The sequence below is a fragment of the Ranitomeya imitator genome, chromosome 1 (assembly GCF_032444005.1).
Source record: "Ranitomeya imitator isolate aRanImi1 chromosome 1, aRanImi1.pri, whole genome shotgun sequence".
Taxonomy (NCBI): Eukaryota; Metazoa; Chordata; class Amphibia; order Anura; family Dendrobatidae; genus Ranitomeya; species Ranitomeya imitator.
This window is the reverse complement of record NC_091282.1, coordinates 93,315,074-93,891,789: the sequence shown is the minus strand read 5'-3', so window position 1 is coordinate 93,891,789 and position 576,716 is coordinate 93,315,074. Positions and strand designations below refer to the sequence as shown.

General features: G+C 43.8%; 3 protein-coding genes across 5 annotated transcripts; all 3 read left to right on the top strand.

The window, feature by feature from the left end:
• Positions 1-138,927: 138,927 nt before the first annotated feature.
• Positions 138,928-404,183, top strand: LOC138662907 (ras-related protein Rab-3C). Its single transcript, XM_069748910.1, has 5 exons — positions 138,928-139,270; positions 164,710-164,937; positions 328,593-328,711; positions 388,193-388,317; positions 403,801-404,183. Exons 1-5 carry the CDS (start codon positions 139,247-139,249, stop codon positions 403,986-403,988), a joined length of 684 nt encoding a protein of 227 aa, XP_069605011.1. The 5' UTR covers positions 138,928-139,246; the 3' UTR covers positions 403,989-404,183.
• Positions 404,184-457,006: 52,823 nt separating this feature from the next.
• LOC138662888 (uncharacterized) lies at positions 457,007-533,924 on the top strand. 3 transcript variants are annotated; one of them, XM_069748892.1, is made up of 7 exons: positions 457,007-460,202; positions 500,839-500,908; positions 501,003-501,189; positions 513,588-513,692; positions 527,690-527,830; positions 527,922-527,972; positions 533,577-533,924. In XM_069748892.1, exon 1 carries the CDS (start codon positions 457,063-457,065, stop codon positions 459,442-459,444), a length of 2,382 nt encoding a protein of 793 aa, XP_069604993.1. In that variant the 5' UTR covers positions 457,007-457,062; the 3' UTR covers positions 459,445-460,202; positions 500,839-500,908; positions 501,003-501,189; positions 513,588-513,692; positions 527,690-527,830; positions 527,922-527,972; positions 533,577-533,924. The 3 variants fall into 3 exon arrangements, with proteins under 3 accessions (XP_069604993.1, XP_069604985.1, XP_069605000.1); XM_069748884.1 differs by lacking the exon at positions 527,922-527,972; XM_069748899.1 differs by lacking the exons at positions 500,839-500,908; positions 527,922-527,972.
• A 15,184-nt stretch (positions 533,925-549,108) lies between these two features.
• PLK2 (polo like kinase 2) lies at positions 549,109-554,738 on the top strand. The gene is made up of 14 exons (XM_069748873.1): positions 549,109-549,452; positions 550,128-550,235; positions 550,363-550,479; positions 550,572-550,701; positions 551,043-551,130; positions 551,227-551,322; positions 551,470-551,668; positions 551,759-551,906; positions 552,007-552,098; positions 552,213-552,330; positions 552,630-552,870; positions 552,960-553,089; positions 553,250-553,360; positions 553,957-554,738. The coding sequence occupies exons 1-14, from the start codon at positions 549,222-549,224 to the stop codon at positions 554,146-554,148; spliced, it is 2,001 nt and encodes a 666-aa protein (XP_069604974.1). The 5' UTR covers positions 549,109-549,221; the 3' UTR covers positions 554,149-554,738.
• Positions 554,739-576,716: the final 21,978 nt, after the last annotated feature.

Genomic DNA, 576,716 nt, shown 5'->3' with positions numbered 1-576,716 from the left:
TGTAAGAGGACCATGAACCCTAAGCTTCATGGAAGGTCTGGGTCTCCTTACAGGAAAGAATTTTAAAGATATTTTGAACACGGTGACATCAAGTATATAGTACATACTACACTACACACATCCATGCACACCTTCGCTTGGAAATTATTTAGAGTTTTATGGATTTGGGGAGAGGATTTGACTGGTATTATGATTATGCCAATTTATATCCAAGGCATTGCTGCAGATCTAATCCTTCTTGTGTTCATAGAATTATAGAATAATACAATGTTAGAGTTGAAAGCGACATTCAGGGTCATTGTGTCCAAACCCTTCTCAATGAAGGATACACTAAACCATCTCAGACAGATGTCTGTCCGGCCTCAGTTTGAAGACTTCCATTGAAGGAGAACTCACCACCTCTTGTGTAACAGCCTGTTCCACTTATTGATCAACTTCACAGTTAAAAAGTTTTTTTTTCTAATATCTAATCTGTATCTTCTCCCTTTCAGTTTCATTTCATTGCCTCTTTTGCTTCCGTGTGCAAATGAGAATAATGTTGATCCCTCTACACTGTGAAAGCCCTTCAGATATTTGTAGTCTCCTCTTAGCCTTCTTTTTTGCAAGCTAAACATTCCCAGATTCTTTAACCATTCCTCGTAGGACATAATTTGCAGAACGCTCACCATCCTGGTAGCTCTTCTCTGAACTTACTCCAGTTTTTAGATGGGTTTTTTTAAAATGTGGTGCCCAAAACTGGACACAGTATTTTAGATGAGGCCTGACCAAGAAGGAGTAGAGGGGGATAATTACTTCACGTGATCTAGACTCTATGCTACTCCTAATGCATCTAGAACTGTGTTTGCCTCTTTAGCTGCTGCATCACACTGTTGACTCATGCTCAGTCTGTGATCTATTAGTATGCCAAAGTCTTTTTCACATGTACTGTTGCTTAGTTCTTTTCCTCCCATTCTGTAGATGTAATTTTCCATTTTCTTGCCCAGATGTAGAATTTTGATAATAATAAGATCACTTAGAAAATTGTTGAAAAAAAACTGGGGCCAGGTCAGAGCCTTGTAGTACCCAACTTGAAACACTGTTCCATTTGGTTGTGCAACTATTTATTACCACTCTTTGAGTACGACCACTAAGCCAGTTATGAAAGCACCTAATCATAGCCTTGTCAACTCCATGCTTTTAAAAAGAGAAAACTTTCCGCATAGGTAGAGAAATTGCTTTAAATAGACAGAATATTTTGAGCTAACCCATATAAAACAGAATATATGCCAACATTTCATCCCTTCTGGCCTTTTTCAAGATTATCTGTATAGAATACAAAAATATAACATAGCAATGTAAATCAAATTAAATAAAATAATATGCATAAGTCTCAAAAATGGAAGAATTAAGTAATATACATATTGCTAATATACGTTTCAGCTAAACAGGCACTATTTCTATATTTAAAGAAAATTCAAGAAAGTTTTCAAAAACTGGGAACTTCATTCCATGTGAATGTTATCTGAAATATCTTAGGTAAACAATCCATTAAAATAAATAACATGAAAGCAAATGAGGTCAGCTGGACCATTGGTATCAAAAGAGCCTAATTCTAGGGTGAATTATCACAAAGAATTGCAAAATGTAAACAATGGAATTTGATATCCATTTGATATATATAGAAAAAAATCAGCAAAGAGCTATGCGGCCAAAAGGTAACAGACAAGAAAGAATACGTATGCAAAGGAAGGGGGAGAGAATGGAGGGCACCGCTTAAAGACTGTTAATCCTAAATAGTGGATGGGATCTCCCACAGCATGTTATAGTACGACATGAAAAGACTGGAGAAAGAGCACATGCTGAAAAAACGGATGTGATCGCGTTGCTCTGAGGCATCGCGTTGCTCCGAGGGTCTCCTACCTTCTTCTCCCTGCAGGCCCCGGATCTAAAATGGCGGCGGGGCTGCATCCGGGTCCTGCAAGGAGGTGGCTCAGAGCAAGCGCTGGGAAGCCTCCCTGCTGTGCATGTCAGATCGCTGATTTGACACAGTGCTCTGCAAAGTGTCAGATCAGCGATCTGACCCTATAACATTATGCCCCCCGGGGCAATTTTGTAAAGTAAAAAAAAAATATATTCACATGTGTAATAAAAAAAAAGAAAATTCCTAAATTCCCTGTAGAATGTAAGCCCGCAAGGGCAGGGTCCTCTTCCCTCTGTATCAGTCAGTTATTGTTAGTTTTGTTTACTGTAAGTGATATTTGTATTTTGATGTAACCCCTCCTCATGTACAGCACCATGGAATTAATGGTGCTATATAAATAATAATAATAATAAGAAGAAGAAAGACAGAAAAAAAATATTGTTCCCATAAATACATTTCTTTATCTAAATAATAATAAAAAAACAGGAATAGTACACATATTTAGTCCAAAAGCAAAAGAAAAAAGTGAGCTGCACAGCCTTCCTTCTTCCGGCAGATCAGCAGCAGTGAGTGGTGACAGACTAACTTCAGTATAGGGGGTGCTCGCATGGAAGATAGATGCAAACATGTAGATAAGAACAGAAAATGCGGCAGCACTCACCCATCTGTGGTCCAATTCTTTATTCAAAACATGAAAAAATACAGCCTTGCGGTCCGAGGGAGTGCAGATGGACGGGAGGTGAGCAGGTGAACGACGACGGCCGTTTCGCGCTGATCCAAGCGCTTCTACGGGTCCCTTATCGAAGAAATTTTACCACTATCATGAAGTACAATATGTCACGAGAAAACATTGTCAGAATCATCAAGATCCGTTGAAGCGTTACAGAGTTATAACCTCATAAAGGGACAGTGGTCGGAATTGTAAAAATTGGCCCGGTCATTAACGTGCAAACCACCCTTGGGGCTTAAGGGGTTGAAGACCAAAACTGGTAAATGCACAAGTCATGCCCATAATAAGGTACTCATGTACAGTTGTAGAAGTCCCCTGGATTAACCAAGTTGAAAGGGATGCTGCGAATGAGGCCTCATTTGCTTCTTAAAAAATCCTTTTAAAAATGGACAGGATCAGTTGCAGGACAGATATACACAGGGATATTCTGTACACGGAGTGGGGAGGCCTCAGCCAAGGCATTGCTGGACAACAAGTAAATTATATCACTTTGAGGTGACAAGGGGCCTGTTTGAGAGGAAGTCACTAGGCATGCATTGACTTAGTTCACACATATTTGTTGCATCAGGATCAGGTTTTTTCATCACAATGCAACTTAAAGGGGTTTTTCACTACTAGAACAATAACATCCAATGGCATACCTGATGTAGAAATACTGTAAATCAGATTAGATCAGGCATTTTCATCATGGTGGTGATTTAGGCCAGAATCTCTGCACTGCATGAAATGTTATGATTTAGCCCCTATATGGTGCCTGCACAGTTATGTGCAACAACTGATGCTGCATACAGGTGGGAAATATCCTTCTGCAAACAATGGGATCATTGTCTCCATCATTTCAGCTAAACTCCAGATGGAAAAGACAATGCAGCACTAGATGTATCTGCAGGCAGGGCCGGTATCAGGGCATTACTGCTGTATAGGGCCCAGTGATCAGCAGTACAGAGGAGAGCCGGCAGGTCCGAGGCCCCGCTCTTGTGCTTCTGATCACCGGGCCCCATAGTGCACTAAAGTGCTGTGCGTTACAGCGCACACGTCAGCACTGGGGCCTGGGAGCGCTCTCTGGCCTGTGCACGGCCGTCTAGCCTTGATGGCTGCGCAGTTTGCACTCCCTCCGTTTTCTATGTACTTTTGATCAGGTGATAGCACATATGCGATGATCATCATCACGTACACGCCAACATTTAAGAGGATGCTAAAAGTGGAGCTGCGCCTACAGGAGATCGTCTCTGAGGTAAGTGTGAAAAACGTTTTTGTTTTCCTATAAAATGAATTAAATGGGTGAGGATAGAAGGAGGGGGACTGCAAATGATGAAGTGGGGGGACTGCAAATGATGAAGTGGGGGACTGCAAATGACGAAGGTTGGACGGGGAGTGCACATGATGAAGTGTGGGGGATGCACATGACAAAGTGTGTCTGAGGAGGAGACTGCACATAATGAAGTGGGGGGTGAGGGGGACTGGAAATGATGAAGTGGAGGGGAAGGGGACTGCACATGATGAAGTGGGGGGAGGAGGACTGCACATGATGAAGTGGGGGAGGGGGACCGCACACGATGAAGTGTGTCTGAGGGGTGACAGCAAATAATGAACTGATGGGAGTTGGACTGCACATGATGAAGTGGGGGCACTGCACATTATGAAGTGGGGGAGGGGGACTGCACATGATGAACTGTGTCTGATTGGGGACTGCAAATGATGAAGTGGGGGAGTTGGACTGCACATGATGAAGTGAGGGGGAGTTGGACTGCACATGATGAAGTGAGGGGTGTTCTGCCCATCTTAATGTGCAGAAAGTTAATTATCTTGTTATCCAAGTTGTGGCCACTGGAGGTCATCAGTTACCTACTTTTCATGTTGTTTACCAACCTTTCCCTCCTAAGAGCAATGTCTTCTGGGTGAGTTCCGCCCACATTCTTCTTGTGAAGACAAGCTTCAGTAGCCATTTTTCCTCAGGTTTGAAGAGAGGCACACGTGCTCCTGTCTCGCTTACTTTCTTACCCCTGTCCTAACGGATCTCGGTACGTTTATAAAGGTTTAATGCATCTTATGTTTGTGTTAGTATTTAAGCCTTATGCAGCTCCTATAGTCAGATATAGTTAGGCAGATTGTGCTTTGCAGCTTGCAGTTAGGTTCAGGTGTACTCTGCATTTAGATAGATGCATCTTTGTATAGTATAGGGCAGTGCTGCAGAATTACTGTGTAATGCACTCTGTATAATTTCTGCTGTAATGTCCCAGTTATTTATGTGATTGCACCCTGTATGTGCATATACTGAAATGCTGTTATTCTTTACAGTTTTTCACCAGTCATCCACTATGATTATTCACTGAACATCCACCTTGTACATCAACATCATTCACTATTCGATCATCTACTATGAATACTGTCCACCATTGTTGTTCAACGTTATAGTTTTGGTTATCATCACCCTAATAAATAAGACTTAAGCATCAACACAGTCTGTTTACTGGGATGTGGATGAAGGTTTAGCCGTATGTTGGAATCCACACAGCATCCTACGTGGAGGAAGGCAGTACAGTGAAAAACAAGACCGCCAGTCGCAGGCGGTGATTGTAAAGTAAGAACAGATTAGCTGCCTTCAGTGAAACTGGTAGCCGGTCGCAGGCTGTAGTTGATCAGACTATACGGAACCGCTAACACCCACACTGCTCCGCATTCGGGTATCACAGCAGCCGCCATACAGCCGCAGAACTATACTGCAGCCCGCCAAGAAGAGCTACATCATTCCCGCCACGCGGAAGCTCACCGCACATAGACTCAGTTTCCCGCCAAAACACTCAGCAGTACGCAGCTAAGCGCACAATGTCTCGAAACAGCACATCCTCACTCAAGACGAGGTCACGAGCAAGCTCTAACAGGTCATCATTAGCAGAGCTGGCTTCTGTCGCTCGTGCTGAAGCTGAAGCAGCCAAAGCGAGGTCCTCCTTTGCCGAGAAAGAAATGCATCTAAAGCTGAGACAAGCAGAGCATGAGGCAGAAGGTGCGCGCCTGCAAGTGTCTCTAGAAAGACTTATGGCAGACAAAGAGGCAGCAGCTGCAATAGCTAAGGCAGAGTACTTGGAAGCCATGAAGGATCCTGATTATGAGAGATGCAGCAACGTTCTTGGAACAGATCTAGAGCAGCAAGATCCAGCTCAGCGCGTCGCAGAGTACGTTCATCGACACTCCAGCATGGACAACACCCTAGATAGACTACAACGATCAGCCTACGTCGATTATCATCGATCCAACCCCGAACTTCGCTACTACAAACAAGAAGACGTCCAACACGTCGAGTCGACCACAGCTACCATTCCACTGAGAAGAAGGTACAGCTCCCACCTCACCTTAAAGAGACATCTTCTTCCCTAGAAAGGTACCGTATATTCTCGAGTATAAGCCAAGATTTTCAGCCCAAATTTTTGGGCTGAAAGTGCCCCTCTCGGCTCATACTCGAGTCAAGGTGGGTGCCAGGGTCTGCGGGTGAGGGGGTGAGGGCGCATAGGCATACTTACCTGCTTCCAGTGATCCTGGCGCTCCCCCTGCAGTCCCACGGTCTTTGGTGCTGCAGTTCTTCCACTGTTCAGCGGTCACGTGGGACCGCTCATTAGAGAAATGAATAAGCGGCTCCACCTCCCATAGGGGTGGAGCCACATATTCATTTCTCTAATCAGCGGTGCCGGTGACCGCTGATAGAGGAAGAGGCTGCAGCACCAAAGACAGCTGTCCGGGAGAAGGAGCCGGACACCGGGACCAGGTAAGTATAGCATATTTACCTGTCCCCGTTCCAGCCGCCGGGCGCCGCTCCATCTTCCCGGCGTCTCTCCGCTCTGACTGTGCAGGTCAGAGGGCGCGATGACGCATATAGTGTGCGCGGTGCCCTCTGCCTAATCAGTCAGAGCAGAGAGACGCCGGGACCGGACGCTGAGGAGCTGCAAGCAAGAAAGGTGAGTATGGCATTTTTTTTTATTGCAGCAGCAGCAATGGCACAGATTTATGTGGAGCATCTATGGGGCAATATGAACGGTGCAGAGCACTATATGGGGCACAGCTATGGGGCAATATGAACGGTGCAGAGCACTATATGGCAGAGCTATGGGGAAATATGAACGGTGCAGAGCACTATATGGGGCACAGCTATGGGGAAATATGAACGGTCCAGAGCACTATATGGCAGAGCTATGGGGAAATATGAACGGTGCAGAGCACTATATGGCACAGCTATGGGGCAATATGAACGGTGCAGAGCACTATGTGGCAGAACTATGGGGAAATATGAACGGTGCAGAGCACTATATGGCAGCTATGGGGAAATATGAACGGTGCAGGGCACTATATGGCAGAGCTATGGGGAAATATGAACGGTGCAGAGCACTATATGGCAGAGCCATGGGGAAATATGAACGGTGCAGAGAACTATGTGGCAGAGCTATGGGGAAATATGAACGGTGCAGAGCACTATATGGCAGCTATGGGGAAATATGAACGGTGCAGAGCACTATATGGCAGAGCTATGGGGAAATATGAACGGTGCAGAGCACTATATGGCACAGCTATGGGGAAATATGAACAGTGCAGAGCACTATGTGGCAGAGCTATGGGGAAATATGAACGGTGCAGAGCACTATATGGCAGCTATGGGGAAATATGAACGGTCCAGAGCACTATATGGTAGAGCTATGGGGCAATATGAACGGTGCAGAGCACTATATGGCAGAGCTATGGGGCAATATGAACGGTGCAGAGTACTATATGGCAGAGCTATGGGGCAATATGAACGGTGCAGAGCACTATATGGCAGAGCTATGGGGCAATATGAACGGTGCAGAGCACTATATGGCAGAGCTATGGGGAAATATGAACGGTGCAGAGCACTATATGGCAGAGCTATGGGGAAATATGAACGGTGCAGAGCACTATATGGCAGAGCTATGGGGCAATATGAACGGTGCAGAGCACTATATGGCAGAGCTATGGGGAAATATGAACGGTGCAGAGCACTATATGGCAGAGCTATGGGGAAATATGAACGGTGCAGAGCACTATATGGCAGAGCTATGGGGAAATATGAACGGTGCAGAGCACTATATGGCAGAGCTATGGGGAAATATGAACGGTGCAGAGCACTATATGGCAGAGCTATGGGGCAATATGAACGGTGCAGAGCACTATATGGCAGAGCTATGGGGAAATATGAACGGTGCAGAGCACTATATGGCAGAGCTATGGGGAAATATGAACGGTGCAGAGCACTATATGGCAGAGCTATGGGGAAATATGAACGGTGCAGAGTACTATATGGCACAGCTATGGGGAGATATGAACGGTGCAGAGCACTATATGGCAGAGCTATGGGGCAATATGAACGGTGCAGAGCACTATATGGCACAGCTATGGGGCAATAATAAACGGTGCAGAGCACTATATGGCACAGCTGTGGGACAATAATGAACGGTGCAGAGTACTATATGGAACAGCTATGGGGCAATAATGAACATGCAGAGCACTATATGGCACAGCTATGGGGCAAGAATGATCTATTTTTATTTTTGAAATTCACCGGTAAATACTGCATTTCCACCCTAGGCTTATACTCGAGTCAATAAGTTTTCGCAGTTTTTGTGGCAAAATTAGGGGGGTCGGCTTATACTCGGGTCGGCTTATACTCGAGTATATACGGTACTATGCAGACTGTCCGAAGCCAAGAGCGTCTCACAGGTATGGTGAAGCTAAAAGGGGATTGGGCGCACTGCCATATAATTATATAAAGACATTTATGAGGGTGCGGTAACAGTAATAAACACTATACTGAGAATCCAAAGAGAAAAGCATTACTGCAACAAGTCGCACACCTGCAATTAATGAGCAACAAAATACATAAAATACAAGCTGATTTTATTGACAGATGAAAGAAAAAACACACCATAAACAATAAAAACATAATTAAAAACATATAAGCACCATCAAAAACATCCTGGCATCACCACACCAGGTTGTATCTTTGTGGGAGGTTATCTCCCGTTTACCTTCTGTGACCCAGTGATTTCACCATATATAGGTTTCCCATTAGCCATTGTTTGGGCTCGCCTCTTTTTACTTCTGCTTGGGACATATTGTTGTGCCTACTATTGTTTTGTTGGCCTGGCACTGTGTGCATCCTGGCTTACTATTTTGGCACCGTCCTGCTATTTACAATTTTGCGCTGTACCCCATGAGCCATTTGGGTTAATTTTGGGTTACCTTATTACACTGTATTATGGTCCGTTTTTCCTGTGTGTTTTTGATGGTGCTTATATGTTTTTAATTATGTTTTTATTGTTTATGGTGTGTTTTTTCTTTGATCTGTCAATAAAATCAGCTTGTATTTAATGTATTTTGTTGCTCATTAATTGCAGGTGTGCGACTTGTTGCAGTAATGCTTTTCTCTTTGGATTCTCACAGGTATGGTGATGCACCACACATTAGACATGGCTATAACATACCGGCTCGTACCAACACTGATCAAGCTACCGTAGACTTGGCAAAGTTCTTTGCCCGCCGAGAACTGGTAACAAAAGGACTTGTAAAGTTCACTGACAAAGCCGAAAACTATAGGTCGTGGCGAGCTTCGTTCCAGAACGCCATTCAGAGACTGGACCTTTCTAGTAGTGAGGAGTTAGATCTCCTGGTAAAGTGGCTTGGAACTGAATCAGTCGAGCATGCTAAAAGACTAAGAGACATTAACATAGAATACCCACACATAGGTTTACGTAAAGTGTGGGAAAGACTTGACGAATGCTATGGGTCCGTAGAAGTAATAGAGAATGCTTTATTCAAAAGAATTGATGATTTCCCTAAGATAGGGCCCAAGGGTTATCAAAGACTTAGAGAATTGAGTGATTTATTGATAGAGTTACAGGTCGCCCAGAAGGAAGGTCACTTGGCTGGATTGGCATTCTTAGACACTGCTAGGGGTGTCAATCCAATAGTACAAAAACTTCCTTACACTCTTCAAGAAAGGTGGATTATACATGGTTCACGGTATAAACAAATTCACAACGTACCATTCCCTCCTTTTACTGTATTTGTTGAGTTTGTCACCTAGCAAGCCAAGATCAGAAATGACCCTAGTTTTGATTTCACTCTGTCATGTACCACTACCCCTGGTGTCAAACCCAGTAAGACACCCGTGGCAGTCCATAAAACTAATATTGATTCCACAGGTCCTCCTCACAAGACAACTAAGCCCCCTACGGAAGAGAGCAAACCTCAGGATGTCAGTAAGCAGTGTCCTCTACACAGGAAACCACATCCTCTACTAAAGTGCAGAGCCTTCAGGGAGAAGACTTTAGAGGATCGCAAAGGTTTCCTCAAGGAAAACAACATCTGCTTCAAATGCTGTGCTATCCACATAAATCGTTTTTTATTAAAATACAGTCCTTGATTTCCCGTTTTATCTGGAAGGGGAAAACACCGAGGGTGAGTTACAAGGTCTTATCTAGGCCACGTCAGTTTGGTAGGGTGGGTCTTCCCAACCTCCGAAGCTATTGCAGGGCGGCCATATTAGTTCGCCTCTTGGACTGGAAATATAAAATTAAATTTAAAAAATGGGTAGAGTTGGAACAAGAATGGTCCGATTTGCCTCTTCATTATCTTCAGTGGATCCCAAAGCAATATGCTCTTCAAAAGGGGAGATTTTCTTTTCTAACCTCAGAGGCTATGAGGGCATGGCACTGCAGTGGTGTGAAGGGGTCTGCTCCTTCCGGGGCCAGCCTTCTTACACCTATTTTTTGCAACCCGGCATTTCCTCCGAGCATTCACAGGAAAGCCTTCATGGGTTGGAAATACGAGGATGACATACGGGTTGGTGATATCTTACAGCGTGGCGAGATTCCCACCCTCTGTTCCCTCCAAAGCCAATCTCCCTCCACTAAACTTCTTTGGTGGGAGTACTTGCAGGTCCGGTCCTTCCTGGCCTCTTTGAATTTGCCAAGGGGTTCGCACTGTAGACTCTCTCCCTTGGAACTGTTGTTTGCCGGTGGAGACGCCCCGAGCAGGGGAATCTCTTCCCTCTACTCAATTCTTTCAACACCTGACTCTGACACAAGGCTCCCTTTTGCATATCTGGTGGGACTGCCCCTTGATTAGAACATTCTGGGACCAAGTGTTACGAAATTATGGTTTGATCACAGGCAAGCACATCACCGGTACTCCGGAGATAGCATTGCTCTCCATGATTCCCGGTTCGGTGGGATCCCAAAAAAAGGATATCCTCACGTTTTGCCTAGCGGCTGCTAGGACAGTGATCCCCCGCTGATGGCGAGACCCGGTTCCCCCCGATGTTGTGGAGTGGTTTTCAGAATTTGAAACCATCTTTAGGTTGGAGGAAATTGATGCAGACATTTCACAGACAAGGGTCTCCTTTTTAGGTATCTGGACTGAATGGATTTTATTTAAAGATTCTGCTCGTTTCCCTGACCTGTTTACCTGATATGCCTGTCTATTCTACAGTTGATTACTAAGCTATTTTTCTTTTCTTTTCTTATTCTCATTTTATATTTCTTTTCCTGAGCCCCACCTACTTGGGCTCCCCCCTCTATTTCCTCCTCTTTCTATCTCCCCCCTGGGTGAGCTGTTCTCCTTCCACCAGTTCGGTGTGATAGGTCTGTACCATGATTTACCAGTTACTTTTATAATTATAATAATACTATTTGCGTACATGTCTCCCTCTTGGGGACATGGGCGATCTGATTTTAGGTATGCTTTCTTTTAGTTACGGTTTTGAAAGTCCTCGCCTGTTGCGGGGACAAGGAGTTTTTGCTTATAAGTTAAAGTTACCGTAGTCATTCTGGAGGGTTTACTCCCTCTAATTTTTTTTTTTTTGTTTTCTCTCTTTTATGTAAGATTTATGCAAGGTTTGTGAATGAGTGTTTTTTGTGTTACTCTTCTCGAATTGTATATTATAAGGAAAAGTACTTTGCTCATTGTCGTAGTTTTTAACTACTGTTTTTCTTGTAAAATTCTCTTCTCTTTAATAAAAATATATTTACACAAATGCTGTGCTACAACCTCTCACTTCGCCAGGAACTGTGGAGCTAGCGTGAAATGTGCAGAATGCAGCAGCACGGATCACAATACAGCCTTGCATCCTGGACCACCAGGAGTGTTGTCACAAGCAGAGGAGCACGATGAGAAACAGAAGAACACTGACGAAGACACCCCTGCGGTCACCTCTCAATGTACGGAGATCTGTAAGGGACTCACGGAAGGAAGATCCTGCTCAAAAATCTGCCTTGTCCGAGTCTATCCAACAGGCCACAGAGACAAAGCGCTCAAGATATATGCAATCCTAGATGACCAAAGTAATAGGTCTTTAGCCAGGTCCATCTTCTTTGACAACTTCAACATTGTAGGCCCCGGTTCTCCCTACTCCCTTAGGACATGTTCAGGTACCGTCGAGACGGCGGGGAGGAAAGCAACCGGATACAAAGTGGAGTCCATGGATGGCCAGACCTGTCTGTCACTACCGACCATCCTGGAGTGCAACCAGATTCCTGACAACAGGTCTGAGATACCTTCACCAGAGGTGGCAACGTATCACCCCACCTGAAGCGTATAGCCCACCTGATACCTGAGTTGGAACCAGAAGCCCCAATAGCTTTACTTCTGGGAAGAGATATACTACGAGTCCACAAGACTAGAGAATATATCAACGGATCACGGAATGCTCCATACGCTCAGAGGCAAGACCTTGGATGGGTCATTGTAGGAGATGTCTGTCTAGGAGGAGCACACAAGCCGGTCTCAGTCAACAGTATGCTTACCAGCACACTAGAAAATGGACGTCCATCTCTCTTCCAGCCGTGTCACAATAGTCTGCTGGTAAAGGAACTACCGAGCAGCACTCCCCTACCTTGCCCTTTCTCAGTTTCTATCAACGAAGACCACGCTTGTGAAGGTGAACAAGACCACATAGGATGTACAGTCTTCCACAGGACGAAGGAAGACAACAAGGTAGCGATGTCTATAGAAGACAAGATATTCTTGGACATGATGGACAAACAAATAGTCAAGGATACGTCGAATAGATGGGTCGCACCTCTACCATTTCGACCTCAGAGGAGACGCCTACCCAACAACAAGGAATTGGTCTACAGCAGATTCATCTCCCTAAGACACAAGCTTCAGAAGTCACCTGAGACGAAGGAACATTTATTTACCTTCATGGGAAAGATATTCCAGAACAACCACGCAGAGATTGCACCTGCACTTCGACACGGAGAGGAGTGTTGGTACCTGCCCATCTTCGGAGTGTACCATCCTAAGAAGCCAGGTCAAATTAGAGTGGTATTCGACTCAAGCGCCAAATGCGAAGACGTGTCATTGAATGATGTCTTACCGTCGGGCCCAGACCTCAACAACAGACTTCCGGAAGTATTACTCTGTTTCCGTAGAGATTCAGTGGCATTTATGGCTGACATACAACAGATGTTCCACTGTTTTCTCGTCAAAGAGGAACACAGAAATTACCTGAGGTTCTTCTGGTACCGTGACAACGACCCGGACAAAGACATCGAAGAGTACCGGATGCGGGTACACATCTTTGGGAACAGCCCTTCCCCCAATCTACGGCCTCCGACATTCTGCCAAAAAGGGTGAAGAAGAGTATGGCTCGGACGGCAGGTCCTTTGTGGAAAAGGATTTTTACGTGGATGACTGTTTGAAGTCCACACCGACAAGTGAGGCTGCAATCAGTCTACTAAAGAGGACTCGTGACATGCTCGCTCAGTCTAACCTAAGGTTACACAAGATTTCTTCCAACAGCCGAGAGTTGATGGAAGCCTTTCCCTCTGAAGACTATTCCAGCGATCTAACGGATTTAGACCTCAGCATCGACCCCCTTCCCATGCAGCGGAGCCTTGGATTGCTGTGGGACCTGAAGACAGATACCTTCACCTTTCAGATCAGCAAGGATGAGAAACCCTTCATGCGCAGAGGAGTTCTTTCCTTCGTGAATAGTTTATACGACCCCTTGGGGTTCGTAGCTCCAGTAACCATCCAAGGAAAGCTGATGCTCAGGGACTTCACCCAAGACACTACTGATTGGGATGATCCACTCCCTGACCAACCTTTGTGTGAAACGACCGTATGCTCCTGTGCCATCCACAGAGGTCAAAATGCAAAGACTTTGTATTTTCTGTGATGCATCAGTCAAAGCGATTGCAGCAGTAGCGTACCTCAAAACCATAGACGTAAGCGGGCAATGCCATATCGGGTTCGTTATGAGCCGGACGAAATTGGCGCCACTTCGGGAACACACTATACCCAGACTGGAACTCTGTGCTGCTGTCCTTGCAGTTGAGTTGGCTGAACTGATCTCGGATGCGATGAGTCTGAAGATCAAGGATGCAGAGTTCTACACCGATAGCAAGGTGGTACTGGGGTACATCTGTAACGAGACACGATGCTTCTACGTCTACGTCAGCAACCGGGTACTTCGGGTAAGAAGATCCACCGGCCCTAATCAGTGGCACTATGTACCTACTCACCACAATCCCGCGGACCACGCGATTAGATCCGTTGCTCCCAGTCATCTGAAGGACACTTCATGGTTCACAGGTCCTACCTCTTTGTACCGTTCGATGTCCCACATCAGCAGGCCTGAAACTTTCGAACTTGTGGGTCCAGCCACAAACAAAGAGATCCGACCTCAAGTGTCTGCTCTACATACAGAGATTTCAAGCTGCCACCTCGAATCTCACCGGTTCAGCAGGTTCTCCACCTGGAAGTCACTTGTTCGAGCTATAGCTTGTCTATTTCATGTAACCCAGTCCTACAAGTCAGCACTACCTGATAGCCAGAGACCTTGTAAAGGTTGGCATCACTGCAGGCTTGCGTTTACTGCTCCCGACCTGGAAAGAGCCAAGGTTATAATACTTTGTGCCGTACAAAGAGAAACCTATGGCAGAGAAATAGACAACCTCAACAAGGGACAACCCATTCCTGAGGTCAGTGGGCTGAGGAAGCTCGATCCGATTGTCGATCAAGAAGGGCTGCTGAGAGTCGGTGGTCGTCTTCAAGAAGCTGAGGTAGAAGTTTCAGAGAAGCACCCGGTGATAATTCCTGGATGTCATCACGTAACAACCCTGCTGATTCAACATCATCATGTCTTAGTGAGACACCAAGGCCATTTGTTCACTGAAGGAAACCTACGGGCATCTGGACTATGGATAGTTGGAGCTAAGAGAAGAGTGAGCAAACTCATCTTCGACTGTGTTATGTGTCGCAAACTCCGGGGCACATTCCAAAATCCGAAGATGGGCAATCTTCCACCTGACAGGCTCAGTACTGTACCTCCCTTCACCAACGTTGGACTAGATGTATTCGGTCCTTGGTCTGTGGCTACACGACGGACTAGAAAAATACTTACAGAAGCAAAGTGTTGGGCAGTTCTATTCACGTGTCTGTCCATCAGAGCCGTTCATATCGAAGTAATCGAATCAATGGACACATCAAGTTTTATAAATGCACTTCGACGCTTCATCGCAATCAGAGGCCCTGTGAAGCATATTCGTTCTGACCGAGGTACGAATTTTGTCGGAGCGGCAAGAGAACTCCAGATCCCTTCCAATCTGGACATCGCTAATGTGGAAAGGTATCTAGGTGAGCAAGGATGTACCTGGACCTTCAATCCACCACACTCTTCGCACATGGGAGGTGCGTGGGAAAGGATGATAGGGATAGCACGCAGAATATTAGACTCTATCTTCTTGCAAGCTAACACCAGACTTACACAAGAGAGTTTATCCACGTTCTTGGCAGAGGTCTCAGCCATCTTGAATGCCAGGCCACTGACAGCACTTTCTAGTGATTCTGGAGATCCATCCATCCTTACTCCTGCAATGTTACTCACACAGAAAACCTGTGTCCCGAAAGCTCCACTCGGAGAATTCAATGACAAAGACCTCTACAGACAACAATGGAGGCAAGTACAAAGCGTGTCCAACGTCTTCTGGAATAGATGGAGGAAACAGTATCTCTCCACTCTGCAAACCAGGACAAAGTGGCAGAAAGATCGCCCAAACATTCAATCTGGCGATGTTGTACTCATCAAAGACAGTTAGTCACATCGGAACGAGTGGCCACTCGGCCTAGTCATTAAGACCCTTCCCAGTAAAGATGGGAAAGTGCGGAAAGTATAGGTCAGAGTGTGCAAGCTTGGAGAAAACAAACTGTTCCTCAGGCCCGTTACCAAGCTTGTATTATTATTTTCCCCAAAAGAACCTAATTGTGGCATCTGTTGACGCCAAGCGGGGAGTGTTCTGCCCATCTTAATGTGCAGAAAGTTAATTATCTTGTTATTCAAGTTGTGGCCACTGGAGGTCATCAGTTACCTACTTTTCATGCTGTTTACCAACCTTTCCCTCCTAAGAGCAATGTCTTCTGGGTGAGTTCCGCCCACATTCTTCTTGTGAAGACAAGCTTCAGTAGCCATTTTTCCTCAGGTCTGAACAGAGGCACACGTGCTCCTGTCTCGCTTACTTTCTTACCCCTGTCCTAACAGATCTCGGTACGTTTATAAAGGTTTAATGCATCTTATGTTTGTGTTAGTATTTAAGCCTTATGCAGCTCCTATAGTCAGATATAGTTAGGCAGATGTGCTTTGCAGCTTGCAGTTAGGTCCAGGTGTACTCTGCATTTAGATAGATGCATCTTTGTATAGTATAGGGCAGTGCTGCATAATTACTGTGTAATGCACTCTGTATAATTTCTGCTGTAATGTCGCAGTTATTTATGTGATTGCACCCTGTATGTGCATATACTGAAATGCTGTTATTCTTTACAGTTTTTCACCAGTCATCCACTATGATTATTCACTGAACATCCACCTTGTACATCAACATCATTCACTATTCGATCATCTACTATGAATACTGTCCACCATTGTTCTTCAACGTTATAGTTTTGGTTATCATCACCCTAAAAAATAAGACTTAAGCATCAACACAGTCTGTTTACTGGGATGTGGATGAAGGTTTAGCCGTATGTTGGAATCCACACAGCATCCTACGTGGAGGAAGGCAGAACAAGGGGGGAGTGGGACTGCACATGATGAAGTGGGGGGGAGCGGGACTGCAGATGATGAAGTTTGTCTGAGGGGGGACTGCAAATGATGAAGTGTGGAGGGGAGGGGGACTGTAAATGAAGTGAGGGGGATTGGAGACTGCAAATGAAGAAGTGAGAGGGCTTGGGGGACTGCAAATCATGAAGTGAGGGGGCATGGAGGACTGCAAGGGACGGGATAGCAATTGAACTGAAGGTGGGGGTGAGGAGTGCAAATGATTAATTTATGGTGGAGAGGGAGAACAAATGATGACCTGGGAGAGAGCAAATAGTGATGAACTGAGGGTGGGGGAGAGTAAATGATGTATTGAATGTGGAGGAGAGCAGCTGATAATGAATAGAGGGTGGGCGAGAAACATAATGTATTGGGGCAGAAGGGGCATGTAAATATAATGAAATTGGGGAGCGGGGGGTACAGAGTTGGTGCGCTGAGGATGTAGTTTATATATTTATTAGGTGGGGAAAGTGGCTATGTATAGTTAGTAGGGGCACATTCGTGGATTATAATTTATATTTGGAATGGTGGGTGGCATAATAACTAATTATATATTAATGGTGGGTGCATGTCTGTATTCAGCTGTGCAGTGCAGAAGAAAGGGAAAAAGTTTGGAATGTGCTCTGGAAGCGGTGCTGTAGGTAATTATGTGTTATTTTATGCAGAGATGAGTCCTGGCTGGAAGAAGTAATGGTGGTCTGCGCTGCATGAAAAAGAAAAGCAAAGATGAAGGACTCCAGATAGAGACATCACTGATGAGTCAGTGTGTTTCCTGTACACTAACACTATATACTGTATACTATGTACAGAGTTCTTGTATATAATCTCACTGGTGATCACTGTATTACCTGTACACTGACACTATGCCGAGCTCTTGTGTATAATGTCACTGGTGATCACTGTATTACCTATACACTGACACTATATGCAGAGCTCCTGTGTATAATGTCACTGGTGATCACTGTATTACCTGTACACTGACACTATATACAGAGCTCATGCGTGTAATCTCACTGGTGATCACTGTATTACCTATACACTGACACTATATGCAGAGCTCCTGTGTATAATGTCACTGGTGATCACTGTATTAACTGTACACTGACACTATATACAGAGCTCATGCGTGTAATCTCACTGGTGATCACTGTATTACCTATACACTGACACTATATGCAGAGCTCCTGTGTATAATGTCACTGGTGATCACTGTATTACCTGTACACTGACACTATACAGAGCTCTTGTGTATAATCTTACTGGTGATCACTGTATTACCTATACACTGACACTATATGCAGAGCTCCTGTGTATAATGTCACTGGTGATCACTGTATTACCTGCACATTGACACTATATACAGAGCTCATGCATGTAATCTCACTGGTAATCACTGTATTACCTATACAGTGACACTATATACAGAGCTCTTGTGTTTAATCTCACTGATGATCACTGTATTACCTATACACTGACACTATATACAGAGCTCCTGTTTATAATGTCACTGGTGATCCCTGTATTACATGTAAACTATACACTATGCACAGAGCTCTTGTGTGTAATGTCACTGGTGATACCTGTATTACCTGTACACTGGCCGTAAATACAGAACTCCTGTGTATAATGGCACTTCGAATTGCTTTCTTTAAAAAAAAAAGTATTGTAGTATTTGGTCATTACCTGGTGGTAATAATATGTGGTCTGGTCATGGTGTGTCAGTATTTGTTCCTCATATCTGATATTATTCAGTCACTATGTGGTGGTAATATGTGGTCTGGTCATGGTGTGGTGTTATTTGTTCATTGTATGTGGTATAATTTGGTCACTATGTGATAGCAATATGTTGTCTGGCCATGGTGTGGCTGTATTTGTCCCTTGTATGTGGTATTATTTGGTCTCTATGTGGTGGTAATATGTGGTCTGGTCATGGTGTGAAGGTATTTGTCCATTGTATGTGGTATTAATGGTCATTTTTTTTTTTTAAAAAGTATGTGACTCATTCCCTTAAAGAAAAATACATAAAAATATACCTGAAAAGAGTATTGGATATTTTAAGAAATTTTTAATAGGTTAGAATAGAGTACGGCCCAGCCACAAGTCTACCTTTTTGTGGTGGCGGCTTAAAAAAATCTTTTGACCAGAACAAAAGCTGCTGGCTAGGTATGTTATGTGGTGTATGATGGGAACTGTTAATATCTAATTGGAGAGGATGTGGTTCATAAGTTGAGTTTTTCCAAGAGCTGGCGATGGGACTTTGGAAGGTTCGCAGGTAGGAGGCGGAACTGGGGTGTGGAGCCTGGGAAGAGTCTCAAGGGGACCCGAAAATTTTGCCGGTATTGGGACCCAAAATTTCTAGTGGCAGCCCTCTCTGCAGTGGCCAAAGAAGCTGAGAATCAGCATGTTCACTCTAGTCAAGGATCACCAGATATCCCAGCAAAGGACTATATCGGAAATTTAACAAGGTTTTCCAGAAGAACTAAACAGGAGAGAGAGAAAGTGGAATCCCGGTAACAACCACATTGGGGGAAGTGGCTGGCAGTAATGAGCATAAAACCTGAAATTACTCAACTTCATCTTCCTTTAGTTTTCTATCTCATACACAGTGAGGAAGAGAAACACCTCAGCTACACCTCTTCCACTTCCCATCTCCCCCTGATCATTCATTTACCGTAATATATTTTTTGTTAAGGGCTACGGATGACTACACTTTTTTATCTCCTATACTAATGCTAAATATATTTAACAATAGGTACTTCTTAAAATAGCTTGCACATAAATGAGTTTTACTGTTTCAACTTGAGGAAGAAGATACAATTATTCTAGCTGTAAGAATTGTAATTTTTTTTAAGACAAAAACAGAACAGGATCCATCATCAAGTCTTCATAGAAACATCTGTCCTCATTATCACATATATTGAGCTGGAAACCTGTTAAACAAGAGCTGGTGCTGTATTCTCCAGGCGGCAGAACCAACCCAAAACTGCCAAGCCGCCTGCAGACTGATCAGTGTAAATTGGTAGCGAAGCTGAAGATTACGCAGAACACTCAGACATAATTATCGGCGTTGATTTGGTGAGATTATAGAGCACCTGTAAAGTAATGACTTCATTATATACTACAGTGCACAATCTCCGCAATGAACTTGGAATCAGCAGTGGAATAATACACCATTTTGGAAATCTTGCCTGCAGCCTCTTCTCGCTTCCTGGGTTAATAATAGAGACTGGAATAGCTGATTGCCACTTCATTTTCTTTCTTCAGACGAGTTGTGAAAATAAACTTTTTCTGACGCACAAGCTGTTTTTTCTTCAGCCAGGAGAATCGTTTCTGCTACCAAAGCAATTTCTGCTAATGGCTAATGGCAAAACGAGCACCGTAAGGGTTAGGCCACTGTTTAACTTGTAGATACATTACTCATAGATTGTCTCTGGTTTCCATCTGGATGCCGTATTCTATAAATTATTCATTTTTCATTCAAAATGAGTGAAAAGAAAAACCTGATTTACTGACAATAAGCAACAGGCAGAGCTTTAGAATAAATATCTAAAGTACAATAGCAGAAATTTTCCATTGACCAGTTTGTAAATGATGCTTGTATAACCATCACTTTGTAATGTCAGAACCTGACAATTGTACAGAAGAGTGTTGCTACATAGATGATGCCGATCACTAGCAATATATGGGGCTGATTATACTGTATGGAGCAATATATGGAGCTCATTATACTGTATGAAGCATTATATGAGATCCATTATTCTGTATGAGCATTATATGGCGTTCATTATTCTGTATGGAGCATTATATTGGGCCCATTATTCTGTATGGAGCAATATAAGGGGCTTATTATTCTGTATGGAGCATTATGTGGTGCACGTAAAACTGTATGGAGCAATGTATGGGGCTCATTATACTGTATAGAGCAATACATTGGGCTCATTATACTGTATAGAGCAATATATGGGGCTGATTATACTGTATGGCGCAATATATGGGGCTCATTATACTGTATGAAGCATAATATTTGGTCCATTATTCTGTATGGAACACTATATGGTGCCCATAATACTGTATGGAGCAATATATGGGACTTATTATTCTGTATGGAGCACTATGTGGCACCCATAATAGTGTATAGAGGACTATACTGTCTGGTTTCTGAACTATTGTGGAATTTACAATAGATATCATTCATATAATGTAAGAAGTAAGTGAAATCTTTGGCATTGTATTATACCTTTATTTCTCTGCCATATCTGTGCATCATGATTTCTGGTGTGTGTTAAGGGGGCCCACTGAGACTCTTTCGCCCAGAGACCATAAAAACCTGGAGCCAGCACTGCCTGGCACCCCCACCGATCAGCTGTTATCGGTGGCGGCACTGGCCACCACAGGGTACTGCACATCTGCCTCCTATAAAAATCAATATGAGGCAGATATGCAGTAACATCCTCAGCTTTGCAAGTAAATACTTCTGGCCGGCGGCAGCCACCACGATGACAGCTGATTGGCGGGGGTGCCAGGTGCTGGACCCTGGCCGATCACACATTCCTGACCTCTCCTAAAGATAGGCCATCAATGTGAAAATAGTGGATAACCTCTTTAAAATGGTAAAATCAGAAAAAAATTGGCACTCAAGAAGAATTTTGGTGTAAAGAAGAAGATCCTTTAATGTGCATCCACAAAGATATAAGTTTGAACGTTTTCGGTCCACATCCGGACCTTCATCAGAACAATTTTACTGGTATAATAGGTAAAGCGTGTATGGGGTCAGTGTTGGTTCCAACTGGATTATTCAACTGGCCTGGATGCAATGGGAGATCCTGTATGTGTCAGCGCACGTTGAATGCGGCGGAAGTCGTTCAGAGAGACGCGCCTTGTGGATGCACATTAAAGGATCTTTTTCTTTACACCAAAATTCTTCTTGAGTGCCAAGTTTTTTTTTCTGATTTTGGATTCCTGGGCTGGATACCCTACTTGAGCACCTATACTGATTATTAGTACGAGTGCCGTGTGTTCTGTAAATACAAACTGGCTTGAAACATCATAAACTAGAAGAAAGAAGGTGCAAATGCAATAATGTATCGACTCTCAGTCTTCACCTACTTTACTATATAAAGCAAATAAATCCCTCGTTGACATCGCTTAGTGCTGGATCGGGGACAGGCAAGTATCATGACACTAAATCTGCTCAGCGCGACTGGTTGAATAGTCTAATACATTATTCAGAAATGCAGAATACATTGATCTTTTGGAAAATGATATATGGTAATATCATCTCACCCAATGTCTAGATAATGCTTTTTCTTCCTCTTTAAAACAGAGTTGCAATTTTTAAAGCTGTAGTGAATTAAAGTTTTAGAACAGAAGAAAGGTAAAATTAAATTCCAAGTCATTTATCATCTTTGGGTTTAGACTGAGTAAGGAGATTTTGTGCTACTGCGGTATTAAATGAATCAGTAACACACTCAAATAGGCAGACGGAGGAGCAGTTAGAACAGATTCAGATGACTGCATTTTATGGTCTGTATCAATGGTTTACTGCCAATGGTGGCAGGCCACGTGGCTGCTATGGGGCCCGTCAGTCGTGGGGGCCCATCATTGTATGTTCAACTGTGTCGATAGAGTTGAAAGTAATGATGAAAGAGGTAGCATCAATTACACTTCCTCATACATCATTCTTCCTAGGCATCTGACAACTCAGTGCAGCAGGCATGATGACATCATGTACCTACGGTGTTCATTTTAGGACATGGTCACAAATCAAAGTCAAACATCAGAAATACTCTGTCTGATACCTGAGTCTGATACTTGAGTCTGATACCCGAGTCTGATACCTGAGTCTGATACCTGAGTCTGATACCTGAGTCTGATACTTGAGTCTGATACCTGAGTCTGATACCTGAGTCTGATACCTGAGTCTGATACTTGACTCTGATACCTGACTCTGATACCTGATTCTGATACTTGAGTCTGATACCTGAGTCTGATACCTGAGTCTGATACCTGAGTCTGATACTTGAGTCTGATACCCGAGTCTGATACCTGAGTCTGATACCTGAGTCTGATACCTGAGTCTGATACTTGAGTCTGATACCTGAGTCTGATACCTGAGTCTGATACTTGACTCTGATACCTGACTCTGATACCTGATTCTGATACTTGAGTCTGATACCTGAGTCTGATACCTGAGTCTGATACCTGAGTCTGATACTTGACTCTGATACCTGACTCTGATACTTGAGTCTGATACCTGAGTCTGATACCTGAGTCTGATACCTGAGTCTGATACTTGACTCTGATACCTGACTCTGATACTTGACTCTGATACCTGACTCTGATACCTGATTCTGATACTTGAGTCTGATACCTGAGTCTGATACCTGAGTCTGATACCTGAGTCTGATACTTGACTCTGATACCTGACTCTGATACTTGACTCTGATACCTGAGTCTGATACTTGACTCTGATACTTGACTCTGATACTTGACTCTGATACCTGAGTCTGATACTTGACTCTGATACATGAAATTAGTAAAATTTGTAAAATTAGCTAAAATTAGTACCTGGGATCACTTGAGCTTGTGGTGCAATGGTGAGGTCGACGGCTGTAGTCTCTAGACGCCGGATCCGTTTTTTTTCCTCCGGATCCGTTTTTCTTCTGCCGGATCCATTTTTTTACGCCGTCTCCGTTTTTCTTCTGCCGAATCCATTTTTTTTTACGTCGTATAAGTTTTTTTCTGCCGGATCCATTTTTTTTCACCGGATCCGTTTTTTTTTACGCCGGATCCGTTTTTTTTTTCGCCGGATCCGTTTTTTTTTCTGCCGGATTCTGGCTTTTTTCACCATATCCGTTTTTTTTCTGCCGGATCCGTTTTTTTTACGCCGGATCAATTTTTTTTTTACGCCGATTCCGTTTTTTTTCGCCATATCCGTTTTTTTCTGCCGGATCCATTTTTTTTGCCGGATCCGTTTTTTTTACACCGGATCCGTTTTTTTCGCCATATCCGTTTTTTTATGCCGGATCCGTTTTTTTATGCCAGATCCGTTTTTTTACGCTGATTCCGGGTTTTTTTTCGCCATATCCGTTTTTCTTCTGCCGGATCCATTTTTTTTCACCGGATCCGTTTTTTTTACGCCGGATCCGTTTTTTTTTCGCTGGATCCGTTTTTTTTTCTGCCGGATTCCGGCTTTTTTCACCATATCCGTTTTTTTTCTGCCGGATCCGTTTTTTTTACGCCGGATCAATTTTTTTTTTACGCCGATTCCGTTTTTTTTCGCCATATCCGTTTTTTTCTGCCGGATCCATTTTTTTTGCCGTATCCGTTTTTTTTACACCGGATCCGTTTTTTTTGCCATATCCGTTTTTTTCTGCCGGATCCGTTTTTTTACGCCATATCCGTTTTTTTTACGCTGATTCCGGGTTTTTTTTTGCCATATCCGTTTTTTTTCTGCCGAATCCATTTTTTTTCGCCATATCCATTTTTTACGCCGGATCCGTTTTTTAACGCCGGATCCGTTTTTTCTGCCGGATGTTTTTTTTCGCCATATCCATTTTTTTCTGCCGGATCCGTTTTTTTTACGCCAGATCCGTTTTTTACGCCAATTCCGTTTTTTTACGCCAGATCCATTTTTTTCCACAGAAGAAAAATGGATCTGCCGGAAAAAAACGGATCCGGTGAAGAAAAATGGATCCGGCGTAAAAAAAAAACGGATCCGGCGTAAAAAAAACGGATATGGCGAAAAAAATGGATCCGGCAAAAAAAAAAACGGATATGGCGTAAAAAAAAACGGATCTGGCGTAAAAAAAACGGATCCGGCAGAAAAAAACGGATCCGGTGAAAAAAAACGGATCCGGTGTAAAAAAAACGGATACGGCGAAAAAAAATGGATCCGGCAGAAAAAACGGATATGGCGAAAAAAAACGGAATCGGGGTAAAAAAAACGGATCCGGCCTAAAAAAAAGGATCCGGCGTAAAAAAAACGGATCCGGTGAAAAAAAACCTATCTGGCAGAAAAAAACGGATATGGCGAAAAGAAAACGGATCCAGCAGAAAAAACCGGATCCGGTGAAAAAGTCTAGAGACTACAGCCGTCAGCCTTACCATTGCACCACAAAGCTCAAGTGATCCCAGGTACTAATTTTACTAATTTCATGTATCAGAGTCAAGTATCAGACTCAGGTATCGGAGTCAAGTATCAGAGTCAGGTATCAGAGTCAGGTATCAGAGTCAGGTATCAGAGTCAGGTATCAGAGTCAGGTATCAGAGTCAAGTATCAGACTCAGGTATCAGACTCAAGTATCAGAGTCAGGTATCAGAGTCAGGTATCAGAGTCAGGTATCAGAGTCAGGTATCAGAGTCAGGTATCAAAGTCAAGTATCAGAGTCAAGTATCAGACTCAGGTATCAGACTCAAGTATCAGACTCAGGTATCAGACAGAGTTTTTCTGATGTTTGACTTTGATTTGTGACCATGTCCTAAAATGAACACCGTGTGTACCCACTCAGCTAAGATGTGCGGTTCTTCAGACCTCTTACTTTAGTGACTGAAGCAGAGGGGAAACCAAGCGGAGAGGTGAGTATTTTTTTTAAGCAGTGAGCACATTATGGTGGCCATAATACTGTATGGAGGACTGTAGTGTGCATTATACTACTTGGAGGACTATGTGGTGCATTATACTATATGAAGGACTATGAGGAGGTTGATTATAATATACTAGATTGTGGCCCGATTCTAAGGCATCGGGTATTCTAGAATATGCATGTCCCCATAGTATATGGACAATGATGATTCCAGAATTTGCGGCAGACTGTGCCCGTCGCTGATTGGTCGAGGCAACCTTTATGACATCATCGTCGCCATGGCAACCATTATGACATCTACGTTGATACTGTGCTCGTTGCTGATTGGTCGAGGCCTGGCTGCCTCGACCAATCAGACGCGGGATGTCTACGTCCTTTATGACATCATCGTCGCTGTGCCGGTCGCTGATTGGTCGAGGCCTGGCGGCCTCGACCAATCAGAGACGCGGGATTTCTACGTCGATGCTGTGCCCGTCGCTGATTGGTCGAGGCCTGGTGGCCTTGACCAATCAGAGACGCGGGATTTCCTGGACAGACAGACAGACAGACAGAAAGACAGACAGACGGAAAAACCCTTAGACAATTATATATATATACTAGATTGTGGCCCGATTCTAACGCATCGGGTATTCTAGAATATGCATGTCCCCGTAGTATATGGACAATGATGATTCCAGAATTCGCGGCACACTGTGCCCGTCGCTGATTGGTCGAGGCAACCTTTATGACATCATCGTCGCCATGGCAACCATTATGACATCTACGTCGATACTGTGTCCGTCGCTGAATCAGAAACGTGGGATTTCTACGTCCTTTATGACATCATCGTCGCTGTGCCCGTTGCTGATTGGTCGAGGCCTGGCGGCCTCGACCAATCAGAGACGCGGGATTTCTACGTCGATGCTGTGCCGGTCTCTGATTGGTCGAGGCCTGGCGGCCTCGACCAATCAGAGAGCCGGGATTTCCAGGACAGACAGACAGACAGACAGACAGACGGAAAAACCCTTAGGCAATTATATATATAGATGGAGGACTATGGGGTGTATTTTACTATATTGAGGACTATGGGGAGTTCATTATACTGAGTGGAGGACTATGGAAAGTGCATTATACTAAATGGAGTAGTATGGGGACTGCATTATATTATATGTAGGAGTATGGAGAGTGCATTCTACTATATGGAGGACTATGGGAAGTGTCTTATGCTATATGGAGGGCAATGGGGTGCATTATGCTATACAGAGAACTATGAGAGTCAATTATACTGTATAGAAGACTAAGGGGAGGGCATTGTACTATATGGAGGAATATTGAGTGCATTGTAATATATGGAAGACTATAGTGTGCATTATACTATATGGAGGACTATGAGGTGCATTATGCTATATGGAGAACAATAGTTAGTACGTTATACTATATGGAGTACTGTGGGGGTGCATTATACTATATGGAGGACAATTGAAGTGCATTACACAATATGGACAACTATGGGGTGCATTATATTATATGGGATGGAGGACTATGAAGTGCATTATACAATATGGAGGAATATGGGGAGTGGATTATACTATATGGAGGACTATGGAAAGTGTATTATACTATATGGAGGACTATGTGTGCATTATGCTATATGGAGAACAATGGTGAGTGCATTATACTGTATGGAGGACTCTGGGGAGTGCATTATACTATATAAAGGAATATGGAGTGCATTATACTATAGGAAGCATTATACTTTATGGAGGACTATGAGGATTGCATTATACTATAAGGAGGACTATGGATACATTATAATATATGGAGAACTATGGGGGTACATTATACTATATGGACAACTATGGGGTGCATTATATTATATGGACCACTATGAGAAGTAGACTATGGGGTGCTTTATGTTATACTATATGGAGGACTATGGGATGCATTTTACTATATGAGAACTATGTGTAGTGCATTATATTATATGGAGGAGTATGTGGAGTGCATTATACTATATGGAGGACTATGGAAAGTGCATTAAACTAAATGGAGGACTATGGGGAGTTCATTATACTGTATGGAGGACTATGGGGAGTGCATTATACTATATGGAGGAATATGGAATGCATTATACTATATGAAAGACTATGTGGTGCATTATAGTATATGGAGGACTATGAGGCATGCATTATATTATATAGAAAACAATGAAGGACTATGGAGAGTGCATTATACTAATTGGAGGACTATAGGTGCATTATACTATATGTAGGACTATGGGGGTTACATTATACTTTATGGAGGACTATAGGGAGGGCATACTATATTTTTGACTATGGGGAGTGCATTATACTGTATGGGGACTATGGGGTTCATTATAGTGTATGGAGGACTATGGGGAGTGCATTATAATATGTGGAGGACTAAGGGGAGAGCATTATACTATATGGAGGGCTATGTGGTGCATTATTTTATTTGAACCACTATGGGGAGTGCATTATCCTGTATGAAGGACTATGGGGAATGCATTATACTATATAGAGGAAAATGGGGTGCATTATGCTATATGGAGAATTATGGGAAGTCCATTATACTGTATGGAGAACTATGGGGAGTGCATTATATCATATAAAATAAAATGGAGTGCATTATACCATATGGAGGACTATAGGGTGCATTATTCTATATGGAGGATGTTGAGGAGTGCATTATACTATATGCAGAACTATGGAATTCATTATGCTATATGGAAATCAATGGTGAGTGCATTATATTGTATGGAGGACTGTGGGGAGTGCATTATACAATAGGAAGGACTATGTGGTGCATTATATTACATGGACGACTATGGAGAGTGCATTATACTATATGAAGGACAGGGAGCAGTGCATTATGCTATATGAAGGACTGTGGGGAGTGTATTATACTGTATGCAGGACTATGGTGAGTGCATTATACTATATGGATGAGAATGGGGAGAGCATTATAGTGTATAGGGAGAGCATTATACTATATGAAGCAGTATGGGGAATGTATTATACTATATGGAGGACTATGGGGAGTGCATTATACCATTTGGAGGACAATGGGGTGCATTATGCTATATGGAGAACTATGGGGGTCCATTATACTGTATTGAGGACTATGGGGAGTGCATTTAACTGTATGGAGGACTATGGAGGATGCATCATGCTGTGTAGAGGACTACAGAGAGTGTTCTACTATATGAAAAACCATGGTGAGGGCATTGTACTATATGGAGGGCTATGCGGGGGCTATTATACTGTATACAAGCATTTGTACAGTGTGGAGATTTGCGTCGGGCCCATCATACTGTGTGCAGGGTTGTGTGGGAGCCATGATACATTTTGGAGGGCTAGTGAGGGCCAGTATAAAGTGGGGTAGGGTGTGGGGCCATTGTGCTATATGTAGGCCCATTATACGGCATGGATGGCTGTTTGGGGGTCACATTTGGGGGATCATACTTTGATGGGGTCACTATACTTTGCAGGGGAAATTGAGGTGGGGTATAGTAGGATCATCATACTGTGTGTGTGGAGGGTACTGTATAATGTGTAGGAATCCAGTGTGTGGGTATCTGCTTTTACTGTATTTGAGGGGCATTATTGATGGCATCATACGTTATGGGTTCAATGAAAGGGGAATCTAGGGCTTCAGTTGGAGAAAAATTACTTTGTAAAGGCTGAAAAGTTGTAAGATATGCTCTTCTTTGACCCTGCCGAATTTTAATTATTTTTTTGTTGGGTGTCCAATTAGAACTTCTGCCAAGGGGTCCCATAATTTCTATGTACGCCCCCTTCAGTAGAACTACGGAGAGTCTGGAATTTGTCAGAAATAGGGTAATTGCTAATGTGTGGCTACAGTACCACTATCTGAAACTTGTACTAAGTACTAGTCTTTGTGGCAGTCACTGTCTTGTGAAAAAGACAAGGATTGCTAGGATGGTGCTGGACATTTTCCCAAGTGACACTTTCAGTCTCATAACAGTGATTGGAGTTTCCATTGGAATCCTGTTTTTTAAGGATTCCAACTGAAAACCCTATGCATTGCTCAGCAGAGAGCACTGTATATGTATACGAACCCAAAAAAATGTTTCTACTCTTCAGCCTGGAATTATTGAAAAAAAAAGCTTTTTGGTTGTTTTGTTCCATGTTTTGTTCCATATGACCCAAGCAAAAGATCATCTGTCCAAGGGTGTTTGTAAGTATGACTTTGTGTGACTTTCTGAGTATGACTTGTGGGAATCTGCACAAGTATTTATGGAAGTGAGCATCTGCCTCTTGGTGTGTAAGCCTATGTGTCTGAAGATGGGAGCAAGTATCTGTCCATAAGAGTCTGTTCTAGTGATTACGTGGTGGCTGACATCCCAGTCGTCAGAATTATATCATTTTTGGGTAGTAAAATAGCAATGTATATGCTAATAAAATATGAACGTTACCACCTATCCACAAGATAATATTTCTTATCCACAGAGTAGATGGCAACTTGTTGATCGCTTGGAGTCCAACTGCTGGTGCTCTTGAATGTCGCATTATGGACAGGTGCCTGTACATACCGTACATACATCTGCTCCATTCATTGTCTCAAAGACAGCTGGAGATATTCCAGTAGATTTCTCAGCTAGCTCCAGCAGCAATAATTCCACAGCGCTTTACCAACATCATCATCACTGTCCCCATTAGGGCTCACAATCTAAATTCCCTATCAGTTTGTCTTTGGAGTATCGGAGGAAACCGGAGAACCCCAGAGGAAACGTAAGCAACCACAAGGAGAACATAAAAACTCCTTGCAGATGTTGTTCATGGTGGGTTTTTAAAGTTGTTACTTTTTAAAGATCATTACAGCATTTTGAAATAAGAACATGTCAAGAAATCATACAATACATGGCCAAGGTATATGAGCAGCTAAGAACTGTAACTTTATGTCCATTTCTGAAAGTTTCACTCTATATCCACATGGGAGTTCAGGCAGCTGTGGAGATTCAGTCCTTGAAACAGCCTAACAGGGTGCCAGGTTCCTTCACACTAGCAGGTACAGAACAGCTTGTCCTTCAGTCTTTCAGAACTTGAATTATTATTCATCACTCTATGAAATTAGTGTTGCTATTCCAGAGAATAATAGCATAAGTCATTACAAAACTTTGACTCCTAGAGTTTAGCATAGTCGTCTCCGGCAATATCTGAATCAGGTTTAAATCTGGAGTTCCAATACTTTTCATTATGGGATCCAATTTTTGTTAGGTGATTTACTAGTGGCACACAGAATTCCCCTTTTCTGATCCCCTATAATAGAGAAATAGAGAATGCAACCACAGTTAATTGATCCGGAGATCTTTCATTCCGTCATCATACATTAAAGGGAACCTGTCAGCAGTTTTGGCCGATAAGAGATATAGCCATCACCTTTCAGGGCTTATATACTGTAGAACATTCTATAATTCTGTAGATAAGCCCCCGATCCGATCTGAAGAACTGAAAAATAACTTTTATTATACTCACCAGTGGGGCGGTCTGGTCTGATGGGTGTCACTGGTCTTGGTCCAGCGCCTCCCATCTTCTTATGATCGCCGTCCTCCTGGTTGCTTCTTGTGGATGACGCATCGCTGCATCATCCACACAGGCTCTCCGGTATCGCGCTCCTGTTGAGGGCAGAGCAAAGTCCTGCAGTGCGCATGCGGCGGGGCTCTGACCTTTTCTGGCACCTGCACACTGCAGTACTTTGCTCTGCCCTCAACAGGAGCGCGATACTGGAGAGCCTGTGTGGATGATGCAGAGTCGGTCGTGTCATCCACAAGAAGCAACCAGGAGGACGGCGATCATAAGAAGATGGGAGGCGCTGGATCAAGACCAGCGACGCCCATCAGACCGGACCACCCTGCAGGTGAGTACAATAAAAGTTATTTTTCAGTTCTTCCAGGTCGGGTTAGTGGCTTATATACAGCATTATAGAATGCAGTATATCAGCCCTGAAAGGTGATTGCCATATCGGCCAAAACTACTGACAGGTTTCCTTTAATGTGCTGTTCCTCCTCTCTGCCCTATTGTGTACACACTGTATAAGTAGCTGGAGTTTGCGAAAGGGCTCTCTAAGCTATTGCCCAGAGCTGTCATCCCATGAGGGGCCCCCTGCCCAAGCCTTACCTGTTATGGAGGTAGACCAAGCATGTGCAACAATTAGGGTCTTAGAGTTTGGAGCAGGAGTGCACCAGCAGAAGCCAATCTTAGACTGGGTGGTGGAAGCTCCCTCCAGTTGGTGTTATGGAAGCACTTGCACTTGCATTATGTGTTGGTAGAGCTTCCTAGTTAACATTTTCTGTGATAACTCCCCATTCCTAAGCTCCTTCCTCATCTATGGACCAAGGTTTGGTCTTCCCTGCTATCAGGACAGAGAGAGTAGGGGAGGATGACTGCAGCCATCTTGGGGCACTCATCCAAGGCTTTGGTGGAAGTGTATGAGGGCTATATTAGGCATCAGAGAGTAGTTCTTATTCAGTAATAATATGGTAATATCAAATCACAATCACTGCAGTGGTAATGACCGTTATCTGAGAATATTATTAGGGCCTTGAATAGTGTGTGAGCGAAATATACTCTCATCTATGCCTTCTGAACTCCAAATGTTAAAGTATGTTTTTGACATCTTGAGGAAATCAATACAGCACAAGCATGTTTTGTGTACTACATAAGACTTCTGCTTTATTAACACATGTAGGCACCTTATATAGTGTCTCAAAGGAAAAGTTCCCTCCGAACTAGGAGCCAACAGTACTTTAGGGGCTTGAATAAAACTGCAAAACTTCCCCATCCATCAGTGTTACCTGATCACCATTGCACAGGACACATAGGACAAAATGGATAACACATGCTCAAAATGGATACCATAAACAAACAAAATGAATTATTTTCTCTCACAAGTAATATTATTGGTTACATTGTCTTTGCATAATATATTTTGATCAATATTATATTGGGGTAATATTTATTGGTCCTGCTAAGGGGTTATTATTTGATAATTATAATTATTTTTTCATGCATGCATGTGTGTGTTTATGGAGGGCATATATTTTGTGGCAAGACCTAGAAACTACTATGGGGCTCCACTTAATTTTACCCATCAGAATTTTGTGACTTTTGGCATTTTCACAGCATTGTTGCTCAGCTCAGACAAAGTGTGCATGATGGGGCATGATGAAATTTATTTGTCAAATCCATGATGAGCGGCAGCGTTTCTTATGCCACTAATCTTACTCCAGTCTTCCACTAGAGTAAGATTTGTGGCAAGGAGACCAGAACACTTTTGTCTTAGGCTGCTTTCACATTTGCGGTTGTGTCCGCAGCATTTGTGCCGCAATTTTCCACATGCGTCGTGTATTCCTATCTTTAACATTAGGTACGCAAGTGCCTGCGATTGGTTGCGTTTTGCTGTGTGTGACGACGCATGCATCGTTTCGTAGTCTGTGGCTTGGCGCGGTAAACGCTACATGTAGTGATTTCAGAGGCGTCAATTTGCCCCCTCAAAATGTATTCGGTTGTTAGCAGAAGGAATGCGGCAAAAAAAGCATTACGGTCTATGTGAACACATGCGTTGTACCACAGGAAAACCTATCTAGACAGTGATTCGCCTCCCACACATATAAACTGATAAAAGGAGGGAGTGGGCATTTGCAGTCCACAACTCAGCCGACTGGGAACAGGAGAACAAGCTCTGAAACTGTGAGGAAACTACACTCTGAACAATGTGAGTATCAAAGTCAATATCTTTATTTTCTATTTTCTGTCTCTATATGTCCTAATTTCTGTCTTTTTTTTTTTGCTGCATGCATCAGAATGTCATCTTTTTTTCTGAGGAGCAAAGGCTTGGGCCTGCACAAGGTGGAATTGAAAGTGAAGTGAGTACTCACCTATTCAGATTGGTAAGTATTCTCTGTCACATCTACATGTGACAAATGTTGTTTTTCCCTTTTTTAGAGCAGTTCTGCCACTGTGGCAGAGGCTGAGCAGGAGCAGTGTGGACATGGTCGGGTGGCAAGGCGGCAGCGTGTAAGTATACCTGGCTGACTGTTTACTGTATCTTGACTTTACTATTCTTGAATGTGCATTTCTTTACTTTCCTCTTTCTTTACCTTTTTCTTCTTGACTCCTTTTTTTTTCTTGCCTTTGAATATTCATGCCAGTTTTCTGTCTCTGAAGTTTTCTTTCTTTTCCTTGTGTTAATGTCTCCAACATTAATGTCTTTATTTATTTTTTAAGTTCCAGAACGGGATGAGGGCCTCATAAACAATGACATCCTAATCTTCCTGGTCCATGAGCGAGTCCCATTGTCGGGTTGCGCAGAACACGGACAATGTGACGATCCGGCGGCTATGGAATGAGGTGGCCAAAGCGATGTGGGATGGCTGGGACAACGCCCCGACTCGGGTCCAAAATGCATTTTGTAAATATTGCAATGCGGTGTGCAAGAGCAGTGACCTTGGCCGGGATCTCACAACTGTGTGTGATGAGAGAAACTCCTGAGAGTTAATAATAAATAATAATAATCTTTATTTTTATATAGCGCTAACATATTCCGCAGCGCTTTACAGGTTGCACACATTATCGTTGCTGTCCCCGTTGGGGCTCACAGTCTAAATTCCCTATCAGTATGTCTTTGGAATGTGGGAGGAAACCGGACTACCCGGAGGAAACCCACGCAAACAACATACAAACTCTTTGCAGATGTTGTCCTTAGTGGGGCTTGAACCCAGGACTCCAGCGCTGCAAGGAGTTGTGTGATCATGGTCAAAAGTGCATTGTCTAATCATTATTTATATTTTTCAACAGTGCTCAAAGTCAAAACACGTTGGCGTTCGATGAAGGATCGCTTCAACAAGGACCTTCGTCAAGAGAGCAGGGTTCCTAGTGGTTCTGGAGCAAGGATCCGCAAATATAAATATCACCGCATCCTTGCATTTTTGAGACTGGTCCTTGCCCAGAGAACGTAAGTATTTTTTGTGGTGTAATGGAGTTGGCGTTTTACTATTGTAAATGTTTGGTAGTACTGTTTTTTTGTTTTTTTTTCACAGCACATGGAGCAGCACTCTCGACCCTGGATCTGGAGCGGTCCTTCGTCAAACAGCCATGGACCCGTCCCAGCCATCCAGCAGCGCTGCAGCAAGTGGGCCTGCAACACAGACTGGAGACAAGGAAGCTGGTCCATCAGATGTTCCCCTGTCCCAGTCCTCTGCCTCTTTTTTGGGGGGGGGCTTTTCCCGGCAGTGGCAGAAGGCCTCGAACAAGTCATTCATGCCCGAGTTTTTGCACTTGAGCTCGGTCTTTCATGATGGACTCAAGGAAATGGGTGACTGACTGGATAGTGCCATAAACCATATGAATACACTTATCCAGGAGGTTACCAAAAGCTTTGACCAAGTGAAAGCCGACCTCCAGAGGCCAGCACATCATTTTTTTCATCAAATAGAGAAGGGCATCTCGGAAAACCTTACTCCTGATCTCCAGCTTAGTGTCAAGCAGGCCTGCAATGCTGCTTATGTGCAGGCTATGCAGCAGAGTCTGTATTTTCAGCAGCCAGTGGTGGCATTTCCACCTGTGCCAACACTGTCATGCTTGACCTCAATGGCGAGCTCTGCTGCATACCACTGCACGGCCACCTCCATTCCAAGCACTGCCGGACACCACTACAGCACCACCACCATGCCGAGTGCTGTTGGACAGCCAACCGCCACCACCATGACAACTGCTGCTCCTGCTTGGACCTCATCCACTGCCACCACCATGCAGCAGCAGCAGCAGGACCCAGGCATGGCCTTCCGCTCTACCACCACGATGCAGTAGCAGCAGCAGCAGGACTCAGGCATGGCCTTCCTGACCACCACCATGCAGCAGCAGGACCCTGGCATGCATGGCCTTCCGCTCTACCACCACGATACAGCAGCAGCAGGACCCTGGCATGGCATTCCCCACCACCACCATGCAGCAGCAGGACCCTGCATGGCCTTCCTCACCACAACCATGCAGCAGTAGCAGGACCCTGGCATGGCCTTCCCCACTACCACAACCATGTAGCAGCAGCGGCGGCACACGGACCCTGACAGGTCAGCCACCATGACCAGGCTGCAAGAAATGAGCCCACTGAGGCTTCCCTGACCGCAGCGCCAATCCCAAAAAGGGAAAGGGAAAAAGAAACAGCAGACTATTGCTATCCCTCTCCCCTCACCTCCCAGTGTGTCTGTAATGTCAGGTTTGTCTCACCCTCCCAGTGTATCTCTGCCCTCTCATGCATCAAGCACCATCCCCGAACTCCCAGACCCCAGTACTTTAATTGCCCCTTCTCCTGCCACCCCTGCGTCGTCCACAGTTAGCCAGGCCTCACAGCTACACACACCCCAGTTCCATCACTCTACAGCCAAGCAGGCGCAGTTAATTTTTTTTATGTTTAAAAATAAATGTTAATGTTTTTTGCCCCCAATACTGTTTGGTTATTTGTGTATTTCGCCGCCAGCAACACACGCTGTGCGAAAAATAAACACACTGCGCCGTACACTTTGATTTTTTGCCACCTCATAGCTCCAGTGGTTATTAAGTACAACCCTGCAGCTTTGTGTGTTTCGTATGCAGCTATGAGTTGTCAAAAAAAAATACTTGTATTTTCTCCATAATCTCTTCAGTCTGCTTAATCTGTGTCGCAGACTGAAGAGATAATGGCAGCAATACAAAGCAGAACTATACTCAACAGGTCATGTGTCAAAAAACTCATTAGTTATGACACCTGACCTGGTGAGTAGAGAACTGCCTTGTATAACCTCCATTTTCTCTTCAGTCTACGTAATCTATTTCACACAAACTGAAGAGACAATGGATGTCATACAAGACATATCTATACTCACCTGGACAGGTGTCAGAAATAGTGAATTCATGAGGCTGGGTTTTGTGCTCATGAAGTCATTATTTCTCATACATGACTTGGTGAGTATAGATCTGCTTTCTATTATACCTCCATCGTCTCTTCAGTCTGCGTCCAATAGATACTGCAGAACAGAATCAGGATGTAATGATGTCAACTACCTTACCACTAACTACATAAGTGGTTTTTAGAGGAAATACATAGGAGACTCGGTAATAAAGATATCAAAACACGTTGTTTATTAACAAAAAATATTAGTAACATTTAAAACATAACTGGTACAGACCCAAACCCAACAGCACATTTTAGACAATATTATCTTGCCATGCCACACATCCAATATCAGAATCAAAATGGGCTGCAAATTGGTTCCGCATGTGGCGAACTTCAACAGTTGACCACAGCGGGTGATGCTGGTAATCTGTCAATGGATTTGAAACTGGTTCATCCAATTCAATGTTGGGTCGCTCCTTAGCCATTATGTAAATGTGCAGAACCACACAGGCTTTGGCCACCTCATCAACTGTCTCCATTTTTAGATTAATGGCTGTCGCAAGAATGCGCCATTTTGAGACAAGAATCCCAAAGGTATACTCCACTGTTCTTCGGGCCCTGGTCAGTCTGTAGTTATAAATCCTTTTAGTGTGGTTCAAGTCCCGACTGGAATATGGCTTCAGTAGGTTTTCACACATCTGAAAAGCCTCATCCCCAACCATAACAAATGGCATCGGTGGGCCTTGAGTGTTAAGGAGAGGTCGTGGCAGGGGAAAATTAAAATTTTTGCCATATACACGTCGGCCCATATCAGAGTTCTTGAAAGTCTGTGAGTCATTGCCACGGCCAAAAGCTCCAATGTCCATGGCGATGAAGTGACAGTCCGCATCTGCTATTGCCATGAGCACTACAGAAAAAATTGTTTTGTAGTTGAAGTACTCTGATCCAGTTCTGGCAGGTTTGATAATGTGTATGTGCTTTCCATCCACCGCTCCCAAACAGTTGGGGAAATCACACACACTCCAGAATTTTTCCGCAATTCCAATCCACATGTCCAAGGTGGGTAGCGGTATAAACTCATCCCGGAGTACATTCCACAAAGCCCAGCAGGTGTCCGCAACTATTCCCGACAGGGTGGATATTCCAAGCCGGTATTGGATGTGGAGGGATGATAAACTTTCTCCGGTTGCCAGAAATCTGGAAGAAAATAAATAATAAAAAAATTACAATCAATTCTATTTATGGTGTTGTTATGCTAAAGACATAAAGGAAAATACCAAACAAAAAAACATGTCAGAACACCCAAAATTAGCACTGGCATTGGTTTAGATTTCTTACGTACCTTAATGTAACCAGCAGACGTTCCTCTGGTGGAATCGCTCTACGGAGCTGGGTGTCCTGTGTCCGCATGGCTCCTTGGACACGAGCAAGCAAATCCCGGAAAGAGTCTTACAACATCCTTGTATATTCCGGGAATTTGTCCGGGTTGGCTTTAGGCTCGCCATACAGCGTGTGATAGGCTCCACGTCTCTCATGTAATTCAATAATGGGGTGTTTCCAAAAACGCCTACGACGTCTCCTTCTCCATCTTTTGCGATTTCTGTCTTGCTCCCAAGCAAACGCACACAGGCAAGAAACAGCTTGATGCTTAAATCCAGGTTGAATTTTTCTGCAATTTCCATCCACATGTCCGTGTTGGGTAGGTGGATAAATTCATCCCAGAGAACGTTCCACAAAGCCCGACAGGTGTCCGCAACTATTCCAGACAAGGTGGAAATTCCAAGCCGGTACTGAAAGTGGAGCGATGATAAGCTCTCTCCGGTAGCCAGGAATCTGAAATAAAATGTAAAAAAAAAATTACAAACAATTCTATTTATGGTGGCGTTTAGCTAAAGACATAAAGGAAAATGCAAAGAATACATGGCAGACCAACAATAATTATGACTGGCATTTGTGTAGAATTATTACGTACCTTAATGTGACCAGGAGACGTTCCTCTGCAGGAATCGCTCTACGGAGCTGGGTGTCCTGTCTCCGGATGGCTCCTTGGACACGACCAAGCAAATCCCGAAAAAACTCTTGAGACATCCTGGTATATTCTGGGAATTTGTCCGGGTTGGCATTAAGCTTGCCATATAGCGTGTGGTAGTCTCCACGGCTCTCCTAGAGTTCAATAATGCACAGGCAAAAACAGCTTGATACTTAAATCCAGGTTGAAATAAAAGCTCTCTATGTGAAGATCCATCATGACACAGGATGCAGTAGCAAACTGTTAAGATTTCAGCAGTCCAAGGGTCTATATACAGATATACCATAATACATGCCCTCTGTAGTCCCATTGGTGGTGTCTGTTTATCTAGATTTTTCTCATGTAAAATTTTCCACCATGCGCAAAGAAAACGCAAACACATGCAAAACTAATGAAAAAGCAGCATTTTTTTAACCGCATGCGTTACTTCACGCGTCTAAAAAACGCTGCGTTTGCACGCGGTTTATCGTGCGTTTCAGGTTGCGGATTAAACGCTGCGGATTCTACCGCAAATGTGAAACTAGCCTTACCTGATTCATGAATCAGACACCTCATACTCCACCATTCCTTGGGTACCCAATCATCAAAAGCGCTGATATTGAAGAATTAGAGCCAAAATTTTGCATAATTTGTATATCGGTGACTTTGAGAATGATGTGGACATTATCAGGACTAGCATCCACTGATTACAAATGCTCTGAATGCACAGCCATCCTTGTGTGAATAGAGCATAAATGTGATTAAGGCTCGGTAAGAGTCTTATATCCCTGCCAATAACATCTCTTTTATGATCTGCATAGACTAATGGACGTATGGCCGAAATGTCCCAATTTGTAGGTGAAACGTACTCTGGAGACATCGCTTCCAGTAAAAGCCTTTGACGTCACAGACAAGCTTCACTGATCAACAACTTCCTTCATGGCCTACCAGCTGTGCCTTCAGCTGAGATTCCCGGTGTAAGCACAAAGCCTTGACGCCTGAGTCACTCTCTCATTGGCATCTTTTCCTCTAGGCACATTAACTTGTATTCACTGTTGTTTTGTCTGTTGTTGGGGAAAAGCTTATGGGCTCATCCTTCCTGAAGCAGTTATTTGGGCATCACCTTGGTGACTTATTTCTTCCCTCCCAGCTCTGACCTTCGTTACCTTAGTTCATCTGTTCATTTTTTAATGACTGTGACAGATTTCACTCTGCTGCTGCTGTTTGCATTATTGTCAGCGATGAATTAACTCACCCTTTTTAATCTCGTTACTGCTCATGTGGCAATTGATTAGAGGCCGGATACCTGCCGGACAAAGCTTTTTAGTGTTGACACTTACTTATTGCATCTTCCTTGGTGCCAGGAAAGCTGCAGATCTCTAACAGTAAGGCCTTTTGTGAATATTCTGAAGCTAGCATGTGTACAGTATGTCCTGTCATAAGCAATTTTTACAGTGTTGCATAGTGTTATGATAAGAATACAGGGAAAATAATACTAATTAAATAGGTATTTGCATATCAAAATGAACTAAATACTGTCAATTATTATTATTTATTGATATAGCACCATTAATTCCATGGTGCTGTACATGAGAAAGGGGTTACATACAGGGTTATAGATATAATTTACAGTGCACAAATTTACGATGGAGGGGAGAGGACCCTGTCCTTGCGGACTTACATTCTACGGGATACTGGGGAAGAGACAGAAGGTCGGGGATACGGCAGCTCTGGTGGTGGTGAGGCGGTAGCTCTGGTGGTGGTGAGGCGGCAGCTCTGGTGGTGGTGAGGTGGCAGCTCGGGTGGTGGTGAGGCGGCAGCTCTGGTGGTGGTGAGGCGGCAGCTCTGGTGGTTGGTGAGGCGGCAGCTCTGGTGGTGGTGAGGCGGCAGCTCGGGTGGTTGGTGAGGCGGCAGCTCTGGTGGTGGTGAGGTGGCAGCTCTGGTGGTGGTGAGGCGGTAGCTCTGGTGGTGGTGAGGCGACAGCTCTGGTGGTGGTGAGGTGGCAGCTCTGGTGGTGGTGAGGCGGAAGCTCTGGTGGTGGTGAGGCGTCAGCTCTGGTGGTGGTGAGGCGTCAGCTCTGGTGGTGGTGAGGCGGCAGCTCGGGTGGTTGGTGAGGCGGCAGCTCGGGTGGTTGGTGAGGCGACAGCTCGGGTGGTTGGTGAGGCGGCAGCTCGGGTGGTTGGTGAGGCGGCAGCTCAGGTGGTTGGTGAGGCGGCAGCTCGGGTGGTTGGTGAGGCGACAGCTCGGGTGGTTGGTGAGGCGGCAGCTCGGGTGGTTGGTGAGGCGGCAGCTCGGGTGGTTGGTGAGGCGGCACCTCAGGTGTTTGGTGAGGCGACAGCTCGGGTGGTTGGTGAGGCGGCAGCTTGGGTGGTTGGTGAGGCTGCAGCTCCGGGTGGTTATTGCGGGCTGGAGGCTTTCCTGAAGAGATGGGTTTTCAGGTTCCATCTGAATAATCCGAGGGTGGTGGATAATCAGATGTGTTGAGACGTGCCTTTTCAGTAAAGGAAGGTGCAGATGGCAATAGATTCTCTCACTCGAGAGAATTGTGCCAATTATGCAAATGACACTGATCAGAGTGTGATCACAGCGAGCTCCAATTCTCTCGGAAGATCAAAAAAAAAGTTTCCATTTCCTCCATTCTCTATCTTTTCCATTCTGTGAGGCCGTGGAAATCGGACTGCACTCAGATGTCAACCGAGTGCAGTCCGATATTTTCCACGCGCACAGTGCGACTCAATATTTTGTCGGATTCTAGTAGGATTGAAAATACGCTAGTCTGCACCTGCCCTTAGACTTATACTGATGTGTTATGAAAGGCAATTCAGTATCACAATGGACATGGAGGTCAGAGCACATACAGTGATCTGACAATAACCCAAAATAATAGAACGAGCTCTAAGACGTGGGAACTCTGCAGACCGCAATCCCTGATCCTCTCCAAACACAACTAGAGGCAGCCGTGGATTGCGCCTAACGCTCCCTATGCAACTCGGCACAGCCTGAGAAACTAACTAGCCTGAAGATAGAAAAAATAAGCCTACCTTGCCTTAGAGAAATACCCCAAAGGAAAAGGCAGCTCCCCACATATAATGACTGTGATTAAGATGAAAAGACAAACGTAGGGATGAAATAGATTCAGCAAAGTGAGGCCCGATATTCTAGACAGAACGAGGATAGGAAAGATAACTTTGCGGTCTACACAAAACCCTAAAGAAAACCACGCAAAGGGGCAAAAAGACCCTCCGTACCGAACTAACGGCACGGAGGTACACCCTTTGCGTCCCAGAGCTTCCAGCAAAACAAATAGACAAGCTGGACAGAAAAAATAGCAACAAATAGCAAAGAAGCACTTCGCTATGCAGAGCAGCAGGCCACAGGAATGATCCAGAGAAACACAAGTCCAACACTGGAACATTGACAGGAAGCATGAATCAAAGCATTAGGTGGGGTTAAGTAGAGAAGCACCTAACGACCTCACCAGATCACCTGAGGGAGGAAACTCAGAAGCAGCAGTACCAGTTTCCTCCACAAACGGAAGCTCCCAGAGAGAATCAGCCGAAGTACCACTTGTGACCACAGGAGGGAGCTCTGCCACAGAATTCACAACAGTACCCCCCCCTTGAGGAGGGGTCACCGAACCCTCACCAGAGCCCCCAGGCCGACCAGGATGAGCCACATGAAAGGCACGAACAAGATCGGGAGCATGGACATCAGAGGCAAAAACCCAGGAATTATCCTCCTGAGCATAACCCTTCCATTTAACCAGATACTGGAGTTTCCGTCTTGAAACACGAGAATCCAAAATCTTCTCCACAATATACTCCAATTCCCCCTCCACCAAAACCGGGGCAGGAGGGTCAACAGATGGAACCATAGGTGCCACGTATCTCCGCAACAATGACCTATGGAAGACGTTATGTATGAAAAAAGAATCTGGGAGGGTCAGACGAAAAGACACAGGATTAATAACCTCAGAAATCCTATAAGGACCAATGAAACGAGGTTTAAACTTTGGAGAGGAAACCCTCATAGGAATATGACGAGAAGATAACCAAACCAGATCCCCAACACGAAGTCGGGGACCCACACGGCGTCTGCGATTAGGGAAACGTTGAGCCTTCTCCTGGGACAAGGTCAAATTGTCCACTACATGAGTCCAAATCTGCTGCAACCTGTCCACCACAGTATCCACACCAGGACAGTCCGAAGACTCAACCTGTCCTGAAGAGAAACGAGGATGGAACCCAGAATTGCAGAAAAATGGCGAAACCAAGGTAGCCGAGCTGGCCCGATTATTAAGGGCGAACTCAGCCAAAGGCAAAAAGGACACCCAGTCATCCTGATCGGCAGAAACAAAGCATCTCAGATAGGTTTCCAAGGTCTGATTGGTTCGTTCGGTCTGGCCATTAGTCTGAGGATGAAAAGCCGAGGAAAAAGACAAGTCAATGCCCATTCTACCACAAAAGGCTCGCCAAAACCTCGAAACAAACTGGGAACCTCTGTCAGAAACGATATTCTCTGGAATGCCATGCAAACGAACCACATGCTGGAAGAACAATGGCACCAAATCAGAGGAGGAAGGCAACTTGGACAAGGGTACCAAATGGACCATCTTAGAAAAGCGATCACAGACCACCCAAATGACTGACATCTTTTGAGAGACGGGAAGATCTGAAATAAAATCCATAGAGATATGTGTCCAAGGTCTCTTCGGGACCGGCAAGGGCAAAAGCAACCCACTGGCACGAGAACAGCAGGGCTTAGCCCGAGCACAAATCCCACAGGACTGCACAAAAGAACGCACATCCCGCGAAAGAGACGGCCACCAAAAGGATCTAGCCACTAACTCTCTGGTACCAAAGATTCCAGGATGACCAGCCAACACCGAACAATGAACCTCAGAGATCACTTTATTTGTCCACCTATCCGGGACAAACAGTTTCTCCGCTGGACAACGATCAGGTTTATTAGCCTGAAATTTTTGCAGCACCCGCCGCAAATCAGGGGAGATGGCAGACACAATTACTCCTTCCTTGAGGATACCCGCCGGCTCAGATAAACCCGGAGAGTCGGGCACAAAACTCCTAGACAGAGCATCCGCCTTCACATTTTTAGATCCCGGAAGGTACGAAATCACAAAGTCAAAACGGGCGAAAAACAGCGACCAACGAGCCTGTCTAGGATTCAAACGCTTAGCAGACTCGAGATAAGTCAGGTTCTTATGATCAGTCAATACCACCACGCGATGCTTAGCTCCTTCAAGCCAATGACGCCACTCCTCGAATGCCCACTTCATGGCCAGCAACTCTCGGTTGCCCACATCATAATTCCGCTCAGCAGGCGAAAACTTCCTGGAAAAAAAAGCGCATGGTTTCATCACTGAACAATCAGAACCTCTCTGCGACAAAACAGCCCCTGCTCCAATCTCAGAAGCATCAACCTCGACCTGGAACGGAAGAGAAACATCAGGTTGACACAACACAGGGGCAGAAGAAAAACGACGCTTCAAGTCTTGAAAAGCTTCCACAGCAGCAGAAGACCAATTGACCAAATCAGCACCCTTCTTGGTCAAATCGGTCAATGGTTTGGCAATACTAGAAAAATTGCAGATGAAGCGACGATAAAAATTAGCAAAGCCCAGGAACTTTTGCAGACTTTTCAGAGATGTCGGCTGAGTCCAATCATGGATGGCTTGGACCTTAACAGGATCCATCTCGATAGTAGAAGGGGAAAAGATGAACCCCAAAAATGAAACCTTCTGCACACCAAAGAGACACTTTGATCCCTTCACAAACAAAGAGTTAGCACGCAGGACCTGAAAAACCGTTCTGACCTGTTTCACATGAGACTCCCAATCATCCGAGAAGATCAAAATGTCATCCAAGTACACAATCAGGAATTTATCCAGGTACTCTCGGAAGATGTCATGCATAAAGGACTGAAACACTGATGGAGCATTGGCAAGTCCGAATGGCATCACTAGATACTCAAAATGATCCTCGGGCGTATTAAATGCAGTTTTCCATTCATCGCCTCGCCTGATTCGCACCAGATTATACGCACCACGAAGATCAATCTTGGTGAACCAATTAGCCCCCTTAATCCGAGCAAACAAATCAGATAACAAAGGCAAGGGGTACTGAAATTTAACAGTGATCTTATTAAGAAGGCGATAATCTATACAAGGTCTCAGCGAACCATCCTTTTTGGCTACAAAAAAGAACCCTGCTCCTAATGGCGACGATGACGGGCGAATATGCCCCTTCTCCAGGGATTCCTTCACATAACTGCGCATAGCGGTGTGCTCAGGCACGGATAAATTAAACAGTCGACCTTTTGGGAATTTACCACCAGGAATCAAATTGATAGCACAATCACAATCCCTATGCGGAGGTAGGGCATCGGACTTGGGCTCATCAAATACATCCCGGTAATCAGACAAGAACTCTGGAACCTCAGAAGGGGTGGATGACGAAATTGACAAAAATGGAACATCACCATGTATTCCCTGACAACCTCAGCTGGACACCGACATGGATTTCCAATCCAATACTGGATTATGGGCTTGTAGCCATGGCAACCCCAACACGACCACATCATGCAGATTATGCAACACCAGAAAGCGAATATCCTCCTGATGTGCAGGAGCCATGCACATGGTCAGCTGGGTCCAGTATTGAGGCTTATTCTTGGCCAAAGGCGTAGCATCAATACCTCTCAATGGAATAGGACACTGCAAGGGCTCCAAGAAAAACCCACAACGCTTAGCATATTCCAAGTCCATCAAATTCAGAGCAGCGCCTGAATCCACAAACGCCATGACAGAATATGATGACAAAGAGCAGATCAAGGTAACGGACAGAAGAAATTTTGACTGTACCGTACCAATGGTGGCAGACCTAGCGAACCGCATAGTGCGCTTAGGACAATCAGAGATAGCATGAGTGGAATCACCACAGTAGAAACACAGCCCATTCAGACGTCTGTGTTCTTGCCGTTCAACTCTGGTCAAAGTCCTATCGCACTGCATAGGCTCACGTTTAAGCTCAGGTAATACCGCCAAATGGTGCACAGATTTACGCTCACGCAAGCGTCGACCGATCTGAATAGCCAAAGACATAGACTCATTCAAACCAGCAGGCATAGGAAATCCCACCATGACATCCTTAAGGGCTTCAGAGAGATCCTTTCTGAACATAGCTGCCAGCGCAGATTCATTCCATTGAGTGAGCACTGACCATTTTCTAAATTTCTGGCAATATACCTCTATCTCATCCTGACCCTGACAAAGAGCCAGCAAATTCTTTTCTGCCTGATCCACTGAATTAGGCTCATCGTACAGCAATCCGAGCGCCAGGAAAAACGCATTGATATTACTCAATGCAGGATCTCCTGGCGCAAGAGAAAATGCCCAGTCCTGAGGGTCGCCGCGCAAAAAAGAAATAATAATCAAAACCTGTTGAACTGGATCACCAGAGGAACGAGGTTTCAAGGCCAGAAATAACTTACAATTATTTTTGAAACTCAGAAACTTAGTTCTATCTCCAAAAAACAAATCAGGAATAGGAATTCTTGGTTCTAACATAGATTTCTGATCAATAGTGTCTTGAATCTTTTGTACTCTTGCCGAGAGCTGATCCACAAATGAAGACAGACCTCTAATGTCCATCGCTACACCTGTGTACTGAACCACCCAAATGTCTAGGGGGAAAAAAAGACAAAACACAAAGCCAAGAAAAAAAATGGTCTCAGAACTTCTTTTTTCCCTCTATTGAGAATCATTAGTACTTTTGGCTTCCTGTACTGTTATGAAAGGCAATTCAGTATCGCAATGGACATGGAGGTCAGAGCACATACAGTGATCTGACAATAACCCAAAATAATAGAACGAGCTCTGAGACGTGGGAACTCTGCAGACCGCAATCCCTGATCCTCTCCAAACACAACTAGAGGCAGCCGTGGATTGCGCCTAACGCTCCCTATGCAACTCGGCACAGCCTGAGAAACTAACTAGCCTGAAGATAGAAAAAATAAGCCTACCTTGCCTCAGAGAAATACCCCAAAGGAAAAGGCAGCTCCCCACATATAATGACTGTGAGTAAGATGAAAAGACAAACGTAGGGATGAAATAGATTCAGCAAAGTGAGGCCCGATATTCTAGACAGAACGAGGATAGGAAAGATAACTTTGCGGTCTACACAAAACCCTAAAGAAAACCACGCAAAGGGGCAAAAAGACACTCCGTACCGAACTAACGGCACGGAGGTACACCCTTTGCGTCCCAGAGCTTCCAGCAAAACAAATAGACAAGCTGGACAGAAAAAATAGCAACAAATAGCGAAGAAGCACTTAGCTATGCAGAGCAGCAGGCCACAGGAATGATCCAGAGAAACACAAGTCCAACACTGGAACATTGACAGGAAGCATGAATCAAAGCATTAGGTGGGGTTAAGTAGAGAAGCACCTAACGACCTCACCAGATCACCTGAGGGAGGAAACTCAGAAGCAGCAGTACCAGTTTCCTCCACAAACGGAAGCTCCCAGAGAGAATCAGCCGAAGTACCACTTGTGACCACAGGAGGGAGCTCTGCCACAGAATTCACAACACTGATGTCCATTTTTCTTCTTTGCACGGATTGCTTTTCATTGATGTGCCGAATCCAATTTTCATCCATCTTTGGCCCATTTGTCCATTCCATTTTGACCATCAGTGTGGCATAAAGAAAAAATTCATCAGTCTCTCCTACCTAAGATGATTTTTCCAAGAGGCATGTCCCTGCTGGATTCTCCTCTCCTATGAGTGTACGTAGGGATAACCTGCCTCTTGGACTAATTCCCCCTTCCCAGGCCATGTTTTCAATTAATGTTTTTCTCTGAAATTCGGCAACATTTCAGATTATAACATACACTTCAAGAATGCAGAAGACAGTCTTTGATTCATCAGACCAACATGAGAAAACCGAGTTTAAAATAGATCTCATATAAAATAACATTTTATTTCAATATTTTTAAAAGAATAATATAACTGAACAAACATAAATAAGATACAAACAGAGCACTCCTGAAAAAAGTGGTGCCAGCATGCATGGAAATAAACTTAGCAGAGAATTATTTCATATGTATATTTACAGCAGGGCCTATCAACATTATGGCCTCTAACCAAATACCCCTAGTCAAAGAAAAAGGGAAACAATGACTATTGCTACACAACTTTAGCTTAAAAATAGTTCAAAGTCTAATACTTACATCAAAGATGGTATGTCAATATACCAGGGTAGAGTATGCATGTGCTGGCCCGCCAGCCCCAACGCACGTTTCACCCAAGCTTCGTCAGGGGGTGTATTTGTCTTTGATTCATGTTGCTTGAGGTTAGAGCAGCAGGAATCAGGTGCTTGATTAAAGAGATTGTTCTGGACTTTTACCTTGATGACCGATCCTTAGAATAGGTATTCAATATCTGATCAGTAGGCGTGCAAATCAAATTAAAAGGGGGCGGATGTGTAGTACCCAGCCACAACCACTATACTGCTGATGGAGCTCTAGTGTGCAGCTCCGCAAATAAGCACAACTAGTTGACAGGATGTCGGACCCCCACTGGTCAGATATTGATGACCAGTCCTAACAATAGGCAATCAATGTAAAAATCACAAACAACCCCTTCAGCTGTGAACTCATCTAGGAACTCAATGGATGACTGACATTTTGGTATGATCATGAGGAAATATTTGCACACAGAATTTGTTTTTCTATTGTTGAGCAGACTATTCTCAAAAGACCCATAAAATACCTTTTAAATATCTACTCGTTGACTTTAATTGAGCACGCTCTACAGTGTCTAAAAAAAGCACTATCTCAATTTTTGGGCCGCTTTAGCCAGGAAAATACAAATGTGCATCTACCTTATGGTATCAACGGTAGAAAAAAAATTGCATAAAAACATTATCCAACACAGTATAAGAACTTCTGATTTCTTTGGTCGGTCTTTGTTTATTGCTCAACATGAAACAACTACAGTGGGGCAAAAAAGTATTTAGTCAGTCAGCAATAGTGCAAGTTCCACCACTTAAAAAGATGAGAGGCGTCTGTAATTTGCATCATAGGTAGACCTCAACTATGGGAGACAAACTGAGAAAAAAAAATCCAGAAAATCACATTGTCTGTTTTTTTAACATTTTATTTGCATATTATGGTGGAAAATAAGTATTTGGTCAGAAACAAACAATCAAGATTTCTGGCTCTCACAGACCTGTAACTTCTTCTTTAAGAGTCTCCTCTTTCCTCCACTCATTACCTGTAGTAATGGCACCTGTTTAAACTTGTTATCAGTATAAAAAGATACCTGTGCACACCCTCAAACAGTCTGACTCCAAACTCCACTATGGTGAAGACCAAAGAGCTGTCAAAGGACACCAGAAACAAAATTGTAGCCCTGCACCAGGCTGGGAAGACTGAATCTGCAATAGCCAACCAGCTTGGACTGAAGAAATCAACAGTGGGAGCAATAATTAGAAAATGGAAGACATACAAGACCACTGATAATCTCCCTCGATCTGGGGCTCCACGCAAAATCCCACCCCGTGGGGTCAGAATGATCACAAGAACGGTGAGCAAAAATCCCAGAACCACGCGGGGGGACCTAGTGAATGAACTGCAGAGAGCTGGGACCAATGTAACAAGGCCTACCATAAGTAACACACTACGCCACCATGGACTCAGATCCTGCAGTGCCAGACGTGTCCCACTGCTTAAGCCAGTACATGTCCGGGCCCGTCTGAAGTTTGCTAGAGAGCATTTGGATGATCCAGAGGAGTTTTGGGAAAATGTCCTATGGTCTGATGAAACCAAACTGGAACTGTTTGGTAGAAACACAACTTGTCGTGTTTGGAGGAAAAAGAATACTGAGTTGCATCCATCAAACACCATACCTACTGTAAAGCATGGTGGTGGAAACATCATGCTTTGGGGCTGTTTCTCTGCAAAGGGGCCAGGACGACTGATCCGGGTACATGAAAGAATGAATGGGGCCATGTATCGTGAGATTTTGAGTGCAAACCTCCTTCCATCAGCAAGGGCATTGAAGATGAAACGTGGCTGGGTCTTTCAACATGACAATGATCCAGGGCACACCGCCAGGGCAACGAAGGAGTGGCTTCGTAAGAAGCATTTCAAGGTCCTGGAGTGGCCTAGCCAGTCTCCACGTCTCAACCCTATAGAAAACCTTTGGAGGGAGTTGATAGTCCGTGTTGCCAAGCAAAAAGCCAAAAACATCACTGCTCTAGAGGAGATCTGCATGGAGGAATGGGCCAACATACCAACAACAGTGTGTGGCAACCTTGTGAAGACTTACAGAAAACGTTTGACCTCTGTCATTGCCAACAAAGGATATGTTACAAAGTATTGAGATGAAATTTTGTTTCAGACCAAATACTTATTTTCCACCATAATATGCAAATAAAATGTTAAAAAAACAGACAATGTGATTTTCTGGATTTTTTTTTCACAGTTTGTCTCCCATAGTTGAGGTCTACCTATGATGTAAATTACAGATGCCTCTCATCTTTTTAAGTGGTGGAACTTGCACTATTGCTGACTGACTAAATACTTTTTTGCCCCACTGTATAAAATCTTTTTTTTTCATTAAATGAAATGCATCTGACATATTAGTAGAATACATAATACAAACTTTATCATCTATAAGTTGGCAGGGAAAAGAACTTTTTTTTGGTTTTTGATGGATGAAGAAAGTACTGCCTTGAGGAATCAGAATACAAGAACTGCAGGTACTGTAACATTTCATTCATACTGCATTGCAATTGCGTAATACAATCATTAATGATAAGGAACCTGGGCAGAGTTCAGACTGGAATAAAGAATGATAGAGTATGTTTACGCAGATAATTTTTTTACATTAATCTTGCTGATGTGGACTCTTCCCTAAAATCCTAGATAAAAATTCTAAAAAATATTTTTTGCAAAGCCTTTTTATTGATTTCAGAGGGAAATGTAGTGCACGATGCTCTTTTTTCAAGTGTTTTTACAATGTGGACAACAAAATAAAAGTAATTTCCTGAGGCATTTCTGATTTAAAAATATAAACCCGAAATCTGGTCACTGATTCAATAGAAACAACCACAATAAGCACCTTAAGTACAAATTAACAAATTAGCAAATTAACAAATACACCAAATAAAGAAAAGCTTACTTTTTATGCAGTTTGCAATGTGGATTTTTCAGCCTGAAAAATCTACTTAAAAACTCCTTGGGAATGTATTCTTATGTTTATGATTTGCAAGAAGTAGACCATTAGAGACCTTGCAAATAATTGAATAATTGTGGAATGGACATTACAAAAAGACATCTACAAAGTTTTACTAGCATAGCCAACCAATGAAAAAGAAAATGCAAGTGCTTCTTACTAAATTATAATATCATCAAAAAGTTAAATTATTTCAGTTCTTCAATACAAAAAGTGAAACTCACATACTATATAGAGTCATTACAAACAGAGTGATCTATTTCAAGTGTATATTTCTGTTAATGTTGATGAATATGGCTTACAGCCAATAAAAACCTAAAAGTCATTATCTCAGTAAATTAGAATACTTTATAACACCAGCTTGAAAAATGATTTTAAATCCGAAATGTTGGCCTACTGAAATGTATGTTGAGTAAATGCACTTAATACTTGGTCAGGGATCCTTTTGTATCAACTACTGCAGAGGTGTCATGGAAGCCCAGGTTGCTTTGATAGCAGACTTCAGCTCATCTGGATTGTTGGGCCTGGTGTCTCTCACCTTCCTCTTGACAAGGTCAGACGAGTTTGCTGTCCAATCAAGCACAGTGATACTGTTGTTTGTAAACTAGGTATTCGCAGTGTGGACAGGTGCCAAGTCTCCTGCTGGAGAATTAAATATCCATCTCCAAAAAGCTTGTCGGCAGAGGGAAGCATGAAGTGCTCTGAAATTTTCTGGTAGACAGTTGCACCGACTTTGGTCTTGATAAAACACAATGGACCTACACCAGCAGATGACATGGATCCCCAAACCATCGCTGATTGTGGAATCTTCACACTAGACCTCCAGCAGCTTTGATTCTGGCCTCTCCAACTCTTCTTCCAGACTCTGGAACCTTGATTTCCAAATAAAATGCAAAATTTTCTTTTGTCTGAAAACACCTTGGACCACCGAGCAACAGTCAAGTTCTTTTTCTTCTTGGCCCAGGTAAGTCACTTCTGGAATTGTCTATTGGTCATGAATGACTTGACACAAGGAATGTGACACTTGTAGCTCATGTCCTGGATACGTCTGTGTCTGGTGGCTCTTGAAGCAATGACTCAGTAGCAGTCCACTCCTTGTGAATCTCCTCCAAATTTTTGATTGGCCTTTTCTGAACAATCCTTTCACAGCTGCGGTTTGCCCAGTTGCTTGTGCACCTTTTTCTACCACACTTTTTCCTTCCACTGAAACTGCCATTAATATGCGTGGATACAGCACTCTGTGAACAGCCAGCTTCTTTAGCAATGACCTTTTGTGGCTTACCCTCCTTGTGGAGTTTGTCAATGTCTGGCTTCTGAACATCTGTTAAGTCAGCAGTCTTCCCCATGATTGTGGAGCCTTCTGAAACAGGCTAAGGGACCTTTTTAAACACTTAGGAAGCCTTTGCAGGTGTTTTTGTTAATTATTCTAATTTACTGAGATAATGACTTTTGGGTTTTCTGTTGTGAATTCTGTGGCAGAGCTCCCTCCTGTGGTTACAAGTGGTACTTCGGCTGATTCTCTCTGTGAGCTTCCGTTGGTGGAGGAGAGTGGTACTGCGGCTTCTGAGTTTCCTTCCTCAGGTGATGTGGTGATGTCGTTAGGTGCTGCTCTATTTAACTCCACCTAGTGCTCTGATCCTGGCCTCCAGTCAATGTTCTAGTATTGGACCTGTTTCCTCCTGGATCGTTCCTGTGGCCTGCTGCTCTGCATAGCTAAGTTCCGCTTTTGCTATTTTGATTACTGTTTTTTTCTGTCTACCTTGCTATTTGTTTTTTCTTGCTTGCTGGAAGCTCTGGGACGCAGAGGGTGTAGCTCCGTGCCGTTAGTTCGGTACGGAGGGTCTTTTTGCCCCCTTTGCGTGGTTTTTTGTAGGGTTTTGTGTTGACCGCAAAGTTACCTTTCCTATCCTCGCTCTGTTCAGAAAGTCGGGCCTCACTTTGCTAAATCTATTTCATCTCTACGTTTGTCTTTTCATCTTAACTCACAGTCATTATATGTGGGGGCTGCCTTTTCCTTTGGGGTATTTCTCTGAGGCAAGGTAGGCTTATTTTCTATCTTCAGGCTAGCTAGTTTCTCAGGCTGTGCCGAGTTGCATAGGGAGCGTTAGGCGCAATCCACGGCTGCCTCTAGTGTGGTTGGAGAGGATTAGGGAATGCGGTCAGCAGAGTTCCCACGTCTCAGAGCTCGTTCTATGTTTTTGGGTTATTGTCAGGTCACTGTATGTGCTCTGACTTCTATGTCCATTGTGGTACTGAATTACCTTATCATAACAGTTTTCATTGGCTGTAAGGCATAATCATCAAAATTAACAGAAATAAACAATTGAATTAGATCACTCTGTTTGTAATGACTCTATATAATATATGAGCTTCACCTTTTGTATTGAAGAACTAAAATAAATTAACTTTTTGATGATATTTTATTTTTGTGAGATGCACCTGTGTATAAATACATACTGGTGTATCTGAGTCCTAAGTTTCTATCTCTTCTGCACATAACATGTCTTTATGAGTTCCCCAGAATTAGAGAACATGCACTTGTTGTATCATCTTTACCTTGCAGACTCTGGGTCCTCTTCACCCTAAAAGCTTTATGTAATTTGCAAATATATGATTTCCTCCCCATATCTAGTGGTATTTTTATAACTGAGAGAAGGAAGAGGGTAAGCTGAGAGATCAGATAATACCAGCCAGTAGCAAACAATAGACAGGAGCAATTGCTCTCAAATCTGCATCAGAAGCAGTAGCACAGTCAGATATGTAAAGTAGCGGCACAGGTTTTACAGCAGAAAAATAGGACATTTTTAATAAAAAACTATTAAAAATGTTGCTCTGTTACTTTTAAGAAGCAAATGAACAAACAAAACATCCTGCTAACCTTCCGTGATCTACTGTTTATCCCATTTATTTCTCCTATACTTTACATTATTGGAGAACCAAGGATTGCAGTCTTCAGTCAGCCGGGTGGCATCATTTCTCCAGTATGTTTCCTATTTGTGGTAAAACACATTAATACAAACATTTCTTACAAATTTTTATAGACTTCATAGGCAATGCAGTTCCGTAGGTCCGAAAACAAGAATCGTTAGATAAGCTTATATTGACTTTCATGAATATTAGATAAGTCTTTAAACTATTTTATAAAAGTTTGAGGGGGCAGGTCAGGCCATCAAATTGATGTCCTATATGCCCTTAAACTATAAAAACCTACAGTAATTGTAGCCAGACAAGAGAAAGCAGTTTACGTGTCCCACCAGATCAGCAGTGGTAATTACCAATGTGCCTACAATAAACACCTAAATAATTAATGATTTGCTGTTAAAAATCCATTGTAATATTAGTTAGGGATAAATAATGCATCAGGACTGTAGCAGCTTGAGAGAACACAATGAGAGAGAACACGTATTAGAAATCGAATCTTTTTGTTTACAGATCCGTGTGGGATGGAAACTTGGGATGGTTACTTCTTCTAGAAAATGAGACCCTGGTCAACATATAATATATAGTACTTACAGATGAAACACAGCAAACAAATTATGAACATTATCATTGAAATCATTGATGTCATTTTGACTTTCTTTGGGGCTGCCCGTTGGCTCAGTGATTACTACTGTAGACTTGCTGCACAGGATTTCTGGATTCAAATCCCACCAAGGACAACATCAGTTCTCCCGGTGTTTGCTTGGGTTTCCTTCAGGTACTCTGGTTTCCTCCCACACTCCAAAGACATACTGACAAGGAATTTAGATTGTGAGCATCAAGGGGTACAGTGATGATGAGGTCTGTAAAGCGCATGTGAAAAATAAAAGAAGTTCTTGCCTCTTTTTATTTTGGAGATGTTGGCCATACTCTCATTCAACCAACAGCTGTTCAACCATAGCTCAGTTCAGCTGCTTCAGGGGGAAGAGAGTAAGCCACTGCCAGACATCTGTGTGGCTTATTTCACCAATGAACAAAAGGCTTGGACATTGAAAGTCAACATGCCCAATCCTTCTGGCCCCTGATTTGCTTGGATATGCATAAGATATTAGGCATGTGTTCCTAAATTTGCACTAATGTGGATTGATACCTTGCAATATTCCCATAGGTCTATTGCCAGACCCAAAAAAAGGGGTGAGGTAGCCTAGGTCCCTAAAGACTCAGGTAGACAGCATGATGGGAGGGTGGGGTGTCAATATCAATATAGTGAAAAGTCCTGGCCACTGTGGATTAGGATTCCCAGATGCATGCCCTTCTGAATGGAATGTAACAACTACATTTTTGCAGGATTAGTTGCACTGAAATGTGATTAGTTATTACATAATTGGTCATTGGATCCAGCATTGAAAAAATGGGGTCCTTAGAGTAGGTGGTACATTGATGGTGGGGTAATGAAAGTTGGTATGCTATGAGTCAAACACATATGGTAGTTTGTGCTGTCCTTAATTTGGTGGTTAGTAGTTACATCATAAAGACATCATAAGGGTGCAAAGGTAAGGGATTGTTTCTATAGGGTATGCAATAAAAGGCAAATTTAACCATACCTAGTCAAGCAATGACAAAGTAAGTGAGGTTACAGTGTGATCACATTGCACTAAAAAATAATACCTCATTAGAACATTCTTTTACCTTGTCTTTAGAGGACTGTGTGAGAGTAAGGATCACTGACACTTTTTTCTCCATAGGCCACACTTCCTCTTTGCAGGTTTACTTTAAGTCTTTTAAAGTCCATGTCCTATATTTTTAGCCAATGTCCCCTGGTGAATATACACCAATATACTGTGAGGCAGTGACTCGTGTCACAGGTAGAGGTCGCTGTGTGTTCTCGTCAGGTTGTGCATGGAGTCGGATGAAATGCATGGCAGTCACGGATTTCTAGTCTGGGTTTTCCATGTGGCTGAAAGCCACAGGTTAATTTGTTAAAAACCCTGCAGTAAGGGGTATGGGTGTTAGGCATCGAGTTCCTGCCGCTGCACAGGGGGAATCTCGAGCCATGTCTGCTGCAGTCTCCCATTCTTCTCCAGCCGCAGTGGAGCCTGCTCAGCGGAGACGTCGGTCCCAGCACCTGGCCAGGACAAATACTGCACGTTTGGTTACTGCTACCCTTCCAGGTTCAGCCATTATAACTAGTGCTGTTAGGCGGCGAGCAGCCGCTCCTGGGACTAAGTCCTGCTTTTCCCCTCCTAAGCATGCCCAGGGGAAGACCTCTCATTGGAGGTCGGGGGTCACACGCTCATGTCCTGTAGCAGCTCCTATTGGTCCACTAGGAAGGTCCTGAACTGCTACAGCTATAAAAGGTTTGCATGGCCGCAAGGCCATGCGCTAGTATCATTTGTATTTAGCAGTTGCCAGTGGATACTCTGCCACACTGTATATAAGTGGTGTGAGTCTGTTTAGCCTTGGGGCTGTACACTCAGACAGGCAGCTAGCATCAGTGGGGGCAATTAGCCTTGGCTTAGCATATGGTTCCTTCATGTGTGCGGTTAGCACAGAAGAGTTCCAGAGCAAGCACAACTTTTAGTTAGGGTAATAGTTTTCTGTGTACAGCGCGACTCTGTGAAGCAACAGAGGTCGCTTACATTTCACACGGGGTGAAGTTTAACCCACGTGTTAGCTCAGTGTCTATCCGCCATTACTTGCAGCAGGTATCTCTGCATGGTGGACCCCGGGCTGCAAATGCACCTTGTATCTATCACCCTATTGCTTGGTGCGTTCTGCTAGCCCTAACAATGGGTGTGTCAGGTGTCAGGTGCAACGTCAGTGTCAGTCTGGTGTGTGCTGTTGTGCAGAACAGAGGCCTGCAAAGCACTGGCCGTGTGTGTGAGGCAGCACAGTCCAGCGGAGCCAGCAGCTATGGCAGCTGAATAGCCTGGCACCCGCAGCTTACACAGCGAAGCAAGTCGTCCATGGTGACTGGTCTCGGATATGGACAGTCCTGTGCTCGGAGATAAACTGGAGGTGGATGCCCTGTGCCCAAAAGAGTCAGATGTGGACAGTCCTTTGCCCGGATGCGTATCGGAGGTGGCTGTCCTGTGCCCGAAAGACGACTGGCATGTGTAACGATTGCAAACAGTTGGATATGGTGCCCGGCTGCTATACAGAGGATATCCTGGGCTGTGTACAGCTGTGTGAGTACAGATACTGTGATACAGCAGTGCAGGACACCCACAGGAACTAGTCAGAGGAGGACTGGCATGTTTAGTGTCTGTAACATGTGAAGCTGTGTTTGGAGACTGTAATATGGCATGCGGTCACCAAACAGATACTGAACAAGGAGAGGTCCAGCGTGTTTAGGGACTGCAATCTAAAAGCCATATGATGTCTAGTGCTATGAAACGGGCACTGACATGAGATTCAACTGTGTGTATTGAATAGAGTTGAGCGACCTTGACCTTTTTAGAGTCGAGCCGGGTTTCGCGAAACCCGACTATCTCAAAAGTCGGGTCGAGTGAAATCGGCCGATTATGACGTAAAGTCGGGATCGACCGAAACACGAAATCCAATGCAAGTCAATGGGGCAGCATAGTCGGCAGTGAGTGGGGGCCAGGAAAACACCTAGAGTGCCCATTTTAATGTCAAAACCATCCATTCTTCTTAATGAAGCTTGTCAAGCGTAATTTACCTTATAATAATTGGAAGGCATTTGAAATTGGGGGTCATTTGGCTAAAGTTGTGGTGGGTAGGGCTGGTTCAAGTAATTAGTGGGCCCAGGAAATCTGGACCACGTCACGGCAGTGGAGCAGGGAGAGGTAAGTATTTCAACTTTGCAAGTGCTGTGAACCTGAGCAAGCAGGGGGGGCCCACTCATTGGCATTGGCACTGGCACAGGGCCCCTCAAAGTACAGCGGTGTGTTTGCACGGCGGGGGCGCCTCCCACCGGCAGCAACACTTTTGCGTACTATGAGAGGCCCTGTGCCAGTGACGTCGCCAACTAGTATTCCTCCCCCCACCTGATGAAGGAACCTGCACTTTCATCTGCACCTTCCTCTTTGTCCCCGTGTAAGGTGGTATGGTATGCGGGAAGAGCAACCTGACTTTCAGCAGGGTCACAATGTTGTTGTGTAGCGTGCACGGGGAATGTTGCGTTATGGGTCAATGTACCAGCAGACTCATCTATCACTGGCTGGGCAATGGGCAGGATGAGGAGGAAACACAGATATAGGCCCAAAGAATAAAGTTGGCTAAATGCAGTTCAAAATTGGTAACACAGGAATAACCAGGGGGCATTGCAGTGGAGGACAACTGGAATGAGAGGCTGACACAGAGAGTAGGCCCAAATCAGTAAGTAGTCGAAATGCAGTTCAAAATTGGCAACCGTAGTAAACAGGCGGCACAGCTTTGTTCAGTGGAGGAGAACAGCAAGGAGTGGCAGACACCGATAGTAGGCCCCAACCCAACTAGTAGGCCAAATGCAGTCTAACATTAACAACTACTTAACGAGCGCCTGAAAATGGAATTTCAGGACAGGAAACCAGGAGAACAGCAAGGAGCGGCAGACACTGTTAGTAGGCCCCAAACCAACTAGTACGCCAAATGCAGTTGTTCCATTTAACCACAATTTAACGAGAGCCTGAAGATAGAAGCTCAGGAAAGGCAACCTGGAGAACACCTTGGAGTGGAACACACCATCTCTCTCCACCCCATACCCATTTTGTAGGCCTAATGCAGTGTAGTTTTCTACAACTACTAAACGAGAGTCGGAAGACCGAAGCAATGGCAAGGAAACCTGGGGAACACCTTGGAGTGTAACACACCATCTCTCTCCACCCGATACCCATTTTGTAGGCCTAATGCAGTGTAGTTTTCTACAACTACTAAACGAGAGTCTGAAGAGCGAAGCAATGGCGAGGAAACCTGGAGAACACCTTGGAGTGTAACACACCATCTCTCTCCACCCCATAGCCAATTTGGAGGCCTAATGCAGTGTAGTTTCCAACAACTACTAAACGAGAGCATTAAGATCGAAGCTCTGGAAAGGCAACCTGGAGAACACCTTGGAGTGGAACACACCATCTCTCTCCACCCTATACCCATTTTGTAGGCCTAATGCAGTGTAGTTTTCTACAACTACTAAACGAGAGTTGGAAGACCAAAGCAATGGCAAGGAAACCTGGGGAACACCTTGGAGTGTAACACACCATCTCTCTCCACCCGATACCCATTTTGTAGGCCTAATGCAGTGTAGTTTTCTACAACTACTAAACGAGAGTCTGAAGATCGAAGCAATGGCGAGGAAACCTGGAGAACACCTTGGAGTGTAACACACCATCTCTCTCCACCCCATAGCCAATTTGGAGGCCTAATGCAGTGTAGTTTCCAACAACTACTAAACGAGAGCATTAAGATCGAAGCTCTGGAAAGGCAACCTGGAGAACACCTTGGAGTGGAACACACCATCTCTCTCCACCCTATACCCATGTTGTAGGCCTAATGCAGTGTAGTTTTCTACAACTACTAAACGAGAGTCGGAAGACCGAAGCAATGGCAAGGAAACCTGGGGAACACCTTGGAGTGTAACACACCATCTCTCTCCACCCCATACCCAATTTGTAGGCCTAATGCAGCCTACTTTCCGACAACTACTAAACGAGAGCATGAAGATCGAAGCTCAGGAAAGGCAACCTGGGGAACACCTTGGAGTGTAACACACCCTCTCTCTACACCACGGAAGGGCTGATTCTTAGGAAGGAAGGCTGTCGGAAAGAAGCAGGGCGCGTCCGAGGGTGATTATATTCTTATTAGGTATATACTCACCCTCGGACGCGCCCTGCTTCTTTATTTGTAATGAATGTTTATTTGCAATGTGGTTTTGACTTACGCTATTTTTTTGGTAAATAATGATTTTATTATTTTCATTGTATTGCATCTTCTTGGCAATAATATAAAGAAGACGCGACAGGACAACACTCGGTGGATGCCATATCTGTGTTTTAAATTGAAAAAAACTTTCAGTTAACTACTTGCAGGAGAAAGTTATTGTAGCTGGTGGCCATTTTTAGTACTGTACCAGATATTTGTTGTATGTGTTTGTTTTTAATGTTAAAATGTCTGCATTTGAAATCTCTCCAGTATTTTCTTTTTTATAAGCAAAATACTTATTTTTATATTTTCTGATGTTGGTTCCAGGGGAACACGGGCAGCAGTAGACAGGTCAGTGGAGGCCTAGTGGAAGGAGGGACCGCAGACAGGCTTCGAAGCCCTAACGTAATAAATTGGGCTGGCTGTAGGCAATTTAAAATTGGTTCCAGGGGAACACGGGCAGCAGTAGACAGGGCAGTGGAGGCCTAGTGGAAGGAGGGACCGCAGACAGGCTTCGAAGCCCTAACATAATAAATTGGGCTGGCTGTAGGCAATTTAAAATTGGTTCCAGGGGAACACGGGCAGCAGTAGACAGGTCAGTGGAGGCCTAGTGGAAGGAGGGACCGCAGACAGGCTTCGAAGCCCTAACATAATAAATTGGGCTGGCTGTAGGCAATTTAAAATTGGTTCCAGGGGAACACGGGCAGCAGTAGACAGGTCAGTGGAGGCCTAGTGGAAGGAGTGACCGCAGACAGGCTTCGAAGGCCTAACATAAGAAAAATGTCAATACAATGGTATTGACAGTGCCAGGCATTGAAGGATGTCAGCGCATAGACTAAACATTGGTGGAGCTGTGAGAGAAAATTTTGCAAGTGGTAGAGCACTGTTTGACCTGGGGGGGGGGACTGTCTTGTGGCCGGCGGTACAGGCCCAGGGCCCCTCATATTACAACGGTGTGTCTGACGGGTGCGCACCACCACCGCCAGACACTTTATTGTACTATGAGGGACCTAGTGGCAGTGCCGTCGACCAAAAGCGGGCACACCCACCTCTTCAGACAAACAGTACTCTCACGGGTGCTGGCGCCAAGTGGCGATACCACGGCCCCGTGTGGGGACTTTGGCCATTTAGGGAGGTGTTAACATGTCGGATGCTGGACAATCAGGTGCTGCAAATTATGAGATTGGAAAAGTCGTTCAGAATAGTCCACAGGCAAGACCTTTACATAGGAAAGCTAGGTGTCAGCCGGGCAAGGTGGGGCAAAAGATTTCGAAATCCAGTTGTGGTTCATTTTAATGAAGGTTAGATCATCTACATTTTGGGTAGCCAGACGAGTCCTTTTTTCTGTTAGTATTGAACCTGCAGCACTGAATACTCTTTCTGATAGGACACTAGCTGCCGGGCAAGCAAGCTTCTGCAATGCATATTCTGCCAATTCTGGCCAGGTGTCTAATTTTGATGCCCAGTAATCAAATGGGAATGACGGTTGAGGGAGAACGTCGATAAGGGATGAAAAATAGTTAGTAACCATACTGGACAAATGTTGTCTCCTGTCACTTTGAATTGATGCTGCAGTACCTGTCCTGTCTGCGGTCATAGCAAAATCACTCCACAACCTGGTCAGAAAACCCCTCTGGCCAACGCCACTTCTGATTTCTGCCCCTCTAACACCTCTGGTCTGCTGGCCCCTGCAGCTCGTGTTAGAACGATCACGGGCGCTGTGTGCAGGGAATGCCAGAAGCAAACGGTCAATAAGAGTTGATTGTTTGGTTGCTAATATTAGTTCCAAGTTCTCATGTGGCATTATATTTTGCAATTTACCTTTATAGCGAGGATCAAGGAGGCAGGCCAACCAGTAATCGTCATCGTTCATCATTTTTGTTATGCGTGTGTCCCTTTTGAGGATACGTAAGGCATAATCCGCCATGTGGCCCAAAGTTCCAGTTCTCAAATCTGTGGTTGTGCTTGGTTGAGGGGCAGTTTCAGGCAAATCCACGTCACTTGTGTCCCTCCAAAAACCAGAACCCGGCCTTGCCGCGCCAACAATTTCCACTGGTCCCGGAAAAGCTTCCTCATTAAAAATATAATCATCCCCATCATCCTCCTCGTCCTCCTCCTCGCCCGCTACCTCGTCCTGTACACTGCCCTGGCCAGACAATGGCTGACTGTCATCAAGGCTTTCCTCTTCCTCAGCTGCAGACGCCTGATCCTTTATGTGCGTCAAACTTTGCATCAGCAGACGCATTAGGGGGATGCTCATGCTTATTATGGCGTTGTCTGCACTAACCAGCCGTGTGCATTCCTCAAAACACTGAAGGACTTGACACATGTCTTGAATCTTCGACCACTGCACACCTGACAACTCCATGTCTGCCATCCTACTGCCTGCCCGTGTATGTGTATCCTCCCACAAAAACATAACAGCCCGCCTCTGTTCACACAGTCTCTGAAGCATGTGCAGTGTTGAGTTCCACCTTGTTGCAACGTCTATGATTAGGCGATGCTGGGGAAGGTTCAAAGAACGCTGATAGGTCTGCATACGGCTGGAGTGTACGGGCGAACGGCGGATATTTGAGCAAAGTCCACGCACTTTGAGGAGCAGGTCGGATAACCCCGGATAACTTTTCAGGAAGCACTGCACCACCAGGTTTAAGGTGTGAGCCAGGCAAGGAATGTGTTTCAGTTGGGAAAGGGAGATGGCAGCCATGAAATTCCTTCCGTTATCACTCACTACCTTGCCTGCCTCAAGATCTACAGTGCCCAGCCACGACTGCGTTTCTTTCTGCAAGAACTCGGACAGAACTTCAGCGGTGTGTCTGTTGTCGCCCAAACACTTCATAGCCAATACAGCCTGCTGACGTTTGCCAGTAGCTGCCCCATAATGGGAGACCTGGTGTGCAACAGTGGCAACTGCGGATGGAGTGGTTGTGCGACTTCGGTCTGTGGACGAGGTCTCGCTTCTGCAGGAGGACGAGGAGGAGGAGGAGGGGGTGCGAACGGCTACAGCCAACTGTTTCCTAGACCGTGGGCTAGGCAGAACTGTCCCAAACTTGCTGTCCCCTGTGGACCCTGCATCCACCACATTTACCCAGTGTGCCGTGATGGACACGTAACGTCCCTGGCCATGCCTACTGGTCCATGCATCTGTTGTCAGGTGCACCTTTGTGCTCACAGATTGCCTGAGTGCATGGACGATGCGCTCTTTAACATGCTGGTGGAGGGCTGGGATGGCTTTTCTGGAAAAAAAGTGTTGACTGGGTAGCTCGTAGCGTGGTACGGCGTAGTCCATCAGGGCTTTGAAAGCTTCGCTTTCAACTAACCGGTAGGGCATCATCTCTAACGAGATTAGTCTAGCTATGTGGGCATTCAAACCCTGTGTACGCGGATGCGAGGCTAAGTACTTCCTTTTTCTAACCATAGTCTCATGTAGGGTGAGCTGGACTGGAGAGCTGGAGATCGTGGAACAAGCGGGGGTGCCGGTGGACATGGCAGACTGAGAGACGGTGGGAGATGGTATTGTTGCCGCCGGTGCCCTAGATGCAGTGTTTCCTACTACGAAACTGGTGATTCCCTGACCCTGACTGCTTTGGCCTGGCAAAGAAACCTGCACAGATACTGCAGGTGGTGCAGAAAATGGTGGCCCTACACTGCCGGAAGGGATGTTGCGTTGATGACTAGCTTCATTGGCCGAGGGTGCTACAACCTTAAGGGACGTTTGGTAGTTAGTCCAAGCTTGCAAATGCATGGTGGTTAAATGTCTATGCATGCAACTTGTATTGAGACTTTTCAGATTCTGCCCTCTGCTTAAGGTAGTTGAACATTTTTGACAGATGACTTTGCGCTGATCAATTGGATGTTGTTTAAAAAAATGCAAGACTGCACTCTTTCTAGCATCGGATACCTTTTCAGGCATTGCAGACTGAGCTTTAACCGGATGGCCACGCTGTCCTCCAACAGGTTTTGACTTTGCCACGCGTTTTGGGCAAGAGACGGGCCCGGCAGATGGAACCTGTTTCGATGTTGATGCCTGCTGCGGCCCCTCCTCCTCCACTTCAGAACTGCTGCCGCCTGCACCCTGTTCCCCCAATGGCTGCCAATCGGGGTCAAGAACTGGGTCATCTATTACCTCTTCTTGTAGCTCGTGTGCAACTTCGTCTGTGTCACCGTGTCGGTCGGTGGTATAGCGTTCGTGATGGGGCAACATAGTCTCATCAGGGTCTGATTCTTGATCAGCACCCTGCGAGGGCAATGTTGTGGTCTGAGTCAAAGGACCAGCATAGTAGTCTGGCTGTGGCTGTGCATCAGTGCACTCCATGTCAGATTCAACTTGTAATGGGCATGGACTGCTTCACTTTCTAAGCCAGGGACGGTATGTGTAAAGAGCTCCATGGAGTAACCCGTTGTGTCGCCTGCTGCATTCTTCTCTGTTGTTGTTTTTGCTGAAGAGGACAAGGAAGCGACTTGTCCCTGACCGTGAACATCCACTAACGACGCGCTGCTTTTACTTTTACCAGTTTCACGAGAGGAGGCAAAAGAGCTAGAGGCTGAGTCAGCAAGATAAGCCAAAACTTGCTCTTGCTGCTCCGGCTTTAAAAGCGGTTTTCCTACTCCCAGAAAAGGGAGCGTTCGAGGCCTTGTGTAGCCAGACGACGAACCTGGCTCCACAGCTCCAGACTTAGGTGCAATATTTTTTTTCCCACGACCACCTGATGCTCCACCACTACCACTACCCTCATTACCAGCTGACAATGAACGCCCCCGGCCACGACCTCTTCCACCAGACTTCCTCATTGTTTTAAAAATGTTACCAAACTAACGGTATTTGTTGCTGTCACACAACTTACACGGTGAGCTATAACTTCAGTATGATTTAGCTACCCCTTTACAGGTGGGTGAGACCACAACGAAAATCAGGCACAATGTTACACACTCTGTTGTTGGTGGCAACAAATGAGAGAGATGCCACACACGCAGGACTGTCACTGAAGCGCAAATGTAAATATTAATCTCCCACTGATTTGTTTTTTTATTTTTAAAAGGGAGACTTTAGAAAAAAAAAATAATAAAAAAAAATGATTTTTTAAGGAAGAATTTATAAACCAAATAAAATGAAATGATTGTTTCAGGGAGAATTTAGAAAACAAATTAAAAAAAAATAGGCTTTCTATGGCCCACTGAGTGAGAGAGGACGCACACAGGAGTCAGGAGTGGCACACAAGCCCAGAGGCCAATATTTATCTCCCACTGATTGATTTAGTGATTTTTTCAGGTAGATTTTGGAACCCAAATCAAGCAAAAAAATTAATAGGCTTTCTATGGCCCACAATTGGAGAGAGAGAGATGGCACACCCAGGAGTCAAGACTGGCACACAAGCAGAAAGGGCAATATTAATCTCCCACTGATTTGATTTTTTTTTTTTTTTTTCAGGGAGACTTTAGAAAAAAAAAATACAAAAAAATGAATTTTTCAGGAAGAATTTAGAAACCAAATAAAATAAAATGATTGTTTCAGGGAGAATTTAGAAAACAAATAAAAAAAAAATAGGCTTTGTAGGGCCCATTGAGTGAGAGAGGACGCACACAGGAGTCAGGAGTGGCACACAAGCCCAGAGGCCAATATTTTTCTCCCACTGATTGATTTAGTGATTTTTTCAGGTAGATTTTGGAACCCAAATCAAGCAAAAAAATTAATAGGCTTTCTATGGCCCACAATTGGAGAGAGAGAGATGGCACACCCAGGAGTCAAGACTGGCACACAAGCAGAAAGGGCAATATTAACCCCTTCAAGACCCAGCCTATTTTGACCTTAAAGACCTTGCCGTTTTTTGCAATTCTGACCAGTGTCCCTTTATGAGGTAATAACTCAGGAACGCTTCAACGGATCCTAGCGGTTCTGAGATTGTTTTTTCGTGACATATTGGGCTTCATGTTAGTGGTAAATTTAGGTCAATAAATTCTGCATTTATTTGTGATAAACACGGAAATTTGGCGAAAATTTTGAAAATTTCGCAATTTTCACATTTTGAATTTTTATTCTGTTAAACCAGAGAGATATGTGACACAAAATAGTTAATAAATAACATTTCCCACATGTTTACTTTACATCAGCACAATTTTGGAAACAAAATTTTTTTTTGTTAGGAAGTTATAAGGGTTAAAATTCGACCAGCGATTTGTCATTTTTACAACGAAATTTACAAAACCATTTTTTTAGGGACCACCTCACATTTGAAGTCAGTTTGAGGGGTCTATATGGCTGAAAATACCCAAAAGTGACACCATTCTAAAAACTGCACCCCTAAAGGTACTCAAAACCACATTCCAGAAGTTTATTAACCCTTCAGGTGCTTCACAGAAGCAGAAGCAACATGGAAGGAAAAAATGAACATTTAACTTTTTAGTCACAAAAATTATCTTTTAGCAACAATTTTTTTATTTTCCCAATGGTAAAAGGAGAAACTGAACCATGAAAGTTGTTGTCCAATTTGTCCTGAGTACGCTGATACCTCATATGTGGGGGTAAACCACTGTTTTGGCGCACGGCAGGGCTTGGAAGGGAAGGAGCGCCATTTGACTTTTTGAATCAAAAATTGGCTCCACTCTTTAGCGAACACCATGTCACGTTTGGAGAGCCCCCGTGTGCCTAAAAATTGGAGCTCCCCCACAAGTGACCCCATTTTGGAAACTAGACGCCCCAAGGAACTTATCTAGATGCATAGTGAGCACTTTGAACCCCCAGGTGCTTCACAAATTGATCCGTAAAAATGAAAAAGTACTTTTTTTTCGCAAAAAAATTCTTTTAGCCTCAATTTTTTCATTTTCACATGGGCAGTAGGATAAAATGGATCCTAAAATGTGTTGGGCAATTTCTCCTGAGTACACCAATACCTCACATGTGGAGGTAAACCACTGTTTGGGCACATGGTAAGGCTCGGAAGGGAAGGAGCGCCATTTGACTTTTTGAATGAAAAATTATTTCCATCGTTAGCGGACACCATGTCGCGTTTGGATAGCTCCTGTGTGCCTAAACATTGGCGCTCCCCCACAAGTGACCCCATTTTGGAAACTAGACCCCCCAAGGAACTAATTTGGATGCCTAGTGAGCACTTTAAACCCTCAGGTGCTTCACAAATTGATCTGTAAAAATGAAAAAGTAATTTTTTTTCACAAAAAAATTCTTTTAGCCTCAATTTTTTCATTTTCACATGGGCAGTAGGATAAAATGGATCATAAAATTTGTTGGGCAATTTCTCCCGAGTACGCCGATACCTCATATGTGGGGGTAAACCACTGTTTGGGCACTCGGCAGGGCTCGGAAGAGAAGGCGCGCCATTTGACTTTTTGAATGGAAAATTAGCTCCAATTGTTAGCGGACACCATGTCGCGTTTGGAGAGCCCCTGTGTGCCTAAACATTGGAGCTCCCCCACAAGTGACCCCATTTTGGAAACTAGACCCCCCAAGGAACTTATCTAGATGCATATTGAGCACTTTAAACCCCCAGGTGCTTCACAGAAGTTTATAACGCAGAGCCATGAAAATAAAAAATAATTTTTCTTTCCTCAAAAATGATTTTTTAGCCTGGAATTTCCTATTTTGCCAAGGATAATAGGAGAAATTGGACACCAAATATTGTTGTCCAGTTTGTCCTGAGTACGCTGATACCCCATATGTGGGGGTAAACCACTGTTTGGGCGCACGGCAGGGCTCGGAAGGGATGGCACGCCATTTGGCTTTTTAAATGGAAAATTAGCTCCAATCATTAGCGGACACCATGTCACGTTTGGAGAGCCCCTGTGTGCCTAAACATTGGAGATCCCCCAGAAATGACACCATTTTAGAAACTAGACCCCCAAAGGAACTAATCTAGATGTGTGGTGAGGACTTTGAACCCCCAAGTGCTTCACAGAAGTTTATAACGCAGAGCCATGAAAATAAAAAAAAAAATTATTTTCTCAAAAATGATCTTTTAGCCTGCAATTTTTTATTTTCCCAAGGGTAACAGGAGAAATTTGACCCCAAAAGTTGTTGTCCAGTTTCTCCTGAGTACGCTGATACCCCATATGTGGGGGTAAATCACTGTTTGGGCACATGCCGGGGCTCGGAAGTGAAGTAGTGACGTTTTGAAATGCAGACTTTGATGGAATGCTCTGTGGGCGTCACGTTGCATTTGCAGAGCCCCTGATGTGGCTTAACAGTAGAAACCCCCCACAAGTGACCCCATTTTGGAAACTAGACCCCCAAAGGAACTTATCTAGATGTGTGGTGAGCACTTTGAACCCCCAAGTGCTTCATAGAAGTTCATAATGCAGAGCCGTGAAAATAATAAATACGTTTTCTTTCCTCAAAAATAATTATTTAGCCCAGAATTTTTTAATTTTCCCAAGGGTAACAGGAGAAATTTGACCCCAATATTTGTTGTCCAGTTTCTCCTGAGTACGGTGATACCCCATATGTGGGGGTAAATCACTGTTTGGGCACATGCCGGGGCTCGGAATTGAAGTAGTGACGTTTTGAAATGCAGACTTTGATGGAATGCTCTGCGGGCGTCACGTTGCGTTTGCAGAGCCCCTGATGTGCCTAAACAGTAGAAACCCCCCACAAGTGACCCCATTTTGGAAACTAGACCCTGAAAGGAACTTATCTAGATGTGTGGTGAGCACTTTGAACCCCCAAGTGCTTCATAGAAGTTTATAATGCAGAGCCGTGAAAATAATAAATACGTTTTCTTTCCTCAAAAATAATTATTTAGCCCAGAATTTTTTATTTTCCCAAGGGTTACAGGAGAAATTGGACCCCAAAAGTTGTTGTCCAGTTTCTCCTGAGTACGCTGATACCCCATATGTGGGGGTAAACCACTGTTTGGGCACACGTCGGGGCTCAGAAGGGAAGTAGTGACTTTTGAAATGCAGACTTTGATGGAATGGTCTGCGGGTGTCACGTTGCGTTTGCAGAGCCCCTGGTGTGCCTAAACAGTAGAAACCCCCCACAAGTGACCCCATTTTAGAAACTAGACCCCCCAAGGAACTTATCTAGATATGTGGTGAGCACTTTGAACCCCCAAGTGCTTCACAGACGTTTACAACGCAGAGCCGTGAAAATAAAAAATCATTTTTCTTTCCTCAAAAATTATGTTTTAGCAAGCATTTTTTTAGATTCACAAGGGTAACAGGAGAAATTGGACCCCAGTAATTGTTGCGCAGTTTGTCCTGAGTATGCTGGTACCCCATATGTGGGGGTAAACCACTGTTTGGGCACACGTCAGGGCTCGGAAGTGAGGGAGCACCATTTGACTTTTTGAATACGAGATTGGCTGGAATCAATGGTGGCGCCATGTTGCGTTTGGAGACCCCTGATGTGCCTAAACAGTGGAAACCCCTCAATTCTAACTCCAACACTAACCCCAACACACCCCTAACCCTAATCCCAACTGTAGCCATAACCCTAAACACAACCCTAACCGCAACACACCCCTAACCACAACACTAACCCCAACACACCCCTAACCCTAACCACAACCCTAATTCCAACCCTAACCCTAAGGCTATGTGCCCACGTTGCGGATTCGTGTGAGATATTTCCGCACCATTTTTGAAAAATCTGCGGGTAAAAGGCACTGTGTTTTACCTGCGGATTTTCCGCGGATTTCCAGTGTTTTTTGTGCGGATTTCACCTGCGGATTCCTATTGAGGAACAGGTGTAAAACGCTGCGGAATCCGCACAAAGAATTGACATGCTGCGGAAAATACAACGCAGCGTTTCCGCGCGGTATTTTCCGCACCATGGGCACAGCGGATTTGGTTTTTCATATGTTTACATGGTACTGTAAACCTGATGGAACACTGCTGCGAATCCACAGCCAAATCCGCACTGTGTGCACATGGCCTAATTCTAAAGGTATGTGCACACGCTGCGGAAAACGCTGCGGATCCGCAGCAGTTTCCCATGAGTTTACAGTTCAATGTAAACCTATGGGAAACAAAAATCGCTGTGCACATGCTGCGGAAAAACTGCACGGAAACGCAGCGGTTTACATTCCGCAGCATGTCACTTCTTTGTGCGGATTCCGCAGCGGTTTTACAACTGCTCCAATAGAAAATCGCAATTGTAAAACCGCAGTGAAATGCGCAGAAAAAAACGCGGTAAATCCGCCATAAATCCGCAGCGGTTTAGCACTGCGGATTTATCAAATCCGCAGCGGAAAAATCCGCAGAGGACCAGAATACGTGTGCACATTCCTAACCCTAACCCTAGCCCTAACCCTACCCCTACCCCTACCCCTACCCCTAACCCTACCCCTAACCCTAGCCCTACCCCTACCCCTAGCCCTAACCTTAACCCTAACCCTACCCCTAACCCTACCCCTAACCCTAACCCTATTCTAACATTAGTGGAAAAAAAAAATTTCTTTATGGGGGTGACAAAGGGGGGGGGTCATTTATTATTTTTTTTATTTTGATCACTGAGATAGATTATATCTCAGTGATCAAAATGCACTTTGGAACGAATCTGCCGGCCGGCAGATTCGGCGGGCGCACTGCGCATGCACCCGCCATTTTGGAAGATGGCGGCGCCCGGGAGAAGACGGACGGGACCACGGCTGGATCGGTAAGTATGATAGGGTGGGGGGGGACCACGGGGGGGGGATCGGAGCACGGGGGGGGGAATCGGAGCGCGGGAGGGGTGGAACGGAGCGCGGGGGGCGTGGAACGGAGCACGGGGGGCTGGAATGGAGCACGGGGGGGTGGAACGGAGCACGGGGGGGGGGTGGATCGGAGTGCAGGGGGGGTGATTGGAGCACGGGGGGGTGATTGGAGCACGGGGGGAGCGGACACGAGCACGGGGGGGAGCGGAGCACAGGACGAGGGGAGCCGGAGCAGTGTACCGGCCAGATCGGGGGGGTGGGGGGGCGATCGGAGGGGTGGGGTGGGGGCACACTAGTATTTCCAGCCATGGCCGATGATATTTCAGCATCGGCCATGGCTGGATTGTAATATTTCACCCGTTATAATGGGTGAAATATTACAAATCGCTCTGATTGGCAGTTTCACTTTCAACAGCCAATCAGAGCGATCGTAGCCACGAGGGGGTGAAGCCACCCCCCCTGGGCTAAACTACCACTCCCCCTGTCCCTGCAGATCGGGTGAAATGGGAGTTAACCCTTTCACCCGATCTGCAGGGACGCGATCTTTCCATGACGCCGCATAGGCGTCATGGGTCGGAATGGCACCGACTTTCATGACGCCTACGTGGCGTCATGGGTCGGGAAGGGGTTAATCTCCCACTGATTTGATTTTTTTTTTTTTTTTCAGGGAGACTTTAGAAAAAAATAAATAAAAAAAAAATGATTTTTTCAGGAATAATTTAGAAACCAAATAAAATAAAATGATTTTTTCAGGGAGAATTTAGAAAACAAATAAAACAAAAAATAGGCTTTCTAAGGCCCACTGAGTGAGAGAGGACGCACACAGGAGTCAGGAGTGGCACACAAGCCCAGAGGCCAATATTTATCTCCCACTGATTGATTTATTGATTTTTTCAGGTAGAATTTAGAACCCAAATCAAGCAAAAAAATTAATAGGCTTTCTATGGCCCGCTGAGTGACAGATGACGCTCACAGGAGTCAGGAGTGGCACACAAGCCCTGAGGCCAATATTTTTCTCCCACTGATTGATGTTGTGATTTTTTCAGGTAGATTTTGGAACCCAAATCAAGCAAAAAAATAAATAGGCTTTCTATGGCCCACTGAGTGAGAGATGGCACACACAGGAGTAAGGAGTGGCACACAAGCCCTGAGGCCAATATTTTTCTCCCACTGATTGATGAAGTGATTTTTTCAGGTAGATTTTAGAACCCAAATCAAGCAAAAAAATAAATAGGCTTTCTATGGCCCACTGAGTGAGAGATGACACAGACAGGGATGGCACTCTAGCAGAAATGCCAATCTTAATCTCCCACAAAAAAAAAAAAAAAAAAAAGGAACTGTCCTTCAATTACTATCTCCCTGCAGTAATCTCAGCCAGGTATGGCAGGCAGCAATAAGGAGTGGACTGATGCACAAATGAAATAAAAAGTGTGGACAAACAAACAAGATAGCTGTGCAGAAAGGAAGGAACAAGAGGATTTGTGCTTTGAAAAAAGCAGTTGGTTTGCACAGCGGCGTACACACAGCAATGCAGCTATCAGGGAGCCTTCTAGGGCAGCCCAATGAGCTACAGCGCTGAGGAAAAAAAAAAAAAATGTAGCTTCCACTGTCCCTGCACACCGAAGGTGGTGTTGGGCTGTGGAAATCGCTACAGCACAAGCGGTTTGGTGGTTAATGGACCCTGCCTAACGCTATCCCTGCTTCTGACGAAGCGGCAGCAACCTCTCCCTAAGCTCAGATCAGCAGCAGTAACATGGCGGTCGGCGGGAACGCCCCTTTATAGCCCCTGTGACGACGCGGACAGCAAGACAATCACTGCAATGCCCTTCTCTAAGATGTGGGGACCAGGACCTATGTCATCACGCTGCCCACACTCTGCGTTTACCTTCATTGGCTGAGAAATGGCGCTTTTCGCGTCATTGAAACGCGACTTTGGCGCGAAAGTCGCGTACCGCATGGCCGACCACGCACAGGGGTCGGATCGGGTTTCATGAAACCCGACTTTGTGAAAAGTCGGCGACTTTTGAAAATATTTGACCCGTTTCGCTCAACCCTAGTATTGAACTTTGATGACGTGTATTATAAAATGCTATGCACTTTTATGTGTGAAGTAACACATTAAAGTCCATGGAATTCAAGAAAATCGGCGCACAACCATGGAAAAATATATATAAACATGGGGTGCAAGTAGTAGAATAAACTAAACAATAAAAAAAGAAGAAAAGACACTACTACAATATGCACACCACCCAGTAATCATATAACACAAAACACTTTATTGGCACACATGATAAAAACATAATTAAAATCACTATGCCACTATAAACAACCTGGGTACATGATATACAGTCATGGCCAAAAGTATTGACACCCCTGCAATTCTGTCAGATAATACTCAGTTTCTTCCTGAAAATGATTGCAATCACAAATTATTTGGTATTATTATCTTCATTTAATTTGTCTTAAATGAAAAAACACAAAAAGAATTGTCCCAAAGCCAAATTGGATATAATTCCACACCAAACGTAAAAAAAGGGGGTGAACAAAAATATTGGCACCGTTCGAAAAATTATGTGATGCTTCTCTAATTTGTGTAATTAACAGCACCTGTAACTTACCTGTGGCACCTAACAGGTGTTGGCAATAACTAAATCACACTTGCAGCCAGTTGACATGGATTAAAGTTGACTCAACCTCTGTCCTGTGTCCTTGTGTATACCACATTGAGCATGGAGAAAAGAAAGAAGACCAAAGAACTGTCTGAGGACTTGAGAAACCAAATTGTGAGGAAGCATGAGCAATCTCAAGGCTACAAGTCCATCTCCAAAGACCTGAATGTTCCTGTGTCTACCATGCGCAGTGTCATCAAGAAGTTTACAGCCCATGGCACTGTGGCTAACCTCCCTAGATGTGGACGGAAAAGAAAAATTGACAAGAGATTTCAACGCAAGATTGTGCGGATGTTGGATAAAGAACCTCGACTAACATCTAAACAAGTTCAAGCTGCCCTGCAGTCCGAGGGTACAACAGTGTCAACCCGTACTATCCGTCGGCGTCTGAATGAAAAGGGACTGTATGGTAGGAGACGCAGGAAGACCCCACTTCTTACCCCGAGACATAAAAAAGCCAGGCTGGAGTTTGCCAAAACTCACCTGAAAAAGCCTAAAACATTTTGGTAGAATGTTCTCTGGTCAGATGAGACAAAAGTAGAGCTTTTTGGGCAAAGGCATCAACATAGAGTTTACAGGAGAAAAAAAGAGGCATTCAAAGAAAAGAACACGGTCCCTACAGTCAAACATGGCAGAGGTTCCCTGATGTTTTGGGGTTGCTTTACTGCCTCTGGCACTGGACTGCTTGACTGTGTGCATGGCATTATGAAGTCTGAAGACTACCAACAAATGTTTCAGCATAATGCAGGGCCCATTGTGAGAAAGCAGGGTCTCCCTCAGAGGTCATGGGTCTTCCAGCAGGACAATGACCCAAAACACACTTCAAAAAGCACTAGAAATTGGTTTGAGAGAAAGCACTGGAGACTTCTAAGGTGGCCAGCAATGAGTCCAGACCTGAATCCCATAGATCACCTGTGGAGAGATCTAAAAATGGCAGTTTGGAGAAGGCACCCTTCAAATATCAGGGACCTGGAGCAGTTTGCCAAAGAAGAATGGTCTAAAATTCCAGCAGAGCATTGTAAGAAACTCATTGATGGTTACCGGAAGCGGTTGGTCGCAGTTATTTTGGCTAAAGTTTGTGCAACCAAGTATTAGGCTGAGGGTGCCAATACTTTTGTCTGGCCCATTTTTGGAGTTTTGTGTGAAATGATCAATGTTTTGCTTTTTGCTTCATTCTCTTTTGTGTTTTTTCATTTGAGACAAATTAAATGAAGATAATAATACCAAAGAATTTGTGTTTGCAATCATTTTCAGGAAGAAAATGAGTATTATCTGACAGAATTGCAGGGGTGTCAATACTTTTGGCCATGACTGTAAATACGTACAAGTTTCAATATACAGCTTGGTACTTGGGGACTTTTTTTGCTACCATTATATGGATAGCCTTGTGTTTACTTGCCTTTTAGGGTATTGTTAAATCTATCATGCCCTGTATATGCTCTTAGATACCCCATGAGCTGCTAGGAAGGGTGGTATGATCTTATTGTGTTTTTAATTGTTCTACTTAACAGGCTTGAAACTTGTATGGATTTATATAATGTACCCAGGTTGTTCACAGTGGCATAGTGATTTTAATTATGTTTTTATCATGTGTGCCAATAAAGTGTTTTGTGTTATATGATTACTGGGTGGTGTGCATATTGTAGTAGTGTCTTTTCTTCTTTTTCTTCTTGTAACACATTAAAGAGACTTTTGTGTTTGAACTTTGTAGGTTACTGCCTCTTCACTGCGTACGGTGCTACCACAGCCTTACAATACCTATATGTCTCCTATGGCAAGAAATTTTAGGCACATTCATAGACACCCTATAGCAGTACCCCTCTATCCAGCTGTGTGTATCTTTTGCTTCTTGGCTATTATGGCAAAAATTCATAGTAAAATATATTTTCAACATAATTTAGCTGCTTTGCACAGTAACCACAGAAGGATACACAGCAGCCATCAGTTGAGTTGTTAACTTGTTACCGTATGCCACAAGACAATAATTTTATAAACACTGTTCAGTTACGTGCATTTTTCTTGGAGATTCTAAACAAAAATAGTCCAAAATCCACAGTATGCTGAAATCCATGATTTATGTCCTAAAATATGATTTTTTTGCTGCGTGTGAATGGAATTTGGTAGACCCTAATTGACATGTACTGAACTGTTAGTTGTGGATTTTCTGTATGCAGTGTGGCCTCCAAACTACGGTACTCCATATGGTACTGTTACATATGGGCAGCCGGTGGCTCATTGAAGAGCACTGCAGCCTTGCAGCACTGGAGTCCTGGGTTCTAATCCCACCTTGGACACCATCTGCAAGGAGTTTGTATGTTCTCCCCGTGTTTGCGTGGGTTTCCTCCGGGTACTCCGGTTTCCTCCCACATTCCAAAGACATACTGATAGGGAATTTAGATTGTGAGCCCCATTGGGGACAGTGATGATAATGTGGCAAAACTGTAAAGCGCTGCGGAATATGTTAGCGCTATATAAAAAGCAGATGAAAAAAAGATAAACTGCATCTGCATTCCCCTTTCCTTTCTGTTTGCTATTTACGGTACATTGACATTTGAGGGAACCAAGGAAGTTTCAGAAAATTTACAGACAAGCTGCACATAAAGAAAGGATGACTACAGGCTGATGGAAGTCACAGGGTGGTGAATATAATAGAAAAGTCATTCACTTATGGTAGAATTCTTGTCTATGTAACCTTTCCTAATTTACTCACAGGAAAACAAGAAGGGAAGTGGCCAGGCATGCTCTTTGAATCAAAGACTGTTAAAGGGAATCTGTCACCTCATTTTTGGCCGATAAGCTGCAGCCACCGCCATCAGGGGCTTAGCTACAGCATTCTTTAATGCTGTAGCTAAGCCCCGGATGTAACCTGAAAGATAAGAAAAACAAGTTAGATTATACTCACCCAGGGGCGGTCTGATGCAGTCCGGTCTGATGGGTGTCGCGGTCCAGGTCCGGCGCCTCCCATCTTCATACGATGACGCCCTCTTCTTTGCTTCCTGTCGCGGCTCCGGCGCAGGCGTACTTTGTCTGCCCTGTTGAGGACAGAGCAAAGTACTGCAGAGCGCAGGCGCCGGGAAAGGTCAGAGAGGCATTTTTTTTACAATAATTGTTCTTTCAAATTTACATTATTTTCCAAGATTCTTTAATCTTAATTTCTAGGATTCTAATAGCAGAATAATTCAGCGCCCTCTCTATGCACAGTGTGTAAGATGCTATGTGTAGCTGAGTTTACCTCCAAGCTAAGGCACACAGACAGGAATGTCACTTCAATTTAGTATGGTACAGTAGAAAAACACGCATGTGTGATGTCAGGAGTCCAGAGGCAAACACTGCTGTGACCTACATTTTTATTTACATATTCATATCTTACTAACACATACTGAAAAGACTTTTAAGGATTAAGAGGAAAGAACTAATGCGATTTATACACCCCGCCTGAAATCTAAGATTAGCACCATCAGAAAAATGGTTGGAACTGGGCTTTAATACAATCTAAAGTGAGTGAATTAAATAAGATTTTAGAAACAATAATTAATTATCATCTTATTCAACTTGATATTATTACAATTTGGGCTGTTCTTTTTATTCCCTCTTAGAACATTTACTTAAAGGGACAATACCATCCGAAAATTACCTATTGCTTAAATCTGGTGTCTGTGTTACATATATTTAAAATGAAAATTGAAATAGTAACATAGTAACATAGTAACATAGTTAGTAAGGCCGAAAAAAGACATTTGTCCATCCAGTTCAGCCTATATTCCATCATAATAAATCCCCAGATCTACGTCCTTCTACAGAACCTAATTGTATGATACAATATTGTTCTGCTCCAGGAAGACATCCAGGCCTCTCTTGAACCCCTCGACTGAGTTCGCCATCACCACCTCCTCAGGCAAGCAATTCCAGATTCTCACTGCCCTAACAGTAAAGAATCCTCTTCTATGTTGGTGGAAAAACCTTCTCTCCTCCAGACGCAAAGAATGCCCCCTTGTGCCCGTCACCTTCCTTGGTATAAACAGATCCTCAGCGAGAAATATTTTTTTATTTTTATGTTAAGATCTTTACAAAAAAAATTAACGTGTTGTAACGGAGTCCACCTTTGTGTAATTTTACACTGTGTGTAAAGAAGGAAACAAAATTGCTGGGCAAATTATCAACAATCTTAAATACGTAGACGATACAACATTGATAGCGTAGATGGAATAAAGGACTTATTACGGAGTGTCAAGATGGAGAGCTCGAGCATGGGACTCCCACTCAATATAAGGAAGACACCCTGGCACTGTTAGCAGCAAGAGTTTAGCTAGTTAGCTAGACGGTTGTATATCAATCAGCTAGCTAGTGTCCAGTGTGGCTGTTAAATTTACCTTCCACCATTTTTTGGGGGGCCATTACTGAGGTCCAGATACAAATCCAGCAGGGCATATGTCCTACAAGTGTATTGTGCATTTCTTCTATTGTGATCCATGCATGAGTATAGCATTCTAAATAATGATTTTTTTACTATCTAAATGTGAAACAGCCTGCACGCCTCACGCACATTAACAGCAGAAAACATTTTTTTGTTAACGTCATACAGTAGGGGACAGGACTTTAAAATAGTTTGTAGCATCTAGTGTGTTATAGAGGCCTGATCCAAAGGCCACCAAAAAATTATTGTATTCATAGCACCATATAGTAGGGGACATCTGACTTCCAAATTGTTTGTAGCATATCTACTTTGTCATACAGGCTGCATCCACACTCAAACAATTCCTTTTTCTGTAACTAATGTGATACAACACACCATATTTCACCTTGGAATTTACTGCCACTGAAATTCAGCTGTTAGCAGAAGTGGTGCTGAGTTTAAAACCTAATTTTTTTTGGCAAATACTGTGCTCCTACCACACTGAGCAACATGCCTGGGAAAAAGCAAGGCCATGGTGGAAGGTGAATTAGGCTTAGTGTTCAAGGTGTACGTGGGGTAGGTGGTAAGGTTATTGAAAGCACTAGTGAACCAACAACGTCACGTCCTATGCAAAGACACCTGACAACTTCTGTTACTGGACTGGCTACTCCACTACCTTTCTTTGGCACATGTTGATGAGGCCCAGAAAGAGCATGTGCTCGAGCGGATGGCAACCGCAGATTAACCCCTTTCTGACATATGACGTACTATCCCGTCAAGGTGGGGTGGGCCCGTATGACCACCGAGGGGATAACATGTCATAGCGATTGGCTGCGCTCACGGGGGGAGCGCGGCCGATAGCGGCCGGGTGTCAGCTGCCTATCGCAGCTGACATCCGGCACTATGTGCCAGGAGCGGTCAAGGACCGCTTCCGGCACATTAACCCCCGGCACACTGAGATCAAACATGATCGCAGTGTGCCGGCGGTATAGGGAAGCATCGCGCAGGGAGGGGGGCTCCCTGCGGGCTTCCCGGAGACCCCCGCAGCAACGCAATGTGATCGCGTTGCTGCGAGGGTCTCTTACCTCCACCTTGCAGGCCCGGATCCAAGATGGCCGCGGCATCCGGGTCCTGCAGGGAGGTGGCTTCACTGCGCCTGCTCAGAGCAGGCGCCGGGAAGCATAGGAAAAGTGCACAGCAAAGTGGCAGATCAATGTTATAGTGTAAAAAAAAAAATATTCCAATGTGTAAAAAAAATTTAAAAAAATTCCAAAAACAAATATATATATATATTGTTCCTATAAATACATTTCTTTATCTAAATAAAAAACAAACAATAAAAGTACACATATTTAGTATTGCCACGTCCGTAACGACCCCACCTATAAAACTATATCACTAGTTAACCCCCTCAGTGAACACCGTAAAAAAAAAAACGAGGCAAAAAACAACGCTTTATTCTCATACCGCCAAACCAAAAGTGGAATAACACGTGATCAAAAAGACAGATATAAATAACCATGGTACCGCTGAAAACGTCATCTTATCCCACAGAAAACGAGCTGCCATACAGCATCATCAGCGAAAAAATAAAAAAGTTATAGTCCTCAGAATAAAGCGATGCAAAAATAATTATTTTTTCTTTAAATAGTTTTTATCGTATAAAAGCGCCAAAACATAAAAAATGATATAAATGAGGTATCGCTGTAATCGTACTGACCCGAAGAATAAAACTGCTTTATCAATTTTACAAAACGCGGAACGGTATAAACGCCTCCCCCAAAAAGAAATTAATCAAAAGCTGGTTTTTGGACACTCTGCCTCACAAAATCGGAATAAAAAGCGATAAAAAAATGTCACATGCCCGAAAATGTTACCAATAAAAACGTCAACTCGTCCCGCAAAAAACAAGATCTCACATGACTCTGTGGACTCAAATATGGAAAAATTATGGCTCTTAAAATGTGGTAAGGCAAAAAATATTTTTTGCAATATAAAGCATCTTTCAGTGTGTGACGGCTGCCAATCATAAAAAACCCGCTATAAAAGTAAATCAAACCCCCCTTCATCACCCCCTTAGTTGGGGAAAAATTAAAAAAAGTATTTATTTCCATTTTCCCATTAGGGCTAGGGCTAGGGTTAGGGCTAGGGCTAGGGTTAGGGTTAGGGCTAGGGTTAGGGCTAGGGTTAGGGTTAGGGCTAGGGTTAGGGTTAGGGTTAGAGCTAGGGTTAGGGCTGGGGCTAGGGTTAAGGCTACAGTTAAGGTTGGGGCTAAAGTTAGGGTTAAGGTTGGGGCTAAAGTTAGGGTTAGGGTTTGGATTACATTTACGGTTGGGAATAGGGTTGGGATTAGGGTTAGGGGTGTGTCTGGGTTAGAGGTGTGGTTAGGGTTACCGTTGGGATTAGGGTTAGTGGTGTGTTTGGATTAGGGTTTCAGTTATAATTGGGGGGTTTCCACTGTTTAAGCACATCAGGGGCTCTCCAAACGCGACATGGCGTCCGATCACAATTCCAGCCAATTCTGCGTTGAAAAAGTAAAACAGTGCTCCTTCCCTTCCGAGCTCTCCCGTGTGCCCAAACAGGGGTTTACTCCAACATATGGGATATCAGCGTACTCGGGACAAATTGGACAACAACTTTTAGGGTCCAATTTCTCCTGTTACCCTTGGGAAAATACAAAACTGGGGGCTAAAAAATAATTTTTGTGGGAAAAAAAAGGATTTTTTATTTTCAAGGCTCTGCGTTATAAACTGTAGTGAAACACTTGGGGGTTCAAAGTTCTCACAACACATCTAGATAAGTTCCTTGGGGGGTCTAGTTTTCAATATGGGGTCACTTGTGTGGGGTTTCTACTGTTTAGGTACATTAGGGGCTCTGCAAACGCAATGTGACACCCGCAGACCATTCCATCTAAGTCTGCATTCCAAATAGCGCTCCTTCCCTTCCGAGCCCTCCCATGCGCCCAAACGGTGGTTCCACCCCCACATATGGGGTATCAGCGTACTCAGGACAAATTGGACAACAACTTTTGAGGTCCAATTTCTCCTGTTACCCTTGGGAAAATACAAAACTGCGGGCTAAAAAATAATTTTGGGGGGGAATTTTCATTTTTTATTTTCACGGCTCTGCATTATAAACTGTAGTGAAACACTTGGGGGTTCAAAGTTCTCACAACACATCTAGATAAGTTCCTTGGGGGGTCTAATTTCCAATATGGGGTCACTTGTGGGGGATTTCTACTGTTTAGGTACATTAGGGGCTCTGCAAACGCAATGTGACGCCTGCAGACCAATCCATCTAAGTCTGCATTCCAAATGATGCTCCTTCCCTTCCGAGCTCTGCCATGCGCTCAAACGGTGGTTCCCACCCACATATCGGGTATCAGCGTACTCAGGACAAATTGGACAACAAAATTTAGGGTCCAATTTCTCCTGTTACCCTTGGAACAATAGAAAACTGGGGGTTAAAAAATAATTTTTGTGAAAGAAAAAATTTTTTTTATTTGCACGGCTCTGCGTTATAAACTGTAGTGAAACACTTGGGGGTTCAAAGCTCTCACAACACATCTAGATGAGTTCCTTAGGGGGTCTACTTTCCAAAATGGTGTCACTTGTGGGGGGTTTCTACTGTTTAGGTACATAAGGGGCTCTGCAAACGCAATGTGACGCCTGCAGATCATTCCATCAAAGTCTGCATTCCAAATGGTGCTCCTTCCCTTCCGAGCCCTCCCATGCGCCCAAACGGTGGTTCCCCCCCCCCCCACATATGGGGTATCAGCGTACTCAGGACAAATTGGAAAACAACTTTTGGGGTCCATTTTCTCCTGTTACCCTCGGGAAAATACAAAACAGGGGGCTAAAAAATAATTTTTGTGGGAAAAATTTTTTGTTTTATTTTTACGGCTCTGCATTATAAACTTCTGTGAAGCCCTTGGTGGGTCAAAGTGCTCACCACACATCTAGATAAGTTCCTTTTGGGGTCTACTTTCCAAAACGGTGTCACTTGTGGGAGGTTTCAATATTTAGGCACATCAGTGGCTCTCCAAATGCAACATGGCGTCCCATCTCAATTCCTGTCAATTTTGCATTGAAAAGTCAAACGGCGCTCCTTCCCTTCCGAGCTCTCCCATGCGCCCAAACAGTGGTTTACCCCCACATATGGGGTATCAGCGTACTCAGGACAAATTGTACAACAACTTTTGGGGTCCATTTTCTCCTGTTACTCTTGGTAAAATAAAACAAATTGGAGCTGAAGTAAATTTTTTGTGAAAAAAAGTTAAATGTTTATTTTTATTTAAACATTCCAAAAATTCCTTTAATTACCATAGGGATTGACTAGGGTTAGAAGGGCAAGCTGCCACTGAGTGGGGGAGCCTACTGCTGAAACTTAGGGTGCCAACCTCCACAGTCAGGCAGGGGCCAGCATCAGTGGACCTGCAGGGCCTTATAGTACACATCTAATGTATTGTTTTCCCTATGGTAACCCATGTGTGGCAATGTCTCCAAATTTGGAATAATTGTTTTTAACTTTATGGATTAAAAGTTATATTTTAGGGATCCCTGTTTTCTCTGGTTCTTGTTGGTGTCTAGGATCCCAATGAATTTTTTTTGGTGTTTTCTTGCTATCGCAGTGCCCCAGTACCAATTGCCTAGTCGCCATTACTTTTCTAAGAAAGCTGTGCCTGCGCTACACCAGCATGTCGCAGACAACATAACCAGTCCCTTGGCTAAATCTATGTCTGCCAGGGTGCATTTCACCACAGACACTTGGACGAGTAAGCATGGCCAAGGGCGTTACATCTCGCTGACTGGGCACTGGGTGACTCTTGTGGCTGTGGAGGCAGGCACTGCTCCACCAGTCTTGGAATCCCCAAGGCTTGCAGGACAAACCTCTACAATTTAACACTTCCTCCGCTGCTTCTGCCCCCTCTGTCTCCTTTAGGGCCTCCGCCTGCACCCTCAACCTCTGCCCTAATGAGACACCCATTCCAACAGTGCAGCGCGAATCCTCACCACCTCCGCACTGTGCAGCCAAGGCTCACTGCAATTAGGCAGTGTTAAAATTGATATGCCTTGGAGACATGCAGTCATACACCTGAAGAGTTGTGAACAGCTGTCCAGGCTGAGTTTGATTGATGGTTGTCTCCGCTGAACCTGCATCCAGTGAACGCTGCATCCAACAACAGTGCAAACATGGTGGCGGCCCTACGGCGAGGCAAGCTCTCACACGTGCTTTGCATGGCCCTCGTTCTCAACCTGGTGGTACAGCATTTTCTCTGTCACTATCTCTGTCACTATCCTGACCTGGGTGAACTGCTCCAGAATGCACGTAAGCTGCATGCTCATTTTCGCCGTTCGCACCCCTCAGGTCATCTACTTGCATCGATACAGAGGTCTTTGTCCATGCCAGTTAACAGGTTGATATGCAATGTGCCGACACTGTGGAATTCCACTCTGCACATGTTGCAATGACTGTGGCAGCAGCAACGAGCCCTGACACAGTATGTCATGTTGTATAGCCTGGGCCAATGCAGTACGGACATGGTGCATATCACGTTTACGGAGTGGGCTCAAATTAAGGACCTCTGCACCTTCTGCACAGTTTTGAAATGGCTACTAAGATGGTTAGCGTTGACAGCGCTGCCATCAGCATCACTATTCTGGCCATCTATATGCTGGAGCAGACTTTGAATAGCCTGCGGGAGGAGATGGTAGTCCCAGAAGAAGAGGAAGCAGGAGAAAATGCAGAAGGGATAACATTCTCTCTAAGTTCCAGACTGTCGTCATACAGGCGGGTGCCAATAGAAGGTAGGCTACTGCGATTGAGAGGGGCTGGAGATAACAGACAAACTGTTATCAAAGGTGCAAGATCCGAGGAACAAATAGAGGAGGAAGAGGTGTTGGGCAAGCAACTGTCAGATGAAGAGGATAATCCTCCCCTCTCTGTTTTTCATGGTTAGCGGAAGGGGATGGAGAAAACAAGTATCATTGTTACCCAGCCACCAACACAGCATCGTCTTGGACCTCATGGCAGAGCCAGAGATATGAGTGCCTTCTTGCTGCACCATGATCCCTGTCATGATTAATAATACTGCTGACTGCTGGGCTGTTAGATCCACGTTATAAAACCAAATTTTGCCAGATGCTTCCTGCCGTGGAAAAGGACCTGCGAATGCTGGAGTATTGAAACACACTTTTACACAACCTTGAGAGAGCTTTTCCCCAAGACAGCAGTGAAGCACCCAGTTTACATCGCAGCTCTAGACTTCCAATCTCCAGCATGTCAATTCGTCAACGCCAAAACATTAGCAGCAGCAGTAAGTGGAAGAAGCAATTTCTCTGAGCTCTTGGAAAGTTTTTTTTAGACCAGCACGTACACCAGCACAACAGTGTCCAAGTCTTGCACGTGGTGAACGAATGAATAGGATTGTGCATGAGTATCTAGAAGTGAATAGGAGTACCATCAGGGAGGGTTTGGACCCTTTCACATTTTGGTCTTCCAAAATGGATGAGTGGCTTAAGCTCACCTCACATGCCTTGGAGGTTTTATCATGCCCGGCAGCCAGCGTTCTCTCAGAACGTGTCTTCATTGCTGCTGGTGGTATCCTGAAGGATAAGTGCTGCCGGCTGTCTCCTGAAAGTGTAGACCGCCTGACTTTCTTCAAGATGAACAAGTCATGGATCTCCAAGGACTTTTGCACCCCAAGGGCAGACTGTACAGACTAGGTGATACTGCATTTTCAGTGTGCTGCATTAATGTCACGTAACTGCACTCTGTGATATCTTTAGTGTGGCTTCTGTGTCGTCTATGGCTGCTGCTGCTGATGTTAACACAAATTTGTAGACATGTGAACAGTCATGGTTGGTCTAGATCTGCTGGGTTGGCTGTAGTGGAAGTGTCGGTCCCAATTATACTATTTCTATTCTCGTGACATTTAATCCACTTTGGTGGTGTCAGGCCCTTAATTTTTAAAATGTGAAAACTCCAGGTTGGGTGTTCATCTGCTGGATTGGGTAGTGAAAGACCCGTCGGTCCCTATTATACTATTTCTACTATGGTTACATTGATGTCACTTCTGTGGTGTAAGGCCCTCATTTGTTTAAATGTGAACACTGCTGGTTGGGTGTCCATCTGCTGGGTTAGGTGTAGTGGAAGACCTGTCGGTCCCTATTATGCTATTTCTACTGTGGTGAAATTGAAGCCACTTTGGTGGTGTCTGCCAATTTTTGAAAATATGAACACTCCTGGTAGGGTCTTCTTCATGTGTGTTGCCTGTAGCAGCAGACCTCCGAAACCGTCAGGCCTCTACTTCCTTGGACTCAACTATCCATGTTACTATCCTTAAATTTTTGACCATGGTTGTCAACAAAACTGACATTTGTGGCACCTGAGTGTGGCTAAGCATGGAAGCACGTAGAGGTGTTGCATGCGGTATCAGGGCTCCCAGCAAAGGAGGCCTTCACCGATCCCTCACCTACCTCATCTTACTGTGACATTCAATTCAAAGCTGTAAATGCTGGTCCAGATCCCGATACCTCATACATGGCTGACTGCTGCCATGTCATGCTACAATTTGTACTATGGGTGAATTGAGGCCACTTTCCTGGTGTCTGTCCCTCATTTGATGTATTTTGGCAGCTTTTGGACCCGTTTGAAGGTGTTGTGCATGCATTTGTTTTTGCCTCCTATTGACTTGAACGGCGTTAGGCTATGTTCGACGAATATTTGACGAATAAATTGGCGAACAAACGGGATTAAAATTTCAGATTGTGCTGCCGATAATGATCAAGATAAAATAATATTTTCTTGCATGGACTTTGGCCAATTATAATTATGAGCACTATACCTTAAAAGGATGCTCTAAAATTTCAGCTATGCGAATGTCCAGGACTCTCTGAGAAGTTTGCCAAGAAATCTGAAAATAGACGCAGCACACAAAGGAGCTGACTACTGGACTTGAAGCTTTGTAGGGAATATTTAGTCACGCTTCACTTGCTGCCCAGGCTGCTGTATCAGACGTAAAAGGCAAGAAATTGAGCTGGAGATATTCCATTTATGATGGATATACTGAATAATCATTTTCTGCTGATTCTCTGCAGTCCGGATGAGATTAAATCCCTGGTGCCAGTTTCCATCCTTGAGCTGTAGTGCCATTTATTTTGTTCTACTGTACGCTATAAACTACAGATGGTGCATATTTTCTAATAATGTGACTAATGAATGATGTGGCTTCACACAACACAGGATAATTCCATGACTCAAATCCGATCTCACAATAAAAATGTATGGAACAATAATTGTTCCTCTCTAATGTGTTATTTATTTTTTCCATCTTTTAATGCATTAAATTGTATGTGTATCTGCCAACTGGAATACATTTACTTTCTGTCTTTCCCATTATGATATTGAGTAGAGCTGGGCGAACCCAAACGGTAACCTTCAGGGTCCGCACCTGACACCTAGTAGCCGTGCATTGACCTCAAACAAGGACTTCTCCCTCAAGTCTGTGTTACTGTTCGAGCTTGTTTGAACAAAGCTTGTTGAAAACCTGTAATGCAGCCAATCAACAAGCTTTTCCTGTGTGGTCACTTTCGGCCCCATCACAGCCGTGTCAAGTATTGGGTTCCCCTTTATTTTTTAGAACAAGCACAGGTAAAACAGACAGCTGTGGGCTTCAGCCCTCAGCTGTCTGGTTTATCTTGGCAGATTATCAAAAACAGAGGGGCCTTGATGCCGTTTTTTTAAATTATTTAAATAAATAATTTAAAAAAAAAAAGGTTGTGGGGTCCCCCCATTTTTTATAACCAGCCAAGGTAAAGCAGGTAGCTATTGGCTGCTATTTTCAGGCTGGGAATGCCCATAGATGTTTGGCCTCCTCAGGTTACAAATAGTAGCCCACTGCCGCCTTAGGAAAGGCGCATCCATTAGATGTGTCAATTCTAGAGCTTTGTCTGGCTCTACCCGCTTGCCCCTCCTTTAGCTAATATTAGGATAAAATTAAAAATAAAACTAATCCTCACCTGTCTGCCGTTAATTCATAATACTGAAGCCCACAATGGTCCTCGGTTCTGCTAGATCCAGATGAAGTGGTGAGCAGTAACATCAGGAACGTAAAAGCTCACCAGTGTCTGGAACACAGTGAGATTAGCATGAAAACTGACAGTTGCAGTGATGAATTGTGACGTAATTAAGGTTACTGCAGGTCACAGGTGGCGGTTCTTATTGTATCTTCTGTGTGATCTGGCCTGTGACCTAACTGTAAGGTCAACTGAGTTCACAGCAGCTTGTTCTCACGCTGTGCAGCGCCAGTCCCGAACTGATGAACGACTGAGTCTGGCACTAAATATTCCATGACTATGAACTCAGGTGACCTAAAAGATTACCAAAGTTCACAGCCACCAGGTCTCCCTTCAGCTGTGAAGCCAGAAACCTTAAGGGAGAATGGAGTTTCCATCTGCTGAAACACTTGGAGGCTGTGAACTAAGGTTACATTGGGTGCGTGTTTTACTGTACTTGTTAATATATAAATTAAAAAAAATGATGTGGGGGTAACCCCCCATTTGTAACTACAAGCGGAGGGAAACCAGACCGCTGTGAGCTGGTGTTATTATTCTGAGAAGGAGCCATCGATCAGAGGGTTTCTTGCACTGTCACACAGATGACAGGGTGATAACTGCCAGATCTTTGGGCCCCCCATTCACTTGAATGGGGTCTAGATTCAGGATCAAGTTCTGGTACCCGAACCAAACTTTTTTATAAAGTTTGGCCGAACCCAATGGACCCGAACATCCACGGGTCTGCCCATCCCTAATATCGAACCATAGGTTAATGCTGTCTGTCTAAGTTATTTAAAATGTAACAACCACTATAACCATTAGATTATAGTTGGCTGAGCCTACTGATTTTGGAATACCTACTGCTTTCTCTCAGAATACATACTTACCGAGCCAAGCTATGCTAGTGTATGTAAGGGATCTGGGACGGGATCTGATTAGCTTCCCAAACTAGATATCTCATTCACAGTAGTCAGCTGTTACAGCATAGTGGATGGGATTTAACGAAATCCAATGCCACTGTGTGTCCACAAACGCCTGCAGATCACCTGTCGAGACTGACATGCAGCGAGTCTTTCCAGACCGCAGCACGTCAATTTAGCTTGTGGAGGCACTATCTTGACTGGAATTGAGATGGGACACCATGTCACGTTTAGAGAGCCCCTGATGTGCCTAAACATTGAAACCCCCACAAGTGACACCATTTTGTAAAGTAAACCCCTTAAGGAACTTATCTAGATGTGTTTTGACAGCTTTGAACCCCCAAGTGTTTCACTACACTTTATAACGCAGAGCCGTGAAAATAAAAAATCATTTTTTTTTTCCACAAAAATTATTTTTTAGCCCCCTATTTTGTATTTTTCCAAGGGTAACAAGAGAAACTGGACCCCAAAAGTTGTTGTCCAATTTGTCCTGAGTACGCTGATACCCCATATGTGGGGGGGGGGACCACCGTTTGGGTGCATGGCAGAGCTCGGAAGGGAAGGAGCGCCATTTGGAATGCAGACTTAGATGGATTGGTCTGCAGGCGTCACGTTGCATTTGCAGAACCCCTGATGACCCTAAACAGTAGAAATCCTCCACAAGTGACCCCATATTGGAAACTAGACCCCCCAAGGAACTTATCTAGATGTGTTGTGAGAACTTTGAACCTCCAAGTGTTTCACTACAGTTTATAATGCAGAGTCGTGAAAATAAAAAAAATTTTTTTTAGCCCCCCCAAATTTTTATTTTCCCAAGGGTAACAAGAGAAATTGGACCCCAATAGTTGTCCAATTTGTCCTGAGTATGCTGATACCCCATATGTTGGAGTAAACCCCTGTTTTGGCACATGGGAGAGCTCGGAAGGGAAGGAGCACTGTTTTACTTTTTCAACGCAGAATTGGCTGGAATTGAGATTGGACGCCATGTCGCGTTTGGAGAACCCTGATGTGCCTAAACAGTGGAAACCCCCAATTCTAACTGAAACCCTATCCCAAACACACCCCTAACCCCAATCCCAATCATAACCCTAACCACACCCCTAACCCTGACACACCCCTAACCCTAATCCCAACCGTAAATGTAACCCAACCCTAACTTTAGCCCCAACACTAAGTCTAACTTTAGCCCCAACCCTAACTGTAGCCCTAACCTTAACTTTAGCCCCAACCCTAACTTTAGCCCCAGATCTAACTTTAGCCCCAACCCTAACTGTAGCCCTAACCCTAGCCCCAAACCTAACCCTAGCCCTAACCTTAACCCTAGCCCTAACCCTAGCCCTAACCCCAACCCTAGCCCTAACCCTAGACCCAACCCTAGCCCTAACCCTAACCCTAATGGGAAAATGGAAATAAATATTTTTTTTTAATTTTTTTATGTTTCCCTAACTAAAGGGGTGATGAAGGAGGGTTTGATTTACCTTTATAGCGGGTTTTTTAGTTGATTTTTATGATTGGCAGTTGTCACACACTAAAAGACGCTTTTTATTGCAAAAAATATTTTTTGCGTTACCACATTTTGAGACCAATAATTTTTCCATATTTTGGTACACATAGTCATGTGAGGTCTTGTTTTTTGCGGGACGAGTTGACGTTTTTATTGGTATCATTTTTGGGCATGTGACATTTTTTGATTGCTTTTTATTCCGATTTTTGTGAGGCAGAATGACTAAAAATCAGCTATTCATTAGTTTCTTTTGGGGGGGCGTTTATACCGTTCCACGTTTGGTAAAATGGATAAAGCAGTTTTATTCTTCGGGTCAGTACGATTACAGCGATACCTCAGCGATACCAATATTGAAGTCGTTTGGCTCTTGTTTCTCCGCCTCTTTACACTGGCTAATGAAGAATGATGGGGACAGAACACTAGTAAATCAATCTGTCCCCATATAGTATCATGTAATAAGCAGCAGGGCTTTCAAATCGAGGTCAGTGTCCATTTTGGTGGAGTTGGTATCAAATGGACTCCTTAAATACATTATATAATACATCTATAATATAACGCTGGGAGCGTCACTCTGTCCAAAGCCTTTATAGACTGCGCAAGCGCCGGCGCAGTCTGGCCCCCACAGAGTGACGCTCCCAGGAGATCGCGGTATGCGTAAACACTGAACGCACACCGCGATCTCCACCGGAGAGTCAGGGACCGCCAGGAGGGTGAGTATTGTATTCACCTGGCCCCCGTTCCAGCGCTGCGTGCAGCTCCGTCTCCCGGGTCCTCTGCTGTGACGTTCACAGTTCAGAGGGCGCGATGACGCGCTTAATGTGCGCGCAGCGGTGGAACGGGACAGACAGGTGAGTATAGCAAGTGCTGGGGGGCCTGAGCTAGCGGTGACTCCGGCACCTGACCCCCACAGCGCGCCGGTGTCCCCGCCTGCTCAGGCCCCCAGCACTCGGCGCCCAGCGACGATAGGCGAGTATGGTTTTTTTTTTTTATATATATGGCAGCAGCATACGGGGCATATACAATGGAGCATCTTATGGGGCCATAAACCATAATGGAGCATCTATTGGGGCCATAAACCATAATGGAACATCTTATGGGGCCATAAACCATAATGGAGCAGTGTACGGGGGCATATAGTATGGAGCATCTTATGGGGGCCTTCAACCATAATGGAGCAGCGTATGGGGCATATGGATGGGAGAAGCAAATTAAAGAATGGTGGCGCAGGATGGGAGCAGCACATGACAGAATAGGGCAGCACATGACAGAATGGGGGTGCAGGATGGAAGCAGCACATGACAGAACAGGGGCACAGGATGGGAGCAGCACATGACAGAACAGGGGCGCAGGATGGGAGCAGCACATGACAGAACAGGGGCGCAGGATGGGAGCAGCACATGACAGAACAGGGGCGCAGGATGGGAGCAGCACATGACAGGATGGGAGCAGCAAATGTCAGAATGGAGGCGCAGGATGGGTGCAGCACGTCAGAATGGGGGCGCAGGATGGGAGCAGCACATGTCACAATGGGGGCGCAGGATGGGAGCAGCACATGACAGAATGGGGGCGCAAGATGGGTGCAACACATGACAGGATGGGGGCGCAGGATAGGTGCAGCACATGACAGGATGGGGGTGCAGGATGGGTGTAGCACATGTCAGAATGGGGGTGCAGGAAGGGTGCAGCACATGACAGGATGGGGACGCAGGATGGAGCAGCTCATGACAGGATGGGGACGCAGGATGGAGCAGCACATACCAGGATGGAGACCATATACCAATATAAATGCTCGCCACCCGGGTGTAGAACAGGTTCAATAGCTAATTATATATATATACATATATATATACAACTCTCATCTGTTCAGCCAGTATTTAAAAATGTGCATGGCACACACACACTATCACTGTGTGTCTAAATCAGCCATCTACATATACTAATAACATATATTCAAGTTAGAGTACTGCAAAAAGATATATATATATATATATATATATATATATATATACATACATATATACACACACACGCACATACATATATAGCACACGCTTAAACACACACATACATGGCACATGCTTATACCCACATACATACATACATGCATGCATGGCACAAACTTATACACACACAGCACGCACTTATACACACACATACATGTACATGGCACGCACTTATACACATACATGGCACGCATATATACTGTACATACATGGCACACGCTTATACACGCACACACATGGCACGCACTTATACACACATATGGCACACACATGCTGCACAACAAATGCTCATTTGATACATGTGTAATAGAGTGCAGGGTTGAGTATGTCACCACGGAACAGACAGACCAAATGTTGAGTTGAATTTATTAATAGGAATAAGATTCTCCTCGCAGGGAGTAAACAGGGGGTTAATAGAGATAAAGCAAACAGTAAACAGTTAAGCAGAATCGAAAGGGTTAACGAGTGCTCTTGTAAGGCTACGTTCACATTAGCGTTATGCTAGTTTGCGTCGGGTTTGCGTCGGGCGACGCAGCGGCGACGCATGCGTCATGCGCCCCTATATTTAACATGGGGGACGCATGCGTTTTTGTTTGTTGCGTTGTGCGACGCATGCGTCTTTTTTGCCGCAAGCGTCGGACCAAGAAAACGCAACAAGTTGCATTTTTCTTGCGTCCAAATTTCGGCAAAAAACAACGCATGCGTCGCAAAACGCAGCGTTTTTGCGTGCGTTGCGTCGCCGACGCAGCGGCGCACAACGCTAGTGTGAACGTTACCTAACTTATCAGTCCAGGGAGGTCCTGACTGGAGGGTCCTTATTCCAACACGGGTACAGTCACCAGCAGCGCTTGAGATCCTGAAGTCTCTCCTCTGTCTCCTGGGAACTGGCGATTCCGGGGTTAAGTCTTTACAGTCTTTTCTCCCAGTGAAGCTGGAAGCAGGAAGTAACACAGCCACTCTGCTGTGAGTCTCTGTATATTAGGCTGGCAGTCTCTCTGCAGTAGCAATGCTACACACACCGAGCAGTTCACTTGTCACACTCAGGGGTCCTGGCCTGTAACTGCGGTCACCGGGGCTGCGCGCCCAGATCACTGTCAGGGAATACGTCTTCTCTGATTACCGAGGCGTCCACACTCTCACATCCAGCCTTCACCACGGCTGGTATCTCAGCCTCAGTGCCCTCACGGGGAGCACTCTCTTTCGGTAAGCACGGCGCTGCAGCCTGCTTTCTCTCTGGCACGCTGTCCCCTCTGTCTCACACGCTCTGCTCTCCCGCTCTTCTCTGACCACACCCCTCTCTCTTCCTCTCTGCCCCCAGCAGTCACATGGTCCCCTCTGTCCAGGGCAGAAAGTCCTCCCCCCAACAACCCAGCTGTCCGACTAAGTGGTTCCAGGTAAGGAGCAGGGAAAGCAACCTCCTTACACATGTAATTCACAAACACATACACATAGCTCACAGACAGCACACACTACACATACCACACACTATACACACCACACATACATACACTGCACACACCTCAGATACACACAGTGCTTTATGCTGGAGGGAATGAGATGTTCCACACTATCAGCTTCTCCAGCTCCCAGCAGCACAGTCCCAGCAGACACCTTCCTGCCCTCTCCTCTGCTGTAACTGTCGACAAGAGCAGGAGGAGCTGAGAGCAGGACGGGAGCCTTTTCCACCAGGAGCAGCACACACATTGCTCTTCTACTTATCTGCCAGCTCAGGTGGGTAGCTACCATCTCTAGCTCTAGCTCCCCCTCAGAGGCTCCGTGCAGGAGGACAAAAACACTGGCCAATGAGCACTTCTATCACTCTGATGGGGGAGGGTAAGTAGCCGCTGCTCCTGTGCTTCATTGCACGCTCCTTTTTCACTGCCAGAAACATCCAGGCATTCCCAGAGTACATGACCTGTGGTGACATCACGGTCACATGGCAGGTCACCTGATCGTGATGTCACTACAGTTACTTAACCAGTCTCCACAGCAGAAGCTTCACTGATAATGCTATTATCAGTGAAGCGTCTGCTGTAGATGCTGGGGGCCCCCAAGGGAGTGGAACTCCCAGGCAGCTGCCTAGTCTGCCTTGCCCTAACGCCGGCCCTGGCTGGAGTTCAGGTGTAAGGTGTTCCGACATGCCCTGCTCTATCTAAACAAATGGTGTGTCGGTCTCTGGAGGTCGCCTTCCAGACGGTCAAGGCATTGGTTGACATCCTGGAAAAGTGTGTTAATATGGGTCAGACCACTTTCCAGTCTATCTCCCAGTGCCTTCAGGCCATTCTGGAAGACCGAGCTCAAGTGAATAAACTCGCGCATGAGTGACTTGTCTGAGGCCCTCTGCCGCTGGAGGGAAGACCCCCCAAAACAGAGGTAGAGGACTGGGATAGGGGAACACCTGCAGGACCAGCTGCCTGTTCTCCAGCCTGTGACACCGTCCCACTTGCTGCATCGCCGGTGGATGGCTGGTACTGGTCCATGGCTGTACGATGAGGGACTACTCCAGAGGACAATCCAGGTTCGAGGGTGCTGCTCCAGGTTCTGTGAAAAGAAAAGTAAAACAGTACTACCAAAAAATAGCAATTGTAAAAGCACCAACTCCTGTGGAATAGAAAAATTCAGATTAGGGAATACAACACAATGGAATACAACACAAAAATACTTACTGTATATACTCGAGTATAAGCTGACCAGAGTATAAGCTGACCCCCCCCCCCTAATTTTGCCACAAAAAAACCGGGAACACTTAAAGACTCGAGTATAAGCCTAGGGTGGGAAATGCAGCAGCTACCGGTATATGTCGACAGTAAAAATAGATACCAATAAAAGTAAAATTAATTGAGACATCAGTAGGTTAAGTGTTTTTGAATATCCATATTGAATCAGGAGCCCCATATAATGCTCCATACAGTTTATGATGGCCCCATAAGATGCTCCATATTAAAATATGCCCCATATAATCCTGCATAAAGGTTAATAATGGCCCCATAAGATGCTCCATAGACACATTTGCCCAATATAATGCTGCACAAATGCTGATTATGGCCCCATAAGATGCTCCATAAAGATATTTGCCCCTTATAGTGCTGCACAAACCTTGATTATGGCAAATAATAAAGTTGTAGCATACATTTTACACACATGGAGAGAAATTAAAATACATCAGAAGATGCAGAGATAAATATCCCAAGTGTGCATGCTAGGACCAAATAGGGACAACTGCAAACCAGGTATCCTAATCACCATAAGAGCGCAGTCAATAGATCCCATAAAATATCACTTTTATTAATTACATAAAAAACAAATACATAGAAACAGGTACAGTGGAAACGATGGGGACAGTGGAGCGCTATGTGGCAGTACAAATAACACCTATAGGGCTAAAAGGTACCACCCACCGCATGAACATACCGTAGAATAGTATACTTTGGCTAGCAAACCATGAATAGGATAAAGTAAATATGCACGTATAAGTGAAATCACTAAGAGCTAGCCATTACAACAACAGTACATTAAGATAACCAAATAGTATCTGGTATGTGCAGCGGTGAGGGACCTAGAGCCCACCCCGATGCGCGTTTCGGAGCACAGAATGGCTCCTTCCTCAGGGGGCATGGAGAACAGATGACGTCAGGCATCTATTTATACAGCCGAGCCGCACCAGCTGTTGTTGCGCGGCGCGCCGCCCGCAGATACTGCCAACCACGGCGCCATCGCTGCCATCCGGAACAGGAAACACGCGGGCCCCACGTGATCCAGCATCACGTGGCAGCGGAGACGCTGGCACTGACAGACCGCAGGAGGGCGCCTGCGCAACAATGAACATGTAGCCACCATTAACGCTAAGGGCAAAGAAGTGGGCAACATAGAGGATAAATATACAATATAAATGCTAAAACGAGAATATTAACAACACAAACAAAACCATATCAATCTATTCACACAACCAACAAAGTTACGTGCGAATTCACAAAATATACATGACAAGTGATATACAAAATACATAGACATGTATACACATCACAGGTCAATAAATGTGTATAAATACATTGTAAAAATATTCAAAGAATATCAATAATGTGTATCCCACAATAGGGGGAGATTACAGTAACAGAATATAATATACAGACAACATTGAAATATACAAACAATATAAGGAGAAGGATACGCATGTATAATCAAACCATGTAAATATAAATAAACAATCACATACAGACACAATACCCAGAACAAATATTAACTTAATATCCCCAATACTAGGATACCCACAACTAGTGCAAGTAGACATACGGAATATGAAACAACACGGAACAAAAACAGCAACCGGCGAAGCTGGTAGACGTATCTCAACAACACTGCAGTAATCAAATATATCTTCTACAGTCCAATGTTGTCAACACATATCGTACGCCTACCTAAATAAAGAGAATAAAAAAATTAGTAAAAACAATGTCTATGTCAACAATGGATTCCACCGTGATGCGCAGCGTAGAGGATCACAAGAAAGGAGCAAAAGAGATGTTCTCGTTTAATCCATTAAGATGGATTGTCCGCAACGTCCAGATCCACCTAGACTCCAACTGCGCTAGACGTTTAGAGAGGTTACCTCCTCTAATATTGATATGCAATAGATCAATTCCACGTACCCTCAGTAGTGCATCATCACAATGATAGAATTCTCTAAAGTGACGCGGTAAGGTTTTGAGGGTGGACATGTCCGTGCATGAGGTTGCCACCTGTATCTCCAATACATGTTCCCGAACACGGACCTTGAGTTGCCGCGTGGTCAACTCAACGTAGATTAGACCACATGGACATGTAGCATAATATATCACGTATCGGGAAACACAAGAGATACGTTGTCTAATAGTAAACTGTTTCGTACCATCAGAGGTAGAAAAAGAGGAACATCTATCAATATTGGGGTAGGCGACACACCGGCCGCACGGCACACATCCACCCCCCGGCCGCAACGCATCCAGAAATGTAGGCACAACCTGACCAACATAATTACTACGTGTGTTGTGAATTCCGCTCTTGGGCTCCCTCCGGTGGTTGTAAGTGGCACTTTTGTGAGTTCTGCTCTTGGGCTCCCTCCGGTGGTTTTAAGTGGTATGGCTGCTCCTTGGATTTAGCTGTCTGCAGCTGCTTCCACTGATTGTCTATTCTGCTCGGCTATTTAGCCTGGCTCTTTCCTTCAGCTGGTGCCACTTGTCAATGGTTCCTGGTTGGATTCACATCTCTTTGGATTTCCCTGTTATCCTGACCAGTTCAGCAAAGCGAAGTCCTTGCTTGCTCTTTTCTGTCCACAGGTTGTGGACTTATCCATTCTGTGCTTTCTATGTTTGTCCAGCTTGTCAGTATTAATTAATTCAGTGATGCTGGAAGCTCTGGGAAGCAGATTTACCCTCCACACCTTTAGTCGGGTGTGGAGATTTTTGTAAACTCTGCGTGGATTTTTTGTAGTGTTTTATACTGACCGCACAGTATTCCATCCTGTCCTATCTATCAAGCTAGACTGGCCTCATGTGCTCATCCTGGTTTCATTCTGTGTATGTCTTTTCCCTCTCCACTCACAGTCATTATTTGTGGGGGGCTATCTATCCTTTGGGGATTTTCTCTGAGGCAAGATAGTTTTCCTGTTTCTATCTTTAGGGGTAGTTAGTTCTCAGGCTGTGAAGAGGTGCCTAGGGAGTGTTAGGAGCATCCCACGGCTACTTCTAGTGTTGTGTTGAGCTTAGGGACTGCGGTCAGTACAGATACCACTTCCTTCAGAGCTCGTCCCATGTTGCTGCTAAACCACCAGATCATAACATACGTGTTAATTGATCACGAAGATTTCTAGTTCGTCTAAATGCAATTGGAGGATTATCTGGGAGGAATTTTTCAATAATTGGATCAGCCTTCAAGATAGGCCAGGCATTCCTAATAGCTGTACATAACTTCTCATGTTGGGGGTTATAGGAGGTAACAAATCTTACCATACTATTAACATTAGATTTTTTAATGATTTTATTGTATAGTAAGTTATTACGGTTGGAGTATTTAGCACGATGGTATGCCTTTTTCACACTCGAACCACTATACCCCCTTGATAAGAACCGTAGTCTCAATTCCTCCGCCCAGACCTCAAAATCGGCATCAGTAGAACAAATCCGACGAAGGCGGAGGAATTGACCCACTCGAATGGCTTGAATCATGTGGTGCGGATGACAGGAAAAAACGTGAAGCAAGGTATTAGTAGCCGTCTGTTTACGGAAAATATCAGTCTGGATTAGGCCGGATCTATCCTTATGGATGGTAACATCAAGAAAATCAATTTTCTCTGAATCCCACACTGGGGTTAGACGTATGTTAAGATTGTTATCGTTCAGGTAGGATATAAATTGCGCAAGGTCGTCAGCGGTGCTCTGCCAGACAAAGAAGACATCGTCGACATAGCGCGTCCATAAAAGGACGCGATCCATCGACCCCTGTTTGTCTGACAGGAAGAGATCCCACAGCCCCAGGAACAGGTTAGCGTAGGATGGCGCAAAGGTCGCACCCATCGCTGTGCCCTGGAGCTGTAGGTAAAAGGATCCCTTAAACACAAAAAAGTTGTGTGTGAGGGTGAACTCTAAAAGCTCCAGGATGAGGTCCCTCATAGGTACTGAGAGTGTAGATGTGCCAAGAAAAAACCTGACAGCACGTAGCCAATCACAGTGGTGAATATTCGTGTAGAGGGACTCAACATCAACTGAAGCCAAAAGAGTATCACCCTCTAAGCACAGGCCGTCGACCTTGCGCAACAGATCCCCAGTATCCTTGAGGAAGGAAAGGAGATTGAGCACTAAGGGTTGAAGATGGTAATCGATCCACCTATTAACTTGTTCCTAGAAATTCCCCCTCCCAGATACGATCGGACGACCCGGTGGTGACCTTATATCCTTATGGATCTTTGGTAGGAGGTATAATGTAGGAATTGTGGGTTCCTTGACTGTTAGCGCCAAAGCCAAATCCCTGGTGACCATGTCGTTGTCTAAAGCCTTTTTTAAGATTGACTCTAATTTCGCATTAAAAGCAGAGAGGGGGTTGTATGTAAGTTTTTTTATAACACACAGCATTACTAAGCTGGTGAAACGCCTCCCTCTCATACATTGTTTTAGGCCACACAACGACATTGCCACCCTTATCGGCCGGCTTCAGCACCATATCAGGAAGATCTTGAAGAAATTTGAAACAAATTCTTTCCTCTTTAGTCAAATTATCCCCTCCACCAAATTTAGGAATTTTCAAAAATTCATTGGTCACCACCCGTACGAACAGATCGGGAACTTAATGGAACGTGGACGAATACATGGAGGAATCTTACCTTGTCATCACGCCCTCTGACCTGAGCGTCACTGCAGAAGACGCTGAAGACGGAGCGGCGCCAGAACGGGGAGGTGAATATCACGCAGCGCTCCCCTCCCCGTTATACTCACCTATTCCTGGCGCTGTGCAGTCCCTGCTGCAGCTTCATCCTGTACTGAGCGGTCACCGTTACCGCTCATTACAGTAAAGAATATGCGGCTCCACCTCCCATACCATGTGACCGCTCAGTACAGGAAGAAGCTGGGAGCCAGGGAGTCGGGGACCTGCATGGACCGCTCCAGGAGTAGGTGAGTATAATTAGACAGCCCCCGCTCCCCCTCCCCTGCCGACCCCTGGGTATGACTCAAGTATAAGCTGAGAGGGGGACTTTCAGCCCCAAAAAATGGGCTGAAAATCTCTGCTTATACTCGAGTATATACAGTATGTTCTCTGAGCAAGGACAGGCCTCAAAAAATCCAGCACACGGTGGTACTTATATTTCCCGATCCTTGCTGCAGCACCACTGCGAACTTGGATCTCCTATCTCAGGTCCTTGTTGAAGCAATCCTTCATCAAACGCCAATGGGTTTTGACTGTGTTCACTGTGAAGAGAGAAAAAACACCGGATTACGTACCGGTAATGCTCTTTTATAGAGCCACGACAGCACCCACTTGAGAGAGGGGATCCGCCCCTAGGAACAGGAAACCCTATGGAGAGAATAAAAGGGGCGGTCCCCCTCGCTCCCACAGTTGGGTTTACAGAGATTGCGAGGAACCGCCCACCAGACTTTAGTAGGTCATTCATTATCATCATTTATAATTAGTTAACTTAAGCATGGCTAACTATAAGAACCAAACACCCTTAACCGTGCTTATAAATAAAAACCTATAAGGGTGGGAAGTGAAGGGGTGCTGTCGTGGCTCTATAAAAGAGCATTACCGGTACGTAATCCGGTGTTTTCTCTTCGCCACGACAGCACCCACTTGAGAGACTTTCAGAGATAGTCATTTGGGAGGGATCACCGTGTTAAGGACTGATCTACCGAAGGACAAGTCAGATGAGGCAGATAGATCTAATCTATAGTGATTATAGAAGGTAGTAGGTGAAGACCAGGTTGCGGCCTTACATATCTGTTCTAACGGAACCTCCGCTCGTTCAGCCCAGGATGATGCAATCGCCCGGGTGGAATGTGCTCTTACGGTCTCAGGCGGATTCTCCCCTTTGGATGAATAAGCCAGACATATTGCATCTCGAATCCACCGAGATAAAGTACCCTTCGTAATTCCAGCTCCTTTTCTATGACCCTGGAACGAAACAAAGAGAGCCCTGCTCTTCCTCCAGGCGCTAGTCCTATCCAAATAGGCTAATATGGCTCTCCTCACATCTAATGTGTGGTATTTTTGTTCTTCCTGACTTGTAGGGTTATCATAGAAGGAGGGAAGGTAAATTTCTTGTGTTCTGTGAAATTTAGTGCATACTTTGGGTAAGTATGAAGGGTCTGTTTTAAGGACAACTCTGTCTGGGAAGACTGACATAAAGGGAGGATCTATCGATAGTGCCTGTATGTCACTTACTCTTCTTGCTGACACTAAGGCGACGAGAAGAGCTGTCTTGAGGGAGACATGTTTTATGTGAGCTGAATGTAGAGGCTCAAAAGGATGGTCTGTAAGAGCTTCAAGAACTAAATTAACATCCCAAGGTGGTACCTGGGGAGTTCGAACTGTCTCTGACCTCTGGCATGCTGCAATGAATCTGGCTACCCATTTATTACCTGCGATATCGTGACCATATAAAGCCCCTAGCGCAGAAATGTGCACTTTTAAGGTACTGACCGCCAGACCTAGATCGCGCCCTTTTTGAAGAAATTCTAGAATCATGGGAATATGAATTTCATTTGTTAGGGCCGTTGGGTAGAGGTTTAAATATTTTTTCCACACTCTTGCGTAGATGGAGGTAGTGGATTTTTTCCTACTTAATAGCAGAGTGTCAATCACTTTATTTGAGAATCCTCTCATGTTTAGCAGCTGCCTCTCAAATTCCAGGCTGTTAATCGAAGACCCTTCACCTGAGGGTGGTTGAAGGGGCCCTGGAAGAGAAGATCCCGATCCTCCGGGAGGATCCAAGGGTCTGAGATTGACATGGCTCTTAGCCAGGAAAACCATGGCCTCTTGGGCCAGAATGGAGCAATTAGGATCACGTTTGCTCTGTCCTCCCTTATCTTCCTGATCACTGTTGGAAGTAGTATCAGCGGGGGAAAGGCATATGCCTTCTTGAATACCCATGGTACCTGTAGGGCGTCGAAGATATCTGGATTGTCAGATCGGAACAATGATGCGAATTTTTTGACTTGCCTGTTTTGTCTTGTCGCAAAGAGATCTATTTCGGGAGTGCCCCACTTTTTTATTATCATACAAAAGATACGACGATTTAGAACCCACTCTCCTTGATGGAGAGTGTGGCGACTGAGGAAATCTGCTCTCGAATTGTCGATTCCTCTTACATGTAGCGCTGATATGGACAGGAGGTGTTCCTCTGCCATGGCTAGAATATCGTTGGCTATAGACATGAGTCCTTCCGATCTTGTTCCTCCTTGGTGGTTTATATAGGCTACTGCTGTCATGTTGTCTGAGAAGACTCTTGTATGTGTTCCGTGTAGCTGCGGAAGAAATTCAGATAAGGCATGATAAACAGCCTTCAGGTCTTTTTTATTAGAAGAATCATCTGATTCTGTAGGAGACCACAGACCTTGCACTATTTGATCTTCTAAATATGCTCCCCACCCACAAGGACTGGCGTCAGTGAAAACAGTTTTCGATGGTTTTACCACCCAGGGGACCCCACTGGAAAGATGGTTCGGATTTAACCACCAAGTGAGAGATTGCATCACGTCTGTCGTTAAGGAAATACGAGAATCTAATCGGCCAAGTAACCTTTCTTCCTCACGAAGTATTGTATACTGCAATTTCCTACTATGGAATTGGGCCCACGGAACAGCTGGAATACAGGAAGTGAAGGAACCAAGAAGGGACATACCTTCTCTCAGGGAAATTAGAGGGTGGTTAATCACTGATTGTACTTTGTTTATGATTGCTATTTGTTTTGACTCGGGAAGAAAGCACATTTGATTTGTAGAGTCTAGAATAATTCCTAAAAATCTTTGCTCAGTTGTGGGGGACAATCTAGATTTTTCCCAATTCACTAACCACCCTAACCCCTGTAAGGATGAAATTGAATCAGACACGCGTTGATGACATTGAAAAAGAGAGTTCCCGACTATCAATAGGTCATCCAAATAAGGTATTATGAGTGTATCTTTTAACCTCAAATATGACATTACCTCTGACATCAGTTTTGTGAAAACTCTAGGGGCTATTGATAGTCCAAAGGGCATTGATGTGTATTGATAATGCCGTATCTGACCTTTGACCATAACTGCCACCCGTAGATATTGTTGATGCTCTCTGAAGATTGGCAGATGATAGTATGCATCTTTAAGGTCAAGAACTGCCATGAAGCAATGGGGAAACAGAAGCTTGACAGCTGACCGAATGGATTCCATTTTAAACGTTTGGTTCTCTAAGAAGACGTTTAGTCTTTTGAGGTTAATTATTGTTCTATATGATCCGTCAGGTTTTGAAATCAAAAATAAAGGGGAATAAAATCCCCTTCCTTTTTGATGAAAAGGGACTTCCACTAATACTCCTTTGGACAGGAGAGTTATTATTTCCTGTTCCAAGGCCTCTTGTTGTGAAGGTGAACCTAAGGAAGTCAAACAAAACGAGTCCGGCGGAACTTGAGAAAATCTTAGTTTTAGGCCTGTAGTTATAAGGCTAGTTGCCCATGAATTAGAGGTTATTGCCAGCCATTGTGTGGAGAAGAAGGACAACCTACCACCAACAGGTAGATCTGTCCTAGCGGGGTTTATCTTCAGGTTTGAAGGGGCGTTTTCCGAAGAAGGCTCCCTTCTGCTTAAAGTCCTTATTAGCCCAACGGTCCTGGTTTTTATAGTCCCGTCTTCTGTTGAACATGGGCTTTCGGAAAGCTCTCCTATAAGATGGAAGATAAGAGTTATTGGGGAACCCTTTCTTCCTCTCACCCGCTTTGGTAAGAATGTCATCCAACTGAGCACCAAATAGGTACTCACCTTGGCAGGGCAGACCACATAACTTGGATTTTGTTTGTGGATCACCTTTCCACCCCTTTAGCCACAAGGCGCGGCGAGCTGCGTTGGTTAGGCCTGCTGATTTGGCTGCCAGCCGGATGGAATCAGCCGAAGAATCTGCCAAAAAGGCAGTAGCTCCTCTAATTAACGGAATGGATGACACGAGTTTATTGCGGGAAAGGCCACCTTTTAAGCCTTTTTCCAGATCATTCAACCAAACCATCAGGGACCTAGCAGTACATGTGGCCGAGATAGCTGGTTTAAAGGCTCCTGTACAGGATTCCCAAGCTCTTTTTAAAAGGGAATCTGCTTTCCGATCGAGCGGCTCTTGCAGGGATCCTGAATCTTCAACAGGCAATAAAGATTTCTTAGAAGTGGATGCCACTGCCGCATCTACTTTTGGGGCTTTTACCCATTTGGAGAAATCCTCGTCATTAAAGGGATAGCGACGTTTTGAGGAAGACGGCAACCCTCTTTGCCCCTGGCTTTCCCACTCTTTTTTAACTAACTTCTTTATTGCTGGAATAATAGGAAATGAAGGTCTCTTTTTCTCGGACAGGCCAGCAAACATCACGTCCTGTGGTGTTTTAAGGGTCTTAGTATCTTCTATACCCATGGTGTTACGTACTGATCTGACTAAATTGTCAATGCTTTCTGTAGGGAAACATGTATCCTGTTCACCCTCCGAGGATATAACCTCTTGGGAACTGTCCGACTCTTTATCCTCAACCTCAGATGACTGTTCAGATATAGGAGAGCTGTATTTCTTCCTACTTCCAGGAATTTTATCCGAGTTTCGAAAGGCTCGCAACTCCTCTCTTATCATACTATGTATATCATCCGACCTTACTGAAGACTCCTCTCGTAAGGTGGATTCGATGCAAGACTGGCATAACTTTTTTAAGTAGGTATCCGGGAGCGGCTGAGAGCATAAGGCACATTGCTTATGTTTTGATTTCCCTGTTCTTTTAACCTAGGGAATTAGACGAAAGAGGGAGTATAATCAGCTTAGAATAGGGTAGACATACACTCACCCCTGAAGCTGTCATAATACCGGCTGGAGAGGAGGAGACGGAGGCACAGATGGAGGAACCGACCAGTCCGATCTCTTTTCCCTGGTGCTCTTGGAGGATGATCTGCGGCTGCTAGTCCGGCTTCCTGGTGTGACAGCGTTAACCTCAGAAGAAGGCAACGTTGTCTCTTGAGGAGATGCCATGATGGACGCCGGGAATCAGCGCCGGCGTCCTTTTGTTATGGGGGCCGCCATCTTCTTCCTGCCGCACCCGGAAGTGACCACTACATCTGGGTTGCGGCTCTGCTGTGCGCGCCTGCGCTCCCACCCAGCGATCGCGCAGGCGCCGTCCTCCTCCTCTATCACCCCGGAAGTTGTAGTAATACTTCCGGGGGAGAATTACTTGGCCCCATGCTGCCTGTGCGCCACCCGAGGCTGGCGTCACAGGATCTTACCCCAGCGGTCCGGCCCGCAGGTCTGCTGGATGCCTCTCCGTGAGCCAGGCGACTCCCCGATCCTGGCCTCACGGTACCTGCCAGCAGAGGGGGGAAGCTGAGACATGACCCCCGACGCTGCTTCCAGCTCTGGAGCCCTTGCCGTCCCTATTCAGGTAAACCGCGCAAGCGGCGTCCAGGCTGGGAATCCTCTTCTCTCCAGGTCTCCCGTAGGAACAGGAAACCAACTGTGGGAGCGAGGGGGACCGCCCCTTTTATTCTCTCCATAGGGTTTCCTGTTCCTAGGGGCGGATCCCCTCTCTCAAGTGGGTGCTGTCGTGGCGAAGAGAAAAAATGTGTTAAACAATGCACTTGAGGCCAGGATCACACAACTGTGTGTGATGCGAGAAACTCGTAGGAATTTATCGCATCACACACAGTTGTGTGATCCCGGCCTTCAGGTCCACTGCCGCATCAGACCACATTGCAATACTTACGAACTTCCTTTCGAACTCGTGGCGTGGCATTGTCCCAGTAATCCATTGTTGCTTCGGCCACCTCATTCCACAGCCGGCGAATCACCACAGCATCCAAGTGCTGCTGCTCCCGGGTGTCCCACAACGGAACTCGCTCCTGCACCAATTTGATGAGGCGGTCGTTATCAATGGCTGCTTCCTCCCGTTGTGTAACCTAGAAATGAAAGAAATACATTAACGTTGTAAAGATAAAACACTTAAACCAAAAATAGTCACGAATAACCAAAAAGTCAAGAATAATCAAAACCAGTCAAGAATACATACACGTCGTCTTGCCATCGGAACTTGGGCCAGAGTATGCTGCTCCTCATCCCTGGATTGGTTCTGGAAAGAAAAACAAATATTTTGCCACACGTGTAGTAGTGACAGTGAATGCCTAACAATCAGTAGCAAATGTACTCACTTCAGTCTCCTGTCCACTCTGTGATGTCTGCTCTGCACTGGAGGACATGATGAGGAATGCTGCAAGAGAGACAGAAATATACTAAACCTACAACGACAACGGAGCAATCACTCCAATGAATAGTAAAAACTGAGCCTGCATGCAAATATGTAGTGAAAAATAGATATTTTATTATACAACAAAACCTCACATAAATAGTGTAGGTTAAAAAGCCCTGGTATAATACAAGACAAAGTTAAAAAACTACGACAAAGTCACACTAAAGGGATAGAAACCAGGCTGCACCAGTGCCACTGTTCCCCAATATGTGCAAGTTGAGATGGTAGCCAACTGCAATTGGCACCTAGATAGTTAATGCCAGGCCCCGGATAGGGCATGTGTGTGAAATACCCTCATTAGTCTCAGTAAACAAGTGAACATATGGTATCACAAGCGATGCTTCCAAACATCAGGGCATAAAGTGCCGCTAATAGTGCCAAAATTTAATGCTTACCCATGTGGGAACGGGGAACAGGGCACAATTGTACACGCCAAGCAAAAGCCCCGACGCGCGTTTCACGCTTGTGTTGCTTGCTCAGGGGGCTGTGTGGTCCACCAGAACCCTTCACGAACGTATATAGGAAAACTTTACCCACTCATCATAGCGTTGCGCTAATGTGAGCGCATGGGGGCAGGTCCGCGGCCGCAGACGCATCACTTCCAGCCATCAAGGCGCCAGTGCAGGTCAAGGAAAATGTTTCCTGTGACGTCACTGACCCGCACTGAGCCATATGGATGCCTTCCGGGACACGTGCACATCGGGGACATACCGCGCATGCGCACAGCATGACAGCCATTTTGACTAAGGGAAAAAGTGTGGCCATCCTATTAAGGAAGAGTTGGTGAGTATACACGCTGTGACCATGACAAATATAGGATATAAAACAGTGACAACAATGGAAAAACACATAAATTGGTGGACATTGAACATCGGCAGCAATTGGTGGAATTCCATATTCGGACACAAGAGGTATTGAACAGTATTCATTTTCTAAAATTCTTGCTATCCTCCATCCCGCCGATGACAACAGATTTTAATCCAGTCCAAAACATTTGAAATATTTTGAACAAATGTATAAAGCGAGAAATCACACTTAGGTGATTCATCAATGTGTCACTGAATGAAACATAAGAAAAGAAACAGTGTTAAAAATGGGAGAAAATGGACATAAAAGTAATTTAATGTATACAATAAACTTGGCACTCAAAACGGTAGTAAGGTGAAGTTAATCAGCTTTATTGCAAGTCCCAGATACAGTTTCGACAGTTAAACGTTTTCGGTCACACCGGACCTTCTTCAGAACAATTTCCAATTTATCAGGGTGAGGAGCTCAGATATGCGTGGCACCGGATTGCCAGAGAGGGACGCACTCGAGTGCTGATTAACTTCACCTTACTACCGTTTTGAGTGCCAAGTTTATTGTATACATTGACTGACGGGTTGGAGACCCTACTTGAGCACCATCTCTTACCAACTAGCAGAGTGCCGTGTTTTGTATATTTTTTTATAAAAGTAATTTATGCGCACACATGAGCGTGACGCTATGATGAGTGGGTAAAGTTTTCTTATATATGTTCGTGAAGGGTTCTGGTGAACCACACATGCCACTTCTTTGGACTGTCTCCTGTGGTGTTGCACATATGGTAATTAACTATTCAAATCACCTCCACTCAGTTGCTAATGAGCTAAAAAATAACTTTTCAGTTTAATTCAACGTGAACTTTTGCAAACTTTACAAATATGTTCCCCAAATTCCTCATTTCATAATGTTATCGGATCTGAATAAATGCTGCAAAGCCTCATTTGTATTAGACTCTCAAAATAAAAAAAAAATTGGCTCTTATGTAATCACTTAGTGGAATGAAAATTCCTTATCTTAACTAATGCAGCGAATTTCCAGCTCAGAGAACCAGCAAATAAAAGTGCCTTTAATTTAGCAGCACAAAGCGAAATCAGATTCGATCAAAGCAACTTGTTCTGCGGCCTCGTGTTACGTGTTCTAGGTACTGACAGAATCTACATTTCAAAGGTTGCATCAGAAAACTATGGAGAACTAGAAGTCATATTTCTGGGCTTCATGGAAGCTGCTGGCCAATAAAGATTGCAATTTAGATATCGGCATCCGTGTCACAGGACAGATTACAATAGATACCAGTATTGGAGGTCAGCGGTGAATAAAGAGCATAAGAATGTTTTTATGTTTTTTAGGGACAAGGTATGTGTGCAATGACCTTGTACAGCAGCACATGGAGTCCTTCTGGTTCCTTGTTACTGACTATCTAAGACTCTCTGCCCCATTTAGACTTTTTGGGAAGTCTGGAAAAGTTATTGTCCGGGGGAAAAAAGGGAACGTTACCATAAATCCATCTGGAACAATTATGTTTCAGAGCAGAAAAGGTGAACACAAGTCCTGCTCACAGTATATCACCCTGACAACATTCATAGGTGGTGGCTTTTCATTCATGTAGTGGGTCACTCACAATTTTGTCTAAGAACACTGCCATGAATAAAGAGTAATATCTAAGCATCCTCCAAAAGCAACTTCTCCCAACCATCCAGAAGCAATTTGGTGATGAACATTGCTGTTTCCAGGCTGATGGACACCATGTTACAAAGCAAAAGTGATAACTAAATGGCTCCGTGAACAACACCGTGAAAATTTGGGTCCGTGGCCAAGATACTCCCCAGATCTCAATCCCATTGAGAACCTCTGGCCAATCCTCAGAAAGCGGGTGGACAAAGGCACAGAAATTGTATTAAACTCCAAGCACTGATTAGACAATGTTGGAGTAGGTTCACGCGACATTATAAAAAGTCGTTCCGAGCTGCATCCCGAAAAGCCGGATTACGTACCGGTAATGCTCTTTTAATGAGTCCACGACAGCACCCCACATGAGAGAGAGGGATCCGCCCATAGGAACAGGAAACCTACAGAATAAAAGGAGGCGGTCCCCTCTCCTCCTCAGTTTAGTTACAGAGTATAAAAAGGGGAACCGTAAAAGTGTTAGTATTCATTCTTATTCAGTCACATAAATTTCTTAACTCTATACAACCATTATTTGTGACCTTAAAGGAAAGAGCTGTGCATATAGGGAGGGTAATACATGGGTGCTGTCATGGACTCATTAAAAGAGCATTACCGGTACGTAATCCGGCTTTTTACCCTTCGCCACGACAGCACCCCACATGAGAGATTTTCAGAGAGTCATTATTTGGGTGGGATTACTGTATTAAGAACAGCTCTACCAAAGGTCAGATCAGAAGACGTGGACAGATCAAGTCTATAATGGTTGTAGAAGGTAGAAGGTGTAGACCAAGTTGCAGCCTTACATATTAAATGGATCGGTACATCTGCTTGTTCCGCCCAGGAGGAAGCCATGGCTCGTGTTGAGTGCGCTTTTATACCCACTGGAGGAATCTCGCCTTTTGACGTATAGGCCAAGCAGATAGCCTCTCTGATCCACCGAGATATGGTAGCTCTCGTGACCCCATGTCCTTTCTTGTGGCCCTGAAAGGAGATAAACAGAGCCCTACTCTCCCTCCATGTCTGACACCTTTCTATATAAGTCAGGATGGCTCTTCTGACATCTAAGGTGTGGAACTTATGATGTTCTGGAGTTACAGGTGAATCAAAAAAGGAAGGGAGAAATATTTCTTGTGACCTGTGGTAGGTGGACGCTACCTTAGGGAGGTATGAGGGGTCTGGTTTCAGGACTATCCGATCATGAAATATCAGTAAGAAAGGTGGGTCTACTGATAGGGCCTGGATGTCACTAACCCGTCTAGCTGAGGTTAGGGCTACTAGTAAGGCTACTTTATATGTTAGGATTTTTAAAGGTATTGAATCTAATGGTTCAAATGGAGAGCTTGTTAAGGCCTCTAATACTAGATTTAAATCCCACGGAGGTAGACGGGGAATATGGACCGGTTTACTACGTTCACAAGATTTTATGAATCTGGAGATCCACCTATTAGCTGCTATATTGCATCCATATAGGGCTCCTAATGCCGAGACCTGAACTCTTAAGGTATTTACAGATAGTCCTAACTCTCGGCCTTTTTGCAAGAACTCTAGGATAGGTGTGAGTGGAACTTGCTTAGTGAACGGTACCGTGTAGAAGTCTAAAAATTTATTCCATACCCTACTATATATTAGGGTGGTAGATCTTTTCCTGCTCAATAAGAGGGTGTTTACTAGTTCTGTTGAGAACCCTCTGGAACTTAATAGTTGCCTCTCAAATTCCACGCCGTCAAGTGAAGACCTTTCACTTGCGGGTGGAAAAAGGGGCCTTGGTACAGCAGCTCCTTGTCTGATGGGAGGATCCAAGGATCGCATAGGCACATGGTCTGGAGACAAGAGAACCATGGTCTTTTCGGCCAGAATGGTGCAATGAGGATTACTCTTGCCTGTTCCCTCCTGATCTTTCTGATCACTAGAGGAATCAGAGACATTGGAGGAAAGGCATATGCCAGTCTGAACCGCCAAGGATGGTGGAGAGAGTCCAACATATCTGGGTGATCCCTGGTGTTCAGGGAAGCGAACCTTTGTACTTGCCGGTTGTCTCTTGTGGCAAATAGGTCGATTTGTGGTATCCCCCATGCTTCTGTTATCCTTCTGAATATGGATTTGTTTAAGGTCCATTTTCCTTGACGCAACTCGTTTCTGCTGAGGTAGTCTGCCCTGATATTCTCTACACCTTTGATGTGCAGGGCTGTTAAGGATGTTAGATGAGCCTCTGCCAGCTGAAAGATGTTTGCAGCTATGGTCATCAGACTTCCTGACTTTGTACCACCCTGACGGTTCAAGTATGCCACTGCGGTGGAATTGTCTGAGTAAATTCTTACATTTGTTCCATGAATCTGCGGAAGAAAATGATATAAGGCACATTCTATTGCTTTTAACTCCTTCCAGTTGGAGGAACATATTAATTCTGTCTGATCCCAAGTATTTTGGGCCAGATTGTCTTCCATATGTGCTCCCCACCCAATAGGGCTGGCGTCGGTGGTAATTATTTTAGACGGGTCTATTATCCATGGCACACCTCGTGATAGGTGGTCCATGTCTAGCCACCAGGATAGCGATTCTAAGACATTACTGGAAAGAGTTATTCTACTTTCTAGATAACCGTCTTTCCCCTGAGCCGACAATACTTCGTACTGCAATTGACGGGTATGGAATTGTGCCCAAGGTACAGCAGGATACATGATGATAATGACCCCAGTAAGGACATGGCCTTCCTTAGTGTCATGTAGGGTTTGCGTATTGCGTCTGATACCTTTGATTGTATAGTCAACCTCTTTGACTGAGGAAGAAAGCATTTCTGACTTACGGAGTCTAGCTGGATTCCTAGAAATGTCTGAACGGTTTCTGGATTCAGCCGAGATTTTTCGAAGTTGACGATCCAACCTAACTCCTGTAGGGACGAGATCGTATTAGATAAACGAGTTTTACATTGAAGTGCAGAGCTTCCTACCACTAGAAAGTCATCTAGGTAGGGTATTATCAAGGTATCTCGTTGGCGTAGATGAGCCATCACTTCTAGTATCACCTTAGTGAAGACGCGGGGAGCCATAGAAAGCCCAAATGGCATTGCAACATATTGAAAGTGACGAACCTTTCTCTCCAGGGTGACTGCTACCCTTAGGTACTGCTGATGTTCGGCATGTATGGGAAGATGGTAATAGGCGTCCTTTAAGTCTATTCCGGCCATGACACACCTAGGGAATAAGAGTTTTATGGTAGAACTAATGGATTCCATTTTGAAGGTATGATTACGCAGGAAAGAATTTAATTTTTTAAGATTTATGATGGTTCTAAATGAACCATCTGGTTTATTAATCAGGAATAAAGGGGAGTAGAACCCTTTCCCTTTTTGATCCTGGGGAACTTCAATCAGGACTTTCTTAGATAGAAGAGATAGGATCTCTATTTCTAGAGCCCTCTGTTGGTCCTGACCTTTTGGAGATGTTATTATGAAGGAATCCCAAGGGATTCGATCAAATTCTAATTTAAGGCCGTATTGCACAATGTCCAGAATCCACTGGCTGGATGTTATCTGTTCCCATTGGGGAAGAAAAAATTTTAATCTGCCGCCTACTTCCTGGTTAGCGGTATTTACGTCTCGGATTATGGGACCCGCTAAAAAAGGCACCTTTTTGCTTTGGGTCCTTCGACTCCCATCGCTCTCTTTGTTCAAGCGGCTTGTTCCTAGTAAAGGGGCGTCTCCTGAAGGCTCTCCTGTAGGATGGAAGATACTGGTTAGGGAAGCCTTTCTTCCTTTCACCTGCTTTATTCAGGAGTTCATCCAGCGTCTTCCCAAAAAGGAACTCACCCTGACAGGGAATCGCACAAAGTTTTGCTTTAGCTTGTGCGTCCCCCTTCCAATTCTTTAGCCAGAGTGCACGCCGGGCTGTGTTGACTAGGCCGGCTGACCTGGCTGCAAGACGTAGCGAGTCCACTGAGGCATCAGCTAGGAATGCTACTGCTTCTTTAATTTGAGGCAATTTCAGCAGGATAGATTCCCTCGAAGTTTTGCCTCTAATCTGTTCCTCCAATTGCTCCGTCCATACTAGTAGAGATCTTGCAGTACAGGTACTAGATATGGCGGGCCTGAACGCCCCCGTATTGACTTCCCATGACCTCTTTAGTAAAGCTTCTGCTTTACGGTCCAGCGGGTCTGTCAGGACCCCTGAATCCTCCACTGGTAGGACCGACTGTTTGGTTGTGGAGGCTACCGCAGCATCAACTTTTGGCACCTTTGACCAGGTGTTTAGGTCTTCATCGCTGAAGGGATAGCGCCTTTTAGAGGATGATGGTAAAAACCCTCTATTCTGCTTGTCCCACTCCTTTTTGACAATATCTTTGATGGTTTGTATGACGGGGAAGGACCTACGTTTCTTCTGTCCTAACCCCGCAAACATTATGTCCTGTGCTGATTTCTTTTCTTTCCCATCTGGGCACCCCATCGTGCTCCTGACAGATTTTATTAAATTGTCCACATTACTGTTGGGAAGACAAAGTCCCCCTTCAGTCTCGGATGAGCTCGGCTGAGATCCCTCTTCGTCTGAAGAAATACATACACCCTCTGACTCCGAACTAACCGGAGACCGGGACCTGCTAGGCTGACGGGTACTGGCGCTACTTGTCTGCGCCAAACCCTGCATCTCTTCTCGGATAATAGCTCTGACATCTGAGGGAGTCATGATATTTTCCTGCCGTAGAGTTTGCATGATACACTCTGCACACAGTTTTTTGGCATAATCATCCGGGAGGGGCTGCGTACATAAAGCACACTCTTTATGCTTAGATTTGTGTGTCCTTTTCTTAGTCTAGAGGAAGGATACAGGAGGAACATATATCAACATATAGGAAGAGACTCTTTCAAAAACTCACCCAGTGAAGCTGACAGGTACCGGTTCTGGAGGCGGAATTCGTTTGGTGGTAGAACTCTTCTCTGGAGGTCGGCCACCACTCTTTGTGCTGCTCCTCGTGCTTCTCTCCCTGCTGGGAGAGCGCTGTTGCACTGCGGGCAGGTGCGCTTCGTCGGCCGGTGAAGCCATTTCACACACACCGGCCCGACGCTAGCGCTGCATTTTTAAACTTGCCGCCCATTCTCCTGCCTCCCCGGACCAACCCGGAAGTGCTCCCGCGACTTCCGGGTTAGACGCGCCGCTCTCACTCACCATGCGGCCGCCAGAGGCTATTAAGCCGGCCGCTGCAGAGCGTGCGTCCTCACAGTGCCGGCCGGACCTACGGTGACCGGACCCGGACCGTGGATGTTTGGCCAGACGAGGGGGGAGGCTGCAAGCAGGGGCTCCCCCGCCGCTGCTTCTGGTACCGCAGCCCCTGCCGTTCCCACAGAAACCGGCGCAGGCGGGTGCATGGCCCAGGGATCCTCTTCATCTGTAGGTAAGCCGGGTCCCTGTAGGAACAGGAAACCTAAACTGAGGAGGAGAGGGGACCGCCTCCTTTTATTCTGTAGGTTTCCTGTTCCTATGGGCGGATCCCTCTCTCTCATGTGGGGTGCTGTCGTGGCGAAGGGTAAAAAGTGGATTTTTTTCTTGTCATCCTCAGCAGCTACTAATTATTTAATTAACTCCTTACAGTTTCCTATGCTACAAAATTGTAATCTATCTGTAAAATGGCAACTTTTGTTGGTTATATATGGAGATGGCTACTCACCTGTACACACCGGGTTTCTGTTTGTAAGTGATGGTCAGTCTTTTGTTATTTGTATACATAGGCTCTCTGACGGAGCACTGCACCCATCAGCCTGTAGCACTTTCAATCATAGCAGGATCCTATTTATCCACATAAATAAAGGCTTCAGCCTAGGAGAGGATTCACATTAGTTTCCCAGCAATGAGAATTGCCTTATCGCGGCTGTTGGGCACACATGAATTGGCCAATTTATGGGCTAAGCTGTCTCAATTTTTCCCATTTTCTAGAGCAGTAATGCAATTCAGATATCATATTTCATGTTTTCATGTGGTAGTGCCACAGAGTGCAACTTTATTTATACGTCTCCTCATTTTCTCTGCTGCCGACCTAGCAGTGCTCTGAATGCTGAGCTCTGTATAAACCCGCCCACACCACTGATTGGCAGCTTTCAGTGTACATTGTACATTGACAGAAAGCTGCAAATCAGTGATGGGGGGTTACACAGAGCTCATGAATATGGCGGACTACATTGCATGAGACAACTGGTCCTCCAATGATAATCTCCTGCTCATAAACCACAGATTTTATTGAAACTGCAATAAGCAGCTTATTAAGTGAAACATTGCTGGAATCAGGGTCTCTACCCTTAGATCATGCTGCTCTCAGGTTATATAGGAAAAAAAACTTAGTGATATATTCTCGTTAAGCAAGGATTGTAACTCTTTGTTTCGATCTGTCACCCAATAACCTGAAGAGTGCTCTCATTAGATAAACGTATTCAAATAGAATATATAGTTTGGATTTCCATGTATTTTAGAGCATTTCTGCAAAGGAATAAAAGTCATAATACAATTACAAAAACACAGTTTAATTCTTCAGGACACTTAACAAAATCAGCATTTCAGAGAGCCATTACATGATGTACTAGGCCAATTCCAAACTACTTATCAAAGAAATCCAATTAATTCTCTGTTCCGTCCAAGCATTTAGGTTTGTTTAATGCATGGCGGTGAACTAAATACTGTTATAGTGTATTCTTCAAACCCCGGCTCATTACTGAGTACTTCTAATAGCCAACACCATTGTTAAAGGGGTTGTACAGCATTACAAAATCTTCGGACTACATTATTTAGCTGGCATCAGCCAATAACAGAAGGGATCATCATGCTCACCAATCACTGCCGTTAACCACTTACTTACCACTGCCATAACTGCAGAAAAGTCCAGTCTATCAAAATGTAAAATTAATTATGCCGATCTTTAACTGCCGTAACAAGAAAAAAGATAAAAACACAGATCCATTGATGGTAATATGAAAAAACAAAAGTCACAGGTCTCAGAAAATGGTGACATAGATTTTTTTATTTTTTTTACAAAACTGACATTTTTTTTTTTAAGGCAATAAAGTAGTAAAAAGGAACTTTACAAGTTTAGTACCACAGTAATCGTATTGACCTGAAGGACACTTTTATTGCACAACCAATGTTGTAAAAAAAAAAAAACTTATGGCGGGATTGTTTTTTTTTCATCAATTTTTCTTTACTCTATATGGTAAAATACATGGTGTCATTCAAAGCTACAAACCGTTCCGCAAAGGAGCAAGCCCTCGTATGTATAGGTCAGTGTAAAAAAAAAAAAAAAAAAAAAAAAGAAAGAGGAAAAAATTTAAATTACAAAAAAAAAAAAAAATAATAAAAAAATCGGTCTGGGGAAGGAAGTGACATGACAGCAAATGCATTCTATGTGAAAAATCAAAACCTTAGAAAAACAATAAACATTTCAATACAAATAATTTTCAAAATGACGTTATTTTCTTCTTACAGGCTGTTAACAGTAAGTCTCGTGACTGGGATCTCCCACTCTGGTCGCGCATGCGCAGATGCTTTTTCTGTAGTAATTGGGCTATGTGCGCGGAGACTGTGGAGACATAACCCATTATGACTGTTTTTCTTTATTGCCCAGGCCACAATCAGACAGCGTTGTTCTATATAGCTGTCATAGTACAAGGCAGCCGTCACACACTGCACAGAAGAAGCGCTCATTATTAGATTTTTGACCGTAGTGGATATAGAGAGATGCATAGAAGCTCTATCTAGAAACAGGAGGTCAATTTTCCCTGCCTGAGTCATCACCATCAGTCACTGCAAAAGTCAATGGCAGGAGGGAGGAAGGAGCAGCTGGGTCAGGAGATGAAGAGGGGAATGATTTCTGCAGGGACACTTCATGTTTCCACACAGAGCAGAGAAAAGAGAAAAATTAGCTGGGTGGAAAGGCAAAATGAGCAATTTTACGTGCTATATAAAATGATGATTGCAATATATTAAGAGGATAAAAACTCTGATGGCAGTGCTTTTTTAAAGAATACTCTCAACATATAGTTTATGATTCCAGTGTAGTCAGGAAGAAAGGGCTGCCAGCACATTTGCAGAAACTTACAGGCTGACAGTATATACTGTACCTACGGGCATGCATGGCAGCCAGTAAATCACGCTATGAGGGAGGAGGAGTGCTTACCTTATGAATGTGCAGGACTCAAACCGGGGGTACTGCTTGGCTAATGAATATACAGGACTCATAAACCTTATCCTGCTTCACAATGCAATACGCAACTCAATCAATTAGTACGCATTTCAACCTGCCAATAGTTACATAGAATTAAAAAACTGTGGGCTGAACAAAACATGTCCTAACTAGTGATGAGCGAGTGTGCTTGTTACTCGTGTTTCTCCAAGCATGTTTGTGTGGTCTCCGAGTATTTTGGCGTGCTCAGGGATTTAGTTTATGTCGACGCAGCTGCATTATTTGCAGCTGCTAGACAGCCTGAATACATGTGGGGATTCCCTAACAAACAGGCAATCTCCACATGTACTCAAGCTGTCTAGCAGCCACAAATCATGCAGCTGCGCTGATATAAACTAAATCTACGAGCACGCCGAAATAATCAGAGACCACCCAAGCATGCTCGGAGAAACACGAGTAACAAGCACACTCGCTCATCACTAGTCCCAACTGATCAAGAATAAATTTACAGTACCTATCTCAAAGAAGGTTTTCAGGATTATACATTTTTACTTTCCAGTAGAGATGAGCAAATTGATTGGGCAACATTGGTCTACGGTTCAGGCCAGTGCTCTCTGGAGGTGGACAGGAGCAACGCAAATTCCCTGTGTTCGTGGCATGACATAAACTTTAATGGGTGGGGCACACAGGTTATCATAAGCAGAGCATGGGATCCCGAAAAGTAAGAAAATTTTAGCAGTTCTTGTCTCTGGCTAGAGAGTAGTGACTTGGACGGTGGATTTCACAAAGTGATCCATTATCTCTGCTTGCAAGGCTTGCCCAGAGGAAAAAAAAAAAAAGTACTCACTGACCGATGCTCCGGTATTGCCTTTGTGCCACTGACACCAGACTTTGTTGACAGGCTGCAAGGGTGACATCAAGACTACAGAATGTGACTACGACAACAAATCATTTGGTTTCATGGTCTTTTGCTGACTACATTGGCAATACCGTTGAGCTCAATGATTGGCTGCTCCAGTTACTTGTTGTTTTCGTGGTGTCACTCCTGCAGCCTTTCAATAAAGACTGGGAACAGTGTTAAATAGGCAGTGCTGGAGAAGCAGTCAGTAAGCAAAAAGTGTTACCTGTCACAGCTCTAGAGCTAAATCATGCTGCTTTATTCTATCACATTAGTTCAAGCCGGTTTTATTTTCCTAACCAAGAAAATACCTGTGACATCATCATTACCCAAAGTTTTTTAATACCAGCTTAGGCAGATGCCAGTAGTCTGAGTATAGAGAAAGCATAGCACTTGTCTACATTGTGTCTGTCAAGAGTTGCTTCACCTACCTCTTAGCTCAGCCACATTCAGGTGTCTGTTTATGTCTTACTACTCCTGACCTCTATTCAATTTCTAGCGTTAATTTCCTAGCTCATTCCAGCATCTGTGAACATTCACACCCACTATTCTGCAAGCAAGGTACAGCATCTGTCCTGTAAATTCTTATTTGTATACACATTTATGCTATTAAGCTTCAAGCAACAATCTAATTTTATTTTCCTGCTTTCAAGTACTTCTTTGTCAAGTCACAAGTCTCACCTTCTCTGCTATGTAGTTAATGCATCTCTGCAAGCAAGTTACTAGTTTGCCAATACATTACTGCTATTCTTGTGTTAATCAGATCCATTATAAAGAGGACCTTATTTTTCTGGTCTAGTAATACTTGTATTCCTCATGAAATGTAGCACTCTTTCTTACAACTCTGCCTTATAACAATCCTGATATTCTACCTGTAAATGTATAAATGCATTATCCAGAGTCGGATCTACGGCAAGAATTTATTTGGCATACTGTTCCCCCATGCCCTAACACTGTACCCCCATGCTACCCCTATGCATAACGTGCTCCCTCATACATTCTCCTCACACTATTCCCCTTAATACTGTCTCCATACCATCTCCTAACACATTCATCCCATGCTCCCCATACTGTTTCTTCATTCCCCCCGTGCTTCCCATATTGTTTCCTCACACATTTCTACCTGCCCATTCGGCGTCATCAAACTTTTCTTCCCCCCATCCTATAGTGGTCCCTAAGAAGATTCCCCATTAAATTAATCTTTGGTTTCTTCAGCTGGAGCACTTACCGTACTAACGTTCATTCAACTTGCTGGAGAGTGATGTCAGCAGTGTGATCAGATGACCTGATAACGCTGCTGACGGTGCCCTGACCCGGAAGTGCAGGTGACCAGGATTCAATTGTAGTCATGCCTGAAAGACACGAGTACACTTGAATGCTGGGAGCTGGCGTTTTTACACCTTCTCTGAGCTGGCTGTTATCTCGACCTCGGATCATCGCATCAGGCAGCTCGATGGTGCTCCTCTGCTGGCTGATGCTCCACCTATCCCCCTAGGTATGCCCTACATTATTATTCCTCCTTGCTAAAAGCTTGCATCCCTACACTGTGCACATTACTTGAACTGCGTCAGAGGTTTCTAGAATCTACCAATTTTTTTTTTATTGTGGCCCTTTTTAGGTATATTGGGCACTATAGCTACATTCTTGGCCCATGTTTGTGATGTTTTCTATTGACTTTTTAATAATAGGCATCTATTAAATGTGGACGTCCCCTTGAAGACCCTTGTATTTTGTGTTATTGTTGCTTAGTAACAGCGTATGACAAAAACCACTGACATCTCATAAGCATTTGTTAGAATGAACAGAGGCAAGTCTATTCTGATATTTCCTACAACGTAATTAAAATAAATTAGCCTACAGTCAGACTTGATACAGGAAGGCACGCTGACAATTTATAGCAGAAAGGTGATTTATTTAGATGGCTAATCAGTCCTCACAATGTCTATTCCTTGATTAATCCTCACAATGACGACTAAATCCCTGATTTAAGTACATCATTGATGAATAATAAATCTAACTTGGATTGTATCACTAATACTGTATGTCTGCTGCTGACATATGCTGTTTTACTCTCCGACAGGAAGATTGCGTGCAATGAGATTCGAGTCAATAAAGGTCCAAGAATATACTGCATTTACAGTATAATATTTATAATAACTTCTGCTATGGAAAATGTAAGAAGTACAAAACCCACTAGGCCTCATTATTTATTACCAATTAACATGGAAACTGGTTTTGTTGCCTTCTAAAACCAATCACTGAGTAGCTCTCATTTATTAAATGACTCTGGAAAAATGAAAGCTTCTCTGTGATTGGTTGCTATGGGCAACTAGGCTAGTTTTCAGCTTACACAGTTTTGATAATTAAGGTCTATTTTTCAGGCACCCATGACGGCACCACGAGAGAGGGATCTGCCCTTCAAGGACAGGAAACCTTCATGATAAAAAGGTGGCTCCTCTCTCCACAGCTGGTTTCCTGCCCTTGATAGGAAACCCTCAGTAGTGGCGCAGAAAATGTCAGGGCAGACTTCCTGAGTCGCAATCGAGTGAGTCAGAGAGAATGGTCTCTGAAAGACAAGCAGATATGTCTATTATATTACATCTTATTCTACACATATAAAGCTGGCCTTTTAGTCAATGGGAATTAGAACAACTCGTTCACAAAAAGAAACTATTTCTGAAACAAGTTTGACCCCTTCAGGACATTTGACGTATATTTACGACATATTGTCTTGTACCTTACTTTGATGCAGGTTCACAAGCTGAGCCCGCATCTTTCCTCACACATGACAGCTGATTTAATCAGTTATAATGTGCCTTTAACAGCCGTGAGTGGATTGGAGCTACACCCACAGCTGTTAACCAGTTAAATCCCGCTGTCAATCTTTGATAGTGAGATTTAATGGGCTCCAGCCGGAAGATCATTTATCCCACCCATTTGTGCCCCTGTTATGTGACTAGGGAGGCACAGATGGGTTGTCATGATGGCTGGGGCTCTCAGAACTCCCCCGTTCCTGTCATTACAATACTCCTGTGAACGCTGGGCCATGAAAACAAAAAAGTGTAAAAAAATAAAAAAAACAAACGTTCAACAGAAAATAAAATAATAAAGATACCGTAAATAAAAAATACACATAGCATTTATCAAAATATAAAATAAACTTGATGATGGCCCGATTCGAACCCATCGGGTATTCTAGAATATGCATGTCCACATAGTATATTGCACAGCCCACGTAGTATATTGGCCAGCCACGTAGTATATTGCCCAGCCACGTAGTATATTGCCCAGTCACGTAGTATATTGCACAGTCACGTAGTATATTGCCCAGCCACGTAGTATATTGCCCAGCCACGTAGTATATTGCCCAGCCACGTAGTATATTGTCCAGCCACATAGTATGTTGCCCAGTCAGTGTAGTATATTGCACAGCCCGCGTAGTATATTGCACAGCCCGCGTAGTATATTGCACAGCCCGCGTAGTATATTGCACAGCCCGCGTAGTATATTGCACAGCCCGCGTAGTATATTGCACAGCCCGCGTAGTATATTGCACTGCCCGCGTAGTATATTGCGCAGCCCGCGTAGTATATTGCGCAGCCCGCGTAGTATATTGCGCAGCCCGCGTAGTATATTGCACAGCCCGCGTAGTATATTGCACAGCCCGCGTAGTATATTGCACAGCCCGCGTAGTATATTGCACAGCCCGCGTAGTATATTGCACAGTCAGTGTAGTATATTGCACAGCCCGCGTAGTATATTGCACAGCCCGCGTAGTATATTGCACAGCCCGCGTAGTATATTGCACAGCCCGCGTAGTATATTGCACAGCCCGCGTAGTATATTGCACAGCCCACGTAGTATATTGCACAGCCCGCGTAGTATATTGCACAGCCCGCGTAGTATATTGTTATGAACTGGTGGTTTAGGAGCAACATGGGACGAGCTCTGAAGGAGGTGGTACCTGTACTGACCGCAGTCCCTAAGCTCAACACAACACTAGAAGTAGCCGTGGGATGCTCCTGTCACTCCCTAGGCACCTCGTCACAGCCTGAGAACTAACTACCCCTAAAGATAGAAACAGGAAAACTATCTTGCCTCAGAGAAAATCCCCAAAGGATAGATAACCCCCCACAAGTAATGACTGAGTGGAGAGGGAAAAGACATACACAGAATGAAACCAGGATGTAGCACAGGAGGCCAGTCTAGCTAAATAGATAAGACAGGATAGAATACTGTGCGGTCAGTATTAAAAACTACAAAAATCCACACAGAGTTTACAAAAATCTCCACACCTGACTAAAGGTGTGGAGGGTAAATCTGCTTCCCAGAGCTTCCAGCTTAACAGAATTAATCCATACTAACAAGCTGGACAAAGCATAGAATGCACAGAACAAATAAGTCCGCAACATGTGGACAGAAAAGAGCAAAGCAAGGACTTAACTTTGCTGAACTGGTCAGGATATCAGGGAAATCCAAGAGAGATGTGAATCCAACCAGGAACCATTGACAAGTGGCACTGGCTGAAGGGAAGAGCCAGGCAAAAATAGCCGAGCAGAAAGACAATCAGTGGAAGCAGCTGCAGACTGCTAAATCCAAGGAGCAGCCATACCACTTAAAACCACCGGAGGGAGCCCAAGAGCAGAACTCACAAAAGTGCCACTTACAACCACCGGAGGGAGCCCAAGAGCGGAATTCACAACAGTATATTGCACAGCCCGTGTAGTATATTGCACAGCCCGCGCAGTGTATTGCCCAGTCCGCGTAGTGTATTGCCCAGCCCGCGTAGTATATTGCACAGCCCGCGTAGTATATTGCACAGCCCGCGTAGTATATTGCACAGCCCGCGTAGTATATTGCCCAGTCCGCGCAGTATATTGCCCAGCCACGTAGTGTATTGCACAGCCACGTAGTATATAGCAATGTGGGCATCATATCCCTGTTAAAAAAAAGAATTAAAATAAAAAATAGTTATATACTCACCTTTCGTTGGCCCCTGGATCAAGGAAGAGTTTACCAACGCTCCTCGCGTGCCCTGGTCTCAAGAGTGCATCTTCTCGTGAGATCGCAATGCATGGACCGGTCACCGGAGCGTCGCGAGGAGCGTGAAAGGAGACAGAAGGTGAGTACATGATGATTTTTTTAATTTTTTTAAAATTATTTTTAACATTAGATCTTTTTACTATTGAGGCTGCATAGGCAGCATCAATAGTAAAAAAGTTGGTCACACAGGGTTAATAGCAGCGTTAATGGAGTGCGTTACACTGCGGCATAACGCGGTCCATTAGTGCTGCCATTAACCCTGTGTGAGCGCTGCCTGGAGGGGAGTATGGAGCGGGCACTGACTGCGGGGAGGAAGGAGTGGCCATTTTGCCGCCGGACTGTGCCCGTCGCTGATTGGTCGTGGCAATGGTCGTGGGCGTTTTGCCACGACCAATCAGCGACTTGAATTTCCATGATAGGCCGCGACCAATGAATATCCGTGACAGACAGACAGACAGAAGGAAGTGACCCTTAGACAATTATATAGTAGACTAGATGGTGGTCTGATTCTAACGCATCGGGTATTCAAGAATATGCATGTCCACGTAGTATATTGCACCGCCCACATAGTATATTGCCCAGCCACGTAGTATATCGCCCAGTCACGTAGTATATTGCCCAGCCACGTAGTATATTGCCCAGTCATGTAGTATATTGCCCAGCTAAGTAGTATATTGCACAGCGACGTAGTATACAGCACAGAGCCACGTAGTATACAGCACAGACACGTAATATATTGCCCAGCCACGTAGTATATTGCCCAGCTACATAGTATATTGCCCAGTCACGTAGTATATTGCCCAGCCACGTAGTATATTGCCCAGTCACGTAGTATATTGCCCAGCCATGTAGTATATTGCACAGCCCACGTAGTATATTGCCCAGTCACGTAGTATATTGCCCAGCGACGTAGTATACAGCACAGAGCCACGTAGTATATTGCCCAGTCACGAAATATATTGTCCAGTCACGTAGTATATAACACTGCCCACACAGTATATAACAGTGGCCACGTAATATCTAGCACAGCCCACAGAGTATATCACACAGCCCACATAGTATATCACACTGCCTATGCAGTATATAGCAGCCACGCGGTATTTAACAGCCCACGTAGTATACAGCAGTGTGGGCACCATATCCCTGTTAAAAAAAAATTATTAAAATAAAAAATAGTTATATACTCACCCCTGGGATCCAGCGAAGCTCCGGCGATATGCGTGCGGCAGCTGCCATCTTCCGTTCCCAGGATGCATTGCGAAATTACCCAGATGACTTAGTGGTCTCACGAGACCGGTAAGTCTTCTGGGTAATTTCGCAATGCATCTCTAGGAATGGAAGATGGCGAGTATAGCAGGTTTTTTGTTTTTTTATTATTTTTAACATTAAATTTTTTTTACTATTGATGCCGCATAGGCAGCATCAATAGTAAAAAGTTGGGGACACACAGGGTTAATAGCGGCATTAACGGAGTGCGTTACCCGCGGCATAACACGGTCCGTTACCACCGGCATTAACCCTGTGTGAGCGGTGACCGGAGGGGAGTATGCTGGCGCCGGGCACTGACTGCGGGGAGGAAGGAGCAGCCATTTTCTTCCGGACTGTGCCTGTCGCTGATTGGTCGTGGCTGTTTTGCCGCGACCAATCAGCGACTTGGATTTCCATGACAGACAGAGGCCGCGACCAATGTATATCCGTGACAGACAGACAGAAAGACAGACAGACGGAAGTGACCCTTAGACAATTGTATGGTAGATTATGCTGATTATTAAACAGAATGACATAAAAAAATTTGAAACTCCAAAATTACGCTTTTTTTGCCCACAACATTGCAATAAAATGCAATAAGAGACAATGAAAACATCATATCTACCCCAAAATAGTATCAATAAAAACGTCAGCTCAAATATAAGCCGTCACTAAGCCCCAGATCTCGGAAAATGGAAATGTTACTGGTCTGCGAAAATGGCAACAAATGCAATTTTTTCACCACTTAAATAAAATAAACTATACATGTTTTGTATGTGTGTACTCGTACTGACCTAGGGAATCATATTGCCTCCTCAGTTTTAGCATACAGTGAACATAGTAATTAAGAAACCCAAAAAACATTTGTGGAATTGCACTTTTTTTTGCAGTTTCACAGCAACAGTTTTCCAGTACACTACAGTAAAATCAATGATGTCGTTCAAAAGTACAACATACAGTACGACATATACTGTATGTATGTATGTATATATATATATATATATATATATACATACATATACACACACACACACACTTTATGGCTCTTGGAAGAAGGGGAGGAAAACACAAAAATGAAAAAAAAAAAAAAAAAAGGAAAATTGCCCAGGGGTGAAGAGATTAACCTTAGCCAATGTTAGTCTTATTCCCTTGGGAACCTTTTTTTTCCTTTAGTTTTTCCCTCCTTGCCTTTCAAGATCCATAACCTGTTTATTTTTCCTCGACATATAGTAGCAGTATGACGGCTTGATTTTGGCGTGACGAGTTTTCATCATTCATTTTACTGAAAAATGGGAAAGAAAAATCATAGTGGAGTGGAATAAAAAAAAAACAAAAACAAACAAACACAAAACTGAAATGTTGTCATTGTAAAAGCCAAACCCCAAAAACAATGTTCACTTAGTAGTAAAATGACTTGGAAAATTCGTTCTATAGGTCAGTGAGTTTATGGAGATACTAAATTTATTTATTGTTTTCAGTCACCATATTATTTTTCCATTTCAGAATTCTCCATATTGGATAAATGTTTTATTTGTTCAGACAATTACACACAGAAATACTCAGTATGTCAATACTTTTATTTTCTACATTGTGCTATTTATGTTTGGGTGAATATGGGGCAATTTAAACCTTTTACAGTTTTTTGTTTTATGTATTTTAATATAAATCCCCCCTACCTCCACCCCTCTTTGACCAGGGCCATTTTCGGGTTTTACCATACATGTGCTTTTAATGACTCTATAATTTTTTCTTATTCAGAAATTCAAATAACTTTGTCTTTTCTTTCGTGACACATGGGGCTTTATTTTTATGCTATTTTTATATTCCTTTTTTTCACTGATAGCGGCAAAAGATATAAAGAAAATTAGGAAATACAGGTTTATTGTTCACGTTTTTATATTATTTTACAACTACAAAAAAAAAAAATGTATTATCTGCCATATTTTTTTCAATGGGAGCAGTGCTAAAAACAGCGATCTAGTCTGGAGAGGTTTCTTATTTTTAGTTTGTTTTTTTTTTTTTTACTTAAGCTTTTTTGTTCTTTTTTATTTTTCCAATTGTTATATTCATTTATTTTACAACCCGACGTGGTCTGCTACTCTGCGCCTGAATGCTTCCACTTATCAATAATCGCAGTTGAGCATGGAATATTTAGGAGCAAAGAAATTTCCCAATTTGACTTATTAAACGGTTGACATCCTATTACAGCATCACGCCGGAATTAAATTCTTTAAAGCATCCCGTTCCTTCCCAATTGTTAGTAAAGGCAGACAGCATAGCTAAGGGCTGGATTTTGTGCACTTGTGCATTGGGACAGAATGAAAATCCAGAATTCAACGATTATGACTCGTGTCCTTTTTTTTTGCTCCTATAATGTAGATAAAATCAAACAAGCCATTATATCCAATACTAAAAAATGATTTCCCCGTCAATGCCTTCCTGAAAACATAATATTCCATTGTAACCCACAGAATGATTTTGGTTATGATTTTCCATTTTTAATGTTTGCTAATTAATACGATTAGACTAACAGCAGGGCTGTGAAGTCAGACTCGGAGTCAGAGTCGGAGTCGTGGAGTCAGAGCCCATTTTGGTGAAGTCGCTGTCATGGAAATTGTGGAGTCGGAGTTGGAGGTTTGGCTTACCGACTCCACAGCCCTGAATAAAAGAAAATTTTACCTTCAGTAGATGACATGATTTGCTCCAAAATCCACAATTTTCCTCCTGCTTTGCTAATTTCTGCTCGGTTTAGTTCTGCGGCTGACTTCAGTTTTGATTATGCATTCACGAGATGTATTATGCTTATGAGCTGATTAGACTGTTTCATCTCTTAGGCTTAAGCTACAACAGTAATATTTAGCGCAGAAACTCTTACTGCCGGTAACCAGCCACATTTTCGGGGACTCAGACTGGATACCTTTGGAGCATAATGTACATTCAAGAAACTGTATAGCCAAAACACAATATTCTGTTACCGTCCTATAATTTCAAAAGATGTAAAAAATTTACTTTTGACTTACCATTGTTAGGTTTCAAGTGAATCTGTCAGCAGTTTTTTTTGCTATGGAATCTGCCAGCAGCATAACGCATCGACAGAGAGCCTGATTCCAGCGATGTGTCACTTACTGGAGTTCTTGGTGCAGCTTCAATATAATCCCTGTTCTGTCTGATGTAGATGTAGCAGAGCTAAGACTTCTGTGCTGTGCATAACCCTGCCCATACCCAGGCTTGGACTTTATGACAGGAGAGCAGGTGAATCCTCCGGTGGGCCCCGATGCAGGACTGAGCCACCACCTTCTTATATGACCTGGCACAATATACTAGAATCGCTATGTACAGACAAAGGCGGCATCTTATTCATTTACCAATCTGCCCAGTTCATGGTTATATAAATTTGTGATTGAGGATAATGTCACATTTATATGTAGCTGAAAAGTGGGGCCTTGGAGTTGGCTACTGGTGGCCCGATACTGACCACACCCATCGCTGGCAGTTTTCTGAGGCACATTGTGAGTAGTCAGTTGGGTTTAGGCCGGTTTCACACGTCCAGATAATTCCAGTTCCGTATAAAATCGGTACTGGAGTTATCCGTGTCCGTGTGCTCACGTGGCACACATGCGCCGCCCGTGTGCCCACTGGGTACCACACGCACCGTGCAGGAGACAGCGCTAAAGTTACGCGCTGTCCCCTGCATCGTGCTGAATCCGCGATTCATATCTTCTGGCCGCATCTTCTCCTGTATGCGGTCACATGGGGCCGCCGATTACAGTAATGAATATGCGGCTCCACCCCTATGGGAGGTGGAGCCGCATATTCATTACTGTAAATGAGCGGCCCCACGTGACCGCATACAGGAGAAGATGCGGCCAGACCAGGAAGCAGCGACAGCCAACGAGGGAGGTGGGTGAGTATTTTCAGAACAGCGGGGGGGCGCACAGGGGGTGCGAGGGCGGGGGACACATAGATCTTTATTTTAAACACTATTATTCATATTTTCTCTGCAGCAACGCTGCTGCAGGGAAGATATGAATCGCGGCTTCAGCACCAGTGGGGGGGACAGCTCTTAATGTAGCGCTGTCCCCTGCACGACAACGTCCGTGCGCGGTACGTGTTTTACACGGACCCATTGACTTTACGTACAATACTGATTGTGTTGAAACTACATCACACATCCTAATAAATAACACATCCCTGGAATCAGGCTCTCTGCCTCTACATTATGCTGCTCTCAGATTAAATATGCACAATAAAATAAAAATATAAAGTGAGACTGCTTCTTATTAAAAACCGAAACAAAGATCTTCAGATTACAACTCTCCCGGGCCCCTTAATTCCAATTTATGACAATTCTGCTTTTCCGGCTGGGCTGAATAGAGAGATATTTCTACATAAGAGAAAAGATTCCAAACCCATCATTCACGACTACTTAAAAGAAACTGGTATGAAGTCCCTTAGGGAATTATTCCCAGAGGAGGAATCACACTCTGTTGATTGGTTCTTCTATGAACAACTAAAAAGTTATTTCCACTCAATCTCTAAACAAACCAATATCAGCAGGCCGCTAACTTCCTTTGAGATGCTTTGTATATCAGCAAATCCCCCGGATCATACTGTCTCGCTGCTATATAAAATCTTCCAAGAGGGGAGGGCTCCACTGCAGGGTTGGCCATTGTTTTTCTCGAAATGGGAGGGCGATCTGGGAAGGCCCTTGTCATCTGAAGACAGGGGAAAAATTCTTCTCTTCTCGTCAAGATCGTCATTATGCGCGGTATCACAGGAGAGGAGCTATAAAATTCTAGCAAGATGGTATAGATGCCCCGCCATGGTGCATGCGGTATTCCCCACGACCCCTGACACCTGCTGGAGATGTCTAAAAGAGATAGGCTCTTACATGCATATCTGGTGGGACTGCCCCCCCATAAAGGATTTGTGGTTGGCTGTCTTTGAACTTCATAATAAGCTGTCTATCATACAGATCCAACCTTCACCAAGTATAGCATTGTTGTCTCTATGCGACTTGTCAATAACTAGGTTCAAGAGGGGTATCCTTAGACACTTTCTTATGCTACGTTCACATTAGCGTCGCGTCGCCGTTGCGTCGGCGACGCAGCGGCGACGCAGCGGCGACGCGCCCCTATGTTTAACATAGGGGACGCGTGCGTTGTTTTGGTGGCGTTTTTCGCCACGTGCGTCGTTTCCGACGCTAGCGTCGGACGCAAGAAAACGCTACATGTAGCATTTTCTGTGCGTCCGATTTTCGTCAAAAACGACGCACGCGTCGCAAAACGCGCGCGTTTTTGCGCGCGTTTGCGCGCGTTTTTCCGTGCGTCGCCGCTGCGTCGCCGACGCAACGGCGACGCGACGCTAATGTGAACGTAGCTTTACTGCAGTCAGAAATCTAATTCCTCGGTTTTGGAAACAAGAAAAATTTCCTTCCCGTACAGAATTTGTGGCAGAACTTAATAACATCTATAGAATGGAGCAGTTGATAAACCAATCACCAGGTAACGCAGAAAAAACCTACAATGTATGGGCCCCCTGGATCGCTTTCAGGGAAACTCCTGAACTAGACCTCTGGGTTTCCAGAACCTGACACATTGTATAGCCTGTTTTCGTGTACTTCCGGGCCGTTTCTTGGCATGCGTTCTGTCCGCTGGGGTACGGAGGCAGCCACACTCCTTCCCTGAATTCCCCCCACCCTCTTCCATCCCTCTCTTCTTCTTCCTGTCCTTCTTTCTTTCCCACTTCTGACTTTCTATGTTTGTCTTCCCCATATCCAGTTTGATTATATATATATATATATATATATATATATATATATAGTATTTTAAATGAGTACAAAAGAACATATCAATGGTTACCAACTATCCCAGATGTTTTATATTGTTATTATCTCATATTCCCGGGACTGCCAATAGCTTTATTAACCAGACAGTTAAATTATAAGATTTAATTGATGTAACAATGCTCCTCTTGTTCGACCTATAATTAATGCATACCATTGCACAGATTTACCAGTTTGTACTGTTTATCTTTAATCTTTATTGCTGTGACCAATAAAATGATTTATACAAAAAAAATATAAAGTGAGTTTATATTGCGAAATGGATACAAATTAACCCAACTGATGGGAGTGAATAACCACAAGAAGGAAAGTATCTAAAAAAGAATAATTTTTTTGGTACATACAGAAAAATGTTCATGCCCAATGTATAAGAAATGAGTATCCTATAACTAATAAGTGTTATATAATTTAGGAAATAGTCTGTGTGTAAGAGTTACTGCACAAGGATAGAATAGTGAAACGGTGCTGCAGAAAATATCCCCAAAAAATGAACAGATAAATAATACAACATACGGTAAATAAAGTGCTCCTATCAGATAACAGACTCAACATAAATGGAAGATCAACACAGAACTAAGGATCCCACGACGCTGACATACGTTTCGCCGTTGGCTTTCTCAAGGGACTCAATAGCAAAAACCATCCGACAGGTTCCCTTTAAAGGGTTTTCCCATTACCACCACCAGTTTATGTTCTGGGTCTGGTATAGCAGCTTAGATCTATTTTAGTGAATTTGGCTTTTCTGCAATACGAGATACAGCTAAGACCAGAGCGATTTGTGGAAGAAATCAGTTGTTTTAAAATTTCTTCCAATTCTTTTACGTTTAGGTAACAATTTTTTGATGGTACTGAACAGTGTCTTAGTATTCAGTAGTACCTGGGAGTAAAAAAAAAATAATAGAGGATGAATCTAGAGAGACTGCAAAAGTTTGCATATTATTCACAGTATACGTTTGGATCTGGGCTAAAAAAGGAAACTTATCTGTCAGAAGTTGCCTAAGTTATGCGTAGAGACGAATTTGTTTGCATCACCACAGATGCAGTGTGAACATGTATATGCGAGTCCAAGGCTGCAGTCACACATACATATGAGTGTTACCCTCCGATAGAAATGGACTGATTTTTTTTCTCAGTTGTTATACTAGAGTCTCCCTAAGCTAGAAGATCGTTGGGTACAGCCGGGACCAGCTGCTTGGAAAGAATCACCAAACCAGGGATTCAAGCTTGAGGAGGCTAATTTGCATATTCCAGGTGCCTTCTGGGAAAAGCGAAGAGTCTCCCTAAGCTAGAAGATCGTTGGGTACAGCCGGGACCAGCTGCTTGGAAAGAATCACCAAACCGCGCGCCGTAAGGCGCGCAAATTTTTGCCTGTAGGACATTAATGCAAGAGAGCTTGGCTGAGTAGATTACACAAGAAGGAAAACACACAGCAAGTCAGCAGGATCTAGGAGCAACATGGCAGATGTGACAACCTACATGGTGAGCTGCAGCATGTGCTACATGTTCACAGATCGACCAGAAGAATTAAATTTCACCTGTCAGAAGTGTAGACTAGTGGCCCTTTTAGAAGAAAAGGTGCGGGGTCTGGAAGAAAGAATAGCAACTTTGAAACTCATCAAAGAGAATGAAGACTTTCTAGACAGAACAGAAGCATCTCTACTGGTCACAGAAGGTGAAAAAAGTGTCAGAGAACCTCCAAAAGCAGATGAGTGGAAGCATGTGACCAAAAGAAGCAAGAAGACCATGGAGAAATCACCAACCACACAACTGAAGAACTGATATCAAATCTTTGTAGAGGATGAAGATGGCACACCTAAGGATGAAGCAATACCAGCAAGCAAAAAAGAAAAGGGCACACAGCAACAAGTGACAGCAAAAAGTACAGCCAAGAAGCAACGAAGAGTGGTGGTGGTGGGAGACTCACTACTGAGAGGCACCGAAGCAGCCATCTGCAGACCGGACATAACTGCAAGAGAAGTATGCTGCCTTCCAGGTGCGATGATCAAGGATGTGACCGATAGGATACCAAACCTCTTCAACTCCAAGGACGTCCACCCATTTCTTCTGATACATGTTGGCACCAATGACACGGCAAGGAAGGACCTACCGACAATCTGCAAAGACTTTGAAGAGTTGGGGAAGAAAGTAAAGGAACTGGATGCACAGGTAGTTTTTTCTTCTATCCTTCCAGTAGACGGGCATGGCACCAGGAGATGGAACAGGATCCTTGATGCAAACAACTGGCTAAGACGATGGTGCAGACAACAAGGATTCGGATTCCTGGACCACGGTGTGAATTACTTGTACGATGGACTCCTCGCCAGAGACGGACTACACCTCAACAAACCTGGGAAACACACATTCGCCGGAAGACTCGCTACACTCATCAGGAGGGCGTTAAACTAGAAGAAGAGGGGACGGGAAGAAAAACATTAGACTCGAACAAAGAAGATCCAGGAAAACATACTCAGAAGGGAGGTAAGAACATTTCTAAAACAATCCACAGCGAGGAGATTGGAACAAAACAAAATCCTCTAAACTGCATGCTCGCAAACGCCAGAAGCCTGACAAACAAGATGGAAGAACTAGAAGCAGAAATATCTACAGGTAACTTTGACATAGTGGGAATAACCGAGACATGGTTAGATGAAAGCTATGACTGGGCAGTTAACTTACAGGGTTACAGTCTGTTTAGAAAGGATCGTAAAAATCGGAGAGGAGGAGGGGTTTGTCTCTATGTAAAGTCTTGTCTAAAGTCCACTTTAAGGGAGGATATTAGCGAAGGGAATGAGGATGTCGAGTCCACATGGGTCGAAATTCATGGAGGGAAAAATGGTAACAAAATTCTCATTGGGGTCTGTTACAAACCCCCAAATATAACAGAAACCATGGAAAGTCTACTTCTAAAGCAGATAGATGAAGCTGCAACCCATAATGAGGTCCTGGTTATGGGGGACTTTAATTACCCGGATATTAACTGGGAAACAGAAACCTGTGAAACCCATAAAGGCAACAGGTTTCTGCTAATAACCAAGAAAAATTATCTTTCACAATTGGTGCAGAATCCAACCAGAGGAGCAGCACTTTTAGACCTAATACTATCTAATAGACCTGACAGAATAACAAATCTGCAGGTGGTCGGGCATCTAGGAAATAGCGACCACAATATTGTACAGTTTCACCTGTCTTTCACTAGGGGGACTTGTCAGGGAGTCACAAAAACACTGAACTTTAGGAAGGCAAAGTTTGACCAGCTTAGAGATGCCCTTAATCTGGTAGACTGGGACAATATCCTCAGAAATAAGAATACAGATAATAAATGGGAAATGTTTAAGAACATCCTAAATAGGCAGTGTAAGCGGTTTATACCTTGTGGGAATAAAAGGACTAGAAATAGGAAAAACCCAATGTGGCTAAACAAAGAAGTAAGACAGGCAATTAACAGTAAAAAGAAAGCATTTGCACTACTAAAGCAGGATGGCACCATTGAAGCTCTAAAAAACTATAGGGAGAAAAATACTTTATCTAAAAAACTAATTAAAGCTGCCAAAAAGGAAACAGAGAAGCACATTGCTAAGGAGAGTAAAACTAATCCCAAACTGTTCTTCAACTATATCAATAGTAAAAGAATAAAAACTGAAAATGTAGGCCCCTTAAAAAATAGTGAGGAAAGAATGGTTGTAGATGACGAGGAAAAAGCTAACATATTAAGCACCTTCTTCTCCACGGTATTCACGGTGGAAAATGAAATGCTAGGTGAAATCCCAAGAAACAATGAAAACCCTATATTAAGGGTCACCAATCTAACCCAAGAAGAGGTGCGAAACCGGCTAAATAAGATTAAAATAGATAAATCTCCGGGTCCGGATGGCATACACCCACGAGTACTAAGAGAACTAAGTAATGTAATAGATAAACCATTATTTCTTATTTTTAGGGACTCTATAGCGACAGGGTCTGTTCCGCAGGATTGGCGCATAGCAAATGTGGTGCCAATATTCAAAAAGGGCTCTAAAAGTGAACCTGGAAATTATAGGCCAGTAAGTCTAACCTCTATTGTTGGTAAAATATTTGAAGGGTTTCTGAGGGATGTTATTCTAGATTATCTCAATGAGAATAACTGTTTAACTCCATATCAACATGGGTTTATGAGAAATCGCTCCTGTCAAACCAATCTAATCAGTTTTTATGAAGAGGTAAGCTATAGACTGGACCACGGTGAGTCATTGGACGTGGTATATCTCGATTTTTCCAAAGCGTTTGATACCGTGCCGCACAAGAGGTTGGTACACAAAATGAGAATGCTTGGTCTGGGGGAAAATGTGTGTAAATGGGTTAGTAACTGGCTTAGTGATAGAAAGCAGAGGGTGGTTATAAATGGTATAGTCTCTAACTGGGTCGCTGTGACCAGTGGGGTACCGCAGGGGTCAGTATTGGGACCTGTTCTCTTCAACATATTCATTAATGATCTGGTAGAAGGTTTACACAGTAAAATATCGATATTTGCAGATGATACAAAACTATGTAAAGCAGTTAATACAAGAGAAGATAGTATTCTGCTACAGATGGATCTGGATAAGTTGGAAACTTGGGCTGAAAGGTGGCAGATGAGGTTTAACAATGATAAATGTAAGGTTATACACATGGGAAGAAGGAATCAATATCACCATTACACACTGAATGGGAAACCACTGGGTAAATCTGACAGGGAGAAGGACTTGGGGATCCTAGTTAATGATAAACTTACCTGGAGCAGCCAGTGCCAGGCAGCAGCTGCCAAGGCAAACAGGATCATGGGGTGCATTAAAAGAGGTCTGGATACACATGATGAGAGCATTATACTGCCTCTGTACAAATCCCTAGTTAGACCGCACATGGAGTACTGTGTCCAGTTTTGGGCACCGGTGCTCAGGAAGGATATAATGGAACTAGAGAGAGTACAAAGGAGGGCAAAAAAATTAATAAAGGGGATGGGAGAACTACAACACCCAGATAGATTAGCGAAATTAGGATTATTTAGTCTAGAAAAAAGACGACTGAGGGGCGATCTAATAACCATGTATAAGTATATAAGGGGACAATACAAATATCTCGCTGAGGATCTGTTTATACCAAGGAAGGTGACGGGCACAAGGGGGCATCCTTTGCGTCTGGAGGAGAGAAGGTTTTTCCACCAACATAGAAGAGGATTCTTTACTGTTAGGGCAGTGAGAATCTGGAATTGCTTGCCTGAGGAGGTGGTGATGGCGAACTCAATCGAGGGGTTCAAGAAAGGCCTGGATGTCTTCCTGGAGCAGAACAATATTGTATCATACAATTAGGTTCTGTAGAAGGACGTAGATCTGGGGATTTATTATGATGGAATATAGGCTGAACTGGATGGACAAATGTCTTTTTTCGGCCTTACTAACTATGTTACTATGTTACTAACTAGTCGCTTCCATTTCTTTTTATTAAACTGAAGCAGGTAGACGGTTGTTGTGAAATATGTATAGGCATATATGTGTGACTAGCAATAAATAATTTAACATCTGTTATGAGACTGCAGGTCTCACAGCATATGGTATCCTGAGCAAGCAGTTTACTGTCTCCAATCTCACCAGGGGGTCTTGCTGGGAATCATGAAGAAGGGGAAACATTTCACACCTTCTAGCTCTTTTGAAGGGAGATGTCAATTACAGCCTGACACTATCTATCTGTGAGAACTTTAGGTAATAGATGCGCCATTTCTGGGCGGCTGCAGGCTGCTATTTTTAGGCTGGTGGGGGCCAATATCCATGGCCCATTACCAGCCTGAAAATACCAGCCCCCAGCTGTCTGCTTTAGCAAGACAGATTGTCAAAAATGGGGGGGGACCCCATGCTGTTATTTTAAATTATTTATTTAAATGATTAAAAAAATACAGCATGGGGACCCCTCTATTCTTGATAACCAACCTTGCTAAATGCTGACAGCTGAGGGTTGCAGTCTGGTTGGTTATCAAAAATACAGGGGAACCCACGCCAGTTTCTTTTTTTTTATTTATTTACAGCACAGAAGCCAGCTGATGAATATTCCCATCAGCAACTCCTGCTCTCACAATTATTAGTAGCAGCAGTAGTGGTAGTCCCATCAGCTGACACCAGTGACCGGAGGTAAACTTTATACCTCCGGTCATAGCTGCGGGCTCATGCTGTCTTACGATGGTGTGAGAACCACGGCTCTCTAACCGGTGGGAATGATTTCATCACCGATCAGAAGGGGTGTTTGCCGCGCTGTCATGCACATGATAGTGCGACAAACCCCGGATGTTCGGGCAGCTCTGAACCCGAACAGTAACATGGACTCATTGGTGAAGTCCATGTTTGGTGTCCGTGCCTGAACAGTAGGTGTTCGGTACGGACGCCAAACTTTACTGTTCGGGTTCGCCCATCTCTAGTTATGTCCCCAAATAGCATTATTCACCACCGTGAACAATGTTTTTTTTTTTTCTTGCCAGCATAAATTATATGATCACCCAACAAACAGGCATTTGGCTGGCTCAGTGGGGGATGGGTGGCATGCTTAACCAGAGGGATAATCGGGGCTCGTGTAAAAGGGCCTTCATTCTAGACATAGAAAATTGATTGCACGTATCTATGTAGTTGGGGGGAGCAGGTGCCAAGTTTGGTCGTTGTGAGCGCCGGTGGTGAGAAACAATGGCACCAGCAGCTAGATATATCAAAGTTTTAACAATAATGGGGAAACAATTTTGGCAGCAGAGTACACTAAAATAACAGGGTCAACACTCAGGGCAGCCTAATAATTGGGCCTCTAGTCTGGACTACAAATCAACGCATGTGAAAGAGTCTGGATTTATCTCCGAGGCTTATGGTGGCAGCAAGTAGTTAATCAGAATTGTGAGCCAGCCATAGGGTACAATTAGTAGCTTCATTGCACTGTTGCCAGACGATACTATACTACTATGATATCATTGTCGTTGGCGGCTTTAGAAAATACTTTGTGATTCTATCCTAGGCTTGGCTCCTGCACTCTATGAGTCAGATTCTATTTTGAGCTTTTTTAGCCATTTATTTTTTTGTCGTGCGGTTTTCAATGCTGGATTTTTGCACCAAATTTTTCAAGATTGCAACAGGCAGGTGGCTGATTGTGCACAAAATTGTCTTTGACCTTTTTTTGTGCCTTTTTAAAGCAAAAGGTCCCATGTTTTGCTAAAATGTTCCAAAATTTGCAGAAAAAGATCAGAAGTAAATAAAATTACTCCAGCCCGGGGGAAGGATACTGGTGTAGGTTTGCACAAAAAAAAATAGCGATTTTGCAAAAAAAAAAAAAGTCACAAATGATAAATAGGACAAAAACATTTGGAAATCCCAAATCCCGCCAATTGTGAAAAAAAATCCAAGGCTAAGACAACAAAATCGAGGTGTTGACGTTCCCTGTTCATCAGCACTGTGTACTTACAATTGCTCATTTTGCCTTTCTACCCTGCTAATTCTTCTCTTTTCCATTAGATCTATGACATCAGCTGATTCAAAACTGACCAGCTGAATCCTTCTAAGCTCTACCTAGAATGTATTAAGCCTTGTCACAGCAGGAGTCATCACTGCAAAAGTGCCTGGCAGGAGGGACAAGGGGCAGCTGGGTCTTAAGTTAAAGAGGAGAATGAATCATGTAGGAAAAAGAGACTTCCTAATTCTACATAGCGCTTAGAAGGATTCAGCTTCTTTAGTTTTGAATCACCTGATGTCATAGATCTAATGGAAAAGAGAAGAATTATCTGGGTAGAAAGGCAAAATGAGCAATTGTAAGTACACAGTGCTGTATAATATGATGATTGCAATATATTAAGAGGAGAAATAGTTTGATGGGAGTGCTATTTTAATTATAATGTTTACCATTGAGACCTTACTAAGCCTGCCCCCTCTATATAATGTTCCTTGAACGCCTTACAGAATAGCACCGCTCATCTAAGAACTTGTCTTAGTGCATTTTGGGAGAACAATTGTGAAGTGTCATGAGGAGCTGGAGAATTGTTGTCGGACCCATCCTTCTCGTTAGCTTTTCCCATGCATCCCTCCCATCATCACAGCCATGACACCTCGGAAACAGCGTCCTGGTTGGAGGAGGGGGAGCATGTCACTTATCTCACCTCATTGGACCCTGTGCTGACCTTGTAGTGGGCGCAGGGTGAATTCATTGTTCAGAGATGCTGTAATTTAAATGGAGAATGTGTTGATGACGAGACCCTGTAAATGGATGTTTCCAGCACTATGCATGGCTAGGTCAGTATGGCTGTCCTGCTGGAGGGATTTGTAGGGTGCACTGGTTCCTGATAGCTTTGCTGGGAGCAGTGGGGAGAGCAGGCCATCCTCTGCTGCTGAGGACAGAGGTAATGACCTAGTAGAGCCCTGCCCTGGGCACAGCACCCAGCCCTGTGTCCTCTCCAGCTGCGGATGCCCTGATGCTGGTCTGTGCTGCTGAGGACAGAGGTAATGACCTAGTAGAGCCCTGCCCTGGGCACAGCACCCAGCCCTGTGTCCTCTCCAGCTGATGCTGGTCTGTGCTGCTGAGGACAGAGGTAATGACCTAGTAGAGCCCTGCCCTGGGCACAGCACCCAGCCCTGTGTCCTCTCCAGCTGATGCCCTGATGCTGGTCTGTGCTGCTGAGGACAGAGGAAATGACCTAGTAGAGCCCTGCCCTGTGCACAGCACCCAGCCCTGTGTCCTCTCCAGCTGATGCCCTGATGCTGGTCTGTGCTGCTGAGGACAGAGGAAATGACCTAGTAGAGCCCTGCCCTGGGCACAGCACCCAGCCCTGTGTCCTCTCCAGCTGATGCTGGTCTGTGCTGCTGAGGACAGAGGTAATGACCTAGTAGAGCCCTGCCCTGGGCACAGCACCCAGCCCTGTGTCCTCTCCAGCTGATGCTGGTCTGTGCTGCTGAGGACAGAGGTAATGACCTAGTAGAGCCCTGCCCTGGGCACAGCACCCAGCCCTGTGTCCTCTCCAGCTGCGGATGCCCTGATGCTGGTCTGTGCTGCTGAGGACAGAGGTAATGACCTAGGAGAGCCCTGCCCTGTGCCCAGCACCCAGCCCTGTGTCCTCTCCAGCTGATGCCCTGATGCTGGTCTGTGCTGCTGAGGACAGAGGTAATGACCTAGCAGAGCCCTGCCCTGGGCACAGCACCCAGCCCTGTGTCCTCTACAGCTGCGGATGCCCTGATGCTGGTCTGTGCTGCTGAGGACAGAGGTAATGACCTAGGAGAGCCCTGCCCTGGGCACAGCACCCAGCCCTGTGTCCTCTCCAGCTGATGCCCTGATGCTGGTCTGTGCTGCTGAGGACAGAGGTAATGACCTAGGAGAGCCCTGCCCTGGGCACAGCACCCAGCCCTGTGTCCTCTCTAGCTGATGCCCTGATGCTGGTCTGTGCTGCTGAGGACAGAGGTAATGACCTAGTAGAGCCCTGCCCTGGGCACAGCACCCAGCCCTGTGTCCTCTCCAGCTGATGCCCTGATGCTGGTCTGTGCTGCTGAGGACAGAGGAAATGACCTAGTAGAGCCCTGCCCTGGGCACAGCACCCAGCCCTGTGTCCTCTCCAGCTGATGCTGGTCTGTGCTGCTGAGGACAGAGGTAATGACCTAGTAGAGCCCTGCCCTGGGCACAGCACCCAGCCCTGTGTCCTCTCCAGCTGATGCTGGTCTGTGCTGCTGAGGACAGAGGTAATGACCTAGTAGAGCCCTGCCCTGGGCACAGCACCCAGCCCTGTGTCCTCTCCAGCTGCGGATGCCCTGATGCTGGTCTGTGCTGCTGAGGACAGAGGTAATGACCTAGGAGAGCCCTGCCCTGTGCCCAGCACCCAGCCCTGTGTCCTCTCCAGCTGATGCCCTGATGCTGGTCTGTGCTGCTGAGGACAGAGGTAATGACCTAGCAGAGCCCTGCCCTGGGCACAGCACCCAGCCCTGTGTCCTCTACAGCTGCGGATGCCCTGATGCTGGTCTGTGCTGCTGAGGACAGAGGTAATGACCTAGGAGAGCCCTGCCCTGGGCACAGCACCCAGCCCTGTGTCCTCTCCAGCTGATGCCCTGATGCTGGTCTGTGCTGCTGAGGACAGAGGTAATGACCTAGGAGAGCCCTGCCCTGGGCACAGCACCCAGCCCTGTGTCCTCTCCAGCTGATGCCCTGATGCTGGTCTGTGCTGCTGAGGACAGAGGTAATGACCTAGTAGAGCCCTGCCCTGGGCACAGCACCCAGCCCTGTGTCCTCTCCAGCTGATGCCCTGATGCTGGTCTGTGCTGCTGAGGACAGAGGTAATGACCTAGTAGAGCCCTGCCCTGGGCACAGCACCCAGCCCTGTGTCCTCTCCAGCTGATGCCCTGATGCTGGTCTGTGCTGCTGAGGACAGAGGTAATGACCTAGCAGAGCCCTGCCCTGTGCCCAGCACCCAGCCCTGTGTCCTATCCAGCTGATGCCCTGATGCTGGTCTGTGCTGCTGAGGACAGAGGTAATGACCTAGGAGAGCCCTGCCCTGGGCACAGCACCCAGCCCTGTGTCCTATCCAGCTGCTGAGCAGCCCCTTCCCACCCACAGTGTGCACCCCGCCTGCAGCCAGCCACATGGAGCTGTACGGGAAGGTAGGTACCTCTGGTCTATGCATTGCATGCCAAGCACAATGGCCATAACCATCATCATCCTCACTCCCTGCACAGCCTGAGCGCACGAGCCTTAAAGGGGCAACTGCATCTTTCACTTTTCCAGAGGAGAAAGGCTGCCAGATGGACGCTGTGCACTGCTGCATTGTGGGAGGTGTAGTTTCTATCCCAGCATATGTCACAGTGATGCATTAGGGGAGGCAGGAGGCTCCAGGACTACAAGAACCAGAAGGGTGCGCTGACAGGCGAGGAGTAGATGAAGGCAGTGGACAGCTCCTGGTGCTGATCCTCCAGGAAGCCGGGAGCTCAGTGTGCAGAGCCGGGAGCTCAGTGTGCAGAGCCGGGAGCTCAGTGTGCAGAGCCGGGAGCTCAGTGTGCAGAGCCGGGAGCTCAGTGTGCAGAGCCGGGAGCTCAGTGTGCAGAGCCGGGAGCTCAGTGTGCAGAGCCGGGAGCTCAGTGTGTAGAGCCGGGAGCTGGCCGCAGAGGACGAGGGACGTTTCTCCAATTGGATCAGACTTTAGAGAAAGGAAAGGGAGAATCGGGCAGAATGAGACACGAAGCTCCCATGCAGGTGAGTGAGACAAAGCAGCGCCGGTGCACTCCTCACACGGCACATTAACCCCACATGTGCTGCAAGTGGGACTGCAAGACTGCACCGAGCAAACACAGAGGCTACAATCAGGTGCTGTGCACAATACCACACACTGCAATCAGGTGCTGTGCACAATACCACACACTGCAATCAGGTGCTGTGCACAATACCACACACTGCAATCAGGTGCTGTGCACAATACCACACACTGCAATCAGGTGCTGTGCACAATACCACACACTGCAATCAGATGCTGTGCACAATACCACACACTGCAATCAGGTGCTGTGCACAATACCACACACTGCAATCAGATGCTGTGCACAATACCACACACTGCAATCAGGTGCTGTGCACAATACCACACACTGCAATCAGGTGCTGTGCACAATACCACACACTGCAATCAGGTGCTGTGCACAATACCACACACTGCAATCAGGTGCTGTGCACAATACCACACACTGCAATCAGGTGCTGTGCACAATACCACACACTGCAATCAGGTGCTGTGCACAATACCACACACTGCAATCAGGTGCTGTGCACAATACCACACACTGCAATCAGGTGCTGTGCACAATACCACACACTGCAATCAGGTGCTGTGCACAATACCACACACTGCAATCAGGTGCTGTGCACAATACCACACACTGCAATCAGGTGCTGTGCACAATACCACACACTGCAATCAGGTGCTGTGCAAAATACCACACACTGCAATCAGGTGCTGTGCACAATACCACACACTGCAATCAGGTGCTGTGCACAATACCACACACTGCAATCAGGTGCTGTGCACAATACCACACACTGCAATCAGGTGCTGTGCACAATACCACACACTGCAATCAGGTGCTGTGCACAATACCACACACTGCAATCAGGTGATGAGCACCATACCACACACTGCAATCAGGTGCTGTGCACAATACCACACACTGCAATCAGATGCTGTGCACAATACCACACACTGCAATCAGATGCTGTGCACAATACCACACACTGCAATCAGATGCTGTGCACAATACCACACACTGCAATCAGGTGATGAGCACCATACTACACACTGCAATCATGTGCTGTGCACAATATTACACACTGCAGTCAGGCGATGTGCACAATACTACACACTGCAATCAGGCGGTATGAACAATACTACACACTGCAGTCAGGTGATGTGCACAATATTACACACTGCATTCAGGCGATGTGCACAATACTACATTAATCAGGAATGCACACATTAGTATTTACAGTAGTTCTGAAAAATGTGGTGAACAGCTACAAGTATGTCCCAGGTTTTAAAGAATTTACTCCGCAGCGTACACCGGCTAAGGTTTGTCATTGTCTGCTATACTAAAGCTGGAGACAACAACCGGATTCCCGTTAGAGATGTAGCAGTGCCGAGTTTGTTGTGCAGCTTTCTGGTTCCTGCCATGGTACACAGAAGCATTCAGTGATCAGGCTCTGCTATCTGTACATTTTGCTTTTGTCTGTGATTGCTAAATGAACTATGTTATGACTTATGCACGAGTTCACCAGGCAAGTTGTGCCCTTGTATGATATTTTATGTAGTTACTGTATAACTATGCAGAGACTGTCCTAGGATCAATATCATCCATTATCTACCTATTATCTATCAGCATTGTATACAGTCTTGGAAATACACCAGTCTATACTGCCATGTATAAGAACACAATTACACAAAGACATTTTACTTACCAGGCAGATGAAGTGACAGGTCCGAAATATCTACATAATGGCTGTATCAGTGTACAAGGGATGGATTTGGGATCCACAAGGTGTATTATTACCAGAGATTAATGAGTGATGAAGTGATCTCCAGCATTTCCCTCTACAGGGGCAGAAATGGCGTCTTGTGTTCATTGTTGAGTTAATTTTTACACTATTTTAACAATTCTATGAGATGATCTACATTATATAGAAAAGTGAGGCCTCTCTCCAACTCCCCGTCCACGATGACCAACTGTAGCTGGAGTCTGGTTGGTGAATCGTCTGATGACCATGCTGGTATCTATTATCTATCTGAGAACTTAAAGCTAAAAATGATGGCGTGATTACATATACCCACTATTGTATTCTTTCCATTTTCCTAACCTTCACAATGGACCGCTGAATCCCCTCCTCTTAGAAGAATCCCAAAACCCAGACCCCCAGTGATCAGCTGTAATCCACTGGGGAGTCAAACAGCAAATCTTACATTTCTCTACAGCGCCACCACAGGGGAAAATAAACATTACGCCATTCCCCTTTCTTTTAAATCTGTGGGCTCCTGTGTAATACAAGGACAGGCCAGGTCCTCCATATTGAGCTGCTCATTACAGTCTTTAGACAATGCATATGTTTGGTGTTGCCCATAATATCTATATGGTCTTGTATATCTCAATGTCAAATCCTTCCTCAAATATGAAAAGATGTGATTTCTTGTCCGCCTTGTACTTTCCGTGGTAATGTCTGTTGCTGTACCCTGTCAAAGTCATTGAGTCCTATGGGAGTCCATGTTGTGTTATCAGTGGGAGCAGTGCGGGGAGATACAGCTGCGGCTGCAGACTATCAGCCAAAGCTTAACCTTCTACAGTGGCCTGTCAAGAAAGCAAGCTGAATGCCAAATTATCTATCATGTGTCATGCATGCCAAAAATAAGTGAACCCTCCCTCCTAATTATTCACTTCAGGTGTTTTGCTTACAACTATTGAGAACAGATGAGTAAAAATCAATCACACTGCCATGTGATCTTCTTAGGCCAGCTTCACACTAGCAGTATTTGGTCAGTATTTTACCTCAGTATATGTAAGCCAAAACCAGGAGTGGGTGATAAATGCAGAAGTGGTGACGTGTTTCGTACCTTCCCTCTGATTGTTCATCTCCTGGTTTTGGCTTACAGATACTGAGGTAAAATACTGACCGAATACTGAACGTGTGAACGTGGCCTTAGACGAACATTTGTATTGATATCAGTGGTACAAAAGAGCTCTGCCGTCTTGACCTTCTGTTCACACGATCGTACTTTAGGTCGGAGCACTGTCCGTGTAAAAACAGACATCACACGAGCAGCGCTCAGACCAATGTTATTCAGATGACAGGTTTTGTTTCTTTTTTTACAGAGACTGAACATTCACTGGCAAAATTGCAGCATGCACCAGTGTCTTCTGTATCTGTGGATGAGGCTCACCTTTTTAATTCTACGGGTGCCGAAAAAAAAAAAATCTGATCCCGTACGAATCATCCATATACAGTAGTATCTGATTGTTACCGATACATTGTAATTATTAACATAGGAAACTGTACTTGGTGCTATAAATCTTATTCACTGCCGATGCGAAAGCGAATGATATATAGATACCATACCGATGATAATACAATTATTTTTTCTGGAAAAAAAAAAAAATATATATAATTTGTATGAGCTTAGCTTTAAAGTGTCATGATCCTAGACTAGAACCTTCTAGATCTACTCCGGGAAAGCATATGACTTGCAAACATCTTCATCCTCTATGGCACCACTCACCACAGAGCTCCACGCTGTGCATTGCAGTGAAATGGATTTCCACAGTCGAGCTGTGGGACACTCACCATTACCATGTGCATTTCCAGGCATCGGCAGTGGATGGTATAGAGCAGTGTTCCCCAACTCCGGTCCTCAAGAGCCACCAACAGGTCATGTTTTGAGGATTTCCTTAGTATTGCACAGGTCATTGAATGCTTGCTTGTCCAGGTGATGCAATTATCACCTGTGCAATACTAAGGACATCCTGAAAACATGACCTGTTGGTGGCTCTTGAGGACCGGACTTGGGGAACACTGGTATAGAGCATGTCACCCTGGATGCCGGAATAGTGGGAGTGCATTTTTATGGCCTCCTTATGCATTAGACTAAAGTCACTGTAACCCACCAATATCAGCAGGTAGGTTCTTAATGTGTATGGAGACTTCCCAACTGTTCCCGAACAGGTCATGTCAGGAGAGAGGAGCATGTCAGATTTCCAGTGGTCTTATAGAGAAGCCAAGTGTATGGGGGACTCGGGAGAGCTAGGTGTTAAACAAATGATCTATTGTGTAGATCTGGGTTTGATGGATGCCATCTACCAGAATGCACAGTGCCCACAATAACATTTGGTGGAGAAGGGATAACATATTGGGCAGTTTTGTGGGCTAAGGCTAGGACCTTTATTTCTGGTGATGGACATTCAACAAAGTTTTTCACAGTTTTAAACTTTATGGCATTTGTCATCAGTTTTTGAGATGGAAACAATATAGTTTGACAGATATAATGTGGAGGAACTCAAGTAACTGCAGTACTCAGGGGACTGACTGCAACTCCATCAAGCATCCTTGGAAATACTTGTAAAGTGGATTGTCAGACTTCTTGTCCAGTATCAGTATCTGACCTCACAAATGTTTTGATTGAATGGGCACAAATTCCCACTGACACTAAGTGGACTAAAGGTTTACAAGGGGTATTCTCAAGGTTTATAGTTATACCTTATCCATTGTTTCCTAATGACTGGGACTCCGACTGTTGGGACCCCCACCAATCCCAAAAACAGTCATGTGGATGGAGTGGTGGTCAGTCATGTGCACAGCAGCTCCATTCATTTTTATGGCAGTGCCAAAGACCAGCTGAGCGCTGCATTTAGCTATCTCCAGCAGTCCAATAAGAATGAATGGAGCAGCGCTGCACATGATCCGCCCTTGCTCCATCCATGTGGGGCTCTTCAGAGCCCAGGTTCTCGGGATCGGTGGTGGTTTCAGCGGATGGACCCCCCACCAATCAGGCAGTTATCTCCTATTATGTGGATAGAGGATAACTGTGAAGCATGAGAATGATCCTTTAATGCTTGCAGTAGGGGTAAAACTCCATATTACCGTCAATGGTTTTGGAATGGGATGTCCAGCAATTTCATATAGATGTAGCTGATGTTCTCAACTCACACAACTGTACTTAATATATACAGTAGGACTGCTGGTAACAAAATAATATTATTACATTAAACATATAAAGATATAGAGCCAGACTATGTTTATGAAGCCCCTGCACCAACTGTGTCACCATACATATGTGGCAAATGCCAAACTCCCCTTCACTGCGTGGTAAGAAATGTTTGTATGGCGCCTAGGTTATTTGTAATTGCAATAGTACAATCCGGTTTTTTATATATGTATATGGCAGCTTCACTTTATCATGGTATGTCGTCATCGGATCATTATAAAGTACGACTCCTATGTCACTCTCTTCCGGACTACCATGAGATCTTCAGTGATACGTAGCCGTAACTTACAGCAGGGAAACCGGGCATAGATCATTCAGGCCTGTCAGGAAGAATCAAGTAGTTCATATAAAACGAGCAAGCAAAAGAAGACAAGATTGCAATCAACCAGTTGTCAAGAAATTGGCAAAAAGTCAGGAGCTGGTAGACTGTAGCAAAGACGCCAAGGTGCTCTGATTTTACTGACAATCTCTCCATGTGTCTGCATTAAAAACATGAAATGGCTGTCACTATAGTATAAACTGCAAAGATCACAAAAAAATGAATTATCGCACATCAATGCAAAGTATGCAGTGCCCCCCTGAAATGTCACTGTATATTAATATGCTGCTGCCATCTTATCTTCTAGGCCCTGTCGAATCTGCTGGTTTGTTGGGCTACCAAGGACAACTAAATCTTTAAGAGTTTATTATAAGTAGGATGAATCCGTGCCGGGCTGTACGATTGCAGACAGGTGTCTTTACTCTGAAACGCCGAGGAGTTTCAGAGAAGACATAGTTTGAAGACATGCACTGTAGGGATAGATGTGGCTAGTCCAGTGTGGTTGCTGGCCACTTTCTCGCTGCCTTGCTCCAGGTGACTACTAGGGCTCTTCCATGTATGTACACGGGGAGAGACCTGTCAGTCAACTGGAGCAAGGCAGGGAGAAGCCGCCCGGAGGCAGTACCTGGTTAGTCTTGTCTCCTCTTACTCTCCCTGATTGACTTTCCAAACTATGTCTTCTCGGAGAAAAGCATACCTAACAGCGATTACGCAGCCAGGCTCTAATTCATGCCCGCTTTGGTTAAGGCAGCATGAATCTCGTGACAGGTTCTCTTTATGGGACAAGAATATAAGGAAAGAAAAATGTGGTAGAGGATTAAAAGTCCAACAACCAGTGATCTGTGTGCCTTCTTATATTCTGTCCTAGCCACACACATAGCACATACAGGGCCCATCCCTGCATCACCTCCAAAATACAGTGTTAACTGAAAAGCGCAGTTTCTTCACAGTCCGCAGGCAATCCAGAACTTTCCTTTCTCAAAAAGGTCAAACTAATCAATGTGGAGATGTGGTCATCTCCTCATGTGTGCTCCTCGGGGGATAATGCCATGCAGCTTCCCTAGCGATAAACATGCTGTCTTCCAGGGTCAGAAACCCCAGCGGAGTTCTACTCAAGGTTTCAGCCATGGCCCAAATCTTCTTATACTGTAGATGTCATTGCCTGAGGTCTTGGGTTTGGATCCCAATAGGACCCATCAGACCCCAAGGTCTGGAAGAATTTGTGACCTGCACACCTGTAAGTACTCTAAATTAGTCGGTGTGATAATATTTTATTTATTATTATGTTACCCATACACAATAGATGAATGTCGGCAAAACTCGATTTGAGCGGGTGCAGACAACCATCTCATGTATGGTGTTGTCCCAATTCTTCTCTGATGTCAGGGGAAAAAAAGCATCCGACTGTTGGATTTTAGTGCCTAAGGCCGGAGTCACACTAAACGTATGAAAAATCGGTCCAAGTCTCCCTGCCGAGAGTCGCAGCACGAGTGTAATACGAGTACAGTGCGATTTTTTTTTTTTTTTTTCACATCTAGCATCTGATTTACATCCGAATACAGTGCGATTGCTATCCGATTGTAATGCGATTTTAACAAGAGCTTTTACGTAGTGCAATTTACACATCATTTTCTAAGGAAATATTCATCAGAACACACACACATATATAATAGATAGAATAAAAGCCGGCAATTCATGTGCCGCGTACAGTAAAATCACAGAGTGGCAGGTTACACTAGAATAGATCAGTGATGCCGAACCTTTTAGAGACCGAGTGCCCAAACTGCAATGCCCTGAATACTGAGGTTTCAGATTAGAAAGACAACTCGTACATTAGCACGCTATAGAGTCAATATCAAAGAGCTTGTAAGCGCTGCACTCCAAGCCTAAGATACCAGCCACCAATTGTAGTGAAGGTCTGTTCTTGAGAATGGAGATGATTTTTAATCAAAAGTTATATTGCAAAGTTGTTTGTTTTTACAACCTGTTTGCAATTGTAACCCTTTATCATGATGAGAACAAACCCTTTAAGGCAGGGACATCAAATTCAAATACACAGAGGGCCAAAGTTAAAAGCTTTGACAAAGTCGTGGGCCAACCTTGATATTTGTTAAAAAAATGTCTACAATTGAGAAAGTTTTTCCTTATCAAATAAAACGATTAACTTTTAGAATTATAGTGGAATAATATAATATGTTATGTAACGGCAGTAAAAAAAATATATGGCCTAATGGCCTACTTTAAATATGTAATAACAAAGGACAAAAAAACCTTGAATAAAACAGATAAAGTATGATGCTAACAAAAGTGCTCCCACACACGGTATTATATCCCCATAGTGAACTCCTCCACATGCATAGTATGATGACCCTACTGTACCTCCCTTAGTTTGCCCAACAAAGAATGGTGACCCCATCACAGTATGATTCTCCAGCTACAATCCCCACACAGCCCTCCATACAGTATAATGGGCAAATAAAGTCCTCCATACAGTACAATGGCTCCACATAGATCTCATTAAAGTATAATGGCTCCACATAGTCCTCCATACAGTGTAATGGCCCCCACATAGTCCTGCATAAAGTGTAATGGGCCCCACACGATGCTCCATACTATAAAATGGCCCCACATGGTTCTCCATAGTGTATAATGGCCTCACATAATGCTCCATACTGTATAATGGCCCCACACGATGCTCCATACTGTATAATGTGCCCACATAGTGCTCCATACAGTATAATTGCCTTACATTAAAAAAAACCAAAAATATATACTCGTGTATAAGCTGACCCGAGTATAAGCCGAGGCACCTAGTTTTGCCACGAAAAACTGGGAAAAAGTATTGATGCGAGTATAAGCCAGGTATGCATTGTCCCCTAATCCCTATTCTGGTCTGCATGGTTCCTCATACCCATTCTTGTCTGCATGACTTATTATCCCCATACTTGTCTGCTTGGCTTCTTATCTCTATTCTTGTATGCATGGCTCCTTATCCCCATCCTTGAATGCATGGCTCCTTATCCCCATCCTTCCATGCATGGCTCCTTATTCCCATCCTTGTATGCATGGCTCCTTATCCCCATCCTTGTATGCATGTCTCTTTATCCCCATCCTTGTACGTATGGCTCCTCATCCCCATCCTTGTATGCATGGCTCCTTATCCCCATCCTTCCATGCATGGCTTCTCATCCCCATCCTTGTATGCATGGCTCCTCTTCCCCATCCTTGTATTCATGGCTCCTCATCCCCATCCTTGTATTCATGGCTCCTCATCCCCATCCTTGTATGCATAGCTCCTTATCCCCATCCATGTATGCATGGCTCCTTATCCCCATCCTTCTATGCATGGTTCCTCATCCCCATTCTTGTATGCATGGCTCCTCATCTCTATCCTTGCATGCATGGCTACCATGAGAAAAGCATTAAGAAAAATCCTACTTACCTTCCCTGCGCACCCTTGCAGCATCTTGTTACTGTACCAGCAGCATCTGCGGCCGAGCGATCACGTGTCCCCGGTCATTAAGGTAATGAATATTCACCTCTCTTCACGCCTATGGGAGTGGAGAGAGGTGAATATTCATTACCTTTATGAGAGGGCACCCGTGATAGCTGGCTGCTGTGGCTGACACTGCACGCTATAAGAGAAATGAATATTCACTGCACTGGCAGTGAATATTCATTTCTCTTCAGCAGCAGGCACAGGCTTTAGCTGTAGCCGCCGGCTCCTGCCTCCTGTGACACGCTGCTCCTCACCGCCGTCTTCTGGGACAATGACTTGTGTATAAGCTGAGGGGGGAGTTTTCAGCACAAAAAAATGGGCTGAAAAACTCAGCTTATACACGAGTATATACGGTAACTACTCACTTCTGCCTGTTGAGCACTGATCTGGTCTCTTCATATATCACAATCCTACCTGTGGACACTAGCGCTGCCACTCTCCTCAGCCTGCACACAGACTGATGGGAGGATGCGTGACCTGATGGGATGACATGGGTGAAGAGGAGAGTGGCCACAGTGCTAGTGATGAGGGAGATGGCGAGGGGACTGAGAAGAGTGATGGTAGCACTAGTCCTGAGGAGAAGGCACGCGTGCCCACCGGGAGGGCTCTGCATTCCCCCTCTGGCACGCATGCCATAGGTTCACCGCCGCTACTCTAAAAGGTCTCCCTTCTGCAGCAGCCCCCTTTCTTCAGGGACTTGTTTTCAGATGGCTGCTATTAATATATTCCATTGGAAATTAGAAGACGTCTTCTAATTATGCAGATTTTCTTGATTAGCATGTTTGAAATCCCGGTGACAGTAATTTCCAGGTTCTCAACTTCTTCAGTATCATCTTCTCCTAAACATGGTATTTTTAATTAATATCTAAATGTCACTTTGAATAATGTTTTAATTTATGTGGAAAATCTCAGTTACTTTTCTAAGACTCGATTCTCAGTAGTCTTACTAACTACTAAATGCAGTTCACGTATACAGAGTGTTTTTCCCTAAAATTACCAAAAGTCCACATTTTACACTTCTGTCAAATTGTTGTAGCTGGATCTCCTTAAAGGACTATAACTTTAACTATGAACAGGATGTGTGATACTTTGCTGATCACTAGGGGTCCACCTGCTGGGACCACCACCAATCCTGACAACAGGGCTCTAAAATGCCCTGTTACAATTAAGTGGTGGGTATGTATGTGAGGCCACACTCAATTCATTATCTACAGGACTACTGGAGATAGTCACACATTTGCACTTGGCTATCATCTACAGTCTACATTCTAACATTCCCCAATCTTCGGATTGGTAAGTGTTCCAGGAGTAAAAAAAAAAAAAAAAAAGAAACAGTGAACCTTTGCAGGTCTGAAAAAATTGAAAAAAACAAAACAAGAAAAGACCCACCTACTATATACAACAACTTTATTAATAATGGGGGGGCTTGTAAACCACACAGGGAGGAACACGAAAGGAGTGAAAAGTGGCTTACCGGCCTTGGTATTGGCCTCTTGGTCTCCCTGCCTTGCCGCGGTGGTTGGCACCCTAAAGGTGAAGTGGCGCCTCTGCTCAACGATGGCTAGCCTTCACTGCCCCTAATGAACTCTGTAAAGAAAAGGACACCACTGTAAAGAACCTAAATGTGGGGCCACAATGTACCAACAAATTGTCAGTACCAGTAGTCAGACCAAGGATCAGTAAGGAAAACCGGCTGTAACTTGCCTTGATGGTAAATAAATGTTAATATGAATCAGTACCAGTAATGCATATATTACTGTAATTGTAAAAATATAACTAACCCACAGGACACAAAATTCTTCCAGGCTCCTTGCAGCATGTAAGTAAACCAAATATCCACAAATCGCCCTTAGTGAAAAAGCTGAAAACACAAAAAAGACTCTTTATTCCAATGTCAGCAAAAAAACGAAAAGAGAAAAATAAAAAGTGGTGCTATATATATATATATATATATATATATATATACACAGTACAGACCAAAAGTTTGGACACTAATTGTACATTCACACTGAAGGCATCAAAACTATGAATTAACACATGTGGAATTATATACTTAACAAAAAAGTGTGAAACAACTGAAATTATGTCTTATATTCTAGGTTCTTCAAAGTAGCCACCTTTTTTTTTTTTTGATGACTGATTTGCACACTCTTGGCATTCTTTTGATGAGCTTCAAGAGGTAGTCATCGGGAATAGTTTTCACTTCACAGGAGTGCCCTGTCAAGTTTAATAAGTGGGATTTCTTGCCTTATAAATGGTGTTGGGACTATCAGTTGTGTTGTGCAGAAGTTTGGTGGATACACAGCTGATAGTCCTACTGAATAGACTGTTAGCTGCTTTTTTCTTGCCATAATACAAATTTTAAGTAAAGAAATACAAGTGGCCATCATTACTTTAAGAAATGAAGGTCAGTCAGTCGGAAAGAGTGGGCAAACTTTGAAAGTGTCCCCAAGTGCAGTGGCCAAAACCATCAAGCGCTACAAAGAAACTGGCTCACATGAGGACCGCCCCAGGAAAGGAAGACCAAGAGTAACCTCTGCTTCTGAGGATAAGTTTATCCGAGTCACCAGCCTCAGAAATCACAGGTTAACAGCAGCTCAGATTAGATGCCAGGTCAATGCCACACAGAGTTCTAGCAGCAGACACATCTCTACAACAACTGTTAAGAGGAGACTTTGTGCAGCAGGCCTTCATGGTAAAGTAGCTGCTAGGAAACCACTGCTAAGGACAGGCAACAAGCAGAAGAGACTTGTTTGGGCTAAATTACACAAGGAATGGAAATTAGACCAGTGGAAATCTGTGCTTTGGTCTGATGAGTCCAAATTTGAGATCTTTGGTTCCAACCACCGTGTCTTTGTGCGACGCAGAAAAGGTGAACGGATGGACTCTACGTGCCTGGTTCCCACCGTGAAGCATGGAGGAGGAAGTGTGATGGTGTGGGGGTGCTTTGCTGGTGACACAGTTGGGGATTTATTCAAAATTGAAGGCATACTGAACCAGCATGGCTACCACAGCATCTTGCAGAGCATGCTATTCCATCCGGTTTCCGTTTAGTTGGACCATCATTTATTTTTCAACAGGACAATGACCCCAAACACACCTCCAGCCTGTGTAAGGGCTATTTGACCAAGTATGAGAGTGATGGGGTGCTACGCCAGATGACCTGGCCTCCACAGTCACCAGACCTGAACCCAATCGAGATTGTTTGAGGTGAGCTGGACCACAGAGTGAAGGCAAAAGGGCCAACAAGTGCTAAGCATCTCTGGGAACTCCTTCAAGATTGTTGGAAGACCATTCCCGGTGACTACCTCTTGAAGCTGATCAGGAAAATGCCAAGAGTGTTCAAAGCAGTCATCAAAGCAAAAGGTGGCTACTTTGAAGAACCTAGAATATAAGACATAATTTCAGTTGTTTTACACTTTTTTGTTAAGTATATAATTCCACATGTGTTAATTCATAGTTTTGATGCCTTCAGTGTGAATGTACAATTTTCATAGTCATGAAAATTTAGAAAAATCTTTAAATGAGTAGCCTCAACCAAGTATTGAGTGCATTTACTGAGCATACATTTCAGTAGGCTAACATTTCGGATTTTAAAATAATTTTTCAATCTGGTATTTATTTTTTGTTTATTTATTTTATTCATTTACAGTATATAGCACCAATTATTCCACAGCGCTTTACAAACATTATTGGCACTCTCCCAACTCACAGTTCCCTATTAGTATGTCATTGCAGTGTGGGAGGAAACCCATGCAAACACGGGGAGAACATACAAACTCCTTGCAGATGTCGTCCTTAGTGGGAGTTGAACCCAGGACCCCAGCACTGCAGTGCTGACCACTGAGCTGCCCTGGTGTTATAAAGTATTCTAATTTAGTGAGATAATGACTTTTGGGTTTTCATTGACTGTAAGCCAAAGTCATCAACATTACCAGAAATAAACACTTGAAGTAGATCACTGTTTGTAATGACTCTATACAATGAGTTTCACTTTTTGTATTGAAGATCTTAAATAAATTAACTTTTTTATGATATTCTAATTTTGTGAGAAGCACCTGTATTTATACGTGTAAATGAGATCTGTGAAATGTCTTTTTTCAATGCTAAACAAGCCCAACTTTTCCAACCTATCATCATATGAGAGGCCTTCCACCCCTTGTAATAATCTAGTTGAACTGATTCTAACTTCTGAATATCCTTTTTAAAATGTGGAAACCAAAACTGGATCCCATATTCTAGATGTGGCCTCACCAGTAGTGTTGAGCATTCCGATACCGCAAGTATCGGAATTCCGATACCGAGATCCGATACTTTTGTGGTATCGGGTATCGGTATCAGATCCATAGGAATGTGTAAAATAAAGAATTAAAATAAAAAATATTGATATGCTCACCTCTCCGGCGGCCCCTGGACATCACGCTGGTAACCGGCCGGCTTCTTTGTTTAAAATGAGCGCCTTTAGGACCTGCGAATGACGTCGAGGATTCTGATTGGTCGCGTGCCGCCCATGTGACCGCCACGCGACCAATCAGAAGCCGCGACGTCCTTCTCATTCACTAAACTCCTAATTCTAGGAATTGAGGACCTGCGAATGACGTCGCGGCTTCTGATTGGTCGCGTGGCGGTCACATGGGCGGCACGCGACCAATCAGAATCCGCGACGTCATTCGCAGGTCCTAAAGGCGCTCATTTTAAACAAAGAAGCCGGCCGGTTACCAGCGTGATGTCCAGGGGCCGCCGGAGAGGTGAGCATATCAATATTTTTTATTTTAATTCTTTATTTTACACATTAATATGGATCCCAGGGCCTGAAGGAGAGTTTCCTCTCCTTCAGACCCTGGGAACCATCAGGATACCTTCCGATACTTGGTGTCCCATTGACTTGTATTGGTATCGGATATCGGTATCGGCGATATCCGATACTTTTCGGGTATCGGCCGATACTATCCGATACCGATACTTTCCAGTATCGGACGGTATCGCTCAACACTACTCACCAGTGATTTATAAAGGGATAAGGCTGCTGTCACACTAGCAGTATTTGGTCAGTATTTTACATCAGTATTCGTAAGCCAAAACCAGGAGTGGAACAAATAGAGGAAAAGTATAATAGAAACATATGCACCACTTCTGTATTTATCACCCACTCCTGGTTTTGGCTTACAAATACTGATGGAAAATACTGACCAAATACTGCTAGTGTGACGGCAGCCTAATACAGGGATTTTATCTCTCTTTTTATACATCCTATCTTGAGTGAGTGACATGCATTATGTGTTTGTAAAATGCAGTGTATGTATAACACATAGTGGGTGTACACGGCAGTGTAAATGTGTCACGTATCTATATATATATATAATTGTCTAAGGGTTTTTCTGTCTGTCTGTCTGTCTGTCCTGGAAATCCCGGGTCTCTGATTCAATCAGCGACGGGCACAGCATGGCGATGATGATGTCATAAAGGTTGCCTCGACCAATCAGCGACGGGCACAGTCTGCCGCGAATTCGCCTCTACCAATCAGCGACAGGCACAGTATCGACGTAGATGTCATAATGGTTGCCATGGCGACGATGATGTCATAAAGGTTGCCTCGACCAATCAGCGATGGGCACAGTCTGCCGTGAATTCTGGAATCGTCATTGTCCATATACTACGGGGACATGCATATTCTAGAATACCCGATGCGTTAGAATCGGGCAACAATCTAGTCTACTATATAATTGTCTAAGGGTCACTTCCGTCTTTCTGTCTGTCCTTCTGTCTGTCATGGATATTTATTGGTCGCGGCCTCTGTCTGTCATGGAAATCCAAGTCGCTAATTGGTCATGGCAAAACGCCCACGACCATTGCCACGACCAATAAGCGACGGGCACAATCCACCGGCAAAATGGCCGCTCCTTCCTCCCCACAGTCAGTGCCCGCTCCATACTCCCCTCCAGTCAGCCCTCACACAGGGTTAATGCCAGCGTTAATGGACCGTGGTGTAATGCACTCTATTAACGCAGCTATTAACCCTGTGTGACCAACTTTTTACTATTGATGTTGCGTATGCAGCATCAATAGTAAAAAGATCTAATGTTACAAATAATAATAATTAAAAAAAAAACGTTATTCTCACCCTCCGACGTCGCGCCCTGTTCTCGGCAGTGCAAGCGGCAGGTTCCGGTGCCAAGGATGCTATGCGAGAAGGACCTGCCATGACGTCACGGTCATGTGACCGCGACATCATCACAGGTCCTGCGCTCATATCAACCCTGGGACCGGAGGCTGCCGCGTGCACCGCACACAGGCGCCAGGACAACAAGGGGCCCTCGGAAGGTGAGTATATGTTTATTTTTTATTTTAAGTCTTTTTTAACCTGTTACATACGTGGCTGGGCAATATACTACGTGACTGGCCAATATACTACGTGACTGGGCAGTATACTACATGTCTGCTGTATACTACGTGGCTCTGTGCTGTATACTACATCGCTGTGCAATATACTACGTGGCTGGGCAATATACTACTACTTGACTGGGCAATATACTACGTAACTGGGCAATATACTACGTGGCAGGGCAATATACTATGTGGCTGGGCAATATACTATGTAGCTGGGCAATATAGTACGTGGCTGGGCAATATAGTACGTTGCTGTGCAATATACTATGTGGCTGGGCAATATACTACGTCACTGGGCAATATACTACGTCACTGGGCAATATACTACGTGACTGTCACGTGGAGCCTAGGTAGGCTAAAGCTAATAACCCAGGCCCCTGCGATATCCCTCAGACTAGGGAAACCCTGTCTGTTCCTCTCCCAGAGATTACACTGATGGTGTGCTTGTCTGGGCCGCCAGGCCTGACCCTGACTCCTGTTTCAGTACTAATCTGAAACCTCCACCCTCCACCCAGTGATAATTCCTCACACCAACCCGTACAGAAAGCACAGACAGGGAAAACCAAAAACGCACCACACCGCAAACACACTCAGGAAAACACTATAATGTGCACAGGGCAAAACAAACACAAATATAGGAAGGAAAAATATGACAAAGGATCATACACCACCAGATATGATATTTTCACTCCAAGACCACCACTCCGAACCGAGATCACCAGGCACAAGACACAAGCTATAATCGGCGACGCGCAAAGTTCAGAACTATTTAAAGGCCGTGGGCGTGACCCAGCCTCCAATCCGAGTACCAGCTAGATTAACCCCGGACAACCTAGATAAAATCTAGCCGGCGCCACTGAGCGCATAGTGGACGAATGCAGAATTACCTCTGTCTGTCGGACGCCCTAGTGTTAATAGCGTCCGACATGACAGTGACTGGGCAATATACTATGTGGCTGGGCAATATACTATGTGGCTGGGCAATATACTACGTGGCTGGGCGATATACTACGTCACTGGGCAATATAGTACGTAGCTGGGCAATATACTACGTGACTGGGCAATATACTACGTGGGCTGTGCAATATATTACATGTTTCAAAAACCTGACCTGCACATCCAAACATAGACTCAGTGTGAACAGGTGCTGAACCTAGAGTCCACTCACAGTATAGTGCATCTCCCCACACACACACAATATAGCGCAGCCCCCTCCACACACAGTGTAATTCAGCCTCACTCCACACACAGTATAATGCAGCCCCGTTTCAACACACAGTATAATTCAGCCCCACTCCACACACACGATATATTTCACATATACTTGAAATATATATATTTCACATATATTTATACTGCACACAGTATAATGCAGCCCCCTCCACACACAGTATAATGCAGCCCCCCTCCAACACAATGTAGTTCAGCCCCACTCCACACACAGTATAGTGCATCCCCCTCCACACACAGTATAATGCAGCTTCTCCAACACACAGTATAGTGCAGTTCCCCTCCAACACAGTATAGTGAAGCTCCCCCCAACACACAGTATAATGGAGCTCCCCAACACACAGTATAATGCAGCTCCCCTCCAAACACACAGTACAGTGCGGCTCCCCCAACACACAGTATAGTGCAGCTCCCCCAACACATAGTATAGTGTAGCTCCCCCATCACACATTATACTGCAGCCCCCCAACACACCTTACAGTGCAGCACCCCCAACACACAGTACAGTGCAGCTTCCCTCACATACAGTATAGTGCAGCTCCCCAACACAGTACATTGCAGCACCCCAACACACAGTACAGTGAAACTCCCCCAACACACAGTGTAGTGCAGCTCCCCCAACACCCAGTAGAGTGCAGACACACACGCGCGCGCACACACACACACACACACACACACACACACACACACACACACACACACACACAGTATAATAGAGCACCCGCATTCTCTCACACACACAATAACGCATATACTGTATACACACACACAATAATGCATACACACACACTTGCACAATACTCACCCCTGCTCCTTGTTCCCCGCTCTGCCTCAGGTTCTACTCTGGTCTCATTGGCTCCACTGTTGGCACAGTGTGGCGCATGATGAAGTGACATAATCGCGCGACTGCTGAGTCACAAGTAGAGGGGGAGTGATTGGAGAGGGAGCGTCAGCTGACGCTCTTTCATCCATCAATCCTTCTAACTGTATCAGCATCTGTGATGCCTATAAGTTGAATCAGCGATTTGGGGGAGGCGCAAGGCCCCTCAGCAGCTGCGTGGTGTGCCGCTATTAGCGGCATGCCACTGGGTCAGCTGGGGGCCTCTGGAGGAGCATGGTCCCTAGGCAGCTGCCTGGTCTGCCTGCCCCTAACGTCGACCCTGAGTGTGTGTATGTGACATACAGAGTGATGTTCATTCTGGAACAAAAATGATTGTTCTCAGCAGCAAATCACCCAGTATAAACAGGAAATGTGCTTCAAAATATTTGATATTGTATGGTGACAGAAGAATCTATTGGAGATTGTTCTGTCATAATTGTACTTGTCAGCCGGTGTAGTAAACGGGTAAACAAACGCTGTATGACTTGAACATTGTTAATTGCACACGTCTAACTGTCTGAAATCAGCTTGTATAAATGCACATAAATGTTTGTGTGATGGTGCAATATGTTGGCATTTGGGGCCCACATATAATTTTTGCCCAGGGCCACAGATTGTCTAAAACCAGTCCTGCGTGGAGGTTGGCCAGGGGGGCAGTTTCAAAAGTCTATAGGGATGTAAAATTATGCCAGACCTCCACATTTCCCACACTGCCTCCACTATCAAGTGATCAACACCTACAGGAACCATTTCTCCTTTGAGCGGCACAGTAAATGCCCACCTGGAGCTGCTTATACAGAGCATATTAGGTGAGATGTAGTTGACTGTGCTCTGCATAGGCAGTGACCAAAGCTCTACATAATGTTGCAGAGTGCAACAGCCGATGACAAATTAGTCTCACCTGTTGTACTTGGCATAAGCAGCAAACAAGAGGACAGAAGAATAGCAGCTAATGAAGGAATAAAGTGCAGTGCAAATACTGTCTTCATGCATTACTAAGAGTTGCTGTGGTAGTGTTACAGTTTTCTCTTCGCCACGACAGCACCCACTGAGAGAGGGGATCCGCCCCTAGGAACAGGAAACCCTACGGAGAGATAAAAGGGGCGGTCCCCCTCGCTCCCACAGTTTGGTTTCCTGTTTCTACGGGAAGATCCACGGAGAAGAGGATTCCCAGCCTGGACGCCGCTTGCGCAGTTTACCTGTGAGGACGGCAAGGGCTCCAGGACTGGATGCAGCGTCGGGAGTGCTGATTCAGTTTTCCCCCCTCTGCTGGCAGACGTCGCGAGACCGGGTCGTGGGGGCCGGTTCGCGGCAGATGTCCGGCGGTCTGCGGGGCAAGCACCAGGTGGTAGCGTCGCGCCGTCCTCGGCGGACGCCTGTGCGGTGTGGAGCCCAGTGTATGCCCCCGGAAGTGCTGGTAAGCTTCCGGGGTGTGGAGGAGTGAGCCGGCGCTGAAGCCGGTAACAGCGCCGGAGTATCCAATATGGCCGCGACCCGGAAGTGGTTAGCACTTCCGGGTTCAACAGGAAGAACATGGCGGCCCCATGTGAAAAGGACGCCGGCGTTGCATCCCGGCGTCCAGAATGGATTCTGCAAGAGAGCCTGCGGTACCTTCTCTAGAGGTTACCACCGTCACCCCTCGCAGCCATGCCAGCAGCAGCAGCCGCTCTAGGCAGAGCGGATCGTCCAAAAGGAAGCCACCTGCATCTGTGTGTCCTCCTCAGCCGGTACCTGATCGGTCAGCTTCTGGGTGAGTGTGCATCTACCCCACTAGTCTGATTATTGTCCCTCTCCCTTTATAATAGGCAAAAAGGAAGGAAAAAGCGAAACACAAGCAGTGTGCGTTATGTATCCAGCCCCTTCCGGATAGTTACGCTAAAAGGCTATGTGATTCATGTATAAAATCAACGTTACGTGAGGAAGCCTCAGTTAAATCAGGATATAAGGGCCATGATTAGGGAAGAATTACGAGCCCTACAAAGCGTTGACAGAGAGCCACGTATTAAGGAGAAAAGAGGATACGTTTCACCTGTATCCGATCAGCCGTCTGAGTTAGAGGAAGCAAACTCAGATAGATCGCAGCAGGAGATATCCTCAGATGAGGATCAGGATACGTGCTTCCCCACAGATAGCATTGACAATCTGGTGAGATCAGTTTGCAATACCATGGGCATAGAAGATTTTAAAGTCCCTAAAACACAGCAAGACATTATGTTTGCTGGCCTATCCGAAAAGAAGAGACCCTCTTTTCCGGTAATAACGGCAGTAAAAAGTCTGATCAAAAAAGAGTGGGAAAGCCAGGGGCAGAGGGGGTTACCACCATCCTCAAAGAGACGCTACCCCTTTAATGATGAAGAATTCACAACATGGTCAAAAGCCCCAAAAGTAGACGCAGCTGTGGCGTCTACATCAAAGAAATCCTTACTGCCTGTAGAGGATTCAGGCTCGTTACAAGATCCTCTAGATCGCAAAGCCGATTCGCTCCTTAAAAGAGCATGGGAGACTTCGGCAGGGGCCTTTAAACCGGCAATCTCAGCCACATGCACCGCAAGATCCATGCTTGTTTGGCTGAGTGACTTGGAAGAAGGGCTGAAAGGAGGTCTCTCTCGCGAGAAATTATTGTCCTCTATACCCCTAATTAGAGGTGCCACAGCCTTTCTAGCGGACTCATCTGCCGACTCTATATGCCTGGCAGCCAAGTCGGCAGGATTAACCAATGCAGCACGTAGGGCCCTATGGCTTCAGGGCTGGAAAGGTGACCCTCAGACCAAGTCTAAGTTATGCAGCCTTCCATGTCAGGGTGAGTACCTGTTTGGTACCAAACTGGATGAGATCTTAACTAAAGCAGGGGAAAGGAAGAAAGGCTTTCCAAATAGTAATAATTACGTTCCATTTTATAGGAGAGCCTTCCGAAAGCCCGCATTTAATAAAAGGAAGGAGTTTAAGAACCAGGATTGGGTTGGATAATAAACTGGGAAAAATCTAGACTTATCCCAACAACTCGGCAAATTTTCCTAGGGATTATATTAGATTCTACAAGCCAGAAATGTTTCCTTCCGGAAAATAAACAGATAACGGTCAGGAATAAAGTTCAGTCAGTAATAGATAAACCCCTAATTTCTTTTAGAGAAGGCATGTCCCTTCTTGGCTCCTTCACGTCATGTATTTCAGCGGTTCCATGGGCCCAATTTCACTCGAGGCATTTACAGTATGCAATTTTACATGAAGAAGAAAAATCTCATGGTCATTTAAATATTAAAATTTCCCTTTCTAATGTAATCCAATCTCTGATATGGTGGCTAGATCCAAAAAACCTGGTCAGTGGAGTCCCCTGGGTAGTTAAACCCTCAAATATAATATATACTGATGCCAGTCCTACTGGCTGGGGCGCACATTTAAAAGACCATTTAGTCCAAGGATTATGGTCAGTCACGGAGTCAGACGACTCTTCTAATATAAGAGAGCTAAAAGCTATCTATCATGCTCTATGTGAATTCCTTCCGCAGCTACACGGGACACATACCAGAATTCTGTCCGACAACATGACCTCAGTCGCCTATATCAATCATCAAGGAGGAACAAGATCAGGAACGCTCATGTCTATAACCGAAGACATTCTAACCATAGCCGAAGAACATCTTCTGTCCCTGTCAGCGCTGCATGTCAGAGGAGTGGACAACTCAAGAGCAGACTTCCTCAGTCGTCATACTCCACCAAGGAGAGTGGGTCCTAAATCATCAAATTTTCAAAATGATAACCATGAAATGGGGTACACCCGAGATAGATCTCTTCGCCACAAGACAAAACCGACAACTAAAAAGATTCGCTTCAATGTTCCGGGCCGACAATCCTGACATTCTCGATGCCCTTCAGACTCCTTGGACAGTTCAGAAAGCATACGCTTTTCCTCCTCTGATTCTTCTACCAACAGTAATCAGGAGGATAAGGGAGGACAGGGCAAATATAATCCTGATTGCCCCATTTTGGCCAAAAAGACCATGGTTTTCCCTGCTCAGAGCCATGTCCATCTCGGATCCGTGGATCCTCCCGGAGGATCAGGATCTTCTTTCCCAGGGGCCCTTCAACCACCCTCATGTGAAGGGACTAAGGTTGACAGCCTGGAATTTGAGAGGCAGCTGTTAAAACTAAGAGGCTTCTCCGATAGTGTAATTAATACCTTGTTAACAAGTAGAAAAAGATCCACTACTGACATATATGTGAGAGTGTGGAAGAAATTTCTAAATCTCTATCCATCGGCGTTATCTAGTGAAATTCCCGTCTCCACTATTCTAGAATTTCTTCAAAAAGGACGTGACCTAGGTCTTTCAGTTAATACTCTGAAAGTACAAGTTTCTGCTCTAGGGGCCTTGTATAGTCACAATGTTGCGGGTAATAGATGGATAGCTAGATTTATTTCAGCTTGCCAGAGATCAGAGCCAGTTCAGATTCCGCAGATTCCTCCTTGGGATATTAATTTGGTCCTGGAAGCCTTAACAAGTCATCCATTTGAGCCTCTAGACTTAGCTCACATTAAATATATTTCACTTAAGACCGTTCTTCTTGTCGCGTTAGTATCGGCAAGAAGAGTAGGTGACATACAGGCGCTATCAGTAGATCCTCCCTTTATGTCAATATTTCATGATAGAATTGTCCTGAAAACAGACCCTTCCTACCTACCTAAAATGTGTACAAAATTCCATAGATCTCAAGAGATCCTTCTTCCTTCTTTCTATAATAATCCTACAGACCAGGAAGAAGAGAAGTACCATACTTTAGATGTGAGAAGGGCTATAATAACTTATCTGGATAGGACTAGCGCCTGGAGGAAGAGCAGGGCTCTCTTTGTTTCCTTCCAGGGTCAAAGGAAAGGATCTGGTGTTACAAAAGGCACACTATCCCGATGGATTCGGGAGGCGATATACCTGGCCTATTCATCTAAAGGGGAGAATCCACCTGAGACTGTGAAGGCACATTCCACCCGGGCGATAGCATCATCCTGGGCTGAACGAGCAGAGGTTCCTATAGAACTCATATGTAAGGCCGCAACCTGGTCCTCTCCTTCTACCTTCTATAGTCACTATAGATTAGATCTATCTGCCTCCACTGACTTGTGTTTCGGTAGATCAGTCCTTAATACGATAATCCCCCCCCAAATAACTATCTCTGAAAGTCTCTCAGTGGGTGCTGTCGTGGCGAAGAGAAAACACCGGATTACGTACCGGTAATGCTTTTTTATAGAGCCACGACAGCACCCCTTTACTTCCCTCCCATTTACATATATTAGTGTACATATGAGCACTGTTAAGGGTGGTGGATTCTTGTACTTATACATAGTTAAATTATAATGAATGATGATAAAGAATTGTCTACTAAAACTGGTGGGCGGTTCCTCGCAATCTCTGTAACCCAAACTGTGGGAGCGAGGGGGACCGCCCCTTTTATCTCTCCGTAGGGTTTCCTGTTCCTAGGGGCGGATCCCCTCTCTCAGTGGGTGCTGTCGTGGCTCTATAAAAGAGCATTACCGGTACGTAATCCGGTGTTTTCTACCTCTATCTAAAGTTAGGGCTATAGATTGAGTTAGGTTTAGGAATATGATTAGGCTTAGGATTTGATCTAGGTATAGGGTTAGGCTTGGAGTTAGACTAAGGAATACGGTTAGGCTTACGGATAGAGTTAGGCTTAGGTCTAGTGTTAGGATTAAGAATAGAATTAGACTGGGAGCTAGATTTAGGTCTAGTATTAGGCTTAGGAATAGATGAAAAAATGTTACTTAAAAATGGAACAAAAAATATTACTAAGTATAACTTGTTTTTTGTAAAAAAAAAACAAACCAAAACTGTGAGGTCAAAGTGAAAACACAATTACGGTACATCAATATTTTACTTAAATTAAAATACTGGACTAATTTAAGGGACTCGGGGAGTGCAAACAGTTTACGGGATGGGGAGACGCCTCTGTCACTAACTCCTATTGCACTAATTTGAACATGGTCGAAGTACGGTATTTTTACATGTTGGAAACAGTATCATTATCTTACCCCCTTGGGTGTTGTAACATAGTCCCCTCCATCTCTTTGTCAATACTTGTTCTGGCTTATGGTTTACATTTTCTTATCTTCATCTTTCCCAATTCAGCACATAATAAAATCATATTACACATTTACGGTACGTTTTTCAGCACTTGCATAATATAGTGCTTTACTGGTAGCGTGGTATCTCCAACAAGCTATGTTTTCCTTCTTGAGTATCTGTATAATTATCAATGTACAAGTCAACCGATATTACGGCACATGTCTCTTATCAAAGTCAACACTATTCCAGGATATATAAATACACATGAAATTTTGGATGTGATGCATGCGATCCTGATTATTTCTCATTGGGTTCCATCAATTGTATTTTTTTGTACATTATAATTGACTGCAATCCGTATTGATTTCTGAACAAATATGTTATTTATATGAATGAGAGATCTAGAGTTCTTGTCATTTAAAGTTATGGGACCCTGACCAAGGTTTATATCTATGGTACAAATGGTGTAGGGTAATAAATTACATTTAAAAAAGCACCAAGGAGCACTTAAGTGATTGTCCATGACTACATTATTGATGACCAAGGATTTGCGGTTAATCTACAGGTTAATAATATCTGAACTTTCCGATGTCTGTGCTTAGAGTCCCGCTGCCAGGAGGAAATTAACTGACATACCTCCCAGCAGTGTTCAGCATTCAGTCATAAGAGTGGCACCGATGCGGGTTCAGTATACAGCGCGGCGACTGTGAATATGCCTGCACTCTGACTGACAGCAACCTTAGCTTTACTGCCGGCTGTCAGTCAGTACCGTGAGCGTGGTTACAGCCACTGATTAACCCCATTTCTGCAGGTAGATAGCGTTATTTTCATGTGACAAGTTCCATTTAATATCAGCTTGGTAGGGATACAACTCCCGACACCCTCACAATCAGCTTTTAGCAGTTCCTGCGTAGATACGGTGCCCAAGAGCAGCCAGTGCACAGTGTTCTGAGCTGTGCTTTTCTGGCTGCATGCACTGTGTATATTCGGGGAGCTGATGGTGGGGGTACTGGTGGTGGATCTCCACCAATCTGATATTATTGATCTATTCTATTGATAGTTTATAGGTATAATAATCACTCTTTTATATTTTTATTTTTAAGCATTGGGTCCTTTTCTTGTCCTGCGCTCATAGAGCCCTGTTTTGCTCAATTTACTACGTATGGTGTTGACCATCACTCCAGATGTCTCCAGCCCAGACTGAAGTGTTTTAGATGTTGTATGTGGTTTACTTGCCATATATTCGTAGGGTCAATTCTCCTTTTTCCAACATGTCCTGGAAGGCTCTTAACTGTTCTACTTGTGGCAAATTTTTTTAATTGTTGAAGCTATGATGCTCAGAATCTTCAGAGATTTCCTGCACCCTTAACATTGCTTGTGATTGGCGATAATAGCATTTCTGGTCTGCTCAGATATCTCTCTTGTCTTTGCTATACAAATGTCATTTTGTTAGCAAAAGATCTACCATTCATAGGGTATCCAAATAGTTCCACCGAACACTATATTTCTGGAGATATTTTGCGTGGCGTACTTAAATAACCTGCGATTTGCCATGAATATGATTCTGGGTTTGTTTACAGATGTAAATATTGCTGTTCTCCTGAATTTCTTTTCTTTTTTTTATTTCTTACTCATCTTACATCAATCTCTCTTCAATATGTGTAAATTTAATCTTGTTAACCGACCTGGTGTGGTCCTCAACTAATCTCTTTGGTTGTCTTTTTGAGGACCACATATGATTGGCTAATAAGACTAGGTTTATATACAGCAGTGGGCCATATCTTAGGTGCATGAACAAAAATTAAATCTTTGCTGTAGAAAAAAAGTTTTGGGATGTAATGAATGTATCCTGACCATCATTCTAGTCAATGGAATCACCCAAATAAAAATGGGAAAATTGTATAGGTAAACATGTCTAATTGAGGCTTCCAAAAGTATAGCAAACATGCAAAGGATAATACAGCGCTGACAAAGAGAAGACCTCCTAGTAATAAGTACTACTCTTTATCTTACAGATGGCGTCTGTACAGGACTCCAAGTATGGACAGAAAGACACGTCTGATCAGAACTTTGACTATATGTTCAAATTACTTATCATCGGAAACAGCAGCGTTGGCAAAACGTCCTTCTTGTTTCGGTATGCCGACGACTCGTTCACCTCCGCTTTTGTGAGCACAGTTGGGATAGATTTCAAGGTGAAGACTGTCTTCAAAAATGAAAAAAGAATCAAGCTGCAGATCTGGGTGAGTTATACTCGTCTTCTTCCATTCCAAAAATTGCCATTTTATTTAAAGGTTGCGGAAATGAGAAAAAAACAATCCAATAAAAGGGGCAATTTTACTTGATTGTTGACTAGTAAACCAGACACTGAAGAGTGACACAAGTAAATCATCTGACTGGGTTACATTCAATAGCCCGTTCATAAATCAACAATAAATAATGCATGCGGGCATTCTTCATATTTCATCAGGTAATGCAGGGCTCGTAAAGCCAATGGCTGATAAGAATCACAATTACCATTGAGAACACTTAGACTGATGCATTTTGTGAAACAGCAACATAAAGACATTAAGCTATTTCAGTGTCTGCATAATAAACTTCAAGGCTCGTTGTGGCGTCTGGTTTTATCCCATGTTTGTGTGCATGACGGTGGCTTAGAGGACTAGGGAGCTGCACAATAGATTTATTCATATTTAAAGAGGACCGGTCACCACTCTTAAAATATTTGATTCCGGTGTTATTTCTCCTGGGAATGAATGAATAAATTATCAACTGACTGGGCGTTACCAGTTGGAAGCATCTCCTGACACATGCTGACACTGTCCAATCGGGGCTAACATTATCCGATTCGCTCTGTTGACAAGATTAAATGGAAATTTCCAGAATAATGGAAGGACAGAACAATGTAGATCTTTAAGAAAAGATGCGCTACAATTTTTATTAATACCAGTCTTTACTCGTGTGCTAACCGAGTGACTTTGGCGTGCTCGAATAATTTGTTCAAGTTCCCGTGGCTGCATGTCTCGCGGCTGGCTGTTTGACATCCCCAACACATGCGGGGATTGCTTCTTTGTCAGGCAATAAATGCTGTCTACAATAAAATTGGCAATCTTTGATTCATGCTGCCTGTGGTTCTGGTAGAATTAATCAGCTGACAGGTTCCCTTTAGAGTTTTACTGAAACCGTGCTTGGTCACAGGACTTACTTGGTGATTGGAACTAGCAGAAGACAAGCATTGAGACTCTTGGCTCTGGGTGTTTCCACAAGGGAAAACAGATGAAGACTTGCATTTCTTCCATTATTAATAGCTGAAGGACTCACGGGAGCGGAAATAATAAAAAGCAACTTAATTTGGGGGAACTACAATCTGAGGATTTTTAAAAGCAGAAAACCTCGTACTTTTACAAAATACAACTTTCAATTGAAATCCAAAGACGGTTGGACTAACCTGGGACATTTCCTAGTAATAGTACTCAGCTAGAAGGTATGTGAAACGCGTGGAACATTGTCAGAACCAAAGGAGTTAGAAGCAAAAATCATAAAAAATTTCAGTAAAAATGGTAATAAAAGGGAGACCCCCAGTTAGCCAGAGTAGAGGTCAGCTATAAAGAGCTCTGTCTGTCTGGAGGATCCAGCATTTCTATGCTTTACAACCATTCTATTGATTCCTATAGGATTGGTGTAATACTTTATCTAGCCTGTGGTTTCACTGCAGAGAAATTAAGCGCTCATTGTAAGGTTCCATCGCAGGTTGCAGCTGATCGCTGTGGGTTCTTCAGCAGGACAACTTATGAGCCCCCTTTAGTTGGGGAAAACTTCCAGTAAAAAAAACTTTTTCCGGGATATGGGAAGGGCTACGTTTTGTATTTTTCCATTGCTCATTATTTATTTATGGATAATACAACGTCTCCCAGAGACTCATTTGTGGCTTCCATTCCTTTAAATTAAACAGTCACCAATTGCACAATTTATTAATAAGAGACACTTTAATAGCGAAATCAATCAAGGAATAAATCAACATGTTCTTTATTCCTATTAATGTGAGTTTGGAAATATCTATAATGTTTAATTGCCGTTGGCCTCTGATCGCATTTCCTCTGTGATTTCATCCTTTCTTCTACAGTCCTACACAGATCAGAATATTGAAGCGCAATAATTCCAATTTTGCCTGTCAGACCCAAGTTATCTAATTGATTAGAGACTTCACCTTTGTGTAAGGAAATACCAATTATAATAATTGCATTAAATCTATAATTGTAAAGACATCACATATAATAAATTATAGCAGAAAGGATTTAATGTGCCTTCATAGCCTCATATGCAAATAAGCATATTGCAAAGCAATTACCTCCTTAATATGACCGCCAACGGTTATTAATTTTCAGATACAAGATTGTGCCATGTTTGACCACATACTAAAGGGGTATACCCATCTCAGATGTTTATGGCATATCTGAAGTTTCAATGGACCCACAACTATATCAAGAAGGGGGTCTTTCCATCCCTTGAGGTGGCTGCTGCATCGAGATGAAGAATTAATGCATACCTGGGCGCACAAGGGCAATATTCTCCTTGTTAGAGTACTTTTTCAGAGGGTACAAGAAAAGCAAAGCACATTTGAACATCCCCTCCAACAATTGTAAACATGTATTGCAGATGTTGTGGCTAAAACATTAATATCTGTGATGGGAATGACGAATTTAAGAAGTCAGTCTTTCCTAGAAACCAACGTAGGCTTTTGTGCAAAATTGGAGGTACAGTAAGGCACTATCGAAACCATATTGGGGGGCTGAACAAAGTTGATATATGATAATGTGTAAGAGACGTAAGGCTATGGCTGCAGGATATCTCATAGGTTTGCGAGTCGTGATGTAATTCAGAGATGACCATGGTTGTACGTGTGACTGTTGCATAGTCATTTGCAACTTTTTTTTTCTGTAAGGAAAGTTGTTGGCAAAATGTTACCATGATATGTTATAGAACCACGTGACACTGTGCGTTCCTATTCTAGGGTAATAGAGACATAAGCATAGAATAAAGATGTAATTGTTTTGTATTAAATGCATATTAATAAGCATTTCTGGATGAGAATCACTGTCATTCATGCAGAGGTATGATTCGGGGATCCAAAGGCAAAATCTACGAAAGGGAACCTGACTGCTCAATCACCGGCACCTTTTAAAGTATGTTGTTCTCTGAAATAGACGAGCGTATCAGAGTCAAACTTGCTTGGCTGAAATAATACAATGCCTGATACATGCTGCCCATGGATTGTCCTTAGCCCCCAAACATTCATGTGTTATTATACAGTAAGGCTTTTCGTCCTCCTCAGGCTCCTGAGGCCGATGCATTTGCTACTAAAGGTCCTTATACACATTTGACTAAAGGTAGCTGAACCCACCATTATTGGTCGATCAGCCAACAGTTTGATGTTTATAAAGGGGTTGGATGACTTTTCCCTGGCAGATTATGTCAGGGGTGAGAAGAAGCCGGTGCATTGGACTTCCAGTGATGGATCTTTTTGTTCCTGGGAAGATAAGACGCTAGCACAAGAGTCTAGCGGTGTCTCTCTCAGAGGGAACTATAATTGTAATGGCCACCAATCACTAATAAATCAAGTTTTGATAGTATGTGAATACCTCGGAACACATTAGTTAAGAATCGGCTGAATTATCCTTTGGATATCTTCTCCAAGGTCAGTGATCCGGTTCACCGAGCCAAGTATTCTTGTGCATGGGGAAGTTGGGGAAGATAGCTGTTGGCCAATGGATAATTCAGCCAATAGTTAACTAATGTATACTGAGGTAGTAACATATCACCGAAACTTGATATTATTAGTGTTTGGCCCCTTAAAATCATTTACTTGTGTTAGAGATCAACATTAAATTGGTGATTACCAAAGTAGAAAACTGTGCGATTATAAATTTAGGATTTGTTTTTAATTATTAAGGAGGTTTGACATTAGAAACATTAAGGGCAGACTATACTACATGTTTTGAATAAACAATACATGTTATATCAGTGAGGTTTTAACATCTGTGTCTATACATTTGGCATGTAAAAGTTTTAGCACCTCTGGTCAAAATTACTGTTATTGTGAAGAGTTAATGAAGCTGAAGATGAAATGATCTCTAAAAGGCCTAAAGTGAAAGATGACATATTTCCTTTGTACTTTAGGCAAATTATATATATATATATATATATATATATATATATATATATATATATATATATATATATATATATATATATATATATATATATATATATATATATAACAAAGGAAATGTGTCATCTTTAACTTTAGGCCTTTTAGAGATCATTTCATCTTCAACTTAATTAACTCTTCACAATAACAGTAATTTTGACCAGAGATGTCCAAACTTATACATGCCACTGTATACACTTGGTCTGCCAAAAATGTTGTGGAATACCGATTTAACCCCTTCACGACATGCGCCGTACTAGTACTGCGCATGCCGTGTCACCCCCTTTGATGTGGGCTCCGGCGGTGAGCCCACATCAAAGTCGCGACATGTCAGCTGTTTTGTACAGCTGACATGTGCGCGCAATAGCGGTGGGTGAATAGCGATTTCACCCGCCGCTATTAACCTGTTAAATGCCGCTGTCAAACACAGACAGCGGCATTTAACTACCGCATCCGGCTGGGCGGCTGGAAATGACGTCATCGCCGACCCCCGTCACATGATCGGGGGTCGGCGATGAATCAGGAAGGTAACCATAGAGGTCCTTGAGACCTCTATGGTTACTGATGCAGGCCTGCTGTGAGCGCCCCCCTGTGGTCGGCGCTCACAGCACACCTGCATTTCAGCTACATAGCAGCGATCTATGTAGCAGAGCCGATCAGGCTATGCCAGCTTCTAGCCTCCCATGGAGGCTATTGAAGCATGGCACAAGTAAAAAAAAAATTGTTTTTAAAAATATGAAAAAATATAAAAGTTTAAATCACCCCCCTTTCGCCCCATCCTAAATAAAACAATAAAAAAAAAATCAAACATACACATATTTGGTATCGCCGTGTTCAGAATCGCCCGATCTATCAATTAAAAAAAAAGCATTAACCTGATCGCTAAACGGCGTAGCGAGAAAAAAATCTGAAACGCCAGAATTACGTTTTTTTTGGTCGCCGCGACATTGCATTAACCCCTTTACCCCCAAGGGTGGTTTGCACGTTAATGACCGGGCCAATTTTTACAATTCTGACCACTGTCCCTTTATGAGGTTATAACTCTGGAACGCTTCAACGGATCCCAGTGAATCTGACATTGTTTTCTCGTGACATATTGTACTTCATGACAATGGTAAAAATTCTTTGATAGTACCTGCGTTTATTTGTGAAAAAAACGGAAATTTGGCGAAAATTATGAAAATTTCGCAATTTTCCAACTTTGAATTTTTATGCAATTAAATCACAGAGATATGTCACACAAAATACTTAATAAGTAACATTTCCCACATGTCTACTTTACATCAGCACAATTTTGGAACCAAAATTTTTTTTTGTTAGGGAGTTATAAGGGTGAAAAGTTGACCAGCAATTTCTCATTTCTACAACACCATTTTTTTTTTAGGGACCACATCTCATTTGAAGTCATTTTGAGGGGTCTATATGATAGAAAATACCCAAGTGTGACACCATTCTAAAAACTACACCCCTCAAGGTGCTTAAAACCACATTCAAGAAGTTTATTAACCCTTCTGGTGCTTCACAGGAATTTTTTGAATGTTTAAATAAAAATGAACATTTAACTTTTTTTCACAAAAAATTTAATTCAGCTCCAATTTGTTTTATTTTACCAAGGGTAACAGGAGAAAATGGACCGCAATCATTGTTGTACAATTTGTCCTGAGTACGCCAATACCCCACATGTGGGGGTAAACCACTGTTTGGGCGCATGGCACAGCTCGGAAGCGAAGGAGCGCCATTTGACTTTTCAATGCAAAATTGACTGGAATTGAGATGGGACGCCATGTTTCGTTTGGAGAGCCCCTGATGTGCCTAAACATTGAAACCCCCCACAAGTGACACCATTTTGGAAAGTAGACCCCCTAAGGAACTTATCTAGAGGTGTGGTGAGCTCTTTCACCCACCAAGTGCTTCACAGAAGTTTATAATGTAGAACCGTAAAAATAAAAAATCATATTTTTTCACAAAAATTATCTTTTCGCCCCCAATTTTTTATTTTTCCAAGGGTAAGAGAAGAAATTGGACCCCAATAGTTGTTGTCCAATTTGTCCTGAGTAAGCTGATATCCCACATGTGGGGGTAAACCACTGTTTGGGGGGATGGGAGAGCTCGGAAGGGAAGGAGCGCCGTTTGACTTTTCAATGCAAAATTGACAGGAATTGAGATGGGATGCCATGTTGCGTTTGGAAAGCCACTGATGTGCCTAAACATTGAAACCCCCCACAAGTGACACCATTTTGGAAAGTAGACCCCCTAAGGAACTTATCTAGAGGTGTGGTGAGCACTTTGACCCACCCAGTGCTTCACAGAAGTTTATAATGCAGAACCGTAAAAATAAAAAAATCATATTTTTTCACAAAAATTATCTTTTCGCCCCCAATTTTTTATTTTTCCAAGGGTAAGAGAAGAAATTGGACCCCAAAAGTTGTTGTCCAATTTGTCCTGAGTGCGCTGATACCCCATATGTGGGGGTAAACCACTGTTTGGGCGGATGGGAGAGCTCGGAAAGGAAGGAGCGCCGTTTGACTTTTCAATGCAAAATTGACAGGAATTGAGATGAGACGCCATGTTGCGTTTGCAGAGCCCCTAATGTACCTAAATAGTAGAAACCACTCACAAGTGACACCATTTTGGAAAGTAGACCCCCTAAGGAACTTATCTAGATGTGTGGTGAGCGCTTTGACCCACCAAGGGCTTCACAGAGGTTTATAATGGAGAGCCGTAAAAATAAAACAAAAATTTTTTCCCACAAAAATTATTTTTTAGCCCCCAGTTTTGTATTTTCCCGAGGGTAACAGGAGAAATTGGACCCAAAAATGTGTTGTCCAATTTGTCCTGAGTGCGCTGATACCCCATATGTGGGGGGAAACCACTGTTTGGGCGCATGGGAGGGCTCGGAAGGGAAGGAGTGCCATTTGAATGCAGACTTAGATGGAATGGTCTGCAGGCGTCACATTGCGTTTGCAGAGCCCCTAATGTACCTAAACAGTAGAAACCCCCCACAAGTGACCCCATATTGGAAACTAGACCCCCCCGGGAACTTATCTAGATGTGTTGTGAGAACTTTGAACCCCAAGTGTTTCACTACAGTTTATAACGCAGAGCCGTAAAAATAAAAAATCTTTTTTTTCCCACAAAAATTATTTTTTAGCCCCCAGTTTTGTATTTTCCCAAGGGTAACAGGAGAAATTGGACCCCAACAGTTGTTGTCCTATTTGTCCTGAGTACGCTGATACCCCATATGTTGGGGTAAACCCCTGTTTGGGCACACGGGTGAGCTCGGAAGGAAAGAAGCACTGTTTTACTTTTTCAACGCAGAATTGGCTGGAATTGAGATCGGACGCCATGTCGCTTTTGGAGAGCCCCTGATGTGCCTAAACAGTGGAAACCCCCCAATTATAACTGAAACCCTAATCCAAACACTCCCCTAACCCTAATTCCAACGGTAACCCTAACCACACCTCTAACCCTGACACACCCCTAACCCTAATCCCAACCCTATTCCCAACTGTAAATGTAATCTAAACCCTAACTGTAACTTTAGCCCCAACGCTAACTGTAGCCCTAACCCTAGCCCTAACCCTAGCCCTAACCCTAGCCCTAACCCTAACCCTAGCCCTAGCCCTAGCCCTAGCCCTAACCCTAGCCCTAACCCTAGCCCTAACCCTAACACTAGCCCTAACCCTAGCCCTAATGGGAAAATGGAAATAAATACATTTTTTTATTTTTCCCTAACTAAGGGGGTGATGAAGGGGGGTTTGATTTACTTTTATAGCGGGTTTTTTAGCGGATTTTTATGATTGGCAGCCGTCACACACTGAAAGACGCTTTTTATTGCAAAAAATATTTTTTGCGTTACCACATTTTGAGAGCTATAATTTTTCCATATTTTGGTCCACACAGTCATGTGAGGTCTTGTTTTTTGCGCGACGAGTTGACGTTTTTATTGGTAACATTTTCGGGCACGTGACATTTTTTGATCGCTTTTTATTCCGATTTTTGTGAGACAGAATGACCAAAAACCAGCTATTCATGAATTTCTTTTGGGGGAGGCGTTTATACCGTTCCGCGTTTGGTAAAATTGATAAAGCAGTTTTATTCTTCGGGTCAGTACGATTACAGCGACATCTCATTTATATCATTTTTTTATGTTTTGGCGCTTTTATACGATAAAAACTATTTTATAGAAAAAATAATTATTTTGGCATCGCTTTATTCTCAGGACTATAACTTTTTCATTTTTTTGCTGATGATGCTGTATGGTGGCTCGTTTTTTGCGGGACAAGATGACGCTTTCAGCGGTACCATGGTTATTTATATCTGTCTTTTTGATCATGTGTTATTCCACTTTTTGTTCGGCGGTATGATAATAAAGCGTCGTTTTTTGCCTCGTTTTTTTTTTTTTCTTACGGTGTTTACTGAAGGGGTTAACTAGTGTGCCAGTTTTATAGGGCGAGTCGATACGGACGCGGCGATACTAAATATGTGTACTTTTATTGTTTTTTTTTTTTTTTAATTAGATGAAGAAATGTATTTATGGGAATATTTTTTTTTTCTTTTTTCATTATTTAGGAATATTTTTTTTTAATTTTTTTTACACATTTGGAAATTTTTTTTTTTACTTTGTCCCAGGGGGGGACATCACAGATCAGTGATCTGACAGTTTGCACAGCACTCTGTCAGATCACTGATCTGACATGCAGCAGTGCAGGCTTCACAGTGCCTGCTCTGAGCAGGCTCTGTGAAGCCACCTCCCTCCCTGCAGGACCCGGATCCGCGGCCATCTTGGATCCGGGACCTGGAGCAGGGAGGGAGGGCGGCAAGACCCTCGCAGCAACGCGATTACATCGCGTTGCTGCGGGGGTCTCAGGGAAGCCCGCAGGGAGCCCCCCTCCCTGCGCGGTGCTTCCCTGCACCGCCGGCACATCGCGATCATCTTTGATCGCGGTGTGCCGGGGGTTAATGTGCCGGGGGCGGTCCGTGACCGCTCCTGGCACATATTGCCGGATGTCAGCTGCGATAGGCAGCTGACACCCGGCCGCGATCGGCGCCGCTCCCCCCGTGAGCGCTGCCGATCGCATATGACGTACTATTGCGTCCTTGGGAAGTAGGGCCCACCCCCCATGGACGCAATAGTACGTCTGATGGCAGAAAGGGGTTAAAATGCAATAACGGGCGATCAAAAGAACGTATCTGCGCAAAAATGGTATCATTAAAAACATCAGCTCGGCATGCAAAAAATAAGCCCTCACCCGACCCCAGATCACGAAAAATGGAGACGCTACGGGTATCGGAAAATGGCACTTTTTTTTTTTTTAGCAAAGTTTGGAATTTTTTTTCACCACTTAGATAAAAAATAACCTAGTCATGTTAGGTGTCTATGAACTCGTAATGACCTAGAGAATCATAATGGCAGGTCAGTTTTAGCATTTAGTGAACCTAGCAAAAAAGCCAAACAAAAAACAAGTGTGGGATTGCACTTTTTTTGCAATTTCACCGCACTTGGAATTTTTTTCCCGTTTTCTAGTAAAAGACATGGTAAAACCAATGATGTCGTTCAAAAGTACAACTTGTCCCGCAAAAAATAAGCCCTCACATGGCCATATTGACGGAAAAATAAAAAAGTTATGGCTCAGGGAAGGAGGGAAGTGAAAAACGAAAACGCAAAAATGAAAAAGGGCCGCGACTTGAAGGGGTTAAGAGGATGACAAATGTTTCAAGAAAAACATTAGCAGGGAAAGTTCTTCCACCTATATTTGCCTCTTTAATATTATCAATGAATAAATTCATAATTCAACATGAACTACTAGACTTTCTACCCATATGTCACCACTATCTATAGCTCCAGAAAGGTAGAGCATGTTGGGGCCACTGGTTAACAAACAGCAAATCCTATTGATTCCCCAAATGAATAATTATGATGAAAAAGTATTTTTTGTAAGTAAATGTGTTTTTTTTCCTTTTTATTCACCCTGGGAAAGATTATGAGGAAAGTACTAATTTGCATTCCTTTTCGCAAGTAACTACTACAACAGTTAATTTATGTAAATAGTGTGAATCAAATCCTAAAATCGGGTTCAAGGTTAATAATTATTTGAGTTAGATACCACATAAGTGTCAAATAACGATCACTATGCATATTTCAGGAATAATTTACCTGCTCCATTATGAGTTTGCTTTTAGTTTTGCCACACGTTAATTATCTGTGAAATATATTACTCTACACCGTATATAAGGTTTCATTAGTAACTTTGGAATACATGGATGGGTGGGGATCCTCTTGAAAGAACAGCACTGTCTGAAAGGTAAGGTTACAGAATGAGGGCCCCATCTATTGAGAGTTGGTAGGCTCCAGTAGACATGTACAATGGGGAAAATAAGTACTGTATTTGATAAACTGACAATTTTGCAAGTTTTCCCACCTACAAAGAATGGAGATGTCTGTAATTCTTATCGTAGGTACACTTCACCTGTGAGAGACCGAATCTAAAAAAAAATACAGAAAATCACATTGTATGATTTTTAAATAATTAATTTGCATTTTATTGCAATAAATAAGTATTTGATCACCTACCAACCAGAAAGAATTCTGTCTCTTACAGACCTGCTAGTTTTTCTTAAATAAACCGTCCTATTCTGCCCTCATCACCTATATTAATTGCAGCTGTTTGAAGTTGTTACCTGTATAAAAGACTCCGGTGAACACACTCAATCAATCAACCTCTTCACCATGGCTAGGACCAAATAGATGTTTAAGGACCCCAGGGACAAAATTATAGACCTGTACAAGGCTGGAATGGGCTACAGTACAATAGGCAGTATTCGACACGTGAAAAAAAAGGAGTAACGAAAACACCACCAAATAAAAAGAATATCCTTTATTAAATAATCAGACAAACAATCATACTCACATAAACCATGGTACAAACATAAGATAAGAAAAAGGAGCCAATAGGCAAGCAGCTTGGTGAGAAGACAACAACTGTTGGCACACTTGTTAGAAAATGGAAGAAACACAAGATGACTGTCAATCTTCCTCAGTCTGAGTCTCCATGCAAGATCTCGCCTCGTGGGGTAAGGATGATTCTGAGAAAGGTCAGGAATCATCCAAGAACTACACAATCAATGACCTGAAGAGATATGGGACCACAGTCTCAAACATTACCGTAACAAACTACACCGTCATGGATTAAAAACCGGAAGAGCGCGCAAGGTCCCCTCTCATGGCAGCGCATGTCCAGGCCTGTTTAAAGTTCGCCACTGACCATCTGAATGATCTAGAGGAGGCATGGGAGAAGGCCATGTAGACATGTAGTCAGATAGAACTTTTTGGTATCATCTCTACTTGCCTTCTTGGGAGGAAGAAGAAGGATGAGTACAACCCCAAGAACACCGACCCAACCGTAAAACATTATACTTTGGGGGGTGTTTTTCTGCAAAGGAGAAAGGACTTAATACATCAAATATTGTTCGTTTGTAAAGAAGCTGGCACTTCATGTCACAATATAAACACAAATTCGGACTTATATAACCATAGCCAATGAAGATAACCAGATAGGAACGTATAAAATCAATTTTAGTCAAAATATCAATAAAATCATACATAGAAAAACCTAATAAAAAGCAGAATGCCCAGAAGGGGGAAGTGTTTACCAAACATAATATAATAGATCAAGCTATACCTGTGTTCCCCACGTGAGAAAAGACAAATATCCTGTATGTAGACAAATAAAAAAAATGCAGGTTCATATACCCTACTGGATTAAGAGTATTAATGCCTTAATTTAATATTGAAAAAATCTATGTTGAGGAAAAATCCTCTACATAATCATATAATATGGGAATATAAACTCCAGAGTATAGAAAGGCACAAATAAAACAAGAGACCAATGAAATTACAAGAACCCCATCAGTAGACAGCATGTAGATATGCAAGGCTGGTATATACCTTAATCAGACTCAGGAGCACAGATGCAGATGGCTGGAACTTCCCCCTCACCCCAATGCACGTTTTGCCATCGCTTCCTCTAGGGACGGGGTTTTATACGTTACTATCTGGTTCTCTTCATCGGCTATGGTTATATAAGCCCGATTTTGTGTTTATAAAAGGGGAAAGGATGATTACTCAGTATTGAAGGGAGGATGGATGGGGTCATGGATCGCGTGAGTTTGGCCAACAACCTCCTTCCCTCAGCAAGAGCATTAGAGATGGATTGTGGCTGAGTCTTCCAAAATGACCCGAAACACACAGCCAGGGCAACTAAGGAGTGGCTCCGTAAGAAGAATTTCAAGGACCTGGAGTGGCCTAGCCAGTCTCCAGACCTGAACCCAATAGAAAATCTTTGGAGGGAGGTGAGACTCGGTGTTGCCGAGCGACAGTCCCAAAACCTGAAAGATCTGGAGAACATCTTTATGGAGGTGTGGGCCAAACTCCTTGCTGCAGTGTGTGCAAACTTGGTCAAGAACTACAGGAAACATTTGACCTCTGTAATTACAAACAAAGGTTTCTATACCAAATATTAATTTCTGTTTTTTTAATGTGTCAAATAATTAATTAATTTGCTTTTTATTGCATGAAATATGTAAAAATCATACAATGTGAATTTATGGATTTTTAGAGTCTGTCTCTCACAGTTGAAGTGTACTTACGATAAAAATTACAGACCTCTTCCATTTTTTGTAGGTGGGAAAACTTTGAAGATCAGCAGTGTATCAAATACTTAATTTCCCCACTGTATATATCAGATTTATAAAATCATGTTTTGTTTCAACTAACAGAAACCAAGGATGAGCCTGAAGATATTGTTAGACCGTTCTGTAAGACATTGTAACATAGATAAGGTATTCTAACAGAAACGAGGCACCTTCAAGTCTCCTGCGCTCGAATTTTCCTTGCGAACTAATAATTGTTATGCTTTCACTTGAATTGTTGATGTATTCGGTCTGGGCATGAGTGTAAACTTCATGGCTGTAAGCCAGAATTTTGATTTAAATTTTGCACCTTTTTGCAACATGTCAGATCCCTCTCCCATGTTCATAGGGGTCCTGTACACGCCTTATCTATCTCTTTTAATTGTAACTTTTATTCTAAATAAATGTTCTGATTGGGATACAGGTTTCCATGTCAGATGCATTAAATTATTCATATGAATGAGGGATAATAAATGAGGGATAATAAATTTGGCACATCCATGGGCATTTTTGTCCCGTTTTACACCACCTCCTGGTTGGCTTACCGTACTTTAGACTAGTTTATTTGTGCCAAAACTTGGGTGCAATTTGCCACACCCTAACAAAAGTCTACTATTCAGCTAAGCCTCAATCCCTTGATGGGGTCAAAAAGTGTCTAAATCACTCAATAAATTAGGGGCATGTTAGCAATAATGAGAAGGTGTGATAGGTTTCTCCAAAAATGGTATTAAAAAAAGTCATGAAATGCGTTAAATAAAAATGTCACCAAGGAATTGTTCTCGTTCTTATTGCGCCTACTCCGTTTGCTTAGCTTGGCCGTCCACTTTGCTTTCGAGCAGCTAAGCTACACTACCGGAGTGCACCTTAACACGAAACGAACATATGGCTCTTTCTTTATCTTCATACAAAAATATTACCGTTTTTTTTTCTCCAACATAAAGGAGCTTCTAATACGACTTCTGCTCGGCTTTTCATGTCCACTTTGCTAGATGGAGCTTATGATTTTTTTTCATTTAGTTCCTGTCATTGTATTCTTTTATCCGAGTGACTGAAGGAAAAATACAAATCGATCATGAAATTATGTGAAGGAGGCCAACAAAAAAAAAAAAATAAAAATAAACTCCTTGTTACAGTCTGTACTGGGTCAAGGCAAGCTCCAAAAGTACAATCAGAGTAAAGTGTTCGGGACAGATTCCAGGCTGTTGTAAGAGGGAGATTCAATTACACAGTGACGAACAATCTGCTTAATAAATCTGGATACAAGTGAATATAAGAAGATTGATGGTGGTTATATACAGAGTTCAGGTGGAGGAAGCGTCTCTTTCATACACAAATAAGTCATTGTTTCAATCAATAGGGTATTTGAGGTATTTGAAGGTGGAAGTTATGAGTTATTGAGAAGAAGATGGCTATTAACTGCCATTTGGGATATATTTATAGAATATGGGACGTAGTAATCAAAAATTGAGATGACAGTTCAAGGTTTAAAGCAAAGCTGTCACAGCCAGTGGCTAAAACAAAAGATTTGTCTCTCCCCTTATCGTCTCTATCAAGTCCTCCTCCCAATAAAATACCAGTTAAAGAATAGCTCTAAATCAAATGCCTCACGCTCAGTCACATCACTGGCCAACTTCTTATAGCTCCAATAGTACCGATGAAATATGTATAATTTTGCCTATTTCTCATGTCCCATGTATAATATAGTGTACTTTTACTATGTGGAGAAACTGTTGGGTACCACGTGGTGTGTCTTGGCATTGGTTCCTGGGTCAGACATTTGGCACTAAAGTTGTGGGAAATACATTGAATGTTTTCCATCACTGTTATGAAATAGTAAATGGATATATGTAAGACACAGAATATTTGCACTATAATTTACTTGACTTGTTTGACCTCTAGTTATTTTTCAAAAGTGATTCTAAAAGTGCGAAGATTTAGTGGAATGGACACAGCCAACAGCGGACTAGCAAATTTCTAGGGCATTGTTTCTCAACTCCTATCCTCAAATCCCACCAACAGGTCATGTTCACCTGCTCAAGAATTAATTCCATCACTTATTGAAATCCAAAAAACATGACCTATTCGTGGGTCTTGAGGACTGGAGTTGAGAAACACTGTTCTAGAGCTTTAAGCCAAAAAGTGGTGCAAAAAGGGGTTGAGAAGTAGATTTTATTTTCTAATTTTCAAATTAATTGCACATCTGAATAAATACAAAGATTGTCATTCTTTGTATTTAATACTTATATATTTTTTAACGTAATTAACATCCAGACTTGGCAAAGTTGAGTTTTTGTAATATTAGATTTTTGATAATATACTTATAAAATACTTTACCATATTTTGCTTCCTCCTCTCAAAATGATGGTGTGCAGTGCATTTTTAATGCCCAGTTCATGCTCTTTTAGGAACTTCTTTAAACTGGTGCTCAGCAAAGTTGATAGTGTGCTATATTCAAATAGAGTACAACAATTTTTTTGTCTGTGTTAAGGGCATCAGAAGCAGAGAGGCTCCGATAGGGAAAGTCCTATACACAGATTGTTTGAATATAGTGCACCATCTTTTCTGAAAACCGCTTCTAAAGGAGCAGTAGGCATCAAAGCAGTATCTACTATATAATTGTCTAAGGGTCACTTCCGTCTGTCTGTCTGTCCTTCTGTCACGGTTATTCATTCGCTGATTGGTCTCGGCAGCTGCCTGTCATGGCTACCGCAACCAATCAGCTACGCCCACAGTCCGATTAGTCCCTCCCCTACTCCCCTGCACTCACTGCCCGGCGCCCGCTCCGTAATCCCCTCCACTCACCGCTCACACAGGGTTAATGGCAGCGGTAACGGCCCGCAGTGTAGCGCACTCCGTTACCGCTGCTATTAACCCTGTGTGTCCCCAAGTATTTACTATTGATGCTGCCTATGCAGCATCAATAGTAAAAATATGTAAATGTGGCACCCCTAGGGGTATTTGCCACAAAAATAGTTACTGACAGTAAATACAAATACTAAAATAGCAAGACTGCACTACCACCTCCGGCCAGAAGGGGGAGCACCAGAGACTCCCCTTGATCCATTCTAGTCTGAGAGAAGAAATGGCAGTTGGGCTAAGGAGCTGAAAGTGAGAGGTCATACAGCTGAATTTCTAACAGTCCTGTGACTGTTTCCAGGCCTAAATCACCGGCCTGAGGAGAAGAGGGACAGAGAAAAAGGACATTGTGAGAACCGGGTAGCATTAATCACTACCCAGAACAGGCGCAAAGACGGATACCGGATCCGTGGCTGTATTCATTATATATAATACAGCAACCGGAAAAACGTGAGGTGATATCAGCTTCACTAGGGCCGGATGCAGCAACAGACACAGAGTTCAGCGGTACTCCCGGGGGGGGGGGGGGGGTAAGCTGATAAAAGGACTCAGGTTGCTCGTCGAACCAGGACCCGGAGGGGACAGATTGGGCCGGCAGCCAGTTCACATACAGCAGCAGGGCCACACAGAAATTGTGTACAATAAGAGGCGAAGACCCCGGCAGGGTCAAAGTAACTCAGAGTTCCCATACAGACTCCGGTGACAGGACTGGTTGTAAATCCCTTTATGTTAAAGTAAACTGGTTAAACGTTTCAGTGCCTCAGTCTTTCATTTGGACAATAGCCATCTATCCAGGATCGGGATCATCGCCGCTGGGAGAACCTGCTGTTGATCAAGTAAGTGCCTGCTCCCTCACGATACCCCTTACACTGTGCATTGCCTGAGGCTACAGCACCGGGTCAAGTCACCCGTGACATCCCCCTTTAGAGACAGACCCCATTGGTCCGGTGCTGGGTATCCCGGTCTCCTGGGCGTCACAATTGGCGTCACGAACAGGATGTGAAGATGGTCCTCGAAGCTTACCATAATGGTGCTGGTCACTTCGGTTGGAAAAAGTTAGAAGTACTTCTAAGAGAAAGATTTTATTGGGTCGGGATGAGAAAATCAATCGAACAGTGGTGCAGAAATTGTGGCCCGTGCAACCTCAGAAGAAACGATCAAAAGAACCAAAGAGCACCACTGCAGCCCATAATCACCAAACAACCACTTGAACTTGTAGCCATAGACCACGTGAAGTTAATACCAAGCCGGTCCGGCTATGTCTATGCCTTGACCATCGTGGACCATTATTCACGCTTCTTGGTAGTAGTACCCGTAAAAGATCTGACAGCAAAAACAGCAGCCAAAGCGTTCCAAACGTACTTTTGTAGACCCCATGGATATCCAGAACAGGTTCTCACCGACCAAGGTACAGCCTTTGAATCAGATCTTCAGAGAATTCTGTAATATGTATGGTTGCAAAAAGATCCGGACGACGGCCTATCATCCACAAACAAACGGCTTATGCGAGAAGATGAACCATATTGTAATAGACCTACTAAAGACTTTACCTGAGACAGAAAGGAATCAATGGCCAGAGAAATTGCCTGACTTGGTGGATCTGTATAATCATGTCCCGGTGAGCTCCACCAACTGCACCCCAGCTTACCTTATGCGTGCAAGACCCGGCCAATTACCAATCGATCTAGAAATGGGAATTCTGAAACCAGACGCAGAAGTTCAAGACTCCAATTGGGATATCATACGGCAAAAGCAGTATCGCCAAGTGCAAGAGAGTGTGGAAAGAAGCCTTCAGCAAACTAGAGAAAGACAAGAGCGAACTTTCAACCAGAATGCTCTAGCGACCCCATTAAGACTGGGTGATCAAGTGCTCAAGAGAAACCGTCGAACCAATAAACTAGACAATCAGTGGGAAGCCGTACCCTACACAGTTTTACCAACAAGAATGGATAATCCTAAAATGTGTCTCATTAGCAAAAACGGAGGCTTAACATCTGTATTAGTGTCCAGAGACAATCTTAAATTGTGTCCGGAAGCATTGAAAGAGCCAGAAGTTGTCCAGCCAGAATCAGAAGTTATTCAACCCATACAGGTTCAACCAGTAAAGGAAAAAGAAGAGGAAATGTATCACACCTGTATAGGAGACTTTCCCAAAACCCTACTAACATACCATGGTGCAGTAGTGGTTCCCATGGTGGCCTTTTACCCAACACCGAACCCAATACCAGAAGTCCCAAGACAGGAAGAGGCTGACCCCGTACTACAGGAGGTTCCAGGCCAGGAAGAACAGATTCCTGATCAGAGTAATCCCATTCACGGTGGACTTGCCAACTCCATAGTCATGGAATTATCTTTAGCAGAGCGGGCAGATACTACATCCGCAGTAGACAGTAGTACACCACATGAAGAGATACCGCTATTACGTAGATCACAGCGTAGTACCCAGGGTCAATTACCGGCCAGGTATGCAGATTACCAATTATAAAACTATAGTCATTGTTATCATTCTGCAACGTTTAAGCCCAGTACCTACAGAGACTTGTCTGTATGAACTTCTTGCATATTCTTGAACTTGTTATCAGCCCGGAGGCACTAAATCAAAGCTTCGGAAAGACTGCTTTTTGAACTTTGCTTTTTGCTCTTTTTGAACTTTCTTTAGAGTTTATATTGACAACTCCGTTGGAAAAATGGAACTAAATTCCTGGACACAAAGTGCAGTGCCTTTCCTAGTACCTTCAAGGATAGGACTGTATTAATGGACGCTATTTGGAGTGACTTTTTACAGAACTCTATTTTTGTTTCCTTGAGTGTTTTTTTTTTTGTATCTTTTCATTTTTAAGACTCTGTACATATTAATTGTTATTTCAAAATGTTATCGTCCCACAGTCCCGGAGTACTGTTCTTAACTAAGGGGGAATGTGGCACCCCTAGGGGTATTTGCCACAAAAACAGTTACTGACACTGGATACAAATACTAAAATAGCAAGACTGCACTACCACCTCCGGCCAGAAGGGGGAGCTCCAGAGACTCCCCTTGATCTATTCTGGTCTGAGAGAAGAACTGGCAGTTGGGCTAAGGAGCTGAAAGTGAGAGGTCATACAGCTGAATTTCTAACAGTCCTGTGACAGTTTCCAGGCCTAAATCACCGGCCTGAGGAGAAGAGGGACAGAGAAAAAGGACATTGTGAGAACCGGGTAGCATTAATCACTACCCAGAACAAGCGCAAAGACGGATACCGGATCCGTGGCTGTATTCATTATATATAATACAGCAACCGGAAAAACGTGAGGTGATATCAGCTTCACTAGGGCCGGACGCAGCAACAGACACAGAGTTCAGCGGTACTCCCGGGGTGGGGGGGTAAGCTGATAAAAGGACTCAGGTTGCCCGTCGAAACAGGACCCGGAGGGGACAGATTGGGCCGGCAGCCAGTTCACATACAGCAGCAGGGCCACACAGAAATTGTGTACAATAAGAGGCGAAGACCCCGGCAGGGTCAAAGTAACTCAGAGTTCCCATACAGACTCCGGTGACAGGACTGGTTGTAAATCCCTTTATGTTAAAGTAAACTGGTTAAACGTTTCAGTGCCTCAGTCTTTCATTTGGACAATAGCCATCTATCCAGGATCGCCGCTGGGAGAACCTGCTGTTGATCAAGTAAGTGCCTGCTCCCTCACGATACCCCTCACACTGTGCATTGCCTGAGGCTACAGCACCGGGTCAAGCCACCCGTGACATCTCCCTTTAGAGACAGACCCCATTGGTCCGGTGCTGGGTATCCCGGTCTCCTGGGCGTCACATAATGTTAAAAATAATAAAAAAACAAGAAACCTGCTATACTCACCATCCGCTGCCTTTCCTGCTCCTTGCCACGCTCCCGGGACCGCTCCATTGCAAGTGGCAGCTTCCGGTCCCGTCCCAGGGCTGGTGTGCGACAAAGACCTGCCGTGACATCATAGTCATGTGACCGCGACGTCATCATAGGTCCTGCTCACACCAGCCCTGGGACCGGAAGCTGCCACTTGCAATGGAGCGGTCCCAGGAGCGTGGGCGAGGAGCGGGAAAGGCAGCGGATGGTAAGTATAGCAGGACTTCAACGGCCCTTCGGTAGGTGAGTATATGTTTATTTTTTTTTTTTAAGTCTCTATACTACGTGGTTCTGTGCTGGACAATATACTACGTGCCTGGCCAATATACTACGTCACTGGGCAATATACTATGTGGCTCTGCTATATACTACGTGACTGGGCAATATACTATGTGGCTGGATAATATACTCCGTCGCTGGGCAATATACTACGTGGCTGGGCAATATACTACGTGACTGGGCAATATACCGTACTACGTGGCTCTGCTATATACTATGTGGCTGGGCAATACGTGACTGGGCAATTTTCTACGTGGCTGGGCAATATACTGCGTGGCTGGGCAATATACTACGAGGCTGAGCAATATACTACGTGACTGGGCAATATACTACGTGGCTGGGCAATATACTATGTCGCTGGGCAATATACTACGTATCTGGGCAATATACTACGTGACTGGGCAATATACTACGTGGCTGGGCAATATACTACGTGGCTGGGCAATATACTACGTGGCTGGGCAATATACTACGTCGCTGGGCAATATACTACGGGGACATGCATATTCTAGAATACCTGATGCGTTAGAATCGGGCCACCATCTAGTAGTATAATATTTGGGAGAAAAGGAAGTAAAATAAGGTTACGGTATGTTACAAAATGTCATAAGTTTGTAAAGCAATTTTCTCAACATGTATGCTAGGTTTTGCTTCTTTTTCCTCAATCTTTATGGTGATATAACAGAAGACATGTCTGACCATGTAATTCACCTACAGTATATACGGTAAGTGCCTTTTGAATAAATGACAAAGCCTGCAATGCATAGACCTGCCTCATTTGTTAGAGCGGCTGCTGGGCAACCATACTGTATGACAGGCCTGTGATATCGTGGCATGGAAAAGTTTGGGCTTGCTACTAGGTACTAGCAATCTGGGGTCCCCAAATTTTTGCATTGGCCCATTTTCCTTTTAGTAATTTTTTTTAATGAAAATAATGACTATTTATATTTTTTTTGCTTAAAATACAAAGTAAATGCATCCTTTTTAACTTTAGGCCTTTTAGAGATCATTTCATTCTCAACTTTCTTAGCTGTTCACAATAACAGTAATTTTGACCAAAGGTGACAAAACTTTTACATATCACTATATGTGGCTCAAGCATGTCTGCCAACTTGGTGCCTTAGCATCAGGTCTAGCAAACAGCTATGAAGATAAAGTCTTCAGATGGTGACTTTTGTGAGTAGACTCACATAGAAGAGCAGATTTGGATGTTTAACCCCTTAACGACCGCCGATACGCCTTTTAACGGCGGCCGCTAAGGGTACTTAAACCACAGCGCCGTTAATTAACGGCGCTGTGGAAAAAGTAAATAGCGCCCCCCAGAGTCGGATTTTCTTTGGGGTCTCGGCTGCCGGGGGGTAGCCGAGACCCCAGAGAACATGATTCGGGGGGTATTTTACCGACCCCGCATTTGCAATCGCCGGTAATTAACCGTTTACTGGCGATCGAAAAAAAAATAAAAATGCGATTTCTTTTTAATTTCTCTGTCCTCCGATGTGATCGCACATCAGAGGACAGAGAAATGGGGTCCCAGGTAGCCCCCCAATACTTTCCTGTCTCCCCCGCTGCTCCTCGTGGCTCCCGATGGGCGCCGCCATCTTCAAAATGGCGGGCGCATGCGCAGTGCGCCCGCCGGCCGGCACCGGGAGAATCTTTGGGGCACCGGGAGAACATGATCGGGTTTTACCGACCCCTGTTTTGCGATCGCTGGTAATTAACTGTTTACCGGCGACCGAAAAAAAAAAAAAAAAAAAAAAAAAAGCAAAGTGTAATTCTCTGTCCTCTGATTTGATCGCACATCAGAGGACTGAGAAATAGGGGGATTCGGGGACCCTATTATACTTACCGGTGTCCCTGGGTCCTCCTGCTGCTCCTGGCCGCCGGCATCTTCTTGGCAAAAAAAAATGGCGGGCGCATGCGCAGTGCGCCCACCATCTGTCGCCATCTGCCGGCCGGCAGGAGAAGAGCAGTTGGGACTAAAATTAGGGTTAGGGTTAGGGCTAGGGTTAGGGTTAGGGCTAGGGTTAGAGTTATGGTTGGGGCTAAATTTAGGGTTGGGGCTAAATTTAGGGTTGGGGCTAAATTTAGGGTTAGGGTTGAGGCTAAATTTAGGGTTAGGGTTGGGGCTAAATTTAGGGTTGGGGCTAAATGTAGGGTTAGGCTTCTTTCACACTTACATCGGTACGGGGCCTTCGCAATGCGTCGGCCCGACATACCGACGCACATTGTGAAAATTGTGCACAACGTGGGCAGCGGATGTAGTTTTTCAACGCATCCGCTGCCCAATCTATGTCCTGGGGAGGAGGGGGTGGAGTTACGGCCACGCATGCGCAGTCAGAAATGGCGGACGCGACGTACAAAAAAACGTTACGTTTTTTGTGCCGACGGTCCGCCAAAACACAACTGATCCAGTGCACGACGGACGCGACGTGTGGTGTTGTGAATTCTGTTGTCGAACTCCCTCCTGTGGTCGTGAATGGTACTGCGGCGAGTTCTGTCCATGGACTCCCTCTGGTGGCTGTGAGTGGAGCTGCTGCTTCTGAGGTTCCTTCCACAGGTGACGTGATTTATCCTTTGGTTGGCTGCTCTATTTAACTCCACTCAGATCGTTACTCCATGCCAGCTGTCAATGTTCCTGCATTTGTTCAGTTCGCTCTTGGATCTTTCTGGTGACCTGTCTACTCCAGCAGAAGCTAAGTTCCTGCCAGTTATTATTTGTTCATTGTTGCCTTGTCCAGCTGGATATCATGATTTTGCCTTACTAGCTGGAATCTCTGGGATGCAGAGTGGCATCTCCGCACCGTTAGTCGGTGCGGAGGTCTTTTTGCACACTCTGCGTGGTCTTTTGTAGTTTTTTGTGCTAACCGCAAAGATACCTTTCCTATCCTCTGTCTGTTTAGTAAGTCTGGCCTCCCTTTGCTGAAATCTGTTTCATTTCTGCGTTTGTGACTTTCATCTTTACTCACAGTCAATATATGTGGGGGGCTGCCTTTTCCTTTGGGGAATTTCTCTGAGGCAAGGTAGGCTTTATTTTCTATCTCTAGGGCTAGCTAGCTCTTAGGCTGTGAAGAGGCGTCTAGGGAGAGTCAGGAACGCTCCACGGCTATTTCTAGTTGTTGTGATAGGATTAGGGGTTGCGGTCAGCAGAGCTCCCACATCCCAGAGCTTGTCCTGTGTCAGTTTAACTATCAGGTCGTGCCGGGTGCTCCTAACCACCAGGTACATAACAGTGTGGCCATCCGTCACGATCCATCGGCAATACAAGTCTGTGGGCAAAAAACGCATCCTGCGGGCACATTTGCAGGATCCGTTTTTTGTCCAAAACGACGGATTGCGACGGATGCCAAACGACGCAAGTGTGAAAGTAGCCTTAGGGCTAGGGTTAGGGTTGGGGCTAAAGTTAGGGTTAGAGTTGGGATTAGGGTTAGGGTTTGGATTAGGGTTGGTATTAGGGTTAGGGTTGGCATTAGGGTTACGCTTGGGATTAGGGTTAAGGTTAGGGTTGTGATTAGGGGTGTACTGGGATTAGGGTTAGGTTTGAGGTTAGGGTTGAGATTAGGATTAGGGGTGTGTTGGATTTAGGGTTTTGATTAGGGTTATGGTTAGGGTTGACATTAGGGTTGTTTTGGGGTAAGGGTTGTGATTATCGTTAGGGTTAGTGATTAGGATTATGGATCAGGTTGGGATTAGGGTTAGGGGTGTGTTGGGGTTAGGGTTGGAGCTAGAATTGGGGGGTTTCCACTGTTTAGGTACATCAGGGGGTCTCCAAACACGACAGCCAATTTTGCGCTCAAAAAGTCAAATGGTGCTCCCTCCCTTCTGAGCTCTGCCGTGCGCCCAAACAGTGGGTTACCCCCACATATAGGGCATCAGCGTACTCGGGATAAATTGGACAACAACTTTTGGGGTCCAATTTCTCCTGTTACCCTTGTGAAAATAAAAACTTGGGGGCTACAAAATCTTTTTTGTGGAAAAAATTTTTTTTTTTTATTTTCATGACTCTGCATTATAAACTTCTGTGAAGCACTTGGGCATTCAAAGTTCTCACCACACATCTAAATAAGTTCCTTGGGGGTCTAGTTTCCAAAACGGGGTCACTTGTAGGGGGTTACTACTGTTTAGGTACATCAGGGGCTCTGCAAACGCAACACAACGCCCACAGACCATTCTATCTAAGTCTGCATTCCAAAACGGCGCTCCTTCCCTTCCGAGGTCTGCCGTGCGCCCAAACAGTGGTTTACCCCCACATATGGGGTACCAGCATACTCAAGACAAATTGGACAACAGCAGGTTTCCACTGTTTAGGCACATCAGGGGCTCTCCAACATGGCGTCCGATCTCAATTCCAGACAATTCTACATTGAAAAAGTAAAACGGCACGGTTGCACTTTATATTAGTACACTTTATATTATATGCAGGAATGCAATATTGCATACTCTATTTTTTGCACTAGATCTTTATTTAGCACAATTTGCACACATGTATATATATATATATACACACATTTAGGTGGGTTGTGCAATATATCTAGCATTATACTTATATTTTTCATATTATATTTTTTTTTTTGTTTTTTAGTTTTTTTTAGTTTTTTCCACAATACACTGCTTTATAGTGTTTTTGATTATTTTGTGGCTATATTTTGCACATTTTTGCATTTTTGCACATTTTATTCATATTATTTTTGATTTTTTATTTCTACCATATATTTTTATTTTTTGTACTATTTTTCAATCTGGGTATATATAACAATATATTTATCATAATTATTGTGCAATATTTGTGCCCTATGAGTATAGGTATTAATTAATTATTTAGTTTGTATATTTTGAGGTGTCTTATCATACCACTATAGTGTGTTCTATTTTTATCAGCTTCATTTTTGTATATCATTATTTTTTTACTTTATATTACTATTAATAAAATTAATTTTAATACAGTGTATTTGTGTTGCACGTTTTGTTTGGGATGATTTATGTCTAGTAGTGCATGACATATACCTTGCATACAAGTGGTTATTTATTGGATTAACTATGTGGAAAATGTTATTTATTAACTATTTTTCTTGACATATCTCTCTGATTTAAGGGCATAAAAATACAAAGTTTGAAAATTGCTAAATTTAAAATTTTTTCGCCATATTTCCGTTTTTTCATAAATAAGTAATATTGAAGAAATGTTACCACTAACATGAAGTACAATATGTGACGAAAAAACAATCTCAGAATCAGCGGGATCCGTTGAAGCGTTCCAGAGTTATAACCTCATAAAGGGACAGTGGTCAGAATTGTAAAAATTGGCTTGGTCATTAAGTACCAAATTGGCTCTGTCACTAAGGGGTTAACTGGCAGTGTCATTAAATCTCCAGCTTGATGGGTGCATGAATCTGGAGGGTGGGAACTTACAGATATAAATATACTGCCTTGGTGTGACAGGTTTGGCTGCCATACCAGCAATAGAAAAGCTTGCACTGTCTGCTAATGTGCGCTGTGCTCAGAAGAAACAACCTAGGTCATGCAATAGAAGGGAACTCTTCGGGACAATAATCCAATTAAGAATTTGTTGCATTTAGTGATGATTTATTAGTTTGAGTTCAGTCTTATAGTATGTTTTGACACATAAAGGTCTTTTTCAAGGTAATCTCTATGATGAAAAGTCGGCTAGCCACCGCACCGCTATGTCTGCATCTCTTTGACTGCTGACTTCTCAGCATACAGATCACCTTAAAAGTGATCTTTTTTGGATCGAAACTTACGACACATACTTTGTATCTGTACTTTAAGTCAGAACTGGAACTAATAAATCATCACTTTATGCAACAATTTTTGGGGGGATTGCTGTGCCAAATATTTCCTTTCTATTCCATGGCTGTCATACTAGTAATTGGACCTTTGAGTGTTACTACTGTGGGGGGTGCGGAAGGCAAGAGCGTAAAGGGAATCTGTCACCTACTTTTTTGTATATAAGCTGCGGCCACCGCCATTAGGGGCTTGTCTAGAGCATTCTGTAATGCTGTAGATAAGTCCCCGAAGTAACCTGAAAGATAAAAAAACAACTTAGATTATACTCACCTGGGGGGCGGTCCGGTGCTGTCCGGTCCGATGGGCGTCGTGGTCCGGGTCCAGCGCCTCCCATCATCATGCGATGACGTCCTCTTCCTTGCTTCCTGACGCGACTTCTGCGCAGGCGTACTTTGTCTGCCATGTTGATGCCAGAGCAAAGTACTGCAGTGCGCAGGTGCCGGGAAAGGTCCGAGAAGCCAAGCACCTGTGCACTGCAGTACTTTAGGCTGCCAGATACAGTACGCCTGCGCAGGAGCCACGACAGGAAGCATGGAAGAGGATGTCATCGCATAAAGATGGGAGGCGCTGGACCGCGACGCCCATTGGACCATACCACACTTGACCACCCCTGGGTGAGTATAATCTAACTTGTTTTTCTTATCTTTCAGGGTACATCGGGGGCTTATCTACAGCATTACAGAATGCTGTAGATAAGCCCCTGATGGCGGTGGCTGAAGCTTATATATGAAAAAGTAGGTGACAGATTCCCTTTAATGCCATTTCTCTGGGGGCTCTGGATTTCGCTTGTGACCCTCTCTCCGAGCTTAACGTGTCTCAAAAGGTAAGAAAGGATAAGGATGACTGCTCTATGACATCCATATCTAATAGGGCACATGGACATGGGTTCTTATTGTAAGGTTTGGCACCTTTAATAATAATAATAATAATAATTATAATAATAATCTTTATTTATATAGCGCCAACATATTCCGCAGCGCTTTACAGTTTAACAGTTTCAAACACAAAAGTCATAAGTAACAACGTTAATAATACAATAATTAAAGCAAAATAAGACGACCCTGCTTGTGAGAGCTTACAATCTACAATGAGATGGGGGAGATGCAAAGTACAGGTGTGTATTTACAATGATGTATTTACAATCATGGTCCAGCCATCTTCAGGGGTTGGGGAATAGATGGGGATAGTGAATGTGCTACACACACACACACAAACATAAAATGACTTTGATTAGTGAACGTGACAGGCCGCTCTGAACAAATGTGTTTTTGAGCGAGCGCCTAAAACTATGCAAATTATGGATGGTCCTAATATCTTGGGGTAGAGCATTCCAGGGGATTGGCGCAGCACGGGAGAAGTCTTGCACCTTTGTCAGAATACCTCATAAGAAAGCAGAGGTATCCAGCTGAGAGTTAATACTCAATGTTGTCTACTAATGTCTACATACGTCTTGGCATTAGATTAAAAAGTTGGCCACGCAGTACAATTTTATACAGATTTTTCAATTCTTTCAAAGCATCAAAATGCTAGCACAATATGCGAACCAGCTATTATTTCTCATTTCAGTCAGGATACTTCACCTTTTAATCTTTATCTCAATTCTTCCATAAGACCTCAGACCTTAGGGTTTTTATTTTTCAATTCTATTCATATTTTTAGGAAATTCATAGAATATACTGTAGTAATGAAGTTTTAGCTGTCTTGTAGTGAGATACTTGTAAACTGGTTGCTAAGCTGTTGCCTAGCAACTTGTAATCTCTTGGGGAACGGCGGTACAAGAAAATAATTGTTTATTTACTGTACTCATTTCTCTGTAATATTTGTGTCAGTGTTAGGATGGAAGAAGAGCATCGATCCATAGACCATAATATTTCGGCTAAAATACAATTAACTCTTGAAGGCAGAGCAAAAGTAGATTTAAAGCTTAATACTTCAAAGAAAAGACTCAGTAATGTCCTATCCCACATGGGGCGCCATCGACTTCCCTGGAAGTTCACTGGCAGCTCAAGAAAGCATCAGCCCCAGATGCAGAAATAAACCCAAATATCTGTAAATATCAGTAAAATGCTCATTTATAGCATCACTAGATTGTGGCCCGATGTGTCCTTTATGACATCATCGTCGCTGTGCCCGTCGACCAATCAGAGACGCGGGATTTCCAGGACAGACAGACAGACAGACGGAAAACCCTTAGACAATTATATATATAGACTAGATTGTGGCCCGATTCTAACGCATCGGGTATTCTAGAATATGCATGTCCCCGTAGTATATGGACAATGATGATTCCAGAATTCGCGGCAGACTGTGCCCGTCGCTGATTGGTCGAGGCAATCTTTATGACATCATCGTCACCATGGCAACCATTATGACATCTACGTCGATACTGTGCCCGTCGCTGAATCAGAGACGCGGGATGTCTACGTCCTTTATGACATCATCGTCGCTGTGCCCGTCGCTGATTGGTCGAGGCCTGGCGGCCTCAACCAATCAGAGACGCGGGATTTCTACGTCGATACTGTGCCCGTCGCTGATTGGTCGAGGCCTGGCGGCCTCAACCAATCAGAGACGCGGGATTTCCAGGACAGAAAGACAGACAGACAGACGGAAAAACCCTTAGACAATTATATATATAGATGAGGATGACACATTTACTCTCCAAAAAAATTCAGTCAAAAGGAAAGGGTTGTGAGTAGAGATGAGCAGACCCAAACTTAAAAGTTAGGCATTTGTGTCGGACAGTTATTGTCCGGTGCTAAACGCTGAACACAGACTCCCCCCGAAAATTCTGGGGGAAGTAAGAGAGAGATGTTTTTTTTCTTTCACCCATACCCATAGTTCGGGTCTCCATTGTTTTCAAGGGGGTTCTGGTTCAAGTTCATCTGTGTTCTGCTGCAGTGAGCTGCTATATACCCGGACAGGAAAGGGACAACTAGTCTCAGTAATCTTAGAGCTAAACAGCCACATGATGCTTTCATCCAGCAGTGACCGCAGTATTAGTGCGGCGCTGCCCGCCTAATGAACACGGCAGAGGTAACGGCATCATGTCCAGACACAGATGCAATATTTGCAATGTATAAAATTCCAGTTACAATACTTGATCAACAGTTTAATCCAGTCTTACGAAAAAAATGTAATTACCCAAACAATTGAAAATGAGTTTTTATTGTAGTAAGAGACTGTCATTTAATGCTCCACTATCATGGACCCACTGATGCAGGTGGAAGGGGATGACCCCAAAAGCAATGGCAAGAAATGCAGAAGAAGGCAGAGCCAATACTTTATTTATACAGTGACTAACAGTACTTCTTCATATGGCAGTGATGTCACTCAGTGGCACTCATAGAAATCATGGGGCCCCATAGTCCCCCCCCCCCTGCACCCTAAACACAAAAATATTAAATATTTGGAGGGGTCACAAAAGAGCATATCTAACAGCTTTGCAGTCCTTACAAAGTAATATTGCTCCTACAGTATAATACCCCAACAGTGAATTCCTTCACAGTACCCTTCAAAGGAACAGTATGATGACCCTACTGTACCCCACTCAACTTCCTCGACAAAGTATTGTGACCCCAATGCAGCATGATCCAACTGTGAACCCCACACAGCCCTCCATGAAGTATAATGGAGCTACTACAGTATAATGGCCCCACACCTCACCACACTGTTTAATTGCCCCCATTAGCCCTCCAAACAGTATAGTGACCCCCAAATAACCCTCCACACAGTATGATGAACCCACACAAACCTTTACACTGTATAATTGCTTGCATACAGTATAATGACCCCTACATAGATAGCCCTCCATAAAGTATGAAGGCTCCCACATAGCCCTTTAAATATTATAATAGCCCCCAAGTAGCCCTCTTTATAGTAGGATGGGCACCATAGTACTCCATATAGTATACTGCACCCCATAGAATTCCATACAGTGTAATGCCCTCCCCATAGTCCTCCATACAGAATAATGTACTCCCCATAGTCTTCCATACAGCATAATGCACTCCCCGTTGTCCGCCATACAATATAATGCACTTCCCCTAGTTTTCCATACAGTATTATAGCCAACACAATTTACTCACTGATTTTAAAAAATACAATATTCATCTTTCCTTCTTATTACCCTACTGCTCCTATCTCTGTGAGCGTTCTGGACTACCTGCACATCTCAAGGCAGCAGACGCCCACTGCTCCAAGACATTAGACGACGAGGGGGAATGATGGGAGAGGGAGCCCCCTGGCTCACAGCCCCATTGCAGCCGAGTGACCTTCCGCATTTAGTGGTACGCCATTGATGTCACTGTCGCAGGATGTGGTGCCCAAGTGTGTTCAACATTCCCCCTAAACAGACGCTAGGGCCTTAGGGGACTAATGACAAATACCGGGTATGTCTGCCCTACCTTGAAGTGGCCCTGTGTCCAGGGCAGTGAGAGGTCAATATCCACATCCCTCAAGTTAGTGTTAAAGGAGTTTGTCAGCACAGAATGACTGTACAAACCAAGCACAGGTGCTTGGTGCACCCTTGGTGTGGCCTAACATTTAATAGTGATAAGGTGTTAAACTCATGCAGGCTCCAGCAATGTCTTCTCGCATTTTAGGGAGCTGAAACCAATGTGCTGCTAATCATGTTCAGTTTACTGTTAATTGCCTGCAAAAATCACAGCGATCAGAGCAGATAATGATAGAGGGTTGTGGCTGAGCAATGCAGGGCCCTATGTGTTCAGGGAGAGCAAAGCACAGCATAAAATTATAGTAAGGGAAGACAATCAAGAATCAGCATTCTGGAATCAATTACCATAAATGCCAGTCACTCACCGACCAGGTGGCGAGTTTAATGATAAGACTGATAATAATACTATGTGGCGGGTTTTGTATGAAGGCATGCATTACTGCTTACACTAGATTAGTGCTTTTTGTTATAAACCCCATGTCTGATTCTACATTGAAGGATTTGTCCATGTGACTGCAGACTTAGGAATCCGAACGGCATAAGATGCGCACACTTTCATGACTCTCCAGTATTGCTGGGGTGAGTGAGCAGTCATGTGAACGCGCATATATGTGATATGCTTGGTCACATCCCCACTAGACCTGCTCATCTCCTTTCAGTGCACTTCTAGTCAGCATGTGACCCCAAGAACGCAAATGATGTACTTATGGTCACGTGACCGCCCGCTCTTAAAACGCTCCACACGCTGTCAGGATTCGGAAGTCTGCAGTCACATAGCTTCTGTTTAAAGGGGTTGTCTGATAAGAAAAAAAGTAATTTTCATTACATTATTAACTAGTTATAGGAAATGTTGCAACAATTTTTCATCCTTTTATTACATCAGAAAAATTCAACATCTTGGCAGGAAGTCTCCATTAGGCCGGGGTCACACGAGCGATGAGTCTCTCTTCCGAGAGAATCGGATCAATTATGCTAATGACACTCCACTTAAAGTCAGAGGTTGAGCCCAGTGTCAGTTTGCTGTGATCTGATTCTCTCACGGGAAATAATCGGAACACAGGTGTGGAGAAGACAAGATTGTAATTTCTCCACTGTCTGTGTCCCCGTAAATCTGACTGCACTCGGATGACATCAGAGTTCAGTCTGATGTTCTACACGCACCCATAGACTTGAATGGGTGCTCCTGATCTGATTTTCAGCATGGTGAATTGGCATGAGAACAAGAACGCAGATCTGCACTGCCTCATAGTATAACATTGGGCCTAGTGCTATGTGATAAAACATTGGATAACACCCATCTGAGTTACATGCTCATGGGAGCGAGCACTAAAAGTATGCTATTGTTTTGTGTCTGCAGCTCCTGTATAGACTTATGTGTGTTATTTATGTAGCCTGAGCTGTTACACAAATGAGAACTAACTATTGTTTAACCCCTTCATGACCCAGCCTATTTTGACCTTAAAGACCTTGCCGTTTTTTGCAATTCTGACCAGTGTCCCTTTATGAGGTAATAACTCAGGAACGCTTCAACGGATCCTAGCGGTTCTGAGATTGTTTTTTCGTCACATATTGGGCTTCATGTTAGTGGTAAATTTAGGTCAATAAATTCTGCGTTTATTTGTGATAAAAACAGAAATTTGGCGAAAATTTTGAAAATTTCGCAATTTTGACATTTTGAATTTTTATTCTGTTAAACCAGAGAGATATGTGACACAAAATAGTTAATAAATAACATTTCCCTCATGTTTACTTTACATCAGCACAATTTTGGAAACAAAATTTTTTTTTGTTAGGAAGTTATAAGGGTTAAAATTTGACCAGCGATTTGTCATTTTTACAACGAAATTTACAAAACCATTTTTTTTAGGGACCACCTCACATTTGAAGTCAGTTTGAGGGGTCTATATGGCTGAAAATACCCAAAAGTGACACCATTCTAAAAACTGCACCCCTCAAGGTACTCAAAACCACATTCAAGAAGTTTATTAACCCTTCAGGTGCTTCACAGCAGCAGAAGCAACATGGAAGGAAAAAATGAACATTTAACTTTTTAGTCACAAAAATTATCTTTTAGCAACAATTTTTTTATTTTCCCAATGGTAAAAGGAGAAACTGAACCACGAAAGTTGTTGTCCAATTTGTCCTGAGTACGCTGATACCTCATATGTGGGGGTAAACCACTGTTTGGGCGCACGGCAGGGCTTGGAAGGGAAGGAGCGCCACTTGACTTTTTGAATCAAAAATTGGCTCCACTCTTTAGCGGACACCATGTCACGTTTGGAGAGCCCCCGTGTGCCTAAAAATTGGAGCTCCCCCACAAGTGACCCCATTTTGGAAACTAGACGCCCCAAGGAACTTATCTAGATGCATAGTGAGCACTTTGAACCCCCAGGTGCTTCACAAATTGATCCGTAAAAATGAAAAAGTACTTTTTTTTCACAAAAAAATTCTTTTAGCCTCAATTTTTTCATTTTCACATGGGCAACAGGATAAAATGGATCCTAAAATGTGTTGGGCAATTTCTCCTGAGTACGTCGATACCTCATATGTGGGGGTAAACCACTCTTTGGGCACATGGTAAGGCTCGGAAGGGAAGGAGCGCCATTTGACTTTTTGAATGAAAAATTATTTCCATCGTTAGCGGACACCATGTCGCGTTTGGAGAGACCCTGTGTGCTTAAACATTGGAGCTCCCCAACAAGTGACCCCATTTTGGAAACTGGACCCTCCAAGGAACTTATCTAGATGCCTAGTGAGCACTTTAAACCCTCAGGTGCTTCACAAATTGATCCGTAAAAATGAAAAAGTACTTTTTTTTCACAAAAAATTTCTTTTCGCCTCAATTTTTTCATTTTCACATGGGCAATAGGATAAAATGGATCATAAAATTTGTTGAGCAATTTCTCCCGAGTAAGCCGATACCTCATATGTGGGGGTAAACCACTGTTTGGGCACACGGCAGGGCTCAGAAAGGAAGGCGCGCCTTTTGACTTTTTGAATGGAAAATTAGCTCCATTTGTTAGCGGACACCATGTCGCATTTGGAGAGCCCCTGTGTGCCTATGCAATGGAGCTCCCCCACAAGTGACCCCATTTTGGAAACTAGACCCCCCAAGGAACTTATCTAGATGCATACTGAGCACTTTAAACCCCCAGGTGCTTCACAGAAGTTTATAATGCAGGGCCATGAAAATAAAAAATAATTTTTCTTTTCTCAAAAATGATTTTTTAGCCTGGAATTTCCTATTTTGACAATGGTAATAGGAGAAATTGGACCACAAATGTTGTCCAGTTTGTCCTGAGTATGCAGATACCCCATATGTGGGGGTAAACCACTGTTTGGGCGCACGGCAGGGCTCAGAAGGGAAGGCACGCCATTTGGCTTTTTAAATGGAAAATTAGCTCCAATCATTAGCGGACACCATGTCGCGTTTGGAGAGCCCCTGTGTGCCTAAACATTAGAGATCCCCCACAAATGACCCCATTTTGGAAACTAGACCCCCAAAGGAACTAATCTAGATGTGTAGTGAGCACTTTGAACCCTCAAGTGCTTCACAGAAGTTTATAACGCAGAGCCATGAAAATTAAAAAAAAAAAAATTATTTTCTCAAAAATGATTTTTTAGCCCGCAATTTTTTATTTTCCCAAGGGTAACAGGAGAAATTTGACCCCAAAAGTTGTTGTCCAGTTTCTCCTGAGTACGCTGATACCCAATATGTGGGGGTAAACCACTGTTTAGGCACATGCTGGGGCTCGGAAGTGAAGTAGTGACGTTTTGAAATGCAGACTTTGATGGAATGCTCTGCGGGCATCACGTTGCGTTTGTAGAGCCCCTGGTGTGCCTAAACAGTAGAAACCCCACACAAGTGACCCCATTTTGGAAACTAGACCCCCAAAGGAACTTATCTAGATATGTGGTGAGCACTTTCAACCCCCAAGTGCTTTACAGAAGTTTATAACACAGAGCCGTGAAAATAATAAATACATTTTTTTTCCTCAAAAATAATTTTTTAGCCCAGAATTTTTTATTTTCCCAAGGGTTACAGGAGAAATTGGACCCCAAAAGTTGTTGTCCAGTTTCTCCTGAGTACGCTGATACCCCATGTGTGGGGGTAAACCACTGTTTGGGCACACGTCGGGGCTTAGAAGGGAAGTAGTGACTTTTGAAATGCAGACTTTGATGGAATGGTCTGCGGACGTCATGTTGCGTTTGCAGAGCCCCTGGTGTGCCTAAACAGTAGAAACCCCCCACAAGTAATCCCATTTTGGAAACTAGACCCCCCAAGGAACTTATCTAGATATGTGGTGAGCACTTTGAACCCCCAAGTGCTTCACAGACGTTTACAACGCAGAGCCGTGAAAATAAAAAATCATTTTTCTTTCCTCAAAAATGATGTTTTAGCAAGCAATTTTTTATTTTCTCAAGGGTAACAGGAGAAATTGGACCCCAGTAATTGTTGCGCAGTTTGTCCTGAGTATGCTGGTACCCCATATGTGGGGGTAAACCACTGTTTGGGCACACGTCGGGGCTCGGAAGTGAGGGAGCACCATTTGACTTCTTGAATACAAGATTGGCTGGAATCAATGGTGGCGCCATGTTGCGTTTGGAGACCCCATGATGTGCCTAAACAGTGGAAACCCCTCAATTCTAACTCCAACACTAACCCCAACACACCCCTAACTCTAATCCCAACTGTAGCCATAACCCTAATCACAACCCTAACCCCAACACACCCGTAACCCCAACACACCCCTAACCACAACCCTAATTCCAACCCAACCCTAGCCCTAAGGCTATGTGCCCACGTTGCGGATTTGTATGAGATTTTTCAGCACCATTTTTGAAAAATCCACAAGTAAAAGGCACTGCGTTTTACCTGCGGATTTACCGCGGATTTCCAGTGTTTTTTGTCCGGATTTCACCTGCGGATTCCTATTGAGGAACAGGTGTAAAACGCTGCGGAATCTGCACAAAGAATTGACATGCTGCGGAAAATACAACGCAGCGTTCCCGCGCGGTATTTTCCGCACCATGGGCACAGCGGATTTGGCTTTCCATATGTTTACATGGTACTGTAAACCTGATGGAACACTGCTGCGAATCCGCAGCGGCCAATCCGCTGCGGATCCGCAGCGGCCAATCCGCACCGTGTGCACATAGCCTAATTCTAAAGGTATGTGCACACGCTGCGGAAAACGCTGCGGATCCGCAGCAGTTTCCCATGAGTTTACAGTTCAATGCAAACCTATGGGAAACAAAAATCGCTGTACACATGCTGCAGAAAAACTGCACGGAAACGCAGCGGTTTACATTCCGCAGCATGTCACTTCTTTCTGCGGATTCCGCAGCGGTTTTACAACTGCTCAAATAGAAAATTGCTGTTGTAAAACCGCATTGAAATGCGCAGAAAAAACGCGGTAAATCCGCCATAAATCCGCAGCGGTTTAGCACTGCGGATTTATCAAATCCGCAGCGGAAAAATCCGCAGAGGACCAGAATACGTGTGCACATACCGAAACTCTAACCCTAACCCTAGCCCTACCCCTACCCCTAACCCTACCCCTAACCCTAACCCTACCCCTAACCCTAACCCTAGTTCTTACCCCAACCTTAGTGGGAAAAACAAAAAATTATTTTTTTTATTGTCCCTACCTATGGGGGTGACAAAGGGGGGAGGGTCATTTACTTTTTTTTATTTTGATCACTGAGATAGGTTATATCTCAGTGATCAAAATTCACTCTGGAACGAATCTGCCGGCCGGCAGATTCGGCGGGCGCCCTGCACATGCGCCCGCCATTTTGGAAGATGGCGGCGCCCAGGAAAGAATACGGACGGTCCCCGGGAGGCCAGGTAAGTATAAGGGGGGGAGATCAGGGCACGGGGGGGGGGGGGGGCGTCGGGGCACGGGGGGGTGGATTGGAGCACGGAGATTGCAAAGATTGCTTTGCGCAGGCGTGTACTATGGAGGACAGAGAATGAACTTCAATCCAATATTGCAGCCAGCATGCAGCCAGCGGGTAAGGAAAGGGTGAATCAAACACCCGAAAACTCCGCCCATATGACCCAAAACCAGTCCCGCCAAATTCAGGTGACAGAGTCCCTTTAATTCAGCGCAAGATGGTAGAAAAGCCGGTAATTCAATTGCCAGCTTTTCCTATCTCCTTCACAAACCCGACAGGATATGAGACATGGTTTACATACAGTAAACCGTCTCATATCCCTTCTTTTATTACATTTTCCTCTTTAGTAATGAAAGAAGTGTCTTTGTGTCAAATTTAGGGTCTCTAGCTATTAAATGAAAGGGTTAAATCCCGGAAAAAATTGGCATGGGCTCCCGCGCAATTTTCTCCGCCAGAGTGGGAAAGCCAGTGACTGAGGGCAGATATTAATAGCCTGGAGAGGGTCCATGGTTATTGCCCCCCCCCCCCGGGCTAAAAACATCTGCCCCCAGCCACCCCAGAAAAGGCACATCTGGAAGATGCGCCTATTCTGGCACTTAGCCTCTCTCTTCCCACTCCCGTGTAGCGGTGGGATATGGGGTAATGAAGGGTTAATGTCACCTTGCCATTGTAAGGTGACATTAAGCCAGATTAATAATGGAGAGGCATCAATTATGACACCTATCCATTCTTAATCCAATAGTATGAAATGGTTAATAAAACACACACACATTATTACAAACTATTTTAATGAAATAAAGACACAGGTTGTTGTAATATTTTATTATACTCGTAATCTACCTGAAGACCCTTGTCACCAGAAACAAATGTAAACAAAGCAAACAACAATATTCCATACCTTCCGTCGTTCAGTCTAGTCCCTCGCTGTAAATCCATCTGAAAGGGTTAACTAATTTTACAAGCAGAAACCTGCTAATGCAGCCGCCCCTGCCTGTAAAAACCCGGGGAATGAATGGAATGTAGGTGAATGACCTGTAGTTACCTCGAGTTGCGGTGATGCGCCCTCTGCTGGATGTCCTCATATGAATTTGGGCCTGGGAAAATATTCTGAAAAGTTCCCAGGCTCGAGTTCATATGAGGACATCCAGCAGAGGGCGCAACACCACAACTCGAGGTAACTACAGGTCATTCACCTACATTCCATTCATTCCCCGGGTTTTTACAGGAGCGCAAGACCCTTGTCACCTGAAACAAAGTTAAAAAAACAAACAACAATATTCCATACCTTCCGTCGTTACAGTCTTGTCCCACGCTTTAAATCCATCTGAAGGGGTTAAATCATTTTACTCCTAGGAGCGCTGCTAATGCAGCCGCCCCTGCCTGTAAAACTTGGTGAATGAATGGAATGCAGGGGAATGTACTGTAGTTACCTCGAGTCGTGGTGATGCGCCCTCTGCTGGATGACCTCATATGAACTCGAGCCTGGAAACTTTTCCGAATATTTGGCTTACAAATAATCATGTTACATACTGACCAAATACTCAACATGTGACTGTGGCCGTGGGTTATGTACCCTTTATAGTCTATGGGGGGTTTACGTGTCCTTGTGTTTATCTGGATGGTGTTTCAAAGTGTTTTCAAGTATGAGAAAAAATGGACTTCTGAATGAGTCCAAGCATGTTTTTGTCAGTGTTATTGAGCTGAGCTTTTCTGTGCATCTTAAGATATGTCTGGACATGCAGCAGATACAGTAAATGTTCAATCTGATGAAAGCATTGGAAGTAACAAGATGGCAAGTGCAGTACAGTGCGGCTCTACAATGTAAGTGAGGGATTTGGAGCTTCGTTACATGACAAAATTTCTTACAAAGGAAGAAAAAATGCCCAAAGAAATCAAATCCACGAAACGATGAATCCTGTATGTATGTATGTATATATATATATATATATATATATATATATATATATATATATATATAATATATATGTATGTATATATAATATATATATGTATATATATATATATATACAGTGGGGCAAAAAAGTATTTAGTCAGTCAGCAATAGTGCAAGTTCCACCACTTAAAAAGATGAGAGGCGTCTGTAATTTACATCATAAGTAGACCTCAACTATGGGAGACAAGCTGAGAAAAAAAAATCCAGAAAATCACATTGTCTGTTTTTTTAACATTTTATTTGCATATTATGGTGGAAAATAAGTATTTGGTCAGAAACAAACAATCAAGATTTCTGGCTCTCACAGACCTGTAACTTCTTCTTTAAGAGTCTCCTCTTTCCTCCACTCATTACCTGTAGTAATGGCACCTGTTTAAACTTGTTATCAGTATAAAAAGACACCTGTGCACACCCTCAAACAGTCTGACTCCAAACTCCACTATGGTGAAGACCAAAGAGCTGTCAAAGGACACCAGAAACAAAATTGTAGCCCTGCACCAGGCTGGGAAGACTGAATCTGCAATAGCCAACCAGCTTGGAGTGAAGAAATCAACAGTGGGAGCAATAATTAGAAAATGGAAGACATACAAGACCACTGATAATCTCCCTCGATCTGGGGCTCCACGCAAAATCCCACCCCGTGGGGTCAGAATGATCACAAGAACGGTGAGCAAAAATCCCAGAACCACGCGGGGGGACCTAGTGAATGAACTGCAGAAAGCTGGGACCAATGTAACAAGGCCTACCATAAGTAACACACTACGCCACCATGGACTCAGATCCTGCAGTGCCAGACGTGTCCCACTGCTTAAGCCAGTACATGTCTGGGCCCGTCTGAAGTTTGCTAGAGAGCATTTGGATGATCCAGAGGAGTTTTGGGAGAATGTCCTATGGTCTGATGAAACCAAACTGGAACTGTTTGGTAGAAACACAACTTGTCGTGTTTGGAGGAAAAAGAATACTGAGTTGCATCCATCAAACACCATACCTACTGTAAAGCATGGTGGTGGAAACATCATGCTTTGGGGCTGTTTCTCTGCAAAGGGGCCAGGACGACTGATCCGGGTACATGAAAGAATGAATGGGGCCATGCATCGTGAGATTTTGAGTGCAAACCTCCTTCCATCAGCAAGGGCATTGAAGATGAAACGTGGCTGGGTCTTTCAACATGACAATGATCCAAAGCACACCGCCAGGGCAACGAAGGAGTGGCTTTGTAAGAAGCATTTCAAGGTCCTGGAGTGGCCTAGCCAGTCTCCAGATCTCAACCCTATAGAAAACCTTTGGAGGGAGTTGAAAGTCCGTGTTGCCAAGCGAAAAGCCAAAAACATCACTGCTCTAGAGGAGATCTGCATGGAGGAATGGGCCAACATACCAACAACAGTGTGTGGCAACCTTGTGAAGACTTACAGAAAACGTTTGACCTCTGTCATTGCCAACAAAGGATATATTACAAAGTATTGAGATGAAATTTTGTTTCTGACCAAATACTTATTTTCCACCATAATATGCAAATAAAATGTTAAAAAAACAGACAATGTGATTTTCTGGATTTTTTTTTCTCAGTTTGTCTCCCATAGTTGAGGTCTACCTATGATGTAAATTACAGACGCCTCTCATCTTTTTAAGTGGTGGAACTTGCACTATTGCTGACTGACTAAATACTTTTTTGCCCCACTGTATATATATATATATATATATATATATATATATATATAGCACCTTCCTACCACCATGTAAAGTTTTAGGCCAAGCAATAGGGAATCAATTGACGATGACTCCTGTTCTGTTCAGGACCACCTGTCGAAGCATCTTCAGTGGAAATGTGCTGTAAGTAAAGGTCATGATTTTGGAAGATCATTGGGTCAAAGGTAGTGTAATATCTCACAAACTAGGCGTTTTTTGGGGGAAGTTTCCAGTATCATTCATGATGTTTTGTTAATGTCAAAGGTAAGTTCGTAGTGGAATGCCATGAATGTTGACGCCTAGGCAAAATGCATGTCGCCAGCAATTTAGGCAAGAGAATTTAGACATGGTATATAGTATGGTTGGCGCGAACCAGGCAATGTTAGAGATCTTATTGCTGCTGCAGAAACAGGACAACAACCACCAATGTTGTCCGCAATAGAATATATATACAAAATATATACAAAATATATATGACGAAGAAGACCGAGATCTTCGAAACGCGTTGGATTTGGTTCACACAGCGCTCCGTACCTAGGACGGTCACGTGACCATCTACGTCACGCAAGGTCCTGTTTCGGCGTCTGCAGCGCCACAGGCTCCAAGCGTGCACCGGCTTCATTTGTGCACCACCAGGAAGGACGCGAGAAGAATAGAGGGGTGTGAGTCACCGGCCGGGACCACACTCCTGAATAATTATTACCACTACTACTCTTTCTATTTCTATTCCTTCCCGGACTACCGCTGGGACTATACCGCTACCGTGGAAACGGACCTCACCACATGAAAAGGTATTTTATAGTGCTCTTGTACATTGAGTTATATCAGGACTTTTTGTTTTCTTATAGCTATTCATTAAAGTTGGCAGAGTAGCTGCCGATTTTTTAAGAATTTAGACATGCTTTGAAAAATTCCAGAAAACTTCTATTCTCGAATTATTACAAGTGATGAAACATGGGTTCACCACCATGATCCTGAAACCAAAAAGAGCCCATGCAATGGAAACACAAGGGATCACTAACTCCACAGTAATTTCATGTCTAGCAGTCAGCTAGAAAGATCAAGGGAATAGTTTTTGGGGATACAAAAGGCGTTTTATTACCAGAATTCATGCAACACAACACAACAATTACTGAAGACACCGTTCCTGCACAAATGATGGCATTATGTGAGGCAATCAAAGAGAAATGCTGTGTAGGCCATTGTCGACAGGTATGCTGCTGATTGATGACAATGCGCCACGGGTCTCACAAATCACAACCTTTTCTCAGGGATTGTGGCTTCATGGAGCGTAACCATCCATCCTACAGTCCAGACCTTTCTGTGTAGGCAACAATTTCCTGATAATAATGCAGTCACAGAGAAAGACAGAGTGGCATAATTGTGTTGAAGTCAAGGCGGATTACATTGAAAAGTATTAAGTTCAATTTTCTAAGAAAATATTGTTTTTTTATTCTGGTAGATAACTTATTGAACAACCCTTGTTGAAATCTGTGACCAGGTAAAGAGTAGCCAGTTTTTGTCTTTATTTTCATAGAATCACAGAATGTTAGAGTTGGAAGGGACCTTTGGGATCATCGTGTCCAACCCCCTGCTCAATGCAAGATTCAATAAATCATCTCAGACAGATATCTGTCCAGCCTCTGGTTGAAGACTTCCATTGAAGGAGATCTCACCGCCTCTCTTGGCAGCATGTTCCACTCGTTGATCACACTCACTGTCAAAAAGTTTTTTCTAATATCTAATCTGTATCTTCTCCCTTTCAGTTTCGTTCCATTGCTTCTCGTATTTCCATGTTCATAATAGGAAAAACCCTTCTTTGACCCTCATCTGTCCCTGCCTGACTACGAAGATTGGCACTCTAAGGTAACGCAATGGCGCTCCCACTCGTCTTACCCTAAATGTTCTTAGCAGCTTCTAGGATCTCTAGAGTAGCAGTTCCCTAAAGAGAAAAGGAATCACACACAAAGCAACTGCATCCAACACAAGCAACAGCTAAGTGAATTAATCCAACAAAGTATCACCAGCAGGAAATACCAGTCGGGGGAAGGTATATAAAGCTGCACTCGAGAGGTGATAGGACAGAGTAAATCAAAAACACCTGTTACCCAAAACCGACAGAAACAAAGATAAACAGGACTAAAACTCCCAAAGAAAAGGAAAGAGATGCCGACCACCGAACACAGAAACAAGGGTTCAAATCCAGAAGCAATACAAGACCTTAATAATAAATATATAAAAAGGTCCATATTTCTGGAACCGTATGTTGGATTGTGAATAGCGGGAATAAAATAAGAATAAGAGCAAACACTGGCCACATTTTTCACCTGGTGACATGTTCATTTTAGCAGGCTTATGCCTCAAGGACATCTCTCGCAAGCAGCCAGAGTGATGAGAAAGGAGCAAGCAACCCAAAACATATACCTGTAGATGAGTTTCTGGCATGCCATTTATTCCTGGCAAGGCTCATTAAAGGATAGATATTGATGTAATGGGTATCCGCGTCTCCTATATTGCAGTTGCGAGTTAGTTTATTTTGTTCTGTCAGAGAACTACGGTAATTTGCTCACATATTTTATATACACAAGTTATATAACTTGAGTAAAGGTATATGGAAAACTGTATGTATAATGTATGGGTAGAATATTCATGATGTGTAATAATCAAACATTATTCATCCCGTTACTGCTGTATCTCATTTATTTCAAATCTCACAAGGAGGATTTCCTGGAGTTTACTGTAACATCAGACGGTGGTTCCCATTAGAGTGACGAAGAGGAGAGGGAAGCTTCATTAAAATTTAACATCATTTACTGCAATGGGAAAAAAGCACATGGTATACTTATGTATTTGCTGACAAACATATTCTCAAGAATATTGGGTTCGAAACTCACACTACAGTACATTCGCTTTTTTTTTTTTTTTTTTCATTTTTGCCTCCCACCTTCTTCCAAAAGACATAACGTTTTATTTTTCTGGCCATATAGCCATGTGAGGGCTTGTTTTTTGCGGAAAAAATTAAATTGCAAAAAGTGCAATTCTACAATTTTGTTTTTTTGTTTACCATGTTCACTAAATGCTAAAACTGACCCACCGTTATGACTCTCCAGGTCATTACAAGTTCACAGATACCAAACATGTCAAGGTTCTTTTTTCTTTAAGTGAAAAAAAATCCACAGTTTTAAAATAAATAAATAAATAAATGTCCCATTTTCCGACATGCATGATGTCTCAATTTTTTGGGATATGGGGCTGGGTGAGGGCCTATTTTTGCGTTGCGGGCTGATGTTTTTATCGATTGTACCATCTTGGGGTAGATACAATCCTTTGATCACCCATTTCATTTCATTGCAATGTTGCAGCAACTAAAAAAACATGATTGTTGAGTTTTTAATTTTTTTCTCATTACCAATTGGAGTAATTCTTTTTATATTTTGATAGATCGGGCGTTTCTGAATGCAGCAATACCAAATATCTGTATTTTTTTTTTTTAAACTGTTTTATTTTGAATGGTAAAAAAAACAGTTTTTTTTTACACTTTTTTACTTGCTTTAATAGTCTCCTTAGGAGACTTGAAACTACTATTTTCTGACCGCTTTTACTACACATAGTGCCCTGCTCTTAGCAGATGTGCAGTGACAACCACAGTGGTCTCTTGCAGACCCTGGGTTGTCATGCCAACATATTGGCCCCCACGGTCATCTGACAGGGGCACCAATGAGCAGGGTTAGTAACATGCTTTCGGCGCTTGCATGTTATATTCCGCAGTCAGAAATTACCATGTTAATAGCCGCTGGTGGATTGCAGATTCCAGCCGCTGCTATTAGGGGCACATGTCAACTGCACCAATTCCTCCTTCATTACCTGGTCGCTGTCGTGTTCCCAGAGATCACTGATTTGTAATGAACTTTGATACAAAAGAAAGTCCTTCACTAACTTGCATTATCTAGATTTCCATCTCAACTAAAGAGCTGTTAGTTATTTATCCACCACCTAATTATATAGAGACAACCCTGCTCATCCTGTGCCAATCTGCTGTGTACAGGAGATGTCGGCCCACACTGACCAGAGAATATTAGTCTATGTGGATGGTCACATGAAAATTGAAAAAAGTATGAAAATTATTAAGAAACTTTAAGGTTTCCTAATGATACATCTGCTTTAGGCCATGTCCATTATTGTCTTTGGAGCTGTTTACATTTCCGATTTTTCTCCGCAGGACATGTAAAAAGTACCAATACAAGTCTATAGGTCCGTGAAAAAGACATCCAGCACATAGATGGCATTAGGCTTCTTTTACATTTGCCATTATTTTGCGGCCCCAAAAGATTTCTATTGGGCCGCAAAAACGGGCTGCAATAATTCCACGGCGCGTCGTATAGCAGTGAGGGCCGTATTTACAGCCGTGAAAAAAGATTGAGCCTGCTCAATCTTTTTCACGGCTTACGGGCACGGCCCCCATTGTGAATCAATGGGGCCGCAAAAACAACGGAAGGTTGTTTTTGCGGTGCGTCGTGACTTCCGGTTTTGAGGACCTCCGTTTTTTTCCCCAATACTTTTGCTATAGTATTGGTAACCCGAAAAACGGCCATCCGCAAATTTATTGCTGTCTGTTATTGCAGCAGACCATGAAAATTGTGGCCATACGGCCTGCAAAAAACCCGGTATGTGTAAAAGACGCCTTATTGTACCATCCGTGTGCTGTCCATGTTTCACATTGTAAAGGACTGGAGAAGCGTTGTAATTAACACTGATGACACACTGACCAAACACTTGTAACACAATGTCCAAACACAGGTGACACAATGTCCAAATACTGGTGACACTCTGATCCAAACACTAGTGATACTCTGACCACAAACACTGGTGACACACTGACCAAACACTGGTGACACTTGGATCCAAACATTGGTGACACTCGGATTCAAACACTGGTGGCACACTGTCCAAACACTGGTGACACTCAGATCCAAACACTGGTGGCACACTGTCCAAACACTGGTGACACTCGGATTCAAAACACTGTTGACACCTTATGTACGTGAACACCACTGATATCTGAATAAGGCCTTAAAGTAGGAATGATACAACTGTAGGGGTTTGCATGGATGACATTTTTCAGGGTAAAAAGATTTTTAATTTCTTCCACCCTCACCACCCTCACTCTGAGGACGCATTCACACGTTCAGTATTCAGCGAGTTTTTTACCTCAGGAGTGGAACAATCAGAGGAAAAGTATAATAGAAAATCGTCACCATTTCTGTATTTTTCACTGACTCCTGGTTTTGGATTAAATAAAAATACTGAGGTAAAAAACTCACCAAATACTCAGTGTCCATGTGGCCTTAGGTTAGTAGGCCTGTGTCACAGAGCATAGTCTTCAGATTCAGTTTTGACCTAAGTGTGAAAGCAATGCTTAAACATTTCGGTTACTGTAAAAACACAGCAAAAAAAAAAATACATGACAACCTGTTTTGGCAACAGGTTTTTTACTGCCCAAAGAGAAGGTTTTGGCTGCAAAAAAAACCACACACAGCAAAAGCGCAACATGTGAACATAGTCTAAGAATATTAGGCCTGTGTGATAGAGCTTTGTACAGTATTAAAAGGTTTAGTTTTAAAACTTCAATTGTAATTTTAGAAATCATACAGTAAATGACAAATAAGTAATAATTGACTATGACAATGACCACTTAAAAGAAGCGAGCATGGTCTTCCCTCTTCTGGATGGTGAAACGTGGCGGACATACTGTGGCTTTTGATGTGTGCAAATACTTTGCATTTGTTGGCTTCAAACTGTGATGAATTCTCATCTGCGAGAGCTAAGCTGCTTATCCATAATTCACTTCAAAAGCAAAATGTTGGAAAATCCCCTTATAAATACATTGTCAGAGCCTCAATGGAGAATGCCGTCCCTTCACTTTCTGATATGTGGTGTAATTGTGACAGTCATCTTTATACATCTAAGGGTCACAATCAACAAAATAAAAATTGTGTATGTATAAACTGCATATTTACAAGTTTATATTCAAGAGACTACATATTATAGCGACAGACCATGGAGCTCATATGAGGTTGGTCGGAGCCAGGTTAATATTGACTGGCAGATCCTGGTGAGAAATTGTCCCAAAAGTCATAAAGCATATAGAGTGATACACAAACATAAGATCCTTTTCACATAACTATATAAAATGAAAAAACACAACCATCAAGTTCCACCTTTCTCGATCAATTAAACAATATTTATCACTAGATTATTTCTGAGCCACAATTCCATTTTGCTGTTAAATCTAAGAGCAGCATAATGTATGAACGGACAGAGACTCTGATTCCAAACAATTGCTGTAGTTTCAATACAATCAGTGTTTTATCAGCAGGAGATTATCACTACACTTACTGGGTCTAATGTGCAGACCAGTCAGGCTAATCTGTGTAGTCCCACCCCCACCACTGATTGGCAGATTTCTGCCTATGCACAGTGTACACACAAAGCTGCCAATCAGAGGTGTGGGTGGGATTATGCAGGGCCCAGCCAGCATTCTAACCACTGCTACATCTACAGCAGAGAAAATAGGGATTATATCCCAATTACACCAATGAGCCCACTAAGTGATACATCCTTGCAGTGTTGAACTGGAGCACCTTGGGCCCACTAGAGAAAACCATGCTTGGGGCCCACTATGGAGCTTCATAGAAATAAATACAAGACCACCAATTGTTCGGTAAAATGCACTAATATCAGGGTATAATATAAGGTAGTACACATCTTAATTATGTAGCAGGGGTTGGGTAGCCCCCTCATAGAATATAATGTAGCCCCCTCATAGAATATAAAGTAGCCCCTTCATATAGTATAATGCAACCCCCTCATAGAATATAATGTAGCCCCCTCATAGAATATAATGTAGCCCCCCATACAATATAATTTAGCCCCCTCATAGGGTATAATGTAACTCCCCTCATATAGTATAATGCAGCCTCCCACAGAATATATGTAGCTCCCTCATAGGGTATAATGCAGCCACCTTATAGGGTGTAATGCAGTCTCTTTCATATGGCATAATGCAGCCCCCCTCATAGGGTATAATGCAGCTCCCCTCAAAGGGTATAATGCAGCCTCCCATTATAGGGTATAGTGCAGCTCCCCTCATATGGTATAATGCAGCCTCCCCACCCCCACAGAATATTATGCAGCCTCCCCTCATAGGGTATAATGCAGCTCCCCTCAGGGATAATGCAGCTCCCCTCATAGGGTATAATATAGCTCCCCCCAAGGAATATAATGCAGCCTTCCCTCATAGGGTATAATGTAGCTCCCCTCATAGGGTATAATATAGCTCCCCCCAAGGAATATAATGCAGCCTTCCCTCATAGGGTATAATGCAGCCTCCCCCACACAGAATATAATGCAGCCTCCCCTCTACAGAATATAATGAAGCCTCCCCTAATAGGGTATATTGCAGCCTCCCCCACACAGAATATAAGGCCAGTCCAACCCTGCATCCTTGGAATCAGTCTCCGCCCCTTCATCATGCTGCTCAAGGATGACATAAAAAACCTGCAGAGGTTCCCTTTAAGTGGCAAAATCCTGTACAAGGGGTTTTCATCACCAATTCTAGTGATTAATGGGAGAGAAGAGATGATTGTCTATGGGATCACCGGAGATAAGCGATCATTGTAGTAAGCTATATCCTCAATCTTAGACAATTAAAAGAATTAATAGACAATTAATGAAGCAGTGGTATGTAAGCGCAATCACAAGCGCAAAGTTGAAATATATATACTGTATCTAGCTATATAATTGTCTAAGGTCCACTTCCGTCTGTTTGTGTGTCGTGGAAATCCCGCATCGCTGATTGATCGCGGTTTCTGGGCGCGACCAATCAGCGACAGGCACAGTCCGGCCGCGAATTGGCCCCTCCCTACCCCTCTCCAGTCAGTGCCCCCTCCATACTCCCCTACAGTCAGTGCCCCGTCCATAATCCCCTCCAGTCAGCGCCCACATAGCGTTTCAGAAGTCCATTAAACGGACTGCATTACACCCCGGCATAAAGCGGTGTAACGCAGTCCGTTAACGATGCCATTAACCCTGTGTGACCAACGTTTTACTATTGATGCTGCCTATGCATCATATCAATAGTAAAAACATATAATGTTAAAAATAATAATAAAAAAAATCATTATATTCTCACCTCCGTCGTCCGCGCCAGCCTTCCCTGCTCCTCGCGACGCTCTGGTCCCAAGAATGCATTGCGGCAATGACCGGAGAAGACGTATCGGTCTCGTGAGACCGCTACATCATCACGTGTTATTGCCGGAAGGCATTACTGTGAACGAAGAGTCGCGACGAGCATCGCTAAAGACCTGGGCTTTAATTCTTTTTTTTAACAGGGATATGGAGCCCACATTGCTATATACTACATGGGCTGTGTTATATACTATGTGGGCTGTGTTATATACTGCTTGGGCTGTGTTATATACTACGTGGGCTGTGTTACATACTACGTGGGCTATGTTATATACTGCGTTGGCTGTGCTATATCCTACGTGGCTGTGCAATATACTACGTGGCTGTGTTATACACTACGTGGCTGTGTTATATACTGCGTGGGCTGTGTTATATACTGCATAGGCTGTGCTATATACTATGTGGGCTGTGCTATATACTACGTGGGCTGTGTTATAGACTGCGTGGCCTGTGCTATATACTACGTGGCTCTGCAATATACTATGTAGCTGTGCAATATACTACGTGCGCTGTGCTATATACTACGTGGCTGTGCTATATACTACATGGCTGTGTTATATACTATGTGGCTGTGTTATACTGCGTGGTCTGCTATATACTACATGGGCTGTGCTCTATCCTACGTGGGCTGTGTAATATACTGCATGGGCTGTGTAATATACTGCGTCGGCTCTGCTATATACTATGTGGCTGTGCTATATACTACGTAGCTGTGTTATATACTACGTGGCCAGCCGCAAACAATCAGCGACACGCGCAGTCCGGCTGTGAATTGCTGCAGGATTTAAACCACACTTCGCTAATTGGTCACGGCCGGCCGAATCCTGTGTATTCATTGCATTAATCTGAAATCTTCATAAATAAACTGCATACATATTCTAGAATACCCGATGCGTTAGAATCGGGCCACCATCTAGTGTGTATATATATATATATATATATATATATATATATATATATATATATATATAGTCACGATGCCTCTGTTCAATATGTCTTGGATGCAATGACTGACAGCTCAGCCGTCCAATCTGGTGCAGGGGCATGCCGAGGTGTCGGTGTTTTGATCGACAGCTCAGTCATCCAATCTGGGTCTGGGAGGTACTGGACTGTCTTTGCGTCTTCCCTGTCCCTGGTGATTGCCCAACTACTTAGCTTTGCTGTCAGTCCCAGATATCTGCCAGATGTATCATTTGCTCAGTGGATTGCCTTTTATTCTTGTGTTCTGTTATTGGTCTATCGCTGCCTGACGTTGGACCTAATTCTGACCATCTGGCTGCCTAGCCCCTTTACTTCGATTCCCCATTTTCCTGGTAATTTGATCACGAACCGTGACCTGACTTTGCCTTTGCCTTTTCCCCTTTAGTGAAGTGCTTGCTTTCTTGGTAACTGACGTCGGAACATTTCACTATTACTATTTTCTGCATTTCTCAAAAATTCCATACTGCTGCAGTCTAACATCTATTCTAATTATTGTTCAAGTTATTTTACTACCAAAAACATTCATCATCTATCAAGTGATCAGCAAGTTGTAAGCTGAAAGCCAAGTGTTATCAACTTGACCTGTTGGGCATAAAGGCCCCATACACAATAGACTGCACTTGGCCAAACCTGCGTATATCTGCAGGAATGGCTGTCAGTTTTACGTGTATGGAGGCCTTCCTACTTCCCTTGACAGCTGATTTCAGGAGAAATAAGGGTTGTCAATTTGACTTTTAAAGCTTGACCCCTCTTATTAAGGAGATACGCTGACTGCATCATTCTCGACTCTACGCATTCAAAACTCGCGAGCACTGGGACAAGCTGAATATTTGTGTGTTCAAGGCATTTGAGAGAGAGATCTGAATGCAGAATCAACGTTTGGCTAACATATGATGTGAAGTCCTCAACTCTTTAAGGAGAGCTGTACTTTCTATGGTTCTTTGCTTTGATCAATTGAGAGGGGTTGTCTGGGCTAAATAAAACTGCACAGGTCACAGGATTTGTGAAAAATAACAATTCAGAGCATAGTCACCTACCAACATCGGCCCGGATCAACGTTCATAACTTGTACAGGAAGAGGTGATATCAGCAATCAGGTGACTTGAGCAACATATCATCGAATGTTTGATTATGCGCAAAGTCAACTGACCGCTGCAGCCAATCACAGGTCGCAGCTGCCTGGTGGAAGAGGACATCACCATTTCCTATCTCTGCGTAGACCATGGAGCAGAACCTATGTTGTATCCAGGGGCGTAGCAAACAAACCGGCCCTTGCATGAGGGGGGCGCGTGAGGAGGGCCTGTTGACATTGGTGCTTATTTCAGCTGGAGGAAGCACTTTCACCTGAAATGCATTGCGGCACGGACACCTGCCGGGTCCCTGCCCCACAATACAAGCTGCCGGCTAATCAGAGGGCAGCAGCTGATGTCAGTTTGCCCATGATGGAGGGTGCATGGCAGCAACGTCATACGCTGCCCATAGCTTGCACGCTGAAGTCAGCTGTCAGCTACAGAAAAGGATACCTTGCAGTGTTGAAGCGGGGACAAGGTGAGTAGTATCGCTTGTTTTTTTATGTGTTGAAGAACAATGGAAGAACAGGGGATGTATATATCAGAATGCGAGTCATATATACCAGGATTATGGACATACAGTGGGGCAAAAAAGTATTTAGTCAGTCAGCAATAGTGCAAGTTCCACCACTTAAAAAGATGAGAGGCGTCTGTAATTTACATCATAGGTAAACCTCAACTATGGGAGACAAACTGAGAAAAAAAAATCCAGAAAATCACATTGTCTGTTTTTTTTAACATTTTATTTGCATATTATGGTGGAAAATAAGTATTTGGTCAGAAACAAAATTTCATCTCAATACTTTGTAATATATCCTTTGTTGGCAATGACAGAGGTCAAACGTTTTCTGTAAGTCTTCACAAGGTTGCCACACACTGTTGTTGGTATGTTGGCCCATTCCTCCATGCAGATCTCCTCTAGAGCAGTGATGTTTTTGGCTTTTCGCTTGGCAACACGGACTTTCAACTCCCTCCAAAGGTTTTCTATAGGGTTGAGATCTGGAGACTGGCTAGGCCACTCCAGGACCTTGAAATGCTTCTTACGAAGCCACTCCTTCGTTGCCCTGGCGGTGTGCTTTGGATCATTGTCATGTTGAAAGACCCAGCCACGTTTCATCTTCAATGCCCTTGCTGATGGAAGGAGGTTTGCACTCAAAATCTCACGATACATGGCCCCATTCATTATTTCATGTACCCGGATCAGTCATCCTGGCCCCTTTGCAGAGAAACAGCCCCAAAGCATGATGTTTCCACCACCATGCTTTACAGTAGGTATGGTGTTTGATGGATGCAACTCAGTATTCTTTTTCCTCCAAACACGACAAGTTGTGTTTCTACCAAACAGTTCCAGTTTGGTTTCATCAGACCATAGGACATTCTCCCAAAACTCCTCTGGATCATCCAAATGCTCTCTAGCAAACTTCAGACAGGCCCGGACATGTACTGGCTTAAGCAGTGGGACACGTCTGGCACTGCAGGATCTGAGTCCATGGTGGCGTAGTGTGTTACTTATGGTAGGCCTTGTTACATTGGTCCCAGCTCTCTGCAGTTCATTCACTAGGTCCCCCCGCGTGGTTCTGGGATTTTTGCTCACCGTTCTTGTGATCATTCTGACCCCACGGGGTGGGATTTTGCGTGGAGCCCCAGATCGAGGGAGATTATCAGTGGTCTTGTATGTCTTCCATTTTCTAATTATTGCTCCCACTGTTGATTTCTTCACTCCAAGCTGGTTGGCTATTGCAGATTCAGTCTTCCCAGCCTGGTGCAGGGCTACAATTTTGTTTCTGGTGTCCTTTGACAGCTCTTTGGTCTTCACCATAGTGGAGTTTGGAGTCAGACTGTTTGAGGGTGTGCACAGGTGTCTTTTTATACTGATAACAAGTTTAAACAGGTGCCATTACTACAGGTAATGAGTGGAGGAAAGAGGAGACTCTTAAAGAAGAAGTTACAGGTCTGTGAGAGCCAGAAATCTTGATTGTTTCTGACCAAATACTTATTTTCCACCATAATATGCAAATAAAATGTTAAAAAAACAGACAATGTGATTTTCTGGATTTTTTTTTCTCAGTTTGTCTCCCATAGTTGAGGTCTACCTATGATGTAAATTACAGACGCCTCTCATCTTTTTAAGTGGTGGAACTTGCACTATTGCTGACTGACTAAATACTTTTTTGCCCCACTGTATATACTAGGATGCGGAACATATATACAATATATATACCAGGAAAGGGCGCAGAATAGAAGACATAAATACCAGGATGGAGGACATATATACCAGGAGTGGGCCCAGGACATACAGTGGGGAAAATAAATACTTGATACACTGCTGATTTTGAAAGTTTTCCCACCTACAAACAATGGAGAGGTCTGTATCTGTGAGAGATACACCTAAAAATAAAAAAAAAACAGAAAATCACATTGTTTGATTCTTAAACAATTAAATAGCATTTTATTGCATGCCATGGAATATTTATTTGATGAGCTACCAATCTGCAAGTATTCCGGCTCTCACAGACCTGTTAGTTTTTCTTTAAGGAGTCATCCTACTCTGCACTCATTACCTGTATTAATTGCACCTGTTTAAACTGGTTACCTATAGATAACAAAAATCCCAAATATATTAGATACCTAAGCAAAACTTTGTAAAACAAAATTTCCCTTCCATACATCGGGAAATAAGGTATACACACTGGAACTAAATAGAAAAACCTTTATTTAAATATAGAATATTACTAAAACACCATAGGACCAGACAAACAAGGAACATCAATAAAAACAAACAAGCATATGAACAACGCGGTATACACTTCACAATGATATATGAAAAGATACTATATAGCATGTAAGGAAATGCAATTTCATGGTCATAGTGCCTAGATGAAGAAAGATGACTAATATAGTAGTCAGTTGGTCAGATCTGTATAGGGATTGCACATTGCAGCCTAAGAAGTTATAGATTGCTGATCAGTCTGGCATCTTGAATATATTTGCTATGTTTATCCAGATAGTTTCCTATATGTGCCCTATCTAGATATGGGAATTGCATATTGTAGTCCATAGGTGAATTTTCACTTTGAGCTGTTGGCACATTTTGCACTTTATGTATTTCCGTTAGATGACAACAGCACCCTCTCTGGATAATACTATTTTGCATCGTTTTTCTTGCTACATTTAGCATATACTATCGTTTATTCATAGATAGATGGGATTGTCAGTTTAATACCATCATAGAGTCTTATCCTTACATGGTCTATTATATCAACTGACTACTATATTAGTCATCTTTCTTCATCTAGGCACTATGACCATGAAATTGCATTTCCTTACATGCTATATAGTATCTTTTCATATATCATTGTGAAGTGTATACCGCGTTGTTCATATGCTTGTTTGTTTTTATTGATGTTCCTTGTTTGTCTGGTCTTATAGTGTTTTAGTAATATTCTATATTTAAATAAAGGTTTTTCTATTTAGTTCCAGTGTGTATACCTTATTTCCCGATGTATGGAAGGGAAATTTTGTTTTATAAACTGGTTACCTGTATGAAAAACACCCGTCCACACACTCAATCACACTCCAACCTCTCCACCATGGCCAAGACCAGAGAACTGTTTAAGTACACCAGGGACAAAATTGTAGACCTGCACAAGGCTGGGATGGGCTACAGGACAAAGGGCAAGCAGCTTGGTGAGAATTCAACAATATATGCATATATATGAAAATGTATCTTGAGGATCTCTGAACTGGATGTTGTTATCAGGGGGCTTTTGTCTGTAGGTGGTAACAGTAAACTAGATTATATTCCGCAGCAGAGTTAATATATATCGACTCGTCCAGGTTTTATGTCCCGAAGACTAGAACTTTTTAATCTAATTTTATATTCTGCTTTTTTGTCCTGTTACAGTCTGTGCATCTAAACTTATCAATACCATTTGTGCCTAGATCCGTGGCAGACAACTCGCGGGTGTATCATGTCGTCTCCCTCCTCTCACTTATTGGAGGGATGGTATTTTTCATTAAGCAGCCCCTTAGAGGCATTAGCGAAAATCGTGACTACATTCTCATATTTTCTTTATTATTGTAACTGATGTTTTCCTGCCTAAGGACATCTCATAAAAAATTAACTAAGCGATGTTTTACCTTTGAACAGTAACAGCCAAACAGCGATTTCAGGCTTCTCTGAGCTTAAAGCGGAAGGGGGAGAAATTTAGTTTTTGTTTAAAGAGCATAGTGGATGCTTTCCTGAAACGGAAAGTACTTGCAAGCAGCATAATACAAAGAATAGCAGGTTTACCCAGAATCCTTTGCAGTAGGCGGAGCTATGCAAATAATCTCTTTCCACCCCAGTCTAATCCACAGCGCTTGGAACCGCCAAGCGTGCAATGCTGCGGATTAGTTTCTAAATTTACACAGCCAACCAATTCCTACCTGTGGACACGTGTTTCGGGCTTTAGGCCCTCATCAGCACAGGGCTGGAATTGGTTGGCTGTATGGAGTGGGGCTCGGTGAGCAAGCGATACATATATGCTAGCCACCTTAGGCAGCATTGCACGCTTGGCGGGTCCAAGCGCTGTGGATTAGACTGGGGTGGAAAGAGATGATTTGCATAGCTCCGCCTACTGCAAAGGATTCTGGGTAAACCTGCTATTCTTTGTATTATGCTGCTTGCAAGTACTTTCCGTTTCAGGAAAGCATCCACTATGTATTTCCTTTAAGTAGAGGGCTTTTCGGTCTCTTTCGTCCCGCTACATTTAGCCCAACTTGGGTCTCTCCCTAAGGTGGCTAGCATATATGTAGTGTTTAAAGAGCAGATCTTTTCATCGCGATGGCGACGTCTTTTATGCAGTATTACGGTATGTTATGGTTGCTTTTATTTCCCTGTAATCCTGAACTTTGCTATTGCTGATGACAGTGTGTCAGAGCCTCCTCTATTGTAATCTGACATTCAATGCGATGTCAAAGCATTTGGCTTTGCTGCTCTTAAGCAGCGCCATTAGGTAATTTTCCGAACTTTGTGTGCATTATAGCGAGCGAACAATTTAATCTGAATAGGTAGTTTTTTTTATACTTTGTGCATTTATAGTAACTGATATATACACACATTAGGTGTTTCATCGGACATTTTTCCACTGTAGATGGATGTGACCTTTAAAGAAGGTATTGTTCATTTCTAATTCATTTAGTATGACTCCCGTCAGTGGTATAATAAGGGTTTTCAGTGCCCGGAGCAAGGCAAGTATTTTGCGCTCCTTAAACCATTTGTGTTCCTGATGCTACGTCCACCAGTCCAGCATAAAAATCCTTATCCTTATTATTATTATTTATTATTATAGCGCCATTTATTCCTTGGAGCTTTACATGTGAGGAGGAGTATACATAATAAAAACTAGTACAATAATCTTAAACAATACAAGTCACGACTGGTAGAGTAGGAGAGAGGACCCTGCCCACGAGGGCTCAAAATCTACAAGGGATGGGTGAGGATACAATAGGTGACGGTAGAGCTGGTCGTGCAGCGGTTTGGTCGATCGGTGGTTACTGCAGGTTGTAAGCTTGTTGGAAGAGGTGGGTCTTCAGGTTGTTTTTGAAGGTTTGGATGGTAGGCGAGAGTCTGATATGTTGTGGTTGAGAGTTCCAGAGTAGGGGTGATGCGCGAGAGAAATCTTGTATGTGATTGTGGGAAGAGGAGATAAGAGGGTAGTAGAGAAGGAGATCTTGTGAGGATCAGAGGTTGCGTGCAGGTAAGTACCGGGAGGCGAGGTCACAAATGTAGGGAGGAGACAGGTTGTGGATGGCTTTGTATGTCATGGTTAGGGTTTAGTACTGGAGTCTCTGGGCAATGGGGAGCCAGTGAAGGGATTGACAGAGAGGAGAGGCCAGGGAATAGGGGAGGGACAGGTGGATTAGTCGGGCAGCAGAGTTTAGAATAGATTAGAGGGGTGTGAGAGTGTTCGAGGTGAGGCCACAGAGCAAGAGGTTGCAGTAGTCAAGGCGGGAGATGATGAGGGCATGGATTAGGGTTTTTGCAGATTCTTGGTTTAGGAATGTACGGATCCATGAAATATTTTTGAGTTGCAGGCGGCAGGAAATGGAAAGGGCTTCAATATGTGGTTTGAAGGAGAGATCAGTGTCAAGGATTACCCTGAGGCAGCGAGCTTGTGGGACTGGGGAGAGTAGGCAGCCGTTTAATGGACAGGTTCATTGGGGGGGTCGCATGAGATGATGAATTCTGTTTTGTCCATGTTAAGTTTTAGAAATTTAGCAGAGAAGAAGGATGAAATGGCAGATAGACATTGAGGTATTCTGGTTAGTAGGGTGGTGATATCTGGTCCAGAGATGTAGATATGTGTGTCATCAGCATAGAGGTGATACTGAAAGCCGTGAGATTCTATGAGCTGTCCCAGGCCAATGGTGTAAATGGAGAAAAGCAGGGGCCCTAGGACTGAACCTTGCGGGACTCCGACAGATAGGGGGCGAGGATAGGGCCAAGTCTGTGATGCCAACGGATGAGAGAGTCTGTAATAATAAGGAATGGTCCACTTGTCAAAGACAGAGGACAGGTCCAGGAGCAGGAGGACAGAGCAGTGTTGCTTGCTCTTGACGATTAATAGGTCATTGGTGACCTTAGTTAGGGCAGTTTCAGTGGAGTGGTGTGACCGGAAGCCAGATTGTAAGCGGTCAAAGAGGGAGCAGGAAGAGAGATGGGAGGACAGTTCAAGATGGACGTGTTGTTCCAGTAGTTTTGAGGCATAGGGGAGAAGTGATATAGGGCGATAGCTAGATACAGAAGATGGGTCAAGAGAGGGCTTTTTGAGGATAGGTGTGATTGAGGCATGTTTAACCTTCGTCAGGCTGCATAATTTTACAACGTTAACAGGCTGCAGAGGTACAATTGTACCTTCATATATATTTTATTGAAATTTGGCCAATATATTCTGGACCAAAACTGCAGAGATGTCACGAAATTTCAGCCCTCTACGGCTTTTCGAAAAAAAAAGTTATTGCAATTTTAAAACGGAATAGTTACAATTGTACCTACTCAGCCGGACGAAGGTTAAAGCTTGAAAGTAGTAGGTTTGTTTAGCTGTGGCGAGTGTGGTCTTGAAAGTAGTGAGGGACTGTTTGAATGCGATGAAGTGCATCGTTGCGATGAACTGCTCATCTCCGCTCAACAGCCCTGGAAGCCTGCCTCAGTTCTTTGGTCAGGCTGGTGTGCCAGGGCTGTCTGTTGATTTTGCAAGCTTTGGTATGTGTGAGAGGGGCAACAGATTCCAAAGCTACAGCTATTGTGTTATATAGAGCGGTAGCAGCATCCGTATTGTGTAGAGAACTTATTTCTGTAAGAGGGAGGAGGGATTCAGAAAGTGAGTGTAGATCGAGGTGTTTAAGATTTCTGCGAGGGTTTAAGGTTTTGCGCGAGTGTATGAAAGTTTGTGGGTTGGGGATTGTAGACAAGGAGTGGAGAGGGAAGAGAAAGTGAGTAGGTTGTGGTCAGAAAGAGGAAAAGGTGAGTTAGAGAGGTTAGATTGGGAGCAGATGAGGTCCAGTGTGAGGCCATCTTTGTGGGTGGCTGTAGAAGTTCATTGAGTGAGGCCGAAGAAGGAAGTGAGAGATAGAAGCTTAGTGGCAGCTGAGAGGGAAGTGTCAATGGGGATGTTGAAGTCACCCAAGATGATAGTGGGGATGTCAGCGGAGAAGAATTGAAGTAGCCAGGTGGTGAAGTGGTCCAAGAAGGTGTTGGCCGGCCCTAGGGGCCAGTAAATGACAGCCGGTTGGAGGGGGACTAGATGCGCACAGAGTGCACCTCAAAGGAAGGGAGGGTAACAGACGGTGGTAATTGGATTGAGGTGAAGGAGCACTTATTTGACAGGAGAAAACCAGCTCCTCCACCATGTTTGCTGCTGGGGCGGGGAGTGTGATAAAGGTGGAATCCACCATGCAAAAGTGCAGCAGGAGAGGCTGTGTTAGAAGGGATGAGGCAGGTTTCGGTGATGGCGAGGAAGGAAAATTTGGTAGTAACAAAAAGATCATGGATTTATGAAAGCTTGTTGCAGACAGAGCAAGCGTTCCACAGAGCTCCTGTTAGTGGGACTGGGGAAGCGGGCGCTTGGCGAATGGGTATAAGGTTAGAGAAGTTACGGAAATTTGTGATAGAGCGTGGATGGGAGGTAGAAATTACTGTACCAATTACATGTAGTCTAATTTCAGGAAAATACTGATGTATTTATACTTTGCACTTTGACCTACTAGTTTTTTCAGCTTTCGTCGCCACATAATGTGGGACCTTCTGAGACGTTGTGCCTGTCCCAAATTAAATTGTAAAATTCAAATACGTGCATGAATGAGCCACGTTAAGAATCAAAGAAGATCTCTCTTTATTACCCCATAACATCATCTTATATAGGTTATTAGTATTCATGCATTGTAACAATATAATTGGCTCATCTTATCTCTAAATATGTGCTGGCATTAGCATGCATACATCTCATAGGCTTAAGGTGATTCTGTCTACTCCCAGCTGTATAGTTTAGGTGTGTGACTACTCCTTAGTTTGGTTTATCCAACTTTCCTATGATATATATATATATATATATTTCTAAATATTACTAAAGTAAGTACTAAAAAAGCCAAGGAGGATAAGTTGTTAGGAGGTAACCCCACACGTATCGTCAAAAATGTGACTTTCCTCAGGTTTAGGAGGTCTTTTTGTTACTCCAAAGCTGATTTACGAGTTTTGATAGGTCTTGTACAGTATCCAGTTTTCTGACATTGTGCTTTTTTTCAAAAGGTTTTTTTCCACATGGATTATTTGTACTAATTCACCCAAACATTCGCACTACCGTAATTGTTATTATTGTGCATGACCCAGTTTCATATAGCCACCTTTTTCTTTTTTTTTTGAGTGTTGCTATACAATCTTATGCAAACTATAAGCTATATCTTTCTCCAGGGGAAAAACCCTGAAACTATTATGTATAGAGGTTAGCTGTGGATGAGAGGATGTACCAGAGGCGAACACTGCATTTTTATGACCACAATGAAGCTTTATTACTTCTTAATATTGCATGAAAATGTTATCTGTCATACTGTACGTTATTGCACATATTTAAGTAGATGAAGAAGCTTGCTTTTCCTAAAATCATTATGTCACTGCATCGGATAAAGAAAAGGGTACTGATTAAATTGTCAGTACTGTTTAAAAGCTGTTGCTATAAAACCTGTCACATTGGAAAATGCTATTTACCTACAGATAGAGGGTTAATTTGCAGGTAAAGAACGTTGCAATGCTGTCTGACCGACTTACTGAAAATGCAGCTACAGGGAGAAAATGAATTTATTTCCTCCCTAGAGCCACCGGCTTTAAGTTATAGAAATGTACCAGTGCTGCTACAGTTTTGAGAGGTGTCTGTAATTACACCCTAAGGCCACCGTCACACTTGCGAGTTTTACGGACGTAAGAGCGCAGAAAATACGTCCGTAAAACTCGCAAAACAAACGGCATAATTATTCTCTATGCCCCTGCTCCTATCTGCCGTATTTTACTGATCAGTATTATACGGCTTTCTACGGCCGTAGAAAATCACAGCATGCTGCGTTTGTCACCTTATTGCGCAAAAAAAACGCCAATGAAAGTCTATGGAAGCCCCAAAAATACGGATTACACACGGACAAGCAGTGTGACTTGCGAGAAATACGCAGCGGTGTTAGAGAGAAAAGCCGGTAATTCAGTGCGGTGTACAGTAAAATCACAGCTTACATTAGAATAGGTAGAATAAATGTATACACATAGAATAGGTATATATATATATATATATATATATATATATATATATATATATATATATTGTCAGTGAGACACATATATGTATATATATTATTACTTCACACAGCGCTAGATAGCTGTAAAGCCGGTAATTCAATTACCGGCTTTTGCTATCTCCTTCCTAAACCCGACATGATATGAGACATGGTTTACATACAGTAAACCATGTCATATCACCTTTTTTTTTTTGCATATTCCACACTACTAATGTTAGTAGTGTGTATATGCAAAATTTGGCCGTTCTATCTACTAAATTAAAGGGTTAAATGGTGGAAAAAATTGGCGTGGGCTCCCGCGCAATTTTCTCCGCCAGAGTAGTAAAGCCAGTGACTGAGGGCAGATATTAATAGCCTGGAGAGGGTCCATGGTTATTGGCCCCCCCCTGGCTAAAAACATCTGCCCCCAGCCACCCCAGAAAAGGCACATCTGGAAGATGCGCCTATTCTGGCACTTGGCCACTCTCTTCCCATTCCCGTGTAGCGGTGGGATATGGGGTAATGAAGGGTTAATGCCACCTTGCTATTGTAAGGTGACATTAAGCCAAATTAATAATGGAGAGGCGTCAATTATGACACCTATCCTTTATTAATCCAATACTAGTAAAGGGTTACAAAATACACACACACATTATTAAAAATTATTTTAATGAAAAAATCACAAAGGTTGTTGTAATAATTTATTCAACGCTCAATCCACTCACTGAAGACCCTCGATCTGTAACAAAGTCAAAATAATAAACCAACAATATCCTTACCTTCCGAAGATCTGTAATGTCCAACGATGTAAATCCATCTGAAGGGGTTAAAATATTTTGCAGCCACGAGCTTTGCTAATGCAACGTTGTTCGTGGCTGCAAAACCCCGGGGAATGAAGGTAAAGTAGGTCAATGACCTATATTTACCTGCATTTGCGGTGAGGCGCCCTCTGCTGGTTGTCCCTAGATCGTGGGAACTTTCCTAGAAAGATCCCAGGCTCGAGTTCATATGAGGACAACCAGCAGAGGGCGCCTCTTATGAACTCGAGCCTGGGAGCTTTCTAGGAAAGTTCCCACGATCTAGGAACAACCAGCAGAGGGCGCCTCACCGCAAATGAAGGTAAATATAGGTCATTGACCTACTTTACCTTCATTCTCCGGGGTTTTGCAGCCACGAACAACGTTGCATTAGCAAAGCTCGTGGCTGCAAAATATTTTAACCCCTTCAGATGGATTTACATCGTTGGACATTACAGATCTTCGGAAGGTATGGATATTGTTGTTTTTTTGTTTTTTTTTGTTACAGAACGAGGGTCTTCAGTGACTGGATTGGGCGTTGAATAAAATATTACAACAACCTTTGTGTTTATTTCATTAAAATAATTTGTAATAATGTGTGTGTTTTTTTTAACCCTTTACTAGTATTGGATTAATAATGGATAGGTGTCATAATTGACGCCTCTCCATTATTAATTTGGCTTAATGTCACCTTACAATAGCAAGGTCGCATTAACCCTTCATTACCCCATATCCCACCGCTACACGGGAATGGGAAGAGAGTGGCCAAGTGCCAGAATAGGCGCATCTTCCAGATGTGCCTTTTCTGGGGTGGCTGGGGGCAGATGTTTTAGCCAGGGGGGGGCCAATAACCATGGACCCTCTCCAGGCTATTAATATCTGCCCTCAGTCACTGGCTTTACTACTCTGGCGGAGAAAATTGCGCGGGAGCCCACGCCAATTTTTTCCACCATTTAACCCTTTAATTTAGTAGATAGAACGGCCAAATTTTGCATATACACACTACTAACATTAGTAGTGTGGAATATGCAAAAAAAATGGGGATATGACATGGTTTACTGTATGTAAACCATGTCACAAATCATGTCGGGTTTAGGAAGGAGAAAGCAAAAGCCGGTAATTGAATTACCGGCTTTAAAGCTATCTAGCGCTGTATGAAGTAATAATATATATACATATATGTGTCTAATGACACACACATATATATATATATATATATATATATATATTTTACACATGGATCCCTTGTATAGCCGTATGTTGGTTTGGCAAGCCTGCGAGAAAAACACGCAGTACGGATGCCAGACGGATTACATACGGAGGATGCCATGCGCAAAATACGCTGACACACCCTGCCTACGGAGGAGCTACGGACCACTTTTTTTGGGACTTTTGTGCGTATTATGGCCGTAATATACGGACCGTATTGTCTTACGCCAAGTGTGACGCCGGCCTAACACTTTGACAGCCAGCTCTGCACTCCCATATGACTCAGGGCGTGATATCCACCAGTACCGGTGTTATCTGTGTCCGTTTGTGCAGTCCATGTGCACATCAGTGTGACACGTACAGGAATAGAATGCAGAATAGAAATAACATGTAGATGTGCATAGATAGATCGATGGATAGATAGATGTCCGTGAGATATATAATTGGCGCCATGCATGTTTAGTTTACTGTACATCTATTTAGCAAAAAAATAAATAAATGGTAAAATAATGACGTGGTGTACTGTCTGTTTTTAATAACAGCTAAGGGAAAGCAGACCTCTGTAAGCTAGTCTCCATTATGTTGGGTAGGGCCAATTAGCCATGGAGCTTCCCAGCATTTTAATATCACCACACAGATGCCTGCTTTGCCTTTTGGTGGTTACTTAAAATGGGGGGACCCTAAATAAATGACGTGGGGTCACCTTTATTTTTATTAACCAGCAAAGGCAAAACAGACAGCTGCTGGCTGATATTAATAGGCTGGGAAGTCAATTGATACTTGTCCCTTCCCACTCTAATAAGAGAAGCCCCTAGCTTCTCCTGAAATGGCGCACCCATTAGGTACCCCAATTCTGGCGCTTAGCCTTGGCTTTTCCCATTTGCCTTGGTGCAGGGGCAATCGGGGTACTGGGATTGTGGAGTTGATGAAAGCAGCTGGCGCTGCTGTCTACAGTATGTTGGCAAAGAATGATGGTATGTAGATAAACTGAGTCTCGGCAGGTACAGTATAGCAATCTGCACACTGCTGAGCTATATATTCCTCTATATTACCCATGAACTTCGCTCTCTGAGCAATGCTTGCTATTACATGTACAAATATGGCACTATAGAGACAAGTTACGAACCTTTGTATGTTCATGAAAACAGTAAATGGTCACTAGCCCTATGTTCAAAAAATGGGCACTAACATGGTGCAATCTTATGCCATAATTAAAGGAGTAGTGCAGTAAGTCCCAATATAATACCAATGTGGCACTGTCTGCTGCTATTTGAAGGGGTATAAATATAATGGATGCAGGGTCCTAAAGGTTCCTTTGCTCTTTATAAGAAGCCCAATACTTTTAAAGACCCATGATAATTTGGGGGCCCTGTTGGAGATTCTGCCTTGAGTCCCAGAAGCTTCAAAATATGTCACTAACTGTTGGCTTTATGCGGGTAGTACCGTACTATATAAGAATATCTGGGCAAATTATGGATCGTTGAGTAATTTATCATGTTTTATTTATCTGGGCACTTCACAAATTTCCCCTGGCAATGAGTTCATTGATCTACATGGCATTACATCAATATTATTGTATAATATTATTAAATACAATTATATTATTATTATTATTATTAATAATAATAAAATATAAAAATTGCTGGGGTTCTGATAATGTTAAAACAATTGCTGACTCTTCACCATTTTTTTTATGTAAAGTTAAAAAGTAAGGGTAATTGTATGTATCCTAGATAAATGCGGCTTAGGCCGATATTTAGGCATTTTTGCTATAACTTTTTTAGACTTTAATACTGAATACATTCTTGATTTACTCTAAAACAAATTATTTTGTTGACAAAGTCATAACTACTTCTCCCTGAAGAAGCTTTATAGATCTAGAAATAAGCAACATAGAAAATTGGTGGAATGATGGATCATAGTATATTTTCATTATCATGGGTGATTAATGGTTTTCATATTATTTAATGTGTGTTTTTACAATGACTACATTATAGTGCTGTTATACTGGAGACTCGTACGCCCTACTCATCGCGTGTTCTGCTCTGCTCTACCCAGTACCTGACCATCTCTCTGAGCTGCCTTGTGCAATACTTTCAGCTTTGCTATTTCAGCCTGTTGCTGTGAATCTCCACCCGGCTATAGGGAGGCGCGGCCAAACGCGGCAGGAATTTGTACCCACTCTGTCATAAAGAGATCTCCTGCTATATCAGCCAACTCCACCCTCCATTCCTCATCTGAGCTTACTTTCCTAGTTGCTTAGTCTCTAATTTCCTGTATTTGTCCCATCTGTTATCTACCCGGCTTGTCTATTAGTTTATCCTGATCTCTCTGCTCCTGACCTCTTTAATGTGTATCGAACCTGTGGTGCCTGCCCTGACCTCGGATTGTCTGACCACATTTTTGCTTCCATCCTTGGAGTGCTTTTTATCTATTACTGAAAACTTTTGCTCAAATTTTCTGACATTTTATCGAAAAATACAATGTTTATTGCCTAAAAGTTACAAAAATGGTTAAAGAAAAATATAATTAGCATTTTTTATTTTGTGCAAAATTCATAAACTACATGCACTATTTGAAAATATTGGGTACAAAATGTTAAGAAATACCATTAGACAAAAAAAGGAAAAGTGGTTTAAATGTGTGAATAATAAATTGACGAACCTTCGGCTATACTGGTCTAGTATTCAGGTCAGTGGAGTAATAGACATGACTATATATGACTATATATGTAATCTTGCCATATTATCTCATTGAATGTATACCTGGCATTTTAGGTATACAGTACTAGTAGAATTACTTGGCTTCGCAAGAGTCTGTTTAGCTTATCTGTCTGTGTCTGGTTAAAAACGTTGTTACTGACTGATATTAAGCTGACCTATCGGTCTCAAGGATATGAAACCCAATGTAAAACCTTCTGAAGTGCCTGATTTATAATATGCAAATTTTTTTTAGTCAACTCTCCTCCTACCTCTCTGAATGCTTCTTCACTGTGTCTTTTGCAGGCTCCTCATCCTCTCTTCTTCCCCTTACTGTCGAGGTTCCTTAGGGTTCAGCCATAGGCCCTCTCCTCTTCTCTGTATACACTGCCCCTATTGGATAAACCATGAGGAGATTTGGTTTTTAGTACCATCTCTAAGCTGATGACGCCCAGTTATACACATCTTCTCCTCCCATCACCCCTGCATTTTTATAAAATACCAGGGATTTTCTGTCCGCTGTCTCTAACATCATATCCTCCCTCTGTCTAAAACTGAATCTGTCAAAAACTAAACATTGATCTTTCCATCCTCTACTAACCTACCTGAACCTGAAATTACCATTTTTGTATGTATTTCTACCATAACTTCCAAGCAGAATGCCTGCTGTCTTGGGTTTTTATACGACTCATATCTTTCCTTCACTCAAAAATGTGTCTAGAATTCGACCTCTACTTACCTTTGACTCTGCAAAAGCTCTGTTGCTCTTATTCATTCTCGCCTGGACTACTGCAACTCTCTACTGATCGGTCTCCCTCTTACTAAACCGTACCCTATCCAATCCATCTTGAATGCAGCAGTCAGGATCATATGTCTGACCAGCTGCTACACTGATGGCTCTACTTTGTGCCAGTCTTTGCACTGGTTACCCATCCGCTACAGAGTTTAATATAAATTTATTACTCTCACCCACAAAGCTCTCCACAGTTCTCTACTCCGCTACATCTCCTCCCTCATCTCTGTCCCTTCGTTTGCTTATAACCTAGCATCCTCTATAATCCAAACTTCCATATTCCAGCTCCAAGACTTCACTCGTGCTGCAACAGTTTTCTGGAATGCACGACCCCAAGTAATTCAGTTAATTCCCAGTATCCTCAGATTCAAGCATGCCCTAAAAACACATTTCTTTAGTCTGACCTATCACTTCACCTCACTAATCTTACTATTCCCTTTTCTCCCTTCCATGCACCTTAGCACTTTGACTCTGTACTTGGACACATACTGGCTGGTGACCGGTTCATGCAGTGTTATTTGAATGCCCCTATTTATTATACTGATCGCTGGACCATACATGACAAGCAGTTTTTACCATTTACCTTTTGTGTTTCCTCTATTTCCTCTTAGATTGTAGCTTGCGAGCACGGCCCTCACTCTTCTTGGTACAATATCTGTTGGACTATGTGTTACTCTGCAATGTCTTGTTTTGTTTCTGCAAGGAAATATAATAATTGTACAATGCATACTGTATATATTTCAGTTTGTGTTGTGTTTTTTTTTTTTTTAGCAAATGTATTGAGAATGCATTTGTATTAAATTTTTGGGGGATGAATATGTCAATAATAGTAATTCTAATAGAGGTAAAACTTTCTCACGTGCCTGATTTACCTATGTGGCAAATTTGGGGCAGAATTGTCCAGTCGTTTGACTGTAAATTATTATTTGCCTTTGTGTAATATCAGGCATTGCAGATAGCTGCTTATCGGTTGTGGTCTGGGTCCTGAGTACCCCACCGTTCACTCAAAACACTGCTCTGAACCAACACACACAGAGTGGTATTTAGACCTATAGACTTACTATTGACCCTTTTGAGTTTTGAGCGATTTGTGTGGTAAAGACACACATACTCATGTACAGTATATATGTAAATCTATAAAACCATCCATGAACGTGGAATTAAACCTCCATGTTTGTCCATTACTATACAACCCCTGGCATTGAATGCTTCACCATCAGTATATGTCACCATTGTCTAAACTCATCTTGTTTGATAGATAATATAGCTCAAGAACTCAGAACTCTCTCTGCTGTCCTTCTTATGCTGGTTTTACTGGTGTCATCTCAGTGGATTCGTTCAAAGAGGACACTTGAAATGATTATGTTAAACCTTTCTACAACCTCTGTAAATTTGGCAGGCCTTGCAACCTCCTGGTATAGAAATGTGGTTCTGATGTAACTTAAAAGCTTTCTTAATTAATGCATTAAGGATAATATGAGTCATATTTGCTTTTTCCATACAATTTATACAAATGTTCAGATTGCAGGCGAGCCTAAGGCTTCCTTCACATTTCCGTCGGTACGGGGCCTTCGCCATGCGTCGGCCCGACGTACCGACGGACGTTGTGAAATTTGTGCACAACGTGGGCAGTGGATGCAGTTTTTCAACGCATCCGCTGCCCATTGTACAGTCCGGAGAGGAGGGGGCGGAGTTTCGTCCGCGCATGCGCGGTCGGAAATGGCGGATCCGACGTACAAAATAACGTTCACTTGAACGTTTTTTCGTGCCGACGGTCCGCCAAAACACGACGGATCCAGTGTACGACGGACGTGTCGTTTGGCCATCTGTCGCGATCCGTCGTCAATAAAAGTCTATGGGCAAAAAACGCATCCTGCGGGCACATTTGCAGGATCTGTTTTTTGCTCAAAACGACGGATTGCGACGGATGCCAAAAAATGGAAGTGTGAAAGTAGCCTAAGGGTTCATTTAGACGTCCGATTTTCGGATACGAGTGCTATCCGCTGTTGTCACTGATAGCACTTGTACCTGTGATAGTCTATGGGCACTTTTGCATGTCCTTGAAAATTGTGGAGACATGTCCGATTTTGATCTAAGGGTAAGATCAAAATCGGCAAAGCAACTCTTATCAGTTCAAGAAAAAAAATCGGATAGAACTAAAGTGCCATCTGAGTGCAGTCCGATTTTTATGGACTGACAGAGAGATTTTTTTTTCTGCACGCACGGGAAGAAGAGACGACACTTGAACCACACTCTGATCAAAGTCTGATCAAAATAATTATATGTAAGAAAAACGAATGAATGAGGACTTAGTGGCATAAGTGGCATTCATTGCGCATAGGCTTCCATGATATTTGCTCCATGCCTCTATGTAAGAAAGGCCATTTAGCTGCACTGCTACACACTTACATACAGCATGTAGCAGCCTGGCTGAGCACAAAAAGGATATTCATTTGGCCTCTGTAAAGTGATCTGGAGCCTATGGGTGCATTGCACATACATGCTGAGGAGTGTAATCATAGCTTTGGCATTGGGGATCGGTTAATATCTTATTTTTTAAGTCAAGAGTATATGTTAGGTGACGCTCCGGACATATAGGTATGCATCTGGAAGGGTCCATTAGTCAGATAGATAAAGTATCATTATGGCCTGTGTCTAGCCATTATGTCAGTGTACAGATTGGAATGCCACACAGTGGTATCCATCACTCATAGACTATGATGTATAACATTTACATCATGAGCTTTTCATAATATATCCTTTAAAGTATTGCTCCTTTGCTTTTATATAAAACACCTATTTTTAGGATCAATCATCAATATCGGACTGGTGGGTTTGGTCACTCGGCACCCCCATGACCAGGTGTACCCAGTGCTGGCGCCAGACAGATGTTAGCAGTTGTGTAGATGAACAGTCAGCTGTGTAGTGGCCGCTGCCGTGTGCTGCAGATCCACCATTTTTTAGATAATTAGTACTTAGCCTGCAATACTTTTACAATTAATGCACTGCACTGAGAACAGCTGATCAAGGCGGTGATGGATATCCGACCATCATCAATTAGATATTGGTTGTCTTATCCTGATGGTACAGGAAAAATATATGTCTTTGTACCGTGTTAGCCAGTAGATAGAAAAGTATGAAGATTTCAGACTCCTCAGTGGTTGATACCTTTTAATGGATAACTGAAGAGACCGTAAATAGTGATGAGCGAATATACTCGTTACTCGAGATTTCCCGAGCACGCTCGGGTGTCTAGTTTTCATCGCCGCAGCTGAATGATTTACATCTCTTAGCCAGCTTTATTACATGTGGCGATTCACTAGCAAGCAGGCAACCCCCACATGTACTTATGCTGGCTAACAGATGTAAATCATTCAGCTGCGGCAACAAAATCTAAATCTCTGAGCACTAAAAAATACTCGGAGACCTCCCGGGCGTGCTCAGGAAATCTCGAGCAACGAGTATACTCGCTCATCACTAATCGTAATAAATGGCAGCTTTCAAGACTACTCAGGTCTCTTCATCAAGCCAAGAATAACATCATTGTCAGAAACTCCCTGTCTACTCCAACAGCTGTCCCTGCAGCCAGAAAAAAATATAAAACCTGTCCATTTGTAATGACCATGGACAAGATAAAGATTAGAGATGAGGGAATATCTTAGGCTTCCTCCTTATTCGCCAAGCTATAGCACTTACTGAACAAGCTGCTGCGGGAACGCGGCTTCCTGGGTCGCAGCGGCTGATCAGCTGTTCAACGCCGCAGCTGCATGTGTCGCGGTTGTGTGACAGTCACAACACATGAATGGAGAGCCTGGGTGTTGGGATATTCGCTCATCTCTAATAAAGATCCCCAACTCACATCAGGACTACAAGATCCCAGGTACTTTCAGCTGCATCAGATCTATTGTAGTGCACTTAATTATATGTACCAAATGTCCAGCTGGGGGTCTGTATGTAGGAGTAGTGATGAGCGAGTGTACTCGTTGCTCGGGTGGTCTCCGAGTATTTTTTAGTGCTCGGAGATTTAGTTTTTGTTGCCTCAGCAGCATGATTTACAGCTACTAGATAGCTTGATTACATGTGGGGATTCCCTAGCAACCAGGCAACCCCCACATGTACTCAAGCTGGCTAATAGCTGTAAATCATTCAGCTGCCGTGATGAAAACTAAATCTCCGAACACTAACAAATACTCGGAGGTCACCCGAGCAATGACTTTGTAGGAGAATCATCACTATGTAGGAGGAGACAAGGCAAAAACTTAGAACAAGGATGAATTCTCATCGCCATACAATAATAATAAAAAAAAGAATGATTTCTCTTAGTAAACAGAGTAAAAAAAAATTGCATGATGCCTCCTTTCAGATGAAAAAAGTCTTCTGTCTAAACAATTGTGATCGTGCAGATCCTCGGGTTTAATTTGCTTAACTTCAGATAATTAGTGAGATAAACAACATAACCAAATCTGCATCTATCTCTCTGGCATAAGCGCTGTTCAAAATCTAATTAAATGTATCTGTGAAATCTCAGCGTTCTTAATTACATTTTGTCCGCTGCCTTCCCTGCGAGTCTTTGTGAAAAATGACATGTGAATGCAATGAGCGCCCCTGCTGTCTCACACTCCTCAAAGAGTTTTTTTTTCTTTAAAATGTATTTTACTTTGATTTTGATGCAAAAAGCTTTATGTGAACATACTCTTATCTAGGTAGTCCATGGCAGGCAATATGTACTATTGTATTAATTATGCATAGTATAGGTCCATTAGACTAAGTTCCCACAATGAGTTTTTGGTGAGTTTTTTTACGCTGTGTATTTTCGAACAAAAAAATGCAAGTTACATATTTTATTTAATGGGTGCCGGAATGGTGCAGAAAATCAGATTGTCAGATAGAATGCCTTTCCAACAGTTTTGATGGAGTTCCCAGAGGTGCTGAGCACCTGCTGGTTGCTGTGCCTTCACTCTCTGGTCCAATTCAATTGGAATGAGGTTGTGTGATTGTGGAGGCCACCTTATCTGACACAGCACTCTATCCATCTCCTTCTTGGTCACATAGACCTTACATAGCCTGGAGATATGTTTTGGGTCATTGTCCTATTGCAACACAAATGTTGGTCCCACTAGGTGCAAGCCAGATGGGATGTCATCACTGCAGAGTACTGTGATAGCCATCCTCGGTAAGTGCGCTTTGAACTTGTAATAAATCACCAACAGTGTCACCAGCAAAGCTCCTCCACACTCCCACCTCCTTCCATGCTTCATAGTGGGCATCACTCATATAAACTCTATCCACCCACCTTTTCAGCATCTCACAAAGACATGGAGGTCGGTACCAAATATCTAAAATTATGACTCCGCAGACCACAGTACAGATTTCCATTGATGTAATGTCCAGTCTTTGTGTTGCTTGGCCTAAATAGGTGTCTTGTTTGTGGTCCACAGTAGCTTCTTCTTTGAAACAATTTGACCATAAATGCCTGATTCTCACAGTTTCCTTTGGAAGTTGATGTTAAGATGTGTCTGCTACTGTGTTTCATTTATGACGGCTGTTATCTGAGTTTCTGTTAATTTGCATTTTTTTATGCTGCGATCTCTGCTGAACTTATCCTCTGCAGCAGAAATAATTATCGGTCTTTCATTCCTGGGACAGTCCTCATGTGAGACAGTTTCATCATGACTGAACTTAAAGGGTTCTAGAAATTTTCCAGTTTAACTGACCTTCACATATTAAAGTAATGATGGGCTGTAATTTGTCTTAACTTAGCTGAATGGTTCTTGTCATTCTGGTTTTGAACAGTTGTAGAATTGGGCTCAGTACCATGCTGCCTCTGCAAAACATACCCAATGGTTCTAAACGTTTTCCGAGGGCCAGCAATTCCACAAGTGAACTCTTGATAAAGAATACATGTTAATTGGAAGCCATTCTTGCTGACTGCAGGATGAAGCAGTGTAATTCACGCACTGCTATGCCATAAGTCATGCACCATGTGGTGTACGGATGTTACCACTTTGCTATGGCAGGGAGAAAAAAAATAAACTAAAATTAAATTTTGTGATTCCAGGGTGCACATAATTAACCTCTGCTTCCTGGTAGTGTGATGTAATGTGGTGCGCTCCAAATAGTCCAGAAAACAGGGAGGCCAGTGGGGTTGTTGATAACTTTTACTTGTTGCCCGAATGCGCGGGTACATCTAGATAAAGATGATTTAACAGAGATTCAATTCCAATGCCGCAATCACAATTACTTTCCAGCATGGTAATGCAGATAGATCTGGATAAGTTGGAAACTTGGGCTGAAAGGTGGCAGATGAGGTTTAACAATGATAAATGTAAGGTTATACACATGGGAAGAAGGAATCAATATCACCATTACACACTGAATGGGAAACCTTGGGTAAATCTGACAGGGAGAAGGACTTGGGGATCCTAGTTAATGATAAACTTACCTGGAGCAGCCAGTGCCAGGCAGCAGCTGCCAAGGCAAACAGGATCATGGGGTGCATTAAAAGAGGTCTGGATACACATGATGAGAGCATTATACTGCCTCTGTACAAATCCCTAGTTAAACCGCACATGGAGTACTGTGTCCAGTTTTGGGCACCGGTGCTCAGGAAGGATATAATGGAACTAGAGAGAGTACAAAGGAGGGCAACAAAATTAATAAAGGGGATGGGAGAACTACAATACCCAGATAGATTAGTGAAATTAGGATTATTTAGTCTAGAAAAAAGACGACTGAGGGGCGATCTAATAACCATGTATAAGTATATAAGGGGACAATACAAATATCTCGCTGAGGATCTGTTTATACCAAGGAAGGTGACGGGCACAAGGGGGCATTCTTTGCGTCTGGAGGAGAGAAGGTTTTTCCACCAACATAGAAGAGGATTCTTTACTGTTAGGGCAGTGAGAATCTGGAATTGCTTGCCTGAGGAGGTGGTGATGGCGAACTCAGTCGAGGGGTTCAAGAGAGGCCTGGATGTCTTCCTGGAGCAGAACAATATTGTATCATACAATTATTAGGTTCTGTAGAAGGACGTAGATCTGGGTATTTATTATGATGGAATATAGGCTGAACTGGATGGACAAATGTCTTTTTTCGGCCTTACTAACTATGTTACTATGTTACTATGTATATAAATGGTACAGTGATTCCTGATCTCCAACTTCTGCTTAGATGCACAGTCCTTATCACACAGTTATCTGAGGCTGTGGTTTCTTATATACAGGGGCTTTGGCTGCTTCCTTACCTGCTCCTTCAGCTTTCCTAGGCGACTACACTTGTGCACAAAATGTCTCCTTCTCTACCAAGTCCAGGACCCAGTTGTGTGTTCTAACCATGTGGCCATATGGCCAGATATGAAAAGCAGGACTGCTTTGTTAACTCTTTACAACCTCCTGATAGCCGAACATAACAAGTACATCACTGTGTTCATACATAACCCACTTCTATGCACTGAATTATCATATACATTATCCACGAAGAAAAAGGTGAACATTGTGCAAACATATTGAGGTAGCTGCTAGCTCTGCCACATTTTAAAGGCACATACACTACAACTTTGGGGCATTACAGCAGCACCAGAGAATGTCAAGAGTGTGTAAAGATGTCATCAGAGTAAAAGAGGGGTATTTTGAGGACTCTAAGGTTCAACACATATTGTGGTTTGTTTCACGCATATTTCTTAGCATCAAATCCATATGTACTGTACTTCTTGGTGGTTTTGCTGCCTTCAGTCTGAATCTACAATGTGCACATATCAATAAGGACAAAAAAAAACTATTGCATAAACAAGAGTGTCTGAACTTTTTTTCAGCAGCACTATACTGTATGTCCAAAGTTCATAAAAGCCTAAATAAAATTAATAAAAAAAAAATAATGAAAAATGTATTCCAATTGACAGCAATTACATAGCATAGTGCCTTGTACAATTCACAGAAAACGGCGTGATTCCTCACAGCAGGTGTGATGAACTCGGAGAAACAACACATCAGGCTCAGTAATTGTCTTTTCCTCCAAGTAAACCCACTTTCTGAATTTTGCTGGGTTTTCCCAGAATGAATGAGCCCATATGTGTATTGTTAAACCACTGGAAAGTGATCTGGATAAAAGTAGGTCAAGAAATAAATAGGAGATAAAATCTTCTTCTCTCTTAATTAACACCTTAAGTCTTGACGCCTGCAATCTGCCAAAAGCATTCAAGCATGCCTTCTCATTCACAGGTTACAGTGAATAATTCGTCTGCGCTGTGGGAAATGTTCCCAAGAGAGTGAAGCCTTCCACTTACATATTGTTAACATGATGACAAATTTTCCTTTTTTTTATTTCAATTTGGCTGGTTAGTGAAGGTGCGTCTATGGGAAGTTATGGCGATGTGGACAGGATGCGGCCATGGTGCGAACGAAAGTTGTGACAATGTTCTCATTCATGGTACCACAGTTTGGTGCAGTTTTTATATTTATTTTTAGAGTTCCTATCTTAACCATTCATTCTCTCAGAAGTGCTGAGCTGGATACTACATTGCTTCCTTGACTCCTATAAAAACAAAAACTATAAAAACTCTGCTTCATTAATGTGGGCATCACGGAAAGTTTCCACCATCTTTGTTCACATACTGTGGTGGTGATGTCACAACGACAGCCAATGCAGCTATTGCGGGCAATCACTGAGCTCAGTGTCCTGCTCATCTGCATCACTACTGTTATATTTCTATACCGAGTATCTCGGGCTTCACTCCCTTCAGATCGGTACGCTGCCCTCTGTTGTGCTCCACGTCATGTTTTGAAGGTTGCCTGGTGTAGGTCAATGTTGTCATCTCCATTAAGGCCCATTAGGATACATACCTGTGTATTTGGATTGTGATTCAACTCTCTTGTTCGGTACACTCCACCCCCTGTCCGCGCCATGCTAACCTGCTTCTATCCCTGCTGCCCTGATGACTTCACTTCAAATGAGCGTTGTTTGCAATGACATAACAGTACACCTCTCCTCTTCTCCCGGGGCTCTAATGACAGTAAGTGCTGAGAGTTAGTAGATCTAAGTGTGATCAGATTTCGACAAATAAGGCTTGGGTCACACGACTCTATTGTTTCTCATCTGAGAAAATCTGTCCGCTGGAAATAGCTGACATGGGAGGTGAGTATAGACTTCATCATTTTATCAGGGCCGAACATTTAGTTTAAGAAGGGGTTGACCTAGTAATGGACAACCCTTTTACGATGCACTTGTTGCAGTTGATCTTTCATAGTAAAAATACAGTAGTAAAGAACGTGTACAGAAGTAGCAATAGCTTCTCATATACAGTGCCTTGAAAAAGTAGTCATACCCTGTGAACTTTTCTCCATTTATACACGTTATATCTCCAAGCTTAAATATATTTTATTGGGATTTTATTTGATATAGCAGAAACAAAGTAGCAAGTATTTGTGAAGAGTAAAGGAAACGATACATAGTTTTCTAAATATTTTTTCAAATATAAATCTGAAAATTGTAATAATTATAATTGTATAATAAGCCGTTAGATGTTATACAAGCAGGGCGTTATGGGGAGGCCCACACAGCAGTGCAAAATGCCACTAGCCCACTCTTTTCTTTTTGTCTTATTTCTCTAAGCAGTTAATAACAGAAGCTTTAAAGTGAACTTGTCAGCGGGTTTGGCCGATAAGAGATACGGCCATTACCTTTCAGGGCTGTTATACAGCATTCTATAATGCTGGATAAGCCCCCAATCCGACCTGTTAGAGAAGAAAAATAATTCTATTATACTCATCTGCGGGGCGGTCCGGTCTAGTGGGCGTCGCTGGTCTAGGTCCGACGTCTTCCATCTTCTTACGATCCCCGTCCTCTTGTTTGCTTCGTGTGGATGACGCGTCCCTTTGGCATCCGCACATTCTCCTCGGCACAGCACTCCTTCGCAGGTGTACTTCTCTGCCCTGTCGAGGGCAGAGCAAATTACTGCATTGCGCATTCACCGGACCTCTCTGACCTTTCTCGGCGCCTGCGCACTGCAGTACTTTGCTCTGCCTTCAACAGGGCAGGGAAGTGCACCTGCGCAGGAGCGCCAGTGCCAAGGAGACACGTTGACCGCACGAAGCAAGCAGAAGGGCGGCATTGCAAGAAGAAAGGAGGTGCCGGACCAAGACCATCAACGCCCATCGGACTGGACCGCCCCGCAGGTGAGCATAATAAAAGTTATTTTTCTTCTCTTGCAGGTCGGGTTGGGGTCTGATATACAGCTTTATCGAATGCAGTATATCAGCCCTTAGGCTAAGTTCACACTGCGTTAGTGCAATCCATTCAACACATCCGTTAAACGGACTGCACTAACGCAAGTGCCGACATTTGCACAGCGCTAGCGCAGATGGAGCATCTGCTAGCTCCATCTGCGCTAGCAGTGACGGACCCGGAAACGCTGCAGCCCGCGTCTCGGGTCCGTCACTCAATGATGGCACATCGCTAGCGCACGCCCATTGTGGGCGTGCACTAGCGATGCGACCGCCATTGAAAGTAATGGCGGCGTTAACGGACTACGTTACACCACGTATCTCTTATTGGCCAAACCTGGTGACAGGTTCACTTTCAATATAAAAAAAAATCTCTACAAGATTTTTTTTGCATACACCTAAAATGGATGACACATGGATTGTAAACACTGACACACGGACGAAAAATGGGTCCAGCTCACTTCAGCGGTGTAGGAAATGGTGCCGGGCATGTTTTTTAATTTTTGAACTGTGCTTCGAATCTCATAATGTTTGAATTCAAGTGAAACTGGGAATTTCAGGAAATTGGGAATTTCAGGAAACTTAACTCTAGCTTGATCCTCTGTAGACTGATCTGTTCATCTCTAGCAGGGTGAGGTGCAGAGCTATGGAAAACTTTAGGTGTGAGAGTGAAAACTAGGACGACAGTGGCACTACATAAAAGGAAGGGTAGATGGAGTGGTAATGGTAAGTGACCTAAAATGCTAATTGCATCATGAATTAATGTGCTATATAAATTATGCAAACAGTTGATTGATTTTTCATATTGTCAAAACCCTGAAAGAGCATACTTTACTGACACTGACTCCAATCTGTAATGTATTTTAGGCTATTTTTACCTTTTCAACTCAATACGTGATTTATTTCATGATATTACTTTACCAGCCACAGATTACATTCGTTCTTCCGTGACTGCTAAAGATTAAGTTACTGCATCCATATTTCATGATTTTCTTTTCTAGGCGGTTTTAAAGATTACAGCATAAGCACTTTGTGATTACGGAGACGCAGGATGATGTCATGCACAATGCAACGCATTCATCATCATTTCTTCAGCATTGGACAGCACTCTCTACACAGCCGCTCCACTGTGTCCTAGAGGTCCACAATCCAGAATCTGCTTGTTAATGAACTTTCTCACATTTTCTATGGAACATTAGGCTGATGATAATTGTAATGCTAAAAATAATTAAGGTAATTAATGCATAGTTTAACAATCACTTGTTAGACTTTTTTACAGATATCTAGATATCTCTGTACCATGAAATTCTGTTCAAAAAGTGAAAATGGTTGTTTTATGGTTTTAATTGGCTTTCATGTCTTCATATGCTAAGAAATCAATTAATTTCATAAGCCCCATCTAGACGTCCATAATTTACAGATTCCATACAAGACCTGCGTGTCTCCTATTTTATCCAAAGACCCCCAAAAGATGCATTTTACTACATCAAATGCGATATTAGGTATTGGGATTTTAGGAGATGGTTCCTATTATTATTATTTATTTATATAGCACCATTAATTCCATGGTGCTGTACATGAGAAGGGGTCACATCAAAATACAAATATCACTTACAGTAAACAAAACTAACAATGACAGACTGGTACAGAGGAGTGAGGACCCTGCCCTTGCGAGCTTACATTCTACAGGATTATGGGGAAGGAGACAGTAGGTCGAGGGTTGCAGTAGCTCCAATGGTGTTGAGGTGGCCGTGTGGTCTTTACAGGCTGTAAGCTTCCTTGAAGAGGTGGGTTTTCAGGTTTCTTTTGAAGGATCCAAAAGTAGTGGATAACCGGATGTGTTGGGGCACAGAATTCCAGAGGATGGGGGATATTCGGGAGAAGTCTTAGGGGCGATTGAGTGAGGAGCGAATAAGCGTGGAGGAGAGGAGGAGGTCAGGAATATTTGGGTGAGGAAGATCAGGATAGTTGGGTGAGGGTGACGTGATTTGGGGTGCAGCCAGCAGACATACCAGGAATATTTGGGTGAGGAAGATCAGGATAGTTGGGTGATGGTGATGGGATTTGGGGTGCAGCCAGCAGACATACCAGGAATATTTGGGTGAGGAAGATCAGGATAGTTGGGTGATGGTGATGGGATTTGGGGTGCAGCCAGCAGACATACCAGGAATATTTGGGTGAGGAAGATCAGGATAGTTGGGTGATGGTGATGGGATTTGGGGTGCAGCCAGCAGACATACCAGGAATATTTGGGCGAGGAAGATCAGGATAGTTGGGTGATGGTGATGGGATTTGGGGTGCAGCCAGCAGAGATACCAGGAATATTTGGGTGAGGAAGATCAGGATAGTTGACTATGCGGTTGTTGTTGGTATCGGCATACACCCGTTTCATGTTCTTAGCCTTCTTTTTTCATGTTTACATGTCTGCTTTTTTTCCGATCGATTGTCACACTCACCCTTTCAATGGGTCCACAAATGAAAAATATAAAACACTCTGTTTTCACTAAGCAGTTGATGGCAGAAGCTTTAAATATTAAAAAAAATCTAAAATCTTTTTCTTTCATACAAGAAAAATGAATTACACACGGATTGTAAACACTGACACGTGGACCAAAAATGAATCCAGCTCACTGATAAAAAAAGAACCAAAACTTTTTTTTCATGTGACGAAAAGTTTGAATGAGGTTTTAGTCCTAAGATCTGTTCTTTGCTAACTAGAGGCCTGAGATATGGCCTCCATATCACCTAAGGTAAATTTGTAAATTTTTTGGCAAGAATCAAGGGTGAGACTCTTGGTGACAGGTCCTGAATGGAGACAAGTCATTGATATTAGGATCTGGATAAAGATAATGGGCTTTTGAGAGCAGGGCGTGGGCACACTGTATCTAGGAACCTTGTTATGAGATTTAGACCCTATAAACTATGAGTGAAGGTAAGAGAAACAGGGCCCTCAAGAGTCTTGAGATGAGAAGGGTCTAAACGATAGAGTCTGGGCAGCTTTATATTTAGTGGGAATTGCTAAACATACTGAGGCATATAAGTCCCAATATATGGCCAAAAATAAATGATGCACTTATTTATACCATCAAAACATATAGAAAAAAGTGGACATCCAATAAATGTTTTCCCTTTATTGATTTACTAGAAAAGACATAATACAAACGATAATATCTGTAGTTACTATGTCATTCAGGGATACCTATAGGAATAAATCAGATCTTAAAGAATATAATATCCATAAAGTGCCCTATTATAATACTGTATCAAAAATGAAAACAGGAACACATGGGCTACTTGCACAGTGAACAAGTCTGTATGATCATGTTCACACACCACCAAGAAACCTGAAGACACAAAAGAGAATAGTAAAACCAAAAACACTCAGTTTGAAAAAATGTTGCAGTAATCCGCAAGTGCTAGTAAAAGATGTAAAAAACAGGGTATTTGGTTGATACGTTTTTTGCAAAAAATGTATACTAAGCTGCTCTACCAATCTTCACGGTATACCCTTATCAGAGCAGTCCTAACTAATGTATGCAATCCCTATCTGATGTATTTAAAAACCTGATCATCTGTATATAACCTGTGTGAACAGGGTTCAGAGAGGAAAAATCCATGTGTGCATACAGGGTAGAACAGCTTTTGTGCAGATAGCCCAAGAGGAGTGGTGGAACTCCCCAGTCTTGTAGACACAAGAGAACAATTATGGAAACAGGAACACATGGGCTACTTGCACAGTGAACAAGTCTGTATGATCATGTTCACACACCACCAAGAAACCTGAAGACACAAAAGAGAATAGTAAAACCAAAAACACTCAGTTTGAAAAAATGTTGCAGTAATCCGCAAGTGCTAGTAAAAGATGTAAAAAACAGGGTATTTGGTTGATACGTTTTTTGCAAAAAATGTATACTAAGCTGCTCTACCAATCTTCACGGTATACCCTTATCAGAGCAGTCCTAACGTATGCAATCCCTATCTGATGTATTTAAAAACCTGATCATCTGTATATAACCTGTGTGAACAGGGTTCAGAGAGGAAAAATCCATGTGTGCATACAGGGTAGAACAGCTTTTGTGCAGATAGCCCAAGAGGAGTGGTGGAACTCCCCAGTCTTGTAGACACAAGAGAACAATTATGGAAACAGGAACACATGGGCTACTTGCACAGTGAACAAGTCTGTATGATAATGTTCACACACCACCAAAAATGAGCACAGTAAAAGTTCGGGTAAACCTAAATAATACCAGGTATAAACGAATATACCCCAGTAAAAGGCTCAGTTAAGGGTAGAAAAAACAATGCAATAAAAAGACCTAGTGAATAAGGCAAAAATAAGCCATATTAAATAGGAATATTGACACAACGGAGTAATCGGCACATAAAAAAGATAGCAAAGTAAATAAAAGAGACCCACATTTTTTATTTGTTTGTATTGTGTCTTTTTTTGTAAATCAGTAAAGGTATAAACTTTGTATTGATAGTTCATTTCTTTTTTCTATAGGTTATATTGAAGCTTATGTGGCATAACAAGTGTTCCATGTGACTCCTGCAGTGACTTGACTAGAGTCCAATGAGCTCCAGTACAAAATTTAAATTTTGACCTGCCCCCCCCCCCCACACACACATGTCGGGCAGATGTATTAGCCCATGCAGCATTCTAAATCCTATAAAGACATACGTCATATCCTGCGCTCACGTCACCCATCGTCGACCCTTTACTGGTAGAATGTCTTCCACCCTGGGCCCCTTCCAGTAATAGTGTCCAGCATCCTGGGCCTCTTCCAGCATTATGTACCCCATCCTGGTAGAATGTCTCCATCCTGGCTTCTTCCAGTAATATAGGTGCCCTATCCTGGTATCTTGGAACCTTTCTAGTAATAATGTCCCCCATCCTAGTATAATGTCCCCCTCCTGGCCCCTTCCAGTAATATATGTCCCCTATCCTGGTATCCTAGGCCACTTCCAGAAATAAAGTTCCCCATCCAGGTGTAATGTCCCCATTCTGTGATAATGCTCCCCATTCTGCAGTTGTTCTCAAACACATTTAGAAAAAAAGGATTCTTCTCACCTGCCCCCGCTCCCATGATGCTTGCCGTGTTCTTCTACGGCAGCTTGCTTCTGCTTGCCTGCTATGCTTGCCGCATGACGTCACTGCTATGTGACTGGCCCACCGACGACGTTCGCGGCTGGCCTCTGATTGACCAGCGGCGTGTATTGCCATGCAGGAATCCTGCGGGTCTTTGCATTGCAGTACGTGTCCTCAGACACACATCCAGCTGAAATAAGCGCTGGCCTCGGCGACCCCCTGTGCCACTTTGTGTGTACTGCAAACACCAAGTTTCTGTGCCTCATCCAAGCATTGCAACCCTAAGCATTGTGTGTGTGTGTTCCGTATTATGTAGTTCATTTACAACTGAATATTTGCTTCATGAAAATTTGCTCTGCTTTACAATGCAGTGTTGTGAACGAAATCTCATTAACAATGCTGTAGAGAAAATCCGCTGCTTAAACTGATCGTTAGAGAGGATTTGTAGAATGTTTTTTTATTCTGCAGATATCACTGCGGATTTTACACTTTGTATGGCAAAAGGGTGAAATGTGCATTATTTCTTCATACTAGTAATAACGGAGTGGAAGACTTCTTGTGCAATTGTATCGTCACTTGTGCTCGGAGTGACTTATGTAACAATTACATACTGTAAGATTGACGTTGTCTTCTTTCAAAGAGAAAACACCCAAGAGCGACTTACCTACTCTACTGTTATGACCTGGTGGTCAGGACAATAATGGACCTGGTGGTTAAGAGCACACGGAATTACCTGATAGTTACTGATAATTAAGGACGAGCTCTGGGACGTGGAAACTCTGTTGACCGCAATCCCTAATCCTATCAAACGCACTAGAAATAGCCGTGGATTGCTCCTAACGCTCCCTATGCAACTCGGCACAGCTTAAGGAACTAGCTAGCCCTGAAGATAGAAAAATAAAGCCTACCTTGCCTCAGAGAAATTCCCCAAAGGAAAAGGCAGCCCCCCACATATAATGACTGTGAGTAAAGATGAAAATACAAACACAGAGATGAAATAGATTTAGCAAAGTGAGGCCCGACTTACTGAACAGACCGAGGATGGGAAAGGTTGCTTTGCGGTCAGCACAAAAACCTACAAAAAGACCACGCAGAGGGCGCAAAAAGACCCTCCGCACCGACTCACGGTGCGGAGGCGCTCCCTCTGCGTCCCAGAGCTTCCAGCAAGCAAGACAACAATAAAAATAGCAAGCTGGACAGAAAAAAAGCAAACCAAAGAAATACAGGCAGGAACTTAGCTTCTGCTGGGAAGACAGGTCACAAGAACGATCCAGGAGTGAACTAGACCAATACTGGAACATTGACAGGTGGCATGGAGCAAAGATCTAAGTGGAGTTAAATAGAGCAGCAGCTAACAAATTAACCTCGTCACCTGTGGAAGGAAACTCAGAAACACCTACCAGAGGAAGTCCATGGACAGAATTAGCCGAAGTACCATTCATGACCACAGGAGGGAGCCCGACAACAGAATTCACAACAGTACCCCCCCTTGAGGAGGGGTCACCGAACCCTCACCAGAGCCCCCAGGCCGAACAGGATGAGCCAAATGAAAGGCACGAACCAGATCAGCAGCATGAACATCAGAGGCAAAAACCCAGGAATTATCTTCCGGACCATAACCCTTCCACTTGACCAGGTACTGGAGTTTCCGTCTCGAAACACGAGAATCCAAAATCTTCTCCACCACATACTCCAACTCCCCCTCAACCAACACCGGGGCAGGAGGATCAACGGATGGAACCACAGGCGCCACGTATCTCCGCAGTAACGACCTATGGAACACATTATGGATGGCAAAAGAAGCAGGAAGGGCCAAACGAAATCACACAGGATTGATAACCTCAGAAATCTTATACGGACCAATGAAAGGAGGCTTAAACTTAGGAGAGGAAACCTTCATAGGAACATAACGAGACGACAACCAAACCAAATCCCCAACACGAAGTCGGGGACCCACACAGCGCCGGCGGTTAGCGAAACGTTGAGCCTTCTCCTGGGACAATGTCAAATTGTCCACCACATGAGTCCAAATCTGCTGCAACCTATCCACCACAGTATCTACACCAGGACAGTCCGAAGACTCAACCTGCCCTGAAGAGAAACGAGGATGGAAACCAGAATTGCAGAAAAACGGCGAAACCAAAGTAGCCGAGCTGGCCTGATTATTAAGGGCAAACTCAGCCAACGGCAAAAAGGACACCCAATCATCCTGATCAGCAGAAACAAAGCATCTCAGATATGTTTCCAAAGTTTGATTAGTTCGTTCGGTTTGGCCATTTGTCTGAGGATGGAAAGCCGATGAAAAAGACAAATCAATGCCCATCCTTGCACAAAAGGATCGCCAAAACCTCGAAACAAACTGGGAACCTCTGTCAGAAACGATGTTCTCCGGGATACCATGTAAACGAACCACATGCTGGAAAAATAATGGCACCAAATCAGAGGAAGAAGGCAATTTAGACAAAGGTACCAAATGGACCATCTTAGAAAAGCGATCACAAACCACCCAAATGACCGACATCTTTTGAGAGACGGGGAGATCCGAAATAAAATCCATAGAAATATGCTTCCAGGGCCTCTTCGGGACCGGCAAGGGCAAAAGCAACCCACTGGCACGAGAACAGCAGGGCTTAGCCCGAGCACAAGTCCCACAGGACTGCACAAAAGAACGCACATCCCGTGACAAAGAAGGCCACCAAAAAGATCTAGCCACCAATTCTCTGGTACCAAAGATTCCAGGATGCCCAGCCAACACTGAACAATGAATCTCAGAGATAACTCTACTAGTCCATCTGTCAGGGACAAACAGTTCCTCCGCTGGGCAACGGTCAGGTCTATCAGCCTGAAATTTTTGCAGCACCCGCCGCAAATCAGGGGAGATTTCAGACAAAATTACCCCCTCTTTGAGAATACCCGCCGGCTCAGGAACACCCGGAGAGTCAGGCACAAAACTCCTTGATAGGGCATCAGCCTTCACATTCTTAGAGCCCGGAAGGTACGAAACCACAAAATCAAAACGGGAGAGAAATAACGACCATCGAGCCTGTCTCGGATTCAACCGTTTGGCAGACTCAAGATAAGTCAAATTCTTGTGATCTGTCAAGACCACCACGTGATGCTTGGCTCCTTCAAGCCAATGACGCCACTCCTCGAATGCCCACTTCATGGCCAACAACTCACGATTACCAACATCATAATTACGCTCAGCAGGCGAAAACTTTCTAGAAAAGAAAGCACATGGCTTCATCACCGAGCCATCAGAACTTATTTGCGACAAAACAGCCCCTGCTCCAATCTCAGAAGCATCAACCTCAACCTGAAACGGGAGCGAAACATCTGGCTGGCACAACACAGGGGCAGAAGAAAAACGACGCTTCAACTCCTGAAAAGCCTCTACAGCTGCAGAAGACCAATTGACCACATCAGCACCCTTCTTGGTCAAATCAGTCAACGGTTTAGCAACAGTAGAAAAATTAGCGATGAAGCGCCGATAAAAATTTGCAAAGCCCAGGAACTTTTGCAGGCTCTTCACAGATGTCGGCTGAGTCCAATCGTAAATGGCCTGGACTTTAACAGGGTCCATCTCGATAGTAGAAGGGGAAAAAATGAACCCCAAAAATGAAACCTTCTGAACTCCAAAGAGACACTTTGACCCCTTCACAAACGGAATTCGCACGAAGGACCTGGAACACCATTCTGACCTGCTTCACATGAGACTCCCAATCATCCGAAAAGACCAAAATATCATCCAAATACACAATCAGGAATTTATCCAGGTACTCTCGGAAGATGTCATGCATAAAGGACTGAAATACTGATGGAGCATTGGAAAGCCCGAATGGCATAACCAGGTACTCAAAATGGCCCTCGGGCGTATTAAATGCTGTTTTCCATTCATCGCCTTGTTTAATATGCACAAGATTATACGCCCCTCGAAGATCTATCTTGGTGAACCAACTAGCCCCTTTAATGCGAGCAAACAAATCAGACAGCAACGGCAAAGGATACTGAAATTTGACTGTAATTTTATTAAGAAGGCGGTAATCAATACAAGGTCTCAAAGAACCATCCTTCTTGGCCACAAAAAAGAACCCTGCTCCTAACGGTGATGACGACGGGCGAATATGGCCTTTCTCCAAGGATTCCTTTATATAACTCCGCATAGCGGCGTGTTCTGGCACAGATAAATTGAACAATCGGCCCTTAGGAAACTTACTACCAGGAATCAAATTAATTGCACAATCGCAATCCCTATGAGGAGGTAGGGCACTGGCTTTGGGCTCATCAAATACATCCCGATAATCCGACAAAAACTTTGGAACTTCAGAAGGAGTGGAAGACGAATTAGACAAAAATGGAACATCACCATGTACCCCCTGGCAACCCCAGCTGGACACAGACATAGATTTCCAGTCCAATACTGGATTATGAACCTGTAGCCATGGCAACCCCAAAACGACCACATCATGCAGATTATGCAACACCAGAAAGCGGATATCCTCCTGATGTACAGGAGCCATGCACATGGTCAATTGGGTCCAGTACTGAGGCTTATTCTTGGCCAAAGGCGTAGCATCAATTCCTCTCAATGGAATAGGATACTGCAAGGGCTCCAAGAAAAAACCACAGCGCCTAGCATACTCCAAGTCCATCAAATTCAGGGCAGCGCCTGAATCCACAAATGCCATAACAGAATAAGATGACAAAGAGCAAATCAGAGTAATGAACAATAGAAATTTAGACTGTACCGTACCAATGGTGGCAGACCTAGCGAACCGCTTAGTGCGCTTAGGACAATCGGAGATAGCATGAGTGGAATCACCACAGTAAAAACATAGACCATTCTGACGTCTGTGTTCTTGCCGTTCAGCTCTGGTCAAAGTCCTATCACATTGCATAGGCTCAGGCCCATGCTCAGATAGTACCGCCAAATGGTGCACAGCTTTACGCTCACGCAAGCGTCGATCGATCTGAATGGCCAAAGACATTTACTCATTCAGACCAGCAGGCATGGGAAATCCCACCATGACATCCTTAAGGGCTTCAGAGAGACCCTTTCTGAAGATTGCTGCCAGGGCATATTCATTCCACTGAGTGAGCACAGACCACTTTCTAAACTTCTGACAATATATCTCCGCTTCATCCTGACCCTGACACAGAGCCAACAAGATTTTCTCTGCCTGATCCACTGAATTAGGTTCGTCATAAAGCAATCCAAGCGCCAGGAAAAACGCATCAACATCACGCAATGCAGGATCACCTGGCTCAAGGGAAAATGCCCAGTCTTGAGGGTCACCACGTAACAAGGAAATAATAATCTTGTTGAACAGGGTCACCTGAGGAGCGAGGTTTCAAGGCAAGAAACAATTTACAATTATTTTTGAAATTCAAGAACTTAGATCTATCACCAAAAAACAAATCAGGAATTGGAATCCTAGGCTCTGACATCGGATTCTGAACCACAAAATCTTGAATGTTTTGTACCCTTGTAGTGAGATTATCCATCCAAGAGGACAGACCTTGAATGTCCATGTTTACACCTGTGTCCTGAACCACCCAGAGGTAAAGGGGAAAAGAGAGACAAAACACACTGCAAAAAAAAAAAAAATGGTCTCAGAACTTCTCTTATCCCTCTATTGAGATGCATTAGTACTTTGGGCCACCTGTACTGTTATGACCTGGTTGTCAGGACAATAATGGACCTGGTGGTTAAGAGCACACGGAATGACCTGATAGTTACTGATTATTAAGGACGAGCTCTGGGACGTGGAAACTCTGCTGACCGCAATCCCTAATCCTATCAAACACACTAGAAATGGCCGTGGATTGCTCCTAACGCTCCCTATGCAACTCGGCACAGCCTAAGGAACTAGCTAGCCCTGAAGATAGAAAAATAAAGCCTACCTTGCCTCAGAGAAATTCCCCAAAGGAAAAGGCAGCCCCCCACATATAATGACTGTGAGTAAAGATGAAAATACAAACACAGAGATGAAATAGATTTAGCAAAGTGAGGCCCGACTTACTGAACAGACCGAGGATAGGAAAGGTTGCTTTGCGGTCAGCACAAAAACCTACAAAAAGACCACGCAGAGGATGCAAAAAGACCCTCCGCACCGACTCACGGTGCGGAGGCGCTCCCTCTGCGTCCCAGAGCTTCCAGCAAGCAAGACAACAATAAAAATAGCAAGCTGGACAGAAAAAAAGCAAACCAAAGAAATACAGGCAGGAACTTGGCTTCTGCTGGGAAGACAGGTCACAAGAACGATCCAGGAGTGAACTAGACCAATACTGGAACATTGACAGGTGGCATGGAGCAAAGATCTAAGTGGAGTTAAATAGAGCAGCAGCTAACGAATAAACCTCGTCACCTGTGGAAGGAAACTCAGAAACACCCACCAGAGGAAGTCCATGGACAGAACCAGCCGAAGTACCATTCATGACCACAGGAGGGAGCCCGACAACAGAATTCACAACACTCTACCCTCCATTTCTACAGGTACAAGGCTGTCTGTGCTTATTGTTCTGTTCAGCATTAGGATCTAAGGGGTAAGATTTATGTGGAGAGAGACAAGCCAGGTCTGGCATGCCAGTATTAGGAGACTTAATTGCCTTGCATGCTCCTCCTAGACAAATCAGATCTCATACTTTGCACTGACGAGGGGTAATACCCCAAAACACCATGTCTGCAAATTTGAATTCCGGTTTGACTTTTATCCAAAGTCGTATTGTAAGGCTCATTAAAGGGTCCATATTAACTTGTAGGATTGCTACTTCCATTAGGTGGCACCAAAGTTCTTTCTGAAGAGACAGTTTGCACATTGAATTTCCCAGACAGGCATGCAAGGCATTTAAGTCTCCTCATACTGGCATACCAGACCAGGCTAGTCACTCTCCACAAGGAGAAAGCATACCCTTAGATCCCAATCTTAGCCTCTCAGCCAGCCAAATCAGATCTCATACTTTGCCCTGATGAGGGGTAATACCCCAAAACACCTTGTCTGCAAATTGGAATTCGAACTCATATTGCAAGGCTAGTTAAAAGGTTGATATTGACTTGTACTGTAGGATTGCTGCTTCCAGTATGTGGCACTGGAGTTAAAGTCCTCTTCCATTCTGAAGAGATAATTTGCCTATTCATCAATATTTAATCACTATGTTCACAGAGAAGTCACAATTAGAGCAGTAAGGGAGGTTTGGACTTCACAGTGCAATAATTTTGACCCTGATTCATTATTGCAGTGGCACCATTTTTGTCTGCCTTTTGCCTGTTATTCATTTGAATAGTATTTATCTTTTAGTTTGCTTCTATTTTTAAAGTCTATTTTATGTGTTTTCTATATTCGCCATTGTAGGTGGGGTTGGATCTTTTCAGCTAATTCATCAACTGCGACTTTTTAAAAAGTCATAATGAGCCAAAAAGTCACTAAACAGGTGAAAGACAAAAATCAAGAGCATTTTTAATTTTGCACAAAATTCGGGAAGTACTAGCCCCATTTTGAAAAATTTGGTGCAAATACTGTCAACAAATACAGTAAGACATGAAGAGAAAATTGACTTCGAAAAAAAAATGTGAATTATGAATAAGGCCATTTATATTTCGGTGGAGGTACATTGCAATATCTTAACACAATATCCAGCAAAACAGGCAAACAAAACATAACATTAGGCATTATGCGGATCAATGAGCCTGCTGATAATACAAAAATTACAGAAGGTAGAAGACAAATACATTTTTTGTTGTGATTTTTGCTATTGAGCTTGAAACTGTTTTGGCTAAACCCATCTGTGTATTACAATCCAGGCGAATGGAGCAGCTAGTATAAAGCCTGTGGCCTCTCTCAGTATTGCACACAGATGCAGTACTGGCCTGGCTGGGACAACTGTAGTAACAAAAGTCTTCCAAATTATGTGTTTGAAGGGGCATTCTCAAGTTCTTACATTGCTTTAATGGAAACTTGACATCTGATGCATGCTGCCCTATGTAGACAACATGTCTCCGAATTTCCAAGCAATACATTTTGGGTTTTTTTTTTCTGAAAAGGAGAAATGGTCAAAATAAAAAAAAAAAAACAAACCAGTGCTTTCAGACCTCAAATAATGCAAAGAAAACAAGTTCATAATCATTTAGAAACAACAATACTAATGTTTTAACTCAGGAAGAGTTCAGAAATCAATATTTTGTGGAATAACCATGATTTTTAATCACAGATTTCATGCGTCTTGGCATGCTTTCCACCAGTCTTTCACGCTGCTTCTGGCGCAAAAATTTCAGCATTTCTTCTTTGTGTGATGGCTTGTGACTATCCATCATCCTCTTTATTACATTCCAGAGGTTTTCAATGGGGTTCAGGTCTGGAGATTGGGCTGCCCATGACAGGGTTTTGATGTGGTGGTCTCTTAATTTTTGCCAGAACTGTATGTTTAAGTACAGTGTGAAACACTGCACTGTTTCACAGAAAAACATAGTTTCAAATCTGACGGGAACCGAGACGCATACTTGCAAGGAGAGACCAGCCAATCCAGGGCAGCGTGTGGGGAGAAGCCGCTGAGAACCCTCCTGTCCGACTAGTCTCCTGTGCGTCACAGTCCTCGGTGTGCATGAAATTTCTCAGTCAAACATAAATTAAAATCATATAGCCAGTGTCTGTCTGATACAAACTAATACATATCAAAGATTAAAGTTCCGTTTAATTAAACAGCATGAAAATAAGCAAGTTTGTAATTGACTTGCTTTGTCTATCTGCTGTCATTCTCCTGCAATGAGAGTCTTTATCTTTTATAGTGTACAGCTGGCATTGAAGGAGAGGAGCTAACTCTTTACATCCCAATTAGCTTTCTTCATCTTATTGATTTCTATACAGCAGTTAGCTTCTCTCCTCCCTCCCTTTCATCTTCTGAAGAGATGCAGTTATAAATCACCAGTTGACAACTTTCATAGCAGGTTTGCTAATCACTGCTTTCTTTGCTGTGTGCTGTCCCATGGTGTGTGCTTGTTCAAATGCCTCATCCCTATGTCTAAATATAGTGATAAATGTGCACAAATTGCGCATAGCTGAATGTGTTAAAGAAGAACTTGTGCAGGCTTTTATAGTTTTACTAATAATACAATTCTACTGTTCTATTACCAAAGTTGACACTCAAAGAGAAAGAGCCGGCCCTGCCGGAAATCAGGAAGTAAGGAGACTGTATAGCTCAGAACTGCTCAAGAGACAATTTGAGAGTAACCCTTCAACAGTTAAAAGTGCAAAAAATACAGTGAGTTATTTTGGTGATGGTTGATGACTTCTGTCTTTTTTGTTCTTCGAATCTTTGTTATTCACTACCCACTGAACCCTTTCATCAGATATGTTATATTGTTCCTTTAAAAGTTAAATATGTGTATTTGGATATTTGAAATGTGAAAAGCTCTCCTTAGATTCAGGTTGGTTTAACTCTTCTAATCCAAGTTCCATCTGCATCAAAGTTGAACTTTAAAATGGTCATAAACCAGCTTAGAAGATCGTTCAACAGAGGAGGAATTAGGCTTAAAGACTGGTTAAAGGTTGTACCATCAGAAAAGCACACTACAAAATCATTTGTAACTAGAGATGATCAAATCGATTCACCTTGAATCGAATTCGAGTACAGTTTCCTGAAATCTGCAATTCCCTGCAATTTTGGACAATGAACAATTTGATTCTCGTGAAAAATATCCCGCACTATTTTACACATTGTATTAGATTCTATGCGTCACAGATTACGTGGGCTTTCCCAAAATACCTTGCAGCCATCACATCACATAGTAGAGGGCTTCTAACCAGGAGAGACTATGATGTCTCTGATGGTGGTATAATCTGTCAGTTAGCCCTGTGTACTGTGCATTCACCTCGAAAATGGAAGCATCACTTTATGTGCAGTCACTCTCTCCCTCTCTTCATAAAAATAAGAAGTAGACACTAGTAGGAAACCTCAGAAAACTTCAGATTAGCTACATAATATCAGGACAATTAGACTACCTGCAATTTGCAGTGAATAAATCGAATTTTTGGAAAACTTTGCTGAACCTGGAAAATTCAAACTTCAAAAGGTTTGATAATAACTCGTTCTGCAGTCTGATCTGTATTGGATGTAACATAGTTGTCAGAATTCCTCGTGTGTGTCTGGATGCAGCGAATGACAGTTCTGTAGTTCAACTCGGACAGGGGCATGCCGAGCTGTTAGTATGGTGCTGGACAGCTCTACTGTCCAATCAGATGCTGGAGCTGTCAGTGTCATGAGTGACAGTTTAGCTCTCCAATCAGGACCAATGTGTGCCTGAGCTTTATCCATGTGTCTTGTATCTTGAGTAATTACCTGGCTATTTAACCAGCTCTCTGCCTTAGATTGCTGCCAGTTGTAGCTTTGCTCAAGAGGTGTGTGTTTGCTCTATATGCTCCTAGTTTTGTATTCTTCTAATCTTTGTTATTCGACCTCAGATATGCCTTTGACCTTGCATTAGCCTAGCCCTTTTGTGTTGATCCGCTACAGTCTTAGAATTTTGACCCTGGACTATTCCCTGACTAGGCCTTTGTCTCACCCCTCTGTCTGTGACATGCCCTCCTGGCTTTTGACCTCAGACCTCTTGACTACCCAGTCTCGTGGCTTGTTCGTGAGTAGTGACTAGCGTTACAATAGTAATGCACATGGAGCTTCAGACGTCAAACCTTCCAAATTTTTTAATACAGCTCTACTTCATAAATTAATTATTTTTAGCAATTTTTTTAACATACTTTAAATCCAGTTGTAATGTGTAACGTCCAATGCCAGCGACACTGCATAGTTCCCCTGCTCTCTCCATTCAAGGACGCCGACATACTGCCAGGTCCCCTGTCCTTAGTCTAATATAGTTTTCCTTATACTGTATTGTCACTGTAGTCCTGTTTTATTTATACATTACCCAGAAGTCACTTTAGCGATACCTAAACCCTGTAGCCTCGTCGGTGGTGCCTAAACCTTTCCTGAGACCTGTATGTTTGAACAAGAACCTATCCCCAAAGTCCACATTGTCCATAATGTCCATCAGTCTCCAAATCCTTACTGTCTGTGACTCCGCTCCCAAGTCCCCGTCTAGCAAACCCGAACCCTGAGATCGGCGGCTGTGGTACCTGGATATGCTTTGGAGTGGTACCTGTCGGCGGTTACCTGCAGCTCAAGCCTGGCTCAACCTTCAGGAGCAACTGTGAACACCAGGTAGCCACTTAGCTATGTCCCTCCTAGGTAAGCCCGACCCCATTCACAGTGTGTCCATGAACCATGTGTGCCACCGGTGAGCGTGACGTAATGTTTGACATTTTTCAATTGCAACCTCATTTATTAATGTGTTATATTGTACGAATGTAGAATTTTTATTGTTTTGTTATAAAGGCTTCTTAACACATTTTTTTTTTCAAAAATAGAAAAGAATATACTGTACCCTCCAGCCAAAAAAAACTCATATAAAAAAGCTTTGTAGTGCATTTCATAATGCACTATAAACAATAATTCAATTTCAAATCGTTTTTTTTTCCGCCATCATGATATCTTGATATTTGTCACTTCAAGATATGCTATTTTTAGGATAGAACTTTAAGGCTATGTGCCCACGTTGCAGAAATGCTGCGGAAATGTCCGCAGCATTTGCACAACTCTCTGCCACGGATAAAACGCATGCGGAATTCGCATGTGTTTTCCCGCAAAACACAAGCGTTTTGCAAATATTTTTAGCTTGCAGAATGCTTGCGTTTTCCAATCGATTTGAAGCATCGCTTGGAAAAGTGATTCACAGGTTGGTCACACAAGCATAGTGCTTGATAAGTGTGACCAACTTTTTATTATTGATGCTACCTATGCAGCATCAATAGTAAAAGATAGAATGTTAAAAATAATTAAAAAATAAAAAATATGCTTATTCTCACCTTCTGACAGCCCCCGATCTCCTCAGCGGCGCTCCTGGTACGTTCCATTCCCAGGGATGCTTTGCGCGAAGGACCTTTGTAACGTCATGGTCACGTGACAACGACGTCATCCCAGGTCCTTCGCACAATGCATCCCTGGGAACGGAAGCCGCCGTGTGCACCGCTGAGAGGCGGGAGGACTCCGGGGGCCATCAGAAGGTAAGTATATCCATATTTTTTATTTTAATTCCTTTTTTTACAGAAATATGGATCCCAGGACCTGAAGGAGAGTCTCCTCTCCTGCAGACCCTGGGTACCATCCGCATATGAAGCTCTCACATTACGCATAGTGGGCATAGCCACATGCGTAAAGTGAGTGTTTCAATGCAATCCTATGGAGGCGGAATTGCTGCGATTCTGCATAAATAATGAACATGCTGCGGATTTTACCGCTATGCGATTCCGCAGCGGGAAAATCCATAGCATGGGCACAGCAACTGTGGAATCCCATAGGACTGCACGGGAATGTGTTTTTTTGCTGCAAAAAACGTGGCAGCAAAGCAACATGAGCACACAGCCTTAATTGTATTTCACCAGGCACATAGTTTACACTTCCAGCTTTTGGATTCTGATGTGTTGAATTTGAAGTCAAGTGTGACTGCCTGAAAGTGACAAAGATAAAGTGGCTGCAAAGAATATGACAATGATTTCTAGACGGCTGCTTCCTGCTAAAGTGCTGAAAGTTATTTTAAAATATGATTTGTATTTAGGATTAGACTGTCCCACTAATCTAGAAGAACGGATAATCTGTATACTATAATGTGACTCATGAGTCTGCACATTGTTTGTAGTTCATTACTATGGAAACACATAGATCTCCATAGGAGCTGTAGACTCAAAACAGTTGAAGATTTTTAATTGTACTTCCATTTTTCATTTTAGATGCAAGGGGACAATAAAACAATATTAGTTCTGAAGGTGAACATTCCCTTTAAAGATGATCTGGCACCAGGTCAAAAGTTGCCAGTTTTGGCTTTTATTTTATTCCTGCTCCCGAAATATGATTTTTTATTTTTATTTTAAATTCACCATACGGTCTCAGAGATACGTTTTTTTTTGTGCTTATTTTGTGTTTGTTTTTCACAAGGGGAGTTACTCACTGGTTTTTTAGGGGCGTGTATTTAGGCTGCTCTGCAATGTGGCATTAGTCCCATATTACCCCAAATATATGGCAAATATGGCAAATTTAAATAAAACAAAAACAGAATACTCAGGGGAGCAGTGGGAATAAATAAGAGCAAAAACTGTTCACTTTTGAACTAGTGACATTTTATTAATAATAATAATAATAATAATAATAATAATAATAATTATTATTATTATAGTGCCATTTATTCTATTAGCACTTTACATGTGAAAAGGAGTATAACAAATAACAAGTACACAAATCTTGAACAAAACGAGTCATTGACTGCTACAAGAGGAGAGATGATCCTGCCCGCAAGGGCAAGGGTTACTGGTGGTTGTAGGCTTGTCAGAAGAGGGAGGTAGGTTTTCAGGTTCCTTTTGAAGGTTTCCACGCTAGGCGAGAGTCTGATATGTTGGGGTAGAGAGCTCCAGAGTAGGAGTGAAATGCACGGGAGACATTTTGTATGCGATTGTGGGAAGAGGACATCAGAGGGGAGTAGAGAAGGAGATCTTTTGAGGATCAGAGGTTGCGTCAGATAAGTAAGAACGAAAGAATAGTTCAGAGATGTATGGAGGAGTCAGGTTGTGGATGGATTTGTATGCCATGGTTAGTGTTTTGAACTGGAGTCTCTGGGCAATGGAGAGCCAGTGAAGGGAGAGGAGACACCGAGGAATAGCGGAGGGACAGGTGGATTAGTTGGGCAGTGGGGTTTAGGATTGATTGGAGGAGTGGGAGAGTGTTAGAGGGGAGGCCACAAAGCAGGAGGTTGCAGTAGTCAAGGCGGTAAATTATAAAGGCATGCACTAGTGTTTTTGTAGATTTTTGGTTAAGAAATATGCTGACCCAGGAAATATTTTTGAGTTGGACTCGGTAGGAAGTGGAAAGGGCTTGGATACAGTGGGGCAAAAAAGTATTTAGTCAGTCAGCAATAGTGCAAGTTCCACCACTTAAAAAGATGAGAGGCGTCTGTAATTTACATCATAGGTAGACCTCAACTATGGGAGACAAACTGAGAAAAAAAAATCCAGAAAATCACATTGTCTCTTTTTTTAACATTTTATTTGCATATTATGGTGGAAAATAAGTATTTGGTCAGAAACAAAATTTCATCTCAATACTTTGTAATATATCCTTTGTTGGCAATGACAGGTCAAACGTTTTCTGTAAGTCTTCACAAGGTTGCCACACACTGTTGTTGGTATGTTGGCCCATTCCTCCATGCAGATCTCCTCTAGAGCAGTGATGTTTTTGGCTTTTCGCTTGGCAACACGGACTTTCAACTCCCTCCAAAGGTTTTCTATAGGGTTGAGATCTGAAGACTGGCTAGGCCACTCCAGGATCTTGAAATGCTTCTTACGAAGCCACTCCTTCATTGCCCTGGCGGTGTGCTTTGGATCATTGTCATGTTGAAAGACCCAGCCACGTTTCATCTTCAATGCCCTTGCTGATGGAAGGAGGTTTGCACTCAAAATCTCACGATACATGGCCCCATTCATTCTTTCATGTACCCGGATCAGTCGTCCTGGCCCCTTTGCAGAGAAACAGCCCCAAAGCATGATGTTTCCACCACCATGCTTTACAGTAGGTATGGTGTTTGATGGATGCAACTTAGTATTCTTTTTCCTCCAAACACGACAAGTTGTGTTTCTACCAAACAGTTCCAGTTTGGTTTCATCAGACCATAGGACATTCTCCCAAAACTCCTCTGGATCATCCAAATGCTCTCTAGCAAACTTCAGACGGGCCCGGACATGTACTGGCTTAAGCAGTGGGACATGTCTGGCACTGCAGGATCTGAGTCCATGGTGGCGTAGTGTGTTACTTATGGTAGGCCTTGTTACATTGGTCCCAGCTCTCTGCAGTTCATTCACTAGGTCCCCCCGCGTGGTTCTGGGATTTTTGCTCACCGTTCTTGTGATCATTCTGACCCCACAGGGTGGGATTTTGCGTGGAGCCCCAGATCTAGGGAGATTATCAGTGGTCTTGTATGTCTTCCATTTTCTAATTATTGCTCCCACTGTTGATTTCTTCACTCCAAGCTGGTTGGCTATTGCAGATTCAGTCTTCCCAGCCAGGTGCAGGGCTACAATTTTGTTTCTGGTGTCCTTTGACAGCTCTTTGGTCTTCACCATAGTGGAGTTTGGAGTCAGACTGTTTGAGGGTGTGCACAGGTATCTTTTTATACTGATAACAAGTCTAAACAGGTGCCATTACTACAGGTAATGAGTGGGGGAAAGAGGAGACTCTTAAAGAAGAAGTTACAGGTCTGTGAGAGCCAGAAATCTTGCTTGTTTGTTTCTGACCAAATACTTATTTTCCACCATAATATGCAAATAAAATGATAAAAAAACAGACAATGTGATTTTCTGGATTTTTTTTCTCAGTTTGTCTCCCATAGTTGAGGTCTACCTATGATGTAAATTACAGACGCCTCTCATCTTTTTAAGTGGTGGAACTTGCACTATTGCTGACTGACTAAATACTTTTTTGCCCCACTGTATGTGGAGATCAGAAGTCAAGGGTTACCCCGAGGCAGAGAGCTTGTGGAACTGGTTGACTTTGATGGATAGTTATGTTTGGGGGGTTTAGTGAGATGGGGGAAAGATGATGAATTCTGTTTTATCCATGTTAAGTTTTAGAATTCTAGCAGAGAAGAAAGATGAAATACCGAACATAGAATGTTGGATTCTGGTTAGTGAGGAGGTGATATTGGGTCCAGAGAGATAGATCTGGGTGTCATCAGCATCATCTTCTAAGCTAAACAAGTCCAACTTTTCCAACCTCTCCTCATATGAAAGACTTTCCATCCTTTGCAATAATCTGGATGCCTGTCTTTGAACTGAAAACATCACAGAAAAAAAATACAGCCTTACCAACACCAGGTCAGATTACCAATGCACTTTGAATTGATTCTAATTTCTGAATATCCTTTTTTACATGTGGAGCCCAAAACTGGATCCCATATTTTAGAAGTGGCCTCACCAGAGAGGTAACAATATGTTGGGATCACAGGATTTTATGTCTCTTTTTAAAATCTTGTTTGCTTTTGCGGCTGCTACTTGACATTGAGCACTGCTGCTACTTGTAAGCAGAATACCCAAGTCCGTCTCCTGTTCTGTAGTCCCAAGTATACTCCTATTTAATGTATATGCAGTAATAGAATTACTCTGTTCTTGTTACATTACTCTACATTTATCTACATTAACCCCTTTACCCCCAAGGGTGGTTTGCACGTTAATGACCAGGCCAATTTTTACAATTCTGACCACTGTCCCTTTATGAGGTTATAACTCCGAAACGCTTCAACGGATCCTGGTGATTCTGACATTGTTTTCTCGTGACATATTGTACTTCATGATAGTGGTAAAATTTCTTTGATAGTACCTGCGTTTATTTGTGAAAAAAACGGAAATTTGACGAAAATTTTGAAAATTTCGCAATTTTCAAACTTTGAATTTTTATGCAATTAAATCACAGAGATATGTCACACAAAATACTTAATAAGTAACATTTCCCACATGTCTCCTTTACATCAGCATAATTTTGGAACCAATTTTTTTTGTTGTTAGGGAGTTATAAGGGTTAAAAGTTGACCAGCAATTTCTCATTTTTACAACACCATTTTTTTTTAGCGACCACGTCTCATTTGAAGTCATTTTGAGGGGTCTATATGATAGAAAATGCCCAAGTGTGACACCATTCTAAAAACTGCACCCCTCAAGGTGCTCAAAACCACATTCAAGAAGTTTATTAACCCTTCAGGTGTTTAATAGGAATTTTTGGAATGTTTAAATAAAAATGAACATTTAACTTTTTTACACAAAAAATTTACTTCAGCTCCAATTTGTTTTATTTTACCAAGGGTAACAGGAGAAATTGGACCCAAAAAGTTGTTGTCCAATTTGTCCTGAGTACGCTGATACCCCATATGTGGCAGTAAACCACTGTTTGGGCGCATGGGAGAGCTCGGAAGGGAAGGAGCGCTATTTGACTTTTCAATGCAAAATTGACAGGAATTGAGATGGGACGCCATGTTGCGTTTGGAGAGCCACTGATGTGCCTAAACATTGAAACCCCCCACAAGTGACACCATTTTGGAAAGTAGACCCCCTAAGGAACTTATCTGGATGTGTGGTGAGCACTTTGACCCACCAAGTGCTTCACAGAAGTTTATAATGCAGAACCGTAAAAATAAAAAATCATATTTTTTCACAAAAATTATATTTTTGCCCCCAATTTTTTATTTTTCCAAGGGTAAGAGAAGAAATTGGACCTCAAAAGTTGTTGTCCAATTTGTCCTGAGTACGCTGATACCCCATATGTGGCAGTAAACCACTGTTTGGGCGCATGGGAGAGCTCGGAAGGGAAGGAGCGCAGTTTGACTTTTCAATGCAAAATTGACAGAAATTGAGATGGGACGCCATGTTGCGTTTGGAGAGCCACTGATGTGCCTAAACATTGAAACCCCCCACAAGTGACACCATTTTGGAAAGTAGACCCCCTAAGGAACTTATCTAGAGGTGTGGTGAGCACTTTGACCCACCAAGTGCTTCACAGAAGTTTATAATGCAGAACCGTAAAAATAAAAAATCATATTTTTTCACAAAAATTATATTTTTGCCCCCAATTTTTTATTTTTCCAAGGGTAAGAGAAGAAATTGGACCTCAAAAGTTGTTGTCCAATTTGTCCCGAGTACGCTGATACCCCATATGTGGCAGTAAACCACTGTTTGGGCGCATGGGAGAGCTCGGAAGGGAAGGAGCGCCGTTTGACTTTTCAATGCAAAATTGACTGGAATTGAGATGGGACGCCATGTTGCGTTTGGAGAGCCACTGATGTGCCTAAACATTGAAACCCCCCACAAGTGACACCATTTTGGAAAGTAGACCCCCTAAGGAACTTATCTGGATGTGTGGTGAGCACTTTGACCCACCAAGGGCTTCACAGAAGTTTATAATGCAGAGCCATAAAAATAAAACAAAATTTTTTTCCCACAAAAATTATTTTTTAGCCCCCAGTTTTGTATTTTCCCTAGGGTAACAGGAGAAATTGGACCCCAAAAGTTGTTGTCCAATTTGTCCTGAGTACGCTGATACCCCATATGTGGGGGGGAACCACCGTTTGGGCGCATGGGAGGGTTCGGAAGGGAAGGAGCGCCATTTGGAATGCAGACTTAGATGGAATGGTCTGCAGGCGTCACATTGCGTTTGCAGAGCCCCTAATGTACCTAAACAGTAGAAACCCCCCACAAGTGACACCATTTTGGAAAGTAGACCCCCTAAGGAACTCATCTTGATGTGTTGTGAGAGCTTTGAACCCCCAAGTATTTCACTACAGTTTATAACGCAGAGCCATGCAAATAAAAAATATTTTTTTTCCACAAAAATTATATTTTAGCCCCCAGTTTTGTATTTTTCCAAGGTTAGCAGGAGAAATTGGACCCTAAATGTTGTTGTCCAATTTGTCCTGAGTACGCTGATACCCGATATGTGGGGGGGAACCACCGTTTGGGCGCAAGGGAGGGCTCGGAAGGGAAGGAGCATCATTTGGAATGCAGACTTAGATGGATTGGTCTGCAGGCGTCACATTGCGTTTGCAGAGCCCCTAATGTACCTAAACAGTAGAAACCCCCCACAAGTGACCCCATATTGGAAACTAGACCCCTCAATGAACTTATCTAGATGTGTTGTGAGAACTTTGAACCCCCAAGTGTTTCACTACAGTTTATAACGCAGAGCCGTGAAAATAAAAAATCTTTTTGTTTTCCCACAAAAATTATTTTTTAGCCCCCAGTTTTGTATTTTCCCAAGGGTAACAGGAGAAATTGGTCCACAAAAGTTGTTGTCCAATTTGTCCTGAGTACGCTGATACCCCATATGTTGGGGTAAACCCCTGTTTGGGCACACAGGAGAGCTCGGAAGGGAAGGAGCACTGTTTTACTTTTTCAACGCAGAATTGGCTGGAATTGAGATCGGACGCCATGTCGTGTTTGGAGAGCCCCTGATGTGCCGAAACAGTGGAAACCCCCCAATTATAACTGAAACCCTAATCTAAACACACCCCTAACCCTAATTCCAACGGTAACCCTAACCACACCTCTAACCCTGACACACCCCTAACCCTAATCCCAACCCTATTCCCAACTGTAAATGTAATCTAAACCCTAACCCTAACTTTAGCCCCAACCCTAACTGTAGCCCCAACCCTAACCCTAACCCTAGCCGTAACCCTAGCCCTAACCCTAGCCCTAACCCTAACCCTAGCCCTAACCCTAGCCCTAACCCTAACCCTAACCCTAGCCCTAACCCTAGCCCTAACCCTAGCCCTAACCCTAGCCCTAACCCTAGCCCTAACCCTAGCCCTAGCCCTAACCCTAGCCCTAACCCTAGCCCTAACCCTAACCCTAGCCCTAGCCCTAACCCTAGCCCTAGCCCTAACCCTAGCCCTAATGGGAAAATGGAAATAAATACATTTTTTTTTATTTTTCCCTAACTAAGGGGGTGATGAAGGGGGGTTTGATTTACTTTTATAGCGAGTTTTTTAGCGGATTTTTATGATTGGCAGCCGTCACACACTGAAAGACCCTTTTTATTGCAAAAAATATTTTTTGCAATACCACATTTTGAGAGCTATAATTTTTCCATATTTTGGTCCACAGAGTCATGTGAGGTCTTGTTTTTTGCGGGACGAGTTGACGTTTTTATTGAAAACATTTTTGGGCACGTGACATTTTTTTATCGCTTTTTATTCCGATTTTTGTGAGGAAGAATGACCAAAAGCCAGCTATTCATGAATTTCTATTGGGGGAGGCATTTATACCGTTCCGCGTTTGGTAAAATTGATAAATCAGTTTTATTCTTCGGGTCAGTACGATTACAGCGACACCTCATTTATATAATTTTTTTATGGTTTGGTGCTTTTATACGATAAAAACTATTTTACAGAAAAAATAATTATTTTTGCATCGCTTTATTCTCAGGACTATAACTTTTTTATTTTTTTGCTGATGATGCTGTATGGCGGCTCTTTTTTTGCGGGACAATATGACGCTTTCAGCGGTACCATGGTTATTTATATCTGTCCTTTTGATCGCGTGTTATTCCACTTTTTGTTCGGCGGTATGATAATAAAGCGTTGTTTTTTGCCTCGTTTTTTTTTTTTTTTTCTTACGGTGTTTACTGAAGGGGTTAACTAGTGGGACAGTTTTATAGGTCGGGTCGTTACGGACGCGGCGATACTAAATATGTGTACTTTTATTGGTTTTTTTTTTTTATTTAGATGAAGAAATGTATTTATGGGAATAATATATTTTTTTTTTTTCATTATTTTGGAATATTTTTTTTTATTTTTTTTACACATTTGGAAATTTTTTTTTTTACTTTTTTACTTTGTCCCAGGGGGGGACATCACAGATCAGTGATCTGACAGTTTGCACAGCACTCTGTCAGATCACTGATCTGATAGCAGTGCAGGCTGCTTCACAGTGCCTGCTCTGAGCAGGCTCTGTGAAGCCACCTCCCTCCCTGCAGGACCCGGATCCGCGGCCATCTTGGATCCGGGGCTCGAGCAGGGAGGGAGGTGAGGAGACCCTCGCAGCAACGCGATCACATCGCGTTGCTGCGGGGGGCTCAGGGAAGCCCGCAGGGAGCCCCCTCCCTGCGCGGTGCTTCCCTGCACCGCCGGCACATCGCGATCATCTTTGATCGCGGTGTGCCAGGGGTTAATGTGCCGGGGGCGGTCCGTGACCACTCCTGGCACATAGTGCCGGATGTCAGCTGCGAGAAGCAGCTGACACCCGGCCGCGATCGGCCGCGCTCCCCCCGTGAGCGCGGCCGATCGGCTATGACGTACTATCCCGTCCAGGGTCAGATAAGCCCAGGGCACCTCGACGGGATAGTACGTCTAAGGTCACAGAGGGGTTAAATCTCATTTGACAAGTGTTTGCCCATTCACACATCTTAACCAGATTGATTTGTAATATTGTAATGTCAAGGTCAGATTTTAATATCCTACATAGTTTGGTGTCGTCAGCAAAGACTGACACTTTACTCTCAATCCCATCCACAAGGTCATTAATGAAGAGGTTAAAAGAAATCAGTCTTGGCACTCACCCACTGCTGACTGTATCCCATTTAGAGAACTTACCATTTTTGATGACTATGTTTCATTTATGTGTCATTTAGCCAGTTCCTTACCCATCTCCATACAGTTTCCCCCAGTCCTTACTTATTTAGCTTCAGTATAAGGCTGCAGTATCAAATACCTTTGCAAACTCCAGATAAATCACATCAGCTGCATTACCAAAATCCAGATTTGCACTTACCTCCTTATAAAAACCCAACATGTTAGTTAAACATGACTTGTTCTTCATGAAGCTATGCTGGTAGGTTCTTATTATATTATTCTCTGCAATATATCTCTGCAGGTCATCTCTTATAATGCCCTGAAAAACTTTGCACACTACTAATGTTACCGGACAGTAGTTGCCTGAATCCACCTTCTTACATTTCTCATATATCGGTACCACGTGAGCCATTCTCCAATCCTGTGGCACTGAACCTGTAACAAGAGAGTCCAAGAATATAAGATACAGAGGTCTGTCAATTACTGAGCTTAATTCCCTCAGTATACGTGGATGAATACCATGTGGGCCAGGGGATTTGTCAATGTTTAATTTGCTCAGACACAGGTGTTCTTCTTGTGTTAAACTAGTTTTATCAGGTGGCAAACTTTGATTTTAGCCTCATTGAATGATCCTTGGATCAGTCAGTTCATTTTTGAATATGAATGAAAAGAGCCTGTTTAATATCTCAACCTTTTCTTTGTCCTCTGTAATTATCTTATTATTGTCTTTTAAGGGGCCTAGACCATCTTTTTTTTCCTTTTTGGCATTGATGTATTAATGAAAAATTTGGGGATTTATTTTAAAGTCACTGGCGATTTTTTTTTTTTCTCTGTGGATAACTTTGCTAGCTTGATTTCTTTTTTACATTTCTTATTGAGATCTTTATATTCCTGTAATGCTATTTCTGTTTTCTTGGCCATCAAGATTTTGAGTGACCTTTGTTTTAGTCTTATTAAACTTTGTACTGTCTTATTTAGCCGTAATGGCTTATTTTTATTCCTGGACATTTTATTTCCAGAGGGTATAACTTTTCTACAGGATTCTAGTAGTATATCCTTAAACATGCCCCTTTTATGGTCGGTATCCCCAGTTACCATGACATGGTCCCAAGCTACATAATTAAGCTCTGCCATTAATTTATTGAAATCAGCTTTCCTAAAGTTCCAGGTTTTTGCAATTCCTCTTTTGAATGTTTGATTGAAAAATTACATTGAAACTTACCATATTATTGTCACTGCATCTAAAATGCTCACTGACCTGTAGATCTGGAATTGTATATGGTTTATTTGACAGAACCAGATCCAGCAGATTGCCTCCCTTGGTTGGTTCATCTACCAGCTGAGAGAGGTATTGTCCTGAATTGTGGATAAGAACTTACAGCTTTTAGCAGAACCTGAAGATTATATGTCCCATGTTGCATGCCTGAATAGTTAAAATCCCCCATAACACTACTATTATTTTCTGCCTTTTTAATTTGTTGCAGCATTTCCTCGTCTACCTGTTCAGCTATATTAGGAGGCTTGTAGCAAACTTCAATTAGCAGCTTTCCATTATTTCCATCCCTATGTACATTTACCCACACTGACTCTACATTGTCGCAGCTCCCCCCAATGTCGTCATTGAGCACAGGTCTTAAGTTTGCTTTAATAGAAATACTCACCCCACCACTTTTTCTGTCTTTCCTGTCCTTTCTCTATGTAGTGTAACACTCTGTCATCTATTCATGGCTTTCATCCAGACTGGATTCTGTAATGCCCACCACATCTTATTCTGTGGCTGACAAAAGAGTCTCCAGTTCATTCATTTTGTTTGCAAGACTTCTCGCATTTGCCAGAAAACATTTAATACTATTAATGCTTTTATTACATCTTCTCACCTTCCTATGTTCCTTTCATGTCTCAGCCCCCCCAAATCCTCATTGACCCCCTACTGTCTCTGTCTACTCTATCAATCCCTTTTTTTTTGCACATCTACCCTCCTCCCAGATCCTAGTTGTAAAGCTCCTCCATCCATCTGACAATTTCCCCCCCAAGCACTGCTGCACCCTCCCCATTGAGGTGCAACTCCTCAGGTCGTTGGAACCAGGGGACTCCTGGCCAGTCAATCATGCAGGTACTGGCCCAGCCTCAAATCGAGTAACGGCCGTGGTCTGACAAGGACAGGCACACTCAGTTTAGAATGGCTGTCAACTGATAGGTTTCAAGAGCTCCTGGATAGGGCCAGGTCTGTGATGCCAAGAGATGAGGAAAACTATAATAAGAGGGAATGGTCCACTGTGTCGAAGGCAGAGGACACGTCAAGGAGGAGGAGGACTGAGTAGTATTGCTTGGTTTTGGCAGTTAGTAGGTCATTGGTGACTTTAGTCAAGACAGTTTCAGTGGAATGATGCCGTCAAAAGCCAGATTGTAAGCCAGACTTGGAGGAGAGATGGGAGGACAGTTCAAAATGGAAGTGTTGATCCAGTAGTTTTGAGGCATAGGGAAGAAGTGATATGGAGCAATATCTAAACAGAGAAGATGGGTCAAGAGAGGGCTTTATGAGGATGGTTTTAATTGAGGCATGCTTGAAGCATGAGGGGAAGGATGAGAGCTGTGATCTGGAGAGTAGGGAGGAAAGTTGATCTTTCGTAATGGCGGAGCAGCTGGTTTTGTAGGAGGAGGGTTGAGTAGTTATGGGGAGGGGCTGTGGGGGCTTTAGGCCAAAGCTTTGTCTGATGTTATCAATCTTCTGCTTGAAGAATTAGGCTAAGTCTTCAGCTGATATGAGTGGAGAGGGAGGAGATGCTGGGGGACAGAGGAGAGAATTGAAAGTGCTGAATAGTTGTTTAGGGTTGTGAGACAGGGAGGATATGAGAGATGAGAAATAGGTTTGTTTTGATGCCGTGAGTGTGGACTTGAAAGTGGTGAGTGACTGTTTGAATGTGATGTGATGGAATGGGATCTTTTCCATCTCTGCTCAGCTACCCTAGATGCCCGCCTCAGTTTTTTAGTCAGGCTGGTATGCCAGGGTTGCTTGTTGATTGTGCGAGTTTTGGTAAGTTTGAGGGGGGACATCGATTCAAGAGCTGCAGGTATTGTGGTGTCATAAAAAGTGGCGGCAGCATCTGCATTGTGTAAGGAACTTATGTCTGCAAGACGGAGAAAGGATTCAGATAGTGAGTGTAGTTCAAGGTGTTTGAGATTTCAGCCAGGGTTTCATTTCTTCTTTAATGGATGCTTTGTTAAGTATAAACTATTTTTTTTCACCGAGCTGTTAATATTGATAGAAAACAATGATTTGTGACTTTTTTTAGTATTTTATTATTATTTTTATGTGTTTGTGTGATGGTCAGTGTAAGTTTTATGTATACAGTATGTGGAGATTTGTTTTTCACACTAGTTTTCTGGTCTGTCCCTCCTGGCTTGTCTCATAGTGATTAATAAGGCAATTGCCAAAGGGTATTCATTGCTTTTAAGTTACACTAGAGCACAGTGAACTAATAATGGAAATCAATAGCAATGCTTTTCTCAGTTGTTTTTCCCACACTTGCTATTTTTTAATTACCTGTTGTATTGACTTAATCTTTGTATTCTGCCTATAGATAGCTGTTGTAATATTCAGAGAGGCCTAAAGAAATGTGACATTTTTATGCAGTTTGGTTAAATATCAATGCCTATCATACTTTTTTCAATACAGTCAAGGTAATACTGTACTTATGCCAAAAGGACTTTTTTGTAATTGTCTGGACATTCAAAGGGAGTAGCTCCTCTACATATTTTACTAATTAAATGAAATATGTCAGAAGTTTTTTTTTAAAAATATAATCTGAGAGCAGCATGATCAGGCTGAAAGCCTGATTCCAGTGATGTGTCAGTTACTAGACTGTGTGTTACTGTTTCAATAAAATCAGTAAGAAAGGACTAGCTGCCTTGTGCCTCCTAGTCATCTACTCTGTGTAACTCCGACCACACCACTGATTAGAAGCTTTCTGTCAATAAACAGTGTACACAGAAAGCTGCCAATCAGTGCTGTGGGCGGGTTATACAGAGCTCCGCATTCTGAGCTCTGCTAGATTTATAGCAGAAAAAGACCAGCAAGTGACACATTTTTGGAATCAGGGTCTCAGTGCCTACATTATGTGGCTCTTAGATTACATACCAAAAACCTGGTGACAGATTCCTTTTAAAACTAGATACTGATAAATATTTTTTTGTAATCTGTTTTTATTTCTGATTGTATATATTTTATTAATTGTACTCGCTTATCTAGCGCCATCACATTTCACAGTGCTTTACAGACATCATCAGCACTGCTCCCATTGGGGCTCACAATCTAGATTACCTATCAGTATGTATTTGGAGTGTGGGAGAAAACTGGAAAACCAGGAGGAAACCCACGCAAACACGGGGAGAACATACAAATTTGTTCCATATCTTGTCCCTGATTAACAGATTTGAATCCTTGAATCCAGGACCCAGTGCTGCCGTACATGTTTTTATGTTATTTTTTGTATGTGATTATGTAGGCAGCAATCTAACCTGAGCTGCTGTAACAGTCTTCAGAGATACACTTTCCAGAAGTAACAAAAGCCAAAGTCAGCAATTATTGAGAGAGTTTTCTAGGCATGCACTGTGATCTGTGCAGAGGTCATTGTGCAGAGAAGAGGAGGTGGAGGTGAGCTGTGACTGTGACTGATTGTGAGTGGTGAATTCATTGTTATCTCAATGTAGTTGATACTTTTCATTGTATTCCTGTCTGTGATGGTAATGAGATGACTGGTAAAAAGTGATCTCTATAGGTCAATAACTATAAGACAAGCCTCATTGGTGGGAGTGAAAACTGCAAGATTTATGGATTTTTTTCCAAAAAAGATAAGAGAAATAATCATATGGAAAATGCAAAAAAAATATTAACCCTAGAATGCATACCCATAGAAATCTACACATTCACGCACCTGGGGCCTTTTAGGCCTGTTTACAATTATCATGGAATAACTCAAATAAAAATACTTTTCAAAGTTTATTGCAAAGTAAGGATGCATTCCCACTAGCGCAGGGGTCCGCCAGGACGTGATTCCGTAATGGATCTGACGTCCTGGTGACCCCAGCTAAGGCTGGCGGACGCATACCTGGGGCCTCGCAGGCCTGCCAGGTTATTTGTTTTCTATTTTCTGTAAAATTACTTTAGTTAGAATTTTGGAACTCTAGGTATTCCTCACGTATATAGTTGTTAGTAATTTCCAGTTGTTCATATATTTTTATGTTATAGGCATTTCGGTATAACAACCTTTTTTTCGGACTACCCCATATTCACGCACCTGGGGCCTTTTAGGCCTGTGTGCAAATAACACGGAATAACTCAAATAAAAATACTTTTCAAAATTTATTTTACAATTGCAAGGTAAGGATGCATTCCAACTAGCGCTGGGGTCCGCCAGGAGGGGATCCGTAATGGATCTGACCTCCTGGTGACCCCAGCTAAGGCTGGCGGAATCCCGCCATTCCGGCAGCCTTAGCTGGAGTTACCAGGAGGTCAGATCCATTATGGATCCCCTTCTGGCGAACCCCAGCGCTACTGGGAACACAGCCTAAGATGTGTATATTTCAAAACATACCGTATATACTCGAGTATAAGCCGACCCGAGTATAAGCCGACCCCCTAATTTTGCCACAAAAAACTGGGAAAACTTATTGACTCGAGTATAAGCCTAGGGTAGGAAATGCAGCAGCTACTGGTAAATTTCAAAAATAAAAATAGATGCTCCATACCGTTCATTATTGCCCCATAGATGCTCCATATAAAGCTGTGCCATATATATATTGCTCTGCACCATTGATTATGGCCCCATAGATGCTCCTTATAAAGCTGTGCCCCATATATATTGCTCTGCACCATTGATTATGGCCCCATAGATTCTCCTTATAAAGCTGCGCCATATATATTGCTCTGCACCTTTGATTATGGCCCCATAGATGCTCCTTATAAAGCTTTGCCATATATATATGCTCTGCACCGTTGATTATGGCCCCATAGATGCTGCATATATAAATGCTGCTGGTGCTGCAATAAAAAAAAAAAAATCACATACTCACCTCTCTTGCTCAGGATGGCAGCGCTTTCAATAATTACCTGCTCCTCGTGCGGCTCCGTCTCCAGCACTGACTACGTCACAGCGCCCTCTAACCTGAGCGTCATTGCTAGAGGACGCTGGAGACGGAGCCGCACCGGAGCGAGGAGCAGGTAAATATCGTGCAGCGCTGCGCTCCCCTTACCTGCTCCCGGCGCGGTCCCTGCAGTCCCTGGCTTCTCAGGCGCTGCAGCTTCTTCCTGTAATTGAGCGGTCACAGTTACCGATCATTTACAGCAATGAATATGCGGCTCCTCCCCTATGGAGGCGGAGCCGCCTATTCATTTCTGTAATGAGCGGTGCCATGTGACCACTCAGTACAGGAAGAATCTGCAGCGCCGGGGAAGCCAGGGACTGCAGGGACCGCGCTGGGAGCAGGTAAGTATAACTACACAGCCCCCATTCCCCCTCACCTGCCGAACCCCGGGTATATGACTCGAGTATAAGCCGAGAGGGGGACTTTCAGTCCAAAAAAATGGGCTGAAAATCTCGGCTTATACTCGAGTATATACGGTAATTATGTGCATAAAACAACAAAAAAGTAAGTAAGCGGGCACGCCAAATATAGGCATTCTATATGCAATTTTGTTATGAAAACACTAGATGGCAGCCCGATTCTAAAGAATCGGGAGTCTAGAATCCATATATACTTTATTTATTCAAATGTAAGAATAATACAATTAATAAATAATAGTAAGAAAGAACAAAAATAATAGGCAGTATATGGAGAAAACACCAAACAAAAGTTCAAAATTGGTGTGAAAATGTCACTGAACCACTTCACAACTAAATATATATAGTTTTGGTAAATGGTATTATCATTTTTTTGACGAAATTCGGCAGGAGCTTGAAGAGCAACGTCACTGGACCCGCCTCCACGCAGTAGAAACTTGCTGTGAGGTAAAAATTCAAAAATCACACCAAAATGGCGGGCGGAGTGTGTCACAGTACGGCACGTTTCTGATTAGTCGCTCGCAGCAGGCGGCAACCAATCAGACACTGGACACTGTTGACGTCACTTATCTCCGGACATTAGCTCCGGACATTAGCTCCGGACAAAGCCACGGAAGTTGGCACAAATTGCAGGAAGTAGTATTCTATTCAATTATATATTAGATTTTTTTGGTTGTAGCAAACTTGGTGCAGGAATATTTATTTGTAACTTTACATATTCCCCCGACAATTCTCGCATATTATTTTTTCGGCTGAATGTTCCTTGCATACATTTTGTCCGCAAGTAGAACAGAAACGCTCCGATTTTCTTTCCTTCTTTGCTGGAGAAATATAGCAGCGCTTTCTTTTTTTTTCTCTTTGCTCTGGATGTTCCAGAAAGCGTATTCCACATCGGATCATTGCCTCCGTAATTTGCCTTGATAAGCATATCATGCTGCTTCTCTCCATCATAGTAGGCATCAAAAGTTCATAACAAAGTTCTGTCAAAAATAGACGTCTCTTGTCTTTCCTGTTGGCATGGAATTCTGGATTAGTTTGACAATAAACAATGTAGCTATTGAGGGCTGACACATCAAGGATATTGGAAAAAAGGGCAACAGGCCAACGTTTAGTCTGCCTTTTGCACAAATACTCTCCAATCATTTCGTCCATCTTGTCGACACCTCCTTTTGTCTTATTATAATGCAGTATGATTTCAGTTTTTTTTTTCCTGTCATTGGTGTCAATACTTCCATCATGATGCATTGTACTCAGTAATATCACGGATTTTTCTTTCTTGGCTTTATAAGACACCATTTTGCTTGATTGCAGAAACCGAATACAATCTCATAGATTGTTCGCTGTGCATTGTGCTTCATGATTGGAGGAATTTCGCGGCGGTTTGGCCTCATAGTACCAACAAGTGTAAGTTGCTTTTGAAGCAAAAAGTTGGCCATTTCAAAATTGGTAAAGTAATTATCCATTGTAATATTTATTCCTGAATTGAAAATTGGTAGAGCAAGTGTTTTTAGAGTGTTTAGAGAGTTTTTAGCAAGTGTTTTAGAGTCATAAAAGTTCTTCCCCAGCAACAATACAAACAAAAAGACTGAGTATCACATGTAAACCTAGTACAGGCCTAAAAGGCCCCAGGTGCGTGAATATGGGGTAGTCCCAAAAAAAGGTTGTTATACCGAAATGTCTGTAACATAAAAATATATGAATAACTGGAAATTACTAACAACTATATACCTGAGGATTACCTAGATTTTCAAAATTCTAACCAAAGTACTTCTACAGAAAATAGAAAACAAGTAACCTGGCAGGCCTGCGAGGCCCCAGGTATGTGTTCTAGGGTTAAAAATGATTAAACAGTAATTAGAAAATATAACAGTCGTAATAAGTGATTACTTCTGGATCTCCACACAGCTATACTTTATACCGTATATTACATTCCGTGCTTTTATTTTACGTATGTAATTAATACACAACACAAAGAAAGGCCCTGTCTATTCTGAAAAGTGTTATCTTTACACCAGCCACGGTTCAGTAGGCTGATATAGGTGACACTGAATTATAGTGGCTCAACCAAAACTTTGGAGGTTCCCAAATCAGTATTTTTTGAGAACACGTTGCCATCAAAGCATGAATCTCCGCAATGACTTGTGCTATAATATATACACCATTTTGTTAAGCCTTAGGTGCGAAATCTTTTCCGTCTGACAGTTCCCACTAAGATAATCTTTTAACTTAGTGGACTAAATTGCGAATCGATCTCACAGGTGGAAAGATACCAAGACATTTCACTCAATTAATGCTTTTACTTTGAAGGAATTTCATTTTTTTTGTCGGTGTCAGTCATTTTTAATTGCTGACTCGTCATATGGAAGCTGTAAGGCTGCCATTAAACTATTTAGTGACCGAGCTTCATTGTGTGAAAACCTAAATTTGCTGAACCTGTTTACACTTCCTCCACTTAAATTAATTTGCTCTTGCCAATCCTTTTTAGATAATTAATGTATCGGCAATTACCTAATAGAGAATAATGAATTCTAGATGATGGTATAGTTTAACTCTTTAGATAAACTCTTCTTTGAATGTGTAAAAGAGCCACATCTAATTTCTCATTTCCGTACTTTTTAACACAGCTAATGTTGAAGTCCTTCCTCCAGTCTTGCCCATGAGTACCCCAATCCCAGTGAGCCTGCCTGCAATTGGGCAGCTTTTACATAAACACCCTAGACCAGGACATCCCCTTAGTTGGGACTAGAGTTGAGCGAATATGTTCACCGAATCTCAATTTGCCATGTTCATGCCATATTGGTTTCCTATTCGTGTCGAATTTATGTTTGATGATCGGTTCCGACCATATTCGTTCATTTCTACTCCCATTGACTCCAATGACAATCGGCTGTGTTCGGTGAATATTGCAAAAACCATATTCAGTGCCGATTATAATCAGAACCGATTTTGAAAAATTTGCTAAACTCTAATTGGGACATTACAACTAGTGATGAGCGTGTATACTCGTTGCTCGGGTTTTCCCGAGCACGTGCGGGTGGTCTCCGAGTATTTTTTATAGAGACGTCAAACACAGCAACTCCAGAACGATGCAGGAGCGATCCAGTGACGTAACGGCGACTCACTTCTCGTTCTCTCTGGTTGTTAGCTCCATGTCAAACAGCCGGAGTGTACCGATACGACACACATCTAGGGGCCCTATGCTCGTTGCTGGCGTCGTTGCTTTTGATGTCAAACATGACGATACACGCCGACCTTGCGACGAAATAAAGTTCTGGACTTCTAGCTCCGAGCAGCGATGGCACAGCGGGATCCAGATCGCTGCTGCATGTCAAACACAACGAGATCGCTATCCAGGACGCTGCAACGTCACGGATTGTTGTCGTTCTCGTTGTAAAGTTGCTGAGTGTGACGGAACCTTTAGTGTTCGGAGAATTAGTTGTTGACGCAACTGCATGATTTACAGCTGTTTGCCAGGCTGAGTACATGTGGGGGTTGCCTGGTTGCTAGGGAATCCCCACATGTAATCAAGCTGTCTATTAGCTGTAAATCATGCAGCTGCGGTGACTAAAACTAAATCTCCGAGCACTAACAAATACTTGGAGACCACCCGAGCGTGCTCGGAAAAACCCGAGCAATGAGTATACTCGCTCATCATTAGTTACAACAAATTTTGGACTGTTGGCAACTATGCATTTCACCCATTGCAGCCTATAATCTGCTTTCTCAACTTGAGCACAGTAGGAAAGTGACTTATCAGAAACCAAAAGACCATATTTCAAAGAATGGCTGAAATGTCTAGTTCATCATTATCAGCATGTGCTTGTAATCTCTGTTCCAACCTGCTGGGAAGATAACAGAGGTGTAATTTCAGGTAATAGGGCCTCAATGCGCTTGTCATTTATATTGCTAATACGAGTTTTCTTTCCAGGTAATACATATGGGCCCTTCGCAAGAAAAGCCTGCTCCGGGTTACTGATTCTTTTGCAACATTTATATACACCCCTGAGAATAAATGACAGAATTGTTGTTCTTCACCTGACGAGGCTGTTTTACGTACTTTGATAATCCATGTAAAACCTGTATAACCCTTTGTGAAATTTTTCACGTCTGATATAAAAATGTGCATTTTATTAGTCCAGCGCTATACAGCCGTTGTGACTTAGATTTTCACAGTAAATACTCCAGAATCATTGGGTTGCTTTCACTAGCCGCAGCATACTTAGGTCCTGATTCAATAAGACAGGCATTGTTCACTTTGATCTTGATGAATGCGCGTGTTGAAGTAAGAGGTACCTGATTTATTAAGAGGTTTACACCACTCAATGAAACATGTTACAAGTGGCGTACCCAACCATGTACCTCTCTAGAAAATTTTTGGAGTAAGATTTCAGACTGGAGTACGTCACCTCTGGTGGTGAATTAGATGGACGGGTATTTCCACACCCCCTTCCCGCCAGTGCTCTTCACACTTAGAACTTCCCGGGACTGGTGTGAAAACGCTAAAAGTAACAAAAAACTTCACTTTGTTTAAATAGTTAACTGTAATTTTAAGCGGAGCCATATTATGCTGATACGAAACAGTTACATGATTAAGAAACCATTAAAATATAGCCGTTTCTAGGTTTCCTTGAAATATATGTAATACAGAGATTGCTTGTTTGTTAGGGAATCCCCACTTATGTTGAAGCTGTCTAGCAGCCGCAAATCATGCAGCCGCAAGGACTCGAACATAATAAACGAGCACTCCTAGATGCTCCGATACCACCCAAGCATACTCTGATAAGACATTATCCGAGCACGTTCGCTCATCACTAGCTGTTAAACATCCATTGATCTGCCCCTATGTAGCCGATCAGCAGTTAACTTACAGCCGCCATCAGCCAGTCTACACATACCTTTAATCTATAGTATTTGGAGCTCCAAATACACAGGTAAGAGCTCCAGAATTCAATGCTTGAGCATAGAGATAAATGATAATATTCTACCTTCCTCCAGCCACCACTAGAGGGAGCTTAGGAGTTTACGCCATCCTGTCATACAGTGAGTTTAATAACATGACAGAGTGCACGGCCCATAACGCCCTCTATTGGTGACTCCTGGCACCAAGAATTTTATTATTTGACCTTATGTATTATACATGGTATTTGGAGCTCTTAATTAGAAAATTGGAACTTTTATATCCAGTAAAATATATTGGATCTAAAACTAAGAGAGTGCTTAAAGGTTTAAAAGCCATTCCTCAGTTTTCCATGTGCTGAACTGTTAAGTACAAGCATCCTCAAATACAAAAATAAGAATAAATCCATAGTCCATACATTGTCTTAATCTATCAGGTATTGTAGGTGACAGCCAATATGGGCCTTACAGATGTTATGATTCCAGTAGGAATTGGACAGAATTCTGCAAAATGAACCAATCAGACATACTATATACCCCCTCTAATATCTGCCAATTGGCATTGGCCCTTTAATTAAAGCTTCCATCCTTGGCTTTTATGCAGCACTGTAATTTAGCTGTAATATCACACAGTATTAAAAACAAATACTATACTTCATTAATTTTACCACAACGCAAATTGATTAAAGTCTGCGATTTTAAGCGCCCATGCGATGTGATAAGCATTTGCCCCGGTGATATAATTACACTGCTCCCTGCGCTGGATGCCATTCTCTGTGAAGGTGAATGCTATTGTATCTGCTCTTATCTCTCTAATTCCGTATAGCGGAGCTCCTACACGGTCGTCCATTACACGCCGCACAGGTCTGATAACATCTAGAGCACATTTCAGGTTATTATCAGCCATGCTAGGTTCAATATGGCTGAATTTAGCCGGCTTGTGGTACATGAGAGCAGTCACACATTTTACCGCTATTTACTCTCCAGTATTTTCCTTGTGGAATATGGTACATTTTCTGCCTTTTTCAGCAGATAGTCTTCCCCAAAATTTACACAGTTCATCCTGTTTTCAGATTAAAGTTGGCCATGAATAGAGATGAGCAATCTTCCCAAAATCTGTTTTGGGTTTGATTAGGATGAAAAATTAGATATCAGCTGATTTGATTCTGCATGAATTGAAAGAACTCCAAAACTTCCAGTTGCCTTGGAAAGACGCGTGTAACACTCAGAGGTCTCCTAGGACTGTACCCAACCCTATTTCGAGCTAAGCTTTTTAATGCAAAGCCAGCCTTTGTAATGTCAAAGTGACCTCACCACAAATGCGGCAGTCACCGACACTGGACAAGTGCGAGAAAATGAATATCATGACACATCTATTTTCTTCTCACTCACTATCAATAGTTCTGTGTTCTGTATCGCTCTGTCTAAGCTCTGAGGTCCTCTCTTATATCCCAGTTACCTACAAAATGGCAGCAGCATCTCCTGTTTGGGCTCTTATAGTGGCTTTGAGTCATTAGTGACCTTACACTTACATAGTTCTTCACAATTGACTTTGCTGAAGGGTGGGCTACCTACAAGTCATTATAGAGTAACCCTCTGAGCCAAGGTCATGTGATGCTTTTCTGTTTTATGCTATCTCGATGGCCGAATCAAGATTTATTTTGGATTAGCAAAACATGACAAATTTGAAAAATTTGTCCCCAAATCAATTTTCACAAAATCGATTAACCCACCTATACACGAGATAGCTGCCAAACATTCGAACAGCCACCAAGCACGAGTGCTCAGCCAAATGTTTAGGTGTTTTCAATGGAGAGAGAGGAAAAAGCCACAGACACATCTGTCAGCGTCTTATGTCCCCTTGAAACAAAGGAATAAGCTGATGAAATTCCAATGTACAGATCCTTCTCTCGCCCAAAATCATCTGTCAGGAGAGTATCCTACACATCAGATTGTTGGCCGGTCCTGCCGAAGTCAGTATGTTGAGACAACTTTCATGTAGCTTGCACTAGGGCTTTATGAGCCACATAGATAGTGAAGGCTTAGCTCTAGATGTATCATAGCCTCCTGATAGGTAGGGGATTCAGGTTTTAGGGAGTGACTAATTGGGCAGTTTCCCAAGCCCTCATTTACTAAGAGTCTATCACACTAGCTAGACAATCCACGGAAGAAAAAATAAATATCACCAAATACTATCTAGAGATAGGCTATGCTGTTGTTTGAATACTGAATTACAATGTTATAAGGGAACTATATGGCAATATATGTTCACTTTTTTCAGAGAGTAGTACGGTTTTTATTTACTAAATAATATTTAAGCATGACCTTGGATTTTATTGTAAGCTTCATATGGCATCCATTATTGAACAGAGGTAGTGATATGTTGGCTGATACATGGAGAATATGCCCTTACCTTTTCTATCCAAGAGTTTCTTCTACATTACTGCTATCCAGGAGGTTGCAGGAGGGTTCAGCCAATCCTGAGAGGTCTCTTCTTTTTTTCCGGAGCCTCTCAGAAGAATTGGTGACTATCATACAACAGAATTAGAGCTCCCATCCATCCACTGTGGAAATTGTAGCACAGCTGCTTCACTGTGATTAGAGATGGACAGATGAAAGGTCCTTGATCTGTTAGTTTTTGCGTTCGTAGTCTAAGAGGATGTTCCCCACCCTTTTCCCCCACCAACATAATGGTTTATGAAATCCAACAAATATGCCATAATGGAAGTTTGTCACCATGAAGTAAAGTATCAGTTAGATGCTCTTTCTGAATTTCTGTTGCACTCTATAAACATAATGCTTTATTAGAGGGGGGGAATCGGTGAGTGACGGTAAGTTTGATTGGCATCTGTAACCATTGTGACACATAGTCATACATAGGAGCTGTATATACAAAACATAGGGATATTTCATAGGGATATTTCAACCACATTGGCCAAGTGATCCACAGAAATATCGCACATCAGCAGGAACCATCAGCAACATTGCTGTATGGAAACCGCGTGGGCCTAGGGGCAGCCACAGCTATATAAAGGCTGAGGAGTATGATCCTATGTGAAGGCAGTTCTAATTTTTTCTCATATTCTGAGCAAGTAATTCTGTAAGTAAGTCATGCCTGCCAACAGTATAGTAAGTGGATAACTGCTGAAGGAGGTATATTAAATGCTTCGTAGGTTATTATCTTCATCCCGCAATTCACTGGACTTGTAAAACTTTAACAAATGTGACATTTTAATGTAAAAGTATTTGATTTTAAAAAGAAGAAATGTGCCGTAGAGAAGAATTGCACATAAAATAGTTTTACCATCTGTACTACACAAATTGCCTTTCTTCATGGGTATCACTTAATAAGTGGAGATAAAAGATGGCAGAGCCCAACTACATAAGTGCGTTGACGATCTAATATATATGGGGGCCCCTCACCATTCTCCCTCAGATGATGTTGGGTGGTGAGAAGGATTGGGTTAATATAATTGTAACACCTTTGTTCTCTTATGAGATAAGTCTTTCCCATACAGTTGTGCTCAAAAGTTTACATACCTCGGCAGAATTTTTGCTTTCTTGGCCTTTTTTCAGAGAATATGAATGAGAACACCAAAACATTTTCTCCACTCATGGTTAGTGGTTGGGTGAAGCCATTTATTGTCAAATTACTGTGTTTTTACTTTTTAAATCATAATGACAACCCAAAATATCCAAATGACCCTGATCAAAAGTTCACATACCTCATTTCTTAATATCGTGTATTGCCCCCTCTAACATTAATGACAGCTTGAAGTCTTTTGTGGTAGTTGTGAATGAGGTACTTTATTTTATCAGATGGTAAAGCTGCCCACTCTTCTTGGCAAAAAGCTTATAGTTCCTGTAAATTCCTGGGCTGTCTAGCATGAACTGTGAGCTTGTGATCTCCCCAGAGTGGCTCAATGATATTGAGGTCAGGAGACTGAGATGGCCACTTGACCTTGTGTTTTGGATCTTTGTCATGTTGCAACGTCCAAGTACGTCCCATGCGCAGCCTCCGGGCTGATGAGTGCAGATCTGCCTCCAGTATTTGCTGATAACGTGCTGCATTCATCTTTCCTTCAATTTTGACCAAGTTTCCTGTGCCTTTGTAGCTCACACGTCCCCAAAACATCAGCGATCCACCTCCGTGCTTTAAAGTGGGAATGGTGTTCCTTTCATCATAGGCTTTATTGACCTCTCTCAAAATGTAAAGTTTATGGTTGTGGCCAAAAAGTTCAATTTTGGTCTCATCACTCCAAATTATCTTGTTCCAGAAGTTTTGAGGCTAGTCCCTGTGCCGTTTTGTGTATTGTAGGTGAGATACTTTGTGGCATTTGCACAGTAATGACTTTCTTCTGACGACTCGACCATGCAGCCCATTTTTCTCCAAGTGCCTCCTTATTGTGTATCTTGAAACAGCCACACCACTAGTTTTGAGAGAGTCCTGTATTTCAGCTGATGTTATTTGTGTTTTTTTTTTTCTTTGCATCCCGAACAAATTTCCTGGCAGTTGTGGATGACATTTTTGTTGGTCTATGTGATTGTGGTTTTGTTTTTACAGAGCCCCTGATTTTCCATTTGTTAATCAGAGTTTGACCGCTGCTGACTGGCATTATCAATTCATTGGATATCTTTTTGTATCCCTTTTCCGATAGATCCATTGACAGTTCTTTTGCTTTTCCCATGACTCACAATCCAGAAACGTCAGTGGCAGGATGAATGATGCAAGAGTCTGTCTGGATCCCTGAAACTCACTCAGCTTTTATTCACACACACTGATTACACACAAACAGGTCACAGGTGAGGATGTTACCTTTAGTAGACATTCAAACCCATTTGTTCCAACTTCTGTGCATACTATCAGGCCAAAATCACCAAGGTGTGTGAACTTTTGAACGGGGTCATTTGGATGTTTTGGGTTGTCATTCTGATTTAAAAAGAGAAAACCCAGTAGTTTGACAATAAATGGCTTCACCCAACCACAAACCATGAGTGAAGAAAAAGTTTTGGTGTGATCATTCATATTCTCTGAAAAAATCCAAGAAAGCAAAAATTCTGCTGGGTTATGTAAGGTTTTGGGCACAACTGTAGGTACACGTTTGCTCGGCCAAGCTGAGCATGCATCTGTTTTTGGAAAGCGGGACGGTAGCCATATAAGGTGTATAGCCACCATACAAAAGCTTTAGTGCATGCATAAATGCACATGGACTGGTGCCAGACTAGATTACCTTGAGGAAATGATTCGGAGTACTCACCATTACTATTATACAGAATATGTGCACCTTTTACTGGCATCCTAAACCAAGGTGTTACCATTGCACACACAGATCATATGATGTCAACGTTATCATTGCCAACATTAGTTATTAAACTGGCCATACAAATTAAATAGCCTGACAAATGCAATAATTTCAGCAGAATCTGCGCAACTATGTTTAGTGTGAGGGTCCCAAGACTCTCCCAATCATTGACTTGCATGGCCGAGTGCGGCCAATTATTACAGCCGTCTGAACGAACGTCTTCGGATAACGTCTTATCCGAGCATTTTCAGGTGTTATCCGGTAATCTGGGAGTGTTTGTATATCATGTTCGAGTCTATTAGACAGCCTGAATACATGGGAATTGCCTATTAGATACGCAATTCCCATAGAATATCATGCAGCCGCAGGGACTCGAACATAATATAAGAGCACGCCCAGATGCTCGGATAACACCCCAGCATGCTTGAATAAGACGTTATCCTAGCATGTGCACTCATCACTAGTGAATACACAATTGACATGAATGTGCCATGATATTGGGCTGTCCAACTCGTTCCCTTCAGGGGGATATTGCTCTTTTGTCCAAATGTTTCTAGTGTGGTACACTGGTACCGAATATTGTCTGTGTCCAAGAACTGAAGACACCATAAGATTTGCTTCTATAGTTACTAAATATTGTAATATTGTAGAAAAATACATTATGGTGCGGCATTTCGGCTTGACACAATTACCTATATATAATCTATCGTAGAGTTCAGCGTTTCATCCCCTTCATGCAATGTTGCGACAAAAAAACATTATAAAGTCTATCAATCTGTTTAATGGACACTTTTACTTAATCTTTCCTCAGAAAATGGATTACTAGAACCTTCCAGTCATTTCTGCTTTGTCATCATGGTCTATTGTGGTTGTGTTCATGCTTGTGAAGGATCATTGTGTCAAAGCACTGGTAAAATCATTTAAACTATACCGCTATTATCATGGGGGAGAGAAGCGCTGTAGTTTAGATGAATGGAGAGTTTTATACCATTAATAATTAAATTGCATATTCTTGTATGAAATAAATATTTGACCCCGTACCAACCAGCAAGAATTCTGGCTCTCACAGATGGGTTAGTTTTACTTTAAGAAACCTCCTACTCTGCACTCATTATCTGTATTAATTGTACCTGTTTGAACTCGTTACCTGCATAAAAGACCCCTGACCACATAATCAATCACACTCCAACCTTCCATCATGGCCAAGACCAAACAGCTGTCTAAGGACACCAGGGACAAATTTATAAACCTGCACAAGGCTGGGATGGGCTACAGTACAATAGGCAAGCAGCTTGGTGAGAGGCAACAACTATTGTCACAATTATTAGAAAATGGAAGGATCACAAGACGACTGAATCTTCCTCGGTCTGAGGCTCCGTGCAGGATTTCACCTTGCAGGCTAAGGATGATTCTGCGAAAGCTGAGGAATCAGCCCAGACGACCTGGTCAGTGACCTGAAGAGAGCTGGGATCACAGTCTCAAACATTACCATTAGTAACAAGGTCTCCCTTCTCATGCCAGCATGTCTCCAGGCCCATTTGAAACTCGCCAATAACCAAGGGAATGATCCAGAGGAGGCATGGGAGAAGGTCATGTGGTCAGATGAGAAGAAAAAAACTCCACTTGCCGTATTTGGAGGAAGAAGGATGAGTACAACCCCAAGAATACTATCCCAACCGTGAAGCATGGTGGGTGAAAGATCATACTTTGGGGTGCTTTTTTGCAAAGGAGAAAGGAAGACTGCACTGTATTGAAAATAAGATGGATGGGGTCATGCATCGCGGGATTTTAGCCAACAACCTCCTTCCATCAGTAAGATCATTGAAGATGGGTCGCGGCTGGGTCTTCCAGCATGACAAGGACCGGAAACACACAGCCAGGGCAACTAAGGTCATGGAGTGGCCTAGCCAGTCTCCAGACCTAAACCCAATTGAAAATCTTGGGGGGGAGCTTAAACTTAATTTTGCTCAGCCACAGGCCCAAAACCTTAAAGATCTGGCGAAGATCTGTATGGAGGAGTAGGCCAAAATTCCTGCTGCTGTATGTACAGACTTGGTCAAGAACTACAGGAAACATTTGACCTCTGTAATTGCAAACAAATGTTTCTATGCCAAATATTAAGTTCTGTTTTGCTATTATATCAAATACTTATTTCATGCAATAAAATGCTAATTCATTTTTTTTTAAATCATACCATGTGATTTTCTGGATCTTTTAAAGATTCCATCTCTCACAGTTGAAGTGTACCTATGATAAAAAGATACCTCTTCATTCTTTGTAGGGGAAAAGTTGCAAAATCGGCAGCGTATAAAAAACTTATTTTCCCCACTGTATATACAGTATTTAGATATAGAATCAGGAAAAGTGATGGACAGCGTAATTGTGCCACCAAGGTGCCATACTGGTGGCATACTGTGGCATGAACTTAAAAGGTGGTTCATGCTCAGAACCCTACAATGTGACTGAAATATAGCAATTCTGCAAATATGAGCGACCCAAAATTATTCCAGATTGTTGTAAAAGACTCATTGCCAGTAATTGCAAACACTTCATTGTAGTTGTTGTTGCTGCTAAAAGTGGCCTAACCAGTTTAGGGGGCAATCACTTTTTCACACAGGGCCCTATAGGTTTGGATTTCTTTTTCTCTTAATAATAAAGATAAGACAAACATGCAAAAGAATGGGAAATTAGGAAGGGGCAAACGCCTTTTCACTATACAGGGTGGTCCAAAAGTAGGTGGACAGTATGTGTAATAGGGTTATGATGGGGGAGATTTATCAAACATTGTTTTTGGTGTTCAAAGTTCTCACCACACATCTAGATAAGTTCCTTGGGGGGTCTAATTTCCAAAATGGGGCCACTTGTGGGGTGTTTCCACTGTTTAGGCACATCAGGGGCTTTGCAAACGCAACATGACGCCCGCAGACCATTCCATCAAAGTCTGCATTCCAAAACATCACTACTTCCTTTCCAAGCTCCAACGTGCGCCCAAACAGTGGTTTACCCCCACATATGGGGTATCAGTGTACTCAGGACAAATTGGACAACAACTTTTGTGGTCCATGTTCTCTTTTTACCCTTGGGAAAATAAAAAAAATTGTTGCTAAAAGATCATTTTTGTGACTAAAAAATTAAATGTTCATTTTTTTCTTCCATGTTGCTTCTGATGTTCTGAAACACCTGAAGGGTTAATAAACTTCTTGAATGTGGTTTTGAGCACCATAAGGGGTGCAATTTTTAGAATGGTGTCACTTTTGGGTATTTTCTGCCATATAGACCCCTCAAAATGACTGCAAATGTGAGGTGGTCCCTAAAAAAAATTGTTTTGTAAATTTTGTTGTAAAAATGAGAAATCGCTGGTTAACTTTTAACGTTTATAACTTCCAAACAAAAAAAAATTGTTTCCAAAATTGTGCTGATGTAAAGTAGACATGTGGGAAATGTTATTTATTAACTATTTTGTGTCTCATAACTCTCTGGTTTAAAAAATTCAAAATTAATAATAATAATAATAATCAATCAAAATAAATGTTATTATTTTCTGTCCACCTACTTTTGGACCACCCTGTATACACAGTGGGCACGGAAAGTATTCAGACCCCTTTTCATTTTTCGTTCATTGCAGCCATTTGGTAACTTCAAAAAAGTTAATTTTTTTTCTCATTAATGTACACTCTGCCCTGCAAATTTATTAAAAAAGAAAAACTGAAATATCACATGCTCATAAGTATTCAGACCCTTTGCTCAGTATTGAGTGGAAGCCCCCTTCTGAACTATTACAGCCATGAGTCTTCTTGGGAATGATGCAACAAGTTTTTCTCACCTGGATTTGGGGATCCTCTGCCATTCTTCCTTGCAGATCCTCTCCAGCTCCGTCATGTTGGATGGTGAACGTTGGTGGACGCCATTTACAGGTCTCTTCAGAGATGTTCAATTGGGTTTAGGTAAGGGCTCTGGCTGGGCCAGTCAAGAATGGTTACAGAGTTGTTGTGAAGCCACTCCTTTGTTATCTTAGTTGTGTGCTTAGGGTCATTGTCTTGTTGGAAGGTGAGCCTTCGGCCAAGTCTGAGGTCCAGAGCACTCTGGAAGAGGCTTTCATCCAGGATATCTCTGTACTTGGCCGCATTCATGTTTCTTTCCAACCAGTTGTACTGTGTCTGCAGTTGAAAAACACCCCCATAGCATGATGCTGCCACCACCATGTTTCACTGTTGGGATTGTATTGGGCAGGTGATGAGCAGTGCCTGGTTTTCTCCACACATACTGCTTGGAATAATCACCAAAAAGGTCTGTCTTCATCTCATCAGGCCAGAGTCTTGCAGTCTTTCTTGTGTTTTTTAGCAAACTCTGTGTGGGCTTTCTTATTTCTTGCACTGAGGAGAGGCTTCTGTCAGGCCACTCTTCCATAAAGGCCTGACTGTTGGAGGGCTGCAGTGATAGTTGACTTTGTGGAACTTTATCCCATCTCCCTACTGCATCTCTGGAGCTCAGCTACAATGATCTTGGGGTTCTTCTTTACCTCTTACACCAAGGCTCTTCTCCCACGATTGATAAGTTTGGCTGCACGGCCAGGTGTAGGAAGACTTCTGGTTATCCCAAACTTCTTCCATTTAAGGATTATGGAGGCCACTCTGCTCTTAGGAACCTTGAGTACTGCAGAAATACTGTTGTAACCTTGGCCAGATCTATGCCTTGCCACAATTCTGTCTCTGAGCTCCTAGGCCAGTTCCTTTGACCTCATGATTCTCATTTGGCCTGACATGCACTGTGAGCTGTGAGGTCTTATATAGACAGGTGTGGGCCATTCCAAATCAAGTCCTATCAGTGTAATTAAACACAGCTGTAATCCAATGAAGGCGTAGAACCATCTCAATGAGAATCAAAAGAAAATGGACAGCATGTGACTTAAATATGAGTGTCTGATCAAAGGGTCTGAATACTTATGACCATGTGATATTTCAGTTTTTCTTTTTTACTAAATTTCCAAAATTTCTACATTTCTGTTGTTTTCAGTCAAGATGGGGTGCAGAGTGTACATTAATGAGAAAAAAATAACTTTTTTGAATTTACCAAATGGCTGCAATGAAACAGTGAAAAACTTGAAGGGGTATGAATACTTTCTGTACCTACTGTAATTGGGCTACTAGAACAAACCATACATGGACAAGTCAAGAGAACCTGGATCTGATTAAATGCTACCATAACAGTAGACCAAATGAGAGAGGATTTATGAAGCAGAAACTCTGGATGGATATAAGCCCTGCATGTCCACTGACTGAGATACAACTAGTCACCCAACTTTTCAGTATCATAAAGAGAAAGCTATTATCACAACTTGACATGGATCCACCCACATGAAAACCTGAAAGAACAACTAGAGAGCTCTGCAGCTGATCTGAAACAGAAGATCTTAGATAAACTTAATACCATCAATACCAGAGATCGACTGCCAAGGCTCAGCAAAGAAACACCACCAGACAGTATGCTAGAAGATGCCAATAGAGCACTTACATCAGTACCTTCCACAATAACTCAACCTAATAAACTAATAACTCAAACTAATAATAATAACTCAAACTAATAAACTGATCTATGGAAATGCTTGGCTATATGACCACCAAAAACAACAGAAGTATGTGCCCCCTTGGGAAAAGAAGACTGGAGACAAAGATCAAGGTGACATGAAGAGAAGTCAGCCAGCTAACAGAAATACAGAAGAGTGTAAGGCTGTGTGCACACGTTGCGTTTTTTTCGCGGTTTTTCCCGATAGAAACGCTATAAAACCGCAAAAAAAATGCATACAATAAGCATCCCATCATTTAGAATGAATTCCGCATGTTTTGTGCACATGATGCATTTTTTTTCCGCAAAAAAAACGCATCGCGGTAAAAAACGCAGCATGTTCATTAATTTTGCGGTTTTTTTTGCGGATTTCCCACTACAAAATGCATTCGGAAATGCCCGGAAAAAAACGCGGCAAAACCGCGGCAAAAACGCGTGCGTTTTTTTTGCGGATTTCTTGCAGAAAATGTCCGGTTTTTCTCAGGAATTTTCTGCGAGAAATCCTGAACGTGTGCACATAGATCAAGAATAAGACCAAGCTGGACAAGTACAAAGGCCTGACCTCAACTGAAGCCCTAGAGACTGCTAAAGAAAGGCTCACAGCACTCGCTGCAAGATTAGGGAGATACACTAGAGAAGCTGAGGTCAAGAAGATAAATGCACTGTTCTCCAAAGAACCAATAAAGGTATACTCCCAGCTACACAGTAACAGCACAAAGGCAGCAACTCCACCAATAGCAGAGAATGAACAATACTGGAGGCAGATATCCAGCAGGGTGTCAAGACAGCACCTGGCCCAGACATGATCCACACCTACTGGCTAAAGAAAATAACAGCGGTACATGAACGCCACCACCCAGCTTGGCTAACACAAGGTAGAACAGTGCTGATCATGAAGGATCCTCACAAAGGAACAGTTCAATCCAACTACAGCCCAATAACCTGCCTTACAACAACAGATAAACTCCTGTCAGGCATCATAGCCACCAAGCTACAGAACCATATGAACATGAATCCAGCTCAGAAAGGCATTGGGACCAACACCAGAGGCTCTAAGCACCAGCTCCTGGTAGATAGAGCAGTCAAGACTCAAGCTCCAGACAGACCAATCTCAGCACAGTCTGGACTGACTACAGGAAAGCCTATGACTCAATGCCACACACAAGGATCTGTGAATGCTTGGCTCTCTACAATGTCAACAGGAAATTAAGAACCTTCCTCAGAAACTCAATGGGGCAACGGAGAACAACATTAAAAGTCAACGCCAGACAACTAGCACAAGTGACCATCAAATGCGGAATATACCAAGGTGATGCACTGTCCCCATTGCTGTTCTGCATAGGCTTGAACCCCCTCAGTCAAATAATTACAGAGTCTGGCTATGGATACAAGTTCAATAGTGGAAGCACCATCAGCCATCTCCTCTACATGGATAACATCAAGCTGTATGTGAAAAACGAACGAGACATCAATTCACTGACCCACCTGATAAGGATCTACAGCAAAGACATCGGGATTTCCTTCAGACTGGAGAAGTGCAGCTGGTTGGTAATAAAGAAAGGCAAGGTAGTCAAGACTGATGGCGTGGAATTACCAGCAGGACACATAGCTGATGTACAGACATGCTACAAGTACCTCGGCATCCCACCGGGATACGGTAACCATGATGAGGAGGCAAGGAAAGCAGCAACCTCCCACTACCATTAAAGGTTAAGACAGGTGCTGAAGAGCCAGCTCAATGGGAAGAATACAATCCGTGCCATCAATTCATATGCCCTGCCAGTTATCAGATACCCTGCTGGCATAGTGTGCTGGCCAAAAGAAGAGACGGAAGCTGCAGATGTGAAGACACAAAAGCTCCACACAATGCATGGAGGTCTCCACCCTAAGTCTAGCACACAAAGATTGTATATCAACAGAAAGGAGGGTGGGCAAGGCTTGATAAGAATCCAAGCCACCATCATGGATGAAACAAGGAGTATCCAGGAATACCTCAGAAAAATGGCACCAAAAGATGAGATGCTGAGAGAAAGCTTAAAGTAGCAACAACAACAGATCTGGAAGGAAGAATAGGAACACGAAGCGCCATAGCAAGACAAGCCGCTGCATGGGATGTACCATCGACAGATAATGTAGGTGGCTGACATGTAGAGATCCTATCAATAGCTGGAGAAAGCTGGACTCCGAGACAACACAGAGGCACTAATCATAGCGGTACAAGAGCAAGCACTAAGTACCAGATCCATAGAAGCAGGAATCTACCACACAAGACAAGACCCAAGGTGCAGACTATGTAAAGAAACCTCTGAAACCGTCCAACACATAGTGGCAGGATGTGAAATGCAAGCAGGAACAGCGAATACTGAATGCCACAACCAAGTAGTGGGAATTGTATACAGGAACATCTGCACAGCATATGGGCTAAGTCCCCCTAAAGGTACCGTCACACTAAGCGACGCTGCAGCGATACCGACAACGATCCGGATCGCTGCAGCGTCGCTGGAGAGCTGTCACACAGACCGCTCTCCAGCGACCAACGATGCTGGTAACCAGGGTAAACATCGGGTTACTAAGCGCAGGGCCGCGCTTAGTAACCCGATGTTTACCCTGGTTACCATCGTTAAAGTAAAAAAAACAACCACTACATACTTACCTACCGCTGTCTGTCCCCGGCGCTGTGCTTCTCTGCTCTGGCTGTGAGCGCCGGGCAGCCGGAAATCAGAGCGGTGACGTCACCGCTCTGCTTTCCGGCCGCTGTGCTTACACAGGGCAGAGAAGCTGAGCACTGGGGACAGACAGCGGTAGGTAAGTATGTAGTGGTTGTTTTTTTTACTTTAACGATGGTAACCAGGGTAAACATAGGGTTTAGTAACCCGATGTTTACCCTGGTTACCAGCGAAGACATCGCTGAATCGGCGTCACACACAGCGGGAGAGCCAGTGACGAACAAAGTTCTGGACTTTCTTCCCCGACCAGCGATATCACAGCAGGGGCCTGATCGCTGCTGCCTGTCACACTGGACGATATCGCTAGCCAGGACGCTGCAACGTCACGGATTGCTAGCGATATCGTCTAGTGTGACGGTACCTTAAGTCCAAGTGGGAGACCCCAGAAAAGGTGATGGAGAATGAAAGGGCTAAAATCCTGTGGGACTTCAAGATCCAGACGGATAAGTAGGTGTTGGCTAACCAACCTGATGTGATAATAGATAAGGATCACAAGACAGCAATGATAATAGATGTGGCAGTGCCAACTGACCGCAACATCAGAAAGAAGGAATATGAGAAGCTGGAGAAATACCAGGGCCGCAAAGGAGAACTGGAGAAGATGTGGAAAGTGAAGGCAACAGTGATTCCAGGGGTGATAGGAGCACTTGGAGCAATGACCCCCTAAGTTGGAAGAATAGCTACAACAGATCCCGGGAACAACATCTGTGCTCTCTGTCCAGAAAAGCGTAATGCTGGGAACAACTAAGATCCTGCGCAGAACCCTGAAACTCCCAGGCCTCTGGTAGACTACCCGAGAATGAGAAAGGACAACAAAGACCACCCCCATTTGGGGTGAGAAGGAAGTTTTTTTTTATATACACATATATATATATATATCAAATGTACATCAGTCCATTTTAATGACTTTAATGACTGCTATTCTTGTTATTACTTGGTCAGACTCCGTGAGCTGGTTGACATTATTTTTAGTAATAATCCAAACTGATAACTGATTGGCAAATCAAGTTATATGCGATCATTAGTGAAACGGAGTGCAGCATTCTGGGCATTTTCTCATAGAGTTGCCATAGAAACACTTCTGCTCCTCTTAGTAAAGGTCAGACTCAGAGTTGATCCTTTTGTTGCTGATGTCTCTTCCAAACACTTGGCTGAAAATTACAGATTATGTTCCTAGGATGGAAATAAAAATGAAACAATTACAATGACCTTTGCAATGTCTAATATGTGTGCGTAATATATCCAGAAGGAACCTGATGAAGCAAATCTTGAGTTATAAATCTAACGCAGTAATTAATTTAGAATTTCATTGAGAATTACAAATGCATATAAAGGGATTGTCTGAAAGTGTAAAAAGAGTAGCAAAAAAAATCTTATAAATAAATTTTAAAAAATACAACCCCTCCCCTTAACACTGCCCCAATGAATAATATGTGTATTTGGATTGTCTGTTTTTTGGTTCCTTTGGTTAGTGTGTTTTGTTTTGTTTGTTTTTTTAACCTTGGGAAAAGACCTTAAAAAGCGTGAAATTTTCAATTTTTGTTATAAAGTTGATGTATCAGAAGTAAAAATGGAGGCGCATTGCTAATAGTCTAAAACAAATTCTATTTTTTGTGTAGACAGCTCCTATTTAGACCTCATCTCCTTTGTTACAAGCAATTTTTCAGTCGTGCGTTACTAATTTCAATTTTTTGGACAGTAGTGGTGGAAAAACATAAAAGGGAGTGAAGGTTCCCACATTAGATAAGTGAGCCAAACCTGCCAATATCGGTGGACCATCGAATGTACAGGTACTTCTCACAAAATTAGAATATCAGCAAAAAGTTTCAAGTGTTTATTTCTGTTAATGTTGATGATTATGGCTTACAGCCAATGAAACCCCAAAAGTCATTATCTCAGTCAATTAGAATACTTTATAACACCAGCTTGAAAAATGATTTTAAAATCTGAAATGTTGGCCTACTGAAATGTATGTTCAGTAAATACACTCAATACTTGGTCAGGGCTCCTTTTGTATCAATTACTGCATCAATACGGCAAAATAAACCCTTGAAATAATGAGTTTCACTTTTTGTATTGAAGAACTGAAATAATTTAACTTTTTGTTTATATTCTAATCTTGTGAGAAGCACGTATTTATAGGGGCTTCCTGACTCTTCTCCGACAGATGATGTTGAGGAAGAGAATAATCAATCTTGTTGACTTTGGCTGTTCCTTTTGTCCTTCAGAAGATAAAAAGCTGCCAGACTCCTCTGATAGAGAACACATGAGCACTCGGCCAAGTGCTCCTTTATATGGGGAAATGAGGAGATATAGCTCATGTGTTTGAGGGCCTTAAAGAGAACCTGTCTTGTGCAGAAAATCTTTTTACATGCAGATATAACATTAATCTGAAGGCAAATACCATTATAAGCCTGCATGCCATCCTTACAGGAGCAGCAGCTACAGAGAGAAAATGAGGTTATATTTTCCCAGCAGACGCTTGCTTTCAATTATCAGGGTGGTGCAGGGAGCTGTAGTCACAGCTCACAGTGTGCGCTGCTGTAATCACTACCCAGCATTTTGATTGACAGCCTACTCTGCTGTGTGTGTGCAGAGCAGGCTGTCAATTAATATGCCAGTAAGCTGAGCTCACTGTGTAGTGAACAGCGACTGTAGCCACTCTCTACACCTCCCCAATGATTGGAAGCAAGAGGCTAGTTGGAGGATATAACAGGTTTTCTCTCTGTAGCCACTGCTACAGTAAGGCAGGCATGATGTGAACGCTATCTACCTGTAGATTAACCTTATATCTGCAGGTAAATACTGTTTTGTGGACATGAAAGGTTATTTTTAATACATAACTGCAGGATCAGAATACACAGAGTTTGTTTGTAACCATTGAAACGCTTCGGTCTTCATAAGAGTTAAAGACAAAATTGCATTTTTTTTGTTGTAAAATTACTACTGCCCTTGGAACTTATCACGATGGTAGCCCCTTAATAGGTTTCTAGAAAAGGTTCTAGAACAGTTTCCACCAAATGTAACCATGACTTACTGGTGCTTTCAGTAGCAGAGAAGGTCCTTAGAGTCATTGATGCCCATAAATTTAAAAGGAACCTGTCACATGAAATAACACTATTAACCTGCATATATGAGGTTAATCCGCAGGTAAATAGCACTCTGAAGCTGCCCAGTGCTGGCACTTAGACCCTCCCTGCAGGGAGGAAATGAACTTTACTCCTTCTGGTAACATTCTGCTTTCAGTCACGGGGTGGTGCCGCCACGGTTTCAGTTATCGCTCTGTGTATAGAGAGTGGCGACTGTAACTGCACCCCCAGCACTGATTGACAGCAGCTCATTATTAGGCCCAGCTATCAGTCAGTGCCGGGGCATGCTTACAGCTACCGCTTTCTATACACAGAACGGTAACTAAAACTGTGTCGGCACCACCCCGTGACAGAAACCTGAACGTTACCGGGAGCAATAAAGTTAATTTCCTCCCAGCAGCAGGAGTCTAAGTGCCGGCACCGGACAGGTTCAGAATGCTATCAACCTGCAGATTAACCCCAGATCCCATTTTGTTCAACACAGGGATTAGTTATATACTTTTAACTAAGGTAATATTAAAAAAAAGATTATTTAGCAGTTTTTGTCTCAGGTTCTCTCATCAGTCTGATGTCTTATTCTTCTAGTTATGATTCTAATTAATTAGCAGAGCGTGCCATTATCATTTCTGTCTACTCACAGGGTGCTGTCATCATTTTCATAAGGGCCTTGGTTGGCAGATTTCATTACATATTTATGTCCAAATTCATTATGTGATCCATATCTATTTGGTTTTCAGAGATCTGTTTGCAGAAAAAGTCTTTCATTTGACAGGACGCCTACCGTATTTATTACGGATAAGAGAGGTGTTAATTAGTCATGAGGCAACATTCTCGGATAAGGCATTATCTTGGCATGCTTGTATGCTAACAGAGTGTCTTCGGTGTGCTCGAATAATATGTTTGAGTCCCTGCAGCTGCATGTCTCGTGGCTGTTTTATCCATAACACATTCAGGTATTTCCTGTTTGTTAGGCAACATGTGTTGCGACTGTCGAACAGCCGTGAGACATGCAGCTGCAGGGACTCGAACATATTTTTCGAGCACACCAAAGACACTCTGTTAACACACAAGCATGCTCAGATAACACCTTAACCGAGCACGTTCCCTCATCACTACTGCTAACATTGTCATGGACTATAGTTCTGACTTATTTCCTTGGGTCACAGTTGTATATTATTTCAAAGAGGCTTTTTTTTATATATATATATAAATTGATGCTCTATTTTAAGTATGAGCCATCAATGTATAATTAGTAGCAGTTATGGCGGTCAGCAGAACAAAGGGAATGAGCCACACTTGTAGTTGCAAGTACTGAATCCTTCCGACTGGAGTGTTTTCTATATAAAAGTGTTTTGGGATTTTCGTGGAGCTGGATTTTTCTTTCATTACTCTAAACTATGCACTCTGGTCATAGCATTAGTAAATACCACAGCCCATATTTTTATTTATATGGCGCCAACATATTCCGCAGCATTTTAAAATTGGGTGGATACGTGTGTAACAAGGTGGCCCGAGGTGGTAGTCGTGGGTGAGTATACTGAGTCACAGTCAGTGAACACCCCGGCACCTTGCACATGGAGGGATGGGTACTCACGGTGTCTGCTGAAATTCTGGTCCATGAAGCACAATTGAGTCACAGTTCTTTCCCAACATCTGAACTTTTAATGAACATGAGGTAAATTCAGTAAATGCGATAACCACACCTGAGCTGTCCCGATTCAAAGATGTTTGCTGCCTTGGTAATCTTTTCCCTGTCCTGCTTCAGGCAATCCTGCCTGGGCACTGCTCAGGAGACAGACACTTCCTATCCCTTGAGGCTGCAAGTCCAAACCCTCGGTTAACTCTTACTATCCCTAACTCTAGCATGTGCAATACAATGTAATTTATACAAAAAACAGGCATGCAAATACATCACATCACATTGGCAGAGCATCAATACATTAATATATTAACATACAGGTAAACAGTCCGGGTTCCACGTGTGACAAAGGAGAGCAGGGCAGATTAAGGTCCCCACCACCTCCTTACACCCCTCCCTCCTAAAACATGGTCGTCCCCAACCATGACGGCACCTGTGGATCTAAAACAGCAAGTATACAACAGTAATAACTGTATTGCAGTCTTTTATTTAATATTGCCGGGAAATCAGACGTGACCTCGGTTGAAATAGGGTTAAACTTTAGCACAAATCAAGGTCTCAGTCTCTCTTAAAGTGGATCTGTCTGACCCTGGTCTCAGGTCTCTTGGACTCCTGTACACATATGGGCCCTTTGGTCAGAACTATGGAAATGCATTAAGTGACCAGACTCGCACCTGTTGTCCTCCTGATCGGCTTCCCCCTATCCTCTGACCAGATCACGGGCCCACTAATACATTTGTGTGCTTCGCTTAATGGGAGCTAGTCCAGGGTTAAAATTTGAGCAAAGTTCTGGGTTAAACAGTTCAGTCTTTGCAGCAGAGGCACTCACTGCTTATGACAATCAACCTTCGTAGGGTTTCAGCCCCGTAATCTAGCAGAGGGTGCGCAACTAAAACTTGGAGGAGGGAAAAAGAAAAAACAACAGTCCTTTATCCATGACCACAATGGCCACTCCTCACACCTCAGTCCTGTTGCACTACAGGACTCACTGCCCTCCCAGAGGCACAGAACAGTCTCTTAATTTTGTCAGGTGCAACCTAAAATGTGCAGATACTGTAGATGAGCAAGAGGGACCAGATTAAAAATTAGAATAGGGAACAGGAGAGAGTTAGACTAGTGAAGTGAGGTGATAGGCCTGTCTAAATATTAATCGTATCTTCCAGGGTAGTGCATTCAAGAATACTGGCGCAGCACAAGAGAAGTCTTGGAAACGGAGGCGCAATTTTTGGTTTATGGAGGATGTTAGTCTTAGATCAGTTGTAGAATGGAGAGCACGAGTAGGGTTGTAGAGCATAACTGTATTTGGGCTCTTTTTCTAAAGTACTCAACTTAGAAGAAGCACTGATGGGAACACCAAAACCACTTTGCCGATTAATAGGGTGGTCCACCCAAATCCTTAGGATTTCCCTAAACCTTGCCCTTCCCGTGGAGACAGCAGTGGCTACTCATATGTATCAGAATCACAGAAGTAGTTGGTAGCTTGCTTCGAGATCTCCTCTAGAGCTGAATGTAGAGGAAGAAACAAATCGGCAACAGACTCTGTTATTTCTGTACCTGGATGCATTGTCCAAGGGCCACTTGACCAGGCAGAAAAGGGTTCAGGGCCCCCCATTCTGAATATCAGCGCAGGTCCCAAATGTAATATTTGCATTTTATATACTGTATTCTTGGATAATGTCACTAAACTTCCATTTGATTCCAAGGTCATATTTATCAGTTTATTTTTACCTCTCTCAGTGATAAGTATGGTGTCATTAATCTCCTGACCACCTCCATTTCTTTGATCTTTGTTAGATTTATATTACCATGACAACAGTCATTTCAGCTTCCTGTGGTTCCCTATTAGGACTATATATTCTGGTTCCTTTTGACAGTTCTGTGTTTCGTTGTTGTTGTTAGTTCACCTCCTCCACTCCCATCTAAATTACTTTTCTTCATACTGTAGATAGAGTAGATAATAATCATTGCCACAAAGCCTGAAGATCACAATCAGTTCAGCCAGAGGCATTTATTTCTTTACGTGAAAAAAAAGGGAACACAAGCTTTTTTTGTTTTTCTTTTACTAATAGAAAAATCTTTTACATTTTTCTTAAATATTTTTGTCATTTTGAAATGATTCAAAATTTCTTTCTCCCTGTTAATCAGGAAAATGAGAGCAGAGATAGATACACAAAAAGTTTGTGGGAGGGTGCAAGGAACTGCTCGGCCTCTCCAAAGGTGCGCCGAACCCCTGTGATTAGTTTGAACAAATATATTGTGATGACAAAGTAAGAGGGAATGTGTATAACTAAAAGGGTTGTCTATTTTGCACGTTAAAAAAATATATTTGTCAGAATTGTATTATAAAAAACTGACGCTCACCTCATTATTCCCCAACCGCTCCCATTCAGAAGCTATTTTGTCCCCATCAGTCTCTACTGTCTTTTGCTGGGACATAATACCAGCTGTAGCCAATCACTGGCAAGGGTGGGTCACGGCTGTGGCTTGTGATTGGCTGAGGGTTAATTTCCTATGTTATGTCAGGATGTAGAGACCAGTGGGGAAATGGGAAACCACAGAACAGTCATGGCGAAAGATCGGTAAGGTGACAAACCTTTAACATAATTATATAATAGATGCGATATTGCTTTTTCTCTATTCTTATTGCATACATATAAAAATAAGTATAAATGTCATCAAGCAGCAACTCTGTGAAGTGACTGCTCTACTGCCATACCTGTCATGATTCCAATGGCAGGGAATCACAAAAGGACAAGCACCAACGAGCTCTAGGGTGATGGAACCTGAGCTGACCGCGACCCTAAACCTGAACACACAAATAACAATAGCCGGGGAACGTGCCTACGTTGATCCTAGACGTCTCGCACCAGCCGAAGATCTAACTTCCCCTATTAGAAGAAACACAGACCTCTCTTGCCTCCAGAGAAATACCCCACAGAAATAGCAGCCCCCCACATATAATGACGGTGAAATGAGAGGAAGGCACATACACAGTATGAAAACAGATTCAGCAAAATGAGGCCCGCTAAAACTAGATAGCAGAGGATACAAAAGTAAACTGCGCGGTCAGCAAAAAACCCTTCAAAAAACCATCCTGTAATTACTTGAACTCATGTTCCAACTCATGGAACATGAGGAGCAATTACAGCCCACTAGAGCAACCAGCAGCAAAGAAACAATTACATGCAAGCTGGACAAGACAAAAATAAAGCAAAACGTGGAACAAAAAAATCAAAAACTTAGCTTGTCCTGAAGATTACTGAAGCCAGAAGCTGAGGTAACAAAACACTATGATAACCTTGATAGCCGGCGGGGAAATTACAAGAAAGCCCGGTTAAATAGGAAACTCCCAAATCCTAATAGAACAGGTGGACACCAGAGACAGCAGAACACAAATCACCCAGTACCATCAGTAACCACCAGAGGGAGCCCAAAAACAGAACTCACAACACATACCTAACAAGTGTCAGATATCCCTATAAATAGCAATTGCCAGCTTGTGAAGGCTAGTGTGAACATCATAATGATCCCGAAAGCCCCTCCGCCATCACCTCAAAGTCTGTAATCACACAGAAGATAATTCACACTGTCAACCAAAATAACTTTCACCATCAGCTCCGCAATTACTCGGAGAGTATCTTTCATTGCAACATTTCACTTTTTTTCTTTCTGTCTCTCTTTTTATGATTGTACGTTTTTGATTATAGTCGGGATGAGACAGGTCCATTATCTATAACATATAGTCTCTATATATACAGTACGGAATTACTACTGCTATATACCGTATTCTTTTTAGTGATTTCAGTTCTGCTTCACTAGTTTTTATCAGTTGGTCAGGGCTTCATCTTCCTACTAGGGTTCCTTGGACCCACAAGAGGAAATTGTTCTGAGAGCTTGCCATCTATCATTTGTTTGTTTTTTTATCGTTGCACACCTAAATATATTATCAAACCTTATTTGTGAATCAAACCATAGAAAATGAACTATAGTAAGTGATAAGATCTATCTTCTGTTGGATCTTTGGGCTTTTATTGTATGATTCATAGTTTCATAGTTTTAGAGTTGAAAGAAGACACAAGTCCATTGAGTCTAACCTATAACTTAACATGTTGATCCAGAGAAAGGCAAATACCCCATAAGGCAGCTGCAATTTGACCCATATTAAGGAGAAGATTCCTACCACATATGCCATGCAGGCTAGCTCCCTGGATCAGTGTCCTATCAGATAAAGAATGCAGAGGTCTGTAATTTTATTGTAGGGACACTTTAACTGTGAGAGACAGAATAAAAAAAGTCCAGAAAATCTCATAGTATTGATTTTACCATTCGCAGGTCCTGTGGGGCTTTTGCGCACGTGCGGGCATCGGTCCAGCGCAGTTCAGGGTCCTGAGGCTCTTCTGCAACTGCCACACCGCTCTCTCCCCCCTCTGACAGCCGCATTCGGCTCTAGGCCTGACTTCCAGGCACGCGGCTGGTAACGCACGCAAGGCACACTGGGAATGGGCGTGACGCCAGTTTTGCGCCCCAGATCCAAGATGGCAGTGCCCATGGCACTGACGCCGGGCCGGGGTACAGGGCCTTTTGGCGGTTCCCGGTGGGGTGTGGAGGGGGGGAGGAGCACGATGATTACCGGAAGAGGCGGTGAGCTTGGTGGATCACCCCTTAAAAGGTGGAAGATCCACAGGGTAATTGCTCATATCTATAGAGCTCTCCATTATGGAAGATTGTATGGAGCAGCAGCAGCAGCAGCCATTACTGGAGCAGCAGCAGCAAGAGCCCTTATCAGGTGCTATGCCTGGTCACCAGCATACTAAGAGGAGTAGCCGCTCAAGTGGAAGGAGCGGCAGTCGCTCTGACCTCAGGTCGCAGGACTCCTCGGCTTCTAGGAGAGACATTGTCCGTGCTCCTGATCAGACTCAAAATCCGGTACCCTTGGGATTGTCAGCAGGTGATGAGTGATCTTCGTGAATGTCACCTTGGTGGTAATGGGCTACATTTTCTGCTTACTTGCCAGGTGCCAAGGAAGGCTAGTACCAAGTTAAAGAACAAGGAATGTGCCCTCTGTAAAGTCCCGCTAGCAGTCCAGTGGCAGAAAAACCTCTGCGTGGACTGTATCCAAAAGACTATTCAGGATGAAACCCCTGACTTTGCCTCTAGACTTAGGGCCATGATTAGAGCAGAAGTTAAAGGCTCTTTAAAATCAGTCCTTAAAAAGAGGAGTAGCTAAAGCCTAGAGCCTATTACAGATTCCGATGCCTCTCAATCTGGTGAGGAATATCAGGAGGAACCTCTGTCTCCCTTTCCCTCCTCTTCCATGTCCTCTGGCTCCTCTCAGATAGCGATGTTGGGGGCCGACCATGCTTTCTAACTGAAAATACAGATAAACTGGTGAAATCAGTCAGGGCTACAATGGGCCTAAAGGATGAGAAAGCGACTAGATCCGTAGAGGACATTATGTTTGGAGGTTTGGAGGAGAAAAAGAAGCATACATTCCCAGTCAATGCTGGGGTAAAAGCCCTTATAGAGAAGGAGTGGAAGAAGCCTGAGAAATCTGGTAGCCTCCCCTCATCTTCTAAAAGACGGTATCCCTTCAAGGAAAAGGATTCAGAAGTGTGGGATAAAGTCCCTAAAATTGATGGTGCGATGGCTAGGTCATCTAAAAATTCATCCCTACCCTTAGAGGACTCGGGCATGTTAAGAGACCCATTAGACAAGAAGGCGGATGCGTTCTTAAAACATACCTGGGAGGCGGCCGCAGGAGGTCTAACACCGGCAATAGCTGGGACATGTGTTGCCCGCTCCCTCATAGTCTGGCTGCAACAAATAGAGGATCAACTGAAAACTAAGGTGCCAAGAGAAGAGGTCCTAGCCAATATGACAATGGTACAAGGAGCGACAGCTTTCATAGCAGATTCCTCAGCAGACTGTAAGACTAGCGGCTAGGGCAGCAGGCTTGTCTAAAGCAGCTAGACGTGCTTTGTGGTTAAAGGGGTGCCCGGGCGACTTGCCTTCAAAAAATAGACTTTGTTCCATCCCGTGTGATGGTAAATTCCTCTTTGGTCAGATGCTAGAAGACATTTTAGAGAAAGCAGGTAATAGGAAAAAGGGTTTCCCTCCCTTCCCAGTGGATATTAGAAGGCCTTAGAGGAGAGGAAAATTTAATAGAGGTCACCCCCCGGGAGATAGAAGAAACTGGGACTTTAGAGACAGAAAAGGATCTGGGTACATGTTTAAGGGACCCTCCACATCAGCAAAAAAGCCCTCCTAATTACGCCAGGCCAGAGGTAGGGGGATGACTCTCTTTCTTTTTCCCAGTCTGGGTAAATATTTCCCCCAGTCATTGGGTATTGAGTGTCATCAAAGACGACCTAAAAATAGACTTTATTCGTCCACCTCGACAGACTTTTGTGTTGACATCCCACAGAAAATTCCCGGAGGAACAACTAGCCTTGGAAGCGGAGGTATTGGAGCTAGTACTAAAACGGGTTCTAGTAGAAGTTCCGAGGGAAGAGGAAAGAAGAGGGTTTTATTCCCCTCTCTTTTTGATACGGAAACCGGACGGTTCGCTAAGGACTATTGTCAACTTGAGGAAACTCAATCTGTCATTGGTAAATTACTCCTTCAAAATGGAGTCAGTAATGTTGTTTCCAAACTGCTTCATGGCGGCTATAGACTTAAAAGACACTTATTATCATGTCCTTATCCATCAGGACTATCAAAGATTTCTGAGAGTAGCAGTATATGTCCAAGGACGACTCCGGTACTACAAGTATGCTGCCCTCCCATTCGGTCTGTCTATAGCGCCAAGAATATTCACCAAGTAAGAAGTCAGAAGTCATGTCCTTCCTCTGTTCTCGAGACATAGTTATTGTCCCGTACCTAGATGACTTCCTTATAATAGGGAGATCGGTGGATCACTGTCTAGCACAAATAGAGGAGGTAACTACGACCCTAGCAGTATTGGGTTGGAAAATAAATATCATCAAGTCGAGATTAACACCAGGGAAAGTTCAGTCCTTCCTAGGGTTGGTTATAGACTCCACACACCAGCTCTGTCTCCTACCGGAGAACAAAATAATTAAAATACAGAGTCTTGTGGAATTGGCAATACAGCAGCCTGTAATGACACTAAGAAAAGCAATGTCCCTGTTAGGATCACTAACATCCTGTATACCCACTGTGAAATGGACACAATTTCACCTGAGACAATTACAGTGGGAGGTCCTGTCAATACAAAAATTGTTAAAAGGACATTTAGAGGGAAAAGTACACCTTTCAGTAGGCGTGAAGGATTCCCTAATCTGGTGGATTGTAAGGGATCATTTGGTGTCAGGGGTTCAGTGGCTAACTCCGATAGAGAATGTCATCACAACGGACGCACCCTTTGGTGTGTACTTTAGCTGGGTGTTTTTTGTTTTTTATTTTATTAATATGATGTGGTGGTAGTTTGCCATGTGAACTAACCAGGGGGGCCTCTCATGCTCTGAAAACCAACTGAAGTGAGAGAGAGGTACCTCCCTTTTATTTTCAGTAGGTTTTTTGTCCTGGCTGGGCGGATCAATCTCTCTCAGGTGTGCTTTCATGGGCTCCGGAAAACCGGCTACCAGTAAGTAACCTTCGGGTTTCTTTGATAGCAGCCTTCAGCTTGTCTACATTGTTGGGTTTGGTGTCTCATCTTCCTCTTGACAATACCCCGTAGATTCTCTAGCTGAGTTATACTGTTGTTTTTAAACCAGGTGTTGGTACGCTTGGCAGTGTGGACAGGTGTCAAGTCCTGATGGAAAATGAAATTTCCATCTCCAAAAAGTTTGTCGGCAGAGGGAAGCATGAAGTGCCCTAAAATTTCCTGGTAGACGTTTGCACTGAATTTGGTCTTGATAAAATACAGTGGACCTATACCAGCAGATAACATGGCTCCTCAAACCATCACTGATTGTGGAAACTTTACACTAAGCAACTTCGATTGTGTGCCTCTCCACTCTTCCTCCAGACTCTAGGACCTTGACTTCCAAATGAAATTAAAAATGTACTTTAATCTGAAAACTACACCTTGGACCACTGAGCAACAGTCCAGTTCTTTTTCTCCTTGGCCCAAGTAAGACACTTCTGGTGTTGTCTATTGGTCAGGAGTGGCTGCACACAAGGAATGCAACACTTGTAGCCCATGTCCTGGATACATCTGTGTGTGGTGGCTCTTGAAGCAATGACTCCAGCAACAGTCCACTCCTTGTGAATCTTCCCCAAATTTTTGAATGGCCTTTTCTTAACAATCCTTTCAAGGCTGCGGTTATCACGGTTGCTTGTGCACCTTTTTCTACCACACTTTTTCCTTCCTCTCCACTTTCCATTAATATGCTTAGATCCAGAACTCTATGAACAGCCAGCTTCTTTAGCAATGACCTTTAGTGGCTTACCCTCCTTGTGGAGTGTGTCAATGACTGCCTTCTAGACATCTTTCAAGTCAGTCGTCTTCCCCCATAATTATGGAGCCTACTGAAACAGACTATGGGACCTTTTTAAATGCATAGGAAGCCTGTGCACGTGTTTTTTGTTAATTATTCTAATTTACTGAGATAATGACTATTCGGTTTTCATTGGCTGTTAGCCATAATCATCAACATTAACAGAAATAAGCACTTGAAATAGATCACTCTGTTTTAAATGAGTCTATATAATATGAGTTTCACTTTTTGTATTGAAGAACTGAAATAAATTAACTTTTTGATGATATTCTAATTTTGTGAGAAGCACCTGTATATATTTATTTACTTATGTATTTATATACACTTATTATTTACAGATATACCTCAGGATAGTGGATAGAAAAAAACAGTCTGCACTGGTGACCTTAGCATCATTTATAACCTATCATGTATCCTGAGTATTTTTTTCATTGTTTTAAAGCACTGGTTTGATTTGCAGCAATTCATGCACTTTTACTGATTGCTGTTTCTTTATTCAGTTTATGTAAAGAAGGTAAAGTAGTACCATCATGATGTATTCTACTAACTAATATATTACTATTTACATTTTGTAGGTAAAGGCTGCATCTAGAGGAGGGACCAAACTGAATAAAGTTCTTTTTTTTCAAGGTCGATTTATCCCTCCAAACAATACTTATAAAAACCATATACAGTCATGGCCAAAAGTATTAACACCCCTGCAATTCTGTCAGAAAATACTCAGTTTCTTCCTGAAAATGATTGCAATCACAAATTCTTTGGTATTATTATCTTCATTTAATTTGTCCTAAATGAAAAAACACAAAAGAGAATGAAGCAAAAAGCAAAACATTGATCATTTCACACAAAACTCCAAAAATGGTCCAGACAAAAGTATTGGCACCCTCAGCCTAATACTTGGTTGCACAACCTTTAGCCAAAATAACTGCGACCAACCACTTCTGGTAACCGTCAATGAGTTTCTTACAATGCTCTGCTGGAATTTTAGACCATTCTTTTTTGGCAAACTGCTCCAGGTCCCTGATATTTGAAGGGTGCCTTCTCCAAACTGCCATTTTTAGATCTCTCCACATGTGTTCTATAGGATTCAGGTCTGGACTCATTGCTGGCCACCTTAGAAGTCTCCAGTGCTTTCTCTCAAACCATTTTCTAGTGCTTAGTGTGTTGTCATTGTCCTGCTGGAAGACCCATGACCTCTGAGGGAGACCCAGCTTTCGCACACTAGGCCCTACATTATGCTGCAAAATTTGTTGGTAGTCTTCAGACTTCATAATGCCATGCACACGGTCAAGCAGTCCAGTGCCAGAGGCAGCAAAGCAACCCCAAAACATCAGGGAACCTCCGCCATGTTTGATTGTAGGGACCTTGTTCTTTTCTTAGAATGCATCTTTTTTTCTCCTGTAAACTCTATGTTGATGCCTTTGCCCAAAAAGCTCTACTTTTGTCTCATCTGACCAGAGAACATTCTTCCAAAATGTTTTAGGATTTTTCAGGTTAGTTTTGGCAAACTCCAGCCTGGCTTTTTTATGTCTCGGGGTAAGAAGTGGGGTCTTCCTGGGTCTCCTACCATACATTCCCTTTTCATTCAGACGCCGACGGATAGTACGGGTTGACACTGTTGTACCCTCGGACAGCAGGGCAGCTTGAACCTGTTTGGATGTTAGTCTAGGTTCTTTATCCAACATCCGCACAATCTTGCGTTGAAATCTCTTGTCAATTTTTCTTTGCCGTCCACATCTAGGGAGGTTAGCCACAGTGCCATGGGCTTTAAACTTCTTGATGACACTGCGCACGGTAGACACAGGAACATTCAGGTCTTTGGAGATGGACTTGTAGCCTTGAGATTGCTCATGCTTCCTCAAAATTTGGTTTCTCAAGTCCTCAGACAGTTCTTTGGTCTTCTTTCTTTTCTCCATGCTCAATGTGGTACACACAAGGACACAGGACAGAGGTTGAGTCAACTTTAATCCATGTCAACTGGCTGCAAGTGTGATTTAGTTATTGCCAACACCTGTTAGGTGCCACAGGTAAGTTACAGGTGCTGTTAATTACACAAATTAGAGAAGCATCACATGATTTTTCGAACAGTGCCAATACTTTTGTCCACCCCCTTTTTTGTTTGGTGTGGAATTATATCCAATTTGGCTTTAGGAAAATTCTTTTTGTGTTTTTTTTATTTAAGACAAATTAAATGAAGATAATAATACCAAAGAATTTGTGATTGCAATCATTTTCAGGAAGAAACTGAGTATTATCTGACAGAATTGCAGGGGTGTTAATACTTTTGGCCATGACTGTACATATAGATATGGGAGACAAGAAGAGATCCACTGGTAATGTTTAAAATGTTACGCTTTATTAAAAATAAATGATAAAAACATGCAAGGTAAAAAAGCACATGATACATAATAGTAATACCGTAGGGGGCAATCAAGTGGGGAAGGGGGGGGGTAGAAAAATATATTATGTGTCAGACATAAAGAGATACATAGCCAATTATGTAAGTACGTAGCCGTAATGATTACCTGAAGTGCTGCCAGATTAGCTGCCCAAGCGTTCCCTCACCCCAACGTGCATTTTGCTATCAGCTTCTTCCTGACTAAATGGGATTAGTTAGCGGTTATTACCGCATTTACCCTTTTTACCTAAAGTATATGTCAGCACATGGTGGTTATTATTATTTATTGTTATTATTATCTGGTCTGCTTTTAGGGTTATTATTTGGGCACTGAGTTTTGACTTATAAAAATATACAATGGTAGGTCACTCATTTTCTTATATGTCAGATCTTATGATACCCTTCCAATAGTCTTCTCACATATCATTGAGTTTTGCTGTACTTATAAGGTAGGTAGTGACCATACTACTGTATAATTACTGTATATGTCAGATCCTATGATATCCTTCCTATAGTCTTCTCAGACACATATTATATTTTCTGGCTCCCTTGTTTGCCCAACGTCCCCTACAATATTACTGCTATATATCATGTGCTTTTTTACCTTGCATGTTTTTATCATTTATTTTTAATAAAACGTAACATTTTAAACATTACAAGTGGATCTCTTCCTGTCTCCCATATCTATATTTAAATGGGTATTTGTTGTTATACATTACATGAAGTGCCCTTCCCTACTTTTTTAGGACATATTTTGTGAATTATTACTTATAAAAACCGACAAGTTCCAGACCAATCCTGTTCTATAGATATACTATTTACGGAATATAGTAACAGACAATGGAAACTGCCTTAGTGCGGAGTTATTTGAGAGGCAGTTAGAGTTTAGTTTCAACACTATAAATTCCTTAATTTAAAAGATCATGCCTATTCACGAAAAAGAAAAGATCTCAATCCATCCAGCATTAAAAATAATGCTACAATGAAAATATTCTTGGTAGACAACTTCCTACCATTGTGCCCATTCTGGACTATATGTCTCAGAGGTTTCGGATTGCAAACATTGTGTCGTGGGATCCTGCAATGTGACTCACTACCATTTAAAGGGAAGTCCTGCAGTGCGCAGGCGCAGGGCCTCTCTGACCTTTCCCGGCGCCTGCGCGCTGCAGTACTTTGCTCTGCCCTCAACAGGGCACATAAGTGCGCCTGCGCAAGAGCGCGGTGCCGAGGAGACTGTGTGGATGATGCAGGAACGCATCATCTACACAAAGCAAACAGGAGGGCAGCATCGCAAGAAGATGGGAAGCGCCGGGCCAAGAAGAGCGACATCCCTGTGACCGGACCGTCCTGCAGGTGAGTATAATAAAAGTTATTTTTCTTCTCTTCAGGTCGGGTTGGGGGCTTATATACAGCATTATGGAATGTTGTACATCGGCACTGAAAGGCAATGGCCGCATCTCACAATGGCCTAACCTGGTGACCGGTTCCCTTTTATAACATATTTTTTGCAAACATACCAAACATATTTTAGCAAGAAGAGAATATTCCATATGCAAACAAATAATTGTGTTAATAATATTAATAATCACACAATATTTAATTTTTCTTATATGACCATGATAATAAGAAAAATGTTACTTCATTTATAATAAGTGTAAATAAAATAAATGATCTATATAAATGAACCATAAAGGATTGTGATATGTGTAATGTTTGGAATGATTTCACATAAATCGTAATGGTGTGTTACAGCCTGATCTTTTGCCTCCTGAGATTTTACAATTCAACATTTTCTTCTTTACACATAGCCAGGGCAGCCGTTTAACATTGTATTCAGCAGATCATTTCGAGACATCATCACATTGTCGTAGGTCCTAAAATACACGAGCAAACCTTTATTGTAGGTATGAGCGCAGAATGGGTGTGAAATGAATAAACTCAAAGACAGCTCAATATAAGGCTGAATAGCCTCTGAGCTTTGTGTTTGCTTATGGTCTCATACCCGGTTCTGTGTAAATGTCACATCAGTGCCTTTAATCTCTATAAGCCATTCGTTTGATTGACAGGCAGCATACAAAAGATGAAGATACTCACACAATACAACAATCGTAGAGCAGTATCAGCTGAATGAATAGATCCTACGCATTTCTGAATGTTAGCGTAATATGGAACAGAATCCTGATATGTAATGAATGCTTTACTTCTAATATAGGAATATATGGCATGGATATATACAGTGTATATTATATACATTAAAAGTTTCAATATGTTCACAATTACTGTACTATATGAAATGTATGAACATATAATATATACCGAGAACATAGGGATCCATGGGTAAATGTCATTTACGACTCTAGATCAGTGTTTCCCAAACTCCAGTCCTCACGGACCCCACAGGTCATGTTCTCAGGATTTCCTTAGTATTGCACAGGTGGTGGAAGTTTCATCAAGCCCTCAGAAATTCTCTCACCTGTGCAACGCTATGGAAATCCTGAGAACATGACCTGTGGGGTCCGTGAGGACTGGAGTTTGGGAAACGCTGATCTAGAGTCATAAATTCAATGTACCCAAGGACCCTGCTCTAGATTGTAGGAAGGTTAAACGTAGTTCCACCACCCTCTTGCAAATATCAGACAGTTACGATGTGAATCCCACATTGCTATCTGTTGTTGTTAATATTAACATCTGTTGTTATCTTTAATGTAATATTTTATACTATACAATGTATTTAGAATTCTGCTATGACAACTGTACGACAGATCCAATCAGTTGTCACTTGTGATACAAGGAATTGATGTTGTGTACATCAATATATTTGTAGATGATATGCCCTGGATTTAAAAAGGTTGTCCACTGCTTTTATATTGATGACCTATCCTCAGAAGACAGCCAGCTCCTCAAGTGAGTACTTCCGGCCAGCGGCGGCTGACACCGGTAACAGCTGATCAGCGGGGGCGCCAGGTGTTGGACCTTGGCCGATCAGACATTGATGACCTATCCTAAGCATAGGTTATCATTGTAAAAGTAGCAGGCAACCTATTTATTGTGTTCAGACAGCATGCCACTGAGTAGCAGTAGTGATGGATGTAGAGAATAAAGAGTTAACGCCACATTCCCCATGACTCAGTATTTCACACAGCTGCTCATTGTGTTATCATTACCATGTCAGCCCACTCAAATGGATGAGTAAAAAGTGTATTTGTTTTAGGCTGGACAGGAGAATGATCTGCAGACAGCTGTAAGCAGAAGCAAATAAGAAGCTTGGATAGAACTCTAGTAAGTAGGGGTGAGTAACACCTGCCAATTGGTGTGCCACCCTAGAGAACGAGATAGGTCCAAAGAGGAGCACGTAAGACGCTTCATCCTTTACTGCAGTGGTTATAGTCTGCCTCAGGAAGAGAATGGCCCTCCTAGATGACACAATTACTGAGAAAGGGTACCACTGATCAGTCATTGGACTGGTGTTCTGTTCTCCTGACCTGAGCGTACATAGAGGTACATGCTGTCACACTCAGGTCAGGAGAGCAGATAGGCAGTCTGAGGATTGTGATGCGATCCTCGGGCAAGTAATAAGCCAATTCTGACTGGCTCACTGATGCCATCACAGAGGGGTGGGCAGATTACGGGGGAGGGATTCAAATAAATTTAGTTAATTTAATTAATTTACATACATTGAACTAGTCGATACGCGACTATGAATTTTTTTACAGCAACACAGTGGGGTCACATACAGTAACATATCCAGAAAGGGCTGCCCAAGCCCTATTTCAGGACACTATTAGTATGGTACACAAAAATGACCTGACAGATTTCCTTTAAGCACAAAGATTTGCAGGATCGAGGCCCAGCAGCCACATTTTTACTCCGTGCAACTACACCAGGGCAACTGCCTACTACCTGCCACATCTGCTTGGCATCCAACACATCCTAAGAGAGGTAAACCCCTACGACATCATGTGCGTCACTCTGTAACGTGATGGGGCCTACTAATCAAAACAGGCATCGGAGATGCTGGTCAGTAGCCGGCAGTTTTGTCCAGCTGCCAAAAACTACTGACGTGGTGGCTCAACCAAGGTCCTAAGAATAATTTTAATCAACTGTTATAAAAAATAATGCAATCATTAGACTTACATGTAGCTGATGGATCATTTCTCTTCAATGCAGTTTACTTATATGTGTCCCAGTATTACAGGATATTTAAGCTAGGTTTATCTTACGCCCTTTCCTTCGCACTAGGCTTACCATATTCTGATTTGCTATAGTCCGGCAATAGTGGCTGTCTTGTTAGTTGTCCATTTTTGTTCTTTTCTTCAGTCCCATTGATGACATCAAAGATGGTTTAGTTAGACTTGTATCAGCGCATATCTCTCTTTACTTCGGATATATCAGGAGACAATTATTCGTATTATGTTAGCATATGAACCCTACATCAAACATAAAGACATCCTGATATTTTGGCATATTCACACTAATCATGCATGCATGATACATGTCTGCATTGTAAATGTATCCTTCCCGCCTTTATTTCCATAGGGCTTTCCTATTGGTTATTTCTAATGTCTTACAGCAGTATCAAACATGATATTTGCCTTCTGACCATCAATCAAATGTATAACACCTCCCTCTCTCGTATATACAGGTGCTTCTCATAAAATTAGAATATCATCAAAAAGTTAATTTCAGTTCTTCAATACAAAAAGTGAAAGTCATATTATATAGAGTCATTACAAACAGAGTGATCTATTTCAAGTGTTTATTTCTGTTAATGTTAATGATTATGGCTTATAGCCAATGAAAACTCAAAAGTCATTATCTCAGTAAATTAGAATACTTTATAACTCCAGCTAGAAAAATGATTTTAAAATCTGAAATGTTGGCTTACTGAAATGTATGTTCAGTAAATGCACTCAGTATTTGGTCGGGGCTCCTTTTGCATCAATTACTGCATCAATGTGGCGTGGCATGGAGGTGATCAGCCTGTGGCACTGCTGAGGCATTATGGAAGCCCAGGTTGCTTTGATAGCAGCCTTCAGCTCATCTGTATTGTTGGGTCTGGTGTCTCTCATCTTCCTCTTGACAATACCCCATACATTCTTTATGGGGTTAAGGTCAGGTGAGTTTGCTGGCCAATCAAGCAGGTATTGGTACTTTTGGTAGTGTGTACAGGTGCCAAGTCGTGCTGAAGAAATAAATTTCCTTCTCCAAAGCTTGTCGGCAGAGGGAAGCATGAAGTGCTCTAAAATTTCCTGGTAGACGGCTGCAATAGCTTTGGTCTTGATAAAACACAGTGGACCTACACCAGCAGATGACATGGCTCCCCAAACCAACACTGATTGTGGAAACTTCACACTAGACCTCAAGTGTTATGATCTGGTGGCCTTGGAGCAGCATGAGACGTACTCTGGAGAAGGTGGCACCTGTACTGACCGCAAACCCTGAACTAGCAGCGCAACTAGAAGCAGCCGTGGGGGGTACCTAACGCTCCCTAGACCCCTCGACACAGCCTAAGAATTAACTACCCCTAAAGACAGAAACAGGAAACCTATCTTGCCTCAGAGAAAATCCCCAAAGGATAGATAGCCCCCCACAAATATTGACGGTGAGAGGAGAGGGAAATAACATACGCAGACATGAAATCAGGATTTAGCATAGGAGGCCATACTAGCTAAAAAGAAAGGATAGAACAGAGTACTATGCGGTCAGTATAAAAACACTAGAAAATATCCACCACAGAAAATACAAAACTGTTGTGAGTTCTGTTTTTGGGCTCCCTCTGGTGGTTACTGATGGTACTGGGTGATTTGTGTTCTGCTGTCTCTGGTGTCCACCTGTTCTATTAGGATTTGGGAGTTTCCTATTTAACCGGGCTTTCTTGTCATTTCCCCGCCGGCTATCAAGGTTATCAGAGTGTTTTGTTACCTCAGCTTCTGGCTTCAGTAATCTTCAGGACAAGCTAAGTTTTTGATTTTCTTGTTCCACGTTTTGCTTTATTTTTGTCTTTTCCAGCTTGCATATAATTGTTTCTTTGCTGCTGGTTGCTCTAGTGGGCTGTAATTGCTCCTCATGTTCCATGAGTTGGAACATGAGTTCAAGTAATTGCAGGACGGTTTTTTGAAGGGTTTTTTGCTGACCGCGCAGTTTACTTTTGTATCCTCTGCTATCTAGTTTTAGCGGGCCTCATTTTGCTGAATCTGTTTTCATACTGTGTATGTGCCTTCCTCTCATTTCACCGTCATTATATGTGGGGGGCTGCTATTTCTGTGGGGTATTTCTCTGGAGGCAAGAGAGGTCTGTGTTTCTTCTAATAGGGGAAGTTAGATCTTCGGCTGGTGCGAGACGTCTAGGATCAACGTAGGCACGTTCCCCGGCTATTGTTATTTGTGTGTTCAGGTTTAGGGTCGCGGTCAGCTCAGGTTCCATCACCCTAGAGCTCGTTGGTGCTTGTCCTTTTGTGATTTCCTGCCATTGGAATCATGACAGTATAGCCGGCCAAAATGTTTGGGCTGAAGTAGGAGGAAAAGTAGTCTGAGGAAGTTTTTTTTTTTTTTCTCTCCTCTGAGGTTGTTGCCTAGCCTTAATTGCAGCCTGGCTGATTTTTTTTTTTTTCCTCCTCTTAATCCTTGAATGGCTCTGACCTTAGCTGTTTATCATGGACGTCCAGAGTTTAGCTTCCAGCTTGAATAATCTTGCTGCTAAGGTTCAAAATATACAAGATTTTGTTGTACATGCTCCTATGTCTGAACCTAGAATTCCTATTCCAGAGTTCTTTGCTGGAGATAGATCTAGTTTTCTGAATTTTAGGAACAATTGCAAGCTGTTCCTTTCTTTGAAATTTCGCTCTTCTGGAGACCCTGCTCAGCAGGTTAAGATTATTATATCTTTCCTGCGGGGTGACCCTCAAAATTGGGCATTTGCATTGGCACCAGGGGATCCTGCGTTTCTTAATGTGGATGCGTTTTTTCTGGCATTGGGTTTGCTCTATGAGGAACCTAACCAGGAGATTCAGGCTGAAAAAGCTTTATTAGCTCTCTCTCAGGGACAAGATGAAGCAGAAATATATTGTCAAAAATTTCGGAAATGGTCAGTGCTTACTCAGTGGAATGAGTGCGCCCTGGCTGCAAAGTTCAGAGATGGCCTTTCTGAGGCCATTAAAGATGTTATGGTGGGGTTCCCTGCGCCTACCGGTCTGAATGAGTCTATGACTATGGCTATTCAGATTGATCGGCGTTTACGGGAGCGCAAACCTGTGCACCATTTGGCGGTGTCTTCTGAACAGGCACTTGAGACAATGCAATGTGATAGAGTTCAGTCTAGAAGTGAACGGCAAAACTATAGGTGGAAAAATGGGTTGTGCTTTTATTGTGGTGATTCAGCTCATGTTATATCAGCATGCTCTCAACGCACAAAAAAGGTTGATAAGTCTGTTGCCATTAGTACGTTACAGTCTAAGTTCATTCTGTCTGTGACTCTGATTTGCTCATTATCATCCATTTCCGTCGATGCCTATGTAGATTCAGGCGCTGCCCTGAGTCTTATGGATTGGTCATTTGCCAAGCGATGTGGGTTTAGTCTTGAGCCTCTGGAAGTTCCTATTCCTTTGAAGGGAATTGACTCTACACCTTTGGCTATGAATAAACCTCAGTACTGGACACAAGTGACCATGCGTATGACTCCCGTTCATCAGGAGGTGATTCGCTTCCTGGTATTGTATAATTTACATGATGTTCTAGTACTTGGTCTGCCATGGTTACAAACTCATAATCCAGTCCTTGACTGGAAAACAATGTCTGTGTTAAGCTGGGGATGTCAGGGGGTTCATGATGATGCACCTCCGATTTCTATCGCTTCATCTACTCCTTCTGAGGTTCCTGTATTTTTGTCTGATTATCGGGATGTTTTTGAGGAGCCTAAGTTCAGTTCGCTTCCTCCTCACAGGGATTGCGATTGTGCTATAGATTTAATTCCTGGTAGTAAATTTCCTAAAGGTCGTTTGTTCAATCTGTCAGTGCCAGAGCATACTGCTATGCGGGATTATGTTAAGGAGTCCTTGGAAAAGGGACATATCCGTCCATCTTCGTCCCCTTTGGGAGCAGGTTTTTTTTTCGTGGCCAAAAAAGATGGGTCCTTGAGGCCTTGTATAGATTATCGTCTTTTGAATAAGATTACCGTAAAATATCAGTATCCTTTGCCTTTGTTGACTGATTTGTTTGCTCGCATTAAGGGGGCTAAATGGTTCACTAAGATTGATCTTCGGGGTGCGTATAATCTTATACGAATAAAGCAAGGTGATGAGTGGAAAACCGCATTTAATACGCCTGAGGGCCATTTTGAGTATTTGGTAATGCCTTTCGGACTTTCTAATGCTCCTTCAGTCTTCCAGTCCTTTATGCACGATATTTTCCGTGAATATCTGGATAAATTTATGATTGTGTATTTGGATGATATTTTGTTTTTTTCTGATGACTGGGAGTCTCATGTTCAGCAGGTCAGGAAGGTGTTTCAGGTCCTGTGGGCTAATTCCTTGTTTGTAAAGGGCTCAAAGTGTCTCTTTGGAGTCCAGAAGATTTCTTTCTTGGGGTATATTTTTTCCCCTTCCACTATTGAGATGGATCCCGTCAAGGTTCGGGCTATTTGTGACTGGACGCAGCCTGCATCTCTTAAGAGTCTGCAGAAGTTCTTGGGCTTTGCTAATTTCTATCGTCGTTTTATAACTAATTTTTCTAGTGTTGTTAAGCCTTTGACGGATTTGACTAAGAAGGGTGCTGATGTTGCTGATTGGTCTCCTGCGGCTGTGGAGGCCTTTCAGGAACTTAAATGCCGGTTTTCTTCTGCTCCTGTGTTGCGTCAGCCTGATGTTTCGCTTCCTTTCCAAGTTGAGGTTCATGCTTCCGAGATTGGAGCGGGGGCGGTTTTGTCACAGAGAAGCTCCGATTGCTCGGTGATGAAGCCATGTGCATTCTTTTCTAGAAAATTTTCGCCCGCTGAGCGGAATTATGATGTGGGTAATCGGGAACTTTTAGCCATGAAGTGGGCATTTGAGGAGTGGCGTCATTGGCTGGAGGGTGCTAGACATCGTGTGGTGGTCTTGACTGATCACAAAAATCTGATTTACCTTGAGTCTGCCAGGCGTCTGAATCCTAGACAGGCTCGTTGGTCACTGTTTTTCTCTCGTTTCAATTTTGTGGTTTCATACCTGCCAGGTTCAAAGAATGTGAAGGCGGATGCTCTTTCTAGGAGTTTTGTGCCTGACTTCCCTGGAAATTCTGAGCCCACTGGTATCCTTAGGGATGGGGTGATTTTGTCGGCCGTCTTCCCAGACTTGCGACGTGCTTTGCAGGAGTTTCAGGCGGGTAAACCTGATCGTTGTCCGCCTGAGAGACTGTTTGTTCCGGATAGTTGGACCAGTAGAGTCATCTCCGAGGTCCATTCTTCTGCGTTGGCAGGTCATCCTGGAATATTTGGTACTAGAGACTTGGTGGCCAGGTCTTTTTGGTGGCCTTCCTTGTCGAGGGATGTGCGTTCTTTTGTGCAGTCTTGTGAGGTTTGTGCTCGGGCTAAGCCTTGCTGTTCTCGAGCCAGTGGATTGTTGTCACCTTTGCCTATCCCGAAGAGGCCTTGGACGCACATTTCCATGGACTTTATTTCGGATCTCCCTGTCTCTCAAAAAATGTCCGTCATCTGGGTTGTGTGTGACCGCTTTTCTAAAATGGTTCATCTTGTACCCTTGCCTAAGTTGCCTTCCTCCTCTGAGTTGGTCCCTCTGTTTTTCCAGAACGTGGTTCGTTTGCATGGGATTCCGGAGAACATCGTTTCTGACAGGGGATCCCAGTTTGTGTCTAGATTTTGGCGGACGTTCTGTGCTAAGATGGGCATTGATTTGTCCTTTTCGTCTGCATTCCATCCTCAGACGAATGGCCAGACGGAGCGAACTAATCAGACCTTGGAAACTTATTTGAGGTGTTTTGTTTCTGTTGATCAGGATGACTGGGTTACCTTTTTGCCGCTGGCCGAGTTTGCCCTTAATAATCGGGCTAGTTCTGCTACCTTGGTTTCTCCTTTCTTTTGTAATTCGGGGTTTCATCCTCGTTTTTCCTCTGGTCAGGTGGAGCCTTCTGATTGTCCTGGAGTGGACATGGTGGTGGATGGGTTGCATCGGATTTGGAGTTATGTGGTGGACAATTTGAAGTTGTCCCAGGAGAAGGCTCAGCAGTTTGCTAATCGCCGTCGCCGCGTGGGTCCTCGACTTCGTGTTGGGGACTTGGTGTGGTTGTCTTCTCGTTTTGTTCCTATGAAGGTCTCTTCTCCTAAGTTCAAGCCTCGGTTCATCGGTCCTTATAGGATTTTGGAAATTCTTAACCCTGTGTCGTTTCGTTTGGATCTCCCGGCATCGTTTGCTATTCATAATGTGTTCCATCGGTCGTTGTTGCGGAGGTATGAGGTACTTGTTGTTCCTTCGCTTGAGCCTCCTGCTCCGGTGCTGGTGGAGGGAGAATTGGAGTATGTTGTAGAGAAGATCTTGGATTCTCGTGTTTCCAGACGGAAACTCCAATATTTGGTCAAGTGGAAGGGTTATGGTCAGGAGGATAATTCTCGGGTGTTTGCCTCTGATGTTCATGCTGATGATTTGGTCCGCGCTTTTCATAGGGCTCATCCTGGTCGCCCTGGTGGTTCTCGTGAGGGTTCGGTGACCCCTCCTCAAGGGGGGGGTACTGTTGTGAGTTCTGTTTTTGGGCTCCCTCTGGTGGTTACTGATGGTACTGGGTGATTTGTGTTCTGCTGTCTCTGGTGTCCACCTGTTCTATTAGGATTTGGGAGTTTCCTATTTAACCGGGCTTTCTTGTCATTTCCCCGCCGGCTATCAAGGTTATCAGAGTGTTTTGTTACCTCATCTTCTGGCTTCAGTAATCTTCAGGACAAGCTAAGTTTTTGATTTTCTTGTTCCACGTTTTGCTTTATTTTTGTCTTTTCCAGCTTGCATATAATTGTTTCTTTGCTGCTGGTTGCTCTAGTGGGCTGTAATTGCTCCTCATGTTCCATGAGTTGGAACATGAGTTCAAGTAATTGCAGGATGGTTTTTTGAAGGGTTTTTTGCTGACCGCGCAGTTTACTTTTGTATCCTCTGCTATCTAGTTTTAGCGGGCCTCATTTTGCTGAATCTGTTTTCATACTGTGTATGTGCCTTCCTCTCATTTCACCGTCATTACATGTGGGGGGCTGCTATTTCTGTGGGGTATTTCTCTGGAGGCAAGAGAGGTCTGTGTTTCTTCTAATAGGGGAAGTTAGATCTTCGGCTGGTGCGAGACGTCTAGGATCAACGTAGGCACGTTCCCCGGCTATTGTTATTTGTGTGTTCAGGTTTAGGGTCGCGGTCAGCTCAGGTTCCATCACCCTAGAGCTCGTTGGTGCTTGTCCTTTTGTGATTCCCTGCCATTGGAATCATGACACAAAACACCACATCTGACTAAAGACATGGAGGGTATATCTGCATCTCCAGAGACACAGCTAGGCTGCAAAAAATCCTTTACAACAAAGCTGGACAAGACAAAACATGAAAAATGCACCGAACTATAAGGTCCAAAGCAGGTGGACAGCAAAAACAAAGCCAGGACTTATCTTTGAAGAAAAGCACAGCGAACAGGAGAGACCAGAAGGGATGTGAATCCTCCATAAACAATGGACAACTGGCACTGACTAAAGGATAAAGCAAGGCTATATAGCCCAGCCCAAATTGCAAAAAATAGATACACCTGATAAATGCTGTGATCCAACTACCGCAGCACTACCACTCATAACCACCGGAGGGAGCCCAAAAGCAGAATTCACAACAGTACCCCTCCCTTGAGGAGGGGTCACCGAACCCTCACCAGAGCCCCCAGGCCGATCAGGACGAGCCAAATGAAAGGCACGAACCAAATCGTCAGCATGAACATCGGAGGCAACAACCCAAGAATTTTCCTCCTGGCCATAACCCTTCCATTTGACCAGATACTGAAGCCTCCGCTGTTATGACCTGGTGGTTAGGAGCACCCGGAATGACCTGATAGTTAAACCTCATACAGGACGAGCTCTGGGATGTGGGAGCTCTGCTGACCGCAAGCCCTAATCCTATCACACACACTAGAAATAGCCGTGGAGCGCTCCTGACCAGACCTAGGCGCCTCGTCACAGCCTAAGAACTATCTAGCCCTAGAGATAGAAAATAAAGCCTGCCTTGCCTCAGAGAAATTCCCCAAACGTAAAGGAAGCCCCCCACATATATTGACTGTGAGTAAAGATGAAAGTCACAAACGCAGAAATGAAACAGGTTTCAGCAAAGGGAGGCCAGACTTACTAAAAAGACAGAGGATAGGAAAGGTAACTTTGCGATCAGCACAAAAACCTACAAAAGACCATGCAGACTGTGCAAAAAGGACCTCCGCACCGACTCACGGTTCGGAGTGGCCACTCTGCATCCCAGAGGTTCCAGCTAGCAAGACAAAATCATGATAACCAGCTGGACAAGAATACAGAGAACAAATAATGACTATCAGGAACTTAGCTTCTGCAGGAGAAGGCAGGTCACCAGAGAGATCCAGGAGCGAACTGAACCAATGCAAAAACATTGACAGCTGGCATGGAGTAACGATCTGAGAGGAGTTAAATAGAGCAGCCAACCAAAGGATAAACCACGTCACCTGTGTAAGGAACCTCAGAAGCAGCAGCTTCACTCATAGCCACCAGAGGGAGCCCATAGACAGAACTCGCCGAAGTACCATTCACGACCACAGGAGGGAGTTCGACAACAGAATTCACAACAGTACCCCCCCCTTGAGGAGGGGTCACTGAACCCTCACCAGAGCCCCCAGGCCGATCAGGATGAGCCAAATGAAAGGCACGAACCAGATCGCAGCATGAACATCAGAGGTAAAAACCCAGGAATTATCTTCCTGACCATAACCCTTCCACTTGACCAGGTACTGGAGTTTCCGTCTCGAAACACGAGAATCCAAAATCTTCTCCACCACATACTCAAACTCCCCCTCGACCAACACCGGGGCAGGAGGATCAACGGAGGGAACCATAGGCGCCACGTATCTCCGCAACAACGACCTATGGAACACATTATGGATGGCAAAAGAAGCTGGAAGGTCCAAACGAAATGACACAGGATTAAGAACTTCAAAAATCTTATATGGCCCAATGAAACGAGGCTTAAACTTAGGAGAGGAAACCTTCATAGGAACGTGACGAGATGACAACCAAACCAAATCCCCAACACTAAGTCGGGGACCAACACAACGCCGGCGGTTAGCGAAACGTTGAGCCTTCTCCTGGGACAATGTCAAATTGTCCACCACATGAGTCCAAATCTGCTGCAACCTGTCCACCACCGCATCCACACCAGGACAGTCCGAAGGCTCAACCTGCCCTGAAGAAAAACGAGGATGGAAACCAGAATTACAGAAAAAAGGAGAAACTAAAGTAGCCGAGCTGGCCCGATTATTAAGGGCGAACTCAGCCAAAGGCAAGAAGGACACCCAATCATCCTGATCAGCAGAAACAAAGCATCTCAGATATGTCTCCAAAGTCTGATTAGTTTCTTCAGTTTGGCCATTAGTCTGAGGATGGAAAGCCGAAGAAAAAGACAAATCAATGCCCATCTTAGCGCAAAAGGACAGCCAAAACCTCGAAACAAGCTGGGAACCTCTGTCCGAGACGATGTTCTCTGGAATGCCATGCAAACGAACCACATGCTGGAAAAACAAAGGCACCAAATCAGAGGAGGAAGGCAATTTAGATAAGGGTACCAAATGGACCATCTTAGAGAAGCGATCACAAACCACCCAAATGACCGACATCTTTTGAGAAACAGGGAGATCAGAAATAAAATCCATGGAAATATGCGTCCAGGGCCTCTTCGGGATCGGCAAGGGCAAAAGCAACCCACTGGCACGAGAACAGCAGGGCTTAGCCCGAGCACAAGTCCCACAGGACTGCACAAAAGAACGCACATCCCGTGACAAAGAAGGCCACCAAAAGGATCTAGCCACCAAATCTCTGGTACCAAAGATTCCAGGATGACCAGCCAACACCGAACAATGAACCTCAGAGATAACTCTACTAGTCCATCTATCAGGGACAAACAGTTTCTCCGTGGAACAACGGTCAGGTCTATCAGCCTGAAACTTCTGCAGCACACGCCGCAAATCAGGGGAAATGGCAGACAAAATTACCCCTTCTTTAAGAATACCCGCCGGCTCCGGAACACCCGGAGAGTCAGGCACAAAACTCCTCGACAGGGCGTCAGCCTTCACATTCTTAGATCTCGGAAGGTATGAAACCACAAAATCAAAACGGGAGAAAAAGAGCGACCATCAAGCCTGTCTAGGATTCAACCGTTTGGCAGACTCGAGATAAGTCAAATTCTTGTGATCCGTCAAGACCACCACGCGATGTTTAGCTCCTTCAACCCAATGTCGCCACTCCTCAAATGCCCACTTCATGGCCAACAACTCCCGATTGCCCACATCATAATTGCGCTCAGCAGGCGAGAAATTTCTAGAAAAGATGGCACAGGGTTTCATCACCGAGCCATCAGAACTTCTTTGCGACAAAACAGCCCCTGCTCCAATTTCAGAAGCATCAACCTCAACCTGAAAAGGGAGCGAAACATCTGGCTGGCACAACACAGGGGCAGAAGCAAAACGACGCTTCAACTCCTGAAAAGCCTCTACAGCCGCAGAGGACCAATTGACCACATCAGCACCTTTCTTGGTCAAATCAGTCAACGGTTTAGCAATACTGGAAAAATTAGCGATGAAGCAACGATAAAAATTAGCAAAGCCCAGGAATTTCTGCAAGCTCTTCACAGATGTCGGCTGAGTCCAATCGTAAATGGCCTGAACTTTAACAGGGTCCATCTCGATAGTAGAAGGGGAAAAAATGAAACCAAAAAATGAAACCTTCTGAACTCCAAAGAGACACTTTGACCCCTTCACAAACAAGGAATTCGCACGAAGAACCTGGAACACCATTCTGACCTGCTTCACATGAGACTCCCAATCATCCGAAAATACCAAAATGTCATCCAAATATACAATCATGAATCTATCCAGGTACTCTCGGAAGATGTCATGCATAAAGGACTGAAACACAGATGGAGCATTAGAAAGCCCGAATGGCATAACCAGGTACTCAAAATGGCCCTCGGGCGTATTAAATGCCGTTTTCCATTCATCACCCTGTTTAATTCGCACAAGATTATACGCACCACGAAGATCTATCTTGGTGAACCAACTAGCCCCCTTAATCCGAGCAAATAAATCAGACAGCAGCGGCACGGCACGCGAAACGCGCATCGGGGCTGCTGAAGAGACACACACTGGCACATATTTATGGGTAAGATGAGCGGTGCACTCTGCCTACTTGTTTACTTTTTGGCCCTATAGGTGATATAACGTATACAGAGCTTTTACTCTGGATAGGGATATAGCTACATACATATTGGCACCTTATTATGCACTAAGCACCTTCCCGATATACGCTATACTTTATCTATTATGGGGTTATTCGCTCTCTATGCCCATGGTGTTATTACAGCTGTTTGTGTCCTCTGTACATGCATTAATTCTGGACTTTGTGTTGTCAGTCTTTAGTTACTTTTTTGTGATTATTAATAAAATTATTGATTTTTATATCTTTGTATGGGACTTCTTACTCCATGATTTTTTGTTGGATTAGTAGTTTCGGAGTGTCCTGGTGATTTTGCTAGTGTCCAAATTCATATGGGATGTAATCCCGGTATTTACTTCTAAGATATGCATCAGTGGTACCTGTTCTGGGTATTGAAATTTGACCGTGATCTTATTCAAGAGGCGATAATCAATACAGGGTCTCAAGGAGCCATCCTTCTTGGCAACAAAAAAAAACCTGCTCCCAATGGTGAAGAAGATGGCCGAATATGCCCCTTCTCCAAAGACTCCTTAATATAGCTCCGCATGGCGGCATGTTCTGGCACAGACAGGTTGAAAAGTCGGCCCTTATGGAACTTACAACCTGGAATCAAGTCAATAGCACAATCACAGTCCCTATGTGGTGGAAGGGAACTGGATTTGGGCTCATCAAATACATCCTGGAAATCTGACAAAAACTCAGGAATTTCAGAAGAGGGGGAAGAGGAAATTGACATCAAAGGAACGTGACCATGAACCCCCTGACAACCCCAACTAGTCACAAACATAGATTTCCAATCTAACACCGGATTATGTAGCTGTAACCATGGAAAACCCAGCACAATATCATCATGCAAATTATGCAACACCAGAAAACGACAATCTTCCTGATGGGCTGGCGCCATGCGCATGGTCAGCTATGTCCAAAACTTAGGTTTATTTTTAGCCAACGGTGTAGCATCAATGCCCCTGAAAGGAATAGGGTTCTGCAAAGGCTGCAAGGGGAAACCACAACGTCTGGCAAATTCTAAGTCCATTAAGTTCAGAGCGGCGCCTGAATCCACAAATGCCATAACAGAAAATGATGATAATGAGCAGATCAAGGTCACAGATAACAGAAATTTAGGTTGTACAGTACTGATGGTAACCGAACTAGCGATTCTCTTTGTACGCTTAGGGCAATCAGAAATAATATGAGCAGAATCGCCGCAGTAAAAACGCAACCTATTCTGACGTCTGAATCCTTGTCGTTCAGCTTTAGACAAAATCCTATCACACTGCATAGGCTCAGGGCTCCGCTCAGAGAACAACGCCACAGTGTGCACAACTCTGCGCTCGCGCAAGCGCCGATCAATCTGAATGGCAAGTGACATAGAATCACTCAGACCAGCAGGCGTGGGGAACATCTTTAACGGATTCAGAAAGACCCTTTCTGAAAATTGCCGCCAAGGCATCCTCATTCCATTTAGTCAGTACAGACCATTTTCTAAATTTCTGACAATACGATTCTGCCGCTTCTTGACCCTGACACAGGTCCAGCAAGATTTTCTCAGCTTGATCCACCGAATTAGGCTCATCATACAATAACCCCAATGCTTGAAAGAAATAATCAACATTAAGCAAAGCAGGATTGCCAGTTACCAGGGAAAATGCCCAATCCTGTGGGTCACCACGCAGCAGAGATATGATGATTTTAACCTGCTGAATGGGATCACCAGAAGACCGGGGTCTTAATGCAAAAAACAGTTTACAGTTATTTTTGAAACTCAAAAATTTGGATCTGTCACCAAAGAATAAATCAGGAGTGGGAATCCTAGGTTCTAAGGCAGGAGTCTGAACAATATATTCTGAAATACCCTGTACCCTAGCAGCAAGCTGATCCACACGAGAAACTAACTCCTGAACACTCATGTTATTACTAGGTTCCGCAGCCACCCAGAGATTAAGAGGGAGGAACAGACCAAACAGGCTAAGGAAAAAAAATGGCTCAAAATCTTTCCTCCCTTCTTCTGAGATGCAATTAACTCATTGTTGGCCAGTTGTACTGTTATGATCTGGTGGCCTTGGAGCAGCATGAGACGTACTCTGGAGAAGGTGGCACCTGTACTGACCGCAAACCCTGAACTAGCAGCGCAACTAGAAGCAGCCGTGGGGGGTACCTAATGCTCCCTAGACCCCTCGACACAGCCTAAGAATTAACTACCCCTAAAGACAGAAACAGGAAACCTATCTTGCCTCAGAGAAAATCCCCAAAGGATAGACAGCCCCCCACAAATATTGACTGTGAGAGGAGAGGGAAATAACATACTCAGACATGAAATCAGGATTTAGCATAGGAGGCCATACTAGCTAAAAAGAAAGGATAGAACAGAGTACTATGCGGTCAGTATAAAAACACTAGAAAATATCCACCACAGAAAATACAAAACACCACATCTGACTAAAGACATGGAGGGTATATTTGCATCTCCAGAGACACAGCTAGGCTGCAAAAAATCCTTTACAACAAAGCTGGACAAGACAAAACATGAAAAATGCACAGAACTATAAGGTCCACAGCAGGTGGACAGCAATAACAAAGCCAGGACTTATCTTTGAAGAAAAGCACAGCAAACAGGAGAGACCAGAAGGGATGTGAATCCTCCATAAACAATGGACAACTGGCACTGACTAAAGGATAAAGCAAGGCTATATAGCCCAGCCCAAATTGCAAAAAATAGATACACCTGATAAATGCTGCGATCCAACTACTGCAGCACTACCACTCATAACCACCGGACGGAGCCCAAAAGCAGAATTCACAACACTCAAGCAGCTTGGATTTTGTGTGTCTCTCCACTCTTCCTCCAGACTCTGGGACCTTGATTTCCAAATGAAATGTAAAATGTATTTTCATCTGAAAACAACAACTTGGATCATTAAGCAACAGTCCAGTTCTTTTTCTCCTTGGCCCAGGTAAGACGCTTCTGGCATTGTCTATTGGTTCTGAGTGGCTTGACACAAGGAATGAAACACTTGTAGACCATGTCCTGGAAAGGTCTGTGTGTGGTGGCTCTTGAAGCAATGACTCCAGCAGCAGTCCACTCCTTGTGAATCTCCCCAAATTTTTGAATGACCTTTTATTAACAATCCTTTCAAGGCTGTGGTTATCCCGGTTGCTTGTGCACCTTTTTCTACCACACTTTTTCGTTCCACTCAGCTTTCCATTAATATGCTTGGATACAGCTCTCTGTGAACAGCCGGCTTCTTTAGCAATGACCTTTTGTGGCTTACCCTCCTTGTGGAGTGTGTCAATGACTGCCTTCTGGACATCTGTCAAGTCAGCAGTCTTCCCCATGATTGTGGAGTCTACTGAAAGAGACTAAGGAACCTTTTTAAATGCTTAGGAGACATTTGCAGGTGTTTTTGTTAATTCTTCTAATTTACTAAGATAATGACTTTTGGGTTTTCATTGGCTGTAAGCCATAATCATCAACATTAACAGAAATAAACACTTGAAATAGATCACTCTGTTTGTAATGACTCTATAGACTATATGAGTTTTACCTTTTGTATAGAAGAACTGCAATAAATTTACTTTTTGGTGATATTCTAATTTTGTGAGAAGCACCTGTATGTCCCTCCCCTACATGTCAAGTCATCAAGCTTTGAAATTCAGCGTCCCCCTCTCTGCACCAATACACGTGGTGTGTCAGTTTATTGCAATACCTATTCCTTTATCACCTGTTCTATTTCACCTGTGAGAGACAGAATCTTAATAAAACATCTAGAAAATCACACTATATGATTTTACATAATTAATTTGTATTGCATGAAATCAGTATTTTATCCCCTGCCAACCAGCAAGAATTCTGGCTGTCACAGACCTGTTAGTTTTTCTTTAAGAAGCCCTCCTACTCTGCACTCATTACCTGTTTTCATTGCACCTGTTTGTGTTACAGGTAATGAGTTCACTCAATCAATCACACTCCAACCTCTTCACCATGGTCAAGACCAAAGAGCTGTCAAAGGCTATGTTCACAGGTTGTGGTTTTTTCAGCAGTTTTTTTAATGTGTTTTTTTAATACAAATTTTGAGCTGCGTTTTACAGTACCAGAAAAGTATATGAGATTTCAGAAATCTCATGCACACAGCTCGGTATTTTTGCTCTCATTATTTTGTGCAAATCCTTGGTTTTTGCAAAATGCAGCATGTCACTTCTTTCAGCGTTTTTCACCCATTTAAAGCAATGGTTCGTGCAAAAAAATTGTGACAACACCCTGAAAAACACAGATATACGTTTTTGCTTCGTTTTTGGTGTCAAAACCTGTAGAAACAGATTTTTTTGATGCACATACTTTAACAACATGCCCAAGTGACAATTGTACCGTGACAAAAATGCACCAAAACCCAGCAGAAATGCAGCCAAAAAAACGCAATAAAAACTAAGCAAAACTTGCTTTTTGAAGCAAGTTTCTTACTGTAAAGAGAGCAGGTTTTGCCTGGGGGAAACACATCAAAAACGCAACATGTGAACATAGTCTAAGGACACCAGGGACAAAATTGTAGACCTGCACAAGGCTGGGATGATCTGCAGGACAGTAGGTAGGCAACTTGGTGAGAAGGCAACAACTGTTGGCGCAATTATTAGAAAATGGAAGAAACACAAGATGACTGTCAATCTTCCTTGGTCTTGTACTCCATACAAGATTTCACCTTGTGGGGTAAGGGTGATTCTGAGAAAGGTCATAAATCAGCCCAGAACTACACAGGAGGACCTGGTCAATTACCTGAAGAACGCTGGGGCCACAGTCTCAAGCATTACCATTAGTAACACACTACGCAGTCATGGATTAAAATCTTGCATGGTACGCAAGGTCCCACTGCTCATGCCAGCACATGTCCAGGCCTGTTTCAAGTTCGTCAGTGACCATCTGGATGATTCAGAGGAGGCATGGGAGAAGGTCAAGTGGTCAGATGAGAAGAAAATAGAACTTTTTGGTATCAACTCTGTTCGCCATGTATGGTGGAAGGAGAACGATGAGTACAACCCAAAGAAAATTATCCCAACTGTGAAGCATGGTGGGGGAAACATCATTCTTTAGGAGGGCTTTTCTGCATACATGACAGGACGACTGCAACGTATTTAAGGGAGGATGCTTGGGGTCATGTATCCCGAGATTTTGTCCAACAACTTTGTTCCCTCAGGAAGAGCTTTGAAGATGGGTCATGGCTGGGTCTTCCAGCATAAAAATGAAACACACAGCCAGGGAAACTAACGAGTGGCTCCGTAAGATGCATTTCAACCTCCTGGAGTGGCGTAGCCAATCTCCAAACCTGAACCCAATAGAAAATCTTTGGAGGGAGCTGAAACTCCATGTTGCTGAGAGACAGCCCCGAAACCTGAACGATCTGGAGAACATTTGTATGGAGGATTGGGTCAAAATCTCTGCTTCAGTGTGTGCAAACTTGGCCAAGAACTACAGGAAATGTCTGACCTCTGTAATTTCTAACAAAAGTTTCTGTACTAAATACTAAGTTCTGTTTTCCTATGGTATCAAATATATATTTCATGCAATAGAATGCAATTTAATTATTTAAAAGTCATACAATGTGATTTTCTGATTTTTTATTTTTAGATTCTGTCTCTCACAGATGAAGTGTACCTACTATAAAAATTACAGACCTCTACATTCCTTGTAGGTGGAAAACTTGCAAAATCAGCAGTGTATCAAACATTTATTTCCCAACTGTATTATTAAACCTAAAAAAAACGCTTTAAGAAACTCTGCGTTTTACATGCAGAAGGCCCTGGGTTCAATCTGTAGTAAGACCATGAGATTTGATTTGCCATTAGTTTATTAGGTTTTTTTATACGGAAATTAAATGGATCGGAGTAAAATCCTCTTCCCCAGTTCTGTAGATGCCAGTACTAACCTCTACAGGAGCCATTACATTACATTAAGGAATGTGCTTTAGGGAAAATGGCAATAATAAAACTGAAAAAACTCTTAACATGACTCCTTATTCTTTCTTATTCTAGGACACAGCTGGTCAGGAGAGATACCGCACCATTACCACAGCTTATTATCGAGGTGCTATGGGTTTTATCTTAATGTATGACATTACAAATGAGGAGTCGTTCAATGCAGTGCAGGACTGGTAAGTGCTTCTTGTTTCACGCAGCAGCTGTGCGGACCGAGCGCTCGTCTTGTGGGACATGTCTTATTTGTGCAGAATTGCATCCCGCTGCTCAGTCTACAAGTGACAAGCGATAAAACACTGTGCCTGTCATGTGCCTCTCGTCATAGCGAGATGGCAGCACATTGTGACCATAGACAGACGGATGAGCAATGACAGTAATGTGCCTGCTACGTCTGTGATGTTACTATTCTAGGGGCTGAATTTAGGATTTATGTGAAAATTAACATAATTATTGTCTCTACTATGCACAGTGCAATTGAAGTAGTCATTTTTTTGTCTTAGGGTACTTTCACACGTGCGTCGGTACGGGTCTGTCGCTGTGCGTCGGGCCGGCGTACCAACGCACGTTGTGAAATTTGTGCACGACGTGGGCAGCGGATGCAGTTTTTCAACGCATCCGCTGCCCATTCTGAAGTCTGGGGAGGAGGGCGTGGAGTTTCGGCCGGACGGACAAAAAAAGTTACATTGAACATTTTCTTTGTGACGAGGTCCGCCAAAACACGACGGATCCGTTGCACGACGGACTAATCTTATAGTTTTATGGTAAATAAAGACACAGCCAGAATAAAATCGTTTAATTGAAAAAATGACACAGACTCCTTTAATACTCTCAATTAAACCATACTTACGACCTTGCCTTATTCCAATGAAGCCATCAATCTCCTGTAATAAAAATGAAATAAAAAAACAATATACCATACCTGTCCGTCGTTCTGTCCCATGCCGTAATCCATGTCTGGGGAATAATTAGTTTTCAACCTGGACGATGCCAAGTTGCAAACGTCCAGGCTGAGAACCACTGGTGAATGAGCTGCTGAGAGCGCAGCATCATTCACCAGCGGTGACATAATCGAGGCCGGGCTGAACTGCGGTGACCTCAGGACCATGCGAAAATGTGGTCTGAACTGCGGTAACCTTGGTTAGATCCCCGCTAGCACCGTGAGAATTTTTCTCACGGTGCTAGTGGGGATCTCACTGAGGTCATGGCAGTTTAACCCAGCTGAGAACACAGCCTCAGTGACCAGAGATAACCTCGATGACATCACCGCCGGCCTCTGAGTCTGCATTCACCAGTGGTTCTCAGCCTGGATGGTTGGCACCGTCCAGGTTGAAAACTAATTATTCCCCAGACATGGATTACGGCGTGGGACAGAACGACGGACAGGTATGGTATATTGTTTTTTTTATTTTATTTTTATTACAGGAGATTGATGGCTTCGGAGGAATAAAGCAAGGTCGTAAGTATGGTTTAATTGAGAATATTAAATTATTTTATTCTGGCTGTGTCTTTATTTACCATAAAACTACAAGATTAGTTACAGACACAGCTGAGACACAGGCAGGTGAGCACGGCTGAGACACAGGCAGGCGGGCATGGCTAAGACACAGGCAGGCGGGCATGGCTGAAACACTGGCAGGTGGGCACAGCTGAGAAACTGGCAAGCGGGCACGGCTGGCACTCTGGCAGGACAGAGTACCGCCTCCAGCGGTTCTGCTCTTGGCTCCGCCTCCTTCGGCTCTGCTCTTTGATCTGCGTCCTTCGGCTCTGCTCTTTGATCTGCCTCCTTTGGCTCTGCTCTTTGCTCTGCCCCCTGCAGCTCTGGTCTTTGCTCCGCCTCCAGAGGTTCTGCTCTTGGTTCCGCCTCCAGAGCTTCTGCTCTTGGTTCCGAGAGCAGAACCGCTGGAGGCGGAGCCAAGACGAGAAGGAGTGAACACAAGGAAACACACAGCGGAATAGGAAAGGACAGACAGGAATACAAATGGACACAAGCATAGTACTAGGTTCAGACAGGGTCAGGAATGGGACAAGGCACAGAAACAAGGACTCAGACCAGGATACGAAGCCCCACTGGGTGGCAGAAACAGAAGACACAGGTACAGACCAGGGTACGATGCCCCTCTGGGTGGCTGACACAAGAGAAATAGCAAGACAGGACCTGGCACCTCAGCAGCAAGACACTAACTGAGGAAGTAAGTTGCTCAGGTATCCTCCTATGGGCAGGATGCCTTAAGTACCTGAGGCCTCTTGACAATTGGCTGGGCACACCTTAGGAAGATGCACACTGACTCAATAAGAGCCAGAGAGTGTCGGTGCTGCCCCCTATGCACACAGCCAGGAAGTTTGCAGAGAGCAGGCAGGAGAAAAAAGGCACCCAGCATGGAGCCGGCAGAAGACAGAACTCAAAGCATGGCCCGGAGTGGTGAGTAAGTTGGTGTGTTAGGCAGGTGGGGGATGGGAGGCCATGCAGTGATGCCGGCAGAGTTGTTACAGCCTCCATACATCTGTGACCTCGTCTCCCGGTACTTACCTGCACGCAACCTCCGATCCTCACAAGATCTTCTTCTCTACTCCCCTCTTATCTCCTCTTCCCACAATTGCATACAAGATTTCTCTTGCGTATCACCCCTACTCTGGAACTCTCTACCACAACACATCAGGCTCTCGCCTACCATCGAAACCTTCAAAAAGAACCTGAAGACCCACCTCTTCCGACAAGCCTACAACCTGCAGTAACTCTCTTTCCACCATACCGCTGCACGACCAGCTCTATCCTCACCTATTGTATCCTCACCCATCCCTTGTAGATTGTGAGCTCTCACGGATAAGGGTCCTCTCTCCTCCTGTACCAGTCAATGACTCGTTTTTTTCTAGATTATTGTACTTGTTTTTTATGTTTACCCCTTTTCACATGTAAAGTGCCATGGAATAAATGTCACTATAATAAATAATAATATAGGCTTCTATTAGACTGTATTGTAGGCTAGAGCTGCATTTACAATTCTGCATGCTTGATAAAGACTTGCCGGTTTGCATTCTGGGAATTGTAATCCTCAGACCAGAAAACCAACAGTAATTTGATACATAAAAAGATTGGTTCACTGCAGTGAAATACTGTATCTCAAGAAACTTTAAGGGTGTGTTCACAGGTCATCTATTTCTGGTAATTTTTTTTGCACAGAAAACACCACACACAAAAATGGTCAAAGAATGAACATATTCATTTCTATGCAAAAATAACAACTTATATGTTCAGGCTTTTCATCTTCTTTTAAATGCTTCAGGCTTTGAAAGACGCCAAGCATTAAAAAAAATATATGACCATTGTTTGGGCATTTTCCACTAGGAAGACGTTCATTAATTAAAATACAAGTCAATGGGAAGGTTAAAAACACTCCCGAACTAGTTTTAATTTCTTTGTTTTAATTTCTGTAATTTTTAGTGTTTCTGCTGCAAAAAATACTACCGTTTTCCTAATTGGGTAGTGGAATATAAAATACGTCAAGAAAATGCTGTAAAATATGACAAGAAAAAATGCAAAAAACACAGCTGTAAAAAAAAGCCCAGGAAATGACCAAAACTGACACTTCAGGTTTACCAAACTCCAGCAAAAATGAACCATTTTTGAAAAGCATATATTAATATTATCACTTAATATTAAGCAGAATTAAGTATGCTGACATCCCCATTATACAGTATGAGCCTCACACAGCCAACTAAATAAATTTTGAGCCCCCACATAACCCCTATATACTTTGAGCCCCCACATTTCCACATATGCACAGTTAGCCTTCACCCAAATACAGTACAAGCTCACACAGGATATACAGTTTGAGCCTCCACATTTCATCCCATATACAGTATGAGCCCCACATTTCCTCCTATATACAGCATGAGCTCCACATAGCACCTTATATACAGTATGAACCCCCACATAGGCCCCTCCATACAGTATGAGACCCCATATAGCCTTTAGATGCAGTATGAGCCCCACATAGTCTCCTATGTACAGTATGAGCTGTCTCCCAAATACAGTATAGGCTCCCACATAGCCCTTCACAGTATATACATTTTGAGCCTCCACATAGCCTCCTGTATACAGTATGCACCCCCACAGTCTCCTATATACAGTATGTGCCCCTATAAACAGTATTAGACCTCACATAGCCCCTATTTACAGTATAAGCATCCGCATAGCCTCATATATACAGTATGAGCCCCCCACATAGCCTCCTTTATACAGTATGAACCCCTACATAGCCTCCTATATACAGAAGTTGCCCCCACATAGCCTCCAAAACAGAGTGAGCCCCCACATAGTGTCCTATATATAGGCACATATCCCATACATACACTACTGTTCAAAAGTTTAGGGTCACTTAGAAATTTCCTTATTTTTGAAAGAAAAGCACAGTTTTTTTCCAATGAAGCTAACATTAAATGAATCAGAAATGCACTCTATACATTGTGGTAAATGACTATTCTAGCTGCAAACGTCTGGTTTGTAATGCAATATCTTCATAGGTGTATAGAGGCCCATTTCCAACAACCATCACTCCAGTGTTATTATGGTACTTTGTGTTTGCTAAATGTGTACTGTTATGAAAGGCAATTCAGTATCACAATGGACATGGAGGTCAGAGCACATACAGTGATCTGACAATAACCCAAAATAATAAAACGAGCTCTGAGACGTGGGAACTCTGCAGACCGCAATTCCTGATCCTCTCCAAACACAACTAGAGGCAGCCGTGGATTGCGCCTAACGCTCCCTATGCAACTCGGCACAGCCTGAGAAACTAACTAGCCTGAAGATAGAAAAAATAAGCCTACCTTGCCTCAGAGAAATACCCCAAAGGAAAAGGCAGCCCCCCACATATAATGACTGTGAGTAAGATGAAAAGACAAACGTAGGGATGAAATAGATTCAGCAAAGTGAGGCCCGATATTCTAGACAGAACGAGGATAGGAAAGATAACTTTGCGGTCTACACAAAACCCTAAAGAAAACCACGCAAAGGGGCAAAAAGACCCTCCGTACCGAACTAACGGCACGGAGGTACACCCTTTGCGTCCCAGAGCTTCCAGCAAAACAAATAAACAAGCTGGACAGAAAAAATAGCAACAAATAGCAAAGAAGCACTTAGCTATGCAGAGCAGCAGGCCACAGGAATGATCCAGAGAAACACAAGTCCAACACTGGAACATTGACAGGAAGCATGAATCAAAGCATTAGGTGGGGTTAAGTAGAGAAGCACCTAACGACCTCACCAGATCACCCGAGGAAGGAAACTTAGAAGCAGCAGTACCAGTTTCCTCCACAAACGGAAGCTCCCAGAGAGAATCAGCCGAAGTACCCCTTGTGACCACAGGAGGGAGCTCTGCCACAGAATTCACAACAGTACCCCCCCCCTTGAGGAGGGGTCACCGAACCCTCACCAGAGCCCCCAGGCCGACCAGGATGAGCCACATGAAAGGCACGAACAAGATCGGGAGCATGGACATCAGAGGCAAAAACCCAGGAATTATCCTCCTGAGCATAACCCTTCCATTTAACCAGATACTGGAGTTTCCGTCTTGAAACACGAGAATCCAAAATCTTCTCCACAACATACTCCAATTCCCCCTCCACCAAAACCGGGGCAGGAGGGTCAACAGATGGAACCATAGGTGCCACGTATCTCCGCAACAATGACCTATGGAAGACGTTATGTATGAAAAAAGAATCTGGGAGGGTCAGACGAAAAGACACAGGATTAATAACCTCAGAAATCCTATAAGGACCAATGAAACGAGGTTTAAACTTCGGAGAGGAAACCTTCATAGGAATATGACGAGAAGATAACCAAACCAAATCCCCAACACGAAGTCGGGGACCCACACGGCGTCTGCGATTAGCGAAACGTTGAGCCTTCTCCTGGGACAAGGTCAAATTGTCCACTACATGAGTCCAAATCTGCTGCAACCTGTCCACCACAGTATCCACACCAGGACAGTCCGAAGACTCAACCTGTCCTGAAGAGAAACGAGGATGGAACCCAGAATTGCAGAAAAATGGCGAAACCAAGGTAGCCGAGCTGGCCCGATTATTAAGGGCGAACTCAGCCAAAGGCAAAAAGGACACCCAGTCATCCTGATCGGCAGAAACAAAGCATCTCAGATAGGTTTCCAAGGTCTGATTGGTTCGTTCGGTCTGGCCATTAGTCTGAGGATGAAAAGCCGAGGAAAAAGACAAGTCAATGCCCATCCTACCACAAAAGGCTCGCCAAAACCTCGAAACAAACTGGGAACCTCTGTCAGAAACGATATTCTCTGGAATGCCATGCAAACGAACCACATGCTGGAAGAACAATGGCACCAAATCAGAGGAGGAAGGCAACTTGGACAAGGGTACCAGATGGACCATCTTAGAAAAGCGATCACAGACCACCCAAATGACTGACATCTTTTGAGAGACGGGAAGATCTGAAATAAAATCCATAGAGATATGTGTCCAAGGTCTCTTCGGGACCGGCAAGAGCAAAAGCAACCCACTGGCACGAGAACAGCAGGGCTTAGCCCGAGCAGAAATCCCACAGGACTGCACAAAAGAACGCACATCCCGCGACAGAGATGGCCACCAAAAGGATCTAGCCACTAACTCTCTGGTACCAAAGATTCCAGGATGACCAGCCAACACCGAACAATGAACCTCAAAGATCACTTTATTTGTCCACCTATCCGGGACAAACAGTTTCTCCGCTGGACAACGATCAGGTTTATTAGCCTGAAATTTTTGCAGCACCCGCCGCAAATCAGGGGAGATGGCAGACACAGTTACTCCTTCCTTGAGGATACCCGCCGGCTCAGATAAACCCGGAGAGTCGGGCACAAAACTCCTAGACAGAGCATCCGCCTTCACATTTTTAGAGCCCGGAAGGTACGAAATCACAAAGTCAAAACGGGCGAAAAACAGCGACCAACGAGCCTGTCTAGGATTCAAACGCTTAGCAGACTCGAGATAAGTCAGGTTCTTATGATCAGTCAATACCACCACGCGATGCTTAGCTCCTTCAAGCCAATGACGCCACTCCTCGAATGCCCACTTCATGGCCAGCAACTCTCGGTTGCCCACATCATAATTCCGCTCAGCAGGCGAAAACTTCCTGGAAAAAAATGCGCATGGTTTCATCACTGAACAACCAGAACCTCTCTGCGACAAAACAGCCCCTGCTCCAATCTCAGAAGCATCAACCTCGACCTGGAACGGAAGAGAAACATCAGGTTGACACAACACAGGGGCAGAAGAAAAACGACGCTTCAACTCTTGAAAAGCTTCCACAGCAGCAGAAGACCAATTGACCAAATCAGCACCCTTCTTGGTCACATCGGTCAATGGTTTGGCAATACTAGAAAAATTGCAGATGAAGCGACGATAAAAATTAGCAAAGCCCAGGAACTTTTGCAGACTTTTCAGAGATGTCGGCTGAGTCCAATCATGGATAGCTTGGACCTTAACAGGATCCATCTCGATAGTAGAAGGGGAAAAGATGAACCCCAAAAATGAAACCTTCTGCACACCAAAGAGACACTTTGATCCCTTCACAAACAAAGAATTAGCACGCAGGACCTGAAAAACCGTTCTGACCTGTTTCACATGAGACTCCCAATCATCCGAGAAGATCAAAATGTCATCCAAGTACACAATCAGGAATTTATCCAGGTACTCTCGGAAGATGTCATGCATAAAGGACTGAAACACTGATGGAGCATTGGCAAGTCCGAATGGCATCACTAGATACTCAAAATGACCCTCGGGCGTATTAAATGCAGTTTTCCATTCATCGCCTCGCCTGATTCGCACCAGATTATACGCACCACGAAGATCAATCTTGGTGAACCAACTAGCCCCCTTAATCCGAGCAAACAAATCAGATAACAAAGGCAAGGGGTACTGAAATTTAACATTGATCTTATTTAGAAGGCGATAATCTATACAAGGTCTCAACGAACCATCCTTTTTGGCTACAAAAAAGAACCCTGCTCCTAATGGCGACGATGACGGGCGAATATGCCCCTTCTCCAGGGATTCCTTCACATAACTGCGCATAGCGGTGTGCTCAGGCACGGATAAATTAAACAGTCGACCTTTTGGGAATTTACCACCAGGAATCAAATTGATAGCACAATCACAATCCCTATGCGGAGGTAGGGCATCGGACTTGGGCTCATCAAATACATCCCGGTAATCAGACAAGAACTCTGGAACCTCACAAGGGGTGGATGACGAAATTGACAAAAGTGGAACATCACCATGTACCCCCTGACAACCCCAGCTGGACACCGACATGGATTTCCAATCCAATACTGGATTATGGGCTTGTAGCCATGGCAACCCCAACACGACCACATCATGCAGATTATGCAACACCAGAAAGCGAATATCCTCCTGATGTGCAGGAGCCATGCACATGGTCAGCTGGGTCCAGTATTGAGGCTTATTCTTGGCCAAAGGCGTAGCATCAATACCTCTCAATGGAATAGGACACTGCAAGGGCTCCAAGAAAAACCCACAACGCTTAGCATATTCCAAGTCCATCAAATTCAGAGCAGCGCCTGAATCCACAAACGCCATGACAGAATATGATGACAAAGAGCAGATCAAGGTAACGGACAGAAGAAATTTTGACTGTACCGTACCAATGGTGGCAGACCTAGCGAACCGCTTAGTGCGCTTAGGACAATCAGAGATAGCATGAGTGGAATCACCACAGTAGAAACACAGCCCATTCAGACGTCTGTGTTCTTGCCGTTCAACTCTGGTCAAAGTCCTATCGCACTGCATAGGCTCAGGTTTAAGCTCAGGTAATACCGCCAAATGGTGCACAGATTTACGCTCACGCAAGCGTCGACCGATCTGAATAGCCAAAGACATAGACTCATTCAAACCAGCAGGCATAGGAAATCCCACCATGACATCCTTAAGGGCTTCAGAGAGACCCTTTCTGAACATAGCTGCCAGCGCAGATTCATTCCATTGAGTGAGCACTGACCATTTTCTAAATTTCTGGCAATATACCTCTATCTCATCCTGTCCCTGACAAAGAGCCATCAAATTCTTTTCTGCCTGATCCACTGAATTAGGCTCATCGTACAGCAATCCGAGCGCCAGGAAAAACGCATTGATATTACTTAATGCAGGATCTCCTGGCGGAAGAGAAAATGCCCAGTCCTGAGGGTCGCCACGCAAAAAAGAAATAATAATCAAAACCTGTTGAACTGGATCACCAGAGGAACGAGGTTTCAAGGCCAGAAATAACTTACAATTATTTTTGAAACTCAGAAACTTAGTTCTATCTCCAAAAAACAAATCAGGAATAGGAATTCTTGGTTCTAACATAGATTTCTGATCAATAGTGTCTTGAATCTTTTGTACTCTTGCCGAGAGCTGATCCACAAATGAAGACAGACTTCTAATGTCCATCGCTACACCTGTGTACTGAACCACCCAAATGTCTAGGGGAAAAAAAAGACAAAACACAAAGCCAAGAAAAAAAAATGGTCTCAGAACTTCTTTTTTCCCTCTATTGAGAATCATTAGTACTTTTGGCTTCCTGTACTGTTATGAAAGGCAATTCAGTATCACAATGGACATAGAGGTCAGAGCACATACAGTGATCTGACAATAACCCAAAATAATAAAACGAGCTCTGAGACGTGGGAACTCTGCAGACCGCAATTCCTGATCCTCTCCAAACACAACTAGAGGCAGCCGTGGATTGCGCCTAACGCTCCCTATGCAACTCGGCACAGCCTGAGAAACTAACTAGCCTGAAGATAGAAAAAATAAGCCTACCTTGCCTCAGAGAAATACCCCAAAGGAAAAGGCAGCCCCCCACATATAATGACTGTGAGTAAGATGAAAAGACAAACGTAGGGATGAAATAGATTCAGCAAAGTGAGGCCCGATATTCTAGACAGAACGAGGATAGGAAAGATAACTTTGCGGTCTACACAAAACCCTAAAGAAAACCACGCAAAGGGGCAAAAAGACCCTCCGTACCGAACTAACGGCACGGAGGTACACCCTTTGCGTCCCAGAGCTTCCAGCAAAACAAATAAACAAGCTGGACAGAAAAAATAGCAACAAATAGCAAAGAAGCACTTAGCTATGCAGAGCAGCAGGCCACAGGAATGATCCAGAGAAACACAAATCCAACACTGGAACATTGACAGGAAGCATGAATCAAAGCATTAGGTGGGGTTAAGTAGAGAAGCACCTAACGACCTCACCAGATCACCCGAGGAAGGAAACTCAGAAGCAGCAGTACCAGTTTCCTCCACAAACAGAAGCTCCCAGAGAGAATCAGCCGAAGTACCCCTTGTGACCACAGGAGGGAGCTCTGCCACAGAATTCACAACAGTGTACTGTAAGAAGTCTAATGGATGGTTAGAATATCTTCATTTGAGCTAGTTGAGAATCTGGAGCATTACATTTGTTGGTTCCATTAAACTCTCAAAATAGCCAGAAAAAAAGAACTTTCCTTTGAAACTTTCCTTCGACAGTCTATTCTTGTTCTTAGAAATTAAGACTATTCCATGCGAGAAATTGCCAAGAAACTGAAGATTTCCTACAACGGTGTGTACTACTCCCTTCATAGGAGAGCACAAACAGGCTCTAACCAGAGTAGAAAGAGAAGTGGGAGGCCTCGCTGCACAACTGAGCAACAAGACAAGTACAATAGAGTCTGTAGTTTGAGAAATCGACGCCTCACAGGTCCTCAACGGGCAGCTTCATTAAACAGTACACACAAAACGCCAGTGTCAACGTCTACGGTGAAGAGGCGACTCCGGGATGCTGGCCTTCAGGGCAGAGTGGCAAAGAAAAAGCCATATCTGAGACTGTCTAATAAAAGGAAAAGATTAATATGGGCCAAAGAACACAGACATTGGACAGAGGAAGATTGGAAAAAAAGTGTTATGGACAGACAAATCCAGGTTTGAGGTGCTTGGATCACACAGAAGAACATTTTTGAGCGCAGAACAACTGAAAAGATGCTGGAAGAGTGCCTGACGCTATCTGTCAAGCATGGTGGAGGTAATGTGATGGTCTGGGGTTGCTTTGGTGCTGGTAAAGTGGGAGATTTGTACAAGGTAAAAGGGATTTTGAATAAGGAAGCCTGTCACTTATCACTCCATTTTGCAACGCCATGCCATACCCTGTGGACAGCGCTTGATTGGAGCCAATTTCATCCTACAACAGGACAATGACCCAAAGCCACCTCCAAATTATGCAAGAACTATTTAGGGAAGAAGCAGGCAGCTGGTATTCTATCTGTAATGGAGAGGCCAGCGCAGTCACCAGATCTCAACCCCATTGGGCTGTTGTGGGAGCAGCTTGACCGTCTGGTTCGCAAAAAGTGCCCATCAAGCCAAACCAACTTGTGGGAGGGGCTACTGGAAGCTTGGGGGGAAATTTCTCCAGATTTTTTTTTAAATTTGTTTATTAACCTAAACAAACAACATATGCATATATGTAACCAAATCAGTATAAGTACATTTGTCAAGGTGATTACAAATGGACAACACAGTTTGTACATTAAATTACTCGCACAATTTCAGTTTCATGAGTCCACATATTGCTGTATATATAGTAAACCATTGGTCAGGTAAACAGAAGGCATTACTCAACTTTATGTCTGTTTGGTGACTTCTATCTTGACAAGATGACATTATACAACTAATAAGACTAACTATCCTCTCTTATTCCGCCGCCAGATACCTATATATTATAAAATAACTGTCTGATGCCATATAGTATATTTTGATGTGTTTTTACCAAGTCATCCATGGTGATGGTAGACTAGAGTGAGAAGAATTCCAACTGTCCCAAATGTTGTCATATTTCTTTAAACAGCCCCTATTTTGATATAATGTTCGCTCATCTAATATATAATTGCCTAGAATACTACTTCCTGCAATTTGTGCCAACTTCCGTGGCTTTGTCCGGAGCTAATGTCCGGAGCTAATGTCCGGAGCTAATGTCCGGAGCTAATGTCCGGAGATAATGTCCGGAGCTAATGTCCGGAGATAAGTGACGTCAACAGTGTCCAGTGTCTGATTGGTTGCCGCCTGCTGCGAGCGACCAATCAGAAACGTGCCGTACTGTGACACACTCCGCCCGCCATTTTGGTGTGATTTTTGAATTTTTACCTCACAGCAAGTTTCTACTGCGTGGAGGCGGGCCCAGTGACGTTGCTCTTCAACCTCCTGCCGAATTTCGTCAAAAAAATGATAATACCATTTACCAAAACTATATATATTTAGTTGTGAAGTGGTTCAGTGACATTTTCACACCAATTTTGAACTTTTGTTTGGTGTTTTCTCCATATACTGCCTATTATTCACTGACTGTTATACTGAGAGACTGCCGTTTATTAACCTCTTCTTTGCCACATTGGGTATATTGCTCTATTATTTGCCTATTATTAACTGGTTATTTTCCTACTACCTGACACTGCCCACAACACGCAAAGTTGTCGTCTGATGTCTTTCATCCCTCCCCTCATAAGCATGTTCATGGATCCTGTGTAACTGTACCTTAAATAACAAGAATTGTCAAGAGCTGGTGAGTGCAGCCATTTTTTGTTCTTTCTTACTATTATTTATTAATTGTATTATTCTTACATTTGAATAAATAAAGTATATATGGATTCTAGACTCCCGATTCTTTAGAATCGGGCTGCCATCTAGTATGGTATAATTGAGTTTACCAGTTCTATCCATGCTCTAAGAGAAGGCTGTTCACCCCCCCATCCAGGGCACTGCCAACACCTTTCTAGCCAGAAAGAGTGTCTCACGTAGAAAATGTTTTCATAGTGTCCCCAAACTTCTCCATCTAATACCCCAAATAAGCAGATTAGAGGGTTGAGAGGAACAGGGGTTTGTAAATTTCTCCAGATTACCTCAGCAAGCTAACTGCTGGAATTGCTGTAAAGGGAGCATTCTTTGCCGAAAGCAAAGTTTGAAGGAGAAAATTATTATTTCAAATAAAAATCTTTTTTTCGAACCTTGGTCAATGTCTGGACTATATTTTCAATTCATTTGGTAACTCATTTGATTAATAAAAGTATGAGTTCTCATGGAAAACACTTAAGTTGTCTGGGGGACCCTAAACTTTTGAATGAAAGTGTATATGAAAAAAATAACAACATAGTCGCCGTGCTCCCGTTTCCCTGGCACTTTGCTCCTGTCTCTGGTTCACTGAGTCTCCGTCCTCTGCTGTCGCGCACACTGATTGGTGGCAGAAGGAGCTGGTGGCTCTGTCCTCCACCAATCGTATTCACAGCTGTCTGCATCCTAACGATGCGGATGGCGGTACCAGCAGATGGGTGGAGGGCATGGTGTGGCCCGTTGCCCACTGTTTTTAGCCCTTTAGCTGTATTGGTCCACGGGGCTGTACGTAATAAAATTTATGCTACTCTGGTAACAGATTCCATTTAACACAAGCTCAAGACTTCAAATGTCTTTGTCCTAGAAGTGCTTATTAACCCTTTCCAATACAATTCTCTTTAAAGGGAACCTGTCACCCCGTTTTTTGAGATTGAGCTATAAATACTGTTAAATAGGGCCTGCGCTGTGTGTTCCTATAGTGTATGTAGTGTACCCCGATTCCCCACCTATGCTGAGAAATAACTTACCAAAGTCGCCATTTTCGCCTGTCAATCAGGCTGGTCAGGTCGGGAGGGCGTGGTGACATCGCTGGTTCTTCCTCAGCTTTACGTTGGTGGCGTAGTGGCGTAGTGGTGAACAAGCAGCGCGCGATCTGCGCTGTCATCCCTTTCGTTGGTGGGGGCGGCCATCTTCCTGGGGCCGCGCGTGCGCAGATCGAGTGCTCTGCTGCACGGGGCTTCAGGAAAATGGCCGCGGGATGCCGCGCGTGCGCATTAGAGATCGCGGCGGCCATTTTCCCAAAGCCGAGTTTGCATCTCGGCTTTGGGAAAATGGCCGCCGCGATCTCTAATGCGCACGCGGCCATTTTCCTGAAGCCCCGTGCAGCAGAGCACTCGATCTGCGCACGCGCGGCCCCAGGAAGATGGCCGCCCCCACCGATGACAGGGGCAATAGCGCAGAACGCGCGCTTTTGCTTCACGTGCGCGCAGGGGATTAGGAACTCTGGACATGCGCACACCACTATACCACCAACGGAAAGCTGGGGAAGAAAAGAGCGCTGTGAACACGCCCACCTGACCAGACCAGCCTGATTGACAGGCGAAAACGGCGACTTTGGTAATGTATTTCTCAGCATAGGTGGGGAATCGGGGTACACTACATACACTATAGGAACACACAGCGCAGGCCCTATTTAACAGTATTTATAGCTCAATCTCAAAAAAACGGGGTGACAGGTTCCCTTTAATATGAGGCTTCTCAGACCATGTGAAATTGCTCCCCATGTCTCAGATTCAAAAATGGAAAAAAGTATGAAAACTTCATGTTGTTTGTAATGAAACTCTATAAGCTAATATATTCTTTTACGCAAATGCAAAACCTATTTCTAAAATACATGTTTTGGTGACGATCCAAGATTTAATAAAAAATCTTCAAAAATCAATGTGCCTGAATAGAAAGAAGGTGTGAATGCAAATATAGCAATTACACGGACAAGGGAATGGCCTGGGATTTTGTCTTCGTTGGAAGGAAAGCTTTGCTGATCCAATATTTTGCAGCACAAAGTAAATACATAGGTCAGTGTTCAGCATCTTCCTCTTTGATGAAATGGAGGCGGACCGTTTCCATGGGAACCCTGGCTTGTCTTTCCCAGAATCTCAAAATCGTCTAATGTCCTCCTTGTGTGTCTGCGTCTCATCAAGGACTGGTTACTTAGCACGTGTCTAACACATTAGAACACCTAAATCTGTCTGCAAACACTTCACAAAATGAATTCTGTCCTCCACATATTCATATGCCTTCAGCGGCCCCCATGGGAACATCTCTCACCAGTTTATTCTTATGTATAACTAGTGATGTAGCTTATGGCCCCCAAGGCAAAATCTTTAAAAGGGCCCTCAGCTATCACAGGTCTACCACCGTGGTCCATTTTATTTTCTGTGCTTTCATCCCTCCCCTAAGGGCAGGTGCAGACCATCGTATTTTCGGTCCAAGTGCAATCCGATAAAACATACTTATGCGGCCGTGCACATTTCCAATTTTGTCTTTGGACAGAGTCTGTCTCAGGAATATCACAGCATGCCCTCATCCATGGAAGTCAGTAAGTCTGTGGAAAAAATCAGATGACATCTGAATGCGGTCTGATTTTGCAGTGACATTTTTTTTTCTATCGTCTCCTTATTTGAGAGAATTGGATCACACTCTGATCTGAGTGTCATCAGAGCATAGCTCTCAATTAGAATGGATTCCAGTGGGACTGTCCCGATATGAATGCTCAGTCACACCGTTCTGAGATGTCAGGACTTTGTCCTGGCTTCTGATTCTCACACCTCTCTCCGACGTCTTCATTCTCCTCGCTTTGTAGCTTCTCCTCCTCGGGGTGTAGCCCGCATCTATCCACTCAATGGATAAATTAAATTATTCACTTCTCTTGTGATCAGGTCCCCTAGTGTACCTCAAGTCCAGACTATCCCCGGGGTTAAAGTGGGCTAGGCTTGATTTTTACCACAGATATATTATGGCCTAGGCCAGTTTCTTATAAATTGGCCTAAGGCATTTCATACACCCTCATGCCATATTATACCCCCCTTGATATCAGCAGCATTGAGTGATATACACAAGAATGACTTAATTTTTCAACATTCAAGTTAATTGAGAAGATAACTGACTGAAATTTTAAGGTTCTGAACTCATAGACTTTTATTATTTTAAGCAGGAAAACTTAAATCAGTTAAAATATTAGACTTCCACAAAGATATAATGAAGTAAAGAATCTACCGCACTTCTCAGTAGTTACGCATTAAAAGCAGCTGTGTGTCTGAGTATAAGGGCTTGTTTCCACATGCGAGAAACACGTCCGTGTCTTGCATGTGGAAACGAAGTTCTGGCGCCGACACTCCGGAGCAGAGCGTGCGGCTGCATGTGTTCCTATGCAGTCGCACGCTCCGCTCCACAGTGCCGGCGCCAGAACTTCGTTTCCACATGCGAGACACGGACGTGTTTCTCGCATGTGGAAACAAGACCTAATAGAAAGAGATCTGCACACTTCAACCAATCAGAGACAAGGTGGTAAAACCAGTGAAGTGATAAGATCAAGTTACAACTGTATTCTAAAGGTACCGTCACACTCAGCAACTTTGGAACGATAGCGATCCGTGACGTTACAGCGTCCTGGATAGCGATCTCATTGTGTTTGACACGCAGCAGCGATCTGGATCCTGCTGTGACATCGTTGGTCGGAGCAGAAAGGCCAGAACTTTATTTCGTCGCTGGATCTCCCGCTGTCATCGCTGGATCGGCGTGTGTGACGCCGATCCAGCGATGTGTTCCCTGGTAACCAGGGTAAATATCGGGTTACTAAGCGCAGGGCCGCGCTTAGTAACCCGATATTTACCCTGGTTACCATTGTAAATGTAAAAAAAAAACACTACATACTCACATTCCGGTGTCTGTCGCGTCCCTCGCCGTCAGCTTCCCGCACTGACTGTGAACGCCGGCCGTAAAGCAGAGCACAGCGGTGACGTCACCGCTGTGCTCTGCTTTACGGCCGGCCGGCGCTCACAGTCAGTGCGGGAAGCTGATGCCGGGGGACGTGACAGACACCGGAATGTAAGTATGTAGTGTTTTTTTTTTAAAAACATTTACAATGGTAACCAGGGTAAACATCGGGTTACTAAGCGCGGCCCTGCGCTTAGTAACCCGATGTTTACCCTGGTTACCCGGGGACTTCGGCATCGTTGGTCGCTGGAGAGCTGTCTGTGTGACAGCTCTCCAGCGACCACACAAGGACTTTCCAACGATCACGGCCAGGTCGTATCGCTGGTCGTGATCGTTGGAAAATTGCTGAGTGTGACGGTACCTTAAGGTTTTAGATAAGTGCTTTTAATTTCATGTGTAAACACTACTGAGAAGTCTAAAATCTAAAGGTTTAGTCACACTAAACGACTTACCAACGATCACGACCAGCAATACGACCTGGCCGTAATCGTTGGTAAGTCGTTGTATGGTCGCTGGGGAGCTGTCACACAGACAGCTCTCTCCAGCGACCAACGATCAGGGGAACGACTTTGGCATCGTTGAAACTGTCTTCAGCGATGCCGAAGTCCCCCTGCAGCACCCGGGTAACCAGGGTAAACATCGGGTTACTAAGTGCAGGGCCGTGCTTAGTAACCCGATATTTACCCTGGTTACCATTGTAAAAGTAAAAACAAAAAAAACATTACATACTCATATTCTGATGTCTGTCACGTCCCCCGCCGTCAGCTTCCCTGCACTGACTGTGTCAGCGCCGGCAGTAACAGCGGTGACGTCACCACTGTGCTCTGCTTTACGGCCGATCTTTACACACGCCGATCCAGCGATGATAGCGGGTGATCAGCGACCAAAAAAAGGTCCTGATCATTCTCCAACGACCAACGATCTCCCAGCAGGGGCCTGATCGTTGGTCGCTGTCACTCATAACGAGATCGTTAGCGGGATCGTTGCTACGTCACAAAAAGTGTGACGTTGCAACGATATTCTTAACGATATCGTTATGTGTGACTCCAGCTTAAGTCATTACAACAAACATAGCACATCTCAGATGTTAGACTTCCACAAAGATAAAACATGACTAGCACACTTCTCAGTAGTGCTTACATATTAAGTTAGCACTTATCTTAAAGGGACACTGTCACCTGAATTTGGAGGGAACAATCTTCAGCCATGGAGGCGGGGTTTGGGGGTTTTTGATTCACCCTTTCCTTACCCGCTGGCTGCATGCTGGCTGCAATATTGGATTGAAGTTCATTCTCTGTCCTCCATAGTACACGCCTGCGCAAGGCAAGATTGCCTTGTGCAGGCATGTACTACGGAGGACAGAGAATGAATTTCAATCCAATATTGCAGCCAGCATGCAGCCAGCGGGTAAGGAAAGGGTGAATCAAAAACCCCAAAACCCCGCCTCCATGGCTGAAGATTGTTCCCTCCAAATTCAGGTCACAGTGTCCCTTTAATGGACAACAGTGTAATCTCAGATGTAATGACTGTTGTCCATTACCAGTCACATTGTATTTCTTCATTATGTGATTAACAACACAAATACATTCCCACTGCATGTAAGTCAGTTTTCAGTTATAAAAAAATGGCATCTAATATCGATCTCATTTACAAGGGCTCATAAATAGAGGAGTTTAGTTTGGCTTAGGCTTTTTTACACCCCTAGGTACAGTTTTGAATACTACAGTTTAGTCTTTGGGGTATACTTTGGCCTTGGCAAAACTATACCCGGTTTTAATCTGGACAGGGGTAAATTTGACGTGTTTGTTACACTGGGACTCAAACTCACATCTCAATGTTTGCAGGCTGCAGCTCTATATATGAGCTACAGATTATAATAAACATAGGAGAACTTGGTCATCTTGACGTGTATTGCAGCCAGTGAATCCAGATGTAGATTATACTATTATACATAGACATACATTATATTGTATAAAACAATGTATGTTTGTGTTCCCTGTATACTAAGGTGAAGAAAAAGATTTGTTTCCTATTAAATTACCGTAATACAAATAATAAGAAGCTATTACAAAAATGTAATTTCTATTTTGCGAGAGTCTCCCTGGTAATCAAACTCACAACCTTCAACAGTACAAGAAGGAGCTAAAGCTAATGAGCCACTAGAACTGGTGATGTAATGGGGAGAATTATACGTCTTTGATCTGTATTGCAGATTATACTGATAGCATTTTATTTCTATGTGCAATGTACAGTGCCTTGTGAAAGTATTCGCACCCCCCCAACCCCCCACCCCATTCCCCCCCCGGAATTTTTCAACCTTTTCCCACATATCATGTTTCAAACATAAAGATACCAAATGTAAATTTTTGGTGAAGAATCAACAACAAGTGGAACACAATTGTGAAGTTGAACTAAATTTATTGGTTAGTTTACATTTTTGTGGAAATTCAAAAACTGAAAAGTGGGGCGTGCAATATTGTTCGGGCCTTGACTTTCAGTGCAGCAAACTCACTCCAGAAGTTCATTGTGGATCTCTGAATGATCCAATGTTGTCCTAACTGCCTAATGATGATAAATACAATCCACCTGTGTGTAATCAAATCTCCGTATAAATGCACCTGCTCTGTGATAGTCTCAGGGTTCTGTTTGAAGCACAGAGAGCATCATGAAGACCAAAGAGCACAACAGGCAGGTCCATGATACTGTTGTGGAGAAGTTTAAAGCTGGATTTGGATACAAAATGATTTCCAAAACTTTAAATATCCCAAGGAGCATTGTGCAAGCGACCATATTGAAATGGAAGAAGTATCATACCACTGCAAATCTACCAAGACCCAGCAGTCCCTCTAAACTTTCATCCCAAACAAGGAGAAGACCGATCAGAGATGCAGCCAAGAGGCCCATGATCACTCTGGATGAACTGCAGAGATCTACAGAATGAGGTGGGATAGTCTGTCCATAGGGCAACAATCAGTCATACACTGAACAAATCTAGCCTTTATGGAAGAGTGGCAAGAAGAAAGCCATTTCACAAAGATATCCATAAAAAGTGTCGTTTAAAGTTTGCAACAAGCCACCTGGGAAGCACACCAAACATGTGGAAGAAGGTGCTCTGGTCAGATTCAACCAAAATCGAACTTTTTGGCAACAAATGCAAACTATATGTTTAGCGTAAAGGCAACACAGCTCATCACCCTGAACACACCATCCCCACTGTCAAACATGGTGGTGGCAGCATCATGGTTTGGGTCTGCTTTTCTTCAGCAGGGACAGGGAAGATGGTTAAAATTGATGGGAAGATGGATGGAGCAAAATACAAGACCATTCTTGAAGAAAACCTGTTGGAGTCTGCAAAAGACCTGAGACTGGGATGGAGATTTGTCTTCCAACAAGACAATGATCTCAAACATAAAGCAAAATCTACAATCGAATGGTTCACAAATAAACATCCAGGTGTTAGAATGGCCAAGTCAAAGTCCAGACCTCAATCCAATCGAGAATCTGTGGAAAGAGCTGAAAACTGCTGTTCACAAACGATCTCGATCAAACCTCACTGAGCTCGAGCTGTTTACCAAGGAAGAATAGGCAAAAATTTCAGTCTCTCGATGTACAAAACTGATAGAGACGTACCCCAAGCGACTTGCAGCTGTAAGCGCAGCAAAAGGTGGCGCAACAAAGTATTAAATTAAAGGGGCCGAATAATATTGCACGCCCCACTTTTCAGTTTTTGAATTTCCACAAAAATTTAAATTAACCAATAAATTTCATTCAACTTCACAATTGTGTTCCACTTGTTGTTGATTCTTCACCAAAAATTTACATTTGGTATCTTTATGTTTGAAGCATGACATGTGGGAAAATTTGAAAAGTTCCAGGGGGGCGAATACTTTCACAAGGTACTGTATGCAAGAGATTTCTTCATCTTAAAAAATTGCTAAAAAAATAATGAATAACGCTTGAAAATGAGAAAATTACTGTATTTTTCAGATTATAAGATACACTTTTTCCTTATATTGCAGATGTACCTTACCGGCCGCGGTGGAGCAGGGTCCAGGGTCTCTGCAGGCCGCAAACTGGGATGAAGGGGTGATCACATGTGCGATGCACCGATGCAGGTGTTCGGTGCTGCAGGTGTACGGTGCTGCGGGGGCTCTGCCGACATTTTGTGAAAGGCCAGAGCCCCCGCAGTTGCATGGTTTCCTATGGGGTGGACTCCGGGAAAATGGCTGCCAGGGGCGGTGCATGAGCAGATGGAGATCTCGGCAGCAAGATCTCAGGAGATAAGATTTCAGCGCTGATATCTCATCTCCCGAGATCTTGGTGCCGGGATCTCCATCTTCACATGCGCCGCCCCAGGAGTCCACCGCATAGGAAACCATGCCATGCAACTGGGGCGGCACGGTGGCTCGGTGGTTAGCGCTGCAGCCTTACAGCGCTGGGGTCTTGGACTCAAATGGGTGCAAGGATTTTGTATGTTTTTCCCATGTTTGCGGCGGTTCTTGCCTTATACAAAATGTCGGCAGAGCCCTCGCAGCACCATACACCCACAGCACTGTACACCCGCAGCGGCGAGCCACACATCCGAACACCCCCTCATCCCGGCCTGCATCATCATCCCACTCCTGCCTCCTCTAGCAGCGACCCAGAGACCCCGCTTCACCGCAGCCACCACCCCTGGCAAGCAATAAGATGCATGGCTTATAATGGTATGTGCACATGTTGCAGATTCGGCTGTGGATCCGCAGCGGATTTGGCCCTGCGGATCCGCAGCATTTTTCCATGTGTTGTACAGTACTATGTTAACATATGGAAAACCAAATCCGCAGTGTGCATACTGTGGAAAATTCCGCGTGGAAACACTACGGTTTATTTTTCTGCAGGATGTCAATTCTTTGTGCGGATTCCGCAGCGTTTTACAGCTATTCCATAATAGGAATCGCAGGTGGAAAACCGCAGGCTAATTCCGCACAAAATGTGCACAAAATCCGCAGATAATCCACAGGGAATCCACAGGTTTGCAGAATCTGCAGAATCCTTGCGGAGAAATCCGCAACGTGTGCACATACCCTAAGAAGCACCACCATTTTATTTTAAAAAAAAGGTTTTTTCCCTATTTTTCTCCTCAAAATTTGGGGTGCGTCTTATAATCCGGAGCGTTTTATAATCCGCAAAATACGGGTATGTAATTTTTAATGCAGTTTTTTCTAAATAGTAAACTTCACAAATAACGCGGACATATTTGGTGTCCCTGTAATCCTGACAACCCGCACAACACAGCAATCAGATTATCAGTAAATGGTGTAATAATATTTTCTTCTATTAAACCCAGAAAAAAATGTAATAAAACTATAACGCTGAGAACGTGTTCACACGTAGCGTAAATACTGCTTTTTTTCTGCAGGTGTCCTCACAACACAACCCAATAACAATCTTCTATGATTATTGCATGTTTGCTGTGTTTTTTTTATCTGTTTTTCCCGTTATTTGATGTGACTTTAATGCAGATATGAAGCAGACTTTTTAATAGTACAGAAAAGCTTTGAGTCTGAGCTTAAAAAATGCAGCGGCTTTTTTTGTTCTCAGAAGAAGCCTATAGAGAAAAAATGAAACCCAGAGTTCAGCAGCGTCTCTAGACGCACCTAGGGCGGAGATTTCATTGAATCACATCCAATTTGCTTCAAAATGTAGACTTTGTTCACATGTAGCATAAATGCTGCATATTTTCTGCTGCTTTTTTGCAGAGAAATTCTACAATGTTTAACTGTCCAAGCAAAGTGGATGTGATTTCATTAGAAGTGTGCCGTCTGTGGTCTAAAGATGCTGCTGAGCTGTGTGGATTTGGTGTCAGCCCAGCCCTGGCTAATTAAAAGCTGCACTGAGGACACCGGAAGGTTAGAGATTCACGGCCTCCCGTTCAGCTGCCAGATACCACTGACCTGGACGCTGGACCAGTGACCCGTGAATCGATCCACTCCTCTATAGTCCCAACTGTCCCAGACACAGGACGAGCCCTAGTTACGAAAGACCCCATTCATTTTTCCACATCATGTACTGCGAATGGGAAAAAATTCTAAGTTCGATGACATAACACAAAAAAATCCTTAATTCCGTCCTTCTTTTAGGGTTTTGATTTTACAGAATTCATTATGTAGTAAAAAATTATATACAGTGGGTACGGAAAGTATTCATACCCCTTTACATTTTTCACTGTTTCATTGCAGCCATTTGGTAAATTCAATAAAGTTCATTGTTTTTCTCATTAATGTACACTCTGCACCCCATCTTTACTGAAAAAAGACAGAAATGTAGAATTTTTGCAAATTTAATAAAAAAGAAAAACTGAAATATCGCAATGTTCATAAGTATTCAGACCCTTTGCTCAGACACTCATATTTAAGTCACATGCTGTCTATTTCCTTGTGATCCTCCTGGAGATGGTTCTACTCCTTCATTGGAGTCCAGCTGTGTTTAATTAAACTGATAGGACTTGATTTGGAAAGGCACACGCCTGTCTATATAAGACCTCACAGCTCCCAGTGCATGTCAGACCAAATGAGAATCATGAGGTCAAAGGAACTGACCAAGGAGCTCAGAGACAAAATTGTGGCAAGGCACAGATCTGGCCAAGGCTACAATAGAATTTCTGCAGTACTCTATGTTCCAAAGAGCACAGTGGCCTCCATAATCCTTAACCCCTTCATGACCCAGCCTATTTTGACCTTAAAGACCTTGCCGTTTTTTGCAATTCTGACTAGTGACCCTTTATGAGGTAATAACTCAGGAACGCTTCAATGGATCCTAGCGGTTCTGAGATTGTTTTTTCGTGACATATTGGGCTTCATGTTAGTGGTAAATTTAGGTCAATAAATTCTGTGTTTAATTGTGATAAAAACGGAAATTTGGCGAAAATTTTGAAAATTTCGCAATTTTCACATTTTGAAATTTTATTCTGTTAAACCAGAGAGTTATGTGACACAAAATAGTTAACAAATAACATTTCCCACATGTCTACTTTACATCAGCACAATTTTGGAAACAAAATTTTTTTTTGCTAGGAAGTTATAAGGGTTAAAATTTGACCAGCGATTTCTCATTTTTACAACAAAATTTACAAAACCATTTTTTTTAGGGACCACCTCACATTTGAAGTCAGTTTGAGGGGTCTATATGGCTGAAAATACCCAAAAGTGACACCATTCTAAAAACTGCACCCCTCAAGGTGCACAAAACCACATTCAAGAAGTTTATTAACCCTTCAGGTGCTTCACAGCAGCAGAAGCAACATGGAAGGAAAAAATTAACATTTAACTTTTTAGTCACAAAAATGATTTTTCAGCAACAATTTTTTTATTTTCCCAATGGTAAAAGGAGAAACTGAACAACGAAAGTTGTTGTCCAATTTGTCCTGAGTACGCTGATACCTCATATGTTGGGGTAAACCACTGTTTGGGCGCACGGCAGGGCTTGGAAGGGAAGGAGCGCCATTTGACTTTTTGAATGAAAAATTGGCTGCACTCTTTAGCGGACACCATGTCACGTTTGGAGAGCCCCCGTGTGCCTAAAAATTGGAGCTCCCCCACAAGTGACCCCATTTTGGAAACTAGACGCCTCAAGAAACTTATCTAGATGCTTAGTGAGCCCTTTAAACCCCCAGGTGCTTCACAAATTGATCTGTAAAAATGAAAAAGTACTTTTTTTTTCACAAAAAAATTATTTTCGCCTCAATTTTTTCATTTTCAGATGGACAACAGGATAAAATGGATCCTAAAATTTGTTGGGCAATTTCTCCTGAGTGCACCTATACCTCACATGTGGGGGTAAACCACTGTTTGGGCACATGGTAAGGCTCGGAAGGGAAGGAGCGCCATTTGACTTTTTGAATGAAAAATTATCTCCATCGTTAGCGGACACCATGTCACGTTTGGAGAGCCCCCGTGTGCCTAAAAATTGGAGCTCCCCCACAAGTGACCCCATTTTGGAAACTAGACGCCCCAAGGAACTTATCTAGATGCATAGTGAGCCCTTTAAACCCCCAGGTGCTTCACAAATTGATCTGTAAAAATGAAAAAGTACTTTTTTTTCACAAAAAATTTCTTTTCGCCTCAATTTTTTTATTTTCACATGGGCAATAGGATAAAATGGATCCTAAAATTTGTTGAGCAATTTCTCCCGAGTACGCCGATACCTCATATGTGGGGGTAAACCACTGTTTGGGCACACGGCAGGGCTCGGAAGGGAAGGCGCGCCTTTTGACTTTTTGAATGGAAAATTAGCTCCAATTGTTAGCGGACACCATGTCGCATTTGGAGAGCTCCTGTGTGCCTATGCATTGAAGCTCCCCCACAAGTGACCCCATTTTGGAAACTAGACCCCCCAAGGAACTTATCTAGATGTATACTGAGTACTTTAAACCCCCAGGTGCTTCACAGAAGTTTATAATGCAGAGCCATGAAAATAAAAAATAATTTTTCTTTTCTCAAAAATGATTTTTTAGCCTGGAATTTCCTATTTTGCCAATGGTAATAGGAGAAATTGGACCACAAATGTTGTTGTCCAGTTTGTCCTGAGTACGCAGATACCCCATATGTGGGGGTAAACCACTGTTTGGGCGCACGGCAGGGCTCAGAAGGGAAGGCACGCCATTTGGCTTTTTAAATGGAAAATTAGCTCCAATCATTAGCGGACACCATGTCGCGTTTGGAGAGCCCCTATGTGCCTAAACATTGGAGATCCCCCACAAATGACCCCATTTTGGATACTAGACCCCCAAAGGAACTAATCTAGATGTGTGGTGAGCACTTTGAACCCTCAAGTGCTTCACAGAAGTTTATAACGCAGAGCCATGAAAATAAAATAAAACATTTCTTTTCTCAAAGATGATTTTTTAGCCCGCAATTTTTTATTTTCCCAAGGGTAACAGGAGAAATTTGACCCCAAAAGTTGTTGTCCAGTTTCTCCTGAGTACGCTGATACCCCATATGTGGGGGTAAACCACTGTTTAGGCACATGCTGGGGCTCGGAAGTGAAGTAGTGATGTTTTGAAATGCAGACTTTGATGGAATGCTCTGCAGGCGTCACGTTGCGTTTGCAGAGCCCCTGATGTGGCTAAACAGTAGAAACCCCCCACAAGTGACCCCATTTTGGAAACTAGACCCCGAAAGGAACTTATCTAGATGTGAGGTGAGCACTTTCAACCCCCAAGTGCTTCACAGAAGTTCATAACACAGAGCAGTGAAAATAATAAATACGTTTTATTTCCTCAAAAATAATTTTTTAGCCCAGAATTTTTTAATTTTCCCAAGGGTAACAGGAGAAACTTGACCCCAATATTTGTTGTCCAGTTTCTCCTGAGTACGGTGATACCCCACATGTGGGGGTAAACTACTATTTGGGCACTTGCCGGGGCTCGGAAGTGAAGTAGTGACGTTTTGAAATACAGACTTTGATGGAATGCTCTACGGGCGTCACGTTGCGTTTGCAGAGCCCCTGATGTGACTAAACAGTAGAAACCCCCCACAAGTCACCCCATTTCGGAAACTAGACCCCGAAATGAAATTATCTAGATATGTGGTGAGCACTTTCAACGCCCAAGTGCTTCACAGAAGTTTATAACGCAGAGCCGTGAAAATAATAAATACGTTTTCTCTCCTCAAAAATAATTTTTTAGCTCAGAATTTTTTATTTTCCCAAGGGTTACAGGAGAAATTGGACCCCAAAAGTTGTTGTCCAGTTTCTCCTGAGTACGCCGATACCCCATGTGTGGGGGTAAACCACTGTTTGGGCGCACGTTGGGGCTCAGAAGGGAAGTAGTGACTTTTGAAATGCAGACTTTGATGGAATTGTCTGCGGACGTCACGTTGCGTTTGCAGAGCCCCTGGTGTGCCTAAACAGGAGAAACCCCCCACAAGTGACCCCATTTTGGAAACTAGACCCCCCAAGGAACTTATCTAGATATGTGCTGAGCACTTTGAACCCCCAAGTGCTTCACAGACGTTTACAACGCAGAGCCGTGAAAATAAAAAATCATTTTTCTTTCCTCAAAAATTATGTTTTAGCAAGCAATTTTTTATTTTCTCAAGGGTAACAGGAGAAATTGGACCCCAGTAATTGTTGCGCAGTTTGTCCTGAGTATGCTGGTACCCCATATGTGGGGGTAAACCACTGTTTGGGCACACGTCGGGGCTCGGAAGTGAGGGAGCACCATTTGACTTTTTGAATACAAGATTGGCTGGAATCAATGGTGGCGCCATGTTGCGTTTGGAGACCCCCTGATGTGCCTAAACAGTGGAAACCCCTCAATTCTAACTCCAACACACCCCTAAACCTTATCCCAACTGTAGCCGTAACCCTAATCACAACCCTAACCCCAACACACCCCTAACCACAACCCTAATTCCAACCCAACCCTAACCCTAAGGCTATGTGCCAACGTTGCGGATTCGTATGAGATTTTTCAGCACCATTTTTGAAAAATGCGCGGGTAAAAGGCACTGCGTTTTACCGCGGATTGCCAGTGTTTTTTGTGCGGATTTCACCTGTGGATTCCTATTGAGGAACAAGTGTAAAATGCTGCGGAATCCGCACAAAGAATTGACATGCTGCGGAAAATACAACACAGCGTTTCCGCTCGGTATTTTCCGCACCATGGGCACAGCGGATTTGGTTTTCCATATGTTTACATGGTACTGTAAACCTGATGGAACACTGCTGCGGATCCACAGCGGCCAATCCGCTGTGAATCCTCAGCCAAATCCGCACCGTGTGCACATAGTCTAATTCTAAAGGTATGTGCACACGCTGCGGAAAACGCTGCGGATCCGCAGCAGTTTCCCATGAGTTTACAATTCAATGTAAACCTATGGGAAACAAAAATCGCTGTACACATGCTGCAGAAAAACAGCACGGAAACGCAGCGGTTTACATTCTGCAGCATATCTCTTCTTTCTGCGGATTCCGCAGCGGTTTTACAACTGCTCCAATAGAAAATCGCAGTTGTAAAACTGCAGTGAAATGCGCAGAAAAACCGCGGTAAATCCACAGCGGTTTAGCACTGTGGATTTATCAAATCCTCTGCGGAAAAATCCGCAGAGGACCAGAATACGTGTGCACATCCCGAACCCTAACCCTACCCCTAACCCTAACCCTACCCCTACCCCTAACCCTACCCCTAACCCTACCCCTAACCCTACCCCTAACCCTACCCCTAACCCTAGTTCTAACTCCAACCTTAGTGAAAAAAAAAAAAATATTTTTTTTATTGTCCCTACCTATGGGTGACAAAGGGGGGGGGGGTCATTTACTATTTTTTTATTTTGATCACTGAGATAGGTTATATCTCAGTGGTCAAAATTCACTCTGGAACGAATCTGCCGGCCGGCAGATTCGGCGGGCGCACTGCACATGCGCCCGCCATTTTGGAAGATGGCGGCGCCCAGGAAAGAAGACGGACACCGGCAGGCTCGGTAAGTATAAGGGGGGGGGGGAGATCAGGGCACGGGGGGGCGTCGGAGCACGGGGGGGGGGCGTCGGAGCACGGGGGGGAGGCGTCGGAGCACGGGGTGGGGGGCGTCGGAGCACGGATGAGGATCAGTGTGCGTGCGGGTGGATTGGAGCACGGGGTGGGGGATCGCTGTGCAGGGGGGGTGATCGGAGCACGGGGGGGATCGCTGTGCGGGGGGGGTGATCGGAGTGCGGGGGGTTGACTGGAGCACGGGGGGAGCGGACAGGAGGACGGGGGAGCAGAGCACAGGACGGAGGGGAGCGCTGCACAGATCGGGGGGCTAGGGGGCGATCGGTGGGGTGGGGTGGGGGCACATTAGTATTTCCAGCCATGGCCGATGATATTGCAGCATCGGCCATGGCTGGATTGTAATATTTCACCAGTTTTTTAGGTGAAATATTACAAATCGCTCTGATTGGCAGTTTCACTTTCAACAGCCAATCAGAGCGATCGTAGCCACGGGGGGGTGAAGCCACCCCCCCTGGACTAAACTACCACTCCCCCTGTCCCTGCAGATCGGGTGAAATGGGAGTTAACCCTTTCACCCGATCTGCAGGGACGCGATCTTTCTGTGACACAGCATATGCGTCACAGGTCGGATTGGCACCGTCTTTCATGACGCATACGCTGTGTCACAGGTCGGGAAGGGGTTAAATGGAAGAAGTTTGGGACCACCAGAAGTCTTCCTAGACCTGGCTGTCCAGCCAATCTGAGCAATCGTGGGAGAAGAGCCTTGGAGAGGGAGGTAAAGAAGAACCCCAAGATCACTGTGGCTGAGCTCCAGAGATGCAGTAGGGAGATGGGAGAAAGTTCCACAAAGTCAACTATCACTGCAGCCCTCCACCAGTCAGGCCTTTTTGGCATAGTGACCCGACGGAAGCCTCTCTTCAGTGCAAGACATATGAAAGCCTGCATAGAGTTTGCTAAAAAACAAATGAAGGACTCCCAGACTATGAGAAATAAGATTCTCTGGTCTGATGACACGAAGATAGACCTTTTTGGTGATAATTCTAAGCGGTATGTGTGGAGAAAACCAAGCACTGCTCATCACCTGCCCAATACAATCCCAACAGTGAAACATGGTGGTGGCAGCATCATGCTATGGGGGTGTTTTTCAGGTGCAGGGACGACTGGTTGTCATTGAAGGAAACATGAATGCGGCCAAGTACAAAATTATTACCCTCATCCACAAAGCACTCCATGGCTCAGCACCACCCTACATCTCCTCCCTGGTCTCAGTCTACCACCCTACCCGTGCTCTCCGTTCTGCTAATGACCTGAGGCTAGCATCCTCAATAATCAGAACCTCCCACTCCCGTCTCCAAGACTTTTCACGTGCTTCACCAATTCTTTGGAACGCACTACCCAGGTTAATATGATTAATCCCCACAGTTTTAAGCGTGCCTTAAAAACGCATTTGTTCAGATTGGCATACCACCTCAACACATTAATCTAATTATCCCTGTGACTCATTCAAAAAACTTAAACCATAATCAGGTTCCTCGCATCATGTTCTCATACACTTTATACAGTTAATAGCCCTCTGTGTCTGTGTGTTACATACTTAGGCTGTTAAAGGGAAGGTGCCACCAATTTTCTTGTATTTTGTTTTTTGTGAAATTAAGCTTAAAATAGTAATTAAAATGTATTAATGCAATGTTTGCACTGTTTGCAAACATTTCTATATGAAAAATATTATATATTTTTCTACAAATATACATATTTACCACTAGGGGGAGCATTTTCCGTTTTAGACCTCAAGCAGCTATAGTAAGATTTAGCAGCTCTGCCCCAGGGATATTAGACCACCCAAAAGGGGAGGGAAATGGTGATGTCAGCAGTTACTGCCCCAACAGTAAGAATGAAGAGCAGCATCACAGGGCAGCACCATTTTGTGTGTGACTGCCCTGTGACCTGCTATCACCAGCAGTTACTACATCAGAGGCACAGCTTGTTTACAGAGGAGCAGAACACAGTGGACCCAGCAGCATTTTTTGTGAATAACATTCTTGCCATCCCCCTTCCCCCACCTTAATCCCTGTCCTGTCAGCTGCCCTGCTCTCTCTCTCCAGGTGTCACCTCCCTCTCTGCAGGCTGTGAGTGCAGCTTACCACAGATCACAGGGACTGTGTGTGAGGGGGAGGCGGAGACACAGCAGGAGAAGCACACAGGGCAGCATGTGAGGAGCAGAGGACGTGCCTGCCTGGAGTACAGAGGAGCAGTGAGGGCTTCTTCTGTCCTGCGATAGAGAGCACAGGGCTATAATAAAATGGCGGCCAGTCACACCTACAGCAGTGAGTGTGCAGCCCACAGAGGCGTGTCCAGCTCACTGCTAATGCTGCTGCAATGTTACAGATAGGGTCCGTGCTGGTCTATTATCTCCTATGTCCATGGGGTGCCGTAATCTGACACTGATAGTGCCCCGCTACTGCTGCAAAACCAAGATGTCAGCCCCCAGTGCATTCTTTAAACTCATATAACACATGAAATCTGTTTCACATGCATTTCAAACTTGCTTATAGCAGCATATTATGCTACATTACAGTGATTTATTAATGACCTACAAACGCGGTACCTTCCCTTTAACTGGTTCATGCAGCTTTACATAAACACCTGAGCCTTACACTATGGCCGGTCCGAACAACGAAAGCAACTGTTACTATCCACCTCTCGTGTCTCCCTTTTTCCTCATAGTTTGTAAGCTTGCGAGCAGGGCCCTCACTCCTCTTGGTATCTATTTTGAACTGATTTCTATTATGCTGTAATGTCTATTGTCTGTACAAATCCCCTCTATAATTTGTAAAGCGCTGCGGAATATGTTGGCGCTATATAAATAAAATTATTACTATTATATCCTGGATGAAAACTTCTTCCAGAGTGCTCCGGACCTCAGACTTGGCTGAAGGTTCACCTTCCAACATGACAATAACCCTAAGCACACAACTAAAATAACAAAGGAGTGGCTTCAGAACAACTCTGCCACCATTCTTGACTGGCCCAGGCAGAGCCCTGACCTGAACCCAATTGAGCATCTCTGGAGAGACCTGAAAATGGCGTCCACCAACGTTCACCATCCAACCTGACGGAACTGGAGAGGATCCGCATGGAAGAATGGCAGAGGATCCCCAAATCCAGGTGTGAAAAACTTGTTGCATCATTCCAGAAGACTCCTGGCAGTACTTGCTGAAAAGGTGCTTATACTGAATACTGAGCAAAGGGTCTGAATACTTATGACCATGTGATATTTCAGTGCTTCTTTTTTTAATAAATTTGTAAAAATTACTACATTTCTGGGTTTTTTTTTTCAATCAAGATGGGGTGCGGAGTTTATATTAATGAGAAAAAAAATGAACTATTTTGAATTTACCAAATGGCTGCAATGAAGCAAAGTGGGAAAAATTTAAAGGGGTCTGAATACTTTCCGTACCCAATGTAGCAGTATGATTGCCTAGGTCATTACTCTTAAAGCGTTAAAAAAAAGTTACAGATTTGTTAACTGGTGAAAAACATCAGAAATTTGAAAAAAAATTGGCTTGTGTTGCATTTTTTTGAGGTTCAAATTTTTTAAAAATCATTTCATCTATATTTTAATTGGTAATGTTTTCTGAGGGCGTTGCGTCAACAGAAAAAGTCAATTCTTGCATTATGATATTTCTTTCTTCACGGCATTTACCATACATTTTAAGTAAATAATTTTACAGACAAGTCAATACTAAATATACTTATCTTTTCATTTCTTTATATTTAGGGGGAAAGAAGGATGATTTTAATTTTTTATGTTCAAAATATTTCATTATTTTTAGGCCCCTCAGGAGACTATATACTGTAAAACCACAGTATTGCAGTATATTGGTAGAATGATGTGGCCGAGCTTCACAGTAGTACCAACCTGGCAGCCATGGGGGCTTTCTGTAGGCACTGACTGCCACCGCAATCCATGGACACCTTGATTGTGATTGCAATCATGGCAATGACATTTAAGAGAGAAGTTAACAGAAGCCATCAGAGCTAGATGCTGGTAGAGGTGGATGCTAGCGTTGTGATACAGCTTTTATCTGGAGGGTGTAGCGCAGGATCAGCTCCTGAGCCTGCATCATACCCCCAACATGTGCCATTTGATGTACTAGATGATATATTACATTGCTCATCTGAGCATGGGTGCAATTCTGAAGGAGGCAGACTCTGGATTCACAGCTGGGCTGTGTTCCGCGATGAGGCCTACATATCCCTTCTTCCACATGTTCATACAACATACTTGCCAGCTTGTCATGGATCCCTCTCAAGTAAACCCCAGCAAACAGCTGATTTAGCCAGGGGAACCCTTGTACAGCAAAGTAAGAAATTTAAAGGGATTGTTTCATCACAGGCAACTGCTTTCAAAATGTAGCCCCTTAGGTGACCTGCTGATCACCCAGGACCAGTTCTCAGCATCCTCAGTTTTTTTATTATCTCCCACAATGGGTCGAAAGAAGCTTAAAATGGAAGAGAAATCCCGTGCCTTGACTCTGCTCGGGAAGAGGGATTCGGTGATTGCTGTAGCTAGAGATCTGGGAGTGTCAAGTGAAGCAATTTATCAACTAAGTTGATAATTTGTTGATAAGTTGTTAATTAACAGTTGATAAATTGCTTCTCTTGACACTCTCAGATCTCTAGCTACAGTAATCACCGAATCCCCCTTCTCGAGCAGAGTCAAGGCACGGGATTTCTCTTCCATTTTAAGCTTCTTTCGACCCATTGTGGGAGATAATAAAAAACTGAGGGAGATAATAAAAGACTGCCTAATAGCAAAACTGGCTGGGCTGCACATAACAACCAATCAGAGTGCAGCTTTCGCTTTACCAATGAAGTTAAAACTGAGCATTGATTGGTTGATATTTGCAACAAAGCCAGCTTTAAAATTAGACAGTTTTTTATTATCTCCCCCATTGTGTACACTTTTAAAAAGTGAAATTATGATGTGGATTTTATATGTAAAGTTTTTTTTTGCTGCGCAAGTGTAAAGATTTTTTTTGCCGGCACTGTAACTAGCGCGAGATTATGCCATCCAGCACAAGGCACGACAGTACAGCGTCCATAGCAGCGTCCATCAGAACGGTGCCATGCGCAGATAGGGCGCTTTCCTTGCCCAAGCTTTGGGTGGTTAGTGGAGTCCGATAGAGCAGCGCTGTACGCATACAGTGCGGTAAATCTTTAAGTGTAGTTTCTCCCTGGCACCGCAGTTGCAGCGCCGAACGCTAGTGGGTCTAGAGAGGGACTCTAACCTTTTGTCCCTGGGGCAGGGTCCGGTGACCAAAACATTAGCGTTCATTCTACGGTATTGCGGCTCTGTGACGCAACAGGGTTCGCCTCCTACATACCGAGTGAAGTTAAACCGCTTGTGTTCACGTTATACCGCCATATACTGTGTTATGACCTGGTGGTCAGGACAATAATGGACCTGGTGGTTAAGAGCACATGGAATGACCTGATAGTTACTGATAATAAAGGACGAGCTCTGGGACGTGGGAACTCTGCTGACCGCAATCCCTAATCCTATCAAACACAGTAGAAATAGCCGTGGATTGCGCCTAACGCTCCCTATGCAACTCGGCACAGCCTAAGAAACTAGCTAGCCCTGAAGAAAGGAAAATAAAGCCTACCTTGCCTCAGAGAAATTCCCCAAAGGAAAAGGCAGCCCCCCACATATAATGATTGTGGGTAAAGATGAAAATACAAACACAGAGAAGAAATAGATTTAGCAAAGTGAGGCCCGACTTACTGAACAGACCGAGGATAGGAAAGGTTACTTTGCGGTCAGCACAAAAACCTACAAAAAGACCATGCAGAGGGTGCAAAAAGACCCTCTGCACCGACTCACGGTGCGGAGGCGCTCCCTCTGCGTCCCACAGCTTCCAGCAAGCAAGACAACAATAAAAAATAGCAAGCTGGACAGAAAAATAGCAAACCCAAGAAATACAAGCTGAACTTAGCTTCTGCTGGGAACACAGGTCACTAGAACGATCCAGGAGTGAACTAGACCAATACTGGAACATTGACAGGTGGCATGGAGCAAAGATCTAAGTGGAGTTAAATAGAGCAGCCCACTAACGAATTAACCTCGTCACCTGTGGAAGGAAACTCAGAAACACCCACCAGAGGAAGTCCATGGACAGAACCAGCCGAAGTACCATTCATGACCACAGGAGGGAGCCCGACAACAGAATTCACAACAGTACTCCCCCCTTGAGTAGGGGTCACCGAACCCTCAGCAGAGCCCCCAGGCCGACCAGGACGAGCCAAATGAAAGGCACAAACCAGATCGGCAGCATGAACATCAGAGGCAAAAACCCAGGAATTATCTTCCTGACCATAACCCTTCCACTTGACCAGGTACTGGAGTTTCCGTCTCGAAACACGAGAATCCAAAATCTTCTCCACCACATACTCCAACTCCCCCTCAACCAACACCGAGGCAGGAGGATCAACGGATGGAACCACTGGCGCCACGTATCTCCGCAATAACGACCTATGGAACACATTATGGATGGCAAAAGAAGCAGGAAGGGCCAAACGAAATGACACAGGATTGATAACCTCAGAAATCTTATACGGACCAATGAAACGAGGCTTAAACTTAGGAGAGGAAACCTTCATAGGAACATAACGAGACGACAACCAAACCAAATCCCCAACACGAAGTCGGGGACCCACACAGCGCCGGCGGTTAGCGAAACGTTGAGCCTTCTCCTGGGACAATGTCAAATTGTCCACCACATGAGTCCAAATCTGCTGCAACCTATCCACCACAGTATCTACACCAGGGCAGTCCGAAGACTCAACCTGCCCTGAAGAGAAATGAGGATGGAAACCAGAATTGCAGAAAAACGGCGAAACCAAAGTAGCCGAGCTGGCCCGATTATTAAGGGCGAACTCAGCCAACGGCAAAAAGGACACCCAATCATCCTGATCAGCAGAAACAAAGCATCTCAGATATGCTTCCAAAGTTTGATTAGTTCGTTCGGTCTGGCCATTTGTCTCAGGATGGAAAGCCGAGGAAAAAGACAAATCAATGCCCATCCTAGCACAAAAGGATCGCCAAAACCTCGAAACAAACTGGGAACCTCTGTCAGAAACGATGTTCTCCGGGATACCATGTAAACGAACCACATGCTGGAAAAACAATGGCACCAAATCAGAGGAGGAAGGCAATTTAGACAAAGGTACCAAATGGACCATCTTAGAAAAGCGATCACAAACCACCCAAATGACCGACATCTTTTGAGAGACGGGGAGATCCGAAATAAAATCCATAGAAATATGCGTCCAGGGCCTCTTCGGGACCGGCAAGGGCAAAAGCAACCCACTGGCACGAGAACAGCAGGGCTTAGCCCGAGCACAAGTCCCACAGGACTGCACAAAAGAATGCACATCCCGTGACAAAGACGGCCACCAGAAGGATCTAGCCACCAAATCTCTGGTACCAAAGATTCCAGGATGCCCAGCCAACACTGAACAATGAATCTCAGAGATAACTCTACTAGTCCATCTATCAGGGACAAACAGTTTCTCCGCTGGGCAACGATCATGCCTATCAGCCTGAAATTTTTGCAGCACCCGCCGCAAATCAGGGGAGATGGCAGACAAAATTACCCCCTCTTTGAGAATACCCGCCGGCTCAGGAACACCCGGAGAGTCAGGCACAAAACTCCTTGACAGGGCATCAGCCTTCACATTCTTAGAGCCCGTTAGGTACGAAACCACAAAATCAAAACGGGAGAAAAATAACGACCATCGAGCCTGTCTCGGATTCAACCGTTTGGCAGACTCAAGATAAGTCAAATTCTTGTGATCTGTCAAGACCACCACGCGATGCTTGGCTCCTTCCAGCCAATGACGCCACTCCTCGAATGCCCACTTCATGACCAACAACTCACGATTACCAACATCATAGTTACGCTCAGCAGGCGAAAACTTTCTAGAAAAGAAAGCACATGGCTTCATCACCGAGCCATCAGAACTTCTTTGCGACAAAACAGCCCCTGCTCCAATCTCAGAAGCATCAACCTCAACCTGAAACGGGAGCGAAACATCTGGCTGGCACAACACAGGGGCAGAAGAAAAACGACGCTTCAACTCCTGAAAAGCCTCTACAGCTGCAGAAGACCAATTGACCACATCAGCACCCTTCTTGGTCAAATCAGTCAACGGTTTAGCAACAGTAGAAAAATTAGCGATGAAGCTCCGATAAAAATTAGCAAAGCCCAGGAACTTTTGCAGGCTCTTCACAGATGTCGGCTGAGTCCAATCGTAAATGGCCTGGACTTTAACAGGGTCCATCTCGATAGTAGAAGGGGAAAAAATGAACCCCAAAAATGAAACCTTCTGAACTCCAAAGAGACACTTTGACCCCTTCACAAACAAGGAATTCGCACGAAGGACCTGGAACACCATTCTGACCTGCTTCACATGAGACTCCCAATCATCCGAAAAGACCAAAATATCATCCAAATACATCATCGGGCGTATTAAATGCTGTTTTCCATTCATCGCCTTGTTTAATACGCACAAGATTATATGCCCCTCGAAGATCTATCTTGGTGAACCAACTAGCCCCTTTAATACGAGCAAACAAATCAGACAGCAACGGCAAAGGATACTGAAATTTGACTGTAATTTTATTAAGAAGGCGGTAATCAATACAAGGTCTCAAAGAACCATCCTTCTTGGCCACAAAAAAGAACCCTGCTCCTAACGGTGATGACGACGGGCGAATATGGCCTTTCTCCAAGGATTCCTTTATATAACTCCGCATAGCGGCGTGTTCTGGCACAGATAAATTGAACAATCGGCCCTTAGGAAACTTACTACCAGGAATCAAATTAATTGCACAATCGCAATCCCTATGAGGAGGTAGGGCACTGGCTTTGGGCTCATCAAATACATCCCGATAATCCGACAAAAACTCTGGAACTTCAGAAGGAGTGGAAGACGAAATAGACAAAAATGGAACATCACCATGTATGTTGTGAATTCTGTGGTCACAAGTGGTATTGCAGTCTCTGGGCGTCCTCCCTCAGGTGTTTTGGTGAGCTCGTTGGCTGCCTTGCTATTTAGCTCCACCTGAGTCTGTCTTCCTTGCTCCTTGTCAATGTTCCAGTGTTGGATCTGAGCTACTGCATCTTTCCTTGGACCTGCTGCTCTGCTAGATAAGTGCTTCTAGTTTGTTTTCTGTTTTTTCTGTCCAGCTTGTTATTATCTTTTGCTTGAAGCTCTGAGAAGCAAAGGGGTGCACCGCCGTGCTGTTAGTTCGGCACGGTGGGTCTTTTTTGCCCCTTTGCGTGGTTTTCGTTTTAGGGTTTTTTGTAGACTGCATAGTTCTCTTTGCTATCCTCGCTCTGTCTAGAATATCGGGCCTCACTTTGCTGAATCTATTTCATTCCTACGTTTGTCTTTTCATCTTGCTAACAGTCATTATATGTGGGGGCTGCCTATTCCTTTGGGGTATTTCTCTGAGGTAAGTCAGGCTTGTATTTCTATCTTCAGGCTAGTCAGCTCCTCAGGCAGTGCCGAGTTGCATAGGTAGTGATAGGCGCAATCCACTGCTGCTTCCAGTTGTGTGAGGACAGTTCAGGTACTGCAGTCTACAGAGATTCCACGTCTCAGAGCTCGTCCTATTGTTTTGGGTTTTTGCCAGATCTCTGTATGTGCGCTGATTACTGCACGCTGTGTTGCCTGATTGCCAGCCATAACAGTACAAGGAGCCATTTCAATGATTTCCAATAGAGGGAAAAAAGAAATCCTGACATCATTTTTTTTTCTTAGCTCTGTCTTCAGTCTTTTTTTTCCCCTAGACATTAGAGTGCTTCAGGACACAGCTGTGGACATGGATATTCAGGCTCTGTGCTCCTTAATGGATAATCTCGTTGTAAATGTACAAAAGATTCAAGATACTATTGATCAGAAATCGATGCTAGAACCAAGAATTCCGATTCCTGATTTGTTTTTTGGTGACAGAACTAAGTTCCTGAGCTTCAGAAATAATTGTAAGCTATTTTTGGCCTTGAAACCTCATTCTTCTGGTAATCCTATTCAACAGGTTTTGATTATTATTTCTTTTTTGCGCGGCGACCCACAGGACTGGGCGTTTTCTCTTGCACCAGGAGATTCTGCATTGAGTAATATTGATGCTTTTTTCCAGGCGCTGGGATTGCTTTACGATGAGCCTAATTCAGTGGATCAAGCTGAGAAAAATCTGCTGGCTTTATGCCAGGGTCAGGATGATGTAGAACTATATTGTCAGAAATTTAGAAAATGGTCAGTACTCACTCTGTGGAATGAATCTGCACTAGCGGCTTTGTTCAGAAGGGGTCTCTCTGAAGCTCTTAAGGATATAATGGTGGGATTTCCTATGCCTGCTGGTTTGAATGAGTCTATGTCCTTGGCCATTCAGATCGGTCGTCGCTTGCGCGAGCGTAAATCTGTGCACCATCTGGCGGTATTGTCTGAGAGTAAGCCTGAGCCTATGCAGTGCAACAGGACTATGACTAAAGTAGAACGGCACGAACACAGACGTCTGAACAGACTGTGTTTCTATTGTGGTGATTCTACTCATGCTATTTCTAATTGTCCTAAACGCACTAGGCGGTTCGATAGCTCTGCCGTTATTGGTACTGTACAGTCCAAATTCCTTTTGTCCATTACCTTAATGTGCTCTTTGTCATCATATTCTGTCATGGCGTTTGTGGATTCAGGCGCTGCCCTGAATCTGATGGATTTGGATTATGCTAAACGTTGTGGATTTTTCTTGGAGCCTTTGCGGTGTCCTATTCCGTTGAGAGGAATTGATGCTACACCTCTGGCCAAGAATAAGCCTCAGTACTGGGCCCAGCTGACCATGTGCATGGCTCCTGCACATCAGGAAGTTATTCGCTTTTTGGTACTGCATAATTTGCATGATGTGGTCGTGTTGGGGTTGCCATGGCTACAAACCCATAATCCAGTATTGGATTGGAACTCTATGTCGGTAACCAGCTGGGGTTGTCAGGGAGTACATGGTGATGTTCCATTTTTGTCTATTTCGTCATCCATTCCTTCTGACATCCCAGAGTTCTTGTCGGACTTTCAGGATGTATTTGAAGAGTCCAAGTCTGATGCCCTTCCTCCGCATAGGAATTGTGATTGTGCTATTGATTTGATTCCTGGTAGTAAATTCCCTAAGGGTCGTTTATTTAATTTGTCCGTACCTGAACACACCGCTATGCGCAGTTATGTGAAGGAGTCCCTGGAGAAGGGACATATTCGCCCATCGTCGTCACCATTGGGAGCAGGGTTCTTTTTTGTAGCCAAGAAGGATGGTTCGCTAAGACCGTGTATTGATTACCGCCTTCTTAATAAGATCACTGTTAAGTTTCAGTATCCCTTGCCATTGATTTCTGACTTGTTTGCTCGGATTAAGGGGGCTAGTTGGTTTACTAAGATTGATCTTCGTGGTGCGTATAATCTGGTGAGAATCAGGCAGGGAGATGAATGGAAAACGGCATTTAATACGCCCGAGGGTCATTTTGAGTATCTGGTGATGCCGTTCGGACTTGCCAATGCTCCATCTGTTTTTCAGTCTTTTATGCATGACATTTTTCGTGAGTATCTGGATAAATTCTTGATTGTTTACTTGGATGACATTTTGATCTTCTCAGATGATTGGGAGTCTCATGTAAAGCAAGTCAGAATGGTTTTCCAGGTACTGCGTGCTAATTCCTTGTTTGTGAAGGGATCAAAGTGTCTCTTCGGTGTGCAGAAAGTTTCATTTTTGGGGTTCATCTTTTCCCCTTCTACTATCGAGATGGATCCGGTTAAGGTTCAGGCCATCCAGGATTGGACTCAGCCGACATCTCTAAAAAGTTTGCAGAAATTCCTGGGCTTTGCTAATTTTTATCGTCGCTTCATCTGTAATTTTTCTAGCATTGCCAGACCATTGACCGATTTGACCAAGAAGGGTGCTGATTTGGTTAATTGGTCTTCTGCTGCCGTGGAAGCTTTTCAGGAGTTGAAGCGTCGTTTTTGCTGTGCCCCTGTGTTGTGTCAGCCAGATGTTTCTCTTCCGTTCCAGGTCGAGGTTGATGCTTCTGAGATTGGTGCAGGGGCGGTTTTGTCACAGAGAGGTTCTGGTTGCTCAGTGTTCAAACCATGTGCTTTCTTTTCCAGGAAATTTTCTGCTGCTGAGCGTAATTATGATGTGGGCAACCGAGAGTTGCTGGCCATGAAGTGGGCATTCGAGGAGTGGCGTCATTGGCTTGAGGGTGCTAAGCATCGCGTGGTGGTTTTGACTGATCATAAGAACCTTACTTATCTTGAGTCTGCCAAGCGCTTGAATCCTAGACAGGCCCGTTGGTCGTTATTTTTTGCTCGTTTTGATTTTGTGATTTCATACCTTCCGGGCTCTAAAAATGTGAAGGCGGATGCTCTGTCTAGGAGTTTTGTGCCCGACTCTCCGGGGTTATCTGAGCCGGCGAGTATCCTCAAGGAAGGAGTCATTGTGTCTGCCATCTCCCCTGATTTGCGGAGAGTGTTGCAGAAATTTCAGGCTAATAAACCTGATCGTTGTCCGGCCGAGAAACTGTTCGTCCCTGATAGGTGGACTAGTAAAGTTATCTCTGAACTTCATTGTTCGGTGCTGGCCGGTCATCCAGGAATCTTTGGTACCAGGGAGTTGGTTGCTAGATCCTTTTGGTGGCCGTCTCTGTCGCGGGATGTGCGTGCTTTTGTGCAGTCCTGTGGAATTTGTGCTAGGGCTAAGCCCTGCTGTTCACGTGCCAGTGGGTTGCTTTTGCCCTTGCCGGTCCCGAAGAGGCCTTGGACACATATTTCGATGGATTTCATTTCTGACCTTCCCGTTTCTCAAAAGATGTCTGTCATTTGGGTGGTCTGTGATCGCTTTTCTAAAATGGTCCATCTGGTGCCCTTGGTTAAATTGCCTTCCTCCTCTGATTTGGTGCCTTTGTTCTTCCAGCATGTGGTTCGTTTACATGGCATTCCTGAGAATATTGTTTCTGACAGAGGTTCCCAGTTTGTCTCAAGGTTCTGGCGAGCCTTTTGTGGTAGGATGGGCATTGACCTATCTTTTTCCTCGGCCTTCCATCCTCAGACTAATGGCCAGACCGAACGAATCAATCAGACCTTGGAAACATATCTAAGATGTTTTGTTTCCGCTGACCAGGATGATTGGGTGTCATTTTTGCCGTTGGCTGAGTTCGCCCTTAATAATCGGGCCAGCTCGGCTACCTTGGTCTCTCCATTTTTCTGCAATTCTGGGTTCCATCCTCGTTTCTCTTCAGGACAGGTTGAGTCTTCGGACTGTCCTGGTGTGGATTATGTGGTGGACAGGTTGCAGCAGATCTGGACTCAGGTAGTGGACAATTTGACCTTGTCCCAGGAGAAGGCTCAGCTTTTCGCTAATCGCAGACGCCGTGTGGGACCCCGACTTCGTGTTGGGGATCTGGTTTGGTTATCTTCTCGTCATATACCTATGAAGGTTTCCTCTCCTAAATTTAAACCTCGTTTTATTGGTCCGTATAGGATTTCTGAGATTCTCAATCCGGTGTCTTTTCGTCTGACTCTCCCAGACTCCTTTTCCATACATAATGTATTCCATAGGTCGTTGTTGAGGAGATACGTGGCACCTATGGTTCCATCTGTGGAGCCTCCTGCCCCTGTTTTGGTGGAGGGGGAATTGGAGTATATTGTGGAGAAGATTTTGGATTCTCGTGTCTCTAGACGGAAACTCCAGTATCTGGTCAAATGGAAGGGTTATGCTCAGGAAGATAATTCCTGGGTTTTTGCCTCTGATGTCCATGCCCCAGATCTTGTTCGTGCCTTTCATGTGGCTCATCCTGGTCGGCCTGGGGGTTCTGGTGAGGGTTCGGTGACCCCTCCTCAAGGGGGGGGTACTGTTGTGAATTCTGTGGTCACAAGTGGTATTGCAGTCTCTGGGCGTCCTCCCTCAGGTGTTTTGGTGAGCTCGTTGGCTGCCTTGCTATTTAGCTCCACCTGAGTCTGTCTTCCTTGCTCCTTGTCAATGTTCCAGTGTTGGATCTGAGCTACTGCATCTTTCCTTGGACCTGCTGCTCTGCTAGATAAGTGCTTCTAGTTTGTTTTCTGTTTTTTCTGTCCAGCTTGTTATTATCTTTTGCTGGAAGCTCTGAGAAGCAAAGGGGTGCACCGCCGTGCTGTTAGTTCGGCACGGTGGGTCTTTTTTGCCCCTTTGCGTGGTTTTCGTTTTAGGGTTTTTTGTAGACTGCATAGTTCTCTTTGCTATCCTCGCTCTGTCTAGAATATCGGGCCTCACTTTGCTGAATCTATTTCATTCCTACGTTTGTCTTTTCATCTTGCTAACAGTCATTATATGTGGGGGCTGCCTATTCCTTTGGGGTATTTCTCTGAGGTAAGTCAGGCTTGTATTTCTATCTTCAGGCTAGTCAGCTCCTCAGGCAGTGCCGAGTTGCATAGGTAGTGATAGGCGCAATCCACTGCTGCTTCCAGTTGTGTGAGGACAGTTCAGGTACTGCAGTCTACAGAGATTCCACGTCTCAGAGCTCGTCCTATTGTTTTGGGTTTTTGCCAGATCTCTGTATGTGCGCTGATTACTGCACGCTGTGTTGCCTGATTGCCAGCCATAACACATGTACCCCCTGGCAACCCCAGCTGGACACAGACATAGATTTCCAGTCCAATACTGGATTATGAACCTGTAGCCATGGCAACCCCAAAACGACCACATCATGCAGATTATGCAACACCAGAAAGCGGATATCCTCCTGATGTGCAGGAGCCATGCACATGGTCAATTGGGTCCAGTACTGAGGCTTATTCTTGGCCAAAGGCGTAGCATCAATTCCTCTCAATGGAATAGGATACTGCAAGGGCTCCAAGAAAAAACCACAGCGCCTAGCATACTCCAAGTCCATCAAATTCAGGGCAGCGCCTGAATCCACAAATGCCATAACAGAATAGGGTGACAAAGAGCAAATCAGAGTAACAGACAATAGAAATTTAGACTGTACCGTACCAATGGTGGCAGACCTAGCGAACCGCTTAGTGCGCTTAGGACAATCGGAGATAGCATGAGTGGAATCACCACAGTAAAAACATAGCCCATTCCGACGTCTGTGTTCTTGCCGTTCAGCTCTGGTCAAAGTCCTATCACATTGCATAGACTCAGGCCCATGCTCAGATAGTACCACCAAATGGTGCACAGCTTTACGCTCACGCAAGCGTCGATCGATCTGAATGGCCAAGGACATAGACTCATTCAGACCAGCAGGCATGGGAAACCCCACCATGACATCCTTAAGGGCTTCAGAGAGACCCTTTCTGAAGATTGCTGCCAGGGCACATTCATTCCACTGAGTGAGCACAGACCACTTTCTAAACTTCTGACAATATATCTCCGCTTCATCCTGACCCTGACACAGAGCCAGCAAGATTTTCTCTGCCTGATCCACTGAATTCAGTCATTATATGTGGGGGGCTGCCTTTTCCTTTGGGGAATTTCTCTGAGGCAAGGTAGGCTTTATTTTCCTTTCTTCAGGGCTAGCTAGTTTCTTAGGCTGTGCCGAGTTGCATAAGGAGCGTTATGCGCAATCCACGGCTATTTCTAGTGTGTTTGATAGGATTAGGGATTGCGGTCAGCAGAGTTCCCACGTCCCAGGGCTCATCCTTTATTATCAGTAACTATCAGGTCATTCCGTGTGCTCTTAACCACCAGGTCCATTATTGTCCTGACCACCAGGTCATAACAGTACAGGTGGCCCAAAGTACTAATGCATCTCAATAGAGGGATAAGAGAAGTTCTGAGACCATTTTTTTTTCTTTGCGGTGTGTTCTGTCTCTCTTTTCCCCTTTACCTCTGGGTGGTTCAGGACACTGGTGTAAACATGGACATTCAAGGTCTGTCCTCTTGGATGGATAATCTCACTACAAGGATACAAAACATTCAAGATTTTGTGGTTCACAATCCGATGTCAGAGCCTAGGATTCCAATTCCTGATTTGTTTTTTGGTGATAGATCTAAGTTCTTGAATTTCAAAAATAATTGTAAATTGTTTCTTGCCTTGAAACCTCGCTCCTCAGGTGACCCTGTTCAACAAGTAAAGATCATTATTTCTTTGTTACGTGGTGACCCTCAAGACTGGGCATTTTCCCTTGCGCCAGGAGATCCGGCATTGCGTGATGTTGATGCGTTTTTCCTGGTGCTTGGATTGCTTTATGACGAACCTAATTCAGTGGATCAGGCAGAGAAATTCCCCAAAGGAAAATAAAGCCTACCTTGCCTCAGAGAAATTCCCCAAAGGAAAAGGCAGCCCCCCACATATAATGACTGTGAGTAAAGATGAAAATACAAACACAGAGATGAAATAGATTTAGCAAAGTGAGGCCCGGCTTACTGAACAGACCGAGGATAGGAAAGGTTACTTTGCTGTCAGCACAAAAACCTACAAAAAGACCACGCAGAGTGCGCAAAAAGACCCTCCGCAGCGACTCACGGTGCGGAGGCGCTCCCTCTGTGTCCCAGAGCTTCCAGCAAGCAAGACAACAATAAAAAATAGCAAGCTGGACAGAAAAATAGCAAACCCAAGAAATACAAGCTGGAACTTAGCTTCTGCTGGGAAGACAGGTCACTAGAACGATCCAGGAGTGAACTAGACCAATACTGGAACATTGAAGGTGGCATGGAGCAAAGATCTAAGTGGAGTTAAATAGAGCAGCCCACTAACGAATTAACCTCGTCACCTGTGGAAGGAAACTCAGAAACACCCACCAGAGGAAGTCCATGGACAGAACCAGCCGAAGTACCATTCATGACCACAGGAGGGAGCCCGACAACAGAATTCACAACAATACTGGCCGCCATTACCGAGCAGCAGGTATCATCTCTGCACGGTGGCCCCCGGGCTGCGAACGCACCTTATATCCTTATTTGGTGCGTTCCGCCAGCCCTAACAGGTGGTTAGGGTCTATGGTACACAGCTTGGTGGTTAGGGTCTATGGTACACAGCTTGGTAGCTAGGGTCTCGAACATAGCTTGATGATTAGGATCTGGTACATAGCTTGATGTTTAGGGTCTATGGTGCACAGTTTGGTTGTTAGGGTCCATGGTTCGCAGCCTTGTGGTTACCCACATTGGTACAGGGTCCTGTTGTGGATTCTGTTTTTGGGCTCCCTCTGGTGGTTACAGATGGTGCTGGGTGACTTGTGTTCTCTGCGGTCTCTGGTGTCCACCTGTTCTATCAGGATATGGGAGTTTCCTATTTAACCTGGCTTTCTTGTCATTTCCTCGCCGGCGATCAATGTAATCAGTGTGTCTTGCTACCTCTGCTTTCCGCTTCTGTAATCATCAGGACAAGCTAAGTTTTTGATTTTCCTGTTCCACGTTTTGCTTTATTTTTGTTTTAGTCCAGCTTGCAGTTATGTGATTCCTTGTTGCTGGTTGCTCTAGTGGGCTGATATTACTCCTCATGTTCCATGAGTTGGCACATGAGTTCAGGTAATTTCAGGATGGTTTTTTGTAGGGTTTTTCGCTGACCGCGCAGTTCACTTTTGTATCCTCTGCTATCTAGTTTTAGCGGGCCTCATTTTGCTGAATCTGTTTTCATTACTACGTATGTGCTTTCCTCTCATTTCACCGTCATTACATGTGGGGGGCTGCTATTTCTGTGGGGTGTTTCTCTGGAGGCAAGAGAGGTCTTTGTTTCTTCTAATAGGGGAAGCTAGTCCTTCGGCTGGCGCGAGACGTCTAGAATCATCGTAGGCACGTTCCCCGGCTACTGCTAGTGTTGTGAATTAGGTTCAGGATCGCGGTCAGCTCAGTTTCCATCACCCTAGAGCTTGTTCTTTTTTTTGTGTGCTTGTCCTTTTGTGATCCCCTGCCATTGGGATCATGACAGTATCGCCGGCCCAAAAGTGGTAATCGTATTGGCTGAAGTAGGAGGAAAAGTAGTCTGAGGAAGTTTTTTTTTTTTTTTTTTCTCCTTCCCTCAGAGTTTGCTGCGTAGCCTTCATTGCAGCCTGGCTGCGTCTTACCTCCTCTTAATCCTTGAATGGCTCTGACCTCAGCTGTTTATCATGGACGTCCAGAGTTTGGCTTCCATCCTGAATAATCTTGCTGCTAAGGTTCAAAATATACAAGATTTTGTTGTACATGCTCCTATGTCTGAACCTAGAATTCCTATCCCAGAGTTTTTTTCTGGAGATAGATCTAGTTTTCTGAATTTTAGGAACAATTGCAAGTTGTTTCTTTCTTTGAAATCTCGCTCCTCTGGAGACCCTGCTCAGCAAGTCAAAATTGTAATATCTTTCCTGCGGGGTGACCCTCAGAATTGGGCATTTGCATTGGCACCAGGGGATCCTGCGTTGCTCCATGTGGATGCGTTTTTTCTGGCATTGGGTTTGCTCTATGAGGAACCTAACCTAGAGATTCAGGCTGAAAAAGCTTTATTGGCTCTCTCTCAGGGGCAAGATGAAGCAGAAATATATTGTCAGAAATTTCGGAAATGGTCGGTGCTTACTCAGTGGAATGAGTGCGCTCTGGCTGCAAAATTCAGAGATGGCCTTCCTGAGGCCATTAAAGATGTTATGGTGGGGTTCCCGGCGCCTACAGGTCTGAATGAGTCTATGACTATGGCTATTCAGATTGATCGGCGTTTACGGGAGCGCAAACCTGTGCACCATTTGGCGGTGTCTTCTGAACAGGCACCTGAGACAATGCAATGTGATAGAATTCAGTCCAGAAGTGAACGGCAAAACTATAGGCGGAAAAATGGGTTGTGTTTTTATTGTGGTGATTCAGCTCATGTTATATCAGCATGCTCTAAACGCACAAAAAAGGTTGATAAGTCTGTTGCCATTAGTACTTTACAGTCTAAGTTCATTCTGTCTGTGACTCTGATTTGTTCATTATCAGCCATTTCCGTCGATGCCTATGTGGATTCAGGCGCTGCCCTGAGTCTTATGGATTGGTCATTTGCCAACCGCTGTGGGTTTAGTCTGGAGCCTCTGGAAGTCCCTATTCCTTTGAAAGGAATTGACTCTACACCTTTGGCTATGAATAAACCTCAGTACTGGACACACGTGACCATGTGTATGACTCCCGTTCATCAGGAGGTGATTCGCTTCCTGGTACTGTATAATTTACATGATGTCTTAGTGCTTGGTCTGCCATGGTTACAAACTCATAATCCAGTCTTGGACTGGAAGGCGATGTCTGTGTTAAGCTGGGGATGTCAGGGGGTTCATGATGATGCACCTCCGATTTCTATCGCTTCATCTACTCCTTCTGAGGTTCCTGTATTTTTGTCTGATTATCGGGATGTTTTTGAGGAGCCTAAGCTCAATTCGCTTCCTCCTCACAGGGATTGCGATTGTGCTATAGATTTGATTCCTGGCAGTAAATTTCCTAAAGGTCGTTTGTTCAATCTGTCAGTGCCAGAGCATACTGCTATGCGGGATTATGTTAAGGAGTCTTTGGAAAAGGGACATATCCGTCCATCTTCATCTCCTTTGGGAGCAGGTTTTTTTTTGTGGCCAAAAAAGATGGTTCCTTGAGGCCTTGTATAGATTACCGTCTTTTGAATAAGATTACGGTCAAATATCAGTATCCTTTGCCATTGTTGACTCATTTGTTCGCTCGCATTAAGGGGGCTAAATGGTTCACTAAGATTGATCTTCGGGGTGCGTATAATCTTGTGCGGATTAAGCAGGGTGATGAGTGGAAAACCGCATTTAATACGCCTGAGGGCCATTTAGAGTATTTGGTGATGCCTTTTGGACTTTCTAATGCTCCTTCTGTCTTCCAGTCCTTTATGCACGATATTTTCCGTGAATATCTGGATAAATTTATGATTGTGTATTTGGATGATGTTTTGGTTTTTTCTGATGACTGGGAGTCCCATGTTCAGCAGGTCAGGAAGGTGTTTCAGGTCCTGCGGGCCAATTCTTTGTTTGTAAAAGGTTCAAAGTGTCTTTTTGGAGTCCAGAAGATTTCTTTTTTGGGGTATATTTTTTCCCCTTCTACTATTGAGATGGATCCCGTCAAGGTTCAAGCTATTTGTGACTGGACGCAGCCTACATCTCTTAAGAGTCTACAGAAGTTCTTGGGCTTTGCTAATTTTTATCGTCGTTTCATAACTAATTTTTCTAGTGTTGTTAAGCCTTTGACGGATCTGACTAAGAAGGGTGCTGATGTTGCTGATTGGTCTCCTGCGGCTGTGGAGGCCTTTCAGGAACTTAAGCGCCGGTTTTCTTCTGCTCCTGTGTTGCGTCAGCCAGATGTTTCGCTTCCTTTTCAGGTTGAGGTTGATGCTTCTGAGATTGGAGCGGGGGCGGTTTTGTCACAGAGAAGCTCCGATTGCTCGGTGATGAAGCCATGTGCGTTCTTTTCTAGAAAGTTTTCGCCCACTGAGCGGAATTATGATGTTGGTAATCGGGAGCTTTTGGCCATGAAGTGGGCATTTGAGGAGTGGCGTCATTGGCTTGAGGGTGCTAGACATCGTGTGGTGGTCTTGACTGATCACAATAATCTGATTTACCTTGAGTCTGCCAAGCGTCTGAATCCTAGACAGGCTCGTTGGTCACTGTTTTTCTCCCGTTTCGATTTTGTGGTTTCATACCTGCCAGGTTCAAAGAATGTGAAGGCGGATGCTCTTTCTAGGAGTTTTGTGCCTGATTCCCCTGGAAATTCTGAGCCCACTGGTATCCTTAGGGATGGGGTGATTTTGTCGGCTGTCTTCCCAGACTTGCGACGTGCTTTGCAGGAGTTTCAGGCGGATAAACCTGATCGTTGTCCGCCTGAAAGACTGTTTGTTCTGGATAATTGGACCAGTAGAGTCATCTCCGAGGTCCATTCTTCTGCGTTGGCAGGTCATCCTGGAATATTTGGTACTATAGACTTGGTGGCCAGGTCTTTTTGGTGGCCTTCCTTGTCGAGGGATGTGCGTTCTTTTGTGCAGTCTTGTGAAGTTTGCGCTCGGGCTAAGCCTTGCTGTTCTCGGGCCAGTGGATTGTTGTCACCTTTGCCTATTCCGAAGAGGCCTTGGACGCACATTTCCATGGACTTTATTTCGGATCTCCCTGTCTCTCAAAAAATGTCCGTCATCTGGGTTGTGTGTGACCGCTTTTCTAAGATGGTTCATCTGGTCCCCTTGCCTAAGTTACCTTCCTCCTCTGAGTTGATCCCTCTGTTTTTTCAGAACGTGGTTCGTTTGCATGGGATTCCGGAGAACATTGTTTCTGACAGGGGATCCCAGTTTGTGTCTAGATTTTGGCGGACGTTCTGTGCTAAGATGGGCATTGATTTGTCCTTTTCGTCTGCATTCCATCCTCAGACGAATGGCCAGACGGAACGAACTAATCAGACCTTGGAAACTTATTTAAGGTGTTTTGTTTCTGCTGATCAAGATGACTGGGTTACTTTTTTGCCGCTTGCCGAATTTGCCCTTAATAATCGGGCTAGTTCTGCTACCTTGGTTTCTCCTTTCTTTTGTAATTCGGGGTTTCATCCTCGTTTTTCCTCTGGTCAGGTGGAGCCTTCTGATTGTCCTGGAGTGGACATGGTGGTGGATAGGTTGCATCAGATTTGGAGTCATGTGGTGGACAATTTGAAGTTGTCCCAGGAGAGGGCTCAGCAGTTTGCTAATCGCCGTCGCCGCGTGGGTCCTCGACTTCGTGTTGGGGACTTGGTGTGGTTGTCTTCTCGTTTTGTTCCTATGAAGGTCTCTTCTCCTAAGTTCAAGCCTCGGTTTATCGGTCCCTATAGGATCTTGGAAATTCTTAACCCTGTGTCGTTTCGTTTGGATCTCACGGCATCGTTTGCTATTCATAATGTGTTCCATCGGTCGTTGTTGCGGAAGTATGAGGTACCTGTTGTTCCTTCGCTTGAGCCTCCTGCTCCGGTGCTGGTGGAGGGAGAATTGGAGTATGTTGTGGAGAAGATCTTGGATTCTCGTGTTTCCAGACGGAAACTTCAGTATTTGGTCAAGTGGAAGGGTTATGGTCAGGAGGATAATTCTTGGGTGGTTGCCTCTGATGTTCATGCTGCTGATTTGGTCCGTGCATTTCATAGGGCTCATCCTGGTCGCCCTGGTGGTTCTCGTGAGGGTTCGGTGACCCCTCCTCGGGGGGGGGGGGGGTACTGTTGTGGATTCTGCTTTTGGGCTCCCTCTGGTGGTTACAGATGGTGCTGGGTGACTTGTGTTCTCTGCGGTCTCTGGTGTCCACCTGTTCTATCAGGATATGGGAGTTTCCTATTTAACCTGGCTTTCTTGTCATTTCCTCTCTGGCGATCAATGTAATCAGTGTGTCTTGCTACCTCTGCTTTCCGCTTCTGTAATCATCAGGACAAGCTAAGTTTTTGATTTTCCTGTTCCACGTTTTGCTTTATTTTTGTTTTAGTCCAGCTTGCAGTTATGTGATTCCTTGTTGCTGGTTGCTCTAGTGGGCTGATATTACTCCTCATGTTCCATGAGTTGGCACATGAGTTCAGGTAATTTCAGGATGGTTTTTTGTAGGGTTTTTCGCTGACCGCGCAGTTCACTTTTGTATCCTCTGCTATCTAGTTTTAGCAGGCCTCATTTTGCTGAATCTGTTTTCATTACTACGTATGTGCTTTCCTCTCATTTCACCGTCATTACATGTGGGGGGCTGCTATTTCTGTGGGGTGTTTCTCTGGAGGCAAGAGAGGTCTTTGTTTCTTCTAATAGGGGAAGCTAGTCCTTCGGCTGGCGCGAGACGTCTAGAATCATCGTAGGCACGTTCCCCGGCTACTGCTAGTGTTGTGAATTAGGTTCAGGATCGCGGTCAGCTCAGTTTCCATCACCCTAGAGCTTGTTCTGTTTTTTGTGTGCTTGTCCTTTTGTGATCCCCTGCCATTGGGATCATGACAGGGTCCATAACACACAGCTTGGTGGTTAGGGTCTATGGTACACAGCTTGGCGTCTAATGGTAATTTATGGCAGCATAACTAGCTGCACTCAGGGTTCAGTAATGTGCTTATATTGGGAGCTTCTGGACTCTGCATTTATTAACAAGTTTCCTGGAAATGTTCCAATGTGATTTATCCTAAATACATTTATCCTAAATGTGCCAAAGTTAGCTATCAATGAGGGATCACAGTATCCCAATGATTGCATACCATACTCTTGTAATCACCATGAGGTGGATCTAAAGGTCAAGCCCCGACGTACGTTTCGCCCTAAGCTTTTGTCAGGGGGTGGCGTCACTCCAGCTGAAAACACCGTCTGTACTCTGCCTCTGGGGCACATATGGGAAACTATATTTCAATGGCTAAGACAGTACACTTTTTTATTATCATGGGGTCCTCTAGCTGTCAGTGTTCTGGGGGTTTTGGAGCAGGCACTGTGTTTAGGGGTACTCTTACTGTCCCCATAATATACCTGTAATATTTTTTTTTCTTGAATAGAGAAATAATTGAAAATGGTAAAACTACAAAATTCCAATTAGTCAATGACAGGAACAGAAACTAGGAGAATAAATCACGAGATGACAAAGCCGTCCTGATAAATGAATCCTGCGAAGTCATTTTATGGTGAGATATCGCTGTGGTTTTTCTGGAGAAGAATATTTCTTATATTTTGACAAGTCTTTGGTATTGTACAATAGAAAGATAAAGGATAAGTGTTTTCATCCGCCGCCTCTTAAATACACGTCTGCCTCCTGTGAGATTTCCTTTTGCAGTAATGAACTATTTGCATAACGGCTTTTTGCAAATAATCCATCATCTCTAGCGAGGAGCTTTATGTAAGGAGCTGTCACTTTAAACACTGTTCCAGGCAGATACTTTCCCTCTGTAGCCTGATAGGTCGTTTGTGTGATTTCATTTTTGCAATTAGCGAGCCTTCAAGAGCGACTGTCTTGTGGATCCATGTCTGCCGAACGGTTGGCTTTTCATTGTAATGCCCTAGTACCCATTAGTGGTTAATGGATGGAGACTTTTTTATGCGCTCAATGGAGACTATTTGGTTGAACTTATGATAGGGGGTCGCTAAGGCAGAGAGAAATAATTGGGCACCGGTGCTCAGGAGGGAGTCATAAGTGACTGCACCCACTCAAAGTCTGAAATTCACAAGAAACTACTACTAATATATATCCTCTAGGGATCCCGCGAAGACATGTTCAGGACTGGTGATGAAAGATGAAAGGCGCATAAAGTTCTCATTCATGTTACTAGTCAATACGAAACACCAAAAAGGTAGATAGACGAGGCTTGCGTGACAATCCCATACTGCCCTAATTTCCCATGAGATAGTGTATATGCAGAGCACCCAATGGGTATTCCTACAGAGCTGGGGTGGGCAATTAATTTTCCCAAGGGTCCACATTAGAGACCGTGATTTATGGAATCATTAGGCTGAAATTAATTTTGCTTGATATTAATTAGAATTATTTTATAGTAATGTTTATTGTCTCAATATTGTGCAGAATTAAATATGCTGACATCCCCTATATACAGTATGAGCACCCACCTCCCTACATACAGTATGAGTCCCCACACAGTCCCCTTATATACAGTATGAGTGACCACATAGACCCCAATATACAGTGTGAACCCTCACATAGTCCCCTATGTGCACCATGAGCCCCCATATAACCTCCCTGTATGCAGTAGGAGACCCCACATAGCCCCCTATATACAAAGTATATACATCATTTATTCTTGGTATCATGTCTTCACCCTTTACCTGTATTCCAGCTCCCATTCATCTGAACAGGTATCAATGATAGGATAAATCATCAATATTCCACTGATCCGCTGTTCTTAGTGCCAGCAGTGGCCTAATGTAAGTAGTTGGTGATAATCTCCTGCTGATAAAACACTCTTTGTATTGAAACAGCAAAAAACAAAACCGCCTCAATAAGTGACACATCGCTGGAATCAGGGTCTCTGCCCGTATATTATGCTGTACTCAGATTACATGGCAAACATCTGCTGACAGATTCCCTTTAATAAACATAAGACAGTTGCAATATAGAATTGACAATATCAGTTAAAGGGAGATTTAGCCCTCCTCGTTATCTATGGAAGTAATACAACAGAGCATAAAGAAGATTTATGCTTGTTAAAGCTTGTAAAACATTACTTGATCTTAGTAGCTGTAAAATTGCCAGTAAAGCCCCGTATGGCCTCTGCAATCCGCTCAACCCTCAGGCAGCACTAAAATATTCCGAGGTGACTCTCGCACTACGTCCTGACCCGTTCTTTTCCACTTTTTATTGTCCATTAGTACGGCAGTGTTAACATTAAGCCGACCATTTAATTACAGATGTCCCAGTGGAAATAATTGTCATTTGCCGGATGTATTCGTTTCACACTGTGCTGGGCAATTATTATTCCTATCGTAACATATACACGGAGTCTTCGTGTCCTTCTACAATAACCTGCTGGGTAGATTTTACATTGCTTCTGGCTCATTAATAATCACTTTATTGCAGTTGTCACGTTCCCAGCGTTCTTATTCTATATTACTAAATCAAGCCAAAAACTGCAGGAACCATAATGAAGCTCAAGTGGGTAGAATTTTTTTTACAGGAGTTGCAAACACATTAATGCAGAATTAGGAACAATCGGAAGAGAGAGACATATATTTGTCCAAGAAAAATATTTAGAATTGAGAGTCCTCAGTGGTTGATACCTTTTAATGGCTAAATTAGCAATTAAAAGGTATCAACCACTGAGGACTCTCAATTCTAAATATTTTTCTTTCTATTGGCCAACACGGTACCAAGATATATTTCTTTCCTGTATCATATTTGTCCAAAACATTTATTATTTTATGTACAGTTCAATATTCAAATATAATTAATATGACAGTGGAAATGCCTGAGCCAAGATAAGCAGGGTACCAAGCAATAGGAGTCACTTCAAAACACTTTCTCTTCCCCTTTGAACTTTATTGGACTGAGTTCTTCTGAATTACCGGTAACACCCAGGCAGAATTGCATTTGTTAAATCTGAATCGCATAGCTGATAGTGATGAGCATGCGTGCTGGGATAAGAAGTTATCCGAGCATGCTCGCGTACTAACCTAGAATCTTGGACGAGCACGGATAATATGTTCAAGGCCTTGCGGCTGCATGATTCTCGGCTGTTTGACAGCTGCAACACAAGTGAGGATTGCCTGTTTGATAGCCGAATACATAATCATATATGAGCAGTGTTGGACTGGCCCATCGGTGGTCCACAGAATAGGAGGTAGAGGGGCCAGCCGGTAACTACGCTGGCTTCAACTGAATGTGCATCATCGGATGTTCTCTCAGTTGAAGTTTATTGTGGTGCAGAAACCACCGGCTTCCTGCACCGCAACAGTTAAAAATGGCCACCGGCCCATCTGAGGCCAGGAGTTGACATCCGCTCTTGGCGCAGTCAGCACATGGCAGTTACATCCTATGCTGCTTGTGACATGCGTGCATCATCATCATTTTAACAACCGCGCTGGATATGAACCAGCAAAAGGCTGTCAGTCACCGCCGGAACGTGGGGAGGTGAGAAGAATATTTTTTTATATTTTCCTATGGGAATGCGGCACTAAGAAAGACATAAGATCCCAGGACAAAGGACATAGTTGCCCAGGATGGAGGAACATAGGGACCAAGGAGAGAGGAACATGACACAGGACGGGAAAAAAAGGGGCCGAAGATAAGGGAGCATAGAGGCCCAAGATTGGGGAACATAGGGACCCAAGATGGAGAAACATAGGAACTCAGGATAGAGGACATAAGTGCCTAGGATGGAGGACATCATTACATAAAGGAAACCGGACAGGGGATATTATTAAATGAAGGGCAAAGGATGAGGGACATCTATCTATATAGATATAGGGAGGACCTGTTGAAGTGCCTTGTGCACGAAACGGCTGTTGTCCATCTGCATCTACACCCTCCCTGCTGCACTACGTTATGTTCGAATAAAGTTTGACATCTGAATACTGGTGAGTGCGCTCCAGTTTTTTATCTTTGGATTGACATCTATCTATATAATCGTCTAAGGGTCACTTCCATCTGTCTGTCACGGAAATCCCACGCCGCTGATTGGTCGCGGCCGGCCGTGACCAATCAGCAACGGCCACAGTCCGGCCACGAATTCGCCCCTCCCTACTCCCCTCTAGTCAGTGCCCCATAGCAGTTTAGCAGTCCGTTAAACGGACTGCGTTACACCGCGGCATAACACGTAGGTATGTTCTATGCCCATAGGCATATTCTAGAATACTCATTGCGTCAGAATCAGGTCACCATCTAGTCTACTATATAATCGTCTAATTCTGTCTGTTTGTCTGTAACGGAAATTGCATTAAAATGCAATAATGGGCAATCAAAAGAACGTATCTGCACAAAAGTGGTATCATTAAAAACATCAGCTTGGCGTGCAAAAAATAAGCCCTCACCTGACTCGAGATCCCGGAAAATGGAAACGCTACAAGTATCGGAAAATGGCGCAATTTTTTTATTTTTTTTTAGCAAAGTTTGGAATTTTTTTTCACCACTTAAATAAAAAATAACCTAGACATGTTTGGTGTCTATGAACTCGTAATGACCAGGAGAATAATAATGGCAGGTCAGTTTTAGCATTTAGTGAACCTAGCAAAAAAGCCAAACAAAAAACAAGTGTGGGATTGCACTTTTTTTGCAATTTCACCACACTTGGAATTTTTTCCCCGTTTTCTAGTACAAGACATGGTGAAACCAATGGTGTCGTTCAAAAGTACAACTCGTCCCGCAAACAATAAGCCCTCACATGGCCATATTGATGGAAAAATAAAAAAGTTATGGCTCTGGGAAAGAGGGGAGTGACAAACGAAAATGCAAAAACGAAAAAGGGCTGTGTCTTGAAGGGGTTAATGAGGAAAGACTGCCATCTGTTAGCTGGGTGAGATCATATGGAACCAGCTTGTACCAGTAGAATTGCAGGAGGAGCAGTTTCGTGTGCTGGTCAGGTGACTTACATGACAGAGCTCCTGAATAAAAAAAAGCCACAAGCAGATTTGGAGTAAAGAGAGAGAGGAGCAGATGCAGACCAGGGATGGCACCGAGGTCAGCGTGACAAGCCTCAGCGGGAAGTCTATGCCGCCAAAGTGCCAGTCACCGCCTGACAAGGTTCAGACTACGCCCTGGAAGACCCAGAGTTCTGACTGCGCATGTCAAGACCAAGAGACCAGACGTCGCCCGTGAAGAGCCGATGCCCAGTCCTTTCCGCTCCAGGCCCAGGAGATATTCGCCAATGGTCAAGCATTGAAGATCCACGAGGAGACGACAACTAAAGAGGCACGCTTGCAACTCCTGAGAAGCAGCACAAGTGACTGGGGCCTTCACTTCCAGCTATAACGTATAGTACTGGGGTCAGCCGGAGTCAGGACAGCATGTTGAGAATGGGCCGGTTGGTGCGTGGGAGTCTCAACGTGCTTTAATAGACTTTGTCAGAAAGACTTGCGGCCTAGCGGGAAAACCCGGTGACCCCTGCTAGAGTCACAGTTAAAGGAAGAACCTACTTGGTAACTCCCGTGAACGGACATACCACCTTTGTAAAGAGAACATTAGTGTTATATAGTGAAGAACTTTCGTTGCTGTTTCACTCGTATCATTATTTGATTTATTGTTGATTTGCCTTATTATTTATCACCAATTGTTTAGAATTACTGTAAATAACTATGGTATTTAAGCAGAATTATATTGTTCACCGACCGTTCCTGCCTTGTGTTCTCTGTGTGTTGCATCCAGCACCAGCATAACAAATACAGTGGCAAAAATTCCCTTACAGGGGTTCTCCGGTGAAACCATGTAATCATCTATCCACAGGATTATTGATTCCTTATTGATTGGTGGGGGTCCAACTGCTGGGAATTGGCCGATGTGGAACTTTTATCCCCAGTATGGAGTTCGTGTATGACTCCACCACTGATCCATTCATTTCCTAAGTGGCTGGCGATCGCTGCACTTGGCTTTTTCTGGAAGCCTCAAAGATGATGAATGGATCTGTGATCAGACATCTGATCTGCCGCTCCATTTTAAAATGGAGATAAAAAGTGCCCTGTCAGGGCTAAAAGTTCCCCATTCTCCCGATCAATGCGGTTTCCAATGGTCGGATTTCAGCAGATTATCACTGGAGGACCATTAAACCGGATGTCATGTAGTCTGTACAAACTCCACCAGATAGTGTACCTTTCTGCCTATGCACAGTGTACACAGAAAGCTGCCAATCAGTGGTGTGGGCGGGGTTATACACTGCTCAGTATTCAGAGATCTGCTAGATCTACAGCAGAGAAAACTATAATTTTATCAAAATTGCAGCAAACACTAAAGTAAGTGACACATCACTGGGATCAGGGTCCCTGTCCCAAATCATGGAGATAAAAGTGCCCTGTCAGGGCTAAAAGTTCCCCATTCTCCCGATCAGTGCGGTTTCCAATGGTCGGATTTCACCGATCGATAAGTTATCACCGATCCTGTGAATTGGTGATAACTTGTTTAGTCTTTGGGGGTGTTCACACTATGTTTGGGGGGCACAAAGAGTTTACAAAAACAAAAATGGACGATTGTTATCTTAGTCACCGATTATACTCATCCATGCACGTCTGTGGGTCAGTGAAAAACACACTGATGCGATCCTTGTGCTGTCTAATTTTTCACGGACTGTTTCGTAGGAGAAGCTTGAAAAACTTCTAATAGTTTTTTTAAACATGACAAAAACTGATTAAACTTTCATGAGTAAACTGGGGGCACTGACCAAACTCTTATGAAAATATGATCTAAAACACGGATGAAAATTGTTCAGCTTTTCGAATACACAAAACGGAAATAACTGACTTCACTTATAGTGGTGATATATTTGCTGTAATTTCTTGCTAACTGTACAAGCTCTTGGAAATAATAAAAAAATGCATGTGGAGCAACGTAGTAATGCAATATATCCATACGAGTGATTTTCAATTTGGTAAAATCATTCATAGAGAACGGAATCTACTTTCCAATATCCCAATTTGAATAGAAAATCAGAGCATGGTGCTCTCAGCAAAATCTGAGGTCTGAGATTAAGGGATGTACTGACTATTCTTGTACAGTAATCCCTTGTCTAGATCTCTGGCATTAAAGAGAATATTTTGCCAAGTTTTTACTACTCCATTTGAGAGCAGCATGATTTGGGACAGAGACCCTGATCCCAGTGATGTGTCACTTACTTTAGTGTTTGCTGCAGTTTTGATAAAATTGTAGTTTTCTCTGCTGTAGATCTAGCAGATTTCTGAATACTGGGCAGTTTATAACCCCGCCCACACCACTGATTGGCAACTTTCTGTGTACACTGTGCATAGGCAGAAAGGTGCACTATCTGGTGGAGTTTGTACAGACTACATGACATCAGGTTTAATGGTCCTCCAGTAATAATCTGCTGAAAAAACTGTGATTTTATCAAAACTACAGCAAGCGGCTCAGTAAGTGACACATCTCTGGAATCCAGGTTTCTGTCTCTGCATCATGTTACTCTCAGATTAAGTGGCAACAACCTAGTGACAGATTCCCTTTAGAGCAGATTTGTCACCAGAATGTAGATTCCTTGGACCTGAAAGAGCTGTGGTTCATACTTCTAAGATCCATGTCACTTGATAATCCATTGTTATAGTTTCCCTGCCTACTATTAAAATCAGCATTTTATGAATGCAGTTCTAGGTGAACTCGTAAAATGCTTATTTTTAAAAAGGTTATGCGGAACTCCGTTTGTGTTTTTTTTTTCCCTATGGGGCTAAAAACTTACTGGCAGCAATTCTCCTGCTTCCTTTGACATTAGGTCAACAGAATAGCTCCTTCTCTCCTGATCTGCTCTGTTGATGGTTTATCACTGACGTCGTCATGCTGATTAATGTCTGGCTCCCTGCAGTTGGGCAGTGGGGAGCCGGCTGTGAATCAGCATGACTTCAGCAATGACACAGCATGTGTCAACAGAGCAGATCAAGAGAAAGAGGTGCTCTGGTGACGTCACATTGGCAGAATCGCGAAAAATCACCGGCAGAGGAGGTCCGGATGCAGAACAGATCATGGCAGGGCAGAACAGGCAAAATCTGCCGGATAACCCCTTTAAATTGAAGAATGGGTTGCTATTTTACATGGATTTTGAAAGTAAGTACACTAGCCTTATCAGGTCTATAGCAGGGGTGTCAAACTGCATTCCTCGAGGGCTGCAAACAGGTCATGTTTTCAGGATTTCCTTGTATTGCACAGGTGATAATTTAATCACCTACACAAATAATGAGTTGGTGATTAAATTGTCACCTGTGCAGTACAAGGAAATCCTGAAACATGACCTGTTTGCATCCCTCGAGGAATGCAGTTTCACACCCCTGGTCTATAGGATCTGTTTAATATTGTAATACAGGTTGTATTGTCAAATCTGATGACGGCCTCATTGTAGTGTATTCACTTTTTATGTCCTGGAAAAAACGGTACAGGAACTAAACAAAATGATTAACACAATATCTATATTTCAGGTCAACGCAAATCAAGACTTACTCTTGGGACAACGCTCAAGTGATATTGGTCGGTAATAAATGTGACATGGAAGATGAACGAGTGATCTCGGCAGAGAGAGGGAAACACCTAGCAGAACAACTGGGTGAGTGGCACAGGCTTACATACACATCAGATTTCCAACCTTGGTATTATGATTATGAACAATATAGTCCTACAGTGATTTATCAAGAAAAAAAGGTCAAGAAATCAAATTTATGACAGGTCATGAGTATAGAAACTTGTAAACACGTTCCTTCCTTGCTGGGCCGATCTGGGGGTTCAGTCTGCAAAAGCTTTCTGCTATATTGACTATTGGGGGAGTTGGGCGCACTAAGAGAGACCTGTGTAACAATTACAAGCTTCCAGGGTAAGGAGAGACTGGCGACACAATTGTAGCTTTAGCAAATGCTGGTTCTGTGTATGGGAGAACGACAATGGAAAGGTCATTGTCGAAATATCTCGAATGACCTTTAATAGCTTGCCTAAAGGCATACAAGAGAGAGATTAGGTTGCAAAGGGTTATGCTGTATGTTATGAGAAAACCTGAGGCTTCAATAAAACAAATGGCTATCAGTGCTCATCAACAAAAAAACACATAATCTGAAAAAGCATAGGAGAATGAGCTCGAACATCAAACATGGAAAGCTCGAATATGGGACCGTTACTCGATATAAAGAAAATGAAGATATGGACTACTGCCAGGTACGACGGGAAGATGGACCATGACAAACTGGAAGTTGTAAAGGACTTCACCCTACTCAGATCAATGATCACTCAAGACACAGCTATGACCCTGGAAGTCAACATCAGAATGGCTATGGACAAATCAATAATGGTGTCACCGGAAAAGGTCTTCAAATCAAGGAACATTTATTCGGATTCCCATGACAGCACTACGAGAGAGGGGATCCGCCCTTCAGGAACAGGAAACCTACAGATACAAAAGGGCGGCACCTCTCCCCATGCATCAGTTGGTTTCCTGTTCCTGAAGGGACAGGATCCTACAGATGAATCTTGTAGGAAAGGATCCCAGGCCGGCCGGTCGATTCAGGTAGCGGGGGGGTCTCCTACCTCGGCCGGTGCGGAAGCCCCTGGAAGACGTCACGGTGGTCCTGGCTGGACTGCACGTCAGTGACGTAGACAGCAGGGAGCAGAGTCCGGAGGATTCCTGATCTCCTTCAGCGCCGGCGCCGGTAAGTATAGCGCTCCTTTGGTCCATGTGGTGGTGCAGCGCGGTGGTGAGGTAGCGGTGCCAGGAGGGGAACGCTATCCGGAGCGCTGCTGTGTGCTCTTCGGCGTCCTGCATCGCTCTCAGCGTTAGCTGGAGCGTTTCCGGGTGCAGTGACATCGAGGGGGCGGAGTCAGCAGGCGCTTCCGGGTCACTGGGAAACTGCGCATGCGCAGTTCGTCCAAGATGGCGCCGCCCATCGATCCTGAACGCCGGACTCCTCACACACTGCGCTGACCCCCCAGCTGTAGCCTCATCAGCAGGAACCAATGAGAGTGGCGCCAGGCAGCCTGCTGACCGGATCTGAGGGGGATTTAAGCAGGAGCTGGATTTAGAGCTCTGCCTTTGGTCACATCTACATCATGGAGAGTGATGGTGAGCGGCAGCTTCAGCTGTCGGAGGAGGTGCGACAAAAGCCCACGGAGAAGGAGCATGCCAGGAGTGACCAGTCCAGCCGTAAAAGCTCGTCCAAGCAGGGATCTAGAGCATCGACTGGCAAAGAACCCCCTCGTGTTCCGGTACCTTTTTTGGCGTACACTGGTAAGTGATCTACGTGAATGCTCACTCAGTGACGCGGGCCCCTTATACTTTGTCATTCTAGGGGAAGAAAAGTGCAAAGTCGAAACATAAGGAGTGTGCCCTGTGTGAAGTCCCGTTACCAGATTCTTATACTAAAAAATTATGTGCCTCCTGTATACAACAGACGGTGAGGTCTACAGGCGTGGAGGGGTTGAGTGACATCAGGCTAGATAGATGGTATCACCCTTATTGTCCTCCCCTAGGTAGCGGAAGAATCTGCTTCTACGGCTAATCTACGTGAGATGATCCGTACAGAAGTAAGGGAATCCCTGCGGTCTATGTCCCAGGCGGGAAGTTCAAAACAGAGAGCCTCGGTGATCTCTGATTCGTCAGAGGAAGATAAAGAGGAAGGTTCTTATGGCTCAAATCTCTCTTCCTCGTCATCAGAAGAGGAATCTGGCCGATTCTGTATGCCTCTGGACCGGGTGGATAAATTAGTTAAGTCGGTCAGAGGTACGATGGGCCTAGAAGATCCTAAGACTCAGCTTTCCCGTCAGCAGCTAATGTTCAGTGGCTTGGAACACAAGAAGCGTAGATCCTTCCCGGTGAATGATAAAATTCAAGACCTGATTCTCCGAGAATGGAAGAAACCGGAGAAGAAAGGCTCATTACCACCAGCTTTAAAACGCAGGTATCCCTTTGAGGATACGACTGGATACCTGGGACAAGGCCCCTAAATTAGATGCCGCGGTGGCAAAGGCATCAAAGAGAGCCGCATTACCTTTCGAGGACATGGGATCCCTTAAAGACCCTCTTGACAGGAAGGCGGATACCTTCCTTAAAGGTACTTGGGAGATGGCAGCCGGATCCTTGAGACCGGCAGTGGCTGCGACTTGTACAGCCAGATCCCTAATGGTCTGGCTGGAACAGTTGGAATCCCAGCTTAAAGAAGGCGCTTCCAGAAGTTCTATTCTAAGTGCGCTTCCGGTGATTCAAGATGTTGCGGCTTTCCTGTCGGACGCGTCGGTCGATTCGGTCAGAATGGCGGCCAGAGCAGCAGGACTCTCCAACGCGGCTCGTAGAGCCCTGTGGTTGAAGTGTTGGTCGGGTGACATTTAATCAAGGTCCAAATTATGCGCTATTCCATGCAAAGGGGAATATCTCTTTGGGCCAACCTTGGATGAGCTGCTTGAAAAGGCTGGAGATGACAAGAAAAAATTCCCTAGTTTGTCATCAGCCTCTTATCGGCGTCCATTCAACAGGAGATTTGGTCGCGGAAGGAAGCGCGCATCCTCACCCTCTAGAGAGAATTTTAGATGGGAGGATAGACGCAGGAGAGGTACGGGTTACATGTTCCGCCGTTCCTCAAAAGAACGTAAGAAACCGGACCAATGACTAGCAATCCCTGTGGGAGGGAGATTGTCAGCCTTCTCTTCCGCATGGACTAACATCTCAAATAGTGACTGGGTCCGAGGTATTATTTCAGAAGGCCTGAAATTGGAATTTATTCACTGGCCTCGGGATAAGTTTATGCTAACCCCCTTACGTTCCTCCACTATTGAACAGACGGCTTTAGAGGCAGAAGTTGTGAGTTTATGCCTTAAAAACGTGCTGATTGAGGTCCCAGAGTCCGAAAGAGGGAGTGGATTTTACTCTCCTCTATTTCTGATTCAAAAACCGGACAGGTCATTTAGGACTATTATTAACCTTAAATCCCTTAATGAATACCTGGTTAAGGCCACATTTAAAATGGAGTCAATCAGCTCTGCAATAAAAATGTTGTTCAAACACTGCTTCATGGTAGTTGTGGACTTAAAAGATGCGTATTATCATGTTCCTATCCAAGAGAACTTTCAGAGGTTTCTACGTGTGGCAGTGTCTATGGGGGGTATTGTTCGACATTTTCAATTTAGAGCCCTTCCCTTCGGCCTCTCAACGTCTCCCCGAGTATTCACTAAAGTTGTTGCGGAGGTCATGGCGCACTTACGTGAATTTGATATCCTCATAATCCCTTATCTGGATGATTTCCTGATAGTTGGAAACTCAGCAGATCATTGCCTTGCTCAGGTAAAAACAGCTATGTCTAAACTAGAACATCTGGGCTGGATTATAAACTATGAAAAATCCCGATTACAACCCCTAAAAACCCAGAGATTTCTAGGGCTGCTGTTAGATTCCGAGTCCCAACAATGCTGTCTTCCACCTGATAAACTGCTCCATATCCAACAACAGGTATTAAAAGCAATTAATAAACCAACCATGACTCTTAGACAGGCTATGTCTTTGTTAAGTTCCCTAACTTCCTGTATTCCTGCCGTCCGTTGGGCACAGTTCCACTCCAGACCTTTACAGTTTGACGTACTGAATTATGATAGAGTCTTACAGGGTTCCTTGCAGGGTCAGTTGACGTTGAGTCCAGAGGTTCTGACATCTCTTAGATGGTGGCTGAAGGAAGACAATCTGTCAGCAGGTGTTCCCTGGGTGACTCAAGTGACTCGGGTAATTACGACGGACGCCAGCCCCACGGGGTGGGGGGCACACATGGGTGACGTAGTAGTCCAGGGTTTATGGGATCCCCAAAACATCAGCCTCTTCCAATCAGAGGGCGTTAATGGCAATTGAATTCTCAATTAAAGAACTCCTCGTATATCTACAGGGTCACCATGTCAAAATCCTCTCCGACAACCAGGTGGCAGTGGCCTATGTGAATCACCAGGGTGGAACACGCTCCAAGTCCCTGATGGAAGTAGCGGATCGCCTGCTCCAGACAGCAGAAAACCATTTTCTATCTTTATCCGCAGTTCACATAAGAGGGAGAGACAATATAAGAGCAGACTTTCTAAGTCGAAGCACCTTAAAACAAGGAGAATGGTCTCTGAACACAAAAATCTTCAACCGGATTGTCCGCATGTGGGGTCATCCAGAAGTGGACTTATTTGCCACCAAGCACAACAGAAAGACGATAAATTTCTGTTCCTTAAATCCCAGGAAATATCCACTGGCAGTGGATGCCTTCCTGATCAGATGGGATTTCCGATTGGCATATGCGTTCCCCCCGCTCAATCTATTGCCGCTGGTGGTCAGGAAGATAAGGGAGGATCAAGCAAGAGTCATACTGATCGCTCCGTTCTGGCCCAGAAGAGCTTGGTTTTCCTGGCTCAGGACCATGTCCGTGGAAGACCCCTGGGTACTGCCGAACATTCCGGACTTACTTCATCAAGGTCCGATCAACCATCCACAAGTGAAGGGTCTCCATTTGACGGCATGGTTTTTGAGAGGTCATTGTTGAAAAACAGAGGTTTTTCTCCAAATCTAATTGATACCCTTATGAAGAGTAGGAAAAACATAACAACTAAGATCTACTCTAGAACTTGGAGGAAGTTTCTGGCCTCTTCAAATTTTAATATTGAAGAGGGTATACCAATCAACCAGATTCTAGAATTCCTGCAGAGGGGGCTAGAGCTAAATCTATCCACAAATACTCTAAAAGTACAAGTCTCAGCCCTGGGGGCTTATACTGCAGGTGGAGGTCCAGCTCCGCAGAATCTGAGGGCACATTCCACCCGGGCCATGGCTACATCCTGGGCTGAAAGATCTGGAGTTTCGATCGACCAGATATGTAAGGCAGCTACGTGGTCATCCCCTTCCACCTTTTTCAAGCACTATAGGTTGGACTTGGGGTTCTCTTCTGATCTCACCTTCGGGTTAAGGGTGCTACAGGCTATAGTCCCTTCCTAAGGTAGTTTACATCTCTGTAATTCTCTCGTAGTGCTGTCATGGGAATCCGAATAAAGCATTAAGCTACTTACTGGTAGCGGCATTTTTCGGAGGCCCATGACAGCACCCTTAGTTCCCTCCCTATTCACGTGGGGGTTGCACTTCCTATAATGTATATAATGAGATAGATAGATCTCACGTGTGGTATATAGTTCAATATGATGGATTATTTTTGTACATAAACTGTATATAATGTATATTTGTGTGCTACTAACCGCGGTAATCCTCTCAGGCTCTGAAGTACAACTGATGCATGGGGAGAGGTGCCGCCCTTTTGTATCTGTAGGTTTCCTGTTCCTGAAGGGCGGATCCCCTCCCTCGTAGTGCTGTCATGGGCCTCCGAAAAATGCCGCTACCAGTAAGTAGCTTAATGCTTTCACTGGTGACTAAGACATGGCTTGTACATAGTTTGGTCTTTTCCATTTTAACATATGGATGCAAATCTGGACGATAAAGAAACAAGACAGAAGAAGAAACGACTCCTTTAAAATGTTGTGCTGAAAAGGATGTTATCAATACCAGGGATGGCAAGAAGATCAAACAAATCTTGGAAGAAGTCAAGCCAGATATGTCATTCGAAACAAGCATCACTAAGCTACAACTTGCCTACTTTGGACACATCATACAAAGAGAGCAATCACTGGAGACGGACATCATGATCTGAAGAATAGGAGGAACAAGGTGAAGAGTAGGTTGTCAGCAACCCGATGGCTTGATACTATCACGATAATGATGGAAAAGACCACGGTGGACCTATCTAGACTTGCACAAGATCAATCTTCCTACAGGTCGTTCATTCATCAAATCCCCATGGTTTGAGATCGAGCCGAAGGCTATTAAAAAAAATAAATATATGAGTGAAGTCAGTAAGAAATTTTCTAGAAGAAAACAAGCTTCAGTCAGTAAGAAAACTGTAACAAAATACATTGGGCCTCATTTACCAAAACGGTCTTTTCTTCCCTTAAAGAATTATTCACATCATCATAAATGGGTCGGATAGAGCTTATAATGCAAACAGTTTTATAATTTAATGTTTGTTAAAATTTTCAGTCGTTCTTGACATTGTAACAATTTTTTATTTTCTTTAAAGCTTGTTGCCTTGGAGACAGACCACTGCTGATAGTGCTTGTAAGCATTGTTTTAAAATTGGCCAGTGTTCTAGCAGCACATTGTTATCTCCATCTCCTAAAGGCCCCTTCACATTAAGCGACGCTGCAGCGATACCGACAACGATCCAGATCGCTGCAGCGTCGCTGTTTGGTCGCTGGAGAGCTGTCACACAGACCGCTCTCCAGCGACCAACAATGCCGGTAACCAGGGTAAACATCGGGTAACTAAGCGCAGAGCCGCGCTTAGTAACCCGATGTTTACCCTGGTTACCTTCCTAAAAGTAAAAAAAACAAACAGTACATACTTACCTAACGCTGTCTGTCCTCCAGCGCTGTGCTCTGCACTGACTGTGAGCACAGCGGCCGGAAAGCAGAACGGTGACGTCACCGCTCTGCTTTCCGGCTGACCGACGCTCACAGCCAGTACAGGAGGAGTGCAGAGCACAGCGGTGGAGGACAGACGGCTGTAGGTAAGTATGTAGTGTTTGTTTTTTTTACTTTTAGGATGGTAACCAGGGTAAACATCGGGTTACTAAGCGCGGCCCTGCGCTTAGTTACCCGATGTTTACCCTGGTTACCAGTGAAGACATCGCTGGATCGGTGTCACACACGCCGATCAAGCGATGTCAGCAGGAGATCCAGCGACGAAATAAAGTTCTGGACTTTGTTCAGCGACCAACGATCTCCCAGCAGGGGCCTGATCGTTGGTCGCTGTCACACTTAACGATTTTATTAACGATATCGTTGCTACGTCACAAAAAGCAACGATATCGTTAACAATATCGTTATGTGTGAAGGTACCTTAATCCCAAAGAGTTTCAGCATATTGCTTACAAGTAGCGATGAGCGAGTACTCGTTGCTCGGGTTTTCCCAAGCATGCTCGGGTGGTCTCCAAGTATTTGTGACCGCTCGGAGACTTAGTTTTTGTTGCTGCAGCTGCATGATTTGCGACTGCTAGACAGGTTGAATACATGTGGGGATTCCCTAGCAATCAGGCAACCCCCACATGTACTCAGGCTGGCTAGCAGCCGTAAATCATGCAGCTATGTCAACAAAAACTAAATCTCCGAGCAGTCACAAATACTTGGAGACCACCCGAGCGTGCTCGGGAAAACCCGAGCAAGGAGTATACTCGCTCATCACTACTTACAAGCTATACAACAGCGGAGGTCGGTTTCCTAGGCAATGATCAGTAAATCGAAAAAGTGTTAATAAAGAAAGGCTGCAAATGTTAATAAGTTGTCATTTGCAAAAATGCTTGTTTTTACATGTACTATCCGACAATATCCATTTGTGAATATGGGAATAGCCTTTTAACAACTAATCAATGCAAAGCTTTTGTTATCGCTGTTAGATATTTTTCATAAGGTCTTAGTTTTCTATTTCGGCTTACTTTTATGGTTAATAGAAGAGGACTGAAAAAATTATGCTCTATCTTTAGCCTTAAAGGGGTAGGCCAATATACAACCTTTATTACCTATCTACATGACAGATAATAAATATATGGTCAGTGGGGTCTGGCTGCTGAGACCCCATTGATCTCTAGGATGGGGGAACCCAAAGTTTTCTGTGCAAAATAGAGCTCTAGTAAGCAGGTGTAATTCCCCCTCCTATAAACAGTGAATGAAGCAATAGTCACACATGCTCAATGATGTATCCAGTAAAATAGTGGCGTTTGGGTCCCCATTCTGATATCAGATGGGTGTCCCATTGGGTAGACCTCCAGTAATTATACGTTTATCACATATCCTGCTATTTCACATAGGTTACTTCTAGGAAAGCCTCTTTAAATAAGTGGTTAGTAATGGTCAAATCTCAGAAACCCATCAATTTTCAGAATGAAGGGGATGGGCAGCAGTGCAAGACATAGGGCTCCTTTTCACTTGCGAAAAATATGTCCGAGTCTTGCAGGTTAAAACCAAGCTCCGGCGCCGGAACTCCAGAGCGGAGCGTGCAGCCACACAGCAACACATGGAGCCGCACGCTCCGCTCCCAAGTGCCAGCGCCAGAGCTTGGTTTTAACATGCGAGACACGCACGTATTTCTCGCAAGTGAGAAGGAGCCCATAGGAACATAATGGGAAGTGTTGTGATTTGGTAATTCAGTACCACAATAGACATAGAAGTCAGAGCACATACAGTGACCTGACAAAACCCAAAAACATAGAACGAGCTCTGAGACGTGGGAACTCTGCTGACCGCAATCCCTAATCCTCTCCAACCACACTAGAGGCAGCCGTGGATTGCGCCTAACACTCTCTATGCAACTCGGCACAGCCTGAGAAACTAGCTAGCCTGAAGATAGAAAATAAGCCTACCTTGCCTCAGAGAAATACCCCAAAGGAAAAGGCAGCCCCCCACATATAATGACTGTGAGTTAAGATGAAAAGACAAACGTAGAGATGAAATAGATTTAGCAAAGTGAGGCCCGACTTTCTGAACAGAGCGAGGATAGGAAAGGTAACTTTGCGGTCAACACAAAACCCTACAAACAACCACGCAAAGGGGGCAAAAAGACCCTCCGTACCGACTAACGGCACGGAGGTACACCCTCTGCGTCCCAGAGCTTCCAGCAGGCAAGAAAAACCAAAAAAGCAAGCTGGACAGAAAAAACAGATAACAAAAATAACACAAGCGAAACTTAGCTATGCAGAGCAGCAGGCCACAGGAACGATCCAGGAGGAAGCAAGTTCAATACTAGAACATTGACTGGAGGCCAGGATCAAAGCACTAGGTGGAGTTAAATAGAGCAGCACCTAACGACTTCACCACATCACCTGAGGAAGGAAACTCAGAAGCCGCAGTACCACTTTCCTCCACCAACGGAAGCTCATAGAGAGAATCAGTCGAAGTACCACTTGTGACCACAGGAGGGAGCTCTGCCACAGAATTCACAACAGTACCCCCCCCTTGAGGGGTCACCGAACCCTCACCAGAGCCCCCAGGACGACCAGGATGAGCCATATGAAAGGCACGAACAAGATCGGGAGCATGGACATCAGAGGCAAAGACCCAGGAATTATCTTCCTGAGCATAACCCTTCCACTTAACCAGATACTGGAGTTTCCGTCTTGAAACACGAGAATCCAAAATCTTCTCCACAATATACTCCAACTCCCCCTCCACCAAAACCGGGGCAGGAGGATCAACAGATGGAACCATAGGTGCCACGTATCTCCGCAACAATGACCTATGGAATACGTTATGGATGGAAAAAGAATCTGGAAGGGTCAAACGAAAAGACACAGGATTAAGAACCTCAGAAATCCTATACGGACCAATGAAACGAGGTTTAAACTTAGGAGAGGAAACCTTCATAGGAATATGACGAGAAGACAACCAAACCAAATCCCCAACACGAAGTCGGGGACCCACACAGCGTCTGCGTTTAGCAAAACGTTGAGCCTTCTCCTGGGACAAGGTCAAATTGTCCACTACATGAGTCCAAATCTGCTGCAACCTGTCCACCACAGTATCCACACCAGGACAGTCCGAAGACTCAACCTGCCCTGTAGAGAAACAAGGATGGAACCCAGAGTTGCAGAAAAACGGCGAAGCCAAGGTAGCCGAGCTGGCCCGACTATTAAGGGCGAACTCAGCCAAAGGCAAAAAGGACACCCAGTCATCCTGATCAGCAGAAACAAAGCATCTCAGATATGTTTCCAAGGTCTGATTGGTTCGTTCGGTCTGGCCATTAGTCTGAGGATGGAAAGCCGAGGAAAAAGACAAGTCAATGCCCATCCTTGCACAAAAGGCTCGCCAAAACCTCGAAACAAACTGGGAACCTCTGTCAGAAACGATATTCTCTGGAATGCCATGTAAACGAACCACATGCTGGAAGAACAATGACACCAAATCAGAGGAGGAAGGTAATTTAGACAAGGGTACTAAATGGACCATCTTAGAGAAGCGATCACAAACTACCCAAATGACTGACATTTTTTGAGAGACGGGAAGATCTGAAATAAAATCCATAGAGATATGTGTCCAAGGCCTCTTCGGGACCGGCAAGGGCAAAAGCAACCCACTGGCACGAGAACAGCAGGGCTTAGCCCGAGCACAAATCCCACAGGACTGCACAAAAGAACGCACATTCCGCGACAGAGATGGCCACCAAAAGGATCTAGCCACCAACTCTCTGGTACCAAAGATTCCAGGATGACCAGCCAACACCGAACAATGAACCTCAGAGATAACTTTATTCGTCCACCTATCAGGGACAAACAGTTTCTCCGCTGGGCAACGATCAGGTTTATTAGCCTGAAATTTTTGCAGCTCCCGCCGCAAATCAGGGGAGATGGCAGACAAAATTACTCCCTCTTTGAGAATACCCGCCGGCTCAGACAAACCCGGAGAGTCGGGCACAAAACTCCTAGACAGGGCATCCGCCTTCACATTTTTAGAGCCCGGAAGGTACGAAATCACAAAGTCAAAACGGGCAAAAAACAGCGACCAACGAGCCTGTCTAGGATTCAACCGCTTGGCAGACTCGAGATAAGTCAAGTTCTTATGATCAGTCAAGACCACCACGCGATGCTTAGCTCCCTCAAGCCAATGACGCCACTCCTCGAATGCCCACTTCATGGCCAGCAACTCTCGATTGCCAACATCATAATTTCGCTCAGCAGGCGAAAACTTCCTGGAAAAGAAGGCGCATGGTTTCATCACCGAGCAATCAGAACTTCTCTGCGACAAAACAGCCCCCGCTCCAATCTCAGAAGCATCAACCTCGACCTGGAACGGAAGCGAAACATCTGGTTGACACAACACAGGGGCAGAAGAAAAACGACGCTTCAACTCTTGAAAAGCTTCCACAGCAGCAGAAGACCAATTGACCACATCAGCACCCTTCTTGGTCAAATCGGTCAATGGTTTAGCAATACTAGAAAAATTGCAGATGAAGCGACGATAAAAATTAGCAAAGCCCAGGAACTTTTGCAGACTTTTCAGAGATGTCGGCTGAGTCCAATCATGGATGGCCTGGACCTTAACAGGATCCATCTCGATAGTAGAAGGGGAAAAAATGAACCCCAAAAATGAAACCTTCTGAACACCAAAGAGACACTTTGATCCCTTCACAAACAAAGAATTAGCACGCAGGACCTGAAACACAGTTCTGACCTGCTTCACATGAGACTCCCAATCATCCGAGAAGACCAAAATATCATCCAAGTATACAATCAGGAATTTATCCAGGTACTCTCGGAAGATGTCATGCATAAAGGACTGAAACACTGATGGAGCATTGGCAAGTCCGAATGGCATTACTAGGTACTCAAAATGGCCCTCGGGCGTATTAAATGCAGTTTTCCATTCATCGCCTCGCTTAATACGCACAAGATTATATGCACCACGAAGATCTATCTTGGTGAACCAACTAGCCCCCTTAATCCGAGCAAACAAATCAGATAACAGCGGCAAGGGGTACTGAAATTTAACCGTGATCTTATTTAGAAGGCGGTAATCTATACAAGGTCTCAGCGAACCATCCTTCTTGGCCACAAAAAAGAACCCCGCTCCCAATGGCGACGATGACGGGCGAATATGCCCCTTCTCCAAGAACTCCTTCACGTAACTCCGCATAGCGGCGTGCTCAGGCACAGATAAATTAAACAGTCGACCTTTTACTACCAGGAATCAAATCGATAGCACAATCACAATCCCTATGCGGAGGTAGGGTATCGGACTTGGGCTCATCAAATACATCCCGGTAATCAGACAAGAACTCTGGGACCTCAGAAGGGGTGGATGACGAAATAGACAGAAATGGGACATCACCATGTACCCCCTGACAACCCCAGCTGGACACAGACATGGATTTCCAATCTAATACTGGATTATGGACTTGTAGCCATGGCAACCCCAACACGACCACATCATGCAGATTATGCAACACCAGAAAGCGAATTACCTCCTGATGTGCAGGAGCCATGCACATGGTCAGCTGGGTCCAATACTGAGGCTTATTCTTGGCCAAAGGCGTAGCATCAATTCCTCTCAATGGAATAGGACACTGCAAGGGCTCCAAGAAAAACCCACAACGCCTAGCATACTCCAAGTCCATCAAATTCAGGGCAGCGCCCGAATCCACAAATGCCATGACAGAATAAGTTGACAAAGAGCAGATCAAGGTAACGGACAAAAGAAATTTTGACTGTACCATACCAATGGTGGCAGACCCAGCGAACCGCTTAGTGCGCTTAGGACAATCAGAGATAGCATGAGTGGAATCACCATAGTAGAAACACAGCCCATTCTGACGTCTGTGTTCTTGCCGTTCAACTCTGGTCAAAGTCCTATCACGCTGCATAGGCTCAGGTTTATGCTCAGATAATACCGCCAAATGGTGCACAGATTTACGCTCACGCAAGCGTCGACCGATCTGAATGGCCAAAGACATAGACTCATTCAGACCAGCAGGCAAAGGAAATCCCACCATGACATCCTTAATGGCTTCAGAGAGACCCTTTCTGAAGATAGCTGCGAGCGCACCTTCATTCCACTGAGTGAGCACGGACCACTTTCTAAATTTCTGACAATATACCTCTATCTCATCCTGACCCTGACACAGAGTAAGTAAATTTTTCTCTGCCTGATCCACCGAATTAGGTTCATCGTACAGCAATCCGAGCGCCAGGAAAAACGCATCAATATTACATAATGCAGGATCTCCTGGCGCAAGAGAAAATTCCCAGTCCTGAGTGTCGCCACGTAAAAAAGAAATAATGATCCTAACTTGTTGAACTGGGTCACCAGAGGAGCGAGGTTTCAAAGCCAGGAATAGTTTACAATTATTTTTGAAACTCAGAAATTTAGTTCTATCTCCAAAAAACAAATCAGGAATAGGAATTCTTGGTTCTAACATAGAATTCTGAACCCCAAAGTCTTGAATATTTTGTACTCTTGCCGTGAGCTGATCCACACATGAAGACAGACCTTTAATGTCCATCGCTACACCTGTGTCCTGAACCACCCAAATGTCTAGGGGAAAAAAAAGGCAAAACACAGTGCAGAGAAAAAAAAATGGTCTCAGAACTTCTTTTTTCCCTCTATTGAGAATCATTAGTACTTTTGGCCTCCGGTACTGTTGTGATTTGGTAATTCAGTACCACAATGGACATAGAAGTCAGAGCACATACAGTGACCTGACAAAACCCAAAAACATAGAACGAGCTCTGAGACGTGGGAACTCTGCTGACCGCAATCCCTAATCCTCTCCAACCACACTAGAGGCAGCCGTGGATTGCGCCTAACGCTCCCTATGCAACTCGGCACAGCCTGAGAAACTAGCTAGCCTGAAGATAGAAAATAAGCCTACCTTGCCTCAGAGAAATACCCCAAAGGAAAAGGCAGCCCCCCATATATAATGACTGTGAGTTAAGATGAAAAGACAAACGTAGAGATGAAATAGATTTAGCAAAGTGAGGCCCGACTTTCTGAACAGAGCGAGGATAGGAAAGGTAACTTTGCGGTCAACACAAAACCCTACAAACAACCACGCAAAGGGGGCAAAAAGACCCTCCGTACCGACTAACGGCACGGAGGTACACCCTCTGCGTCCCAGAGCTTCCAGCATGCAAGAAAAACCAAAAAAGCAAGCTGGACAGAAAAAACAGATAACAAAAATAACACAAGCGAAACTTAGCTATGCAGAGCAGCAGGCCACAGGAACGATCCAGGAGGAAGCAAGTCCAATACTAGAACATTGACTGGAGGACAGGATCAAAGCACTAGGTGGAGTTAAATAGAGCAGCACCTAACGACTTCACCACATCACCTGAGGAAGGAAACTCAGAAGCCGCAGTACCACTTTCATCCACCAACGGAAGCTCATAGAGAGAATCAGCCGAAGTACCACTTGTGACCACAGGAGGGAGCTCTGCCACAGAATTCACAACAGGGAAGCCATTAAGCGATCTGTAGAACTTTAGCGAGCCAACGAGCCCCTTTCATTTGATAGTAGATGGTGGACCTGGGAGTCAGATCAAATCTTTAACTTCATGTAGTGTCTTATATCATTGTCACATCTCTGCCTGGACCTGTCACTACAATATCTGACCATGGCAGCTCCTGGCAGCAGATCCAGTCTGCTGGGGATGGCGGAGAAGTTATGACTAGTATTTCTGGGCAGTGCATGACACTGGCCAGTCAGACATACTGGTGTGGCCGGGACCTGTGGTGCTGCCCAGCCAGGAGTGATGTTGTGTGGTGACCATTAGCACAGGAGGAGTAACCAGCTTCCTGCTGTAGCCAATGTCCCAGTGCCACACCCTACTTAACCTCCCAGTGCACAGTATTGCTAGGAGATGCTACTGTACATATTCTGCTTGGTTTACACCTTGAACTTTGATGCTATATTCTGTTTTTTTTTTCTCTATAGATTCCGACCCGGCTTGGGACCCTCACTTAGTCTGCCTTTGTGTTCTCATTTGATTTCGACCAAAACCTGTCTAATTTTGTTCTTGTCTACCTCCTAGTATCTGACCCCAGATCTTTCTTTGACTATGCTTTTAGCTACTGTTACTGTTATGTCAAGGGTTCTCTCACTCTTGTTAGCTTAGTTCTACTATCCTTTCATCAGCCTCTCTTCTCCGTCCAGTAGCTACTCCGTAGATGCACCACAGGGGGCCCACATTGAGAGTCCAGATCAATGTGTAGCTATTAAATGGTGAATACTGGGGTTCTTCTGAGACATTATAGATGGAGTGACTAGTACCAAGTTTGTCCGGGGTTGCATTTTTGAGAAGATAGCCTCAGACTGACTTTACAGCCATATTTCGTATTAGATCTCTGTCCACGTTGCAGAGTTTAATAATACATTGACTAATACCATCCAGTGATTTATAGACAGATGATCCTCTCCTTTTATGTATCACTTATATTTTGCAGCAGAGCCTTCCCTTCCATCCCCCTCTCTGTGAAATGGTCATGAATTGTTCTCCCTTTCTTTCAGGTTTTGAATTTTTTGAAACAAGCGCTAAAGATAACATCAATGTGAAGCAGACATTCGAGCGCCTTGTGGATATCATCTGTGATAAAATGTCGGAGAACGTAGAGACGGACCCAGCTGTGACGGCTTCAAAGCAGAGCACAAGACTGACAGACAAGCCCCCACCACAGCAGCCCAACTGTGGATGTTAATGTCACCATCTAGGCGTCTTCGTGTTCTATTGCCAACAAGTATTTAAGAAAAAAGCGATCCGTGCTCTTAGCATTTCTACTGTCTATCTATCTGTTTCAAAGGAAAGAAATATGGCTTGTTTTGTATGGCCAGCTGATGAATGGTGGCCTGGAGGCTGAGACCTTCTAATAAATGTTCCCGCTGTTTGCAAGTTACTTAGCTTTGTATGCTCTGATAATTTACTTTTTCCTCACTCTTGTTATTACGTTTATATATTCATGACATCTGCGCTTTTCTAAGACTTATATCCAGAATGAATGGCATTTCTCTCCTGAATGTTACCCAATGTCTTGTTCTCCTCAATACCATTGATGATTTAACTTTAAGCATTTGCTGGTATGAGATTTATTATTTGGATTGTTTTTATTTAATTCCTTGTAAATGTAAATCAAGTGTATCTTCATTAATTTTTGTTGCAAGGTTTCTATTTTTTGCAATGCAGCCACCTACTATCGGGCTGTAGATCCGGAAACCTTTATAGCTACCCTTTCATGAAATCCTACCTTGAACTATTTGGAATCCCAATGCGCAAATGACTTCTTAGTTTCCCATGGGGACATTGCCTGTAACTAAATCTCCAATCACCATTGTGCCTCTTCAATGAGTGCAAATGCCCCTCTGTGCTGGAATTAGCGTGTGAAGGATAGAGCGTAGCAGAAGGATCATTCGACAACAAGATTAGAGATGTTCAGAGAGTAGCTGACTTACTTCAAAAATCTAAAATGTGCCACATTTTGTAATGCTAATTCACACCAACAGTCATGTGGCAGGATTTTGTTCCAAAATTCTCAATCTTGGTGTGGTGCCATAGTTGCCTCTATGGGATGTGTGGTCTTAACCAATCAAACCCTATGTCTTTTCCAGACAAGTGGCTATGGCATTAATGGATCTAGAAAATCTAAAATGTACAGATAGAGCAAAGGATACCATTAGAGATGAGCGTGTCTCAATCCTCTGAGGATCGAGTTAAAATCTAATTTCCTGAAATTTGTGGTTTCAAGCGAATTCGAACACTTTGAGATTTGATTTGCGGTTCGCAAAAAAAAGTCCCCAGTATAATTTACAACACTGCTGAAGCTTCAGAGAGTGGGATAATGTCTTTTACTTGGGCACGCAGGCTTCCCCATAATGCGCTGCAGCTATGACATCTCAGGGGTTATCATACCCTGTACAGTGGTGATCAGTATCTGGGCCATCACAGATCAGCGGTTCCCAGTGGAGCACATTTTGTTCGGCAGAGTCACTTTCCTTCTCCAGAGTTATTGGGTAAGTCAATATCTCCTGTAGAGTGTAAGCTCTTATGGTCAGCGAGGTCCTCTCTGCTGTAGAGTGTAAGCTCTTATGCTAAGCGGAGTCCTCTCTCTCTCCTGTAGAGTGTAAGCTCTTATGTTCAGCAGGGTCCTCTCTGCTGTAAAGTGTAATCTCTTATAATCATCCTCTCTCTCCTGTAGAGTGTAAGCTCTTACGATCAGCGAGGTCCTCTCTGCTGTAGAGTGTAAGCTCTTATGGTCAGCGGGGTCCTCTCTATCTGCTGTATAGTGTAAGGTCTTATGGTCAGCGTGGTCCTCTCTGCTGTATAGTATAAGCTCTTATGGTCAGCGGGGTCCACTCTGCTGTAGAGTATAAGCTCTTATGATCAGTGAGGTCCTTTCTCCTGTAGAGTGTTAGCTCTTATGGTCAGTGAGGAACTCTCGCTCTGCTGTAGAGTGTAAGGTCTTATTTTCAGCAGGGTCCTCTCTCTCCCTGCACTTATGAGCTTTCCAGTATTGAGAATTGTGCAAATGTATTCGCTGTGAATTTGAATTTCGAATCTCTCGCTCATCTCTAGTTCCCATTACTCAGATAACACAGCACTGGGATATCACTGCAAAAAAATTTTTAATTTGACACCAAACTTGACGTAGATAAACGGCTTCTGCAATGTTAATCTTTCTTAATCATCTTAAATGATATAACCTCTTGTGAAAAGTTATCACAATGTGGGTTATGAGTCATGGCAACCTTTTCTACATCTGTATTACTACATTTCTATAATGAACTACATACAATATTTGGCCTGCTTGAATTCTTCGGTCGATACCTCTCATGCTTGAGCCCACAGTAGAATTTTCTCCGTACTCTGTTATGTAAACTTAATGAAAATATATCTGCAGTGAGTGAGAGGCTGAAATCATTATGATATATAATTTTATTGGGAAAACAAGAATATCTACAATAGTAGGTCCATAATAGAAAACTTTATTAAAATCAAATCTTTTATTTCCTCCAATTTTCAGTTTGTAGATGATCCAGCACTTGATGAGCCCCTGACCTTTACATTGCGATTCTTAAAGAATAGGTAAGCAGAATCTTACAGATTTGATAAATTTAAATACAAGTATTTTACTGCGGCATCGAGAGCTGGATCATCTGCTTTTCTTCACTTTCCACTGCTGATTTCTAAAGCTGGACCGTTCTTTTAGATAACAATGAATATATACTTGTGTGCTGTGTCATTTTTCCAGCAGAGCAGAATTGTGTTCTTTATCTTTTGGATGTGTCACACTTGTATAACAGTGCCAGGTATCATTATGTTCTTCAAAAGATATAGCATCTTATGTAGTTCTATTGTACTAGGTGTGACGTATGGGGGTGAAGGCTGTATCTATGGCACTATGGGAAATTAGATCGTCATTACTCAAGTTTAAAGGGAATCTGTCAATAAGCTCAACCCACCTAAGCCGCCTATACAGGAATGGAGATCATAGGAAGCTGAATAAAATGATACCTTGCTATCTGCAATCTGATAGTAATGCACGCACTGATATGCCATAGGTCACGCACCATGTGGTGCTCGGATGTTAGCACTCCGGTATGGGAGAGGCAAAAAAAATTAAATACAGTAAAGTGCACTTACTGTATATAAACTCTTTTTTCTGGTAGTGTGATGTAATATGGTTCACTCCAAATAGTCCAGAAAACAGGGAGGCCAGAGGGGTTGTTGATACTTTTACTTGTTGCCCGAATGCGCGGGTACAGCCAGGTAAATGATGATTTAGCAGATTCAATTCCAATGCCGAGATCACAATTACTTTCCAGTATGGTAATGCAGATATATAAATGGTACAGTGATTCCTGAACTCCAACTTCTGCTTAGATGCTATGTCAATGGCTGCTCACTATCCCCAGTCCCACACGCCCGGTGCCTCGGGGTGATCCTCGACTCTGCCCTCTCTTTCAAGCCACATATCCAAGCCCTTGCCTCCTCCTGTCGTCTCAAACTCAAAAATATTTCCCGGATCCGTGCTTTCCTTGACCGCAACACTGCAAAAACGCTAGTGCATGCCCTTATCATCTCCCGCCTCGACTACTGCAACCTCCTACTCTCTGGACTCCCCTCTAGCACTCTGGCACCACTCCAATCCATCCTACACTCTGCTGCCCGACTAATCCACCTGTCCCCCCGCTATTCCCCAGCCTCTCCCCTGTGTCAAGCCCTTCACTGGCTTCCTATCGCCCAGAGACTCCAGTTCAAAACCCTCACACTGACATACAAAGCCATCCACAACCTGTCTCCTCCATACATCTGTGACATGGTCTCCCGGTACCTACCTACACGCGACCTCCGATCCTCCCAAGACCTCCTTCTCTACTCCCCTCTCATCTCTTCTTCCCATAACCGCATCCAAGACTTCTCCCGTGCTTCCCCCATACTCTGGAACTCTCTACCCCAACACATCAGACTTGCGCCTACCATAGAAACCTTCAAAAAGAACCTGAAGACTCATCTCTTCCGACAAGCCTACAGCCTGCAGTGATCCTCAACCTACTGAACAGCCGCACAGCCAGCTCTTCCCTCTCCTAGTGTATCCTCACCCACCCCCTGCAGACTGTGAGCCCTCGCGGGCAGGGTCCTCCCTCCTTATGTACTCGTGTGCCTTGTTATCTGCTCATGTTTAATGTATTTGTCTATATTTGCCCGTATTCACATGTAAAGCGCCATGGAATAAATGGCGCTATAAAAATGTATAATAATAATAATAATAATAGATGCACAGTCCTTATCACACAGTTATCTGAGGCTGTGGTTTCTTATATACAGGGGCTTTGGCTGCTTCCTTACCTGCTCCTTCAGCTTTCCGAGGCGACTACACTTGTGCACAAAATGTCTCCTTCCCTACCAAGCCCAGGACCCAGTCATGTGTTCTAACCATGTTACCTTATGGCCAGATATGGAAAGCAGGACTGCTTTGTTGACTCTTTACAACCTCCTGATAGCAGAACATAACAAGTACATCACTATATTCATATATAAACTACTTCTATGAGCTGCGAGCTGTACTACATCTTAAAGACACATACACAACAACTTTGGGGCATTACACGATGTCATATTAAAGAGAAATCCACACCTTTCTTATATGTAAATTAGCTGTGAAGATCTATGGGCTGGACATAGACCTCCCTGAGAATCTGCCTACAGAGCTCATTTTAAATGAAAGGTGACTTTACCAGTGTGAGACATGTAATGACTGAAACTTTGCTGCCATAATTACAGCTGTGCAGTAAGATCAGAACTAACATATTGCATAAGAAGTGAACCTTGTCTCATGAAAAAAAAACATTTGAAGCTGCAGGTGTCCTCTCGAAGTGCTTCAAGTTCCATCTCATTTGCAGCCAATGTGAGAGGAGAGGCAGTACAGCAGAGCTGACAGCACTGTGAGAGGACAACTGCAAATGTGCCTGTTGTGTTTGTAATAAGACACGGTTTAACTCTGCTGTACCGTATCAGTTATAATCAGGCATAGATCTGCCAGAACTATGGGAGGATGACTGCTGCTGCAAATGTTTTATAATGAGACAAAGTTCACTTCTTCTGTACTGAATTAGATCTCGCCTCACTGCTGTGCTGTGTGTGATTATGTGAGTAAAGTGTCAATCACTACGTCTCACACTGATAACTCTCCCTGGAGCCAGATTCTCAAGGAGATCTGTGACTGGCCCATAGATCTTAATAGCTTATTTACATATAAAAAAGTGGATTTCTCTGGAATAAGACACCAGATCACAGATATCATTTTAATCAGCTTCCTAAGACCTACATGCCCATATAGACTGTTGATCCTACTGTCAGATGTCCATTAAAGAATACTGTAGATATATACAGTTAGGGCCAGAAATATGTGGACAGTGACACAAGTTTTGTTATTATAGCTGTTTACAAAAACATGTTCAGAAATACAATTATATATATAATATGGGCTGAAAGTGCACACTCCCAGCTGCAATATGATAGTTTCCACATCCAAATCGGAGAAAGGGTTTAGGAATCATAGCTCTGTAATGCATAGCGTGCTCTTTTTCAAGGGACCAAAAGTAATTGGACAATGGACTCTAAGGGCTGCAATTAACTCTGAAGGTGTCTCCCTCGTTAACCTGTAATCAATGAAGTAGTTAAATGGTCAGGGGTGGATTCCAGGTGTGTGGTTTTGCATTTGGAAGCTGTTGCTGTGAGCAGACAACATGCGGTCAAAGGAACTCTCAATTGAGGTGAAGCTGAACATCCTGAGGCTGAAAAAAAAGAAAAAATCCATCAGAGAGATAGCAGACATGCTTGGAGTAGCAAAATCAACAGTTGGGTACATTCTGAGAAAAAAGGAATTGACTGGTGAGCTTGGGAACTCAAAAAGGCCTGGGCGTCCACGGATGACAACAGTGGTGGATGATCGCCACATACTTAATTTGGTGAAGAAGAACCCGTTCACAACATCAACTGAAGTCCAGAACACTCTCAGTGAAGTAGGTGTATCTGTCTCTAAGTCAACAGTAAAGAGAAGACTCCATGACAGTAAATACAAAGGGTTCACATCTAGATGCAAACCATTCATCAATACCAAAAATAGACAGGCCAGAGTTAAATTTGCAGAAAAACACCTCAAGAAGCCAGCTCAGTTCTGGAAAAGTATTCTATGGACAGATGAGACAAAGATCAACCTGTACCAGAATGATGGGAAGAAAAAAGTTTGGAGAAGAAAGGGAACGGCACATGATCCAAGGCACACCACATCCTCTGTAAAACATGGTGGAGGCAACGTGATGGCATGGGCATGCATGGCTTTCAATGGCACTGGGTCACTTGTGTTTATTGATGACATAAGAGCAGACAAGAGTAGCCGGATGAATTCTGAAGTGTACCGGGATATACTTTCAGCCCAGATTCAGCCAAATGCTGCAAAGTTGATTGGACGGCGCTTCATAGTACAGATGGACAATGACCCCAAGCATACATCCAAAGCTACCCAGGAGTTCATGAGTGCCAAAAAGTGGAACATTCTGCAATGGCCAAGTCAATCTCCAGATCTAAACCCAATTGAGCATGCATTTCACTTGCTCAAATCCAGACTTAAGACGGAAAGACCCACAAACAAGCAAGACCTGAAGGCTGCGGCTGTAAAGGCCTGGCAAAGCATTAAGAAGGAGGAAACCCAGCGTTTGGTGATGTCCATGGGTTCCAGACTTAAGGCAGTGATTGCCTCCAAAGGATTTGCAACAAAATATTGAAAATAAAAATATTTTGTTTGGGTTATGTTTATTTGTCCAATTACTTTTGACCTCCTAAAATGTGGAGTGTTTGTAAAGAAATGTGTACAATTCCTACATTTTCTATCAGATATTTTTGTTCAACCCTTCAAATTAAACGTTACAATCTGCACTTGAATTCTGTTGTAGAGGTTTCATTTCAAATCCAATGTGGTGGCATGCAGGGCCCAACTCGCGAAAATTGTGTCACTGTCCAAATATTTCTGGCCCTAACTATATATATGTATATATATATATATATATATATATATATATATATATATATATATATATATATATACATATACATATATATATATATATATATATATATATAACTTTGTATTAGTTTTTTGCATAGAAAATGTTATTGCCAACATATCCTATATTACAGATATTGTGTGTATGATAACAGAAATGGCAATTATAAAGTGTCCAGAGACAGTGAAGAAGTTTGCTTAGATAGTTTATATTGTTCCCTAGTGGCTTGTATGAAAATATTAGCACTAGTTAATTATAATATATTGTACTCAACTACAAATATATCAGTGTGTCTATATCCACAGTGTGTAATCTAGATCTCATGATGATAACAGCTCATGTTATAGCATTAAATAGACCCCTATAATAAAATGTGATTCTGATATAAAAAAAAAGTATCGACTTACGTAATATAATGAAAGACAAGGGTGAACACCGCCATCAATGCCTTACCTCGATGTGATAGGTCAAGCAGGTGATATAAAATGATGGACTCTATTTTTATATCTATGACAAACAAGGTGATTCACAGCAGTTGGTTTTCTTTGCCTTATAAATTTCACAATGATTAAACTAAAGGGTATGATGAGTCTCATATCGCTCATTATCAGCCTGTGAGGAAAAATACAGGGTCGATTATATCAATTATTACTGCGAGAAGAGCAGAAAAAAGGCATAACTTGACATGATACCACTGCCAAATAATGACAGCCATGATTTTCCTTTTTTCTATTGTCAATGCGACAGCAGCTTATCTTGACTCAGACAGGACAATCGAGCTGCCATTCTGCCATGAACAATCTGTCTACAAATTATTTTTTGGTTCAAAAGCTGGATATTATATTTATATCAAAATTTTGTCACACATAAACAGGACAAAAAATGAAAAGTAAACCAACTCTGATAAAATGTAGTCACCGGGAAACTGTTTATTGAAATGAATAGCAGGTCAATAGACAATATTCCCCAATCTGCCTCTTTCTTCTACACAGAGTTAGATTTATTATTTTTCAATGTCGTGACCATGATATGTTCAGAACGTTGCTTAACAGTAGCTGTTTTTTAGAGAAGACGGCCTCCAAACTTCAGACTTTCGGCAAAAATGTATAATTTTTGCCTTATTCTGTGTTTTCTATGAGAGATGTAGAGAAGGCGGCAAGGTAAAATAATTAGCAGGCATCTTTCCTATCTTGTGTGCTGACAATCATCTGACACATACAGTATGTATAAAGGATACATTCTACAGTATACAGCTATAGGCTCTCCAGCTGTAGTCAAACCTAATACTCATAGAATAGTAAAGTTTGTGGGTTCAAACACTACGACACTCTGAAATCTAATGGATCTGGCCATTAGACAATAAGTTATTTCAACATATAAATTTGATGTTGCAATTTATGGCTACCTACCATTCTAATATTCTAATAGATCACAACTCTCAAAATTGCTGATACTAAACCCCTTCCTTGGAAAACATTGCTGCATATGGAAGACATTCAAAATCTGCTTAAAGACCTCCAAAGAGGGATTTTGTTTCCATTTGTTGGTCATTCAGCACCTGAAGATAGAAGAAGCAACAGATTTTCAAGTTCCTGGCAGGATAGGTTTATGTAGTGATAAACATGATTCATAGAGGTGTAACTTGAAACCTCCTAGGTCCCAAAGCAAAATTCTTAAAGGGTTTATCCATGATTATGTTTTTTAATGTGGGCCCAGCTCAAATCTCTGCTGGCACAGAGAAGTCACAGACTGCTCCAGCTGGCGATTCAGAATTCAGAATTTCTCTTCTACTCTGCTCTGCGGATGGGAAGCTGGCTGTCAATCAGCATGACATTGACAGTCACGCCCTGCGGCAGAGCAGAGTAGAAGAAGAGTTGATCTGTTGACATAAAGCAGTTGAATCGCCGGCAGGAGCGGTCAGTGACCTCTTTGAAACGGCATCGGAAAGGTAGTTGCAAACTAGTTAGCAATTACCTGCCTCTTAGTTTTTTGGCTCATAGTAAAAAAAATAATATAGCCCTGGATAACCCCTTCATAAGGTCTCTTTTCATGTTCCATTTATAGTAAAGATACCCAAGGATAAACAAAGAAGGTCCACTGTACCCCCTTAGGCACCATGGCCTGGGTGTGACTCCTACCACTGCACTCCCCAGAGCTACATCCCTTAAGATTTTGCAAGAAATTAAATCGAATTGTGTTTGAAAAGAAGATATTGTGTTACTTACAATGTACTGAAATGTTCCTTACAATCCTATAATGTAGCATTTACTATACACATAGAACTTTTAATCAGTTTTTATTAGATTTTTATATTAAATGCAAATAATTTAATCCTGGTATAATCTATATATTTTCAGTGTAATGAGTGAACTTATTGTGTCCGAATAAAGTAGTAGATTTCCAATTATGACGTACACTTGTATATAAATGTGTGGACCTTAAAAGTTGGACAACTTGTACAATTGTGAAGGCGTTAGTCAGTCTGTCGTGCAGTCTTGTTTAAAATGTGCGATTGTAAGTACCGTATATTGTTTATTTCTTTACTATTTGCATTTATTGCTCTTTTCACTCAACTCGGCTATCATGGATACATGCTATAAATCATATATCAATAATGAAATATCTACACTCGTATCCTTTCTTATCTCTGCTCATGGCACAACAACTAAATTTTGCAATGCTCGGTCAGGAGCTGTTTATACTATACAGTGCCTACAAGTAGTATTCAACCCCCTGCAGATTTAGCAGGTTTACACATTTGGAATTAACTTGGCATTGTGACATTTGGACTGTAGATCAGCCTGGAAGTGTGAAATGCACTGCAGCAAAAAAGAATGTTATTTCTTTGTTTATTTTTTTTTTTAAATTGTGAAAAGTCTTACAGAGGGTAATTTATTATTCAACCCCTCAACCCACCAGAATTCTGTTTGGTTCCCCTAAAGTATTAAGAAGTAGTTCAGGCACAAAGAACAATGAGCTTCACATGTTTGGATTAATTATCTCTTTTTCCGGCCTTTTCTGACAATTTAAGACCCTCCCTAAACTTGTTAACAGCACTCATACATGGTCAACATGGGAAAGACAAAGGAGCATTCCAAGGCCATCAGAGACAAGATCGTGGAGGGTCACAAGGCTGGCAAGGGGTACAAAACCCTTTCCAAGGAGTTGGGCCTACCTGTCTCCACTGTTGGGAGCATCATCCAGAAGTGGAAGGCTTACGGAACTACTGTTAGCCTTCCACGGCCTGGACAGCCTTTGAAAGTTTCCTCCCGTGCCGAGGCCAGGCTTGTCCGAAGAGTCAAGGCTAACCCAAGGACAACAAGGAAGGAGCTCCGGGAAGATCTCATGGCAGTGGGGACATTGGTTTCAGTCAATACCATAAGTAACGTACTCCACCGCAATGGTCTCCGTTCCAGACGAGCCCGTAAGGTACCTTTACTTTCAAAGCGTCATGTCAAGGCTCGTCTACAGTTTGCTCATGATCACTTGGAGGACTCTGAGACTGACTGGTTCAAGGTTCTCTGGTCTGATGAGACCAAGATCGAGATCTTTGGTGCCAACCACACACGTGACGTTTGGAGACTGGATGGCACTGCATACGACCCCAAGAATACCATCCCTACAGTCAAGCATGGTGGTGGCAGCATCATGCTGTGGGGCTGTTTCTCAGCCAAGGGGCCTGGCCATCTGGTCCGCATCCATGGGAAGATGGATAGCACGGCCTACCTGGAGATTTTGGCCAAGAACCTCCGCTCCTCCATCAATGATCTTAAGATGGGTCGTCATTTCATCTTCCAACAAGACAACGACCCAAAGCACACAGCCAAGAAAACCAAGGCCTGGTTCAAGAGGCAAAAAATCAAGGTGTTACAGTGGCCTAGTCAGTCTCCTGACCTTAACCCAATTGAAAACTTGTGGAAGGAGCTCAAGATTAAAGTCCACATGAGACACCCAAAGAACCTAGAGAACTTGGAGAAGATCTGCATGGAGGAGTGGGCCAAGATAACTCCAGTGACCTGTGCCGGCCTGATCAGGTCTTATAAAAGACGATTATTAGCTGTAATTGCAAACAAAGGTTATTCCACAAAATATTAACCCTAGGGGTTGAATAATAATTGACCCACACTTTTATGTTTAAAATTTATAAAAATTTAACTGAGCAACAAAACTTTTTGGTTTGTAAGATTTATGCATCTGTTAATAAATCCTGCTCTTGTTTGAAGTTTGAAGGCTCTAACTTATTTGCATCTTATTAAACCTGCTAAATCTGCAGGGGGTTGAATACTACTTGTAGGCATTGTATGTGCTTATACGTGCCCACCCAAGGGTCATAATGTAAATTGCAGCCTGTAAGCATCATGTTGCTGCAATGTATTTAATTTGTATTGGAAGAAATGGAATTCTCTATCGAATTTTGCAGAAAGGTAAGGTTGGACTTATCAAATTGGAACATTCAATATTGAACTAAAACATGCATTTTAGGAAACAAAATATAAAGTCTCAATTTTGGAATTATTATTAATAATGATTTAATAGTAAAAGATCTAACATCTCAATTCAGAGAGGGAAATCTTATAATGACCAGGTAATACTTACACTTTTTCTTTAGGAGTATGTTTAGTTGTGAGCTCCAAAAATATATGTAATACCAATAGATAATTATGATCTGTGACTACAGCTTAGCTACAGTGCCTACCGGGAGTCTGAGGTAGTCTGAAACACACCTCCTGTCTATTCATTGGATCAGTTTGCTGCTCTCTCCCTTCTCCTGCTACTATTAGATAACTGTCAGCCAATCAGTTGGCTTCCGGCTATCTCTCCCAGCTCAGCTGAATGTTCCTTTGTTCTCTATGAAAGAGCCACTGCCATCCATTCATTCTGCATCAACCAAACAAAATGTTCAGCGTTTGGAATTTCAACATGTCCGTCTTTCTTTTTCCTGACATCATCTCTCATCAGAGAGTCGGGAGGCCCCCATACACATTAGATTGTTGGAAGATTTCCTTGATATCGGTGGGTTTAGTCAACTTTAGCCTAGTATCTTTAGAGTTTTTAGTAATCAAAAGCAGAGTAACATTAATCATTACGTTTTATTTTGGCATAACATTTTAGTGAGATTGGAACTGGAATTGGACAGGTCGTTTGAAATTTGAGTTTGCAGCTTTTGCAGAATTTTACTGAAAAATTGTGAATCTCAATACTAAAAAGCCAACAATTGGCCAAAAACTAAGAGTGTAACACCCTATCTGAGGAAAGTATTGAATCCATTTTGAGCTCTGTAATGTAAACGCAGCCCTATTAATATCCATTTGACCTCAATTTATCTGGATAGGAGAAAATGCTTGCTAACTAGTGGTAAACCAGCAGTATTTAGGTAGCTGTAAAGGTCTAATATTGGACTATCATAACCAGAAAGTGTGCAAAAAAATCATTTTTTTAATCAATGCACACATTTTATGAGGTAGACAGGTGTGTTTAAATTTCTGAATGATGGATATTGTTCTTTCGGCTTGTTCTTTTAATGGCTGCCTGTCTTATAATTCAGGATGCACACCTGTGGCACACAAGCCTTGGTTTCAGGATTTTGGTTTATTAGCAAAATTAGCACTGAGGGGTTTAATACTGCCCTCCTTGTTTGCAGGGTGTGAAGAATAGCACAATGCTGTTATTTAGTTGCCATTGCTTCAGCATATCACAGATTAATAAATTCCGTCACCCTGAGTGACTATACCGCTACAGAATCTCCCTAAATCACTTCAATCTTTGGATTAGTATTTGCAGGCTTAGACTAACACTCCCATTTTTAATGTGATTCAACACTGAAGTAGTAAATCACAATTAGATTAGGTCTTATTCTATTCGGATGTAGAATGATCTGTAAGCTCAAAACTCCTATCCCTATGAGCCTAAAATGGAGCTGCTTGGCCTGCCCTCATTTTTTATATTAAGTGTAATAGTCCGCCCTGATTAGCTGTGCTACACCATGTGATATGATAGCTGCAGAGCACTATAAGGAAGCACCCTGCAGTCATGCCTGATATTATTAGCTTGCTTTCTGAGTCTTCAGCAGTGTGTAACATGGGCATATATTTTGGGGGCAATGCTCGAGAATCAAATTGCAGAGTATTTGCATACGTGGGGTCCTAAGAATTTAAGGGAATTTGACTCAAAGTCGATCCTCTGCAGATCTATCCATTCATCTCTAATTGGTACTATAGAAAGACAAAATTGATGGCGATGGGTAGCATACCTCTGTGAGAATTTAGTCAAACTTCGTGATCTACCATTAATCTCAATCTCTGTTATGTATAGTTATGTTTCACAGGGCTCAGATTTCTTGAAGTCCTTTTAATCCCAAGGAGCAAGTACAACAATATAGACAGTTGGTATTTATAGACAATGACTCACTATTCTTTTTCACATAAGCTTTATTGGGTTTTACAATTAACGGGGAGAGGGAGGAAGTAGGCAAAAAGGGGAACAAGAGGGGGGAAGGGGAGGGAGAGTGGATAAGGGGGGGAAGAGAAAGGGAGGAAAGGAGAGAGAAGACTCTTGTGATATACGTCAACAGGCATTCACCGTTACCGTATAGTAATAGTAAATACACGTGCAACAGCTTAGGCACAGTAGTCAATCGAACAAACCTCCAAAACTCGAGATAGCGCTTTTAACTGCGGAGCACTATGGGAATTGACTCACTATTCTAATAAGAAGACTTATCTAGAAAGAGAACAGATCAAGATATTGCATTAAATCCAGACAGGCACTATTGAAATATTAGAAGAAATTGGAAGACCCTGACCAACTTTTATTTGGTTACTTAAAAAAAAACAACAACGTTGGCGCTATATCTTTTCATTTTCTATTTTGTCAATTAAATAGCAATATTTAATGCCTGTAGCTTGGGAAGGTCAAAACCATATGACTGGATGTTTACATCTGAGTAAAAGCAATATAAGTTGAATATATTTTTCATGGGCTTATTTAATTTTTTTAAAGTTGGTCATACACAGGAGATAGCTGGCTTCTGAAAAGACGTTATCTCTGCTGAATCCTCCATACACATGAGCGATCAACTAGGCCACTTGTTCATGTGTTTTCAAAGAGGAGAAGTCCGTTGCTAGATAGTTCTGGCAGTGCCTTGACTCACCTGAAAATACGATTGGGTATTGAATTTCCTACTGTCTGATCCATTTTCCCCCCAAAATCATCTGTTGTGGGAAATTTAGGACGACCCCATGCTTTCCTACCGAAATTGCAGTTTGACCAATTTTTATCTAGTTTCTAAGAGGACCTTAAATATGATATACAATCATCTGTTGTACTTGAAAAAAGGCAAGTAACTGACAAAAAGTCTGGAACACCTGATTTTTAGAGTAGTCAAAAATTTTGCCAAGGTTGAAAGCCCTATAAAAACTAAAAATCAGTTAAAAAGAAAAACTGGATAAACCATTTACTGCCATTAAAAGTCAAAGCCCAGATTCAACATTATTCTGAGTCAAATATAAGGGTAAATGTTTAGGCTTTGGTGGATACCGCTCTTCTCTTGAGTGGAAGCTCAATGTTGCCTCTAGAAACACTAATTTACCAACAGTGTAGGAGCAAATAAATATCTACAGCTCACTAATACTTGCACCAGTCCTTCTTTCGAATTCCTCACTCCCAAATCTGGTGGCAAATCCAATATTGATTTCATTCACTGGTCTTTCAAAAAAAATACTATTTTTTATTTACTAAAAAAAATCTGTGGCGGTTATGGATGGAAAGAATAGGAGTACTCCCATTATCACTACCTTGTTTTTTGCCTGTTTGTTGGAGGATCTGAGGAACATCTCAACTTTCCCTCAAGTTCTAGTTGAAGGACAGATACTTTAGGTTGGATTTGAATTTGTCCATTTGTATGTCTCTTTGGATAAAAAGCTTATCCAGGGGTACTGTATTTGTGTCTATTAGCTCCCCCCAAACCTCCTCTGAAACAATCCAAGCCTAATGAGCATATTGATCAGAGGAGAGCTACAATCCCTTGTCACCTCTTCGTGTTCAGGCGAATATATAAGGACAGGTCAATAGCTGTTTTCTAATTTTATTTTTGTGCTTATAAAACCGTGACTATATTGTGTTATGTGAACCTGTAGCTCCGTGATGCTCGTGTGCTATGTATAATAAAAAGTTCTGAGCTTTTGTGTATTCAATGTTGCATGAGTAAATGTTTGAGAGCTATAAATATACACATATATTTTTATATTACGACAAAAAAAACAACAACTCTCGTCCGAGAGTCCATGGGCCATGAAGTGCAATATTTGATGACCTCTGTGGTGTACATGATATCAGTGTGGACGCGTCTTCGGTGGCTGTATGCAATACTCGGTGTCTGTGGTTTAAGCTGTGCATTGTTAGAATATACAAATCATATTGTATCCTCGGGGGTGTGGTTGAAACCTTTGACTGCTTGGAGTGAACTGAAGTATTTTATTAAATGAGATGTTGTATTTGATGTAAAATATGTCTACAATTCTATTAAAATATTTCTATGTTATGAATAGTAAATTGTGTATGCTATACCTGACTGCAGAAATTGTAATTGCATTGGAAACATATTAACTTGCACAAAAAAAGTCCAAAAATATTTTTTTTGTTACCAAGAAGAAAATACCAATGCATGTCCTATATAATATCACATCAGCATTTGTCATACTCCATTTCAAGAAGTCTAAAAAATCTATAACCCTGATTTGTAAGGTTTATTCTTGCGTTTTCTTGCATTTATCGAAGGGAGCCATTTGGTTTCTACATGTGGAATAAAGGAGAATTTCTCAACCTTTACCTTGTATTCTTTTTTATCAGCTCTCTCCCATGTATATACAACCCCTGGCAAAAATTATGGAATCACCGTAAGAAAGTTGGAGCCAGATTGATGGAGAGTACTGTTTGACACTCATTAAGTCCATGCCTCAGAGACTGCAAGCTGTTATAAAAGCCAGAGGTGGTGCAACAAAATACTAGTGATGTTTTGGAGTGTTTTTTTGTTTGTTTTTCATGATGCCATAATTTTTTTCCTCAGAATTGAGTGATTCCATAATTTTTCACCTATGCTTGCTTGACCCCATTCTGACATAAGACATACTATCCCATCGAGGTGGGGTGGGCCCGTATGACCACCAAAGGGATAGTACGTCATAGCGATCGGCCGGGTGTCAGCTGCTCAAACATGATCGCGGTGTGCCGGCGGTATAGGGAAGCATCGCGCAGGGAGGGGGCGACCCCCGGAGCAACGCCATGTGATCGCGTTACTGCGAGGGTCTCTTACCTCCTCCTTGCAGGCCCGGATCCAAGATGGCCACGGCATCCGGGTCCTGCAGGGAGGTGGCTTCACTGCGCCTGCTCAGAGCAGGCGCCGGGAAGCCAGGAGAAATGCACGTCAGATCGCTGATCTGACACAGTGCACAGCAAAGTGTCAGATCAGCGATCTTACACTATAACATAATGCCCCCCCCCCACCCCCCCCTTGGGGCAATGTTATAGTGTAAAAAAAAAAATATTCACAGGTGTAAAAAAAATTCCCCCCCCAAAAAATATATTCTTCCTATAAATACATTTCTTTATCTAAATTAAAAAAAATAAATAAAAGTACACATATTTAGTATCGCCGCGTCCGTAACGACCCCACCTATAAAACTATATCACTAGTTAACCCCTTCGGTGAACACCGTAAAAAAAAAAAACGAGCCAAAAAACAACGCTTTATTCTCATACCGCCAAACAAAAAGTGGAATAACACGCTGTTAGGGCTAGCGGAATGCACCAAGTAATAGGTAGCTACAAGATGCGTTCGCAGCCCGGGGTCCACTGTGCAGAGATATCTGCTGCTAAGTATTGGCGGATGGACTCTGAGCTCACACGTGGGTTAAGCTTCACCCCGTGTGAACTGGCAGCGAACTCTGTTGCCTCACAGAGTCGCGCTGTACACAAAACTAAAACCCTAACTTGGGTTGTGCTTGCTCTGGAACTCTTCTTTGCTAACCACACACATGAAGAAACCAGATGCTAAGCCAAGGCTAATTGCCCCCACTGACACTGGCTGCCTGCCTGAGTGTACAGTCCCAATGCTAACAGCTTCAGACCACATAGAACAGAGTGGTATCGTATCCACTGGCATAAGCCAAAACACATTTGATACTAGCGCATGGCCATGCCAGCCTTATATAGCTGCAGCAAGTAAAAGACCTTCCAAGAAGGACCAATAAGAGACTGCCATACCTGAGCATGTGACCCTAAATCTCCACTGAGAGATGTTGCCCTGGGCATGCTCAGTGTGTGCAAAGGAGGACTTAGTCCTACCACCTACAGGACCTTCCTAAAAGTACCAATGGACTTAGGTGCCGTATCTGACCATGTGACCCTCGATCTCCACTGAGAGATCTTACTCAGGGCATGCTCAGAACGAGAAAAGCAGGACTTAGTCCCAGAAGCGTCTGCTCGCCGCTGCCCAGTACTGACTTCAATGGCAGAAGCAGGAAAAGCAGCAGTAACTCTTTGTACAGAGTGGGACTGAACAAGACGCTGGGACTGACGTCTCCGCTGAGCAGGCTCCACTGCGGCAGGAGAAGAATGGGAGACCTGTTGTGAATTCTGCTCTTGGGTTCCCTCCAGTGGTTGTAGATGGGAATGCAGTTGTCTCTGAGTCGCAGTCCTGGCCAGGTGTATCTGCTGATTACATTTCTTCCTGGGATATTTAGGTGTGCAGGATTCATTAGCCCTTGCCAGTTGTCAATGTTCCTTGTGAAGTGTTGGATCACTTTCTGGCTTCTCCTGCTTGCTTCCAAATTCAGCAAAGATAAATGTTTGGTTTTTGTTTCTGTGGCACACTGCTGTGTGCTTGTTTTTGTTTGTATTCCTGCTCTGATTGTAGGATTCACTGGAGTTGCAGATATACGCTCCTACATCTTTAGTTAGATGTAGGAAGTTTTTGTATATTCTGCTGTGGATATTTTTGAAGGGTTTTAATACTGACCGCACAGAACTCTGTCCTATCCTGTCCTATCTAGCTAGAGTGGCCTCCTGTGCTAAATCTGCCTGTGTATGTTTTTTCCTCTCCGACTCACCGCCAGTATTTGTGGGAGGCTGTCTATCCTTTGGGGATCTGCTCTGAGGCAAGATAGTATTCCTATTTCCATCTTTAGGGGTATTTAGTCCTCCGGCTGTGACGAGGTGTCTAGGTGTGTTAGGTACACTCCACGGCTACTTCTAGTTGCGGTGTTAAGTTCAGGATTGCAGTCAGTATAGTGGCCACCTTCTCCAGTGAAAGTTCTCATGCTGCTCCAAGGTCACCGGATCATAACAGTCATAACAGTACAACTGGCCAACAATGAGTTAAATGCATCTCAGAAGAAGGGAAAAAAGCTCTTGAGCCATTTTTTTTTCTCCAGTCTGTTTTGTGTTCTCTTCCCTCTTAATATCTGGGTGGCTGAGGATCCTGGTGCAAGCATGAATGTTCAGGAATTAGCTTCTCGTGTAGACCAGCTTGCTGCTAGGGTGCAGGGTATTTCTGATTATATTGTTCAGACTCCCGCTTTAGAACCGAAGATTCCTACTCCTGATTTGTTTTCTGGTGACAGGTCCAAATTTTTGAGTTTTAAAAACAACTGTAAACTGTTTCTTGCTCTGAGACCTCGATCCTCTGGTGATTCCATTCAGCGGGTAAAAATCGTAATCTCCCTGCTGCGTGGCGACCCGCAGGATTGGGCGTTTTCCCTGGAATCGGGGAATCCGGCTTTACTTAATATTGACTCCTTTTTTCAGGTTCTGGGATTATTATATGATGAACCTAATTCTGTGGATCAAGCTGAGAAGACCTTGTTGGCCCTGTCTCAGGGTCAAGAGGCGGCAGAATTGTATTGTCAGAAATTCAGAAAATGGTCTGTGTTGACTAAATGGAATAATGATGCTTTGGCGGCAATTTTCAGAAGGGGGCTTTCTGAATCCGTTAAAGATGTTATGTTGGGATTTCCCACGCCTTCCGGTCTGAGTGATTCTATGTCTCTGGCCATTCAGATTGACCGACGCTTGCGGGAGCGCAGAACTGTGCACGCTGTGGCGTTATCCTCAGAGCAAATTCCTGAGCCTATGCAGTGTGATAGAATTCTGTCTAGAACGGAACGACAAGGTTTCAGACGTCAAAATAGGTTGTGTTATTATTGTGGCGACGCTTCTCATGTCATTTCTGTCTGTCCTAAGCGGACAAAGAGGATCGCCAGTTCAATTACCATCAGTACTGTACAACCTAAATTTTTGTTATCTGTGTCCTTGATCTGCTCATTGTCATCATTTTTTGTCATGGTGTTTGTGGATTCAGGCGCCGCCTTGAATTTAATGGACTTTGAGTTTGCCAAGCGTTGTGGTTTTCCCTTGCAGCCTTTGCAGAACCCTATTCCTTTAAGGGGCATTGATGTTACAACCTTGGCTAAAAATAAGCCCCAGTTTTGGACACAGGTGACCATGCGCATGGCGCCAGCCCATCAGGAAGATTGTCGATTTCTGGTGTTGCATAACTTGCATGATGCTATCATGCTGGGTTTTCCGTGGATAATCCTGTGTTGGATTGGAAGTCCATGTCTGTGACTAGTTGGGGTTGTCAGGGGGTTCATAATGATGTTCCTTTGATGTCAATCTCCTCTTCTTCCTCTTCTGAAATTCCAGAGTTTTTGTCTGATTTTCAGGATGTATTCGATCAGCCCAAGTCCAGTTTCCTTCCACCGCACAGGGACTGCGATTGTGCTATTGACTTGATTCCAGGCTGTAAGTTTCCTAAGGGTCGACTTTTCAACCTGTCTGTGCCTGAATATACCGCCATGCGGAGCTATATTAAGGAGTCTTTGGAGAAAGGGCATATTCGACCATCTTCTTCACCGTTGGGAGCGGGGTTCTTTTTTGTTGCTAAAAAAGATGGTTCCTTGAGACCCTGTATAGATTATCGCCTCTTGAATAAAATCACAGTCAAGTTTCAATACCCTTTACCTTTGCTTTCCGATTTGTTTGCTAGGATTAAGCGAGCTAGTTGGTTTACGAAGATTGACCTTCGAGGGGCATATAATCTTGTTCGTATTAAGCAGGGTGATGAATGGAAAACTGCGTTTAACACACCCGAAGGCCATTTTGAATACCTTGTGATGCAATTCGGACTCTCTAATATTCCATCTGTTTTTCAGTCCTTCATGCATGATATCTTCCGGACTTATCTTGATAAATTCTTGATTGTATATTTGGACGATATTTTGATTTTTTCCGATGATTGGGAGTCTCATATGCAACAGGTCAGGATGGTATTTCAGATCCTCCGTAACAATGCTTTGTTTGTGAAAGGGTCTAAGTGTCTCTTTGGGGTGCAGAAGGTTTCTTTTATGGGCTTTATTTTTTCTCCCTCGTCTATAGAGATGGATCCGGTTAAGGTTCAGGCCATTCATGATTGGATTCAGCCCACATCCATGAAGAGCCTTCAGAAATTTTGGGGTTTTGCAAATTTTTATCGCCGTTTCATTGCTAATTTTTCCAGCGTGGTTAAACCCTTGACCGATTTGACGAAGAAAGGCGCTGATGTGGCGAATTGGTCCTCTGCGGCTGTCTCTGCCTTTCAGGAGCTTAAACGTCGATTTACTTCTGCTCCAGTGTTGCGCCAACCGGATGTTTCTCTTCCGTTTCAGGTTGAGGTTGACGCTTCTGAGATTGGGGCAGGGGCCGTTTTGTCTCAGAGGGATCCTGTTGGTTCCTTCATGAAACCATGTGCCTTCTTTTCCCGTAAGTTTTCGCCTGCTGAACGCAATTATGATGTCGGCAATCGGGAGTTGTTGGCTATGAAGTGGGCGTTTGAGGAGTGGCGACATTGGCTTGAGGGAGCTAAGCACCGTAATGTGGTCTTGACCGATCATAAGAATTTGATTTACCTCGAGTCTGCTAAACGGCTGAATCCTAGACAGGCTCGATGGTCCTTGTTTTTTTCCCGTTTTGATTTTGTGGTCTCGTACCTTCCGGGTTCTAGGAATATTAAGGCTGATGCCCTCTCTAGGAGTTTTTTGCCTGATTCTCCTGAGGTCTTAGAGCCGGTCGGTATTCTGAAAGAGGGGGTGGTCCTTTCTGCCATTTCCCCTGATTTACGACGGGTTCTTCAGGAATTTCAGGCTGACAAACCTGACCGCTGTCCTGTGGGGAAACTGTTTGTTCCTGACAGATGGACTAGTAGAGTGATTTCTGAGGTTCACTGTTCCGTGTTGGCTGGTCATCCTGGCATTTTTGGTACCAGAGATTTGGTTGGTAGGTCCTTTTGGTGGCCTTCATTGTCGCGTAATGTGCGTTCTTTTGTGCAGTCCTGTGGGACTTGTGCGCGGGCCAAGCCTTGTTGTTCCCGTGCTACTGGGTGGCTTTTGCCATTGCCAGTTCCTGATAGGCCCTGGACGCATATTTCGATGGATTTTATTTCTGATCTCCCGGTCTCCCAGAAGATGTCTGTTATCTGGGTTGTTTGTGACCGGTTCTCTAAGATGGTTCATTTGGTGCCTTTGCCTAAATTGCCTTCCTCTTCAGATTTGGTTCCGTTGTTTTTTCAGCATGTGGTTCGTTTGCATGGTATTCCGGAGAATATTGTGTCCGACACAGGTTCCCAGTTTGTTTCTAGGTTTTGGCAGGCCTTTTGTGCTAGGATGGGCATTGATTTGTCTTTTTCTTCTGCATTTCATCCTCAGACAAATGGCCAGACCGAGCGAACTAATCAGACCTTGGAGACTTATTTGAGATGCTTTGTGTCTGCTGATCAGGATGATTGGTTGGCTTTCTTGCCATTGGCCGAGTTTGCCCTTAATAATCGGGCTAGTTCTGCTACCTTGGTTTCGCCTTTCTTTTGTAATTTTGGTTTTCATCCTCGTTTTTCTTCTGGGCAGGTTGAGCCTTCTGACTGTCCTGGTGTGGATTCTGTGGTGGACAGGTTGCAGCAGATTTGGGCTCATGTGGTGGACAAGTTGGTGTTGTCTCAAGAGGAGGCTCAACATTTTGCTAATCGTCGTCGGTGTGTTGGTTCCCGGCTTCGGGTTGGGGATCTGGTCTGGTTGTCTTCCCGTCATGTTCCTATGAAGGTTTCTTCTCCTAAGTTTAAGCCTCGGTTTATTGGTCCTTATAGGATTTCTGAGATTATTAATCCGGTGTCTTTTCGACTGGCGCTTCCGTCCTCTTTTGCTATCCATAATGTCTTCCATAGATCCTTGTTGCGGAAATATGTGGAGCCTGTTGTTCCCTCTGTTGATCCTCCGGCCCCTGTGTTGGTTGATGGGGAGTTGGAATAGTTGTTGAGAAGATTTTGGATTCCCGTTTTTCGAGGCGGAAGCTTCAGTACCTGGTCAAACGTAAGGGTTATGGCCAGGAGGATAATTCTTGGGTTTTTGCCTCAGATGTCCATGCTGCTGATTTGGTCCGTGCCTTTCATCTGGTTCGTCCTGGGGGCCCTGGTGAGGGTTCGGTGACCCCTCCTCAAGGGGGGGGTACTGTTGTGAATTCTGATCTTGGGTTCCCTCCAGTGGTTGTAGGTGGGAATGCATTTGTCTCTGAGTCGCAGTCCTGGCCAGGTGTATCCTGCTGATTACAATTCTGACTGGGATATTTAGGTGTGCAGGATTCAATAGCCCTTTCCAGTTGTCAATGTTCCTTGTGAAGTGTTGGATCACTTTCTGGCTTCTCCTGCTTGCTTCCAAATTCAGCAAAGATAAGTGTTTGGTTTTTGTTTCTGTGGCACACTGCTGTGTGCTTGTTTTTGTTTGTATTCCTGCTCTGATTGTAGGATTCACTGGAGTTGCAGATATACGCTCCTACATCTTTAGTTAGATGTAGGAAGTTTTTGTATATTCTGCTGTGGATATTTTTGAAGGGTTTTAATACTGACCGCACAGAACTCTGTCCTATCCTGTCCTATCTAGCTAGAGTGGCCTCCTGTGCTAAATCTGCCTGTGTATGTTTTTTCCTCTCCGACTCACCGCCAGTATTTGTGGGGGGCTGTCTATCCTTTGGGGATCTGCTCTGAGGCAAGATAGTATTCATATTTCTATCTTTAGGGGTATTTAGTCCTCCGGCTGTGACGAGGTGTCTAGGTGTGTTAGGTACACTCCACGGCTACTTCTAGTTGCGGTGTTAAGTTCAGGATTGCAGTCAGTATAGTGGCCACCTTCTCCAGTGAAAGTTCTCATGCTGCTCCAAGGTCACCGGATCATAACAGAGACCGCAGCGGAGATGGCCCGAGATTCCCCCTGTGCAGAGGCGGGAACTCAACCCCTAACACACGCGATCAAAAAGACTGATATAAGTAACCATGGTACTGCTGAAAACGTCATCTAGTCCCGCAAAAAACGAGCCACCATACAGCATCATCAGCGAAAAAATAAAAAAGTTATAGTCCTCAGAATAAAGCGATGCAAAAAATAATTATTTTTCTATAAAATAGTTTTTATCATATAAAAGCGCCAAAACATAAAAAAAATGATATAAATGAGGTATCGCTGTAATCGTACTGACCCGAAGAATAAAACTGCTTTATCAATTTTACCAAACGCGGATGGTATAAACGCCTCCCCCAAAAGAAATTCATGAATAGCTGGTTTTTGGTCATTCTGCCTCACAAAAATCGGAATAAAAAGCGATCAAAAAATGTCACGTGCCAGAAAAGGTTACCAATAACGTCAACTCGTCCCGCAAAAAACAAGATCTCACATGACTCTGTGGACCCAAATATGGAAAAATTATAGCTCTCAAAATGTGGTAACACAAAAAATATTTTTTGCAATAAAAAGCGTCTTTCAGTGTGTGATGGCTGCCAATCATAAAAATCCGCTAAAAAAGCCGCTATAAAAGTAAATCAAACCCCCCTTCATCACCCCCATAGTTAGGGAAAAATTAAAAAATTTAAAAAATGTATTTATTTCCATTTTCCCATTAGGGTTAGAGCTAGGGTTAAGGCTACAGTTAGGGTTGGGGCTAAAGTTAGGGTTAGGGTTGGGGCTAAAGTTAGGCTTAGGGTTGGGGCTACATTTAGGGTTGGGATAAGGGTTAGGGGTGTGTCAGGGTTAGAGGTGTGGTTAGGGTTACCGTTGGGATTAGGGTTAGGGGTGTGTTTGGATTAGGGTTTCAGTTATTGGGGGGGTTTCCACTGTTTAGGCACATCAGGGGCTCTCCAAACGCGACATGGCGTCCGATCTCAATTCCAGCCAATTCTGCATTGAAAAAGTAAAACAGTGCTCCTTCCTATCTGAGCTCTCCCGTGTGCCCAAACAGGGTTTTACCCCAACATATGGGGTATCAGCGTATTCAGGACAAATTGGACAACAACTTTTGGGGTCCAATTTCTCCTGTTACCCTTTGGAAAATACAAAACTGGGGGCTAAAAAATAATTTTTGTGGGAAATTTTTTTTTTTATTTTCACGGCTCTGCGTTATAAACTGTAGTGAAACAGTTGGGGGCTCAAAGTTCTCACAACACATCTAGATAAGTTCCTTGGGGGGTCTAGTTTCCAATATTCCAATATGGGGTCACTTGTGAGGGGTTTCTACTGTTTAGGTACATTAGGGGCTCTGCAAACGCAATGTGATGCCTGCAGACCATTCCATCTAAGTCTGCATTCCAAATGGTGCTCCTTCCCTTCCGAGCCCTCCCATGCGCCCAACGGTTCCTCCCCACATATGGGGTATCAGCGTACTCAGGACAAATTGGACAACAACTTTTGGGGTCCAATTTCTCCTGTTACCCTTGGGAAAATACAAAACTGGGGGCTTAAAAATAATTTTTGTGGGAAAAATTTTATTTTTTAATTTTTACGGCTCTGCATTATAAACTTCTGTGAAGCCCTAGGTGGGTCAAAGTGCTCACCACACATCTAGATAAGTTCCTTAGGGGGTCTGATTTCCAAAATGGTGTCACTTGTAGGGGGTTTCAATGTTTAGGCACATCAGTGGCTCTCTAAACGCAACATGGCGTCCCATCTCAATTCCAGTAAATTTTGCATTGAAAAGTCAAATGGCGCTCCTTCCCTTCCGAGCTCTGCCATGCGCCCAACAGTGGTTTCCCCCACATATGGGGTATCAGCGTACTCAGGACAAATTGTACAACAACTATTTTCTCCTGTTACCCTTGGTAAAATAAAACAAATGGGAGCTGAAGCACATTTTTTGTGAAAAAAAGTTAAATGTTCATTTTTATTTAAACATTCCAAAAATTCCTGTAAAATACCTGAAGGGTTAATAAACTTCTTGAATGTGGTTTTGAGCACCTTGAGGGGTGCAGTTTTTAGAATGGTGTCACACTTGGTAATTTTCTATCATATAGACCCCTCAAAATGCCTTCAAATGAGATGTGGTCCCTAAAACAAATGGTGTTGTAAAAACGAGAAATTGCTGGTCAACTTTTAACCCTCATAACTCCCTAACAAAAAAAAATGTTGGTTCAAAAATTGTGCTGATGTAAAGTAGACATGTGGGAAATGTTACTTATTAAGTATTTTGTGTGACATATCTCTGTGATTTAATTGCATAAAAATTCAAAGTTGGAAAATTGCTAAATTTTTGCCAAATTTCCATTTTTTTCACAAATAAACGCAGGTAATATAAAAGAAATTTTACCACCACCATGAAGTACAATATGTCACGAGAAAATAATGTCAGAATCGCCAAGATCCGTTGAAGCGTTACAGAGTTATAACCTCATAAAGGGACAGTGGTCACAATTGTAAAAAATGGCCTGGTCATTAACGTGAAAACCACCCTTGGGGGTTAAGGGGTTAAAAAAGTAACCATTACTGATTACCACATTTTTTCTTCTCGATTTCTTTTAGTGTTTATTAAAGCCAGAAAGTTGCCATTTGAAATGACTTTAGTTTTGTGCCATGTCTGTGATCTGCTTTTTTTCTACAAAATCAAATAACTGAATGAACATCCTCCAAGGCCGGTGATTACATAATTTTTTCCAGGGGTTGTATAAATATAGTGTGTGATTGGACATAAAAAATATATCCTGCATGATCTTCATTATCCTATATGTTCTTTTTTTCCATTTCTATATCAATTACTGCAAAAAGGAGAAATCAGAAATCTTTCAATTTTTTTTCTCTAGCAAGATGGCGCCGCCGGCGCATGTGCAGTAGCATGTTGTGAATTCTGTGGCTGAATTCACTCCTGTGGTCACAAGTGGTACTGCAGCTTCTGATCTTCCTCCCTCAGGTGTTCTGGTGAGCTCGTTAGCTGCTTCATTACTTAACTCCGCCTGATGCTGCTATCCTTGCTCCTTGTCAATGTTTCAGTGTTGGATCTGAGCTTCTCCTGATTGTTCCTGTGACCTGCTGCTCTGTATAGCTAAGTGCTTTTTGCTTTTTTGTTGCTTTTTTTCTGTCCAGCTTGTCTTTTGTTTTGCTGGAAGCTCTGAGACGCAAAGGGTGTACCGCCGTGCCGTTAGTTCGGCACGGTGGGTTTTTTTTGCCCCCTTTGCGTGGTTTTGCTTTAGGGTTTTTTGTAGACTGCAAAGTTCGCTTTACTGTCCTCGCTCTGTCCTAGAATATCGGGCCCCACTTTGCTGAATCTATTTCATCCCTACGTTTTGTCTTTTCATCTTACTCACAGTCATTATATGTGGGGGGCTGCCTTTTCCTTTGGGGAATTTCTCTGGGGCAAGTCAGGCCTATTTTTCTATCTTCAGGCTAGTTAGTTTCTTAGGCTGTGCCGAGTTGCCTAGGTAGTGGTTAGGCGCAATCCACAGCCGCTTTTAGTTGTGTTTAGGATAGGATCAGGTGTGCAGTCTACAGAGTTTCCACGTCTCAGAGCTCGTTCTTGTATTTTTGGGTATTTGTCAGATCACTGTGTGCGCTCTGATCGCTAAGCACACTGTGTTTCTGGATTGCCTTCATAACACCTGTCATTAGCAAACATAACAGTACAAGGAGCCTAACTAATGATTCTCAATAGAGGGAAAGAAAAAGTTCTGACATCATTTTTTTTTTTTTCTGCTCTGTGTTCACTTTTTTTTTTTCCCCTGACATTTGGGTGATTCTGGACACAGGTGTGGACATGGATATTCAGGGTCTGTGCTCTTCAATGGATAATCTCGTTATAAATGTACAAAAAATTCAAGATACGATTGATCAGAAATCTATGTTAGAACCAAGAATTCCTATTCCTGATTTGTTTTTTGGAGATAGAACTAAGTTTCTAAGTTTCAAAAATAATTGTAAGCTATTTCTGGCCTTGAAACCTCATTCTTCTGGTAATCCTATTCAACAGGTTTTGATTATTATTTCTTTTTTGCGCGGCGACCCTCAAGACTGGGCATTTTCTCTTGCGCCAGGAGACCCTGCATTGAGTAGTGTCGATGCGTTTTTCCTGGCGCTCGGATTGCTGTACGATGAGCCTAATTCAGTGGATCAGGCTGAGAAAAATTTGCTGGCTTTGTGCCAGGGTCAGGATGATATAGAAGTATATTGTCAGAAATTTAGGAAATGGTCAGTACTCACTCAGTGGAATGAATCTGCGCTGGCAGCTTTGTTCAGAAAGGGTCTCTCTGAGGCTCTTAAGGATGTCATGGTGGGATTTCCTATGCCTGCTGGTTTGAATGAGTCTTTGTCTTTGGCCATTCAGATCGGTCGACGCTTGCGCGAGCGTAAATCTGTGCACCATTTGGCGGTACTGCCTGAGGTTAAACCTGAGCCTATGCAGTGCGATAGGACTATGACTAGAGTTGAACGGCAGGAATACAGACGTCTGAATGGTCTGTGTTTCTACTGTGGTGATTCCACTCATGCTATTTCTGATTGTCCTAAGCGCACTAAGCGGTCCGCTAGGTCTGCCGTCATTGGTACTGTACAGTCCAAATTCCTTCTGTCCATTACCTTGATATGCTCTTTGTCGTCGTTTTCTGTCATGGCGTTTGTGGATTCGGGCGCTGCCCTGAATCTGATGGATTTGGATTATGCTAAACGTTGTGGGTTTTTCTTGGAGCCTTTGCGGTGTCCTATTCCATTGAGAGGAATTGATGCTACACCTTTGGCCAAGAATAAACCTCAATACTGGGCCCAGCTGACCATGTGCATGGCTCCTGCACATCAGGAAGTTATTCGCTTTCTGGTGTTGCATAATCTGCATGATGTGGTCGTGTTGGGGTTGCCATGGCTACAAACCCATAATCCAGTATTGGATTGGAATTCCATGTCGGTATCCAGCTGGGGTTGTCAGGGGGTACATGGTGATGTTCCATTTTTGTCGATTTCGTCATCCACCCCTTCTGAGGTCCCAGAGTTCTTGTCTGATTATCAGGATGTATTTGAAGAGCCCAAGTCCGATGCTCTACCTCCGCATAGGGATTGTGATTGTGCTATCAATTTGATTCCTGGTAGTAAATTCCCTAAAGGTCGATTATTTAATTTATCCGTGCCCGAACACGCCGCTATGCGCAGTTATGTGAAGGAATCCCTGGAGAAGGGACATATTCGCCCATCGTCATCACCACTGGGAGCAGGGTTCTTCTTTGTAGCCAAGAAGGATGGTTCGCTGAGACCGTGTATTGATTACCGCCTTCTTAATAAGATCACTGTTAAATTTCAGTATCCCTTGCCATTGTTATCTGACTTGTTTGCTCGGATTAAGGGGGCTAGTTGGTTCACTAAGATAGATCTTCGTGGTGCGTATAATCTGGTGAGAATCAGGCAAGGAGATGAATGGAAAACTGCATTCAATACGCCCGAGGGTCATTTTGAGTATCTAGTGATGCCGTTCGGACTTGCCAATGCTCCATCTGTGTTTCAGTCTTTTATGCATGACATCTTCCGTGAGTATCTGGATAAATTCCTGATTGTTTACTTGGATGACATTTTGATCTTCTCAGATGATTGGGAGTCTCATGTGAAGCAGGTCAGAATGGTTTTTCAGGTCCTGCGTGCTAACTCTTTGTTTGTGAAGGGATCAAAGTGTCTCTTCGGTGTGCAGAAAGTTTCATTTTTGGGGTTCATCTTTACCCCTTCTACTATCGAGATGGATCCAGTTAAGGTCCAAGCCATCCAGGATTGGATTCAGCCGACATCTCTGAAAAGTCTGCAAAAGTTCCTGGGCTTTGCTAATTTTTATCGTCGCTTCATCTGTAATTTTTCTAGCATTGCCAAACCATTGACCGATTTGACCAAGAAGGGTGCTGATTTGGTTAATTGGTCTTCTGCTGCTGTGGAAGCTTTTCAGGAGTTGAAGCGTCGTTTTTGTTCTGCCCCTGTGTTGTGTCAGCCAGATGTTTCTCTTCCGTTCCAGGTCGAGGTTGATGCTTCTGAGATTGGAGCAGGGGCGGTTTTGTCACAGAGAGGTTCTGATTGCTCAGTGATGAAACCATGTGCTTTCTTTTCCAGGAAGTTTTCGCCCGCTGAGCATAATTATGATGTGGGCAATCGAGAGTTGCTGGCCATGAAGTGGGCATTCGAGGAGTGGCGTCATTGGCTTGAAGGAGCTAAGCATCGCGTGGTGGTATTGACTGATCATAAGAACTTGACTTATCTCGAGTCTGCCAAGCGCTTGAATCCTAGACAGGCCCGTTGGTCGTTATTTTTTGCCCGCTTCGACTTTGTGATTTCGTACCTTCCGGGCTCTAAAAATGTGAAGGCGGATGCTCTGTCTAGGAGTTTTGTGCCCGACTCTCCGGGTTTATCTGAGCCAGCGGGTATCCTCAAGGAAGGAGTCATTGTGTCTGCCATCTCCCCTGATTTGCGGCGGGTGCTGCAAAAATTTCAGGCGAATAAACCTGATCATTGTCCAGCAGAGAAACTGTTCGTCCCTGATAGGTGGACTAATAAACTTATCTCTGAACTTCATTGTTCGGTGTTGGCTGGTCATCCTGGAATCTTTGGTACCAGAGAGTTAGTGGCTAGATCCTTCTGGTGGCCATCTCTGTCACGGGATGTACGTACTTTTGTGCAGTCCTGTGGGATTTGTGCTAGGGCTAAGCCCTGCTGTTCTCGTGCCAGTGGGTTGCTTTTGCCCTTGCCGGTCCCAAAGAGGCCTTGGACACATATTTCGATGGATTTCATTTCTGACCTTCCCGTTTCTCAAAAGATGTCAGTCATTTGGGTGGTCTGTGATCGCTTTTCTAAAATGGTCCATCTGGTGCCCTTGGCTAAATTGCCTTCCTCCTCTGATTTGGTACCTTTGTTCTTTCAGCATGTGGTTCGGTTGCATGGCATTCCTGAGAATATTGTTTCTGACAGAGGTTCCCAGTTTGTTTCAAGGTTTTGGCGAGCCTTTTGTGGTAGGATGGGCATTGACCTATCCTTTTCCTCGGCTTTCCATCCTCAGACTAATGGCCAGACCGAACGAACCAATCAGACCTTGGAAACATATCTGAGATGTTTTGTTTCTGCAGACCAGGATGATTGGGTGTCCTTTTTGCCGTTGGCTGAGTTCGCCCTTAATAATCGGGCCAGCTCGGCTACCTTGGTTTCTCCATTTTTTTGCAATTCTGGGTTCCATCCTCGTTTCTCTTCAGGACAGGTTGAGTCTTCGGACTGTCCTGGTGTGGATTCTGTGGTGGATAGGTTGCAGCAGATCTGGACTCAGGTAGTGGACAATTTGATCTTGTCCCAGGAGAAAGCTCAACTTTTCGCTAATCGCAGACGCCGTGTGGGTCCCCGACTTCGTGTTGGGGATCTGGTTTGGTTATCTTCTCGTCATATTCCTATGAAGGTTTCCTCTCCTAAATTTAAACCTCGTTTTATTGGTCCGTATAGGATTTCTGAGGTTCTCAATCCTGTGTCTTTTCGTTTGACCCTCCCAGACTCCTTTTCCATACATAATGTATTCCATAGGTCGTTGTTGCGGAGATACGTGGCACCTATGGTTCCATCTGTTGAGCCTCCTGCCCCGGTTTTGGTGGAGGGGGAATTGGAGTATATTGTGGAGAAGATTTTGGATTCTCGTGTTTCTAGACGGAAACTCCAGTATCTGGTTAAATGGAAGGGTTATGCTCAGGAAGATAATTCCTGGGTTTTTGCCTCTGATGTTCATGCTTCCGATCTTGTTCGTGCCTTTCATGCGGCTCATCCTGGTCGGCCTGGGGGCTCTGTTGAGGGTTCGGTGACCCCTCCTCAAGGGGGGGGGGGGTACTGTTGTGAATTCTGTGGCTGAATTCACTCCTGTGGTCACAAGTGGTACTGCAGCTTCTGAGCTTCCTCCCTCAGGTGTTCTGGTGAGCTCGTTAACTGCTTCATTACTTAACTCCGCCTGATGCTGCTATCCTTGCTCCTTGTCAATGTTTCAGTGTTGGATCTGAGCTTCTCCTGATTGTTCCTGTGACCTGCTGCTCTGTATAGCTAAGTGCTTTTTGCTTTTTTGTTGCTTTTTTTCTGTCCAGCTTGTCTTTTGTTTTGCTGGAAGCTCTGAGACGCAAAGGGTGTACCGCCGTGCCGTTAGTTCGGCACGGTGGGTTTTTTTTGCCCCCTTTGCGTGGTTTTGCTTTAGGGTTTTTTGTAGACTGCAAAGTTCGCTTTACTGTCCTCGCTCTGTCCTAGAATATCGGGCCCCACTTTGCTGAATCTATTTCATCCCTACGTTTTGTCTTTTCATCTTACTCACAGTCATTATATGTGGGGGGCTGCCTTTTCCTTTGGGAAATTTCTCTGGGGCAAGTCAGGCCTATTTTTCTATCTTCAGGCTAGTTAGTTTCTTAGGCTGTGCCGAGTTGCCTAGGTAGTGGTTAGGCGCAATCCACAGCCGCTTTTAGTTGTGTTTAGGATAGGATCAGGTGTGCAGTCTACAGAGTTTCCACGTCTCAGAGCTCGTTCTTGTATTTTTGGGTATTTTGTCAGATCAATGTGTGCGCTCTGATCGCTAAGCACACTGTGTTTCTGGATTGCCTTCATAACACCTGTCATTAGCAAACATAACAGTAGCAGCAATCAGATCACAGATATATACACCGATAGCTGCTACTGCGCAGGTGCGGTGGGTGCCATTTTTAATTTTTTTTTTTGTTATACTCCTCAGAAAAAGCTCAACCACATGTACTAACTACACAGTAAACAGCACCACATGAAGACCCCACACAGGCCGCCCTGGAGCACGAGCATATCATTAAATTGAAAATAAAGGTTAAAAAAGAACCACAAGATGGATGTCATAAACCAAGGTATCATTGTAATCAGTATAACGGCTCCGACCTGACACTGTGTGACATGCTCCCTTTAAGAGAGGAAGAGGACTAGTACTCTAGTGTCATCTATTGGTAGTAGCCACCTAGTGCCAATAGGTGGCACTAGGGTTCTAGTCCTCTTCCTCTCTGAAGAGACAATTTGCATGTTTCATTGAAAGGCTTAAAAGTTTCCTCACCTTGGCATGTCAGGCTTGACATGTCACTCTCTGCAAGTAGAAACATTGACCATTGGATACTGGTAGAAGTTCACATGAATTTTTTTAGATCAAGTGGATGAGGAGTGACGGGTAGTATTGTACCAATCGGTAAGTATAAATGGTGCTCTGTGTAGCCATCTCAAAGGCCCCCTAGTTTGGCAGAATTGGGGAAGCCTGACTTCTGCATAGCACAGAATTGAGTAGATGGGGTGAAAAAGCGGCCATGTGTGAGTGCTGGTATTTTCATTATTGTGTGTGGTACAAGTGAAACTCTTGACTCTCTCAGGGTCTCACATAAACTACAATGGAGAAAGCTGAATCCATGGTCTTGTCCTTTCTGGATCGTGGACAATGAAGAATGTGACCACTACTCTCCTGATAAGTGGGAGTCCTAAAATGGAGTCAGCACAAATTAGATTTTCATGCATTTATGTGTTTTAGCAGGTAATACCCTGTAATACCTAATGCTTTTTGGCATCCTTTGGGATCTGCTTAATCTGAAATTGTGTCCCTTGGCGCAAAAATCTTGTGCACAGACATCTGCATATTTCAACCTGTTATACACATATCTTTATGTCTTATCTTCTGTTTTCACGGGTAATGGAATATTACCATCCGTACTAGTTTATATAAGAACATTTCTTTGCATGACAGATGCCAGCATGACAGTCTGGAGTCAGAAGAACTGGAAGAGATTGTGAACAACAAACCAGGTAACGACTGTACCGTCTAAAGGGGTGCAGACAGCGCCACCTTCTAGGACGCAGACTCGAAGGCCACGTCCACACGTTGAGTATTTGGTCAGTTTGTTACATTTCTAAGCCAAAAACAGGAGTGGAACAATCAGAGAAAAAGTATAATAGAAACACGTCACCACTTCTGCATTTTTAACCCATTCCTGGTTTTGGCTTGCACATACTGATGAAAGATACTGATTAAATACTGAATGTGTGAACGTGGCCTTAAAATCTATTAAATGAAATGCAGAAATAGACTTCTCCCAGTCTCTGCATCTATACTCACTTTCCAAATCTCTGTTCTGCCTCAAAGGGCTTTATAAGATTAGAGAATTGAGGCTGCTTTCCTTCAGAAACAGCCTCATTATTTTTTTAGGATATTTTTGGTAGCGTAACTTCACCCCATTTACTAGAAAGAAATGGATCCGCAATAAAATAACACAACCCATAGGCAAGAGTGCTGCTGTTTCTTCAAGTAAGCAGCCAAATTTCTCCAATCTCTTCACTTTAACCCCCAAAACTTGAAATGTGTTAACCTCCAGTTCCTTGTTTCGCATAAAACCCAACATGTCGTACATACTGATTGTTTTCATTCTACATTGACGTTGATGCAAAGGCTTTGAAGGAGCTGGTGAATGAGGCTGATCCCACAAAGCCTTCCATTTAATAAAATGAGCCCCACATAGCCCTACATATAGTATAATGGCCCCCATATAGCCCTCATTATTGTATATTGTGCCCCAAATAGCCTTCCATAAAGTATTAAGTGGCTCCACGTAGCTTTCCATTTAATATACAAGGCCCCACATAGCCTTCCATTTAGTATAATGGGGCCCCAATAGTCTTCCATTTCATTTAAAGGGCCCAACATAGTCTTCCATTTAATATTTTGGGGGCCAAAATAGCCTTCTATTTACCATAATGGACACCACAAACCTTTCTATTTAATATAGTGGACTCCACATAGCCTTCCAATTAATATAATAGTTACATAGTTATTAACCCCTTCATGACCCAGCCTATTTTGACCTTAAAGACCTTGCCGTTTTTTGCAATTCTGACCAGTGTCCCTTTATGAGGTAATAACTCAGGAACGCTTCAACGGATCCTAGCGGTTCTGAGATTGTTTTTTCGTGACATATTGGGCTTCATGTTAGTGGTAAATTTAGGTCAATAAATTCTGCGTTTATTTGTGATAAAAACGGAAATTTGGCGAAAATTTTGAAAATTTTGCAATTTTCACATTTTGAATTTTTATTCTGTTAAACCAGAGAGATATGTGACACAAAATAGTTAATAAATAACATTTCCCACATGTTTACTTTACATCAGCACAATTTTGGAAACAAAATTTTTTTTTGTTAGGAAGTTATAAGGGTTAAAATTTGACCAACGATTTGTCATTTTTACAACGAAATTTACAAAACCATTTTTTTTAGGGACCACCTCACATTTGAAGTCAGTTTGAGGGGTCTATATGGCTGAAAATACCCAAAAGTGACACCATTCTAAAAACTGCACCCCTCAAGGTACTCAAAACCACATTCAAGAAGTTTATTAACCCTTCAGGTGCTTCACAGCAGCAGAAGCAACATGGAAGGAAAAAATGAACATTTAACTTTTTAGTCACAAAAATTATCTTTTAGCAACAATTTTTTTATTTTCCCAATGGTAAAAGGAGAAACTGAACCACGAAAGTTGTTGTCCAATTTGTCCTGAGTATGCTGATACCTCATATGTGGGGGTAAACCACTGTTTGGGCGCACGGCAGGGCTTGGAAGGGAAGGAGCGCCATTTGACTTTTTGAATCAAAAATTGGCTCCACTCTTTAGCGGACACCATGTCACGTTTGGAAAGCCCCCGTGTGCCTAAAAATTGGAGCTCCCCCACAAGTGACCCCATTTTGGAAACTAGACATCCCAAGGAACTTATCTAGATGCATAGTGAGCACTTTGAACCCCCAGGTGCTTCACAAATTGATCCGTAAAAATGAAAAAGTACTTTTTTTTTCACAAAAAAATTCTTTTAGCCTCAATTTTTTCATTTTCACATGGGCAACAGGATAAAATGGATCCTAAAATGTGTTGGGCAATTTCTCCTGAGTACACCAATACCTCACATGTGGGGGTAAACCACTGTTTGGGCACATGGTAAGGCTCGGAAGGGAAGGAGCGCCATTTGACTTTTTGAATGAAAAATTATTTCCATCGTTAGCGGACACCATGTCGCGTTTGGATAGCTCCTGTGTGCCTAAACATTGGCGCTCCCCCACAAGTGACCCCATTTTGGAAACTAGACCCCCCAAGGAACTTATTTAGATGCCTAGTGAGCACTTTAAACCCTCAGGTGCTTCACAAATTGATCTGTAAAAATGAAAAAGTACTTTTTTTTCACAAAAAAATTATTTTCGCCTCAATTTTTTCATTTTCACATGGGCAGTAGGATAAAATGGATCATAAAATTTGTTGGGCAATTTCTCCCGAGTACGCCGATACCTCATATGTGGGGGTAAACCACTGTTTGGGCACTCGGCAGGGCTCGGAAGGAAAGGCGCGCCATTTGACTTTTTGAATGGAAAATTAGCTCCAATTGTTAGCGGACACCATGTCGCGTTTGGAGAGCCCCTGTGTGCCTAAACATTGGAGCTCCCCCACAAGTGACCCCATTTTGGAAACTAGACCCCCCAAGGAACTTATCTAGATGCATATTGAGCACTTTAAACCCCCAGGTGCTTCACAGAAGTTTATAACGCAGAGCCATGAAAATAAAAAATAATTTTTCTTTCCTCAAAAATGATTTTTTAGCCTGGAATTTCCTATTTTGCCAAGGGTAATAGGAGAAATTGGACCCCAAATATTGTTGTCCAGTTTGTCCTGAGTACGCTGATACCCCATATGTGGGGGTAAATCACTGTTTGGGCACATGCCGGGGCTCGGAAGTGAAGTAGTGACGTTTTGAAATGCAGACTTTGATGGAATGCTCTGTGGGCGTCACATTGCGTTTGCAGAGCCCCTGATGTGGCTTAACAGTAGAAACCCCCCACAAGTGACCCCATTTTGGAAACTAGACCCCCAAAGGAACTTATCTAGATGTGTGGTGAGCACTTTGAACCCCCAAGTGCTTCATAGAAGTTTATAATGCAGAGCCGTGAAAATAATAAATACGTTTTCTTTCCTCAAAAATAATTATTTAGCCCAGAATTTTTTATTTTCCCAAGGGTTACAGAAGAAATTGGACCCCAAAAGTTGTTGTCCAGTTTCTCCTGAGTACGCTGATACCCCATATGTGGGGGTAAACCACTGTTTGGGCACATGCCGAGGCTCGGAAGTGAAGTAGTGACGTTTTGAAATGCAGACTTTGATGGAATGCTCTGTGGGCGTCACGTTGCGTTTGCAGAGCCCCTGATGTGGCTTAACAGTAGAAACCCCCCACAAGTGACCCCATTTTGGAAACTAGACCCCGAAAGGAACTTATCTAGATGTGTGGTGAGCACTTTGAACCCCCAAGCGCTTCATAGAAGTTTATAATGCAGAGCCGTGAAAATAATAAATACGTTTGCTTTCCTCAAAAATAATTATTTAGCCCAGAATTTTTTATTTTCCCAAGGGTTACAGGAGAAATTGGACCACAAAAGTTGTTGTCCAGTTTCTCCTGAATACGCTGATACCCCATGAGTGGGGGTAAACCACTGTTTGGGCACACGTCGGGGCTCAGAAGGGAAGTAGTGACTTTTGAAATGCAGACTTTGATGGAATGGTCTACGGGTGTCACGTTGCGTTTGCAGAGCCCCTGGTGTGCCTAAACAGTAGAAACCCCCACAAGTGACCCTATTTTAGAAACTAGACCCCCCAAGGAACTTATCTAGATATGTGGTGAGCACTTTGAACCCCCAAGTGCTTCACAGACGTTTACAACGCAGAGCCGTGAAAATAAAAAATCATTTTTCTTTCCTCAAAAATTATGTTTTAGCAAGCATGTTTTTAGATTCACAAGGGTAACAGGAGAAATTGTACCCCAGTAATTGTTGCGCAGTTTGTCCTGAGTATGCTGGTACCCCATATGTGGGGGTAAACCACTGTTTGGGCACACGTCGGGGCTCAGAAGTGAGGGAGCACCATTTGACTTTTTGAATACGAGATTGCCTGGAATCAATGGTGGCGCCATGTTGCGTTTGGAGACCCCTGATGTGCCTAAACAGTGGTAACCCCTCAATTCTACCTCCAACACTAACCCCAACACACCCCTAACTCTAATCCCAACTGTAGCCATAACCCTAATCACAACCCTAACCGCAACACACCCCTAACCACAACCCTAACCCCAACACACCCCTAACCACAACCCTAATTCCAACCCTAACCCTAAGGCTATGTGCCCACGTTGCGGATTCGTGTGAGATATTTCCGCACCATTTTTGAAAAATCCGCGGGTAAAAGGCACTGCGTTTTACCTGCGGATTTTCCGCGGATTTCCAGTGTTTTTTGTGCGGATTTCACCTGCGGATTCCTATTGAGGAACAGGTGTAAAACGCTGCGGAATCCGCACAAAGAATTGACATGCTGCGGAAAATACAACGCAGCGTTTCCGCGCGGTATTTTCCGCACCATGGGCACAGCGGATTTGGTTTTTCATATGTTTACATGGTACTGTAAACCTGATGGAACACTGCTGCGAATCCGCAGCCAAATCCGCACCGTGTGCACATAGCCTAATTCTAAAGGTATGTGCACACGCTGCGGAAAACGCTGCGGATCCGCAGCAGTTTCCCATGAGTTTACAGTTCAATGTAAACCTACGGGAAACAAAAATCGCTGTACACATGCTGCGGAAAAACTGCACGGAAACGCAGCGGTTTACATTCCGCAGCATGTCACTTCTTTTGTGCGGATTCCGCAGCGGTTTTACAACTGCTCCAATAGAAAATCGCAGTTGTAAAACCGCAGTGAAATGCGCAGAAAAAAACGCGGTAAATCCGCCATAAATCCGCAGCGGTTAAGCACTGCGGATTTATCAAATCCGCAGCGGAAAAATCCGCAGAGGACCAGAATACGTGTGCACATACCGAAACCCTAACCCTAACCCTACCCCTAGCCCTAACCCTACCCCTAACCCTACCCCTAAACCCTACCCCTAACCCTAACCCTATTCTAACATTAGTGGAAAAAAAAATTTCTTTATTTTTTTATTGTCCCTACCTATGGGGGTGACAAAGGGGGGGGGGTCATTTATTATTTTTTTTATTTTGATCACTGAGATAGATTATATCTCAGTGATCAAAATGCACTTTGGAACGAATCTGCCGGCCGGCAGATTCGGCGGGCGCACTGCACATGCGCCCGCCATTTTGGAAGATGGCGGCACCCAGGGAGAAGACGGACGGGACCCCGGCTGGATCGGTAAGTATGATGGGGTGGGGGGGACCACGGGGGGGGGGATCGGAGCACGGGGGGGGGGATCTGAGCACGGGGGGGAATTGGAGCGCGGGAGGGGTGGAACGGAGCACGGGGGGGCTGGAACGGAGCACGGGGGGGCTGGAATGGAGCACGGGGGGGTGGAACAGAGCACCGGGGGGTGTGGATCGGAGTGCAGGGGGGGTGATTGGAGCACGGGAGGGTGATTGGAGCACGGGGGGAGCGGACAAGAGCACGGGGGGGAGCGGAGCACTGGACGGAGGGGAGCCGGAGCAGTGTACCGGCCAGATCGGGGGGCTGCGGGGGCGATCGGTGGGGTGGGGTGGGGGCACATTAGTATTTCCAGCCATGGCCGATGATATTTCAGCATCGGCCATGGCTGGATTGTAATATTTCACCCGTTATAATAGGTGAAATATTACAAATCGCTCTGATTGGCAGTTTCACTTTCAACAGCCAATCAGAGCGATCGTAGCCACGAGGGGGTGAAGCCACCCCCCCTGGGCTAAACTACCACTCCCCCTGTCCCTGCAGATCGGGTGAAATGGGAGTTAACCCTTTCACCCGATCTGCAGGGACGCGATCTTTCCATGACGCCGCATAGGCGTCATGGGTCGGAATGGCACCGACTTTCATGACGCCTACGTGGCGTCATGGGTCGGGAAGGGGTTAAGGTCGAAGGAAGACTATAAGTCCATCTAGTTCAACCCATATCCTAACCTAACATGCCCTAACATGTTGATCCAGAGGAAGGCAAAAAAAACCCATGTGGCAAAGAGTAAGCTCCACATTGGGGAAAAAAATTCCTTCCCGACTCCACATACGGCAATCAGACTAGTTCCCTGGATCAACGCCCTATCAAGGAATCTAGTGTATATACCCTGTAACATTATACTTTTCCAGAAAGGTATCCAGTCCCCTCTTAAATTTAAGTAATGAATCACTCATTACAACATCATACAGCAGACAGTTCCATAGTCTCACTGCTCTTACAGTAAAGAATCCACGTCTGTTATTATGCTTAAACCTTTTTTCCTCCGAACGCAGAGGATGCCCCCTTGTCCCTGTTTCAGGTCTATGATTAAAAAGATCATCAGAAAGGTCTTTGTACTGTCCCCTCATATATTTATACATTAACATAAGATCACCCCTTAGTCTTCGTTTTTCCAAACTAAATAGCCCCAAGTGTAATAACCTATCTTGGTATTGCAGACCCCCCAGTCCTCTAATAACCTTGGTCACTCTTCTCTGCACCCGCACTAGTTCAGCTATGTCCTTCTTATACACCGGAGACCAGAACTGTGCACAGTATTCTAAGTGTGGTCCAACTAGTGACTTGTATAGAGGTAAAATTATGTTCTCCTCATGAGCATCTATGCCTCTTTTAATGCAACCCATTATTTTATTTGCCTTTGTAGCAGCTGCCTGACACTGGCCACTGAATATGAGTTTGTCATCCACCCATACACCCAGGTCTTTTTCATTGACGGTTTTGCCCAGAGTTTTAGAATTAAGCACATAGTTATACATCTTATTACTTCTACCCAAGTGCATGACCTTACATTTATCCCCATTAAAGCTCATTTGCCATTTATCAGCCCAAGCTTCAAGTTTACATAAATCATCCTGTAATATAAAATTGTCCTCTGTATTAATTACCCTGCAGAGTTTAGTGTCATCTGCAAATATTGAAATTCTACTCTGAATACCCCCTACAAGGTCATTAATAAATATGTTAAAAAGAAGAGGGCCCAATACTGACCCCTGTGGTACCCCACTGCTAACTGCGACCCAGTCCGAGTGTGCTCCATTAATAACCACCCTTTGTTTCCTATCCCTGAGCCAGCTCTCAACCCACTTACACATATTTTCCCCTATCCCCATTATTCTCATTTTATGTATCAACCTTTTGTGTGGCACCGTATCAAAAGCTTTTGAAAAGTCCATATACACTACATCCACTGGGTTCCCTTGGTCCAATCCGGAACTTACCTCTTCATAGAAACTGATCAAATTAGTCTGACATGAACAGTCTCTAGTAAACCCGTGCTGATACTGAGTCATGAGGTTATTCCTCTTCAGATACTCCAGTATAGCATCCCTTAGAATTCCCTCCAGGATTTTACCCACAGTAGAGGTTAAGCTTACTGGCCGATAATTTCCGAGTTCAGTTTTTGTCCCCTTTTTGAATATTGGCACCACATTTGCTATACGCCAGTCCTGTGGTACATTTCAAAACCTGACCAGCACATCCAAACATAGACTAAGTGTGAACAGGTGCTGAACCTAGAGTCGCCAACTCGTATATAGTTAAGTAAATAAGGCAGCACACTGCAGCGCTAGAACATGCAAACTTGAAATACGAAATTTGAACTGCATTACTGCACTAGAAATATGAAAAATGAGAGCGTTTAGCGCATAAAAATGGCCAATTTTATGTGTACCTGGTAGCCCCTTTACGGCATCTCTCTTATACCAGGTCCTACACTTGCCTTACCTCGCTGAGAATAAACGTCTCTATCTGAATGGGTACATGTGAAACCTCTTCCTAGACTAAAATTCTCTCTCTCTGTGGAGGGGTATTGGACCTGCTGTAATTAAAACACCTGTGGCTAGGAGGCGGAGTGCACGATCAGAAGGCTAAAGAATACATTTCAAAACCTGACCGGCACATCCAAACATAGACTAAGTGTGAAGCAGGTGACATTTAATTGGGAATTTTTATCACTAGTCATTTTGTCTGCCATGGGATTTTCTTGTGTAAATACTGATGAAAAAAAGTCATTTAGCATATTGGCTTTTTCCTCATCCTCATCCACCATTTCACCCAGACTATTTTTAAGGGGGCCAACACTATCATTTTTTAGTTTCTTACTATTTATGTAGTTAAAGAATATTTTAGGATTATTTTTACTGTCTCTGGCAATGAGTCTCTCTGTCTCAATCTTTGCTGCCTTGATTTGCTTTTTACAGAATTTATTTAATTTTTTGTATTTATTTAATGCCTCCTCACTACCTACTTCCTTTAATTCTCTAAATGCTTTCTTTTTGTCACTTATTGCGCCCCTTACAGCTCTATTTAGCCATATTGGTTTCCTCCTATTTCTAGTTTGTTTATTCCCATACGGTATATACTGTGCACAGGTCCTATCCAGGATGCTAATAAATGTCTCCCATTTTCTTTGTGTATTTTTGTGTCTCAGGATATCGTCCCAGTTAATTGCACCAAGATCATCTCTCATCCGTTGGAAATTTGCCCTCCTAAAATTTAGTGTCCTTGTAAGCCCTCTACCACAAATTTTATTAAAGGATACATGAAAACTTATTATTTTGTGATCACTATTTCCCAAGTGACCCCCAACCCTTATATTTGATATGCGGTCTGGCCTGTTGGTTAATATTAGGTCTAGCAGTGCCCCCCTTGTTGGGTCCTGAACCAGTTGTGAAAGGTAATTGTCTCTCATAGTTGTCACAAACCGATTACCTTTGCTGGAACTGCAGGTTTCTGTTCCCCAATCTATTTCAGGGTAGTTGAAGTCCCCCATAATAATGACTTCTCCTTGAGTCGCAGCTTCATCTATTTGCTTTACGAGGATATTCTCCATTGCTTCCATTATTTTTGGAGATTTATAACAAACCCCTATCAGTAATTTATTATTTTTTCCCCCTCCCCTTATCTCCACCCACAGGGATTCTACATTTTCATTAAATTCACCTATATTATCACGCAGGATGGGTTTTAAGGACGATTTTACATACAGACACACCCCACCCCCTCGCTTATCTGTACGGTCATTTCTGAACAGGCTATAGCCCTGCAAGTTAACAGCCCAGTCATGGCTCTCATCCAGCCACGTTTCAGATATCCCCACCATATCATAATTATGCTCCAACAACATTAGTTCTAATTCGTCCATTTTGTTGGCGAGGCTTCTGGCATTAGTATACATGCACTTGATGTTCCTCTCTGTACCTCTATTCATTCTTAAATTATTAACTGTTCTAACCCCACCCCCCATGCCACCGCCACCCCCAACTTCCTTATTTGTGCCCAGGTCTCTGTCTGCACTATCTTCCCCTCCTATAAATTGAATACCCTCCCCCCCAATTCCTAGTTTAAACACTCCTCCAACCTTCTAGCCATTTTCTCCCCCAACACAGCTGCACCTTCCCCATTGAGGTGCAGCCCGTCCCTAGCGTAGAGCCTGTAGCCCAATGAGAAGTCGGCCCAGTTCTGCAGGAACCCAAACCCCTTCTTCCTACACCAATTCTTGAGCCACTTATTAACCTCCCCACATAGCCTTCCATTTAATATAATGGGGCCCCCATAGTCTTCCATTTAATTTAAAGGGCCCAACATAGTCTTCCATTTAATATTTTGGGGCCAAAATAGCACTCTATTTACTATAATGGGCACCACAAAGCTTTCAATTTAATATAATGGACTCCACATAGCCTTTAATTCAATATAATGGGCCCAACATAGTCTTCTGTTTAATATAATGGGGTCAAAATAGGCATGTATTTAATATGCTGTGCACCACAAAGCCTTCGATTTTTATTGTATTGGGCCACGCATAGCACTCAATTTAATATAATGGTCCAACATAACCTATTCCATTTTATATATGGGGCCCACATTAATATAATGGGGCCAACATACAACTTCATTTAATATCAAGGTCCCTCATAACCTCTATCATTTAATATATTGGGCTCCACATAACCTTCCATTTAATATATTTGTTCCCACATAACCTTCCATTTAATATATTGGGCCCACATAGCCTTCAAATTAATATATTAGGCCCCACGTAGCCTTCCAATTAATATAATGGGCCCCGTATAACCTTAGATTTAATGAGCCCCACATAGCTTTTAATTTAATATATTAGGCCACACATAGGCTTCCAATTAATGTAATGGGTCCCACATAAAACTCCACTTCAAATAATGGGCCCCTCATAGCCTTCCATTTACTTTAAAGGGCCCCACTTAGCCATGAATTTAATATAAAGGGGGCAAAATAGTCCTCTATTTAATATAATGGGAGACACAAAGCTTTCCATTCAATATATTGGACCCCACATAGCCCTCCATTTAATATAACGGGCCCCACATATCCTTCCATTTAATATTCCATTCAATATAATGGGGCCAACATAGCTCTCCGTTTAATATAAAGGTCACACATAGCAAGGGCTGGCGTCAGCACCCAGCTCACCCGGGCAAGTGCCGGGGCCCTGGCGAAACGGGGGGCCGCTCACACTGTCATAGATCCATCTGGCCGCTTGCCCGCTGTTTTTCCTGCCGCTTACCCTTACAATTTGCGGGCACGGCGGTCTTACAGGTGCGGGCAGTGGGAGCTGGCACAAGCATCTTCAGTGCAGGCAGACACATAGGGGTTAAGAACGCAGCCAGCGTGACATTGTTTGTGGGCAGAGAGAGCACGTTCTCCTGCTCTGCTCTCCCGCCCCTGGCTACACTGCTGAACTTATCAGGATGATTCTGGAGGAGCCCCTACCCTCGCCAGAGTAAGTGCAATGCTATCACTGTATTCTAACAGTCTGGGTGAGCTGGGGCGGCCATGGGCTGGGCGGCTGCGGCTGATATATATATATATATATATATATATATATATATATATATATACACAGTTAGGTCCATATATATTTGGACAGAGACAACATTTTTCTAATTTTGGTTATAGACATTACTACAATGAATTTTAAACAAAACAATTCAGATGCAGTTGAAGTACAGACTTCTAGCTTTCATTTGAGGGTATCCACATTAAAATTGGATGAAGGGTTTAGGAGTTTCATATCCTTAACCTGTGCCACCCTGTTTTTAAAGGGACCAAAAGTAATTGGACAATTGACTCCAAGGCTATTTCATGGACAGGTGTGGGCAATCCCTTTGTTATGTCATTCTCAATTAAGCAGATAAAAGGCCTGGAGTTGATTTGAGGTGTGGTGCTTGCATTTGGAAGGTTTTGCTGTGAAGTAAACGTGGTCAAAGGAGCTCTCCATGCAGGTGAAACAAGCCATCCTTAAGCTGCGAAAACAGAAAAAACCCATCCGAGATATTGCCACAATATTAGGAGTGGCAAAATCTACAGTTTGGTACATCCTGAGAAAGAAAGAAAGCACTGGTGAACTCATCAATGCAAAAAGACCTGGGCGCCCACGGAAGGCAACAGTGGTGGATGATTGCAGAATAATATCTATGGTGAAGAGAAACCCCTTCACAACAGCCAACCAAGTGCACAACACTCTCCAGGAGGTCGGCGTATCAATATCCAAATCTACCATAAAGAGAAGACTGCATGAAACTAAATACAGAGAGTTCACTGCACGGTGCAAGCCACTCATAAGCATCAAGAATAAAAAGGCTAGACTGGACTTCTAAAAAACATCTAAAAAGCCAGCACAGTACTGGAAGAACATTCTTTGGACAGATTAAACCAAGATCAACCTCTACCAGAATGATGGAAAGAGAAAAGTATGGTGAAGGCGTGGTACAGCTCATGATCCAAAGCATACCACATCATCTGTAAAACACGGCGGAGGCAGTGTGATGGCTTGGGCATGCATGGCTGCCAGTGGCACTGGGTCACTAGTATTTATTGATGATGTGACACAGGACAGAAGCAGCCAATGAATTCTGAAGTATTCAGAGCCATACTGTGTGCTCAGATCCAGCCAAATGCAGCCAAACTGATTGGTCGTCGTTTCATACTAGAGATGGACAAAGACCCAAAACATAAAGCCAAAGCAACCAAGGAGTTTATTAAACCAAAGAAGTGGAATATTCTTGAATGGCCAAGTAAGTCACTGGATCTCAACCCAATTGGGCATGCAATTCACTTGTTAAAGACTAAACTTCAGACAGAAAGGCCCACAAACAAACAGCAACTGAAAACCACCGCAGTGAAGGCCTGGCAGAGCATCAAAAAGGAGGAAACACAGCGTCTGGTGATGTCCATGAGTTCAACACTTCAGGCAGTCATTGCCAAGAAAGGGTTTTCAACCCAAGTACTAAAAATTAACATTTTATTTAAAATTATTGAATCTGTCCAATTACTTTTGGTCCCTTTAAAAACAGGGTGGCACATGTTAAGGAGCTGAAACTACTAAACCCTTCATCCAATTTTAATGTGCATACCCTCAAATGAAAGCTGAAGGTCTGAACTTCAACTGCATCTGAATTGTTTTGTTTAAAATTCATTGTGGTAATGTCTATAACCAAAATTAGAAAAATGTTGTCTCTGTCCAAATATATATGGACCTAACTGTATATATATACTTCAGCAGCCGCCCAGCCCAGGCCCCCAGCACCTGTCCTGTATATACTGTATCTATACAGACTGTAGAGCACAGTACCACTCCTCCTGTCCTGTATATACACTGCACAGTACCACTCCCCTGTATATATATACTGCACAGTACCACTCCCCTGTATATATACACTGCACAGTACCACTCCTGCATATATACACTGTACAGTACCTCTCCTCCTGTATATATACACTGCACAGTACCACTCCTCCTGTATATATACACTGCACAGTACCACTCCTCCTGTATATATACACTGCACAGTACCACTCCTGTATATATACACTGCACAGTACCACTCCTCCTGTATATATACACTGCACAGTACCACTCCCCTGTATAAATACACTGCACAGTACCACTCCTCTTGTCCTGTATATACACTGCACAGTACCACTCCTCCTGTATATATACACTGCACAGTACCACTCCTCCTGTATATATACACTGCACAGTACCACTCCTCCTGTATATATACACTGCACAGTACCACTCCTCCTGTATATATACACTGCACAGTACCACTCCTGTATATATACACTGTATAGTACCACTCCTCCTGTATATATACACTGCACAGTACCACTCCCCCTGTATATATACACTGCACAGTACTACCCCCCTGTATATATACACTGTACAGTACCACTCCTCCTGTCCTGTATATATACACTGCACAGTACCACTCTTCCTGTATATATACACTGTACAGTACCACTCCTCCTATCCTGTATATATACACTGCACAGTACCACTCCTCCTGTATATATACACTGCACAGTACCACTCCCCTGTATAAATACACTGCACAGTACCACTCCTCCTGTCCTGTATATACACTGCACAGTACCACTCCTCCTGTGAAGATCCAGGAAAACATACTCAGAAGGGAGGTAAGAACATTTCTAAAACAAACCACAGCGAGAAGATTGGAACAAAACAAAATCCTCTAAACTGCATGCTCGCAAACGCCAGAAGCCTGACAAACAAGATGGAAGAACTAGAAGCAGAAATATCTACAGGTAACTTTGACATAGTGGGAATAACCGAGACATGGTTAGATGAAAGCTATGACTGGGCAGTTAACTTACAGGGTTACAGTCTGTTTAGAAAGGATCGTAAAAATCGGAGAGGAGGAGGGGTTTGTCTCTATGTAAAGTCTTGTCTAAAGTCCACTTTAAGGGAGGATATTAGCGAAGAAAATGAGGATGTCGAGTCCATATGGGTCGAAATTCATGGAGGGAAAAATGGTAACAAAATTCTCATTGGGGTCTGTTACAAACCCCCAAATATAACAGAAACCATGGAAAGTCTACTTCTAAAGCAGATAGATGAAGCTGCAACCCATAATGAGGTCCTGGTTATGGGGGACTTTAACTACCCGGATATTAACTGGGAAACAAACCTGTGAAACCCATAAAGGCAACAGGTTTCTGCTAATAACCAAGAAAAATTATCTTTCACAATTGGTGCAGAATCCAACCAGAGGAGCAGCACTTTTAGACCTAATACTATCTAATAGACCTGACAGAATAACAAATCTGCAGGTGGTCGGGCATCTAGGAAATAGCGACCACAATATTGTACAGTTTCACCTGTCTTTCACTAGAAGTACTTGTCAGGGAGTCACAAAAACACTGAACTTTAGGAAGGCAAAGTTTGACCAGCTTAGAGATGCCCTTAATCTGGTAGACTGGGACAATATCCTCAGAAATAAGAATACAGATAATAAATGGGAAATGTTTAAGAACATCCTAAATAGGCAGTGTAAGCGGTTTATACCTTGTGGGAATAAAAGGACTAGAAATAGGAAAAACCCAATGTGGCTAAACAAAGAAGTAAGACAGGCAATTAACAGTAAAAAGAAAGCATTTGCACTAGTAAAGCAGGATGGCACCATTGAAGCTCTAAAAAACTATAGGGAGAAAAATACTTTATCTAAAAAACTAATTAAAGCTGCCAAAAAGGAAACAGAGAAGCACATTGCTAAGGAGAGTAAAACTAATCCCACACTGTTCTTCAACTATATCAATAGTAAAAGAATAAAAACTGAAAATGTAGGCCCCTTAAAAAATAGTGAGGAAAGAATGGTTGTAGATGACGAGGAAAAAGCTAACATATTAAACACCTTCTTCTCCACGGTATTCACGGTGGAAAATGAAATGCTAGGTGAAATCCCAAGAAACAATGAAAGCCCTATATTAAGGGTCACCAATCTAACCCAAGAAGAGGTGCGAAACCGGCTAAATAAGATTAAAATAGATAAATCTCCGGGTCCGGATGGCATACACCCACGAGTACTAAGAGAACTAAGTAATGTAATAGATAAACCATTATTTCTTATTTTTAGTGACTCTATAGCGACAGGGTCTGTTCCGCAGGACTGGCGCATAGCAAATGTGGTGCCAATATTCAAAAAGGGCTCTAAAAGTGAACCTGGAAATTATAGGCCAGTAAGTCTAACCTCTATTGTTGGTAAAATATTTGAAGGGTTTCTGAGGGATGTTATTCTGGATTATCTCAATGAGAATAACTGTTTAACTCCATATCAGCATGGGTTTATGAGAAATCGCTCCTGTCAAACCAATCTAATCAGTTTTTATGAAGAGGTAAGCTATAGACTGGACCACGGTGAGTCATTGGACGTGGTATATCTCGATTTTTCCAAAGCGTTTGATACCGTGCCGCACAAGAGGTTGGTACACAAAATGAGAATGCTTGGTCTGGGGGAAAATGTGGGTAAATGGGTTAGTAACTGGCTTAGTGATAGAAAGCAGAGGGTGGTTATAAATGGTATAGTCTCTAACTGGGTCGCTGTGACCAGTGGGGTACCGCAGGGGTCAGTATTGGGACCTGTTCTCTTCAACATATTCATTAATGATCTGGTAGAAGGTTTACACAGTAAAATATCGATATTTGCAGATGATACAAAACTATGTAAAGCAGTTAATACAAGAGAAGATAGTATTCTGCTACAGATGGATCTGGATAAGTTGGAAACTTGGGCTGAAAGGTGGCAGATGAGGTTTAACAATGATAAATGTAAGGTTATACACATGGGAAGAGGGAATCAATATCACCATTACACACTGAACGGGAAACCACTGGGTAAATCTGACAGGGAGAAGGACTTGGGGATCCTAGTTAATGATAAACTTACCTGGAGCAGCCAGTGCCAGGCAGCAGCTGCCAAGGCAAACAGGATCATGGGGTGCATTAAAAGAGGTCTGGATACACATGATGAGAGCATTATACTGCCTCTGTACAAATCCCTAGTTAGACCGCACATGGAGTACTGTGTCCAGTTTTGGGCACCGGTGCTCAGGAAGGATATAATGGCACTAGAGAGAGTACAAAGGAGGGCAACAAAATTAATAAAGGGGATGGGAGAACTACAATACCCAGATAGATTAGCGAAATTAGGATTATTTAGTCTAGAAAAAAGACGACTGAGGGGCGATCTAATAACCATGTATAAGTATATAAGGGGACAATACAAATATCTCGCTGAGGATCTGTTTATACCAAGGAAGGTGACGGGCACAAGGGGGCATTCTTTGCGTCTGGAGGAGAGAAGGTTTTTCCACCAACATAGAAGAGGATTCTTTACTGTTAGGGCAGTGAGAATCTGGAATTGCTTGCCTGAGGAGGTGGTGATGGCGAACTCAGTCGAGGGGTTCAAGAGAGGCCTGGATGTCTTCCTGGAGCAGAACAATATTGTATCATACAATTATTAGGTTCTGTAGAAGGACGTAGATCTGGGTATTTATTATGATGGAATATAGGCTGAACTGGATGGACAAATGTATTTTTTCGGCCTTACTAACTATGTTACTATGTTACTATGTAACTCCATATCAGCATGGGTTTATGAGAAATCGCTCCTGTCAAACCAATCTAATCAGTTTTTATGAAGAGGTAAGCTATAGGCTGGACCACGGTGAGTCATTGGACGTGGTATATCTCGATTTTTCCAAAGCGTTTGATACCGTGCCGCACAAGAGGTTGGTACACAAAATGAGAATGCTTGGTCTGGGGGAAATTGTGTGTAAATGGGTTAGTAACTGGCTTAGTGATAGAAAGCAGAGGGTGGTTATAAATGGTATAGTCTCTAACTGGGTCGCTGTGACCAGTGGGGTACCACAGGGGTCAGTATTCGGACCTGTTCTCTTCAACATATTCATTAATGATCTGGTAGAAAGTTTACACAGTAAAATATCGATATTTGCAGATGATACAAAACTATGTAAAGCAGTTAATACAAGAGAAGATAGTATTCTGCTACAGATGGATCTGGATAAGTTGGAAACTTGGGCTGAAAGGTGGCAGATGAGGTTTAACAATGATAAATGTAAGGTTATACACATGGGAAGAAGGAATCAATGTCACCATTACACACTGAATGGGAAACCACTGGGTAAATCTGACAGGGAGAAGGACTTGGGGATCCTAGTTAATGATAAACTTACCTGGAGCAGCCAGTGCCAGGCAGCAGCTGCCAAGGCAAACAGGATCATGGGGTGCATTAAAAGAGGTCTGGATACACATGATGAGAGCATTATACTGCCTCTGTACAAATCCCTAGTTACACCGCACATGGAGTACTGTGTCCAGTTTTGGGCACCGGTGCTCAGGAAGGATATAATGGAACTAGAGAGAGTACAAAGGAGGGCAACAAAATTAATAAAGGGGATGGGAGAACTACAATACCCAGATAGATTAGCGAAATTAGGATTATTTAGTCTAGAAAAAAGACGACTGAGGGGCGATCTAATAACCATGTATAAGTATATAAGGGGACAATACAAATATCTCGCTGAGGATCTGTTTATACCAAGGAAGGTGACGGGCACAAGGGGGCATTCTTTGCGTCTGGAGGAGAGAAGGTTTTTCCACCAACATAGAAGCGGATTCTTTACTGTTAGGGCAGTGAGAATCTGGAATTGCTTGCCTGAGGAGGTGGTGATGGCGAACTCAGTCGAGGGGTTCAAGAGAGGCCTGGATGTCTTCCTGGAGCAGAACAATATTGTATCATACAATTAGGTTCTGTAGAAGGACGTAGATCTGGGGATTTATTATGATGGAATATAGGCTGAACTGGATGGACAAATGTCTTTTTTCGGCCTTACTAACTATGTTACTATGTTACTATGTATATATACACTGCACAGTACCACTCCTCCTGTATATATACACTGCACAGTACCACTCCTCCTGTATATATACACTGCACAGTACCACTCCTGTATATATACACTGTACAGTACCACTGCTCCTGTATATATACACTGCACAGTACCACTCCCCCTGTATATATACACTGCACAGTACCACTCCTCCTGTATATATACACTGTACAGTACCACTCCTCCTGTCCTGTATATATACACTGCACATTACCACTCCTCCTGTATATATACACTGCACAGTACCACTCCCCCTGTATATATACACTGCACAGTACCACTCCCCCTGTATATATACACTGCACAGTACCACTCCCCTGTATATATGTGCTGCACAGTACCACTCCCCCTCTATATATACACTGCACAGTACCTCTCCTGTATATATACACTGCACAGTACCACTCCTCCTGTATATATACGCTGTACAGTACCTCTCCTCCTGTATATATACACTGCACAGTACCACTCCCCCTTGTGATGCAGTGACCCCTGTAATAGGTAGGGGGCGCTGCATGGTCTCCCCAGTATGCGCACGGAGGCGTATTGAGGCCGGGAGAGTGCATAGCAATTGTGTGCATGGATGTGATGGTGAGACAGTGTCTGGCATTGTGGTTAATGGGAGGTATGTGTCACAGGGATGGATGCTCCCTGCGATGCAACCCGGAGTATCTTATCCTTAGAGCGCGTGAGCACTGAAGATGTCATTTAGTGCACCTGGGTCCGGGTTGCGGGTAGCTATGAGAGATGGGAGGATCTGGCTACCCACATACCTCACTCTGAGTGGGGGTGCTCACTGTATCTTTTTCCCTGCAGGTGTTTGAGGACCTGCAGTGATGTCATGATCATGTGACCAGTGCATGTGATGTTACCTCACCTGTGGGTGTGGTTAGAGGCTACCTAAAGGAGGTGTGTTAGCACATGGTAGTGAGTGTTTGGGAGTCTGCAAGTCTGGGCAGACTTCCATGTGTCCTGGCTGGACACTGCAGAGGGGCCCTGTGTATGAGTGACCTGTGGAAGCCTGTGTTGCTTCCTGGAAAGCACATGCTAGCGTGGGAGGTCCTGGGAGTAGGACTGGATTCCTGAGCAGCGCAGCGGAACTTGGGGAAGTTACAGTCCTCGGTGGGTCTGGACTGACTGAGATATGCCGCAAAGGCAAGTTGGTGATCCCCGTTTGGCAGCTTCTCCAGAAGAGAGGACTGACAAGGAATCAGCTGGTGGAGCAGGAGCTCCCGTAAGGTACCTTCATAGACTGTTGGTCCTTATTGTGTTATGAACTGTGTGGTAACCCACGGCAACTGGTCAGGAGGACCATCGTGTTTAGTTGCTGCAACCTGTGTTCTATGAACTGTGTGGTAACCCACGGCAACTGGTCAGAGGAGGACCAGCGTGATTAGTTGCTGCAACCTGTGTGATATGAACTGTGTGGTAACCCACGGCAACTGGTCAGGAGGACCAGCGTGTTTAGTTACCACAGACTAAGGTTCTGAGACTTAATGTGAAGATAGTGTGTTAACGAATGGACTACATGTAAGACAGTGATATGCAACTTGGCTTACGATGCGGTTTATGCTGTACAAAATAAACCGTATGGACTGTTTTGTTTGAAAAAATCGTGCCCGAGTACGTCAATCCCGTGCCAAGCGAGTAATCCCCTACCCGTTAGTAAGAGCAATCTTACATATGGTGGAGAATGCGGGCATCGTTCCAGGTGGCACGTAGAGAGTTAATTGCTGTGGCTCGGCGTGGCCACGAAGATGGCGTCTAGCCTGTAACTCGGCGGGGTTACGAAGGTGACAAGCATCTGGCTGTGGATCGGCGGGTCCACGAAGGTGACAAGCGGCTTGCTGTGGATCGGCGGGTCCACGAAGTTTGCGGTGGAGCCGTGCAGAGCCTTGTGGAGCATAGCTGCAATTGCAGCAAGAGGTTCCGCAGCAGCCAGAGCTGCAGTGGCTGTGGTGTGTCGTCGGCAGCCGGAGGTGCCGGTTATATGTGTCTGCAGCGGGAGCTGTGGCAATACCAGCAGGAGCTGGTGAAGTGACATATAAAAAAAAAGAAAAAAAATTTTTTTTTTGTAGCCACTCTCTACATTGTCGCAGCTGATGTTTCCACATACCATGAGGTGGCTGTAGTCCCGAACTTGCCGTGTCCTATGGTAATAGGACAAGATTTGGAAGCACTGTGGGACTGGTGGGAAAAAGGTGAAGTGTTTGTGGAAATTATGTGTATGGGAGGTAGTAATATTGTGAATGCGCCCCCTAGTGTGGACAGACCTAAGCTGGACATGCCCAAAGAAAATGGTGAACGGGCCCAACTTGGTGAGACAACATTGGCAGAAACACCTCCCAACACTGATGGGTCAGGTATAAGGGCGACCAGAGGAAACCGTGCGTCTGCTGAACTTACTGACCTGACGTCACCTGAAGTGTGCGACAGTGTGACTGGTAATGAACTGGTAGATAAGGATGTGGTGGTTAAACAGAGTGGAGCTGACACCCAGTTAGAGTGTGACTTGGGGGGTCGCCTTATTGTGGGGTGTGACACAGACTCCAAGGGTGACTGTGACATGACATGGCCACTAACAAGTGCTACAACTGAGTATGATGTACCGGTATCAGAAATACTGACACAGGGGAACGACAGGGCTCCACAGGGTGAAGACAGGATGGCAGTGACAGCCATGCCAGAAATTGTGACCTGTTCAAGTGGGGACTGTCGGTTCCAGGAAGACCAATTGGGTGGTGGTGACTTCCATTCAGATGATGACACCAGTGGAAAAGAGTGCAGTAAGGCTGACTCAGGTACCGCTGGCAAGTCTTCCTCCCATCGCCGGAGACGTAGAAAAGACAAAGGGGCTGAACCAGTTGCACCTTGTGAAGATGTGACGGAAGAGGGTGAAGGCTCCAGAAAATCTGGTGCTGAGGACTTGAAGTGTCTGGAGTACTTTAAAGTCCCAGGGGAACGGGACGGACTTAAGGATGTCACCGCTGAGACCCCAGAGAGGGTTGACGCTGACAGTGCAAAGTCTGAGGGTGCAGAAGTGGAGGAGGCCACCAAAGAAGTGGTGCCTGAATTAGATACCTCCTCAAGTGATGCATGCTCCACCAACCCGGAGGATGGGAGAAGCGAGATAGAGCTGCTCAAAGAGTCTCTCGAACAAGAAAAGGCCCTGAGACAAATGGCGGAGCACAGGTTGGATGAGCTGGAGAAGTTGGTCTCTGAGCTCAGAGGTCACGTGACAGTGTGGCACAGTGAGAATAAGGCCTTAGGTGAAAATGTGGTAGTGCTCCGAGAAGCAGTAAGAAGTCTTCTGTCAGAGGAGAAGTTACGGGTCCGAGACGTACAGCAGTCATCCCCGAGTGATAACAAGGCGGAGCTGCCGATACCCATCTTGGCAAAGGTTGTTGAGAAGGGTAAAACTGAGGAAGAGCTCGCGGTAAAGGCAGAACAAGACAGTTGCCCGGTCGTGACCGATGTCTTGATGGAAGTTCCGAAGGTAAACCAGGAGCCATCTGTTCATGAAGAAAATGAGACCTCGTTCTTCAAGTGTGTTGTGGAGATACCCGAGGACGTGCGGAGTGCATGTGCCAGTGAGGGTGCGCATGAGGCTTTTAAAAAGGCAGTGGAAGCATGTAGTGTGCACTGGGCACCAGAGACAGAACAGTTGGTGATTTTGTCGACTAAAGAAGTCACAATGAAGCGGGTGGCTATCCTGAGGGATATGCACCTACAATGTCTCCACACGAAACGGATGATCCTGTTGAGAAATGAGGAAGCTACTCGACGTCTGGAGCTTGCAAGAGAAGCTCAAAATCGGCTACTCTTTGTGGAAGAAGTCATCCTAGTACCCAAAGTTCTGGTGGCGAAAGTCATTGGGAGACTTGGGAGAGTGATGCAGGAGATAGTGAATAAATCCGGTGTGAAGAGACTGAGGATTCTGGCTGATGACGAGGCCAAGGATGTGGGTGAAGATGGGATGGTTCCATTCCTTGTTGTTGGGTCAGTAGAAAGTCTTGAGAATATCCGGATGCTCCTTGGGTATCGCGTGGCGTACCTAAAAGAAATCGAGCAGCTAAGACATGATAGAGAGCAGATCAATAAAGAACTGCAGAAAATGGGAAACAGATGGCCGGCACTATCATCTCACAGGATAGAAAGGCGAAGAGGTTCGCTAAGGGCTGAAGGTCCTCAAGATGAATCTAACAGAGGACATAAAGACAATGGAAGAAATGGCAAGCAGAGAAGTTACAGAAAAAAGCCTGATGAAAGAGACAAAAGTAGTGTCGTCTCAGTTAGCTCAGGGCTGAGTGACTTAGGTGGGAGACCCGGTAGCGGACGTGTTGACAAACAGTCAGTCCAGACAGGTCGTATGGGTGCAAGGGGATCGCGACACCAGATTGACCATGATGCCCAAACCCGACTGAGAGGGCCCTCTCGACTGGTAGGGCAAGGTGACTTGGGTACCCGGTCTCGAGGCCCCTGGGTTAAGACAAATGTTCAACCCCACAAGTTTGAACAGGGGGGGGGTATGTGATGCAGTGACCCCTGTAATAGGTAGGGGGCGCTGCATGGTCTCCCCAGTATGCGCACGGAGGCGTATTGAGGCCGGGAGAGTGCATAGCAATTGTGTGCATGGATGTGATGGTGAGACAGTGTCTGGCATTGTGGTTAATGGGAGGTATGTGTCACAGGGATGGATGCTCCCTGCGATGCAACCCGGAGTATCTTATCCTTAGAGCGCGTGAGCACTGAAGATGTCATTTAGTGCACCTGGGTCCGGGTTGCGGGTAGCTATGAGAGATGGGAGGATCTGGCTACCCACATACCTCACTCTGAGTGGGGGTGCTCACTGTATCTTTTTCCCTGCAGGTGTTTGAGGACCTGCAGTGATGTCATGATCATGTGACCAGTGCATGTGATGTTACCTCACCTGTGGGTGTGGTTAGAGGCTACCTAAAGGAGGTGTGTTAGCACATGGTAGTGAGTGTTTGGGAGTCTGCAAGTCTGGGCAGACTTCCATGTGTCCTGGCTGGACACTGCAGAGGGGCCCTGTGTATGAGTGACCTGTGGAAGCCTGTGTTGCTTCCTGGAAAGCACATGCTAGCGTGGGAGGTCCTGGGAGTAGGACTGGATCCCTGAGCAGCGCAGTGGAACTTGGGGAAGTTACAGTCCTCTCTGGGTCTGGACTGACTGAGATATGCCGCAAAGGCAAGTTGGTGATCCCCGTTTGGCAGCTTCTCCAGAAGAGAGGACTGACAAGGAATCAGCTGGTGGAGCAGGAGCTCCCGTAAGGTACCTTCATAGACTGTTGGTCCATATTGTGTTATGAACTGTGTGGTAACCCACGGCAACTGGTCAGAGGAGGACCAGCGTGATTAGTTGCTGCAACCTGTGTGATATGAACTGTGTGGTAACCCACGGCAACTGGTCAGGAGGACCAGCGTGATTAGTTACCACAGACTAAGGTTCTGAGACTTAATGTGAAGATAGTGTGTTAACGAATGGACTACATGTAAGACAGTGATATGCAACTTGGCTTATGATGCGGTTTATGCTGTACAAAATAAACCGTATGGACTGTTTTGTTTGAAAAAATCGTGCCCGAGTACGTCAATCCCGTGCCAAGCGAGTAATCCCCTACCCGTTAGTAAGAGCAATCTTACACCCTGTATATATACACTGCACAGTACCACTCCCCCTGTATATATACACTGCACAGTACCACTCCCCCTGTATATATACACTGCACAGTACCACTCCCCCTGTATATATACGCTGCACAGTACCACTCCCCCTGTATATATACGCTGCACAGTACCTCTCCTCCTGTATATATACGCTGCACAGTACCTCTCCTGTATATATACGCTGCACAGTACCTCTCCTCCTGTATATATACGCTGCACAGTACCACTCCCCCTGTATATATACGCTGCACAGTACCTCTCCTCCTGTATATATACGCTGCACAGTACCACTCCTCCTGTATATATACGCTGCACAGTACCACTCCCCCTGTATATATACGCTGCACAGTACCACTCCCCCTGTATATATACGCTGCACAGTACCACTCCCCCTGTATATATACGCTGCACAGTACCACTCCCCCTGTATATATACGCTGCACAGTACCACTCCCCCTGTATATATACGCTGCACAGTACCACTCCCCCTGTATATATACGCTGCACAGTACCACTCCCCCTGTATATATACGCTGCACAGTACCACTCCCCCTGTATATATACGCTGCACAGTACCACTCCCCCTGTATATATACGCTGCACAGTACCACTCCCCCTGTATATATACGCTGCACAGTACCACTCCCCCTGTATATATACGCTGCACAGTACCACTCCCCCTGTATATATACGCTGCACAGTACCACTCCCCCTGTATATATACGCTGCACAGTACCACTCCCCCTGTATATATACGCTGCACAGTACCACTCCCCCTGTATATATACGCTGCACAGTACCACTCCCCCTGTATATATACGCTGCACAGTACCACTCCCCCTGTATATATACGCTGCACAGTACCACTCCCCCTGTATATATACGCTGCACAGTACCACTCCCCCTGTATATATACGCTGCACAGTACCACTCCCCCTGTATATATACGCTGCACAGTACCACTCCCCCTGTATATATACGCTGCACAGTACCACTCCCCCTGTATATATACGCTGCACAGTACCACTCCCCCTGTATATATACGCTGCACAGTACCACTCCCCCTGTATATATACGCTGCACAGTACCACTCCCCCTGTATATATACGCTGCACAGTACCACTCCCCCTGTATATATACGCTGCACAGTACCACTCCCCCTGTATATATACGCTGCACAGTACCACTCCCCCTGTATATATACGCTGCACAGTACCACTCCCCCTGTATATATACGCTGCACAGTACCACTCCCCCTGTATATATACGCTGCACAGTACCACTCCCCCTGTATATATACGCTGCACAGTACCACTCCCCCTGTATATATACGCTGCACAGTACCACTCCCCCTGTATATATACGCTGCACAGTACCACTCCCCCTGTATATATACGCTGCACAGTACCACTCCCCCTGTATATATACGCTGCACAGTACCACTCCCCCTGTATATATACGCTGCACAGTACCACTCCCCCTGTATATATACGCTGCACAGTACCACTCCCCCTGTATATATACGCTGCACAGTACCACTCCCCCTGTATATATACGCTGCACAGTACCACTCCCCCTGTATATATACGCTGCACAGTACCACTCCCCCTGTATATATACGCTGCACAGTACCACTCCCCCTGTATATATACGCTGCACAGTACCACTCCCCCTGTATATATACGCTGCACAGTACCACTCCCCCTGTATATATACGCTGCACAGTACCACTCCCCCTGTATATATACGCTGCACAGTACCACTCCCCCTGTATATATACGCTGCACAGTACCACTCCCCCTGTATATATACGCTGCACAGTACCACTCCCCCTGTATATATACGCTGCACAGTACCACTCCCCCTGTATATATACGCTGCACAGTACCACTCCCCCTGTATATATACGCTGCACAGTACCACTCCCCCTGTATATATACGCTGCACAGTACCACTCCCCCTGTATATATACGCTGCACAGTACCACTCCCCCTGTATATATACGCTGCACAGTACCACTCCCCCTGTATATATACGCTGCACAGTACCACTCCCCCTGTATATATACGCTGCACAGTACCACTCCCCCTGTATATATACGCTGCACAGTACCACTCCCCCTGTATATATACGCTGCACAGTACCACTCCCCCTGTATATATACGCTGCACAGTACCACTCCCCCTGTATATATACGCTGCACAGTACCACTCCCCCTGTATATATACGCTGCACAGTACCACTCCCCCTGTATATATACGCTGCACAGTACCACTCCCCCTGTATATATACGCTGCACAGTACCACTCCCCCTGTATATATACGCTGCACAGTACCACTCCCCCTGTATATATACGCTGCACAGTACCACTCCCCCTGTATATATACGCTGCACAGTACCACTCCCCCTGTATATATACGCTGCACAGTACCACTCCCCCTGTATATATACGCTGCACAGTACCACTCCCCCTGTATATATACGCTGCACAGTACCACTCCCCCTGTATATATACGCTGCACAGTACCACTCCCCCTGTATATATACGCTGCACAGTACCACTCCCCCTGTATATATACGCTGCACAGTACCACTCCCCCTGTATATATACGCTGCACAGTACCACTCCCCCTGTATATATACGCTGCACAGTACCACTCCCCCTGTATATATACGCTGCACAGTACCACTCCCCCTGTATATATACGCTGCACAGTACCACTCCCCCTGTATATATACGCTGCACAGTACCACTCCCCCTGTATATATACGCTGCACAGTACCACTCCCCCTGTATATATACGCTGCACAGTACCACTCCCCCTGTATATATACGCTGCACAGTACCACTCCCCCTGTATATATACGCTGCACAGTACCACTCCCCCTGTATATATACGCTGCACAGTACCACTCCCCCTGTATATATACGCTGCACAGTACCACTCCCCCTGTATATATACGCTGCACAGTACCACTCCCCCTGTATATATACGCTGCACAGTACCACTCCCCCTGTATATATACGCTGCACAGTACCACTCCCCCTGTATATATACGCTGCACAGTACCACTCCCCCTGTATATATACGCTGCACAGTACCACTCCCCCTGTATATATACGCTGCACAGTACCACTCCCCCTGTATATATACGCTGCACAGTACCACTCCCCCTGTATATATACGCTGCACAGTACCACTCCCCCTGTATATATACGCTGCACAGTACCACTCCCCCTGTATATATACGCTGCACAGTACCACTCCCCCTGTATATATACGCTGCACAGTACCACTCCCCCTGTATATATACGCTGCACAGTACCACTCCCCCTGTATATATACGCTGCACAGTACCACTCCCCCTGTATATATACGCTGCACAGTACCACTCCCCCTGTATATATACGCTGCACAGTACCACTCCCCCTGTATATATACGCTGCACAGTACCACTCCCCCTGTATATATACGCTGCACAGTACCACTCCCCCTGTATATATACGCTGCACAGTACCACTCCCCCTGTATATATACGCTGCACAGTACCACTCCCCCTGTATATATACGCTGCACAGTACCACTCCCCCTGTATATATACGCTGCACAGTACCACTCCCCCTGTATATATACGCTGCACAGTACCACTCCCCCTGTATATATACGCTGCACAGTACCACTCCCCCTGTATATATACGCTGCACAGTACCACTCCCCCTGTATATATACGCTGCACAGTACCACTCCCCCTGTATATATACGCTGCACAGTACCACTCCCCCTGTATATATACGCTGCACAGTACCACTCCCCCTGTATATATACGCTGCACAGTACCACTCCCCCTGTATATATACGCTGCACAGTACCACTCCCCCTGTATATATACGCTGCACAGTACCACTCCCCCTGTATATATACGCTGCACAGTACCTTTCCTCCTGTATATATACGCTGCACAGTACCTTTCCTCCTGTATATATACGCTGCACAGTACCTTTCCTCCTGTATATATACGCTGCACAGTACCTTTCCTCCTGTATATATACGCTGCACAGTACCTTTCCTCCTGTATATATACGCTGCACAGTACCTTTCCTCCTGTATATATACGCTGCACAGTACCTTTCCTCCTGTATATATACGCTGCACAGTACCTTTCCTCCTGTATATATACGCTGCACAGTACCTTTCCTCCTGTATATATACGCTGCACAGTACCACTCCCCCTGTATATATACGCTGCACAGTACCACTCCACCTGTATACATCCACCTCCCCTATGCCATGGACTATAGCCCCCAACCTGGATCTGCCCCATCCACCTCCCCCCACAGCTCCTACCTAACATCCCCTCAGTCCCTATCCCTATTGCCTCTATACACTTGCTTTGGCAAAACTGATGTGTATTTGGTCCTGCCAATAAAGCTTCTTTGAATCTTGAATCTTGAATCACTGCACAGTATCACTCCCCTGTATATATACACTGTATAGTACCTCTCCTCCTGTATATATACACTGCACAGTACCTCTCCTCCTGTATATATACACTGCACAGTACCACTCCCCCTGTATATATACACTGCACAGTACCACTCCTCCTGTCCTGTATATATACACTGCACATTACCACTCCTCCTGTATATATACACTGCACAGTACCACTCCTCCTGTATATATACACTGCACAGTACCACTCCCCCTGTATATATACACTGCACAGTACCACTCCCCTGTATATATACACTGCACAGTACCACTCATGTCCTGTATATACACTGCACAATACCACTCCCCTGTATATATACACTGCACAGTACCACTCCTCCTGTCCTGTATATACATTGCACAGTACCACTCTCGCTGTATATACAGTATACACTGCACAGTACCTCTCCTCCTGTATATATACACTGCACAGTACCTCTCCTGTATATATACACTGCACAGTACCACTCTTGCTGTATATATACACTGCACAGTACCAATCCCCTGTATATATACACTGCACAGTACCACTCCTCCTGTATATATACACTGTACACTACCTCTCCTCCTGTATATATACTGCACACTGCACAGTATCACTCCTGTATATATACACTGCACAGTACCACTCCTCCTGTATATATACACTGCACAGTACTACCCCCTGTATATATACACTGCACAATACCACTCCTCCTGTCCTGTATATATACACTGCACAAAACCACTTTGTCACGATTCACACCGTGACCGTCACCCCCACGTCACGGATCGGGGTGACTTTATGCCAACAGACGGCTATCACATGTGCAGTTGGCTTATCTTAGTTATCCCTCCACTGCTATAATGTGATGAAAAACACACACAAGGCTATTGACCTCTTAGTTTACAGCAGGGGCTTATTTTAGGTATCCCACTGCTCTTCAATATACCACGAACTGCAGGGATTTATGTATATCCCGCTTACAGTTCCACTTGAAACTTGCAGCTCTCTGGCGCGCCCCCCCCCCCCCCCCCCTTACTCTCAGGTCAGATTAGGTACTGTACCCAGGGTAATTAGTCGCCAGAAAGGCTACCTGCTATGTACTGGCTATTGGGCATTCTGCAACGAGGCAATATAACTACTCCCACTCAGGCAGGAACAATAATTATCAACGCCGCAGTCGCTACAACGACTCCCAAAGGCCCAGCACAAAGATATGCTACCACCAGCTTCGATTAAATGGGTCCGAAGCTAACCCAAAACAGTAGCGTAATTCCCTTCAGAAGACTTAGGGTACGTTTTAGAGCAGGAAGAACAAATCTAGTATTTTAAATATTTTACTCCTTTAAAATTAGGCAGTGTTTAGGAAAAGGCATATAAAGATGTTACAAAAGAGACATTCGAAATATGTACAAAGTATAAAATAAAGGGATTAAATGAGAAAAGGTAAAACTCACATGTTCTCAGTTCATATCAGGCAAAACCATGCTGGCCGGCACAGCCCAGATGTCCCAGTGCATAGTACAGATCCTCAGGCAAAAACTCTGCTGACTGCAGGCTGGGTTGAGTGTAAAGACTTATATACTTCAGCCTCGTGACATCCCTAAAGGGCTGGTTAATGATATTCATTGAGGTCAGAGATCTTTACGTTTTCAGACCCTGGAGACAAACAAATTCCTGGCTGAGAAGGGAGGGACTACAGGTGGCTTTGCAGGATTGGTCACCTGCAGGTTGAAGTCACACCCTGCTCACACACAAGCTTCAGGTTACCCAGTGTCTGCCATAGGGCTGGTTTGTTGTATTCAGGGGGGGAAAGAGACGGGGTTTTACAGCTGCCATGTGTTCTTCAGGACCATGGTTAGAAGTGCAAAACTCCCTCAGCTAAACACAGAGTGAAGGGGGGTCAACGCCCACCCTATGGTGCAAAAAGGCAGAGAAACTAAAACTTAGATTATACATTTTCCTCACACCTCCCGCTTTTGGTCTGTGCTAGGAAGGCAGAACCTTATGTTATGCCTCCATGCGCACCTCAGTAGGTTCACCCTGGCAGGACAGTCTATCTACATTGCCATGCTCCCTGCCCGTTCTGTGTTCAATGGTGAAGTCAAACTGTTGAAAGGCAAGGCTCCAGCGTAGCAACCTGCCATTGGTTCAACACATGGCGTTTAGCCAGCGCAGAGGGTTGTGGTCGGTCACCACGGTGAAGGTGCAACCGTACAGGTAGGGCTGCAAGCGCTGCAGGGCCCAGACAATGACTCCTTCTCGATGGTGGAGTAGGCCACCTCCCTCGGCAAAAGTTTCCGGCTCAGGTACAACACAGGGTGCTCTTGGTCCTCCGAGTCAACCTGGCTGAGCACAGCAACGAGGCCAAACTCGCGGGCGTCAGTCTGTACCAAGAACAGTCGACTGCTGTCGACTGCTTTCAACACAAGAGCATTGCACAGTGCTGTTTTCAACGCCTGGAAGGCCCCCTCACAGCCATCGGTTCAGTTGACTATGTGGGGCAGCTTCTTCCTGGTGAGGTCTGTCAAGGGTTTTGCCAAGCTACTATAGTGCTGTACGAAGCGCCTATAGTACCCTGCAGTGCCCAGGAAGGACATCACCTGTTTCTTGGTCCTGGGAGTGGGCCAGTTCATGATCGCTCCCACTTTCTCAGGCTCTGGCTTTAGGGTACCTCCGCCTTCCCGGTGCCCCAGGTAGTGGACGTCACTCATGCCCATCTGGCACTTTCCCGGCTTAATAGTCAGGCCAGCTCAGTGAATTCGACTGAGGACCTCCTCGAGATGCTGCAGGTGTTCCTCCCAGGAGGAACTGAAGATGGCAATGTCATCCAAGTACGCCACTGCGTACTCCTCCAGTCCCTGAAGCACGAGGTTGACCATCCGCTGGAAAGTGGCTGGGCATTCTTCATGCCGAAGGGCATGACCGTGGACTCATACAGTCCAAAGGGCGTGATAATGGCGGACTTCTGCGCCTCGGGGCTCAGGGGAATCTGCCAGTATCCTCGACTCAGATCCATTATTGTTAGGTAATCTGCGCCAGCTAACCTCTCCAGCAGCTCCTCGATGCGCGGCATTGGGTGCACATCAGAGGTTGTGATGGCGTTGAGCCCCCTGTAGTCCACGCAGAACCGGGTGATCCGGTCCTTCTTTGGCACGAGAACTACAAATGAGGACCACGCACTCTTTGACCATCGAATCACCCCCAGCTGTAACATCTCATCGATCTCCTGGCGCATAACCTGCTGCACCTGGTCAGAGATTCGATAGGGTGTTCACCGTAGTGGGGCATGATTCCCGGTGTCCACCTCGTGGACTGCTAAACTCAGTCCTTCCAGATCGGTTGGAGAAAACAGCCCGGAAGGGTTCCAGCTTGGTCCGCAACTGCGACCGCTGGGGTTCGGTTAGTGAGGCGCTTACCTCCATGTCCTCAATGGACCCACCGGCCTTTGCTTGAGCCAGCATGTCCAGGAGGGTGTCTTCCTCCCCGTCTTCGGGCAAGCTGCAGACCGGTAGGACGAAAGGTTCACGTTCGTGATGAGCCTTCATCATGTTGATGTGAATGGCCTCTCGCCTACCCCGAGCGCAGTCAAGCGTGGCCACGTAGGTGACCTGGTTGAGCTGTTGGTGGATGACGTACGGGCCCTTCTAGGCTGCCTGAAGCTTATCCGTTGGCACGGGGACCAGCACCCACACCTTTTGACCCACGTGGTAGGTCCGCTCCTGGGCGTTCTGGTCATACCAGTGCTTCTGGTCAGCCTGAGCCTGCGTCATGTTGTCATGCACCAACTGTGTCAAGGTCTGCATCTTGTCACGAAAGCGCATGACATACTCCACTATGGACACTTCAGAAAGGTTCGGCTCCTCTTCCCAGGATTCGGCACCACATTGCCGTAGCTGTTGTGTGGGCCATGTTGGAGGTTCCGGAACTTTCTACGATAAACCTCTTGTGTAAGCTAGTACTTGGCTATGAGGGCCTGCTTGATGGCCTCATAGTCACCATCTTGTTCTTGAGGGAGGGCAGCAAACGCCTCCAGAGCTTTGCTTCTCAGCCCTGGGGTCAGGTATCGTGCCCATTCTTGAGTAGGCAGCTGGTACTGCCTGCAGGCTTTCTCAAAGGCCCGCAGAAAAGTGTCCAAGTCCCCTTCCTTTTCCGTAACAGGAAAGTGATCGGGCCCGGGCTTCGGTATCTGAGCACTGTTGGGCTCACGGCTCCGGGCGGTGGAGGGCATCACCCCCTGCCGGAGCATCTCCAGTTCATATTCTCGCTGGGCTTGGCGCTCAGCTCGTTGGGCCTGGGCCTCCCGCTCGGCTCTCTCCTGGTATTGCTGGATCAGCTGCCGACGTCCATCACGGTCATCGGAGGGGAGTAGTTCCAAGACAGCCAGCAGGTGGGGGTCCAATTCGCCCTGATTGCTAATAGGGCCGGCATTCAGTGGTTGGACCTCTGCTGCAGCACCATGTTCGCTTGTGCTGGCTTCTACGGGCTCTGTGGCCTGGCTTGGTCTGCTTCAAATTGCACCAGTTCAGCGACCATTTGAGCCTTGGACTTGCCATGGGAGTTCAGGCCATGGTACGTGGCACCTGTCAGGGGACCTGAAGAGAGCAGACGGCAGTGAGTGTCAGGAAGTCTGACGGAGCATGTAGTCTGAGGAACTACAGCTCCTGGAGCTAGGAAACAGAAAGCCAGAAAGCACAAACAACTTGTAGAAAGAGAGCAGGAGGGAGAAAGCACAGGGGAGAAACACCAGTGGAGCAGAGCTGAGAAGAGGCTACCTCCCTGGCTAGTGCAGATTCCGGTAGCTGGAAAACCGTGGCCATGCTGAACTCTATAGTGGCATAGCAGAAACCGACAGGACAGCTGGATTGTACATCACCTGTCCGCATTTATACCCAGGAGACACAGTGATAATTATAGGGCCCAGGTCATCCTAGAGACCTTGTAAAAAGGCCCAGTTCACCTGTCATACGGGTTGTGTCATAACCTTCATGGGGGACAGAGAGGAACTGTGAGGACCTTATGTGAAAGTCTTAGGCAGTAAGGGACCACATCACCACCACACTTGGAGGAAGGTTTTGATCTCCAACTGGTGAGGGGGACTCTCGATTTGCTCCTAAGCCGGCCGGACCCCGCCTGTCCTTTGGTCTGGTGCCCTGGACTGCGGTTGCTTGAAGCTACAGTAAACCAGGTAAAGACTGCAAACTTGTGTCCTCGTTATTCACCATACCATCCACCACACCATCGGTGCCCTACGCCTGGGAAGCCCTGGGGACCCCGCTTCACCTGAGGGAAGCGTTACCATCTTGCTGCAACAACATCACCCCAGAGGACCCCTATAACCAATGTCGGTCCCTATCGACCGAGAGCCGCAGGTGGCGTTGCGAACAATAGACTTTATCCACAAATCCCCTTAAAAGACCTTTCCTCTTTAATTAGGCGCCCAGGGCCACGGACCGGGTCACAGCCACCGTGACATCCCCTTTAAGACCAGACCCGATACCGAGTACCCCGCTGCCCTGGTAGGGCGTTCCACCATTAAGAAGCAGCGCTGAGGAATAAGTAACCGTAACTGCAGCCATTAAAAGGCGTATCGGCAGTTGTTAAGGGGTTAAACAAAGATCAGACATGATCTGATATTAAAATATAACTGAAAATACATATATTCACTTATGCTTCATTAATACCATTTTAAAGTGGTTTTTACTAGTTTAGTATTTATTGTTATTAGTGATGAGCGAACAAGCTCGGATAGCATCTTATCTGAGCTTGCTCAGGTGGTATTCGAGCATCTGGGAGTGCTCATATATTATGTTCGGTCCCTGTGGCTGCATTATTTGCGATTAAGACAGCCTGAACTCATGCAGTGATTGTCTATTTGGGAGGGAATCCCCACGTGTTGAGGCTGTCTAACAATCGCAGGTCATGAAGCTGAAGACTCCAACATAATATATGAGCACACCCAAGCACACCCAAGATACTCAGATAACACCTGAGCATGCTCGCTCATCAATATTTGTTATCTGATAGGATGCCAGTAACATGTAATTGGAAATAGAGGGTATATAATGCTGCAGAGCATCCATTTCTCTATGACCATGGTTAAGGCTGTATGTCGAAACTAGTCAGTCGTGGCTTCATCTCTCTGTAGTCGGGTCTGCTATGTGCTATCATTGTGCCATCATGTTTTGTGAAATAAACTTCATGTTTTACTTACCTGAGGACGTTTCACTTTAGAATCTACTTTTTTTTCTATTATATTTCTCATCCTTATTCTAAGTAAGGCCTTGCAGTGAAGAGACGTATCGACGGATGTTGTGAAAGTAGCTGAAAATGTGTGCAACGCATCCAGTGTTATGACGGATGCGTCAAAGGAGTTCGAGAGAGAGAGAGAGTTCTCTCTCATGCTCAGAGTGGAAAAACGGGATACGTCGCTGGATACCTGTGTTTGACGGTCAGCGACGGATCCTGCATCCATAGGCTTCCATTATAGCCCATGACAGACAGCGTAGGACCCGTCGCTGAGCGATTTTCCAACGTGCAGAAAAAACGTTCCTCTGAACGTTTTCTCTCCACGACGGTCTGCTATTTTCCGACGGATCTAGTGCACGAGGGATGAAAAGAATGGCCATCCGTCACAATCCGTCGCTAATACAAGTCTATGGGAAAAAACAGGATCCTGCAAAATAATTTGCAGGATCCTGTTTTTTCAAAACTCGACGGATTTCGACGGGAGCGAAAAGACGGAAGTGTGAAAGAGGCCTAGCAGGGTATTTGCTATTGTTTTGGTGGTGGGGGGGGGAGGTTATCTGTGAATAATGACAGTAGCATGTGAAGAGTTTAACAGAGGGAGATAATTTCCTCCATTAATCCATTGTCATCCCCACAGAGTAAAAAGCGGGGAGTCTATCAATGACATCCATGACAAACATAGATTTCAGACTATCATAGCCTATTGACAGACAAGATAAGTCCAAATCTATCTCCGATTCCAGGAGCGCTCCCGAGAGATGGTGCATGAGAGAAAACGCTTTGTCTGGCTCCATCCTTCCAAAGGCTGCTCATTCCTCAGCATCCCTCGTCCTGTTGAACCTATGCAAGTTGACAACGTGGGGCTGAGAGACCAAGGTCAGGAGATTCATTGAGCAAGGGGCTTGTGCATCTATTGTGGAGACACCTGTCATCTCATTTGCTCTTGTCCCATGAAGCTGGAAAACTCCCAAGCCTAGGGCCTTTATGAGAGGCTACCCTGGGTAAGAGCAATTCCTCTCTGCATTAATCCTGACTGTATCTGTGGCTTGTGGAGGTTCCCAGTTCATTAAGGCCTCTTTCACACGTCTGTGTCTCCGGTACGTGTGATGACAGTTTTCACACGTACCGGAGACACATACACACGTAGACCCTCTGTTCACGTGTCAGTGTGTTTCCACGGACCGTGTGTCCGTGTGCCCCACACGTAGACATGTCCGTTTTTTACCGTCAGCATGGATGGCAAAAGTCCCGCACACGTGCACACTGAGAACACACATTGATGTCCTCCATGTGACACGCATCGGCATCGGGGAGGAAGTGCTACAGCAAGCTCTGTTCCCTAGCGGCAGGTGCTGAAGACGGCACTCATCATTCTCCCTTGCTCTGCCAGTGATCGGCGCAAGCAGAAGAGAATGATGAGAGTTATATTAAAGTCTGAACAATGACAGCAGGTAGGGACTTTTGGGACTCTTACTCCCATCATCCAACACCTGCTGCCGCTAATAAGGGTATGTGCACATGTTTGCGGATTGGCCACTGCAGATTCGCAGCAGTTTTCCATGAGTTTACAGTACCATGTAAACCTATGGAAAACAAAATCCGCAGTACACACGCTGCGGAAAATACCATGCGGAAACGCTGCATTGTTTATTCCGCAGCATGTCAATTCTTTGTGCGGATTCTGCGGCGGTTTACACCTGCTCCATAATAGGAATCCGCAGGTGTAAAACCGCAGGTGGAATCCGCACAAAATCCGAAAAAAAATTGCGGTAATTCCGCAGGAAATCCGCAGTGCGGATTACTTGCGGATTTACCAAAATCAGTCTGGAAAAATCCGCACCACTTTCCGCAATGTGTGCACATGGCCTAACAGTGACAGCAGGAGCAGATGATTAGGGTATTCCTTAGCCGCAGCCTGCGATATAATTAAATGAATGAAAAACCCAACCATTAAAATTTTTCTCTGTGATCTGTTGTGAAGACAGAGCATGAACTGCGGTGACCACATCACTGACTTTTTCCCATGGTCCTGAGGTCACCGCAGTTCAGGCCGGCTGGGAACGCAGCCTCAGTGATGTCACTGAGGCTGCGCTCGCAGCATCTTATTCCCCAGTGATTCTCAGCCTGGACGGTCGCATCTTGGCATCGTTCAGGTTGAAAACTAATTATCCCCCAGACATGGAATATGGCATAGGACGGAACAACGGACAGTTATGGTATATTGTTGTTTTTTTAATTTTATTTTTATTACAAGAGATCGAGGGCTTCGGTGGAATTATGCGAGGTCGTAAGTATGGTTTAATTGAGAATATTAAAGGAGTCTGTGTAATTTTTTCAATTAAAGGATTTTATTCTGGCTGTGTCTTTATTTAACATATAACTGTAGGATTAGTAATGGATAGGGGTCTTATAGACACCTCTCCATTACGAAGCTGTGGGCTTGATGCCACCTGACAATACAAAGGTGACATGAACCCTACAAATATTAACCCCACTTGCCACCGTTACAGGGCAAGTGGGAAGAGCCGGCCAAAGCACCAGAATTGGCGCATCTAATAGATGTGCCTTTTCTGGGCGGCTGCAGGCTGCTGTTTTTAGGCTGGGGCAATGGCGCCTTTTAGGCATGTCAATGGCGCCTTACCAGCCTGAGAATACCAGCCCCCAGTTGTGAGCTTTAGCACGGCTGGTTGTCAAAAATGGAGGGACCCCATGCCATTATTTTTAATTATTTATTTAAATAATTAAAAAAACAGCGTGGGGACTCCTCTTTTCATGATAACCAACCTTGCTGAAGCTGAGGGTTGCAGCCCCCAGCTGTGAGTTTTGCCTGGTTGGTTCAAGAAAATAGGGGGGAACCCACGCCGGGCTTTTTATTCATTTTTTTGTTATTTTACAGGTGGCGGTTGAGGAATACCCCAATCATTTGTTCCTGCTGTCACTGTTATTAACAGCAGGTGTCGAATGATGGGAGTAAGAGTCCCAAAAGCCCCCACCTGCTGTCATCATTCTGACTTTAATATAACTCTCATCATTCTCCTCTGCTCGCGCCAATCGCTGGCAGAGAATGATGAGAGCCATCTTCAGTGCCCGTGCTGGGGAATAGCGCTTCCTGTAGTGCTTCTTCCCCGATGGCCACCCGTGTGGTACTGATGCGGCACATGGTTGCCACACGTATTACACACATGGACACGGATATCTCTGGTACCGTTTCTTCTGGTACTGGACGTGTGAAACCGGCCTAAGACAGCTTAAGGGTATGTTTCCACCTTCAGGATGGCCGGCGGTATCGTCGGAGCGGCTTAGCCGCTCTGCGGTAAGCCCCGCCCCCTTTCTGGGACGCGATGATGCCGGATGTGTTCATAGCACACATCCGGGATCATCGCTCCCCACCATAGGGCCCTGTGCTATATCTTGCGGCGACGCAGCGTCACCGCAAGATATACGGACATGCTGCGATCTGAAAAGACGCGCAGCATGTCCGGAGTCGCAGGGCAGCCGCGTGCGTGTTACCACGCATAGTGGAGACGGGATTTCATTCAATCCCCTCCACTATGCTGTAACATCTGGACGCTGCGTGTCTGACGCTGCGTCTCTATGCAGCGTCAGACACGCAGCGTTTCCTGCACGTGGAAACATACCCTTCCTGTATTCCAGTGTGGCAGGGAACTTCATACAGCTAGCAGTGCGGGTGTCTGTCCAGGAGACCAGGAGCACATCACACTACAGTGTAAGTTACTTAACATTACTCTTATTATTATATATTCCTGGTCATTTAATATAAGATGTGGATACACTGACACCTGGTGTTGGAACTTAGCACTCACACCTAATTATTTATATATCCAGTGTATGTTGGTTGTTGTGACATTGTTATATAATTGCATAATTCTTGTGATTTTTGCACCATTGCACATTACATATCATTTTTGATGGTTGTACTTTCACGCATTTCATATATTTAAAAAAAAAAAAAAATTGTGTGTACTAACATTATATATTTTTCACCATTTTTGATCATTTTTGTTAATTTTATGTAATTTTGATATTATTGCACATTTTGACACCCCCCACATCAACTGCATTCATTCTGGTAAAAAGAGCCCCTTTTTCATAGCATGCAAATGTATTATGCTAATTTATTGAATTATTACTCTATGTAATTTGTTGTAGTTTTTTCGATCATTTTTTTTACCTGATCAACTAATAAAATTATTTTTAACCTTATATTTTGGACTTTCAATCGGTTCTCTTTCTTGTTTTTTTTGAGTGGCAATTTTCCGATTGTCCAATTTTCGGTCCACCTTTTCACAGTAGCACTAACCAAGGGGGGTGATATATACTAATTCATATCTGGTTTTACTATTTTGATAAGACAATAATAACTTTTCTCTCCCCTTTGGGTATTTGGTGCCTCTGGGCTGCGTTCCCTTTCTTCTGTTAATCGTTTTTGATACAGCAAGCAATAGTAGATCGCTACCAGATCCCAACTTGACAACTCCAAAATCTGTTGCTGGCGTCATCTGTTGATGATAAACCCCCATCCGAAGCCGTTCAGGTGGGCACCGAGCAAGTAGATGCTGCACACTGAGAAAATGTGCTTCCTATCCTGTCTCATCCGCTTCTTCTGTGTCTTCCGTGGTTCTGCATGCATGAAACCATCCTTGACTGGAGATCTGGAGAGGTGCTTCGTTGGGGACAGACTTGCCATGAGGAGTGTCTTGTACCGGTACCACTGGTCCGACCACCGGTGGCACCATTTTCTCTGTTGGGATTACCATTTGCCTACTAATCATACGCACACTTCTTCAACAAGAAAGAAGGATAAAAATAGACTGGGGAAAAATGAAGCTCAAATAGGGTCTTACCCGATATAAAAGAGGGAAAACAGAAAAAAAGTTTATGCTCACCTTGTGGGGTTGTGACAGCCAAAACTCCTGTTTTGTGAGAGCAGAAGGCTGCTGCAGATCCATAGAGGCAGACACAATGTAGACAAAAGGAAAGATGGTTCTAAAATTGTGCTGCCAATCTCCCACCAGACAATGATACCCTAAATGTGAGAAATGTGTGTTTGAACAATCTTCACTTCCTTTGCTAAATTATTTCATCTCGACCACAGGTCTAGAGATGGATCTGGAGAAAGTGTCTTCCATCCTCGAGTGGCCGCATCATGGTGGCGTTAAAGCTATCGAGCAATTCGCCAACTACTACCGACAATTCTTTTCTCATTTTATGTCCCGGATTGCTTTAATCTCTGCCATGATCAATAAGGGAGCCGAAACGAAGGTATGGACTTCAGAGGCTCAGACCACTTTTATTTCCTTGTAACAAGTCTTCTTCTCCTCTCAGTGTTACATCACCCAGAAGTAAATAAACAATTTTTTTCTGGAGGTAGATACACCATCTTCTGGGGCTGGAGCAGTCTTCTCGAGGGAGAAGTCCTTCCAGTCTTCATTTATACCGACCACAAGAATCTGGCCTATCTGCAGTTCGCTCCTCTTAAAATGGCAAACACAGTTTTAGGATGTATAACACCAATATAAATTGCGGCAGCACTGACCGATCTTGTGTGGTCCAAGTCCTTTATTAGAAACAATTACAACAACGACATCTTCACGGCTCGAGGGAGCAGAAGCTGAAAGGACGTGAGCAGGGAATGAAGACTATGGCCGTTTCGCGCCTACAGCAGCGCTTCAACAGGTCACAGTTTTAGGATGTATTAAGAGAAGTATAGAGTCTAGATCACGTGAAGTAATTACCCACCTCTACTCCTCCTTGGTGAGACCTCATCTGGAATACTGTGTCCAGTTCTGGGCACAATTTAAAAAAGACATTGAAAAACTGGTGCACGTTCAGAGAAGAGCTACCAGTATGGTGAGCAGACTGCTATGTATGAGCGTGACTCGCTCAGCGTCTCAGCACGCCACCAGCGCTCCAGGCAACAGAATGTGCACAGTGTGGGCACATCGTATGTCCAAGCAGCTTAATCTGCTCAGTCACGGTCTCCATTAGTGCCTCTGAAATTTGCCTCTACATATAGTGTCAGCATACTCATGCATCTGGTTATATGTCCAGATCCTACGCTCCAGATAAACTTGCTCTGAGGAAGGTCCACAAAGGACCGAAAACGTTTAGCAAGATACGAGCTACAGCTGATCTGTTTGTCCTGATGCAAAATAAATGACTTTATTTTCTACAAGCATTATTGAGTGCCAAGTTTTTTGATACAGACTGCTATGTATGTCCTATGAGGAACTTAATAGCAGTCTACAAATATCTGAAGGTCTGTCACAGTGTAGAGGGATCATCATTATTCTCATTTGCACATGGAAACACTAGATGCAAAGGGATGAAACTAAAAGGGAGAAGATACAGATTAGATATTAGACAAAAACTTTTTTACACTTAGGGTGATCAATGAGTGGAACAAGCTGCCACGTGGGGTGGTGAGTTCTCCTGCAATGGAAGTCTTCAGAGGCTGGACAGACATGTGTCTGAGATGGTTTAGTGAATCTTGCGTTGACACGATGACCCAGGAGGTCCCATACAACTCTAACATTCCATGATTCTATACACTTCTGTTCCATACCTCCAAGGGTAGGGGAGGAAACAAATCAGCGTGCATCTCCACTTTCAAGGGTAGTGTTGAGCATTCCGATACTGCAAATATCGAGTATCGGCCGATATTCACTGTATCGGAATTCTGATACCGAGTTCCGATACTTTTGCAATATCGGATACCGGAATCGGAAGCTCCTATAGTGCAATGATGCACTATAATGGAGTGTGGGTGGTGCGTGGGTGGAGACTGCGTGTGTGTGTGCGGGCGGGGTCTGTGTGTGACCGTGGGGGGGTCTGTGCGTGCCTGCCGGGGCTCTGTGCGGTGTCCCGGGGCTCGGTGTGGCATGCCGGGGCTCGGTGCGTGTGTGCAGGCATCGTCCGATGGGAAAACAAGTCCCATCGGACGATGCCTGCTACAGTGACAGTGATTGACACATTAGCCAATGATGGGACAGTAGTAGTCCCATCATCCGGCTAATGTGTTGAATGTGAAAAAAAAAAAACTACATACATACTACATACATCATACATACATACTACATACATGCACACATACTACATACATACTACATACATACATGTTACATACTGCATACTTACTACCTACATACATACTACATACAGTGGGGCAAAAAAGTATTTAGTCAGTCAGCAATAGTGCAAGTTCCACCACTTAAAAAGATGAGAGGCGTCTGTAATTTACATCATAGGTAGACCTCAACTATGGGAGACAAACTGAGAAAAAAAAATCCAGAAAATCACTGTCTGTTTTTTTTAACATTTTATTTGCATATTATGGTGGAAAATAAGTATTTGGTCAGAAACAAACAATCAAGATTTCTGGCTCTCACAGACCTGTAACTTCTTCTTTAACCCCTTTACCCCCAAGGGTGGTTTGCACGTTAATGACCAGGCCAATTTTTACAATTCTGACCACTGTCCCTTTATGAGGTTATAACTCCGAAACGCTTCAACGGATCCTGGTGATTCTGACATTGTTTTCTCGTGACATATTGTACTTCATGATAGTGGTAAAATTTCTTTGATAGTACCTGCGTTTATTTGTGAAAAAAACGGAAATTTGGCGAAAATTTTGAAAATTTCGCAATTTTCAAACTTTGAATTTTTATGCAATTAAATCACAGAGATATGTCACACAAAATACTTAATAAGTAACATTTCCCACATGTCTCCTTTACATCAGCATAATTTTGGAACCAATTTTTTTTTTTGTTAGGGAGTTATAAGGGTTAAAAGTTGACCAGCAATTTCTCATTTTTACAACACCATTTTTTTTTAGGGACCACGTCTCATTTGAAGTCATTTTGAGGGGTCTATATGATAGAAAATGCCCAAGTGTGACACCATTCTAAAAACTGCACCCCTCAAGGTGCTCAAAACCACATTCAAGAAGTTTATTAACCCTTCAGGTGTTTAATAGGAATTTTTGGAATGTTTAAATAAAAATGAACATTTAACTTTTTTACACAAAAAATTTACTTCAGCTCCAATTTGTTTTATTTTACCAAGGGTAACGGGAGAAATTGGACCCAAAAAGTTGTTGTCCAATTTGTCCTGAGTACGCTGATACCCCATATGTGGCAGTAAACCACTGTTTGGGCGCATGGGAGAGCTCGGAAGGGAAGGAGCGCTATTTGACTTTTCAATGCAAAATTGACAGGAATTGAGATGGGACGCCATGTTGCGTTTGGAGAGCCACTGATGTGCCTAAACATTGAAACCCCCCACAAGTGACACCATTTTGGAAAGTAGACCCCCTAAGGAACTTATCTGGATGTGTGGTGAGCACTTTGACCCACCAAGTGCTTCACAGAAGTTTATAATGCAGAGCCATAAAAATAAAACAAAATTTTTTTTCCCACAAAAATTATTTTTTAGCCCCCAGTTTTGTATTTTCCCTAGGGTAACAGGAGAAATTGGACCCCAAAAGTTGTTGTCCAATTTGTCCTGAGTACGCTGATACCCCATATGTGGGGGGGAACCACCGTTTGGGCGCATGGGAGGGTTCGGAAGGGAAGGAGCGCCATTTGGAATGCAGACTTAGATGGAATGGTCTGCAGGCGTCACATTGCGTTTGCAGAGCCCCTAATGTACCTAAACAGTAGAAACCCCCCACAAGTGACCCCATATTGGAAACTAGACCCCTCAATGAACTTATCTAGATGTGTTGTGAGAACTTTGAACCCCCAAGTGTTTCACTACAGTTTATAACGCAGAGCCGTGAAAATAAAAAATCTTTTTGTTTTCCCACAAAAATTATTTTTTAGCCCCCAGTTTTGTATTTTCCCAAGGGTAACAGGAGAAATTGGTCCACAAAAGTTGTTGTCCAATTTGTCCTGAGTACGCTGATACCCCATATGTTGGGGTAAACCCCTGTTTGGGCACACAGGAGAGCTCGGAAGGGAAGGAGCACAATTTTACTTTTTCAACGCAGAATTGGCTGGAATTGAGATCGGACGCCATGTCGTGTTTGGAGAGCCCCTGATGTGCCGAAACAGTGGAAACCCCCCAATTATAACTGAAACCCTAATCCAAACACACCCCTAACCCTAATTCCAACGGTAACCCTAACCACACCTCTAACCCTGACACACCCCTAACCCTAATCCCAACCCTATTCCCAACTGTAAATGTAATCTAAACCCTAACCCTAACTTTAGCCCCAACCCTAACCCTAGCCCTAACCCTAGCCCTAACCCTAGCCCTAACCCTAGCCCTAACCCTAGCCCTAACCCTAGCCCTAACCCTAACCCTAACCCTAGCCCTAATCCTAGCCCTAACCCTAGCCATAATGGGAAAATGGAAATAAATACATTTTTTTTTATTTTTCCCTAACTAAGGGGGTGATGAAGGGGGGTTTGATTTACTTTTATAGCGAGTTTTTTAGCGGATTTTTATGATTGGCAGCCGTCACACACTGAAAGACCCTTTTTATTGCAAAAAATATTTTTTGCAATACCACATTTTGAGAGCTATAATTTTTCCATATTTTGGTCCACAGAGTCATGTGAGGTCTTGTTTTTTGCGGGACGAGTTGACGTTTTTATTGAAAACATTTTTGGGCACGTGACATTTTTTTATCGCTTTTTATTCCGATTTTTGTGAGGAAGAATGACCAAAAGCCAGCTATTCATGAATTTCTATTGGGGAAGGCGTTTATACCGTTCCGCGTTTGGTAAAATTGATAAATCAGTTTTATTCTTCGGGTCAGTACAATTACAGCGATACCTCATTTATATCATTTTTTTATGGTTTGGTGCTTTTATACGATAAAAACTATTTTACAGAAAAAATAATTATTTTTGCATCGCTTTATTCTCAGGACTATAACTTTTTTTATTTTTTTGCTGATGATGCTGTATGGTGGCTCTTTTTTTGCGGGACAATATGACGCTTTCAGCGGTACCATGGTTATTTATATCTGTCCTTTTGATCGCGTGTTATTCCACTTTTTGTTTGGCGGTATGATAATAAAGCGTTGTTTTTTGCCTCGTTTTTTTTTTTTTTTTTCTTACGGTGTTTACTGAAGGGGTTAACTAGTGGGACAGTTTTATAGGTCGGGTCGTTACGGACGCGGCGATACTAAATATGTGTACTTTTATTGTTTTGTTTTTTTTATTTAGATGAAGAAATGTATTTATGGGAATAATATTTTTTTTTTTTTCATTATTTTGGAATATTTTTTTTTATTTTTTTTACACATTTGGAAAATTTTTTTTTTACTTTTTTACTTTGTCCCAGGGGGGGACATCACAGATCAGTGATCTGACAGTTTGCACAGCACTCTGTCAGATCACTGATCTGACATGCAGCGCTGCAGCCTTCACAGTGCCTGCTCTGAGCAGGCTCTGTGAAGCCACCTCCCTCCCTGCAGGACCCGGATCCGCGGCCATCTTGGATCCGGGGCTCGAGCAGGGAGGGAGGTGAGGAGACCCTCGCAGCAACGCGATCACATCGCGTTGCTGCGGGGGGCTCAGGGAAGCCCGCAGGGAGCCCCCTCCCTGCGCGGTGCTTCCCTGCACCGCCGGCACATCGCGATCATCTTTGATCGCGGTGTGCCAGGGGTTAATGTGCCGGGGGCGGTCCGTGACCGCTCCTGGCACATAGTGCCGGATGTCAGCTGCGATAAGCAGCTGACACCCGGCCGCGATCGGCCGCGCTCCCCCCGTGAGCGCGGCCGATCGGCTATGACGTACTATCCCGTCCAGGGTCAGATAAGCCCAGGGCACCTCGACGGGATAGTACGCCTAAGGTCACAGAGGGGTTAAGAGTCTCCTCTTTCCTCCACTCATTACCTGTAGTAATGGCACCTGTTTAAACTTGTTATCAGTATAAAAAGACACCTGTGCACACCCTCAAACAGTCTGACTCCAAACTTCACTATGGTGAAGACCAAAGAGCTGTCAAAGGACACCAGAAACAAAATTGTAGCCCTGCACCAGGCTGGGAAGACTGAATCTGCAATAGCCAACCAGCTTGGAGTGAAGAAATCAACAGTGGGAGCAATAATTAGAAAATGGAAGACATACAAGACCACTGATAATCTCCCTCGATCTGGGGCTCCACGCAAAATCCCACCCCGTGGGGTCAGAATAATCACAAGAACGGTGAGCAAAAATCCCAGAACCACGCGGGGGGACCTAGTGAATGAACTGCAGAGAGCTGGGACCAATGTAACAAGGCCTACCATAAGTAACACACTACGCCACTATGGACTCAGATCCTGCAGTGCCAGACGTGTCCCACTGCTTAAGCCAGTACATGTCCGGGCCCGTCTGAAGTTTGCTAGAGAGCATTTGGATGATCCAGAGGAGTTTTGGGAGAATGTCCTATGGTCTGATGAAACCAAACTGGAATTGTTTGGTAGAAACACAACTTGTCGTGTTTGGAGGAAAAAGAATACTGAGTTGCATCCATCAAACACCATACCTACTGTAAAGCATGGTGGTGGAAACATCATGTTTTGGGGCTGTTTCTCTGCAAAGGGGCCAGGACGACTGATCCGGGTACATGAAAGATTGAATGGGGCCATGTATCGTGAGATTTTGAGTGCAAACCTCCTTCCATCAGCAAGGGCATTGAAGATGAAATGTGGCTGGGTCGTTCAACTTGACAATGATCCAAAGCACACCACCAGGGCAACGAAGGAGTGGCTTCGTAAGAAGCATTTCAAGGTCATGGAGTGGCCTAGCCGGTCTCCAGATCTCAACCCTATAGAAAACCTTTGGAGGGAGTTGAAAGTCCGTGTTGCTAAGAGAAAAGCCAAAAACATCACTGCTCTAGAGGAGATCTGCATGGAGGAATGGGCCAACATACCAACAACAGTGTGTGGCAACCTTGTGAAGACTTACAGAAAACGTTTGACCTCTGTCATTGCCAACAAAGGATATATTACAAAGTATTGAGATGAAATTTTGTTTCTGACCAAATACTTATTTTCCACCATAATATGCAAATAAAATGTTAAAAAAACAGACAATGTGATTTTCTGGATTTTTTTTTTCTCAGTTTGTCTCCCATAGTTGAGGTCTACCTATGATGTAAATTACAGACGCCTCTCATCTTTTTAAGTGGTGGAACTTGCACTATTGCTGACTGACTAAATACTTTTTTGCCCCACTGTACATACTACATACAGTACATTCATAAATTACATACAATACATATATACAGACATACATTACATTAACCCCTTCATGACCCAGCCTATTTTGACCTTAAAGACCTTGCCGTTTTTTGCAATTCTGACCAGTGTCCCTTTATGAGGTAATAACTCAGGAACGCTTCAACGGATCCTAGCGGTTCTGAGATTGTTTTTTCGTGACATATTGGGCTTCATGTTAGTGGTAAATTTAGGTCAATAAATTCTGCGTTTATTTGTGATAAAAACGGAAATTTGGCGAAAATTTCGCAATTTTCACATTTTTAAATTTTATTCTGTTAAACCAGAGAGATATGTGACACAAAATAGTTAATAAATAACATTTCCCACATGTTTACTTTACATCAGCACAATTTTGGAAACAAAATTTTTTTTTGTTAGGAAGTTATAAGGGTTAAAATTCGACCAGCGATTTGTAATTTTTACAACGAAATTTACAAAACCATTTTTTTTAGGGACCACCTCACATTTGAAGTCAGTTTGAGGGGTCTATATGGCTGAAAATACCCAAAAGTGACACCATTCTAAAAACTGCACCCCTCAAGGTACTCAAAACCACATTCAAGAAGTTTATTAACCCTTCAGGTGCTTCACAGCAGCAGAAGCAACATGGAAGGAAAAAATGAACATTTAACTTTTTAGTCACAAAAATTATCTTTTAGCAACAATTTTTTTATTTTCCCAATGGTAAAAGGAGAAACTGAACCACGAAAGTTGTTGTCCAATTTGTCCTGAGTACGCTGATACCTCATATGTGGGGGTAAACCACTGTTTGGGCGCACGGCAGGGCTTGGAAGGGAAGGAGCGCCATTTGACTTTTTGAATCAAAAATTGGCTCCACTCTTTAGCGGACACCATGTCACGTTTGGAGAGCCCCCGTGTGCCTAAAAATTGGAGCTCCCCCACAAGTGACCCCATTTTGGAAACTAGACGCCCCAAGGAACTTATCTAGATGCATAGTGAGCACTTTGAACCCCCAGGTGCTTCACAAATTAATCCGTAAAAATGAAAAAGTACTTTTTTTTCACAAAAAAAATTCTTTTAGCCTCAATTTTTTCATTTTCACATGGGCAACAGGATAAAATGGATCCTAAAATGTGTTGGGCAATTTCTCCTGAGTACGTCGATACCTCATATGTGGGGGTAAACCACTGTTTGGGCACTCGGCAGGGCTCGGAAGGGAAGGCGCGCCATTTGACTTTTTGAATGGAAAATTAGCTCCAATTGTTAGCGGACACCATGTCGCGTTTGGAGAGCCCCTGTGTGCCTAAACATTGGAGCTCCCCCACAAGTGACCCCATTTTGGAAACTAGACCCCCCAAGGAACTTATCTAGATGCATATTGAGCACTTTAAACCCCCAGGTGCTTCACAGAAGTTTATAACGCAGAGCCATGAAAATAAAAAATAATTTTTCTTTCCTCAAAAATGATTTTTTTAGCCTGGAATTTCCTATTTTGCCAAGGATAATAGGAGAAATTGGACCCCAAATATTGTTGTCCTGTTTGTCCTGAGTACGCAGATACCCAATATGTGGGGGTAAACCACTGTTTGGGCGCACGGCAGGGCTCGGAAGGGATGGCACGCCATTTGGCTTTTTAAATGGAAAATTAGCTCCAATCATTAGCGGACACCATGTCGCGTTTGGAGAGCCCCTGTGTGCCTAAACATTGGAGATCCCCCAGAAATGACACCATTTTGGAAACTAGACCCCCAAAGGAACTAATCTAGATGTGTGGTGAGGACTTTGAACCCCCAAGTGCTTCACAGAAGTTTATAACGCAGAGCCATGAAAATAAAAAAAAAAATTATTTTCTCAAAAATGATCTTTTAGCCTGCAATTTTTTATTTTCCCAAGGGTAACAGGAGAAATTTGACCCCAAAAGTTGTTGTCCAGTTTCTCCTGAGTACGCTGATACCCCATATGTGGGGGTAAATCACTGTTTGGGCACATGCCGGGGCTCGGAAGTGAAGTAGTGACGTTTTGAAATGCAGACTTTGATGGAATGCTCTGTGGGCGTCACGTTGCGTTTGCAGAGCCCCTGATGTGGCTTAACAGTAGAAACCCCCCACAAGTGACCGCATTTTGGAAACTAGACCCCGAAAGGAACTTATCTAGATGTGTGGTGAGCACTTTGAACCCCCAAGCGCTTCATAGAAGTTTATAATGCAGAGCCGTGAAAATAATAAATACGTTTTCTTTCCTCAAAAATAATTATTTAGCCCAGAATTTTTTAATTTTCCCAAGGGTAACAGGAGAAATTTGACCCCAATATTTGTTGTCCAGTTTCTCCTGAGTATGGTGATACCCCATATGTGGGGGTAAACTACTGTTTGGGCACATGCCGGAGCTTGGAATTGAAGTAGTGACGTTTTGAAATGCAGACTTTGATGGAATGCTCTGCGGGCGTCACGTTGCGTTTGCAGAGCCCCTGATGTGCCTAAACAGTAGAAACCCCCCACAAGTGACCCCATTTTGGAAACTAGACCCCGAAAGGAACTTATCTAGATATGTGGTGAGCACTTTGAACCCCCAAGTGCTTCACAGACGTTTACAACGCAGAGCCGTGAAAATAAAAAATCATTTTTCTTTCCTCAAAAATTATGTTTTAGCAAGCATTTTTTTTGATTCACAAGGGTAACAGGAGAAATTGGACCCCAGTAATTGTTGCGCAGTTTGTCCTGAGTATGCTGGTACCCCATATGTGGGGGTAAACCACTGTTTGGGCACACGTCAGGGCTCGGAAGTGAGGGAGCACCATTTGACTTTTTGAATACGAGATTGGCTGGAATCAATGGTGGCGCCATGTTGCGTTTGGAGACCCCTGATGTGCCTAAACAGTGGTAACCCCTCAATTCTACCTCCAACACTAACCCCAACACACCCCTAACCCTAATCCCAACTGTAGCCATAACCCTAAACACAACCCTAACCGCAACACACCCCTAACCACAACCCTAACCCCAACACACCCCTAACCATAACCACAACCCTAACCCTAAGGCTATGTGCCCACGTTGCGGATTCGTGTGAAATATTTTCGCACCATTTTTGAAAAATCCGCGGGTAAAAGGCACTGCGTTTTACCTGCGGATTTTCCGCGGATTTCCAGTGTTTTTTGTGCGGATTTCACCTGCGGATTCCTATTGAGGAACAGGTGTAAAACGCTGCGGAATCCGCACAAAGAATTGACATGCTGCGGAAAATACAACGCAGCGTTTCCGCGTGGTATTTTCTGCACCATGGGCACAGCGGATTTGGTTTTTCATATGTTTACATGGTACTGTAAACCTGATGGAACACTGCTGCGAATCCGCAGCCAAATCCGCACCGTGTGCACATAGCCTAATTCTAAAGGTATGTGCACACGCTGCGGAAAACGCTGCGGATCCGCAGCAGTTTCCCATGAGTTTACAGTTCAATGTAAACCTACGGGAAACAAAAATCGCTGTGCCCATGCTGTGGAAAAACTGCACGGAAACACAGCGGTTTACATTCCGCAGCATGTCACTTCTTTGTGCGGATTCCGCAGCGGTTTTACAACTGCTCAAATAGAAAATCGCAGTTGTAAAACCGCAGTGAAATGCGCAGAAAAACCGCGGTAAATCCGCCATAAATCCGCAGCGGTTTAGCACTGCGGATTTATCAAATCCGCAGCGGAAAAATCCGCAGAGGACCAGAATACATGTGCACATACCGAAACCCTAGCCCTAACCCTAACCCTACCCCTACCCCTAGCCCTAACCCTACCCCTACCCCTACCCCTAGCCCTAACCCTAACCCTACCCCTACCCCTAGCCCTAACCCTAACCCTACCCCTAGCCCTAACCCTAACCCTAACCCTAGCCCTACCCCTACCCCTAACTCTAGCCCTAACCCTAGCCCTAACCCTAACCCTAACCCTAACCCTACCCCTAACCCTATTCTAACATTAGTGGAAAAAAAAAATTTCTTTATTTTTTTATTGTCCCTACCTATGGGGGTGACAAAGGGGGGGGGTCATTTATTATTTTTTTTATTTTGATCACTGAGAGATTATATCTCAGTGATCAAAATGCACTTTGGAACGAATCTGCCGGCCGGCAGATTCGGCGGGCGCACTGCGCATGCGCCCGCCATTTTGGAAGATGGCGGCGCCCAGGGAGAAGACGGACGGGACCCCGGCTGGATCGGTAAGTATGATGGGGTGGGGGGGGACCACGGGGGGGGGGATCGGAGCACGGGGGGGGAATCGGAGTGCGGGAGGCGTGGAACGGAGCACGGGGGGGCTGGAATGGAGCACGGGGGGGTGGAACGGAGCACCGGGGGGGTGGATCGGAGTGCAGGGGGGGTGATTGGAGCACGGGGGGGGTGATTGGAGCACGGGGGGAGCGGACAAGAGCACGGGGGGGAGCGGAGCACTGGACGGAGGGGAGCCGGAGCAGTGTACCGGCCAGATCGGAGGGCTGGGGGGGCGATCGGAGGGGTGGGGTGGGGGCACACTAGTATTTCCAGCCATGGCCGATGATATTGCAGCATCGGCCATGGCTGGATTGTAATATTTCACCCGTTATAATGGGTGAAATATTACAAATCGCTCTGATTGGCAGTTTCACTTTCAACAGCCAATCAGAGCGATCGTAGCCACGAGGGGGTGAAGCCACCCCCCCTGGGCTAAACTACCACTCCCCCTGTCCCTGCAGATCGGGTGAAATGGGAGTTAACCCTTTCACCCGATCTGCAGGGACGCGATCTTTCCATGACGCCGCATAGGCGTCATGGGTCGGAATGGCACCGACTTTCATGACGCCTACGTGGCGTCAAAGGTCGGGAAGGGGTTAAAGGGACACTGTCACCTGAATTTGGAGGGAACAATCTTCAGCCATGGAGGCGGGGTTTTTGGGTGTTTGATTCACCCTTTCCTTACCCGCTGGCTGCATGATGGCTGCAATATTGGATTGAAGTTCATTCTCTGTCCTCCATAGTACACGCCTGCGTAAGGCAAGATTGCACCTTGTGCAGGCATGTACTAGGCAACAACCCAAGAATTATCCTCCTGGCCATAACCCTTCCACTTGACAAGATACTGAAGCCTCCGCCTCGAAAAACGAGAATCCAAAATTTTCTCAACCTCATATTCCAACTCTCCCGCAACCAACACCGGGGCAGGAGGATCAACCGAGGGAACAACGGGCACCACATATCTCCATATCTCCGTAACAAAGAAATGGAAAACATTATGAATGGCAAAAGAGGCTGGAAGGGCCAAACGAAAAGACACCGGATTGATAATTTCAGAAATCTTATAAGGACCAATAAACCGAGGCTTAAACTTAGGGGAAGAAACCTTCATAGGAACATGACGAGAAGACAACCAAACCAAATCCCCCACACGAAGCCGGGGACCAACACACCGACGGCGGTTAGCAAAACGTTGAGCCTTTTCCTGAGACAACGTCAAATTGTCTACCACATGAGTCCAAATCTGCTGCAACCTGTCAACCACAGAATCCACACCAGGACAGTCAGAAGGCTCAACCTGCCCAGAAGAAAAACGAGGATGAAAACCAAAATTACAAAAGAAAGGTGAAACCAAAGTAGCCGAACTAGCCCTATTATTAAGGGCAAACTCGGCCAACGGCAAGAAAGCCACCCAATCATCCTGATCAGCAGACACAAAGCATCTCAAATAGGTTTCCAAGGTCTAATTAGTTCGCTTAGTTTGGCCATTTGTCTGAGGATGAAACGCCGAAGAAAAAGACAAATCAATGCCCATCCTAGCACAAAAGGCCCGCCAAAACCTAGAAACAAACTGAGAACCTGTGTCGGACACAATATTCTCCGGAATACCATGCAAACGAACCACATGCTGAAAAAGCAATGGAACCAAATCTGAAGAGGAAGGCAACTTAGGCAAAGGCACCAAATGAACCATCTTAGAGAACCGGTCACAAACAACCCAGATAACAGACATCTTCTGGGAGACCGGAAGATCAGAAATAAAATCCATCAAAATATGCGTCCAGGGCCTCTCAGGGACTGGCAATGGCAAAAGCAACCCACTAGCACGGGAACAACAAGGCTTGGCCCACGCACAAGTCCCACAGGACTGCACAAAAGAACGCACATCCCACGACAAGGAAGGCCACCAAAAGGGCCTAGCAACCAAATCTCTGGTACCCATCCCAGGATGACCAGCCAACACTGAACAATGAACCTCAGAAATCACCTTACTTGTCCATCTATCAGGAACAAACAGCTTCCCCACTGGACAGCGGTCAGGTTTATCAGCCTGAAATTCCTGAAGAACCCGTCGTAAATCAGGGGAAATGGCAGAAAGGACCACCCCTTCTTTCAGAATACTGACCGGTTCTAAGACCTCAGGAGAATCAGGCAAAAAACTACTAGAGAGGGCATCAGCCTTAATATTCTTAGAACCCGGAAGGTACGAGACCACTAAATCAAAACGGGGAAAAAAACAAGGACCATCGAGCCTGTCTAGGATTCAGCCGTTTGGCAGACTCGAGGTAAATCAGATTCTTATGATCGGTCAAGACCACAATACGGTGCTTAGCTCCCTCAAGCCAATGTCGCGACTCCTCAAACGCCAACTTCATAGCCAACAACTCCCGATTGCCGACATCATAATTGCGTTCAGCAGGCGAAAACTTACGGGAAAATAAGGCACACGGTTTCATCAAGGAACCAACAGGATCCCTCTGAGACAAAACGGCCCCTGCCCCAATCTCAGAAGTGTCAACCTCAACCTGAAACGGAAGAGAAACATCCGGTTGGCGCAACACCGGAGCAGAAGTAAATCGACGTTTAAGCTCCTGAAAGGCAGAGACAGCCGCAGAGGACCAATTCGCCACATCAGCGCCTTTCTTTGTCAAATCGGTCAAAGGTTTAACCACGCTGGAAAAATTAGCAATGAAACGTCGATAAAAATTTGCAAAACCCAAAAATTTCTGAAGGCTCTTCACGGATGTGGGCTGAATCCAATCATGAATGGCCTGAACCTTAACCGGATCCATCTCTATAGACGAGGGAGAAAAAATAAAGCCCCAAAAAGAAACCTTCTGCACCCCAAAGAGACACTTAGACCCTTTCACAAACAAAGCATTGTCACGAAGGATCTGAAATACCATCCTGATCTATTGCACATGAGACTCCCAATCATCGGAAAAAATCAAAATATCATCCAAATATACAATCAAGAATTTATCAAGATAAGTCCGGAAGATATCATGCATGAAGGACTGAAAAACAGATGGAGCATTAGAGAGTCCGAATGGCATCACAAGGTATTCAAAATGGCCTTCGGGCGTGTTAAACGCAGTTTTCCATTCATCACCCTGCTTAATACGAACAAGATTATATGCCCCCCGAAGGTCAATCTTCGTAAACCAACTAGCTCCCTTAATCCTAGCAAACAAATCGGAAAGCAAAGGTAAAGGGTATTGAAACTTGACAGTGATCTTATTCAAGAGGCGATAATCAATACAGGGTCTCAAGGAACCATCTTTTTTAGCAACAAAAAAGAACCCCGCTCCGAACGGTGAAGAAGATGGTCGAATATGCCCTTTCACCAAAGACTCCTTAATATAACTCCGCATGGCGGTATGTTCAGGCACAGACAGGTTGAAAAGTCGACCCTTAGGAAACTTACAGCCTGGAATTAAGTCAATGGCACAATCGCAGTCCCTGTGCGGTGGAAGGAAACTGGACTTGGGCTCATCGAATACATCCTGAAAATCAGACAAAAACTCAGGAATTTCAGAAGAGGAAGAAGAGGAGATTGACATCAAAGGAACATCATTATGAACCCCCTGACAACCCTAACTAGTCACAGACATGGACTTGCAATCCAACACAGGATTATGTACCTGCAACCACGGAAAACCCAGCACGATAGCATCATGCAAATTATGCAACACCAGAAATCGACAATCTTCCTAATGGACTGGTGTCATGCGCATGGTCACCTGTGTCCAAAACTGGGGCTTATTTTTAGCCAAGGGTGTAGCATCAATGCCCCTTAAAGGAATAGGGTTCTGCAAAGGCTGCAAGGGAAAACCACAACGCTTGGCAAACTCAAAGTCCATTAAGTTCAAGGCAGCGCCTGAATCCACAAACGCCATGACAGAAAATGATGACAATGAGCAGATCAAGGACACAGATAACAAAAATTTAGGTTGTACAGTACTGATGGTAATTGAACTGGCGATCCTCTTTGTCCGATTAGGGCAGACAGAAATGACATGAGAAGCGTCGCCACAATAATAACACAACCTATTCTGATGTCTGAAACCTTGTCGTTCCGTTCTAGACAGGATCCTATCACACTGCATAGGCTCAGGAATTTGCTCTGAGGATAACGCCACAGCGCGCACAGTTCTGCGCTCCCGAAAGTGCCGGTCAATCTGAATGGCCAGAGACATAGAATCACTCAGACCGGAAGGCGTGGGAAACCCCAACATAACATCTTTAACGGATTCAGAAAGCCCCCTTCTGAAAATTGCCGCCAAAGCATCATTATTCCATTTAGTCAACACCGACCATTTTCGGAATTTCTGACAATACAATTCTGCCGCCTCTTGACCCTGAGACAGGGCCAACAAGGTCTTCTCAGCTTCATCCACAGAATTAGGTTCATCATATAACAATCCCAAAGCCTGAAAAAAGGAGTCTACATCAAGCAAAGCCGGATTCCCAGATTCCAGGGAAAATGCCCAATCCTGCGGGTCGCCACGCAGCAGGGAGATGACAATTTTAACCTGCTGAATGGAATCACCGGAGGATCGAGGTCTCAAAGCAAAAAACAGTTTACAGTTGTTTTTAAAACTAAAAAATTTGGACCTGTCACCAAAAAACAAATCAGGAGTAGGAATCTTCGGTTCTAAAGCAGGAGTCTGAACAATATAATCAGAAATACCCTGTACCCTAGCAGCAAGCTGGTCTACACGAGAAGCTAATTCCTGAACATTCATGCTAGCACAAGGCTCTTCAGCCACCCAGAGATAAAGAGGGAGGAGAAGACAAAGTAGACTGAAGAAAAAAAAAATGGCTCAAGACCTTTCTTCCCTTCTTCTGAGATGCATTTAACTCATTATTGGCCAGTTGTACTGTTATGATCAGGTGACCTTGGAGCAGCATGAAAACTTTCACTGGAGTAGGTGGTAACTATACTGACCGCAAACCCTGATCTTAACACCGCAACTAGAAGTAGCCGTGGGGTGTGCCTAACAAAACCTAGACACCTCGACACAGCCGGAGGACTAAATATCCCTATAGATGGAAATAGGAATGTCTACCTTGCCTCAGAGCAGAACCCCAAAGGATAGGCAGCCCCCCACAAATATTGACTGTGAGTAGTAGAGGAAAAGACACACACAGGCAGGAAACAGGATTTAGCAAATGAGGCACACTAGCTAAAAAGGAAAGGATAGGACAGGATGCTAAGCGGTCAGTATTAAAAATCCTTCCAAAAATATCCACAGCAGAAAATACAAAAACTCCACCATCTAACTAAAGATGTGGAGCGTATATCTGCATCTCCAGAGAATCCAACAAGACTGAGAAAACACTGACACAGTCTAAGCTGGACAAGAGAAAAACAAATGAATAGCACAGAATATAAGCACACTGCATGTGTGCCACAGAAACAAAAACCAGACACTTATCTTTGCTGAATTGGCAGCTAAGCAGGAGAAGCCAGAAAGTGATCCAACACTTCACTAGAAACATTGACAACTGGAAAAAGACTAAAGAATCCTGCACACCTAAATATCCCAGTCAGAACTGCAATCAGCAGATACACCTGGCCAGGACTGTGACTCAGAGACAACTGCATTCCCACCTACAACCACTGGAGGGAACCCAAGAGCAGAATTCACAACACTGAGGGTCCTATAGAGCAGTGACATCACCCGATGTCACTGTTCTATAGGGGAGATCATCGTGGGACACTCGTTATTAATTGGACTACGGCGGACAGGTAGTATACGGTTTATTATTTTACCGCAATGCCCATCGGACCCGGACAGCAATGTGACCGCCCCTGGGTGAGTATAATATAACCTCTTTTTGGGCTGTTTTCCACTTGCGAGACACACGTCCGTGTCTCGCATGTGGAAACGAAGCTCTGGCGTTGGCAATCCAGAGCTGAGTGTGCGGCTGCATAGCAACACATGGAGCTGCACGCTCCACTCTGGAGTGCCGGCGCCAGAGCTTCGTTTCCACATGCGAGACACGGACGTGTATCTCGCAAGTGGAAAACAGCCCTTTCTCATCTTTCAGGATACATCGGGGGCTTATCTACAGCATTCCAGATATGTAGATAAGCCCCTGATGCCGGTGGGCTTAGCTCACCTTCGATTTTGGGGGTGACAGGTTCCCTTTAAGGACGGGATCACACATACGCAAGATACGGCCGAGTGTCGAATGTGAAAACCCAGCTCTGGCGCCGGCACTCCGGAGCTGAGTGTGCAGCCGCACAGCAACACATGGAGCTGCACGCTCCGCTCCGGAGTGCCGGCGCCAGAGCTGGGTTTTCACATGCGACACTTGGCCGTATCTCGTGTATGTGTGATCCCGGCCTAATACTGCGTGTCCCACGTCAATCTAACCCGGCTGCGTCCATACACTGAGAGGAGGTGATCGCTCCCGCAGTGTATCACTGAGCCGCCGTGAGAGTTCACCGGAGTTCATCAGCTGATCAGCTCAGATGCTCTCACTTACAGCACCGCTGTGTGGGAAAGTTCTCGCACAGCGGTAGTGCAGTGAGAGAACTGAAGCTGATGATCACCGGTGAACTCTCACGGCAGCTTAGTGATACACTGCAGGAGCGATCACCTCCTATCAGTGTAAGGGTATGTGCACACGATGCAGATTTAGTGCAGAATTGGTGCAGAACTGCACTGTGATTGACAGTACAATGTAAATCAATGTGAAAAAAAAGCTGTGCACATGGTGCAGAAAAATCTGCGCAGAAACGCTGCAGATTTTCAAAGAAGTGCACGTCGCTTCTTTTGTGCAGTTCTGCAGCGTTTCTGCACCATGTGCACAGCTTTTTTTTTTCACATTGATTTACATTGTACTGCACAGAAACTGCATCAAATCTGCAGATGCAGATTTAGTGCAGAAAATTCTGCACCACATTTCCTACGTTTGCACATAGCCTCAGTGGGCAACCTCTCTTCCCTCACCAGCACCCCCTGGTGGAGGTTGCGCTAATTGCATCACATGAGCAAATAATCTGTTACGTAAATAGTAACAGTACATGTAAATAACATATGGTATATAGGGGACTTAGTTAACACTATATTCTGATCAAAAACGCCCAGGCTAAAAACTAAACTCTTGGAAGAATGAAAAGGAAAAAACTAAAATGCAAAAATGAAAATTGCTTGAGTCGGGAAAGGGTTAACGACAACCCCTCAGTTATAGGATTATTACTTGTCACATATCAGCCCAGACATGAGACGTCCCAGAACTCATGACCCCACAGCAGAGGCTCTCCAGTCTCCAGCAGTTGTAAAACTACAACTCCCATCATGCCCTCACACACCCCTTCCCCCAGCTCCCATAATTCTATGCGTCTTCTCCTTCAACATCACGTGCTGCCAACACAGGAAATCAGACAGTCGCCATTTTAACTGTGGGAAAGAGCGCTTTAATGCTTTTTTGTCCACGTCAAACATTTTTACCCTTTGAGTCCAGTGAAGTAGAGAGAAGGAAACGTCCGTGTTGTTCCCAGCAGGACCCGGCAGTATTGGTCGGGTGGCACACTAGCAGTGCCGGCATTTGCTGAGCCGGCACTGACCTTTCCTACCGCGCCCCCTGCTGGTGGAGTTTATGTACTGCGACAGCAAGGGTTGAGGCACAAGTCCCTAGTGCAGGAGTCAGTGGGGTGTGAAGGTAAGTGCTGGCACACAGGTGGTGCCCCCCAAATGGAGCCCCCTGGGGGTGTGCAGACTTCTGCATCGTCAGCACCCAGGTGGTTCCTGCAGGAGAATGCATTGTGATCACTCTGGAAATAAAATCATTTATTAGTGTTATTTGCAGATATTACAGAAAGTGACAAAAATGAAATTATCAGGTGACGTGGGATCGTTCACATCCTGCAAAACGACCTCCTAGCGAACAGCGCATGTGCGACTTCTTAGGCCTATGTACACCTGTGTGTACCGGCTCTGTCAGGCTATGTGCACACGGTGCGTTTTATGCTGCGTTTGTCCGCAGGCGACACCTGCTCTCTTGGCAGTAAAGAAGCTGCTTACAAAAAGCAATTTTTTCTGCAATTGTTGCTGCGTTTTTGTTCTCTCTTGTGCATGCTGATAAAGTTTAGTGCCCCCCTTCTAGCTTTTTTATTTTTTTTTATTTTGACTGAACCTTTAGGCTATGTGCACACGTATAATGGTCCACTGCGGATTCTTCCGCAGCGGATTTGATAAATCTGCAGGGCAAAAATGCGGCGTTATAATTAATATGTGGGCTCGCGCATAATTTTCGTAACCAGCAGAGAGAAAGCCGACGTGGGGTCTCCCTATAAAATTGTACCAGCAAAGGCTAGGCAGACAGCTGCGGGCTGATATTAATAGCCTGGGAAGGGGCCATGGATATCAGCATCCCCCCCCCCCAGGCTAAAAACCATCAGCTCTCATCTACCCCAGAAATGGCGCATCTTATAGATGCCCCAATTCTGACACTTAGCCTTGCTCTTCACACTTGCCCTGTAGTGGTGGCAACTGGGGTTCATATTTGTGAGGTGATAACCCCTTTGTATTGTCAGGTGACATTAAGCTCACAGGTTAGTAATGGAGAGGCGTCTATAAGACACTCATCCATACTAACCCCATAGTGATATTGTATAAAACACAGACACCCAGAATCCAGTCCTTTATTTGAAATAAGAACACAGACTCCTTTATTGAATCTAAATTTACCATACTTACTGAACGCCTAATCCCCGACGCCCTCGTCTCCTGCAAACAATCAAAAAATAATAAACCAACATATAATACTATCCTGTCCGCCGTACTCCACTTAATACCGAGTGTCCCACGTCAATCTGACCCGGCCGCGTCCATACACTGATAGGAGGTGATCGCTCCTGCAGTGTATCACTAAGCTGCCGTGAGAGTTCACCGGTGATCATCAGCTTCGGTTCTCTCACTGCACTACCGCTGTGCGAGAACTTTCCCACACAGCGGTGCTGTAAGTGAGAGCATCTGAGCTGATCAGCTGATGAACTCCGGTGAACTCTCACGGCGGCTCAGTGATACACTGTGGGAGCGATCACCTCCTCTCAGTGTATGGGCGCAGCCGGGTTAGATTGACGTGGGACACGCAGTATTAGGCCGGGATCACACATACACGAGATACGGCCAAGTGTCGCATGTGAAAACCCAGCTCTGGCGCCGGCACTCCGGAGCGGAGCATGCAGCTCCAAGTATTGCTGTGCGGCTGCACACTCAGCTCTGGAGTGCCGGCGCCAGAGCTGGGTTTTCACATGCGACACTCGGCCGTATCTCGCGTATGTGTGATCCCGTCCTTAAAGGGAACCTGTCACCCCCAAAATTGAAGGTGAGCTAAGCCCACCGGCATCAGGGGCTTATCTACATATCTGGAATGCTGTAGATAAGCCCCCGATGTATCCTGAAAGATGAGAAAGGGCTGTTTTCCACTTGCGAGATACACGTCCGTGTCTCGCATGTGGAAACGAAGCTCTGGCGCCGGCACTCCAGAGCGGAGCGTGCAGCTCCATGTGTTGCTATGCAGCCGCACACTCTGCTCTGGATTCCCGGCGCCAGAGCTTCGTTTCCACATGCGAGACACGGACGTGTATCTCGCAAGTGGAAAACAGCCCAAAAAGAGGTTATATTATACTCACCCAGGAGCGGTCCCATTGCTGTCCGGGTCCGATGGGCGTCTCGGTCCGGTCCGGGGCCTCCCATCTTCTTACGATGACGTCCTCTTCTTGTCTTCACGCTGTGGCTCCGGCACAGGCGTACTTTGGAAAGGTCAGAGAGGCCCGGCGCCTGCGCACTGCAGTACTTTCCTCTGCCCTCAACAGGACAGACAAAGTACGCCTGCGCCAGAGCTACAGCATGAAGACAAGAAGAGGACGTCATCGTAAGAAGATGGGAGGCGCCGGACCGGACCGCGACGCCCATCGGACCAGAACCGCAGCGGGACCGCCCCTGGGTGAGTATAATCTAACATCTTTTTCTCATCTTTTAGGATACATCGGGGGCTTATCTACAGCATTCCAGAATGCTGTAGATACAGTAACCCCCGGATGCCGGTGGGCTTAGCTCACCTTCGATTTTGGGGGTGACAGCTTCCCTTTAAATGGACTATGGCGGAAAGGCGAGTATATGTTTGTTTATGATTGTTTGCAGGAGATACTGGCATCGGGGATTAGGCGACGCCTGGGTGTACGCACGCACGCACACACACGCATACATTCTCCTCCCACACACTGTTCCTCCTTCTGGCATCATTTCCCTTTGACATTTTGCAGCGTTTTGGCAGCAAATCTGCAGCAAATACGCAAACCTTTTTACAACTGCATTTTTGCTGCAGATTTGACGGACTCAATTGAAATCAGTGAGTCAAAAACGCAGCAGAAACGCAAAAAGAATTGTCATACTGCAGAAAATAAAATGCTGCAAATTTATGGATCGTGCGTACAACACTCCAGGATTGTCATTGAATAACCTTGCTTTAGTATTACATTTTTGGACCATTTACGCGCGTAAAAAAACGCATCAAAAATGCATTGTGTGTGTGCACATAGCCTTAGAGGAGAACCAAGATGGCAGCACCAAGTCCTTTGCCAAGCCAAAGGCTGTCATAGTAACTAGTGATGAGTGAGCGTGCTCATGTACTAATGAAGTTTTTTTTCTGCGTGCTTGGAAAAAAAATGCTCTAGTCGCCGCGGCTAGCAAACATGCAATCCCTGCATGTGTTGCGGCTGTCGAACAGCTGCGAGACATGCAGGCGTGGCGACTCGAGCATTCTTTTTGAGCGCGCTGAAAATACTCCGTTAGGACATGAGCATGTTCAGATAACAGCTTATCCCAAGCACACTCGCTCATCACTAATAGTAACCCATCACCGCCTCATGCTCGCGTCGCAGGGTGCCAGCGAGAGCCAACGTACATTCACACTGGCTGTGATGTAATTTAACTGCTGCTGCTAGAGATTGACAGTGGCATCTACAACCCCTGGCAAAAATTATGGAATCTCCGGCCTTGGAGGATGTTCATTCAGTTGTTTAATTTTGAAGAAAAAAAGCAGATCACAGACATGGCACAAAACTAAAGTCATTTCAAATGGCAACTTTCTGGCTTTAAGAAACACTAAAAGAAATCAAGAACAAAAAATGTGGTAGTCAGTAATGGTTACTTTTTTTAACCAAGCATAGGGGAAAAATTATGGAATCGCTCAATTCTGAGGAAAAAATTATGGAATCATGAAAAACAAACAAAAAAACACTCCAAAACATCACTAGTATTTTGTTGCAGCACCTCTGGCTTTTATAACAGCTTGCAGTCTCTGAGGCATGGACTTAATGAGCGTCAAACAGGAATCTCCATCAATCTGGCTCCAACCTTCTCTGATTGCTGTTGCCAGATCAGCTTTCCAGGTTGGAGTCTTGTCATGGAACATTTTCTTGAACTTCCACCAAAGATTTTCAATTGGATTGAGATCCGGTCTATTTGCAGGCCATGACATTGACCTTATGTGTCTTTTTTTTTTCAAGGAATGTTTGCACAGTTTTTGCTCTATGGCAGGATGCATTATCATCTTGAAAAATGATTTCATCATCCCCAAACATCTTTTCAATTGATGGGATAAGAAAAGTGTCCAAAATATCAACATAAACTTGTGCATTTATTGAAGATGTAATGACAGCCATCTCCCCAGTGCCTTTACCTGACATGCAGCCCCATATCATCAATGACTGTGGAAATTTGCATGTTCTCCTCAGGCAGTCATCTTTATAAATCTCATTGGAACGGCACCAAACAAAAGTCCCAGCATCATCACCTTGTCCAATGCAGATTCGCGATTCATCACTGAATATGACTTTCATCCAGTCATCCACAGTCCACAATTGCTTTTCCTTAGCCCATTGTAACCTTGTTTTCTTCTGTTTAGGTGTTAATGATGGCTTTCGTTTAGCTTTTCTGTGTGTAAATCTCATTTCCTTTAGGCGGTTTCTTACAGTTCGGTCACAGACATTGACTCCAGCTTCCACCCATTCATTCCTCATTTGTTTTGTTGTGCATTTCCTGTTTTGGAGACATATTTTGGACAACATATATTGATATCTTCCTTGGTCTACCAGTATGTTTGCCTTTAACAACCTTCCCATGTTGTTTGTATTTGGTCCAGATTTTAGACACAGCTGACTGTGAACAACCAACATCTTTTGGCAGACTAACAAGCAGATCTAATTTGATGCAGGTGTTAGTTTTGGGTATGAAAATTTACAGGGTGATTCCATAATTGTTTCCTCAGAATTGAGTGATTACATAATTTTTTTTTTCCCCTCTGCTTGGTTAAAAAAAAGTAACCATTACTGACTACCACATTTTTGTTCTTGATTTCTTTTACTGTTTCTTAAAGCCAGAAAGTTGCCATTTGAAATGACTTTAGTTTTGTGCCTGTCTGTGATCTGCTTTTTTTTTTCTACTAAATTAAACAACTTAGAGTGGCCATTGGCCACTCTAAGATGAATGTGTCTGCCCTCGTCAGATCGCTAAATTAAACAACTGAATGAACATCCTCCAAGGCCGGTGATGCCATAATTTTTGCCAGGGGTTGTACATGGTGAACAGCCATGACGAAGCTCTATTAGAAGGGATAACACAACTTCAGCTCCTGAGACCACTCCATACATGTAGTGTATATGTCTAGCTGATGCCACAATTTGAGACTTGGGCAGTGTGGGTAACGCCACTTTCCTGGGCTTCCCAGGTACTGACACTGTGCACTTCCTCAAGAGGAATATACCTCAGCTCCACGCAAGACAGGGGCCTGTTCTTGAGTAGCAGAGTAAGTGTTGAGATTGGTGGCGCCCAAGGATCAGTGAGCTTTACTATGGATAGAGGATAAATTGTGATTTTTGGCAAAATCCTTTTGGTTTTTTGGTGTAACGTTTCAGCCATACCACCCTATAGAGATGTTAAGCTTGTCAATATCCCCGAAAGATGCAATATTTCTCTTTGACCAACCCCCTAATTACTTGAATGGAAAGCAATTCCCTCTTGTTGCTTTTTGTAGGAAAGGAATCATCTGATGGGCTCCCTGAGAGTCTCCACGACCAAAAGGATGGCGTATGATGTTATTTACTGTATGTGCCTAAGTATCTGTGTATAGGGCAATTAGTGTGATGTTTGTTACTAACAGATTTACGGTATGTTCCATTCCTCGTTTTCTGTTTGCAGAGCTGTTGTTTGAACAATGGAAGATAACGTCGACATTATTTTATTCAATACATCGTCAAAATTCCTTTTTAGTGAAGAGTCTAACTCGCGTGCACCATGGGTTATCACCGGCGTGACGGCCTCAGTGTATGCTCTATGGACTATGTTTGTCTTCCCAGGTTTCCGCAAAGTTCCTTTTAAACTTAAGGTGGGCACTATCTAGTTGTATTAATGGCTGTGAACAGTTTCCATGAGAAACATTGAGAATGAGTGCATTTCAGGGAATGTCCATTCTTGAGGATCATTGTACAGATTATATATGATCTACTATACATAAAAACTTGTTAATGTTGTAAATACGGGAGATGAGCAAATTCTTTCATTGCGAGTTTAATTTGGTTTGAAATATTGGAACATTCTGCAAATTTGAACAATTTGTGATTCGATTAAAATGGCAAAAATGCATAAATGCTTACCTCCAATTTAAACAATGCAGAAGATTACATCTTCACAGAGGACGCGCATGTCCTCAGGCGCGGCCAGATGGGCTTCCCCATAATGCCTTGAAACAATCCCATGATGTTATATCACAGCTAATCAGAATGGACTATCATAACCTATATAAAAACAGAGGCAGGGAATACAGCAGCCATTTTACAGTATAGTAGATAGTGAGAGCACGTCACAGCATAAGGAGAGAGCCAGTTGTCAAACAGTTAATAGAGCAAGGGAAAGCAGGGAGAGGTGCCATCAGCAGTGATTGATCAGGGTTTGTGTAGCATATACCTGATGGTCATTAGCAAACAGATGCAAATCCTGATCAGCCAGGTTCAGTTAATTATATAGTAACATAGTAACATAGTTAGTAAGGCCGAAAAAAGACATTTGTCCATCCAGTTCAGCCTATATTCCATCATAATAAATCCCCAAATCTACGTCCTTCTACAGAACCTAATAATTGTATGATACAATATTGTTCTGCTCCAGGAAGACATCCAGGCCTCTCTTGAACCCCTCGACTGAGTTCGCCATCACCACCTCCTCAGGCAAGCAATTCCAGATTCTCACTGCCCTAACAGTAAAGAATCCTCTTCTATGTTGGTGGAAAAACCTTCTCTCCTCCAGACGCAAAGAATGCCCCCTTGTGCCCGTCACCGTCACCAAGGATTCCTGAACAAAATCCTTGATTTAGCAGTTATCCTTAATCTATGCAATGGCCATACTGTCAAGTCCTCCATGCTGTACCAAGTGGGTGTTCAGCACGGCAGGTGGGTTTGTCACAACCAAACAGAGCAGATAGTCCTCAGCCAATGTTGACAACATTACATTTGTTAAGATTAATTGGGCATTGATAATTGCCAATTTTGATTCACCTATGGCTGATGCCAATGATTGTATAATCTGTAGCATCTGCCTGTCTGTCCATTATGCTTTAGTCTAGTCTATACTGTTCTGCTGCCACCAGTGCTGAGACCCCACATAGCCAGGGATCTTCTGCCTCTCCATCATGCCATTTATATCAATACTGTACTGCTGCTATCAGGGATCTCAGTACAACTGATAAGCCGTTGCTTGTCCCATCCTGTTGTAGTCTGCCCGGTTATCGTCACTGCTGATAGCCACTAGTGATGAGTATACTCGTTGCTCAGGTTTTCCTGAGCACGCTCGGGTGATCTCCGAGTATTTGTTAGTGCTTGGAGATTTAGTTTTCATTGCCACAGTTGAATGATTTACAGCTCTTAGCCAGCTTGATTACATGTGGGGTTTCCCTAGCAACCAGGCAACCCCCACATGTACTCAGCCTGTCTAGTAGCTGTAAATCATTCAGCTGCCACGATTAAAGCTAAATCTCCGAACACAAACAAACACTCGGAGACCACCCGAGCAACGAGTACACTCACTCATCACTAATAGCCACACATCTCCTGCCTGTCCATTGTGTTCTTCAACTATACTTCTACTGGGAACCCCGTCCTGCGCAAAGTAAATAAACTGGAAACTGCTACCCAAAAAAATTGATATTTTTTGGAAAGCTTGTTAAAAAGTCTGTTTGTTAATTTTCCAAACAACAAACCTGCTGCTACTCCCCCAATAAAAGGATTTCATTTTGGACCCCTGCTTGTCAAACAGCCATGGCTGCTTCTTCCATGTACACCACAATGGCAGACTGCAAAAAGTTAATATTTTGGATCATTTTAAAATCCATAAAAAGTTGGTCCATGAAATGTGTTATTAAACAGGCTGGTTACCATCCATTTACATACCGTCATATGTTGCGGTCACTTTCACATTTCACAGGCTGTGTTAGTATTCAAGTGCTTGAAAGAGGTTCATTACAGTCCTAGGAGACCTCCGAGTTCTATACTCGTCTTTTCAGGGAAATTGGAGGCTTAGCAGTATCTGTGATTGGCAACACAGCTATTCTCTGCAAATCAATGTTTGGGGGAAAGTCAACAAAGCTGACAAATACAAATATTCAAAAGATTTGCTCATCTTCAGTAAATCCATTGCTTACCTTCCACTGATTGTGCTTCAGTCTTTATTACACACCAGAGCTGCATACATACATAGTTCTGCTGGTTGTCACTGGAAGCAGGTTGTGTATATACATAGATAGATATATAGATAGATAGATAGATAATGCAGCAGAATTTTTATCATTTTTATTAAATGGGTTTTCCCACAAACATGCACTATATCTGGAATTAACAATAAGTTCCACAATTGGATTTGTTAACCCATTAACCCAATGTCTTTTTTTGGGGGGACGCCTAATCTTTAGCTTCTAGCACCTATGATTTTATAATTTTTATAATTAGGTCCAATTTTTCGTGTTGTGTTTGTAAAATGAATGTTTTCAAAATAGGAAATCATGCCATTTTAATTGAATATTGGGACACCTTTTTCTAAAAAATCCGTACTTGTAAAAATGTTGCAAATTATGTTTCTGATTCATTAGGACCCAAATCATTAAAATTTGCTAATTTGGCAAGTAATGGGTTAAAAAAATTAAAACATTTCTGTGCGGAGATGATCTTATAAATGTGCCCCCGCTGTGTGCTATGTAATGACGGTGTCTGAGCGTGCAGGAACATGGTCTGAACATTGTCTACACGTCCCATTGTTTGAACATGCTCTCAGCTCCTGGCCAGGGGAGGAAGCAAACGAGAGTATCGTATTTTTCAAACTATAAGACACACTTTTTTTCCTCCCCAAGAAATGGGGGGTGCTTCTTATAGTCCAGCTGAGGTGGGGGAGCGGTATACAGACAAGACGACTTGGGATTGCATCGTCTGGTTTCTGTGAGGTAAAACATTACCCTGCATATTTAACTCCTTATTAACCTTATTAATAAATGACGTACCGGTATGTCATTTGCTGGCTCCTTAACTTTCATGCGGGCTATGTGTGCACATGACGGCTTATTTAATCAGCAGTCTTGTGTCTCTAAAGCCAGAGTCACACATGCGAGAAATACGTCCGTATCCCGCATGTGAAAACCAAGCTCTGGCACCGGCACTTGGGAGCGGAGCGTGCGGCTCCATGTGTTGCTATGCGGCCGCACGCTCCACTCTAGAGTGCTGGCGCCAGAGCTTGGTTTTCACATGCGAGACACGGACGTGTTTCTCGCATGTGTGACTCCGGCCCAACAGTCCGTGTGTTGCGTGGAGCTCCACCTGCGGCTGCTAACATGTTAAATCCCACTGTAAATCTTTGACCACGGCATTTGAACTCACCAGTGGGGTGGGTGTCGTTCCGCGCTCCAATCGTCGCTCAAGTGACGTGATCGCAGATTGCCGATGGGTTGTCATGACAGCTGGGGGTCTGCTGAAGACCACCATGCATGTCATTACGATCCTCCTGTAAAAGCCATCCTGTAGCTGATGTTCATAGGAAAACATGATTGTCGCTATACAAAGCAGTGCTTATGCCCTGCTATGTATAGAACAAGCGCTCAGATGTTAGCAGTTTATACAGTTAAAAAAAGTTTTTTGTTTTTTTTTTTTAAATATGAAAAAAAAAATAAAACAATAAGAAAAATTGAAACATAGGGGCGTGGCTATGTAACTGAGGAGGAAAGACGCACCCTCTGTGAGCTCCAATAATCCTACACATATCCTGCCATTTCAACCCTTAATTCATACACTGTATTGGCTGGTACTGGTACCGCACAGCCTCAGGAACCCGGTGGACCCTCCGGACGGCTGCGGTGAAGGTCTGGGACGAAGGAGCTGCGGTGGCCTGGACGGGCGGCAGACTCCACGTGCAGCAGCGGCCATTTTGTGAGGTGCCCTCGCTGAGGAGACCAGACGCAGCGCCGGCTTCTCCTGGTGCCGGGCGTCCTCCCTCTTGAAATCGGCGATCCCCAGGCACAGGCGGTGACCGCTGGAGTGTGCCGGTGAGCAGGAGCAGGGGGACCGGAGGTGAGCGGCGGTGTCCGCGAGGGGGCATATCTCTGCAGCACGCGCCCTGACAGTGGGGAAGCGGCGCTTTCAGCCACATCTGCGGCGCAACTCAGGAGGTGAGAGTCTAGCCTGAAAGAATAAGGAGGTGGCACGGTGTGTGTGCCCTGAAAGATTGGGCCCCGTGCCCCCTGCCATACAAGCACTCCTCCTGCCAGCGCCATAACTTTGGAGGGGTTAACCCTCCCCCCCCCCCCCTCGCTCTGCTGTTCCCCCTGTGGAGCCTGCGGATCTGCTCTAACATACAGAGCCTGGGTGCATATTAAAACTGCTGCATATATCACTCTTAATAACCCAGCTGCCCATCTAGTGGTCTCTCTGGAATACAATCCTACATTTAACTCTGTTGTAACTGGAACTGGAAAGTGCACTATATACACATATAACTGTAATTAACCAGTGGAGCCCTTCTAGCTGCCTGCCATGCATCACCCAAAGGGAACAGGGGCTGCTGATAAACTACGGAAGTACGCCAGGGAGGATCCTTCTGATAACACACGCACTCTCAGAAATAACACTGCACAGACCCAACGTAAAAATCGTCTTTCTGATAGTAATGAGGAGGGAGAACAAGATGAACTGACTCTTAAACAGGTGTCAGAGCAGCTAATGCAAGCTATATCCCTCACTAGATCATCCCTCACAGAAAAAATAGAGGACGTGCACACTGAGGTGGGTCGTCTGCGGCATGATATGCAGGCTATGAGAGGGCGTATTTCGGAGGTTGAAACAAGAGTGTCTCATATAGAGGATACCATCACCCCTATGGAGGCTAAGTTGACAAAAGCCGCTGGCTCTGTAAACGCTTGGAAAACAGACTGCGTCGCAATAATATTCGAATTATCGGTCTGCCGGAGCGTTCGGAAGGTCAGCAACCCGAGCAATTTCTGGAGGACTGGCTTAAGGCCTCCCTGGGGAACGAATTTTCTTCAACATTTGCAGTGGAGAGGGCCCATAGGGTCCCAACAAGACCTCTTCCCCCTGGAACTCCACCCCGACCCTTCCTGGCACGTCTTCTCAACTGTAGAGACAGAGATGCTGTTCTTCGTCTGGCGCGACAGAAGGGCCCTATTAAATTCAACAATGCTACCATTTCGATTTTTCCCGATTTTTCCATGGAACTCCAAAAGCAGCGAGCGCGGTTCATGGACATCAAGAAACAACTTAGATAAGAGTATCATCTACTCCATGCTTTATCCGGCTCGACTGCGCATTGTTCATGATGGTTCCACCTTATTCTTCACGGATCCAGCGGAGGCGGCCGAATGGTTGCGGTCTCACGGGGGTGTCCAATGTGAAAGCCTCCTAATTTATGCTTCTTGTCTAATGGTAACGTAAACGGAGCTCTCTAAGTGGGTGCTAAGGTTGTTAACAATACCGGACGCTGGATTCAGTGAGGGTATCCCCTTTCATATCTGACTGAAGGAGTACAGGATCTTACTCCTCTACTGTTCAGTTTTTGTTAAATTGTTGTTTTTCTTTTTTGTTAGATTTAATTTGTTTTAGTAGGTATTTGGGTAAGAGCCCCCTCCAAAGCCATTATGACTTCCCATGCGTAATTAATGGACTTTTCTCATCATCAATGCATACCATGTTTTTTAATGGCTAGATATGGGGTCTGAGTTGATATGTATGACATGGAACATTCGGGGTGTTAAATCTCCCCGGAAGAAAATCAAGGTGTTCTCTCAAATTAGACGATATCATCCCCATATTGTGGCCCTGGTAGAGACACATCTAACTAGAGATACAGCCAGAGGTGTACAGAAACCATGGGTACAGTGGTATGCTCACGCATTTCACACTAGCTACTCGAGAGGGGTATCATTATTAGTACACAAAGACGTCCAATGGGAGGCCCAGACGACTCGGCGTGATCTAGAGGGACGTTTTGTTTTTGTCCATGCATTAATCAATTCCTGCGAATACGTCATACTATGCATATATAACCCCCCCCAGCTAATACTTCAGTACTTAAGATGGCAATGAGCTTTGCATTAAGCTACCCGGACGCACATGTTATTTGTATGGGTGACTTCAACTTAGTTATGGACAGTAGTTTAGATAGAATGCGATGGGGGGATGGGTCGCCTGGGGAACCTTTGTCTTCTTCTTCTTCGACCCCGACTCAGTTAACACTGTTCATGGAAAGTAGCGGCTGGATGGATCTATGGAGGATGCATCATCCCGGGGAGAGGGGATATACCTGCCACTCATCCACTAGAAGTTCCCTCTCTCGCATAGATTATATCTTCGGATCCGGTGACCTGGTGCGGTGGGTGGACAGTGTGGAACACGGTAATAGAGGGACCTCGGATCATAGTCCGATTATCCTTAAACTTGTGTTTGGGACGTTAAATAATGGTAGAGTATGGAAATTGAATCCCTTTTGGCTCAAACTCATAGATTCGGACGACAGGACAGTTGACCAGCTGAACTGCTTTATTCAGTCCCACTCAGAACTTCAGGACATTAACTTATTTTGGGATACACTTAAGGCATATCTGAGGGGCTGTCTGTCTTCTACAATTTCATATATTAAAAGGGTAACATCAAGGGAGGACGATGAGATTGAACAACGTTTGAGAAATGCTGAGGCAACATATACAGCTGACCAGACTAATGATAATAGGGTTGAGTGGTTGACTCTGCAAAGACTGTACGCCCAACACATAGACACCAAGTCTAAACGTAAGTTATTTTTTACGCGACAATCGTACTTTGAAATGGGGAATCAGGCGGGGAAATTTCTGGCCTACTTGGTGCGTCAACATAATACATCTAACATGATATTACAAATTCGCTCACCGGACGGCTCATTGAATTCCACTACTGAGGGAATACTACAATGTTTTTATAACTATTATAAGGGGCTATATGAGTCTAAGAGCGGTTTTGATGTTTCCGATTGTCTGGGATATTTGTCCGATATAACGCTCCCTGTGCTGAGTTCCGTCCAGCGGACCTTTATGGACGCTGAACTTACCCTGGAGGAAGTGGAGCAAGCTATAACAGATATGGCCTCTGGAAAGGCCCCTGGGCCAGATGGCTTCCCTGTAGAGTTGTATAGGAAATACCGGGGGATACTGGCTCCGCTTCTATTGAAAGTATTTAAAGAGATATGGAAGGGAGGGAGTCTGCCAGATACTTTTTATGAGGCACATATTATTGTACTTAAGAAGGAGGAGAAAGATCCTTTGGAATGCGGATCCTATCGTCCTATATCCTTGGTAAATGTGGATTATAAGATCCTAGCCAAAATACTGGCTACCAGGTTGAACTCCATTATACTAGATATTATGCATCCAGATCAAACGGGCTTTATGCCCGGTAAGAATACCTCTATAAATATTAGACGGGTCCAGTCGGTGATTCAGTGCAGTTCTTTGTTACCAGACAATGCCTGGGCATTGGCGTCACTGGACGCAGCCAAGGCGTTCGACTCACTTGAATGGCCCTTTTTGTCCGCTTGTCTGCAGAAATATGGCTTTGGGGAGAAATTTTTGAAATGGGTTGGTGTGTTATATCTGAAACCCAAGGCCCGTATAGTTATCAACGGCTCTATGTCTGAACCCTTTTCACTGTACAGGGGAACCCGTCAAGGGTGCCCCCTCTCTCCGGCCCTATTTGCTCTAGCAATAGAGGCATTGGCTGTGCGCTTGCGCTCAACCCCTGGTATTGATGGTATTAAGATAGCGGACCGCACTGACATCATTGGTTTGTATGCTGATGATATGATAATATTCATGGATAAGGCAGAAGAAACATTGCCAAAAATAATTGCTACCATAGATAAATTTAGTGGGTTCTCAGGCCTATATATTAATTGGGATAAATCTGCCCCATTACCTTTATCTCAACACCCAGCGCCCAATCTTAGTACTCTTTCGTTACTGCCCATAGTGTCTAAATTTAAATACCTGGGTATCTACATGTCCCAATGCAGTGGGTTGGACCTACAGCTCAATGTTCTCCCCCTGTTGGAATATACTAAACTGAAATTTGCTTCTTGGAGTAAGCTTCCATTGTCCGTAGCAGGCCGCATTAATCTCATAAAAATGATTTTGCTCCCTAAATTCAACTATTGCCTCCAACATAGTGCAGTAACTGTACCAAAATTCTTCTTTACCAGTTTAAATTCTCACATTACTTCATTTGTGTGGGGGAAGGGCAGACCCAAGCTCAAACTAACTACTCTGCAAAGACCTAAACAGGAGGGAGGAGCGGCATTGCCAGATTTTTTTTTATATTATTTGGCGGGACAGGCTAAGGCATTATGTAAATGGATGCCTCATAACTATCTCCCTAATTCTGAAAATCACTTAGTTAGTTCTGTTGGTGCTAAGTGTCCGCTGGGTCTTTTGGAATCGGGGAAAATAAGTGCTCCTGGTTTGCTGCCCATGATTCGATTGGCGAGATCCACTTGGAAGAAAATTAGGAAAGTTACTGGATTTGGGGACATTGTGGCCGAGATGCCTCTGTGGGATAACAGTTATTTCCCGATGTTAGTAAATCACCCATCTACAAAATTTTGGGTTTCCTACGGGGTTCTTTTGATGGGAGATTTGTATGATCAGGGGGTTTTCATGTCCTTCGAACAACTACAAAATAAATTTGACCTTCCAAGGTCTCAATTTTTTCGATACCTGCAACTCAGATCTGCCATTCAGTCATTTGTCAGGAATGAGGGGATGAACCGTAGCATCTCATCTTTACCTCTGATAGGTATTCTTAAGTCCCAGGGACCTCAGGGTCTTATCTCATCCCTATACACATATCTGCTATCAGCGGGAACGAACTCTGTTGTGGATTCGGTGAGAGGCAAATGGGAGGGGCTTTTTCCTGATATGCAAAGTGAGGAATGGGAGGATGTTTTGGAATCACCCCTCAGAGTCTCCCCATCAGCCAATAATAAGATGACCCAATTATATATAATCCACCAGTCATATCTGACTCCGCTGAGACTTTGTCGGATGGGTCGATACTCGACGTCGGAATGTTTGCGTTGCCACTCACCTGACGCTAATTTTATACACATGATATGGCAGTGCCCCATAGTCTCTCATTACTGGAGGGAGGTGACGTCATTATTAGCTTCAATACTGTCAATTCCGATTCCTCTTGAACCCTTAATTTGCCTGTTTGGAGTATGAGACGAGGAGGCCTGGGAACACTATACGGGGATCTTTCTACGAGAAACACTCTTCTTGGCAAGGAAGCTGCTAGCTATGCGGTGGATGGGGAACTCACCCCCCTCCGTTAGGTCCTGGATTGAACTGGTGAATGCAGTCGTCCCCTATGAACGCGCTCTTTATCAAAATAGGGGCTGCCCGTATAAGTTCAACAAAATTTGGGATAGATGGAACACCTCTCATCTCACTCTGTGACCTGACTAACTGGGAGTAATGTGGTTTACCTGGTCCTTTGATCTGCAAATATTGCGCAATGGGAAAAGAACAAGATAAATAATGTATTTGACTTTGGTTAGGTGGCGGCTTAGTAGTAGTTTTTTTTTTTTTGGAGGTTTAGTTGGGTTGTAGTTCAAGAACCCTATGTTCTGACTGAATTTCTATATGTGAAATGATTGACATATGTATGTTCTGTCCTTTCAATCCCTGTAATGTAACCACGCAGATTAATGACAAGGACAAATATGTATGCTGTAATTTTATTCTATGTTTAATAAATAAACGAATTTAAAAAAAAAATTGAAACATACAAATTTGGTATCATTGCATTCATAAAAGTCTGGTCTATCCGAATATAAAATAATCAAATCAGTAAACGGAATAATGACAAAAGAATTCGAAATTCCAGAATTACATTTTTTGGATGCTGTAACATAGCAATAAGAGGCGATTGGTATCAGTAAATATGACGGCTCATAGCGCAAAAAAATAACCCTCACACAGCCCCATATCCTGAAAAGTGAAAACGTTATGGGTCTCGGAAAAAAAAAATTGTTGTGTTGCAATTTTCAATTTCTTGAATAATAAATGCATGTTAAGAATCGTCCTGACCTAGAAAATCATATTGCCAGGTCCGTTTTACCGTAAACATGGTAAATGAAAAGCCCAAAAAACAATTGTGAAATTGCTCCCTTTTTTGCAATTTCAACTCACTTGGAACTTTTTTCCCCTTTTCCTGTACATCACACTGTAAAATGAATGTTGTAATTCAAAAGTACAAAATCCCGTAAAAAATCAAGCCCTCATACGGCCTGTAATGATATTACGAATATGTTCATATCCAAGTACCCTCCTAGAATTTTCCATTGCTTTACCAGCATATACAAGCTTCCCTTCCTCCTATTAAGTCTGTGTAAAGAGCCCAAAGTAGCTCTTCTTTTCACTGCCAGCTCCTGCCTCCCCCCTGCATACATCTGTAATGTGAAACCACTGTGCTGTGAGCAGGCCTACACGGCCTTGTGCAAAAAGCATGGTCGGGGGGCATTCCCTTTGTTCTCTTAAACAGGCATATAATCGCGCAGATTGGGCCTGGATGCAGGACAAATACATTTTTGGCCTCTGCATCGGGTGGGCCATCGCACAGTGCTTTTTCTAAGCTCAGCAGAATCTGAGAAACTCATTACTGCTTACCCGAGTCACATAGCCAAGCCATGCTTAGACTTATATGTAAGCTAATTTTGTGAGAAGTCATATAATATGTTCATCGTCCTTCCACGAGCTTCTTCCCAAGAGCTATGAGTAATAGAAGATTTGACACAACTTTCAGAAGGGGAGGGCATTCCAGGGCGCAGTCCACTCAGTGAGGTCATCAAGCCAAGCATATACATTTAGGAGCTGAGTTAGGAGGAGGAGTCTTTGCCCAGGAAAAGAGCTCACAGCAGCTGTGCAAGCTGCTCTGATGCATTTTGATGTCACTCCTCCCCCCACCACATGGTTTGCCATGATCTGAAATGACTGTAAGTGCTTTTTCATCTTTAATCCCTTTTATTTTGTAATCGCTCTGTACATACTATAATTGTCTCATCTTGTAATATCGTTTTTTTATACCTTTTGTTAACACTGCCTATTTCTTTTTAGAGTAAAAGTTTTATAATATTCACTAGCTTCGTTTTCGTTGCTCTAAAACGTACCTCCAATGTCCTCTGAAGTAAATTACGCTACTGATTGGGTTGGCTCCTGACCCACTATCAATCATAGGAATAGGAGCTGGTGGCAGCAGAGTGTACTGAGCTTGTTGAGTATAGCTGGCAGTGGCGGAAAGGGGGTTTATAAGAGTATTGCCCGGCTGCGGCAGGGAATAGGTATTTCACCCTCACTGCAGCATGCCCAATAGCCAGTACACGACCGGGCAGCCTTTCTGACGACTATTCTAGGTGCAATTCCATGACTGACCTGAGGGTAAGGGGGGCTCCAGAGAGCTGCAAGTTCCAAACCGGAACTGGGAAGTGGGATATAAATTAAATCTCTGAAGAAAGAACTGGGGCAACCAAACACCCCCGTTTCATGACATATCGATGGCAGCGGTTGGATGAACTAATAGATCTCCCCCCCCCCTGTAATTCATGACATATTGGTGGCAGAGCAGTGGGATAATAGAGCACTTGGAAGAAGTGGAGGGAATAAAATGAAAATGAAAAAAAAAAGGAAAATGTCTATGAAGTTCAAAACAAGGTTTACCTCACAGAATCATTTTGTGATCCCATGCTGTCCTGTCTGTATCTTTTCTTTTGCATCCTCCCCTGCCCAGGAGCTGTGATATGATCAGAACATGTTCCTGTACGGTCAGACGCGGCCATTACACAGCACACAGCAGGGGCACATTTATAAGATTATCTCAGCACAGGAACATTTCTTAACACATCCAATTGTGGAAGTAATTACTATTCAAAGATCTATAAATTAAAAATGTACTTTTCTTCGTGGGAAAACCTTTTCATTGTATTGTACAACAGAATGAGATTTTCATAGTGATTAGCGCCTCGTAATTATAAGAAAGCTTCATACAGTTGAAAATATTAAAGTTATGACCACTAGAATACAAAGAGGAAAAATCAATAAATTATTCCGGTATTCAAGGGATTAATTGAAATTAGTGCGCAGTTGCATGGTTCCTTTTTTTGTCCATGGGCTGTATTTGGTATTGAAGCTCAATCCCTCTTATTTATCTTATACAGGTTCCATACTTGCCTTCTAGCAAGAATCAAACTGCTAATGTGGTAAAACTATTACAAGGGCGGAAAGGAAGACTGGTTGACCTTGGATCAGGAGATGGAAGACTGGTAAAGTAGATGTAACTATACAACATAACTTTTCTAGCTGCAGGTAAATAGATAATATATGATCCTGATTCATAATCCTTTTCTTAGTATTCTCAGTGACCAGAATGGTAAGAATCTTGTTGGTAGTTTTTACTGTCTGTCTTCTATGTGGACATCTCAAGAAGACAACAAGCAGTGGTTTCCTTCCAATGGGCCACGTGTGCAGGCATTGATAGAAAACTTACTCTTGACGTTTGTCTCTCACCGAAGGAGGAACCAAAACACCAAGGTTACTTACTGGTAGCCGGTTTTTCCGGAGCCCATGACAGCACACATGAGAGAGAGGGGATCCGCCCAGTCAGGACAGGAAACCTACTGAAATAAAAGGGCGGTATCTCTCCCTCGCTTCAGTTGGTTTTCAGAGCATGAGAGGCCTCCTTGGTTAGTACACATGGTAATCCACCACCACATTATAATAATAACAAAAACACCCAAATAAAATTGCACACCGAAGGGTGAAAAAAGGGAGGGAATATACAGGTGCTGTCATGGGCTCCGGAAAAACCGGCTACCAGTAAGTAACCTTGGTGTTTTCCCGTCTCCCATGACAGCACACATGAGAGATTTTTGGAGAAAGGAACACCTTAGGGAGGGACCACCGCTTGCAGCACCCTTCTCCCAAAGGTAAGGTCAGTAGAGGAGGATAGATCTAGTCGGTAGTGTTTAAAGAAGGTAGATGGTGACGACCAGGTAGCAGCCTTACATATCTGATCAAGCGATACCTCTGCTTTTTCTGCCCAGGAAGTAGCCACGGCCCTGGTGGAGTGAGCCTTGATGCCATCAGGGATCGGAACGCCACATGCAGTATAGGATAAGCTAATGGCCTCCCTAATCCATCTGGCAATAGTACCTTTGGACACCCCATGACCTTTCCTGCTACCCTGGAAGGCTACAAACAGAGACTGATCCTTCCTCCACTGACTAGTCAAGGATATGTACTGCAACATAGACCTTCTTACATCAAGAGTGTGAAACCTCTCCTCACCTGGATTTTTTGGATTAGCACAAAAAGAGGGTAATACAATTTCCTGACTCCTATGAAATTTAAGGACTACCTTAGGTAGGTAAGCCGGGTCTGGTCTTAGAACCACCCTGTCGTCATATATCTGAGTGTATGGAGGACAAACAGACAGGGCTTGTAAGTCACTCACTCTACGTGCGGACGTCAAGGCTACCAATAGCCCTGTTTTTAAAATAAGAAATTTTATTGAGAATTCTTGCAAGGGCTCAAAAGGTTTCTTAGTTAGAGCATCTAAAACGAGATTTAAATCCCAGGGAGGAATTTTTTGAATTACTACAGGTCTAGACCTACTACATGATCTAATGAACCGAGCAACCCATTTATTGGAGGCTAAATTGCAATGATATAAAGCTCCTAATGCTGACACTTGAACCTTAAGTGTATTGGTAGCCAGTCCTAGCTGTAAGCCTGCTTGCAGAAACTCTAAAATAGCACCCACAGGAGCCTCGTCTGTCAAAGGTTGTCCTAAAAACTCTAGAAATCTCTTCCATGTCCTACCATAAATTCTTGATGTAACCGGCTTCCTGCTTTTCAACAGGGTGGAGACTAACCCTGGCGAGAATCCCTGTCAGCTCAGTAATGCCCTCTCAAATTCCAGGCTGCCAGATGGAAGCCCTTCACTTGAGAGTGGCATACTGGACCCTGGGTAAGCAGGTCCGGGACCTCTGGTAGGATCCATGGATCGGTTACCGACATTTGTCTTAAGAGGGAAAACCATGGCCTTTTCGGCCAGAATGGAGCAATCCGAATCACTCTTTCCTGCTCCGACCTGATCTTCCTCACTACAACCGGTATTAACGCTATTGAGGGAAACACGTAAGCGAGGCTGAACTTCCATGGAATGCGGAGGGCATCTACTGCAACCGGGTTCCCCCTCTGGTCTAGCGAACAGAACCTCTTCACCTTCCTGTTTTGAAGCGTGGCAAACAAGTCTATTACTGGTTCTCCCCAGGCCTGTACTATTTGTCGGAATACCCTGGGATTCAGTGACCATTCTCCCTGTCTTAGCTTTTTTCGACTTAAGTAGTCCGCCTTCGTGTTTTCGACCCCCTTTATGTGTAGAGCTGTGATGGACAGTAGGTGAGATGTTGCTTTCATGAGTGAAAAGGATCTCGTTCCCCCCCTGATGGTTGATATATGCTACTACCGCGTAATTGTCTGACATTACTCTGGTATGACGACCCTGAAGAATTGGGAGGAAATGTTTTACTGCCCATAACTCTCTTATATTGGATGTTTGAAGTTTTTCTGTATGGGACCAGGACCCCTGAACGGAAAGGGACCTCAGATGTGCACCCCATCCTATACCACTTGCGTCTGTTGTGATCACATCCTCTATTGGAGTCAGCCACTGAACCCCTGAGCTCAAGTGATCCCTTACTGACCACCAGACTAGGGAATCTCTGACGCGTATTGAGAGGTGAATTTTTCCCTCTAAATGCCCTTCTAACAACCTCTGTGTTGACAGGACCTCCCACTGTAATTGCCTCAGGTGAAGTTGTGCCCATTTTACAGCAGGAATACAGGATGTTAGTGACCCTAGCAGGGACATTGCCTTTCTCAGTGTCATTACAGGGTGATGTATCGCCAATTCCACAAGACTTTGTATTTTTGATATTTTGTTCTCCGGCAGGAGACAGAGTTGACGCGTGGAGTCCAGAACCAACCCCAGGAAGGATTGAACCTTCACCGGTGTTAATCTTGACTTGGCGACATTTACTTCCCAACCTAATACTGCTAGGGTCGTAGTCACTTCTTCTATCTGCGCAAGACAGTGATCCACTGTTCTGCCTATTATTAGGAAGTCGTCTAGGTACGGGACGATGACTATGTCCCGGGAACGGAGGAAGGACATGACCTCTGACATTAACTTTGTAAATATCCTTGGCGCTATTGATAGACCAAATGGAAGGGCAGCATACTGGTAGTGTTTGAGCTGACCTTGGACGAACAGCGCTACCCTCAGAAATTTTTGATAGTCTTGATGAATTGGGACATGGTAGTACGCGTCCTTTAAGTCTATAGCTGCCATGAAGCAGTCTGGAAACAGCATTTTTATTGCTGAGCTTACCGACTCCATCTTGAAGGAGTAATTTTGTATTGACCGATTCAGTTTTTTTAGGTTGACAATAGTCCTTAGTGAGCCATCTGGTTTTCGTATCAAGAAGAGAGGGGAATAAAACCCTTCTCCTTCCTCTACTTTTGGAACTTCTACTAGGACCTTTTTTAGAACTAGCCTCAATACCTCTGTTTCCAGAGCTAGTTGTTCTTCTGGAAGCTTCCTGCAAGGTGTTAACACAAAAGTCTGTCGAGGTGGATGGATAAACTTTATTTTTAGTCCGTTGCTGACAACATTCAACGCCCAATGACTGGGGGAAATATTCAACCAGGCGTGACGATAGAAAGAAAGCCTTCCCCCTACTTCTAGCATGGCGTCATTGGGGGGGGCTTTTTTGTGGATGTGGAGGGACCCTTAAACATATACCCCGATCCTTTTCTATCTCTATAATCCCAGTTTCTTCTATCCCCTGGAGGGCGACCTCTATTAAATTTTCCTCTCCGAAAATAAGGCCGTCTAATATCCACTGGAAAACGGGGGAAACCTTTTTTCTTGTCGCCAGCTTTCTCTAAAATGTCCTCCAGTTTCTGACTGAAGAGGAATTTGCCGTCGCACGGAATGGAACAGAGTCTATTTTTTGAGGGTAAGTCCCCTGGGCACCCCTTCAACCACAAGGCACGTCTTGCCGCGTTAGACAATCCCGCTGCCCTAGCTGCAAGTCTAACAGAGTCGGCTGAGGAATCCGCTATAAAGGCCGCTGCTCCTTGTGCCATTGCCATATTGGCTAGAATTTCATCTCTCGGAACTCTAGATTTTAATTGATCTTCTAATTGTTGCAGCCAGACTATAAGGGAGCGGGCAACACATGTACCAGCTATTGCCGGCTTTAAACCCCCTGCGGCTGCCTCCCAGGCATGTTTTAAAAAAGCATCGGCCTTTTTATCCAGAGGGTCTCTAAGGACGCCTGAATCATCCAAGGGAAGGGAAGACCTCTTAGAAGATCTGGCCACTGCACCATCAATTTTGGGGGCTTTGTCCCATATTTCTGAATCCTTATCATCAAAAGGATAACGTCTCTTGGAAACTGAGGGAAGACTACCCGACTTTTCAGGCTTCTTCCACTCTTTTTCTATAAGGGTTTTAATTCTATTATTTACAGGGAAGGTACGCTTCCTCTTCTCCTCCAAACCACCGAACATAACGTCCTCTACAGATCTGGACTCCTTCTCGTCCTTAAGGCCCATTGTAGCCCTAACAGACTTAACTAGTTTATCTGTGTTTTCAGTTAGGAAGCATGGTTGGCCCCCAACATCACTATCCGAAGAGGAGCCCAAGAGTACAGAAGAGGATGAACAAGGAGACAGAGGTCTTTCTTGATATTCCTCATCAGATTGAGGGGTATCAGAATCTGGAACAATCTCTAAGGCCTTGCCACTTCTCTTTTTAAGGGCTGATTTTAAAGACCCTTTAACCTCTGCTCTAATCATGGCCCTGAGGCTAGCGGCAAAGTCAGGGGTTTCATCTTGAATAGTTTTTTGAATGCAGTCCGCACAGAGGCTTTTCTGCCATTGGACTGCTAGCGGGGCTTTGCAGAGGGCACATTCTTTATTCTTGGACTTGGCACTAGCCTTCCTCGGCGTCTGATAAACAAGCAGAGATATGTAGCCCATTAACACCATGTGACATTCACGAAGATCACTCACCACCCGCTGACACTCAAGGGTACCGGCTTTTGAGGCTGATCTGGAGTACGGATAACGTCTCTCCTAGAAGCTGAGGAGTCCTGTGATTTCCGATCCGGACGGCTGCCGCTTCTTCTCCTAGCATGCTGGTGAGCAGACATAACTCCTGATAAGTTTTCCTGCTGCTGCTGCTGCTGTGGTGAAGAGTTTGAGTGTTGCCCCATACAGTCTTCCATAGTGGAGCTCTGTATATGTGAGCACTTTTCTTGTGGATTCACACCCTTTTAAAGGGTGATCCACTCTGCTCACCGCCTCCTCCGGTACCAATTACTGCCCCTCCCCCGCCTCTGCGCCCACCGGAGACCGCCAGGGGATTCCTGAGACGCCGCAGCGCTTGTTCATGGGCGCCACCATCTTGGATCCGGCGCGCAGCGGCGACGTCACGAGGCCGCGCCTACTCCCAGCATGCCCCACGCGCATCACCGCCGCGCACCCGGAAACCAGAGCCGGCGGCAGCAGAGGGGGAAGAGAGCGGTGTGGCAGCCGCAGAAGAGCCACAGGACTCCGGACTGCGCTGCCAAACGCCCGCACGTGCGCTAAGGCCCCAGGACCTGCGAACGGCGCTTCCACACCCTGAAGGCCGGCCTACAGGCATTCTGCCTGTTCTTCCAGAGCCGGGACAGGAGTGGGTGAGTGGAATCTTCCATCAACGTACCGCCGTACATTCAGTACAAGGGTTTCCCTCAGGACAGGAAACCCAACTGAAGCGAGGGAGAGGTACCACCCTTTTATTTCAGTAGGTTTCCTGTCCTGACTGGGCGGATCCCCTCTCTCTCATGTGTGCTGTTATGGGAGACGGGAAAAAACGGGCTTTAGTGTTCTGTCTGGTGGACGTTATATTGGCCAGATGTTCACCAACATGTTCTGTTGATGGGTCACTAAGGGCCATTGATTTTGGTGCATGAAGGAGTAATTGTATCAGAATTTTCTTCTATATCAACTATTGCTTTGACTCTATCCATCCAATTTGCTATACATTGCATTTCCTCGCAGCAATTAGTGGTAAAACATTTGATATTTTGTCAGTTTTTCCTATCGCCACGACAGCACCCCTACGAGAGAGAGGGGATCCGCCCACCTTCCGGACAGGAACCTACAGAATTTAAAGGGGCGGTCCCCCTCATCACTCCAGTTTGGGTTCCTGTCCGGACGGCGGGAGCCTGCAGCAGCAGTCTTACCCGGGCCTCCATGCCTCCGCGCGGTATCTTTTAGGAATGGCGGAATCGGGGGCTCGGAAGCAGCGTCGGGGGTGTCCTGCGTGCAGACCCCCCCTCGTCTGGCCATGAGGAGTGCGTCCCAGGAGTCGGGCAGTGCCGTCCTGGTCCGCGGTGGAGCGCGGTGTGCAGCGTCCACACCGGCGCTGGTGAACCCGGAAGTAGTTGGTACGCTTCCGGGGTAAGCCGGGGGAGGAGCGCTGCAGCGCTGTAAAAGAGCGACGCCTATGGTAGGAGGCGCGCAACCATGTCCTCAGTAGGGGACGCCGAGCACCCTCATGGAGAGGGAACGGAACAGCGCAGTAAGAGCGGTAGTGGCCGCTCAAGGAGAAGCAGCAGCAGCGTGGTACGGGGGCAGCAGCGTGCGAGCGCCCCAGCGTCACATTTGGATCCTACTCCTCCAGAACCGGTATTCACAGAATCAGCCTTATGGTGAGTGTTAAATCAGACACCTGGTGCTGATATGGTCTGTTATTTGTGCTTTGTTTTAGGGGAAAAAGACCACTAAATCTAAGCACAAGCAATGTGCTCTATGCATGACTCCAATGCCTGACAGTTATACCAAAAGGCTGTGTCAGGCTTGCATCTCTCAGACCTTAGAAGAGGAAGCTCCCCTTCGGTCATCAGACCTTAGAGCGGTCATCAGGGAGGAAATTAGCTATTCCCTTAGAGGCAGCCGCCAGGAAAGGTCGGGCAGGGACATATCGCCAGGATCTAGTCTGTCCCTGCAAGAAGGGGAATGTTCCCGATCTTCATCTCCATCCTCCTCAGATGAAGAGGGAAGGCCTTGTTTCTCGGTGGACAACATGGACATGTTAGTTAAAGGAGTCCGAGCTACCATGGGTGTTGCAGAGAGCAAGGAACCAAGGTCCGCACAGGACATAATGTTTGCGGGCTTGTGCCAGAGGAGTCGTAAGGCATTCCCGGTGGTGGATACGGTTAAGACTCTTATAAAGAGAGAATGGGATAAACAGGATAAAGGTTTCCTTCCGTCATCAGCCAAAAGAAGGTATCCCTTTGAAGACAATGATCAGGGAGTGGATGAAAGTCCCGAAAGTGGATGCAGCGGTGGCTTCTACGTCTAAAGCCGGTACTTTGCCGCTGGAGGACGTGGGCCTTCTGAAAGATCCGTCAGATAGGAAGGCGGACATGTTTTTGAGAAAAGTATGGGAATCAACTGCCGGGGCGTTCAAACCTGCTATCTCTAGCACGTGTGCGGCTAGATCCGTCATGGTGTGGAAATCCCAATTGGAAGAACAGCTGAAGTCCAAGGTGCCCAGAGACAAGATGCTGAACTCCCTTTCGCAAATACGTGAAGGGGTGGCGTATTTAGCGGACGCATCAGTGGATTCTTTAAAATTGGCGGCAAGATCAGCAGGTCTCTCAAACGCTGCTCGCCGAGCCCTATTGCTTAAGACCTGGAAAGGGGATGCCCAGGCGAAAGCTAAACTGTGTACAATACCGTGTAGGGGTGAGTACCTGTTTGGCCCGGTATTGGATGATATCCTAGCTGAGGATAGGAAGAAAGGTTTTCCTAAAGCTTTCAATCCTACCTTTAGGAATACCTTCAGGAGACGCTTCCAATACAGAAGACCCTACCACAACCGAGACTGGGAACCATCAGACCTGAAAAAGAAAGGTTCGGACTTTAATGCTTCATCATCTTCCTCAAGAAGAAGAAGGAATTATCGTTAATAATGATCTTCCAGTAGGGGGCAGATTAAAATACTTCTATGCTCAGTGGGCCAAAATAACTTCGAGCAATTGGGTTCTGGGTATAATTAATTCAGGGTTAAAATTAGAGTTCCGGGAAAGACCTGCTGAATTTTATATCTTGACTGCCCCTGATTCCTTAGACCAACAAAAGGCCCTTGAAAAAGAGGTCCAAATGTTAAGACGGAAGAAAGTCATAGTGGAGGTTCCAAAACATCAGCAGGGGAAAGGGTTCTATTCCCCTTTATTTTTAATCTCCAAGCCAGATGGATCCTTTCGAACCATCATAAACTTACGGAGATTGAACAAACATCTAGAATATCATGCCTTTAAGATGGAATCTATTAAAACGGCAACTAAACTTCTTTTTCCCAGATGTTATATGACAGTCCTGGATTTAAAAGATGCGTATTACCATCTGCCCATTCACCAGGATCATCAACAATTCCTCAGAATGGCAGTGCGCTTAAATGACCAGGTCAGACACTTTCAGTTTGCTGCAATGCCCTTTGGTCTATCTATGGCACCGAGGGTGTTTACTAAAGTCATGGCGGAAGTAATGGCCTATGTCAGGGAACAGGATACGTTAATTATACCCTACTTGGATGACTTCCTGGTAGTGGGGAATTCCTTTTGCCAGTGTAGTACTCGCCTAAATCATGTAATATCTTCCTTACAGAACTTGGGTTGGATAGTCAATATGAAAAAGTCAAGACTCGAACCATCAACAACTCAGACTTTGCTAGGTATTCTGCTGGATTCGGAAGTGCAACAATGTTTCCTTCCGGAAGAGAAAAAGCAGAGGATTGTGCACAAAGTCAGTACGGTAACAGAGAAGCCAGATCTGACTTTAAGAGACGCTATGTCCCTTCTGGGATCCCTAACGTCCTGCATACCAGCTGTCCAGTGGGCTCAATTCCACACTCAAGTGTTGCTGGTCCAAGTCTTGGATACAGAGAGGAGTCTTCAAGGGCAATTAGGCGGAAGACTCAGGCTGTCCACCGCCACTCTACACAGTCTGAGATGGTGGTTAAACAGAAGACATTTAGGAAAAGGAGTACGCTGGAGTGTAGTACCAGACAACACGGTCACAACCGATGCCAGTCCAATAGGTTGGGGAGCTCACATAGGAGATGTCTGGACTCAAGGGCAATGGTCTCTCTTAGAGGCTCAAGAGTCCTCAAACTGGAAAAAAGGAGCTCACGGCAGTAAAGAAGGCCTTACTCAGGTTGCTTCCATCTCTGCAGGATTCACATGTAAGAGTCCAGACAGACAACACAACAGTAGTGGCGTATCTCAACCATCAAGGGGGTACAAGGTCAAGATCCCTAATGAACACCGCCACAGACACACTCGAAATAGCCGAAGCCCACTTTCGCTCTCTATCAGCTGTCCACATTCGGGGAGAGCTCAACACAGAGGCAGATTACCTCAGCCGTCATTCTCTACGTCAGGGAGAATGGGTTCTAGATCGACGGGTGTTCAGACAGATAGTAGACCTGTGGGGATTGCCAGTTATCGATCTATTCGCAACGAGAGAGAACAGGCAGACCAGGAAGTTCGCTTCTCTTCGGGTGGCGGACAAGCCCTGCATAATAGACTCCCTTCAAATACACTGGGATTTCCCTCTGGCTTACGCGTTCCCCCCCAATGTGTCTGATCCCGATAGGCCTCAGGAAGATCAGGGAGGAGAGGGCGAGAGTGATCCTGATTGCCCCCTTTTGGCCCAGGAGGGCATGGTTCTCGTTACTCAGGGCAATGTCTGTGTCCGACCCCTGGGTACTGCCGTCCAGCCCGGAGCTTCTTTCCCAGGGTCCGTTCAGTCACCCCAATGTGGAATCCCTGCATCTGACGGCGTGGAATTTGAGAGGGAGTTATTGAGGAGAAGAGGGTTTTCAGAGGCTCTCATATCTACCCTTTTAAATAGCCGGAAAGAAGTTACCACTAAAATTTATGCTAAAACTTGGAAAAGATTCCTTGCCTTCTACCAAAATCCCTTTTCTGGCAAGGTCCCAATTCCGGCTATTCTGGAGTTTTTACAGAAAGGCCGAGAATTGGGCTAGGCGGTAAATACCCTTAGAGTCCAAGTATCAGCTTTGGGAGCGTTATATAACAGTGATGTGACGGGAAATAGATGGGTTTCCCGATTTATCAGGGCCACTGAACGTAGTAAACCAGTGTATATTCCTAGATTACCACCATGGGATTTAAATTTGGTTTTAGACGCCTTAACAGAACCCCCCTTTGAGCCATTAGATTCTGTCTCCATAAAAAATTTAACCTTAAAAACAGCCTTCCTAGTAGCCCTGACCTCTGCTAGGAGAGTGAGTGACTTACAAGCTTTGTCGATAGATCCTCCTTATTTAATGGTCTTTCAGGACAGGGTAGTATTAAAACCTGATCCAGCATACTTACCAAAAGTAGCTTCCAAATTTCATAGAAGTCAGGAAATAATTTTACCGTCTTTCTGTGACAATCCGAATTCAGCTGACGAGCAGAAATATCACATGTTAGATGTCAGAAGAACTCTATTAGAATATCTACACAAGACAGAACCATGGAGGCAGAGTAGGGCTCTGTTTGTTTCCTTTCAGAATCCAAGGAAAGGGGCGAGTGTAACTAAAGCGTCTATCGCCAGATGGATAAGAGATGCCATATACCTTGCTTATACTGCTAAAGGCCAGACACCACCAGATGGCATCAGGGCCCACTCCACTCGAGCCATGGCCTCATCCTGGGCGGAAAGAGCGGACGTCTCCATAGACGTAATATGTAAGGTGGCAACGTGGTCTTCTCCTTCCACCTTTTATAGACACTATCGTCTTGATTTATCTTCAGAGGCCAATTTAGTTTTTGGCCGTACAGTACTTAGTGCTGTAGTCCCTCCCAGGTGATTGATCTTTGAAAATCTCTCGTAGGGGTGCTGTCGTGGCGATAGGAAAACCGGTTTTTACGTACCGGTAATAGGATTTTACGGAGCCACGACAGCACCCGCACATTCCCCCCGTAGTTATTCACTGGTTTCTGCACCCTTTGGGGAAAGTGTGCTTGTTAAAAATCACTCTTTAGAAGGTGATGGTATTTAGTAATGTTTAAGTATATATGTTTATGTACTAACTCAATGGCGGTGTCCCTTATACTCTGAAACACAAACTGGAGTGATGAGGGGGACCGCCCCTTTAAATTCTGTAGGTTCCTGTCCGGAAGGTGGGCGGATCCCCTCTCTCTCGTAGGGGTGCTATCGTGGCTCCGTAAAATCCTATTACCGGTACGTAAAAACCGGTTTTGGTGATACTCCAAGGATTTTTTTTTACATTTTGAAAATCTAAACTTCATTTCAGTACCTTTTCCTCAAGTTGTTAAAGGGAATCCCTCTCCCTCAGTCACTCCCTCCTGGGACCTATATAACCTATTACTATGGGCATATAGGCGATAAAAATGTTAAACTAGTCCTACCTGTATTTATTACTGAAAACATGGAGTCAATAGTCCACCAATAAGTGTCAGAAGTTATTTTATTAAATCATAATAACAAGAAGGCATACACATCAATCCATCAACAATCGAGAACAAAGTCAATAGTGATTACAACGGGGAATCGGGTGTTAGTGGCATGTACTCCACATATTAATATAGATGTGGGAGGCGTCTACATAACTCAATTACTATAGAGTGCTAGTGATTCTGTGTTAATAGATTTCAAACGTAAATGCTGAATACTGATCATTGATAGGATTCATAACCAATTTCTACGCAACAATAATCAATGCATACTGAGTGAGCTTTGAAATGTAGAGCTACTCTGTGTTAGACCATATGTACATTCAAAGCAAATGTATCAAGCAAAAAAGCATATTACGCACTTACCCATATTACCCCTGAAATGTGAAATACCACACCAGCAGCCCCAACGCGCGTTTCGCGTGGTCTTCCTCAGGAGACTAGCACTATATGGTTTCAATAGTCCTACTTTTATTCCTCCATATTTGTGGCCTTGTTGAGAAGTCTTATTTTATTTCTGTATGCTGATGATTTCTTGCAGACGTACGTTGCCTCTAAGAAATCTCTGCCTCCTTTCTTCATTGATGTGCAGTTGTGGACTGTGCCCTACACTCCCTCCACAATCCGTACCTTTTCCTCCCTTCTATGACCTTCGAGGTGCACAACAATAAGGTGCTCTCTCCACTTCCTACCAGAGCCTGAAAGAAATCATTAGCATACAGGAATAAAATAAGATTTCTCAACAACTAGACCGCAAATATGAGGCATTTAGGTAGGACTAGTTTAACATTTCTATCGCTTGTATGCCCATATTAATAGGTTATATACATTCCGTGGGGGTGACAAATTCCCTCTAAAACTGGTCATTTTTCATGACATTACAATCACTTATCCCGTAAAATCTAGATAGTGAAGTTCTATTGAATGTTGCGTGCCAGTCTAATACTTCAGCTCTAAATAACCAGACGTAAAAATTATTCCAGATAATGCATACTGTTTAGTAGGGTTGAGCGACTTTTACTTTTTTAGGGTCGAGTCAGGTTTCGCGAAACTCGACTATCTCTAGAGTCGAGTGAAATCGGCCGATTATGGCGAAAAGTCGGGGATCGACCGAAACACGAAACCCAATGCAAAGTCAATGGGATATTTTTTTTTTATTTTTTTTTTTCTCTCTCTCTCTCCCTCTCTCCTCCGTCCCTGAACAGAAAAGCTGGTGTTACACATTTCAAATCACTACAGCGCACAAGCGACAAGATGACGATAGGCGTCCACGCCCCTAAGACCTATGTCATCACTCTGCCCACGCTCCTTCATTGGCTGAAAAAAGGGCGCCAAGCGCGTCATACAAAACGCGACTTTGGTGCGAAAGTCGCGTACCGCATGGCCGACCCCATGAAACCCGACTTTGCTAAAAGTCGGCGACTTTTGAAAATGAACGATCCGTTTCGCTCAACCCTACTGTTTAGAAAACTCATTATTAGGAAGAGTTAGGATATATGAAAGGGAGTTAAATTACTAGCGGAAAACCTCTTTATGGGAATAAACATGTAAAACTCGTTTTAACATTCTTCTTATTATACAGGGTGGGCCATTTATATGGATACACCTGGGTGGGCAATGTACACCTAAATAAAATGGGAATGGTTGGTGATATCAACTTCCTGTTTGTGGCACATTAGTATATGGGAGGGGGAAAACTTTTCAAGATGGGTGGTGACCATGGCGGCCATTTTGAAGTCAGCCATTTTGGATCCAACTTTATAAATGGCCCACCCAGGTGTATCCATATAAATGGCCCACCCTGTTATATGTTGTACGTGCTGAACCCTCCTGCAGATTGATGTGTGTCTGGGTCCTGAGTCCCCCCTCGGATTGCTGAAAAGGCTGTTTAGAAGCTTGCTGCACATCAGGCACAAGCACTCAGTTCCTGCAAGAGAGCATTTAGAGTTGTGTACAGTTTTAACTATGTTCTCTCGGGACTCGAAAACCCACCGATCCACAAGACATTTCAGTGCCTACAACCTATAAAAAAATATTAACGTGTAGGTAGACTTCAAGCCAAAACTAGAAGTAAATCTAAAACAGAAGAAATAATTAAAGGGGTGGTTCAAAACTATGTATTGAAATCGGACGTCATCAAGGAATGGTGGTGACTGAAGCTGTGGGAAGTGACTGCAGTGCTGCTCCCCGCCCGATGACCCTTTGTTTCAGGGAGGAAAAGGAAGACATGGGAGTTAAAGCAGCCCCCTGATGACGAGCCATTTGACAATGCCCAGTGCATGCTGGGAGACTCAAAAAATCATCATCGGAAGTAAGGAGAAAAAAAAAAGTTAGGAAGGTAGAGTAAAGAGGGAATTTTTAATGGAATTACATTAGAAAATTGGTTAGATTATTACATTAAATAGACAGACCTATAGTATGAAATTCAGTGTTTGTTTCAGACAGTCCCTTTAAGGAAAGACTTTATTGGTTCAAAAACTGTTTTTTGAAGCCAATCCTGAGGTGCGTGGGTGGTAAAACAGCCCGGTGGCCTGTTTCTTCTTATAGATGTCATTGTGGGCATCCTGTATTCAGTGGACACTTAAGTCTTGATTCATGTTTCCCAAGGTCATAGGTCCTCAATATCAGATTGGTCTGACATATTTCACCAAATCATCTACATTGCATTTGCTTTTGAAGACAATTAGACCGTGTGTTTTTTTTCTTAGGTTTTCGCCACCGCGTCTATTGGATTTCACAGTACCGGCTAGGAGTTAAATCCCATCTTGTTAAATTGGGCAAAACTTGTGGCATATCGGAGAGGGATTTCTCGGGAACAGGCAATTTTCCTTCAGCAGGACTTTTGGGCAGTAAGTAAATTTACTTGCCATGTGTTTTACGTGGCTTGCCAAGGTTCATCATGACCATATAATCACAGTTAATTTATTGTGCATTTTGTAGGCCGATCTGTCAAAGTACAATAATGTGACTGTGTTCCTGGCACCGGGCGTTGTGAGTATCGGTGGTTTGCCTTCCAATAGAAGTCTTTCGGCTGTCTTCTGTTGTCGAGATGTCTAAAATAAGCAGGCCTGGATCTAGGAAGTCCTGCTCTGACTGTGAAATAGTAGACTCTTATAGCACCACTCCAGCTTTTTTTTTTTAAATGTTACTGCTAGAGTGGTGCTTCTAATCTGAGGTCCCTGACCATACTCTTATATTTACCTGCCCCGTCTCCACCTTTTTATCACCGCCACTCGCCCTGATCTCCGGCAGTTCGTCACCTGCTGGTTTGCACTCCATTGTTTCATGGAGCAAGCTGGAAGTCACAACTCAATACAAGTCTATGAAAGCCTTGTTCTGGCTCTCATAGACAGACTGAGAGTTTGTTGATATAACTTCTGACTGCCGGAGTCGTGCCGAAAAATGATCAAGAGGGTGAGTAGAAGATCTAGGGCAGGGACTCTACATCAGAAACAACACTCCAGCGCCGAAAAAAAACAACAAAAAAAATCACTGGAGTGATACTTTTAAAGGGTTTTTTACACCCTTGATTGTTTTTTTGTTTTTAAACATCCTCCATTCTCTGTGAAAGAAGATTGACGTCCCATACATTTTTTTTAGAACCATTTTTCCCAAAATTCAAGCCTCCATACTATATAGAATGGGTACCAGTGGCTCATAAACTTACTTTACAGGTGCTTTTCCAAAGCTACCAAGCTCCCCTATTGGTCTCTGTCACGATTCACACCGTGACTGTCACCCCTACGTCACGGATCGGGTTATTTTAGGTCAACAGACGGCTATCACATGTGCAGGGGGCTTATCTTGGTTATCCCTCCACTGCTACACTGTGATGAAAATACACACAAGGCTGTTGACCTATCGATTTCCAGCAGGGGCTTATTTTAGTTATCCCACTGCTCTACAATATACCACAAACTGCTGGGATTTATGTATATCCCGCTTTACAGTTTCGCTTGAAAACTTGCAGCTCTCTGGCACCCCCCTCACCCTCAGGTCAGACTAGGTACTGCACCTAAGGTAATTAGTCACCAGAAAGGCTGCCTGCTATGTACTGGCTATTGGGCACGCTGCAGCGAGGCGATATAACTACTCCCACTCAGGCAGGAACAATAATTTTCAACGCCGCCGTCGCTACGACTCCCAAAAGCACAGAACAAGGTATGCTGCCACCAGCTTCGATTAACGGGTCCGAAGCTAACCCAAAACAGTAGCGTCGATTCCCAGTGTCTGTAATTCCCTCCAGTACCTCACATATTGGAAGCGATGCGGACAAGAGTAGACATCCTGGGTTCAAGCCCGATCTGAGGGCTGATCAACTGGTCACGGCCTTTCATGCTAGGCTTCCTGGGAAGAATGGGGGTCTGGTGGTCCCCCTGGAAGTGAGGCTACTGTCACGGTTTCAACTTTAACTATTGCCGAGGGATACTCTGAGTGACAGATCACCTGCCCTATGGGATCTGGAGTGTGCTGGACTGTCAGTTTTTTGAGTGACAGTCCAGCCATCCAATCTGTTCCTGGGGCGTGCTGGGTTCTCAGCAATGTGATGGACAGCCCTGCTGCTCAATCTGGTCAAGTCTGCGGACGTTACCCCAGATACCTCCCATCCTTAATCACCTGCAAGGTATTTTTCTGGCTAGCTGTTAGTAGTCAGTGTCAGTTGTAGCTTTACTTAAGTTAGGTGTGTTTGCTTTGCCCTATGTCTCTTAGCTCTTATTTTGTTGCCGGACTTAGTACTTGTCGTGACTATTCTTGTGGATTATCCCTCCTGCTCTTGGCGTTCTCTGACTTCAGGTATCTGACCCCTTGTCTTGATGTACCCTTCTGGCTTTTGACCCCTGACTACGCCTTTATATTACTAATCTGTATTATTCAAAAATGTTGATAGAAAAATCTGAGGTGCATTTAGATGTGGAAATTGCTCATTTTGTAAATGGATGACACCATGTAAGAGCTTCATAAGTGCCTCTAATGGCAAAAACTATTTACTAGAGATTTTGCTAACTGTAAGACCATAGGAGTGGTGTATATGGCTACCTGTTCATATCCAAAAAATAATATAGGAAAGACCGAGAGAGAACTAAGAGGATTAGCGAATATCTGGGTGACGTTAGAAATGAGGGATACTCGCATGGCCCGCCATGTGTGGGATGTTCATCAGGGAAATAGGGATGTCCTTTCTTTCTGCATTTTGGAGGTGATTAGACAAAATGGTGGACAGGGAGACTGGAACAGGTTGATTCTGCAGAAAGAAACTTAGTGGATTTTTAGGATGAAGTCGGTGGCCCCACAGGGGCTAAATGATCGTTTTAACGTATGGTTGTTTCATTTGAGAACATCTATTTTCTATATCAAAAATACCTTTTTCTCTACCTTTGGTCAGTCTAGAAATGGCCTTTTGTTTAAGCACAGGCCTATAAAATGGCTTGTGCTGCTCACATATAGACTCCTTTTCTGTGACGGTTTTTGTATGGCATCTATGTAAACATCATAACCAGAAAACATTTTTTTGTCTTTTTACATCAGATGTGAGTGTTACCTTGTATAAGCGGAAGTATAACTTTATGATTAATGGTTTTCATATTAAACTGTAGTAATGGTCCTGAATATGTACTGTAACCACAGATGAAACTGGGTATCTTTTAGTCCATAGAATTGAATTCTCTAAGGAAGCCTTGTATTCTGTACTTCCTCTTGAATTGAAATGAATGTGGCCATGTATATAAATAAAAATAATAGGCTATATAAAAGCTGTAATGAGATATGTGCAGATATTATCGCACACATCAAATATGTTACACCGGAGTCTGTACCCGGCAGGAGAGTTGTGCTGCCCAGAAGTGGAAGCTGAGGCTGAGAACATGTGGGTGCCGCTGTTGGAATGGCTGTGCCAACATCTGCGCAGGCGCCGCTGGTTTCCTAACGTAAGAATCCTGGTCACCTTACGTTTTGTTGCCTGGTAGGCGTTATATATGTTTTGTTGGTCGCTCTCTAATAAAAGTTAATTTTTAATGGTATTATTCTTTTGGTGAGCACATAATCTGTGTAAAGGTACCGTCACACTGAACGATATCGTTAACGATATCGTTGCTTTTTGTGACGTAGCAACGATATCGTTAACAAAATCGTTATGTGAGACAGCGACCAACGATCAGGCCCCTGCTGGGAGATCGTTGGTCGCTGGGAAAAGTCCAGCACTTTATTTTGTCGCTGGATCTCCCGCTGACATCGCTGAATCGGCGTGTGTGACACCGATCCAGCGATGTCTTCACTGGTAACCAGGGTAAATATCGGCTTACTAAGCGCAGGGCCGCGCTTAGTAACCCGATGTTTACCCTGGTTACCGTTGTAAATGTAAAAAAACAAACACTACATACTTACATTCCCGGTGTCTGGTCATGTCCCTCGCCGTCAGCTTCCCGCACTGACTGGTGAGCGCCGGCCGTAAAGCAAAGCACAGCGGTGACGTCACCGCTGTACTTTACGGTCGGCGCTCAGTCAGTGCGGGAAGCTGAAGGCGAGGGACATGATCAGACACCGGGAATGTAAGTATGTAGTGTTTGTTTTTTTACATTTACAACGGTAACCAGGGTAAACATCGGGTTACTAAGCGCGGCCCTGCGCTTAGTAACCCGATGTTTACCCTGGTTACCTGGGGACTTAGGCATCGTTGGTCGCTGGAGAGCTGTCTGTGTGACAGCTCTCCAGCGACCAAACAGCGACGCTGCAGCGATTGACATCGTTGTCGGTATCGCTGCAGCGTCGCTTAGTGTGACGGTACCTTTAGTCCTCTGTACTACGAGCCCTACTGGTATCTGACCTCGGACCTCCTGCTACCCTGTCTCAAGGTTTGTCTGTGAGTAGAGACTCCGCATCACAATTAGCCTGCTGATTCTTCAGCAGCGTGTGGAATGGCACTGGGGATCCTTTTTTTTTTTTTATACTTTTAACACAACCTTGTGAATGACGGATTTTTTTTAACTTGCTTGGAACCGCGGATTTCAAGAAATTCGACTTGAATTCAATCCTCTGCGAATCAGTCCGCTCATCTCTAGTTGTCATTAATCTACTTTCCCAGAGAACGGAGAATGTTTTTCTGAATAGAAGTCAAATTTTCCATTGTGATAACTCAGTCAGCCGTATTGCTTGCCAATATGGGAGCTTAACATGAAACACATTCATACAGCTCTGGCAAAAATTAAGAGACCACTGCAAAAAGTTCAGTTTGCCTGATTTTTCTCTTTATAAGTATATTTTTCAGTAAAATGTAAATTGTTTTTTTAGTCTATAAACTTCTGACAACATGTCTCAGAATTTCCAAGCAATAAATTTTGTATTTTTTTTTTCTGACAAAGAAAAATGTTCAAAATTAAAAAACAAAACAAAACAGTGCCTTCAGACCTCAATGCAAAGAAAACAAGTTCATAATGATTTAGAAACAACAATACTAATGTTTTAACTCGGGAAGAGTTCAGAAATCAATATTTCGTGGAATAACCATGATTTTTAATCACAGCTTTGATGCGTCTTGGCATGCTTTCCACCAGTCTTTCACGCTGTTTCTGGCGCAAAAATGGAAGCAGTTCTTCTTTGTTTGATGGCTTGTGACTATCCATCATCCTCTTGATTACATTCCGGAGGTTTTCAATGGGGTTCAGGTCTGGAGATTGGGCTGCCCATGACAGGGTTTTGATGTGGGGGTCTCTTAATATTTGCCAGAGCTGTATAACTGGAAAATTGAGGACCTTCCATTTCCAGGTTGAGTTTTTATTTTGTCATTTTACGTGCAGATGCTCCTTAATTATTCTCCTCCATTGGGGAGTTGCAGAGAGGGCGAGCAAACATGACCTATAAAGGCTTCTAATAATAATGTCCTCATTACCGCCATCACCGGCACAGAACTGGGTTATGAGCAGATTATTATTTTTTGTCATTAGTTCTGCGTTTGCCATTCAGATTTGTACAGAAAATCCTGAATGTGAAGTTCATTTCTGCACTTCGTTAACTTTATGTCCTGTTCAAAATCATGTAATTGCTCCTTTAGTCCATAAAACGGGTAATTTACAAACACAAAATTAATACTTCACCTAAATTTGTAAATGCAATTACGCGGGTGATGACTAGCAGCTGGCTTATTAGGCTATAAACATGCCTCTGTAATATAGTAATAACAAAGGCAAGATGGCACTAGAGTTTTCATTTTACACAGCCTGATTGGAACACTAGGGCAACGACTTGGTGAGTCACTATTGGTACTAGTCCTTACACCAGAGGTTAGCAGGAGATTCTCACTAAAAGACTAATAGCCATGTAGTCCTCTAGTCTGTAAAACCCGCCCACTCCACTGATTGCCAGCTTTCTGCCTATACACAGTACACACAGAAAGCTGCCAAACGGTGATTTTATGCAAAAAAAAAAATACAACAGGCAGCCCATTTAGTGACACATCGCCGGAATCAGAGTCTTTGTCCCTACATCATGCTGCTCTTAGACGGATCTGGTGACAGATTCCCTTTAAATCTAATGCAATGGGTTTGCAGTGCTAGTAATGTAATTCACATTTACGGTTATCTGACTGACTTTTCTTTCGTGGAGGTGGACACCCTGAAGAAGAAGTTGGCTGATGAACTTCCTGATAACGCCAGGGTGATCGTTTGTCGATTTCCATTAATTGGATGGTCCCCAACATGTAGTGAAGGCACGGGGCTGGACCAGGTCTGGGCATACGATATGGCTAATGTTAGACGAGTTTATCAGCCGATGTCTTGAAGAAGATTACTTCTTAACAGTAAAGCTTGAAGACCACCAGCTCACAAATGGAGATTCAACTGTAACTTCTGAATGTACATGACCTAAGGGCTTATCCGCTGGTATTGAAGATGCATGGAAAACACGAGTTTTGGGTGAACCATTTTAATGATGGATTAAATCTAAATGAATGTACTGTAATGTGGGGAGTTCCATTTTTTCCCAGTTAGTAGCCTTTATCTGTGTCTAGCTGCTGGGACCCCCACCAAGATTTATTAAGTACATTTTTTTTTTGTCGTCCTTCTGTTCTCGCTGGTGCACTGTTTTTGTTTGAATTTGGAGCAAATTAAAAAAATGCTCGAGTAAAATGTTGCACAATCTGTTCAATGAACTTTAAATAGGTCCTTTTTTACCAGCTGGAGCTTGTTAAACTGGTCACTTCATGAAATAGATTAATTATTTAATTTCTCCTTTGTGGTTGTGATATTAGCTTGCTAAATTTAGGTCATAATTGATAAATCCAATGAGGCATTACCATAAATTCCTCTGTACTTTTTCACTTGTATAATGTTGACCAATCCTAACAAGGAGGCATCATACAGGAGAAAAAGAACACGCCCCCCAAAAAACCAGAGATTAGCAGATTTCTCATTGTGAGACATGTACTGACAGCCAGTCTGCTCCTCACTGGTCTTACTGCAGATCTGCGTGTGATTACAACATTTTGAGAACAGATTACGTAACACCTTTTGAGCTTTCATTTCAGGGCAATCAGTGTGGTGGGCGAAGATACAGCTGGGCTGACTGCACTGTGAGAGGAGGGTTGCAGACAGGTTTGTAATTAGACAAAGCACAGCTCTGCTGTACTGTCTGTCCTGAGATGGAAGGGTATAAGTAATCTCTGTTCTTCTATTCCAGGCACTTGAAATCACACCCAGCTCTGTGGTGAGACCAGTGCAGAGAGCAGTTTGTCTGTCATTGCACTCATACTGAAAAACCTGCTTGAAGCTATAGTGGGGGTGTGTTCTTTCTTTCTTTTTTTTTTTTTTCTCCAGTATGTTGCTGCCTGCTTATTATTGGCCAGGGTAATACAGGGGAATAAGTAAAGTCCCCCAGAAAATAATCTATGGCAACACCCTCTTGGACTTAACATACATTATAGCCTAAAGTTTACAAGCTAATATCTGTGTAACGAAGAGGAGAAATTTAAAAAAAAGTAAAACATAGTTTTCTAAGTTCTGCAGCCACTATTCCATGATCTGGCCAATTTAACTTGCTAAAACTGGTTTTGACTTCAACTGTGCAAACATTTTTGTTTTTTATTTATATACAGTACAGACCAAAAGTTTGGACACACCTTCTCATTTAAAGATTTTTCTGTATTTTCATGACTATGAAAATTGTACATTCACATTGAAGGCATCAAAACTATGAATTAACACATGTGGAATTATATACTTAACAAAAAAGTGTGACACAACTGAAATTATGACTTATATTCTAGGTTCTTCAAAGTAGCCACCTTTTGCTTTGATGACTGCTTTGCACACTCTTGGCATTCTCTTGATGAGCTTCAAGAGGTAGTCACTGGGAATGGTTTTCACTTCACAGGTGTGCCCTGTCAGGTTTAACTTAACACTTTTTTGTTAAGTATATAATTTCACATAGTTTTGATGCCTTCAGTGTGAATTTACAATTTTCATAGTCATGAAGATGCAGATAAATCTGTAAATGAGAAGGTGTGTCCAAACTTTTGGTCTGTACCGTGTGTGTGTGTATATATATATATGTATGTATGTGTGTATATATATATATATATATATATATATAATTTTTAAGGTGTTACACACCTAATGATGGGGCTGGCATACCACTGTATCATTTTATTATAATTTGAAACAATCAGGATTGATGATTTGGTCAATCATGAGGAAACAAAAATAGCATAAGAAGTGGTGCAAAAGCCACAATGACTGGATATTACACATTTTTACTTTTCTGCCTAAGGCCAGTCTCACACGTCCAGATAATTCCGGTACCGGAGAAATCGGTACCAGAGTTATTCGTGTCCGTGTGCTCACGTGGCACACGTGCGGCAGCCGTGTGCCGCCTGAGGACCACACGGACCGTGCAGGAGAAACAGCACTACAGTTAAGCGCTGTCCCCTGCTTTTGGTGCTCCCAGCAGCGTTCGGTGGAGCCGCATATTCATCACTGTAATGAGCGGTACCACGTGACCGCTCACACAGGACAGGCTGCCGGCGCTGAGAGGAGGCATCGCGGGAGCTGGGTGAGTATTTTTCTGCTAGGGGGCGGGCGCACGGGGGATGGGAGGCAGGAGGTGACCCCAAACTTTATTTTTAACAACAACAACAAAAAAAACCTTGATTTTTCGTTCCTTCTCTCCAGCGAACGCTGCTGGGGAGAAGGAATGAATGCCGGCTTCAGCACCAAAAGCAGGGGACAGCGCTTAACTGTAGCGCTGTTTCTCCTGCGGCGGTACGTGCACACGGAGGAGAGTGCACACTGTTCTTCGTGTGCACGTGTGCGGGATGCTTTGCGGACCGTGCTGCCGGAGAAACGCAGACATATCTCCGTGTTTTGAAAAAGGACACATGGTCCGTGAAAACACGCTGACATGTGCAGAGACACCATTTATTTTGATTTGTCTACGTGAGTCAGTGTCTCCGGTATGTGAGGAAACTGTCACCTCACGTACCGGAGCCACTGACGTGTGAAACAGGCCTAAGGCTGCTGTCACACTAGCAGTATTTGGTCAGTATTTTACATCAGTATCTATAAGCCAAAACCAGGAGTGGGTGATAAATCCAGAAGTGGTGACGTGTTTCTATTATACTTTTCCTCTATTTGTTCTACTCCTGGTTTTGATGTAAAATATTGACCAAATACTGCTAGTATGACGGCAGCCTAACATTTACTTAAAACAAAAACAGTAAAACGAATAAAAAAAAAAATCAGGGCCCAAATGTTTAAAATTTTAAATCCTACAGAACAAGCAGATTTAGCACAGGGTGTTAAAACCCAAAGGGGCACATTTACTATAGTAGATGTGCCTCATCTTTGGTGAGAAATTTGCCTAATTTTGGCACAAATTGTTACATCTAGTTTTACAACTTTTTTTGTTTCATGATTAAAAATCACAATTTGCTCCTCATTCATTCGTGGCCGGCATAGAAGGGAGTTGTGAATTAAAATGGGACAATCAGTAGCAAGTTGCATCAACATTTGGGCATGAAAAAGTGGAGGAAAGTAAGTCAAGCAATGGAGGGTGTTCAATACCACAACAGTGCACAGGTGTGGAGGATTTAACATTCATTACATGCTAAGTTTACTGAATTTTCAGCGAGTCTAGTCTAGTTTTTTTCTATGGGTTGATCTGCAGTATGGTGTTTTGCAGCGGCCATTACACGTTGAACACAATCAAGTCACCGCCGGGTCCTTAGACGACTGAGGGGCGATCTAATAACCATGTATAAGTATATAAGGGGACAATACAAATATCTCGCTGAGGATTTGTTTATACCAAGGAAGGTGACGGGCACAAGGGGGCATTCTTTGCGTCTGGAGGAGAGAAGGTTTTTCCACCAACATAGAAGAGGATTCTTTACTGTTAGGGCAGTGAGAATCTGGAATTGCTTGCCTGAGGAGGTGGTGATGGCGAACTCAGTCGAGGGGTTCAAGAGAGGCCTGGATGTCTTCCTGGAGCAGAACAATATTGTATCATACAATTAGGTTCTGTAGAAGGACGTAGATCTGGGGATTTATTATGATGGAATATAGGCTGAACTGGATGGACAAATGTCTTTTTTCGGCCTTACTAACTATGTTACTATGTTATCTGATCTATGGGCGTGAGGGTGTCTGACCTGCACCTATCTCATAGACATGAACTATCCAAAAGATAAGGTCATCTATATCATTTGCCCGGAGAACCCTCTTTAAACTCTCATTACAAAATCCAGAAGGGTACATTAATCTTTGTCATTGACCCTCTCCTTTCACTTTCATGCTTCAGTGGTGGAGACACATATATGGCCCCTAGTACCCACCCATCTTCCTTCTCCATCTCCAAAGGACCCTCCAGTCCTGTATCCTGATTGTCCTCCATATGACTTTAATTCCTTCTAAGACTTTATTCACATGTGACTGTTTGTCAGCGTGCTGTCAGTTTTTTCAGCACCACATTATATTCAATGGAGTTATTCATATATTATTTTTGTATTACTTCTTGTTGACTGATGGGCTTGTCCACCACTCACAGATCAGCCATCATGTGCTGTATTACCCCCTCAATGTACAGCAAATGCATGGCCTCTGGATCAGCAGGATCAGACTATGCCCCGGCCCCCGAGTAATCAAGACCATCGATTTTCTCGCTGCTCTTGATGAGGAGACGCGGTGGCGTCAGTCGCTTCTAATTCATGAAGGGGTTGAATACATGAATCTGGAGCATCTGATGATGGGTGGTGTGCCACACCAGAATCTTTACGCCGTTCCCAGACCGTGAGACTCGTGGTGTAGGAAACGCCACAGCTCTACATGAATTAGACGAGCTGTGACGTCATGCCCCAGCTCTTCCCATTTTGGAGGAGCTGGAAGACATGCCAAGTGTCACAAAATTTTTTGCGCCATTCCAAGTCACGTCAAAATTATGCAATTTTTTAAAAGCCATTGTATCTACCAGATGTACACCAAATTATCCATCACTGATCATAGTCTTGTTGCACATCTGAAGGATCCTTCCTAATTGTTCAGCAATCTAAAGCACAGATGTCTGAATAAGGCCACGTTCACCCATTCAGTGTTTGGTGAGTTTTTTACCTCAGTATTTGTAAGCCAAAACCAGGAGTGGGTGCTAAATACAGAAGTGGTGGTGTGTTTCTATTAGGGTATGTTTCCACATTCAGGAAACGCTGCGTGTTTGATGCTGCGACTCAACGCAGTGTCAAACACGCAGCGTCCAGATGTTACAGCATAGTGGTCTCCACTATGTGTGGTAACACGCATCCGGCGGCCCTGCGATTCCGGACATGCAGCGCGTCTTTTTAGATCGCAGCATGTCCGTTTACCTTGCGGCGGCCCTATGTGTGGGGTGCAATGATTCCAGATGTGTGCAATGAACACATCCGGCATCGCGTCTACAAAGGGGGCGCAGCGAGTTTTCTCCTCCGTCCAAAGCGCCGGCCATCCTGAACGTGGACATGTACCCTTACACTTTTCCTCAGATTGTTCCTCTCCTGAATTTTGGCTTACAAATACTGAGGTAAAAAACTCACCAAATACTGAATGTGTGAACATGGCCTAAAAGTACCATCACATTTAGCGACGCTGCAGCGATCTAGACAACGATGCCGTTCGCTGCAGCGTCGCTGTGTGGTCGCTGGAGAGCTGTCACACAGACAACGATGCCGAAGTCCCCGGGTAACCAGGGTAAACATCGAGTTACTAAGCGCAGGGCCGCGCTTAGTAACCCAATGTTTACCCTGGTTACCAGTGTAAATGTGAAAAAACCAAACACTACATACTTACATTCTGGTGTCTGTCGCGTCCCCCGGCATTCTGCTTCCCTGCACTGTGTGAGCGCCGGCCGTAAAGCAGAGCGGTGACGTCACCGTTGTGCTTTACGGCCAGCCGGCGCTCACAGTCAGTGCAGGGAAGCAGAACGCCGTGGGACGTAACCCGATGTTTACCCTGGTTACCAGTGAAGACATCGCTGAATTCAGCAATGTCTGCGGGAGATCCAGCGACGAAATAAAGTTCTGGCCTTTCTGCTCCGACCAACGATGTCACAGCAGGATCCAGATCGCTGCTGCGTGTGAAACACAACGATATCGCTATCCAGGGCGCTGCAACGTCACGGATCGCTAGCGATATCGTTGTTAAGTTGGTCAGTGTGAAGGTACCTTAAGGCTTACTTTAGTCTGCAGCGCTGCGGATTTGAAATTTGCTGCATGTGAATCTCTGGTGTGGATGTGACTGTGTGTTTCATGCTTGGAAATGTACAGCGTGAAATGTGTGGGGGAAAACACCATTTCCAACCTGAGCTCGCAGCAGTATTTATCACTGCTGATTTCTCTGCGTTTTTTCCCATCCAGAAACTGCTCGACATTCACCAGCTGTGAACATAACCTAAATGTGGCAGAATTCTGGTCATTATATATCATACTTTTCTCTTAGAATCAATTTGGATATTGCCCGAATTCTCCCATGGTAGACTAAAATCCATTTGGCCAAGGTTTTCTTAGCTCTCGCCTTTGAAAACATTTAGGCAAACTTTCCTGTGTATGGAGGAATTGGGACAGAGAGCTGATGGCTGAATGGTTACCATATTTCTATGGCTCTAGTTCTGCCCCCCGATCTGTTTCGTCAGGACTCATAACAGTATATCATTTCACCACCAGAGGGCGCATCTGTTCTAATAAAGAAATTAAGCAGCGTGTGAGGAATGGGACGTCATTGCTGGTGTTTTCTAATGTAAATACACAGAACACAAGAACACGTTCATCACTTTTTTTTTTCCACATTAAAGGGAATCTTATAAGCAGAATTTCATCCCTCGAACTATATGAGCAGGTACGTTTACCTCTGGCCAATCCGTTACTGAGAAATCGGCATTATACTTTATATGCAAATGAGGCTGAATGAGTCTGGTAGATCTGAAGCCTCTGTCACTCCAGCTCTATTCCCTGCCCAGCGCTGCCTCTTCCTGCTTGATGGACTGCTCTGTTGCTTGAAGTCACACCGCATAGAAGCTGTGAATCGAGCAGGAGTAGGTGGCGGGGAATAGAGCTGGAGTGACAGAGGCTTCAGATCTACAATAGTTTTTCAGCCACATTTGTATATCAATTCTGTTTAGATTTCTCAGTAACGGAGGAATAGACTGGCCATGTAAAGGTATGGCCGGACTTGGCTTTGAAAGAGCTACATGAGCATATACATAGTTTAGGGGGTGAAATCCTTCTGACAGATTCCCTTTAAGCTTTAAATCTCTTTTTATTTTTTTGTTCATTGTAAAGGCTGATTTCTCCCTTTATTTCTATTCTCTGGGTCCGCTCCCTTGTCTGACTATGATTGCATCCAGTAGATCACGCTTCAGTCTGAGCTCCAGTCTCACATGACACAGGGTAACGCATCAGATCTGAGATGTCACTGCAGTTTTGGCCTATCTGGGAAACTGGCTCGGTATGGAGAAGAAAAAAAAGTGCACCTAGTTTTTCTGGAGTAGCTGATTTGATAAATGTTTAAGGGTTAGTAGATGTTGTAATGTTATTAAAATGCAAATTTCTGATTTGATTTTTTTTTATATGATGTTGACGCTCATGTCCTGATTTCATTGTGGATCTTCCTGCTCTTCTGGGTAAGTTTCTCTGCCCACCTATGTCTCCGTATGTGACTGGTGATGTGCATGCAGGGGACTGGATGTTGGGATCGGCGACGAGGGCTGCTGGGATCGGCGACAAGGGCTGTCGGGATCGACGACGAGGGCTGCTGGGATCGGTGATGAGGGCTGTCGGGATCGGTGATGAGGGCTGTCGGGATCGGTGACGTGGGCTGTTAGGATCGGTGACGTGGGCTGTCGGGATCGGTGACGAGGGCTGCTGGGATCGGCGACGTGGGCTGTCGGGATCGGCGACGTGGGCTGTCGGGATCGGCGGCGTGGGCTGTCGGGATCGGTGAAGAGGGCTGTCGGGATCGGCGACGAGGGCTGTCGGGATCGGTGACGAGGGCTGTCGGGATCGGCGACGTGGGCTGTCGGGATCGGCGACGTGGGCTGTCGGGATCGGTGATGAGGGCTGTCGGGATCGGCGACGAGGGCTGTCGGGATCGGTGATGAGGGCTGTCGGGATCGGCGACGTGGGCTGTCGGGATCGGCGACGTGGGCTGTCGGGATCGGTGATGAGGGCTGTCGGGATCGGTGACGAGAGCTGTCGGGATCGGCGACGAGGGCTGTCGGGATCGGCGACGAGGGCTGTCTGGATCGGCGACGAGGGCTGTCTGGATCGGCGACGAGGGCTGTCTGGATCGGCGACGAGGGCTGCTGGGATCGACGACGAGGGCTGCTGGGATCGACGACGAGGGCTGTCGGGATCGGCGACGAGGGCTGTCGGGATCGGCGACGAGGGCTGTCTGGATCGGCGACGAGGGCTGCTGGGATCGACGACGAGGGCTGCTGGGATCGACGACGAGGGCTGTCGGGATCGGCGACGTGGGCTGTCGGGATCGGCGACGTGGGCTGTCGGGATTGGCTGACTTGGCGATTTGCACTGATTTTTTAACAATTCTTCATATTTGTATATGTTGCCAACCATCAGGGGAAACGGACTCCATGACTCCTTTGAACAAGGATTGACATTGAGCACTGCAATACCTCCAGCCTACCCTAGTTTTCCTTATGTTTTTGTAAGTCTATGCCCACATTTTAAAGGAAGAACTGTGCAGAAAAAAAAAAACCCCATGAAAGTGGTTCTGATAATTATTCGCTGATGCTCGCGAATAGTAACATAGTTAGTAAGGCCGAAAAAAGACATTTGTCCATCCAGTTCAGCCTATATTCCATCATAATAAATCCCCAGATCTACGTCCTTCTACAGAACCTAATAATTGTATGATACAATATTGTTCTGCTCCAGGAAGACATCCAGGCCTCTCTTGAACCCCTCGACTGAGTTCGCCATCACCACCTCCTCAGGCAAGCAATTCCAGATTCTCACTGCCCTAACAGTAAAGAATCCTCTTCTATGTTGGTGGAAAAACCTTCTCTCCTCCAGATGCAGAGAATGCACCTGACGACAGGCGGCGGTCAACCTTGGTATAGGTGGCAGGAGGTGAGCGGTGACCTAATGACATACAGCCACTAGGGGGAGACATTGGCCCAGCAGTGGGAATGTCATTAGCACGTGTGCCCACAGAAGCCGCCTGTCTGGGATGGGTTTTATAGAAATGGCGTCACGTGGCTTAGAGAAGTAGATTACACACCAGGATAGGTGGGACGCAGCTCATTTACAATAAGCCAAACACCCGGTACAGATGTTCAGTGCATCTCTAGTCTTGTAGCCAAATACCTAGGAGAAGGCAATTGTTGGTGCTGCCCCCCTGCCTTTCCCAGCTCGCTTACAATGGCATGAGGGGGAAAAGAGAGAAGATGTGGGATGTCTGCATGCCCTATTCTGGACGTAAGCTGCTGCCATTATTGGCACTGCTTTTACATAGGACTGCAGGCAAATGTTGGCCTTTTCTTCAGCCTTGTACCTTTAATGTGCAAACAATATGGCTCCAAAGGGTGAAAGGCAAATTTACGTGGAGCCCAAGGGGAGCAGATTGTGCAGGATTTCCGTCCCTCATGTGCGGCGTACGCTCCACACCTCGTTCTATGGTGCACAGTGACGCCACCTTACATCATGCCGAGCTGTGGCCAGACATACTGTGCCATGACTGCTGCTGGCATCCCGGGCTCTAATAACTCATCATTAGTAATCAGATGGAATGTACGGCTGAATGAAACGCCACACATGCCGATCATGGATACGTGACATCTTCACTTGCCTCTGGCTACTTGCATGCATAAAGTACATCTTAAAGGCGCTCACAGCACACCTGCATTTCTGCTGCTATGTAGCAGAGGCGATCGAGTTGTGCCAGCTTCTAGCCTCCCATGGAGGCTATTGAAGCATGGCAAAAGTAAAAAAAAAGGTAAAAAAAAATGTGAAAAAAATCTAAAAGTTTTAATCACCCCCCTTTCGCCCCATTCAAAATAAATCAATAAAAAAAAATCAAACCTACACATATTAGGTATAACCGCGTTCAGAATCGCCCGATCTATCAATAAAAAAAGGATTAACCTGATCGCTAAACAGCGTAGCGAGAAAAAAATTTGAAACGCCAGAATTACATTATTTTGGTCGCCGCAACATTGTATTAAAATGCAATAACGGGCGATCAAAAGAACGTATCAGCACCAAAATGGTATCATTAAAAATGCCAGCTCGGCACGCAAAAAATAAGCCCTCACCCGACCCCAGATCATGAAAAATGGAGACGCTACGGGTATCGGAAAATGGCGCATTCTTTTTTTTTTTTTTTTTTTTAGCAAAGTTTGGAATTTTTTGTCACCACTTAGATAAAGGAACCTAGACATGTTAGGTGTCTATGAACTCGTAATGACCTGGAGAATCATAATGGCAGGTCAGTTTTAGCATTTAGTGAACCTAGCAAAAAAGCCAAACAAAAAACAAGTGTAGGACTGCACTTTTTTTTTTTTTTTTTTTGCAATTTCACTGCACTTGGAATTTTTTTTCCGTTTTCTAGTACATGACATGCTAAAACCAATGATGTTGTTCAAAAGTACAACTTGTTTCGCAAAAAATAAGCCCTCACATGGCCATATTGACGGAAAATTAAAAACGTTATGGCTCTGGGAAGGAGGGGAGCGAAAAACAAACACGGAAAAACGGAAAATCCCTAGGTCATGAAGGGATTAAAGAAGACGTGTCACTTGCCATAAATATATATATTTTACATGGTGTAAATGCCGCTGTTCTCCTGAATTTCATAATGTTTTGTTGATGCATCCATGTACCTGAGATATGGCCTGCTCTTTCCTGTATGAATTCATAGTCATGTTAGCCAAGAGCCAAGAGGGCGTGGTCATAAGATCTTGGTGTGCCTCTCCTTGGGGGACCACGCTCTGTTGGTGAAAGACTAGATTTGCATGTAGTGAACAGGTGGCCATATCTAATAAAGGGGAAGAAAACTGTCAAGGAGCAAAATAAAAATGTAGTAGACTGCAGAAGGAGTTATCAGAGAATCTGTCAGTGAGCTCCTCTGACGGCAGAGTCTGTAGCCTCCTCCTCCTCCTTCTGAACTCCTCTATGTTGACTGATGACTGCACGAACATTGTGAAACTAACACCAATCTGTAAGAACACAAACTAATACTTCATGGGCATGCTTGTTCACTTTGGACAATGTCTTTATATTGGAAGGATCCCCTGATGATCACTCGGTGTCTGGCTGCTGGGACCTTCCCAATTAGCATGAAAGGAGTCTAGTGCAGGTCGCCCCGGTGGTCTGACGTCCATGGGGTGACATCCAATGGCTAAGCCAGATTTTGTTATTTTCGCCTCATCCATGACCCTGGTGATGTTTTTATTTAGACCAGAAAATTCCTGTAATCGTGTACTAAGTGTTCAATTTCTCTACAGCACCCCCAGAGGAGAGGAGGGGCATTACGGAGAAATCATTGAGCTCAGTAGACTGTCCGCATGACGGCCCTCTTGGTAGACCACCTCCAGAGGGACCCCTCTGCTTCCTGAATGTGAGACCTTCTAGATTTACTCACAATTCCTTAAATAGACCCTTACAGATGGCTTTATAGACGGCGAATACACCGGCACGGAGGTCGTTAATTTACTAGAATAGTGTTAATTGTGGATTATTATCCAAATCAGACCTTTCCCTAGATGCTTTTAATTTAATCTTGACCCTCTCCTCCAATTGGCGCTGCTCCTCTGATTCTGGAACCGTTTTTCTCTTTCTTCTGTGCCCCTCCGTTCCTAAATAATGCCTCTAACCCCACTGTCATATGATGCAAATTTCCCCTTCAACCTACAGGGCGGAACTACTTTGTGGGCGTGGCTGCTTTTTGATTGGCCGGCATCAAAGGAGAAAAAAAGCAAACGGCCACAGGGAACCTCTCTGGTACACGCCCAGTTGGCTGAGAAATTTGCTTAGCACCATCATTACCATTACCAGGAGGCATATGTTTGGAAGAGAGGGTCACAGAAGAAAAAGGAAAACTGTTCCAGACTCGGTGGTGCAGAGGTGATTTTCAGATTACATTTTTTTTTTAATCCAGTGAACGTTCATCTTTAAAGGGGCATTCCCATCTCCAAGATCCTATCCCAGTAAGTAGTAGTAATAATGTTACCAAATACCTCCAGTTAGAAATATAGTATAGTTTTTCTGATTTGCTTTGAAGGACCTTAGGTGTCCATGGTTACGACCACTAGCAACTGGCTGACTGTCACTATGTCAGTGGTTGTAACCATGGATACCTGAGGTCCTGCACATAAGGAAAGAGACATAGTGAATTTGAAGAACTATACTACATTTCTAATTGGAGATATTTGGTAATATTATTACACCTACGACCTATTGGGATAGGATCTTGGAGATGGGAATACCACTTTAAAGCTAATTACTCTATGATACTGGGAGAGTGATAATGACAGAGGTAGATCTCTGGTAAGTGGTGTTATACACAGCCGTATGATCTATTCTGTAGGGTGTGACGGGGGGTCCGCACCAGCCCGGATGTCACTGCTGCAGGGTCGTTACAGTGTCTTGTGTATAGTGAGGAGGAGGCTGCGCACTGACAGAGCGATCACCTTCCCTGTACACGTCCGCACTGACAGCTGAGGGGCGGACATGCCTGAGCTTGTCCTCTGGGATTGTTCACTGTGGGAGATCTGTGCCCCGGCCGCCTCCTACCTGCATTCTCCGCTCCCAGGGATTGCATTACACACCGGTGACAGCGGCCACAAATGTCACCACATCCCCACGGCCCGGACCCTAATATGGAGGAGCAGCTCCATATGTATAATGCCCGGATCGAGGGTCCCTGGGGTCGTACCCCCCTCACACAGCCAGTGACTTGTACCCTTTTAATAACTGTAAAATGAACCATTTATATTTTGTACTTTGTTATTCAGCTATTTCCCAATTTCAATCTCCCTAAAAAAACAATGGAGACGTTCTTTATAGCAATCATTACACGTGAACGGTTGGGGGGCTGCGAGGACCCCGGAGTTTGGGAAACACTTCTTGAATTGCTTCTTTTTGGGAGCTAAAAGTTAGAATGACCTTTTATAGGTCATAAAAAAATGTGCAGCGTTTGGCAATCCTAGCCTTTATGTCTCATTGTCTGTCGCCGCCTGCAGAATGAGGTAACTGAGAATCTGTCAGTGAGCTCGTTGTGACAGTCTGAGTAGTTTATCTTTTCCTGAGATCTTTTCAGCTGATTTATGACCACAGACCACATTATTCTTTATTTTTAGCGCACCATTTATTCCATGGTGGATGTGCGGAGACATAAAAAGCCTGGAAAAAAAAACTAAAGTGGTGCAAAATTTATAATAGAACCCAATTCAAAAGAATGATTTTTGGCCCCAAAGATCTGCATTAAAGTGACACCTATATCGCAAACCAGCTCCTAGAAGGCTGCCTGGAGTCAGAAATGGTGCAAACAGGGGTCACTGGCAGCACCACCACCCAAAGGCTGCCAATCTGTTTGCTGCTTCAATTTTTTAACTCGTCCTATACAAGACCTGTAATCTGATTAGTGGCTACAGCACCAGTTTATCTCTAGTATAATGGCTACAAGAATTAGAAGTGTCCAGTCTACAGCACTACCTGGAAACCGCTGAGCCATTCACAAGCTTGATGTTTATCCCTTAGCCACCACTAGGAGGCGCTCACCACACAGTGACCTATTATTGCCTGCACAGAGAGCTCCCCCTAGTGGCTCCTGCAGGGATTTGTTTGTTTATTTTATTTAATCAAAACCTGTCCTCCGCACCCCCGATGTGTCTGTCTCCATGAATACTTGTATGTCTCTAGAATTAAGAATTCTGTAACATTGTTTTCTGTCTCTGGATTGTGCTCTTCTTGTTGTTCCTCCTTTTAAAAACTGTATAAAATTGACAACGGGGTGTTACCATTCCTCGTCAAAGGGGTGTGTCCCTACATAGTCTGATACTACAAGCTCTGATTGGACAGTGGGTTTCTCAGTACACCCCTCCCCGCCCCCAGCAGTCAGATTATTCATACACATTCAAGAACGGCACAACGCACCATGGTGATAGTATCTTATATGTGGCGAACAGCCTCCATCTTACAGACTCCATCATCAGTGTCCTCACAGGGTTAGATAAGACCCTATATCCGCCCCAGACCACCCTGCATAGCAGTATTAACCCCCTGCCTACCCTAGAGCACCAGAAATATGGGAGAGGAAGGGAAGTATGGGAGTTTTATAAGAGTACTAGCTGTACTACCCGCTTCGCCCGGGTTATTAACTGCTGTTAGCAAAATAGAATGTGTCAACAAAAATGTATTCATGTCTGTAAGCCTCGCTTCCATCTCCTCAGAAAGTTCATTGGCCCTTGAGGAAGCAGCTCTTGTTCTCTTGTCTGCAAGCCTCGCTTCCCTCTGCTCAGAAAGTTCATTGGTTTTTGAGGAAGCAGCTGCTGTTCTCATGTGTGTTAGCCTTGTTTCTCGGTCTTCATAATTTTCATTGACCCGTAATGTTGCATGTGACAGGTTAGTGTAGCAAGTTGTGTGCAGCAAGTTTTGCGCATGGCGAGTTATGTGTGGTGCGTTTTGAGTATGTGCAAGTTTTGTGTTGCAACTTTTGTGCATGTGGCAATTTTTCTGCGTGTGCAAGTTTTGCATGTGGCAAGTTTTCCATGAGCCTAGTTTTGCATGTGGCGAATTTTGCGCGTGGCGAGTTTTGAGCGGCGACTTTTGTGTTTCGACTTTTATGTGGCGAGGTTGGTGTATGTGTGGCGAAATGTGTGCTGAGGGTGGTATATGTGTTCAAGCACGTGGTAGTGTGTGGCGCATTTTGTGTGTGTCCATATCCCCGTGTGTGGTGAGTATCCCATGTCGGGGCCCCACCTTAGCAACTGTACGGTATATACTCTTTGGCGCCATCGCTCTCACTCTTTACGTCCCCCTTGTTCATATCTGGCAGCTGTCAATTTGCCTCCAACACTTTTCCTTTCACTTTTTCCCCATTATGTAGATAGGGGCAAAATTGGTGAATTGGAAAGCGCGGGGTTAAAATTCACACACCCACCCACCCCCTTTAGATAGGATAAATAAGGGTTAAGATGGGGGCGGATTTCTCCATTTCCATCATTAATACCTATAGAAAATCTCCTCTTACCCTTTAAAATCCCAAGTTTGACCATCACTTCCCCTTTGTCTACATGGACAAGTGAAAAAATGTAAATTATCCATCAATAATTACAATGTTAGCAGATACAGCACTCGCAGCTGATAGCTATATACTATCACACCCCACTATGTATGTCACCACCATAATTCCTATAGAAGAGCCATGGCTGTTACTGTAGACATTCCCGAGTCTGGGTAAAGAACGGGTTAATTGTCCCCGTACCAGCCATGCGCTAACCCCCCCATACAGAAGAATGGTATTTTCTTTTTTACATTGTTTTTATTCATACTTGTTTTGGGGGGTCCTACCATTGCTATGATCGGGGGGAGCGGAGGGTGCACGGAGGACGGCCAGCAGCGGCACTGCGGAGGGATATGTCCAGGCAATGTCCCCACAGAGGGAGGCGGGGTGTGACGAGTGGAGGGGCGTGGTCACAGCTTATATAAGGCGGTGCCGATGTTGCAGCCCGCAGAGACAGCGCTGGTTCTCGCAGGAGGTGGAGTGGGAAGGAGTGATGGAAATACTGAGGACTATTACTTACCAGCCAACCAACGGGAGCAAGATGTGTGAGCAGCAGGGACTGGGCAGGGGGTGCGAGAACAACAACCGGAGGTGGAAGCTGCCGGCGGAGGGGGAGCAGCAGCACGTCCATCACACCTGCACCGGCCCCGCCACTGAGGTGTCCAGGATTATCACCGACCCCAGCACCGGCAAACGGTACTGCAGGGGCAAAGTGCTCGGCAAGGTAAAGAGCTGGACGGACGTGTGAGGATGGATGGACAGCCGGTCACCCGCAGAGCACCGGGGAAATCGGTGGCCATGGCTTCATAGTCATATGGCTGCGCCCCATACACTGCGAGCAGAGGACCTGGCTGGGAAGCCATTGTATTCCAATATAGAATATTAGTCATTCATATTCTCTTCTATTCATCCAACGCTGACATTACAAAGTCACTTTCTGCTCCGTTTTTTTTTTTTCTTTTATTGTCAAAATCGGAAGATTCCAGTATTGAAATCTGCTAGATCGAAATACTATTTAAAATAAATAATACTAATATATATATATAATTTTAAGCAATAGCAGAATTAAGAAGCTCCTGTTGCTAAAAAAACCATATATTTTGGGGGACGAGCTTTATTCCGCTATTAAGAAGAAAACAAATTATATATATATATATAGCTAGCTAGCAACAAGTCCTGGGCTCCGTGTCCAGTAACAATCTATGCTCCTAGGTGGCCCCCTTGTGGGATGGTTTGTCGGTTGTGGATTCGGAGGGTCTTTGTATTTGATTTTTGTCTTTTTTTTCCCCGTCTGCTTTGCATATTTAATATTTTCGGCGTGTAGTTGTGGGGTTAAATGGAGAGCGATGTTGCAAGGCTTCTTTGTTTAGGACCAAACCTTATTCTTCCTTCTTTGTAGGGAGGATTTGCGAAGTGCTATGAAATGACAGATTTGACAACCAACAAAATCTACGCTGCCAAGATTATCCCGCACAGCAGGGTGTCCAAGCCTCATCAGAGAGAGAAGGTGGGTAACGTCTGACTGTGCGCATATTTGGATATTAGTCCCATGGGGCTTTTTATTTTTTGCACTGGTTTCTTTACCAGAATAAAAAATATATATATTGATTTTTCATTTTTTTTCTTCTCCTCAGATTGACAAAGAGATTGAATTGCATCGGACCCTGAACCACCGACACGTCGTGCAGTTCTATCACTATTTTGAGGATAAGGAGAACATCTATATCCTGCTGGAGTACTGCAGCCGCAGGGTGAGTGCTCTGCCTCCAGTGCGCCCGTCTGGGGTCTGTGCCCGATCGCTCCCTGGCACCAGCTAATGACGTCTCTCCTATTGTTTCTCCAGTCTATGGCACATATACTGAAGACAAGGAAAGTGTTGACAGACCCTGAAGTGAGATACTACCTCAAACAGATCGTGTCTGGCTTGAAATACCTACATGAGCAAGAAATCCTGCACAGGGATTTAAAATTAGGTGAGTTCTCTTTAAATACAAGTGCTGGCGAGGCGAGCCTTAGTGTTTGTAGCCTGAAAGTGCAATGCATTCTAGAACTGTGACCTTTATAGATGTAGCAGAGCCGAATTTGTGCAGCTCTCAATCGTGAGTTGTAGCAGAGGCGAGCGGTCGTTTGGCACATCTATGCCATGTCATTGATGCAAACATTCTGATTTTGAGATTGCAACGTTTGTTTTTTAATTCATGGTACTAATATATATATATATATATATATATATATATATATATATATATATATATATATATATATATATATATATATATATATATATATAATTTTTTTTTTTTTTTTTTTCTAGGAAATTTTTTTATTAACGAAGGCATGGAACTGAAAGTGGGTGACTTTGGCCTGGCAGCTAGACTCGAGCCTATGGAGCAAAGAAGGAGGTACGCTCATTGACTGATATTCACCCTATTGGGCTGTGGATTCGGATATACCTCTCTAATGCGTGTTGGCTAATTTTGCTCCCCGTTTTTCTGCAGAACGATATGCGGCACACCAAATTACCTCTCACCCGAAGTGCTTAACAAACAAGGGCACGGCTGTGAATCGGACATCTGGGCTTTAGGATGTGTAATGTAAGTGTCTCTCGTGATAGTGGGGCCATTTCCATCATCAGAGGTGGGATGGGGATTTTAGGCTGGGATACAGTTTTGCTTGTTATATGTAGCACTAATCACATACATGTATAGGTGATGACCATTTCCTTTGATTTTCTTCTAAAGGTACACCATGCTGCTTGGGAGACCTCCATTCGAAACCACAAATCTTAAAGAGACCTACAGATGTATCCGGGAGGCGAGGTACTCCCTGCCGTCTTCACTAATGTCCTCTGCAAAGCATCTCATCGCGAGCATGTTGTCCAGGAACCCGGAGGACAGGCCCAGTCTTGAAGAAATCGTGCAACACGACTTTTTCACGCAGGTAGAAAGTGATTCATTTGTGGGAATGTTCCTTTGTGCCTGCTGCTCATGGCCCATGCAGACAATAACTGGCCGCCTCTTTTCCCTCCAGGGCTTCACACCTGACAGGCTTCCTTCTAGCTGCTGTCATACCGCTCCGGACTTCCACCTGTCAAGTCCGGCTAAGAGCTTCTTTAAGAAAGCGGCTGCAGCTCTGTTCGGAGGAAAGAAAGAAAAGGCAAAATACTTGGATAACCACAGTAAGTTTGTTTCTTCTTACAGTAACTGATGGAGCGGAAACTTCGGCCTCCATATCTTGTCCGTTGGGCCCTTATCTAACCAGGCTCCATTGCTTTACAGATAAACTAGCCAAGGAAGATGAAGAAATTTACAAGCTGAGACAAGACTTGAAGAAAACCTCCATATCTCAGCATAATCCCAGGACGGATGAGGTTAGTTTCTTATTGCTAACGGTGGGACGTGAGGGGTTTTATTGTACAGAAACAAACCTTATTTTTGGGTCTTGAGCTTTGTTTCTTATGTTCTTCTTGTTTCTTGACTTCCAGGAGATCAAAACCATCTCCAAGTCAAATGCCCTGGACAAGCCTGACAAGCAGCAGATGGGCGACACGATCCGAATGATTGTTCGTGGCACCCTGGGCAGCTGTAGCAGCAGCAGCGAATGTAAGTACACCCATCAGACTATTGACAGTCACGGCACTAGTGACTATTGGCTCAATTATCACTCTGCACAATTGGGCTCTCGGCTGCCTTGGCACTGCTACAAGTCAGAACATTGACGGCACAATTATAAAAAAAAAAAAAAAAAATGTGAACGCTGCCTAGAATAAACCAGAACATAATTGTACAGCGCTCCTACAGAACAGGCTGCACGCTGAGATTGCTGAATATGTGCCAAGAGTTCCCTAGGCACGCAGACTCGCCTGTCATTGGTAGTAACGTTATCTATTACTTATTTTCAGGTCTAGAAGACAGCACGATGGGCAGCGTGGCCGACACAGTCGCCAGGGTCCTCAGAGGCTGCCTAGAAAACATGCCAGATTCAGATTGTATCCCTAAAGAACACTTGACCACCTCATTTCACTGGGTGACCAAATGGGTCGACTACTCCAATAAATACGGCTTCGGGTACCAGCTGTCGGATCACACGGTTGGCGTGCTGTTCAATAATGGGGCGCACATGAGTCTACTGCCTGACAAGAAGTAAGCATTGCATATGGGCTGTCATCACCTTATTCTTCTACTCCACCGCTTTGGATGTCTTATGCTTACGTCTCTTGCCTTTTTTGCAGGACTGTGCACTACTACGCAGAACTTGGCCAATGTTCCATCTTTGCTGCTACTGAAGCCCCAGAGCAATTCATCAGCCAAGTTACTGTCCTGAAATACTTTTCTCATTACATGGAGGAGAATCTCATGGATGTAAGTAGCCCCCTGATATCTGACACACTTTTACGCCTAGTGGAGCAAAGTCTGAAAAATATAACTTAACCTATACGAGCCCAATTCATATACTTGTGAGGCTGCTAGTACATAGTGTCTACTTCCCCCTTGACTAATGATTTTTGTTTTTTCTCTATAGGGGGGTGACTTACCCGGTGTCACAGATGTGTGCAGACCTCGTCTATATCTCCTTCAGTGGCTAAAGTCTGACAAAGCCCTCATGATGCTGTTCAATGATGGCACATTTCAGGTAACGACCTTTCTCTCCACACCAAGTGTTTGTGTTGAGCCAACTATGGTTAATAAGGGTTTCTTTTTTTTAATATATAGTCTGTAGCTCGGCCTTTAAAGTAACTGGTTGTATGTCCTTTTCTATGGATAGGAAGAGCTGAACAGATTACTATGTCATTTATCGAGAATAGATTAAGTAGAATTCCCTTTATTTAAACTTTTGCTCTTGGTAGTCCAGTGGGCAGTCCTATTTTACTGGTTAAGACCGCCTACTGGACTACTAAGTATTGAAAAGAAGGGATTTCATTGAAATACAACTTTTACTCAGAGTTTATATGTATTCTTTTAATCCCATACTTCATGTGGAGACCAATGGCCAGTCATACTTTACTGCTAAGGACCACTCATTGGACTCCTAATCTTGAAAAAGTAGGAATTTTATATAGGCTGTACTGCATTTTCACAACCTATATATCAATCTGCTTGGCAGATTACTATGTTGCTTGCCAATCAGACTAATGTGACAGTATGTCTTTTAGACTTATAAAATGACTTGCATAGATAATGTGATGGCTCATAAATGACTAAACTGATTCCTCCTCTTCATATAAACAGGTCAATTTCTACCACGATCACACAAAAATCATCATAGCCAACCAAAGTGATGAGTATCTTCTAACGTACATCAATGAAGACCGGATGTCTACAACTTTCCGATTGAGTACACTACTCATGTCCGGTGGCTCAAACGACCTGAGGAACAGGATGGAGTACGCATTGAACATGCTGATGCAAAGGTGCAATTAATGGGACTGACAGTTACTGGGAACGTAGAGGATGATAAAATCCTTCACTGTGAGAACACAAGTGTCGGGCATCGGAACCAAGCACGTTGGAAAGCGGAAGTGGTACGAAAACAGACTTCCTACGTAGCACGCTGGGCTGGAACCAGACTGGACCAGAGATCAATACTTTTGGCTTTGTTGGACCAGTTTTGAAGGTTACTTTTGTGGAAAGTAAACCTATTGGATGATAAACCCTACTGGGAGTCCGTCAAAGCGGGGTGACGATGTGTTTTGCGCTAAGGAGATCATCTTGGTGGTCGCGGATTTGAACTGTGAACACTTTCACGATTCCGAATTGAATGTTGGCGTTTGAGGACAAGAATGTGATGTGGAATCGCTGTGATCGACGCAGCATACTGCTGCTCAACTGTGAACTATGGCCATATATAATATATATTTTTGTTTTAATACCCACGTTTGTGGCTGGACAAGTGCATTCCTAGTTATTATAATAATTTATTACAGCCCAAAGTGAAGTATTTATGACCTTTTTTTGGACATTATTTTAAGTATACATTGTATACGTTGTTGGCAATAAATACATGAAACTACCGATGTGTTTTTGCCATTATTTTAGCAAAATGGATAAGAGAATTGAATTTGATCTGTCTTCAATATGCATTATACATACACTTAATGGTACAACCGACAGTCATTTCCTCATCAGAATAACTACACGTATTAGTTCCCAAGATCAATGTTTTAGTTCTTTCAACAATCAGGTTGATGGAATGTAATTTAACCTGTAATTGTGGGCGTCTGTAAGCTGCGCGTAGTTGACTACAAGTTTCTAGATCGCTGTCCAAAGCAAACATCTGAAAAGTCAGAATTTCATCTTGATTGGTAATGGACCTCGAAGCTACTGGACACCTTAATAAAGATCCAGGGTGTATAATGGGAACATGAAAGAAGGTGACATGAATGGGTTATGTTCCTATATACTTTAATATAGTTCATTGTGTAGGCTAGTTCATGGCATAAAATAGGGATAGGGTGTCCATCGAGATCAGATGTATCATGCCTACCGAAAACAACCACTGATGTCAACCTAAGACTCTTAAAACATTGTACCTTCTATAGCAATCTTTTACACTTGCCCTAATTTTTCATTAAACCTATTGAGGGGCCTGGAAAGTTTTGACTGCTTCATTCTAGTAAGGCATCTAATTCCGATCTGGAGAAGACTGTTAACAAACTATTAAAGAACAATATTCATCCAGATTTCTGTAGGTTGGCATTTAGTCTGTTTACAGGAACATTATCACATTTCAGCCTTAAAAAAAATTAAAGAAAAATCTAATTTTGTTTTAAATTTTAAACTTATGAAGGTTTCCATGGGTTGATTATGCAGGATCAGAAGGGAGACAATTCAAAGGTTCAGGGTGGCTATCCTTTAACTTAGTTTGCAACTATCCTCCTGTGGCTAATCTGTGAAAAACAATGAATTATTGCTGCCTCCTGGGGGAGAACATGTTATCCAGCAGGTACCCCTCAAAATCATCCATATTCTAGAAGGCATACTGCAATGAGAAATGGTGATCCTGACGTTCATGTGCCTCATTAGTTGTTGGACTTGATCAGTCATTTATCAAAATTGGGATTGGATTCTACTAAATGTCACCATGTGCCATTACAGTACCTATAATAAAGATTGGACTACCCAGAGTATGGGTTATACACATAGAATTAAGACTCATTCACATGTCTATAAAATAGATGCAAAGTTCAGATGGGTCCAGCAGAAAATCCGTGGGGAAGAGTGGGGGTCTGAACATCGCTGCTATAATAAAGACCCTGCGTATGAAGCTGTTTTTAGATGAAGGGATCATTGGAACTCTGCAATGACTCCAGTCTTTGGGGTGGATGGAATGAATTGCAATTGTTAGTGGTGGTGTGTCTAATAATATATAGGTAATCTGCGTATTAATATGATCAGTATGATAATACTCATTGAGCTGTGCATGTGCTTTCCTCTCTGGTTACATAAAAGGACTACCCAGCAACACCATTAACTCAAAATTCCGTCATCCGATCTGAAAATGGTACTAGAAAATGAGATTGGTTGTGTCATGCAGCAAAAAACTTCAGGTTAATTGGGTTACATTGCTACACCTAACGTTCCTCGACACTCATCCAAACACGTGGAGGCGAATGGCTGCAACATTTTGCCAGTGAAAATTTCCCAAATTGTTACTTATGTCGACATGGAGCAGATTTTACAAGACCAAAAGAGATTTTTTTTTCCCCATAGATATACATAAAAATAGTTGCATTTAAAGTCCCAATCCTTCAAACTATCCCAAACCCAAAAAGTGCTGTTATGAGTCCTTCGGAAAATGCAGAATGATTGGGTTAGTGGTGTGCCATGGAAAGAGCCAAACAAACCGTAACACTAAATATAGTCTGGATGAACCAGTAATTTTGCACTTCAGTTTTACCACTGTGTGAACAAGAAACTTGCCTCTAAAATCGTGGATCTTTCACAACTCTGGGAACCATGTAATGATGGACTATGCAAAGTCTAAGCCTGTGTGCTGCATTGCTCTAGTAGCACATGTAAGAATGTGACCGGAGTATTTCCCACTGTATATGGGTCAAAGAGCCTTATACTATTATCATTCAATGTAAAAATGGGATTGTAAAGCTGAATATTAGTTTAAATGAAACGAGTTGATCATGCACCCTAACTGTATAGAACTAAATAGCTGCTCTAAATACCCGCAGTATATAGATTCTATAGGTCTGCCACATGCCACCCAAAAGTCTCTGATCTCTAAAGTCATAGTCTCGATGTGACCTCTGAAGGTGTTCCAGCACATCCCTCAGATGATCCATCGTAATGCGATCTGAAGAATTTGGAGGCACACCTTGAATTCATAAAGACCCAGTTCATGAAGACTAGCATTGTTGTACATCAGTCTTAGGCCACCTTTACATGTCTGTATGCAGCCTGTTTTTTAACGGACACATGCAAACCCATTGTATTCAATGGTGGTGCACACATGTCAGTCTTTTCACACGGACCAGGTGTCCATGTGAAAAACCTGCAGACGTCCTTTTTTTCACGCACCATGGAAGAAATGTGTGATGCCCACAGATGACGTGTGTCACCAGTGTGACATGTATTGGCGCCTAGGAAAAAGCAGAGCAGTTATCGCTGTTCCCAGGCACCAGGTGCTGAATTAAACTCATCATTGTCGCCTAGTTTCCCAGCGATCAGCGAGACCAGGTGATGGTAGTTGGAGTCAGCACCCACTGTGTGTGTATCTCAAGTATTAAATAATTTATGAAAAAAGATGTGGAGTGCTCCTTAATTTTTCTAACCAGCTGAGGGAAAGCCGACAGCTGGAGTCTGATGTTACTGTTCTGGGAAGGGGTCAATAGTCCTAAAGATTGCCATCGTGAACTTGGGCTTGGGCACTAACTATCAACTCCACCTCCCTGATCTTGGCTGGCCATTACAGTTAACCCTGTCTAGAATAAATTGCAGCCCCAGAGGGTTTTATTTTCAGGTAACATGCATCAATTCAAAATTCATTGAACCACTTGAGGTGTCAAGGAGTAGAACAGCAGCTCCACCCCTCCTACACTGCTACAGAGAATCGGTGCTGGACCAGCAGAGGGTAAGTATACTTACTGAAGCTTATACCCAACAGTTTTCTGAAAGGGGACAACCTTAGCTTTTCTCTGTACAGATATCCAGTCACTAAGAGAACAGTAAGCGGAAACGCAAAGCAAACTTAGGATGCACTCGAAACACAATAGGCCATTTTCTCAGGTCTTAACTGAGAGCGTTGTGGATGCCAGTATATCTAGTGAGGATTATGCATCATCTTGTTCAGAAGATAAAAAGTTTTCATATTGTTTGAAGACTCAGTAATATGGTACCTTTCAACAAGTACCGGTAGTTTCTTTTCATCAAAAGAAGAGATCTCACAAATCACCTAGTCTGGTTTCATCTGACTGAGTCAGTGGTATCCCTAAGCCTGTCTGAGGATGAACCTTTTTCTGAAGGTTCACATTCCGGCCTACCAGATGATGCATATTCATTCCACAAGGACAGAGCTAGCAAACCTGTCAAACTAATCAGAGAAAAATGTAAACCTGTTCTCCAAAAGAATCAAGAATCTCATTATTACTCCCCCATAAGAAGGGAACATTTCTATTGGAACACTCTTTTCTGAAACATACATTTTAGGCTGTGTGGACTAATCCTCAGGAGAAAGTGGAGGTGTTGTCAAGATTTAAGTACAAATTTGACCCCAGAACTTGTGAACAATGGGTGCTTCCTGCAAATTCAAATCAGGTAGTTGCTCAACTGTCTATATGTTCCATACTTACATCAGAAAAATACTGTTGTTTTTTCTGGATTCTATGGCAAGGTGGCCAATTACATAAATCTAGTTATCCTTAATTGTTTAGCTAAAACTCTATAGGGTTTGGGTCTCCTAAATATATACCATACATATTTTTGCTGTGATTTACCTCTGACAAAAGACTCCTAGCATTCGAAGAATCATTTTTGCTCCTTGCATTTTCACCCCTCTTCTCTATGGTCCATATTCAGAAAAAAAGTCTGTATTAACTCAGTAAATGCACTTGACTATCCTTTTCCCAGGCATTCCACAAGAAGAGACTTAGGTTTTCTCATTTCCAAAATAGAAGATACACTAAATTAAAGAAGCACAAAACTTTTTATTATTTAATCCTATGTATATGTAGTGTAACTGTGGTAATATACTCTCCGATCACTGTCTTCCCTGGTTTCCAGTGCAGCTCCAGTCCTTTTCTGGGTCACATGGCAGCTATTCCTTCTCTATGGAGCATCAGAAGAAGGAGCCATAGACTTACACTGTAAAAGTCAGTTCTGGCTCACTCATTGGTGATCCGGTAAGTCAGGACAGTGATCCATGTGACCCAGAAGAGAAATGGAGCGACGCTGGAAACTGGAGAAGACGGCGATCAAGTATATTCAGTAATGGATTGGGGTGCCAGTAACATTGACTTTGGGGGGGCCCACTTATCACCTGCATACAAATATTACACTACCCTCGTTCACAAATATACCTACATCTCTATATAATAATAAACTGTAGTTTCCTTAGTGAATTATGAGATTTGCTTTTCTCTGTACAGAGTGAATCAAGTGAATTATACCAAGTACTACCCATACAGTGGGGTTGGGGGCCCACATTGCACTGGGGCCAACTGGGGGATTCCCCTGTTACCTTATGGGCCAGTCCGAGCCTGAGTATATAGTATATTACCACACTTACACTGCACTGCACATGCATTCACAATGGTTTAGACAGTAAAAGTTGTATGTGAATGCTTCAGAGTCCTGAAACAGACAATAGGATTTTACAGTAAGAGATGGTTCTTCAGCCTCCAACTCCATGAAGCTCTTCTCTTCATCTTCCAAATCCACCAAAATCATCATTCCTTCATTCAGCTTAAAGCTTCTTCTCCACAGGGTCAGAGATGTCATCAGGAGCCAGGGTCAGTGCACCATAAAGTGGCGATCCACGTATTCAACAGCAACCTCTTGGTCAGAGTCTGGTTCAGAACCCTGAAGCCCAATTTGTGGGTGAACAACTTGGTCTTCAACCTCCTCCTTCAAGGATTACTAACTAGACTTCTCTAGGGAATGTGGAATTTGATCTTCAAATCACTTACAGTGGGGAAACAAAGTATTTAGTCAGCCACCAATTGTGCAAGTTCTTCCACTTAAAAAGATGAGAGAGGTCTGTAATTGACATCATATGTAGACCACAACTATCAGAGTCAAAATGAGAAAACAAATCCAGAAAATCACGTTGTCTGATTTGGCAAGATTTATTTTGCAAATTATGGTGGAAAATAAGTATTTGGTCATTAACAAAAGTTCATCTCAATGTTTTGTTATATATCATTTGTTGGCAATGACAGGTCATTCACTATTTCCCCCCGTATGGTTCTGGGATTTTTGCTTACCGTTCTTGTGATAATTTTGACCCCATGGGGTGAGATTTTGCATGGATCACCAGATCGAGGGAGATTATCAGTGGTCTTGTATGTCTTCCATTTTCTTATTGCTCCTACAGTTGATTTCATCACACCAAGCTGCTTGCCTATTGCAGATTCAGTCTTCCCAGCCTGGTGCAGGGCTACAATTTTGTTTCTGGTGTCCTTCGACAGCTCTTTGGTCTTTACCATAGTGGAGTTTGGAGTGTGACTGTGTGAGGTTGTGGACAGGTGTCTTTTATACTGATAACAAGTTCAAACAGGTGCCATTACTACAGGTAATGAGTGGAGGACAGAGGAGCCTCTTAAAGAAGAAGCTACAGGTCTATGAAAGCCAGAAATCTTGCATGTTTTTAGGTGACCAAATACTTTATTTTCCACCATGAATAAATCTTGCCAAAACAGACAAGGTGATTTTCTGGATTTGTTTTCTCATTTTGACTCTCATAGTTGTGGTCTACCTATGATGTCACTTACTGGCCTCTCTCATCTTTTTAAGTGGGAGAACTTGCACAATTGGTGACTGACTAAATAATTTTTTTCCCCATTGTAACAGGTGTCTGCAAATTCTTTCCTTAAAGGATATGAACAATTTGGAAGCATTTTGTTTACTTCATCGCATGCATTTTGGGATTAAAATAATTTTTGCAGTTGGGTTTAATAGCAATTTTACGGTTGCCTTCTCTGTCGACTCTGTGTTGTCTATTGATGACAGCAGAAGGAGATATCTGAGAATGTGCCAGTGGGCTCATTGTGACTACAAGTGTGTAATTCTCTGTGCTGATTCATGACCAAAAGTTTGGGCACCCCTGGCACAAATTACTGTCATTGTGAACGGTTAAGCAAGTTGAAGATGAAATTATCTCTAAAACTCCTAAAGTTAAAGATGGCACATTTCCTTTGTATTTTAGGAGAAAAACCAATAGAGAATAAGCACGGTACGATGTAGCATAAACCAAGCAATACAAAACCTATAAAAATTAGCTTTTATTATAAATGATGAAAATAAAGCCCACACATAACACGTATAGGTGAGTAGATCAGGTGAGGGTCATAAAAAGTCCCATATAGGGAAAACTTAATTTATCCAGAAACCTTCAGGAACCGTAGTGTATCCAGGTCACTGTTCGTACTTCCACCCCTTTTTATGGTGGCACTTATTTACATATTTTAGCGATATTATTAAAAGCCAAGTTTTATTTCTCACGTTTTGCTGTTACTTTATCTATTAATGAGATTTGTTTACAGCTGGTGGGCAGCTGATTCCCACCCCCTTGCTATATTACCACTAATTTATCCATAAAATAATCTAGCGGAACAGAAACTAGTACTTTGTTTCCCTACCTGACAGCGGAGGTTGGCACCCTAGGGGACACGTAATGGCTCCCTCACTCCACGTGAACTGTCCCTGCCTGACCCTACAAGGAAATCTCTCCCCAAGCCAACACCAACAGCCAAATAAGGTGCTTAAGTGCAACAATAAAATCACTACGTTGTCCCCTAGGGTGAAAACCTCCGCTGTCAGGTAGGGAAACAAAGGACTAGTTCCTGTTCCCCTAGATTATTTTCTGTATAAATAAATAAATTAAGTTTTCCATATATGGGACTATTTATGACCCTGGGCTTTACTTTAATAAGGTATGATAAAAGCTAATCTTCGTATTCTATGCAAAAATAAATATATATAGTCATTTTTCACATTTTAAAAATTACAAAAAGGAAGATGGGCCAATGCAAAAGTTTGGGCACTCTTGGAGATTTGTATGCTCAAATAACTTTGACCAAGGTTTCAAACCTTATATAACGTGTTAGTGTTATGGCTTGTTCGTTATCATTGTTAGGAAAGGCCAGGTGATGCAAATTTGCTAGCTTCATAAAAACCCACCCTCCTCTAACCTTGTGCCAAAAAAAACAGCAGCTATGGCTTTTTCTAAGCAGCTGCCTAAGACTCGGAAATTGAAAATGGCGGAGGCCTACAAAGCGGGAGAAGACTGTAAGAAAATATCAAACGTTTGCAAGTTGCCCTTTCCTCAGTTCGAAATATATTTAAGAAATGACAGTTAGCAGGAACAGTGGAGGTCAAGATAAGGTCTGGAAGACCAAGCAACTTGTCAGTGAGATCTGCTTGCAGAATTGCTAGAGAGGCAAATCACAACCCCCGCTTTAACTGAAAAAGACATTCAGAAAGATTTAGCAGACTCAGGAGTTGTGGTACATTTTTCTACTGTTCAGAGACACCTGCACAAATATGGCCTTCTTGGAAAAGTCATCAGAAGAAAACCTCTCCTGCATTCTCACCATAAAATTCAGCATCAGAAGTATGCAACAGAACATCTCTTTTGTGTCTTCAGGTTTCTTGGTGGTGTGTGAACATGATCATACAGACTTGTTCACTGTGCAAGTAGCCCATGTGTTCCTGTTTCCATAATTGTTCTCTTGTGTCTACAAGACTGGGGAGTTCCACCACTCCTCTTGGGCTATCTGCACAAAAGCTGTTCTACCCTGTATGCACACATGGATTTTTCCTCTCTGAACCCTGTTCACACAGGTTATATACAGATGATCAGGTTTTTAAATACATCAGATAGGGATTGCATACATTAGTTAGGACTGCTCTGATAAGGGTATACCGTGAAGATTGGTAGAGCAGCTTAGTATACATTTTTTGCAAAAAACGTATCAACCAAATACCCTGTTTTTTACATCTTTTACTAGCACTTGCGGATTACTGCAACATTTTTTCAAACTGAGTGTTTTTGGTTTTACTATTCTCTTTTGTGTCTTCAGGTTTCTTGGTGGTGTGTGAACATGATCATACAGACTTGTTCACTGTGCAAGTAGCCCATGTGTTCCTGTTTCCATAATTGTTCTCTTGTGTCTACAAGACTGGGGAGTTCCACCACTCCTCTTGGGCTATCTGCACAAAAGCTGTTCTACCCTGTATGCACACATGGATTTTTCCTCTCTGAACCCTGTTCACACAGGTTATATACAGATGATCAGGTTTTTAAATACATCAGATAGGGATTGCATACATTAGTTAGGACTGCTCTGATAAGGGTATACCGTGAAGATTGGTAGAGCAGCTTAGTATACATTTTTTGCAAAAAACGTATCAACCAAATACCCTGTTTTTTACATCTTTTACTAGCACTTGCGGATTACTGCAACATTTTTTCAAACTGAGTGTTTTTGGTTTTACTATTCTCTTTTGTGTCTTCAGGTTTCTTGGTGGTGTGTGAACATGATCATACAGACTTGTTCACTGTGCAAGTAGCCCATGTGTTCCTGTTTCCATAATTGTTCTCTTGTGTCTACAAGACTGGGGAGTTCCACCACTCCTCTTGGGCTATCTGCACAAAAGCTGTTCTACCCTGTATGCACACATGGATTTTTCCTCTCTGAACCCTGTTCACACAGGTTATATACAGATGATCAGGTTTTTAAATACATCAGATAGGGATTGCATACATTAGTTAGGACTGCTCTGATAAGGGTATACCGTGAAGATTGGTAGAGCAGCTTAGTATACATTTTTTGCAAAAAACGTATCAACCAAATACCCTGTTTTTTACATCTTTTACTAGCACTTGCGGATTACTGCAACATTTTTTCAAACTGAGTGTTTTTGGTTTTACTATTCTCTTTTGTGTCTTCAGGTTTCTTGGTGGTGTGTGAACATGATCATACAGACTTGTTCACTGTGCAAGTAGCCCATGTGTTCCTGTTTCCAGAACATCTAAACAAGTCTATGCAATTTGGAAACAAGTCCTGTGGACCGATGAGGTTAAAATATAACTCTTTGGCCACAATGATCAAAGGTATGTGTGAAGAAAAAAGGGCACAGAATATCAGGAAAAGTATCTCTCCATCCATTAAGCATGGGGATGGATCAGTCATGCTTTGGGGTTGTGTTGCAGCCAATAGCACATTTAAGATTTCACTGGTAGAGTGAAGAATGGATTTAAAGAAATTTCAACAAATTCTTGATACAAACATAGCACCATCTGTAAAAAAGCTGAAGTTGAAAACATGGGTTCTACAAATGGATAATGATCCTACACACACATCAAAATCCACAATAGACAACCTCAAATGGCATAACATGAAAGTTTTACAATGGCCCTCACAGTCCCCTAATCAGAACATCGTTGAAAATCTGTGGCTAGACTTCAAAATCGCAGTGTATGCAAGATGTGACTCAGGAATCTCACAGAACTGGAATAATTTTCTAAGGAAAATGGATGATAATCCCTCAAACAAGAATTGAAAGACTCTTGTCTGGTTACAAAAAGCGTTTACAAGCTGTGCTGCAAAAAGGGGATGCTACTAGGTACTAATCATGGAGGGTGCCCAAACTTTTGCATTAAATACCAAAAACACCGGCGCACAGCCATAGCAGTCATATATTGATAGGGGGTGCAAGTAGCAGCATAATAACATGAACAAGGGAAAGAAAAAAGACACTGCTACAAAAATGCACACCACCCAAAATGTAAACAACAATACAAAAACACTTTATTGGCAAAAACAATAAAAACAGTTAAAATCACTATGCCACTGCGGACCACCTGGATACATAATATACATATATATATATATATACATATATATATATATATATATATATATATATATATATATGTATATATATATATATACACATTATGTACATAATAATACCTTCATACTAGGATGGTATTATTATATACGTCTGGTATATCCTATAGGCATATTGACAGGCTGTACTAATTGCTCGTTTGTATATATATATATGTATATTATGTATCCAGGTGGTCCGCAGTGGCATAGTGATTTTAACTGTTTTTATTGTTTTTGCCAATAAAGTGTTTTTGTATTGTTGTTGTTTACATTTTGGGTGGTGTGCATTTTTGTAGCAGTGTATTTTTTCTTTCCCTTGTTCAAACTTTTGCATTGGCCCATTTTTATTTTTGTAATTTTTAAAATGTATAAAATTGACAATATATATAAATATAATCGTCTAAGGGGCACTTCCATCTGTTTGTCTGTCTGTCTGTTTGCCTGTCACGGAAATCCCAAGTCGCTGATTGGTCAGTCGCCAGTCAGCGACGGGCACAGTCCGGCCGAGAAATGACCGCTCCGTACTCCCCTGCAGTCAGTGCCCCCTCCATACTCCCCCCCCTCCAGTCAGTGCCCGCTGCCCACATAGCATTTTAGCAGTCCGTTAAGCCGACTGTGTTACACCGCGGCATAACGCGGTGTAACGCAGTCTGTTAACGCTGCTATTAACACTGTGTGATGAACTTTTTACTATTGATGCTGCCTATGCAGCATCAATAGTAAAAAGATATAATGTTAAAAATAATAAAAAAATAATAAAAAATGGTGCTATTCTCCCCTTCCGCCGTCCACCGCTGCGCGCGAGCAGCGAGGCTGCCGCCAGCTTCCGTTCCCAGAGATGCATTGCGAAATTACCCAGTTGACTTAGCAGTCTCGTGAGACCGCTAAGTCATCTGGGTAATTTCGCAATGCATCACTGGGAACGGAAGCTGGCAGCAGCCTCGCACGCATCGGGACAACTTCGGAGGACGACGGAGGGCGAGTATATAACTATTTTTTATTTTAATTCTTTTTTTAGCAGGGATATGGTGCCCACACTGCTGTATACTACGTGGGCTGTGTTACAGTATATACTGCGTGACTGATACATAATACTTGGGCAGTGTTATATACTGCTTGGGCTTTGTTATTTACTGCGTGGGCTGTGTTATATACTACGTGGCTGCTATATACTACGTGGCTGCTATATACTACGTGGCTGCTATATACCACGTGGCTGTGCTATATACTATGTGGCTGCTATATACTACGTGGCTGTGCTATATACTACGTGGCTGTGCTATATACTACGGGCTGTGCTATATACTACATGGCTGCTATATACTACTTGGCTGTGCTATATACTACGTGGCTGTGCTATATACTATGTGACTGTGTGATATACTACGTGGCTGTACTATATCCTGCACCCCAAACCCCCGACATCCTGCGACCAATCAACGACAGATGCAGTCCAGCCGCCCGCGAATTGACGAGCGGGATTTAAACCACACTTCACTGATTGATCGCGCCCGGCCGGCCGCGACCAATCACCGATATTGGCACGGGATTTAAACACCGCTTCAGTGATTGGTAGCTCACGGCCGGCCGTGACCAATCAGCGATATTGGCGCGGTATTTAAACACCGCTTTGGTCATTTGGTTGTGCCCGGCCGGCCATTACCAATTAGCAACAAGCGCAGTCCAGCCGTGAATTGGTGCCAGATTTGAACCACGCTTCGCTGATCGGCCAGCCGAGCGCGACCAATCAGCAATATTGGCGCGGAATTTAACCCCCACTCTCAGCGCGACGTACATACACACATACATACATACATCTATATACAGGTCCTTCTCAAAAAATTAGCATATAGTGTTAAATTTCATTATTTACCATAATGTAATGATTACAATTAAACTTTCATATATTATAGATTCATTATCCACCAACTGAAATTTGTCAGGTCTTTTATTGTTTTAATACTGATGATTTTGGCATACAACTCCTGATAACCCAAAAAACCTGTCTCAATAAATTAGCATATTTCACCCATCCAATCAAATAAAAGTGTTTTTTAATAACAAACAAAAAAACCATCAAATAATAATGTTCAGTTATGCACTCAATACTTGGTCGGGAGTCCTTTTGCAGAAATGACTGCTTCAATGCGGCGTGGCATGGAGGCAATCAGCCTGTGACACTGCTGAGATGTTTTGGAGGCCCAGGATGCTTCAATAGCGGCCTTAAGCTCATCCAGAGTGTTGAGTCTTGCATCTCTCAACTTTCTCTTCACAATATCCCACAGATTATCTATGGGGTTCAGGTCAGGAGAGTTGGCAGGCCAATTGAGCACAGTAATACCATGGTCAGTAAACCATTTACCAGTGGTTTTGGCACTGTGAGCAGGTGCCAGGTCGTGCTGAAAAATGAAATCTTCATCTCCATAAAGCATTTCAGCCGATGGAAGCATGAAGTGCTCCAAAATCTCCTGATAGCTAGCTGCATTGACCCTGCCCTTGATGAAACACAGTGGACCAACACCAGCAGCTGACATGGCACCCCACACCATCACTGACTGTGGGTACTTGACACTGGACTTCAGGCATTTTGGCATTTCCTTCTCCCCAGTCTTCCTCCAGACTCTGGCACCTTGATTTCCGAATGACATGCAAAATTTGCTTTCATCAGAAAAAAGTACTTGGGACCACTTAGCAACAGTCCAGTGCTGCTTCTCTGTAGCCCAGGTCAGGCGCCTCTGCCGCTGTTTATGGTTCAAAAGTGGCTTTACCTGGGGAATGCGGCACCTGTAGCCCATTTCCTGCACACGTCTGTGCACGGTGGCTCTGGATGTTTCCACACCAGACTCAGTCCACTGCTTCCTCAGGTTCCCCAAGGTCTGGAATCGGTCCTTCTCCACAATCTTCCTCAGGGTCCGGTCTCCTCTTCTCGTTGTACAGCGTTTTCTGCCACATTGTTTCCTTCCAACAGACTTACCATTGAGGTGCCTTGATACAGCACTCTGGGAACAGCCTATTTGTTGAGAAATTTCTTTCTGGGTCTTACCCTCTTGCTTGAGGGTGTCAATGATGGCCTTCTTGACATCTGTCAGGTCGCTAGTCTTACCCATGATGGGGGTTTTGAGTAATGAACCAGGCAGGGAGTTTATAAAAGCCTCAGGTATCTTTTGCATGTGTTTAGAGTTAATTAGTTGATTCAGAAGATTAGGGTAATAGGTCGTTTAGAGAACCTTTTCTTGATATGCTAATTTATTGAGACAGGTTTTTTGGGTTATCAGGAGTTGTATGCCAAAATCATCAGTATTAAAACAATAAAAGACCTGACAAATTTCAGTTGGTGGATAATGAATCTATAATATATGAAAGTTTAATTGTAATCATTACATTATGGTAAATAATGAAATTTAACACTATATGCTAATTTTTTGAGAAGGACCTGTACATAATTGTCTAAGGGTACTTTCGTCTGTCTGTCCTTCTGTCTGTCACGGATATTCATTGGTCGTGGCCTCTGTCTATCATGGAAATCCAAGTCGCTGATTGGTCGCCACAAAACAGCCACGACCAATCAGCGACGGGCACAGTCCGGAAGAAAATGGCCGCTCCATACTACCCGCAGTCAGTGGCTGGCGCCCGCTTCATACTCCCCGCTCCCCGCAGTCAGTGTCCCCGGTGCTCTGCTCCCCACAGTCAGTGTCCCCGGCACTCCGCTCCCCGCAGTCAGTGTCCCGGTGCTCCGCTCCCCGCAGTCAGTGTCCCCGGCGCTCCGCTCCCCGCAGTCAGTGTCCCCGGCGCTCCGCTCCCCGCAGTCAGTGTCCCCGGCGCATGCTCCATACTCCCCTCTGGTCACTGCTAACACAGGGTTAATGCCGGTGGTAACGGACGACCAGAATGGTGAGTATGTTAAACTACAAAGGGCCCTCGGATCGTTAGGTGAGTATGTTTGTTTTTTATTTTTTTAACCTGTGACATACGTGGCTCGGTAATATACTACGTCACTGGGCAATATACTACGTGGCTCTGTGCTGTATACTACAAGGCTGGGCAATATACTATGTCGCTGTGCAATATACTACATGGCTCTGTGCTGTATACTACGTGGCTGGACAATATACTGCGTGGCTCTGTGCTTTATACTACGTGGCTGGGCAATATACTACGTGGCTGGCCAATATACTACGTCGCTGTGCAATATACTAGGTGGCTCTGTGCTGTATACTACGTGGCTGGACAATATACTACGTGGCTCTGTGCTGTATACTATGTGGCTGGCCAATATACTACGTCGCTGTGCAATATACTACATGGCTCTGTGCTGTATACTACGTGGCTGGGCAATATACTACGTGGCTGGCCAATATACTACGTCGCTGTGCAATATACTACGTGGCTCTGTGCTGTATACTACGTGACTGGGCAATATACTACGTGGCTGTGCAATATACTACGTCGCTGGGCAATATACTACGTGGCTCTGTGCTGTATACTACGTGACTGGGCAATATACTACGTGGCTGTGCAATATACTATGTCGCTGGGCAATATACTACAAGGACATGCATATTCTAGAATACCCGATGCGTTAGAATCGAGCCACCATCTAGTATATATATATTTGCCTAAAGTACAAAGGAAATGTGTCGTCTTTAACTTTACCCCCTTTAGAGATCATTTAATCTTCAACTTTCTTAACTGTTCACAATAGCAGTAATTTTGACCAAGGGTGCCCAAACTTTTATATGCCACTCATTCTGGAAGCAAAAAACTTTTAAAAGCTAAACAATGAAACTCATTTTTTAATGTAACTCAAGTGTAAAAATGTTTTACTAGCCCAAAACACATACATTTCAAAATAATGTCGTCAAATGGGCCATATCCTTTAATATCATTTTGGGAATCCCATCCTGTGCTGCCTGATGAACTATCAGAAAAGTTTAAATTGACAGTTTTTACAGCACCTGAAACTTTCATCCTTGAGTCTGCAAGCAACACAGCAACACGTGAATGCTGGACCGCGGTCCATGTGTATGGAACATTGTCGGAGATAACCGTGAGCAGAACAAAACCCTACTGCCTGTTCTGTAGGATCTAATATTAGTAATCTATTATTATTCTGTTAGAATTTCATTTGCAGAGCCGTTCTTTAGCTCTATTGAAATTTTTTTATTCTGTAGCATTTCTATGCCAGCTAGCATTTCTGTGCCCCTCTGCTCCTTTCAGAAGTGAGCACATAACTTTGCTGCAGACTTTTGTTCCCTCTTTTGGATTTACAGAGCACAATGCAGAGATGGAAATCTGGCTGAAATGTCCTCCAATCAATACACATAAGCAGGAAGGAAATGTGCTTTTGTCAATTGGGTAACCTTCACAAAAAGGCATTTGCAAACCTATGAATGATGACACTACTGAAATAGCCTGGAAAATAGAGGAACAACTGCAGCTTGGGCTCAAGGGCCATTCAAGTGACTCCACGATAGGGTGTAAATGACCATAAAGCTGGTGATAATGGACTCACCATATACCAGGTGATAATGAAATCACCATAAACCTGGTGATAATGGACTCATCATAATCCTGGTGATAACGGACTCACCATAATCCTGGTGATAATGGACTAACCATAAACCTGGCGATAATAGGCTCACCATAATCCTGGCGATAATGGACTCACCATAAACCTGGCGATAATAGGCTCACCATAATCCTGGCGATAATGGACTCACCATAATCCTGGCGATAATGGACTCACCATAAACCTGGCGATAATAGGCTCACCATAATCCTGGCGATAATGGACTCACCATAAACCTGGCGATAATGGACTCACCATAAACCTGGCGATAATGGACTCACCATAATCCTGGCGATAATGGACTCACCATAAACCTGGCGATAATGGACTCACCATAATCCTGGCGATAATGGACTCACCATAAACCTGGCGATAATGGACTCACCATAAACCTGGCGATAATGGACTCACCATAATCCTGGCGATAATGGACTCACCATAATCCTGGGGATAATGGACTCACCATAAACCTGGCGATAATGGACTCACCATAAACCTGGCGATAATGGACTCACCATAATCCTGGCGATAATGGACTCACCATAAACCTGGTGATAATAGACTCACCATCTCACCATAATCCTGGTGATAATGGACTCACCATAATCCTGGTGATAATGGACTCACCATAATCCTGGTGATAATGGACTCACCATAATCCTGGTGATAATGGACTCACCATAATCCTGGTGATAATGGACTCACCATAATCCTGGTGATAATGGACTCACCATAATCCTGGTGATAATGGACTCACCATAATCCTGGTGATAATGGACTCACCATAAACCTGGCGATAATGGACTCACCATAAACCTGGCGATAATGGACTCACCATAATCCTGGCGATAATGGACTCACCATAAACCTGGCGATAATGGACTCACCATAAACCTGGCGATAATGGACTCACCATAAACCTGGCGATAATGGACTCACCATAATCCTGGCGATAATGGACTCACCATAAACCTGGCGATAATGGACTCACCATAAACCTGGCGATAATGGACTCACCATAAACCTGGCGATAATGGACTCACCATAAACCTGGCGATAATGGACTCACCATAATCCTGGTGATAATGGACTCACAATAAACCTGGTGATAATGGACTCACCATAAACCTGGCGATAATGGACTCACCATATACCTGGGGATAATTGACTCACCATATACCTGGTGATAATGGACTAATATATTTTATGTCTGTCTGCCCATGTAATATTTCATATAATCATACTCCACATGGCCTGGAAGGGAGATTTATCCAAGATGGTTGGTTTTCTTGTCACATTTATCTACAAGTGTATATGATAAGTTGGATAAATAGAACTTTATTGAAATATCCGTATTCTTTCTTTTGTAAAATTGCATATGGCAGCAAATTACGTATGTTGGTAGACAAATTTGGCTTGTGCACACTGATTTTCTTTTGGCACCAGTCACAATATGGAATTATCCAGCGAATCCACTTTAGGACACTATAAAACATAGCACAACACTATGATCCACACAATCTATCACACATCCAGAGTTCAGCTCAGGGGGGTGAACGCATCCGAGTGGGTCCCTAATCAGGTAGCCATATTTCCAACTATGGTGTCGCACTCTAATCGTTGGTATAGCAGAACCTAAGCAGATGACTGTGCTGTTACTAGAAATAAATCTGTATACCAAGACCAATATTACTGCCATACAGTGACCATACAGTGGTCCTGCAGAACTTACAAGTCATTACAGTACAGGTATAGATGGTGATTTACAGATTACATTCTTTCTGATGGAGTCGTTCACTTTTCCTAACTTTTGCATATGGCCCAGACCAACATGAAAACTTCTCTAGCCACAACTTGTCTGCATAGATTACAGCAAAGACAATGAGTCACGTCAAGCAAATAGAATGAAAACCTCCAGGATAGAATCCTAGGCACTGGTTCAGAGGTTACCGGTGCCACACCAAAAATTATCGAAGCAAAAGTCCATATCCAAAAATAAAGTGGCATAAGGCACTCACCATCCCATAATTATCCTTTATTCGGTTTCTACATATACAACAGCATGGAGACATGAAGTGGAGACGTTCTAGACGACAGCCATTTTGTGCACACAAATGCGCTTCTACAGGTCTAGGTTCCTCTCCTGGCTTACAAATACTGAGGTAAAATACTGACCAAATACTGAATGTGTGATCGTGGCCGTAGAAAAAAAGATATAGAGTGCTCTCAGTGGGAGAAACAAAATAGGAATCTTGTGGCTGTGATACCTTGATATTTGAGTAAACCCAATTATACACAGTAAAGAGCACAGGCATGGAGTGATACATGGACATTTAAATAAACACTGAGCTTAAAGAGAGACTCCTTAATTAGGTAAGATTAGATAAGTGGTGTGAAAGTTTTATGGATCCAACATGTATGTGAGATCAAAGGGCTGGTGGTGCCTTCATTGTTTTTGGAGGAAATTGCTCAGATTTGGTAGTGGGCCTTCAATCCTCCTGACAAATTGAGTCCTGTGAACAGAATCAAAGATTGTAATGAATTTGTATTCCCAGACCCTGCGATGTTTCTGTGATTTGAAATTGCCTTTCAAAATGATAACTTTCATATTGTCTATGTTGTGTCCTGGACCACAGAAATGTTTGGCCACAGGTAAATGGTTTTTTTTGTCTGTAATTGTATGACATGGAAGCCCCCCACATAAAGTAATAATATCCCTGAGTTTCCTCCACGTACAGAAATAACTTCTCGAGTACAGCACACTCATACACAGTATTATGATAGTACAGCTCCCCTATACAGAGTATGATGTCCCTACAGCTCCTCTATACACAGTATGGTGGGCCCACAGCTCCTCTATACAGAGTATGATGTCCCTACAGCTCCTCTATACACAGTATGGTGGGCCCACAGCTCCTCTATACAGAGTATGATGTTCCCACAGCTCCTATATACACAGTATGGTGGGCCCACAGCTCCCCTATACAGAGTATGATGTCCCTACAGCTCCTCTATACACAGTATGGTGGGCCCACAGCTCCTCTATACAGAGTATGATGTTCCCACAGCTCCCCTATACAGAGTATGATGTCCCTACAGCTCCTCTATACACAGAATGATATCTCTACAGCTCCCCTATACATAGTATGAGGTCCTTACAGCTGCTTTATGCACAGTATAATACCCCTACAGGCAGCTCCCCTATTCACAGTATGTTCTCCTTACACCTCCCCGATACACTGTATGATTTCACTGCCGCTCCCCTATGCACAGTATAATACCCCTACAGTTCCCCTATACACAGTATGATGTCTCTACAGCTCCACTGTGCACAATATAATACACATAAAACTTCCCTATACTCAGTATAATCTCCCCTACATCTCCCCTATACACAGTATCATTTCCCTGCAGCTCCCCAATACACAGTATGATGGGCCCACAGCGCCCCTGAGTGAGAGGCCAGGGGCGAGAGCCCCCTCTCTCCCCCACTAGCTATGCTCCTGTTATCTAATATATAATTGCCTAGAATACTACTTCCTGCAATTTGTGCCAACTTCCGTGGCTTTGTCCGGAGCTAATGTCCAGAGCTAATGTCCGGAGCTAATGTCCGGAGATAAGTGACGTCAACAGTGTCCAGTGTCTGATTGGTTGCCGCCTGCTGCGAGCGACCAATCAGAAACGTGCCGTACTGTGACACACTCCGCCCGCCATTTTGGTGTGATTTTTGAATTTTTACCTCACAGCAAGTTTCTACTGCGTGGAGGCGGGCCCAGTGACGTTGCTCTTCAAGCTCCTGCCGAATTTCGTCAAAAAAATGATAATACCATTTACCAAAACTATATATATTTAGTTGTGAAGTGGTTCAGTGACATTTTCACACCAATTTTGAACTTTTGTTTGGTGTTTTCTCCATATACTGCCTATTATTTTTGTTATTTCTTACTATTATTTATTAATTGTATTATTCTTACATTTGAATAAATAAAGCATATATGGATTCTAGACTCCCGATTCTTTAGAATCGGGCTGCCATCTAGTGTAATCATATCTATCTGCCTTTCTATCTATATAATTATAATTCTATCCATAAAATTGAAGGTGTGGGAGCAGGCATCATGATACGGTTCAGTTATCCACAATGTGGAAAGACTGTACTTCAAAAAAACCCATGTAGAGGGACTTCTTTTTATCCCACAACATGACCTTGTCTTTCTGTAAGAGAAGGTGATGCTACCCCTGAAGAGCCCCTGTGTGATGTGGCATTAGTGAAGGAAGGCTGCCATTTACTGCCTAGATGGAACCATGCGGAACCAACCAACATTGGAAGAGTTGCAGAGGGAACGAGTTCACGTGAAATAAGTATTTAATACAATAGAAAAACAGAACTTAATATTTGAAACAGAAACCTTTGTCTGCAATTACAGAGGTCAGACATTTCCTGCAGTTCTTTACCAGGTTTGCACACACTGCAGCAGGGATTTTGGCCCACTCCTCCATACAGATCTTCTTCAGATCTTTCAGGTTTCGGGCTGTCACTGGGCAACATTGAGTTTCAGCTCCATCCAAAGATTTTCTATTGGGTTCAGGTCTGGAGACTGGCTAAGTCACTCCAGGACCTTGAAATGCTTCTTACTGAGCCGCTCCTTAGTTGGCCTAGTGTGTTACGAACGGTAATGTTTAAGACTGTGGTCCCAGCTCTCTTGAGGCCATTGACCAGGTCCTTCCTTGTAGTTCTGGACTGATTCCTGACCTTTCTCAGAATTATCCTTACCCCACTAGGCGAGATCTTGCATGGAGTCCCAGATTGAGGAAGATTGTCAGTCATCTTGTGTTTCTTCCATTTTCTAATAATTGTACCAACAGTTTTTGCTTTCTCAGCAAGCTGCTTGCTATTATCCTGTAGCCCATCCCAGTCTTCAGCAGGTCCACAATTTTGTCCCTGGTGTCCTTAGACAGCTTTTTGGTTTGGCCATGGTGGAGAGGTTGGAGTGTGATTGATTGATTGTGTGGTCAGGTGTCTTTTATACAAGTAACAAGTTCAATCAAGTGCAATTAATACAGGTAAAGAGTGCAGAGAAGGAGGGTCTATTTTTCCTTTCAATCTACTAATGTCAAATTCCTTTGGAATCTCCATTGTTACAATATAATTTCCATGTTACGGGCTCATCTGTTTATATTTCATCATTTTATTCATTGAGTTCCAAGTGCAGATTATTTCCAGCAATGTTATGATGTGAGGGATATTTCTGGCTTGTAGTGCTGGAACTCATGTACTTCCCCATCTGACATCATACAGAGGACAGTGCAGTTATAGGATCCAGCAGCTCTAGTAGATAGGATCCAGTCTTTTAAGAGTTTTTTCCCCCTTCAAGTTTTGAAGAACGCCTGGCTGGCCTGGTTTCACTGGTTTATGTAAGTACATTTTATTGATAAGGTATGAAGTGAACAAAGAGGCGCATAATGCTTTAGCAAGCGATAATAGTACACATATATTTGATATGATCGGAGAGTCGACTCAACCCAATAGAAAAGTTATATTTGTTACTCTGAGTTAAAGCGATGTGCCGAATTCGGCGTCTCAGAGAATCTACTAGCCCATGTCTATAAGTGTTTTGGCAATCTAGTAGGAGAGGATTATTGCCTACATCATACAGATAGGCAACGATTGCGCCATGTGAGATTACAACCTCCGAGCGCCATCTTTGAAAGGGAAAATGATGCCATCAATACCAGGAATGAATGGGCAAGCATTAATCGTTTTTTAAAGGTTCACATACCCTTTAGGGTATATTATAGTCACAAAATAGAATCATCCTTATAATCGTCATGTAAGAACAAAATACAGTATATAGCGATCATTGTATAGTATACAAAGTATATTAATGGTTATTGGAGGTATCATTTTAGAATCCTCATGAGTCATATCATTTATTTTTGACAACTTTCGCTAAGGATATGAGGGCTTACCCCCCACTTCTGGAAGCAATCTCCCAACTACAATGAGCATATGGTTGGGATCATGGTCCTCCCGGGTTACATATATCTTCACAACTCAATATGGTTGCCTAAGTTGTTCTTTGGTGACCACTTGTTACATGGAAAGGGGACAGAACTTTATTCCGACTTCAATGTGTAAAGAAGAATAGATTGACATTATGAAATTTAAAGACTTGTTTTACTTGTTTTTATGTTAAATAAAATCCACATTATTATCAGGTCCGACTCCAACATAGACTACCAAAAACAAAATAAAATATATAGAGAATATGAATAAATAAGAATAGAAAAAGGGGTGAGTCATCTTCTCCAAAGATGTATATATTATGCATCAGTGTTCTTTAAAAAATTAAAAA

What these genes read in the sequence shown, in the direction of transcription:
- LOC138662907 (XM_069748910.1), top strand. Translation starts at nt 139,247, where the DNA reads ATGAGACACGAAGCTCCCATGCAG. An exon ending in GAATCAAGCTGCAGATCTGG is followed by an intron (nt 164,938 to 328,592) that starts GTGAGTTATACT and finishes TTCTTATTCTAG; the next exon opens with GACACAGCTGGTCAGGAGAG. An exon ending in TTCAATGCAGTGCAGGACTG is followed by an intron (nt 328,712 to 388,192) that starts GTAAGTGCTTCT and finishes TCTATATTTCAG; the next exon opens with GTCAACGCAAATCAAGACTT.
- LOC138662888 (XM_069748899.1), top strand. Translation starts at nt 457,063, where the DNA reads ATGGTAATAGGACAAGATTTGGAAGCACTGTGGGACTGGTGGGAAAAA.
- PLK2 (XM_069748873.1), top strand. Translation starts at nt 549,222, where the DNA reads ATGGAAATACTGAGGACTATTACTTACCAGCCAACCAACGGGAGCAAG. An exon ending in GGGGCAAAGTGCTCGGCAAG is followed by an intron (nt 549,453 to 550,127) that starts GTAAAGAGCTGG and finishes CCTTCTTTGTAG; the next exon opens with GGAGGATTTGCGAAGTGCTA. An exon ending in TGGGCTTTAGGATGTGTAAT is followed by an intron (nt 551,323 to 551,469) that starts GTAAGTGTCTCT and finishes TTTCTTCTAAAG; the next exon opens with GTACACCATGCTGCTTGGGA.